Consider the following 463,518-nt stretch of genomic DNA (forward strand, 5'->3'; position numbering starts at 1 on the left):
CTGTTTCAAGTTATTTTTTCATTACCCAGTGAACCACTTTTTTATGATTTTTTTTTTTTTTTTGCTTTTGCTTTTTCCTGTGTTGTCCGATGCTTCTTTGTTGACTCAAAAGTTAATTTCAGCTTGAATATGATGATGAAAAAGGGAGATCAGGTGAGACAGCGGTAATATTTTGCCAGACTGACCAGATGAAGACTTTTGTGATTCCACAGTATCCCGATTCTTTAGTGTGACGGATGAAAGCAACAGGTACACTGTGACAACGTTTTAAAATGAATTGCAAATGACGTGAAATTATGAGGCGAACTGTTTTCGTGTTTTGGCAGATTTGGGGTTCGGGAGGATTTACGAGTTGCTTTTAACGCTTGGTCTCAGTTATCAATATTCTTGCTCGTCAAACATAAAATCCTAAATCCTAAAACTTCAGTCAGCTGTTCTCCAAGTGTTGTTTCATCTATGTGGTTGAGATGACTTGCATTTAATATTGGTGTTTCTTTGTGAATGCTAACTGCTGTCAAAAAACCTGTTTTAATTTATTGCAACATTTATATGCCAAAGTATTTATTTATTAATTCATTATCTCATTCAAATGCTGCTTTGTTTGTAAAGCTGATATTTTTATTTTGTGGCCAGTTCTAAATGTGTATTGTAAAACAATCAAATTCTATACTGATAGTTCATATATACTTATATACATATATATATATTGAATGGTATATGTTCTTATGATAAAAAATAAAAATGGAATCATTATTTTTCCAAAACAGAGTGGAATGTGCATTATATTAACTTGAATCAAAAAGAGATGAGTCCGAAATACACCATCAAAATAGAGGATTCGTAAACGTACAGATATCGACATGCGTTAGTTTTAGAAAAAGCACTCGCGGCAAACCAGTTTCACTGGTTCGGTGCTAGTTTAAAAACAGGACACTGCCACTTCATTTTTCCACTTGCCTTCTTTTTTAATGTCTCCACAACTTAAGGTGCTTTGTTAAGAAACGTGGTCCAGATATTCACATCAAAATCAACCCAAATATCTTGGTGAGTCCTCGATTTTTCATGTAGTTATGTAGGGCTGGGCAATATATCAATATTGTGAAATGTAAGTAGTCTTAGATTTTGGATATCATGATATGGTATGAGTTATTTTTTTCCTGCTTTTAAAAGATGCATGTATTTTCTGAGCTTAACACTGTTCTAGTTGTTTTATTTATTTTTTTACTTTACCCACTTAGTCATTCTAGGCTACCTCTAGTAGTAGTTTTAATTTATCAAAAATATCATTGTGTTAATATGTTTTTGTAAAAGTACAATCCAACAATCTTGTGGCAATATTGATATGGAGATATTAGTCAAAAATACATTCATAGTTTGTTTTGCCAATATCACCCAGCTGTTGTTAATAGGCTAAACGAAGACGTTACAATATTACTATTATGATTGTAAATTACGTACATACTTGATTTGACACAAAAGTGAGTTGTCGCCCGAACAGGGACTTGAACCCTGGACCCTCAGATTAAAAGTCTGATGCTCTACCGACTGAGCTATCCGGGCGCTCGAAGACTCTTTTCAGTCCTAGTCAATAATAAAACTTAGATTCATTTTTTTAAAACGTCGTTGTTATAAATGCTAGTTTGAACAAAACCGACTTCCATTCATATTTCAGCAGTACGCCTGCACCAACGAAAGCGTTTGACACAAATAATGGTTTCACAATATTCACTGTTCGTGTCTTTAATAAAAATTTAAAAAAACGACTTTTTCTTTAACAATATGCTTCAAATTGTATGACAACCTCGCTGTATTTCAACTAAAGTCAATTAGTTCGGTTTCTGTCTGGGATATGAACGATTACGGAAGTGAGTTCTCATTAAACTTCTCCCTTCCCCTCCCTGCCTCGCTCTCCAGGTTTTACTCACCCGCATCCCCGCAGCCTCGCTCTGCTTTTGATTGGCTAGTTGTCGTTACGCTCGTTCTTTGGTTGGTGGAATGGCCAGAGTGACAGCTAGAATATCAGCGTGAGAGCCAATCAGATGCTGATTGAGGGCGGGGCTTCGCTTAAATACCTCTGCGTCAAGCCACAGCTGGTCGCTAGCTGCAGACATGTGTGAAGCTAGCTTAGCCAAAAACTGACCTTCCTGGTGAGAAAAGTCTTTCAAAGATGTGGCCCTTTTCTACATTTCGGACACAGCTTACTAGTTATTGTAGCTAAAAAAAAAAAATGTTAGCGTTTCGCCTCGCTGCCTCGCGCACGTGCCGTGACGTGTCACAGAAAATGTCTCGGTCTTCGCTTAACTTGTCAACAAATGACACGTACTCATTTACAATGGTGGAAAACTTCCACAGAAGAAGCTGCCGCCTGCAAAGCCACATCACAAATGGAATGCGTCTGTACAGCTCTCAACCACATAACCCGAAGGTAAATGAAGTATATCCGCATTCAATTAATCAACAGCCGAGGCAGATTATTGTCGTGCCAGCCTTGTCACCTGATTATCTCTTCTACAGGTACCAAAGGTTCCAACATGGGAACCAGTGCCAGAGGACCAGCTTCCACAGGTAACATCCTCATGACTCGGTGCACGTGGTGACCCAACACGTTGAAATTCATGTCAGATTTGAGATATTTAGATCTGGTTTATAAAATAGTCAGGTGTCCAGACTAAAACACATTTAGCTTGTTGCAATCCTTCCTCCTGTTGGCACTGGTTTTTAAAAGATCCATTTCTAATGCACTGTCCCCGTGATGATGATAAGTGATGGAGGGGGAAATCCCCAGTCCTCACTGCATGGAAAAATGTATCCAGAGGTTTGGTTGTTGCAATCTCCAAGGATATTTGCCAACACACACACGCACACACACACAAAACTAGAATTTGATGTAGAATGTGCTAGAATTTGATGTAGAATGTGCATTGCCCCTCAGAGGATGAGTCAGATGAAAATCTTGATATATTCTTATTGCAGTGGGCAGGAATGACTTTCCTTATTACAGAGCAGCTCAAGGAGCCTCTGACTGAAAACACTCTCCTGTCTGGGATGTGAAGTTTTGTCTATAATGTTGAGCAGTTTGTGCAACATCCTACTCTCAACATTCAACTCTCAGCACACACACAGCCTACTGTCTTTATAAGCTTTTTCAGGTTGTTAGTGTCACTGGATGCAATGCTGCTGTCCCAGCAGATATCTGCAAAGAAAACTGCACTTAAACAACAGACTGATTGCAGATATGAAATATTTTGCTGCACACATTAATAGACCTAAGCCTCCTTAAGAAGTGGCACCTGCACCAACACAAAATCTCAGCAGAGATATCAAAAGAGTAAAGGTCAGACATTGTGAGTCATGACAGCATTTGGTGATAACAAAAACAAACAAAAATCAATGGATTAATAATTTTATTCAGTGATTAGGTACACGCCAAGAAATTTAAAATTCAAGGTGGAAAGAAACTGGCACACAACCAGTTTCTATGTAACACATTACTGATTTTTCCAGCCTGCCCAAATCCCTGCTGACCTGGTGGACAAACTGGAGCGACTGGCCTTGGTTGATTTCCGCACCAAACAGGGACTGTCTTGTTTGGAGAAAGCCGTACGGTTCGCAGATCAGCTTCATGTTGTCGACACGTCAAGAGTTGAACCAATGGATTCCGTGCTGGAGGACAGGTGCGGCCCGGACGGCGAAAAATAGCTCATGAGCCTTTTCATCATCACACCTCAATGAGATGCTCCACTTCAGACTCCTGTGAAGTTTACTGTTTGAACGTGGTTGTGTTTCCTCCGTGCTCATTCAGGGCCTTATACCTGAGGGACGATGCAGTGATGGAAGGTGACTGTGCAGAGGAACTGCTGCAGCTGTCAAAAAACACTGTTGAAGAATATTTTGTGGCGCCGCCAGGTAAGAAAATCCCTGCATGGATTTATTTATAAGGATTAGTGCTGATTTAATGAGACGATAAATTAATCAAATGAAAGATAACTACATTTTTCATCATGTTTATTTTTGGGGGCATTTGCAGGATCACTAACTGATATATTTTTTTTCCTACCACAGGAAATATTCCTCTACCTGAGCGTGAGGAGAGGGCTGCCATGCTGAAACACTCAGAGTTGTGATGCTTGTGAATGTGTGCTTGATATTTATTACTGGGTGTGTCTTTCAATACAAACATTACGTGTCTGGTCTGTTGGGTGAGGCCAAGATAGGAAACCACCTTGGAAAAAGTTATTTCAGGTATCCAGCAGGTTTCACATGTTCTGAAACCAAACAAAATAAAAAGCTTCTCGTCGTAGATTTAACAGGTTTTCAGTTTCATTTAACACTTGATTTTAGTTTTGCTATAATTTTTTTGAAAATGATGAGTCAGTAATACTTTGATAGCCTGTGTAATGAGGAAATTCCAGGTAATGGGAGTGGTTTGTTTTGATTTGGAGTTATGGAAAGTAATTAAGTGCATTTACTTGAGTACTGTACTTGTATACAGTTTTGAGATGCTTTACTTGAGTATTTTTGTTGTATGTCGTTATTACTTTAGCTTCAATACCTGTACAATATCTGAGTGACAATTTATTTTTCAGATCAAGATTTTAATTTTGTAACATTTATTTTTGTAGTTGCAACCTTTTTTCACAGATACGTGGTTTGCATTTACACTAAAGAGTGACACCTCCACCTATAAAGTTCCTGATAGTCTCCAAGTCCAAAAAATGTATATGAATTTTTTTTTTAGCAAATCTTTGTTTTTCTTCTCCACAATTTATCATTTCAGGACCCCTCAGTTTCCCGTGGATCCTTTAAAGGGGACACACTCTTGTATAAAATGTTTAAAACTGGCTTCACCTTGAGGAACTACAGCAGTAAAATACTGCTTATACATTACTGCATCAAATAAAGTTATATGTCAGTCATAGAGCACATTTTTACATGTTTAATGTGATACTTTAAGAACATTTAGTTATTTATGCACTTAGGATTTTGTATACCAACTTTTAATTGAGTATTTTTTTTTGGGGGGGGGGGGGGTCTCAGTACTTCCACCATTGTTGATTTGTTATTTGCATGATGGCCTGTATGTGTTCTCAGTGTATTGTTGTCTACTGCTGTTTAAAAATCCTCATCAATAATCTGCATAATATTTTGTCTTTCTGCTTTGTTTCCATAAACATGATCTTAACAAGCAACTAATAGATTTTGATATGTTTGTCAGTCACTAATCTGATGAAATGATTCGGCCTGTCCTCATTGGAACTAGACTGTCCTGTCTTGAGGTGAGTCGGCTGTAAATGTACTTTTCCATCGAGCTTGTACAGCTGTTTGTCCTCTTCCCCACAAGTCCCATCAACCTGTTCGGTGGTGATTCATGGACAGGCCACGAGACCGCGACAGAAATGACCTAAATTTCAAGCCCTGATTGTATCAATGTTTGGAGAATAGAAACCGAAAGCTGAGAAGGCAGAGAGGGGAAACGAACCCTAAGTGAAGGGGAGGGTGTTGATCAGCTGAGACGTCCTCTATATAAACTGGTGAGCTGAGACTTCAAAAACAGCTGCAACTGAGCATCTTTTTGAACACTTCAAGTTTCCGGAGACTTTTATCGTTTATAAAAAGCACCAACAGGTAAGTGGTTGTCCTCATCAAACCCTGTGATAATTGTTTGAAAGGACTTTTTCCTGTGTGGATGTTTTTAATTTTTATATATATTTTGAACAATATTTCAGATCGTGTGGAACATGGATCTAATCATCACCATGCTCAATGGGAGGCAACAATCACTGAGGGTGCAGCCGCAGGACACGGTTGCCTCTCTGAAGACACGCATCCAAGACGCACTGGGAGTCCCTACTTATAAGCAGAAGCTGGTTTTTGACAACGGGCAGAGGACAACTCTGAGCGACGAGTCCAAGCTGATCTGCTCCTACGGATTACAGTCCGGCTCCCGGGTGTCTCTGCTGGTCACCGAGCCCGCCACCATCCAGGTCTTCCTCCAAAACGAGAAGGGACAGACCAGCACCTATGACATCAAACCCGAAGAGACCGTGAACGACTTCAAGACCAAAGTCCAGCACAGAGAGGGGGTCCAGGTGAGCCAGCAGAGACTCCTTCACGAGAGCCGGGAGATGATGACCGGCGCACTGGCCGACTACAATGTCAAGGAGCACAGCACCATCCAATTGAATTTCCGTCTGAGAGGAGGCTGAGGATACTTTCACATCCAGAAAGTTAATCTGCATTCTTTTATTTACCATTAATTTCGATCAAACAGCCTGATACAAAATGTTTTTATTTATTTATTAGTAATTTTATTTTTTTTAAAAACAATCCATTCCTTGATGAGTAAAGCTGTTTTTAAAATACAGATCTATTAAACACAGCATGTTGTAATTTTGTTTTGATAAATACATGTTTCAAAAAAATAAACGTTAAAGTTATATGTGTCGTCATGTGGTTATTGCTGTGCCTTTTCTCACCTCAGGGGGGCGACTTTTTTTCTTTACTGATCACAACCACAGAAAGGAACAACACAAAGCATTGTATATTTATTAATCCAAAATTCATAACAGACTGTCTCAATCATATAATTCAAGTTTTATTATTAGATCTTGCAAGCCTTTGGCAGCGCTCTGTAAACTTGTATTATAGCACTAAAAAAATAATAACTCACCTCTGGCAAAATCCATCACACAACAATAACACTGTTGTCTGTGTTCTTGGTTGTTTGTATATAACATATATATACTGTACTGTATATACTGTGAATTTTATATTTTTACTGCTATTTTTCTATTATTCTATTATTATCTTATTGCTTCCTGTATGCTGCTGTAGCGAAAAAAAATTCCCCTCGGGGATTAATAAAGTAACTACCTAACCCAGGGGTGTCAAACATACGGCCCGCGGGCCGGACCCGGCCCGCCAGGGGGTCCAGCTCGCCCGCCTATGACTTTGCCAAGTGTGAAAATTACAGAAAGACATGCATTGCATTATGAGAATATGGAGGTTTATGAGTACAAACGTTTTGTGATTATTTTTTTTATTTTTTTTTTTTAATCCATTCAGTAATTGCTTCAGAAACAGCGTAAATGCGACGTCTGCTCCGGAGGGAGAAGCTGCTGCTCGCTTTGTGACCCGTTAACTCTGCAGAGGAGAGCCCAGGCAGATAAACAGTGGGCTGATGTCTGAGTTTTTGCTCTTTATGTTTCTAGTTTATTGTAGAAAGACCTTAAAATAGGGTTTATCATCCAAAAACCTTCACCAATGATTTAAACATAGAGAAATATTGTCGTTATGTATGCGTTATTATGCTATGATTTTACTGTTCTGGCCCACTTGAGATGAAAGTGGGCAGTATGTGGCTCCTTAACTAAAGTGAGTTTGACACCCCTGACCTAACCTAACCTAACCTAACCTAACCTAGCAGCATGTTACCCGTTGTACAGAGTTAATCAGAAGAGCCACTATATGTGAGAAATGATTATGGAGATTAGGAACAGGTTAACAGTAGCACAATAAACAGCCTGCTTGTATCATCTCTGTCCTCTGGCATCCACATTCGTTTTCTGTGAGGAAATCTTCAGAAGCATCATTTCCTCACAGACGCAAGGTAGGCGTACCAAAATAAAGCGATCGTGTTGGCAAACAGCACTCGGAACTGAACACAAAGATACAGGAACACAAAGAGGAGAAATAACCATTACAAGTGGTGTCAGTATGTGACTCATCATTTGTTTTTCTGACAGGATGACAGTGACCTGTGAAATACCTGAACAGGCACAAAGTTGATGTTTATGAACTGGAACGGGGTCCAAACTTTCCAGTTCATCTTCAGAGCAGTCCAGTAACTTTTTCTCATCTTATTCTCAAAGTCTTCCCACCCTTTAGCCTGAAGATGGTTCAGAATGATTATACATCTACAATTGTCTCACATCCTTTGTATAAAAATGTTTATAAGGTGTTAAATGTTGTATTTGATACACAAAGACACGGCAGTAAAAACTACAGTAAATCTCCAGGTCAAAACTGAATCTTCACCAATTTTGCACATTCAAGTTTTCATTAAAGACAAGAAAAAAAATAGACAAATATTTCTGATTCCAGCCTCTAAAACGAGAAGATTTCCCGCTTTTGTTTGTTGAAATATCATTCTAAATATTTTGGGTATTTGGAGTTTTCTTTGAACAAAACAATACATTTAAAGATGTTACGTTTTGATGGGCTTTTTTTCATTCATTTTTTTCATTTCATAGAATAAACGATTAATAAAAAAAAAAAAATGTACATGCCAGCCTTGTCACCTGGTTATCTCTTCTACAGGTACCAAAGGTTCCAACATGGGAACCAGTGCCAGAGGACCAGCTTCCACAGGTAACATCCTCATGACTCGGTGCACGTGGTGACCCAACGCGTTGAAATTCATGTCAGATTTGAGATATTTAGATCTGGTTTATAAAATAGTCAGGTGTCCAGACTAAAACACATTTAGCTTGTTGCAATCCTTCCTCCTGTTGGCACTGGTTTTTAAAAGATCCATTTCTAATGCACTGTCCCCGTGATGATGATAAGTGATGGAGGGGGAAATCCCCAGTCCTCACTGCATGGAAAAATGTATCCAGAGGTTTGGTTGTTGCAATCTCCAAGGATATTTGCCAACACACACACACACACACACACAAAACTAGAATTTGATGTAGAATGTGCTAGAATTTGATGTAGAATGTGCATTGCCCCTCAGAGGATGAGTCAGATGAAAATCTTGATATATTCTTATTGCAGTGGGCAGGAATGACTTTCCTTATTACAGAGCAGCTCAAGGAGCCTCTGACTGAAAACACTCTCCTGTCTGGGATGTGAAGTTTTGTCTATAATGTTGAGCAGTTTGTGCAACATCCTACTCTCAACATTCAACTCTCAGCACACACACAGCCTACTGTCTTTATAAGCTTTTTCAGGTTGTTAGTGTCACTGGATGCGATGCTGCTGTCCCAGCAGATATCTGCAAAGAAAACTGCACTTAAACAACAGACTGATTGCAGATATGAAATATTTTGCTGCACACATTAATAGACCTAAGCCTCCTTAAGAAGTGGCACCTGCACCAACACAAAATCTCAGCAGAGATATCAAAAGAGTAAAGGTCAGACATTGTGAGTCATGACAGCATTTGGTGATAACAAAAAAAAAAAATCAATGGATTAATTATTTTATTCAGTGATTAGGTACACGCCAAGAAATTTAAAATTCAAGGTGGAAAGAAGCTGGCACACAACCAGTTTCTATGTAACACATTACTGATTTTTCCAGCCTGCCCAAATCCCTGCTGACCTGGTGGACAAACTGGAGCGACTGGCCTTGGTTGATTTCCGCACCAAACAGGGACTGTCTTGTTTGGAGAAAGCCGTACGGTTCGCAGATCAGCTTCATGTTGTCGACACGTCAAGAGTTGAACCAATGGATTCCGTGCTGGAGGACAGGTGCGGCCCGGACGGCGAAAAATAGCTCATGAGCCTTTTCATCATCACACCTCAATGAGATGCTCCACTTCAGACTCCTGTGAAGTTTACTGTTTGAACGTGGTTGTGTTTCCTCCGTGCTCATTCAGGGCCTTATACCTGAGGGACGATGCAGTGATGGAAGGTGACTGTGCAGAGGAACTGCTGCAGCTGTCAAAAAACACTGTTGAAGAATATTTTGTGGCGCCGCCAGGTAAGAAAATCCCTGCATGGATTTATTTATAAGGATTAGTGCTGATTTAATGAGACGATAAATTAATCAAATGAAAGATAACTACATTTTTCATCATGTTTATTTTTGGGGGCATTTGCAGGATCACTAACTGATTTTTTTTTTTTTTTAATTTTTTCCTACCACAGGAAATCTTCCTCTACCTAAGCGTGAGGAGAGGGCTGCCATGCTGAAACACTCAGAGTTGTGATGCTTGTGAATGTGTGCTTGATATTTATTACTGGGTGTGTCTTTCAATACAAACATTACGTGTCTGGTCTGTTGGGTGAGGCCAAGATAGGAAACCACCTTGGAAAAAGTTATTTCAGGTATCCAGCAGGTTTCACATGTTCTGAAACCAAACAAAATAAAAAGCTTCTCGTCATAGATTTAACAGGTTTTCAGTTTCATTTAACACTTGATTTTAGTTTCGCTATCATTTTTTGAAAATGATGAGTCAGTAATACTTTGATAGCCTGTGTAATGAGGAAATTCCAGGTAATGGGAGTGGTTTGTTTTGATTTGGAGTTATGGAAAGTAATTAAGTGCATTTACTTGAGTACTGTACTTGTATACAGTTTTGAGATGCTTTACTTGAGTATTTTAGTTGTACATCGTTATACTTTAGCTTCAATACCTGTACAATATCTGAGTGACAATTTATTTTTCAGATCAAGATTTTAATTTTGTAACATTTATTTTTGTAGTTGCAACCTTTTTTCACAGATACGTGGTTTGCATTTCCACTAAAGAGTGACACCTCCACCTCTAAAGTTCCTGATAGTCTCCAAGTCCAAAAAATGTATATGAATTTTTTTTAGCAAATCTTTGTTTTTCTTCTCCACCATTTATCATTTCAGGACCCCTCAGTTTCCCGGGGATCCTTTAAAGGGGACACACTCTTGTATAAAATGTTTAAAACTGGCTTCACCTTGAGGAACTACAGCAGTAAAATACTGCTTATACATTACTGCATCAAATAAAGTTATATGTCAGTCATAGAGCACATTTTTACATGTTTAATGTGATACTTTAAGAACATTTAGTTATTTATGCACTTAGGATTTTGTATACCAACTTTTAATTGAGTATTTTTTTTTTGGGGGGGGGGGGGATCTCAGTACTTCCACCATTGTTGATTTGTTATTTGCATGATGGCCTGTATGTGTTCTCAGTGTATTGTTGTCTACTGCTGTTTAAAAATCCTCATCAATAATCTGCATAATATTTTGTCTTTCTGCTTTGTTTCCATAAACATGATCTTAACAAGCAACTAATAGATTTTGATATGTTTGTCAGTCACTAATCTGATGAAATGATTCGGCCTGTCCTCATTGGAACTAGACTGTCCTGTCTTGAGGTGAGTCGGCTGTAAATGTACTTTTCCATCGAGCTTGTACAGCTGTTTGTCCTCTTCCCCACAAGTCCCATCAACCTGTTCCGGTGGTGATTCATGGACAGGCCACGAGACCGCGACAGAAATGACCTAAATTTCAAGCCCTGATTGTATCAATGTTTGGAGAATAGAAACCGAAAGCTGAGAAGGCAGAGAGGGAAAACGAACCCTACGTGAAGGGGAGGGTGTTGATCAGCTGAGACGTCCTCTATATAAACTGGTGAGCTGAGACTTCGAAAACAGCTGCAACTGAACATCTTTTTGAACACTTCAAGTTTCCGGAGACTTTTATCGTTTATAAAAAGCACCAACAGGTAAGTGGTTGTCCTCATCAAACCCTGTGATAATTGTTTGAAAGGACTTTTTCCTGTGTGGATGTTTTTTATTTTTATATATATATTTTGAACAATATTTCAGATCGTGTGGAACATGGATCTAATCATCACCATGCTCAATGGGAGGCAACAATCACTGAGGGTGCAGCCGCAGGACACGGTTGCCTCTCTGAAGACACGCATCCAAGACGCACTGGGAGTCCCTACTTATAAGCAGAAGCTGGTTTTTGACAACGGGCAGAGGACAACTCTGAGCGACGAGTCCAAGCTGATCTGCTCCTACGGATTACAGTCCGGCTCCCGGGTGTCTCTGCTGGTCACCGAGCCCGCCACCATCCAGGTCTTCCTCCAAAACGAGAAGGGACAGACCAGCACCTATGACATCAAACCCGAAGAGACCGTGAACGACTTCAAGACCAAAGTCCAGCACAGAGAGGGGGTCCAGGTGAGCCAGCAGAGACTCCTTCACGAGAGCCGGGAGATGATGACCGGCGCACTGGCCGACTACAATGTCAAGGAGCACAGCACCATCCAATTGAATTTCCGTCTGAGAGGAGGCTGAGGACACTTTCACATCCAGAAAGTTAATCTGCATTCTTTTATTTACCATTAATTTTGATCAAACAGCTTGATACAGAATGTTTTATTTATTTATTTATTAGTATTTTTATTTTAAAAAACAATACATTCCTTGATGAGTGAAGCTGTTTTTGAAATACAGATATATTAAACACAGCATGTTGTCATTTTGTTTTGATAAACACATGTTTCAAAAAAATAAACGTTCCAATGGTTAAAGTTATGTGTGTCGTCATGTGTTTATTACTGTGCCTTTTCTCACCTCAGGGGGGCGATACAGATCACAACCACAAAAGGAACAACACAAAGCATTGTATATTTATTAATCCAAAATTCATAACAGACTGTCTCAATCATATAATTCAAGTTTATGAAAAAATAAATGATTATGGAGATTAGGAACAGGTTAACAGCAGCACAATAAACAGCCTGCTTGTATCATCTCTGTCCTCTGGCATCCACATTCGTTTTCTGTGAGGAAATCTTCAGAAGCATCATTTCCTCACAGACGCAAGGTAGGCGTACCAAAATAAAGCGATCGTGTTGGCAAACAGCACTCGGAACTGAACACAAAGATACAGGAACACAAAGAGGAGAAATAACCATTACAAGTGGTGTCAGTATGTGACTCATCATTTGTTTTTCTGACAGGATGACAGTGACCTGTGAAATACCTGAACAGGCACAAAGTTGATGTTTATGAACTGGAACGGGGTCCAAACTTTCCAGTTCATCTTCAGAGCAGTCCAGTAACTTTTTCTCATCTTATTCTCAAAGTCTTCCCACCCTTTAGCCTGAAGATGGTTCAGAATGATTATACATCTACAATTGTCTCACATCCTTTGTATAAAAATGTATTTGGAGTTTTCATTGAACAAAACAATACATTTGAAGATGTCACGTTTTGATGGGCTTTTTTTATAAATTATTTTTTTTATTTTATAGAATAGACGATTAATAAAAAAAAACACCAAAAAAAACAGTTTAATCTGAAATAAAAACCAGCATTATTTATAGCCCTTATGTCAAACTGCATGATGGGAAGAGTGTCATTCAACATATTGAGTATAGGTTATATTATAGTACCAGGCAGATGTTTGGACACACCATTGATGATGAGGCTGGTGTTTACTACAAGAAATCTAAAAATTAAAACACATTTTTGCTTTAGTTACACTTTTTTCTACTTTCGACAAAACTCCATGTATAAGTTTCATAGATTTGATGTCGCAGCGTTGTTCTACAAAGTAGGAAACAGTAAAGTTAAAGCAATGAGTGAATGAGTCGGTGTGCTCAAACTTTTAACTGGTATTATTGGGGCTAAATATTAGGATGCTTTAGCCTCTGCTGCAGGAACTTTGACCTTTATTTTCTTTAAAAATCTTGTCTCCCCCCATTTTGCAAATTGCTGGTGTTCACCTTTATTGAGATAATTTAGAGGGGCAGTTTTGTGAGATTACCCACCTCCAGGATGTTCATAACAAAGTAGAAAAGGAGCAGAAAGCCTGGGGCAAAGATGAGCCGATCCAGAAGCAGCCGTTTGACTATACAGTACGGGTCTGTGGTGGGCATCCACACCTCCATCAGCTGGTAAAAGATATGGCTCACAGGTCCTGTAATAAACAACCTGCAACAGGCAACAAGGCATAATATAGCATATTATATTACATACATTAGTAAATACATAAGTACCTGGTTGAGCCAACAGCTCACATGTAAGGTGGAGATCAATTTTAATATACAAAGACTATAACAGGGAGTAGTTTGTCCTGTCTATAGATACTATCACTGAGAGTAATTATGTTGAGCCTTTTTACATAAAATCTCACCCATAAATGGCATAGCGTGTTGCTCCGGCCAACTCGATCTCGTTGACCAAGCCTCCATTTTTGGTCCTTTTTCTTGCCTCCAAAATCTGAGACAGAACATTTCCTAAAGCTGAAAGGATGCCACTGAAAGTAACACGCACACACACACACACACACACACACACACACACACACACACACACAACTGTGTCAGTATGTAACAGGTGAATTCACATGCAGAGGTTGTCTGGTCACTTTAAAATCAGTGTCATAAACTCGTTAGGGGAGGTCCTGCGGGTACATGCTGATTGGTTAAAACCAGAGCGCTGTGCCTGAAAGCCAGTCTGAGCTCAGTGCAAACAAAGTGATCTAAAAGATGTACATACAACAAACAAACAAACGCAAACTGGTGTAAGTGTAGAAAACAGCGTACTAATCTTAAACCGCATTGGATTAAGTTCCTCAGGCAGTAAGTAAGAATTTATCATTTTTGGGTGTCAAACTGAGGAAACTCGTCAGCAAACTACCGACCTGGTTACAGACTTTGTGAGGATGGGGTATTTCTTCAGAAGAACCAGATACTGCTGCAGGAAACGTAAATGTAAGGACGCATCCCGGATAGGCCGACTCTCCACGGGCATTGTCACTTCTTTAACTGTACAAACATTACCACTCCAAAACTGACAGGGGCGAGTTGGGAAAAGGAACCCACGCCGCGCTTCCTGTCGACGTCACTGCGTCAATGGTGGAGCCGCGCCCCGACGTCGTCCTCAAACGGACGTCATGTTTTTAATCATCAACGTCAAAGAACTTTAAAACACTTACATTTCAAACAGCACAAAAAAAACAAAAAAAAATAAAATAAACGAATTATAGTAATTTAGGTAATAGTAGTTTCCCCAAGAGAAAATTAAATTGCAGAGTGGGAACATCAAGAAAAGTGCACCATAAAAAAAACTATGATTATTGTAACTATATATCGACATTAACTTTAATAGTCCAATTACACAATGACACAAACACATTTATTGGATTTCTTTTTTTTCCACAGTCTAAGCATAGGAGGTTGTATTTGAAACATACTGTATTCCACTGGTATTGCTGCAGCAGTAGTAGAAAAAGTATTCAGATCCTTTAAGAAAAAAAGGACCAATACAGCAATGTAAAAATAGTTCATTTCAAGTAAGAGTTGTACATGGAAAATGCAGCAAAATGTATTCAAGACTGAAGTCCCTCTGATATATCATTATCTATGACATCAATAGATTATTAATAGATAAATACATAGATGTCAAATCTTCAACAGAAACTAAAGCTGTAGTGAAGTGAAAAGTACAATATTTCCCTCTGAATTGTAATGAAGTGAAAATATAAAGTAACATCAGATGGAAACAATAAAGTACAAGTATCTCAAAATTGTACTTAATTACAGGACTTGAGTAAATGTACTTTACACAACATATAACTGCAAACTGACACTGAAAACAATGAGAAGTTATTAGGAATAAAGAAATCACCCTGCAACAACTCCAGGATGTTTCATTACAGTGACTTTGACTTTTTTTGTTTTTATGGCTTAACAGCAATTATTTTGTAGCCTACCTTTAATATGTAAAGTTGAAAGTGTGGTCACATGAAGTACAGTATCTAAGAACAATGTTTACTGTATTTAATTTTCCAGCAACTTTATACTTCTCAACATTTAAGGAGAAAATACTTGTAGTTGATTTACAAGTTAAGATTTTACAAAACATGTGAACAGGTTTTTGTTTTGTTTTTCTTTCAAATTTGGTGAATTCAAATCCACCAAATTGAGGCCAGAGTTACCCAGAAATTCAGTAGTGGACTATTGACCGCAGCTGCTGCATTATGGATGTCAGAGGACGTTGGCAAATCACATTTCAGACCACTTTTTCAGAGACAAAAAAAATACTGCATCCATTTTTTGGAACCACTTTAATAGAGCCAACATTTCAGTAAAAAAAAGTAAAGAAGGAAACTTTAATGTGTAAACTGAAAAGGCAAATATCTACACAAACATATTTACAACACTGAAACCATCAAGGGCAGGTGATACAAATATGCATTAAAACAGTTTGAGGGAGAACATCTGTATGGAACAAACTGCCAACATGAACTCCTTTATATATATATATATATTAAAAAAAATGCACATACTACTGCTGAAACAGGAAGTAAAAAAAGCTTATGGGTGGGTTTTGGTCTGTAGTTAATCAACACGTACTAGAAAACCTAACTTGCATTGCAATTTAAAGTGCCTTCCAGTCTATGGGGGACTTTCCAGATTTCTTTAGCAGCTCGTTGGCCTTTGAGAAATGCCTGCACCCAAAATATCCTCTATGAGCAGACAGCGGAGAAGGATGCACAGTCTGCAGGACGTGGTGGCGATTCTATAAATAGAGAGTATAAAACTTAGCATGAAAAACACATAATAATACATTTATGTGGAAATTGTTTACACCAAAACAAGTGTAGACCCACCCTGTTTATAGCAGCTCCTTTCTTCTGAGCATATGATCCCCACAGCATGAAGACGAGGCCCTCCAGGTTGTTGCTGAGCCATTGCACCACAGCGTCAGTGAAGGCCTCCCAACCTTTGTCTTTGTGGGAGTTGGCTTGGTGCGATCGGACAGTCAACACAGCGTTGAGCAAGAGGACGCCTGATGAGCGAGGTCACAGATGGACAACAAATCAGGTCTGTTAATGTCTCCGTCTTGTTGCGCAACTGTGTGTAAACATTGAACAGATTGCATTTTTGAGCTGCACTCAAAAAAAGAACCAGGACTTGATCAGTTGCACATGAACAGAGCGCAGCACAGTAATGTGCACGAAGCAGGGGGGGAAGCTATAACCTTTGTGAGAAAGTACTCCAAGTTTTGTTGCTTGATTAAAATCAGCACTTGAGTTACACATATTTGTGTGACCAGCACGCGAGCAGAACGCCCACATCAATTTTTGTGTCAAACTCTGGAAATCGACACCAGGGGCCCGTGAAATGCTTCAGAAAGCCTAAAGCAACAAAGCAATAAGCTGGTACAGTTGTTTTCAGTGGGTGTGGTGTTTTAAAAAGGGGCAGAACATTACTGTCCAACACTGAAAAAGGCACATCAGGTCAGCGTGTAAACAAGCTGAGTTTTCTTTTAACATTCACGGGGGGGGTTGCGCACCAAGCCGTCAGGATCAGACTTCCGACACAAGAGTTCTATCGTAGCGTTTGGAGGAGACTGAAGGAAAAACAATCGGTGCAAACAACCTGAACTGTGGAGTGATGACAATGGGGTTCTCCAACATGACAACACGCCCGCTCACAGTTTGGAGCGTCTCGCCTGCAACAACACCATCGTCGCTCCTCACCAGATTTGCAACTTCTGACACAAAATTTCGAATCTGCACACATACCAGTGGTCACGGAAATATGTGTAACTTAGATGCTAATCTTGATCAAGCGACTTAACTCACAGAAGAAGGAGAAAGACGCACACCTGCACACTACCTGGACTGTTCAGTTATGTGCTCTCTCCGAACGATAGGAAGGAGTCGTGCCTAGACTCTTAAGTCCTTTGGAAGGACCCACACTTCCAAAGACACATCCTTGACATTGAGACACATCAACTTACTGAGTGATAAAGTTACACCACTGGTTAGTCGAATGTTGCTACTTCCTGTCACCGTAAAAGCCCTCTAGCGTATCAAACGGGGTCCAGCCATGTACTCGGTTTTGACCTATAAAAAAAAAAGTACCTTGTTTGGCCCATCCGGTCAGATCTCCATGTCCAGGGTGCTGAAATCCTTCAATATCCGAAACCAGTTCTTTGTACATGTTCTCCAAACTGGAAATGAAAAGGATCAAAGATGACCGTTGTCAAAAAAAAACTGGCTCAACAGCACTATTGAATTTAACCCGAGTATTTGATATGTACAAGCAGGAATCAGAGAACAGAGAAGATCAACCTCTGGAGACATCAACGTGGATACATTAACAGATTTCTGACAACACATGTCCTCCCCTGAGCTCAAATGGCCATAAGAACTATAAATCTTTGCTTGGACATGTAGAGAATGTTCTCAATCTAATCATGAAGAAAAAAAAAATTCCTTCCATGAGAGACACTGAAAAGACTTCAAACCTGGGTGGAGGATGCACCGGTCTTTTGACACTGAAGCACAATCCATGGGCTTGGTTAGGTCCATGATACGGATCCTGGCCAAGAATCACCACTTTGACCTGGAATTAGAGACAGATCTTCAGCTGAGGCAACTGTGACAATTAATGCCAAACTAAGGCACACCTCATATAAAACACTTAACTTCTAAAGAAAGGTGATTTTCACGCAGCAGACATCATGTGCCCTGTTCATGTTCAAGACATCAAGCAACTATCTACCCAAAGAAAGAAAGAATAGCAAACCCTTATTCACTTTCCAGGTATTCATTTTAAAATGAAAATAAAACATCTTGTTGCTAATATTTTATGTTAACTCTGATTTTGCTCATTTCTGTTGGGTTATAATCTTCCATCTGTCGTCCGAGGACTCAAAGAGATGTACCGTGGTAACACAAGCAAAATGGATTTATTGGTTACAATTCAATATGCTGGCTTGAAGATGATCTTTTGGCAGATCAATGAAAAGATTACAAGAAAATGGGCCCCCTGTAACTCAGGATTATTTTGCATCTTTCTGGTCTGTTGTTAGTTGAAAACTACAACCGACGTCAGTGTTTTGTTCATATAAGAGATGAAAAGAGGCTCTATTAATTGTTTCAAAACATTCCTGCAATATCAAACATATTACTACACGAGCTACTTTAAAATATTTCAGTAAGAAAATCTGTGATGCGTTTCATTCTAGGTTATGTTAATCATTACGTAGCTGAAAAATAGGGGATCACAATTTATACTGGCAAATCTTCAACATTAAAGAATTGGGAGCAACAAATATCTGACCTCCCAGGCAGCAAAGGGCCCACTGATCCCTTGGGCCCCAGTTTGAAGTGATCGGTAACATTTCTTGATGCAAAATCAATCAAACGACTGCAAGGAGACTCAAAATGACCACAAAATGACATAAAATGACCATAAACACAACTAAGTTGTAAACAACACAACTCCAGCCACATGCAACTCAATGATAAAAAGGGTGTCGGTCTTGCTCCTCTGCAGGAGGGCTGGGGGTCCTTTTACATGTTTGTACCCAGGGGCCGTCATCTCATAATCCACCAAACTCATATAATTTCCAAAAAGAAATGCTAAAAACAGTCATTTCAAACAGAGGCTCTGATTTTGGGGGTTCTGACCCCTCGGACTCAGTAAACTGTGGTAACTATGTGGTTAATTATTCTAACATTTTAATGTTTACTGACTCTTGTTCCAGTGAGATAAGTGATTTTGCTTTGGGTTCAGTTGGGTCTAAAAACTGAAATCACGGCCAGCCGTCATCACAGACAGTAAATAAATTCAGACATCTGACAAACATTTCATAGTTTATTGCCAGACAGTGTCAAGAGTCAAACTTACATCTCGGATGTCGCACGTCTGCGTCCAGGTAAAAACCTGTTCAGCAGGTGGGAACACAGTGTGGCGTTTCCTCTCCTCAGAAACAAAAGTCATCAACTGTGGCGGAGAAGTGAAGTCATTAAAACTGTTCAAAACAGCAGACACACCGTGTGATTTTGTGATATCTCGTGTTCTCACTTGTTTAAAATAGGGCTTTCCAAACTCTGCCTTAAGTCCCAGCCTCCAGCTCTCTCCCAACCCCGGCGGTGTTTGAGCGGAAGCCAGTTTCTCCAGCGCAGCTCTCTTGTTGCGGGCGATCCGGTCCAGCTGATCCGGGGACAGAGGATCCGGAGGCGGGCTGCGCGGCTCTGGCTCCACCGCAGAGGGCTTCTGCTTCTTCTGTATAATTTTAGTGTATTGAGCAAAGTGCAGAGCTGGTGAGAAACGTGCTGCTGGGGGTGAAACTGGCTTTAGAAAGCGGCGGCAGAGCGGCACAAACATTCGTACTGCGTCAGCGACGTGCATCGCGTCTAACAACAGTCAGGAACACAGTGGTGGCTGTGAACGCAGCTTGGATGAAACTGAACGCGTCGCGGGAAACCAATAACTCGTGTTTCGAATACTCTTAATAAGTGTTCTTTTAAATATTACGTTATATTTTGATATCACAAACTACACGTGTCTTATGTTAAGTCGTGGAGAAGTGACGCTCACCGGGTCTTTTGCATCCTCCTCGGTTTTACTTAACTCCTCAGAAGCCCTCTTTTTCGAGACTGGTGAAAAAAAAGAGTTAATAGTTTTCTGTCCAATCATCCTGCTGAAAAACACTTTGGCGGTAAGTAGCCGTAAACTACCGGAGTTCACGAACTATCTGAAAAGAGAGCAAAACAGAAGTAGTCTCCTCGGAACGCCGAAAGTCTTCCAGCGCGATTAGAGTATTTCGCGCCTAAACACTGTGACGTAAGCAGAGTTATGATAATGAGCTAAGTTCTGTTCAAGGCAAACCACTGCGAGGTGTTTTCTGCTGCTTTTTGTGGGCACAGCAAACAGAATCCATACGACACAAACACGAGACCATTTTACATTTACTATCACACATTTGTGACATAATTTGGTGTTGTGTACGTTTTATTGAACTTTTACAAATAGTCAACTAATCGAGTGGTGATCAAAAGCAATGAATCATCTATTTTGATCAAAAGGTCCTGATTCAACAAAATATGACAAATTTATTCATAAGCAGTCAACTAACCACATTAAAGATGGTGATGGAATAAAGATGTGTTGTTGTTTTTTTTGGCACATTTATTTAAAAATCTGTGTTAACATTTAGATCTTCTTTGTTTTGTCCAGGTATTAGAAATCCTCAAATTAAGCTCCTCCGAGCACTACCAACAGCAGGTTACTGCAATGGAAAAGTTTGTGGTTCCAGTACAGAATAAACGCTCTTGCGCCAATGATACCCTGAGAAGAAGTTCAAGGAAGAGGATTAAACAGGAGAAAGATGAGAGGATGAAGGAGGAGGGTAGTGAGGAAGATGACACAGCTATAGGAGAATTCTCTCATCCGGTTCCTTGGCAAAAAGTAGAGGCAGAAGGACTAGACTGTGATTATGCATTGCTCTTCTCCAAAGACGAAGCAGACCACCATTTAAAACAGCTGGAGGAGGAGGTGGTGTACTCAACAGGTACAACAGCAACCTTCTTTCTGTAAAGTTATGACAAGAAGTTCTGTTGTAGCTGAACAATTGTTGCTTTTTTTTTTGTTCCAGGAGAAGAAGCAAAGGTCCAGGTGTTTGGAAAGGTGTACAATATACCAAGAAAGCAAGCAACATACGGAGATGCAGGTCTAACTTATACTTATTCTGGGGTGACACGTTCAGCCTGCCCATGGACTCCAACCTTGGAATATATTCGGGATGCTGTCACAAAAACAACAGGACAGACATTCAACTTTGTTTTGGTCAACAGGTGAGACGTTAGCCTACTTAAACGAGCTGTAAAGGCCACAGTCAGAGATAAGTTGCACTGGTGAAAATGTTGGGTCTCTCTACCAGGTACAAAGACGGGCAGGATCACGTGGGTGAGCATCGTGACGACGAGAAGGAGCTGGACCCCCACTCCTCCATCGCTTCTGTCTCTTTGGGAGCAGCACGAGACTTCATCTTCAGACACAGAGATGCTCGAGGAAAACAGAAATGCCGACAGATTGAACCGGTGAAACTGGAGCTGGCTCATGGCAGCCTGCTCCTCATGAACCCACCGACCAATACCTTCTGGTATCACACCCTCCCTGTTCGCAAGAAGGTCCTCTTGCCTCGCATTAACCTGACCTTTAGACGCATTCTACCGGACAGCAAGAAGTGAGGACAAGTCATGGCCAGGTGTAGAGTATTGACCAGTTGCACTGGTCCATCACCACTTAAGGTGTCCTGCAGCTGCTTGTATCCTTCCTGAAATTGTAATACCGCTCCATGTTTGCTGCAGTGACTTAAGTAAGGTATGGGAGCCATCATTGTTCATATTATCTGATAATGTACAGCTGAAGTTCTGTCCTTCGTGCTCAGGCACATCAACAAACAAGTCTAAAATGTGTTTGTGAATGTATCAGTTGAATCTGAGAGACTAAATGACCCACGGTGAGATGAGTAAAGACGGTCAATTCTGACTCCGGAAGAAGAGCACAATTTCCAGTGAATCAGCAATTTAATTTAGTTTTCAGTTAAGTTTTGTGGAGCAGCCGAAATGTTAAACAAGAAGGAAACAATAAGCAATAAAATCAAAACACTCCTGAACAATTCAGTCTCTGAAAAATAACTGGCTCTCACTTATCACAGGTCACGTTGACTAGAGTCAGCTGCTTGTGCTGCAGTGCAATAACCTTCTTATGTACCTTGACAGAGCAGTGAAGTAATTGTCACCGTGTGCTGATTGGAAATTAAGGCCACTTGTAAGGTTTTCAACAAGTCCCCGAAGCATTAAAGTATATTTCCTGGCCTTGGAAATCGTGGTTCGATTTACAGACCTTAACTCAAGGTCCCCTAACAATCCTTTTCCAGCGCTTTCAACCACATCTCAAGATTTCTTAAGTGGATGGAGTTTATTTAGTCAGTCTCTGAATTTGGTGCCCCTTTAAACTGAATTAAATCTAATTGAATTCTTATATTTGGTAGAAATTATTTGTTGAGGTCGAGGTCACTTCAGAAAATGGGTGTCTGATCTTAGCTCATCAGGTATAAGGCTCTTTTTTCCCCACAAGTAAATGACCTTGCTTTAATAAGTAGAATTACTGCCCGACTACGCCTACCAGTCAAGTTACACTTTAAACCCATGTCATAATAAAGGTGTTTTGTGAGGTCACCACGACCTTTCACCTTTGACCACCAAAATCTAACCAGTTCATTGTTGAGTCTGAGTGAATGAATGCACCAAATTTGAAGACATTCCCTCGAGGTGTTTCTGAGATATAACGTTGTGGATGAGACAGCCACTCTGCTGCCAGCACGGAGGTGTAATAAAACTTCGACGTGCACGTTTTTTTTTTTATTACCTGAAAACAATCTCTTTTACAGATTGCACACAAATACACACAATCTCACATGAATATACATCAGTGCAAACTGCAAACATTAGGGGATTTTTCACTAGAACATTTCTCATTTTGTTGATTTCGGAGGAAACACCAGTTATCAATGTTGCATTAATACAAAATATTCAGGATAACCTGCCCACAAACTTGTAGTCATACTGCAGCTTTGACTGAGAAAAGATCACTGTTAATCTGTTTGACACCCACTCCATGCCAAATGGCCGCGACGCTTCATATTTTCAGGGAGGGTCCTAACTGGACATAAGTGGCAGCACTCGTGGTTTCACGTGTTAAAAATCCGGAGCTTTAAAGACAACATGGCACTTGAACCTCAACTGTACAACTCTGCAAATCATGACAGTGTCAAAATATCAACTTCCAACAGCTGAACCGTGTCAATTGAAACGTTACTTCCAATTCAGTTTACTTGCACTGCTGGGGATGATTCGCAAATCAGATGAGACAACAGAGATCCGGAGTTAAGAAAGCTTCTACCTATTTGTCTTCTCATAAGATATAACGACTCCTAAAGAACATCTCAGGAAAGTCCTAATCAGCTACTTCTGTCTGTGTCTGTAATTCAAAGGCATTGGACAAAATAACAGGAACACCAAGTATACTGCATTCAAATGTAACACCACAGCATAAACAAAAAAAATGACAGAATTGAGCCGACAACTTTGACAGCCTCAAAACAAGTTACATCATGAGATTCGCACACGAACAATGTACGGCCGGGCTATTACCTTGACGTGCATTATATTGTCAGCTGTTCCTGTTTCTTTGTCCTGCGAAAGCCAAAATGTTACATGACAGAGAAAAGTAGCACACATGATCAAAAGTATTTGACAAAAATCCTGCAGGTCCGTTTTCTTTGGGATTAAGAGCCTCTAACTCTGATATGAACAGCAGGCAAAGGATCCACAGGTCGCCCACGTATGGCCTTCAACATGTTGCTGTCATTCATGAAGTAGAATTATCAATAACTCCAGGATGGCTCTCCTCTCGCGTCTCATTGCCACAAAGCCGCCCGTTGGGCGTCGCACTCGATGCGCATCGGGTGCGACGGTATGACCGGAAAGGCAGAAGTCAGTCAGGCGGCGAGCTCCCGGGCTACTCCTCCGAGCGCAGGGCAAAGCTAAGCTGTCGAACTCTCTCGTAGAAGAGCATGTAAGCGTTGGAGGACAGCACCTCGTGCAGGCTGGCTTTGCGTACCGAGTCGTCTGACACCCAAAGCCACTGCGAGCTGAAGTGCGAAGAGCCGCGAGGCGACGGAGGGCTGCGGCGGTACGTCACGAAATGTCCTGAGTGCATGTCGCCGTGGTGAACCAGCACAGCCGTGAGCTGGAAAAGGTACTCTGCAGAACTGGAGGGAAAGTTTCTCGTAAGGTGTCGGACCAGCATGAGTCGGCACAAAAGCTCTAGACTCCCCCGGAGGGATGAACACCGGTTTTCTAGAGGATCCCTGATTTGTATTTAGATGATAGTGACTGATCATTAACCGCCACTCCTGCCTTCTATGGAACCTCTACATGTGCTATTTTTTATTAACGCATTTTCCCCAATTTTTCCATAAATTTTCCACCTGCCTGAACATCATTACAAATGGGACAAATAACATGTTATTGTGCTCTGTTTTCTTGCAGTTAATCACGGACATGTCAGAACCAGTGTGATTTGTTCCCTTGAATAATATCAGATACAAACACCGGTACCAAACAACAGGGGATTTTTTTTTTTTTACATTTTAGTTTTTAAACACAGGCTGTTGTTGTTGTTTTGTCTATGTTTTGCTCAGTGTCACTTTTTTGTTTTGTCTTTTCTTACTCTGCCTATTCTGGCGTGAAGGTTAACTGCTTTTGGTGTGTATCCACCTCTGACTTTTACAAATGTCAATGGACTAAGCAGCACTGCACTTTCTTTAGTATAATATGTATTCAGTATATTTATTTATGCCATGTTCAAAATGTAAAAAAAAAGATTTTGGAAATTTAAAAAAATAAAAATAAAAAAGGATCAGGCTGTTAGGTTCTTTACACGGTTTTAGCTCTGCTCTTAACTGGATTTTGTAAAGAAACAGCTCTTAATGAAATAGTGAATAGATTTTGTATATGATATGATTTTAAATATTAATTTGGACTTCAGTTACCCTGATATCATAGTTCACACAGGTTGTACTGTGCAGTTACTCCATAACCATGTTAAGACATGCACTCGTTTGTATTAACCTGATAGTGATATCATACGTCCGTCTCATGTCTTAACAAGCATGCTTTACATGCAAGTCGTAACATTTCCAGAAGTCTGAAGTGAATGCCGTCAGATTAACATAAAGGCTGCAGCAGCACAAAATCACTTTAATTTGTTATCTTTTGTTACATATTAGATGTCTTCAAAAGGCTTTTGATTACCAACACTGACTGGCTGGCTGTGCGTGAGTTCCTTGTGTTGCTGCACCTTCACAAAGTGCTGCTGTTGGGTTTACCTGTAGTCATATGAGAGGCTGAGCGAAGGGGTCACACCAGTAGAGTGAAGAAACACAGACGAACAGGTTCCATTGGAAAAAGGCTTGTTGTTGTTATGATGCTCTGCATCTGGAGAAGAAAATACAACAAATACATGATGCATAAAAAAAAAAAAAAAAAGATGGAAAAAGAAGCAGATTGCAGATTTAGGAAATCCAATATACCGGTGCCGTTGGCAGTGGACTTTTCTGTGGAGTCGTCAAAAATTCCGGTCTTTATGGCTTTTGAAGCACATCTGATCCGCTGACTCCTCTGTGTGGAAGTGTTGTGTTTGTAGCGGTCCATTGATAGATACTCTGTGAACTGCATGTGCTCCTGTCGTTTGATGGGCGTTCCTTCATTGGACCACGTCAGTCTTTGTAAATGGATGCAGAGGCACTGAGGGAGCTGGCAGAGACAACAGCTATCAATCAGAAATAATTCAGAAAGGGCAGCGTTTGATCTACCAAACTTCTCTCACATTTCTTTACCAAAGTTGGATAAAACCAAGCTTTGGCTGTGTAAGGATTTTCTAACAGATAATCAACATCTCGGGCTATTGACATGACGACTACAGTTACCTTCCCCAGTTTTAGCTGCTTAACAAACGTTGTCCTCTGGCTTTCTAGCACGTTCCCACTTCTGGGGGTTCCTTGTTGAAGCTAAAATGATACGAAAGAAAGACAAAAGAAAATCAGCAAAATAAAAAAAAAAGTCTGTAAAGAAACAATTAAACCCTTCTGGTGTAAAATATACCAGCCAGTTTCCAGTCTTTGGTTTAAGTGAATTATTACATTACCACAATCTACCGATACGGTAGCAAATGTACCTTGGTGCAGTTTTGACACTCCACTTCTTTGATGGTCTCTGAGGAGATAAAATGCTGAAGACACTGATCTAAAGAGATTGGTCGACCCTGACAACAAATACAAAATACATTAAAAATAAAAGGAACAACGAAAAGGCATTTTAAGTTGTGGTACTATGAGAATAACACTCTTGTGATCCTGACATGTTTGCTTACCCACTGGGGTAAAGGGATGGACAGGGAGAGGCTCTCAAAGGAGTCATATCGCACTGGACTCTACAAAAACACAAAGCAGAGGTATAAATCACCTCTGGAACAAAATAACAAACTCATTTTCTATTCACTTCCCTGGCAAAAACAACTCACTTGTATTTCACAGCGCTTGCACGACATGTTGCTCGTTAAACGGCCATGAAAAGGATGCTGAAACTTCCAAGGATTTGGTATTGGATGAAGAGGGGCTGCCAAAAGAAAAATGAACACAGATTAAATGTAGTTCTTTCAGGTTTCATCATGTAGGGGTGCTGCGATGTCTTTTTCTCCTTACCTCGACTTTTGCAGGTCATAGTTTTTTCATCTTGATCAGGAAGACTCTGGCATGAAATAAACGCACAGAATAACTGAGAGTGCATTTCCAACACTTCTACAACACTGACTACAGTATATTTAAGAGACTGACTTAGTTTGTAAAAAGTACAGGAGGCAGACCTTGAATGAAAATGGTGCAAAATCTCCAGACTACACATGCACTCCAAAGTGCAAAATTGAACTGTGCAACGTGCAAGAGAGTTTTGTGCGCGCGTTGCAGATTTTGCTGCCGATGTAAGTGAGGAGATGATGACTTGCCTCGAGGGACTGAATGTCAAACAAATGAGTGACTTTGGGCTGACGGTCGCGCTCCTCCTCCAGGGAAGATGTAAGGACGTGAAAAAGTTCATGTGCATCCTGAGAGGGGATAAACCGACACAAACGTCAATAGGAACCCTGCACCAAACATTATATACATGCTAGTCAAGAAGCGTCATTGACTAACCTGCTCTTCAAATGAGCTGATGTGCCACCGGTACAGTCGCAGGACATTGAGGAGGCATCCGGCATCGAGTACGTCTTCCTCCCCCGGGTCATCACTGGACAGAGCTGTCAGTGCAGACACATTGTCCATGTGGAAAACATGAATGAATGAAGACAGCATGTCCGTTACACTCAACATGAAAGGACTGGTTTTATGTACCTTTGAGAAGCTGAAGCAGCGTTGTGGACAGCTGGTTGTCTTTGCATGACTGGATTGTTGGCAAACCTGAAAACTTCTCCAGCCACCTGATGAACGACGGACATGCGGCCAAGCCCTGAAGCAAAGAGTTCAGGAAGCAGGTGTTGCCCAGGTTTAACAGACCTGGAACCATACCTGTAGGGAAACGCAAGTCAGTGTGTGTGTGTGTGTGTGTGTGTGTATGTGTGTGTGGGGGGGGCAAACTGGTCCTACATGTAATCTGCGTATTACATTGTCATACAGGTTTCTTACCTCTCTTTCTCTTCTTTCTCTCTGCAATTGGGCCCCAGAAAACGTAAACTCCAGCTGCAATCGCAGCAGCTATCCCACCGATGACACCCCAGTTTTTTATCATCTTGTTTCTGAAAAAAGACAACACATGCTATCACGATGTGAGCCCCGCATCCTGATTGTTCCCCCGGTGACATAAACATATTGTGATCAAAATCAGTGGTGGAAGAAAATCCTTCACTGAATCAGATACCCGCACATCAATGTAAAAATACTTCATTACAGATAAAAGTCCATTTAAAAAAAATTCAACTTAAAAATACAAAAGTAAAGTGGCAAAATGGAGTTTAAGTATTAAAGTAAATGTTGCGGTTTGGTCCCTCTGACTAATTTATTATTATTATATATGAGATCATTAAATGATTAATATTGACGCATCAGTGTGTCAGCAGCATATTACTGTTGTAGCTGCTGCAGGTGGAGCTGGTTTAAACTACTTTATATCCAGTTTTATACACATGAACAGGAGATAAATATGAGGGCCCGTCACGTGATTACTGGGAGAGGAGAGAAGGGGGGGAATTGCGTTCTGTTTGGGGATTTTGGACATTTTCTCTAATCTGTTGATTTTAGAAGTGAGACAAGTGGAGGTAAAATCCCTATTTGGTGGAACTGTTAACAACTCAACTACACGCAGAGACTTACAAGACGTCAGCAGGCAAAAAGGTTGAAAACAACTGGCTTAATCTTTAATAGCGTGTTGCATTTCAAAAGCTTGTTCTATTGTCCAATGTGTCAAAGCTTCATCCGAAAAGTCCAAATGTATTGAAGTATAAAGTACAACATTTCCCTCTGAAATATAGTGAAGTGATCGGATTAAGTAGAATCAAATGAAAATACTCAAGTAAAAGTATTTTATAAAAATAAAAAAAAATAAAAAAAGTAATGAAATGTCCTTACTTTCCAACCACTATTGACAACATGCTCTGTCCTCTGACAACGCAGACAAAAACACCACTTTGCATAACAAATGAACTCATCATCTCCTCAGCAGTCATCCAATTAGTTGAGCTGTGACGCGACGTGGATCACGTGACGCAAAGCCTTTCTTAATATGCGCCGGTCTTCTGACGGTCCGGTTCAAGTTTGAAGTGTCAGGTTGCATCATATACACATATATATAAACAAATGAGTGGTTTCGCTTAGTTAGTTACTTTACTAACTACCCTCACCTCGTCACCGTGCCATCAGCAGACACACAGCAGAGGAGCTAGCTTTGGCGTTGAGGCTAACTTACCGACAACACCGCGGTCAGGTCCTCCGTGCACTATGTCGCCTCCATAAATAAACCTCCAAGCTGCTACCTTGAAACGAAGGTAAAATATCGTATTTATGTTACCGCGTATCCCCGTTAGCAGGTTGAACAACCGAAACATTGAACCAGACTTGCGCGTCTGCGTTGTCTACGCATGTTACACTTTTGACTCAGACGCGCGGCGGGTGGCGCACCGTCACCCGCGTTACCTCTGCCCCACGAGCACTGGAAATAAACTGCTGTTTCTCAGGTGGGGAGGTTTTACCTGATTACGGGTCCTGTGCCAAGGAACTCCCCAACAAGCTTATCGGAGCTTTCTGGTCGGCACCACAACATCCTGCTTTCTTGGTGGAACCCTCGTTACCGGTGGTCTGTTTCTATACGGACCAACGGACGTGCGTACTGATGCCTGCAACCGGCGGAATTTCATTTCCTACCCGCATTCCCTGAAGACCCGCCCTAATCCGCCTGTGATTGGCTAGTTTTCGTAGGGCCCTCTTGGCGATTGGATGTTCGGATATTTTCGGCGCAAGGTGTTACAACTTCAACATGAGTGACTACTCGGGACCAATCGATAACTTGCTAAACATGGCGAAAGAAAGGTGAACGCTAGCTCTACATATTTGTTTTATTAGTCTTTTCATTAACGTGGCGTCCAGTTTAATGCTTTGGCCGCCCTTATATCTAAACGTATGGCTGAATCAAAGTGAACTGGCTGACACTAACTTTACCTCCAAACAGGTCTGGAAATCTGAAAACACGCCTCAGTAATGCTGAGCGGTTTCCCTGCACCGCCCCATCCATAAATATGGACCAACACAGTGAATTAATGGTAAGTGCTATTGATATCCTGTGATAAAATATAATATGAATTGAATTACAGCTATAAAACCTCGCAAGAACTGATTTCAAACTAAAAGCGACGTTCATGTGGACGATATTTCACATTTATTTAGTCAGCCAGTTTCCTATCTCTGAACTAAGGCTCCTCTGACAGTAAAATGTGTTGTCCCCTTATCCGTGGTAGTTACTTTGATATGGCCTCTGAAAACTAAATGTTGTCATTCAATTGAAAAGACTGACATCATATTAAAAATGTTTTAAAACAACTTGTTGCGTTTGTGTCGAAGGACTTCTTACCCAAAGATCATCAGTACCATATATGCAGGTACAAAGCTGTGAGCCAACCGGGAGGTAACCATACCGGTTTTGAGGCCACAGTCCGGATGTCCCTTCAGTCGAAGGACGCAATCCTGGTGTGGCTGAAGTCTATGGCAATCGCATGGAGAGTGGCCTACACCAGGCCTCGTAAAGGCCAAAGGATCATCTTCAAAGTGGGTTGATTTTTTTACAGAGCTCGATCTTCAGTTGAAAGGTTATTTATGACTCCTTTATTCGGTAGTCTCCAAAAGTATGGTGGCTACTCATGACTCATCTTTGATCATATTTGACTCTTTTGTTTCCTGTTTGCATTTTTTTTCTCCTATTATTGTAGGCAGACTATCGGTGCCAGTATAACACCAAGCCCAGGAAAATATCAAAGCCTGGTCGGCTGTCCAAAAATACAGATTGCCCGGCTAAGCTTAAAGTTACCCTTGTGCGCACTGAGGTCTCTCGTGGACAACAGAGCAGGTCTAACACTTAAAATCAAAAGCAGTTTTTGTTTTAATGTCTGTACACGTCTTGTTTAACAGTGTGCTTTTTTTCTCCCTCTTCCCTCCAGAAGCACTGATCCTCACATACCGGACTACCCAACACTTGTGGATATCAGTAATATTCATAATCACAACATACATGTGGCTGATGCTATGTGTCATCGGGACGTGGGCAAAGAGGCTGTGGAGAAGCTCAATCCACCGCTAAGCAACCGTAGTCCGGAAATAACCATGGCAGCTGCTGGGGAGCTTGATGCTGAAGCACCAGAGGGTCCGTGTAATCATAAGGGCATATGTTCATAATGATTCATGTAAATACACACAGTATTGACTAAATATAAGATGACCCTTTTCTCTTTTTTTCAGCTGTTTTGGATAGTGAGGACTGGCACTCCACGATCAAAGAGCTTTCGGCCATGATGCTGAGCAATGAAAGATTTCAAGCAGCAGCGTCAGCGTTCATGAAGACATTTCACAGCCTAAAAGAGAACCCCTACATGCTGCAGTTGGCAATGCACATGTTTGGCCACTATGGTGCCAAGAGCCTGGCAGCGCCCCAGGACGGTAACTGTGCCGGGCAAAGTACAGCCACGCAGCCCGCATCTGTTGCACACCCAAAGGTTAAGCATGGGAGGAAACGACCACTGAGTGCAGGATGTCTGAGGAAATGTGTTGCAACCATGGACCATCGCTACAGCTGCCCTGAAGGAGTGAAAGCTGGTACTCACAGCGTGTCCCAAGCAGTTGAGGTGTGTCACAGCAATCCAAAATAATGAACGCTTCACCATTTGACCATGACCCTGCCCCCTTTTCCTGTCTTTACAACGGCTGGAGACCACACTGTATACTTAATTTATCAAAGATATCCACACAGGACTTTTGTTTCCGCTCCTATTTTTGATGAGTTAAAGGAAAAGATCTAAGATTTCATTAATGTTCACACATTTTGTTAAAATCTGTTAGTGAACACTTTAGCTTTGACAAAATGATCCATCCACCTGACAGGGGTGGTACATCAAGATGCTGATTAAACAGCTTGATTATTGCACTGGTGTTCCTTGGACTGGTCACAATCAAATGCTACTCTAAAATGTGCAGTTTTATACTACAACACCCCTCGGGGATTAATAAAGTGTATAAAATCAAAAAAAATAAAATCAAAATCAATGACAGGTTTTGAGCGAGCATGAAATTGGCTCTCTGACTGCAGGAATGTCCACCAGGGCTGTTGTCAATGTTCATTTCACAACCCTAAGCCGTCTCCAACGTCATTTCTGAGAATTTGGTATCACATCCAACTGACCTTACAGCCTCAGCACTCTGGTAACCATGCCAACCCAGGACCGCCACATCTAGGGACTTCACCTACAAGATCGTGTCAGACCAGCCGCCCAGACAGCTGAGGGAACAGTTGGTTTACTCGTCGTTCTCTTCCGGGTCCTGACCTGACGGCAGTTTGTCATTGTAACCGACTTGAGTGGGCAAATCCTCATCTGCGATGGCCTCTGGCACTTTGAAGAAGTGATCTCTTCACAGATGGATCATGGGTCACTCTGTCCCAGACAGATGACAGACGGCGTTGTGTGGGCGAGTGCTCTGTTGATGTAAAAGTTGTGAAAACAGTGGCTCGTGGTGGCGGTGGGGCAGCTACAGGCAACAAACACTGGAGTATGTGATTAATGGCAACGAATCCACAGAGGTATCGTGATGAGATCCAGAGGCCCATTGTTGTGCCATGGATCCAACAAAATGCATACCTGTAGCCAAATGTAAAATTTTGCCATATACAGTACTGCAAAAAAAATAAATAAAGATAAACTGCACATATTGGTGGCATCAAGCTGTTTAATCGGCACGTTGATGTGCCACACCTGTCGGGTGAATGGATTATCTTGGCAATGGTGAAGTGCAACACAGATTTAAACAACATTTGAGAGAAATACACATTTTGTGTGCTTAAAAGAAGTCTTTTACATCAACTCAAGAAAAAATGGGATTGAAAACGAAAGTTTTGCATCAATATGTTTGTTGAGTTTTGGTCATTTTTACAGACCTAGACACAGCTATAAGGTTGCTGTCTTTGATTCATGAAAACTGTCCTCCAAAAATAACCTCATAGATCTTTTATAGAAGGTTATTACACCCTACAACAGCTAAGCGACCTCGAATGAGAGTAAATAACAACAATCTGGGGACAAAGAGGTGACATACTTGTATATAATTGCGTAAAAATATAATAAAGTCTGTATAACGGGAATTTTTCTTTGACAGGAGGAGGTCTGCTGGGTGAATGGTTTGATTAAAAGGTGGACTTGGCGACAGGAGAATGCCGTTCGCTTCTTGTCTCCAACCACGAATTGGGGTCGTTTTAAAAACAACAACAACAACAACAAAAAATGTATCTACTGTTGCCCTAACAACAAAGGCAACTTTAACACACAACAAGTTTCAAGTCATCAATATTCTTTTCAACAACATTTATGAAGTCGTTTTTGTCATTGGTGGAGAGAAATGAAGTACATTTACTCAAGTGCTGTCCTGAAGTACAATTTTGAGATTTCCATTCAATGCTACTTTATACTTCCATTTAACCACATTTCATAGGGAGATATTGTACTTTCTATTTCACTGTATTTATTTGATGGATTTAGTTACTTTTAAGATTAAGATTTGATACAATGGAAAATACAATGAGCCTTTAAAATAAAACACTGTTATTTGATTAAACCAGTGGTTTCCAACATTTTTGTCTTTTGACATTACAAAGATCAGTGTGTAGTTGTCAAATCTAAAGATATCAGTCAGAGAGGGACCAAACCAGGACTTTTACTTTCATACTTTAACTACATTTTATGTAGTTTTATTTGAGTAGGATTTTTCATGCAGGAGTTTTAGTTGTAATGGAGTATTTTTACACTGCTCTATTTGTACTTTTACTTGAGTAAAGGATCCGAATACTTCCTCTGAGGGCACGTGGTTCACTAATGGAGACAGTGATGTCCCGTCTGCCACCAGTCCTCTGTGTGAGTGTTGGTAAGTCATGCTTTGACCCCAGTAATCAGCCGTCATGCAGCCTGGGATCCTCCTGAGCTCATCCGCTCCTCTCTTCCTCTCGCGTGCTGTGACTCGCGCAGGGTGGCCTCTCATTGGCTGCCGGCGGACACCCGGAGCAGGTCGCTCTCCTCGGTGCTGAAATCGCTGCTTATCGTGACCATGTAAACGGCGATGAAGCCAAACGGAACACCGGCCAATAAACACCAAAATGGACGATGATCTGTTCCAACTGAGACAGCTGCCGTGAGTACACTACAATCTGCATGTCTACGCCTCTCCCTTTTATTCGTCCATTTTCCAACCCTGACAGCATGTTTGTCCGACGCGTCGCCCTCTGGCAGCTTTGTGCTTGATTAGGTCGCTGGACTACAAATAGCCTGGCATTCCTCAAAAGCAGCAATCATTTCAATATATTTATCTACTTATATTACCTGGATGTTTGTTCCTTGATGCAGTCCAAAAAAAATAAAATAATAATACATGCGCATCTCCCTGCTCCGCTGGTGGTGCAGTTTGTTTACATCGCATTTTACAAAGAAAACTATTATGCTTGTATTCATTCGCAGAAAATCAGATTTTTGTATTTCTAAGATAAGTTTTGCGTCTTAACTTATTGTGTTTACAGTCATGACATTGGCACCTGATGTGATTTATTTCAACCCTGCTGCACAAACATTAAGCTAAAGGCTAGCCCATAAATAAAGGATATTTCACAAAGACATACAGTAAAATAATCAGATTTGAGGGAGGATGAGGGGAAGGCTATCCCTGTTCATGGGAAAATTACTCAAATACATCCCCCTTGTTAATCCTTAGCAGCAACCCACACACTCCATCCCCCAAAAGAAGAGGGAGTGCAGGAACAGAGGGGTTGTTTAGTTGAACATGTTTGTCGAATCCACCTGAATCATTGATCCTTTATCTGACTGAGGTTTTCTGCAAGTTCAAATGTATTGCCCCGACCATGGCTCTGAAATATCAGCAGCTTAATTGACAAATGACGTTGTACTAGTCATCTTCAAAAGTTACATATTGATAATGCCACAAAACTTTTCAAAATTAAATTGTTTTTTAAAAATAAAACCACATATATCAGGTACAGGTAGTGAAAGACAAGGGAAAAAAGGGATATGCCTAATTTTTAATGGGTTGGTTATGTATCCTGTTGCTGTTTATTTATACTACTATTTATAAATATATTTATATTTATATTAAAAGCTTGAAACGTGGTTTACAGTAAAATAGTGACTTCCTTGGACATCTCCCAAACTCATCTGCAGCACTGACCCTCCTCCATGCAAGGAGGCTATGTTATGTAATTACAGTGATTAAGACACTGTCACACTCCATGTTCTCCGTTAGTGTTTCATCCAAAACAAACTAATAATTATCTACATGTGGAAGAAGATTATCCCTTCCATCCGTAGAAAATACTTCTCTGGGTATTTGGGCTTAAATAGCTTGCCAGGCAGTAAATTATAGTGTGCAGAGCTGTCAGCTGTGTGGCCTGCCATGGATTACCCATAGGACGATGATACCACCCATTCACAAAATCACAGGCGGAAAAATCTCATATCACCTAGGCAACAGCCTCCGTCTCTCAGCTTTGCCCTGGCGCCTGTCTTCTGAAACCCTTCTGACCTGCCATATTGTAAATAAGTTTACACTCCTGGGCTGTTTTTAAAAAAATATCCATATCCACTTGCTTATTTTTTTCTTGTAGTGTCGTCCGCTTCCGTCGCACTGGTGAGAGCATACGTTCTGAGGAAGATGTTGAAAATAGAGAACAGGATGTCAGCGTTGCAGAGCAGAATGATCTGGAGTCTGTGGCACTCGCAGAAGGAGCTCCGGTACCTCGAGAGTTTGCCAATCCGACTGATGGTACAGTATAACATTTCCCTCAGACAACATCTTTCCAACACTTCCATATTAGACTTGAACTCAAATGATCTCGTGTACCCCTCAAGATTCCCATCTTTCTCCTTTCCTTCAGACACATTCATGGTAGAAGATGCCGTAGAGGCCATAGGCTTTGGGACATTTCAGTGGAAACTCTCCATTCTCACTGGTCTGGCTTGGGTAAGAACTGCTCTTTTATTACAAAAAAAAAAAAATACTACACCAAGTCCATACAAGGTATTTATTGTGTGTTTTCTGTTTGCTCAGATGGCTGATGCTATGGAGATGATGATCCTCAGCATCTTAGCCCCACAGCTCCACTGTGAATGGAGACTGCCAAGCCTTCAGGTGGCACTGCTGACATCGGTAACGGCTCTATAATCTCTGTAAAGTGCAGCGCTAAATGACTGTTATGGGACTGTTTTAAAACAAGTGCTTGTATTCAACATTGACTACCATGTGGAAAAGTAAGGCCCTAACAGTTTGTAAAGTCATTATTTGTTGCAGTATTTTGATTTGAATAACAATTCCATATTTATTTTGCTGAGTAAAGCACAAAACAAGAGTCAAACAAAGGGATTGCAGTAGATTTTACGAAAGGTATAAACATTGAACTGTGCTTATTTTTAATGACATGACATCACACGAAATTGTATTAATTCACTTTTATGAAGACAATATTATCATAGGCCATGAAATTTCACATTTTAGTGGCCTAAACTAAACTAAAATCACTCCTACAGTGTGGAAATGTGCCTGAGTAGATGTGCATAATATCAGCTGCAACAAGTTCAATCCCACTGACGTATGACTTTTTTTCTTTATTGACACAGGCAGTGTTCATTGGGATGATGATCAGCTCCTCTCTTTGGGGAAACGTATCGGACAAATATGGCAGAAAGACAGTAAGTTCTAATGACACACCTGAGTTACAGGTGTGAAAAGTTTAGCTTCTGGGTTTCTAAATGGAAGTGTCTGTTAAATATTAGACCACAGGAGTAAGCCTTTTATGATGTCATGTAAAGATATACTGTAAAATGTCAGATCTCCAGTATTTATTTAGCAGCTTGTTGTGTTTTGATCGTACACACAGGGTCTGAAGATGAGTGTGTTGTGGACCATGTTCTTCGGCCTCATAAGTGCATTTGCGCCTATTTATGGGTGGATCCTCGTCCTCCGCGCGCTGGTGGGCTTTGGAATCGGAGGAGCCCCACAGTCGTGAGTAATCCTCGCTTGTCTCTCTAAAAATAACGCTGTAGTTAATGGTGTTAGTTTTGATTAACAGTGAAGTGTTCCTCAGGGTGACACTGTATGCTGAATTTCTACCCATGAAGTCCAGAGCCACATGCATCCTGCTGATTGAGGTATCCTGACCTACAATCTCATTTCATAGAATTTTGTCAAGAAATGTCTTTCACTCTTACAACTTGAGTTCACTGCTGTTGCAGATATTTTGGGCACTGGGCACTGTCTTTGAGGTCCTTTTGGCAATCCTGGTGATGCCCACTCTGGGCTGGCGCTGGCTGCTGGGCCTCTCTACCATTCCTCTATTCATCTTTGCTGTTCTGTGTTTTGTAAGTATGGTGTTATCAGTCTTTAACTGTTCTACAACATGTAAGCATAAAAAAATACAGCTTTATAATGTGACATGTTTGGTTTTTTTGGGGGGTGGTGGGCAGTGGCTACCAGAGAGTGCCAGATATGATGTGCTGACAGGGAACCAGGAAAAGGCTCTGGCCACACTGAAGCGCATCGCCACAGAGAACGGAGCCCCAATGCCACTGGGAAAACTAATTGCTGCCAGACAGGTATTGTTTCTGCAGAATACACATTATCTGAATGTAATTTAGACATTATTCATGTATGACCTCTTGACCTCTAATTTGGGTATTCAATTTTTTTTATGACTCTTCTTTTAACTAGGAAGACCGAGGGAAAATTCAAGACTTATTTTCATCTCACTTCCGCTGGACGACAGTTCTGCTGTGGTTTATTTGGTAAATGAGAGACAGATAATGTCACCCAGTTTTCTTTTCTTTCTTATTCTACAAAAGCTTTTGTTCTCCTAGTGCAAAAAAATATTAACCTGTGCATCATTTAAATGTTTGTGTCATCCTGTGTCTCTGTCTCCTCAGGTTTGCGAATGCCTTCTCTTACTACGGACTGGTTCTGCTAACCACAGAGCTGTTTCAGGAGGGAGGTGCATGTGGAGGTGAGTCAGACACCGACAGACGCCCTCACACGCTTGATAACGGTTATGTTTTTGGAAGAAACAACATCACCCTCACAGGCTTGATAACGGTTATGTTTTTGGAAGAAACAACATCACAAAAGCGTCAGTCAAGCAAGTGCTGGGCGTTTACTATCCTGTTTGTTGTTTACTATCTCCCCCTAGTGGCCAAAGGTAATAAGAAGGAGCTCAGATGCAACTTGGAGTGTAAATACCTGAACTCGGATGACTATAAAGACCTGTTGTGGACCACGTTATCTGAATTCCCAGGTACACGTTACTGAATTCTCTTCAAAATTTCATCCAATATTTTTTTTTTTTCAGTTAAATCAAGTATTTTTGGTTGCCAGTTTGTCAATGTGCAGTATGTTGCTTCAGTGATTTGTATGAAATGGTATTGATTTGGGAGAATAATTTAAAGGAGATGCCAATAAAAGAGGGGGGGGGATCTTAAAATACAAACATTAATATTAATAGATCTCTTTGATAGATGTCACTGTGGGAAGGTTTTCCTCAAATGCATTCAGTTGTGTCAGGAGCCATCAACTTGAATACACCTGCACTTTTCCTGCTATAAAAAGCTTAATACTTAACTTTTGAGGTCTATGTATACATATAAAACTTATAATCTGATTTGTTACTATAGATTAAAGGACAAACTAATTTTTATATTTTGCAAACATGCAATCTGAGTAAGGTCTGTGAATATGTTGACGTTACATAGGACTGCTGGTGACACTGTGGGCTATTGATCATCTGGGAAGGAGGAAGACCATGGCATTGTGTTTCTTCATCTTCTCTCTGTGCATCATTCCACTCTATGGCTGTGTTGGGAGGTAAAGTGGGCCTTACTTTAGACTTTTAAACATTTTGTGAAGTGTGGATCCTCTGTTTAGTGAGGCACTGTTGTGCAGTGGTTGCATGTTCTCTCTTTGCCTGTGTGGGTTTTCTCTGGGAGCTCTGGCATCTTCCCACAGTCCAAAAACATGCATATTTCTAAAGTGGTTGTAGGTGTGAATGTAAGCATAAATGGTTGTCTGTCTTTCTGACCCTGTACAGGATGAAGCTGCTATAGATGGATGGATCCTCTGTTTATTAACTCTTACTGATGCTGGTTTATCTCTTACAGAACTTCCATGACAGTGTTGATATTCATCGCCAGAGCGTTTATTGCAGGAGGGTTCCAGGCTGCCTATGTGTACACTCCAGAGGTGAGATCTCCACCCAGAGTGCACTGTTTGTTTGTTGTGTAAAGTGCAAACAGTTCAAATCAACAACAGAGTAAAGAGGGGCAGAATCACAGGCAGGCATCCTCCTGAGTACTTTCTGAAACTCTGCAGGTATACCCAACAGCGACCAGGGCTTTAGGTCTGGGAACGAGCAGTGGAATGGCCAGAGTTGGTGCCCTCATCACACCTTTTGTTGCACAGGTAACACCCAGCTGCCAGTTTTATCATGACAATACAGCAAAAAGTAAGAATGTTGCAATGATATTTCCCTGGGCTTTCTCCTGCAGGTGATGCTGGAGTCCTCTGTATACCTGGCTCTCTCTGTGTACTGCTGCTGCTGCTTCTTAGCTGCCATCGCCTCTTGCGCGCTGCCGATTGAGACGACAGGCCGGGGCCTGCAGGAGTCCAGCCACCGTGAGTGGGGACAGGAGATGATGGGGCGGGCCTCCTCCCACAGCTCACGAGGAATCCCTCACTCCAGCTCTGGCTCCCAGGGCTGAGGACACGTCAGGCTGGAGTCCAACCGAGAGGTAACTGCAGTGAAGAAAAGAGGCCAAGGAGAGGCAGGAAAGCTAAACCTGCTCTCTCGCCATCTCTGCCCTACTCCTACGATTCTTCAGTTTAGACACCACAGTGGCTTCAGAGCCAGGCAGCACAATCTTTTTACAACATGTCACCATACCTATAGTCTTCAAACACCATTGCTGTCACAAGTTTGCCACTGTACAACTGCACACAGGGTGACTGGTAAGACCAAATGACCTCCGTGAGTACAAGAGCGAATGGTGGACACAAACTTTCCTGAAGAAGTGAGAGTTCTAATACTTAAAACAAAGTATTTGAATCCTGCTTTTCTCATTAAAGAGAAGCAAAGGTGCGAATCAGGAGGATGAAAGTGTTAGCTTCAAACTACTATCTTCTTTTCAAAGAGCCTTAAAACTACATATTCAGTTTGTGGCTGACCTTCTGAGAAAGCTCCTTCTGTTAGCATACTGGGCAAAGATACGTATATAGGAAACAGCATTATCTTGTGCACACAAATTGCCTCCTGAAACGCACGAAGTACAAACTCGGCTTTATAAAAAGTGCATCTTTGGAGTAAAGAACAATTCAATGTCATTGAGTCAACAGAACATTAGAATAAATAAGGTCTGGGTTTACTTTATTAAAGATTCACTGCTGTCAGGATGAAAGGATTTACTGTGCAGGAAGACTTTTTCGCACAGTCAGCATCTTTTTTAAGCTCCTGTTGTGTCATTTCTTCTGTCTGTATTATTTCACATTTTAAGATGGAGGATATTTGTTTACTGCAAAAGACATGAGGAAAAGGCAGGTATTACTCTATTAATAATGAAAATACCGCCTCACGTCTTGATCATTATGTGGTCGTAATAATTAGAGCAGGCTGAGAGATCTGCTGAAGCCTTCATCCAGATCCTGGATTGCAATTTAAGATATTATGGACATTATATTAGAGTATTGGGAAATTCTATTCTGAGTAATGCTTTTACCACCCAAATCAGGCTGAGCCTAGTTAGTAACATGTTTTAAAAAAAAAATTAAAAAAATTTTTTTTGACATTAACATGATCTATAAACCATTATCTATAAACGCTGTTCCATCTCTTTCTCTACTTTACCAGACTCTGAAGCTGTGCTCAAATTGACCCACACATGCATTTCATCAGGACATTACCGTCTGTCTTTGTGTAAATAATGTATCAATATCTGGTTTAGTTGTTGTCTTTGCTTTTGTTTGTAACAAAGGTGATGTGGAGACGGACTTTACCCATTCTTATTCTGCGAGTAACACACTGAGCAACATTTTGTTGATTAAAAAAAAAGAGAGAGATTAACTAGCACAGCTCCAGCAAGCTGACTCTTACCTGCCAGTGTTTAAAATATATAGTGCTGCATTAAGTGTCTGTGTGCACAGATTCTTGTCAATGCACTGGATGTAAATGTGTTTGATAGTAAATAATCTTTCAAAAACAAGCAGTGGATTCATGTTGTGATTTATTAGTAAAAAGTAAAATAAAAATCTGTGATTTTATCAGTTGTAATTATTATACTTATAATGTGTAGATTTGATACATTTAAGTACTTTTTCTAAATTACCTAAACCTCTTATGGATTCAATCATGATTTTGTTACATATGAATTTATAATGTGTAAAAACCACAGGCATGTCTCATCTTTGACTTCACATGTGTAACATTGTTTTAAAGTCAGGTCATTACCCCCACAAACACAGGATACTGATTGTTTGCTTTAAATGTTAGTATAGAAGAGAACATTGTGTACGCTAACAGTGAAATTTAAAAAAGGAGTGTATCAAGCATGACTGCTGGACACAAATTTACAAGCGAGCCTTTGGACCTTTGCCTTTTTGTTCCACGATCTGACCGAAGAGCCTCGCTGCCTCCTGGGCGCAGCCTCTGTGAATGGTGAGTCCAAAACCTCCGTGGCCATAGTTGTGAATCACCTGAACATATTTTAGAAGTTGGATGACTAAAGTTCATATTTAAAGTGCTGATTTCATGTTAAAGTTTACCTCTATTGGAGCTGCAGCAGACTGTATTGTCTCCCTCTCCAATCTGACTTTGCTGCGAACAGGCCTGAGGCCGGCCCAGTCGTCTACTTTCCTGGCATGCTAAGGTTTGAGAACAACAAGAAAAAACATGTTCTAGTTTGAAATTGTGCAGCAAATAAATGTCACACAATGTCAACTAAATAATTATCTGTACTTCACAATTTTGTTGACACACTGGTGGACTGAGTTACAGAATGAGTAATCTAAATATATTAAATGGGAACATGAAAAACTGGAGCACTACAGAGGACTCACTGTAAATAATTAATTTCAGTTGAGATAGCATGTCTTTTTTATGGCCTTTTGATATTATCTCACCTTGAGACTCGGCTCAAGCTTACAAGCCTCTTCCCAGATTTGTTTATGGTCTGTGGAGTTGTTTTGTTCACTCCAGTTTCCCAATTGGAAAAGTCCACCGACTGTCACAAGATGGCTCCTGCAGACACACATGTTTTGTGCACTGATGAAAACAGCTTTCACTTTCTGGCTTCATTATTCTACAATCCAAAATCATCCCCAAAAAATTGCTGCGACAGCAAGCGTCAACATGGTGACCGGACAACACAATATAACAACTGCTGGAATGACTGATAAACCCAGTGTAGCCAAATTATATATGGAGAAGTGTAGGGAAATAATTACACTATAGAAACTGTAACTGCACAGAAACATGCATTATGTGTGACATACTGTAAAACCCAGAGTAGCCCTATTATACTAGCTAACACTATAAACACACAGGAGAAATGGATGTGTGGTCCTGCAGTTCAGTGCTTATCAGTGTGTTGCGTTACTAGCACTACCCTGGAATGATATAAGGCGAATTGTAGACTCCTGTCGTAAAATTGTGGGTAATGATCCAATGCTTCAGCCATGGAGCGTCCACCTGAAACACAGAAAAACAACAAGGGGAAACAACTGTTTCTGTCGTTTCTTTATAGTTGGTTTTACAAACTATTTACATCCGTTATAAGCTGTTCCCTCTCACCTTCACTATCTGGCCGCGGCCTGGTTTCAGGTCGGGGTCTGGCTGGAGCACTCCTGATCTTACCCCAGTGCAGTTTATGATCACATCTACCCCAGTTTCTGCCAGCTGAGAGCAGTCAACAGCAATAAGAGATAACTACATGATAAGAGTCAATATTTTGTGAGTCTTTCCTGGAAAGATACAGACAAGGTATAGGTAGTGTTTCTAAAATTTGCATAAAAAAATGTGCAGCATGTACAACTACAATGATGAAAATCCTTCACTAACCTCTTTGAAGGACTCTATTTTCCTGTGATAAAATTTTACACCCCATTTTTGCAACCTGGAAATAACACAGAAAACCTATGTATATATTATGAGCAATAGGAAACCGTCAATGAAAATGAACCTTTGGACCTATGAACCAGTAATCTTAAACATGTGACGATTTCTGGGTTTAAGATTGTGTCCAAATTTATTTAATTGTTCAATCTTAACTAGACACTGTAGCAAATTCTGTGTAGTGGAATATACAGTGTCAGAAAAGTACAAAAATTACATAACTCATTCCTCTCATGTAGCAGCTGTTTGGCTTTTTTCCCATGCTGGCATAATACATGATGGTATTTACCTCTCAGATGGTGACCACTTATTGTACACTACTTTTTTAGTTTTCACTGTGGAATAGTTTTACTCCACCACGTATGGTATACATATAAGACAGCTCTACACAATGCTAAACACAGTATAAATTTGGACTGACAGACTCGCTACACTGAGACCATGTGGTGAAGATATCATTTCAGTGGCTTTTGGTTTCCTAATTTCTCCTCAGATTTAATAAGCCTAGAGCGTTATAAATAATTTGCATAACAAGCAATCAGGTGCCTCCTTTCATGTTTTATTTATAGGTAATAACATGTTATTGCAAAGAGGTGCTACATGCAGGAGAAACAGAGATCCACTAACAAAAATGCCGATGCAACATTCACCTAAGTGATTTAAGTAAATCACTCACCTGTCCATCAGCCAAGGTAAATATGTTTTACCTTCCACCATGAGAGCCGTGTTGAACCAACCATAGCTGGGCAGATTAGAAGAGATAAATGTGTTAAAATTTTAAGAGCTGATGACACAGAGAGCTGATGACACAGATTTATCCATCCAGTCATGAATATTGGAATCTTTTACTTTGAACCATGTAATATATTGTTTAGTAAGATAAAAACAGAAATGCAGAACTATGATATTGTGCAGAGTATAAATTGGATATTTAAACAGAAATCATTACATTTGAGGAGAAGAGCCCTTTATCAAGCTAAAAATGAGTGTGACGAGTTTCTTTCATTTATTACCTGAATTTTGTATGGTTGATCATCATAATTAATGTTTTTCTTTTGGCTCTGCATGTGTGTTCTTGCTGTAGCTCGATTGTTTGACATACAGCAGTCTTAATCCCATGTGGGAAAAGTGAAATTGTTGGCATGATATGAAAATAGTTGGCTCCCTGACTAACTATTTGGACTCCTCTTTACATTCTTTAAGTGTTTTGCTTTCATGGTAGTTTCAGCGAGAACCTACGTGTATCCTGGAAACATCTTCAGCTCTTGTTCTGTGAGCTGTCTGAAGCCGAGGACGATATCTTTAAACGAGGGATCCTGCAATCAAAAAGAAGTCACTTATAATGTCTTGACAGTGTTGGTGTGAGGTCTGGATACAGAATCCCAGTTAACTCAAGCTGAGTGTAAATCCAACCCTTAATGAGGCTTCTCTGTTGATGTTTCCCACCTACTAGGCAACCATCTTTTGTGCGGCTGAACAAAGCTCTACTTCAAGTGTGGCTGAAAACAAATGGACTTTGTTTATGGTTTATATTGCACTAGTATGTGATAAATGTATGAAGGACTTATTTGTGGTTACATTGTAACTACGTTTACATTTTTCATTGCACGGGACCTTTGTTCTTGGTTATAAAAGGATTCATAATGAGGCCAAATCTTATCTTTAAGGTCAAATTTATTGGGCAATTTCCAAGAATGAAGCACTACTCACTGGTGCTGGTTCAGTGCATAGGTTGTAGCCAGACTGGAGGAATACACCTTTCTTTATGGAATCTGGTGAGCTGAGGAAGCTCAGTAAGTAGTCAAATGTCTCCTTATTCCATTTTCTAAAGGTGAGGACACAGACAGGATTAAAGTCGTTGGTCAGTTTTTGTAGATAAAGAGGAAGATCAAAGGACGGTGAGACAATACACTTACGTCTCCTGGGTGTTGCCCTTATCATACAGGTAAGGCTGCCAGAAGCCAGCTGCTCCATCGCTGGTGGTCAGCGGAGTGAAACGGTCCGCATACACCTCAATGGTCAGTGGACTGACTATGGAGTGATACTCCTCATAGATGCTCTGAGCTGTTGACAGACCAATGACTCCCGCCCCAATCACTGCCACCCGCATGTCTGCACTAATTAACACAGAGAATTACTCACCCATCAAGGAATCATATAAACATTACAACTTGGATCAGCATTCTTTGCATTCTAACACATTCAACTGGATATGATTAGATTAAATATTTAATTATACTATGGTCATTTTTCTACGATTTATAACTGAATTATTTAAAAGTAGGCTATATATGAATGGCATGGAGATCTACCGACAGGACAAAGAACAGAAGACACAAAAAGTCACAATCAATCAATCACGACTAAATTTCCCCTCTGTGGGATTAATAAAATCAAAATCTAATCTATCTAATCTAATCAATCAATAGCTCTAATCGAAATCAAAGTAAAATACCTCAAACAAAATAAAGTTCAGCAACTTAACAAACCCGCCTGATACATAGAGTCATTCACTATGTATAACTTTTGCAGTCTATACAGTAATAAGAGTGGTGTATTACGTAACAGTGGGCAATTTGCAGATAAACATGCCTCTTACTTTCATGACTCAAATTGGTGCAAGTGCTGGCCGTTAAAACCGATCAGATGCACATATTGTCGGGACAACCCGCAAAAATCGGAATGTACATGTTTGTTTGTTTTTAAAGTTTTGCCTTACCTTTAGACTGGTACTCTACTACAGACGTGGTTGATCCCTGTTAAAACTTGCAACGACTCGGACGAGGGGCGAAGCCTGCAGCGATACTTCACGTACGCTGCTTTCATGTCACGTTCGTTTAAACCATAATTAAACCAGCCCAGTGTAGAGAACCTTTGACTTTTAGTTCAGAGAGTCATCCGTTTCTGACACTAACATCTCTTGATATGTCAAAGGACTGCAAATGCACCACTGCTGGAAATTACATCCAAAAGAAATTCCAATTTTCACGTTAGGTCAACATATTCAGCTAATTTTTTAGAGAAGCTATCTGCTGACACATACCAACAAACTTCTGCAAATACGCCACACAACGTAATATGGCCAGTCAGTTAATTACCTGGTGTGATTACAAAGTTATAACCAGGGATAACTACTCTGCAGTGACGCAAGACTTACGCATTTCGGGAAATAAAAGGGGATTACCGTGTTTTTCCCACTCTGGCGATGCTGCCTGAATGCAGCAGTTGTACCAAGATGTGCCAATGCCTCACTTAAACCCTACAGGCCATGGCTTGAACATCAACATGACATTAAACAGTGGTGGAAGAAGTATTCAGATCCTTTACTTAAGTAAAATTACCAATGCAGCAAAGCAGAAATAGCCTACTGCATTATAGTCTCACATGAAAAACCCTACTTAAGTTAACGTAGGCCTAAATAATTAGCCTACAAACGGCATAAAGTAGTAAAATATTTTAAAGTAAAAGTACTGTTTGGGCCCTCTGACTGATATATATGACATCATTAGATTATTAATACTGAAGAATCAGTGTGTAATTAGCATGTTACTGTTGTAGCTGCTGCAGTTGGAGCTGGTTTAAACTACTTTATATCCAGTTTTATAAACAGGGACGGCAGATAAATCTGAGCGGTCGTCAGATGATTACTAGGGTAAGAAAGAAGAAAAAACAAAGTTGTGACACACCAAACTGTTTTCAGTGAGATATTGGATCATTTGAATATTTATCTAAATAAAACTGTTAGAAGTTTAGAGGGAAAATAACTATTTGGTGGACCTGTGAACACAGCCTTGTAGGCCTATTTTAAAAGCTTGTTATATTGTGTCAAATCTTCATCTATAAATTAAACATGAATTGTCACACAAATGTAAGAGTAGAAAGTTCAATAATTCCCTTTGAAATGAGAGGAGTGGAAGTTCAAAGTGGCATAAAATTATGATTTTGAAGTAAATTACAAATTCCTCAAAATTAAGTAGTTTGCAGTACTTTCTTTCCACCATTTCTATGTTTAAACCTTAATATATTTTGTTAAATCCTACTTATTGTGTGTATGTGCCTGTTTATACGTCCTTATATATATATATATATATGTTACATCTTGTCTTGTCTAATGACCTTTAAAATGTGACGTGAATCAGTCTGTTTTAAAGGTGGCATACAAAAAAATATTTGCATTGCCTTAGTGTCATTGTTGTTTAGCACTTATATACATACATCTTTTTTTTATTATTTCATTTTTTTTATTTTTTATTTTTTTATTTTTATCATCATTACTACAATTACAGAAAATAAAGTGCCATCAGGAAGGACGGGGCCTTGAAGGCAGCACTTCCTGCACAGAGAGCCCTGCCTGCGGGATAACGCGGCTCCTCTCCCTCCGATCATCCGGCCGTACATCAGTCGTATATTAGCCCCGCAGCTAGCTGCAGCTCAGCAGGCCACAGCGGCGGGCGGCCGGCCGGTGCTTCATCCTCAGCGTCCAGCCACCATGGCGTTGGTTACTCTGCAGCGGTCCCCGACCCCGAGCGCCGCATCCACCGCCAGCACAGCGACCACGACCGCCGGGGAGGTCAGTTTGTCTTTGAGTGAAGTTGAAGCGGCGCTCCCGGTTTTTTGCTCTCCCGGTGTGATGACTGAGGATGAGGAGGATGTAACGGGAGGAAGGCCCGCCGGTTGAAAGCTAAATTAGCATCGCTAGCTCCGTTAGCTCATAGTAGTCAGCGAACGCCTTCGTTACCGATAGCTGTTGCTGACCACATTTTGCCAACATGTCTCGTCACACCTTTTTGAAAGTATCATTAAATTATATTAAAAAAAAAAAAAAAATTTAATTAAAAAAAAAAAAAACCCGCATCTGTTAAATGTGTTGGGTGCTAATTTGATAGCGCTAACATGAGCTCAGATTATGACTGATATAATCTGTCTGCTAACGTGAGCTGTTTGTGATGTGACTGGCTGACATTGAACAAATCTACGGCTTTTCTTGAACCTTAATATCCACGCAGTCTGTTTGGCTCTTCACTGTACTGCTCTTGCAGATTTATAGTGATTTACTCGTACTAAATCTGACATTTTGACGTTTTAACATAACATCTCTTCAACAGACAGTAAATTATAAACAGTCAGCTGGGTAATTTCTGTCATTTTCCGTTTTTGGTGTTTCGTCGGTCCTCCCACTAAGTAGAGGAAAATATGAGATTTCCAGACTGGTAAACAGCCATATGGGAAAAAAAAAAAAAAAAAAAAAAGACTAAACCTGCCTCTTCTCTACTGCAGCAGAGTCACAGTGAGAGTTTTCTTCCGTTTTGGGCACAAATTGTAAGAATAAACTATTAGTCCAGTTAATCCCTCAAAAACTACCATTCAAAATTAATTTCCCTTCAGTGTTTTCAAATACAGTTAGTTGTTCAGGGTTTTCCTTATTGGTTTGTACATGTTCTGCAGATGCAGTGAGGGCTGGGTTGAGGGTAGTTGTTTTTTTTTTTCCACATAATTTTGGACTATTATAATTTCAATCTTTATTTATTTTTTTTTAAATACAAACTGTGTGCTATAGAAAATAATAATGAGAAAACATCGGTAAAACAAGTCCCATAGTGACTGTATTTGAGCTTCATTTTTCTCATCCACCCATATTTAGCACTAAACATAGTTTTTTTTTTCTGTTCATTTGGCTTTTTTGCTGTGAAAAACACTTGGGTGCAGCGCCAAAGTGTTAAAATGGTAGAAACAACCCTGTAGTTGTCAGACGGGGGCGCTAACTACCAGCTGTAAACAGAAACGCTCACCCTGTTCTGCTTTGTATAAAAGTATCAAAGACGTTTATAGCTGTGTTTATTTACAGTCATAAGTGTTTGAGCTAGAGCAATGATTAGTTCAAACCGAGTCAGGCAGAAAATACTCCCCTCAAAGCAAGGTCATAAGGACCATACAACACTTAGATGTAACAACATTACTGCAAATAGATGACTTCTTTTAAAATAATTGTTTTTGTTCTGTCTCTTTATCGCAGAGTTTGCTGGAGGCTCATGTTGAGGTGTGACAGCTGGCAGAAAGCTGCTGCAGCTATGATGTCATCTGCTCATAAGGGGTGGGTGGGGTGCAGGAGTACTACTGTAGGGAGAGGGAAATGAGGTAAACATTGATAGAAGAGAACACAGTAATGGAGACTCTGCTAATCATCCATTGTGCCATGAGCCCCAATGCTGAATATATTTCTTCTCTCCTTCCTAGAAATGGTACTCTCCATTTTTCTGGATATCTTTATATTTTTTTTTTCCCTGCTAAGTGCACTTGACTGGGATTTCCCAGACAGTATAAAAAAAAACATATCTTACAGCCCTTTTCTATCACTTGTTTCAAAGACAAGCATGTAACCTTTGGCATAACTCACTCAGGAATTTTGACACATAAACTATTACACTTTGTGGTTTTAGATCTTATCAATTCATCATTTAGAAAAAAATACTATCCGGGTGTTACGAAACCCAAATTCACTGTATGAATATTTGAGTCTGGACACGTTCTATTGAGAATTGTTTCCAGTTCTTGCATCCTAATGGGTGTAGACCTCAGGTAAATGTTTTAACTATTGGAGTAGCCTTTAATCAATCAGCACTGACCACCATATACCATATGTTGCGTGGTGAAACTCAACCACATCCACCATTGTTGGAACTACCTTAACACCACTGCATGTATCCATCTTCGTTGGTCGCTGGTTGGTCCGCCTTTCAGGGTAGCCGAGCAAACCTTAATGTGAACAGGGTTTTACGATCAGGTTTGAGATTAAATTCACAGTAAAGACGAGGTGTGAGCAAGTCAGGTGGAGCCAGGCTAGAAAAATGCACCACTCTACGGATTTAGTTTTTTCTCAAAATTGGTCTAAGAGGGAGTTGGTTAGTTTTAGAAAAATCCAATCACCATGAATGCACTAGGAACACTATTAAAGTTAAGCAGTAAAGATGTTACTGCCACCACGAAATACAGCACGTCTACTAACATCCTACTTCATGTATGTTTTGTTTTACTAAACGATACTGAATTTGGTGTGTCTTCTGGAGCTAAAATTGCAGGACTGTGACATGACTGGAGCGTTGCTTCTGGCTTTGATTGCTGTGGTGTGTGTTGGGTGGTCATGAACTGAAACTTTCACATAGCCCCCAAATACACCTTCACTGTGCAATTGATGGCATGGTCAGAAAATTGTCTGCGGCGTCAAACGTGCTTTAGTATGTTTACTTCTCGTGTTGATGAACTTCATGTCTGCTCCCACAACTTGTAATTATTTCTGGGTGGTGTGGTTTCTGGTAAATGAAAAATAACACGCGCATATATTTGGAGTGACTACACTGGCGCAGCATCGTGATTGACAGCAGTCTGAGAATAAGACACGGGGTTGATCTTAATTGGACTGGTGCCAGATTTTGTTTTTCTGCTCCTTTTAAAGTCAAATTATACACCTCTCTCTACAATTCCTCTGATGAAACATTCGTGAGCCCATTCTCACTAAGGAGAGCAGTTTACTCACAGGTGAAGAGGAGGCATGAAGTTTTATATCGCTGTTATAATAGATTGTATAGCTTTGTTGCAGATCATTCAATTTAAAGGAGTGGCAGCAGTGGTGTGATTGGCCTTTCAAAGTCAGCCAGCATAAGGTTTTGCGTCTCAATTTTTAGACTTGTGCTTTAAAGAAATTAATAGAAATGATATTCTGTTGAACATGAACATACTGTATGTATATTTCTTCCATTATGGGGTCACCTGGTCACTTTCATTTTTCAAAGCTTATGATTAACTATATGGTAAACTATAGCTTGTGTCTAACCGCTAGGTTTGGAGTATTTCTTAGTATTGCAATAAAAATGGATTCGATATGGTATTTATTTTTTCTTGTTATCTGTATTGCAGGATTTTGGGAGTGAAGATGAACGGCGAATAAATCAGAGGTAAGTTTACTTTATGTAAGCCCTTCTGTTGCATGGTACACGGGAAAGCATGTCCACATTTTCTACACAGGTGTTATTGACTGACTGGCTGCATCTGTCTTTGAGTGATTCAGTGAAATCTGGAGTGGCGGCAGACTAGCTGGCATCAACGAATGAAAAACTGAGTCAGTGTCATAAAACACCTGTCTGTCTGTCTTGTTTGGCAGAGTCATCAATTCTTAATAGACAATTGTAAACATCTATTATTCTCTGTAGTCTCGAGTAATATGTCAGCAAGTGTGTCTGTATAATTATTAGCACTGTTCTCGAACTGTGCATCATCAGTTGAGTCACTTGGCTTGGAGTGCATGAATGCTATGGATTGACAGAAAACCAGTTATAATTTTGGGACTTCTTTGTTTTGTTTGAGTAATTTAGAGTAAAAACACCCAGTATTTGCTGGTCATTGCCTCAGATGTGAACGTTTATTTGATGATTATACTATAAATACTCCAAATAAAAGATATATTTTTGTACTGTGTCACATATTTATAATTTGGTGACAGGTGTCAGAAAGACGGAGATAATGCAGTGTTCGCACAATTAACCTTTTACACCCTGCAAGATTTGGCAAGACAGCCATTATTTTAGTCATGCATGAGTATAAACATCAAAAGTTCCTATACCATATTTGTACAAGGAAATTTGAAATAAGTCACAATTCAGCAATGTTAAAGTTTAGTCATTGCATTGCAGCCCTCACTGTTAAAATTAGTCCTTTTTTGTGTTCAGTTGTCTGTGTGTTTGTGTTTGTGTGTATAATAACTGTGGCAGATTAACTGTATAGTGTGATAAGACCAAAAGTAATTTTTTAGAACAATTATGATGATTTCAAGAAAGCACTTGGCTCCCCTAGGTTGTGTTTTGTGCGTTCAATTCTGAAAATAGGCGCAGTCCGTGTACGTCTGGTTTCTTTTATCTTTGGATAAGAGATAAGTGCTTTCCAAATTGTGACATGCTGACACAGCTGTGTTAAATAATATAGTCAGTTTTCTGCCAAAAGCCGTAACAGAGTCCCCGGTGCAGTTTCAGAGTCGTGAGATAATTTTAAAAAGAGAATAGAACTGCAGTTTGTCTTTTAATCCTATTACATCCATTATTTTATTAACATCAAAACAAATGTACTGGTTGGGGCAGTTTGAATTTAATATGATGTAAAAATGTCTCATAGATATGGGAAATTCTTAGCTTATCTTCTAATCGCTATCTGTAACATAAATACTGGCATTAACCCTCTGGAAAAACAATGGCTCTGGAACAACTATATTATAGGAAAGCACCCACGGGTGCTGCTGCTTTATTTTTAATTTTTTTTAATTTTTTTAATGTCTGCAGTGGAGCTATTTTACTTTTTAGTTCAGATCAGATCAAGACAATAACTTCTGTAAGAGTGTCCATGTCTGTGTAAAATCAACTCATCAGGATGGTGCCAGTGATGACAAAGTAGGTCTTCATGTGTAACTCATATTGACAGAACTCTCTTTTCCAATGTGAACATGCATTGTTCTTCTGATCCGGTGATTTGCTGTTGTGAGATTTGTGATTTCTTTCACGTCTGTATTGCTAAACATCTCGGATAATATGTGGAGTAGAGGAATTCTTGAAGAAACGGAACACAAATGACTATGAAATAAACAAACGCGTCACTCTTAAGAGTTCAGTTTCATTTCAGTTATGCAACAGTGTATGCAATGTCCCCAAGCAACGCGTGTGTGAGAATGCTCCATACATGATGTGAGTCCTTATTTGACCCAAAATTTTGTAAATTTTTTTGAGGGGCCTGTTAAGCCACGTTACGCAATTCAATTGCCAGTAAATTCATGTTTATTTTATTGGCCAATTAAATTGTCTTTGATTTGACGGCTACAATTCTCTTTGGATCAGGATGTACCGAGCTGGTACATCGGGTACATGCTTACATTTGATGATGGACAGCTGTATTTCTGCCAAGTGGGAGTATTTGCGTTTGCTGTTCCTGGCTGAACTCGTAAACGCTGACAAGCCCACAGGGTTGATGAAGGCCAACATAAACATTGTGCAGGTGTCTGTTGCACCGAAACAAGGAGGGATTTCATGTTACCACCTAGTACGCAACAGAGTTGAGCAAGGCACTGAATTGGACAAAAAAAAGTGCGGCTACGTTGGTTTGTGTGTTAACAGGTAGTGTTTAAAGTGACCAGGAAGGATTCGGCTCAGAGGGTGAGACAGAAGACCGACAGACTATGATACGAAATACATCAGAGCACTCGTAATGCGCAGTCCGTTTAAACTTCTTATTTTAATAGCACACTTGTCAAGACGGGTAGTAATTGACATGCCACAATGTGTCAAAATACTCTGGTTATGTGTAGAGAGGAGAAACATATGCAGACAAGGCGCTCTAGGTCTGAATTCCAGCTTCATTTTCCTCAGTAACATGATGTCATTTATTTCCTACTCAGGCCGTCTATGTCTCCATTGATACCTGAGGAGGTCTGTTCCTCCCTCTCTCTCCACCCCTTTCATTGGTGTCAGTGAGAAAATGCCAGCATTATGCAACTTGACGGCCCCAAGAGGAGGCTTTTTTTATGCGCCGGTGTGTGTGAAACACTCTCAGACCGTGGATAAACCAGCCTGACTCCAGCCTCTGTGCAGCCTCTTTGTGGCGAGCCCTCCGTGTAATCCGGTGCACCTCTCTCGCACAGCGGTCCACCTGGTGGCTTAGAGGACACCTGGTCCCGTTTTGCCCCATCCAGGTCCATCTGGATACTTTTGCATCAGCAAACTATTCCTTAATGTTGCGACGTGCCGGTTATCCTTCCCGCTGCTTCTGAAGCGTGAGCTCAAATCAATGTTGTCGCCAAGTCCCTCCACGTCACCCTGCACCTGACGCACCCGAGACGTCAGTGAACTTGCGTCAGTTTGTAGCGCACAGTATCTGCTACTGAAGAGGTGTCGCAGGCGGTGTCCTGTTGTTGAGGAGAATGGGAGGGCTATCTTGTTATCTGTGTCGCAGAGCTTTTGGTAATGTCTGTCAGCAAATCCTCCCAGATTAACAAAGAGTTGTGCCACTTCATTGTATGTATGTGGGGAGTTTAATGCTTGGTGAGAGAGGGAGAGTGCAAAAGAAAGCTAGCGTCTTGATTAGCTTTCAGCTCCCAAACATCTACAGGATCAGTTTCAGTTATTATTGTGCGCTGCAATTGCTCGAGTATGTTTCCTTTCCGTTCTGCATTTAACCGTATTTCTTTTAATGCATCTATATAGAATATTTGCTGGTGTTGCAGATGTATAAGACATAAAAGATATGTCCTCCTTAACCTGCCATACTCTCCAATAACTAACATGTTGGTTTGTTGACTGTAAATGTGAATGAGTGACAGCCAGCGCTAGCCACTTGAAGGAGAGAGACAAGATAATCTCTCCCTTATAAGCCTGTGTATAATGAGATTTGGGAGTTTTGGGATGCTGCCAGTTCTCACTGGCCTTTCCCCCCCATGCTTGGCCCATGTGTTAAGCTCCCTGGAGGCACTACCTTGGATTCTGTTGACCCGTAATGTGGCATGCGCATGGAGACATCTCACCAGCAAGTTTCAAGCCAGCACTCTTCTGTGCCTGCTTTTTGTTTTGCTTCCCCCTGCCTGGATGACAGAGAGAAAAGGGCACTCACTTGGTTTTGAAGACGTGACTTCAGCAACACCAAGATCCTGGAAATGGACATTTTTTGCATTGGCTAAAGAGGAGAACTGCCCTTCAGTTTATATTGAAGCCGACCTGATGGATAATGAGAGTAAACAATCAGAAACTTCGTGTTGATGTACGGGGAAGTCCATCTCTTAAATGATACCGGAGTCTCTTGATTCTTGCTGACAGACTTGGATGTCGGATGCTTCAGTATACTGCAAAACAGTGTGACAGACGAAACAGACTGATGGACGGACGTGGTAGACTGTGTGTGTGTGTGTGTGCGCCTGAGGCAGCGGGTGGAGGCTGCAGTGTGTCCCTGCAGGCAGGAGGCTGACTTGCAAGCAGACGCTCAGATGAGGGAGGAGGAGGAAGAAGAGGAGGAGGAGGAGGAGGAGGAGGCAACCAGAGGGAGTGGCATCTGAACAGACGACACTTTTCCACAGAGCAGCACAGATGAGTGCAGACTGTCAGTCACTCTGTCACTCAAGAGCAGCGGGCAAAAACCTGAAGCTGTCATTCTTCTTTTGCACTTTGCTCCTTCACTGTTTCTGGAGACTGATGAAGAGGAGGTAGCTGGTGCCAGAGAGGCCTGGGTTTGGCTCCGGTCAACAGGATGCATCTAGTTGTAGCACCCATTCAGGAGGCCGTGATGAAGATGCTACCCTATTTTGTGGAGAACGCTGTGTTGACACAGAGTGAGATAAACCGCATGTGAGTTTAGTTTACCTTTTTAAATGAAGTTTGAACAGCTGGGAACTTCACTGCATTGTCAATAGTTTTCAATAGTTTTGAAGCCGTTTCGTAATTAATTTGCTGTTACTTTTAATTTATGATGTCATGGTTTTTGAATGTTGGCTGGGTCATTTTGCAACAGATACCATGGTGTCATTTCAGGCCAGCTGAATCAATCAATCACAGAACTTAATAGATGTGAGATCATGAACCTCTATCAAAATAAGTTATCATTCCTGACCGCTTAGATTCAATTGTGTGTTTCTGTGACCTATTCCTTGTGTCTTTCTGTAAATCATATATAGGTACTGTAGGTTACAATTATGCTAGATCATTTCGGCTTTCTGGCAGGCTTTTCTGTCAATGTCTCTGTTTGCTTTGATACCAGATGTATTTTTAGCCCTAGTGTTTGTGGAGAAGCTGATAGTATGGTGCCGCAGAGCAAGAGACAGTAGAGCTGAGACTGTTCAATTAGGATGTCTGAGTTAGTCCCATGAAGCAGGTGGACAACTCTTGATTTACAGATTAGGACGAGTTTTAAACATCTTCAAATTCACCAGAGTGCTTTAAAGGGCTTTTTTTCTCCTTGAAGTTATCAGGTATCACCGGTTAAGACCTGTCGACTTTACAGTTGGATTACTAGTTAAAAAAGAAAGAATTAGTAGCGTTGATTTGTGCTGAGCAGTGATGAGGTTGTGTCCCTCGTCTTGCTCTTGGTATTGCCTCATATACTCTTTCATTCCCTGACAGTAGACCCTCCTGACAGCCTCGTACATCTCAAACAGAGAACAGAGCGAAACAAAAATCCACCAAAGTGAGACAAAAGTTCTGGTTGAAAAGTGTCCGCCCCCGTGCTTTGTCACTGAAACTTGTTTTTTCTGTGGTGCTGGGGGCGGCCGGAATTTATTGTGAGGTGTACAGAACGAAATCCATTGTTCCCACAAAATCATCTGTTTGGGTCAGGCCTGCTCTTCTGTATGTGGGTTTTGAAAGTCTGATCAGAGATAGCTGGTTTAGGGAGCAGTTTCAAAGCTGGATATAAAAAATAATCATCTTTTCCCTCTTGTTACAAACACAGGCCAATACAGATTTATTTATTTATTTTTAACGTTGTAGTGCAAACTGCAGACACAAAACCTGTTTAGGTATCAACAGTAAAAATTATATTAGTCTTATACCATTGTTGCTATTTTAAGGTGACACAAGCCAGTTATCCTGACACTACTTCAACACAATGATTCCATAACAGCTGTATTTCGATACCGGTTCGTCTGTCGTACCTGTTTGGATTTTGTTTTGAACCTGTCACTCATCAGATCTGTACTTTCCTAACGATGTCCTGGTTTGCCAGACTGCACACACAGAATACACCGTGCATGTGTTCCACCCTGCTGCCAGGTAGATTTATGAATGCGCTCACATTGTTTATCAGTGAAATGGAATGATTGAATTCAGCCTGAGGGAAACACCTCACTTCTTTTTATGGCAGTTCCTTACTCGTGTCATCTGTTCACAGTTCCAAACCTTAACCTAAAAAAAAATTTGGATTTTTACAGGCAGGTGTGGGGTGGTAATTGCTGCTTTTCGGTCATTGTGAAAGTTAAGCATCACAAACAACTGTGGTTAGGTCAATTATTTAGGTCTGTGTTGTATTATAGCAGGCCAGCAGAGACCTGACAAGTCAAATCTAAGTGCAGCTTATGCAGCAGAAAAAAAGACAGATAAGCATTCAGGATCAAAGCTTGATTCATGGTGGCTGCAGACCTGAGGTCTGCCTCTTTAACGTGGCAGCTTGGCTTTTCCACTCAGCTGTTGAGGTAATTTGCCAGCAGCAGACAACAATGATTTATGCTCATCTTGTTGGCTGTGTTTAACTGAACTGAACCATTCCGTTAAAGCTACGGTTTTAATTTGTCTCGTGCCCCACTGCTCAATCTGGTTGTCCTGTGGACGTAATGGAGCGATTGTGCTGAGCTGTCTCTCTGCAGTGTGGTGTCCGATGTACAGTGCCTGTGTTTCAAGACTTGTAACTCTCCTCTCCCATTTGTTTGCAGCCTGAGTGAGAGCTTCTTCATGGTGAAGGGTGCTGCTCTCTTCCTGCAGCAGGGAAGCAGTAACCAAGGCCAGAAAGCACATCCTCATCACAAACATGCAGGTGAGAACCTAAGAAGCACGGCACCGTTCGCCCAAAGTGTCCTTTTGATCTCATCAGTGTCGGCATCAGACTGTTCATCCAGGTTATTTAGTGTGCTGCAGCAGATGTTGTTAGCTGAGGTGAGGAGGATGGAGGCTGCCTCGTTGATAAGCATGTTCCAGACATATATAGCTTAGGCAGATTAGTGTTTAAATCCAGCGTATGGTAGCACCGTGGAAAACACTTCTGTTCACGATTACAGGCGGCCCTCATTGTTTTTTATTACCTATTGTCCTCGGAATACTTTTCTTAATACACAAAGTAAAGTAAATGATTTTTTTTTTTGTCAGGATTCCCTTTATGACATAATTGTATAGTTTTTTGATGTTTTTTTATTTGAAGCAACATAACAAACATTCAGGTGTAATTTTTTTTAGGTCAAATTTAATTTGAGGGTGGAAGCGTTTTTGGCATTGAGTAAATTAATTACATGGGACTAGGACAACATAGATAGGAGGTAGCTGATGTCACAGTTTTGTTTTTGTTGTTGAGAAAGAATCTAAATTATGGACATTGTGAGACTGTGAGTGTCCCAGTGATGGTGATTCTCTTATAACAGCCAGCTGGAAATTAATCACCTCATAAAAGTCTAGCTTTTTCTAAATGTGCCCAACTTTAAACTGGTGACTTCCAGTATTTGTATGGAAGATTAATTCATTGAAACATTTGGCTGGAGAAATAGCCTTGTCATTTTCCAGGAACTGTGGCCTTCAGGGGTAAAGTGTGAGACAGTGAGGTGGATTGACGCAACGTGCTTGATAAAGATATTCCTGCTCTTAGAACTGATGCCTCGCCATCAGCTCCTGCTCATGGGATCCCATCAGCCAGTTTAAAAACATGACACTCCACAGCTTAAAAACACAAAAACAACCACTCCATGATCTGCTCTGACATGTGGCATTTTATGTTGTGACTGTGGTTGTGTTTGGATGTCAGTCTTCAGTGAATACACTCTAAACTGTTTGAGGGCCTGGATTTTGCTTATCTGTAAGATGAAAGTTGGTGTTGTCAGTTAAGACTATCAGTTGAACTGGTTTGAACTACTCGCATCAACGTACACACGTGACACCGTTGTCTGATACGGTATATTTATGTGCGAGTCTCGTATCTGGCAGCTGTTATAAATCTGCCACAGTGACATGCGAAGAACTTACTCGACTGCGATCCACATTGTACATCAAAACCACCAAATGCACAGAACAGAGAAATGGTTTTCTCCTGATTTTACTTCTAGCAGCTTAAAGGTTTCATGAAATAATTGCACAAAAAGCTTTTAGCTGGCTAACGTGTTCAAGCAGTGACTCAGTGGAGGAGCATTGAGATGGCTTCAAAAAGGCTTATCATTTTTATTCACTTTAATTATATGTTATTGGGTTACTATGTACAATGTTCTAAAATAACTCCAAACATTTCTAGAAGAGGATAAAACTCATCTCTTGAGTTTTAAGTATCCAACCATCAAATGTACCTCTGGACGACTGCAGTTTACAATTTGACAGAAGCGGTTTTATACATGCCTAATATATTTTTAATTAGTGTGTAAGTGCCAAAACTCATCTTAGCTCCTAGTGTCCACTTTAAATACTAAGTTATACATTTTGCAAAGTTTTCTCGGAACAATTGTTTTCAGGTTAAACTTTACAGTTTGTCAATTTGAAAGATTGTCAAGTATTAATGTGGATATTTTAAGAGCAGCTCGTGAGTGATCAGATGTCAGCTGAATCGTTCTCTTCCCAGTAAAATTGAACTTATGCTCAGTATTCTTGTCAGTGGGTTGATTAAGGAAGGAATTACTTAATGTTCTGTCGAAAGATTCATCAGAATCAGTAACTTTAAATACAAAGCCTTTCCTGAAAGATCCTTTCAGTTGGTCAGGTTAGTTTAGGATTTAATTTATGTCTATGAGAGTTCAGAAGGATTTGTTTATCAGTGCTCATGCTTTGAAAGTTGGACATAAAGAGAATGTACTTTTCAAACCTGACCGGAATATGAGACAAAGTCATCTATTGCATGTGGAGTAACTAAAATAATAATACTGTGTAACTTGAGGCTGTAAATCCTGAGATAAATGACCAGGCAGAGAATCCGTCACTTTCTGTTTCATGGCAGTAGCTATAATTAAAACCATTCAGGATGTTACGGTTTGTCTGTTTGACCTGCGGCCTCCGTCAGCTGCTACCTTGCATTACTGTTGGTTCATCTCCACACCTCACCTCCTTTTTTTTATTATCCAGCTCAACTGACATGTCTCGGCATCATGAGCACTGAAGGATGTAAAATGAACAAAGACAAGTTCTTGAATTGTTTTGTGGCTGATAAATTTGCTCATGCGAAGACGGGACGTTTATTGTCAATTCGTTTCTCGTCTGTCTGTTCACAACACGTCAGCTGATAAAAATCATTGACCATGTTTTGGTTTCCGGGAGCAGGCTTTAGTTTTTGCTCGATGGAGAGAAGGCCTTAGTGTTAAATACCAGGGAGCAGCGTAACTTTATCTACCTTCACCAGACTACAGCAGTGCCTTTTAATTATATAAACTTGTTGTGTCTCCAGCGTGGATTATATTCTCATTAATATTCTCACTCAATCTTGTCATAGTAGAATAGTCTGTATGATGAGGTAGATTTATAACCACTGACACCGAACAACATATCATCTCCCTCAAACAGGTGACTTACCTCAACACTTGCAGGTGATGATCAACATTCTTCGCTCGGAGGACAGAATCAAACTGGTAAGCGACAACATAAGCATGTGCACACATCAAAACAAAAACAAGCACATAAACACATAAAGGTCAGTGACTTAACAAGCTGGCATATCAAACCCTCCAGAAGGCTTTTATTGTGTACTTAGGATGCTTATTTGCTCACTGTAATTATTAGCTCATGAGAACAGGTTTGAACACACTCGGGAGAGCATTACAAAATGTTTCCATGGCATGTGTGTGTATGTGTTAGTGTGAAGCACAGTTATTTTATTTTATGTTTACCACCTCACACATCCTGAGGACTCGGTTACCCCATTACATCAAGGTTGTAGTCTGTTTTGTTGGTTGTAGTTTTCTTTGCACATGTAGCTCTGACTGACTTTGTTGGACACAGATTTCAGCAGGAGGGTCGGTGCACTCCACTCCTGTTGCCTCTCTAGAGCATTAGCTGCTATGTACAATGAAGAGTTTCGCACTTGTGTGAAGTGTGCATACATTTAACACAATTTTTAGGATTTAATGCTGACGGAAATACTGAAGTTGCCAGTTATATATTTCAAAATCTCCGATAAATATCACAGTAAGGGGCAACTGCTAACACGGGAAAACATTTTTAAGTAACCTGTCTGTCCATGTGCAGGCGGTGCGGCTGGAGAGTGCGTGGTCAGATCGCGTGCGGTACATGGTGGTGGTGTACACCAGCGGGCGACAGGACACAGAGGAGAACATCCTTTTGGGAATCGACTTTACCAACAAAGACTGGTACATATACGCCCAATACATAGGATTTTATGATTTCCGTATACTTGTAAAAGACTAATTTCCATTTCTAAAATGATATTTTCATTTGATTTAGATATGTTACTTGTAGACAAGATATATTATATGTACATGTTTGGAAAAGACCAATCTGTGTTCGTGAATGCAAACGACACTCACTCGCAGCACTGTGCCTCAAACTGGAGCTACGAATAGTTGCTTCGGTCCAACAGAGTGTTTTAAAAACATTTGAAATCTTGCCACTTTTTGGTTTGCCTGAGAATTGTTTAAGTTCACAGATATTCATCAGGCTATCTAAGAATGTAGCAATTGTAAAAGAAGAGATTTTTAATGTTTGAAAATAGAGAGGAAAGAAAATTGAATATTTTTCTGTTTTATTGGTCTTGTTTTTATGTTATTATCTTTATTTCTTCTGGAAAAAGTCATTGTAGAAATTTTAATTTTTCTGTTTGCCTGGTATTTGATTTTTATTTTCATTTTGCCAGCAAAAGCTGTTCAATCGGCATGGTGCTACCTCTGTGGAGTGACACAAAGATCCATCTGGATGGAGACGGGTGAGTTTTTTTCTGCCTCGTGTGTGTCCCCTGTTGTGAGGACACAGCTGGAGCATTATTTCTCTGCTTTTACCCAACACTGCATCAAACCTTGACACTTCAGACGAGCTCGACTTACACTTTGCAACATGATGCTCAAACTAAGGGACTGAGCATCTGTTTTGTTTACTCCTCAGGGGCTTTACTGTGAACACGGCAGGTCGGACTCATGTCTTCAAACCCGTGTCAGTGCAGGCTATGTGGTGAGTAACAATCAGGAGTCCCAGTTAGTTTTCTGATAGGGACACTGATGCAGTGATGCAGGTTGAGGCAGTACTGATTTATTGTGCCACCTGCTGGCTTGAAGATATGTGTGCACAGAACTGCATGAAGCCAGTGCTACATTCATATGATTACTTCACCGACGTAGCTCAGAAGATCAGACATACAGCCGTCATCTACAACTCTAACCTATGTTTTTCCAAACAACAAAAATCTAGGTCGGCCATTCAGGTGCTGCACAAGGCATGTGAGGTGTCACGCAGGCATAACTACTTCCCTGGAGGCATAGCTCTCACCTGGATGGGCTACTACGAGAGCTGCATTGCTTCAGAGCAGAGCTGCATCAACGAGTGGAACGCCATGAAGGACTTGGAGACCACACGGCCAGACTCACCCACCATGTTTGTTGACAAGTCAGTTAACACAATCCATCTTCAGTCAGGTTTCATATGTAGATACTGAAACGTTGTTGATGGAACTTAATCTTCGGCAGGCCTTCAGAGCGAGAGAGGACAGAGTGCCTTATTAAAGCCAAACTCAGAAGCATCATGACGTGTCAGGACCTTGAGAACGTCACCTGCAAACAGGTACAGAAGCACATAAGCAAGGAAATGAACCACTGCTTTGTATTTATTTCTCCTGGTTTGATTTTCAGTGGCTGCATTTATATTTTATTCTCTTTAAATGGAGACACAGCTCAGTGTATATGTACAGTGCATCTGGAAGATATTCACAGCACTTCACTTTTTCCACATTTTGTTACGTTACAGCCTTATTCCAAAATGGATTAAATATTTTTTTTCCCCTCAAAATTCTACACACAAAACCCCATAATGACAAAGTGAAAAAAGTTTTGCAAATTTATTAAAAATAAAGAACGAAAATATAACGCGTACATAAGTATTCACAGCCTTCGCTCAACACTTTGTTGAAGCACCTTTGGCAGCAATTACAGCCTCAAGTCTTTTTGAGTATGATGCTACAAGCTTGGCACCTATTTTTGCGCAGTTTCTCCCATTCTTCTTTGCAGGACCTCTCAAGCTCCATCAGGTTGGATGGGGGGCGTCGGTGCACAGCCATTTTCAGATCAATCGGGTTCAAGTCTGGGCTCTGGCTGGCCCTCTCAAAGACATTCACAGAGTTGTCCCGAAGCCATTCCTTTGTTATCTTGGCTGTGTGCTTCGGGTTGTTGTCCTGTTGGAAGATGAACCTTCGCCTCAGTCTGAGGTCCAGAGCGCTCTGGAGCAGGTTTTCATCAAGGATGTCTCTGTACATTGCTGCATTCATCTTTCCCTCCATCCTGACTAGTCTCCCAGTTCCTGCCGCTGAAAAACATCCCCACAGCATGATGCTGCCACCACCATGCTTCACCATAGAGATGGTATTGGCCAGGTGATGAGCGGTGCCTGGTTTCCTCCAGACATGACGCTTGGCATTCAGGCCAAAGAGTTCAATCTTTGTTTCATCAGACCAGAGAATTTTGTTTCTCATGGTCTGACAGTACTTCAGGTGCCTTTTGGTGAACTCCAGACGGGCTGTTATGTGCCTTTTACTGAGGAGTGGCTGTGAATACTTATGTACATGTGATTTTTTTTTCATTTTTTATTTGTAATAGATTTGCAAAAATTTCCCATTTCACGTTATCATTATGGGGTATTGTGTGTAGAATTTTGAGGGAAAAAAATGAATTTAATCCATTTTGGAATAAGGCTGTAACAACAAAATGTGTAAAAAAAGAATTTGTGAATAGTGTTCCCCTTAACTGCTATTTTTAATGACTTTTCAGACAGTTGAAATTGCAAGCTGGAGGGGCTTCGATATGTTTTTATAGCCTTACACTGCTTTGCAGGCAGAATTTCATGAAAGTTCATTAAACAAAAAGTGATGCATTAACATTTGAAGAGAGGCTCATTTTAATGTGTCTCCACATACAAATCAAGTTGTGCTGTGTAATTCTTTGTCAGATCCGCACAGAGGTGGAGCAACAAATGAACTGTAACCTGAAGGAGTACAAAGAGTTCATTGACAATGAGATGCTGCTAATCCTTGGCCAGATGGACAAACCCACTCTCATCTTCGACCACGTCTACCTGGTGGGTTGATGCTGTCTCTTACATTCACAAACATGTCTGCAACATCTGTCGTTTCCTGTGAATAACTGAGATCAAATGACTCTCTTTCCGTTCCATCTGAAATGAAGACTGGTGTTTAAGTAATCTTCCCTGTGAAATAATTGTTTTGGAGAAAGAACAGTCTTCCAGAGATTTGAAAATATACTCAGTCTAAACAGTATTTTCTCTCATTTGTTTTTAGGGATCTGAATGGAATGCATCTAATTTGGAGGAACTGCAAGAGACGGGGTGATTTATTTTTTGATTATGGAGGAGCTAAGATAACGACACTCCAAAACATATTTTCGTTATGATTTGAGCAAGAAAGAATGTTGTTGATGAGTTAACATTATCTTTCCTCCCCAGGGTGGGCTATATCCTCAATGTTACCCGGGAGATAGACAACTTCTTTCCAGGCACATTCAGTTATCACAACATACGGGTCTACGATGAAGAGGCCACTGACCTGCTCGCTCACTGGAATGACACGTACAACTTCATTGTTAAAGCAAAGTGAGTCCAGAGTGGAAAGAAAACATGGTGCTCTTGTGTTTATCAGTTCACCACAAAGATATCTTAACGTCACAAGATGTCAAAGTGTTAAGATCTAATTTCCCACATTTGTTTTGTATTTCTGGGACCAACTTTGAAAGAAAGATCAAAGATCACATCGAAAGGTTTATTATAATCACTGGGAATGAGAATTATAATTTCTATTGCTTGTTACAGTTTTCTTTCACATATAAAACGAGAATTAAAATACAGAAAAAAAGTCAAAAGCTAATATCTAATTAAGTTTAATATTATTATTATTATTATTATTAGCCTGTTTATACAACATATGCTTCAAGCCTGTACTTCAAAGAATCTAAGCAACTACTGCTCATGCTCACCTATGTGCAGCACATAGAGGTATAATGCCAGTTTAAGATCCTGCTCTGGGGTGCTATTTTCCAATGGAAACATCAGCGATAGATCAAATACAAAATTTCCTTGTGTACAGTTTCATTCACAAGAATGAAGGGCAGGGATCCACCAGTCTTGGTACATCGAAGAGGGATGCACATTTCTTATTGTATTATTGAATTCCCAACTAGCATAAAAAGAGCAACAGATACAGGGAGGGAAACTCGGTAAACTTTGAGAGAGAGAGAAAAAACAAGTAAGAGAAAAAACAAGTAAGAGAACAAAGTGAGCGAATGGGAAAGCTGATTGTTTCATCACAGTTACATTTCAAAACATTGCTAAGTTACCGTAAAACAGTCAAAATATTTTCTAGTGTCTATTTTTCTTCGGATCAACAACGGTAAATACAATAAAATGTGTGGTTGTTGTCTTGTTTGTGAAAATTATTCCCTGGTACACCTCTTGTTGTTATTTAATCCACTATCAGACTGATCTTCATGCTTCATCAGAGAGGCAGAGGAATGTGCAAAAAAAGAACAGTTCTATTTGTATATTAATGATATAGATGTACATATAATTCTCTCCCACAGAAAGAACCACTCCAAGTGTCTAGTTCACTGCAAGATGGGCGTCAGTCGCTCTGCCTCTACCGTCATTGCTTATGCCATGAAGGAGTTTGGCTGGTCCCTGGAGAAAGCTTACAACTTTGTCAAACTTTGTCAAGCAAAGCTGAGAGTATGAGGGCATTTTAGATGCCAGGTACAGTCTTTCACTTGATATGTGTGTGTGTGTGTGTGTGTGTGTGTGTGTGTGTGTGTGTGTGTGTGTGTGTGTGTGTGTGTGTGTGTGTGTGTGTGTGTGTGTGTGTGTGTGTGTGTGTGTGTGTGTGTGTGTGTGTGTGTGTGTGTGTGTGTGTGTGTGTATCACCCGACCGAACCCAGGTTTCATGAGACAGCTGGCGGAGTATGAGGGCATTTTAGATGCCAGGTACAGTCTTTCACTTGATATGTGTGTGTGTGTGTGTGTGTGTGTGTGTGTGTGTGTGTGTGTGTGTGTGTGTGTGTGTGTGTGTGTGTGTGTGTGTGTGTGTGTGTGTGTGTGTGTGTGTGTGTGTGTGTGTGTGTGTGTGTGTGTGTGTTCAGTGTTATATTCTTTTCGGAGTTGAGCTCCGTTTTGACTTTTGCACACTGTATGTCTCTATTTCCAGTAAGCAGCGGCACAACAAGCTGTGGCATCCAGATGCAGACTGTGAAATGGCAGAGGGGCAGCAAGGGTTGGCTCAGTGTTGCGGAGGAGTGGAGGGAGGGCACCAGACTCCAGAGCCGGGGATGTCTCCCTGCTGCGAGGAGGCGCTGTCTGATAAAGGTGCTGCATGCCCCCCCTCCCCATGCAGGACTGTAGCGCTGGAGATCGACCCCGCCTACAACAACTACTATTTCCGCCGGCTGTCTGACTCGGCACTGGATAGCGAGCCATCAACACCCGTGCGCGGCCCCCCTCTCCTCGGCATGGAAAAAGTCTTCATAGAAATCGAGGATGTGGAGCGAGACGCCCTGCTGGATGATGAGGCCTTTGATGGGCGTGAGGGCTTGCCCCTCCCCTCCTTTGGGTCTACAGCAGAGGGAACTGCTGCGCAGACCTGCAGTCGTGGTCCCGAGCCGCTGGAGGAGCTGCGTCTGAGGCTGGAGTTCAGCACGGTGGAGGAGGAGGATGAGGAGGATGTACAAAAGGAGGAGGCAGAGATGGAGGTACTAATGCAGCCAGACGATGGAGGCGGCAGGGAAGGAGGCGGTAGTGAAACGCAAGATGTGGAGGTGGAGGTGGAGGGGGATACGGAGGGTAATGGGATGGACCTGGCAACCCTCAATGAAAATTCCAACAACAACAACCATTTAAGTACTCTATGTAACCACAATGTATGTTTGAGTAATATGATTAGCAAACATTTTAAAAATGAAAATGCTGTCACAAATAACAAATGAAATTTGCATAAATAACCATTGCCTCTGACTTTATTTGTTCTGTCTTTCTTTAGGAAAAAGCTTCGTCCATCCTTCTTCCAGCTGATGCTTCTACTCTGTCTTTGTGGGACCAGACTAACTCCAACCAGAAAGAAGATTCTCCAACCCTGACTTCCAAGCTTTGCCTTAACCCCAGCTCTCCTGAGGTCCCAATTGCTTCATTCCCACAGTCCCATACCTCTTCTGAAGGCCTCACGTCTTCAGTGCTGTGCCCCTGTGGCCCTCTGTGTGACTGTGCCAACTGTGCTGCTTCCCCACCCACAGCCCCACTTGACGGAGAGGAGCAGCCAGAAGAATCACTGCAATCAGTGGAGCCTGCGGACAATGGTGATGTCATGGAGGTAAAGACTGAGGTCGATGAAAGCCAGTCTGATTCAGCTGCCCTAGAGGCTCTCCCTGAGCTGATGAGCATGGATTTGGAGGAAGAGAAGACTGCTGTAGCTTGCTGCCCTGGCCAACAACAGGAGACCCTTTTACAGCTGCGGCGGTCTGGCCTGGTCCGCCGCCGTGCAGAGAGACTGGAGAGACTTTCAGGTTTCTCTCCGGAGAGCCTGCACTCTCTGAAGCCTGTGCACGCATGCCAAAGTTCCAAGAAGAGTCCATTTCACGCTGAAGGGGAGGACGAGTTCTCCGGCTATGCTGGTGACTTCACTAAATCTTCAACGCCATGCCAAGTGCGGTTAGAGCCACTGGTGGTGCCACTGACCAATGAAGCCTTGTTGGGGGTGGTGGGTTCTGGGCTGCTCACACCCATCTCCTCGCCTCACGGCTCTACCCTGACACGCAGCTCAAGCAGTGACAGTCTGCGCAGTGTTCGGGGGAAACCTGGCCTCGTACGTCAGAGGGCGCAGGAGATCGAGACCCGCATGCGGCTGGCGGGCCTAACCGTACCCTCGAGGCTGAAGCGGTCCAACTCGCTGGCCAAGTTGGACAGCATCAACTTCTCCTCCGAGGACCTGTGTTCAGCCTGCTCCTCAGATGCAGGAACCCTGCTGCTCCTCTCACTGTCCCCAGACCCAGAGCCTGGCCTGCAGTGGGACTCGCCCACCACCTCTGCTCTATCCCGGCCCTGCAAGGACCTGCACACTCCAGAGAGAGCGCTACCAGGTGAGCCCAGAAGCTGACAAATCAAGTGGAGGTTACGTGCACTCCACCAGCCCCGTCGCATTTCACCTTGTGGGCCGGAGAAGGTTGTACAGATTCTGGAAACGGGAGAGTGTTGAGTCCGAGGAAACAAATGAAAACAAAAACAATGCCAACTGTCGTTATAAGGAGTGTCCGATCTCCTTTGCCACATTGTTTCTGAAACTGCTGTTCACAGTGATGAACGTCATATTGCTGTATCTGACAAGTGTGTAAAGCCATTGGTTCACCTCTAACTTTGTTTGATTCATGGACAAACAAGTGCCTTACCTATGAGACCTGAGGCACAGAGCTGTGTGTTTGACTGCAGGATGAGACGGTACAAGGCGCTCGATAACCTTTAACTTCGTATCCATTGGCACTTAACATTATTTTTACCTGTCGGGTACAAAGTGGTAGCCTACATAACTTGAGTCCCTCAAAGAGCTCAACAGAAAACATAGTGTTAAATGTAGAGTTGTTTACCGCACAGTTTATGTTTTAGATACTAGAGGGTTGTAAAATTAATGGTTACCTCATGTTGCATTCATGGAGCTCTTGCTCAGACGAACACAAGGCAAGAGTTTAATTCAGTTCATTTGCTGATGTTGAGTTAAAGTGAGGAAATCTGTTTTGAACTCATTTTACTGCAGAAGTGTATGTTAATGCATTAACTATGTGCGAGTGAGTGAGTGAGTGAGATGAAAGTGGAGAGAAAGGGTTGTAACTGTTGCCAGAGGCATGCTCACTGTTTTCAACAAACATTTCTGAGTTTGTTGTTCTTTTGCACTGCTTTTTTATTGAGTGAATACTGGTACACAGCAAGCTATCTTCCAAAATAACATTAAGTTAATGTTATTGACCTCATCATTCCCTACAATGTACGACGTCCTTGGGAGAGCAAGGTGAGGAGTCGTGCTGCATGGCTTGAAATCGTAATACAAACGCCTGGTGTGACAGGAATGGAGGATTGATGACAGTCAAATCTTTATAATGTCTGAGGTTATTTTTCCCAAGCTAAAATGATCTGCACATTTTTGACATAAACATACTGTATGACACATAAACGCATCCAAACCGTTTCATTTTTAAGGGTTGCCAACATTTTAAACTCATTTGTGCTCTTTGAAATGTGAAAGACCAAAGTTATTTGGCTGTCTTAACGAATTGGATTCACAATTGAGGCTGTACAAAATATGTGAATCATCATGTCAATCACTTACATATTTAAATGCTGTCACATCTTTTTTGCACCTTTTGGGAGAAAGAGACTCAGTGGAATCGTCGGGCTCATAGCTGTTAAGCTTTTATGCTCATATCATCAATGAGTTTTAAAGCTTTTGTCACACAAATGTGACAACGATCACAATAGGTTACTTCACAATTTTGTAACCATTTTCTTTTTATATTTAAGTATGCAGTAATTTTTGTACTGTACATTGCTGTAGTTCAAATGCATATTGCACTTTTTATGTTGGTAAAAAAATAATGTACTGTATGTGTTAATTATGGAAATAAACATTTGTTTTACATAACTTGCCATGGGTCCTGTTTTGTTCTGTTTCTACTTTTCTGAGCATAAAGCATTCAAACCTAATTGTGCTGAAAATGTGGAATCAATTGGACTGTACAGTGAAGACATCAGAGACAAACAGAGGAACTACCAGACACAGATATTTAGGCATAACTAAATATATGTGTGTACTGACTCTGCAATGGAGTGCATACCCTGAAATTACATCCTCGTGCCCCCATCTGTATGCTTTGGCAGGAGAGCCATTTTCTGACAGCCAGGTTATATAACATTTGGCTTCCCGTCACTGTTTGCATGACATCAGTGAATTACTTTAGTTACACGGTCTTGTTCCTCAAGGCCTATATGACTGAGTGTCTGTATCATGAATGGTAGGCCCTGTGTGCAGATTAACACGTGGTGGGGAATGGAGGTGGCAGAGATGTTGTTTGTGTGTGAAGTAACATCGGCATACAGCATTTCAGCGTCTATCATGGCATTTACAGAAAACCCCAGACTGATATTGATACCGACGAATATGAAATGGAAAACAAATGCCAGACTGCTGTTAACTTGTGAACATTAAATGAGAGAGGGGCTAAATTCAGCTTCGTGAAACTCATCATCAGTGTGCGAAGAAGCCTGTGGAGTCGGTTTTTGAGCTCATGATTATCTTAAATTAAAGACAGATCGACTTCGGTCCAGACAAGATTCAAACCGACCTGTAACACTTTACAAACACACACAAAAAAAACGCCGGTTGGCAAGAACACTAGTTGCCTGTCTGTCAGCACAGTAGCCTTCAGTCCACAGCCGGTGGGTGTGGGCCAGCCCCTCTTCCCCTTCTTCTGCCGGTGAATTCCTGGCTTACCGTACCGCCACTTTTGTTTTATTATCTGAGGACGTATCCTGTTTTGGACGTCTCTATAGAAACCGGCAGAAACAAAAGAAATGGTCTGAGCTGTTTTTCCGATCATTTTCCCACACTCCTAGGTCGGCCCAGGTTGCCTAGTCGCTCGGCATTTATCGCAGACGCAAACATCTTTTTTTTTTTTTGTAACCACCTCCTACTTATCTTAACAAGGTTCCTGGAGTGAAATAGAAAAACAAAACAAAAATTAAAAACTGTGCAGCGCATAACTCCGTATAATGCAAACAGTGTTGGAGTAAGGGAAACAAACAATTAGGAAATCCCTTCATCTTTTTAGTACCGTCTTCCAACTGAACGGGAAAGGTTAACACGTATGCATCTAAAATCTCAGGACGGGATCACATTCAGATCTCATTCGCCATATATCTTAATCCATGCGTGCAAAGAGAGATTGAGATATTAAAGATAACTTCCCCAAGGTTTTCCAAGACAGCATGAAGTATAGCTACAAGTCCCAAGTTTCCCCTGATTGTGTTAGTCAAATGTGCTGTGACATCACATGGATGTAATTTAAGGCTCCTATTGCTTGTGCATTTGAGGGAGGACTGATCATCTGCAAACAACCAACAAAGAACACTCTTGTCAGTGCTGAGCGAGAGCGATCAACTTGGCCACAGCTTCTAACCGGTAAGTGTCAGCCAGCTGCAACATTTGATGGGAGATCAATATTATGTCCACCATAGTGTGGGAGCAGCGAGTTGTCACGAGCCAGGCCTGTCTCAGGTTGTTGTGTTGTATTTGTCAGAGCTGATAGAAAAGATACAGGAAGTTTAGTATTTTCCAGATGCTAAAACGTTGGTTTGTGAGAGCTTCTTGGTTCACTGGTTTTGAATTCCTGTATGTCTGGGTATGCTGGGGCTGCAGACCACATGGTGATCAAGTGATCAGCTTTGAGCATTCAGTAGGGATGAGACAGGAAAATGGATTTTGTTGTTAGCAGGATGGACTGCCTTAAGGGAAGAAGTTCCCCACACTTACTGATAGAGTAAGTAGAGGATTGCCAGTGAATGCAAACTCCACTGAGGTCTGACACTGGCTTCACCTGATGAGGTCACATGCTCTGAAGGAAAACAGATCTTTAACTAGTTTTGCTAATGCCCTCACGGATTATCTGTCTGTCTCTTCTCTGTGTTATTTTATCATGTATTTCTCTCTCTCTCTCTCTCTCTCTCTCTCTCTCTCTCTCTCTCTCTCTCATTATCACGGCTCCTCCACACAGCTATGTAGTGTGATGATAACATTAGCTCCCTTTGCATTGTGTTTGGCCATATGCAGGCCTGTCAGATGAGAAGACAAGTCATATGTTGTCACATAGACAGGGCATGAGGCCATAGACAGGAAACAGACTCATGCTCCACATCATTGTTCATTGTGCCTCTCCAGTTTCTCTGCTTACTGCTGCAGTTCCGTGGGTGAAAACCTATTAAACAATTAGGCAATGTCATGGAAGAGTTTGTCTCTGCAACATGATCATTTATGTGCTCAGCCTTCTTGTTAACAACAACTGCAACTATTTCCACCTCCATCCACTGCAACTACTAATGCTCTTATACATCTTCATCACCACAACAAACATCTTCTTCATTGAGCGTGTTTACATGCACATTAGTTGCCTGGCTCTCATTGGATTTTTGGAGTATCCTGGTTATGTGTTGCAGATGCATGTGTTGCCTGGTTTTGACCTGAATTCTGTGTCTGCTCCTTGGAGTACTCTGATAGAAACTTGGATATCTTTACATGTAAACTTCTGATCCCAGTTTCTGAACATTGTCTGCTCCCTGGTAAAGAACATAGTGGCTGAAATGTGAGAAATGAAAGCACAGCTGTACACACATTATCAAATATGAATAACCAGGTTTCTCTTTTTTCTTGTAAACGCCATATCCTGAACATAATCACAGCCAGGATAAGACACGAAACAGGGACACTCATGTACATGTAATTGCACTCAATGTTGTAGGATCAATAACTGCAGTCAACACAAGGACAGGATAATGTTCCTGAAATGATATCCAAGGTTAGATTGATATAATGCAGGGCTCTGTAAATTGTATAATTTTTTAAAAAGTAAATGGAAGGATATTACTTGCATTGACAGAGGTTTTCATGTGCTAACATCATGTCTTCCTTATGTAACTCAATGACAAAAATATAGAGCTGAATGGCACCCTGAAACCACACTCGTAAAAATTATCTGACAACAAGAAGCATAACAAAACAAGATGACTTTGAAGTCATCGGAGTGTGGGGAGATTTGCTAACAGACTGTCATAAGACTTTGTGAATCTTCAATATTGAAAGAGGGAGATTACTCGATTAGTCAGAGTTAGTGTTCCTGTTTACAATCTGATGTGAGTCATTTTGAGGATATGGCTTTATATCTTAAATAATCCATTCAGTTTGCACGAGTGAAAAAAACAGATACTTATCAGTGCAAAACAAAGGATTTAAATTTACAAGTGAGATTGCTGCTGCATCTCGTGACTGTAATCGGCCTTAAAGTTGAGCTGGTGTTGACGCTGCAAGTGCATGAATAACCCAACAGAGAGTATACTATAGCACTTAAAGTCATAACGATATTTGATTAACCACTTCCATGAAAATGACTCCTGTGTGACTGTGACTTGTTGCAACATGCTACATGGTCTCTTCCCAAGACTAAAACCACAGTCTGTGACGTTAATCCCAGGGGTCTGCTACTCTTCTGTTTCACTGCTTGTTTTTCAGTTTTCAGTGGGTTTTTTTGGGTTTTTTTTCAAACGGGGAATGTCAGTGATGCTCACAATAAGAGAAGTTTGGGTGAAGCACAGATCTCCCATGGTCTGCGGGCAAAAGAAAACACTTCTGGGTTGGCATTTCTGACATGTGTTGTGATTTGGGAGGGTTTAGTCCCTTGTTGTGAGGTTAACACCATATCCTTCTCCGCAGACCAGTATGGGGCAGAACCTGGACAAAGTGGAAGGGGAGGAACAGGTCGTCTGTGAGCGATCGGAGGAGACAGGACCATGCCATGACTCTGGAGGTGTGGGCAGCCATGCAGGTGATGTCATGGAAGGAGAAAGCTCATGTGAGGAGGAGGCTGGTAACACCGGAGGAAAGTCAGGAGGGCCAGACTCACAGGATCTGGATGAGAGCCCCAACCAGGAGCCAACAACACCTTCCAGTGAGAAGCAAATTCATTTGTGGGAGAGTCCTTTTGCTGCAAGGGAGGTGAGACAGGGAGGGGCTGCAGGAAAGGAGGGAGGAGGAAGAGGAGGAAGAGGAGTGAGTACTGCTCCACTGGTTCCAGATGAGACAGACAAGAATCACAAGAGTAGTTTGAGAATTGAGGAAAGTGCAAGAGCCCATAAGCTGTTCAATCAAATCAAAGGAGAAGAAAGGTGGACTGAAGAGCAGCTTCAAGCATCCTCAAAAATCAAGATGGAGTATCAGGCTATGGAAGCTGTCCCACATGAGGAGAACCACGATGAAAACTCAGAGGATGCCAGCTCCTTTGCCAACTCTAGCCAGAGCTCTATGATGCTGAAGATCGGGAGAGGTGGAGCTCATGCAGGAAGTGAGTTGCTGTTTGTTCAAGATCTGAGTGAGACCATGATGGCTGAGAATGAGGATATTGAGATGCATGCAGGAACAGTGGGCCGCTTGAGTGAGCGGAAGGAACCGCCTCCAGCTAAACCCCAACATCCTTTGAAAAACAGGCTGCAGAAAGAGTCTTTATTAGACACCAGTGATATCATTCACTGTAGACCTCCAAAAGAGAGAGCAGAGAATAATACAAAAGAAGAAATGCTAACGTGTGAGGAAAAGCCAGGTTTGAATGAGGCCTCTTTGGGAAAACCAGAGGTCATTGACACTGATGACCAAAGGGAGTCATTGAGGCCTTGTCTGCAACTGGACTCAACTGAAACAAATACAAATCCAACCCTGCCCTCAGATCCAGAATCAAACCCGGTCTTGTCGATTGAGCCCAGCTCTATTTTGGAGAAGCTGCTGAAGAGAAACAGAAAAGAGGCAACTCCAGCTCTTCCTGATGTTACTGTGGAGATCAATGCAAAGAAGAACTTTGATGATACAGCATCTGTGATATCTGGTGATCAGTCAGAACGTGACATGAAAGGGACTTTACCCTCCTCTGCAGATTCAAAAAACAAACAACCTAAAGCAAACGTCGCAATAAAAAATAACCACATCAGGCACCTGGACATGAAACAGACAGTCACTGATCACAGTACAGCCTCAGATTCACTTTGTTTTAAGCCTGGAGTGATTGGGAATACTATTTATGAGAGCCCATTCACAAAATCACAATATTCCAGAGTTAAGAACATTAACTCAACAGATGAGCCGGTCAAGGAGGATATGGAGAAAAAGGCTAATATTGGCCCCTCTACAAGTGTGTACTCAGGCAATTTACAATCAGCTGTTTCACGTAAAATAATGTCGTGTGAGGTGAGTGGTGTGATCTCTGAGGAATCTGATCCTTCTTCTGTGTCCGATGTAAAGTCCCAACTGACAAAGAGTGATGGGAAAATTGCAGATTCATGCACTGTTGCTACCGAGAAGACAGGCACCAGTGCCGTAAGATCACCTCAGCAGATGAAGAGTGACCCTGAGAGCAAAACTGATCTGCTGTTATCTGGCTCTGAGAGGGCTGATGCTCAGTCAATGAGGAGAAAGACTGTGAAAGAGTCCCTTGAGGACGCTGCTGCACCATCTGTGGATGCTGGCTCGGTTTTGGCTGCAGGTGAAACGGTTATCTCAGAGGAAAGCCACCAGATTTCAGCCAGCATGAGGCAGGATCATCATACGGTGCTTCACCCAGAAAATACAATACCAGATCAACCTGATAAGAGATCTGGCAAAGAGAGAGATGACATTGCCGTAGTGAGAGACAAATCCCAGAGCACTCCCAAATCTAGGCCTGTCTCGGATCTCATAAAGGAGACAATTCAGCTGCATGAAAAGCTGCAGCACCAGGACTGGCCAAAGCCAGCTGAAGTCAAGCCCGATGAGCAGGGCCAGTCTGTGAAGGTGGCACAGATGAAGGCAGCTTTTGACTCTGCACAGAATTCCCCAGAGAAGTCCATCGAGAGGAAGCCATCCATGAGAAAAGGTAACGGAATTAAAATCTGGTTTACCGCAGCATATACAGTACAAAAGTGTGCAAAAGTTTAAGACTAATAGTAAAATAGGCAAAAAATAATGCCATGGATTGTTTTTATAATTAACTTCATACAGATTACAGTAATCAGAAAAATATATAAATAAAGTAAAGCACCAGTTCTTTTCAGTGCACTTGTGAATGAATAGGTGTTGCAGGTAGTACAGAAAAACACTGGCAACAACAGGTAAATTAATCAGTGACTCATTTGTTTTTGAAAAAACACCTAATTCATGAAGTCTGCTTTCCTGGTACATGAGCCTTGAAATGTTGAGCTGCCAAGAGTCACCACAAACACCACAAACACTTGCATCAACCCTCATCCACCAGACTCAAGGACGATGAAGAGAACATAGACTACAGCTGTTTTCTGCTCTGGATTTGTGAAATAACGCCATCTTGTGGTGATGTATTACACCTGAGGTACATTGTGTTCTTAAGAGAATTGAAATATATTTTTAATAGTTTGAAATTGTATCCTAAGCTGTCACCATGTGCTATTGTGTCACGGTGTATTGTAAATTGTGCTTACAGCTTATATTCACTGACACTGAAAGCAGCCTGTGTGAGAAATCCAAGTGGAATCAAGGTCTCGTACAGAACCACCAAGCCACATACACGTGTGTGTGTGTATATATCCTTACATTTTGTATCCATCCATCTACCCTTACTCATTCACAATTGGACATACACAGAGCCACATTTCCTCATTGCGTCATCCTGATTTATATGTCATATTATAGTTTCCTCTGGCTCATTAAATTACTCCTAAATGCTGTTACATGAAGAAGTAGAATGCATTTATCCATCTCTCTATGACTGCTGTATAGGCCTAGATCTTATTAATTAATTAATAAGTTGTTCTAGTGTTGCTATTACAAATGAAATAACTGTTACACAATAGGCAGATAATAGCAGCTGTGTCGTAAATAGATTATAGCGCAGTCTCGATAACCACAATGGATTCAAATGTGCTATAACGCGTCCGTAAAGACGCAATTTATGGTCATTTTCGGTAACCGGGACCTGAAGAAAGGAGGTGAGAATTCGGTCTCCTTTATCCAAAAAACGTCGCTCCGATTGGCTGCCGGCGTTGTCCTTCAAAGACAGCCAGTCCACACACGGTTCGCCAAAGCAAACGAAGTGGGCTGGGTTTGCGCCGGAGAGAGGAAAGAGCACCCGGAGCGGGTTGTGTCAGCGCAGCAGAGGGAGGAATCGATTGGGATACGCGTTGGGTTATATCATTCGGCTTTCGGGAATACTTTCATTTTTTTCCTCTCAGAAGGTAGGTTACAGATTATGTGGATTGTTTAGAACCTTTTTTTTTTTTTTTTTTTTTTTAAGTGTGATTTTTCTCCCTTTAAATTGTTCGCAGCGATCTTCGTATGTCCACCTAACTACAGACGCGAAAGTGCACGCGCTAGCTAAAATGAATAGTCTCAATAATGTGAACTGTGTGTGTGTGTGTGTGTGTGTGTGTGTGTGTGTGTGTGTGTGTGTGTGTGTGTGTGTGTGTGTTAGCACTAGCCTTCAGCGCCTTTTAACTGACAATGGGGGAAAAAATAAAAAAAATAAAAAAAAACCCAGCTTGTTACCCATAACCAAAGGAAGTGTTGTTTCCAAGCGAGGTTTCTTTTTTTCTTTCTTTTTTTGTGTGTGTGTGTGTGTGTTTTTTTTTTTTTTTTTTTGTTCCCCTTGGAGTCGGGTGGGTATCGTGGACAATTCACAAGATGAAATGTGCTGTTGGACGTTATTGAGCGGGGTGGGGTAGCGAACCACAGTGCGGCAGGAAAACTTATCTCCGTAGATCCACATAGACGGAGGTGCAGGCAGCACAACCGCGCCCTGGCCCCTGGCAATCTGTCCTGGCGTTAATATATACCCTCATCAACTGAACAATACGCTTCAAACATTAAACAAAAACAATAAATATATATATATATATATATATATATATCCAAGTATGAACTCATTCGTTTACACTGACAGCAAATCGTCCCCGGTTATTAAAATCGAATACCCACAGAATCCGTCCAGATGCCTGGTTCAGACTTGACCCACTAACACGGTGATATATGGAAGATTCATGGAAAAAAAAAAAAAAAAAAAGGGTCCGAGCAGAGAAGTAAGTGGTCGCTGCTCCGATGGTGCATGTAGATTACCGTGTCCTCCACCAAGCCTTGTTTCATGGGTCGTAAACACGTGGAGAATTGTTAGTACAAAAAAATTGTGCAGAATACGCACGCCTTGGTTATAGTCAAAAAGGGCAGACATAGAAATATGTTGCTGCACCTTACTAGTTTACAAATGTTGGAGTCCGTGTACAGATGTTTAAACAAAAAAAAAAAAAGTTCATTCACAGCAAAAATGAAAAGGCTCTGGTTTAATATGTTCAAATGAAGATCGGTTACATGAATTGCCGGTGTGTTCCTCTTGCATTCAGAGGCAACTCATTGCCTACATATTTTAATTAAGCTTTCCTCAACTGGACTACATATGTTGCAATCAAACTGGGTGTGTACAGTAATGAGTGGTTTAATAGTACCCCAGTGTTTCTTTAGATAGGGCTTCAAATGAAGATAATTTCCTTTTCCTTCACTACGTAGTCGAATAAAAGCCAATGGACATTCAGTTAAAAGTTACATTAAACAGAAATGGGCAGTAAATCCTTAAATTTGATTGGCTGGAGAAATTATTTGGAAGTTTTGGTGGATTAAATTGTTGAAACGATCAATTAGTTCATTTTCTGTCCATTGATTAATCAATTATTTCATGTATTTGTGCAAAGATCCTAAACTGAAGGTTTGATTAAAGACTTGACAGTCGGTCGTGGTCGTCGTTCGTCGTTCCCCCCTCTCCCCTTCCCCCCTCTCACTTGGCAGTCATAAATAGTCTCTGCAATCGAGCACTAGTGGCTGGATGATGTCCCAAATAGTCCTCTGTGTAGCCCCTCTGTCTATTTGCCACCCCGGGCTCACGGGCTGCTTGTTCTTGACAATAGGGTTGTTTGATTTATAATGACTGTGCCAAAGGGGCAGCATGACTTACATATTTGGCCCCTGTCTTGAACTAGGTTACTCAACTCTCATGTGTAATTAGCTTTAGAGTTGAAGGAGTTTCCCTCAACCAATCTGGCTCTGGGTTGCCAAGCAGGTGAAGGCTGACAGAGTGACCCTAGGGTCAACAGTACTACAGCTGTGTTGGGACTTTGTTAACCATTCCAGACACATCAGCCTCTGCTTGTTGTGCAAGTGCGTTGCCGGTCTTCCTATGGCTGAGCTCAGAGAGGAAGTGGGTCAGGAAGCAGAGGGAAACTAAGCACGAGATGTGAGGGAGTGTTGGTTCCCTATCAAATGCAGCAGGGCACTCTTGTGTGGGCGATTGAACTCTCAGCTGCATTTTTAACATTTTGAGCAATATAGAAATGAAATAGTATCCAACACCATCCATGACATTTATTTCATGTGTTGATTGAGGTCATCTGAAGTCAGTCAAGTCTGCTTGAGTTGGTTAGTTGTTGTCCAAGCTTGCTTTTTTTTTTTTTTTTTTTTATTAATTACAGAGTGTGTACATTAGATAGGAAGCTACTTAGTCTCAGAATAATCAGCATCTCGTGGAAAGAAGTCAAATATTTGGTCAACAGCTGGCCTCTGCATCAAAGTTTGCATTCTTTTAACATGTCTGACATACCTCAGTTTCTGTCCAGTCCTGTCTGCGCAAAGATGATATCTCAGGCCACACTTTTCCAGAAACATTCAGAATAGAAATACCCTAACAGGAAAATTCAGCTGATGAAATGGCTGATAGTTTTTTTTTTCTGTGCAGAGGTGGGATGAAACATCTCATGAACCAACCACCTGCTTAGTATATTAGCGTGTTTACTTGTTTGGAGCCACTTGATAGATGAAGAGGATCGCACGCCTAAATCTATGCCACTAATTGTTTACATAGTAGAAAACTAGACACACAACCCACCAGCTGTGGATTATTTTTTTTTTTATATTAAGACAACACATTGTGTAACTAACATTGATTATGAAAACAGACCAATATTCTTCCATTTAATAAAACACTAAGTATGTCAAATAAATGCATCTAAATAGCTGTTTGTGTTTGTTTTATTTACATAAAGTAAGCTTTTATAATTTTTCTATGTTGTATTTAATTCATAGGTTCAGCCCTCGGTCATGTCTAACTGTCCCTCCTCTTTTAGTTTTGTAATGTTTTGTAGCTTAATAATTCCAGCAGGTGCACACAGACAAATTCTCCTTCTTCCACTGGTCTTTCCCACCACAAATGACAACATCTGTTGAAATGGAGCAGTGGTTTGTGCATTACTCATTGGGGGAGGGGGAAGTAGCTGATCAGGAAGAGGAAGGGACATGCTTTGGACTCTCCAGCAGTAATATGCAGGAGTTTTTTTAGATTTGAGCTGTAAGACGTTTTTGGCATTTAGGCCTGTTGGGTGGATTGTCTTATAGGAACGCTACTAGAAAAAAAACAAGGCAGGTGTTATATGCTTAATTTGTACGGTTGCACGTACAAATGTAACCCACACGCAAAGACCAGTACAAACTTCCTGTTGTAATTTTAGAAGACTTTAAAGTGGTCCCTGTTAAACCTTGACTTATACGTAGGATAAGTTTAGGATTTGTTCTTTTAAATCGAACAGCGCAGGAAGTGAGTTTGAATGGGGGTTTATGCTGGAGTACTGTTAAAGACATTTTTCTTTTGTCTGAATCTAAGGAATCTTTTTTTTCCCTATTGTAAGGAAAAAGTGACTTGTATTGTAGAAATCTTTTTCATCTGTAAATATCCGCAGCATCTGAGGAATTTGATTGGATCTGGTAATTGGTTCTACGTCTTAGCTCCCAGTAAGTTGAACTTCATGCCGCATTGCTTTTGTGGCTGCAAATTGGATTCATTTCCTCCACAAAGTATTAAAAATAAATACAGTAACATTCCTTAAAACACTGGTGTGTAATGCGTTATGTTCCAGTAGTGTTTTAATTGATGATCGGGCAGATTGCATGGGTACATGGGGATAGACAGAGGTGAAAAAACAGAACCTTATCTCATTGTTGCAAAAATTGCTGGAATGTGGCTGGAATCCGACTACAATAGTTGTCCGTGGCCTTGGTTACAGGAAGGGGATTTAGGTGGCGTCTCATGCGGTCTTGGTGACAAAGGCAAAAGGCAGCCAGTGTGTGAAGAGCACTGAGGCGACATCACTGTGTGTGTGTGTGTGTGTGTGTGTGTGTGTGTGTGTGCGCGCGCGCGAATGGGTGGGTGGGTGGGTAATGGGGGGCAAGTGGTGGCAAGAGTGTGGGAAAGAAAACCCTGTGATCATTAATGACTGTTAAAGTTTATAACTTTAAACCATAAAATAACAATGGAAGAATATGCATACAGTTATTACATAACATATTAGCCCCAGTTGCGGAAGGAATGTGCCGAGTATGCGCAGCCAACCGTGACTTGGACTGTGGCTACCACGATGGCATTAGCTGCCACGTTGATGGGAAGCCGGCGTTGGCAACAACGATGAAATGAACCAACAAACTAAATGTGTAGCACATAACACCTGTTGAGAAACATGGGCGAGCCTCGTGTTATTTGTTGATTGCATGTATCCACATAGCGCTTGCGTGCCAGTGACGTCAGCTTTAGACTGGATGCCGTTTTGAAGGTAAACGGCTCAAGATGAGGCGGTTGTGGGTTTGAGACGGACGTCATCAATGACAACGCATAAAACGCAGGTATACACCAGCATTGACAACTGCTTTGCAGTTAAAAGATGCCGGCTGTAGTTTTAAGTGTTGTATTAAGTTTGAATAGTTTCTTATGTTGAAACGGTCCATGTTTCAGTGAAACAGTTATTTAGAAAATCTTTTTTGTTGTTGTTGTTGTCCATTTTCAAGGTTAAATACAAGCTTTTCTTTTTATAGCCCTCTTTTTTTTTATGTTGGTGTCTAATTGAATTCTTGGTTGGAAATGTCATCCCTTGCTGCAACGTAAAGCTGTGGCAGGACTAGTAGACCGGATCTGCCTATTCAAACTCAACCTGTTGTAAAGGATACGTTAATATTCCCTCTGTTTTAATGACTATCCCTCTTGGCTAACAACCTTAGGAGGAGCAATTTCATGGATATTAATGGTGGGCATGTTTGATGATTAGAGCTCATGTTATGGTAATAGAGATTCTTTCTTGGACCTGTATTGTACACGGTAGTATACAGTAGTTTTCTAAAATGACTGTGTTGTGGGGACCGTTTAGGTTTTTGTCATAATTCTGCTCTAATTCTGCTGCCCCTCCCTCTCCTACATCAGCTCATCCTGATTTGTGGCTGGGATTTTCATGTTATGTCACATCTTACTCACCAAGCGGCTATGAAACAGCATGAAGGTCAGTTTGGTACCCCGACATAGTGGTACAAAGATATAAAGGCTCTTTGTAGAGTTTTTATTGACAAACATAGTTCACTCCTATTTTATATTGCCCCTCATACAGAATAAGTCATCATACTTCGGTTCCACAGAGCCATAATACGCAGTTACTTTTAATCAAGGTTATCTGCAGTGGCAGATAACCAGCCTAAACTCACCAGCAGTTAGTGTGATAGGTAAGTAGAAGTAAATCTCATCCATGAGTTTAGTCTTCTATTACCTCTGTAAGCAATCATTTCTTTACTACTGCTGTATCTTTATTATCAGGGTGGGGCAAATTTGTAGTAATACTTATGTGCATGAGCCCTGTCTTTGAGAAACTAGTTGGAGTACAAATAGCTGTTGACAGAATGGGGTGGCCTATGCTTTAATTGGAACGTGTGAACGTAACTGAACGTGGCAGGGATAGGCAGCATGCAATGTCTCCTGTTACTGAGGTTTTGCCATGAAGTTACATGTTTATGCACATGCTCCCAGAATCTATACATAGTCACTTTCCGAAGGGTTAATGTCCTCATTTTATGGATTTCTGATGACTCGCTGAAAGTAAAAGGAAACTTAGTTTTTCTTGGACAGTGGGCATCTTCAAGTGCTTAATAGATTTTAGTTTTCAATTGAATCTGGGCTCAAGTGACAGAAAAGTTGGTTGTTCTTCCTGTAATAACAAATGTTACAAGAATGGCATTATGCCACACTGGCCAAACATGAGCCATCACTTGGCTTTATTTTTCTCTTCTTTCCGTTACGTAGCCGTTTTGCAGTCTCATGCCAGAGCAAAACAATTCCTTTTGGTTTAATGGCAGGCAGCCGTCTGTACTGGGACTGTAACAAAATTGTTAGATATGAGTGGAGTTGAGGAATCCAGACAAGGATGCTAAAAAGGGTTTCAGACTGGTCCCGTTCCTGTCGGTCATTTCCTCAGGCTGTGGGGTCCTCCTTCTGTCTCTGCATATCACGGTCAGCTCTGCTGGATCCAGAGGCAATAAGGTCCATAGCTCCCCTTTCATCTGGTCTGCCCAACAGATACTTGAGGTCCTTTTGCTGCATCACTGAACTGTAAATCTCAGGAGAGTATCATTGAGTAGGCATCGCATTCCCCCAAGGAGTGTCTGTACATCTCCGGTGAATGTTTGAAGCAGTCAGGCCAGTGGCAACCCTGTACTGCCTCAGAACAGCCCCCGCTGACTTTGTTATGTGCAAATGTCACGATCATAATGACCTTGATGTTTGAGGACTGACATGGGTCATAAAAACTGAATAAGAAACAACAGATTTGCAGCAGTATTCAATTTAGCTGTTGGAGTTATATGGCGGTCTTTGTTGTTTTATGAATTTGACTTTTGTAATTTTGACATTTAAACAAATTCACATGACTACACAGTTTAAATTAGAATATGTTTGGTACAGTGTCGTCTACCGGTTGAGGAAATGTGGCGCTATACTGGGATTTCTGTGGAAACCACTACTTAACAGGAAGTTGGCGCATTGAACAAAGGACTGCTAGTTTTGAACAGAATGACCCAGAAATTCATTATTCAGGTGTGTTGTTGCCCATCTCAGTATATCAGAATATATTAAAAACCACATAGATGTGAACATTTAACATAGAACTGACATGGCAGCTTTTCTGCTATCATTACAACAACATATCCTCATTACTTTCGGTTTCGTGATTCCCTTTAGCTGTGACACTACAGCTGCTTTTTCTTATCTCTTCTGTAAACACCTGAGCTTTGTCCTGCAGCCATTTTACTTCAACAAGATCAAACACTCAGTATTAGTGCAATTATACTTGTCAATGCACACTGTACATTTTGGACCTCTGTAATTTAACACATTGCTGACACTAAGTTCATTTCCCTACTCCTGTGTTTGTGTGCATTTTCAATTTGCATAGAGACCAACTGAGTCAAACTGCCAAAAATGTATGAATATTATGAAATAGGGCATATAAGGTCTTGTGCTCGGCTGAGGTGCAGAAGTTGATGCATCGGTTAAAAACACCCGATGACACAATGCAGTGGAAACATATCACACATCACCGCCACACAGCATGCCTTATTCATCAAGACCCAGTGTTGCATAATAATCAATGACCCCGCCCAGTCTGCCCTCACCTACGGTGATACAGCCCAACCCGTTAAGCTTTATTATTTGCAACCTAGACAATAATGTATCAGTCTGCTCACATTTGATTGGACATTGGTAGGACACTTTTTTTTAAATTTTTTATGAAACAACACATTTCACCTAAGTAGTCCACCAAAATCAGCTTACGAGTCAATAGGCCATGTTGTCAGGCTTCATTTTAAATCTACAATGCCAAAGTAATTGTTCAGGCCCGGTAGATGAGAGGCAGTGCGTCAGCGCTCAGTTAAAACTCCTAATGCACTTCTGCTGGGTCTCATCTTATTCTGCACCTCATCACAAAGTATTATGATCGGTCTGGTTTCCAGCTGCTCAGCACAGTCTGCTGTCAGTGGATGTCAAATCTTGCCGAAAACTCTGCGCTCACTAGATCCTGCTTATTTTTGCAAGACGAAGAGTAATTCCAAACGTGGGGATATGATTTGGTTTTAAGAGTTGTTTGCATTTTGACATTACGAGTAAAGTTTTTAAGACATCAGCTTGTATTTCTTGCGTTGTATTGGGTTTCTTTCCTGGGTTTCTGTGTGCGGTATTTTCCTGATGTTACTAGGCAGCATGCTAAATATTTTCTTTTCTCCTTTAAACGAGACTCAGCTCTGTCTCTTTGTGCTGCTGGCTAAAGTTAGTGACGGCCTCAGTTGTGATTCATTCTTCATTATTTTCTTCTACCTACTATAAAGTTTTATACTTTTTATATATTTCTTGTCTCCCTAATTGTAGTTCAATTCTGCTGTTTGAGGTGATGCCGCCGCCTTTTAAACAACAACACCCATACGCACACACACACACACACACACACACACACACACACACACACACACACACACACACACACACACACACACACACACACACACACACACACACACACACACACACACACACACACACACACACCAAAGATATGATCCGTAAGCCCTGTCTAAACACCTGCTCTATATTTGTTCACTCCACCATCGATACCATGTCCTGATCTCAGGCCAGTCACGCCATCACATCTAATCTGTCTAACGCGCAGTTCTTCTCCACTCAGGAATGTGTTTTGGTCAATATTTCTTCACTGGGATGTTTGACCCGCACTGTACAGAATTATGCATGTTCATTGTGTGACACTCCAGGACTTAAAAAAATAAAAATAAAATAAATAAATTTTTATTCATCCTCTGAAAGTACCTGCAAGGAAGCAGTGTGACTCACAACTGCTCTGGAAGCCAATCGTCTAATACACACAAATGTGATGTGGAAACTTGAAGCCTGCGTTGCACAAACATGGAGAATGACTTGTCAGTGATGGAGGAGACATCTTGTAAGAGGGAAATTATTTGCCTTTTTTTTCCATGGGAAAAACATATTAGAGACAAATTATTATTATTATTCAATTGTTTTTACATGTATATCTTAGGACACGCCTAGATTAAAGTTGCTGCCTTGTGTACACGTGCAACGCATACCTGACAATCAGTGCTGAGGCTGTCAATAGGACAGTTACATAAAAGAGGATTAAATCTGACCGTGTGCATGATGTCAATGTTCACCTATTCGGAAAAGAATGACGGTCAGCTTAAAGCCTGCACACCAGTGAAATATTTTGACACTGTTGATAAGTTACCGGCGAGACAGGTAGCTGATTTAGGTGTCTGTTCGCATATAGCTTGTATTCCTACCAGACTACGTGACATATTTTATGGCTCTAAAGGTAAGCAAACAAGTGTCGCCCCTCACAACAGTTTTCCTTGTTCATTGTTGCCCCAGATTACCATCACATTACTGTAAGGAAGAACAACTTGTCTTCCCCGCCCATTTGTGACATACTTGAAAAGCAATTGGCACTGATTATGTAAGAATTTGTCAGTATTGACAATATACAGGTCGCCACTGACGTGCTGTGAAAATAATGAAATATTTGATTTAAACATCTTTGACCAAGTATCCATTCCTTCCTTTCGCCAGTTAGTGGATTTCTACATACTCTTTGTCATTGATAGTCAGTCATTTGCTCTTGGTCTGCCTTTTCTGTAGTAGTCAAACTCAGTTTTCCTTACAAATACACTCTATTCAGATACATTTAGGGGAGGATTTAGAACATTTCAAACTCCTCAAAATCCTCAATTTATGCAAGCTTAACACTTGAGATTAATGATGTTATTAACAGTCTAATCTAATTTCCCCCAAAAAATTCTTTTTAGCCTACTATTGGTGTTTGATGTTAGCAGAAAGAAACAGTTGTACTAACTGTCTGTAGTCAGGTAGTAAAGACATCACGCGTTTTGTTTTACGGACAAGTTGGGCTGCTTGGACACTCCCACAGCCCAACAGGATGAACTTCCTGCTTGTGTTGCAATCCTTGTCCTGTCGGAAACATGCCACACAAGCGTTTCTCGTTTCTCGCTCACACTCATTCTTTCCTTCTCTCTCTGTCTCACTCTCTCTCTCTCTTTTGTACGCGTGCGCGCGCACACACACACACACACACACACACACACACACACACACACACACACACACACACACACACACACACACACACACACAATGAAAAACCACCTTTAAAACATGTCCCACATCCTGTGCTGAGCTTTGCTCATGGTGATTCAGACTGGGAAACTGTTCCCATGTGCTTCATCAAAAAAATTTAAAAAGATTTGAGGAGCATCACAAAACCAAAACCTCTTAAGAGCTTTTGTCTATCTATAGGTTGTAGGTGAGGTTGAACTTGGTTCTAATTGTTTATCTGAACTTTGCCAGCTTTCCATTATCTTTTGAATGTGGTCTGTTATTGTACGCAGAGCAATGGGACTTGAAGCTTTTGAATGAGTATGTTTTCCAAAGTGCTCTTGTCTGCCAGCAGATTGTTGTCTCGGTGAAGCTTTTAGCTGAACCAGACACAAAGTCTGTTTTTGTTTGGTTTGGGTATGTCATCTTTTCCTGTGGAAGTGTCTCTTTCTTAGTGTGCTACAGAGAAGTGCTGTTAGTGTTTCAGGTGTTACATATTTGGCACGCTGGTAGATGGGATAAAACGGCAGTGAAAAGAGTTTTTGTCTTCTTATTCTTTTTTTTATTGGAGATCAGGACCTTGTTGGAGGTGCTCACTAGAAATTATTGTGTCACACTCTATAAATGTTTAGAGGCCGTTGGAGTAGTAAGTAGTAACGGCTTGTTGCGGGAGTTCACCCTCAAAGTGAGAGACTCAGACAAAACATCTGCAAAGGGAATGCGTCTCGCATATTCTCAGTCTGCTCCAACAGATTTGCTGATGCTTGTGGATGAGCTGACTTCAAGTCTTCCACTTGTTCAAGCCGGGTTTTTTTTTTGTAGTTGTGTTGGTTCATATGGCTGTCCTCAATCCTTTTGTACTTGTTACTGTCATTTTTGATATATTCATTTTACAGCAATGTGTGTTTTAAAAAAAATTATTATTATTAATTTGTATTCTAACAAATCTCCCTCTGCACTTTGCATAGATATGAGACGAGTTGTACGGCAGAGCAAATTCCGTCACGTCTTTGGCCAGGCGGTGAAGAATGACCAATGCTACGATGATATCCGGGTTTCAAGGGTCACATGGGATAGCAGCTTCTGTGCAGTCAACCCCAAGTTTCTTGCCCTAATTATTGAGGCCAGCGGTGGTGGAGCTTTCCTTGTTCTCCCTCTTCACAAGGTAAGTTTGCAGTGTGTTATGCAATCAGTAGAGATGGGCGTTTCAGGCTCATACACTCAGAAAGAGAGTGAGTAACTCACTCGCACTGTAAACTCGGCTTCAACAAATGCTGTCAAACTTTGAAAACCCTCGGCTTTGACAAAGCTGATGAGAAGCGTGACTGTTCAAAGCTGTGACTATTGAAAAATGAGAAAATCACAGCCCATCCCTTGTGATTAATGCCACAGTGTTGTAAGCACTTTATTGCATGCTTGAACAGAGCCTCGGTACAGGCCTCTAAGACAACAAAATGGAGAGAACTGTATGAAGAAGCATGTTTGCATTTATTGCTTCTGTATGATGCTATATTATTGCACACGCATATTTGGACTAACGTAAACATGAAGTTGAACAGACAAAATCGTATTTTGATATATTTTGAGAGTAACGGCCTGTTTCCTATGTTTTGTGGGCAGCAAAGACTCATTTGCGTTGAAGACGTTACTTTTTACAAGCAGGGCTGCCGACCCTTTATATCAGTGTATCGCGGGATTAATGTTTACCGTTGGGCTGTTTCACACACCCTTATGTGTACAACAGAAACTGCTCCAAAGCCCTGGAGCGAACAGTCCTGATCCTTGCCTCCATATAAGGAATCCCTCCACATATTTATCCGTGGGTTGGGTAAGACTGCATTTGAAGTGTGTTTGGGTGTAAACAGCTAGTTAGCTGAGTAAATACTGTACATCCCTCCCTTTTGTTTTAACCTCGCTGTCATAATTTAGTTAATTAAGGTGCTCGAGAGGTCAGGCTGATTTTAAGAATGGGCTTTGGCATGTTCCCCAGAGAGCCCTTGGATGTCATTATGGGTGATAGTGGTGAATTGCTGGCTGCTTGTGTTTCTGTTTGCCAAGCAGGAGCCAAGTGGCAGGTCCTGACACTGTGAGTGACATAAATACTGCAATCCTGTCGACAGATCTGTCCTGGACCTGTAATTAGTGCACACCAGTACACTGCCATGTCATACGAGAATGCTCTGGCACTGGGGACCGGATCCTTAGGCCTGTCATCACGTAGCTTACGCCGCTCAGCACCTCATTCAATACAGAGCTTGTACTGGAGGTGGGCTGCCAGCTCGACCGGTTTCACACTCCTCCTGCCCTCTCTCTCTCTCTCTCTCCCGTGTTTGCGTGAGCTGCCCTCTGCATGCCATGTACCCGTACAGTAATGCTGTGTCTCCTGAACAAAGTCTACTTTCACTTCTGAATCAAAAAAGTCGTGGGACACTGGAGTCTTTATGTGCAGAGAAAACTTCAGGCAATTTCCTAAAGTGAAACAAACAAAAAAAAATCTTCCCACTTATTAGCTGGCAAGCTTGACGAGCTAGACCCTCAGATATAATAGTCTTTTCCCCATTTCAACAGTCCATGCATTGAGAAACGTGCTGAAAAGGGGAATACCATAGTGTTGTGTTTGTATGTTATGACTGTGGATAGTTTGACCAGAATGTATTGCCACCAAAAACAGTTTTACAGCTTAACATAAAGGAGAGAAGATTAGTTATTGGGACCAAGACTTAACATTATATTCAAATCTTAAATTAATTGCTATTCCCTTTTTAAATTATATTGTTTTTTTGGGGTTTTTTTGTAAGCATCTATTTTTAGCCATTATCACCATGCTATTCAAATAATTTTTTTCCGGACAAAGAAAGTACATCCGGAAATCTCAGTATAGCCTCAGCTGGCAATGCAGGTCTCAAAAGTGGGACAAGTCTGCACTTGCAAACGGTATGACTAAAATGCAGTGCAATGGTTCAGTATTACATCGTTGATCTGTGTGCCGTTGAGACCATGTTTAATAAACCATTTGAAAAATAACATTATGTTGCCTCTTACTTGGGTAAAGTGATTTTTAAGGAAATCAGCCTTTTCATGAGGTGTATTAATTAGCAACTGTTTAGTCTTTTCATTTACAAGCACTTGCCAGACACAAGCTCTGCTTTATTGATGAAACTGTGCCTGATTTGAAAACTGTTTCAAATTTTTGGGGTCTCATTTCATTTTTGTTGCAAGGGCCCACATCCCCTCAATGTCCCCACCCCTCCCCATCCCTAATGTGAGGGTGCATCTGTCCGGCTAACCCATCTGCCTGTGCTGTGTTGCTCCCAGTCTCTGTGGGCAGCCAGCTGCTCGGGGCCTTTGTCTTACGCTTACTCCCAGCGCAGCCCTTTGTCGTTATCACACTTTGGCTGGGTGTGGTGGGGGTGGGGGGTGGGAGGGGAGTGGCAGAAGTGTGATGATGCTCCTTCCCCCTTCACAATTAAGCCACATGCGTCTTTGTTATAGTAATGCAGTAATGGCAGAGGAACATTTAAAATGAAATGATATGAGCCCATTATATAGTTGTATGCTCAAACCTATACTTTTTTGTTGGGATTCGGAGCATAGCCTACAATTCAGAGGTTGATGTTGTGGATCTGTGAGCTGACCTGAGGTCTGAGCCTCATTTTGAGCAGTCAACGGACGGAGGTGGCTCTTTGTGTGACTCATTGGGATGTGGGTTAGTGCGTCAGGCCGCCCTGACTCAGCACAGCCATGCATATTGTTGCTTCCTTCTGTCAGAACTCTGGGATTTATAGCGAGGGGATCAGATGTCCAGCTCAACACATGTCATTCCCTTCCCTCATGCTTTCAATCTCCCCCTTTCTCATTCTTAGCTGGATGCCTGCTAATTTATTCCCTGATTTCCATATGAAGGAAGTTGTGGGAGTGAATACATCAGCTAGCAAGTGAAAAATTCCTGATAATTCCTCTCTGTCTGCTCAGCCCTAAAAGAAGGGGAAAGTATCAGTAAAGTGTTATAATTATTTTAGTTTTATATCCATTAACTAGAAATCTCTTACTTTGATTTACCCAGTGAGTGACAATGTTAAAGATGTAATGCTCTCTACACTGTTTTAGCCATGATCATCTTTATTTTCCAATCAGAGTATCCAACGCTGGCACTGTACAGAAAGGATGATCAATTGTGGTGTACGTATTTGATTTAGATACCATTCCTCAATGCACCATTCATTCAGTGTTCAGCCATTGCTGATCGTATTTCCTGGGTGTGTGCACAATGACACGCTATTTCTGATCTGTCTTCTATACACAGTTTTGGCTGCTTACTACAGTAAGCTGCATTCGGTCTCTTTCTGCAAAAATACAGTCTGCGTATTAAAATCCAGAGTCTTTCCCCATACATTGGCCAGTTTTTGTTCCAAGACCTCTATACTGCTCAGTTGCCTCTGCCTTTGCCGCTTCTGCCGCTCAGTCCTGCTGACTGCAGATTTTACCATATATGGTCATTCACTGCTCCCTGCCTGACAGCCTTCCAAGACCATTTCCTCCCTGCCCTGCCATTGGCTGCTTCATGCAGTGTCAGTACACATGTGAATTCTGGGATAGGCTGAAATATGAAGAGCGGCCAAGATGAGAGAACTAGGTTGAAGTCAGATGTTGTTTCTGTCACAGAGTCACTCACTGTATCCATGTGCCATATTTAAATAATTATTTTAATGTGATAATCAGTATGACTCCTGGGTTACTGAATAATGTAAGCTCCAGACATTTTGTAGTAGCAAGCCTTAAAATGAAGCTATGGCACCGTTTGATATGAAATGATAAGGGCAATGCCATTTTCAGTCATTTGATTCATTGAAACTCTGCTGCAAAAGAGCAGTTATTTCACTAACTATCCACACGTGCATGTGGATGCACCAGTCTTGCAGACAATATTTTTGGGTGCGCTGCATCTCGTGTCTTAAGTTCTTTAAAAAAAAATAATGCTCATTCACATGCTGTCTGTTCCCAGTTAATCATGTTTTCGGCCACAGGTGCTTGACTGAATCACAGCAACACTCTGGGGAGACAGTAGGAAGATGTGGACTGAGGCCGTCTCAGAGGATATACATTGTCCATTTAGAGCAGTCTGATCAAAGACATGGCAGAAGTTAATGACCCCTCTGATTTCAATCAGAGCTTTTATTCTTGGTGCGTCACATTGCTTGCCAAGACCTAATCACTATGGTGCTAGATGTACTGGAAACAGTTTTCTCTGTCAATCATCAGCAACCATCAATCAACTAATTATGCCCTTTGACTCAGAGTAAACACATTTTTTGACAATGACCTGTTAGCAAATGTGTTGTCTCAGATACCATCTGTAATTTACATATTCCAAGATTCAAGATTTGTCATATGCCAGAAAGGTGAAAGGAAAATGTTCCGTTATATACAACGCAGGTTTACAGTCAGTTTGCTGTGTTTTGCATTGTGTTGTTTCTGCCCTATCATTAACAAGTTGTAAATCTTAAGAAAATCTTCCGGTTGTGACAGCTCGGTTGCTGCTACTACCTCAGCTGTTTGTCTCAACCATAAGGACGAAGAGGCTTGTTAAAGTGGAAATTTCCATGGAGCCCTGAGCAGCACTGGACAGCATGCATGGAAGACCCTTTAGTGGTGTGCATGCGTGAATCACATGTTGAGCTGCAAGGAAAGGAAGTGTGCAGGCCTCCTGTGTGGATGAAAAGAATGTCCTCTCTTGCCTTGGGGGAATTTTGTTCATACAGTTTTTTGTGTGTGTGTTTCAGTGTTGTGCTTTGTATCTATTGCTGTGTGATTCACTCTCATTTTCTTCAGTCTTAGTTGTTGCTATGCAACTGGTTGTTTTGTAGGCCTCAGACATTCCTCTCAAAGGACTCAAATGTCTGTAGTGTGTTATGGACTTGTTAGGTATTCGACTGCTGAGTGTAGTCCCTTTCTGTTGGTGTGGGCTTTCTTGTTCTGGACAAAGAATAATGCTCACCTCTAGTTGCAAAGCACACTTCCTGTACCTGTAGGCTGGTTGCCTTGGAGATGATTTTCTTGCTGGGCTGGTTTAGTCTGTTGGTGCCCTTTTTTTTTTTTTTTTTTTTTTGACAGTGTTGGTAGTGTGTGGTGTTACATTTAGTCCTGTTTTGTTGTCCACTTGTCTGCCAAGGTGTAAGATCTTAGTTTTTGCCAACCTTGCAAAAATCTCTCCAATCAAAAAGCCTTCTCCAATTTACAGCAGAAAAAGGTATGATTACATCTGCTGAATATAAAGTTTGTTGTCTTTTAACTTTTTTAAACTCGGATAAGAATTGACACCTGAATATGATCAACTTTAATGAGACTCAGAATTGATCAAATTTTAGGAGCGCTAGCCAGTTGGTACTGATAGTCATAGTGTTTATACAACGAAAGTTTGTATTTTATCAGTTCTGTCTTGCTCTTGTTATAACATGTATGTTTTTCTGCACTGCACAGATGTGGAACTAGGTGCAGCAAGTCAGAAGTTTTATTTTTTACCAAAAGTTCATATAGGAAACGCACCAGTAATTGGTTGGCAGTCATATTGGTAGGTTTCTATGATGGATTGATGTGTCAAATATTTAATAATGGCAAGATATTTTAAATATTCATCCATCAAGTAAAACTGTTCAGTTTATATTGATAAAAAAGGGGGATTAAGAAACTTACTCTTGGCAGTCTATTCAGTTTCTCTCTCTCTCTCTCTCTCTCTCTCTCTCTCTATATATATATATATATATATATATATATATATATATATATATATACTATTGTCATTAGCAGTTGATGGATTGCTATATGATTTATTTTTTGCCAACTATATATAAAACTAATATATTTTATAAAGGAAATTTGTAAAACATATGAGCTCCATAATGAAGCCACATTTGACTGTAAACAAGACTCTTGATATTACATGAAAAAAGTGTAAAATGAAGGAAAAGTTCAGTTTAGTTTCTCTCCTGCGTGATTGATTGATCTTTCTTTGAGCTCTCTTTATTATGTATGCAACTATTCTTTGTAGTCTGGGAAGGCTGTTGGATACATTTTGCGTAAGTGGCGGTAACATTAAACAAACGCCTCTCCCCTAGTTGAATTTTTTTACCCAAGCAGAGAGTTGAGCGACACGTGTTCAACAATGGATGCGGATTTTTATCAACATTTTTGCTTTGTAGTGAAAGGTTAATAAACCAGCCTGCAAAGATTGGTGTCCAACCAAATCCAACATGGAAAAATGTTGTTGTAAAGACTAAAATCAACTATAGTTTAACCTGAGCCGTCATAGAGCTCCTAATAACATTTAGTCTGTGGCCTAGCCCAAAGACTGATCATACCATTGTGATGCATGGCTGTCAGATTGGGCTGAACTTGTACTTCATGTACTTTTCCTGAGGAGATGCTTGTGGTTGTGAAATGGTAGATGTTTTTGATCAAATGTCTCATTTGAAGACGAATACCGACCTGCAATTGTGCCTGAAGCGTGACATTTCCAGAGAGCTGGAGAATGCAACACGTTGCCACAGTTTAACGTATCTGCACTTCTGTCATGGATTTAGCTGCAAAGCCAATCACGAGTAAAACTGCTGCGATGAAAAAGGAGAGCTGAATAACTTGGAGGAAGCGATTTGAAGCAAAAAAAAGGTGGCGGTCAGAGGTGGTATTTATATGTTTCATTGATCAATACCAATAAATGGCTCTTCTTTTTCTTAAGGTGTAGGTGTATGATTAAACTATTATTCGGCTTCTATTTTAATAGTGGCATAAAAGAATAAAATAAAGCGAAAAAGACAATTGAACCAGTAATCACAATCGTATGCATGGCAATTCATTGTCACCTCCAATTTCATGATATTGACAACCATGTTCCTGCCTTGTGTCTCATGTTATATCTTTATGCAGGTTTTTGGCAAGATCCTCGTGTTCACTCTTGAGACTCCAAAATTCCTAATTGTGTATATCAAACACAAACAGCATCAACACCTCAAAGGGTGCTATATTTGACACGCTAACGGCCCTCTTGCTCTCATTAGTCATACCCATACCAAAGATGCCAGCGGCTGAGGTGTGGAATGTGAAGACCGCCTGGTTCTGTGGTCGGACTGTCGGCCTCCTCTGCCCTGCCTGGGATGATCAGAGGGTCGCTGAAGTGTTAATTGGGCTTCATGGTTCAAATTCAATCTTAACAGCTCTGATTCATTTATAAAGTATAAAATTCTTTTTTTTTTAGCCTGTGTCGATGTGTAAAAATGAGTGAAAAATGGACAGTTTTGAGGTCCCAACATTGATTGCTCCAATAAGTGGTCTTAATCTTTGGAGGTTTTGTCAACCAGGCCTTAGTAATTGCAAACATAATAGATGAATCTATGCTTATCTAAAATGTTCTGTATACGTGCTTCTTATTGCACGTATGGGCAAGAAATAAATCTAACTTCAAACCTTCATCAGTAATAATTGAATCAAGGTAAACTCATTGCACACCACATGATTTGCATAGATGAAAGATGCCTTGTATGTACAGGGATAACTCAACATTCCCAGGACACAGTCCTCTTTGTGTTTGTAAACTGGAGATCTGTTGCAACTCTTCAGCATTGTTTATGTATGGCACTTTAAACCACAGCTTTTCATCAAGTGATTTTGTGTAGTATAACATGCATCTCTAAGGACAGTGTGGCATAAAAATACAGACGCTTCCTGCTCCTCGAGTACTTGGCTTCGCAAAGGACGTACGAGCACGTGTACAGCACCAACTGATGCTGAAATGCTGTGAAGTGTTTTATATGACCGTTTTTGAACGTGCGTGAACATGTTACATGACGTTGATGTTTTTTTAAAAAAATGGGTTGTATTTACTGTAGAGTTTTGGCAAAGTTAGTACAACTTTGAATTGTAGGTTTATCTCGTCTCTGTGATCAGTTTGTTCTTTGTCAGACTTGTTTATACTGTTTCTGTTGCTACACCTGGTCATCAGTCTATATCCTTCCTGATTTACATCCTGTTCCTACTGCCTTTGGGAAATCATGTGCAGAAATACTTTTAGCGAGCTGTAATGTAAATCTGTGTCGAGGTTGGTAAACACGGTCCGAAAAATTATTTCGGCACGTTTCAGGGTATTTCTACGATAACAATATTCTTGACAATATGACAAAGTACTGTAATGTATTTTACTATTAATTTCAAGAACATTCAATTGCAACAAAAAACGTTGCAGTTTTAATGTCAGTATAGGTGGTGAAATGAATATGCACAAATATCATGTCTTCCTGTTGATTGGTTCAATGAATTTCGAATTTTGAATCGACCCTGAGACATAAGAGAGGTCACCAGTTTCATAACGGTGGTGTTATCTGATACTGGATGGTTGCTCATAGATCCCTACTGACAGCAGTGTCAAAGTCTGATTTCTGTACACTGCGTCAGGGTCGATTTCAGGGTGTGTTTAGTAGTCGGGGCGAGGTTTAGACAAGATCTTGTGATTTTCACACACTTGCACGTCTGCACACACAGAGTTCATTCTCGCACACACCGGACTTTGATCAGTAAGCCTGGAGTAGAAGTATGTCACAGCCCAACTTTATGTCCGTCAGGTGACTGTATGGTTACGGGCCGAATATTTTCACATTTACCATTAAGCTTATGCATCAGTCCAGACATCTTGAGTTATGAATCATGTTGCTCGGTGCAATAAAAGCAGCTTTGAAGTAAACGTCTGCTAGGCTGTGTTAGCGTAAGTAGAAAAATGTCTAAGAGTAGGAATGCCTCAAGAATGACCAACCACTCATGTCCTGAGCTATACTATACCTCCATTATATACTTGAATTATTTGAAGGAGTCACCCATCAGAAATGTGTTGCAACAACCATACATATCAGGCGAGTTGAAGCAGAAATTAAACAAGATCTGTTTGCAATAAATCTGGAGAAACATTTCTGAACATATGGTGTGCTTATAGTTATACTTAGTCATATGTATAGTTATACTTATAGTTCACTCTACCAATGTACTACAAATGAAAATGACAACTGCTGTTGGTTGAGGCAGTATTCAGCAGATCAGTGTCTTTGATGACATCTATACCAGGTGGAGCATCTGCAAAGGGCTGTGCGGGAAAACACAATTCACACGAACCTTTTTACACAAGAACTAGTGTGGAAGAAGTGACACAGAGCTCAATAAAGAAACGCAATTATATAACGTGCAATTGCAGGTAACATTGGGGTTGGCGGGGTAAAAATGTAAAAGTCCAGTTCTCACATTGTACCGACCACTGTAAAATACTGTGGTTCTATCTGGTTTCATTGTACTGTCGTGAACACTACATCTGTTTAGGGTACGTTGTCATCCATAAATCCAGTAAGAATACTGTGACGATTTAGTATCACATGAAAGCTTCCATTTTTGGTTTAAATTAACATTAGCAATTGCTGCGAGTTATGTTCTCGGGAGTTTTAAGTGTAGTTTTGATTGTAGCGCTTACTCAATACTGAGCATACAGCTCTTAGATTTAATAGGTCTTCTCAAGCCATTGTTGTTGCTATTCAGAGTATAATAACAGAATAGCTGTGGGCCGTGAGTGACTCTTTCTTATATTGGGGAAGCCATCATGCTTTATGAATAGGGCTGCCGCAGAGGGCTATTTCCACAGTGGGTGACATCATCTCTCTGGCCCTGCGGTGGTATTTGGAGTCGGCATCGACTAGGGTGTGTCCGACACCCGAGTCATTACAACGTGAGTTTGCTAAGTCACCTCACGATGCCGAGAGCACCTGGTTCTCCTGGCTCGTAGTGTTCAGAGGTCAAATCCAGCAGCAGGTTGATTTTGGAATGCACTGCATAATTGAAAGCTGTGTGTGTGTGTGTGTGTGTGTGTGTGTGTGTGTGTGTGTGTGTGTGTGTGTGTGTGTGTGTGTGTGTGTGTGTGTGTGTGTGTGTGTGTGTGTGTGTGTGTGTGCGTACGTACACACGTACGTGCACACACATCAGAAATTCATTTGCAGCCTTCTAGTCTGACTTGTATAAGTAGATTATGTAAAGGGGACAGTTTAGTGCTTGATTTAGGGTTGCCATTTTAAAGTAAGTAGTTATTTTAGAAAACTAAGAATCAGTTGGCATGGCTCTACTGTAGAGTGACGCCACTACTAGTAACTTTCCTTAATTACTGTGGGTGGGGCAGTAGGGGCTAAATCTAATCTCAGTTTGTTTCTGAGTTGCCCCAATAACACCCAAGCCTCTTTTTTGGCTGAGTGATGGTGTGACACATTTAGGCTGATAATTCTCTTGGGCAGTCAGGTTTGTCCTTCTCCATGTTCAGAATTTTTCAATGAGCCATGTACAAAGACTCTAACATTTTTAACTTGATTTCCGCAATGCTTTAGGCTCCGAGTTTTTGAGGGACTGGGATTTCCTTTAAAGTATTTGTTCAATGTTCTGACCCAACTGTGGGTAAATGAGGTGCAAGCTATATTGTTATTACTGTTTTATATTGTAATCATTTAAAAAAAAAAAAAAAAAAAGCAAAACTTTCTTTTTCTTTTCTCAAACTTTTAAAAGCTCTAATTTATCCACAAATTAAAAAAAAAAAAAAAAGTCATTCAAAGGATTTATTTGATTTGTGTGCCTTTTATTTGCCATATCACTCTCAGCTTTGATAGTCTGTCTCCATTGTGATGGGGACATTGTTCAACAGGTAGCGTCACTCATTTGATGTTTCTATTTCGGAAGGATCCTTTTTAAGTGCCTACTCTTAGACGGTGTGATTGTGTGCGTGCGTGTGCCGGTCTCTGTCAGCCGGCTTGTTTCTGCACGTGGGATTTAGGATTATACTGTAATTGTCCTGTTTTAAAACACGCTCACGCCTCCAACATGGACAATGTTCTGTAAGGACCAGACTAAGGCTAATCTTATTACTCTGTTGTTTTCCTTTGTCTTTGCAGACGGGACGCATTGACAAATCCTACCCCACAGTGTGTGGTCACACGGGCCCGGTGTTAGACATTGACTGGTGCCCCCACGATGACCAGATCATTGCCAGTGGCTCTGAGGACTGCACAGTGATGGTAAGTTTGCCTCATCCACTACACCTGAACTCTGACCTCTTAATTGAGGGAAAATGGCAGCACACATTCTTGAGCTGATAATTGACAAGAGACAACATGCTCTTATTGCGAAAGGCCAGGCTGTTGAAACTCAGGGATGGTTGCAGGCCTCACCCTCTGGATTAGATTAGGCCCAAATATGTGTTGTAGGAATCAGAGCTGGGGAATGATTTAGCTGTTTATTGAGCTGAGGTCACTGACTTTTTTTTAAGACTGTAGTTGTACATTACTCCATATGTCCATATTTGGGCTTTGAAAGGCTGAGATTTGTTTTCAGTCTGTGTAGGTGGCTAGCACTTCCTCACCTGAAATTCCCGACTTCCTGTTAAACCCAAACTGAATCAATACCATATCTATTTCATGTTTGGACAAGTATAAGTCCTGAAGAGAAAGGCGCCATTGATGGTTGTGCTCTTTGTAGCATTTGATTTTTGAGGGTAAATTTCATAGCCTAAATAGGCTCTTTTTTTAACGTTTAGTTTAGATTAGGTAGAAGTGGGCTGTTAAGCAGGCGTATACAGAGGGCCGATGGATGTATTCACCATGATGTAGACGTGGCATACCACCATATCACATAAAATACACTGGATATCAGCACAACTAACATTTCTAAGCACAGTTTTGGCTTCTTTGCTGAAACAAGCAAGTATTAGCTGCTATTAATAGCAAATACTAAGTTGTTGCCAGAGACAATAAAACTTGTAGCCTTACGAAAAACAAGCTCACATATAAGCTTTTAGCTCCAATTCCTGTTGAAACCTGTAACTTCCTGGGTGAAGTAAAAAAAAAAAAGTGAAGATCCAGGATAAATATTATCAACGGAGGCACAGTCTAGTCTGACATTACCCACCCAGTGATTGTATCTTCAGTATGTTGCAACATGTTACCCATTCAAATTGTGGAGAGAGATGGTTTAAAGGCTAAGACAAAACTGTACTGTTCGTAACAACCTTCAAATATTTCATCCTAAACAAATACTTTTTTAACTGTTGCTGTCACGAGAAAGTCTAGAAAACAACACCATGCACGCGCACACACTTTTTAATTTACTTGTAATAACTTCAACCAACCAATATTTATTGTTCCAAAGTCTTAGACTGCATTTAAATGACAGTTCTACAAAACATTTTTTTTTTTTTTTTTAAACACACCTTATCAACAGCAGATGTCTTACTGAAATAATTTATTACTGACTAGTATCATATCAGTTGCCGTGGTAACAAGCATTGGCCTACTGTATTTTCTTAAATTTGACTGTATATTGCTGTCACTGAACAAGGTACTGCTTGTTTTAAGTCAATGCTGCCCCCCTCTGGTTCCTTTTGGTAACTATCATTTGTGGTCTCGCGCACCAACACAGTGAATGTGTTTGTTGAGTTTGACGGATCAACAATGAAAACCTTAAGCTTTTAGGATTTCATCTAAGACAAGGCAGGTTTCACTGTTACGACGGTTTCCCGACTCCCTGAGCTTTTCCTGTCCTCCACAGGTATGGCAGATTCCTGAGAATGGCCTCGTCACTTCCATGGCTGAGCCAGTGGTGGTGCTGGAGGGCCACTCCAAGCGCGTTGGCATCATCACATGGCACCCGACAGCACGTAACGTCCTTCTTAGTGCAGGTACGAGCCCTGGCTATGACCTTAAAACCACAAAACGAATGCTGCCGTAATGCAGCTATCTCCAGAGTTGGCTTCGAAAGCTTTGCTCAACTTTAATTAGAACACAAGTCTTCAAGTTATAACATCATGTTTGTGGCAGCTGCCTCAAAGACAAAATATTTCATGGTAATTGTATGGGCTGCTGTCTTGCTCACCTTTATTTTGATCTGTCATCAGGCTGTGACAACCAGATAATCATCTGGAACGTGGGCACAGGTGAGGCCATGATCACACTAGAGGACATGCATCCTGATGTCATTTACAACGTGAGCTGGAACCGCAACGGCAGCCTTATCTGCACCGCCTGCAAGGACAAGGCCATCCGTGTCATCGACCCCCGCAAGGAGACGATTATTGCTGTGAGCCATTTCCATAGTATTTGTTGTGTCGTTTCCTCTTTTTATATTTCCTTGTGTCTGCAGTATGAGTGAAGTAGATATGTGCGGCAAATAGGGAGACCGATTCAGCTGGGATGTCTGCGTTCCGAATTTGGTATCGATTTATTGCGGAATTTTACTGGTATTTGTACGGACAATCAAAATCATTTCATCCCCACGAGGAACACCAAAGTAAGACAGTTGGGCGTCCCTTTCCTCTTCAAACGGCCTCAGTTCTTTGTGTAATGGATTTCACTAAATGTTGGAAACATTCCTTTGAGTCTTTGCTCCATGTTGACACGATTCATCATTTTGGCAGCTTTATCAGCCGCACATTCATAGTATGAATCTCCTGTTCTACCACAATCCTAAGGTGTTCTATGGAAAATCAGGGCAACATTTTCTTGGCCCCGAGGAGGACCAAGAAAATCTTCCTTCCACCGTTGCACCACCTCCAGTTTGGACTGTTGGTAATACTGGGATTCATGCTGTTGAAGCCAAATTGCGAGTCGACCTCAGCAGAAATGAAATCAAGAGTCATCAGACCGGGCCGCATTTTTCCAGTCGTCAACTGCTCAGTTTTCATCACTGCGGACCTGCTGCTCACTGGATGTTTATTTGTTGTCAGCACCATTCTGAGTAAAGTCTAGATACTGTTGTAATGAGAATCAGCCCTTTCGGAAATACTGAAACTAGCCCGCCTGGCACCAACATTCATTCCACAGTGAAAGTCACTGAGATCACATTTCTTGATGTGAGCATTAATAAAAGCTGCTGAACTGTATCCGCAAGATTTCATGCGTTTGCATTTGTGCTCACGAGTGCTGACCTCTGAACTTTCCCGCACAGGAGAAAGAGAAGGCGCACGATGGCGCTCGACCCATGAGGGTCATTTTCCTTTCTGATGGCAACGTCCTCACCACTGGCTTCAGTCGCATGAGTGAGAGACAGCTGGCTCTCTGGAACGTGGTGAGTTGCTTCATGAGGGTTGACGGCACTACATGGGTTCAATAATTTTAGGTTCTTCATTTAATTTCATTCGGTTGTGATAACCAACGTAAAATATAGGTCTTAGAATCGCCCGAAGAACTTAAAAAACTTGATTTCTATCCAGAGGCCTTTGATTGTTCAAGCTCTTCATATATAGGTCAACAGTATAAACAAAAAAAATACACACGGTAAAAAATAACCACATTTAATACTACAGGATTTGCTATAATTCAATTCAATTCAATTTTATTTATATAGCGCCAAATCACAACAGAGAGAATTCACTTACATTAAATGTACTACCATCCAGGCTAATTACCACTTCTTCCTGTTTTTGAAGACCATTGTTTTTTCCTTGATGTCTGTATTCATGGAAGGTAACAGAACTCTCTTATTATTACTTTTTAGCAAAACATGGAGGAGCCCATGACCGTTAGTGAGATGGACACCAGCAACGGAGTGCTCTTGCCCTTCTATGACCCAGACACCAACGTTGTTTACCTCTGTGGGAAGGTACGCTTTCTTTGAAGCAGCCGGTAGTCAAATCAAGCATTATTATAACGGCACAAAATTGAAAGTTTGAATTTTATTTCCACATAGCAGGAAAAAAAACAACTTTTTTTTTAATTTTTTTTTTTTTTATATCTTGACAGGGTGACAGCAGCATCCGTTACTTTGAAATCACCGATGAGGCTCCATATGTTCACTTCCTCAGCACCTTTGCTACCAAGGAGCCCCAGAGGGGCATGGGCTACATGCCCAAGAGGGGCCTTGATGTCAATAAGTGCGAAATTGCAAGGTAAGATGAGTGGCTAATCATCAACTCTGACACCAACTCATTTTGATTTTATTTAACCAATTCCTTCATGGCTTCACCACTAGGGGGCAGAATGTAATCATGACATAATCATCTCCACCAACTCTGTTGCCTTAGTAGTTTAATAATACACTGAACTGTGAGTAACTGGTTTACATTTTTATGCTGCCAGGTTCTATAAACTGCATGAAAGGAAGTGTGAGCCTATTGTGATGACTGTTCCCAGGAAGGTGAGTCCCCATCTTAAGCCACCACTGTGCATAGAGTTATTAGTCCTTTAATCTGCTTGTTGAATCGCAGGCAGCACAATGAGGCCTTGTTTTAAAGTGTGCTGGTTACAGAGTTTTCCTCACAGTTTGTCGCTCCCTCATTCCCCGTCAGTCGGACCTCTTCCAGGACGACTTGTACCCAGACACAGCTGGACCAGACCCTGTCCTGGAGGCTGAGGAGTGGTTTGAGGGCAAGAATGGAGACCCCATCCTCATCTCCCTGAAGAACGGCTATGTCCCGGGCAAGAACCGTGAATTCAAGGTGGTCAAAAAGAACATTTTGGACGGCAAGGGCACCAAGAACACAGAGAACTCGAGCCCTGCCAACAAGCCTGCCTCTCCAACTCCATCAATTGTGAGTTTTTGTTTTTTTTCCAAGTTATCTAGAGTGTCTGATAAATGTTATATTTCATTTAACAGTTGATTCCCATTCAGCTGGGATGATAAATAATCTGATTCAGTATTGATTTAGACGAATAATTGTCCGAAGAGCGGTTTTGTTCACTGTATTTCTCCGCCACAAAAATTCCTACAGATGTTAAACAGTAAATGGTGATATTCATCCTCGACTCCCACCTTATCATTACCCCCCCCCCCCCACACACACACACACACACACCTGGCCTCTGGGGCTCGTACTCTTAAGCAGACAAATTGTAGAGGTAGGAATCATGACAGATTGCTGGCTGTCTTCACGAGGGGGTTTTGCAGAGGTTGTTCATCCCACTCTCTGTCCCACAAACTGAGGGGTCTGCTCCTGCTCCGGGCGCCTGTTGCTGGGCGTCCTGCCGCACCTCGCCCACAACACAGCCACCCGCCTTGGACCCAGCCCATGTGTCTCTCTGCAGCTCTGCTCTGTAATCACAGCCCACTGGGCTCAAGTGCTGACAGACCATGTTAACCCTCGGAGTACCAGGACCTGCCGCATACAGTCAGAGTTTGTCGGTTGCATTTTTGACACAGGAGTTTCATTACGCAATATCGAGACATACCATATGTTGGACATTTGGTTCAGATGTGGTAGTTGTGTTTGTTTCACAGCGGGGTGACTGTAGTGATAGGATTGAAATGGGTCCCCCAAAAGTCTCACATGTCTCTATTGTCTCCCGCAGAAATCTGAAGCCAAGCTGGAGGAGATCTTGAAAGAAATCAAATCCCTCAAGGACCTGATCAGCAGTCAGGAGAAGCGAATCATCAAACTTGAAGATCAAATGTCCAAAATTGCCATTTAAGGACCCTTTGCCCAACCTGCTACAATTCAGGACGTTCCATTGGCTGGGGGGTGGGCGGGAACAATCACTGCCTATCTCAATGACAGTGTTTCGTCTAAGTCCTGCCTAGCAACGATCCCTAGCAACATTCCAGAGGAACTTTTTCTTAGCCAGCCCCCGACCCTCAGTTTAACACAGGTGGAATAAGAAGGTCATGTGGCAAATTTAGCAGAGAGTGCTCTTGCTTTTTGGTGACAAATGACTATTCCTTTTATTCTGTGGCAGTCAGTTTTTTTATTTTGTCTACTTGTATAAATAAGTCTTACATAATTCTTTTCATTTTAGAATAATGGCCAAGAAAATTCCAGTGTCAACAGTCCCCATTTACTAGTGTATATCTTTTTAAGTAGTTATCAATGTTTCATGTTAGCATACCCCAAAATTATAATTTTGCCAAATCTGGAATGCTGTTTACACCTCTTTGACAGTATTTCTTTTTCTCTCTTTGAGGGAGTATTCAAAATGCAAACAGTGAAACTCTGTAGTAGACTGCTTATGTAAAGGAGGATAATTTTATCAATAAGGCCCTATAAAATTCAAATGAGTAAATTAAATTGGGTAGTTATAAAAGGAATAGAGACACTTCAACTTCTGTAGTTAAAAGAAAAATACATTCCGATTGCCACAGTTCACACCAAGAACTCTGACATACCATAAAAGAAAAATTGTTTCCGTCTGTGTTAAAGCTGCACAAATCAATGCCTGCTTTTTCTGTTCATTTCGATTGCCTCCTCTCATTTCTGACTGTGGCCACAACAGTCCATCTAAACATACATTCCTTTCTACCTTGCTTCATTAACATGCACTCTGCACTTACTGAAGAAAATGACAAACACATTCCACAAATCTCATAGGCAGTTCTTGGTGTGAGGGAAAACAACTCGAATTTCCTTTTTCTGTAAACACTACTGTCGTGACTTTAGTCCCCGCTGGTTGGTTGTTATTGTAAAATGTTACCTGCTACCCATGAAAAGACCAATGCAGAGGAACATCTGCCAGCTCTCCTTTTTGTTTTTGTGAGAGTTTCGGTCACCAACCTCAGCATTCGTTTTGCTCAGCGCAGTCAAGTGCAGTGGGATTATTTTTTTGTCACTGTTCTTTTGCATTATATTCCATCTCAGATCTGTGTTATCTGTGCAGGAAGTGATGTGAAACGACACCAAATAATCACACATTGACTTGACTATTTGAAACAATCTGGTGATAAAGCTGGCGATTGTGACGGAAACTGTTCACGATAGACCTTAAAGGCCTAAGATTGTGTGTGGATATGTGCCTCGTGTCTTTGGCCTTTTGGGTGCCTGTCAATATGGATGTTCCTGCTTTGTTTCCTTTATTAGATAGTCTTACAGTAGAAGGTCCAAGACTTGCCTCTAATTTAGAAGAATTGAATAGTTGGATTATCACTTCACTGTTAATTTTAGCCTGTTTCTTTTTCCAGCTGTGCTTATATCCCTCTTAGCACTTCCACGTCTTGGTTGTTTAATGGTTATTTCTCAGATGCCCCAATTCTTTATAGTCAATACAAATACAAGAAACTGTTGATTTGTCCATACTTGAGTTACTTCGCTCCAATAAAAGCTCTTTTTCTTTTTTCTTTTTTTTTCTTTTCATGTTTTAGATTTGTTTCCCAGTGGGAAGCTGAGACGGGTAATGGTTCAGTCTGTTGTTTGCCTTCGATAAATGTTACCACTGTCAAGACCTGAAAGTGCCATAGAGGTATACCTTGGAAGTGTTTGTAGGGACTGTTGTGTGAGTAGTTGTATGTAGTAAATGGAAGAGTTGAGAGGTGCCTGGATTTAAAACCACTTTGAGGTGCTATACTTTGTACAAACACTATAATCAAAGAACCCTTCTGGTCACCAAGCTGGAAGACATCATGAAGTCCTGCCAGTCCATCCCGCAATGCACCAGGCAGCATTACAGCTCGAGGTTTATTAGATGCATTGTGCCCCATTTTTACATTTCCACCATGGTACGGGTATAAAAAAAACCATCTTAAATGATGATGTCAAACCAAGAATCTGCCAGCTGAGCGCACAGCCGTGTACGTCGACGTGGCTTCAAGATGCAATTTGAGCAGTGAGTTGTAGAATATTAGTGACAGAAATTCTCAAGAAGTGACAGAGATGTGGGTTTGACGCAAATTGTACTGCCGCATCTTGTACATCAGACCGCCACTCTATGGATTCTTTATAGCACTGTTGGCACGAGAGTTTTGAGGAGTAGTAGTTAATAGCGCTCCAAAGGGACACTGTAGGTTGGAGAAATGTGCAGTTGAGAGCTAGATGTATGTTTGTAATTAAGGTCTAGAAAAATGAGTGAAAGCTGTGTAAATAACATGACCATATATCTGTATTTTTTTTTTTTTTTTTTTTTTTTTTACATTTCTTTGTTTTGTGGTTGTGCTGAAGAGGGTATTTGTATGGGAGGTGGGTTTTAAATGTTTCCCCCTGTTTGTGTTCCTTGCACCTTGCCATAATGCATCTTGAGTAAAGCAAAGCCTCTCTTACATTGGAGGTCGTATGAAAATCAAGAAAATCAAGACGAAAACAAACCAGGATGAAAACCTCCATGTGGAGGTCTGCTCAGCATTTTTGTTCATTATTCTTGCTTCAAGTATCAAACATTGATTATAAGAAAATTAATAAAGAATTTTTAAAATGGGCTCATTGTACAGTTTTGAATTGGCAAACCGACTGCTTTGTATCTTTGCACTCATGTTAGCTATGAACACACTAGGGGATAAGGCTGGTGTTTTCTTATTTCTCTGTCAAACAAACCTCATGAAAAGACACAAATCAGAAATATGTTTTCTTTCTGTTACTCGGAACATGACAGCTTATTGATCTGTCCGTGGCTCATGTTTTCCCTGAGCCCAGTTTTTCCCTTCAGAGATCTAAATCTATTTCAAAGAAAAAAAAAAAGGTTAAAGGTTATGAAGTGTAGTGAAAAATTTTTTTGTCATATGTGTCTATTCATTTCCCAACATAGCTGGGCACTGTATGTTAAAAAAAAAAAAGATTTAAATCAGGAGAAAATGGTACTTTTTTTCTTCTTTTTTTTTTTTCCAACAGGAGGACAGCGAATGTGGGTTTTGGTCAAAATAACAGTGCCCATGTTCAACCTAAGGAAGAACGATGTCAGCTGGTGCTGCTCATGTTTTGTGTTAAAAAAAAAACCCAAATGCATTGAATGTTGACAGCCTCATTGATACAATCTCTGTCCTGAGAACTCAACATGTCCTCTGTTGAATCCTCTTGCAGTAAACAACCCCAGCTGTTTAGCCAAAGAATTGTCATCAAAAAGCAAGTTACAGTTAACCTCATATAGATACAATTTGTAATAAACGGGTAGAAATAGAAAGTGAATGAGCTGAAGTAAAAGTTCATCGTTTTCTTTCGTTTGTCCGTGCCATGAATGGGAGCAGACAATTTATGTAGTTGTATCATTTCAGTTTGAGTCAACTAAAATAACACATTTTTCAGTTTTTTTGTAGCACCTGATGACAAGACTGTTAAAGCAGCCGTCACATACACAGAAACTACTTTAAGTCCCACATCTATTTGATGAGCTGCGATAGTTAAGACGATGTGTGACACTCATTATGACGTTACGAATAATCCTTCTCTAGTTTCATCATTGCACCCTGAAACTGGAAAAATTGCTGCCCTGCTCACACTTCAACTCTCAGACTGTCCAGCTATAACATTGTCACACCGTTTGTCCAAATAACGGAATAAATCAAGAAAAGAGGCGTGGGCTGCCTTAAATAAATGCCCTGAATATTTAGAGACCAGAGTTAAGTGCTCCTGAAAGACGATGAAGTTTATATGTTCGCTCTGTACATGTGTTTTGGAATGAAAGGGGTGCTTTCTCCCAGCGCTGGTCGTGTATGCCCTGTAGGGACAGGCTGTAATCAACGGGGACTTAATTAGAGAGGACTCACTGGGAGGCAGGGAAGTCTTGGGACTCGCCCCACCAAGTACAGAAATACACATTTCCCTGAAACATGGGACTGGTGCACCAACTGCAACAAGTTTGCAGCTCGTTTTAAGGCCAAACACTCAGGCTTGAGCTCTGCTTTTCGGTTTAATCATTTAAACTTTCATATTCTGCTAAATTAGACTTTTATTTAAAATAGAGAGTTGTTTCTTGACACATCCATTTCAGTTTATAATTTATCCCTGTGTAAGAAGTGTCATTGTGCTCACTTCTACGTGGCAAACTGTTAAATATTAATGTGGAGAATAATGTGACGTAAAAGTGTCTAGTCTCAAACGGTTGCTCCATAAACTTGCGAGGAAGGACACTGAGGATGGGAGGTTGAGAAAGAGGGAGGAGATGCTCAAAATAGAGGGCTGGGCATCAATTTGCCGTAAGGAGACTTTTTAGAGCTAAGTAAGAAAAACACTCAGTATAACTTAGCGGGGAGGGCGAATGCTCGGAAACTCCTACACTCTTACTTTCCTCTGGCTACTCTTGTCTCCCCTTTTTTTCTTCCTCCTGCAGTCCTCTGCGCTGCACCGTGCTGCCCAGAAGAGAAACCAGGGACAACACAGTCTGTAAGTATATATTCAAGTTTGCTGGGGCTTTAAAGTGGATGTTTTCAGGAAGGAAAGAAGGTAGAGCCAAAAGTGTTGAGTTCAAGTTTCTGATTTTATGATCCTTTTAGTGCAGTTTCAAGGAACTTGTATTTTTTTCTTTTTCATGCTACTTTATGTTTGAACTCCACCACATTGCATTACTTTGCAGAAATACAGTTTACATACAAAGCATAGGATCGCATAAAGCATGATATACTTTTACAGGTTAAACTACCCAGCAATGCCATACTGTACTATTTTGTATACTACAAAGTAAAAAAATTAATTAATTAATTAAAAAAAAAAAAAAATCCCTATTAATACAATATTTAACAGTGTTACAGTTACAGGTGCTATACTTCTATACTTTTGATACTTTTGGTACATTTTTCAAATAATACTTCTCTATTGTTGCTTTATGTGTGCAGGACTTTTACTTGTAATGGAGTACTATTACATTGTGGCATTACTACTTTTACCAAAGACAATGATCTCAATACTTCTCTTCCCCTTACTAGACTATTTAAAGGATTAATAATGTAATTTATTATTCTCCTGTGAATGACTCGTCTCATATTTTAACTCTAAATGTTAAAACCTGTAGCTCACCTGCAGTGTAGAAAGTTATACATTTGTAAGTACAATTTTTTTTCCCCAGATGGTGTTACTGCAACATTTCCAAAGATAGCACACACTGTTCTGTACATCAGGGTGGATTTGAGGTCAATGTGTATAAAATGATGCCCAACACATCTGGAACATTTCCATTCAGCGTAAAGTTGCTGTCATAAAAAAAAAAAAACAACTTGTCTTGTGTTTGTATATTTTACTCATAGTTAACGGCAGCACATTTGATATATGCAGTCTGGTAAAAACCTTTGTGAATTTAAGGCAACTAAAAGGAACATTTTGGAGAAAACAGAGAGCTTTAAAAGGTTATAAAATGCATAAATGTCCTGAAATGGCTTAGTTGCATATCTGCTGTCTGGATGGCCCTCAGCTGAAGGTCATGTCGACGCTCTGGTGAGATACAAGAAATGTCATTTTAATTGTAATGATGGGGATTCTATAGCTTTACATCCAAGGATGAAGACTCAGCACACCATCTGGTCCAGCAGAGTACACACTGTATGTTTGACCACACAGGCAGGGGGGAGGGGTAGGGGGGAGGGGGGAGGGTGTTACACTGTACAGTGTAAATCAGGGCAGCAGCAGGTTCACTATAGTATGATGCTGATTAGAAGCTTGTCTTTACAGCTTAGCACTGTGTAATTACACATTGTGTTAAAAGTCAAACAGGTTTTAAATGGTGACAGACTCCCTGGTTGCAGTTTCCTTTGTTAAATCTCGACTGCACAGTGAGAAAAAGGAGAAAGATGGAAAGAGAAAAAAGAAATATTAGGGTGTGAGGTTTATTCAGTCAGTCGTACTGGAAATAAATGTAGGTTTCCCTGGAAGCAGAAATATCTCCATCAGGTCTGGTGTACAGCAGCTGCTGCCCAGTGTAAATATAGAGGCCACAGCCGCAGGTCTCCCACGCCTCTTTGCTCCCGTTGGAATATAGCTTCCTCCTGGCTTTGGTGTGGCGGATGGGTGGCCTCCCTCTACTTCACAAATTATAAGGCCTCCAGCACCAAACTCACTGTCTCCACCCCAAATAAGTAATGGCTACTCTGCTGCCCGCTAAAATAGATCTGGTGCAAGACCGGGAGAGGCAGGAAACCTAGAAAAACCTAGGTTTTTCTAGGTTTCTCCTGTATCTGATACAGGATACAGATACAGGAGATACATTTTAGATACAGTACAGTATTTATTACAGCCAGTTACAAAGGTTACAAAGGTAACACAATACTCCTAACTAGCACCTCTAAAGCTGGAAAGCTGTGACTGCACCAGGTCGCTGGTCCGCAAAGGAACAATTACAGGATGTAAGGCTTCTCGTAGAACTTGTTTTAACTTCTTCTCCCTGTGTGTAGATTAAACCAACAGGATGTAATGTGTTCATTTTTTTTGTTTAAGAGTAGCTATTGGTCAGAGTGAAGTGTGATACGTTTGCATGGAGCTAAGTCAGTTGTTAATTTCCAGTCTTTATGGGAAGCTAATAACCTCCTTGCTGCAGCTTTACTGTTCATTAATGCACCGAGTTTGATCACCCAACATATATTTTCCACATTGTAAAACATCCAGCCACTGTATAAGTGGGTGCCTGGAAGATCAGGTTTGAACTTTAATTTATCCCAAATTAAAAAAAAAAACTCCTTTTGTTGTTACAGGACTCAGTGGAGAAGATGAGGGTTTTTCACGTCACCTGTGTGACCCTGCTCTGGCTGTGCTGCAGTGTGTGCCACTCCACTCCTCTGTTCTACAACATATCCATGGACGGCAGCGGTGACGAAGCTGAGCTGGAACTCCTTTTCCCAACGTCCTTCTCCACCCGAGCACCTGTTCATATTACCACCGTTACTAGAGCTCCCACTCTCACCAACACCATCACCACCACCATGATCCGCCTGAAGGACTTTGTCCTGAGCCGAGTGGTGGACTTCTTGCAGGAGAACCTGCTCATCATCATTGTCGTGACCTCTCTTCTCATCGTCATGGTCTTCATCATCTGCTGCGCCACTGCTATGAGCCATAAGCGCAAGCTGGAGGCGTACAAGCCCCCTCCTCATCCGCCCAGGAAGTATATGGCTGATAAAACCGGAGGACTCAAGAATTCAAGCGAGCCCCAGGAGAAGCCGTACGCCATCGACCACGTCAAGAGGGTCCAGACTCAGAGCATGGCCTCCCCCAAGAACCTGCGCATGCCCTCCAAGGCTCTGGTGGGAGAGAAAGGCAGAGACGTCAGATCGTCGCCTCGCCAGGAGGTCAGGAAGGTCAAAGATGCAGAGGAGGTGGAAAGGCGGAGAGAGGAACCCAGACACAAGGAGCAGGTGAAGCACAGGGAGGAGGTGCAGCAAAGCTCCAGTCCCAGCACCAGCTCCGGTCAGCCAGCCTGCACCTGCCATTTGAAAAAAGCCCACCACTAGGGCGCAAGGTTTTTTGTTAGAGCAAGAGGTGACAATATAACAAGATCAGACAGTTATTCCACACTCGTAGGCAAATTATGTAAAAAAAATAAAATAATTTGCAGAATAAACCTTCTTACAGAGGAAGTGAAGTCATGCTTCATATAAATCAACCGTCTTTAAAACACTAAAATCTAAACACGGATTTAAAAAAATATATGAAAAAGTATGTGTTGTTTTATTCAAAGTATAAAAATGAAAACACAACAAAACAGAAAATATGTGACCTGAAAGAAAATGGGTTTCTTAACAGGTAAGCTAACAGCTAACAATTGATCCCAGAGGACATAAGCAAAGATGTCTGATGTCTGTGAATGCCGCAGTTTGAGGTCGCTCGGTGGCATGTACTCATGTAAAGCAAACATCTGGCAGTAGTCGCTCACTTGGTTTTTTATCAGTGATGACAGAACCACCAGTTCTCAACACAACACCAGCCAAACGTCACACCACCTTGCTACTGAGGCTCCATCACTTTATTGAAATAACTGTTCTTTTGAGTAACACTCTCTGAGGGAATTAAGACAAGATAAAACTTTTAAAATCTTCAAAATAAAAATAATGGGCAGCCAGTTATTTTCTGTACTTGCCAAATAAAAGGTACAAACATCTCCTGTGTTTATTACACAGACATGTATTACTGTGTTTTCCTGCCCAGAGGAATCTCCTCGGTGTGTCCTGCTGTATGTCATGACATCTTTTTAGCAGCATTTAATTAAGATCCTTAATTAGCTCAATCGATCATTTAGAGCATAATAATCCTTGGTGCTGTAAATAAAGCAAAGTGAAATGCCAGTAAACTTGACTTAAGTAGGAAAACGTTCTCTTTATATTCACATTCATATTTACTTAATTTTGTTATTTTTATGTCATATCATTTTTATATTTTCTTTCAAAGCCCTAGTTCACAAAGTTAGAAACCACAAGCAGAATTCGCAGCTGTGTAATTTCCAGCTATATGAATTAAAAGCATCCATACAACTCTGTTTACATATTTATTTGGTTGATAATTTAGATATCTGCCTTCAACTGGCAAACAATAAATGCAGGTTTTTTTTTTGGTTACAAACTTTGTGCTTAAGGGTTTAAGTTTTTTTCTTAAATTAATACTTATGTATACGATAAATTATGCTTTTTATTTGTAATATAAAGATTTGAAATGAGTCAAAAACTTGAGTACAGAGCTAGATAGTTGGTCTGTTTACTGGTGAAGTAGGCTACACAAGTACTAAATCAAAAGCAGACAGGTGTGTATTTGTCACATTTTTATGATTTTATTTGATTAAATTACTCTGAACGTCATTTATAAAACTCTCCAACTCACTGTCCCATTACTGAAGCTAATGACTCTGAGCATTTAAACTAAAGATATAGTTTTGTAATGGTAACATACTCTTTTCTGCTGAACCTCAAATTGTTGCCCTCACGTTTCCACACAGTTGCCTCCTCTGTGACCGTTGTATTGTTTACAAAATGGCAATTTTGTTTTGCTTATGTTTAATAAAACTATTGATAACGATGTTTCTGTCATTACTGTAAATGTAGCAGTGGAAATGGTGGACGTTTGGTGCCAGATGAAGCACAAACACAGCTCTGAGGAAACCTAACATTAGAAAAGGCAAGGACAGTCCAAAAAAAGATGTTGTGTACGTGCACATTATGTTGAGCTTGGTGATCTGTAATTTTGAACTACGTCCATTGAAATATCATGATGGGTATCTATTTTAAAGTGATTATCCAAATGTCAGATTTGTGAAATCTGCCATGTGGAGATCTGAGCTGTTTTTAAACTCAACATTTCAGGACCCAGATGTTTAAACACAATGCAGTAACTGCTTCTCAGCTTTCTGATTGGCCTTGGTGAGGCCGTAGGCGCCGTCACCTCCGAACACAGCACTGCAGAAGAGGAGGGCACTGAAGCCTGGAGATGCCGAATCCTTTATCGGCAAATAAATCAAATATTTCAACAGCAGTAAACCAGACACATAACAAGTACTCAAGTCTATAAAAAAAAAATCTTTGAAACATTGATTTGTTTCATGAAAAGTCAAATAACTTTTATATCCCATTTTGCAATGAAATACTGCCCTCGTGAAAAGCGCATGTATTGATTTATCAGTATTTATTTTAATATTTTCCATCTGGGTACATTATGACCACATCTGAAATATATTCAAAAATTTAAAAAAAAAAAAAAATCCTTGAGAGTGTAGGCCTATATGTGATTGAATGCTAAAATCTGTGAAACCTTTTTTTGTAAATAAAAAAAAGTTTGATCTGAATCACAAGTGGGTCAAATTGCCAAAGGTCAAACATGACATGATAGCACGCCAGCTCAAAAGCAAGCGTAACCCTGTTGCTGCTGAAACATGAACCCTGACGGAGCCGTCCACTCGTGTCAGATTCCCTGCTCTTTTGTCAATGAGGTGCTAAATAATTCCAGAAAATACTACCCCATTACTTTCACTCTTCCCACCAGCTGATGGGAAGAGTCACGGCCACAGGACCACCGGTCAGCGCTGCCACACAGGGCATGTTCGCTGGATCCACTGCCTGTTTGAATTTCAGGCACTTTGACTTTTGATGGCCTCATTAGAGGGTATATTTTGGACACTTGTTTTTTTTTGTTTTTTGTTTTTTTACACAATATCTGTTGTTGCTGAGTGTCTTTGTATTTCGACCCACTTCACTGTCTGCCACAACTCAATTTCATTGGTGAAGAGGATCCAGAATAGGTAATACAGCACCTTAAGGCTGTCATTAAACTTTGATGAGCATCTGCCTGGAATTCTCGAAGGCAGTGGTCATCTTTAGAGAGACGGCGGATCATGTAAGGTCCATGGGGAAGCACTGACGTCCATCTCTTTGGAGGAGCAGACAAAGCAGGAACAGAAGAATAGTAAGTGACACAGCTTTGGCTCTTCTACACTTTCAATAAGTTAACCTTTGTAAGGGGATTGTAAGTTGTTAACAATGGTCAGCGATGACCATGATTTTTGGGTTGCCAAGTAGTGAAAAAGTCTTTCTACCTGGTGAGTCACTATCACTTCTTGACAAACAACATTAAACCATCAATTCTGAGGCCAGACTCTGAGCGATTCACGACGCCTGGATGAAAGACCATCTTTGTCACTGCGTCACCTCGTCTAGATTAGGGAAACCAGGGCATGAGTGAGAGTTGTGTCTGTATTCTTAGCACGAATTCAAACACGTTTCCAGTCGGTGTTTGACTTCGCCAGGGTTGTCTACTCCAGACCCATCCTGTTTGTGATTTTCATGGACTGGATTTCAAGGCACAGCGGGGAGAGGAGAATGTCATGTTTTGGGTTTCAGAATTGCTTTTCTGCGTTTTGCAGATGCTGCGATTCTGTTGGCTTCATCAGACAGTGACCTTCACAACCCGGTAGTGCGGTTTGCAGTAAAGTGTGAAGTGGCTGGGTTGAGATTCAGCACCTCCAAGTCTGAGGCCACAGTTCTCTGCCAAAAAAAAAAAAGATTGATTTGTCCCTTTGGGTTGGGACGGCGTTTCTGCCCCCGATGAAGGACTTTAAGTATCTCAGGGTCTTGTTCATGAGTGAGGGTAGGATGGAGCTGGAGACTGACAGGTGGACTGGTGTGGCATCAGCTGCAAAGAGGGAACTGAGCCAGAAGAAAAAGGTTTCAATTTACCAGTCGATTCACATTCCGACCTTCACCTATGGTGATGAGCTGGAAGAATCAGATTGTGGCTAAAATGAGTTGTGGCCAGGCTCAGCCTTAGAGAAAGGGTAGGAAGCTCCGACATCCCGAGAGAGCTCAGAGTAGCGCCATTGCTTCTTTGCGTCGAAAGGAGCCAGCTGAGGTGGTTCAGGTAACTGGTTAGGATGCCTCCTGGGCTCCTTCCACTGTAGGTTTTCCATGCATGTCCGACAAGAGGGAGACCCCGTGGTAGACCTCAAACAAGCTGGAGGGATTTTATATCTCATCTGGCCTGGGAACACTTTGGGATCCTCCAAGAGGAGCTGAAAAGTGTTGCTGCTTGCTCAGCCTGCTGCCTCTGCAGTCTGACCTCGGATAAGCGGCAGTAAACGGATGGAATAACTGATGAAGTCCGTAGTTGTAAATGTAACTTGCCCATAAGTGGATTTTGTTCCATAAAGGGCTTATGTGCAAGTTACATTTACAACTACGGAGTTGAAGAGGGCGCAGCTCCCTTCAAGAAGGTCAAACAGTCCATTAGAGTGATATACCTGATGAATTCAAGAGGTTGTAAAACCAAGTGTGTTGATGGAGGACAAACACCGGCCGTTTATCATAACTTAAAAAACATTTACTCAAGGTTCCTTGTCATAAAATGGTACCCCCTCATTTAGTTATGGTAAGTGAGATATCGGATCATTTCACAGTACGGCTTCCTTTGAATGTGTGTCTCCTCTGTTATTCTTCACAGTGAGTCATGCTTTGGTGCAGATGTGGTGTCCTTCTGGTTCTCTACATCTGTCCTCTTACCTGCCTTGCGATGTCTCCCTGTCCTCCTGGCTGCTGCTGCCCCCGCCCAGGAGTTTTGGTTCTCTGCGAGTCGCTGGGTCTGAGATCCCTCCCTCCCTCTGTCCCTCTCAGCACCTCGGCTCTATCTGTGGCCAGAAACGAGCTTTGCAACGTGGACCACCTGCTCTGGCCCTTCTCCGGCCTGCAGGAGCTCAGCCTCAGTCATAACTTGCTGGCCCGCTTCCCTCGTGGCCTGCCCCCCAGCCTGGAGTCCTTGCTGCTGCAAGAGAACCACATCACGTACATCACATCGGGCACCCTGAGGCAGCTGGGAAACCTCACTCGCCTGGATTTGGAGGACAACCGTATCCGTGCCATCCAGCCAGGAGCCCTTTGGGGTCTCAACAAGTTGCAGGTCCTGACACTGAAGGGGAACAAGCTTACAAGCCTCCCCAGGAATCTTCCCCCATCACTGACCCATTTAGACCTCTCAGGCAACTGTATCTCTGCCCTGGACCTGCCCTCGCTGTCCACCCTGGTCAACCTGCAGGTCTTGAAGATCAACAGCAACTGCCTTCGCTCTGTCCCCGAGAGCGCCTTCGACAGCCTGCCACGTCTCCGATCTGTGGACCTCACCAACAACCTGTGGGTGTGCGAGTGTGACATTTTGTATCTCTACCGCTGGTTATTGAGCGGCAGACTCAAGATGGCCACGGACCTTGTGTGCACAGAACCGGACCACCTCGCTCACCGACTGCTTCTGAACCTCTCCGTCATGGCTATCTGTCCTCGTCTCCTGAAGCCAAACGACAGGACACATGATCCGAGCTCTGCACTGGAGGGGAAGCTGACCGCGAAGACAACAGCAGAAAGCTCACATGGAAACATGAGGGATCTGACAGACTTGTTCCAGAAAATATCGGCACAAACCACTGACGGACTCCTTTCTGATGCTCTAAACACTTCTCTACAGTTTCCCAAGACTCGTGTCTTCCACTACTCTTTAGAGACTCTTACCTATGAGGAGTGTTTATCACTGAACAAAACTCAATCGGTCAGCCAACCCAATTTAAAAATGACTTCTCTCCCTGAGGAGGAACAGCGGTGCCGAGAAAACGTTACAGCTCGATACCCTCAGAGTAATACAACGTCTGCTGAAGGGACTCGATCTTTGCTGGCCACCAACAGAGAGGCACTCTCGCCGACTTTTGACCCCCAGCCTTTCACTCGGCAGGACTCTGCTGTGATTGTGTCTCTGCTCGCCATGCTGTGTGTATTAGTGGCTCTCCTGATGCTACTTTTGCTGCTTGTATTGAAAAAGGTACTTGTGCACCAGCAGAGGGTGGCTCCAGCTGATGTAGGATCCGGTGGATGACATCAACACAGACCCACTGAAAATGTTTTTAATCATTTAATTCACAATTAGCAAACCATCTCATACAATTTTCTGTGTAGTTTATATATGTGGATTTTGATATTGACCCAACAGCATTTTCATACTGAATGGGGCCAGTTATTTTATATAATCAAGCCAAATAAAGTGTCAAAGCCCCAAAAACATATACAAAAACAAACACACCTTAAACTCATTATTCCTGCTTCATTAAAACCCATTTATTTTCTGTACAGTAAATGACTGCAAAGTAGGAAAAGTGTTGAGCTTGTTTAAATTAAGGAGCAGTTTTTGTCTAAAGATATTCCCCATAAACTGCAAATGCCAAAATCAGCATCAATTAAACATGATCATTTGATAAAAAAAACAAAAAACAAACAACAACAAAAAAACGAATGAATCCATAAACACCGTTTACATGTGGAAGTTTAATCATGTCTGAATCTTGGCTTGATATTAAGAGACTGACTCCACAGCCGTGGACACTTCTAAAGGGTATAAAGCTCCAAGAAGGACACAAGACCTCATGCGGTATAAATGGTAACTCCTCTTACACACAGCGATGCGCTGCTGAGAGACATACGCCCGTTATAAAGGACAGTTAATATCAACATATTAACTGCTGGCTTTGGCACGTTCGTCTTTCTTGTCCCGTTGTTTTAGTCTGTAGTCTGACAGCGCTGCTTTTATAGCATCTTCTGCAAGCACTGAAAGAAAAGGAGTGAGAGGGTTGTCATATTTTGTAAACCTAATTCCATTTAAATGGGATTGACAAAATATTAGGGACACCTCTCAGTCTAACCCAGTTCAACAGCACCACAAATTACAGCCTCCAAAATGAAAATTAACATATATCAATAACTCTCAGTCAGATTGAATAACAATTGAACATTATGATCCTCATGAACGGAGGATTCATCGCTGGGCTGTTGTATTGTTGGTTTTGACCGGTGAATAAGACAAGGAAAAACTTGAACAAGTGAGCTGAATACATGATTTAAAAGAGAGCATTTAAATGGTTACTGAATGTTTGAATGGGTTTGAAAATTGAGAAGCTGTAGAAAAGAGGATGCTCTTGACCACCTTAATCAAAACAGAATATTTATTACATCTTTAGGTGCTAAATAAATACTATATTTCATGTGCCTTGAACTTACTAGAGCAATGAAGCTTGACTGGCGGAAGACAGAGCTCTTTGGCAATGTCTGTGTTCTTGATCTTCAGAGCAGCTTCAACCTTCAGGGTGAAAGCAGATTAATCAGACCCTTCCCCAATACCAACAAAATAAACAGCAACCTATGGGTCGATTGTTATTTTTAACTCACCGTCTTCCCCTTCACCCACTCTGTTGCTAAAGAACTGGAGGCAATAGCTGATCCGCACCCAAATGTTTTGAATTTTGCATCCACTATTTTGCCATTTTCATCCACCTGGATCTGGAAACAACATACAGTCAAAGGCCCAGTAAGACAACAGAAAGTTCAAAGTCATGACGGCAGTCTGTGCTGCTGACCGCTCACCTGAAGTTTCATTACATCACCACATGCTGGTGCACCCACCAAACCAGTCCCCACATTGTTGGAGTTTTTGTCAAGAGAGCCCACATTTCTTGGGTTTTCATAGTGGTCCACCACCTCCGGAAAAAAACAAAACACAAATACATAAAACAGTTGTATCACTGTTCTGTTTTTAGGTAGTACGTTAAAAAAGGTAAAACGAAACTGTTTAAATCAGCTCCCACTGACACGCAACATAACTAAGGTGACATTGTTTTGTTACGAGAAGAGTCTACGTTTTTTTTCTGTCGGTTACCTTTTTGTGATATGAGCAGACTGCATTCAGCTCCGGTCTGAACAACCTTCTGCCAAAAAACAAGAGCAAGGACGCGGAGTTTCGAGAGGAGACAGTCGCCATGTTCCAAAAACCGACCACGGCCTGAAATCCACGAGTGAAAACGAGTGAAAACGACCACTTGTTATTGACAAAACAAGCGAAGGAGGTTTCACAACGGTTCGTGCTGGATCGGATCAGCCGGAGGGCCGCATGCGCGAAACTACGCTGCTCGGATTGGTTGTAAAGTGTACTCTGTGGCGATTGGGTGTTTAACTGTCAATCAACTGATCCGGGACCCAATCCCGAATCCCAAACTAAACCCGCCTACAAGATAACAAACCAATCACAAGGCAGAGCTTCCTCCCATATGATCAAATAGAAAGAGCTCCAACTAGCGGCTAACAATGGCCATTACATCTATCCAGTCTATGCGTTTGCACCGGAGAGGACGGACACGAGCTCGGCATCAGGCCCCGCCCCTCGTCAGGCCCCGCCCCTCACCAGGCCCCGCCCCTCATCACGCTGCTGCTGGTTAGGTTGGTTGTTACCAGGCAGACAGCTTTTCCAACATGGCAGCGTCTAGTAGCGCAGAGCAAACGCAGTTGCAAGATATGGAGGAGGAAGACGCGGGGATGGAGGAGAGAGCGATGGAGTCGGACGACGAGGAGGAGGAGGAGGAGGAGGAGGGCATGGGAGTAGAAAACTCAGACGAAGAGGAGGACGATTCGTCGGAGGACGAGAAAGAAAACGAGGCCGAAATCCAACGGTTGGAGGAGCAGGTAGATTCACCAACAGCCAAGCCGAGCTTTAACGTTTAGCCGAGGAGCTAACGAGAATGAATGGGTGGTAAACAAAGTCAGCGGCTGTAAGTCAGCAGTTTTAAAAGCGGTAAGCTGCTCAGTGTGGCGTGGTTCAGCACAAACAAAAAACACGAGGCGGTGTTCGCCGCAGTTAACCAAACAATTACACGAGTGCGTTTGATTCGACGTCACTCGCATGATGCTACCGTCGTTAGCAGACCTGCTAATCTGTGATGCTAATGGCATGTTTCGCATCACACGCGCCTTTTCGCTCTCCCTGTCCGTGATGGCGTCACAGCTGTCGGTGCAGTTAGAAAGAAAAATAAGCGTGGAAATAAAAGGCACACACTGTCCTAATGTCACGTGTAACCTGCTAAATGTGTTTTGACTACGTATCTTTACACCGTCATAATTGAATCTGTTGCAGTTATACAAAAAAAAAAAAATTAAAAAAAATGCTGGAGCAGCAGCGGGGGAACCAAGTTCATAATGTTACTTTAGTTTTTTTTTTTTTTTTATGCCACAGTTCCCAGTTTATTAGGTACACGCGGCTACAACTAATGCACTTCAATATCGAGCCTACTGTGCGACTACACGAGTCATTTTAGACGCTGCAGTTTTTGGTACTGCAGAATGATATGGCGTTATATATTCCCGAGTTGTTGTTTTTCTTCTGTACTGTATAATTACAATCATTGGTGTAGATGATGGATGTGAAATATTACTGTAGACTAGAGACACTCCACAGAATATAGAGCCACAAACATTCAAAGTGACCTAAATGTTGAATTTAATAGTTTCAAGAAAAGAAACCGAAACTCGCATGAAGTTGTTGGTTTTTGTCGTTTCGTTGTTTCTGTTGTCCTGTTTCAGGTTGGGCTTGTTGCACTGGAACTGTTTATCAAAATCAATTAAGTTATTGCTGCTTAAAAATTTGGGGTATTAAGATGGCAGTGGTAATGAGAATGAGTTAATTAGGATGCATTTAATTGTACAGCTCAACATCTCATTCCTCTGTGCAATTTTTCAGCTGTCGATCAATGCTTTCGACTACAACTGCCATGTGGATCTTATTAAACTGCTTAAGCAAGAGGGAGAGTTTATCCGTCTGCGAAAGGCCAGGCAGAAGATGAGTGAACTTTTCCCTCTCACTGAAGGTTGGTGTATTGTCTAATACAGTTCAGGGGTCGGAGGAATCCGCAGCTGTGTAATATTTGCACCTTAAACCACATTCTGTTAAATCCTGCAGAGATCTGGCTGGATTGGCTAAAGGATGAGATTCGTCTGACCGAGGAGGAGCCAAACCGGGAAAAAGTATACGAGCTTTTTGAGAAAGCTGTAAAAGACTATATCTGTGAGTACACTGCGTCAGAGTCACTGGCTTTGATCTGACACTCGCATGTCACATAATCTCAACATTTAATTCGGCGTCTGCATACACAGGTCCAGATATCTGGCTTGAATACGCCCAGTACTCAATCGGTGGCATGGGCTCACCAGGTGGAATAGACAAGGTGAGGTCCATCTTTGAGAGAGCGGTGACTGCTGTTGGGCTTCACATGACCAAGGGACAGTCGGTGTGGGAGGCATACAGAGAGTTTGAAAACGCCATTCTGTCTACACTGCAGGTTTGTATCTCCATCACCAAATGAAGTCTTCTAACTGGTCAGACATACACTCTTATTGTGTTCCTGCTTTTGTTAAGATACATTCATATGCCAAGACAGACTGACACAGTTTCCAAAACTGTATTAGGAATTGCAAGTTGGACACTTGTTAGATCAAAATCATTTTATTTCAGCATAGTGGTTAAGTAGTGGCAGGCACTATCTGTTCATCCTAATACTGGGTCAGAGAATGCCTTTGAATTGTTACTTTGCGCAGAATAAATACAGATACTTAAAATGCTGAATTGAATTCCCCTGGTGTCCAACTAAATGGGCTAAATTTCAACACCATTTTCTCTGCTGCCTCTCCTCTCAGCCTCAGCCTGGAAGGATTCCCAGCCGTGAGGAGCAGGAGCTGCTAAAAACTCAGCTTGGGCGAATTCATACACTGTTTCGTCGCCAGCTGGCAGTCCCCTTAATGGGTGAGGATGACGTCTCTTCTGTCCAGACAGGTTGCTGTAAAATGGGCTGTATTCCATGATGACATACGGCATAAGGTATGTCATCATGGCCCACCTGAAAAATGGTGAATTAACTGTTTAAAAACGAAAGATGACGCTGCCTTTTGGGACAAGTTAAAGATTGCAGGCTGGTGATGTGGCTTTTGAAATGCCACAAAACCATGCTCTTATCATGCTTTCAGTTTGTCACTGAAGTGGACTAGAGATATCACCTTTATTTCTGTCCCAGCTGAAAGGGGACTGTCTCTGCAATCTTAAAGACCCTTTCTTGTCTGAGCAGCTCACTTGTTGGCCACTAAATATGAGACATCAACACATCCCTGCAACAGTTCAAATGTATACCTCTTACTGTTACTCATCTACATCTTATTGATACTGTATGTAATGTGTGTATTTATTGATAGAGTTGAAAAAGGGAAAAGTGTGTTTAAACTTGTGAGACAATTGTGCCCTGCTGCTTTGCAGACATGGAAGCCACCTATGGAGAGTATGAGGAGTGGTCTGAACATGGGGTCGCTGAGACGGTCATACATCAGTACAAAAAGGCTCTGCAGCAGATGAAGAAGTGCAAATCGCACGAGGAGTCACTGGTAACTGACATCTAACTTCTCTTGGCTGAGAAATATCTATTACATTTGTCCTCCTTAATGCCCGTGAATAATATGCATAGTTAACATTTGCTTGCTTGTCTGGCTGCAGTTGGTAGCAGAACCTCCCAAGTTGGCAGAATATCAGGCCTACATCGACTTTGAGCTGAAGGAGGGCGACCCAGCACGGATCCAGATAACCTTTGAGCGGACTCTTGCAGAAAACTGCCTGGTACCAGACATGTGGGCAAAATGCACCACCTATCTTGTGAGTATTGGTCAGTGAACTCCCAGTCAGACTGTGATGTTTGCCGTGTAGAATAGGGATTTGTGTTGCTTCCCATTGCCTCCCAGTCTGACTGCTTTCATTCAGTGGCTAGAACTCATACATCAGGTTAATAACCAGTTTTTTATGTGCATCTTCTTTCTGGTGGCCACAGTGTCATGAAATTTGTCTTGTGTGAAGAAAGTTTTAGTGGTTACAGTATTCATGTCCCATTTTAGTTAAATGTGACCCTGTATCAATCACATTTCAACATTAACAGTTTGACTGGATTTGTTCAGTGTTTAGCAGTGTGTGAAATGAACCAGTAAATATGAATCTACTTCACTGTTTTTAAAGACTATCTTGTCGGGTATTTAAAACGTGACTCAATAAATCTCTGGTTTAATATCATTTTAACCATTGTATTTGTTTTCACTGTGCTCTACAGGATCGTCAGCTGAAGATCAAAGACTTGGTTCTCTCCACTCATGAACGTGCGGTGAGGAACTGTCCCTGGACCATGGGTCTGTGGAAGAGCTACCTGCTCGCCCTGGAGAGGCATGGAGCTGACCATCAGACTGTGTCAGGTAACAAGTACAAGCTGTTTATACGAGAACTCCGCTTCTGTTAACATCATGTAAACATTTTGAAGTCCCTGTGTATGTATTTGTGATCAATATTATTGAAATAACCCCATATATTATGTTGCTGTCAGATATGAAAGGTTTAAAAAAAAAGTGAGAATTATTGTAGAGACAAAACTATCTTGAATAGGTTTTTAACTACTAATGTTCTCATGGGAAATATCTTCCTTTATAGTGTCATGTTGGATCTTGTTTCATCTTATTTCATTTTGTCTTCCACTCAGATGTTTTTGAGAAAGCACTGAATGCAGGTTTCATTCAAGCGACAGATTATGTGGATATTTGGCAGGCGTACCTCGACTACCTGAGGAGACGCGTGGACTTCAGTAAAGGTGAGAGCGGTTGTGTGTCAAAAACAGTTCGGCACTGTGTCAGAAGAAAACAACAATTCAGATCATTCAGATGGCGTCAACATTTTTTTTTTGTTTTTTTGGCAGAATCAAGTAAGGAGTTGGAGGAGTTACGAGGAGCCTTCTCTCGGTCTTTAGACTACATGAAACAAGATGTTGAAGAAAGTGAGTGGATTTCACCGAGATTTATTTTGTGTTGTTCTGGGTTTGGTTTTCGTGTGATTCAACTGTCTTGTGTCACTGTAGGGTTCGGGGAAAGTGGAGATCCTTCTTGTATCATAATGCAAATCTGGGCAAGGATAGAGGTAAGCAGCGTTACTATGGCAACCATTTTCAAGCATTTGTGTACTGTAGTAGTCTACTCCCACGATATATTGTACCAGTAGTCTGGAAGCATAATGAAATGGCCTATTGAGATAGAAGGTAAAGACGTAAAGGACCAAATGGTTTTCAACCTGATGTAAAGTGTTCATTCTAAGCTCATGAAAACATAATGACACTTTGTTTTAGGTATAATTATGAATATTAAAATCCAGTAGATCCTCCTAAATCCTACACAGTGAACTTTCCAATAGACAATGTAAAAATATGTGTTCAGAATATTATATATTTTTTGACATACAAAGTAACTGTCACATACTATGTATGTATTTTCCTTTTCTCCTCCCTGCCAGGCCCTCCACTGCAAGAACATGCAGAAAGCCAGAGAACTGTGGGATAATATCATGACAAAAGGGAACGCCAAATACGCCAACATGTGGTTGGAGTACTATAACCTTGAAAGGTCTGTCAGTCCATCCCTGAAAGGAAAGAATGTTAATTGAAGTGAGGTCCTGATGCCTTTGTGACTAATCAGACAAACTTGGCGCCCTGTGTTTTGTTTTTAGGTCTTATGGGGACCCTATTCACTGTCGAAAAGCTCTCCACAGAGCAGTTCAGTGCACCTCAGACTACCCAGAGCATGTGTGTGAAGTCCTGCTCACCTTCGAGAGGGTGGAAGGTGAGTCCCACGGACGAAAATCGAAGTTGCTATGAAAATACAGAACCTCATGAATTACAGCGTGTCTCTGTATTTTGTGCCCCTCACCCGCAGGTTCTCTGGAGGACTGGGACGTGGCCGTGCAGAAGACGGAGACGCGGCTGAACCGGATTAACGAACAGCGAGCAAAAGTAGGCACACGTTGTCAGCACTGCAGTGAGTAGGTGTATCATTTGTCTGCTTTTGGCTAATGTTACCATGTTCTGTCCATCTGTTAGGCGGCTGAGAAAGAAGCCAACCTGGCACGCCAAGAGGAGGAGAGATCTGAGCAGCGGCGCAAGGCCAAGACGGACAAGAAGTCTCAGAAGAAGGTCCAGAAGGGAACCCGAGCCGGGGAGAAGAGGAAACCAGAACAGAATTATGATCATGGTGACTGGAATGAGGACTCCGGTAAGATGGACCGCCGAATGTTTGAGTGATACAAGTTGTTGTTTTTGTTTGTTTGTTTTTTCAACAAAACGAACTGTGATTTTATTACATATTCCATCTTTTTCTACTTCTCTGTGACATAACCAGCTCCTAAAAGGCACAGAGGAAATGGTCACCACACTGCGGATGAGGACATGGAGACTGAGACGGGACTCTTGGGGAGGAAGGCCCCCCCTGGATATAGGCCTGCTCCGCCCGGCACTAAAAAAGCCCCTCAGGGACCAGCAGCGGCCCCCCAGAGGCAGAACGATGACAAGCCGGAGCTTCGAAATGACAACGCCAGCGTGTTCATTAGCAACCTGGCGTACACCCTGGACGAGCCAGAGGCAAAGCTTAGGACGCTGTTTGAGACCTGTGGTCCAACGAAACAGATTCGTCCAGTCTTCAGCAACAAAGGAAGCTTCAAAGGCTACTGCTACGTACAGTTCGAATCCCCGTCGTCAGTCTCTGAAGCCCTGAAGCTGGACAGGCGGGACGTGGAGGGTAGGCCTATGTTTGTCTCGCCATGTGTGGACAAAAACAAAAATCCTGACTTTAAGGTGAGTGTGAACACAAGTCGACGTGTTTTTTTTCCAATGTAACCGCAGGTCTTGAAAATGCTTCAATGAATGAGTTTCCTTAAAGAAGGCCTTATGACGTATCAATTTAAGTATTGTCTTGCGTTTTATTCGCAAATTCATATTTTTGTTGCTTTGAACTTAAATGCATGAATCATTCTTAATTGTCGAATCCGTCTATTGATTTTTATGCCCCGTACCCTGGGCCGAATTGCGTTACTTTACCTATGAAATTAGGAATTGTTGTTGCTGCATATACGGCTGGCAAGTTCCAAGAAAATGTGATGTGATAATCGGTAATCCAGTGTCATAGCTGAGTTTTCCATCCAACGTGGCGTTTATGACTGTAACAAAGGTGTTACATGGTTTTAGATTTGTCTGGGTGAACCCTGCGTGGTGCAATACAAGTTCCATCTTCACATTATTGTACTTGTAGGTGTTCAAGTACCAGACATCAATTGAGAAACACAAAATCTTCATCTCCGGGCTGCCGTTCTCGTGCACTAAAGAGCAACTGGAGGAAATGTGCAAAGGTCACGGCACCATCAAAGATGTTCGTCTGGTCACGTATCGCTCAGGAAAGCCCAAGGTGAGGCATAACGAGGGGGACGGTGTCCAGGTCTTTGTTTAAAAATAGTCATCTCGACTGAGCTACCCTCCGAGTTATAGAGTCTGTTGTTGACGCGTTAACGTTCTCTGGCGGTGTGGCTCCACAGGGTCTGGCATATGTGGAGTTTGCAGATGAAACCCAGGCGTCTCAGGCAGTGCTGAGAATGGATGGCTTGGATGTAGAGGGCAACAAAATCGCTGTCGTTATAAGTAACCCTCCTCGCAGGAACCTGATGGATAAACCGGGTTCCAGCAGACTCATGACCGACACAATGCCTCGCCAGGTCTACGGATCGTAAGTTTACCGGCACATTTCTGTAATGCTTTGTCTCAGCAGATGTCTACAGATGCCCTTCTGAAATGCTGCCATTATTCTCCGACCTGTCGCCGGCAAACTAACTGTAAAAAGCATAAATCTTGAGTTTTGTCTTTTTCCAGGAGAGGGCGAGGACGCACCCAGCTCTCCTTACTCCCTCGTTCTCTGCATCGACAAACGGCGCCTGGAGGCAAAGTGGAGAACGGGACCGCAGCTGAACCAGCGCCAGGCAGCTCTGCAGAGAACGCAGCTGGAGAGCCCAAACCTTTGTCAAATTCAGACTTTGCCAAGATGCTCCTCAATAAGTGAGAAGATGAGCAAGAGAATTCTGACCGCCTTCACACCGAAAGCCATCTTGTGTCCTTACAGATTAGTGTTGGTGGTTTTTCTGTAGTTGGTAACCTGATGTCCCTTTAATCTCAGTCATGCCCCCATCAATCCATTCTGCGAGGTTTGCCTTAATCGCTGAGCTCCTGTCCTCCATCACCAACCCTCTTCAACCAGGGTTTTTCACCCGTAGGACGGTTTGATTAGCTTGTTTGAAGGTGACTGCCAGGCTATTTTATACGGGGAAAAAAAGTGTATCATATTTGCGTGTAAATAGTCTGTATCTAAAATTGTAAGGTTTCTTTTGTTGTGCATCGTTAAAAGGATCTGACAGAAACGTATGGGAGGGTATTTTTTTTAAATATTCCAAACAGCCAAACGTGTGAATGTTGTTTTAATAAGGAACATGCAAACGTTTGGATGTGATTTAATATATGCGTGTGTGTGTGTGTGTGTGTGTGTGTGTGTGTGTGTGTGTGTGTGTGTGTGTGTGTGTGTGTGTGTGCGTGTGTGTGTGTACATATGTTGGATGTGCTAGAGTGATGAAAAGACATTTTCTGGATGTTTTTAGGGAACCTAGGACTTTAGTTGTGTAATTTATTTCGGCCTCTGAGGAAACAGCTCACAAGACCAGCTGTAATTTTCTTTGTTCTGACTGTATAATGCAACTAATTAATTATTTTTGCTTAATAACATCTTTGTGTTACCCTCTGCTATTAATCATTAGTATTATGATGCTATGGAGGATTCCTTAAGGTTCCATTAAATTGAGATAATTGGCTTTTGCTTTGTTTTGAGGGCATGTTATTACAGTATGAAAGCTTCCCTCGTGTCATACCACACTGCTGATGCTTAAGTTATGGTATTTACAGAGCTTGTAACCGTTACTGTGACCTGTTAGGGAACATGCGTCATCATATTTGTCATGTTTGAGATATCAGTCTAAATTATGCGCTGTGGATCGAAAGGGCCCTAAAGGTAAACGAACCAGACTCCCATCACTGCTGTGAAATTAAAAGAGCTCACATGTGAGAGGGGCACACAACTGATTAATGGGTCTGTGATTATAAAAACTTTTTTAAACTATTTTGATCTTGACTGATATGAATGAATGATTAGCCCAAAATGTTTGAGCTCCAAAACTTTGTCAAGACAAACTAATTTAAGAATTAATTTTAAAATAAAAAGCTTCCAGTGTCTAAAAGGTCCCGACAAATTAGTTTAAGGTGTTAAAAAAATCAAACATAACCATAAATGTACTGTGATAATCTTGGATCATAATGAACTGATCATTTATCAGTACACTTTTCTTCATTTCACCCTCAGAATGAGCCTTTGATCTCTTCAGTCGTTTTTGTAATAAGAGGCTATTGCTGTCATCTGTACATATTTTTTAAGTCTGCAGCTCCTTCGAGACGAGAAACTACGCAGTTTTCCCTCTCTGTTTTCCCCATGTTAGAAGTTGACCAGTTGTCCAGCAGTTCACTTGTCTTGTTTGAACATTAATGGTTCTGTTTGTGTACATAATGTTCAGTAGACACGTTTGAAAAATTTCACCATAGTTTGTATTAAATAGAAATCTAAGTTTTCAAAACGGATGGAATAAAAGCTGTATGTATTGCTCTTCACCGCAGTGGCCTAATCTAAAAAAAAAAAAAAAAAAAAGAAAAAGAAAGAAAATAATAAAAATATGTCGGTTAGTAGAAGTCACCTTCAGTTTAATGTCCAGTACTAAAAAAAAAGTTGAATTGTGTGCATTGCTGTTTTGTATAATTTCTATAGTCAAATGTTTTAAATTTGGAATATAGGTAAATACTGAAAAGCTTTTTTTTTGTTGTTTTTTTTGTTCAATCTGTTCAAGTATTTATTTCCCTGCTTTTTAAAAATGTTCTCTTTTTTTCTACCCTTGTGTTTTTGGGAGGTGTACAAAAATAAGTCGCGTCTTGTTTTTAGTTTTTTTTTAGTTTCCTGGTCTAAAACTTGTTTTAATAAAGTCGTGAATTCATCTTCGATCCTAGTATGACACTCAGCTTCTTTAATTTAATATATATAAAAAAAAATTGATATCCCAATGCACAATGGAAGTTAATAGAACCCTTTTATTTGAAATGAAAATAAATAATGAAGGTGCTATTCAGTGTTAGGAGACATCATAATTATACCAAAGAAAGTTTAGTTTCCTCTTCACATCAGCAGTAGTCTCACTCCAAACTATTCTGTTTGGAATTAAATATGCCTCATGGTTACAGAGTAAAAGTTGGGAAATATTTTGAGAAAGCAAACCTACACACAAAATTTCAGTTCAGCATCCTGCAGCAGTTCCATTGAATTCAGCAGGTACACAAACCAAACTAAAACAAGGGAATGAAAAGGTAAAGTGTGGCCAAATGACGAGGTAATACACATTTTATGATGGGATTGTTGTTTAAAGAGCTACAAAATCAACTGACATCTATCCCTGTATGCTAGCAGCATGTCATGCTCCCTTTCTCTTCCCACCTCCAGCTCAGTTGTGGACCGGGATGGTCTGTTGTTGGCAATCGAGACAGGCCTGGTCCTGACCGGCTCCCGGCAGCCCGACTGCGTGCTCCGTTGTAGAAATCAACAGCGTGTCCAATGTTATTTCTGTGCATTTGGCTATAAAGCGAATGAAGGGTCGCACGTCGCCCTCGTTGGCCGTGTCCAGAGCTGCATAATATTCAGACCTTTGCTCTTTGCGAATAGTAATCGGTGGGTATCGCGCTTGCATGAGCACAAGGTTCATGAACAGCCGTGCTGTGCGTCCGTTGCCGTCTACAAATGGGTGCACGTACACCAGCTTATAGTGGGCGAGAGCTGCGTACTCCACAGGGTGCAACTGCAGGGTCTCGTCAGAGTTGAGCCACTGCACCAGCTCCTGCATGTGTCTCTGCAGGTCCTGAGGGTGGGGTGGGATGTGGTGGCCCACAAACACCTGGCTGGTGCGCAGCCTCCCTCCCTCCACAGGGTCCACGTAGCCGAGCACTCGCCGGTGAATCTCCAAGATGTCACCGACAGTGATGGCTCCTGACCTGGACAACAGTGTGGTGTTGATGTACTTCATGGCCACGTCCACACCGATAGCCTCGTTCTGCTCCTGCAGGCTCTTTCCAGGCACGGCGTACCGCGTTTCAATGATGTGACGGATCTCGGACAGAGTGAGCGTGCTGCCTTCAATGGCCACCGTGTGGTAGATGTGGTGGTAGTACGTTTCCTCCATCACTCGGCGAAGTGCAGAGTTGCCTTTAGGAATGGACATGAGCTGACGCACTTTACTGTCAATGATGCTGAAGTAACGCTGGTCAATCTCTTCCACCAAGGGGAGAGTTCGGTCTCGGCTGACAAGAGCTCTCTCATGACATGGCGAGATGGCCAAAGCCTTGGTGTAGAGGTGGTCTGCCTGGACCACATCCTTCTCCTCCTCCAGAATGGTCCCCAGCTCCGTCAGGGCGTCCACAAAGTCTGGGTTCATACTCAGTGCATGCACCAGCAACTTGTGAGCCTTCTCCCTCTTCCCAAGTTTCTTCATCTCCAGAGCCTGCTGCAGCGCCGCTTTGGCTTCAAGCACCATCTCTGCAACCACGAAATGACGGACAGCATCAGCAATATAGAGGTATCGATACAGCAGGTTTTCTAACAACATGGCAATATTGAAAATAAAATATCAAGATATCCAGGAAACCTTACAGTAGTGATCATTGTAAGTATAAAATCACCCGTTTTTTCCACTGACAAACTGAAAGAATCAGTACACTGATACTCAATATCCCGTAACTGATGATGACTTACTGTATAGTAGAACTGCAACTTGGTTATCTTCACTATCAGTTCATCTATTGCTTATTTTGTACTTTTTTGTTCTATAAAATGTCAAAAAAATCATGTGAAAATGGCCATCACAATTTCCCAAATTCACATTATCAAACTGGTGTCAGTCAGACACCACAAAATACAGAAAACAGGAGAAAAGCATCGTATCACCGACATGGAAACGGAATATTTAGCATTTTTCTTTACAAGAGACTTCAATAACTATGAAGTCCTCCTGTGGTCCATATTTTTGTTTGCACTGGACATGTCTTGAATCTTCTTCTTTAACATATGGCACCGAGTTGACCTGTGGAAGAAGGACATCTCTTGTTTGTACCTTTGCTCGGCTTGGACCTCTGAGGCAGCACATCAAGGGCAGTGAAGGGGACAGTGAGGCTGGTGGACTGCACAGCTGGAGGCTGCTGAGGACTCCCCCACAGCTGGCAGCGGAGCTGAGCGATGCCCCTGAGTGAGGCGCAGCACCGGTCCTCCACCCCGACCATGGGCATCAGAAGGGCCACCAGAGAGCCGAGAACGACGCACAGCAGCGGGCCCCATCCTCCGAGGACACGGCTGCTGGCGTAACGCCACACCGTCACAGCAGCCATGATGATCCCAGGTTAAATCCTCCATCATCTGGTGGCGCTGCGGCCCCCCATCTATTTCCACCCCGGCTTGGAGAGCCGAAGGGCGGCTGATAGGAGGGGAAAAACGGCCGGCATAACGCCTGGGAGCTAACAACACTTCCGAGGAAATTCAGCTCAGTTACCCAACTATTACCCCGGAGAAGATCGTTAGTTAAGTCAACTTTACTCACTGACCAGGTGGAGGAACTAAAAAAACAACAACCCCACTACATTAACGACCCGTCAGCTGATCACTTTTTTTTTTCGGTGCGTCGACACAGCTGTGTACAAACTAATACAAATCGTCGACTTCCTCGAGTTTAACATGTGAACATTCCCTCATATCATTGGTCAGAGGTGGATTGAAGCGCGGTGCCGATTGGCTGAAAATGCAGCAATACAAATAATGGTTCGTACCGTTTTCTGATTGGTTAAAACTTGTTACACTATCTCCTCAGTCTAACCTCTCAGGCAGCATCTTTTACGGTCAACGGCAACAGAGCACATTTATGTACAAGTAGAAACGTGTCGAAAACGAATGAAATATTTGATAAAAGTACATTTGTTTCCCCATCGCACCTGTGTAAATTGCCTGTCCTATCAATAGTTCAACCGGAGCATTTCGTCATCCAGGGCGGGCTCTCATCACCACGCCCCTTCCTGGGAGAGAACATTAGGTGCGTTGGCATCGCTGACTTAAAGTCATGTAAGCTGGATTTACAACATTGCATGATGGTTAAACGTTGTGTCCGACTTTAGTGGGCGATGCAAAACGTCACGATGCCACAATATATGCAGCTGCAGTTTTCTGAATCAGGCGCTGCACCGGTCAGAACCTTCTCTGTGACGACACTACTCTGTCATGCTTGGTTTTAAGTTTCACCGATATGCACGACATGACGTTTGTTTGTTTTTTTATTTTAAGACCTTCAGAGCAGTTATGTCCTGTAATTATCTTTCTTAATTTATTGATCTGCTCCTTCTGTAGCTCAGGTTTTACATCTGGACACAAACACACTGTAGTTTTACATCCAGCGAAAAAGCTGTAAAAAGAGGTTATTTCTGTTAAACATACTTAGATTTATTCAACAATGATGTAAACTGTGTCTGGTCTGTACATTTTAGAGAGCAACAAATTTGGGTGAATTAACAGTGTCAGATTATCAGTCTGAAATATTGAGGTTTACACTTTGTTGAACTTGGGCTCCTGCTAGTATAAAGCCAATATGTGTCAGCCCACAGTCCTGCATGTTCTTTAATGAGGCAATAGGAGAAGATGTCAGGCTTCAAGATATTTATTTAACAGCAGCAGAATAACCAGTTTACAGAGCTCTGGGTCCAGGCTATGTTTCCCTGACCGCAACAGAGTATGTGTCAGTTCACGAAGTCTGATCTCCTGACTTTCCCTCACCCAGTCTTCTTATAGTCCAGACACCAAAAAGTCATGTGTATCCTTTGTTGGTTGGTGGAGGTGGTGGTTGTCTTCCTTCACCCCCTGGAGTCCTCCAGACAGCCGTCTGTTTCTGTTTATGCCTCAAACAACAACAGTATGTGACCCCACAGGTTGCCGACCCCCTCCTGTGACCTTTTGGTTTGGCACAGTACTTTCACTCTCATTCACAAACACAGCCTTTTGTCTACACCTTCATTCACAAACACAGCCTTTCGTCTACCCCTTAGGATTAATAGTTGATAATACGACCTATATATAATTAATATGATATGGCATACATATATGTTATATTATTGTAAACATAACCTAGCACAGAATCGCACAACTTATACATTTAAAATACAAACCACAGGGCAGCTGCAGGCTTTCCAGACAGAGTTATATGGACAAGCTCCTGCTGACACACAGCTGGATGGATTTTTATGTGCTGGCATGTTGCTTATTGATGATGAAATGTTTCATGGTACAAACCTGAACACGGCAGGCAGGCAAGATGATCTACGTCTTTGTAAGTTCTATTGTAAGGGCCTCACTGTGTTCAGAGCCCTGACGTGACTTGTGTTGGTATTTGGAGCTATATATCCATAATGGAAGTAAGCTTAAGTAAAAATGAAAAGCAAACACTGCGAGATCAGCCGTTGTTGTCAGGTTAAGTATGCCACCTGAAGTAGAAGGGGTGTAGAATAAGAAAACAAGATAGAATAGACCAATCAGAAAGCAGGATTGAAAAGACCAATCAGACAGCAGGGTAAAATAACTTACTTTGTTGGGTTGTCCTGATAATAAACATGCTTTTTCAGCACATTCAATTTAACAAACATGTGCAATGTTATTTATTTATATTTTGTGATGGATATTTACTTCAACCTTCCACAGTTTTTGTAGTTTACCTGCTAGATTTTCCACTTGAACCACATAGTCTGACACTGCTTTGACTGCAACTGATAACAGGGGGCCACTTTAAATCCACCCACTCAGTATCACAAACTATGAGTAATTGGCCATAGAAAAATTATACATCAATATTTGATTTTGCCTATCACGGTGTCACACTTTGTTAAAGTCAGAAAAGGAGAAGAATCCACAGCACCTCCAGAGTTGTACTTCTACCATACATATACAGAAGAGGGCAGCATTGCTCTGCTCTGCAAACATCCCAGTCATCGTACAACAAATCCGCTAAAGACTGCAGCAGCACTCTTGGCCCCACATCAATATAATGAAAATGCATGTGTCTGCCATTCAGTTTTTTAATACAACAAAAAGGAAATCTATATGAAGCCATTTTAATATCATCCTCCTCAGTCTTTTCTAAAAACATTTTGTAATCTTTCTGTTCTATTTATATCTATTTGTCTTTCATGATACTGGTATTCTATTATATTCTGTGTATTTTATTACAAGCTTTATTCTTTAATGTCCATCATCTATTTACAGTAAAACTGGCATTACAGAAATTACCACCAGCTGTGGACAGCATGCGGTGATGAGGGTTGATTCCAGGCTGCATGCCAAAATGTCTTGAGCAGATGGTCATGGTGGGCTATCAGCTCTAAATAGCCGATATTCACACACAGCCTGTAACTCTGCAGGAACACACTGTCAGCACAGATATTGCTGGAAAGTTATGAATGAATGTCAGTGTAGATGATTTTGTGTGGAGTGAGAGATTCAGTAGGCCTGTCTGAAATTTGAGGTTATGAATTTGTCAAGTCATTGCACACACTGAGCTCTGGAGCTGGACACTAACAGTCTTTGCTGCTCTGACCTACAGCAATTTCACCTTGGAGGATAATGGAGCCACCTGTTGAAGAGTGCTTGAGCTGCATTATTTACACCTGTTATTCATGCCAACTTCTCAAAGCAAAGAGGTTCGCTGTGACAAAGTAGAGAGGCCAAAAGCACACAGATCAGCCATTACATTAACACTCTGCCTTAGGTTATGTAGGTCCATCCTCGTGCCACCAAAACTGCTCTGACCAATGAACTTCACGAGATGTCTGAAGGGCTGTGTTCCAAATTACATACTTTCCTCAGTACACTAAGATATAGTACTCTTACATGTTAGTACTCTTACTTGTGTAGTACTCGAGTTTTGACAGCGTGGCTACAAAACAATCGTAGCATTTGAATGCACCACCTGCCAAACTATCTGCTGGCTTTGTTATTTTAACCAGACATGGGCGAGTTTTTGTGCCCTCTGTTTAACGAACACAATAAACACACTGATGGCTTCTGTCCAACAGCAGTATGGTTGTACTTAGTGAAAGCTTTTGTGGAGAGGTGTTCTGCAACAGCTGCAGCTTCCTCAAACACCGAAATTTCAAAATTCTTTACCAGTAAGTCTGTGGTCCCTCCGTTTCTGCTATGTTGCAAAGATGGTGACAGATGAGTGTGAAAAGTGTCCAGCATTTCACACTCAATTTTTGGATTGTTTTGAGTGCTCCATCTGGATAATTGTAGTGCACTGCATGTTTCCACACATGTCAGTGGGAACGCAATTATGGAATTTTGCATCTAGGTCAACACCTTATACATTGTTCAGGAATGGTTTGAGAAACATGACAATATTTGGTGTGTGGCAGGGTGCTTTATCCAGCTGAAAGAAGCCACTTCCGTCAGGGAACACCATATGAAGGGGGTGTATGTGGTCAGCAACAATGTTTATGTGAGTGGTATGTGTTCAGTTCTGATGTTCTCGTGCCCACTGTAGGTGCTTGAGGCAGTGAACAGGGGTCAGCGTGGGCCCTCTGCCCAGTCTGTGGCTATGCAGCCCCATACGCAGCAGGCTGTGAGGCACTGTGTGTCCTGACGCCATTCTATCTCAGCCAACATTCAGGTTTTCAGCATTCTGTGCATCATTGTGCCTTGGGCACCAATGACCCTGTTGCTAGTTCATCGCTTGTCCTTCCTTAGACCACTGTTGTACTAACAGCTACATACCAGCCCTGCCCTGATATTCTTGTCGTAACCATTCTCACTCCTCATGCCTGAGCCTAAACAACACTGCAGGTCACAGAACCTGATGGGTCACAGATTTTTGCGTAATACCTGGAACACCCTACGGAACCTGTTGTTTTAGAGATGCTCTGACCCAGCTGTCTATCACAGTTTCACATGTGTCAGAGTTGCTCCGATCATTATGCATGCCCATTTGTCCTGCTTCCAACACATCAGCTTCAAGATTGGACCTACCATTTGCTGCCTAATATTTCCTAGCCCTTGACAGGTGCCATTGTAACAAGATAATCAATGGTATTCACTTCACCTGTCACTGGCTTTAATGTTGTGGCTGATCATATTTATGTTGATTCTCTGAGAGAGTGGGTGGTGGAAAGAAGGAAAGAAAGAAAACGTGGGGAAATTTTGAATCAGCATGCTGCCAATGATTAAATGTGATGGGTTGAAAGACAGCAGCTGTCTGTGGGACACAGGCTCTCCCTTTTATGTATCTCTGGCTCAAATCACACTCACTGCTGCATAATTTCGTCACTGCGCCAAGACATTTTCTTATTATTCTTCAGTATGGAACCAGCCGTCACTCCATAATGCATGAAACCTACCCAGCCTATAACTATGGAGCCCCTGAAGGGTCACAAGAAGAATTTGCACTCACATACCCTGCATGCAGTTTGTGTTTCCCCATTATAAAACTGATGTGATCATAATTACTTTATCACAGCCTGTTCCAGTTAGCATCAGCAGTCAGTGACAGAGTGAAGTGAACTACCTTCTCTAGTTAGCTACCCAATTGCAATGAGTGCTGTTGAGTTGCTAAACGCAACTGAGAGTGCGCCCATTCTTATTGTGGTCACAGCTATAGCTGTCTACTACGTAACAGTATATCATAATACAGCTTAGTCTGTGGCTCACGGGAATGCAAAATTTGTTGCAAGGTAATGCAAAACTAGTTATGAAAAAAATTCCACAGTGACCCCTCAGCCTCCGTGTATATGCAGGGCTCCTGTTTCAAATGTTTTGTGGACTGAGTTTTAATTCTCTGATTTCTTATGTGCTCCTGCTGTTTTTACTTATTTTTTACCCACAAATGTTTGGTTTAATCTGCTGCTAGTCTTTCTGTGTCTGCCTATGCTCCTTCTGTTATCAGGCACGTCCTCCATTTTTCTAATTTTGATAGTAACCTATACTCAACCATGGGGAATGGAAAATTGAGTTTTGTGCTGTTGTGATGAATCCAGTGGTTTTATACATGGAAGCAAAGGATGCTGGACCTTATGTGTTCACTTGTCATTTCCAGTTTTGGAGATGAAGAAGCTAAGTCGTTCCGAGGAAATTTGTAGAGAAAGTATGACCACCTGTAACTTTATGTTGCCTCTGGCAAAGAAACCACCGGTGTAGTTGAGTCCTTCAGAATATCTGACAAAACCATTTAATTTCCACAACCAAATTTACATGTCTGCAACCATCACTGTGGGTAGATGTATTTCTCCGGGTCCAGCAGTCATGCAAGGTGTACCGCTATTATTTTGTTTTGGAGCAACAGTTTATTGTTGTTAAAGTGCATGTCTGGCTGGCATTGTCGGACTGGATACTTAAAGCTGTGCTCTGTGTTACTTGTCGTGTTGCTGCCATCATGAAGTGCAACGAAACCAACAGCTGTGTAACCTTGGCTCTGGAGGAGAAAGATTGTTAAAGAGATAGAGATTGCCAGTGTAGAGATTAAGACATGGATACTTACAACACTGAATGGTATAATGAAACAGTGTTATCTGTTGGTTCATGCTTTGGAGTTTAGTCCATACTGTGTTCTAAGAATCAGAATATCTCTTGTTTTAGTTTTGACCATTTTGTTTTTAATGTGGCTAGTTTAAATGATCATACTTAAGAAAGTGCATAGTTAATAACTTGCACTTTTATTGACTGAAGTATCTATAGATCGGACACTGGCTTTTATACATCTCTTATATAACTCTTCCCCTCCCACTGGTGTTCCTAAAACAGTACAGAGGATAAAATTTAGAAATAAAATCAAATTGAGGTTTAACAGAAAAAGAGGATGCTTAACGAGTGTGAAACATTAGTTTTGCTCCATTGTTGGATTCTGTTACTTTGGCTGCAATTCGTTAGCTTGCAAAACGGACGAACATCAAAGCAGCAACATCTCAGCCACTTTTCCATTTAAAGCTTCAAAACAGTCGACACTTCTTCGGTTCAAAAGCGAGGAAAAATATAGCAGAACGAGCAGCTGATGAAGGAGGAATGATGGCATGAGATGAATGGCCCTCAGGTCATATTGCAGACCATGGCTTTGCCCATCTGGCATATGCTCACCCCTCAGCTGTGGAAAAAGATAAAACTGTATGAGTCTGCAGTTAAATGAGTGCTAATTTTATTAGTAAATGCTTCATGTCACTTTGGGATTATAATCAGAATGGAACAGTTTGTTTTTATCTCCCATATCAACGTTGTTAAATGACTGTGATGCATGGAGCATAAATTACAGACGTTCACATCTGAAAATTGTTGTTCACTGAATATTTTGCATAGGACTAGGTTGCTACATGCATCTGTATGATTTTCACACCAGCTGACATTAACTTGAAGCACGCTCCAGAGATGACCTGTCACAGACTATTACAATAACACAGTCTTTTCACTGGTTGCTGCAACTGTGCTTCTAGAGGTAGAAAATCCATCTGCCCAACGGGGGTGGGGGCGACCTGTCAGTGCAGGAAATAAATCCCTCTGGCAGCGGCACCTTGCCTCGTCCCGTTCCGACTCACACTTCTCCATCCAGCCTTTGCGGGGCCGTCAGTCTGCTTGGCTTTCTGTGTGAGACGAGGCTTTGTTCTAGGTGACAGAGCTGGGTGTCAGAGATAGAGGATCTCGTTAGGCAGTCAGAGGGAGAGCGATGGTGGCTCTCTTCACGCTCTCCAGGTATGGATGGTTCAGCAGGCAGGGATGAGGTGGTCTCAAAATGGATGACAGAGTGAAGGAGAGATGCACTCAGAGTAACAACTGCCCTCAACTGTCAGCATCCACAATTCCTATCTCACCACAGGGTCTGCTCCAGAAGATTCACACACTCACTGGCAGAATGACAAGTGCTGCTACAAGACGATTTGGGAGGTCAGGATGTCTTATTTCCCCAGAGAACAGAGGGTTGTCTTTGGTTGACCTCAGCCTGACCAGGAGCTCATCCAAGAAATCAATGTTCTCAGATGTTTCTTCTGTTTGTGATAGAGGAAGGCATGGAACAAATGATGGCATTTATTATTATTATTATTATTATTTTTAAACTAAACATTTAACTGGCTTGTGTATTTGGATGTCCATCCGGTTGTAATCTTGATAAGTGTTCCAGTCCATATTAATATACACCAAAATGAACAAATGTTCATATGCACATTACATATGGTATAAAAAACAATGTTACAAACACCCCCGACATTAATAAGGTGCCTTGAGAGTTAAAGGCATCATCACCTCATCTCTACATGTCACCCTAGACCCGTTATAATTCACATACCACCCCAGTAGATCCATGAAGGATGATCCTACAACTTTTACTCAGGAGGGAAACTTTTGTTAAAATGCATTTTGTAGATTATAGGTCAACATTTAACACAATCATACTCTCAAAGCGATTTTTTTTTTCTTCACCTTCGCAACTGAGAGTATCTTGAAGGAAAGCATTAGCACCTGGTTTGGTAAAAGCACAAAACTGGACTACCTGGCCTTTAAGAGGGAATGACACTCTGATGAATGCGCCATAAAATTCACCTGCTCAGACCTGCAGGGTATTTATCATCAAGGAGCCTAGCCACCTCAACAACAGACTCCTTTCTTTGTTACTGTCAGGAAGACACCATCGCAGCCTGAGGGCCAACACGGACAGAATGAGAAGAAGCTTTTTTCCCCTCAGCCTGTTTCCTAAATTAGAAGTGCGCCTAGGACCACACATAAACACTAACCCATTGCTGCCATCAGTACAGTTGTAGTTTGCACATCTTATTGCCATGCACAGCACCTTATTCTTTGTATACATATTTCTATTTTTATATTTGTTTCTATATTTCTATATAGATCTTTTATTGCTTTCATTTTTTAATATTTAAACACTTTTTGCTTCGCCTTATATTTACCTAGCTGGTGACAGGTACCCAAGCATTAAGATGGTAAATGTAACAAATAAACATTTGAGTTTTAAATTTAAACCAAAAGATTACAATTAACAGCAAACAGATAACGTAAATAAAAATACATCTGAATTCCTTAAATACGAAAGATATTGTAGATTCTATAATTTATAGTTGTACTCTAAATGACATTTCCTGAATAGGAGCCCCACGAACAGTCTGCTGTGTCCTTGAGCTTCATGAATACTTTCTGGAGGAATACACTTAAATGAATTGACTGAGTTTACAGATAGTGCACAATAGGCAGCCATACAGGAACTAATGTGACAATAGACAGTTCATCTTAGTGAATGATAGTGAATGATAGAATAATAACAATGTAGAGTTTGGGTGTTTTTTGCTTATGACTTCTTGCCTCAAGCCTGGAGAAACTCACATGATTTATTCAATTCACACCTATCTGTCTGTACTCTTCCTCATTGTCACAAGTTCCCAAAGGCAGTCATTTCACACAGAAGCACCCTTTGTGAAAGACCAAAAAAAATAGAAGGTATTGGTTTCGGTGCAGGTTTTTGTGTCTGAACTTTGGTCTTGCTGGTAGAAGATGTGTTCAACATGGTCAAAGTTGCTTGTTTATCAGTGGTGTATACCCTCAGATTATAGACTCAAGCCTGGACTCATGTGGCAGCAGGTCAGATCCTGCAGGCTGGTCACTGGCTAGAGAGCCTCAGCAAGGCCAACAGGTGAGGAAATGATCTGGTGGAAAGACAGGAGACAGAAATAATTGGGTCTCTGCTGAAAGTCAGCCATTACCAAGGACTTCCCTCAGGCACTTCTTGATGTTTCACTTATTATCTCACTTCCACAGTGGCCTGAGCTGTTCAGACAAGTGGGTGTGCAAGCCGCCAGCTCTGCCGAATGTACGCAGCGATGATTCAGGAACTGTGAGCAGCTCATTATTTTCTTCACCAAGAGATGACTGCATGGTGACTTTGTTTGGTTTCTTTGGTAACATACAGAAACATGCACCTCAGGTCAGGTTACCTGGCGCCGCGCTAGTGGCAGCCTGCTGCAGCATCTCCCCCCTGAGAGCCCCCCTGCTGTAGTGAAGAAATTTCCCCTCGGGGATTAATAAAGTGTATAAATCTAAATCAAAATCAGAAGTGGACAAAATGAAATTATTGCACCTCATAACACAATTAAACACAACACAGTACCAAATGGTGACAATGTTTGCACGTGTTTGCCTTCAGATGTTTTAATCTTATGAGACAATAAAGAAAATATGGTCCAGATTGAAATATCTGTCTAGATACGTTTTATGATCCCCACAAGATGACATCTGATGACTTTGATCTTTAACTTTATATCTGGCTCCACACGAGGTCAAATCTTTAATTTGTCCACTTTTTATTTGTATCTGTTTGGTTTACGTTGAAAATGATAGTGAAACCAATGCCATGCTCATTTGCACCAGCTGTACTTATGTACTGATGTTAGCATTTTAATACAGTGTAGCTTGAAAGTTTTCTGCAAAACATTTTCTGCAAAAATGACCTAAAACATCATCAGATTTTCCTGATAATAGATAAAGAAAAGCCAGTTAAACAAATGATGTAAAAATATTTATTTATACATTATATAGACATTTATTTATTTCGGAAAATGATCCGATATTATAAATGATACAATATTACATGACCAAGTATGATAATTTTGTATGATTTTTTTTAAATTGGGTTAATTAATGAATTACTTTCAGGACTTGTGTGGACTCCTCAGGTCATATTTATGCAGAAATGTAAAAGTTCTAACAAATTTTCAACTGTATATTGAACAAAGATGTTAAACATAAAACCTGCATCAGCATGTTAGCATTGTCATTTGCATGTTGACATTAGCATTTAGCTCACATCACTGCTATGTAGGTACAGCCCCACAGAAAATAACAAAAACATTTCAATTTCACATGCAAACAAAATGTCCGTGCTTAAATTTTACTTAATTCTTAACACACATTGAAACATCTCAAAGAAATGAAGATAAGAATATGACATGACAAATATCTCATATGCCTCATATAACAGAATGATGAGTGAATGTCGCTGGCTGGAGTTGTTTTTGATGTGGAGGCATGCAGCGCCAGCAACATCTGATAAATCATTGTGGGCCCATATGGTAATCATACAAGTATCCCATCTGGAGGCTGATTTCAACATATTAAACAGAAACAAATAGCCAGAGGCACCTTCCTCACCATCTTTTCACGCCAGCTTCACATTTCCAAGTCCTGCATGTCAGGATAAGGATGCCAGAACTTCATTATCTGCGCGCTTCTCTGGAGTGACAAACTTAAACCGAGCTCTGAATTTAACAAAGTTTACTGTCATAACTTTTTCCAGATTATTGTTCTATTGATAAAATGTAATTCATATGAGCACAGATGGAACGATTACTATAATCGGCTGTTGAGAATTACTGTTTTGACACTGTGATTAAAGCAGAAATCCCATGATCATGAGCCTTGGTCTAATTGACCTTTTCTGTGCCGCAGGATCTTTCTGATCACTCTAACAGGATTTAGATGGTTAAAGGCCGCTATGGATTATCAGAGCTGTATGATTTATTACATTTTTTTTCTCTAATCTGTGATTTCAATTTCATTAAAAGATAGTTTTATAATAAATGTTTTAATGTAGAGAATTTATTTTTGGACACAAGTGATATTTTTGCAGAAATTGTGAATGTGCCAGGAAGAAAATCTTTCTTATCCTTTTTGATCTTTTTAATTTACTAGGTGTGCAGCTGCAGCTGCATAACGTTCTCCAGTTTACTGAATTTTATTATATTACTGTTACTTGGAAACATGTCATGAAAGAAAATACAGTTATAAAATATATAATTTTCCTTTATCACAGAGCACAGTGGGTGTTAATAAATTAACAAGACATTTTGACATTTTCAGTGAAAAATAAAGGTGGTGCAGCATTATAATTTATTCACTGTTTTCCCATCGTGATAGAGTCACAATAACAAACACCAGCGAACATCAACATCTATATTACCATAGAGCATGTTCCTTTATCATTATATACAAGACTGGCATTGTAAACAGATACAATACAGTTCAACCAATCAAACTTTATTTGTAGCAAATTTCATACAAATAAAATGTAAAACAAAGCGCTTTATAAGATAAAGATAAAACAAAACAACACTATCTCACATTCCCTCTCACAGATACACCTACCTCTACCCATCCAAAGCAATAAGTAACTACGTTATAAATAAAAGACTCAATAAAACCAGACAAACTCAGGAAACGTTATCTTTCACATCTATAATGAGGAAAGACCAGATGCAGGATTAAAAGTTAATTCAATTCTCAAATATCCTAAACATTTAAGAAAAAACACCCATCTGAATCAGTTTTACGTTATTTTAACAAAATGTTTCCATCTTTGTTCCAGTCATGGACTGAGGCTGTTTATTTGTCTGAAGGTCCACCTCTGGTCACCAATACAGACCTGTACAATACTGACCTGTCAGGTGGCATCACCTCTGCTTTAAAGAGTTTCAGGTTGCAACAGGTTGGTGATGCAGTTCCTTTCCAGACCCTTTTTCCTAACGGCTGATTTATAATATTGATATTTATAATTATGTAGTTCAGGTCGTGTCAGTTGTCTGACTGACAAGCAGAGGCATCTCTGAAGTCTTCTCCTTCCCCTGAAGTCTGCATGGATAAAAGCCCGGCAGTGTAAAGATTTAGTATGGAGCCATGTCAGCCCATCTGTGCATATTACATTTGGCAGACAGCCAACTGTAATCCTCCTGAGAGCAGTGCATATGTATGTGTCCTGTCTAAGAGAAAAGCAAGACAGAGATTTACCTGGATTTATCACATCACTTTAAATGATGATAAGAACAAATGTACAGCGTTTACCAAGTACTGGTGAAGATTTTTTGATGACTGTCATGCAGTACCACATAGTGCTCACCGTTATTCTATTATATTGTGATATACTTCTTTAGCATGCCAAACATATGAGGAAAAAAATGAAGTAGAAGGAGAAGCCAAAGAAGAAAAAAGAAAAAAACTGCATTTGTAAGGCACAATTCATGCACACGATGCAAAACAAAGAACTTCACAAAACAGCAAATACTTTTATAATAAAAATATATAATGTCTGGCAGATTAAAAGCATGGTTTCAGTGTATGATAAACAAAAGCAGCCGTTCCATAAGTTTTAGTTGAATGTTTGAAGAACAATTCAAAGGAAGACATGTTTTTTGATTTAATTATCCTGCAGACACGTAACTGATGCTTTAGCCTTAAACTAAGATTAATTTAACAAGATTAAGAGTTTACACAGCCAAGCCAACAGCTATGAGGTTGTGGTCTCAGCTTAATGCCAATGCTAACATGCAGTTACAGTGCATGTAGTATATTTATGGTGTTCACTCTTCAATTTAGCATGCTAACATTTGCCAGGAGTAATTAGCAATAAATACAAAAAATATTGACTTTAGGGGGCGTTACAAGCATCCTTTGTTTATTGTAGTAAATTCCACAAAATCCAGGGTGGGTGCTCATATATGTCTAAAAGTTGGTTGCCATAGAGCATTCAAGAGTATTCTGATGTTGAATCTTGTAAACCCCAAAACCCCGCCCACACAACTTTGGGAACCAATTGCAGGCAAATGGTACATGATATTGAAATCACCGTTGTTTTTGCGCCAAAGGATCTGTAGAAAAAAAAAAGCTTTTTTCTTCTGTGAATCAAGGTGTGGGAGGTATTTCTGATAAAAGAATTTAAAATGTAAACAATTAATACCTCACCACATGGTGGTGCTACTGAGGGCATTGTATTACAGACTGAGGGGAATCCCAGGGGTATTACTTCTACCAAGTATGAAATAGTTTTTTCTCTAAGATTATTTTAAATAATGCAAAAACAATAAACAAAAAACAATAGAGTTCTTCGGTTTTCAAGCCATTCCTATGGGTGAAAACGTGTTACTTGTTTTGCGATTTATGCACCGCTCCTTTGGTGCGAGCACACATAATGACAGCTGAGGCAGATGGGAATGTCAGGACTTTCAGATATATAGTCATTAACCAAAGTATTGACCAAATACAAATTTTGACCAGATGATTTGATTTTAGGATATAAATTATGTGGATTGTGGTTCATCCTATGTGGATCATAAATGTCTTTTCTAAATTTCACGCCAGTCCATCCAGATCTTTCCATAATAACCACAGATGTCAACCAGCTGCCGGCGCTAAAGAAAAATTCAGAAGTGTTATCCTCTTTACAAAGATTCATCCAGTTGTTGATGACATATTCCAGTCTAGACCAAAATGGTGGAACAAACAGACCATCAGACAGATCCTCCCAAGATCTACACCACCAGCGTGGCTAAAATACGTTTATTTTCCAATGGCTTTTTCCTCATATCAAACAAAAGGTACTAAGTTTAGACTAGATTTTTCTGCACAAAATCAAAATGATGGCCTATTTCACAAAAACATAACTGCTGTCAGTGAGAATATATGTCATACTGAGAGGAAATCAATGAATCTGCCGTCAGCAGTGACCTGGGATCCTATGATTAACTGGACTACTTAACTGTCTTGATAAGAGACTCATAATTAGCCACAGGGGCAGCCAGTTAGACATGAGTGCAGTAATATTATGTTTGCAAATAAATCTTGACATTTGCTGATCCCCACTTGCTGAAACAGGAATGTTTTGAGTGGTTTCAAATTCAGATCAATCCCAAACATTCAGAAAGTTTCCTTTCATTGTTCAAATTCTCTGTAACTCATTTAGACCAATAAAGGAATCTAAAACAAACTTTTGAAATGTCTTTCATCCACACCTGCGGTGAATATACTTGAGGGGGTTTAAAGATTCACTTTTAAAGGAAAGTGTACCTTTTTATGTGTTGGGATTAGTGACTGATAGCAAGCTATGCAAGATGTCTTATGTTTTACTGTAATTTAGAGCTCAAGGATGCCTAATGTTGAGTGCGTGTGTTTGATCAGTCTTTCAGTGTTTTTGCGTCATTGAAAACAAATTGCAATGTTTGTTCACAACTTGTGAAAAGGGGTAGCAAGAGGACAAATCAGACACACATATAGGAAAATAGGACATGCAAATTTCAAATGAAAAATGCAATTAATTAATACAAGATGAAAATAAAAATATAATGCAAAATGCCCTTAAACATGAGAATTTTGTGGATGTGGTACCTAATTTTATGTCTTTTATCCATCACAGAGGCAGCATGACAGTACTTACACTGCTACTACAAGCTTCATAAAATGCTGCCAAATCATTGCAGTTCTAATAATAACTGAGACATCCTGTATAAAGTTACAACATCTCTGAGGTTGATGCCATGGTTTTGTTCCACAGATCATTTCATCACTATCTATTTATGATACTGTGTTAAAAAAACTCGTCCCACTTTAATCTGCATTATGGCAGCGGATCTGAGGTAAGCAGATTTATGTCGTCGACTGGTGCATCTCTGCTCCACTGTAATCTATATAATGGGTTTCTAGCGGGAGACCCTAATGCAGCAATAATGCTCAAGTTACTTCAAAATACAATTCAAATGACACACTGGCTGACACGAGTGGAAACTGACACTGTACAACAGAGGACCTTCCAACAAACGGCAGGGAAAGAGTCAGAGACTGCTGTTGATTGCAAGAATAAATACATGTTTTTGAGAGGTTGGTCCAGGGTTTGAAAGCTTGAAAAACCAAGTGGCTGATTGGTATCCAGAGGAAAGTCCCACTGAAAAGTCTCATGAATAAGGATCTGTGCTGTTATTATTCTCAATGCTGTGGCTGTCATGAAAAACTTGAGGGCAAGTAATTTAAAGCATAAAATCAGCCTATAGGAGAGTAATGCAGTCTGTGACCTGTATAATGTTCACAGTATCGGCGGAGCAGAGTAACTGTGGAAACCATGACTACTGAGACCACATGGACACAGTTCTTTTAAAGCCATGATGTCAAAAATCTACCACAATTATGAGTCTGACAAATAAGAAAGAAAACTTAAGGGCTCAATTTTGTGGTTACATTAATAGAAATAATGTCTAGTCTTGGCTTGCTGCCGGAAATTCACATCAGTTTGTTAACACTTTGTCCATACACACTTCCTTTCAAAATGTCAGTAATTGCTCAATGAAAGCATCTTTTTAAACATCCTCTGAGAGCCTGAGTACTTACTCTGTATGACTAAAGAACAATTACAGAGAAAAGATGTTGTTTTAACACAAAGCGTGTTCAAAAAACAATCGCTGGTACAATGACGTGAAAAATCGTATTGTCATTGTATTTAAATATGCACCTTTATTAGCATTAAACTTTTTCATTTGCTGTAAAAGTACAATAATGATAAAGCAACACAACATGACCAGTGTAAAATCCTAAGTAAAATTATTTATGAGGGTAAAAACTGTACATTAAAAACAGAAACACGGGTGAAGGAGAAATACTGAGAACATTGTTTGGTTTCTTTTAAATTTTATAGCGGGGAAACTTTGCACAAAAAGTGACTTCACAACAAAAGGTCCAAATAAAGCACACCAGGATAAACAGTTCAGTTTAATTTCTTATTCCACAATTCAGTAAAATGTGCTGTGAAAGTACTCTGAAAACAATGAAAACACACCATGGTTTACTTTTTAAAGGGTTTGCAGTTGGAAGATTTGACCTATGGTTGTAGCAGAACTTGTTATTGAGCACATTCACAGATATGCGCAAGGAAATTAATTTAAAAAAAAATTAAAAAAAAAAAAAATCTATATATTGTATTCACAATCTTCATCTTTGTATATAATCATTTCAAAATCAGAAATCTTCCAGTACATTCTGACTGAATAGTAACAAAGTTATGCTTATTGCAGTACCCTGCTTCCCCCCATTTCACACTAAGCCTGCAGGAATACTGTAATTAAACACAATACAGTACTTTCTTTATCCTTATAAAGTACTTTCTTTATCCTCAAGAAGTTTTCTTTTCAGGTTCCCTCCTCTATAAAAGAGTTAGAGGGCAGCACGGCTTCAGTTTCTCAAGGATGTTCCATCAGGATACAAAAGGTGCTGCAAGTGAGGTCATCTGTGGGAGGGCAGCCTTTTTTTTTTTTTTTTTTTTTTTTTTTAAAAACTTTTGTCACCCTACTGAACCTCAGGTGTCACTGTGGTGCACTGATTTGATACCATGGACAAAAAGCTTTCCCTATGGGCATGTTTTCTGCACAATAAATCAAGAATACATGTGAATTATAGCCAGTATGAATTGATCTAAACTCCGCTGAACCTTTAGTGTTATGAAACCAAGAACCCACACAGGGCTAAATGTGAATTTATGGACTCCCTAAATCACTTCAGTGCTTAAATAACCTGTAAATTACTTATTAAATGGAAATAAAAACACCTGTAGTTCCTTATTAAAGTCTTTGGCATCTTCTGAAATATAAGCATGAATCTTTCCTCAGAGGACTTATAGTGCATTGTGTGTGTGTTTGATTATTTATAACCTGTGCCTTCATTAGAAAATCTAATCTGCAGGGTCTGTGAAAGTGATTTTGCTGAAATGCATCTAAGTAGGTCAGGTAAGCACGCAATTTTATATTTTCTAATTTACCAGAGAGCTGCATGTGGTTCAGGAATGAAATGTTCAAGTTTGTTTCTCAAAACATGCTGTGGAATTGCTTGTTTAGTACAATAAAGAGAAAATAAGAAACTCAAAAGGAAAATCAAGTTCTTTTTGTCCATGTTTGTGAGCTTTGAAACGGATGTGCTCTAGAAAGTGCTTCATCATCTTTTCTGAGACTTAATGTGTTTTAATGTGTAGAAAATTCAATTACTCTCAAACCTAACAGGAACAAGTAATATTTATTTTTATGAAAAGGTTATATTCTTCATGGCGCAGCAGAAAATCTCATTTACATCATGTGGGATCACCTAGTCATGTTACAGCACAGTGATCTAAGGTCACTAGATCAATGGCTGCAAGAGTACATCTCTGAATCAGTTCAAGTTTGCAGCTGCCACTTACTACAGTAGACTCAATTACAGGGCAAGTGGTTTTAAAGAGAGCGGCACAGTGGTGCCTCACAGCAAAAAGGTTCAGGGTTTGAATCCGGGCCTGGGCCTTTCTGCGTGGAGTTTGCATGTTCTCCCTGTGCCTGCATAGGTTCTCTCTGGGTACTCCAGCTTCCTCCCACCATCCAAAGACATGTGTCTCAGGTTAATTGGTGGTTCTACAAATTTCCCCTGAGGCGTGAATGGTCTTTGTTTCCATCTGTGTCTCTGTGTTGGCCCTGTGATGGACTGGCGATCTGTCCAGGGTGCACCCTGCCTTCGCCCAAAGCGAGCTGGGATAGGCTGCAGCCCACCCGTGACCCTGTTCAAGGTAAGGCAGGTCTAGATAATGGATGGATGGATGGTTTTATAGAATGGGGCAAAATGTATAAGGAAAACACAAAAAGGTGAAAAATATTGTGATGTGTGTAGAGGCACTCTTGTTCATCTGCACACAAAGATCTTTTTTTTTGCCATCACTTTGTGGAGAGTGGGGGACGCGGGCTGTAAACATTGTGAATAGACTACATTACAAATGGATTCATCGTCACTATAAAAAGGCCCTGCACACCTACACAGGAGTGATCGCTGATTGCAGCTGATTGGACCTTTGCTCAGGTTAAAAGTGGGTGGCATTGTGCTGGGAATTATGAGAGATTGCATGACTCCATCTGCTAATTAGAATAATAATGTTGTCCCAACCTGTGGTGCAACAAAGTTAACAAGAGAGTCTGGGAGATGTCAAATCAATCAAGCGACACAGTGTGTAGAGGCCTACACAAGAACTCTAATTGTCTTTAAAATTACGCAGTGTCTAACATGAGCGTGCAGTGCCTTTACAACATTATACATCAGCAGCATAACAGTGAAAGCTTGTTTTATGTTTTTTTTCAATACATACATAGAGAGCTGCTTTAAAATATGTGGTGCTTTCCCATCTAAGGGGAGACAATTGGGCATGTAACTGTCAAAATCTTTTAAATCATAGAGTCTGTAGATCAATTTTAAATTAAATACACTATTTAATGTAATAGATTAACAGTGTGGTTTATGATGAGACAGCCAAATTCATTACACATAAATAACAATAAAAAATACATTTAAAAAATGTCCACCTCACGTTTGTATGCCTCTGCCAACCAGTCAAGTTGCAGCTTACATTCAGGACTTTTTATGTAGTTCACATGCTTGGTCAGTAAAGCTGATTCTTGAACACATAGTTGTAACCATTGTCACAGTTCAACAATGGAAACACTGAGGCAGGTGTGAAGCAAACAGAGAACTTTACTTAAACAGATTTGTTGAAAATACAACATTTTACAATGGAAAAGCAGAGTCCAAAGCTGACAATCTGGAGACAAAGAAACAGAACTCCTGGAAACATCAGGCCCAGCAACAAAAACATATGTGAGGCAGCAAAATAGCAGCGTCAGACTGGGAGCAAATGTACTCAGCGGGCTGATTGCAGAGTGGCTGCAGGTGGGGTAGATTGGGGAACTGGAAGCAGGTGAGGTGGGCCTGAAGAGCGAGAGAGAGAGAGACAGAGGACCTCTGGTAGGTTGAAGGAGTAAATTGAAGAATTGAAAAGCAGAAGACCTAAACTAGGACAGCTATCACATCTTCCATCACGGCAGACAATATTCAACAATAGATTTTGCTGCAAAGAAGCTACAAATTCTAAATTGTAGATGCTTCATACACATCTTCCACTCCACAGCACAGAAGATCTATAGGATCAACACAACAATTCGGTATCTGACAAAATTTCTCTCCTTCTGTTCCAGAGTTATGGCGTTGAATAATGAACAGAAGGTTTTTGCAGAACATTTTGATGTCGCAGTGAAGTTAACCTTTGACCTTTTGGATATAAAATGTCATCACTTAATTTTGTCCAATTCAACATTACTGTGAAATTTTTGTCATTTTTAAATAGCAAATTCATTATTGAGTTATGGCTACAAATGTCTTTTGTGAGGTCACAGTGACCTTTGACCTTTGGCCACCAGAATAAAGTCAGTTCGTAGGGGAGTTCTATGTCGGGCACTATGTAGTAAGCGAGTTGACCACCTGAAAAAAACAATTTCGGAAACTACATAGGTCAGTTTCTCATTAATTATGTCATTGTGGTCGCACAATTAAAACGTACCTGATCAACCTCAGCTGGTAGGACATCTATAATGAGATAATAAATTCTTAACATCACGTATTTATGTGATAAATACATACTATACAGAGCGTACTCTTCCAGATAATTTTCTTCAAAAGTACAAAATACTGTGTGCTGCATTGTGGGATACTTTGAGTCCACTCAACATAATTTTTCACTCAAAATTCTGACACTCCTACAAAATGGCAAACCCCCTACATAGTGCACTGTGTAGGGAATAGGAAGGGATTTTGGATGCAGCCCAAGAGAATATTTGTTCCTTGTTTGAGGAAATTCCTTAAAGGCAATCCTGAGATATTGCCTTCAAAGGAGAGAGATGGATGGCAAACGGACAATCCAAAAACAGGTGGCCAAGGCTCTTACTTTTTGTCCCACATTCATCTCATTTCAGTGACTGGCAGTTCCCATGTAGAATCAAAACTCTTAATTCTAAGTGAAAGCTTCACCTCAAATCTAACATAGTAAGTGAGGTTAAACAAAAAACTATATTAAAAAAAACAAAAACAAAAACAAAACTTTTTTGTTTAACCATCAAGTTTCCACTAATTTTTTTATTTCTGGATATCATAATTGCTGTCTCTCAGTTTATTATCTTTTAGAAATGTGAGATTTTTAGATTCAGTGTCATGTTTGAGGACGTTTCTGTTCTCCTTACTCGACATAGCATTTCCTGAACTAGCATTTTCCGAACTAAGTAACTTTGCCATCTGTGTTTCTTCTTCCTGCAGCTGTTCTTACTGCTGCTTCCTTACATTTAGGAGAAACAGAACACTGCAGACAGATGCATCTACCTCCGTGATTATGACTCTGTGAAGCAGGACAACCATGGAGAGCTAATTCAGTCAGCAAAGAGAGCAGGCCTGTGTTTACAACAGCTGTTGCCTTAATAGAATCCTCTGCATCAAAACCTGGGGTTATAATATCAAATTAAAATCAGTTTGACTGTTGCTCAATGCTTATATGAACACTGTGGTCTTATTTGCTTTCCTACAACATCTGGCCAATAACAAGCAGCTGCCAAAGACAAGGAAACTTTGAATTCTCAGCAACATCAGAGCCATTTCAGAAAACCCCTTACAGGCAATTATGTACGTGTACTAATTCTAATACTTCTGTTTTTTACAGGCCAAAGGAAGAACATAAAGGTCCAATGCTAAAACCACTATTGCACCGCTTTATTTATACCCAAAAACAGTCTGAGACATGACTGAAAGCTAATAACATAATATTGTCCTGGCTGCTGGGATTATGGTGTCACAGCCTAGCTCAAACAAACACGGGAAGACAGTTAATCAAAAATGATTTATTTTTACAATCAGAAATGTCAGATCAAATAATTTCACCAAAAAAACCAACAATGCCACAACTGTCGTCTGAGCTGCCGTGGAGCGGAAACCTCCCCCACGACTGCAGAATGAGGGGCATTTAAAGGCAGAGCCCACCCGGCCCAGGTGTAGCTCTTTGCAGTTGATGACCCACCATTTTGCACCTGCAAACGACCAGCAACAGAAACTGGGACACCTCGTGCCCATGTAGGGGTCATCCCTTTCGGTCAAATAAGGGGTTTAGAAATAATTTCAGAAGAAATGTACACAGCAAAATATCCACCTTTATATGCATTGTACCCAGAGACTGTAGAGATAGCCTCAAATGCCCAAAGAAATACCTTGGTGCCCCATATTAACTTACTTTTATTGGGGATTTAGTCAAACTTTCTTCACTATGGAATTAGTTTACATAGTAGTTGGTATTAAATGTTTTTAAGAACTTAAAAAATCTCAAACAATGTGTTGGCAAATTACAGTTTGCAAAGAAAGATTTTGACGTCATTGAAATAATCAGCTGGCTGTAAATTAATTGTTGCGTAAGAGGAAAAATGCCTAGAATGATCCCAAACTTCCCCTTAAAGACAAATATAACGTCTTAGAGCTCTACAAAATGCAAGACCTCAAAATGCAGTACTGAAATTATTTAGGGGGTGGAAGTATTGAGAAATCGCCCAGTCAGCTGATTTTGTTTGTGTGATGTTTCTCAAGGAAACAGCTCTCTTCATTGACACTTAGCTCTGGACACGACCAAGTCAACAGCAGTGGAGTCTCTGTGCTTCAGGTATGGTATCATTTAATGGTGTCTAATTTAATGTTATTTAATATTTAGATTGAAAACCATTTAAATTGAATAAAATTAAAATGAAATGTCAGTCATTTAAAGTGTTTTCTTTTTTTTTTCCACAGATATTTCAAAGACAGTTTTGTTCTTAAAGAAAAAATGGAAATAGACGATTATGAAGCCTATTCCGACTATAACTACACTGACTTCAGTAACGTCACTCAATACGTGGAGCCAGTTTTTCAGCACAAATCATTGTGCTTAAGGGAAGTGTTGTGCGTGTCTTTACTTGTGGTCACAGTGGTTATTTTTCTGCTGGGCTTCTGTGGGAACGCTTTGGTCATCTGGATTTCTGGCTTTAAGATGAAGAAGACGGTCAACACCACATGGTACCTGAGCCTCGCAATCTCTGACTTCGTCTTCTGTGCCTTCCTCCCGTTCAGCATTACCAACATGGTGATGGAGGAGTGGATCTTCGGTCGATTCATGTGCAAGTTTGCTTCCTCGGTTATGTTCCTCAATATGTTCAGCAGCATCTTCCTCCTCGTCATCATCAGTGTCGACCGCTGTGTCTCAGTCATTTTCCCAGTTTGGGCCCAGAACCAGCGAACTGTTCAAAAGGCTTCAGTTGCTGTTGTCTTGGCTTGGTTTCTCGCCGTTGCACTGAGCATTCCCTCTGTGATCTTCCGGGATGTTGGCAGCCACCTGGGTCGGGCCATTTGCTTCAACAATTACACATTAAACCAACACAGTCATGAGATAGTTGCAGTGTGTCGCTTCCTTGCAGGCTTTATCGGCCCCTTGATTGTCATTGTCATCTGCTACTCTATCATCATCCTCAAACTTCGAATGAACAGAATGACCAAATCCTCCAAACCCTTCAAAGTGATGACTTCACTCATCGCTGCTTTCTTCATCTGCTGGCTGCCCTACCACGTGTTTGTCCTGCTCGAGCTAAACTACCAAAATTATGACCACAGCATTTTAACCACCGGACTCAAAGTAGGAACTTCTGTGGCAGCAGCAAACAGTTTCCTTAATCCTGTGCTGTACGTCTTCATGGGCAACGACTTCAAGCAGAAGTTCAAGAGTTCTTTGCTGTCAAAGATGGAGAACGCCATGGCAGATGAACGCCGCACCACCAGCAGATACCTGTCCAGGTCCAGCTCCATGGACGGTAGAGCTTCTACACACATCTAAACACAACACACCAATGAATGTTATGAATGAGTTTTCGGATCAAAATTTTTCGCAATTTTTGTTGGCAATTTAACTGATGCAAAGAGTAAGTTGTAAAATAAAAGGTATGTAAAATATGAGGTATATTTTCTAAAAGTAAACACAAAATGTATAATCTTTATATTGAGGATCTTAAAGGACTCCTTTAATAAAAGGTATTTGGGTTTATTTGCTCACGGTGGCAGCATATTTCACAAATGTTTGCTCCTGCACGAATTGAATGAAGTATGGTGTTTTTATTTGTGAAACACTTGACTCGTGCTTATTTGTGTAGAAATTTCACAAACAATGTGTATGTTATGATGATGCCTCTGGAAAAGGTAAATGTGATTGATATTTCTGTAAAAGTACAATTGAGCAGCATGCCGCTTTAAACTAGGAGAGATTGAGTTCACCTTGGTCAAAGTGGCATTGATAGCAGAGATCATCCCTGATTGGTCACAGATGACAGGTGACACGGTATAAAGGGTTTTCGAAGACAGCAAACTAGTTGCTCTTATTTTGACTCTGTGGGAAAATGGGAGAAGGGCAACATTTTGTGTCCTGTTTTTTTCTTTTGTTTTGTGGCCTAGCTGAATATATTCAAGTTATTTTAAAAAAAAAAACCAAAAAAACAAACCTGCATGCTGGTCCATCCTTCCCACTTACATTACCAAAGACCAGGCGAAGTAATCTAGAGCTGAAATGTGGTGGAACAGGCTCAGGGGCTTCTGGCTAAGAGATAAATGTGAATATTTGCTAATTTGCATAGAACTGATTGTTGTAAAGTTTTAATTTGCAATGTTGACCTCTGGACTAAAATAATAAGCACAAAGCCACATAAATGGAAATAAACCGAAGATAATGAAGGACAGTCACTGAGGGAAACAAGCCTTAATCTTTCTTTTTCATGCACATAAAACCTCAAAAAGCCTTACATCTTTTTTTGGATGTTCTGTGATTTAATTTTCTGATACTGCAACTATTTTTGGGTTGCAACTTTTATGTATATCTGAACAAAATTCTGTGAAAATACAGTGTACTCTTGATGGAGGTTTGCTTGGGCATATATTTAGTCTAGAAATTGATCTTTCATCACTGCTTACTATAAATCTGTTTTGGACAGTGAGGTGAATGTATCTCTTTAAAGAAAATAACACAATTGTTGTTGTTTCAGGTATGACGAATGTGAATTTGATTTGTGCAATAAATGTTTAAATGTTGTTTTTTGTCTTTTCTGTTTTCTGATAATTAACTTGAGTGTTTAAAACTATTCTCTGTATTGATGTATTATTTACATTTTGAAATATTTTTTTGTAATTACTTATTCTTTACATTCTCTTTATATATTCTCTTGACAGTATTGATTTCGGAAATTTGTGGTAAATTCGCTGAAAACTTTGATGTAAGTTAAAAGATTTCAGAAGTGCGATTGGAACAATTAGAACATTTTATCTGTCATTATTATGGTCAACAAGTGTTACCAAAAATGTGTATTTCATGAACAGCTTCAGTCCCTCCTCTGGCATTGATTAAACTCTTAAAAACGAATCCCTGGTTATGAAATGTACACATTTAGAAATCTTTCATAGAAAAAAAAAATTCCATTATGGCTCAAGGCCTTTTCCTGCGATTTATTTGCATTAGAGTACATTTTTTCAAATGTTGTTTTTGTAATGAGCACTTTTACACAATGAGAGTATTGTGTGGAAAAAAGTGACATTTCGGGGTTTTTTTTTTTGAAAGGAAGTTCCCATTGCAATTATTCGTACAGATGCTGCACTTGAAGCACACATGTAGATGCATTTGTAGGCCAACCCCACAGCTTTGATGGAGCAGGCAGAGCACACAACTTCATACGTGTTGCTTGTGTTAAGTTCTCCCAAACACTTTCTCACATCTCTGTTTTAGCGTTAAAGAAAAAAAAGCAACTGTTTACAACAGTACGTTTTTCACCTACACCTTCATACCCTAATACCACCCGCGCTTTTTCTAAAAAGATACATTTGGCAATTTTGAATCCATTTTTTTTCTGTTGAATGAGCTGGCTCCAAATATCGGCCAAGTATTTTGTATTTTCACGTTATTTATTTCTCACATCTGCAGTGTGTAAAGACCTTTTGGGTGGTTCAGATATAACTCTACACCTTTACCTAAAACTGTGTCTCAAAGACCCAAAATCTTCCCCTGGCGGTGTAAAATTCACAAGAATACAGCGTATAGTGAATGTGTATATGCTGTGAATAGTTAACATGTAAACAGAAACACAAAAGAGGAATCATAATGAGAATGAGTGTGTCTGGTGATTTTCTTTTTTTCCTAATGTTGTAGGGGGAAGACCCAGATAGGTTATATGAAACATTGACAGGGAGTCACAATAAACCCTTAGACTCAGAGTTTACCTTTAAAGCAGCATTCATCAGTGTTTTTTTTTTTTATAGGAACAATGGGACCATGTCTTAATGTCAAAGGACTCATTCAAAATGAACAGGAGGGAGGGATCAAGCTCTACAGAGTAAGCTAGACTCTGCTCCTGGTTTTATTGCATAACTGTTCCAGATTCACCACTTGCAACTTTTTTTGGAGCCAAAAGAGACCCACAGTTACATTTTGTGACTAAAAAGCCAGATATTTTCCCCACTAACTGATGGACGCACATTCACAGGGGGTCAGAAACATAACTGATGATGCAGAGGTTTTATTTCCCACTTCTGACAGTGAGACTAATTACAAAAACACTGTTGGCGTGCTTACGTCATAGGCTCTGCTGTAGCCTACTCTGTCTCTACTATTGCAGCTGTAAAACGGTGGATAAATTGTTTTTAGTGTCACAACTCCTTCAAAATGACCCGTTTATACTATCAGAGTTTGATCCATTTGGTCTGATATTTAAAAATTCGAAAAGAGCTGCACCATTGAATCATTTTATCCGCCTTCGAGTTAGCATAAACGTCAATGTACTCGATTACAAAGAGTCATGAGTTTTGTTCACATTTTATTTTCGTGTGTAACTCTGCTTCTTATTTAGTCCTCAATAGCACCTTCTTACCAACACTATTTATTAAAATGTACCTTTGCTTGGTCATGTTTCCAGATGACCCCCAAAAGGTCAGTGTAGAAGGTTCAGTTGATGAAAACATTTTCATCTTGTATATTGGGTAATGTGTCTTTTGCACTGCTATGCAGTAAGTGCATAAATTTGCTAGTTCAATGTGTCTAAACATTGAATAGAAATGTCTAACACAATAAGAGATGATAGAATCAAAACAACTAATTTGAGTCACCCCCAACATTTGTAGACTGCATTATGTTTGACAAGCAGTTGCCAGTTTCAGTCTGACTATCTTAATTAAAGTTGTCTCTCGGCAGTTGTCTTAATGATCCATGTTGTTGATGACTGAGTGGGTGAGTTTATGTATAAGTTCACCCTTAGAGGACTGTTACATGGCCGGCAGAGGCAAATTTCCTGTCGCCTGTTTTTCTATCTCTTTGTCTCTCTTCTCCTGATATACTTTTAGGTGCAAACAACCTGACTGGTTTCTACCTGTGCAGTCCAGTCTTGCTGCTCATTGGTTCCCATCAGAAAGGCCTGTCATCATTTGCCATCCACAATAAAAGAAGCATGCTTTAAGACTTCATTCTCTTCTCTCTGTTTTGTTTGCACCATTTTGAGCAAACTGGTTCATGGGAAAAGTTATGTTGTGGGAGGTTGAGGATGATCGGTGTGTCAGGGTACTCTTTGTTGTCACACACAGTCGACTTTTGTTTAGAGGCAATAGGTTTGGTGATTGGTGCCACCTCTGTATTCATTTTGGTTAAGTCCTTTTTGCAAAGCCAGTTAGGACTTTAGTTTGACTAGCTTTGTCGTATTGATTTCTATTTGTTTGGCACAACCACCGTATCCAATCCTTCCTCATTTTGAGAACCTTTGTTAAGTTAGTTAGTATTGAGAAGAGCTAAAAAATAAATCACCTTCAGTTTTACTTCTACTCTCACTCCTTCAGTTCTTTCTCATCTCCATTTCCCCTAATGTTCACCAAAAGGGATGTAACAAGGACACACACATCTATCAAGCAGGGGCACAGGACATTTATCAAACATACATTTGTGAACAAGTACAAATACATCAAATATATGTCTTAAAACACCCATTTCTTTTTAAAGTTACATTTTGACTGAAGATAGACAGTCCAGCCAGAACAGCCATTTTTTTTCCCCAAGTCAAAATAATTCCAAATTTTCCCATCATCAGGTTGAAATTGTAATTAGTCCAGCCATTGATGACCCACTTTACTTTGTGTTTAGCAGCTACTTATTTACAAATATCAGCATGCTAAACTACGATGGTGAAAATGGTAAACATGATAGACATCATCCTGTTTGTATTGTCATTGTGAATAACTTAACATCCGGAGATTAGTATGTATCTCGAAACAACCCAAAGCATTATGGCTATCGGCTTTTAGTCTTGCTTATCTCTTGGCTGTGTGTTTTATAGGAAATCCTGGGCGTGCACACTGGAACATAAAACTGTGAAAGGGTCACAGTTGGAAATGACTTTAGCATTTTCCCTAATCCATAGAAAAAGTTCTGAGCTGTATAATAATATAGCTATAATAGTCATAGTTATGTAGAAGACAACAGCTGGTGGAATTTGAGGTAAAGCAAAAGTAGGTCAGGGTAAAGACTAAATGTTAAGCACTGGGAATTTATTCTATAGCTCCATGTATTGAACGGAGGAGAGACGCCTACAGAAAATATAAATTTTCAACATGTCTCTTTGAGGCAACAGTACAAACAGCAGACAATCACACTTTATTTAATTTACTCATTTATTGGGCCTTATGACTTTACATTCATTCCATAGAAAATACATTCAAATGTGACACCTGTTCAATAAGTGCCAGCTCGTCAATGAAAGCAGGAGCCAATAAAGTTTAAAGCATGTGTTAAAAATAGAAACAGCTTTTCCCGTTTGCCTGTTGCAATACAAATATTTTTGATGTGCAAGCACACACTATAAAAATATATTTATATTATACTTAAAATGGAAGTCAGTTCATATTTCCTGGCTGTCAGTTACCACTGTTTTTTTTTTTTATATTCTGGTATTTATTTATATATTTGTGTATTTTTAAGCATATGGCAGAGCACATTGGGTACCATTATAAGACGTGCTGCTAATAAAATCTGAGCAGAATCGTTCCTGGAGATTGTTTTTTTTTTTTTTTTTCAAATTAGGAGTAAAATTATTACCAGCTTTAACTGTTTCAAAGCAATAAAACACATTCAGTATGGTTAGCTGTCATAAATAAATCTACAACAATCACTACTACTAAAGGTAAACTCCAGTCTATTACATGAGCCTAATGCCTAATTCCTGTGATCTTTGGGGAAGGTGTTGCACAATGATGTGCTTTTTGGATTTTTGCATCAAGTCCAGTGTTAAGAAAACATATTCACAACCAAAACAGTCAACATGTGCACTGCACATCTGAGATAAATAAGCGCTGAAGACATTAATCCTCTTCTCTCCTTGAGTCAGTGCCTTCAAGAGGGATTATTCATCTTCTTGAATATGAGGACCTAAGAACTGAGTTCTTTACCTCTTAGATCATCAAAAACATGATTTATCTTACTGAAGTTGAATAACTTACAAAAACGTGGAACACACAGTATCATCATCAGGTAGTTTTACCCTGCTTATTGCATTTTCCCTCTAACAAAGAAATACTTTTTCAGAGAACTTCTTATATAAAATAGTTTTGTAGCTGTATAGCAGCAGAAAATGTAATGTTTTAATTTCTATTAATAGTTATTTCTCTTTTGCACAAAATAAGCTCATAAAACACACTTTGCAGTATTATATCATATCTTTTGGGTTACGTTTTTTTTTAAATTGCAACAAATCACCCAGCACAGTCAAATGAGCTTCTCTGCAGTCACAGCTATTGTACCTTTTTCGTGTTAAGGCATGTGCACATGCCTACACAGCACATGTGCATAGAGCAGGACAAGAAGTGCTTTTCATTCAGAAAAAGAGAAAAACAAGCCTCCCCTGTTAAAACTGACTTATCTATGAATGCATGAGGCTGCTGAAGTTTAACAGCCAAGTAAAAAAAGATGATTTAAAAAAAAAAAAAATAGGTGGCAAAAGAGACAAATGTCCTCTCACTACAGGTTCAACCTATGTTACTTCACAGAAAAATAATTAAAGAAGAAAAAAACTAACTAAGTTGTGTGACCCTACAAAATATGGTGCAGAATCAGACAAAACAGTCCAATTAAAGGAAAAATAAAATAAAAACAAAAGGATCACATTTATCATCTTGGCATATAATCATCTGGAACTCCAGACATGTTTCTTTTCTTCAAGGCAGCGTCTACTGTCCTGATGAGTGCATTGATGTTCGCTCGCATTTCAGGAGTATACGGGTCATACTCAAGCTTACGTAGCCCCGAGCGCTTGAAGTTTCCATCTTTTTGGCCCTCGACGCAAAGCAAGCGATCCTCAGAAACCTTCAAACCCAAAAACTGGACCATCCCCTTGAGCTGGGAGAACAGATCCCTCTTCAGATCCTCGAAGTGGACTACATGGACGTTCTTCCCGTAGTTCAGCCAGTCCAACGTGTGGGATGACCACCAAGGGGCATAGTTCTTGACAAACTCAGGCCACTCTGCAGGACAAATCAGAGCACAGAAAAGAATTAAACAATTGCACCAAATAAAGGCCTTTATATTGTGTAAATTTAAATATGACTTGCAATTCAAAATCCTCTAAAGATCCAGTAAAAGGTTTCAAAAACTGAAAACACATTTAAATATTAACAGTAAATATTTACATAATTAATTACATGTACAGTCAGAGCAAGAATAATTAATCAGAAAATTTACCTGATTTAATGTATCTGTAACTGATCATTTTTAAAATGCTTTTATTGCTCTTGGTATTGTAGTTTTGTATTCTGTCATTAGTGTGAAATCTAATAACTAATATGCGAAATTAGCAACAATACAACAGTTATATAAGAAGAACAAACATGTGAGAAAAAAAGATGCATTTGGCGATAACAGCTTACACATGACAGCAGTTTTTATAAAGGTGAGTATATTCAAGTCCTAAGAAATTTGAGAAATAGTTTTGATTGTTAAGTAGGGGCAAAAGTGACTTAGTCTTTAAGCTTTTACTTAAATCAAAAATGTCAGGTTTACAAAAATGTTGGCCCCGAACGTAATAAATAATAAAGTATGATAGCGAATGTGTGGTGCAATTCCTGCCAGGGCACTTTAAGTCATTTTTGAGATGCTTGGACAGTTAAATGGACATTCTTGGTTGTCAGTCAAACTGCAAAGGTACTGAAGAAAAAAAATCGTGCAACTTTTACTCATTGATAATGTACTGGTCCATAAAAGCAGCAGCTGGCAGGAGCTGTGCTGCATTAGAACACCATCTTTACTGCTTGGAGTGGCTGTCGTTAAAGTTTAAAGCCTGCTGAGTTTGCAGTGCTGTCTTAGAAACCAATGATGGAGGCAGCTTTAATACCAGAGAGGACCGAATATTATATAGTTTATCTTAAAACACAATCAGCGGTATAGAAACACTGAGGAAGTGCATCTATGAGCACATTCGTTTTGTTAGCCTTTTCTGTCAGGATTTCAAAAGAAACCAGAGGTTAAAAATACAAAGAGACCCAAAAAGATTTGACTCTTCCGCTGAAAATCTAAGCTAAAGTCTGTCTGAATATTAAGTTCAGTTTGTTGCTATTAGCTGAGATTTGACTTTGAAAACCCAAATGCGCTTGTTTATGTAAGAGCCTTTACCTAAATCCATGTGACAACACTGGAAAATAAAACTCTCTGGGCTCTGTCAGCTGACAGGCCTTCCAAAATAAGTTCGACTTGCCCCCGGGTTGACTTTATGGGGCCACACTGGAAGGCATCAGTGTCTGTAACATCATCTGAGCCCCACAGTCTCTCTGCGGAGGTGAGTGCATCAAATACATGTGGGGCCCTGTACGCAATGTCACGCCGACTCTCAAACTGGAGCCTCCCTCTGTATTCGAAGTGGCAGCTGTCAAAAATCCTTTCTCTTTACTGATGTCACTGCATCACTTCCCCACCAACAGAAGGAATAAACATTCATTGGAAATGGCAGGCCAAATGTGCTGATGTTTTCACAAAGAGAGGCAACTGCTGGGTCGGCAACTCTCCAGCCTCTGGAAAATCGATTAAACCTCATAGAAAGTCAGAGAGACGATACACGGACGAGACAAAACCAGTTGTCATGGTTACCGAGACATGGTGAGGTGGGTGGATATAAGGAGAAGAGCATAACATAAATAAAATCTATCTAGGATATCTAAACAAACAGGGATAACATGTTGCCTCTCTTTTATAGACAAAGAGTTACTGGACCCAAAGGTTCTACTTCTTTAATTATGTAATGAAGAATGACCTCAGTAATAACCTCTTTTAATCACCAAGTACACGCAAGAGGAAACTTGACTAAACTGTGCTGACACATCATGAAATGGTTGCACAATGCAGCATAGCACACTGGATGTCAGACAACATGTTCAAATCTAAAGCACAACATAATGGAGAAACAGGGATGAATTAATGTCGGCTACAAAATAAACCAAGCCTCAAATTATTTCATAAATATGAGGATGATTTTGTTTTTAGTCACTTAATGCACACACTGTGACATTAAGTAGCTATGCAGAAAAAAAAAAATATATATATATTCTCACATTTTCACAGCTTTCGGGAAAGAATAGTTCAACCTTTTGTGAAAGACACAGTCTCACTTTCTGGTGGAGAATTAAATGAGTAGATTGTAAAGTAGATGTGAAGCTACAGCTGACTACACATCAGTTTAGCTTAGCATAAATACTGGAGTCAGAGGGAGCTACGCTAGCTACTTAGTCCACCTACCGGGTACATCTAAAGCTTACCAATTAACATGCATATCTTGTTTGCAAGAACATAATCTCCCCTGGGAATTGAGGGGTTTTTGTTCCAGCCTGCAGTGCAGCAGGGAAGAATTTCTATGTAGATTGTGTAAATTGTTTTTTTTACACACAATCCCTGAAAGTATACAGTACATTTCCCGATTAAATGTAGGGCGAGAGTAACAAGACGCAAGTCATGATATGAATCACCAGATGGATTCATTGTTTTATCTTCCAGAACAGACTCTCAAATTGTGACCAGCGTCACTGACTCGCACTCATTTCCTTCTCGTTTTACGTCATTATGAATCACTTCCCATTTCTTTTCATTGGGTCACCATCTATCTATTTTTGTTATTTTGCTTTAAAGCACATCAAAATCTCATGAAATCAATTTGAAAATGAAAAATTTCTTCAGGGATATAGTTTGTTGAAGCTATTTTGCTTACATTACTATGCAGGATGAATTGTTAATATCCTGTAAAAAATGTAATATTTACTGTCTGAACCAACAATTTCAGCTGCTTACCTTTCCCCTTCCAGTGGGCCTGGGAGGCAAATCCAATATGTCCACCATATTTACGGTTAAATTCTGCCATTAGGGCTTTGTAGGGGTTTCGGATCATGAGGATGCTGGAGTCAAAGGCATTGATCTCCTTCTTGCCGCTCTCATGTGTCTTAATGCTGATCGTCCTCCCACTCCGCCAGTGGTCACGCTCCCCTTTGAATCCTGTGAAACAATGCGATCCCACAGAGGATATATTTAATGAACAGTGGTGCATTCATGCATGAGTGTGTATGAATCATGTCACTTTGAGGCCAAACCTTTATTGTAAAGGGAGCCATCAAAGTAATAGCTGCCGGTGTAGAAGCCAGTGGCAAGCTCTATGAGGTGGCGAGCCCAGGTATTTCCAGCTCCAGGGAAACTGGCGAGGGCCACCAGCTGCTTAGCACGAGTGGAAAGGAAGTGCCGGTCCATGCAGCGATTATCTGACAACACACAGAGGCCATCACACTGAATTATTGATTGTTTTATACAGACCCGAATAAATTGAAACATGATCCATGACAAGGTTTCCATTGACTGCAGTGTATTTGTCAAGTTGCTCAACACAATATAGCTACAAATAAATACTCAAAGTCGGTCACTTCCTGCTTATCAGCACAGTTTTGTAATAATAAGGGCTGCAGGATTATCATGTTGAAACATTGGAAGAAGGTGGTAAAGATGTCACATCTTTAGACGACAGAGGAAAGGTCAACTATGTGTTAGTTTCTGTTGCAGGGGCTAACGTGACTGATTCCTCTTCATCACATTTTGCCTAATGATACCCACTATGCTCACAGCACAGTGGTGCAGTGGTTAGCATTGTCGCCTCGCAGAAAAAAGATTCTGGGTTCAAATCCGGGCCTGGGCTTTTCTGTGTGGAATTTGCATGTTTTCCCTGTGCCTGCGTGGGTTCTCTCCGGTTACTCCGGCTTCCTCCCACCATCTGCCCGCATTTGCCCAAAGTGAGCCTGTTCAGGATAAAGCGGGTATAGATAATGGATGGATGCTCAGTTACTGATGTTAATGTGCTCTTTGAAATGTTGATCAGTTTGTCTGAGTTCAACTTGTCTAGAATATTTGCACTTGTTTTTCTTTCTTCACAGCTTTAAACGTGCTTTTTTTGTTTACAGGGCTATTTTTGCAGTTTTGCAGCTCAGCTGTCTGGTGCATTGAGGAAGTACTGACAACAACCACACCCACACACACAGCCTAATACTGCACGTTTGAGTTCAATAACAATATTTGGAATAATAAAAAAAAAAAGTGTTATACCAGTCAATATCTGTTCCTATCTTTTTCTACCAATTTCTTTATATACACAAAAAGATATTATATATATCAAAGACGCCTGAAACCCGGTCATTGCAGACTTAAAAGTGGTTCAAGCGTTCAAATTATCAAAGATGTCAGTAACAATAAATAAACGTTGACAATATACTTTTATGTAAACACTATAAGTAAATCCAATTATGGTCAATTAAATTATTGTCAATTATTTAAACACAAATAAAACAAAAATATATAAAATTTCAATGAACAAAAATTCTGAATTAAATCACCCCTAAAAAAATGCATGGTATCAAACATGAATATGTGGATGATTTACAACAGTTTGTTCCAATATGCACAGATAAAAAAAGAAACAAGGCAAACATGGGGTAGAGTTTCATTTTCACGAATTTACAAGAACTCAGCTGTATGATTGTGCTGCTTATATGAATGTATGCACGTTCCAGAGCCGAGCATAACAACAAATATTTTCTCTTTCAGGCTCTGTGCTGCAGCACATTACATTTGGATTTGAATAATTGATTCCACATTAAAGAGTAAAGTCCCAACTTTAATGTCCGAGCTCTAACAGAACCACCATCATGTCTGACGGTGGTATGCTGAAGATCTTGACTCCTTTCACCCCCCACCCACCCCACCCCCAACACACACACACACACACACACACACACTGTCATCTTTCGATAGTATAATATTTTGTCTCAAAAACTATGTTCCACTGGGTTTCTTTGTATGTTTTTGTGAACCGTAACCTGGCCTTCCTGTTTTTTTAGGCGTATTTGTCACCCCCATTATCTTCTTCTGCATGATTACAACTTTACTCGTACTGATAAAAAAAAAAACTCCTCGTGGCGACTCTCTACTCTCAATCAACTTTCGAAGTACGTGGGAGCTCAGAGTTGATTGAACATTTGGGAGCCAAGTATCCGATTACTTTCTGTTCAGATGTGCCCTCGACATACTGCTGTGACCGTGCTGCTAGTAGACAGCAAACTTTACCTTGAACCTGCGTCTGGTACACCAGAAAGAACTTGTCGTTTCCGCAGCTTTCAAAGTCTTCCCCGTGGCAGCGATTTAGACACATGTCCTCGTCCTCCAGTTCATGGAGGGAGAAGAGAGAAGTCGGGAAGCCGCAGTAACATCGATCTCCAGCCAGGACAGCCAGCGATTTCTCCTGAAATACAGCAGCCATTACACACTGAGGACACACTCATACAATGTACAAATGCACGTTCACACACACCCAACAGCCGCTCACCCTCTCCGTGCACATGTCCACACACTTTTCCACAGACATGTTTTGGATGACCGCGCTGAAAGGAAGAGCCAGGGTGACATTGTCTGGTCGTTGGAAACACCCTTTGAAAATGGCACTGCCGTCTGAAACAGACAAAACAAACCAGAATGTTTTTCACCAACAGGAAAAAAAAACACTCAATAAACTCCAGTTTTATGGTTACTGAGCACAGCTTCCATTAGATTGGCCTCTGGCTACCGACCCCCTGATAAAGAGATTTCACTGGGACTCTCCAGCAGTCTGCTGAGGCCCTGACCTGCCAGCAGACTGAACCAATAGCAATGCTCACATCGCAGCCGTGTGATGGTGAACTTTGACCTCAGTCCCTCTTTATGATGGATGGATGAACCATATATCACAAAAGCAGAGTAGCTGGTCTTCTCTTTCAATTGAGGTTGTTCGGTTATCTTTAAGATACATTGATTTTGTTATTTCAATTCTTTTAATTTGCAATTATCTACATGTGCATTAAAATACAATTATATCTATATAGATATAATTATATATAATATGTTATTATATATAAAAATCATAACAGAATTACAGGGAAATAATTCGTTTTCAGGAAGAATAATTAGTTTTAGTAGAATAATTAGCCAAACAAACTGACGTGAACAGACGAAATGATTTTGCATTCATGATTGAAATGTTTCTCAGAGCGTCACAACTGGAACAGAACCACCGTTTGAATTCACAGCTAAGGAAAATCGAAACATCCATTTCACATTTATTTCAGGCTGTCAACATGTCAGCAGTGCTGATATACAGTACTTGTTGAACTGTCTCTGTTGTCAGTAGACCGTTAAGAAGTAATAGGAGGAAGATGAAAGAAATCCAACTCATACAGCACTTTCATTGTGACACATACCGCGATGAAGACAGCTTGCATGCTCGGCCATGACTGTATAAAACATAAAGATGTAATTGTGCATCTCTGGTTTTCCTCCCTATCAAAGATCATGCCGTTAATACAAGCAGCTAACCATGACCGTTTTCTCATCTCTTCATTTCCGTAATGAAAGTCTCAACTATCAGTGCTATTATGCCTTAAAAAAAGGAAACGCCGCCTGCAAATGAATTCAAGCCTTGTCCTCGTGTCTAATGTTTTATTTATTTTTGACCTTTTTCTCTGACATTTTAAATATCTAAGTTCTCTCTTTTTCCCTGCAGTTCCCCGCAGTTCCCTCCACTCTTTCTATTGCTCTTCTTTCCTGTCACACAAGTCAGAGCTTCAAATGAAGCTGAAACATTTTATTTTTGATTTTGATTCACACAGGTCCAGCGGCTAAAACAAGGCCTTCGCAAGCAAAATGCGTTTGCATCCATTCAGCGTCATCAAAGCCGTTTACCGTTACTGAAAACCCTCAAACGTGTGAACATTTGTGTTAAAACCAGAAAATGCACACCTCACCACATTTTCTGCATTTCCTCTTGATGTTCTGAGCAAAGCTCACATGACGGAGATCAGGGTTAGAGGTGGTAACACAAACATGATGAGCTTACACAGCAGTTTGATAGTAGCCCAATGCAGAAAAGTGGAAATGAAAATAAGAACAAAACATACAGCAGTTTTAGATTATAGATGATCATGATTAGATTCATGAGTTGTGTAAATAGTCACCAAACATGTGTTTACTAAGTCTCAGCTCTAGGAGAACATTTCTAAGATGTGGGCAGATGGAAAAAATGAAGAAAAGGTGTGAAAAGTCAGTGGTGGGGGCTTTTTTAGATTTCTTAAAAAAAAAATGACCACAAAACAGGAACAAATAATACCTTCAGCTCCAATTTTACAAAAACAACTTGAACATTATGACAGCAGGACACAAACATCCCTTTTTCACTTCTGATAATAAGCATTTTTCCTCCAACATTTCAGTTTTCTACCAGCAGACAGTGAGTGTTTAGGATGCAGACCACGGCTGGCTGGGCTATGTAGGTAGAACAGCTCTCCGGGGAAAGAGGTAAACACAACAGAACCGCCTGCTCCCAACAGTGGCAATAACCCAAAATAAAACATGTTTTCCAATAAAGCAGTCAGGTTTGTTACATTTCTGGACCAAAATGTCATCTTTGTGTCTTAGTGGATATTGTTAGTTCTGCAGTACACTCAGGTCGCTTCAGGTCTTTTTAAGGGCATGGATATTGTTACAAAATTGAGATTTTCTCAATATTAAATAAAACTTTTGTGACCACATCTTTTTTGAAATTATTGAGGAAAAATATGTTTATTTAATAGCCCTTTGTGAGCACTATGTGGTTTGTATGAAGCTTGCGTGAGTTTTTTTTTTGTTTGTTGTTGCTGAGCGTCAGACTCACAGCGGCGCGCTGACTCCTGGCTCAGCTCCAGCCTATAGATGGACAGTCTGTTGGCTCCTCCACACAGGTTGCTCTTCTCTCCCTTACACTCCATGTTGCATTCGCTCTCTGTCACGTTAGCTGCCTGGATCTTGTGACCACAGTAACATTCTGCTCCGAACTCCAGGCCTGCGTACATGTAGCCCCTGGAGGAGAGAGAAAATGGAAAAAGGATTTGCATTGTTAGTGCGAGAAGACAGAGAGGTTGAAGGGATTTTTCTGAGCTTTCATTATGTTACTTAATCCTTCACAGGCCGATACAGTTTATCCCTTTAAGCAACCGGGTGAGCTGTAATCAATAGAAACAAGCGAACGATACACAAAGGATGTTAAGGCAAAAACTAAAACACATGAAAACATTACTCTAAAATACTTGATCCGTTTTTGGTTACTGGAAATGAGAAAAGTTTTATGTGCTGCAGGCCTCGCAGGCAAAGCCAATTATAAATGAGTGTACTTGGAGACTGAATTCATCACACAAGGTCTTTTCTCTCCTCACTGTTACTTCATGGAGGATTTGACTCCCAAGAGGCCTTTCAGATACAATTAGACGTCTAACACACCCCTCACACAGGACAAATCCCCTGGGATGTCAATCAAACCCAAACCTCTGCGCGCTGCTATGTGTTGCCCCTTATTTGTTTGTCTGTTTTTATTAACCTGCTACTCTGGGAGAGGAGACAGGCAGACTGCAAGAGGCAAGAAGAAGGAGCTGAAAACAGGCATCTCTCTCTCTCGCTCTCTGTGCTCCTATTCTCCGTTCTGTGAATCAGTGATGGGTATAATTCAATGCATTCGATAGAGCCGTCCTTGGTACTCCTCAGGGAGAAAAAAAAGAGGTGAGAAGAAGACTGAGGCAGCGGGGAGACAGAGACAGGAAAAAAATGGAGGAGAAGCAGAGATAGAAGCTTTGAAAACTGGAGCACATTTATCGGATTTTCAAATGTTAACCCCATAAACACACAAGGAATCCACAAAAATGGATTTTTCTGCCAATCAGTAAAACAAAATTTGGATTATAATGCATCAATTTATGATGTTTAATGTATATGTACAATATTAAAATAAACAGATGAATATGTCAACAAATGCCACTCCAACTTGGATAAAACAATTGTGCGTTGTATGAGGGTGTATTATATGAATAAATGTATGCAGACACATGTGACTGGTGGACATGTCATCCTTGTGAGTGGAGATAAAGCACAATATAAACTGACATGATGTGAGCCTGAAGATGTGTTCAGCTCCATTATGTAATCCTTGTCCTGTAGAGATCCTTGGCCCATGTCAAAATCTAGTTTTAAAACTTTCATTATTTCAGTGTTGTGATTTTATGCTGCATATTGTGTTTAATCACACATTTTAGAGGCCAGGTAGTATTCCAGCATACACAAAATTTAAGAATGATCTTCGAAACTTTAAAAAAACTAAAAAAACAACAACTGTAAAAATGATGATTAAAGACTCCTGGACAGCCAGAAAATAGGCTTCAAGGTGAGATTGTTGGCTCAGCAATGCGTCTTTTCTCCATTTTTGTTGTTGTTCTATTTATAAAGATTGGGACTAGAGTGTGATGGTCAATAAATGGGCTTCAAATTTATCATTCAGGATCTAAAACACCACAAAAAGCAAAACATCTTTATTCACCATCAGGCTTTTAATCTCCACACCAGCTCTTATGCAGTTCTTTAGTTGTACTTTGTTTCTCAGCAATGGAAGAAAGCAACAAAAAGAGGGATAACTAATGGATGAGTATGTTGTTGTTTGCTGCTCTCATACCTTTCTGCGCAGTTGTCCTGGCAACGGAATACAGTCATTTTTTTGTAGTCAAAAAAGGAAACTCCTCTCAGCGCTCTTTTCTGAGTGTCATCGATGTAGCAGCCGATGTATTTTGCTGAAAAAAAAATGAAAAAAAAATATGTTAGTCACATATACAGAAAGACAAAGTATTGAGATATATATTTTTATATATACGTTTCTAAAATAAGATTGCACTTGAGCTTCTATAGCTTGGTCATAAATCCTTTGTCAAAAGCATAAAATACTATCCACTATAGTATCTTCTTTGCAAGGCTACACAGTGTAGTAACAGAGCCCATGAGGAGTCTAAACTGGGGCAGATTCTTTATTTATTTATAAAGACACACATCCCCTTCTAGTGGCCTGTAACTGTAGTGGCAGTCATCTCGCTGCATTTTTCAGAAGTGTGTGGGGGCTGGGCTCCAGTGAACCTCTGCAGAGCGATACAGTGACCTTTCAACGGCTTCTTGTCTCATTAAAACAATGTTCTCCTGTTTAACCGGGCTACACAGGCTCTACCAACAAACTTTTGGCCATCTGTGCTCTGCCACTACCCCTCTGAGCCTCTGTTAATAGCCAAATGGAGGAAGCATTGAGTCCCCTGCATTACTTTAATTGTTATGGTCTAAAGGCCTGCATTTGAGCAGCTTGTGGTGTGCTGCGCTGGGCTGTAATTTCCTCCTACCTATTGTTGAGCTGGAGAATAATCTGCTCTTTTTTCCGACTGATTTAAATGAAACTGCAGCTCTGCTTTAAATGGCATATTTCTGTTGAGCATGAGATGAGAGCAAAGGATGAAGCTGCAGATGCAACTGATATTATTATTGTTTTTTAAACTACAAAACCTTTGGAAAAAAAATTCATTGTATCCAGTGAATTATATGTCAACAGTGTTTTCATGTGCAGTCTATTCTTTTTCCAGCCTTCTCTCGTTTTCCCATCATGTGCCTGTGCTGTTGCACCACACAGCGCAAATGTGTTCATGTGCTACAGCCTGCATCTTTTACTGCAACATTCCCTTCAAATTAAATTCAGAGCCAAAGAGAATCATTGCATTTGGAGTAAGAAGGGGGGGGGACTCTTAACCTGAGCATAACAGGGATCTGAAAATGGTTAGGACTACAAAATAATGAGGTGCTGGATGCAGAAGAGCAAACAAATGCTTTGAAGCTATTAATTACTCTATCATCACGTTCAGCTGCAGTCCTGAGAGCTTTCAGAAAAGGGAAGGATGGGAGGGGAAGAGGACTGAGCCAGGCCTTCATTTGATCAGATAACCCCAAAGCTTGAATGTACATTATAAACATGTGTGCTTTCCTGAATTTGAAAAAAGAAAAGAAAAAAAGCTTAACACTGTTCTAGTTAGAAAAACACAGCTCTTTAATATTCTACAGTCGAATACATAGAACGGTACTGTACTGTGACTCAGAGGTTTTGTAACAGAATAAATTACTTATTTTCTTGACCTTCTTCACACTCACAGATGTTGGAGTGGTTCCCAGAGAGGAGTGAGTTAAAAAATTAGGAGGTTGGACCACACATGTTGTCACAGCACGAACACAGACAAAGCATCAGTCATTCACACTTATGTTTCATATTTATGGGGTGTTTAGATACTCCACCTGCCTGTGCAGCACTCTGGAGACAAACCAAAGACCCACATGACTAAAATGGAGTGTCGGGAAAAAGCCTACTGTTATTTATGGCTGTCCAGTGTCTATTTTCAGATTTCGTGAATGAATAAATAGAAACAAGAAACTAACATGCCAACGAACATGCGCTCATTTCCAGTGAAGCCGTTTCGCTGCTAGTCCAGCAGTATCCACACCAGATGTTCATCAAGGCTGAACTGAATGCTCCATACTGGTGGAATAATATATTAGCATTTACAAAATTAAAAAGGTACTTGTCCTTTATTTAAGAGCTTACTCTTATGCTACTTTTATTTCTAATTTACATGTCTGAGACATATTTTGCATTTATCTTATTAACCATATTAATTTAACAGTTACAATGCTTTATAGATTTTATATACTCCGCATTAATCTGATTTCAAAATATGCATTGTTATAGATTAAACAGTAAACTTAACTCTGCTCCACCTGCTACAACATAAAATGCTACTTGCATGTTAAATCAGAATCTAAATAATGTATTCATTCTGCTGTACTTTTGATATTTTAAATGTATTTTGCTGATAATGAAGCTTTGTTTGTTCTGGCTTCTTTTACTTATCATAGCACTGAAAGAATTTATGTCATTAAAAAGTACAAATACAAGTTGGGAAAAGGAATTGAGGCACAAATGTGCAATACATGGCACATATAGAGAGGACGGCTTCTTCCCTTGATTTAACTGAAGAAACTGTGAAGCTGTGAGATTTCTGTTTGGTCATAATATCTATTTTTGATTCCCAAGATAGCAGGAATGTTTAAAGGGTTCGGTATCTAAACTCCTGAGTAGTTCTCTACTTTTCTACTCTACTAGTACTACTTTATATTCTGACTGTATGACAGGAGATATTGTACATGTTACTACACTTATTCCACATGTGACTGTGTATGTATTCCACATACTTCATTACTTTTAAGCTTAGAATGGTTTACATATGTAACAGAGTATTTTACATTGTGGTATTACCACACTTTTTGTTAGTAATCAGAGTCCTTATTTCACCACTGCTTAACACAATTTTCTGTAATGTTTCGTCATGGAGAGAGGAGCTGGATTGAAGATTGGGTGCTATCATTTTGGAGGAATGTCAATTTTGTTTTTGGATTTATACTTTATCCAAGAGAGCAGAACATGATTTACAGGGTAAGAAAAGCATTAAGTAATGCCATTCAAGCTCAGAGATGTTAGGTCTGGATAGACACATCCAGTCCTCAAGGTTGTATTTTCAGAAAGTTTTGAGTAACATGATAGCGAGGAGTTTGTATGTAAACTTTTTCTGATGAGATTGTGCAGCCGCTTAGTTAAAAATAAAATTAAAAAAGGACAGATAAAACTGTAAATCCTGCGATCATGTGGTTATTTGGATGTTTTGATACTGTATCAGCTAAAACGTGGCTGAATGCATGCGGAGCAGCACAAAGCGAAGCTACAGCTGAAGCACAGTGAGAGATCCTTGAATGATTTATACTGAGAAAAGACTTAATCATAATCATCATCTCACTCCCCTTTCAAGAGCATGATCAATTACAGTGAGGAATGTTTGATCATTGAGATGCTGCGGTTTGTAATCAGAGATTTCTTTGGAAAAGTTTCATATCAGCATGAAGTAGGACAAAAGCTGCTTGTGTGTTTGCCAGAGGACGCAAATTATGAATCAGCGTGTAATAACAAGTTTTACATTTGTATAATTGATGAATATTCTAGCTATTCTCTTAGCAGCTATGATAAAAACAATGTTCTGATCTTACACACTGCACAGTGATTAATTTCAGACCACAGCAAATATTTCTAATGATTGTAGTAAAGCCAGTAAATCCTGCCTTTCCTGAGCCGCACTTTTGTTCTGAATTGTTTTATTGTACTTGTTTTAATAGAATTTGAGCACAATAACGCATTCTCGGTTGAACCCACCTCTTCCATCGTCCATGTCTTTGGCATTGCGTCCTTTAAGTGCACGGTTCCAGTTGCTGGTGTAGTCTCTCCCCCTGCTCTCCGTCTCCTGGCCCTCCTGTCGTCTCTTTTTCATCCAAGGGGGACCAAACCTCCGTCCAGATCTGCGTGTCTCCTTAAACACTCTACTCATGATGCTAAGCCCCCGAGTGTCTGATGATGAAGTCCGGCTGGCCATCTCTGAAGCTACAACAGAGTCCCGACGCCCTCGGGCTCCGGGGCCACTGTCCCCGACAAAGCCAGAGTGCAGGAAGACAAGGCTCCCAGCAGTCAGATAGAGCAGGATTAGGGAGAAGAATCGGACAGGTTTCCTGCGGAAGTAGCGCTGTATCTTCAGCAGTGGCTTGGCCATGCTGGCTCCCCCTGCCACTCAGACACACTCTTCCAGTGATGAAAACTCATAAAGCAGAAGGATCAGCACCAGCTCTCCGTGCTCCCACGGCACAGCCCCTCTGGCCACCAACTAAAACTAAAAGAAAGTCTCTGAAAGTGTCTTAATTCATCCAAACAATAGCATGACTTTTTCCTCATGTATGAATCTTCAGTCTCATGGGGCCGATGCTTTGCATCGGTGCACTGTGCCGCTCTGCCGACTGTGTCCACGAGAGAGTCTTACTGCATTCCCACTGACAGTCCAGCCCTGACAGCCGACTCTCAGACCACAGCATGAAAGGCGAGTGGCTCAGAGTGAAAGATGATCGCTCAACACTGCTTTCACTCCAGTTATCAGCCTACAGAGATGCCACACCGACACCGCAATGGCACTTTCACCCACGCTGTGCAGAAGGAAGAAGGTTTTATTTACCAGCTGAGCTGAGATCCTTTTGGCTTTGTGTAGCCGCGGCTACTCACAGAGACGATCAGGGAGAGAGAGGGCGTGACTCACCATCTGCAGTAAAGACACACACACACACACAAAAGAATAAGCACACACCTGAGTGAGCTTCATCAGACGTGGAAAATGATACATAGCATGAGCAGGTTACAAATTTGAAGTAAACAGACCTGAAACTTCCTTGAATTTAATCCAAGTAGTAGATTTAGAAGCTGACCATTTAAACAATAGTATTTGTTTATATTATAATGCTGTTATGAAACTGTATTCATTCTTCAGTCAAACCCACTAAAAGAAATAAAATACAGAAGAAAGACAAGTTAAAAGCAATTAAGTATCTTGGAAACATTTCTCGGTTGTTATATATTGCAACATAAAGTCAGAGAAACTCTAATCAAGCTCAGTTGGCATTATCTATAATAAATTAGGGGAAGTTGAAAGGAAAAAACAGAAAAAATGCAAAGAGCAGCTACATTTTCAAAAAAGTCTTTAAATCTAATGTGTGTGGTAATTGGAGGAAATTAAAAGCATTAGTCAATGTAATCTACAGGGACAGATAAAGACCAAACAGGCTCAAATGACTAAGAAAGAATGCAGAGGTTAAAAATCTGCTAAATCAAGTGTACTCATCCATTAAATCTAAAGCACATGCTGTAATGGGGCTGTCTTTTTCTCATAATAATTCTGTTTAAGATCTACTGATTATTGCATGTTTTTGGGAAGGCTGAATCCCGACTTCCCAAATTCTCTGCAGCCTCTCAAAGGAGTCTCTGTTCTGGGACGAGCCTGGGAGGCTACAATTGGAAGATGTAACGCAACACTCCTCAAGTTCAGGGAATTTTCCAGAACGTTTTAGGGGACACTCGCCTCTGTGGCTTTCTGTCTGCCCTGGGACACATCAGCAGAATACTTGTCACCTGAAACCTCAATGGCACCGCAGACCCCCTTGGCTTTCTGCCCTTTCCCCCCCGGTAGTCTGTGAAGAGTCTGGGACCCTCAAGGAGAAATGGATCGTGTTCAGCTTATGTGCTTCAACAACACAGCATCCGGACATCCGGACAATCCTCGTCCTGTCTGACTTCTCAGAACTTTGCCTCTGTGTCCTGTTCAGGAACTTCTAAATACCTGTAAGGATGGTTCCCATTACCGATGCCTTTGTATGCATCTTTAATTATTCAGTTTTGTTGATTTTAAGATTAGGTCTATTTTCCAGAGCCACGATACAGGCGCTATCTAAGGTATGAATGAAGGGTGTTGCACTAAAGTTAATGGACAACATATGAAATCATATTTATGTTCATATCAGAAGAAAGTTTCACACACTTAAAATAAGGAGAAAAATAGGGCCGTAGGAATAAATCTGTTACGATGTCTAGTAGCTGGGACAGAGTAAAAAACATTTCAAAACATGCACAAATAAATCTGCAAAGGTTTCAAGACATTGTTTGATATTTTGGAAAACATATTTATTTGCTTTCTTCCTGTAAATTAGGTGAGAAGATTGATGCCACTTTCTGTATGCTAAACATACAGATAGCACCAACTAAAGACTGTAAATAAAGGTGGAGGTAGCTTCTGGGTGTGAAAAATGAGGCCAATGCAAAAGGGCCTTACACCGCAATTCCACCGACAGGCGCTAGAGGTTGGCTCTAAAAAGCCTCCATAGGTTCCATAGACTCCCATTCAACTTCTCTCATGAAATACAAAGCAAACACAGTTTTTCCACAAGTCAGTTTGGTGTCATTCACTAAAGTCACTCCTTCTAATCAGTGTTCTTGTGGTCCATCTGAAAACAATCCGGTCATTAATTAGATATTAGGCCTCAAAAAGTGGTATGTTTGTGGGCGTGTCTGATTGATTGACAGGCCTGTGGTGCAGTCAGGTTTCTGCAATAGGTGGGCGAGCGTAGTGCCCTGGGAGAACGAGTCAGAGCCACCACTTGCTCCTCCCCAGCTCATCTCCAAAATTGCAAGATACCGAACTCAAGGCTTCACGACGGCATTTCACAAAGCAATGGAGGACGTCACTGTTGATTGCAACTTTGTGCCAACAGGTTAGCTTAGCTTAGTACAACTGGAAACATGAGAATCTAAGTTAAAAAAAGGCTCAATTATTAACAAGTTATAATTGATATTTTTTATCTGTGCACAAACAAATATAAAAATGGCAGATCTTTTTTTTTCTTGTCAGTCTTTATGCTAAGCTAAGCTAATCAGCTGTCTGTAGCTGCATAATGAGTGAAAAGACAATAACATCAATCTTCTTGTCTAACAAGAGTAAATAAGCAAATTTCCCATGCTATTCTTTTATGTTGGAAATGTCAGTGAATTTCAGTTATCTTTTCCACATGAACGCAGTCACACAGTATGATAATTCCTCCATTTCTACAGCTCAGCAGCTGTATAAACAATATTGAAAAATGACTCCAACACTCCACCTCTACACTCTAAACATGATGATTTTTCTGTCCTGTGTCAGTATTTTGCTCCCTGTTGATGGAGAAAAGATTCATATTTCAGGAAAAAAGCGATGCAGTGACTCTTAGATAAGCTCGTCTTTGTTTCAAACTGAAAATTGTTTGCCTTGGAGAAATTGAATCATATCGAGCCTAGGGTTACAAGGTTAAAATAGAAAAATAAAACTGTATATTTCAACATGCTTCCTCATCCTGCCTACCTAGGGAGGGAAACAGTATCCTGAAAATGTGCAGTGGTCCTCATTGGGATTAAGGTCCCTGAAGGTCATTAGCAAGGATGCACAAGAGCGTATTGTTTCAGGGCTGTTTGAACTGCTTGTTATAGGCGCTCCAGCTAAAAAGCAGTGCTTCTCTTCTTTAAAAAAAAAAAAAAACAGTAAATAGGTTGATGGGAGTGAGCAGATGGAGAAAATGACACGAGGATACATGTGACACCTAATCATTCTGCTTCCCCTGAATGCAACAGTGCGACACACAGGTTAATTACTGGTGTTAATAATTCATATCCCCCCACATGAAATTGAACCCTACTCATGGCTAATTTACAGGTTCTAATAACAGTAACAAAAGTGTGCATGGACTCTTCCTGCATCTGCAAGGATCCTTCATATTGTATGAGGCAAAAAGAAACAAGACCAAGAGTTTACACACTACAGGCATGCTAGAGGCTGTGTGTTCTTAAAAACACAGCTGATATATAGCAAGTATTCTGTTCCCTTGTTCACCAGCTTTATGTCTTAAGATTATATAACGTCTGTGAAAAATGGACGTAGTCTCCTGATCAGAAACGTGAAGCCAATAGAGATGTGCAGTGCCGATAAGGGTCCCTACAAACTAGCTCTGAAAAAAAGCTCAGGTTCTAACAGACTGCCATTCAAAAAGCATCAACATCTCTCATGAAGTACAAAGTCAATAATTTTTTTCCATAAGTTATTTTGGTGTCATTTGCTAAATTCCCTCTTCTGATCAGTGTTGTGGCGGTCCATCTGAAAATAGTTCCTTCATTTCAAAAGAGTGGTCTGGTGGCATGCAAGGTTTGATTGACATGCCTGGAGTGCAGTCAGGTTTCCAGTGAAGGTGGACGGGCATTGTGTCCTGAAGTTCTCAGTCAGATCCACCTCTTGCTCATCCAAGTATGGCCACTTATGGCTCCAAAAAACCAAGATGGCGGCGGTCAAAATGCCAAATTTGAGGATTCAAAATGACAGTTCACAAACCTATGGGTGATGTCACAGTGGATTACCACTTGATTAAAATCTTAACATTTCCTAATTTGCATTAACAAGTACAACTGAGGTGGGTATTTATTCATAAATCCAACTGAAGTTTTGAGCTCGTAATGCCAATAATTGGGGATCACCAAAGTGGTAAAGATGCATCCTTAAGGAAAACAGGTCTGCACCAAATTTTATGGCAATCCATTCAACATTTCACTAGAAATACAGTGGACTGAGAGGTAAAGAACATTTTATTTTATCAGCTGTAAAAAACTAGTCACAAGCCAAATATTTGCCGAGATATTTCAGTGTGGCCCAAAGTGCACGTCAGACTGACCATCACAACAGCAACATTATTAATGTGGCTAAAATCCCCCGTTCCATATGTCTGCAGTGATTTTAATTATAGGTTCACATACTGTATATTAGTTCTCCTAGGAGCCAACACAGGTGGATTTCATCCTCAATTAGAAGCTAATTGTTAAAACTCAAGCGTGAAACTGACAGACAGAGGAAGAGGAAATGCTACAGACAAGAGGTGCACAGAGAGGTCTTTTTGCCAAATCATGGATATTATTCAAGTGGAGTGGACATGAACTCACTGACTGACCATTAATTCACATTCATATTAAATGAGCCAGCAAATATTTAATCAGAGCGGATTTAGGGGAGGAAACGTCAAAGTTAATCTTCGGTGAGCAGGCGGACATCCAGCTCTGCTTGTACTGCGGACAAACGGCTCCACAAGTCAGTCCATAAATATTCTTCATATCTGTCCTGGGACTCATGACCAGGGAGAGGGTTGAGCAAGACAGAGCTGCGGTCAATTCTGCAACACCTCTCAAGCTCTAAAACGGATAACTGTCAGCCAGCATGGACAACTGGTGGTTGCAACCAAGGAGCCACTTTAACGTAAGAAAAACAATGACTGAAATGACACCAGCAGAACAATGCTTCTAGCAGTATGATGATGTCATATTTATCTGGTTTGAATCTTCCATGCAATAGACAAACTAATAATATAAAGCAGGTAAAACTTTATGCAACAAGTAAAAAGACAACAAACATCTGAAGAGTTCAGATATTTTGATAGAGGTAGATAAAAAAAACCAACTGAGTTTTGTTGGTTCTGCAGATGCAATCAATTTCCATTCCCTCGTCTCTCGATTGCCAAAAAGTGTTCTCTTCACTCAAACATGGGTGAGGCCTCTTAACTGCTCGACCTCTATATCCCCAGTGCAAATCACACTAGCTGAACTAAATTAGCTGTGATATCATCCCATAGTTTACAGTTTAGTTTTCTTGTTGTGTTTTTTCCACAGCTGACAGAAAAATACAGGGAAATAACTGTATAGTGAAAAGTCAATGAGGTCATGTAAAAACAAACACTGATAGTGATTAACAATGGGCTGCTAGAGGGAAGAAACTCACATTGTTGTGATAGAAACAGTCCGTATCAACAGTGGCAGGAAGAAGAGCTTATCAGCAGCTCCGGTGCCAGCATTAGTGGGGGCGGAAACCATTTGAGATTTCTCTTATTGTCCTTTTTTTCAACCCCACTGTTTGCACAACTTAAAGTCCCATCCTGTAAAACTGTTGTACTGTAGGATGTGTTCGGTTCTCCGGTGGCAGAAGGGTTAACAGCGTTAGCCGCAGCAGCCCTGACCCTCCCCTCACCCTGGGGCCTGTCTTTCCGCTCTCCTGGTGTTTTTGGCCTGCCAGTGCGCATTAGCTACGTTTGTCAAATCAAATCAAACTAAAGATCACATTCCTCCCCCGGTGATAACACTGAGCATGCTTGCGTTTATACAGATTGCTCCACGTCATCCTAAGCCTGTTAAGTTGTCTGATGCCTGATTACAGGTCCAAGAGAAAACTCAAGAGCAGCACAAAGCAGGGAGGTTGTTTAGATTTATCAATAATATATAAAAAAATAACGCAATAAACTGTAGTGTGATGTCAATAGAGTTTCAGGGGTACCAATAAAAGTTTTTCAGAACATCTGCAGTGTAGGAAAAGATGTAAAAGTGACAAAGCTCAAACAGATGCCAAAGTTTTGTTGCATGCTCTGCCGAACAGACTCAAGCGGCTCGCTCAGCGCAGAAGGCAACTCTTGGGAGTGTATGACCCCTGAAAACTGGAGTGTGAACATGGCTGCTTCCAATAACAACAGGATCACACTGCCGAAGCTCAGTGTTTGGCAAAAGCTATATTGGTGCGTGCGATAGTTTTGGCTTCACATTTTCCTGTCAGCCATTTTAATTAAACCTTTGTTTGAACTCACCGTGTGCCCACATTAGTGATTGGCTTAGAGCCCAAAACACTTAATTCATGGGGGCCACTCAAAAGGAAGCTCATCTGCAAAGATGCTTGTAAGAATATCTGTACAGTGACAAATCAAATGAAGCTAAGTAATCAGTTTTAAAACTCCTGACCATTTTTGTGCTGCAAATTGCTCCTCATTATACATTAACCCAAACAAACAAGACTATGAATGTTTAACTCTAGACAACATAAATCTCTGCCTGCTGACACCTTTAAGTGCCACTCCACATACCCTGTGATAAAGTTTCTAAATATAGTGTTACACGATGGGTGTCACCTTTTAACAAATACTCTTTATCAGTAGCTAGAACCTCTGTCTGTCAGGATATTGTGAAAATGTGGAACAGACATATGATAAAAGTAAACAAGTGTGTGTATGATGGCAGACAAGCTGCACTGGTGGGAAAAGAGGATATCCAGTGCCTCCACTCTACATCATTTACCTCTCGTTAATGACCTGCTCCGAGTTAAGGATGCAACATGTTAATGAAAACGCCTCACATAATTTTTTCTTAAATTGTGGTTGTATTTTTATAAAATTGCTCAAGCTTGAAACCAAACTTGTGACTGAAACTTTGTATAGTGTTATGCAGTTTGTATAATGTTTACAATTTCTCAACTAAAATGTAGTTTGACTGCACAACAACAACCAAATTAGCCGCTGTATTCAGAGACCCTATTTTCCAAGCATCACTGTGGATCCTGACAATTTGGGTCTGAAAAGGAAAAATCAGCCTCCTTCCAAACAAAGCGCACATATTCTTATATAAGGAACGGCCATGCTTTATTAAATGCCACTATCTCGAGATTATGAGCTAATTATTCCATTCTCTTGATATAATGAGATTATCAACCCATTCTCATGAGAAAACGTTGTTTCCTGTTATTACTTCAAATGATCATCAGAGATCCGAAGTGCCAGGTCAGCATGGCGTCCTGACAACAGAAGCTACTGATACAAGCTGAAAATGTCAGCTCAAGGCGTAATTAAGAGTAATTATTGATTAGCGCATCAGACTGTACGCCAACCAAGGTGTCGCAGATTTTCCATTGTGTATTTCGGTTTGAGATAACATTCAGATCAGTCCTCGTCATTTAAGAGGAAGACCTGCATTACAGCTGTCCCATATTTTGGTGATGTCATAATTTATGTTACCAATCTAAAATAATTAATACATTTTTCATCTTTTCAGTGGATGTAAGTGTGGCCCATTTACATTTGAGTACACATGATATTAGCCGGGACATAAAGGAAAAAGTGAAATCTGCATTTTGTTTTCTCATCACAAGATTAATTGACCTGTTCTCAATAGAAAATAAGCAAAATAACAACATATATTAACTTGTGATCTTAAAATAAGGGCATTAAATTAATACTTTATTATAGCCACATAATAATTGTAAAATACGAACCTGTAAAGCCAACACACAACCTGGCTTCCAAGGCTGCAGAAAACTCTCAACCGATACACCACTATGAATTAGATTATTTACTGTGTAATTATCAGCATCATGGATGTACCAGAATTTGTGTCCGTTGCTACACTGCAACAATGTGATAAAGTTAATTTCAGGAGTAAAGTCTGCACCTGACCTGCCAATAAGATGTTGATGATTTAATTTGCCAAAAAGTTTGAGTCAGCAGTCATTGTACAGTGACTACACAGTACAAAGGCAGCCCACCTTTTCTCTGAACAGGTAGATTCTACCTGAAATAAATGATTATGCATCATAACCTTCTGTTTTAAGGTTGTGTGGGTTTGCATTTCTTGTGTTTATTGTGCAACAACAGGCACTTGATGGATACACAGTCTGCTGCGTTCATGAAACGATTGCTGCACTTAGCCCTGTTGGTTACGTCCTCCCCAAGCCTAGTGGTAATTACAAATACCACTGCATTTGGCATTGGAGAGGTTGAACAGATGAATGACAGAAAGAGTTTTTAAGCACACCCCATGAAGCTTAAAAATTAAGCCCATGATGGCAGGGAAAAAGCTCATTGTAATCCTCATAATACTCAATGGTCCATTAAGCTCAGTGTGACCTTATACTCTGAAAGAGAAGCGGTAAATTAAAGGGTCTAAAAATAATGTAATCCTCTTCTTTGACTGGTGCACAGTAGCGTTGAGCTGTGAGTGACTGATGATCATGAACATTTCCACCAGTATATGGTGATAAGCAACTGACTGAAAATGGAAGTGGCAGCATAATAGGTCCATTGTGATCGTGAACACAAAGCAGCAAAGTTCAATTAAGGCCTCAGCAAAAAAACTAAAACTGGACAAATCAACTGATTAGCACTAATTACTCTGTAAATCTGAACGAATGAAGAAAAGAATGAAATGGAAAGGAAAGCTGTTTGACTATTTTTGAGAGATAATTTTAAAAAAAAATTTTTTTTTTATGCCAACTAAAAGACAGCTCTGGCTCTAATGATGTGTCAGAAAGCTCCAAACAAAGACAAATATCCCAGATTCCTGCTGAGTGAGTTTCTGACCCACCCTCAGTAGCTGCCGCACCCACATCCCAGTTGGCCACATAGATGGACATTTGAGAAACAATCACTTTGAATGGTCCTCTCTAATGGCTTCATAAAAGAAGTAATTATTCTGCAGCGGGAAGGCACTGTCAATGGGAGATCAAATGATGTGTTCCACTATCCAACCTTAACAAAGCTCTTCATTCAGGGCCTTACAGGGTATCTGCAGGTTTTTTTGGGTTTTTTTCAAAGAGGAAAAGGGCTTTTTTTTTTCCCTCCTTCTCGTCTCACACCTTCAATAAGCACAGACCATCTCACTGCTTTAATTAAAAGAGAATTCTCCCAGCTCAGTTCTGCTGCAAATCTCAGTCCTCTCTGCTTGAATAGACTTAAGAGGGGATTGCAGAGAGTTTCAGCAAATGTTTAGCTGGTGAAGAGGAGGAGCAGGGGGAGTGTTTGGAGGGAAGGGGTGTGTATGGAAATTTCAACAATTTTTAACAGCCAACAGTTAATCTAAAAGCAAAACGCAGGCAAACACATTTTAACAGCACGCAGCTGAGAAATACAGTTATTTATTAACTGAGAAAGAGGCACTTTGTTTTTCCATGTTGGACAGTCAGATTTTAAAGTGTTCTCAGCAGCACTGAAGAGGGAACATTGGCCAGTTGTATTTGGAAACAATTACTATTAAAGACTTAATATTCATGTGACTCTGTTCGCGATTGTGAGTTTAACCTGTTCTGCAAAATCAACAAGCCAAATACATAACTTTAATCTCCGATGTGTTACAATCCTACATTTTTAGGAAGTTTGTCTGATTTGTTTTGCTAATCATGGTTTGAGGGCAAATGTAATTGCTGCCTGCAATATGTTACAAAGTCCTCCATTATAGTACCATTAGTCATAGGGGGCTGGTGAGAGTGATGCTTATTACATTTCAGAGGAAACTGGAGTTAGCAGCTTCAGTCCCATGTGTTTGCCTGCAATTAGTGATAGCACATCCGGGAAGGAACACTCCCCGTTGTGCAGCTGGTGGGGACCAAAACAGAGCTAAAGGTAGACTGAATACTGAACTTTCATTTATCAAATGGACAGAAAAACAACTGCAAATGAATGCTAATGTTGCTACATGTCTGCTGAGCATGCAAATCAGCAGTTGCAGTTGTGTCAGGAGTTGTGTTTACATCTTGTTGCCCCCAAGTGGCCACAGGAATAATTAAGACAGATTTAACATGCACTATTAAAGTGGTATCCATGTTTTCATTCCAAGTTTAAGACAGAAGAGATTCAGTATATTTCCCAAAATGTTGAACTATTTCTTTAAATCCTAATGCAAAATTATTTGTAACTAGTTTTTGGCCAGCAACAAAATGACTAATATAGGTCAAAAGTTTAACAGCAATTCCTGCTAAAAAAAAACAAAAACAAAAAAAAACCCGCCAAAAGCAGGCATCTTTATTTTGCACTGATTAGAGTAGTAGCCTCTCATGATCATGCAGCCACAGTCCTGTTGGGGGAACTTATTCTCAGAGGAAGATGTTGACACAACTGTCCTTGTGTATTGCACTGCTTCTTCTGGACCTCTGGGCAGAGTGCTTGGCTGTGCAACGAGAGGGGAGACAGTCCCTGTAGGACACACATTCATGCTCCTGTGTGTCAACAAGCACTCACTCTGCTGAAGTGTCCTTAAGCAAGAAGCTGAACCTTCCAGCACAATTGTTCTGCAGCTCTTCACCGTCATCTCCCATAACGAGAGAAAAGTGAAAAGAACATTTTGTGTTTAATAAATCCAATGAATCACAGATCAGACAGGAATTATTTCTAAAGGCCATGAGCATTGATGTGTGCGTCAGAAGCACTGGGTTGCGTTTTCAGTTATAGGTATTGACAAAATCTCACTTCTCTTTTGCTAAAGTCCTCTCTGTTTCCTGTGAGAAACCACAGTATGTGTCAGAGATGCAGCTGAATCAGTTTTTAGCTTGAAATATCAAGGTGCTTGATTATCATTATGGTTTTAAACTCACTGTCAAACAACTTGTCATTTAAGATTCTGGCCAGTATATACCACAGAGAGCTAGATAATTATGCAACATTCAAAGCTGGGAAAAAGAGGATTGAAGAGGTTACTAAAGAAGTTGCCTGGAGTAAAAGAGCTATCATGTCCACAGCACCGTATGCTGAGATCACTTCAATACAAGATCCTGAAACTACAAGCTGATGTCTCAGTTTAGGGCTCAGCTAACAATAGGTATTCAGTCAAGAAGTTGGTATTTTACACTTGATCCTGTGTCTGTATGTCTTTCTGCATGCACAATTATCGTTTAAAACCATATTCATAAGGACAAACACGTTGTGAGGACATTCAGGCTGGTTCTCACAACTTTAAAGTGCAATACTTATTTTATGATGCATTATACATTATGTGAATGAGTGTCCTCACTGAGACACTATCGAAGGACAAGTGTGTGTGTGTGTATGTGTGTGTGAAAAAAGACTTATTCTCTGGGTCTTCAGAGAAAATGAAAAGTACAGAGTCATTCTAGTTGTCTAATGACTTAAGACATCTACCATGTGGCTGCAATATCCGTCTTTCAATATTGGTAAAAGTACATTTGACAGAAACGTGACTTTAATTTAAAAGAGCTCAGAACACATTACATTAAAACCTTTCAGTTGGTTAATGTTAAAATAACTGTACCTACTTTATATTCTGTTGTGGTTCAATCGATAGAAACCCTTCATATTCATATTTGTTCATTACATATTTTGTGTATAAATTCTGAGCCTGCAGTTACTAATAGCTGCCAGGTAAAGCAGTAAAGTAAAAAGTCATATATATTTCCATTTGAATTGTCCAGAAGTGGAAGCGAATAAGGACAAAATGGAAATACTCAGAGACTTACATGTCCCTCAAAGCCCTCACTGACTACACTGTAGCCATCAGGAATCCAACGGATTAAGGGATATCATACCCAAGAAACTGTAAGAAAACTGGTAATTTTGGATTCATTTCTGATTTAAGTCCAGGAATGTCCACCTGGAGTCTCTGAGCATTTTCACATTTGCAGTGGATTTTTTTTTTTTTTTTTTTTTTGGTTTAGCATTGCTTGGAGATTATTATGAAACCACAGAGTTTAATAACAAACATTTTAAACTAAGTTTTTCACAGTTGACAGTTGACAGTTTTATGAGGAGAAATCAACCACAAAAACACCGTTTTCATTTTTCAGTGTTTCCACATCCTCAGTAGAGCAGACTATAAAGCAGCTGAAACATGTTTGGAGTCATAACACAAATCTTTTTTTTTCCTGCACTGAAAAATGTAGCTGTAGCTATTAGTATGCAGTCTATATTGCTTTCACCACCCACACATACAACCTACAGAAGAATCTCAAGTATTTGACACCAAATTTGCTCCAAACATCTTCACAGGCCGATGCTGTCTGACTTTATTTTCCTTCAAGAGAGAGCGAATGAAAGGATAGCATGAGAACAGTCAGCTTGTCTGTCACTGAGCGCTGTACACAAGCTATTTAGCTGTTTTTGATGAGCTGTTCAGTGTGCACAGTCACGCAGGGCAGCGAGATGGGTGCAATGGTCTGGATGCATTCATTTGACGAACATGAAGTGTGTACATATAGCAGGGTGCTCTGTAAGCATGCTATGCAAAATGTGTAGTGAACCACGGGCCTCATTAGCATCACGCAAATCAGCCTGTAAAGGTCGAGCAGCACCAGAGGCCTGCTGTCAACATATCCTGTCCAATTAAATATGAACATCGTTAGAGGCCTTGTTGCTCATATGTTCTATTTTTACTCAAATGTTGTTGTTGTTGTTGTTGTTGTTGTTGATAAGTTGTTGATGTCATTCTATCCTCACTGTCCAATCAGCTCTATATGAAATAGCAATACCATGACTGAGCATGCTTAAATCTGAACTGCTCTACCGGGAACTTGCAATGGATTTCTGTTCAGAAGTTGGATCAATGCAGTAAATTCACATGTATTTTAAGTCTGGATAAAAGTTAGATACATTGAAGGTATGTATGCCAAAACTAAATTTTGAAGTTCAGAGTATTAAAGTCTTCAAATTATGTTATATCGATTGACTCCCTTTGCCTGCTTTGTTTTTCTGTTGGAGTAAGTTTACAATAGAGATACCTGTATATTTATTATTGTACTTTAGGTAATGACTCTTTAAGAGTTTCTATAACTTGCCATCATTTCCTTCTTTGACATACGTTTTTTGCAATACATTACACAGCAGTATGTTGAACAAAGTTTTGCGCAGGGACTCAAAGACTGCAGTCAATACGTTCATTACATTCTACTGTAATATACTGTTTTCAATAAGGTGGCATCCAGTGTTAAAATCATCAGTTACCACATAAATGAAAATATAAAGAAAATTGAGAAAGACACACTTCTGATGGAAAACATTATATGTATATGTGTAGACAGGAAAGCCCTGTATTATGCAATTAAATATGCATGTGTGTGCAGAAGTACCCATAAATGGGCAAAGTATCTGGGGATTCGGGCTCTGTGACAGCTGCCTAATTTGGGCTCACAGCAAGGAGCACAGCTCAGTGCTGCAGCCTCTCCTAAAATGAATAAAATATAACGAGCACATACAGTAGCGCTTCACTGTTGCTCTGATGCAACGTGGAACAACATCTCTGAAGCACAGGAATAAAGAGGAGGGTTTTGTGTGTTTACGACTGTGCGTGTGAGAAATACAAACAGAAATCTCTGAAATAACAGCGAGTCGTTCAATTATTTTCTGAAAAGAACACTTGAAAACATGTGGTCTCATTTATTTAAATGGTCAGTGTACCCAAGACACACAAATATTCTAACATCCCTCCTCTCACCATGCAGATAAGTTTGGTTTTATGTGCTCAGGGTTTCAGTTTCTGCCTCTGGAACTTAAACGGACTCCGTCTTCAGTAGACTTCCAAATAAAACCCTTCGCAGTGAGATCTGTGGATTTTCTTGATTTACTGGGGCTCTCTGCATGGAGCGACATGTTGGCGCTATATTTTAATGCTGTGAACACCGTAAACAAGAATACCACACACCTCCCTTGAATTAGGTGGAAGCAGAAATTTTACGCCTTAAATACACATATCATTCTGTAAACCAGACAAGCTGTCCATTGAGGATTAATTTATGCATTCTTTAAGGTTCAGAGTAAACAAAAGGAGATTAGCCCCTGGAGGAGCCCCTTTAGTTAATTCAGGAGAGTGCTGAACATTTGAACAGTGATTCCAACCAGGGTACTTCTGGTAACTTCTGCCATTAACATTATAAATGTGGAAATATTATAGAGACAATATTTATTTAAAAAAAAGATATTATGATTTGATACTGGTGTTTGGGTAGAAAACAAACACATAAATGATAAAGAATTACAAACTGTTATGGTATTGATCGTTACTATATTTATTGTCACAATAAGCAGAAACTCACCAGGCTGGCAGCACAGCTCACAATTCGCACCAACCAGAGACAATATTAACAACACATGCTGAAAGGTTAAAGTTCTGGATAATTGGATGAAATGTCACAGTATGAACAGAGACCTTCCAGAAAAAAGCTTAATCATCAACAATTTTAGGATGTTTTACGTGGATTCACAGCCTCTCTGCGTTTCCTGAAATATTATCGAACAATTGCATGAAGCCATCTCCTGAAGAAGGTGGGAACCACTACAGTCAAGAACCTAACACTGCACCACCGAGCTCAGTCTAACAGTGTCAGCCAGACCGTGTTTAAGTTGCCGGGTGACTGAGGTGCCGGGGAGTGCGAGCTTGAGCTGAGTCATCCTGCCCCGAAGCAACCTGGGAACGACATCTGCACCGTCACCAAGAGAGCGGAGGTGATGAGGTTTGACATGACGATGGACTTGCGGCTGACCAAGCATGGTTCATTTGCTGCACGTGATAGTTCCCGACATCACAACCAACCTGAACAGTTTCACTGACAGATGGAGAACATTAGCGCCGAGGAGGAGCTCATGTGTGTGCTCCACTTACTGCCAGATTCAGAAAAGTAGCTGATAAGGGGATAGACTTAGGCACTCATCCTGCTTGCTGCTGGAAATTAATGGAACAACATGTAAGGCTGAGTGTAAGAATAATAAGCCCTTGCTTTAGGTGTGTATAAATAGGATGGCTTACAGTTTCAGATGAAATCCCAGTAGATGCAATTACTGAGCACAAAACTATCATGAGGATGTGCTACTATTTACCCTGTAATGACATATTCCCAACAGGAAATATGCAAAAGCAGTTTATCCATTTAAAAGCTTAAGGATCCTCTTCTTCTAGCGGTAGGTTGGAAGTTTGGGGAGAAACAGTGTGATGCACATCTTGATTGGGCCAAATAGTTCATTTCACATCAACCTGACAAATTTCTCTGGAAAGTGTGACAGCCCAATTAAGGCCCAGCATGCTGAAAGGAGATCTGAAGCCACTGCTGACACTGATTGTACAGGCAGACAGACCCAGAGGGGGCTCCACTCCTTGAGATGCTTTTTTTTCACACTAGGGCTCTGGCTGCTGTATTGCAGCATTGTTAGGACAGGGCTTTATCAAAATGTCACGACATCCTCTTTAAAGCAAAATCCTGTTTAATTCTTCACAGTGCAATCTGGATATGGATGGATGTGTTTTCACAGATTGTCTGACACTGCTTGAAGTGATGTTCTCGAAGCTGAGAAAACACCACAGGGATGCTCACTAATATGGATGTAATATCTACTTTATCGACCTAATAGTGCTTAAAAATGAATCCTTGTATGTTTGCTGTCATTAAATTATGCTTTCCAGTCAAAGTCCTTACAGCATTAGAAACAAATTATCTCCTGCTATCTTTAATCCCACATGGTTCAGTTTTTGTTCACTACTTTAGAGTATAAATAATATTTAATGAGAGAACTCATTTAGGAGTCGAAATAGACTTTAAGGTTAAGGTTAGGAACATTATCCAAGGATAAACACTTCTCAGACTAACACACAGGCAGGCTCTCAATTTGTCCTCAAGCTCCGCAAAAGTGGAGTTTGCGAACAACATTTCTCTATTTAAAGGCTTTGCCGTTGCCAGGTTGGACCTCTGTTGGTGCAGCAGGTATAGAAAACAGAGCCCAGCAGTTTAACACCAACAAAGGCCTTTTTGTGAAGCACGGATCAAGTTGAAGAAAGAACAAGGGGGTCTGCTACTCGAGGTGAGCAATTACAGTGGTGATGTGCTAATCTCGCAGACTGGCACCATCTCAAGGTGAGCCATGGACCACAGAAAATGTGCCTCTTATATCCACTCTTTCTTCCCCTATCTCCCGCTCCTCATCTTTTTTCATTTTCCCAATTGCTTTCACACTCCACCCACTCTCCTCCGTCTCTCTCACACACATCCGTGCCTCCCCTGGGAGGTAAGGGTTAGATATTCAGACAGTTGTGAGTCTGTCTAATGGTGCGGAGGGCAAACAGAGTGTTTGAATCAGACTGAGACAGAGTCAGGACCCTGACTGACCTCTGTTCAATGGCAAATGTCATGATAGTCCTAGTTTGGTGACAGTCTGAAAAGAGAGGGGTTTTCTAAATTCAGTGAGCGCATTGCTACATTGTAATTTAAATAACTTAAAATATTACATTGCAGATGTTCAATAACAGTGAACTGAGAAAAATATGGACTGAATTAATCTGAATAAAACAATAGCTAAGGTCTTATATAAGCAAAAATATTCAAGTGAGGGGGATTGCTCTCACAAAGCAAAGCAAACTGGCAGCATCTGGATGGACAAATTTGAAACAGGTAAATAGTATAATAGTTCAAAAACTCAGTTGAAATTTTTCCTTTGCACGGCAACTTCAGTCATGTGCATTAAAAAATAAAATGCAGGTCATGTTATGTCAAACCAAAAAAGGTTTGCATGACTGAAAAAAAGGTTGAGAAACACTGGAAGATATATAGATTGCATCAGATATTTTGTTGCACCACATCAATGCCCCGAACGTAGATCTAAAAATGATACTCTAATGACTGGCAGTGGTTTAAATCTCCACATCTCCTATGGCCTCGCACTTGCATGCCTGGATGGTGTGAGATGGACGACATGCAAGCACACAACCTTGCGCTCTGACTCTGACAAACACATACAAACACGCCTCATTTTAGCCTTGGTTGGATTAAACATGTCCTCAGCAGGGTGTCAGTCTCTGTCTGAGAGAAAAGCCTGAACAGCAGGTCGGAGTTCAAAAATATAATTGGCTTTGAGATTATATCCAGCCATTGCCGTTTGCGTGTGAGCAGTCTGAGATGTTTTCTTTACATACTGCATATCAGAATGGAAAACGAGGACAACAAGAAAACTATAATATATACAGTAGATGGACTTAAATATAAAGCTGTCTCGTCTGTTTTTTCACAATTATTGGCTTTCTTTTTCTGTTTGTTTGTCTTCACTTTAGTCTGAGCCTGACTCAAATTAAATGCCTATCTAGATTTAATATCTTTCGACAAAATCCCTAGACTTTACTCAAAGATTAGGTTTTTGGGTTTCCCAGCTTTGACTGATGTCTGCCCTCCCGTATTTCCTTACCACCTGTCCAAGCAGTCATTATCTGGATACGTCTAACGGAACAGTGCTGCTGTTGTAAACAATCCTACTATAAACTGAAAATCTGGCTGGGATGTGCATATAGCCAGGCTGACCCCACTCCTTGGATCTGTGCAACCATACCACAGTTTTAAAGATACTCCCCTTTCTAAAATGATCTTTTCTTTCAAGGAAAAGGAAAAGAAGTTATTGTAAAACCTAATAGATGAAGGAATAGCCTTTGTGTTTGGAATTCACATCAATAAAAATAGAGTTTGATGGCACTGTGTGTGAAACTCTGCTTCCCAGCATCAGAAACTAAGCAGTCAGAAACCTTTAGCACGTTTTCAGCAAAGACAGCAGAGTATTTAATGCTAAGCTATTTTTGTAGGCACTCTAATGAGGATCTTGACATCCATTCTTGATTGTGATATATCAGGAACGAGTGCACCATCCAGCCTACACACAGCTCGCACTGCACCACTGTCATTTTGCTGCAATGGCTAGCGTGAGCATGCAAACTGTAATTCCTGTCAGTTCCTCTGGCGATCTTCAAAGCTTGCGGCCATTGGATATGATCCACGGCACGTCCCTGAGAGGTTGCCAAGAGGATGAAGAAATAAGCTCCGGAGGAATTCAAAGCATTCTCACTCTGCTGCCGGCCACAAAGGACTTCATATCTGAGCCACTTTCAGGTTCTCCACTGCAGCCACAGCTATGTGAAAATCTTGTCAACATCAAATTTACAAAAACATGTTTTCTTTCATGATTTGAGCTTTCCAGTACAGTTGCTGAAGGTTCCACTTGATTGCCAGAGGGTTCCTGGCGATACAAAATGCTGTGACTTTGACCCTGATTATTCATTCCATCAGCAGCAGCAGTGGAAACAGCATCCTCTATTTCACCAGTGTACCAATATGCATTTCAGCTGTTGGCATATTTCCCTGATGTCTCTCCACTTCTGCCTCTGGGAGGGTTGACCTCACGGGAAAGCACAGCCGCTGTTAGCAACAATAAAATCTGTTTGATTTAGATTTTTTTAAATGAGCGTTAAAAGATTTCTGCCCTGCACACCTGAAACCACATTACTATGTGTCAGAAACTATAGTGGCTTAAACTAGGATGAAGTGAAAGGAGGGGTTTAGTTTGAATTTACAGTGATGTTCATGGTATTGATCTAATCAGCCTGGTCCCGATTCAGGAGCTATGAACTGAGTGCCCTGGTCCGATTTTCATAACAAGAGGTCTGTCATGCTCTATGCTTTTTATTTACTGCTATTACAAGTGCTGAAATAGCAGTAGCTTGAGCAATTAGTGCCATTCATCAATTGATTTTAACAGCATTGTGATCAATCTTAACAACCGCTATGTTCTTCTTCGTCTACTTCAACACTCCACAATGAGCAGTCAGTTCAATACAGTGATCTACAGTACACCAAGGTCATCAGAAACAAGGAGGGTAAGTGGAGCCTGCCCAATTAACATAATTTCAATAAAATCATTAGAAGTTACTTAATGTGCTTGTACAGCTGAGAGTCAATAATGTGACAATTAAGATACATATTGAGTTCTTGTATTAAGTTTCTTCCCATGAAATCTCAGGAAATTGCAAAATGTTCACTGTGGTAATGTCTAAATGTTTTTCCTCATCTAAACCGTCCAAAACTCAAAAGATATTCAATTTATGATAATACAAAGCAGACACAAACAAAAATCCTAACATTGAAAAAGCTGGCATTGGAGAATATCAGATGTTTTTGCTTAAAAATGACTGAAACTGAAATAGAAATACCAAAACACAAAGACAAACACATTGTCAGACAAAGAAACTATTGTTCCAAAACGTGAAAAAATAAATAGGCTAACAAAACCAAGTAAGGGAAGTTCTGTGTATTGCCAGAGCTACATAAACAAATATCCAGAAAATATTTGCAGGACAGCACTAATGAAATTCCAGACTCTTCACACTGGGGAAATTGATGAGGTTGTTCAGTCTGTTGGCCACCAACCATGCACTTGGTTAGAGACTAATGCATTTTTACTGGCCATTTAGTGTACAATGTACAATGTCAAGTAGCTGAGAAACATGAACATGACACAAAAGCAAAGTTATTACAGAAAATATTAAGATACATGTCCCAATTGGATTTGCCAACTAAAGGACAAATAGTTGAAACAATATTTTGATAATACTGTCTGGAATAGAACCAAAAAGGTCACATTAGGTGCTGGTTCACACAGGTATTTTTTTTTTATCATTTGAGGCTCAGTCTAATCAAAACAGGCTGTAAATAGTCTTTCCAACAAATGACAGTTTCTTCTTTCATTTCCATATGCCAGTGATCTTTTAAAATAGTTGGCTAAATAAATTAAATAAATCCTAGAAAACTTGGGTTTGGAGGTTTTGGTCTAATTCACTAATAGACCAAAAGTGCTCATGTTGGTGCAGCTCCACTGTGAGACCATCAGGACTTCTGCAACACCAACACACATTTAACCCACCACTGTTCAGTTTTACAGGACTTATTCAGAGCTGCTACAGTGCCGATCTTCATGTTATTTTGATCAAATAGGAGGAGTTTTCATCTTACCTCAAAACGAGTCGGAATAAGGCTTCAGCAGATGGTTTGATGTTGAAGTTCACAGGACTCAACTCAGCAGTGGACGGTCATCTCTCTCGCTCAGACATGATGTTTCATCTCCACGTTAACTCAGCCAAATATGAACAGCACCATCCTCTCTGAAAAGCTGTTATTGCTACGCTTTCTTCGGCAAATAACTAACATTAGTTTGTCAATACCATTAGCAATTACAGTCGCTGTCCAATAACCTGCTGTAACCTACGGTGCCGCAGATAAATCGCTACACGCTTCTGGCTTTCAGTCGTAGACGGAAGGAGTCATGGTAATGGCCTTGCAGGCTCTCAGTCTACACGAGCCCCGCTGACAAAGTCCCCTCCGCGTTTCAATTGTTCCAGTCATCTGCTCAGGTCAGAACGTGGATGTGACACGCGATGGGTCGACTTGTCTTCCTTGTCGTCTGTCCGATGAGAAGGAAGACTGTTTGACGCTGCGGAGAGGCAGCGCCGCACCGTGCGCTCTGCGCTCCCACACGGACCAACAGCACTGCCTACTGTACTTAAAGAGACACAGCAGAGCACACAGAGGCGCAGTGGTCTCAGGTGAAGTTTGGCGTGGTGACACGGAAAGGCCGATTTAAATGTGATTCCGTGCGAAGAATTCATTCAGAATCAGATGTGTAATATCCTAGATATTTCCGGTTCAGGTATACCGCTCTTATTGTGATGATGTCAGCGAGGTGCGCCATAGTGCGAAACATGGTAACAATAAAGATGGACGCCCTCACCGCGCCCTGTGAGACCAACCTGTATCATTCAGTTTACTTAGACAACTAACTGTCAGTTAAACCGCAGACTATTACAAGATGCAGTGGGGTTTTTTTGCATGCAGGCAAATTGACTGGGTTGTTTGCTGCCATGCAGTATAGATCAATTTAAAATAAAAATCATCACAAAATGTCTGCAAACTATGCAGAAAGATTTGATATGAAAAGGAAAGTTGCTGCAATATGAAACATTCATTCTCAGTTCAGAGCAGCTCTGTTGGAACATGGTGATCACAGAAACTGGAAGAAAATCTATCTATCTATCTATCTATCTATCTATCTATCTATCTATCTATCTATCTATCTATCTATCTATCTATCTATCTATCTATCTATCTATCTATCTATCTTGGACAAAAACTCATTCTGTGTCTCACATTGGTATACTACACCACTGTCAAGTTTTGATTAATTTTATTTTAATTTTTTTGCCTGATTTGCACTTTGATTTTAATCTTTTCTGCATTGCCCTTCTCAAACCCCTCCCCAGATGTTCATCTATGTGTGTTTGTGTGTGCGCGTGTATGTCCTATGCTGCATGCAGGATTTCTACTCAGATCTGGGTGATCATCCATTCTGTTTAACCGCAAATCTCTTCGTGTGTAAACTGTGCTCTTCAATCAGTTTTATCGTTCTCTCCCTGACAGGCACTGCTGTTAAATCAATGGCTTAGAGCAATTGCATTACACAGATCTTTAGGGGCATGTATACAAATAGGCATCCACATGAAAGCAGAGGGCACACACGGTATAACTCAGATATTCTATGGTATAAAGGGAGTTTAAAGTCTCAAATCCACCTGCCTAGAATGTTTCTGAAATATAGGAAGGTGTCTCACTAAAAGATTATGTGTGAAGTGTGGAGTTATCTCAGTTGGGAGGTTAGCCAAAACCTGTGTAGTCCCTTCCAGCTCTAACACCTGCTATCGATGTAAGCCACGCAGTTATTATAAGTTTAATGCTGGTCTGTCCTTAAGGGATTCTGTGCTGACACTACAGAGATGACTCTGCATATTTCAGCAGCATCAATTTATGGGTTGGTTGTTGTCTGAGCCATCGCCCATAGCGCTGTCACCAACAATTACTCTCCTCTACATGGTGACTCAGCGCCGGACTTCAACTTAGAAGGGCACTCTTCAGATCACCAGTGTGCAGCAGTGATATTACTCATGCTGAATCAGGCCGACAGGATGGGACAGTGGCCAAACAACTTCAAAACTCTCAGGCAAAAGGACTCTTGTTTTGATAAACTGTACTGCAGGATGCTGCAGAGAGATGCAAAACGGCACTTTTATTGGTATGTGTTTTTCAAGGATCTACACACATGCCATGGAGGTCAGAAGTGGAGGGATAAATCATGTGCTGCAAGAGATTAAACTCCAGGCCAGCCAACACATCTCAGACAAACACTCATACATTTAATGCATCACAAGCCAGCATTGTGTTACTTGGCCTGTGTGTGACCACCACTGGTTTATCTCACCCTCAGATGCAGAAAACAGAAGTAAATAGACAATAATGGGCTTATTGTGTAAAATCTCTGCTCTCACATGGAGATACGTTGAAGGCGGACTGAAAGCGTAGAAAGAATTTTCAGATTGTGACCATCCTCTGATGGTCCTGGCTCGTGTCACCATCTGACAAATGGGGGTTGTTAGCCCAGATAGCACAGACTCCATTTCAGCCACTGAAATTATTATTTTTTGATCCCTCCATGTCTCACTGAAATATTTATTCACCCAAAACAACACATGTATCAACTAGTCTTTGAAAGCTAATATTATGTGTGTCCACATATTACCTCTTTGTATTCAAAGGGAAGCTTTCTCCAAGAGATCAATATAGGTTTGTGTGCTGTAAACAGAACCTCATGAGAAATTTACTGGAGCTACAGTATGGGAAGAGCTTAAATATTGTGAGTTTTTATGAGAAATCGGTGCGCCACTCATTTTAGCAATGTGACGTGGGTAAAAAGAAAGAGGTTCAGCCTCTTACATGCTGCTTAAAGAATGGAAGATATTCCCTTTAGGTTAGTTGTCAACATCATATGCGAGAAAAAGGAGACCTTATACTGACGTCATAAGTCAACAGGTGCCTCACTGTCACTGAATACCATTTAGTTTCAGGTTACTTAATGGAAACTCTCATAAAGAAAACCCAAAGCCTCCAGCTTTCAGAAGCACTATTATCCCAGTGCCATTGTGGCTGTTTTTACGTCATGTTTTGAGGTGCTAAGACTCTATTCATTCTATTAGTTGTCACAAGAGATCAGAAACAGCTAAAGTGCACTTGGGAATGTGAGTATCACCTCCAGCACCATCAGGAACAATGAAATGTCAACACCGTAACTCTAGCTCATTATCCTGCGAGCCATTGACATGAGTAATACTGTAAATGTAAACATACTTCTGTGGAGTTGTTTAAATATCACTGAGGTCGTGAGTATAAGTTAGTTGTTTTCCACTTCTGAAGCGTGTTCTCTGATTACAACTAGATGTGAGATAGGCATCATCTCTTCACAGTTACAATAGACTTTTCTTGAGCAATCGATAATTCATTTTGACTATGAAATGTCATAAATCATTGGAAAAAACAAGTACAAAGTACATTATTATTTATTCAGACTAATATTTTTAAAACCTGCATGATAAGATTGGTTCAATCAAGATTTCCTTTTATGATGAACTACGAAATAGGATCAGTGAGTGTGAGTAAAGCGGGATAATTTTTCGTACATCTAGGTGTGATACACATGTCCATAATATGGCTTTCGCACCTCCTAGGGCCCTAATTAGACTGCACAGAGGGTAAAGAAAGGAAGCGGGAACACTAAAGTCTGGGGCTGGTATTCTTACAGTGGTGCAGGTGATCTCGTATTAATTAATGGAATAATAAACTCTAAAGTGTTCACAGGCACACTGAATGCAAACTTAAAGAAATCAGCCAAAATAATTATTCAAGTTAACCGAAGTGTTTTTTTTAATCAGAATAATGATTCGAAGCACCAGCTGCTGGTTGAAAGAATATTTTGCCCAGGAGAAAACGAAAGTCTTTGAATGGCCCTTACAGCTGAGTGTTTTTGCTGAACATTATGATATCACAGTGAAGTTGACCGTTGACCTTTTGGATATAAAATATGTTTCTCTTCATTATTTTATTTTATTATCCTATTTGTGTGAAATCTTCTCACAATTAACATGAATTCTTAAGTAATGACCACAGACATGTTTTGTGACCAAGTGAACATTTGTACCAAGTTTGAAGAAATTCCCTAAAGGAGTTCTTAAGAAATCATGTTTACCAGAACAGGACTGACGGACGTGCAAAACAAAAACATAATGCCTTCAATAATGGCTCCAGCAGTCAGTCCAGTGCTGAGGCATGAAAAATGTCAGCTTGTTGGTTCTCTAGGGTAAACTGAAAGCTTTTCTGGGTGAAACATGTCAGAAACATCCACCACAGCTGATACAGAAAATGGTTGATTTCATGCCAAGGTGCTGTGAAGCAGTTCTGCAAGCCACAGGATGGAAATCTAGACTTTTAAGTGTTGCTTAAGTTGCCACTGTAAATGCTAGTATTAGCATGTGCACGATGAAAAACCTAACATGCGGATGTTTAACAGGAAATGTTTACCAGGTTGAGACATTTAGATCAAAGTTGATGCCAATGTTTCCATTTTCAGTCAAGTGAATGAATCAGTTAATTTGATCATTTTTACACGACTGTACATATGCCTCACAAATACATATGTGTATGTAAAAATTCTGCCAGATAAAAAGACTGCACAAAAGATTCCCCTGTTCAGGTACAACATACAGGTGCTGTTTAGTTAGATGATGAATGCAAAATATACATTCTGAAGTATTTAATGTTGCTTTTTTAGTCCAAAGTAATCATCCAGCTAACACTTTGTAATCCTGTATCAATTCAGTTGGAGCTAACTGTTGCCCCAAGCACAATTGATTTAGTTTTCTTTTTCATACTTTCCACTGGAATACTGCTGATTGTGCTTGTATATCAATCAACTGATAATCACGTGTCATGTTTATTGATCTGTGGGGTGATTTATTATCTGCCTGGTGGCCACTCACCCATGGAGCTGATCAGTGATCAAGGATGAGATCAACAGTGAAATCTCCACAGTATAACGTTTTAAAAAAAAAAACAGACATTGATCCACTAGGCTTGGGTTTTTCCACGCTGTGGTAATCGTTTCTCATTGATGAAAAACCATGTAGTTCCTTTTTGGAATATTTCCCATTGATCTGCCACAGAAATAACACAATCAATATGTGTAGCTGCATTCTGTTTGACCTTTAAACCAACAAACATTTGCTTCCCACTTCGCAAGCAGCTTTTTGGAAACAGTTGCAATTATATAAGCAAGTTTTACTGCTTCATGTTGTGAGTAATTCTTTTGTGTGTTTTCTAAATGTTACATAAATATTTTGTTTTTTTGCTCTCAGGAATGTTTGTCTTGCAAGTATTGGAAGGCATGTTATAGTGAGTTATGATGTTAATGATGGTAAGAAACACCATGATGATTATATCCATTTCGAAGTGTGTGCAATTTTTGTCATAATTAGCGTATACATTCCTGAGTTTTGGCCACAAATGTGCTTTGTGAGGTCATGTGACCTTTGACCTGTGGCCAACCATATCTAATCAGTTCATCTTTAGGTTCAAGTGAACATTTTTGCCAAGTCTAAAGAAATTTCCTCAAGGTATTCCTTAGATATAACATTCACAATAATAGGACAGACATGAGGTCACAATGACCTTGGATCCCCAAAATTTTTTCATCTTTGGGAATGAGGGTATATTTGACCCAAATCAGGGGAAATTCTCTCAGAAGGTTTTTCAGATATCTTGTTTGTGAGAATGGAACGGATGGAAAACAGAAAAACATAATATGCCCCAGTTGTCAACAGAATGGAGGCATAAAAATCAATACGTTTTTCTTTCTCTTCCTTCTGACAATGAGGAGGAGTACAGATGCAGTTCATCTCAACTTTTACCTTGGTGTTGCCCCTTCAAGGATTAAGACACAAAGTGCAGAATCATAAAATACTGCTTCAACTCCGAAATTGTTTTCCTGACGACCATGAAATAAGATTACAAACCAGTTCTACCAGTCAGACACTGGATGAGTGATGGCGACGTTGCTGCTGCTGTTGCTGCTAACAACTGTTGTCTTGTGAATGTTACCTTCTAATAATATCAGTTATAATATAAGCTCTGGTTTGTGCAATTCATCTGAAGAGATGTGTCAGAGTTTTCACACCTACAAATCTTCCTGCCGCCTTCATATAACACTATATGGCCCCACACACATTTACACCTTGATACAGTTATAGTAGCTAAGTATTGGTCATGTACACAAGTGAAATTAGTAGCTGTTTGCATGCTAATTATATCCATCAAACTCAATAGCGAGAGATCCAGATAGGAAGACCACTAGGGGTTTGAGGGGCTGCACAGAATATTTTGTCAATTAATGGCTACAAATGACTCTTAATATTAACTGATATATTGGTACATGAAATAACCCAATTAGGTGCATCCCCTTTTATGGTAACAATTACTGTACAGACAAAATACAAGATGAACATAGTAAAACAGTTTGGGGCAGTAAAACAATTCCATGCAGACATGAGGTGCTTATATATTTATCCAAGGTGAAAACATTGAAACAGTATCCAGACAGCATCTTCTTGCGGACCATAGAAAATATCAAATGGGCCATATTCGGCTCAAAGACCGCCCAGCCCAGTTCTATCGCGCTGATATTGACAATCTGTAAAAACTTTACTGCTGTGTCAGACTGGACATCAAGTGTCAGTTATAGAAAGCAACATTAATATATTTTCTGACAACACTGTGGAGTAAAGTGTTCCTGGAGCCCATTAACGTAAACAAAATCCTGATGTTTGTTGTATTAACAGTTTATCTGAATCCATCTAATTGTGTGTATGTTCTGTTCAGAGGACTGTGCACTGCCATTTCTGTGAAAGAAGTCTGTTTTCAACACCAGCCTTCAATTAACATACACTGCACTGTGAAACCTGATTAGGGCTCCTTCAGACAGCACATGGCAGCAGCATGACATTATATGCTGTAGAATTACAAATGGTGATGACATGTCCTGAGGTACAGTTAATATAGTGGACGAGGGGGCTAAAAAGAAGCAGGTTCTGGCTGATCTGCTTCTCATAAAGGCCGAGAGGCAGGAGCAGGTGGAGCAAGATTTACTGAGGTAGCAGTCCTCATCTATTAAACCCAGAGATGGCTGGTAGCATTAATAATTCAGCATTCTTTCTGAAAGCTACCAAAAACTAGATCCTGCATTATTTAAAAGGCACACAGAAATTATTAGAAATATGAATTAATGATGAGATTATCTTAAGCATCAACTTAAATCCCTGGCACTAGCAGTCCAGCAATCAAAGCACAAATCAGCTTTTACCGCAGATTTTACACCTACAAAAAAATGCCGTGCTTGGAAGACTTTGGCTGTGAAATCAACCACACACTGTAATTGCTATTCAGGAGGCATCTCAATGTCGTAGCTGCAGCTCTGGTTTGTATTACTGAAGACCTACATCTTTCAGTCACCATAAAAAAATAATGATTCTTTCACTGAGTTTTATTTGATCCTTTTGACTCTGTCTCATCTCATTAGATATATCTGACACAGTTTGGAATGTTTTGGCCACTGGTCTTATTTCCTTTCTTCTGCTATCAGTGTCACACACGGTGCTTCAGTTTATACCCATTCACACTCCTCCGAAAAATATATCCTCATGTTGTGTGTGTGAATTACAAGTGTGTTTTCTTCTTCAATTTGTCAGTGCTGTGAAACCTCTTATCTGGCAAAAAGCATCTGAATTCTGTACAGATGTGCTTGTTTCATTAAAGGCTCTAATTCCACATTTCTCTGTTGGAGGAAGGGTATGCAGATGTGAAGAAGAACAACAAGCAAACCATCTAAGCTACTTTCACCAGCCAGTATTATACACTGATACTTCCTTCTGTTCAAAGACTGCAGCATAAAAAATTGGGAAAGAACCACAGACATCTAGAAAATGGCTAAGATGTGATATACTTTCAAGTGGCTTTGTTACAGTCCTCCATATGTGCCAAACTGTCTGAAAGCTCCACCTCTTCTCTAATGTCTGTGCTGATTCTTGTCTTATATTATTAATGTCTACAGTGTGCATGATGAGTGTCAACGCAGACAAAGAGTAGTTGTCGAAAGTGGTTGTGTGTGCGTATGTTTGACTCAAAGAGAAATGGCAGGGGATATTCTATTCATCTTGTCTCTTAGAAATATCAGGCAAGTGAATGAGGAAAAAACAGACTGCGTCAAATATTACTACTGCTGTTCAGAAAATTTGTTGCATATGTTTGGATTCTGACACATCTAGGAAATCATCTGAGACTGTTTGACGTCACTGTAAAAAAATCCATTGTTAAACTGCTTTTCCAATTGCCTTTGGGGATCGCAAAAAAGAATAAACTGCCTCAAATACCAATTAAAATACTGTGTTTTCTGACATTCTGTGCAAATCTGAAAATAATAAAGATATAGATAAATTTACTGATGTTTAAAAAAATACCCATTTATATTAATTTCCTCCTAAGAAGTGTCAAAGCCACTTAAGTAAGCATTATTTTAAAACATTGTGGCAATATCATCACTTTCTGGGGAAAAATAATGAAGCTAGAAAATTTGAATTATTTCATACATTATGAAAACTAATTGCAATGATGCTTTTCAATCCAAAACCAATTTATTGATTCTAACACATTTGCCGATCCCGGCCCTACACTGCATTAATTTACTTCATAGGAGGATTGTCTTTCTGTGCTCATTGAGCATTGAACATTGTTTTTGAAAGCCAAGTAACAATAACTCATTCTGGTAATTGGGGTTTGTGTCTTTTCAGGAAATTGCAGGGTGTCAAATTATTTAGCCAGGCCCGGAACACCAGCCCTTTGCTGATAATTATACATCATCAAAATCACACAAGCCCGCAATAGACATGTCCAAACTCATGGCAATACAAACAGACTCGCACACTCACAAAAACAATGATCTCAGGCGCATCATTACAATTGTTTAAAATTGCTTTTACTGACTGGTAAAAGTCAAATGTTTTTGTTTTGAGCACTTACATTCCAGTTTCTAAGAGTGTCAGATTTTTATTAACACTGATTGAAAATAATTTAGATTTCAAAGCAGATGTCAAATGGCATCTCAGTTGTGTCACCACCATCCATTCTGAATATGCCCAGGAGAGCTGACCCACTTTATAGTGCAATTTGTCTAAGAGATGTCCACCTTCACATCTGTCTTTTTCTGCTACCATCACCAAAAATAAGTTCAATGGAGGTGGTCTATGATGCCACATGTCTGCCAATTACAGTTTAAGCTCAAGATCGCTCCCAGGAAGCTCAACCCCCAAGACACGAGACCCAATCACACCATGACTCATTTGACCCTAACGAATGACATGATGGACAGATGGGACAACGACTCACACATGACTTCTACAACGCTCAAGTGGTAATGACCCCACAAGAGGTTAAAAGTCTGGTACTACCCACCCGATGAGAGGTGAAATGCCTCCAAGAATCTCAAGGAAATCCAGTTGTGTTCAGAAAATACTTAGATAGATAATGACCTGAATGACTGACATTTTTTCTTAATGGACTGAACAGGTATGAATGGTGATGCTCTCAAGTGATTTCTTTCTGCAGACCTGCATGAGAAGTGTGGAGCTCAGCATGATGATAGTGACGGACTGTTTGCTGTAAAATGTCTCTGTAGAAAGAGTGGAACAACTTGCAAATTCATGAATCCAAACATGTTTATTTTTTATTTGTTAGCTTGTATGTCAACTTGCTTCTGCAAATTTTAACAGGATTACACTAGTTGATATAGTAGATTAGGTAGGTAGTACACACTGTTAATCCGTTTCCATTCTATACATGCCACAAGTGCAGCAGCAGATTTAGCAGCATGCTAAGTAGCTGCTAATATCTAGTCTTTGCAGATAGAAAGAAGGATGACCAAAAAATGAAACTACTTTCTTACCTTACTGTGTGAAGACGCAGTGCCTGTCGAAGTGTCAGCCCCCAACTCTAACATTAAAAACATCAGTATACTACAGGTACTTCTGTTCAAGCATACCCCCATCGTGGATGATAACGACGAGCTAAAGGAACATGTTTTACATTAACATCGTCTCGACACATTGTTTAGTTGATCTAGGTGTTCAATAGTTTGATCTTTTCTTCAGGTGTTCCTCAAGGATCAATGCTTGGATCCTCATTGTGAGATTGTGCCACAATATAAAACAGGCTTGCCTTGTAATGGACCCATGCAGACCACCCCATTGGTGTGTGCAGATCAGCAATGGATGCCAGTGGAGATTTCTGAGTGAGTGGTGGAGCAAACTGAGGGTGGGCATGAGTGAGAGATTAAATGTCTTAAATACAGGAGAATGATCTATTTATCTATTAAATGAACAACTATACACTAATATCCACTTATCCTAATCTTAATTAGTAAAAGACGATTTATGAGTTAGATCTTATAGGTGACCTCTACGACAAACTTGCCAGATGTAGTAGCTCTGCCTGGAGACTGTGCAGCTAAATGCACATCAAATAAACCACAACAGAGAACAAATCTACTGTTTCATGGGCGCTACATACGCAGAGAGGAAGAGATTTGTTTGAAGAGTTGTTAGAGTTAGAGAAAAAAAAATCTGTAATGTCATTGTTTGAGTGCAACAAAGTGTGGTACCTTCCATTTCAATGAAAATAAATCACAATACTGTACAAACAAGAGGGCTGTATTTAGTGAAATTGCACGAGGAAAATAACAAGACAGATTGAATTATGGGTGCTGTTTAACAAACATCAATTTAAAGGGAAAAAAAGACATGCACATGGCTATTGTCAAGTCAAACAGTGTGCAAATGTAGACAGGCATGCAGAAGTTTCATCAACTACAGGGCCAAATTCAATTCTCTGCCAGCTATATGAAAGCAGACTTGACACATTGAAATGTCCTCATTAGGTTATGTTAGCAGGATAGAAGCAATTTATTCCTGCATCCAACAAGACAATGAAAAGAGAGGAAATTATTGTTTTCATCATGGTGATACACAGAAAATATTTTGTGAGATAAAACAGAAACTTTCATTTTATGCATGCCTACACCTACGGCATCTATTTCAGCTTCATCCAAAATCCAATGAAATTCTTCACAGGGAGTTTCCCTGACTGAGCCGAGGCACTTGCTTTTTTATGCCACCCTCCAGGATGCACAAGCCAAGACATCCTCTCTATGCAGAAGTTATTATTGGAAAGCTATCACTTTCTACACTGTGCACATACTCATAGAGATTTTCACAGACACCACATGACTCCAAACTCTGTCTCGAGCTCAGTCATGGGACTTTTGAAAGACATTATGTCAGTAAGTAAATCAATAGGGCAATTCACTAACCCAACATGCATGTGGCAAAACAAAATCCATTACAAAAAGGCCACAATTAAAACATTATGCAAGAAAGAACTTGGTTCAAAATGTTATCTCAATGTTATCTGTGCTACAGATTTAGCATAATTAGCCCACAATTCAGTAATCCTGTTTAGAAGCAAAATTTGTCCACACTCTGAGGAGAACTGTGGTTCCTCAAAATAAAAGGCCAGGAAGCAATATGAAATCGCCATCCGCACTGTTCCTTGAAAAAAAACCTGACTATGGGTAAGTGCTGAACAGCAGTTCACATTTTGGAGAAAAGCCAACTAATGCTGTGAGCTGTGGCCTCGTTATCAGCAAAAGGTGAGCTCTATTCAGAGGCAGACTTGTGATTGTATGCACATCCCAAACAGCCTGAAAGAAAGCTCCAAAACCCCTCATTAACCCAAGGCAACTGTGCAGCAGGGGCGCACTGTAGCATCCAAGCCTCAAAAGCTCTTATCTGCATATGAATAGTTGGTAAGATATACTCATTAGCATTTTAATGGATTGAAATAGAAAACTTAAATAAACAAATGTGCTTATTCAGACCTATTGGACAAATCTTGTATACACTAAGAACAAAGATGTCATGTTAAACTTTTGAATAGGCTGAGCGTATGAGTTTGAATTGATTTAAAACCAAGCTGCCAGCAGTTCCGGTCCTTGTCCTCTTCAATGTAAATACAAACCAGTGAAACAATGTTTTAAATGTTTCTCTATGCTGATTGAACTATCTCTTTATAGGTAACCTCTATGACAAACTTGCCAGATAGTAGTAGCTCTGCCTGGAGACTGTGCAGCTAAATGCACATCAAATAAACCACAACAGAGAACAAATCTACTGTTTTATGGGCGCTATATACGCAGAGAGGAAGAGATTTGTTTCAAGAGTTGTTTCTGCAAAATGAAAATGTGCTTCATGCAAGCCAGCTGCCACAAGAGAACTAGGTAAGAGTTTAGGCCTGCATGCATCAAAGTGGAATGAAACAATAACGCATCAAAAAACATCGAGCAGTTTCGGCAGGTCAATCCACAAACAGGCCTGACTGTATTTAATGCATTTGTAATACTATTGCTAATAGATGGTTTAAGTTTGAAATTTAGCTTCTGCCTACAGGACTGTGTTGCCACTTAAAATATTCACAAGATTTTTTTTATTATATCTTTGGATATTTGAATGACATCCTCCTTACAAGTATGTTTAACCTCCAAGAGAGTAGGTAGCTGCCACAGTGGATTCCTCTGATGCAGAAACAAAGTTTGTAGTTGTGTTAAGGAGTCCTCATGTATGTGAGAGGAGTGGTTAAAGAGTAAAAACTCTTTGGTGTAATACTTCATATTATTCCCAGCACCACAACCGTGACCAGTAGCAGTATGTAATCAACCTTAATCTCTGCTTCCTTTAATTAATCATCTTCTCTCTAGCTCTCTCTGTCTCTCTCTCTCACTCTCTCACACACACACACACACACACACACACCCTCCCTCCCTCATTCAAATGAAAACAGATGGGACTCTCTTCTCTTCACACAGTACTCTGCAAGTAAAAATCAAAGGTGAGACAGTGGAGGAATAGAGAAACAACAGGGGAGAGGGAGTAAAAGAAACCTTCTCTTATGGTTATCACAACGGATGGAAATTATTGCCATTTCAACTTTCTTCGCAGGCGGTGTGACACTGTTTCCATTTCAGGCACGGTGTGCAGAGCAGTGATGATCACATGCACTGGTGGATTTCCTAGGGCCACCACATCAGTGACTTCCACTCATAAAAGGTCAGACAAAACCTGAAACAGCTCAAACATGAGGCTCAGTGGCTGGTTTAACTTGTTGCCTGGCACAGATAGATGTCTTCACACCTCTCAACATGAGTTAGACAGTGACCCGTCTCCCTCTTCATTACCCATTCCTCCTCACAAACACCTCCCCCCTATAGCCATTAATTTACTTCCCACTGGGCTGCACTGTCTATGGCTATTGATCAAACAGCGCTCCCGGTGCTAATTTAGTACCCATGATACATCCTGTCATCGGGGATGCAGGAAAGGGGATATTGATTAACGTACAGTTCTGCTAAGGGCACTACTGCGGCATTCTATGACAAGGGCCTAATTAACTTCCTCTTAGAGCCCTGCATTCAGCTCTGCTCTCCGATGCTTTAAGTGTTTCTGCAGCTCAGTGTGTTTCCAAAAGAAACAGTGATCAGAACCTCAGGTCCCAGTGGGGTCATTCTGAAAGCATATGAACTGATGCAGCTGCTGGGCAGTATAAATGAAAACATTAACCCAATTCCATACTAACATATGCATATATCTCCTTTTAGTGCATACAATGTATTGATGTATGATTGCCAGTACCATTTATTATCATCTAATACATTATACAAGTTATAGCAGCAAATGATAGTGTAGAATATACAATTTGTTTTACTATAACATCTATTGAAGAACCACTATACTCATGAAGAACATCATGAGGAAAGGGGTTCTTAACACAGTTGTTCTGAGTTACATTATATTTAGTATTGTATGCAAAAATTAAAGAACAAACCACAAGATTTTAAATGGCATGATTGAAGCATTAGAGAAGGGCTGGACTGCCATTAGTAAGAGTACGAGAGGGACAGCAGTTCTGGATTTTGCCGCTATGCTGCCACCCAGTGACTCAGTCAGGCAATAATACAGAGAACGCTAATACAGTACTTGCCAAATTATTCACTAACAGCTGAAGAAAAATGAAGGCCTTTTATTTAACAAAACGTTAGACAAATTACAACATAGTAGAAATTTTTTTTTAAAATAGTACAATTAAATTAAACAGACAGTCATTAATATGAAAAATCAAAACTGAATTTGGAAAATAATCTGGAGATATGTAAACAAATTTTAGAAAACCTGGTGTTTTTGTTTGTTTGTGTGGTCCCAAACTTACAATACAGGAGTATAAAACTGTGACAAAATTGCACACCAGCACCGAGTGAGAAAACCAAAATGTAAAAATGACAGATGAGCAGTCAAGTTTCCCAGAGCAATGAGAATCTGCAGGTTTTCATTCTTCCACAAACTGCAGCAGCTGACTTCAATGATTAACAAGATTTCAGGCAAAGAGGATCATCTGAAACTAATCAATGAAATCATCTGGCTAAATGAAACCTGACACATTCGGCACATTGTAGCACATGGATGCCTGACACATATGGCCCGGACATGACATATTTCCAGACAAGATTATGACTGAAGATTTTTCTTAAAGCATAATTGTATTAATAGCCCATATTTAGTAATTGTTAAACTCTATGGGCTAAAAAGCGTAAACACTAACTTATTTTGTTGTAAATGTGGGTCTAAATCATCCATTTACACATCTGATACAATCAATGAAAAAGTAAAATAATGCCGATTTACAACAAGACACAGTGTATGCAACTTTTAAATAAAAGTTTTGGTTGTCTAAATATAGATTACATAAAAATAAAAAAACATCATTAAAGGTACATGAGACAGGTTTCACATAAGTTTCACACAAACATTTCTCTTTTCAAAAAAGGACTTTTTAAGCCCCCAGGTTACTTTATCAAACCCATTTTGGCAGCCCTTTAAATGGTGATACGATTTAAAATGCATGTAACATTATTGAGAAACATCATAAATTGTTCCTTGCATCATTTTAAAATCAGATTCATTTGTTTTGTGCATTTATTGTCAGAGCATATTTTAATTGTGTTTTTGAACAAAAGGTACTCCCAACTGAGGGTTTGTGTGATGGGCTATCTAGAAAGACAGAAACAGTTAAAAGTTAAAGCTTGATTTGAAATAATTAAGGTTTCCAGAAAAGGGAACTTTTTGGTTTCTTTTTCTATTAAGAAGTTTAAAATAAAAAATAAAAAAGGTCAGTGAATAACTGCAGGTTTTAGGTCAAAGGTATCTCCAACAAAACTGAATGGACAGTTACCAGATTATCAGATAAATGTTGCCCTCTTTAAGATTATATGTCCCCATTAGCCCAATTCAGCTTCATGGCAGTAGATCAAAGATACCTATTATAATCTTTAAACTCTTCTGAGTCACCAGCTTCAAGATGGTTAAAAATAATTCATCCATCCATCCACTAGCAATACCTACTTATCCTTCCCAGCTGACACTAGATGAATATAGTTAAAAAATTATGTAAAATGCATGCTTAAAGTAAAATAATTATAATGTTATTACCTCATTCTTTAATCTGTAAAACAAAAATCAAAGCACTGTTTCTCCATCATTTGAGCTCAGTATACATTGGTTTAACATCAAACGAGTCTTTCTCAAGATTTACAAGAAACTGCAGAGCAAAAACCCATTTTGAAATCATGACAGTGTATATACGGTATGTCTATAATTTGTTTTTCTGTTCATGTGTTTTTAAGGTTTTTCATATTATGTGAACAGTATTCGGGCACTAGAAATCCAGTGTTATTGTCTACATCGCCACTTTATTCAGGCTCAGACCTACAACCTACATCCCAGTTCGGAGGCTGAATGTTTGCATCTTTCTGGGTCCTGAACCTGCTACCTGTACCCAAATGAGACGGTCCACACTCTCAGAGATGAAAAAAATAATGATTCATTCAGGTCTTACTTCACATCATTCATAAAGTCAAATATTTTTAAGTTTGGACTTAGGCAGCTGACCTCCACTGGTGAGTGATGTATAAATACCAGTGAGAAATTAGAACAAGTTTTATACTACTTGTGTTCAGTTGAAATGTCAGTGTTGCTGTAACTCTGAACAAACACCTTGAAAACTGTGTTGAAGATTTATGATGAAATGTCCTTTTAACTTCTACTTTCCTGTCTTGTGATAAATAATACGTGAGGCTGCTATCAGAGCAGCACACTGGATTAAGGGTTTAAGGACCACAACGATAACGGGATGTGGCCTTAAGAATTGAGGCCAAAAAAGACTGCCTTTCCCTGCTGTGTTTGGTGGAGAATTCAAACAAATGATACAATCCTCTTCACCCCCATTATGATGTATTTGGTCTAGAATTGTGGCTTTTAAACTATTCATTTTATACACACCAAACGAACCCACAGACATTTATCGCAAACTGCAAGAGAAAACACAATGTACCAAAGAGGAGGAAATTATCCTTCAAGTTTCAGTGTTTGGTTTGTAGACAGGGTAAAAGACCACTCACACCTACATTAAATTAAGTGAATTTAACCTTTTGTTGAGACTTCACCAAGGTCTCAGATTTTCTTTTTCAAAAATACTCGTGATGTTTTTATGCTGTTGAAGTCAACTGGGTTTAAGATAAAGATAGATCTTTGGATAGAATGTTGAATATGTAAAAAGAAATGTAAAAATTCCCTTTTACAGGGCTTGGTATGTAGTCACTCAGACATGCATTTCTGATCATACCACTGAAGTGAGCAATTTTTCCAACGTTGGGTTGTCAAGGTTTTGTTTTCCTGGAAGGGGATCCTCAGCATCCAGGTCTATTGTAGGAGTCATGGCTGTCTCAAGTCTCTGAGGGTTGGAGAGGGTAAAGTTTCAGAAATTAGCAACCTTTTTAAAAACTACCCTCAAGCAAAGACTTCAAGAAACTATTAATAAAGATGACTCACAACACATTTATCTCTGGTTAAAATGTCTCAGCCATAAACCCAGCTCTGTACAGTACACGCTGTCCTTTTGGTAATGTTTGACAGTGGGACTTGAGGTACAATCGAGTTGGTCAGTCGACCTGGCAGTCCACTGGTTTGTAAACAGTTATTGTACAGACTAACATGAAAATTTGTACAGACATTATTTCACAGAGGATGAAACAAACTGACTTTGGTGATCCCCTGACTTTTCACCAATAGCTCCATCAACAGGACAACATTTTCACCTATCAACAGAAACATCTTAACATTTAGAAGTTTTGGATGAATCGACATGAAATTTCTCACATTCATGATATTCATGTTACTTTAGGAATCAACATTTAAATTGGTCCATTTAGGGCTAATTAGTCAATGTTAGCATGCCAACAAACTAAACTAAGACAGAAGATGGTAAATATACCTACCAAACAATTATGTTGCTACTCTCAGTATTTAGCTCAAAGTTTGTATAATTAGTCTTGCACTCACCTGAAGAAGTGATCCTTTGTTGTTATAGATCTCGTGAATAGCACCAAGTGGGATCCATATTATCGAGACCATTGAGACGCACCAACCCACACATTCAGCCCACACCGGGTACTTGTACTTCCCATAGTGAGGAGGAGTGTACTGGATAATGCTGCAGGTAAGTATACACTATGTAGAAAAAAGAATCGTCTTATACACCGCCTTTACTGTCGATTCGCGACACATGGTTTAAACAGGACTCACCAACACCAGAATAGGACTGAGCAGCAGCCAACAGACACGGAAGTAGATGTTTGGAGGTTTTCCTTGCATCCTCTTGATCATTAAGGAGATGCGTGGGACACCTGACAGAAAAAACAGTGCTGATTTAACCTTCTGCTGTGTGGATGCTGGCGACGCCAAAAAATAGTTACTTATGTCTGTACCATACAAATACAGCTCTCAAAATCACAGGCAACTTACTAGCCACAAATGAACTTGTGTTAACAACTTGATCTGTCTGAGTCCTGCATTTTGGTCCTGCTTCTTGTGCATTCATGACAGCTATTTGAAAAATGCCAATAAAAAGCATTTAAACTATTTGATTTTCTTTTTTTTAACCATAAAAATAATTTACTAGCATAATAAAAATTTAAATATGTAAAGTGTTCAAAATTCACTTTAATTGCCACAATAAATCGTAATGGCTTTTTGGTCTCAAACGTTTTTCATCTGGGTTTTTGGATTTTACCAAATATCCAGCAGACAGCCACAACTTCAAAGAAAGCCAGGAACACGAGGGAAACCACAGCCGTGTAGTGATCCATCAACTGAAACACATAGATGCCTCCCTGATAAGGAAGGAAAACAGGACAAGAGTTAGAGAACGACTAAACATACAAAACAACTGTCACCAGTGAAGCAATTGATTCCACATTTAGGCTAGGAAACATCCTCAAAGATGTTTCTCTGAGAAGTAAAAGTACATTGTAATCTGTACCTTAGTAATGTGAGGAATCCCCAACATAAAGCAGGTAATGCATACAGCCAGGACCAGCAGCTCTTCTCTCTTCAGGAAACGCAGAACTTTGGTTCTAATCTCGTCCTTAATGAATGTCACAGCTACTTCAACTGTGACAAACTGCAGAAAACAACATTTACTTTTAACAGAAACACCTTTTTCTGTATAAAAATGGATACCCTTTTGACTTAGAAACTTAGCAACTTTGTTTGGAGAGCAATTATACACTTATCAGTCATGCATTATCCCTTCAGATCGTGTCAGAACCAAAGGAGTGGGATTCAAAATCCTCTTTTTACAGTCAGAGAAAACCTCAAAAATTACAATCACAATATTTCTAATACACATTTGTACACGTTAGTACTGGACAGTTATTCTGCCCACACAAACCTCATAAATTGTACGTGAGTAATAACTTCCAAGCCCATGGCCAAAAAAGTGGACAGTCGGGTAAATAGTTAAAGATAAATGACCACCATGTCCTGAGTTTACGCAGTTGAGTGAGACATCTTCTGTAACTGTTTTGCTTACAGTAGTTGAGTATTGAAACCTACGTCCGAGAAAAAACAAAACTTGTCTTGATCCAAGTGTGTGATTCAAATGTGGGAAAAACTCAGCAGCACAGTGCTCCAGTGTTTTTGCCTCATCTTCACAGCTGTCCTTCTCCTTCACACATGAGATGTGCAGATTCGTACCTGACTGTCCAAGCCCAGACACAGCAACATAAAGAAGAACAGCGGAGCCCAGAGCTGAAAGACAGGCATGGTGGAGAGGATTTCTGGGTACACCACAAACACCAAACCAGGACCTGAAACATGACACAACAAATGTGTTTTACAACAGCATGCAAACATATGCAAATGAGTTTAAGCCTGGAACAGATTGTTGTTTTAATGTTTAATGTTGTTTATAAATACCGGAGTTCAAGATTTCGGGAAATATGCTTAGTCGCTTTCTTGCCAAGAGTTACATTAGAAGATTAATACCTCTTGTCTGCACAGTAAACATGGACCTTGAGCAAGCAGCAGATTATCTTGGATTGGCATACAGACCAGGGGAACAGCCTGGTTGGCTCTGTTAAAACAAAACTAAATCCTCATAGCAGCACCTCCAAAGCTCACTGATTAACACTCAATATCTCATATGTTTATTCCATACAAAGACGGACAAAAAGAAAGACGATTTACCATCTTACAGTGAGTTACGTGCCAAACTATTTTTTGGACAGTCGTAGCATCCTTCAGTCTCCACTAGTTGCCTGGACGCTGTCAAGAATTACTACAGTAACCAAACAGAACTTTATAGGTGCTTTTAGGCAAGCTGTGTTACTTTTGGAAAGAGCGAGGCTGAATCACATGTTTGGTAGCCTCTCATAGTAAAACCAGTTAAACTGCAGTTTACCAAAACCAAACATGTACACGTTTAACTTCTTCAAAACAGCTACGTCATTGAGATGCAACAATAAGTGGCACAACACAATTGAAGTATTACAACACATTTTGATGATTATTCTTTTGAAAAAATGCAACCAATTGTCAACAAAACTATTTTTCAAAGAGGAGCAGATCTTTTACTTTAACTGTGACGACAGCTAACAAGGATAGTAGATCACTTCTTATGTGACCCTGAGGCTGACCACAAGTTGTCTCTGTTTTTAATCTTGCATCACTTAACTGATGAGACTCACGTTCACATGTTGTTTTAGCATTCAGTTAGTGAAATCCAAATACCATCCATGTGTTTTTACACTGCTCATAAAAGCGATGTTTTTTTTTAATGAGGAAACCAACAACCCCATTTAACTAAACTACACACACATACACACTCACACACAGAAGACATTATACATGTTTTTACAGGTTGAGTGGTACTTCTAAAGTCATCTAATCTTAATTTCTACAATCAGTTTGAAGTATTATAGATGTCCCGTATTTATCCGTAAGTGAACTGCACACATCAAATGATTCAATCCAGACGTGCACATCTTGAAATCTGTGTCTTATATTTTCATGGATAGAAGAAAAAATATGCTCCTAAGATAACAAAAACAAATAAAATTTCTTACAACTGCATAGTTTGGGATGTATTTGTATATTCATCTTTTTTTTTTTTTTTTTTTTTACACAATTTTACACTCAACATCAAGTCCATGAATCTGTGTTCTTATTTAGATCCTTCAATTTAAATAAAGTTATAAGACTGTGGTGTGAAGGTGTTTTCCGGCTTGATGCTTACCGTCTGTGGCTATGTTGTCCACTGCGAGGTTATGTATGTGGGCCATGTAGCCAACAGCTGAGAAGATCACAAAACCAGCCATAATACTGGTGAAAGAGTTGATCAATGACACGATCAAAACATCCCTGCAAAAGGAGAACAAAACAAATATAAAAAATATTCACCCCAGTTATAGTATCCAAAAAACTCTGAAAAACAACAACAATTTGACATTTGATGATCAAGACAGCCGTTTTAGTTTTGGCTCCTGCTTTCTCAAAAATGGGAGTAAAAAGTTGGAAGTAGGTAAGACACTGTGTGGCAGGTGAATAATACAGAACGGTTAAGCTTTTCTTCTCATTGAACCGTTACCTGAGGAGGTTGTTGTTGAACTTGTTGTAACTAGCCATTGAAATCATGGAGCCAAAACTTATTCCAAGTGAGTTAAACACCTGGGCAGCTGCATTGACCCAAATCTGTAATGGAAATGGAGCACTTCAGGATAGTTTCATTTAATTTAGTTTTGAAGGCCACTGAAACTTATTTTCTCAATCAGCTTTGAGGTTGTACATGAACAACACAGGTTTTTTTGGCTAAAGGTTTTGATCTTTGTGATTTTGTCCATGGAAAAAGGATCTTCGTACACCTATCAGTATTTAGCAACATTTGAGTGATGACAGTTGTGGGGTTGTTTGACGATGGTACCACCATTGTCTGTCAAATCTGTTTGTAAGTGATAAACTATTATAACACCTGACAGTGTTGTTGCTATTTTAGGGGATTTGAAGCTCCCCCTTTGAATTTTTTTTAATGTCAGAGAGAAATTATCACTTTAGTTTAGTTTAAAATTTGCTGGCAGTGTGTCTCGAAAACAACCTCAGCACTTTATTGAATTACAGAAATGACCAATTCCCTGTTTTCATTCTGGCTTTTTGCTGAGCTTGAACTTTGAGCAGACACAAAAGGCTATTCTCTGTGAAGAGTCACTTCAAGAAAAAAAAAGAAAGAAAAAAAAGTGTATTGCATTTTTTACTCTCTGACAAAGACAAGTTAAGTATAAGCTTGACATTACTTATTACTCCCTGTTATATGACACAATATGTAATACTAGTTTTGGGGCCAATGTATAATGAACATCCTGCAGGTTAGCCTACTTTTTTGCTGTTACTCTTTCATTGACAGTCTCACCTTCACTTCAAACAGTTTGCTCCAGACAGGTGTGACAAAGTAGAGGATACCATTCTTGGCTCCAGGGAGCTGCACATTGTTAATGAGCAGGGCGAACAGGATGAAGTATGGAAATACAGCTGTGAAATACACGACCTACATGACACAAACAGCAAAAAGCAGAAACTGATGAGTTGGTCGGTTTGTAGTGTTGGTTGAGGCTGCAAAAGTTGGCTGCTGTGGACAACAGTGAGGTTTTTGTTTTGTTTTGAAGTAAAAGTCTCAGTGTGACAAAGAAAAGGTTTACTATCAAAATGTCCAAGATAATAAATTTGTGCAGAACATCACATGAAATTGTATAAAGAAACATGCATGCTGATCTTTTTTTTGGTATTTTAATGTCCTGACTCTCCCAAACATGTTTATTTTGTATCTGAGGTTGTTTAGTGTTTTACACTAACCCATTTATACCTACTTTATCTACTAACATGCAACATGCAAAAGATATAGGAGGCATAAGACATAAGAGGTGTATAGTATTGACAATTAAGCAGGTCAAAGTTATAATTTTAGATATGACTTTGAATGAAAAAAAATTACTTGGCCTAAATAGACTAAATTATGTTCCTGTGATCAAACACAAATAAACTCTTTCCCTATCTACCTGTTTGTCTTTATCACTGACATACAGTAGCTGAACAACAAACATTAACTGTGACCAAATGGCCAAGGACAGCAAGAGGTATAAATAATGAGACCAAAACAATATTAATCATAATCATTACTCAACATGCACATATCTATAGAAAAGAACCATTGTTCTGACCTTGCCTGTTGATTTGACTCCTTTGAATATGCAAAAATAAACAATAGCCCAGGCAGTTACAAGACAGCCAAAGAGTTCCCAGCGAAGACTGCCAGGTTCTTCAATGCCACCGGTCTTTTCCAGCAGCTTGTGACTGGAAAAATAGAAGAAGTAACTATTATTGTATCCTTCAAGACCCTCAATACAACAAATACCCATAAAGAAATTATGAACAATTAATGTTTGATTTGTATTAACATGTTACAATTCCCTGATTGGTATATAATGACAGGCACACACACTCGCACAGAGAGAGAGAGAGAGAGAGAGAGAGAGAGAGAGAGAGAGAGAGAGAGAGAGAGAGAGAGAGAGAGGATTAAAAAAAAATCTAAGTAAAATAACCAAAACTGCTTAAAATTTGCCAGAAAATTATGAGTTCATGAAAGACACTTCAATGAACACAACATTATTTGAGTGGGGTGCAAGGGAAACTCAATTGTTCAGGCCTGACATACTCCGAGAGACCTCTGATTCCCTGGATATGAGGTAAAGGTCCCATAAAGGACACCCCGACCTCATGAACTAAATGGAACTCACACTAGAGACAGCCTGGCTGACTCTCTGTTAAGCAGAATCAAGTCAAGGACACCTTCTCATCATTTTCTTTATAACTGACTGATGACTGTGTCAGATGGAGAGGTTTAGCAACCGGGCACCACCCTATGTTGTGATCTCTCTCCTCGTACAAGCTGCTCTCAATAAACAGCACTGTGTTATCACCTACAATGGTCTCCTCGAACTTCTTCGCTTCATCTCCACGATTTCCATCAAGTGGGGACGGCTTATGCAGTAAACATAACAGCTAGTGCTTTACAGAGTGTAAACGTAGAGATACAATGTATTTCAGTGAAGTTTTCTCACTCGAAGAACTGTTGGCTGGCGGACTGAAGGTGCGTGGCGTTGCCAGGGAAACCACTGGAACAGTTTCCGACAGAATTCCATGTGTTGTTGCAGGACCTCCAGGGGAGGTCCGCTCCGAATGAGTTGAATAAATAGTAAAGCGCCCAGCTCATGAGCACATTGTAGTACGTGGAGTACACAAAGGAGATGACAACGGTGCCCAGACCAACACCTGCGGAGAGACATGTGGGGGTGGGGAGGGCAAAGTGAGAGACGACTGTGAGGAAAGAAGTTACATACTTTACGTCTTTAATGTGTCATACAATCGTTCTCATACTCAATGCATTACTGAGTGGCCATTATTTGGGTATATTTGTAAAGGTAGGCAACAGAGAAAAAAACAGAATGATGTGCTAATCTCTGCTCATTGGTGGCCAAACTCAGCCACAGATAAGAAGAATTCCTGCGGGATGGATTAGAGTTATTCGGCTGGTGAATATGACAGCTCTTGATCAGTAAAGGTAGGATCAAAGTCCTCCAACAGATGTAAATGATTCAGTCTTTTAACACCTGTGGCTCTAAACTGTGTGTCAGATTTCAAAGTTGGGGTGTAGATTTCTGGGAGTACCATCTGTTTCTGTTTTTTTTTCCACCTGTCTCCTCCTGGGGGTATTCTGAGCAATGACTCGGCTAAAGAGCTTTGCATCCAGAACAGGTAGATGTCCATTATTTAGCTGAAGGACTCATGAGTGGACAGGGGGAACTAAACCTGAAGCCTTTTATATAGATATAGATATACATATATATACATGATATACATATTTACTTACAAAGTATCCTGGAGAAGCCATTCCACACCATTTATTTCGAGTGTTTAAAAAGTAAGTTCTCTAAAAACAGCACTGATTTTTGTACACAACAAATGATCTGCACTGCTTTTGTTGTATTAAACAGTTTTATATGTTGAGATGAACAGTTTAAAGGGTCAGTGTGTAGGAATTAATAAGAGATCGTGGCAGAAATATAATGTTCATAATTATGTTTTAATTAGAGATTAATCACCTGAAACTAAGAATCATTGTGTTCCCACTGGCTTCGAATGAGCCCTTTATATCTACATAGGAAGCGGGTCCTCTTTCACCGAGCACACCGTGTCATGCTGGCATGCTTCTACAGTAGCCCAGAAGGGACCAACCAAACATTGGCTATGGAGAGGGACTTTTCCGTTTCATAGTTTCTCCTATATGCTTGGAAAGGTAAGGTAAGGCAAGGAGTACTAAGTTGGTTGCAATCTGCAACCCTACCCCTAGATGCCACTAAATCAGGGGTGTCAAACATACGGCCCGCGGGCCAGATCCGGCCCGCCAGGGGGTCCAGCTCGGCCCGCCGGATGACTTTGCTAAGTGTGAAAATTACAGAAAGACATAAAGTGCATTTCTATGAGAATATGGAGGTTTATGAGGACAAACGTTTTGTAATTTTTTTTTTTAATCGATCCAGTAATTGCTTCAAAAACAGCGTAAATACGACGTCTGCTCCGGAGGCAGAAGCGCTCGCTGCTAGGGAATCTGCAGAGGAGAGCCCAGGCAGATAAACAGTGGGCTGATGTCTGAGTTTTTGGTCTTTATGTTTCTAGTTTATTGTAGAAAGACCTTAAAAATAGGGTTTATCATCCAAAAACCTTCACCAATGATTTAAACATAGAGAAATATTGTCATTATGTATGCGTTATTATGCTATGATTTTACTGGTCTGGCCCACTTGAGATCAAAGTGGGCAGTATGTGGCCCCTTAACTAAAATGAGTTTGACACCCCTGCACTAAATCCTACAAACTGCTCCTCTAAAGTAAAAGTTTGACATCGTTGGAAATAACATCATTCTTGTGGGGGGTCATTTATTAACAGCTACTTGTTGTTTTTACTTCATGTTTTGTAAGGTGCTGTACAGCTGTTTTCCTAATAGCTAAGCTAACCTGCTGCTAGTCTAGCCAAATTGGTTGTGGTCCAAAAGCTGTGGAAACCTCCTCGCCCCACACAGCAGTGTCCAGGGTCGGATTAAGGACGCTTGCGTTTGAACATTTCAGTAACTTTCTGAAACCGACTATCTGACATTCACAACCACTTCACTCCCTGATTGACCAGCTGTGTATAGTTAAAAAGTAAACTCAGGCTCATCTTCTCTCTCCAGCTCTCTTTTTTTAAACAGCTATTTCTGTCTCTTTTCATGTGAACAACTGTGTGAATTATCCCCATATTTAAACCATATTATGACTGCATGCGTTTCGCCCTACCATCAGAGAAACCACTTTCTTGTATAAGAAAATATATATATATCAGAGAGGCATCATGCTTCTCAGTTAACCCTCGGACATAAAGCAAATAAGCCTTCTTCCAAAAAATGTTGGGATGTTTTTGATGTTTTTGCTATCCTTGCCATCTTTGTTATCTTTGATGCTTGAAAATGACAGAAAACTCTTTTACCACTGATGGACACGAAAGGAAACAGCTCACTGTTATTTTCAACAGTATATAAAAACTTTGCCCTCCGAATACACTTCTGCTGCTTATTGTGTAAAGGCTGGAATAAAATGTTCCACTGGATCCATGTCGCTATCTGGTACAATGTAAGGAGAGGCAGCTGAAAAACAACTCTGTGTCATCATAATGACAGAGCCAAAGGAAACCCACTGTGATCTCCAGGATCAGCTAGAACCACTGTGTACGGTCCACGTTAAGTGCTGCTTCCTTTGTTAGTGCCTTTTTCATTTTACACCAGCTTACATGGTTGACTACTCCACTGGTAAACCAGACACACTCCAAGTGGTATATTAATGCATCATTTGAAACTGCCAAAATAAATCAGTCTGCTGGGCCCAAAAACAAGGCAGAGCAGACAAGGATTGCAGAAATCAGTTCTCCTCTTCATATAGTTAGTTCCTTGAGTTTTTTCTACTTTGTTGTGCCTCATCTGTCCACTAGATGCCCTCGTTGAGAAAAACTAGGCAATAATGTTCTGACTGGCAAAAAGTGTAATCAATATATGCTGAGATTGAACATACTGCAGTAAATTAAACAAAAATTTGATTTGTTGTATTTGTGGGCAACTAAATCACTGATTACAGGAACATCACAGTAAACTGCAGTTGAATTGCACAGGGAAATCATTCAGAAGAACATACAGGAAAAAAATACCTGCTTTTGGCCCTTGTTTAGCACAGAGCAATAACCAGGAAGAAATGAGCGATAAATCAACTGAAGGACCCATACGTTTTGACCGGGTAGATAATCTCTGTCTTTAAGGAGATAAGAAAGCTTTAGAGAAAAATCTTAAATTAGAACAAGTCAGACAGCATTTTCATTTCATACCCACAAGTTCTGATTGTTGATGGCTGGGCTCTGGTTTTATTTGAATGGTGATCCTTTTAATGATCTGCTGAGTGACTGTTGGTGCTCTCAGAGTCCACACATGTTAGATCATTTTGATGTACAACTTTGCAAATATCTCCTTATGTGTGTCATTTTGTTTTCATAAGCACTATAAGCTTTTTGATCTTGATTTGTTTGTTCTTGGTTTGTTTGTATATAATATATATAGATATATAATGTACTGTATATACTGTGCATTTTATATTTATTACTGCTATTTACTGCTATTTTATTGCTTTTCTATTATTCTATTCTATTCTATTCTATTCTATTCTATTATTTTATTCTATTATTTCTATTATTATCTTATTGCTTCTGTATGCTGCTGTAGCGAAAAAAAATTCCCCTCGGGGATTAATAAAGTAAATACCTACCTACCTTGATCACATTATACTGATCCACATGATCCCCCATATTCACAATGATATACAAACTAATGCAGACTCTGAGATCACATCTTCAGTCACCCGAATTGGACTTACTTATCATTACAAATTCATGGTTCGAATGATTTGATTTCTTCCTTACAAATTTAAAATGCATTCAGAATGTATTGAAATTACAGGAAGTTCAAAAATAAATTGATTATTGCTGTGATTATAATGTTCACATAACAAGTTCTCAACCATCAACATGTGAAAACTTTTCATTTATCAAAGAAAAAAAGCAGAATCAATTGAAACTGAAAGACAGTCAGAAAGATACATGCCTTCACCATGGCTAAATATTGATACATTTTAAATATTCATCTGGATGTGGGACATTAAACACACAATGTTAGAGGACTATGGGAATGCATGAAGAAGATGTCACCAGGTGCTTGCTGAAGGGGGAACTGTTGGGTTTCTTTCTATAACACTGTAAGGTCTTAACCTAAAGTGCCCTAAAGAGGATTTTTTTCATTTAATTTATTCAGTAGTTCCTGAGGATATGTGAAGATATTTAAAACAACCCCTCACAGTGTGAAGATTACAATTTATCATCAGTAAATATAAAAATACTAACGCAGCCCATCCAAGAGCATTCTTCTCACAGTGTTTTTGCAGGTTTGTAACAACTTGCATTCAAATGTGTTCTCGCAATTTTTTTTTTCATTTGGGTGAGACATGTAAACTTTGTGGCCAAGATAACAGAGCAGAAATATGACTTCAAGTTGTTTTTCAGTTGAAGACAGAATTATCTGTAATTTATGCTCTGCATGGCACAAAAACTGTGAATAAATTACACGACTAAACTAAATGCTCCCTCAACTGAAGAGGAGGGTTTCATGGAGCAGAGGAGGAGTGTAAAGTTCATTATGGCATGACTGTTTTTCATGTTTCATGTTTTTCCTCTTTTTTAGGGGTTTCAGTCAGTTTGGCTCTGCATAACCAGGCCACTCCTTGATGGACAACGGATACCAGGATACCCTCCTTTCCTGTAAAAGGATATAGTGTATTTGTGGTTTTACTTGATGTAAGCAGAGTATTGCAGTTTGTGTTCCAGCATGCACTTGTGAGTCAGCGCATGCGTCATGTTTATTGTTCGTTGCTCCGATAACCACATCAACAACAACTGACTGATTTCTTATTTACAACTCTGTTTGGCTGAACATGTTGTTTCATGTTGGGTTTAAATGACCCGTTCTGCCCATGGAGATAAATACATGTTTTTTGCTTAGTTTTTTTGCTTCTTGGATTAGTTGAATTAGTTGGATAAGTTGATTGGACTACATGGTTTATTCCATTTTATATTGTAAAGTTGATACATTGTCCAAGAATGGTCTACTTTGGAGCTTCTCATTTGCATTCTGTATTGATCCACTTGAGTTTCTGGGACACATGGTTAATGAGTAAATATTTTGGTAGTAAATTGTTCAACAATGGATTGAAGTTCCTTTTTTACGGTAAAAACTACACATAGAAATTCTTATAATAACAGCAATTAGCAATCTGAAAAATGTCATTAACCCATAACAATAAACCTAAAATTCTTTAGAAACTGTCCATATAATTTGATTGCCCTTTTGTGCCTAAAGAGCTAACATGAGCAGAAAGGTTTACTTTCTCTGGAGGAGGTATTCCCACTTCTTATCATCTGTTTGCTTGATAAAACCAGAAATGCAGGAACACTCTGATCTTATCTAAGTCTACAAATGGTTTTCTAAAGGTGAGAAAATACACACCTGATGGTTTTGGTCATGTATTCAATTTGTAGTTACCTTCATGAACAAATATTTAAGATTACCAAGTTGGGTAATAGATTTAGAAATGACACTACTGCATGCATATACCATTTTCATTTATCCAAAGCCAGACTGTGTTCAGTTTTTGTATATATGCTGCAACATAGTCTCTGAAAAGTACATAAGATCTTTCAGAAGTTCATCCCCGTCACATGAGCAGAGCCTTTGGCTTACAGAGTCACTCACCTTTTAACAAGGGACAGATTTTGATGAAAGCATGCACTGGCCCTAAATGAGTATACTGCCCAATAGCAAACTCCATGTAGAGCAGAGGAATGCCACACAGGAACACCATGGTAAGATAAGGGATCATGAAGGCACCTGAAGCAGAAGAATGGAAAAAGTCAGTGGGCAGCTTTAGTTATGTCATGTCAACTAATGATGATGTCTCAATAGATAAATATAATGTAGTAGCTGCTATGTCACTGTTTAGATAAAACTTACTTACTATAACAAGCTTCTAAGTTGATGTTGATGGCATTATATTTGGTTAAAAGTAAACAAATCAATAATGACCTCTTGTAATGTATTACTAAAAACAAGTTTTGGGGTGCCGGGTTTGCCACAGTGAATATCTTCTGTGCAACAGAAGGGTGTCAGCCCCTCGGCTCTGGAAGAATATTTGATCAATTTGTTTTTACACTGCAGGCTTGATGGCTGAAGAACAAGCCACACCTTATGTCAAACCAGTTGGATATTGAGTGATGAATGATGGTTGCTGGGTTTTACTGAGTCACTCTTACAAAACAGTAAAATCTTGACTGGGAGGCTAAATTAACATGTATAATATATTAGCATGATGAATATCAACAAGCACACAGTTGGTCTTTTCTACTGAACTGGAGGGTGAAGATATTATGATCTTTCCACTGAAGGCATCCAAGTCAAACTCATTTCTGCTCCAGGGACAACTCTCAGTGTGTGTTTGATATTGTTATCTATAAGCTGGAAAGAACATATTTCACCTCCCACGCCAATGTAGCATCGTCAGGTGTGGATACATTTCACATGCGCCTGTTTCTTTCCTACAGTTCAAAGACATGCAGGTGAACACAGGACATGAGATGTGAGTGTGAAAACCCTGAAAAATGTCGGTGGTTTACAGAACTGTATGGATAATTAACTGCTAATTAAAACAAGTGCTGCAATTTTTATATTAAAATTAAAAGAGATGAACATTTCTTCAGAGCCTCTGCAGCAGTGCTTAACAATATACTGATGTTAAATCCAGGGTTTTCTTCTATACTTTAACACTTTGGTGCAGCAGCCAAGCTTTTTATTCACAGCACCTGAGCCACTTGAGCTACAATGTTTCACCTCTGGTCAAATCCATCACCGAACAATAATACCGTTGGTTGTATGTTTCTGCTTAATCTTTGCACTATTGTTTAGTTAGTTTAATTTAATATTGTTATATTTTATTGTATATATTGCGCATTTTCATATTTAATATTTTTTACTCTGTCATTTGTATTTCTTTACCTGTGTCTATAATGCTGCTGTTGCGAAAAGAAATTCCCCTTGTGGGATTAATAAAGTAACTATCTATCTATCTATCTATCTATGTTATGAAAAATCCTTCCTTTAGTTTATATAACCCCAGAGCTTCAGTATTTTTGACAAGCTATTCCTAAAACAGACTGATTTTACATTTCAGATGTATCAACAGAAGATCTTACCTCCACCGCTGCTATAGCACAGGTAGGGAAACCTCCAGAAATTGCCCAGTCCCACCGCGTACCCCACCGAGGCCAAGATGAACTCCAGCCGCCCACTCCATGTGGGTCTCTGAGCCTCGGCATCCGCAGTATTCTTGGCGATCAGTTTCAGATCTAAAGGTTTTAGATCACAGCCTCTCTCATCAGATGGTGTCTTTGAGTTTTCTGCATCGACGTCCATTGTTTTTGCCTTTTAGATTATTATCCGACTGTTCAATAGCCCTATATCAACATCCAAAAATGTGTAATCCGGATAAATAGGCTCAATTGCATCGAATTAATTGAATACCCCTCAACAAAGAAATTAACCCCGGGTAAAAGTCTGTAAGATTATCTAAAAAGGAAAACAATGAGCATCCTAAACGTCTTCCGCATTCGGGCAACTTAGTCTTATGTTACACAAGGTATGCACGCCGCATACCAGTAAATGCCATTTTCCATGCACAGGCTTCTGTCAAGCGTGAAGGTGTTTTTTGGTAGCCTACGTCTTTTTCCAAAACAAAAGCCCCATGTTAACAGCGAAACTGGTTGATGAATTGCAAAATCGTTTTAGAATTTGCAACACATAGCCTAAGTATCGAGTAACACCTGTGTTAATATATAGTTCGTATTATTCCCCGAATCACGAATGAATGAATGTGCTGAAAGTGAAGAGTTCAGCTAAGGTCTGTGCTCACCTGCCAGCAGGATTGAAGACAACACAAAAAGTCCTTCAATGGGCAACTGCAAGTAAAGGCTCGGGTATAAACAGATAATCAATTACAATTTAGTAAAATACAGTTGTAAAAATATGAAATACATCATAGGGAGAGTTGTTGACATACTCTACATTTATTAACACAAAAATTCCTATATGAGCCCAGTCGACAGTGTATATTAAACACCATGGCACCACTAGGCGTCGCTTAACTATTGTTGTTCTGCCTTATTATTATCATGAATATTATGCTTATGTTTGTTTATGTCCCAGCTCGATGTTGTGCACCACTCTGGGGAACAGGTGTTGTATTAAAATTGTGTTACATAAATTAAAATGAGTTGGATATCCAAAGTAGGCTATGCTTTTTTGTAGATTGATTGATTGATTGATTAATTAATTGATTTGATAAATTTAGATTAGATTAGATTAGATTGCATGTACAAATTTGTAAAGTAGCATGTAGTTGTATTAGCCATCTTTAAAGGTAAAGGGTTAACCCTAACCCATAACTAAAAAAAATTCATAGATAATAAAATGAGGTGATGATATTTTGCATCCACGAGGTCAAAGGTCAACTTCCCTCCGACATCATAGTGATTATTGTCACAACAAAGTCTTTCCACACATCACACTTTTTTGTTTGAGGCTTTTTCACCTCAAATAGTGGCGTCTATTAAACGCCACAAAAAAAAAAAAATTAACGCCACCAGTACGCCAACCAAACCCCCCATTTAAGAGCCAGCAGGCGGTTATAAGTCATTGTGATATTGCTGAAAATGTGCGCTTTTATAGCCCACAGTCAGTGTGCGGTGCAGGCATGTGGACAGCAGATGGCGCCACTGTTGTTCCATGTCAGTTTGGGGCCAAACCTCAGTACACCCCCTGCTTCCAGGTGCTGCAGTTGAGCCTTTCCGCTCTCCGTATAGGAATGTGGCGACTGCATTACGTCAGGGATCCTGCCAGCGGCAAGAAAGCAGCTCCGTCCAGAAGGAATTAGCTACATTTTTTTTTCCTCTCTGTGGAGGATTAAAGGCATTGTGTTTCTTGCTGTTCTGTTCAGACCTGGGAGTTTGGGAGTATTTTTGTTTAGGTCGAAGAAGAGGAGGAATAAAAGGTTGAAGCGGCACATGACAGCTCTCCTTGCTCAATGAGAAGTTTGTAAAAGTTTGACGCTCTCGGGAAGCAGATGGAGGATCCAGAAGGTATTTCAGGTTGTAACTTTATACTCAGGCGAGGTTGCATTGGAACCGTTTGGCCAACGTTGAAGTTTTATCGTTTTACACTGTGTTTCGATTCAATATTGGTTTTTTTTTTTTTTGCAGTTTTAGTGCCGAAAATTTCGATCATACCTGTTGTTTACTTCTTACTTCAACCCGTAGCCCATTACATGTTCACTTCAGACGTATTTTCTCTGCTACTCCAGTTTTAAATAAAGACCCTTCTTTCTTTTCAGATAATTGTTACTGTGCGGGCTGTGAAGGAAAAATTCAAGACTCGTTTCACATGAAAGTCCTCCAGGACACCTGGCACAACTCCTGCTTTCAGTAAGTGCTCCAACTTTATGATTTTAAATACGCTTGCAAGGATCCTCTGTCCTGTAATGAGCACAGCTTGGTCAGTCACAGACTGATAAGTGAAGACTTTGTTTTTCGTAGAAAGAACGGGGGGGATCAGTTTGCATTGACATGGACACAAATAGTTTTGTTTTTCTGTTGGTTTGTTTGCTGTTTGTCTGTTCGGATGCAGTTACAAATGGCCTTGCTGAGACTCCCAGAAGCTTCTGTCTTGTAGCCTCAACATTGGCCTACAGTGCATCTGTTTTTTTTTTTTTTTAACAATTCACAATTGTTTTTGTGCCTGTCTGTACAAAAGGAACCTGCTCCTGTTACAGCTGACAGACTTCTTCACGGGGCTCAGGTTCTTGTAAAAACCCAGGTTAGAAATTAAAGGAAAAACATGAAACTTGACCCCTCCAGTGGGATCCAGAGGCTTCATTATGCTCTGGCGGTGGCACTTTGCTGGCATGTTTTGGTCAACTTATGACCTTAGAAAGAATGGTCACTGCTAATCAGTACAGAGTTGTCTGAAATGATCACCTTTATCCTACAATCACACGTTTCTATTTTTGATAGAAATGGTCTGTTTCAGGACGACAGTGTTCCCATTCGAAGGGCACAATAGTGCACAGTTGGGCACAAACTGAATAGTTTGATGAGTATGAAAATGATGTGAATCATATGCGGTGGCCTTAATAGTCACCAAAACTCAACCCAATTGAACACCTATGGGACAGCACTTTCCACTACAATCCTCAAAACACCAAACAAAGGAATATTTTTTTTTAGAGGAATGCTCCAGTAGAGTCCCACAGACTTGAAAAAAAAAATCATTGCCAAGGTGCATTGAAATTGTTCTGGTGGCTTAACAGCTTCCCGAAACACCGTAGGTTTTTTTGTTTTTCCTTGTAATTTGTCACTTGTCCGTAGATCGGCCACTCCATGGGGACTTTGCCCCTCTGTTCTGAGGCTTAATGATTGCCACATTGGATATGATGTGAGCTCTTTGGTTTTCACAGGTCACAGCCCCATAATGAGATATTTATTGTGTGAGGCAGTGAACCTGCGGCTGGATGCCAACATACTGTACATGCCAGCATGATATAACACTCTTTAGGGTTTTTCCTCTCGTTTAACAGTCAACATTCACTTGTTTTCCTGGGAGATAAGATGGCTCAGATTGTTGTAAAACTGTTGCTGGACAAAACTGTCATGTGATGTTTCAGCTGACCACAGCTGCATTTGAAATAAAAACAGTAATGTATCCCACAGTGACTGGACTAACCGACTCTAACATTATAAAACAGATCAGTAAAAACTGGGTGCCTGTATATGTGTATGGAGCTTAATGGAGGAGTACAGCTTTTTTGTTCTCAAAGGCCACATATTGAAGGGTTTATCCAAAAATCCTTTAGTTTTTATGCCTTTAAGTCTGGCTCAGGAGATCTTCTGGCATGTATAATATTGAATAAGTTGTCTGAGTTTTGAGCCAGTATCTAGCAGTGTTCTTACATAACATGGACTTTGAGTCTTTCCATACACTGACTCTTCAATGAAACATTCAGCTCCTTGTATCATCTGAGATGTGAAGTTCCTGACACAGCTGCTACCTCACCACTGATCCTCTCCCTCCCTTTTTTTTACTTTTTATGCTCTCTCACATTTTTGGCACTCTCTTTGATGGCAGCATCTTTGTCTGAAAAGTCTGAGGTCCTTTATATATATATAGGACCTATTATGCTCATTTACAGGTGTTTTTTATTTATATTCGGGGACTCCAATAGAGGAGCTTTGCAAAGTTGAAAGTAAAAAAATTAAAAAATAAATTATATTTATCTTGTATTGTCCCTTAGTGCAGCCCCTCAGTTCATCCTCTTGTCTCAAACAAGCCGGGTTAGCTCCTGTTTCTTTATGATCCCCTACCTGAAAGTCCACTCTCTTCTGATTGGCCAACTTCCAGGAAGCCTGCTGAGCAGCAGTGCCCAGTGCTCATGACCCCCTCCTCATCCTTTAGCCAATGTGGTAAAGAAAACTCTGAGACAATTTCTCCTTCTTGATTGATCAAATCAATCCATACATGTTTGAGCCCGAATCAGTTGACAGCCCGAACATAAGCAGCAACAAATATGACCGCAGGACGTTTTGGTAAATATTATGCTCATTACCTGCTTATTGTGTAATGTAACGATGGAATAAATTGATTTATGGCCTGAAACTGAAAACTAGTTTTTCAGTTTCAGGCCATAAATCAATTTATGTCCTTGTTAATAGGTGTATGTGGGAAATTTGCTAAGTAAGATGTCATTCTACTTTAATTTACAGTATCTCCCTGCGCCATCGGGCTGTATTGTGTGGTGTGCTGTTCCTGGTGCTGATGACCACATAAAGAAATCTGTAACGTGTTGATGTGAGCCCGTTGAGAACCAAATACTCAGAGTAGCCTGAATAAGTTTACCTTGCTGTTTGAAAAGGAGCAACGTTTATTATGAACCAGCGTATGTATTTTATCATTATTTGTAAATGACAGACTATACATAAATGTATTATGGGTTCTCTTTCAAATCTTGCAAATAATATATATTTTGCATGCATCTTTGTCCCTGAGGTTTGACTCCAGAGTTTTTAGACATCACCACCACAGTAAATTGACTCCCTAATCACAGCTCACATTCTTTGCAAGACAAAAGTCTTTAAGGAAACACAAACAAAATGTCCTTGCTGGTGTGATACCCTGTGGTGTTTTTATTATCTAACGGCCACATGCTGTACCTCTGCCCCCCCATGTACCTCTACCTAAGGGTTTTAACATTCTTTACGAGCTGACGTCACTCTTGTTCCAGGAAACCTGGCACTGTTATTGAGCCCTATAGGTAACGGCACATTCGAGTTTGCTGTGTTCTGCATTCCTAGACGGCGATTCACAGATTCACTGTCTCAGACACCGGCTGCCGAAGCCTTTGTTTTAGTTCCCCAAAGAAAGCTGTTTATATGCTGTCTTGGTCTCCACTCAGTGTATGAGGCAGCAGATCTTATCATCATACTTGGCTGCAGTACTTTTTTTTTTTTTTGGGGGGGGGGGGGCTTTTTGGAACACATAATCTAGTTCAAAAACCATTTGTCAAATAATGGAGAAAATAATTGTTAGTTTCAATTCTAGTGACATAAATCAGCAGACCTTTGTCTTTTATGCATGCCAGTTGAAATCAGAGGGGAGTATTGGCAGTTAATTCAAGTCTCGTTATATGGACTGTTCTTGTGATATGAACTAAGAATTAATTGTCAGTTTCTAGTAAATGGAATGAGGTTGTTGTGGGAAACATTGGGAACTAAACAGTTGAAGGTACACTGAGATAAAATCACAATAAAAGTGAAACACTCCCTCTGCAGGTATTCAAGGCCACTTGTGAAAGTCCCTCTTTTACCATCTCCATACTCCCAGCAGGAATGTGGGTTTAAGGAAATGAGTAATGTTTACTCTGTAGTGTTTGTGCAGGCAGGATGATGCCATTGTTTGCTGAAGACCCACCTGAGTTTAGTGTGTCCGCCTCCCATTCAGCAGCACTTATAGAAGGAAGTCAGGTATTTTTATAAGCCCACTGATACCACTTAATCTTGATATTATTGGGACATAATGGACAATAATTGTAGTTTATCAGGTGTTCCTGTGTTGGAGTGCTTTTTTTCTTTATTTTTTCAAGGAGGGAGTTTTTCTTTTTCCTGCTGCACTTGGAATGTCACACATTCAGTATCTGTTGAAATAACTTCAGTTTTTCTTTCTCGTCCTTGTGTGTATGTATCTAATGGGACAGTTTGACTGTGTTGGTATCACCAGACAAAGACTATTTATACGGATTCTGCCAGTACTGTTCTGTGTGCTGCAGCCTGACCAATACTGGGCTGTTGAGACTGATACCAATAGCAATATTTGAGGGTTAAAATAAATCCAATGATAATATACATTGGCCTAAATGCTTTTGTTTTCTTCAAAACAAATTTGCTCATAAAGATGGTACTTTTTTTTTTTTACAATCAGAATTCCTCCGATTTTCATATTGAAAAATCGTGACTATGTACTGAGTGGGAACTTTCACAGTTGAAAAATAAATGTGTCTGTGCTATCAGGCGGAAGAAGTGTGTAATGGTTACAAGCATCTAAATGACTGCAAAAATTTTGTTTTGGCGTCACTGGCATTTTGTTATTGTAATTTATTGTTACTTTTTGGCTGACATTAATGATTTTACATTATTTGTGATAAAAATTACTCATATGATGAGGGTGCCATGTAAATATTTTCCTAAACAGAAATTTAACTTTGTGTAATTTTACATTAGTTTTTACACACAAATCAGATGTTTGGCATGTAGTGAAGCTGTGACCGCCGCAGCATAACCACCATTACTCATGCAATCCAGCTTCAGCAAACTTTCTGCTCTGTTTCCCCCCCATCACATCACAGTGTGACACATCAGGCTGACCTTGTGTCTATTCTTAAAGCTCGCTGCTTTCATCTCAGAGGAGCTGTTTCTTCACATTTTTGTTAAAAGGGCTTTAACATGGATGCCACTTGGTGTTAAAGACTAAAACGTCGTCTTAGAGCCAGTGGTTCGCCTATTCTTCGCTTTTCTCTCCACAAGAGAGACAAGCATGTGGTCCTCCGTCTAAAGGACAGCTCCTTCTTAAGTAATGCCAGAAAATTCTGAAATATCTGGAATCTGTGCCAAAGTCAATAATCCTGGATCAACTATACCTGCAGTGCAGAGAACAACGTGGTGCATTAGGCTCAGCTGAAGACTCCTGACGCATCTGCTCTGAAAGAATAGCAAATCATACAAACCACATTTAAAGTAATGTACTTTAATTAGTGGCATAAAACATGAATTGTATTTTTTTTATGTCATCATTAAGAATCTGATGCATCTCTCAAAAGGGGAAAATAATCAGCAGAGGTATCATAGTCGTGCTGGATTTGACCACAGCCCTGAATTAAAAACAGTTGTTTATCAGGCAGTCAGTACATTGTTAGTTAAATGTTTATTATTGTAGTCATTCTTGAGAGCGATCTCTATATTGTGTCACGCCTGCTGTGTTACTCATGTTTTTAATCCGGAGTTCAAGACATGTTTGTCATGAGAACAGTTTAGCACTCCCATTGAACTGCAAGTTGGTGCGAGTGGTGACGTGTCATTCATTGTGACGTATTTGTCGGCACGTCGTTTGGTTAATCTCTCAGCATCCTTGTTCAAATCCCTGAGAAACCGAGGTGGAAGAAAAATAGCTGCGGACCGAATGTGCATGTGCATAGTCCGAATCCATCATCAGCACAAAACTGGCTGCAGACGTTTCAGTAATGTGATCTCTGACAGAGTGGATCATCCTTGATTGTATTCTGGCAGCTGAACTTTCTGCCCCCATTTTGCATAACCAGTGCAGCTTGTTCAACTCTCGTAGCCTGCAGGTGCTCCCCACTCTGCTGGCAACTGCAGCATTCCTCACTTTGGAACATTTTGTCTCGAAGTTGCAGACCTAAATGTCCCCTTATTTTGCCAAGCATCTTCTCAGGTGACAACTTCAATAAATCAGCAGTTGGAGCAGCGTAACAGGAACTGCAGTCAAAAGAAATTTAGGATTACAATTGCGTTAGTTTTTCAAAGTGTCTTTTTTGCAGCATTTCACCTTAGTCAGACGGCTAACAGAAGAGACAGTAAAGACAAAGGATATGCTGTAACTCAGGCTCCAGACTCAAGCCAGGATAATAGTGTGATGATTTGCACCTTTTGACATCAAGGCTAACGGGGTGGCTTGTTAATATTTATATTGACTTGGATAAGAAAGGGACATCTGAGAAGTCTAACTAACTGCAAGTAAAAACTGCACAGCAAACAACCAGATGATCCGAGGACTTTGCCTTTGCAGGGATTTTTTTTTTTAACCTGCTTATAGGTTGCTGTCAGGGTGGTGTTTCTATTTTTCTGGATCTCATTAATGTGCTGGAAATTGGCTGAGGATTTGGCAGCCGTAGTGGTAGTGTGCAGAGTCTAGTAACCAAATATTCAGTGACTCCGCCATCTTGCCAGATTCTCCTTCTTCAAAAGTGGAACAACTCTTTGTGCTATGTGTCTCTGTAACGCTGCACAAATAGCAGGCCCTGCACATCTCAGAGAAAGGTGTGCTGCACACATTGTTAAACACAGAGAAAAGTACAAGCTGTCGTTGTGTGGAATATGCCCCCAGCTAATTTCTGTGTCCTATCCGACCTCAGAGTGGAAAGTGTTACGTTCAACAGTATGATTGATGGTTTCTTTGCAAGCCCTTGTGTGTTATTTAGCACAGTTCACTGGTATGTGATGTATGTGATTAGAGGAATGAGGATTAAAAAAAGATGTACCAAAAGGTCACCCAGTTGGGGTGATGGTTCAAATTCTTCTTACCAAACTGCGCACGTCCCTCTGGGTTTTCTGTCTCTCCTTCTCAGTGTTTACGAAGCTCTTACCTTCTGTCTTACAGTGGTGAAGGTTAAATTAATCATTTAAGTCAATGAAATCTAGGACAAATAGAACATTTATAAGTCAAGTAAAGAGTAAATGCTTCTTGATTACAGCTTCACTTATAATGATTTGACCCACTAATGTGATTTATTTGACTATCAATACAAAATTAAGCAATTGGAAGGTATTACTGTTAAGTTCTGGATGTTCTAAACAAAAATGACATTTGATGGAATAATTGATCATTGAAATATGTGGATCATGTTAACGTATAGAAGACAGAGGCGATTATATGAGAACAGTAGAATTGCAGACGTCACCCACATACATTTGAATTTATATGTTGACATATTATACAAGACTTTTATCACTCTGGTATCACTCCAAAGGTGATTGTCTTACAAATCTCTCATCTCTTCATTCTTCTCCGTTCATCTACCTTGTTCTGTGTAACTGAGACATGACTGTTTTTTTTTGTCTCCATAGATGTTCAGTGTGCTGTGATCACCTGACTAACTGGTACTATGAGAAGGACGGCAAACTGTACTGTCGCGAGCACTACTGGGAGAAGTTTGGAGAGCTCTGTCATGGTTGCTCTCTGCTCATGACTGGACCTGCAATGGTGAGTCTGCTGCACTTATTGTTTTACACTTTTACCCTTTGTGAAAACATGTTTAAGCTTCGCCCGTCTGTCTGTACAACACATTCGACTATTGGACAGATTAACATTACATTTTATAAAACGTTTTCAGCCAAAACCGAATCAGCTTTACCACTTCTGAATTTGAATGTCAAAGTACAATATATCAGTGACAATAACAATAGCAATACATACAGTGACTTTTGGCTTGGAGACTAACTACAAACTGGCGCTGCGGTATATACATTAGACGGGCATCTAACAGGCAGCTGGGTGTAACAAAAGGTGCCATCAAGTTGTATTATTGTAAGTGTAAGATCCAGGGTTTTTGTAACTTCACTTATACAAGGGATTAAAATGATATCTTTGACTGTGACCAGTCATCTCTCACATGGCCAATCATTTTATCTAAATGCTATCTAAAAGTTCTGTTTTAATGGTAATCCGGCCCAGCTGTCACCACTCTGAGGCAAAACTTTGTTGTTGTGTTTTTTGTCCCAAGAGTTGTCGGTGCATGCTCCTTTTATTTAAGATTTTATTTTGTGGTAATGAACAGGCATTACAACTTAGCAGACTGTTAGCCTGCCTGTTTTCTTTTAGGCTTGTTTCTTAGTGTTTGCCGTTTTGTGATTTTTGTGAGACTCCAGTCAAATATATCTCAACACCAGGTCACGACTGTTCGACCACTGTTGTTACGTGCGATTGGCAAGCTGTCGTCATCTGTCTGGCCATGACCATGTATTAACAATTTCCAACAGTTTCCCCCTTTACTTAAATAATACCAGAGTGTCCACAGAGCGTGTCGGTAATCTCTGTGTTCCCGTTTCTCCCCACTGCTGCACATGAACAGTAACATGCATTAAAAGGCAGGGGGCTGTTTTTGAGGCAGTTATTACATTCACAGATGAGTGATACTTTACATGGGCTGCTGCTGAACTTAGCAGAATGAACTTCACTTGTGAACTAGTTTTCCCCCCTTGAGGGCCCCATTCTGCTCCCCCTCTGCACAGAAGTTCTCCACAGTTCACTTCCCCGAGCACACAGAGGACATAGTGGGACGATGCTAGAGCATGAGGTGGTTTTGGAGCCCATCATGTTGAGTCCTCTGTGGTGACGGGACTCTGTAGATATTATCCACAGTCTACCACTCATATCATTAACTGTAAGGGTGGCTTCTCAGAAGTCATATGCATTTGTTATTATAGCAATACTGTGCTATTATTGAAAGAAGAAATAACACATTCTTTGCTCCACAAATTAAAAGTTTAATAAGAAATAAAAAGCATCCCTTCTCAAAGTAGAGAAACTGACGGATGTTAAATGTAACCCAAATGTTTGTCAGCTTTGATTTAGTATCTATATTTTTAGTATCCAGTTAAAACATGAAATTCAAGTGGCAGCAGCTCTTGCTGGTCACAAACAGGGTCACTTGTCTTACATGGAGCCAGACTGAAGTTTTTCTTTTTGCCACCAAGCAACACACATAATGGACTCTTCTATTTGGTACTGGCATCCTGCTTCATCAGCCAGTGGAGCCAAGTGTTTTTGGCAGGGTTGAACTGGCACTGCAGCCTCTCGGCCAGAAAGAAAATCATTGTAGTCCGTCAGCGGAGGAGGGTCATGCAGAGCTGCCGTTGCCTGTTAGGCATTCAAGGCCAGAACACTGTTGTTTTTGTCCTGGTTTAATTATTTGTTGACTCAGTCGTTTTTTTGTTTTTTTTTTTTGTTTTTGTTTTGTTTTTGCATGTAAAGGCACTGTTTTTTTATGATCAGTTTATGTCATCTACCTGCTTTTGTTTTCCAGTTTCACGTTTTCTGTCCAAAATGAGTGATCATTAATCGTGCTTCACTTTGATCTTGTTTTACAAAGTTTGTACAGTTCTGTCTGGCTGTTTAAGCCTGCGGCTGGCTGTGACAGCAGTCTGTGATGGTTCTGCTCTGTTCTTGGCTTGAAGGCAGGGAGTTGCAGACAGACTCCTGAGATGTCACAATGATTTGGCTGACATCACTCTAATCTCTCTGTCACAGCGGGGAACCCTTTCCCAGCATCAACTTAATGACTCAGAGTTGTGGCAAATGTTGGGAAAGAAATACTGGCCAAAATTCATTGTGTTTGAATTGTAGATAACTAAAACCTTGATTGTCCCAGATCCATACAACATTCTAAATCTATAGTGATCACTATAGTGACTATACTGAATACACTCAAAAACAGTCAGTGTACAGATGCTGAATTTTTGAGTGTGCTCTCTCCTACCAATGCAAAGAACTCAGAGAAGCTGCTTACAACTGGAAAAAATTAAAAGTTATGAATGGTGAAACAGCTTCAAAAATAACTATTACATTTTTGGGAAAGAAAAAAACAACATTTTCCTTATGTGAAGCTTAATTCAGAGACATTCTGAAGACATTACGTGTGTTATACAATTTCCTGTTGAAAATTGTTAAATGTTAATTTTTATAAACAAACCAAAAAAAAAACTACAACTTTAATAATAATAGCTTAACTACATAAATGAACAGAAATCAATGTTTTTGGTGTTCATGCCTTTACGAAATTGAATTACCTGCTTCCTGAAGGGCAGACACATTACCTCATCTTGCATGAGAGGGAGATGAAAAAAAACAGCCAGAGGAGATGGGAGTGTGACGTAAATTTCAGAAAGATAAATTGGTCAGTGTTGTGTAGGCAGTCAATGAGAGAGAAAGCACATGTCGGATTCACAGGCTTGAAAGCGAGAACGGCGGCGAGACGAGTGGCTCAGAACTGCAGAGGGTGATGTCATGGCAGATTCCAGACAGACTGAGAGTGAAACAGGTGTTAGGACTGTGTCACCGTTCAGTGGGAGGAGCACAGAAAACAGTACAACACACTCAATCTCTGATTGAACAAAGCATGGCAGAACAGGACAGCAGCCGCATCGTCAACACATTGCTTCTCTTTTCTTCGTGCTGAATGGAAAGTTAGCTGCTTTCCTTTTGGTTCCAGGTGGCCGGAGAACACAAGTACCACCCTGAGTGTTTTGTGTGCCTGAGCTGCAAGGTGGTGATTGAGGATAGAGATACCTACGCCTTAGTCGAGAGATCGAAACTCTATTGGTAAGTCACATGCACATGTCTTTTTTTTTTTTTAAAGCTGTTTGCAATAATGAGAATGGATTATTAAAAGCCACATGCAGCTGGCTGCTTTCGTAGCAATGAATTTTATCAGGGCAACATTCTTCAAGGTACAAGTCTTAATACGTAGACAATTGTTTTTAGTGTAGAAGTAAAGGTTGTAAAGTTGTTAACACATCATTAAAATAATAGAAATTTTGCTTGTGAACATAATATCTTTATTAGTCAGGTTCCTGACCCTCCTTTCTTTAAAGTTCTTTACACTTAATTGTACTGCATTCATCACAGATGTGACTCGTGTATGAAATGGGCATTTTCAGCCAACATGAGCTTATTCTTTTCCATGAACCAACAATGTTCTTAAGTTAATGTTCATCCTTACTAGGATCCTTACTCATTATTACTTAGTCATTAGTTGTTATTGTGCAGTAATTGAACAAAAAGCACATTTGCTTACATGTAGTAATTTGTCCCTCCCCTGCAGTGGAAAGTGCTACAAGCAGGTGGTCCTTACACCCATGTTGGAAAAACGTTCACACGACTCAGTCCTAAACTCACTGCCCCACACGGTGACCCTCATCTCGATGCCCTCTGCAGCCAATGGCAAGAGGGGCCTCTCCGTCTCAGTGCTGAGGGACGTCAACGGCTCAGCGAGTGTTCAGGTCAAAGAGTAAGTGTGACCTGATGGTGGCTGATTTCTGTGCCCGTCTCACTGTTCTGTGGGAACAGCATGAGTAATGCGTTACATAAGACTGATTGTAGGTTTACTAAATAGTGTGTGTGTGTGTGTGTGTGTGTGTGTGTGTGTGTGTGTGCGTGTGTGTGTGTGGGTGCCGGTGCCAGTGTGGGCACCACTGCAAGATCAAGTAATTATTGACATTAAATATGATGTAAGGGTGTTTAAGGCTGGTGTTCTTTCAGTCCTGGTTTACTGGCTGACCAGCAGACAACCCCAGTTCTCTTTAACCTACTGCCTTTAAATCAGTGCATGTTCACATATTAATGTGTTGTTCCAGGGTCAGAGGGATGCTCATTAGTCCAGAGGTCCGAAATGCCATCCATGTTGGCGACAGGATCCTGGAGATCAATGGCCTTCCTGTCGGGACACTGATGGAGGAGGAGGTGAGCTCGTACCCCCGTCATATTTCTTTCGATACTCATGGAGTGATGTGTGATCCGAAATTGTTCAAAGGAAGCTAATTAGTTCTCGTTAACTCCATTCTTTCGGTGCATTTTGCATCGCTATGTTCTTATAATACAAGAGCTGCACATTTGCCATTCCTCACATTCCTCCATACATACTTAAGCTGGGAGAGGAAGGTATGTGGAATGAGTGCACTTAAAGGCTCATTCCCACAACCTCACCCTCGCACCATTATGTGCATTCCAAAGCAGTCATCATTCACCGCTTTGATTTTCGTTTTGTTTGGATTGATTTATCTCTGTCGACTCCCTTTTTCTTTTGACCACAGTTGAATACAACATCCTGTTAAAAAGCTTGTGTGTAGTTGCACTGCGTTTGCTGCATGCACGTCCTTAAATAGTTTTGACTGCTTACCTTAATAGAAGTCGCATTTTGCACGGACTCAAGTACAGATACTGAATTGTTTTACTCCCGGTCTACATAGTGCAAGTATAAATGTTTTGATGTCAATGGACAGGCAAACCCATTGAAATCATTCGTAATCAACATGTAGTCATTGCAATCAAGTTATTGTACCATTAACATATATACAAATATGCAATTTAGAAGAAACATAATTTGTTAGTTGCTTAATTGAAATTACAATAAAACTGGAAAGAATGTGACACATTCCTGGGACTAAATCGTGTTAAAATCATGGGAAATCCTTTAACCCTAGCTCTCATTGTTTGTTCAGGTGGATGATCTTATTCACCGCACCAGTCACACACTGCAGCTGCTTATCGAGTACGACCCAGTCAGGCAACGTTTAGACCGGCTCAGACTGGGATCGCCCAGCAACCGGCTCGGACTCCCAGCCACCTCCCGCATGCGCCTGTCTTCACCTTCTGATGCGGTCCTGGAGAGAACCGATGTGGTCGATGACGGCACACTGAAAAGGAGGTCTTTGAGGTTGGTTAGACCAGCCAAGAAAGAAAACGTACAGCTTTCACATGGTGGGTCTGTAGTGGACAACAGATGAGTGTACATAATGTTTAACCTGCCATTTTTCTGTCTATTTCAGGCGCAGTAGTAGCATATGTAAGTCACCTGGGCCAAATTCTCCCAAAGAGATGCCTTATATCGGGCGCTCCGAATCCTTGAGATCCTCCAGTAGCTGCTCTCATCGCATTTTCCGGCCGTGTGACCTCATACATGGAGAGATCTTAGGAAAAGGCTTTTTCGGACAGGCCATCAAGGTCAGCCTTTTTCTTCCACCATGTATATTTTACTTCTGCCATTCAGCACTTTATCTTGGACTTCAAGTAATATATGTGGCTTTTGATGCACCAACAGGTGACTCATAAAGCCACAGGAGAGGTGATGGTGATGAAAGAGCTGATCCGTTGTGATGAGGAGACCCAGAAAACTTTCCTAAAGGAGGTTGGTATTCTGCGGCAGGAGGCCTGTGATTTGCTCACAGACAAAACAGAGTCCACTGGCTCTGCTTGAGCTGTTTATTAGAACTCACAACTGAAAGCACAGCATATGTCCCAACAATTACCTCTTTGTACATTGTTGTTTTGAGGTTGTGGCCTCGGTCTTGTGAGAACACATTAGTTTGACTTTTATTGTATTTAATGCTTTTTTTCTCATGGATTAAGTTGAACCCAAATAGAGAGTGATTAGGGATAACTTGTTTATGATAATGAGGAGCTTCTCTCTTTCTGTGACTTGTCTAATCTTCAGGTGAAAGTAATGCGAAGTCTCGATCATCCCCACGTTTTGAAGTTCATCGGTGTGCTATACAAGGACAAGAGGCTCAATTTGATAACTGAGTTCATTGAGGGAGGCACTCTGAAGGATATCATCAGAGACATGGTGAGTTAACCTTATTGAGTCAAATAACACTCTTCCTCCGTCTTCCACAGAAGAGCACAAAAACCCCTCAGTGACCAGAGAAAGAGCTGTTTGCAGCTCTGAGTAGAGTAGGAGGAGGTGACCTGAAGTAAACTCTGTACTGATACAGGTCTATAAGGTCTACAATAGGCCTACTGGCATGTTAACTGTCCGAGACGTGGAATGAGCAGAGTTGTAGAAAGTGTTCCCAGGTGAAGTTTAAAGAGTTGTGCTCCCCTCCTCCCACAGCTGACTGTTTTTTGAGGGGTGGCTTATCTCAAATGATATCTAAAGTATGAGGGGGAGCGCCAGTTTTATTTTACAAAAGTAACATTATTGTCTTACCTTAGTGCAAAATCATTTCTATATTTACCTCTGTTATGGCCTCTGATGGCGCTCCTGTTCATTTCTGTCTCTTCTTTTTTCTTTTTCTTTCCTCGTGACCAACAGGACCCATTTCCATGGGAGCAAAGGGTGAGCTTCGCAAACAGCATCGCCTCTGGCATGGTGAGTTGGCCTCTAGCAAAAACATGACAATTAGTGAAAGATTTGGCTGCTATTTTCAGCCAACTGAATGTATGTAAATATTCACATCTCTAGCACATTTTGTGGGCATTGCGGGCAACACAAAGGGTCCTGAGATTAATCTAATGAAGGACAGACTATTTCTGAGGTTTAATCATACTCTATTCATACTTTAAGCATAATCAAATAAGGATAATCACTCCTTGATTGAGCTGCTCAATGCAACCTCTTATAGATGGTCATAAGTTGACATCATTTTTTATTGAGGAACCGCAAGCAAAAAAGGTTGGAAACCACTACCGAAAAGCACAATCGTGCATTTATAGGCACAGTGCAACATCTCAGAATGTCTTGCAGAGAAATTATAAATTCTGTGTGAATATCACTGAAATGTTTTACTATGTACAAATTTACTTGGATGTGTGACTTCAAGTCAACCTGATTTTCCTCTCTTCTTGTAGGCATACCTTCACTCAATGAGCATTATCCACAGAGACCTCAATTCTCACAACTGCCTGGTTAAACTGGTAGGTGACATGACGTCTTACCAGTCATTACACATCATAAAATGTGAACAATAAGAGTAAGATGTGGGAAGGATTTTTAGGTTTCATGAAGTGACTGAAAGCTAGCATGCACGCAGTTGTCAGTGAGAGCAGTTCTCGTCAGTTGTGTCTATATAAACAATACAAGAGTCATGTGAATTAAAGACCGTGTTGCACAATATTAGCAAGTACTAATAGAGCCTCCAGGAGCATTTACCATATTTATGATTGCTTCACATTAAAGAGTATTTGTTCTTCGTTCCTGGGTAAATAAAAATCGTACTTATTTGCTTATAATGTCTTTAAGTGAACCAAATTGTCTTGTTTCAACAGGACAACACTGTAGTCGTTGCTGACTTTGGACTGTCCCGACTCATAGCAGAGGAGAAAGTTAAACCTCCACCTGAAAAACCTTCCACTAAGAAGAGGGTGTTCAGACGTATTGACCGAAAGAAGCGGTACACTGTTGTGGGAAACCCTTACTGGATGGCTCCAGAGATGCTAAATGGTGAGCCATTAAAAAAAAAAAAAAAAAATGTATTACCAACTTGGGTTGCCGATAATAACTTATTCTGTGGTTTAATGAGGGCATTTACTTATCCTTTACTTTATTTTATTTCAGGTAAACGCTATGATGAGAAGGTGGACATTTTCTCATTTGGAATTGTACTTAGTGAGGTAAGCTATTGATGTTATTTAGATCATTTGCTGTGAGTTAAATTTTAGAATTTCCTTCAAGGAAAACACCAAAAATAGTTGTTCAAAACAGGTTCTCCCCGAGCTGCATTATCAGAAACCCTGGACAAATTTCCAGCTAGATGACTGATCTAAAATGCAATTATATGCCTTAAATAATGCTGGAATCTTATGTAAACTGAGCATAATTAATGTTAATGGGCTAAAACATGATATTTTTAAGTATACGTCTCCATCTGTTAATATATTGACCCTTTTTTAATCCTTTATCTTATTATCCAGATCATTGGAAAAGTCTATGCAGACCCCGAGTGCCTCCCCAGGACTCTGGACTTTGGCCTAAATGTTGGCAAGTTTGTGGAGAAATTCCTGCCTGAAGACTGTCCACCAGCTTTCTTTCCACTGGCTGTGGCCTGCTGTGACCTCACACCAGACAACCGGTGAGCACCTGCTGTTGTTGTAACAGCTTATAGTCCATTTTTTGCAGATTCAAAGCCTGTTTATTTATTATTATAATTCAAAATCCTTAACAGAGGCGCAGAAATACATTAAACAACAAGGCAAAATTAAGAGTCATCCAATAGCTGTGCAGCAGAACTTTAATGTAATCCATACAAACAGTGTTTATTACGGGCTAAAACAGTCGCGAGAAATCAAAATCAGAATCAACTTTATTGGCCAGGTATGTTAATGCATACAAGGAATTTGACTGCGGTTGTAACTTGAGCTTTGTGTGCAAAAAAACAGACAGACATAAATAGACATAAAACATAAATAGACGTATATACAGCAAAGAAAGAAAGAAATATATACACTTAAAACAATGGTGCAAATGATGCTGATGGATTGGGTCTAGTGCAAAAAGGTCCAGTCATATTGAACTAGAAGTGTGTCTGCCTTCACCTCGAGACTGTTTTCATCCAGCCAGTTAATTGCACTCAAGAATCTGTAGAAGCAGTGGGAAAAACACAAGCACCGTCAGATGCCAATCTCAACCTGCCTGCACGGGGAGACACGCCTCTGCTGCCAGATTGCTTCCTCATGTTTTTCTCTCAACCTTGTCAGTCTGGTTTTAGCCTCAAACCCCACTTTGTGCTCTAGCTGATCTTTTACTCCACTTCCTCCCTCAGTCCACCTTTCCAGAAGCTTGAGGACTGGTTTGAAGCTATCTCACTCAACCAGGAACTGGGAATCCCACTGCCAGCCGAACTGGACGAGCTGCATCAGAGTTTGAGTCGACTCCACTGGCCTAAAGACGACTCTCCAACCCAGGGCACTGATCAGTCATTAGCCCCAACAGCAGCCTCTTCAGACTGCTCCAGCATGACAGACAATGGCACCTAGGACCTGTGCCTGCTTGTTCTGTAATTTTCCTTTGTTACGCCTCTAAACTGCCTCTAAACTGTGGATGACAGAGAGAGGAACATTTTATTGAAGCCGAGCCATATTAGAACTGGATAACCTGAGGTAGCAGGACCAATCCCCCTGTGTGGGACTTAAACTCTGTGGGGGCCAGTGAACTGCAATGAGAGTGGAGAGACGCATTTCAAAACAAGTGTTAGTTACTAATCTTTCTTACCCAGCTAAGCCCCTGCTCAACACACACAGGGTAGTTTCTGAATGTTTATTGTGTATAAAGACAAAACACAACTTCCTGTGGTCCTTTCTTTGACAGAGGACAAGAATCTTTTAGTCCCTGTGTGACAGGAGTTTTTTTTTCTGGCTCTGAAGTTTGTTTTTTTGCTGCATGTGCAGCAATGCACGATCAGTCCTTGCCCAAAAGAGGAGTCACCTCACTTTAGCAGCAAAGAAAACAAAGGTCCTGGACAGTGTAGCTGATTGACATGTCTGAGTAAACAGAGAGGGGCAGGGCACAAAGAAAACAGGTGTGGCTTAAGGCAGCACAGGAAGTAAAACACATTGACCCCGAATAGTTTCATCAATCTGAGATTTGGCAAGATGGCAAAGGAGTGTTTTGATATTTTTTCTTTTTCTTCTAAGCTCCACTGATCTCATTTTTGACAAGTTTGGTTCTGTGCTATGTCGTCTAATGATTTTAATTAATTTCTGAGAATGATGAATGAACACAATTTCGATTTCTTTTCTATCAAACACAAAAACAGGACAAAAGCTCTTGGAATGTGACGATTATTATTAATTGTCAGGTTATCATGCAGGAGCTGACCATAAAAGTTTGTTTTGTACAGAAGGACTGGATTTTTTTTTTTTTTCTTAAGCAGTGTATGTAGATATGTACATAATATACCTTTAATTGGATTTCATTTTCTAATGGGAACTTTAGATTTGTAGATTTTTAGACATTTCGTCAATGATGGACGTTTTTGCCTTTTTTGCTATCATCATGCAAGGTACTGACGACCAGTTGTAACCACTATTATTTATATCACTGTAGTGTTTCATAAATAAACCTTCTGAAAGTTGCCTTTTTCTAATTTTCATTATTCAATCATGCGGGGCATTAAAACCTCATCAGCCTGTTTTCCTTAAAACACACACAGCAGGGCGTTCGTTGGTCATCAGACATGAGGGAAACTGAGGGTTTTCTTTTGTTTTTTCTCTTGAGTATTTAAAACAAAGCAGCCAATCACAAACTCAAATGATCATATTCTAATCATTTGTGAGGGAATTGTTTTAAAGATGTCTCAAATATATATATATATCCAACACAAAACTAAAAAAAAATCTGAGATTTGTTTTGATCAACTATATAGAATAACTTCCACAGATCCAAATGTCCTCAAAACAGTCTGATTCTTTTTTTCCTTTAGCTCTTTAGAGTTCAGATGTTTTACAAGTGTCTTCAAATCTCTTTTCCCCACTCCTCCATCTTACCTTCTTATCTTTAGCTGCTGTCTCGGGTGACTCCAATGAATAAACTAATGTATTGAAGAACTACCAACAGAGGGCGCTAATGCAAAGAATTCCTGCTGTGAACAAACTTTCAATAACAAGACTTAAGCATATAACAGAGCAAGCATTCCTACTGTGTAAGGTTGTTTTATGAAGAAAAAATTCCTGCTATATTTTTAAATGTACAGATTACATCACAGCTTCATTTTCTGCGTGTTTTATTTCAGTCTTCGAAGTTAAAATCTGCATTCATACAAGTTCTAGATTCAAATGCTTAATAACAGTATTTCGAACATGTTGCTATGATGAAGAAAATAATTACAGCCAGCACAAAGACACTTAAAATAATAGAGCAGCAGTAACCAAAGATCACCAGTGATGTGGATCCAGCAATAATCACAAAACAAGATAATCTCGAGTGATGGACTTACAACAAACAATCCAGTGAGAAGTAACGATTGATCATGGGTAACAAACTAAAATCTTACGTGAACGATAGCTTCTATTTTAAGGCAGGTATTTTCTAAATGTATTTTTCAAAGATGAATTCTAATTTTCAAGATGCAACATAGTGGCTCCTGAATGGCCAACATAAAGCAGGCAACCATTTACATGCATTCCTGTTTTTGAATGGTTTTTTTTTTTTTTATAAGCACCACCAAACTTTGAAATGTTTCTATTATACTCCATTCATGTGTCTACTCTGAAGCATCAAGTGCATAACTCAAATGTGTGAATCTAATCTTCAGCACTTCAACACACTTCCTGCACTGCAAAGACAGACTTCTGTTCAGACCTCTGCTCTGTGTTGTGGCAGTGCTATTTTGTCCTGATGACTCACTACTGTCTCTCATGCATCCTGAGAGCACTCTGTAAATGTCCTGTCACTGCTTAACCTGTGGAAGAAAAGGGCAAGTCTTCTTTCATGTCTATCAATGACCAACGTCCATGCTTTTAAACTACATTGGCCCGTCAGTTAAGTACAAATAGGGGGGAAAAAAAACAAATCATCCCGGAAAAGATAAGACAAATACATTCAGAAGTATCATGCTAAGGCAGTTTCTGAGTTGGAGGCCTTCCCTTGTCTTTAGTGGGCCTGTTTTATCTCATGGTCCTTCATCCCGTCTCAGAGGAGGATGACTATTTTTGGACACACATCTGTGTCACCAGCATGTTTCCCAAGACAAAGCAGTCTTTGTACACACAAGTCTTTTGTCCACATCTCCCTTGGCACAGCCAGTGGGTCAGTACAAATCACAATCATATGTTCATCATATAACCTCCTGTGAAAAACAAAAGATTAGGAACATTTCCCCATTCCAATTACCACCTTCATAATGAATTGGCTTCATCATCACAAATTATTATAAACACTGACTTGTCAATGTCCATTTGACCAGATATTTGTACTGTTTTTTAAGGGGAAAGCCCATGACCTTATTTTCTTGGCCATTAAAAGTATCCAGTATGAATATTTAAGACCTCGTGACAGATCCATAACAACAGATTCACCTTAATGACTTCTGGTTGTTAAGACTGTGTCCATTGTGTGTCAGCGTATCTTGTTTGTGCCTCACTTGTAGAAAATAAAAAAGGAAAAGGGACACAAAGGACACAGCATTCCGTTTGAGTCTTTGGAGCCACCACTGCTCCCCTACTCCTTTAAAACCGAGGTCCCTCAAGGAGGTGGAGAGGAGAATCAGGGAGGTGGGAGTGTTTTGTTTCACAAAGAAAAGTATCACTGTCCTGTTCAAGGATTACCCGTCGGCTCAGGCTCCAGGGGTACCAGCTTGCTGGCCCATGAGAGGGTCTCCGCCTTCCACGCCCTCCTGGATGGGAGTCGTCTCGTGCTCTGCTGTGATTACAATGGTGTTCTCGTCTACGAGCTCACAGGTGGGATTGGAGAAAGCCGACAAGGGCAGTGTGATCCTCTGCATCTCACGCTCGTACACTCGCTGCTCATGCTGCTTCTTCAAGTCTCGACCCCTAAAAGCAAAACACAGATTGATTATGGGAGTTAGCCCTCAAAAGTTAAATGCAATAACTTTTTTATTTTTTGCCACTTGGAACAAACACTCACATATAATCACCTTTGAGAGAGTAAGCAAACTGTTAAAGTTGCTTAACAACATGTCTGGCAGTTATGAAGCAACACTCGTTTGGAGCTGTGTTTCTGACCAACTTGCAAATGTTAGTTTAATATTCACTCTCCTTTTAACTGTTATTGATAACCATATCCAAGTGAATCATCTAATACAAGTAGTCATGTAATCCAATTCTAATAACATAATATTGATTTTAACTGCTTTAATTATTCTTTAACTAAAAATCAAAGCTATTATGCAAATAACCAATCATTGTCGAGTCTTATTTTGTTATTCTTATGATAAACATATCTATTATAGTGATGCCCCAAGTAGTCTTGTAGTTGATACTATGTGTCGTAAAAAATGTTGGCGCCACCCATGCTAAATATTCATGATAAGGGACTACAGATAAAATGCTGCATGTGGATAACAGTGCCTGTTATAACAAGTGCCTGGTCTGCAGCAAAAACAAGGGACAGATGGTGAAAGGGAACAGAGAGCTGACAAGCTGGCGAGGAGTTTCTCTACTCCAAGACAACACAGGGACATCAAGCAGCATGATGTGGCTTCCTACTGATCCAGAGCCAAAACAGGCAAGTTATACTCCTGAATTTCAGTTTTAAGCATTATTCGGGATTTTCTTTCCCGGGACCACAACCTTGCTGGAGCTGGTTGCTCGGTAAACTGCTAGAGCGAGCTGTTTCCCCCTGCTTCCAGTCTTTGTGCAAAGAAAAATTAACTCTCTGCTGGCTCAAGCTACATATCTAACAGACATACATGAGAGTGGTATTAATCTTTTTATCTAACTGGCAAGAAAGAGAATTAGCAAATTTCACAAAACATCAACCTCTGTGAGGCTGTTCCTACAGTCACTCTTGGCCAGCGGAACATCCTTGCCATGAATTTTTCACATTACTGAGGGTGATGTCATTGCACTCTGAGGACAGGTATAAGCCCTCTGACATAACATGCTTCTCCTCCTTATAAAATAATCATCTCCTAAAAATAGAAAACAAAGATGGGGGCACTGCTAATCAGATATGACAACCAAACACATACCAGGGAGAGCCTTTTGTGCTGTATAATAGGGACTCAGAGTCCCCTCTTTCACAATATTGGGGCCATTATTTTGCACATTACATAACTGTAGTGAATCTGCGGGCTTTTGTATCCAATTCAACTCCTCTGCTGCGTTCTCTTCTCTTTTACAAAACAAGACTGCTCAAAATAGACGGCAGGCCTTTTACTTCCCTCCACTTTCCCCCTCATGTTCTGTTGTGGTTGTTGTGACAAAGCTATAAAAAATGGCTGCATCACATCAAAGTGGAACATCCGAGACCATCGGCGGGGGAATGTGAACAACAGCCGATGCCCTCAACTCAAGAGACCATTTGCATGCATGCTCTCATGTGAACTAATCATACTTGCATTTCTACGGCACATTTTAAAACTATCAACATCACGACATGAGCCAGTGGAAACAGGGTGACGCAACTCGGAGGCATCACATCCTGGCTTTATGTCACCACGTGTACACCACTGGCCAAACATTTTGAGAATGACACAAATATAAATTTTCACAAAGTCTGCTGCCTCAGTTTTTATGATGGCAATTTGCATATACTCCAGAATGTTATGAAAAGTGATCAAATGAATTGCAATTAATTGCAAAGTCCCTCTTTGCCATGAAAGTGAACTTAATCCCCAAAAAACATTTCCACTGCATTTCAGCCCTGCCACAAAAGGACCAGCTGAAATCATGTCAGTGATTCTCTCATTAACACAGGTGAGAGTGTCACTCTGTCATGCTCATTGAGTTAGAATAACAGACTGAGAGCTTTAAAAGGAGGATGGTGCTTGAAATCATTGTTCTTTCTCTGTTAACCACGGTTACCTGCAAGGAAGCACGTGCAGTCATCATTGCTTTTCACAAAAAGGGCTTCACAGGCAAGGATATTGCTGCTAGTAAGATTGCCCCTAAATCAACCATTTATCGGATCATCAAGAACTTCAAGGAGAGAGGTTCAATTGTTGTGAAGAAGGCTTCAGGGCGCCCAAGAAAGTCCAGCGAGCGCCAGGACCGTCTCCTAAAGTTGATTCAGCTGCATTTTCTCTGATGAATCTCCTTTCCGATTGTTTGGGGCATCCGGAAAAAAGCTTGTCCGGAAAAGAAAAGGTGAGCGCTACCATCAGCTCTGTGTCACGCCAACAGTAAAGCATTCTGAAACCATTCATGTGTGCAGTTGCTTCTCCGCCAAGGGAGTGGGCTCACTCACAATTTTGCCTAAGAACACAGCCATGAATAAAGAACGGTACCAAAACATCCTCCGAGAGCAATTTCTCCAAACCATCCAAGAACAGTTTGAACAATGCCTTTTCCAGTGTGATGGAGCACTTTGCCATAAGGCAAAAGTGATAACTAAGTGGCTCGGGAAACAAAACATCGAAATTTTGGGTGCATGGCCAGGAAACTCCCCAGACCTTAATCCCATTGAGAACTTGTGGTCAATCCTCAAGAGGCGGGTGGACAAACAAAAACCCACAAATTCTGACAAACTCCAAGCATTGATTGTGCAAGAATGGGCTGCCATCAGTCAGGATGTGGCCCAGAAGTTAATTGACAGCATGATAGGGCGAATTGCAGAGGTCTTGAAAAAGAAGTGTCAGCACTGCAAATATTGACTCTTTGCATAAACTTAATGTAATTGTCAATAAAAGCCTTTGACACTTATGAAATGCTTGTAATTATACTTCAGTATACCATAGTAAAATCAGACAAAAAGATCTAAAAACAAGGCTGTATACAAAGTATTAATGACATCCACGAAAGAGACTAGGTCCCCTTTCATTCCTCTAATACTGAACCCAGTGACAGATAATCTTGCTGTGATTTCAATACTGACCTCTTATAAAAGTAGCCAAATGTGATGCCTACTCCGAGGATGATTATAATCGCGATCATGAGAATGCCGAGGATATAGCCTGAAAAAAAGGAAATCATACAACATAAAAAACTGAGGATGCAAACACAAAGATATTTGTTTCACTCATAACTAATTTAAACAACAGATTTGTGTCAATCACCAACATAGAGTATTCTATGTTTTCAGACTAATAACATGTACAACATACCCAGGATGCCAAGGTCCTTCTTCTTTTTAGGTCCTGTGCGCACTCGCTGGCTGATTCCCATCACTGGCTTCACAGCGGCAACTTCTCCCTGAGAAGCTCCGGACCTGGCGGACTGAAAGCTCTCCGTGGAGGGAGTTGTTCCGGCGGGGTTGAGGGATTCGGCCTCTGATGGCACAGCAGAAGTTTCCTCTGAAGACACAACGAAAAGACAGAATTAAATAACTTCCTCAAGAGTTATGTTACAGTCAGTGGCGGTCAAATTACATTACAGTAAAAGGTACATTTTTAACCAGATATATTCTTTATTTTATGGAGAACTGTGACTTGATCACTTTCATGCTTAATTTCTCTTGTCCACCTCATTCATCTTTCAAACCTTCCAAAACTGTAACCACCTTTACCAAGTTTTATCACATAGATCAGGTGAAATGAAGAATAAACCATAGGTCAGTATTAATTTGTACATTGTGAGATATCATTAAGAACCTTTATATTTCAGATATGATTTTGGACTATGTAGCAAATCAATGAACATGGCTGCTTTTTGGCTGAAGAGAACTGAAGAGTGCACGCTTCCCCCCCCCCCCCCCACCCCCCACCACCACCACCACCACCACCACCACCACCCCACCGGAAATAAACAAGCTCTGCTCAACTCTTTTTCAAGACACAGGAAGGATCAGCTGCAGATGTCAACATCTGCCTCTTTAAATATTTTTCCATTTCCTCTCTCCCAGTTGTTTATGAACTCTGCCCGAGTTTAAGGGCATGAAGTCATAAACTGAAGCAGCCAATTAGCTGCTGTCTCTGAGGTAAGACTGTTCCTCTGTGCCAATGAGCTAGGTTTTGGGGCGTGGTCAACACCTTTCTTCAAGCTGAACTTTCTGACATGTGTGCAGGGCTTTGTTATTATGTGACTTGTTGGCTTTGGAAACAACAAAGGGAACAAAGGGTGAAGCATACAAGCCTTCTCAATAGCTTCAGCACTGACCAACTGACTTACTACAAGCTAATACTCTTCCCCAGAAAAAGGACATCGTCAGTAATGCAGCTACAAAGATGACTTGCACGGGGTATATTTGTGGTAAAGACACCACAAGGAAACTTTATTAAGTTTTTTTTATTGACCCATAAGAGCTTTCAACTTGGCTACATCTTCTTTGTGTTGACTACTTAGTACATTTGCATAGCTGCAAAAACTTCACCTCATTATTTATCCCAAGCATGAGTTTTACAGGGGAGGGAAAGTAATTGCAAGCGGCATCAAAAGAGCGTAGTCTGAAAAGATATCATAAAGCATTCAAAGAAAAGCAACAATTTCAGTGTTGCTTTTTAAATAATTAAAAATATGTCTATTTATTGTTGCCAGGTCACCTTGCAGCTGGGATCCGGCTGTTTTTCTAGATATGCCCAATTTCTGTTGCAAATACTAACTAAACTATCCGTACATGTCACAAATATTAATAAATATCATTCTGTACAAACTTTACCGACCTTTGCACGTCTCAATTGGACAAAATTGTCTCTGGATGGTTCCATCTGGGCCAGCAATGTAACACCAAGGCCTCTCAAAGGCGTCTGGGTTTCGGCAGTAATTGTGATCTCCAACACCTACAGGAAGAACGATAAAACCAGCACATTTCTGTTACTGATGCCTCATGGAAATACAGACCCCTCTGTGTGTGTGTGTATCCCCCAGTGTGTGGGGAAATTGCTGGATTCATTAATCACTAACACTTCTTCATCACACTACAATAAACAGGCCGCCATGAGCACAAACAAATGAACCAGCAGCTGCTGTGTAAAAGAAGCCACTTAACACCATAAATGGATAAATCAGTGGCACAGCATCTGTAGTGTGTGCTGTAAAATCCTGTATTTATTGCTCTGCATGTTTGTATAATCACTTGCGGTACATTCTAATATATTATTATGCTGTATCAGCAAAGATGTTTCAAGTTGTTTGTTATCCTGTTAGGAAACTGTTTTGCCCATCAACACCTGTGACATTTCATGTCATAAATTTGTTTACCTGTCTGTGCATCAGGATGGATGTTAACATTATAGTCCCGAGGAGTGTTGGTCCAGTTTAGGCAGGTCAGACCTGAAAAGGAGCTCTGTTGTTCTCCTCTGTAGTCCACACCATTGGATCTCATGCAGTCTGAGAATAACAACACAATAACATGTGAACACAACACTTTCACACATTGTGCAATCAAAAGGAACATTGACAAAATGATCAATATTATTCTTAAACACTTCATTTAAAAAAAAAAAGTAAACAATTTTTATAGGAAATGAAAAATGTTATATAATTTTACCTCTTTGAGCTCCATTTGATGCACTGCTCTCCACATTGACCACGCTCAGGAAAACGACGTGTAAAGACAAAAACATTTTGCAGAGCTGACGGGCTGAATTAACAGACAACATGATGCGCTTTTTGCTCTAAAACAAAAAAATACAAATGAATCCAAAATGTTTAAAATGGAGAAAGAGCCTGTACTGACTCTGAATCAGACACACTGCTCCTCTCGCTGGAGTCCCAGCCCTTATTTTTGTCGGAGAAGCTCATCTTTCTTCGTAAACAGCCTTCAGGAGGAGGAGGAGGAAGAGGAGGAGCTGTTCTTTTCAGTACGACCCCACGGTCCTAAAGCCTCACCGTGTTAAGTACATCAGCTGAAAAATGGTCTGGTAACTTGTCATGGCATGCAGCCCTGAAAAATTAAATCCATCGTCAGCACTCAGCATGAAAAGCCTGGGATGTCCATTCACATTTATGTTTAAGCTGAGAGGGAAATTATTTTTGTGGAACTATTTCTTTAATCCATCCTCGCACTTTTTTCCCTTTCCTTATCCAAGAATAATTTTCACGCTTGTTAAATGTTCTGTGGTTGCCTATAAATAGCTGCTCTGCTTTCAATTTTCATTTCAAAATACAGTCATTACTTTACATTTATAATCCCCATCCAACTGTGGAGTCTTATCTGGCCCCAAGTGCTGGGTACATCTGTCCAAACCCAATCTTCCTGGTCTCCTGCTGTCCTCTCCAACCCAGTGAGGACCTGTTTATTCCCCCTCTGGTTTTGGTCAGAATAGTGGACTCTACAGAAAGTAATAAAGGGCAGCTGCCAATAGGTATTTGCCTCTATCTGGCTGCATGTGCACAGGGAGCAGAGGGGCCCTGGAACATTGTTGGTTGACTGGTAAAAAGGGCAGCCAACGCATGACTCAGTCAATGTTCACTAAGCCACTTTTCAAATAGATGCTTACCCAGTTTTCAGGCAATCACTAGAGCAAACACACAACATCGGTCTGGTATGCGCCACTACACTGAGCTCTCACGGTCTGATCATTTTGACTCATTCAACCATATATTTTATCTCATGACATGTTTGTTACATGAATGGGGTTTCCTAAATGGGAAATATTTTAGTTGAAAATGTAAGACTTTTGTCAGGAGTGGAAGCAACTGTTATAAGATATGAAATTCATATTAGCACACCAATAATTCACAAAAAAATAGAGACTTCTCATTGTATAAGGCTGATCATTTGTCAACTACTGAAAGTGGGCAAAGCTTGTAGGGACAGTCCTACAGTAAAAAAATAAAACTAAATAGTGATCTGTGAATGACATTTTTGCAGAATAACAACCTTAACAGTTCACTTCATCATATTGAGCATTTAATTTTTTTTTCAAAAACTTTATTCAAATGTTTTTTATTTTATTGCGATTGTTACTGTACTTTAAATTTTAGAATAAAAAACCTTTGAGTCTTGCAATATTTTCACCTTAAGAGCAAGAATCAACTGGCTACTTGTGATACAACAGTGGAAAAACAATAATTTCATGCTCCAAATAGGTCAGACATAGGTCTGTATTTGCCACACACACACACACCCTATAAAAGTGGCTGCACCTACTTGGCCTTGTTCCCTGTTGCCATAGTTAATAATTTAATTAGCAGGACACAGGCTTACTGAGAGCCCAGAGACTCAGCACTCTCAGTAATGATAGTAAAGGCTTTTAAGCCAGATGGTCATTTTCCAGTTTAATTTACACTTTGCCTTCAGAAAATTCAAAACTGTGCCCACGTTAAGTTTACTTCACAAACTTTGTTTTCAAGGTTGAGACAGAAGACATAATATTGCAACATTGTTCAATGATAGATACATGAATAAAAAATAAAATGAGTATATCTTTTGATGAAAATTACAATTCTATCTTTAGGCAGGTTGAAAAGCTGTCAAGAACTAAAGTTTTTTTTTTTTTTATCATTGTCGGGTAGTAAAGTTTTTTTGAGTTTTGTCTTTAATGACTTATGAATCTAAGAATTTCAAACATATGGTTGTTTTTGTCTGGAGAACAGCAGCAGAAATGTTTCATTAAAAAACACTTACTGTAGGTTTCGTTAAGTGTGGAAAAATTCAAACTCTTTATGTCGTGATTTAAGGTTTATCTAACTTTCATTAATAAGCATTACTTTGTTTTACGTTATGTTCTTGAGGCAAATCTTAATCTCATAGAGCCCTACAAACCAGATGTGGATTTTGACTTGGGTCATAGGAAACACATTGCATAAGGTTTATGTATGAATCATTAATATAAGCTTATTGTCAGAGCTGTTGCATAATCTAGATGCTCACAAGCCCAACACTTCATGCATATGCAAGTACATCGAGAGGTACATTACAGTCAGATGCTGATAAACTGTTTAGATAGAATTTCATCAACTCTGACAATGCCATATCCCCAGTAAATAAAAGTTGTGAGGATAAAACAATACAAAATTTCCATATACATTTAATCACTAGCCTGACGTGGCCAATCAGAGAATCTATAAACTCTTTCATGTCTGTTTGCCTAATACTGAGAGCCACCCATCTCAAACAAATGCAGTGGGCTATCTGATGATGTAAGACTGCTCTAGTGTGTGGTCTGTTGCAGGGCAACCGCCTGCTCACCATCAGATCCAGTCAATCGCCGTCAGTCCTCATGCGGTTGGAAAATAGACACTTATCCTCATCCCAGCAGAAAGCCTCTAATGGAACATTAAACCACACACTATATTCCACCGATGGGTACCAAGCAGCCAATTTCGCCAGATGCTATTGCATTACATCACTGCATCAGTCTGAGCCTACTGTTGGTGCTGAGACAAGGCAAATATACAGCTTAGAACAACAGAGGAAAGAAGCACTATGGTTGGGGTGATGGTGATCAGAAAGACAGACCTGATTACCTGGTTACTGTAGCTCTGCATAAACAAAAACTCAATTCTAAACATGAATAAAGTTTGAGAAAATGTAATGTTATAAAATAATTCAGGCCACTGGCGCTTATGAGGAACAACTGTTTCACTACACTGTTTTCCTTTTGTGCACCCAATGCCTAGAGGGGTCTCTTCTCTGTGCAGCAAGTCTGATGATGAATAAAAGCAACTGCAGGAACTGAGCTCTTACATAACTCAGTCAGCCTCCCAAGTGCTGGCACACTGCAGCATCAGCAGTTGCACCACTCATTCAAGACTCCACATGTGCATGTCATAAGCTTTCTTAAAATATCTGTAGGTAATTTTATCCTGGGTCACATCGGACAGGTTTTGCTCAGGGTATACGGAAAAAGCTCCCGTGTTCTGTCACAGTGGCAGCTCTCCAGCCACAGCAGCTGTTAAAGCAGACGGAAAGTGGACACCGTTCTGACTGAGATGACTGCAAACTTCCTGTAAACTCATGTGCATGGATGAAGGGTCACAAAGGTGTCGTATATTATCAGATGTTTTCAGCAGTCGGAGGAGAAAGGTGGCCGTGGTGAGTAGACCGCATAGAGCGCTATGGAAACGGGGGACCATGAGGACAGCCAGCCAAGTGGGGGTCAATGTCCCAGCTGGAGAGAGAATAAATAATTGTATTGTAACACAGAAAATATGGAAAATACCACAGCTCATCACATTTCTATGAATTTAACAAACACATACTTATATTCCGATTGACATGCTAGTGTGGTACCTTGCTGGAGCTTTTTGCAGACTGCAAGGTTTTCTAGCACCTGTGCAACACTCTCCTCTGCCCATGAATTCAGGATCTGTGCCAGAGCAGAGGACTGAGAGTATTTTTCAGCCATCTGCAGTAGATAAGGCAGCACATGTACAGACATCACAGAGGGCTCTGCAAACACATTGGCCTCATCCTGCTCATACAGACTGCAACACCTGAATAAAAGAGTAATAGTGACAGTTAAGCAATACTCAGTTAAGGCTGTTCAGTTTACATATTGCTTCAGTGAGGTAACATACCCCGCAGCTGAGGCGTCTCTCAGCACAGATCTGAGGTCGGACTGAGGCAGGTGACACAGCAGCACCTCCAATGTGCCAGGTATGTCCCAGCATTTCTCCAGCAACAGGTCCAAGAGCAGCGGCAGTGCCTGGTTGACCTGCATAACGTAGACGCTACTCCGGCTTTCTCCTATTCTTGCATGGCGGAGCATAGAGGTAAAACAAGCTGCTTTCATCCTCACCTGCTGGCTTTGGTCCTGCAGCAAGTACAGGCCTGTGTTGATCAAACTAAACCAGAAAATTAGGCACTATTAATTTATGTTTATCAGAGTTTATAAATTGATAGACAGCATAGTTTGACTTCCTTCATACCTGATCATGATGGCAGGCAGAGTGCTGTTCTCTCTCAGGCTATAGTTCATTAATGGAACTCCAGCCACACACAGAGCTTCAGCACACGCTATCCTGAGCACTTCAGGGGCGTCTGGGGTCCGCTGGCTTTCCAAGATGCCACACCAGTGCTGGAACACTGATATCTTTAGACTGATTAGAAAAAGATAAGAAGAAAGTCACAGCTGCAGGCAAAAGTCCACTTCCAAAATGCATTTTAAAAAAAGACAATAAAACGTGTAAAAACCTGGACTCTGGCCAAAGGGAAAGCAGCAGACTGGCAGCGCTCAGAGCCTGGGACAGAAACTCTGGCCCGCCTCTCTGGGCCTCCAGGTCCCAAAGCAACAAATCCAGACACTCAGGCAGAACTGGTTCCTCCAGTGGGGCCACGTGTAGAACATGGCGGGATAAAGTAGAACGGCCTCCGGCCATCACTACCACCAGGGCTTTGAGGTATGTCCTGCGGTACTCCACACTGTGGCTCAACAACACCTCCTTTAAGTTGAACTGGAAACAGAGAGCTTTAGCTTAGTGCTTTCATCTTCCTGTCAAATGATCAGTTGTCCAAATAATCAAAAGTTTAAATGCTCATCCCATAACTTTGTTCTCCAGTCATTACTTACAATTTACAGTGTGCACTGTCAATGTATTGGTACTAAAACTTTCCACTTCAATTCTCTTTACTTTACATTACCATTGTTATCCTAAAACCCAATCAGATAGATGGAAAAATGGTCCTGTACTCCAACTAAATGATGTAATACAGGTAAACACACTGTAAAATAAATGACTACGCCATATAAACAGTAGTCTCTATCTTTACCCACTGTCTGTAAATATGAAGTATCGCATCTTATCAAGCTTATTTTAACGAGTCAGTAAAACACTTGACAGCGTATTCATGGGAAGGTACAGAGATAATATAACTTGCCGGAGAGCTTATCTAAATGACCCACATTAACTTAAACACTGCAAATAAATACTAGGACAGATACCATCAGCATGACTGTGTTACATCTCCATGGTTATAGAATAAAATAGTTTAGACACACCCTTTCATATGTCGGTGGGGAATACAGATCTCCAGCCACATTTCAGCCTCAGACAGTAATATTTTTAAGCCTACCTTCACCTCCAAAGTTTCCTCGCCTTGTTTGGTAAGAAGGTTGTTACAATTAAAGCTGCTAGACCAGTTTTTGGAAAGGTTGTTTTTCTTTATGCTGAAGTCTAGGCAGCATGTTTTACCTGTAACACCCTCTGGATGACCTCTTTCAGGCCAGTTTGCTGCAAACCCTGCCCATCCAGCACCCACGTAACCAATGAGAGCCTCAGATCAGGGCTCGCTGCAGAGAAGTGGTCCCAGATTTTACATGCTGACTGTGGATCAGCACATAGGAAGTAGATGGCTTGTTGATGGAAGGATGACAACCCAACCTGTGGAGGTGACAGAGGTAAAACATAAGGAACAATATATCTGTCAGGGCATCTTGGCAGACTTGTGGTTGAAAGCCCTGGAAACGTATTTTCTAAATAAACAGTGAGTAACTGGGTAAGACATGAAAATAATTATTTTAATGCCCATTATATAACAGCTTTGTGTGGAACTAGTCTAAGTAGGGTTTTTTGCGATACCTAACAATATATTTTGCATTCCCTCTGACCCATATGATACTGTGTTATGCATTCTGTATTTGACAGACCTTGATTGTGACCGCAGCTGTGGCTGGTTCAGTTGCATGTCTGTATCACTGCAGCTTGATAACTGGTAGTTGGGCTGCAACCCACTAATTTCTTAATGAGTGTAACGCTAACAACATGCAGTAGTCATGTGTCAATATGTCACACACCTGAAGACCCTGCTGAGGTGTTTGGAGGTCATGGATGAGGGTGTCACTGAGCTTTGACAGGAAGGTCTCACTGCAGAGTCTTCTCAGACACTCGGTGACACTGAGGTAGACTGCTCTCACGAGGGGGCAGCGCTGAGCTTCAGTCACCAGCCACAGAGAGGCCTGCATCCTGTTCAGCACCTCACACAGGTCATCTGAAGGGGCACTGCCAATAGAAACACAGTAGGATTTCAAAGCCTGACGGTGTCTGTACAACGAATCCACCAGGCCTTCTGAAAGTCTGAAAGGGAGTGATGAATGAATAAGCAGCTCTTTGAAGTCTCACCAGTCTGTGCAGAGAGCTCTCTCTAGAATGGCTTTGATCTGCAGAAGCTGTCCATGGAGCTGGTTGTGACAGTAGTGCTCCTGTAGACTAGGCAGTTGGGCTGTAAGTTTGATGAGGATGCTCATGTACTCTGAGGAGGGAGTCATGGCAACCAGAGCCTTCGAGGCCATCACTCTCACACTGTAAATAGGGCTGGCAGACAGCTGGAGTAAAGGAGGCACGAAGTCCGACAGAGTTCTGGCAGAGGAAAACCCAGAAGACATCCACTTGATCAAATAAAACTCAGTATGGAGATTTACAAATGTACAAAGTTTCCCAACTAATTTGTACAGATGCTTGATCAAATGCTAATGTTAAGGAATAGTTCAACATACTGGTAAATATGCATATTTGCATTCTTGCAAAGTTACAGCAACAGCCTTTTTTTTTTTTTTAATCAGTACAAAATAGTGTAAAAATGATATGGTTATATTAAATACCATCATAACATGTTAGAATTTTTATTTTTGGACAGAGCCAGGTGAGTTGTTTCCCCCTGCTTTCAGGATTTATACAAAGCCAAGGAAACTGGAAGCAGTCTCCAGGTACATATTGGGTGTACAGATCTGATAGTGATGTTTATATCTTACTTTTGGCATTAAATTGAATGTGCATTTTTCCCAAAATGTCAAACTATTACTTAAACCAGCTGCCTTTAGTCACATCATGAGGGTCAGAGAATCTGATAATTTTAATGTCAGTGATAAGTAAACATCAGTCACTCTGTTGAGTCTTGGACACCAGGCTGGAGTTGGGCCAACAGAGTGAGGATAGGGTAGAGCGAGGGTTGCAGGTGTAGCTTAGCCTCATTGGAGGGATCCTGGAGGTGTTGTGCTGCCCCTCTCAGCTCGCCCAGGACGAAGGGCTGGAGTGCCTGATAGTGGAAGAAGAAGGCAGGGAGGGACATGGCATGCTGGGTAGGGCCAGCTTCTTCACTGCTGGACCGCTGGCCGAGCATTCGCGAGCACAGAGAACCTGGAAACAGACTTGAATTTCTGTAGTTTCAGAGTATTACATATGAAGAGAGCAGTCAATGAACTGATTAGTAAGAAACAAAAGTTTTATTTTGATAATAGCTTCATAATTTTAGTATGGTTTTAAGCAAAAAATGTTCCAAATTCATGGTTTTCAGTTTCTAAAATGGTGGTGAGTGTTTACCAAATTGACTTCTCTTCTATAAAAGTAAACTAATGAATAATAACTGAATAATCGGATGCAATTAGAATGAGTCAATTTGATCATGGGAAATTTATATGGGTAATTTTGTATTATTTTCTGGCATTTTAGCGATGAAACAATTACACAATTAATGACAAAATAATGGGCAGATGAATGAACAAGGCCTAGCCCGAATGTAATCCTTAATATTAAAAAGTACCGGCTGAAAGTAACGTTCTTACTGTAAAGTTGCAGAGCTGCATTCCTCATGGCCCAGCAGGGAGAATTGAGCAGAGTGAGTGACAAGATGGCTACTGCGGGCGCAAACTGAAGGACAGCTACTCCCAAACCTGCACCACGCACCAGGGCCTGCAGAGTGTGAACTGCACAAACCTGTCGGGGAAAGGAACAGTCAAGTGATCACATCTGTCTGTGTGGTTGTAATGACTGACATGCTTATTGTTGTTGCTGTGTCTACACACCTGTGGCAAGTCAAGTGTTTGGTCCAGGTCCTCATTTAGAGGGGTTTTGGCTGTTTCCAGTAAGGTTTGCATACTATGGGCTAACAATGGTCTTGCTTTACTGGCCTCCTCTGCTGATACAACACAAAGGATCAGCATAGGCAACCCTGCAGCCCGCCGGGTGACAGAGGTAGAATGGAGGCACTGAACAACCTGCAATCCCTATAAAGATTTAGGAGAGGAAAAATATTATAAGTCACCAGTATTAATAAAAAAAATACATACAAGCATGCATCATCACTCACTTGTTTCAGCATTTGGGCTGGAATATCCTTGAGCTCTGGATCATTGCTGCTCAACAGAGAGGCACAGAACTTTGTGAAGCCTATACAGCATCCCTCTACTGCCCCCTGGTGAGGGGAAAAAAATTATTTAGAAAAAAACCTGAGAGTTGTGAAGATTTAGACTTAGTGCCTCCAAAAGGATTTATAAAACGTACCCAGTGACGACATTTGAGAAGAATATTCTTGAATACTTTTGATGCTCTCATTAGATCTGGTTTTGTTAGAAGGCACTCGCTAGGTTGTTTGGATTCCGTGAGAATTTTCTCCACCAGAGAACCTAAAAATATTCCTATTTCCTAAAAAGAAAACATGACAGAAATTAATATTCAGAAAAAGTTGTGCACATCAAGCTAAAATGTCACACTTCTTAAATGTTGAGATATGAAATGATGCATCTAAATGGGTGATCTGATTCTGCTTTACCTTGAGGGAGACCCAGCAGCAGGTGAGAACAAGGCTGTGCTCTTCAGACAGCAGGACACACTTGTCTCCATCCGCTTGGCCACCTCCAGATGTTTGGGCAATTAGAGAGCTGATGGCATTTCCCATGTCACAAAAAGAAGGTGGGGCATCTAAGAAAGAGAGCACTTTACTGCCTGGTGTCAAAAATAAATCTGAAATAAATCAGGATTTTTTTTTTTCTGCAGACTGCTCCATCACCCTTTTCAGTGGCACAAGCATCCTGGTCTCCATACAGAACACCGAGCAGCAGCAGAGAGATATTCTCCAGCAGGCCGAGCACCTCGATGTTCAGACTGTGGTCAAGTGTGTCATAGATACTGATGGGTGGACTGAGCAAACACTTCTGAAGGGCAGTTAGAACTCCTGCAACATAATTCATGACAGGATTTAAACAATAAAACGATGCTTCTAGGGCACATCATCATTTAAATGTGTGCTGATCTTAAGGCTCACCATGTATAGGCTTAGTTCTTGCAGCAAGCATCATGTCTGCCTTGGCTGTCAGGTAGTGCTCCTCGAGCTCTTTCACCAGGACTCTGACCATGCACGAGCTCTTTGGGTCACTGCTGACAGTACTGTTGAGCCTGCAGTCCTCATTCTGGTCTTGTGATCTACAGGAAGAACATCTGATAACTGCTTATCCTTCCAATCTAAACCGGGTGAACCAGGGCATGTAAGAGGTAAAGCTTACTTCTGAAGGAGGACCTTCGTCATCAGTGCTCCCATCTGCGCCTCCTGCACCCGAGGACTGCACAGAAGCTGTTTGGCTCTAGTGTGCAGCACTTCAGCGATGTCATCTGGATAACTGGGTGGAAAAAATCTCAACAATAACCCTGCTGAGAGCTCCCGAATCTGAAGGAAAAGAAAATCCCTTATTCTCAACGTAAATCAATTTGAACTACTTAAAGGAAATAGGGGGCAGGATACAGCAGCTCTACCTCATTTGTAGAATCTTCTAAACAGCTGATAAGGACCAGCTGGTTTGTCCTGCAGAAGAAATCCCACTTCCCTCTTTGTCTGGCATAATTAATAAGAGACCCAATGTTTGCTGTAAAAATTAGTCCATGAACTTCATTAAGAGTCAAAAATATATATAAAACATTAAAAGAGTAATTACTAGCACCACATAGTATAATCTATGTTGTTTTGGCCACATTTTTCAATCCCTGTTTTTACAAACTGACCTGGAGGTTGTCCCTTCTTTTTGTCAGGGCTCCATGTGTCTGTGCAGGTCTCCAGCACAGCAGACAGCAAAAGCAATGCAGTTTTCTTCCTCTGATAACTGTGTCCTGGTGCCAGATTGCTGTATGGAAGTTGATTCAACCATTCCACAAACCCTGTGTGGCACACAAAAAGAGCTGCAAATTAACAACAGTGCAACAAAGGCAGAGAGTATTAGGCTGGGTGCCAAGTGGTATTTATCTGTTATCTTTGTCCTGTTTCCTGACACAGTTGCCCTTGATTAATTAAATATTTAATCTATTCAATTAGGGTACCGGTGATTTAACCTCTCTGGAGAGCTGTAAGGAGTTTTGACCTAATTATTTTACCTCAACCAATTTAAACAAAGCAATTCAGCAGTCTGTGACAAACAGCTATCCCAGAAAGCGGAAACCTGTAATTTAGTGAGAATTAGTAATAAATATAGAAACACTCAGAACAGACACATAAACTTTAAAAGAAACCACAAAATACAATATGATAAGTATATAATGGCTGTTAATTTTCTAACCTATTCCCTGCTCCAATGTATCCTGAGCCCTCTGTAAGTGGGTGGCATCTCCTTTCTTTTTGCCCTTCTGTCCTCCGACGTGTGCCAAGCAGCCATCTCTGATACGAACCAGAAACTTCTTCACTCCTGCGTGAAAATGCTGGCGAAAAGGTGAAGACTCGCAGTTTAGGTTCTGAGGAATAAACATCCTCATTATCGCCATCTCCTCTGTGGTTGGAGTGTCTTTGGTCTTTGGGCAGCAGCAGAGCAGATTAAGAGCAGCAAGACGAACTTTGTCATCTGCAGATCCGAGAGCTAGCTGCAAGGTTTCAAAGATGGAACTGCCCTGAAGAACCCACAGAGCGCAACCGGTCACAGCCCGATAGGAGCTCAGGATGCAGGCCCAGGCGTGAAGGTGGCCAGGGCTGTATGGGTCCAGAGAGACCACCAGATGGTCCACAGCAGAGGGGAAGACCTGAAAGGTGCAGGGTAATAAGTATATTGAGCTGTTGTTCTGCAGCAGAGCCACATCAGACGTCAGTGCTTCATGAAGGACGGGCTGCCAACGCCTCGCCCAGTAACGGGCCAGATCCGGCTCGGTGTGTGAAGCAGACGTCTGTGAGCCCTCACGCAGCTCTCGTCTCAGCTGCTGGATCAGACATTTGTAAAGCTCAGAGCCACAGGGTGACAGGTGATTGGTCGACAAGCACTTCAGGAGATGATTGGGGATTTCTACATATTGATCCAGCACCTGATCGATTAAAGAGAGAAGGAAAGAAATATGTATCAAAATCATCATGACCAATAATGATATTATAGGAACAGTGATAATCCTGAAATCTTCACCATGTCAGTGCCCAGATATGGCAGCAGGGCACAGAGGCGATGATATTTGGCTTTGGCTTCCCAAGGTAGTTTCATTATTCGCTGAAGCAGAGTGAAATAAAATGTCTTCTGTGTGTCACAAAACTGCTCACAGTCCATCTTATAGAAGTCCAGCAGCAGGAAAAAGGCACTGCGCACAAACTCAGACACCCCTTCTACCTGCAAATGCACAGTAAGACACATATGTAATTTAAAAACAGTGTCCGGGGTATTCTGAACCCCAGTAATTCTGGGCACTGTGTGTTCAAAGGACTATACATCCAAAACAGTTCTCTCAAATAATAATGTAAATTAAATCTGAGAGTTGGTACTTTCATGTAATATCCTTTTAAATTAAATAGCACAGCCTGAAGATTAAAGAATGAGTAACTGTCCAAATACTTACAGTCTGGACTGTATTGACAGAAAAGAACTCAGTTTTTGAACAAAAGTGTATCCAACTCATGAACACTTTGCTTCTTTGGAGAGTAGATTTGGGCAGATTTGAACTATTTTCTAGAGTTTTGCTCAAACAAAACTGCACTGTGATGATTTACTAATGGTACATTATAAGGTTATAAAAATTTCAAGCAAAAAAAATCTTTGCATAGTGACTAATATCATCTTCCATTACTTGGCTATTCATATAGTTTACAGTGTCAAACAATGCCCAGTCACTAAAATGCTTTTTAGGTTGTTTGAATTGGAATAGTATAAGGATGCTCAAAGACTCACTGGGCTTTCTGCATTGGTCCAGATAATGTGAATGAGCTGCTGCTGCAGGCTGCTGTCGTCAGGCAGGAGGCGGACTCCTGTCATCCTCCAGAGATCAGCCAGACATTCTTTCACTTTCTTCAGCCATACTGTCAACACTGTAATGACATGTGAACATGTGATAACTTTATTCAAACATTTTATCAAACACCCTAGGCATGACTCACCTTCGAAGGCAGAGTGGTGACAATCCAGCTTCTCCTCACACAAAGCATAGACCAGAGGAAACAAACCGTTCAGCAGCAAACACTTCTGAAAATAGAGAAATGACAGATTTGGTAACAAAAGCAAGCTCAACAAGTACAACATGTTTTTGACACAAACTTTTAACAGATTTACTTCAGTGGCATCTTCATGTGAAGTGAGCAATATGTGAGGTCGACAGCAGGTCAGGAGGCCCCTGCTCACAGCCAGCCTGTCCACTCCGTCTTTTCTTGTAGGGTTGCACTGAACCTGGAGAGCACCAACAGTCAGCAGCCAGGGCTCTGAGACGTAACAGGACAACAGCTAGTTAGATAACAGCTACTCACTCAGGAATCTCTAGGTATGCCCAATTTGTTGAAAAATTGTAGAACATTTGGTTTATTGTGTTCTGGTTACAGTGCAACAAAGATTAGATCTATGTACCCGCATGTGTACATATTTGGTCTAATTCCAGTGCTTGTTTTTCTCATGTTTGTTTGTTTTGTTAACGGTTACATACCTGAACGAGAGACCTGTAGCAGACTCCAGGCAGCAGCTCCTCCAGCTCCGCTCTCTGATGCTGTGTTGATCAACATGGCCACAGCGGTGCCTGCCAAAAGACGAGTCTCCCTGTTGCAGCACTGCAAGGCAGGACATGCTGATTGATAAGATAAAACCAAGGTAACGACAGATATCTTGTGAATGAGTGACTGTCAACTAGTGAAGAAACCTGTCCGAGTATTATGTTCATAAGGGCCTGCAGGATCCTCTGCACTGTTGGGCCCCTGTGGTTGGTGTCCCACACTAGAGGAGCCACTTCACCGGACACCAGCTGAAATACTTGCAAACAGACCTGCAGAGATTACAGTTCTAAAGTCAGTAACAGAGATTGAACAATAAGTTTACAATGAATGCAATGGACTCTGCCTGATTCATGACGCACACTGCTCTTCGTGTACCTTGACAGAAATGTAACACACAGGCCCATCTCTCAGAGATTCTTGTTGCAATACGACAGGGAATAAATCAGACACTTTACTCAGGAAGGACATGTATGACTCTCGCCACACCTCACGACCAACGGTACTGTCTTCCAGGAACATACAGGCTGAAAATGGTTAAAAAAAACATAAACAAAAAACACATTGTTGATAAAGTTAATACAAATTTGATCATTGTGACACACTTAAATAACGCAACATTTTTTGCCATGACTAACCTCTCTGCAAATCCTCAAATGTCAAAATCTGAAAGCAGATAAGGTCAAAGTTATCTGCAATGTTTTTATGAAAAAACATGACAAACACAAGTGAAGTGAGAGCGGTGTACCTGGTCACTGTGGACTGTGGAATCCAAACAGTGAAGCGTTTCTCTAAAAACCAGCTGGTGATCCACCTTTGCCAAAAGTTGCAGCATCTGTCAAGCAAATGCAACGTTTCAGTGAGACTCTACTTTGTCTCATGCATTGTAAAGCGAACACACATGCTGTAGGGCTGACCTGGTCCACTTTACGACAGGCTGTGGAGATGCTGACCATCTCCACCTGCATGGATATGAGGAGTCGGACCAGAAGCAGGAGGTGGTTGTCCTCTAAATTACGAAGTTGTGCCTCTGAAATTTGTCTCAGCAGTTGGACAGCCTCCTCTAAACAGCGCTCCTTACATCTTTTCACACTACTCCTGTTGACGCAAGTATAATTATTCATCACCCCTCATTAATCATGCGACAAATACAGTGTTCATATACCATGAAGGGGACAGTGTGTAAGTGTAAGTGTAAAGCTTTAGGCACCAACCTGGAGGATTCAGACAGTTTATCAGAGAACAGCTTGAGTGTTTGGATGACATTTTCAGGTGCTCGATCCTCGGCGATCACACAGTCTTGCAAACTTGTCATCAGGTTATCAAACGACAACATTATTATATTACTTCCACACAATACAGATGCTCGTTATTGTCAGACACTCGTTGTCAGACACATATTGGCAGCACGCTGGTTTTCTGCTCACGTGACAAAACTCTACTTCTGCTATCACTAAACCGGCGGTCGTCGTGGAGTTACAGTGACCTGTTGCCATCTAGAGGCTGAATAAAGAATGCAGGCTTCGGCTGTTCGCGGTCCCTTTTTGGTCTTAACTGAAGGATATAGTGACAACAACCATCATTGAATTATAATGAAGAAATCCTAAAACACTGATAATTATTAGGAAAGTCCTGAAAAGTTCCTGCCCCACTAGTCTATTGTACATTATATCTTGTATGTATGACTTTATTTGAGTATTTCCGTTTGATGCTACTATATACTTCCACTGCATTATATTTCAGAGAGAAATATTGTAGTTTCTACTCCACACTACATTTATTTGACAGCTTTCCTTACTTTTCAGATTAAGATTTTACACACTGGATGACATAACAAGCTTTTTAAAATAAAACAGATGGTTAAATATTAAATCAGTGGTTCCGGCCTGTTTTTCTTTTGATGTTTAAAAAAAAAAAAAACTCTGTGTGAATTGGGGTCACATTTCAAATATCTATGTCTGTGTTGTTAACAGCTCCATCAAATAGGGATTTTTCCCTCTAAACTTCTCACCTGTTTTAATTTCAATAAATGTTCCTACGATCCAATATGAGCAAAGATCAAAGATCAGAGAAAACCTAAAAACAGATTTGTGTATTAGAACTTCCTTTTTAAATTTTCTCCAATCTTTCTCTAATTCTCTAATCATCAGACGACCCCTCGGATTTATCTGCAATCTGTGTATAAAACTGGATATAAAGGAGTTCAAACTAGCTCAACCGGCACCAGCTACAACATGCAGTTGACACACTGACGCTTCAGTATTAATAATCTAATGATGTCTTATATATTAATATAGGCTATCAATCAAAGGGAGAAAACCTGTACTTTTATTAGTTTAACTTTTTAGTTTTACATCAGTAGGATTTATCTCGAAAGACTTTAACTTTTAAGTTTAATTGTTGTAATGGTACTTTTACTAATGTAAATAATATAAATACTTGTATGATAAAAATGTGTAAAAAGTTGTCGAACACTCACTCATTGTATTCATACAGGCATTATCTGCCCCTCCAGGCCAGATGAGGGCGCTCTTGTTCATTTGAGTATAACTCTGTTTCCACAGATTAAGAATTTACCTGGTTGTGATTCGTTGAGATCTCCGTTGCTAAGACATCGCGAACAGTTTACAAATATGTCGACTTCATAATCTGAACTGAACCAAATGGCTTACGTGGTCGACACCTTATTTCCCACGTTCATTTCACGCCGGGTTACATGTGTTCTTTTCTTTATTTCCTTGGCTCATACTCAAAACACTATCGGTAAGAAGAACTGAGTTTATAAAGTTTACGTTCAAAGAGCTAACGCTACCTGCGCAGACGTAGCACAAAAACGAGCAAAAAGAGCACAGTTCTGCGCATTTTCATTTAATTTTACGGGGATAACATGAGATGCAGCAAATAGAAACTTTACTTTTATGTCCAACAGTTTTCCAGCCGTCTTATCTGACTGCAACTGGACCCGCGGTCAGTGCGTTTTTGCTGGGACAGACCTCTGACCTCTCTCTGAATCTGAGGACAGTTTCTCCATCCAACACCACAGGTACAAGATACAGAGACCTCCCGATATGCCCTCGTTATTAGTTTTAGTAGGCGATGTTTGGATTTGGTAGTTACCTAAATATTACAATTCTCCAGTTTAAAGGCTCACAAAAAAGCAAGAAAAAAAAGTTATGCAACTGCACTGTTTGTGAAGTTTTATGATTGATGGTTTGTTTTCTTTTCCAGGAAGCATTGGTTCTCCATCATGTGTAGCTGATGCAACACAGTGGGTGCTCACAACGGAGCAGCTGGGAAAGGTAAAAAGCCAATCTTACAGTGAACAGTAATTTTCATCATGTGTATATTATATTTCATTATATAAATTTAAAAAAAAAAAACCTCTAACAATTCGTTTCCTCGGGTGTTGCAGACTGCAGTTCGAGTTCAGCTGAGACTGAATCAAAGTCTGCATTTGTGTGGTGAGAACGAAACAGACACTGACTGCTGTCTAAAGCCGCTGTGTGTCCTGGAAACCCTTCAGTTGTCTGCCTGTCAGAACAATACACCCCGGGCATCACTACTGATCCAGGCCAAGATACACGCCCTGCTGGTTCCTGCTAATGCTGGATCTGGTAACTCAAATGAAGCTCATCATAATGCATCTTCATCCTAGGAATGTGCTCTGAGAGTGCCACATGTCTAAATATACAACTCACCTATTGATTTCAGATAATAAAACAGTTATTCTAAACCAAGTGTACCAACCACTCGGCTCTTGTCCATGTGACTTAACATTGGGAGTGTGTGATATACGCTGCTGCTGTGACAAGGTATTTATAGTTCTCATTATTACATTCTTTTAATAATAACAGTGCATTTTATTCAACAATATTCCACTCTCTATTAGTCAGTAATGATTTATTTGTGCTTTAACCTTAACAGGACTGCTCCAGTGAGGATTTAGCACTGTTCTTGTCCCATTGTCTGCCAGGACCCTTTGGTGGACAGGTCTCTCCTGCTCCAGATTATCAGTGCTCTGTGCAGTCCTCTGAAAACTCCCCAGATTGGTTTCCATTTTTATGTGTCAATTCTCCACCTGAAAACAACCCCTACCTCGGGCTCTTTTACCAGGGAGACACGATGTGAGAAAGGATTGAATATATGTTTTCTCTCATCATGATATTTGTCTAGTACATGTTTTGTGACATGCTTTTATCTTTTGGCCTTTGATATGTCTAGTGCACCGAAGCCTGGTCCATCCTTCCAAAGGCCTGTTTTGTCAGCTCCAGCGCCTGTTAATGTATATATTCAAGGGAGTCCCATTTTCACATTAAATAACCGGTATTTCACTATTCCCCAGGTTAGTTGTAAATATGTTTTTTAACACTTTTTTTTTTTCAGATTATATTTTGCATTGTATGTGTGGCCAAAGCTGTAACAACTAATGCAGAATACATGTTTCTGTTTCACAGAAGGTCCTCGGTCAGTGTGTAAACAGTGCTCCTGTAGCATTTTTGAAAAATTTCAGAGTTGAGTGTGTGACTGTGCTACGCTCCTGTCCAACTGGATCTCCTTTACAGACACTACTAACCGATTTGAGCATTAAAGTGAAGGATGGACAACAGGGTAGGTTTTACCTGCTAAGCATATTTGAGCTTTTTTATTTTATTTTTATTTGTTCTGAAGCTTTTTGAATACAGGTTTGTTTTTGTTTTTCTTTTTTTATAAACATATTTCAGGTGATGTCATGGTAGATGTAATTGATGAAGTGGCCACTGACTTGAGTCCATTTATTTCCAAAAGAGATTCAAATGCCTCTTCGGGTATGGAGATCACAACATATTACTAAAACAAATTAAACTGGCACTTTACTGTCTAACTGTATTTATATTTATCCACAGACAAGACACTGCTGTGTGAAAATGTGACGTTGGTGCTGGATTACAAATTCTACTGGAAAGGAAATGGCATCACTGGTATCAAATTGACACGCACTGTTGGAACCATCACCTTAAGTGGTCGTGGTAAGTGCCCACAACGCTTGCCTACAATTTGGCTTATCACCAGTCAAAGTTAATGGATTTTCTTCATGTAGTTTTGGCTCATTGTTGCTATTCTGTCCTCCCAACAGCGTTGTTAACTACAAAATATTCTGCCTTGTTTCTAAATGGAGAATTCCTTGGTGAGCCCAACTCAGGGAACCCAGGTAAGAGCAAGACAAAATACTTGCGAGTGATGTTTTGGAAGTGAACTATGTTGTTGAAACCCATTACAGGGGCTAACACACATGCATGTTTTAAATGACAGGTTATCAGGTGGGAAGGCCTATTATTGCTGGAATCGAGGCCACTTTGGACAACAATACAGGTTCAATACAGAGGACATCAATCAATCTTTGGAAACCAGGTAAAACCCATAAAGTCATGCTGTTGTTGATTGCTTGCTTGCTGCATGTATCTAATACAGTTCAGTCCAAACACGTTTGTCAATTGTCTTCACCATTTTCTGATCTGGCTACCAGTGAGTGATGGACTTTGTTCCACTGCTGAGAAGAAACCAGTTCTTTATGGGGAGAATTCAACATCAGGATGTCTGCTACCTGTCAGCCGACATAATCTGACTCAGTGTGATCTCCTGAGGTCAGAGGCTCAGCACGAGTTCATGTTCGATCTATAAATGTGAATATTTGTATATACAGTATATATTTGTATTTTTTTCTATTAAATGTAATATTTTTACTCCTTTAGAGGGACCGTTACCGCTCTACAGGCAGATTTAATTACAGCTACATATGTGGCAAAGAGTGGAAACCCAGATCTTCTAACCATGACAAACTGGGTGAACATAAGCTGTAAGTGGTGCAAAGACACTCATGTATTTTTGTGTCGATTTGACAATGTTCGACCAAAATATTTTCCGAGTGATACTAACTAAATGTTGAACTCAATATTTGAATTCCAGTTGTGACACTAAACTCAAGTACAGCTACGGACAACCGCATGAGTACATGCTATGATATTCCATCCCATCAGCATATCCATGTTTGGAGTCTTACCACCAGCATGGTAGGGGGAATACCTCAAAGGGAAATCCTTGCTCTGCAAGTCAGGTGTGTGTCAGATGTATACGTATTCCAAAGTGCTTTATACATTTCACTTTCAATTCAGGAGGAGCTGTTAATAAATTGTTGCAGGTTACTATATATGCAAATTCCCTTTAGCTCTACAAAGTATTATAAATCATTGTGAATGAATAATACTGTTTTGGGTATTTTTAGCTATAGCCCATCCAATTGGGCACTGGACTGTGGAGGAGGTTCTGTCTCCTCATGTATGGATGCAGACGAGACCCAGTTGTTCCCCCTCACCTCCTCAATCACCTTCACTGACATTCCTATCAACACGAGACCTGCAAAAACCAGGTGCTGAATCCAACAGTGAGGCTGTATTTAAGAGGAGACTCTTCAAGCCAGTGAAATTACTTCATGTTTGAGCTGCCTAACTCATACAAACATAAAGTTTGATGTTTTGTTACGCCTTTTTTTTTTTACCTGCAGGTTTCAGATCAACTTTACAGAATATGACTGTAACCGGAATGATGTGTGTTGGCCCGAGCTCGTCTTTCCCATCACCAGTAGATACACAGGTGGGATATCTACTCCCAAGAAATGTTGCTAGTGTTTTACTCTTTAACTTTGGAGATAATTCAGTAAATCAAGAATTGCTTTAATGCTCAGATGCTAAGAAAATTTGTATTACAGGAAAATCCATAATTTGAGTTTAACACATTGTGAAGATTGTTACATCAATCATAGAGCTAAAAGCCTAAACAAGAGCAATACAGCCCCATGTCTGAATTAAATATTACAATAATCAATGTGATTGTATTTATGGTCAATTCTAGATTATCATATTTATTGCATAGTGCATCTTTAAATACAACAGTGAATGCAACTGGTCTTAGAGGTAATACAACAAATGTACTTCCATATCCTACAACTGTGATACATTTCTGCCAGAAACACTGCTGAAGCATGACAGTAGACACTGACAGTACTTATAGTGAATTATTGTACCTTTATCCCTCACAGGTGAGCCTTATTCTCAGTCACTTGCTAAGGGCATGATCTTGGTTTTCTTCTTCATCACTGCTTCAATTCTTGGAACTCCATGGAGACAAATCAGACAGGCGTGGAGCAGCTGAGCGCGCTAAACCTCTGACAAAATGCAGAAAGAAGGAAAATACTCAGATGGGTAATGGAGATGTGAGATGCTAAACAAGGATGTATTTAAATTTCATAAGTGTGTATGATTACGCCTTTTTCTGTCAGACATGGTGTGTATAGTTATAACATTTTTACATGTTTATATAAGTAGTTCTGAGAATGTAAACAGTTGTATTGGTGTACCATTTTGTAATAAAAATATTTTTCTGGTCTTTTCCCAGAACATACGTTTTATCACAACATTCTTATTAAGGTTTGAAATATGAATCAGCCTCTTGTGCAGTCCTTTAATTTAATCTAGAATTCAGTCGCATCTGTGGTCAGATAATTTTGTAACTTATTTATTGCTGCAGGACATTTATTGATATTTTAGATGTTCCCATAAAGAGTCATCTTCCAGAAACACAAGCTTGTTTTAGTGTCATGCAGACACACCAATCATAACAGAGTTGCTGCTCCTTGCTGATTCTGGACACGTCCACTGTTAGACCTCCTGCAGTAGAAATAACTATTGAAGCACATTTTCTTAAGCAGTAGTATTTCCACGTTTTCCTACTTTTAAGTCAAACCCCACTTTCTTGTAATTCCTTCTCAACAGAGATGGGTTGAGTGAGGAATGAAACATAATTACTCACTGTGCAACATTTAAACTAGAAAAACAACAGACAATAGTGCAAATGGACACTAAATACAGACAACAGACTATAAATTTGTATAAAACACTTCTCTATACATAATAACAATTAAAACACCTAGCACCAGACAGTGAAGCGAACACTGAAGAAGCAGAGCAGCCGTGGGTCTACAGCAGCTATTACTACTGTGCATTTATCACTCCTTTAGGTGGTGATTAAAGTGTCCATGCTTATGAAGCGAGTGCAGTATGTGTGGTGTAAAAGATGAGTGGTCCAAAATGTGAGTCTATCAGGCAGTTCAATTCTGCAGTCTGACTGTGGGAAGAAACTGTTCATGAGTCTGGAAGACTTGCATTGCCTGGATGCTCCATAAGCTTCTTCTGGACAGGATGACCATGATTAGTCCATGTGAGGAATGACAGAGATTTTTCCTGATGCTGCAAGCCTTATTTTTATACCTTTTGGTGTTGATGCGTTTGAGGGCAGAAAAACTTGACCCTAAAATGAAACCAATGGTCCCCATCTGTTTTGGCTTGTGAGCCATTAGGAAAACTGGCTGCAGCTCTGTCATAATTTTGAAATATTTGTTAACTTTTGGCAGGTCCACTGAATTGACTCAGATCTTTTCATTTAAAGATCTATGCTTCACTATTCTGTGGGTCTTTCTGCGATGGGAAATACCAAAGTCACCTTGCTAAGATCACCTCAGGTCCCAGAGACACAATGACACATTCTTCTTATAGAGACAGTGACTAGTTTGTAACTCGTGTTAAAATTTATTCTTAACAGTCATTGTGTAACAAAGGTCTTTCTCAGAGAACTGATACTTTTGCAAGTAGAAATAAATTGTGAGCATGTTTCATTCCAGTCAAACTGTGACATTGTGGTTCCACTTGCAAGAGTAATGAAAGACGAGAAAGACAACTTCTCTGTTGTGAATTTTCATTTCAGAATAAACACAACAAGGGACTTGACAGAACAAGGATTTTATACAGCTGAATATCTTGGTAAATAACTGACTGAGCAAGAAAATAAAAAAAAAGTGGATGGTACGTTCACCTTCAGACAGCGTTGAGGGCTTACTTGTGTGGGTAAAGTGAATGCGTAGTGCGCAGACTCCAGGGGGCGACGCTCATTGGTCAAAGGTACAGTCACTGCTGTGGAAGTTGATCGTATTCAACAGTGTGAAGTAAAGTGACGTGGAGTGTTGCGGACATGGCAAGCTGTCGTCTAAAACTTCAGAAACTATGAAAGGAGTTGTCACCACATCTTGGGATAAGCAGTCGTAATAGCGTTTGCCTCACAGTGTCAGACTCAACGTTGACGAAACAAGCTTTTCATCCAAGAATTTAACAATACGGCGCTTAGGACCGGCTAGCCAATTAGCTAGCTACCAGGAACAGCCGCTCCGGTGACGATAGCGGTGTAATATCCGCGTTATGCAAGTCAAATATTGTATTATCACCTGAGCCAAATCATGAAGCGGACGAAGAAGAACTTGACTGACCGCCGTTGACCTACACTGTACAGAAACCGCACTAGTTGGCTTGCTAATCGTATCCCAGGAGTCGGCTGTGCGGGTAAACATCAGGACCGACCGTCACGATGAGCTCTCTGCTCCGAGGTGAAGAGATGTGTCTGGCCCAGCTGTTTCTGCAGTCTGGGTCTGTCTACGACTGCATCAGTGAACTTGGAGAGCTGGGGCTGGTGGAGTTCAGAGACGTAAGTCCCGACACGGACCGGTTTGAATCTCCTGGAACTCGGGAAAGTTCTTGCTGAGTTTGCCAACCTCGGAAAAAGTATTGAACAGAGTGGTAGACGTAAGACGACACCCGCTGGTGTCCATATTGTGTGAATGTATGAACATTTGTAACTTTTATTTACAAAGTAAGTAAGTAAAATGGCCTGTGTAGGTTTATGACAGCTTGTCCCTCAGATGTTGATGTGCTTCTGTATCAGTGATAAGTGATGATGAGGATTGTTAATGGTTCTTTGCTTGACTAAAAATGTCCCCTGGACCTGTTTCAGCTCAATCCCAGTGTCAACGCCTTCCAGCGAAAACATGTCAATGAGATCAAAAAATGTGAGGAGATGGAGAGAATCCTTGGTAAGAATATATTGGTCTTTGATATACAGTTTACTAAAAAGCCCCCCTCACCCCGATATATTTATTGAGTGGATTTAAGGTTAAGCTTTAGTCTTTGGTTAACTGGTCCGTGCATTATTAGATTAAAAAGAGAACCACACACTGTCAGACTTGGTTTCAAATCCAGTTATTCAAAGGTTTGTCTTGGTAGTTGGAACACGTGAAAACTGTTTCGTGTGTTACAAAAGATTGCTCTTTGTTTTTAACAGGGTACCTTCTGAGGGAAATCAAGAAAGCAGATATTTCACTGCCAGAAAGAGATGTGAACCCAGTGGCTCCTTTACCCAAGCACGTCATGCCTATAATGGTTAGTTACTTGCTTATTATCAATGCTATTCACATTATTAATATTAATAATAAGTCACTTTGGGAAATCGTGAACTTGCTATCGAAATAATGGATGCCATGTTAACCAATTTCCCCAATATTTATGGGGGTGTAAAATTTTCAAAATTCTCTACATGATATATCGCCACATTAAAAATACTCAATTTAAACTCTGCTGAAGGTATTATGGCACAGAGTACGATTTTTCAAACAAAACTTGCGTCATCAACAAAACAAATTCACATTTTCTGTCTGCAAAGCTCTCATCATTAAAAAAACAACAACAACAACAACAAAAAACACGATAGTTGATGGAAAAACAATGGTAAAACAGAAATTGACCTTGTTTATGAGGAATGTGGTCCTATGAGAATTAGGCAACTAATCATCAGACTGTAGGAGGAGGAGCTGGAACGTGAGAGAGAAGAGATGGAGTATGATACAGTGGACCATGAATTGTAGTTTGATACATGAGTTTTACATACCCTTACAGTTGTAAGATATTGCATATCATTTTGTACAGTATCTGTAACTTTTTAAAAACATATTAAGCACATATTTTTACAGGCAATATAGCCTCTGTATTCTGTATTGCAGTCACAGACTGCTAATATTATGACCCAAAGACCCATGGTTCTTTAAAGTTCAGGAAAAAAAAGATTTTTTTTTTTTTTTTTTGTGATGTGCTGTATGTTTATTGTCATGGAAAGGGACAATAGGACTTTTTCTACATTAACTAGGTAGGAATTAAAAATAAAACCTTAATTTCTTTTCATCGCCTAGCAATACCGGAAAAAAAAAATCAACTTAAAATCATGCACTGATCATTGCTGTCATGTATTACTCATATATTAATTTACAGGAGCAGCTGCAGAGGCTGGAGGCAGAATTAAGTGAAGTTACCAGGAATAAAGAGAAGCTACAGAAGAATCTGCTGGAGCTGACAGAGTACACACACATGCTGCGCATCACCCGCAACTTTTTCCAGAGAACTGCTGAGGTTAGTGTGACATTTTTTCATGTAGCCGGACTCTTTACACTCACATTTTTATCTTGTTAATCCACACAGCGTTGCAGTCAGACTTTTTGATTTCATGTTAATTCTCTCTTTTACACTTTTACATCTTTACTTGTAGCGAGATCCTCTACAAGTACAATATGAAGAGTTTCCCTTCCTAGAAAAAGACACAATGATGGACTACAGCAGCATGCAGAGGCTCGGAGCCAAACTGGGGTGAGGGTTGGAAATCTGATACGAATTATGTTTTTTTTTTTTAATGTTGGGAGTTTGATTTATTTTAGTGTTGAAAGCAGGTTTGTAAGTAATAGCATAGAAAAATAAATATTGGTTGCACGGTAGCTGCTACACATTTACAGAAAGTTACAAATGAGACAAGTTTCCCTTTTATTCCCTCATAAGTTGTGTTCTCTGTCACTTCTGTCTGACTTTAGTCGTCTTACCAACAGACACTTTATTCACAGTACACTCATAAACAGGCAAGACATTCACTGGATGCAATAACTGAAATGCAGCTGTGGTTCTTTGCCAACAACATTTTGCTAAAACAAAACCTTATTCGTAGATTGTATACTTAGCTAAATGGTTGTAAGTGCACTACTTAAACATTTTAAATCATCACAAAGTTGATACCAAATATTTATTAGCAAGCTAGCTGCTATCCATCAGGCATACTGTTTAGCATGTTATAGAGCTTTGGACAGGCCTAAAAAAAACAAAAACAAATTGGAACATATAGTCTACGTGATGATGTATCCTTAATAATATTTAATACACAGTTGATTTAATTGCCTTTTGTAAGTCACCTCACTATTAACTGTATTAAGATCAAAGTTACAGCCGTACTGACTCAAAGACAAAAGAACACTTTAAAGATTGTGCCAGGAGAAAACTTAGTGAGCAGTACTGTATCAAATCAACTGATTGGAAAAATGTCAGCTATAACAACTACAGAATGTTTTTATGGGAGGTTTATTTTCTGAATTATCAGCCTACATGAAGGATACAATATGCATGTTACAGGGAACCTGCGCAGTATATTTTCTTCTCTGGGTGTCTGCCCAAAACCCTGATTCAGTTTTATCAATTTAAAATTATATCTACAACACAATAAAGTGTGCAAAAAAAATAATGGGCTCTGAATACTTTCTGAATATACTGTATCTGCAGTCGTGACACTGCTACTCAGCAACATAGAAAGGATCACAGCTACAGCTGGAAGTGTGTATTATGGCTTGGTGAGCACAATGTGGCATCAATAATGTACGATTTTAACAGCAAAGCCACGATCATTGTGACCGATCCCTTGAAGCTGTTTGCTCCAGAGTTTAAAAATCAATGGCTTCATAGTTAACGGGAATATAACAATAATTGACTCTTCTTTCATAGACGTTTTTTTTATGTGATGGACTTGCACAGAGTCTTTTCAAATTTGGAAATGTAATTATCAAAGCAACATAAACAATGTTTATGAATGAAAACTTTTTTTGTAAAGGGTATTTTTGGTTTTATGTTATTATATTTGTGTCATTTTGAAAGTTAAAGATCCAGTTATTTTGCACATACTGCATGTTGGGCTGTTTGTGAACATTCTCATTGTCTTGCAGTTTCATTTCTGGGCTTATTCAACGGGTGAAGATCGAAGCGTTTGAGCGGATGCTTTGGAGAGTATGTAAAGGCTACACCATCCTCAGCTATGCTGAGGTTGAGGAGTACCTGGATGATCCAACCACAGTAAGTTACTCAAAGTCTTTCCTGAATTACGGTGATATTGATATATCAACCAAGAAGGCAGAAGGAACATTTGCATTAATCGCATACTCTATCTATATCTCACCTCTTAACTCGTCTATTTGCCAGCTAATTAGATTGGTACAGCAAGGTAACAAACTTGATTTATTTAAATATGATTAATTTACAGTAAATCAACTTTCATGACACACTTTTGAACCTCATCCAAGAAATGCTTCTAATGACAGATTGGATCTTAACGTCAATATCTGCACATAATAGGGACTTTTGTGAGACAACCCTGTACTGAATTTTGCAACTTTTAAAAGTGTGATCAAAATTGATTTTAAATAATGTAAACCATTACATATGTATATAAATACATACCATATTTTTGCTTTTTACAAGGCCATGATGACTTTGCAATGAACCATCAATTACTCGTCGAAAAATACTGAATATTAGTGAAATATGAATTATTACAAAACAGCTTGTATTTTAGTTTTAATATTTAAATTATTTGCTCTATGCCACAGTGTTGAATATTACTACAAAATATATAGATGTCACTTTTGTTTGCGTAAGTGTGAGAGGAGTTTGTGAAGTACGTGCCAAGTATTATAGCGCAGTAAAAATGACAAAGAAATGTGTCTTTGTTAATAGCTGGGTCAGAAGTGAAACGACTCTAGTGAAGCTGTTGTTTAGTATTTTCTTCTTGCTTGTTCTCATAAACAATGAGCGCTGTGATCTTGTCTGTTCATACCCAGTGACAGCACTAATCCACTTATCCATTTCCTCTGCCTGACCAGAAGGCTGGCATGCAGGGCTGCGACTGATGAATGGAATGTCAGACACATACTGTATATGTAGTACTTTCACTGTTGGAGAGCTAATTTTAAAATCCCGCAAAAAGAGGGGGAAAAAAATGGATAGAGAAAGCTGCTTTTTAGCATCTGTGAGGTCAAACTAGTTTCATTTCAATTTCAATTCAGTTTCCAATTCCAAATACTTTTTTGTTTATGAACAGCTTGATTGAACAGACTGTTTTAAATCCTATGTTTTTGCTTCCTTTCTAAGGAATGCACAGGTTTTCAACTGGAAACGTGACCACCACTTTAAAGCCTACCCAGGGCCCAATGAAACATCTCTATATCTTGTCGATGGCGTGTCATACACAATATGACATGTATAACACTCCCTTTTATTGTCTATACACAGGGTGAGCCTACAAAAAGTGTGGTGTTTCTGATCTCTTACTGGGGAGACCAAATTGGCCAGAAAGTGAAGAAGATCTGTGACTGGTAATTTTTGCACACCTTTCATTCCAGGCTTACGTCTCTTTATTTACGCTTATTTTTTCTCTCTTCAGTAGTAGAGATTTGTAAATAACAGACTTTTTTTTCCCTTCATAGCTACCACTGTCACTTGTATCCCTATCCCAGTAGCAATGAGGAGAGGAATGATGTCGTGGACGGACTAAGAACTCGCATTCAGGACCTGCACACAGTAGGTCTTCCATTTTTTTAAAGTATCTAATTATGCAGATGTTTAATTCATGACAGAAAAAGTAGTTCTTCTGTTTGTCATTCATTACAGGTTTGCTTATAAAGGGGTTATCTGTCATCTCCCTGAGATATAAATACAAGCTAGATAATTTAAAACCTGAACTCTCCCAAGTAATTTTTTTTAATACAACATTTTCTAAAACAAGCTTGTAGAAAATGTTGTGTTCAGTGAATCATAATGCATTTGATGCAATTAAGGATTTCTCTTTTGAACTGGTCATTTATGGTCAAAGAACAAAATGAAATGGCTGATTTATTTTCTGAAATATTTACCCATTTGTTCTCCTTGTGAGCCTTTGCAGTCACAGATACTGATTGACTGTGTTGCATGGTTAATCGTTTGGTAGCTATAAGCCGCTGTGACTGCAAAATAGAATTGTGCTCACCCCGTGTAGCACATGATCAACATCAGACCTCAGCCGAACCCCCCCACCTCACCCCGCTCCTCCTGTCTGCATTGTGTCTTAATCTCTTGTATTAATGCATGCAAACACTCACAAAAGCCTCTTGATGAAATCTTTCTTTCTTTCTTGTAATTTTCCATATATAACCAGAGAAATTCTGAATTGTCAGGATGTGTCACCTTTATTTTATTTTATTTTATTTGTTTAAGTGTTTAATATTTCAATGCCTTGCACCACAGTGAGTCCTGTTTATCTGTCCCTGTGTCCAGGTGCTTCATAGGACAGAGGACTACCTGAGACAGGTCCTGATTAAGGCGTCAGAATCCGTCTACACCTGGGTCATCCAGGTCAAGAAAATGAAGGCCATCTACTATATTCTGAACCTGTGCAGTTTTGATGTGACCAACAAGTGTCTAATCGCTGAGGTGTGGTGTCCTGTCGATGACATTCCCACACTGCGGAGAGCCCTAGAAGAAGGATCGGTGAGCAAACTCTGAATAGAGTCGTTTATCCTGACTCTGGCCTCACTGCAGGCTTTTCTGTGTATTTAACCACAGCAGCTGTTTCATTAACTGGGGTATTGCCATCATGAAGGCAAGTCATGTTTGAGGCTTTTCTTTTATTTTGCCCACTTAGTTTAAGAAACATATTTTACATGACTTGGGTTCTGAAAGGATGGTGTTAATTCTGTTTGTAGGCTGAGGAGGACAGTGTTTTTGAGATAAAGAAACTATGGAGAATAACTGTTCCAAAATTGGTGTATTTATCATATATCATCACAATGGAGCATTATAGCTACTGTATTTCTCACACTCGCATGTTAACACAGATATTTCACAATGATGTTTCAGAGAAAAAGTGGAGCGACAGTTCCTTCCTTTGTCAATCGTATCCCCACCACCGACACTCCCCCCACCCTGATCAGGACCAACAAGTTTACCTCTGGCTTCCAGAACATCGTGGACGCCTACGGAGTGGGAACCTACAGGGAGGTTAACCCCGGTAAGTGGGACTCTTAATCTTGCTGTAAGTTAATTTTTTTTTTTTTTTTAAATGACGCAAAAATGCATTACCAGATTAAACTTAAAAAATAACATGCAAGGGCCAAACTGAAATCCAAATTTATCAGTTTGGAGATCTTAAAAGATGCCAGGTCCCTTCATCAGAAGTTAAAGAGATGACAGCAAGGTGGCCATGCACTTTAAAAAAGTCACAAAAAAAGAAAGTTAACCCTTCAAATTTGAACTCTTCATCCTATGATAACACCTGCATAATGTAACCAAAATTTAATCCATAATTAAGGTGAATTGCTTGAAAGACTTGGCCATGGACTCAGTCTAGGAATTTCACACTACTTTTTGTAATAAAGTCTTTCTATGATTAATGTACAGATCTTTCTGGTTTTAATTCAGAAAGTTTTGTGTAAGTGTATCTTTTCTTTTTCTGTTTTAACTGTTGTTGCTTTCATTTCTTGTGCTACTGATAAATTTAATATCCTGAACTGAAATGACTAGTGAAGCTGTCGTTTAGTATTTTCTTCTTGCTTGTTCTCATAAACAATGAGTGCTGTGATCTTGTCTATTCATACTTATCATATTTCATTATATTTTTTTCTTTATATTGACCTTTTTTTTTCCCCCACCAATTTTTAGCCCCGTTCACAATCATTACGTTCCCGTTCTTGTTCGCTGTGATGTTCGGGGACCTGGGTCATGGAGCTATCATGGCTCTATTTGCTTCCTGGATGGTGTTGTATGAGAACAACCGTAAACTTAAAAACACCAGGAATGAGGTCAGTGAGTACTTTAAAGCAAACGACAGCCATTTGAAACATTATTTGTGTTACTTAACAAATAGCAATATGTCTGAAGTGTAACTGAGAGAATTGATGTGTACTTTCAGATCTGGAACACATTCTTTGAGGGGCGTTATATCATTCTGATGATGGGCCTTTTCTCCATCTACACTGGCCTGATATACAATGACTGCTTCTCAAAGTCCCTCAACATCTTTGGGTCTGGATGGAGTGTGAAGGCCATGTTCAATGCATCTGTGTGGAAGTGAGTGACTAATGAGAAGATGGACTTCATTGTAATAGTAAAAATGGTCAAATGTGTTTCAAAATTTAAACACAAGATATTTGTGGATTTGTTTTCTAATCACATACATTAAACACACTCTTAGTTACACACGCATGGTTTTATTTGTGCCTAACAGGATGGATGATGTTCATGGGAATCGTTTTCTTACTCTGGATCCGAATGTTACAGGAGTTTTCAAGGGGCCGTACCCTCTGGGAATTGACCCAGTGAGTAGACAATATTGAAAGCTTGCCATCATGTATACACAGATTTGATCTTTGTTGCAAGAAGTCTTCATCATATTCACAAACACCGTAAACAGCACTGTAATATGTCCCCAAAATCACACATGCATGCACATACAAACATATTTTTGTACATATAATAGACAAAATAGTTATTTGATTTCTGAATGGTTTACGGGCTACAACGTGAGTGGGCACTTCACATGTTATGGATTTTACTGAATAATAACCATTTGGTTAGTTGTCTCTAACACAGGGAATTAAAGAAACACAATTAGCCAACAAAGTATTTTTTTCTTTTGCTCTTGTCATTATACAGGAGTATTTTATTAAGACTAGAATACAAAGTAAAGAACTGTAGATGTACCGGTCACACCTTTCATCTACTGATATTGATACTGATCCCCAAACAAAGGGTATTTGCTATTACAATTAACGATCTGATACAGTTCAGTTTCAAATTGTTAAGCAGCTCCTTTGTGTTTCAAGGTCTTTACTAAGAGTTGACGTTTGATAGCATAATATTCTGTATAAACTTATAAAATGTTGATCCTATTGTTGCAAAGGTTAATAATATTCAATTTAATATAATATTCTTATATTAACAGCTTTTAATGCAAAGCAGTCATCTTTATGGCCAGTACAGTAAATTTGATCAGTGCATCATTATTAAAAACAGTAGCTTGATTATCAGTAATGTCAGTCATACAGGAACACACATTGTGTGCTAAAAATAAGTAGGGTCCAATTCCTGGAATGAAAGTTATTACATCAATTGTATAAAGATAAAATCACTACAGCCCCTCCAGGCTTACATGGCTTTAAGCAATGAACAAAACACAGCTAGCTATTCTTTAGTTGGTTTAAATAAAATTGCTTGAGTTAATCATTCACCAGTCACAACTAATAAAATGTCAACTCTCCATTTCAAAGATTTGGAACTTGGCATCCAACCGCCTTACATTTTTGAACTCCTACAAGATGAAGATGTCAGTGATACTGGGCATCATACACATGAGCTTTGGGGTCATCCTCAGTACTTACAATCACCTGTAAGTACTTTTTTGTTGCTGTTTTTTTTTTTTTTTTAAACCTTTGAAAGCCCTCAATATTATAGTTTTTAATAGTCTTTCTTCTTCTTGTCCAAAAACAGACACTTTAGGAAGAAGTACAAGCTGTACTTGGTATTTCTCCCTGAGCTCCTGTTCCTCTTGTGTCTGTTTGGCTACCTGGCGTTCATGATATTCTACAAGTGGCTGGTCTTCTCTGCTGAGAACTCCAGACAGGCCCCAAGCATTCTCATCCACTTCATAAACATGTTCCTCATGCAGGATGATGCAGTGCAACCCCTCTACCCAGGACAGGTGAACAGCTCATCCAAAGCTCTGTTACTCCAGTACCTCTGTTCTTACTGAACAGATTCAATCTAATGTAAAAGTACTCTACAGACATCAGTGAGACATCATAACAATGAAATGTTGTTTTCATTCTTCCAGATGGGCCTGCAGATATTTCTGGTGGTCATTGCTGTTCTCTCAGTGCCGTTTTTACTAGTGGGGAAACCTCTCTACCTTTATTGGCTTAAAAATGGAAGCCCCCGTCTAGGAATGTACAGGGTGAGGGTTTACGACACATGTCTGCCTATGAATATGTGCATGAATGTGAAAAACATCTCCAAATAATGGTTCTGAGTGTAAACATTCAATTACACCTTGTTTGACTGTGTGTTCTCAGGGATATGAGCGTGTGCGGCGAAACAGTGAGGAGGAGCTCTACCTGATGAGGGCTCATGACATGGAGGAGGGCAGCAGTCACAGTGATCTCTCCACCAGTGGAGAGCACCACACAGAGAAGGTCTGCAAATAACTCCACACTTATCCATTCATCTTACAATTCCTTCTATGTTACCATTTTTTTTTTTTATTAGCTTTGACCTGTGATGTTGAATCCAGTTTTTGTTGTTGTTGTTGTTGTAATAGTTTGACTTTGCAGATGAGTTCCTTCATCAGGCCATTCACACTATAGAATACTGCTTGGGTTGCATCTCCAACACAGCCTCTTACCTCAGGCTCTGGGCTCTGAGCCTCGCACATGCCCGTGAGTAATGATGGTTTACAGTATAAGACACGGGTAGTGTGTCTCTCCTTGAAGCTTTTACAAGCACATACTTGATGCCAGGTCAAAATGCCACTTCTCAATTTTGTCTCTCTTCTACAATGTAACAACTTTAAGTCTTCAGTTACCCTCCAGCAGACTAGAGTTTGTTAGTACAGATACCAATCACTGCAATCTGCTTATACATAAACCTGCAGATATGCAATACATTTTCTTGAAAATGTCATTATTTGTCACCCTGACTAGATTTCTGCTATTGATCTTATGGACATGAAATCAAAATATAACATGACATTTTTAATTTGTGGCTCCTTCTTTATTCCCTGCATTTGCTCACATTGTATGTGTATAAAGCAGTTCTTTAGATCACCTCATTAGTCCCTCCAATTAAATTTAACCCTTAAGTCATTTAACAATGATGAGCGGAGATATTAATTGGAGTCTAGATGATTGACAGGCCTGATATTTGTCTGTATATTGTTAACTGGCATGTCCCCTTTATCTCTGTTTGTCGTATTTTCCTGAATGGGCGGTGCACATACTCACTTCCCTGATTTCACAGAGCTATCAGAGGTGCTGTGGGCCATGGTGATGCGAGTAGGACTACGAATGGACACCCGCCTCGGAGTTTTTTTCCTGGTGCCCGTGTTTGGCCTGTTTGCCGTTCTCACTGTGTCCATCCTCCTGATAATGGAGGGTCTGTCTGCATTCCTTCATGCCCTCCGGTTACACTGGTAAGAACAACTGCTCAAGTACTTGTGTTAATATCAGAATCAATGTGCTTTGAATGACATCCATGTTTTTATATTCATAACTGCTGTTTGTTTTTTTTCCCCCTCAGGGTGGAATTTCAGAATAAATTCTACAGTGGGACAGGAGTCAAGTTTTGCCCCTTTGCCTTTTCTCTCCTGCCTTCCAGCTTTGAGCACGATGGCTTACTGTGAGGGGACTCTGTTGTGATCCTCTTAGGTGGTAAACAGAGCCAAAACAACTGATATTTATTTTCAGCTTTTAACAATTTGTCATTTAAAGAAAATTGTATGGTGAGTCACAAGTTTTGAAATGAAGCACACGGCCCTCCCAACTGTTTCAAGAACACAGACCGAACAGAGTGTGCTGTTGAGAAATCAGTGTTTCTTATTGGAAATTCATGTAACAAAGGGTATTTTGTACCAGGATCAGTATACATCACTACTGAACATTTTGAAGTTAAAATGTGAGGCAAGGATTTGATGTGTAACTCATACTTACAACTGGCCATCAAATTTTTACATGATACAATTGGTAACCGTTGTTGATGTCATTTTATGGAGAATCACATCTGCCAAACTTAGAATAAATAGAAAATGATATATTATCTTAGTATTGGATAATGTAACTAATAACAAAATGGAGGGCCTTAAAGTTTGGCTGCACAGAAAACAATGGTTTTGAATTTTTTTTTTGTGAAATTTCCTGATTAAATAAGAGAAATGGTAAAATAACATGTCTTTTCCTTCAAGAAAAATTATTAACTTTAATAATTTTTGTTTCCCCAATCTTCTTTTCTCCACTGCCATTATTTATATTACTTACTTTTTTTCAAAGTTTTGGCAGATTTGGTTTCCATACACTCGGTTGCGAGCCACCTTTCAGTCAAATAGGTCTTGCTCAACTTTTTGGTGCACCGATTGCCTTACAGAAGTACAACCACGTGACACCTTATTATATCTTTCTTCAGTTTCCCTGGTAGCCCTAGTTTATGGTACCACAGTGAAGGATCGTTAACTTTTCATGATTGAAGAGTGTTTAGACAGATGTGTGATGAGATGTACATACTTTTACAGAATTATTTTTTAATTTATTTTAAAAAGTTGCACCAGAATTTCAGATGAATGTTAAGGAAATATAATTTTTATGCATTCACTGTGTTGCCTTTGCTCCTGCCACCTACTGTACATTTGAACATTCCATGCATGGAAAACATAAGTCATTGATATGTTGACTTTGCTCTGCTGGTTGGGAGCCCCTTACTTTGAAAGATCCCATGTCCATTTTCAGCACAGTGGATAGGGCTGTATTAAATCTTCAGATTGGGTTATGTACTTATGTCAGGCACTACTATTGGCTGATTTTGTGATGTTGTTCATACTGTATGGAATTGGTATTGGGATTTTTTTTTTTCAAAGAGAAGGAGACTTCATTGTCATCACTCTTGCTTTATTGAATTGTCTGGACTTTTTCACTGGTAACACAATTTTATACAGAGAGATGCTACCATGCATTTAAGATAGTCAGAACCTTCTCTCAAATATTAGTACTCGATCAGTATGGCCTCAAATCTTGATGATACGAGTGGCAAGCTCTGTTTTATTTGGGCAAGTGATGTTTCAGTTGTAAATATTGGTTAGTTAAAACTAAATTGTCAGCTGAAGGGTAATTGTAATTTTTTTCAAATGCAGTCATAATTTTGCTATCGATTATTAAGTGTCATGTTTTTTCAGTGACAAACACTCCATGCTCCACTTCTTTGAAGAAAGTTGTCCTGTTTCAATAATAAATTGTATTTTTTGAGTTGCTTTTCCCTCTTCGAGCCCATAAATGCATCTCGTACTGTTCCTGGGTGTAGATAACATGGAAGTCATGCTTTAGAATTCATCCTTTTCCTATGTTTGAGGTCTTTGAGCATAAACAGACCAAATCTTACCTTAACCTTAAATCTTGTGTACCATCCTGGTTCTAAAAGTGCTGACTGTGATTTTCTTAAATGCAGCTGTATTTTGAGGGGATTTGTTTTAAATGTACACACACCTTACTGAAATATCATTCCAGTAATAGCAGTTACTGTATTGATCTAATACATAAAGATTAAAAAAAACAATCAAAAAAAATAGGTTCACTAACAAATACTAACATATTGTGTTACGATAAGTTAAATTGAAAAAAAGAAAAGAAAAAGGTAATAGAAGACACCAAAGTGAATATAATTTTTTCAGTATAAACTTATTTTGATCATTAAATGTTGCTAAATTCCACTCATTAATTTTAGTCTTTCTTTATTTTATTCATTATGATTGTCAATTGGTCTATTTGGTAGTCAGTCATGTGCAACCACAGGGCCACCATGCCATTCAAAACAGTAATTGGTAGGTACCAGATCCTCAAACAAAGCGATGGCGGGCCCTGCGTTTGATCAGGTAGCAACTGCCTTCCAGTCAAAGCACGGGGAACTCATTTCCCGGGTTCTCCCCACTTGTGTTGAGTAGTTACCAAGGCAACGACAAACGGTTAACCTGCGACGACATTGCTCGGGTAGTTTCAACGTTTCGGGTGGCGACATGTTGAGCTGAAGAAAGAAACGCAGCTTTAATAATTTTCAAAATGTTCACTCGTGATAATTGACAAATATGATCCACGAAGATTTACGGGTGGAGTGGATTCGACAACAAGTGTCCGCCGTTTTCAATTTGTGGAAATGTCCCGAGTGTTTCGACGACGTTCTCTCTCGGGATGGTGGAAAAGAAGAAGAAAAAATTGTCAGTTTTTTTAACTACATCTCTGAGGAAGATTCACCGACATGTCTTATGTTTTTCAAAACCGTTACAGAAGAAGAAATTGAAGTAGAAGTTCCTGTCGGTGAGTGTTGTCTGTCTTCATGCCTTTTGTGTAATTAGTTGGCAAACGTCCGGGTCACAGGTAACAGTTGGTGTCTAATTCACTTAACCGTTACAGCCCAACATAGAAATTGAACGATGGGTCAGCGACCTTACTTTCTACTGTGTTTATGCCTATTGTTTTGTATTACTATGCTAATATTCATTTTATTTTCTTGTTTGATTCTCTTTCTCTTCTGCATTGTCTTCTGCATTGCCTGTTGCAGCAGCTCCCCCTCGGGATGCTGCTGCAGCGAAATAATTTCTCCTCGGGGATTAATAGAGTACAATAAAATAAAAATTAAATAGACTGGCACTTTATTTTGTAGTGTTGATGTGGACAGAAAGAAAGCATCTAACTACAATATTTATAACTTTAGAGAGAACGACAGATGGAGACTCTTCAGATCTTGACAAGAAGTCCTTGACCCCACGTGAAGCAGACTTAGAGGACACTAATGGAGAAAACCCCAGCTATGTGAGATCAAACTTTAATTGCTTTCAAATTGTGACTATTCGAAAATCGTTAATCAATGTGTTATTAATGACGAGGATAGTTATTTGAAAATATTTAACCTGTCTGTGGTTTGGCGTTTTCAGAGGATTGAGGTCAAAGTCGCCTATCACACTACGCTTGATGTCGCAGTTAACCAATACCCAGAGAGATTTTTGAAATCTCACGTCTTCTACTGTATTAGGAGCACAAAGGGTGAGATGACAGTGTAATCCGAATTGAACATGTTCAAGCCTCTATTGCACAAACAAAGGGTTACCCACGATGTGTTTATTGTTCGTGTTTTAAACAGACACCATTGTTGAACCATGTGATATAAACGAGGCCAATCTCCTGTTGCCCAAGTTATTTGACATTGGCATGCACAGTGGAGATCCCCTGAAGGTGCTGCGTGACAAACTTATCCATGTAAGTATTTAAGTCAGGGTAAGTAAAATGAAAAACAACTCACTAACCAACAGCAATCATTAAGACTAAAATATAACGTAACGACAGTAGAAATGCTGTAAACATCAACCATGTATATAAAACATCAGATTTATTTGAATAAAGAATACAGGGTATCTGTTTTCACTGTGTTTCTTGTCAGCTGTACATACCCTTGTTCACGAACCTGAGTGTGAGCACTGGAGTAAGTTCTCAAACCTCGCTTCAGGAGGAGAGTCCAGTGACGCCAAATGATCAATTCACGATCCGCGATGAGTTGCTCCACAGAACGCACAAGTTTTTGGGACAGATCAATGAAACTCTCCAAGAAATTCAGATTCAAGGTTTGTTTTAATTGGTATACCAAAGGCTCATTATTTTAAATATCAACAGTCAGCAACCTCATGGCGTTCCTGATTTCTCCCCTCATTTTTCAAACATATTTTGGTTATTTTTAATGGCCATAGAGCGTACAATTTAAAAGCATTCCCTTTGTGGCAGAGGAGATTTCGCTGCACATCCCTGAGCTAGACCTGGAGATGGAGGTGGATGGAATGCTTTCTAATCCAGAGATGGCAGACAAATTGGAGCAGTGTGTGAGGAACTGGCAGACTCATATTACCATTGTTATAGAGGAACAGCAAACCACAAAGCCACAGGTTAGTGACTTCTGTTTTTTCGGGGGTTTAACCCAGGCAGCACTGGCGGTATCAAAGGTAAACAACTTAAATTTTACCTAAAGAACTTGGATTCAAGCCCAGCATACCCATATACAGTTGCTGCTGAAATGTCTCAAATATTACCAATCAATTAAATACTTGTCACCTCAAAATTCAAATATTCAGTTGATGAAATCACAAAACATACATAGTTATACCTTCGACCAATGTGAACTTTCCATTTTTCTCTAGGGTCCCAGCCCTATGGCTGAGATATCATTTTGGCAGGAGCGTGCGTCTGTCCTTTGTACTCTGAGTGAGCAGCTGAAACAGCCTGTGATAAAGAAGATTTTGGAGGTGATGACCAAAGTAGACCAAGGTGTTGTTCACACCCTGGAAGGAGTAGTTGCTGAACTGACTCGATACCGTTTGGAGGCAGACGATAACATGCGCTTCCTTAAGACACTGGAAAGACACTTCATGGTAAGCTGCACCTTTTTTTTTTTTACAAATGCTTTATTGCTGAATATTCATCACATTGACCGACTCTGTTCTATAATAATGCACAGAACGTCTACCAAGAGCTGGTAGTTAGAGTACATAAACACATTCTCCAGTAATATTTTTAATTGAACTAGTGACTACAGAATTGTTGTGGTATCCTCTGCTTCACTTCTATCAAAGTTGCCATTGTCTGTTTCAGAATCTGGCTACTGGAGCATCTTTTTCTGTGCTGCTGGAGACCATCCCTTCTCTGATGGAAAGCCTGCAAATTGTGTGGATAATCTCTTGCCACTATAACACAAATGAGTGTATGGTCCCCCTAATGGAGCGTATTGCCTGGCAGTTGTGTGAACGTGTGGCTCGAGTAATGAATGTCCACACACTATTCAAGTATGTGTGGCTAAATTTTACAGTGGGCATCCAGTTATTAGATTTGAGTTAAAAATAAGAGTTGGGGGGGGGGGGGAAACTCCTTTTCAAATATTTTGTTTAAGTATAACTTAATGTGTTGTGCCTTGAACAGAGAAAAGAGGGAATTAGCCAGATCGAAAGTGCTTGAGGCAAAGCAGGTTCTGGATCAGTGGAAGTTATCCTACTTTGAGATACGCGCTGAACTTGAGGAATCGGAAATTAATCAACGCTGGGAATTTGACCGTAAGCGACTGTTCAAGAATACTGATTACATGGCCTCTGTCTGCCAGGACCTGTGCAATGTTTTGCAGGTCAGTGTACATATACTTTATAAATATTGACCTCTCAATCAGTAACTGAACGCATGAATGAATAAAATGAATCCGAGTTGTTCTCTTGGGTATGTGTTGTGCAGATTTTGGAGGAGTTCTATAACATCTTTGGCCCAGAGCTAAAAGGTGTGACCGGTGACCCAAAACGCATTGACGAAGTGCTGTGTAGAGTGGATAGTCTGGTTTTGCCCATTCGAGAACTCAATTATAACCCCTTTGACATCTGTAAGATGGGCAACTGGAAGATAATAATACATGACTTTGACACTACGGTTCAGGTGGGTTTAGGACATGTGTACTGTAGAAGCTGTTAACATCTGAGTTTTAATCAAGCATGATAGGATCAGCGTTTTACCATAATTAAATGTCAGTTGGGCACCAATGCAATTGCATAATTTAATGTGTGCTGTACCTCTTTTTTGACGGGTCTGCTCAGGCTATTGAGGGAGAGGCCATCAACATCATTGATCAGTCTTTTAAGTCACTGCGCTCTTCAGCGGATGCCTTTAACATGCTGATGAAATTCAAACACATCTTCTCCAGAGAAGCCATCAGCAACCATTTGATGGGAAAGTTTAATGACGTCTTGGTCCGGTATTGTAAAGAGGTACTGTGCTGTGACATTAAAAAACATTCCTGCTTTTGACTTTGAAGTTAAATTACTATAAAAGCTTCAGCTTTATTGTGATATGTGAATCCATGCATGGCTTTTGCAGTGCGAATTGTAAGCAAATACTGCAGAGTTACACTGTAACAAACTAAATCAAATTTTTACTAATGGCATTTTTATTGTATACCCTCATTGTCAAGGTTCAACTTATTCATCCATTTAAAACCTGGAAGTTACATTTCACTCATCAATTACTACTTTACAACTAAACATTCTATCTTTGTTTCATGTAGCTGCTTTAAAACTTTGCTATTAGGATTTTGAAAAATTTACATGGTTTGCCACAAGCACAAGCAAGTGTTTTGTTTTTTTCTTGTTTTTGAAGGTGGACATCATCAAGGCAATCTTTGAGGCAAAGAAAAGCAAGCCGCCACTCAATAAAAATGAGCCTCCTATTGCAGGAGCCATCAGATGGGTCCAATCTCTTTTACATCGCATCAAAAAAGCCATCCTTATCTTCCTGAAAGTGCCAGAGATGATGGAGAAAGAATATGGCCAAGCAGTGAGTTATTTCAGTCTTGCACAGCTGTATGGGTCAGTATAGATATGAAACTGTTGGACACCAAATTTTTATTTAAAGCCCATCTGTGAGTTTTGCTGTATTCTGCTCAGGCCAAGGAAAAGTATACACAATTGGCAGTGGAATTCAAGGAGTACATGGAGAAGAAATATAAGAGCTGTCTGGATGAGACAGAATGCAAATTGCCATTGTTAATGAAAAAAGCTCTGTTGGTCACGAATACCAGTGAAAACCCAGCCCAGGTATCTCACAATTTAATTACTTATAACCGTTACTCTTATGATATTGTGCAAAATCCAGATACAGTAGTGATTCTTAATCTTGTGATTTCAAACTGCCTTCTCATTTCTTGCCTTTTCTTATTTTAAGAACATCCTACCAAGTGAAAGAGGCGTACAGAGGGTCATCCGATACATTGTGAACTTTTCACCAGAGATCAAGGAAATCAATTCTGAAACAAATCACCTTGTGTCCCTGGGCTACTCTGTGGGCTCTCTGGCTCAAAATGTTGCGCTTGTAGAGTATAAATTGATCAGGTGATGATACTCACCAGTAACTGACTGCCCATCCTCAAAACCACTGCTTAATGTAATGTCTGACTCAACCTGTTTCAAACTTTGTTGCAGGTATGTTGACGATCTGAACAAACTGGTCAACCGCTACCACTCTGTAATAGACAGCCTGCATGAGGCACATCTCATTATGCTGACTCAACACATCAAAACTTTGAACAAAGAGCTGCATTTTGGATGCAAAAGACTCAGCTGGAATTCATTAGGTACCGTGCCTACAGATGCTACAATGTCTGTGTAATCTAAATTATGTGCACACTTCTCATCTAAAGATATTCATATTGTCTGTAAAATATGTGTTTGGTTTTAGGGATCCCTGACTTCCTCAGCCGAAGCACTCAGGCTGTCTCTAAGTTTGAGTCAACTGTCAATCAGATTCACAACAATGAGAGGGATATTGAGTCCAGGTTGCAATCCATTGTGACGGCCAACTTACTGAAATTTCCACTACCAGATAAATCAATGAACGAGTTACCAGGTAGAACCATTAGAAGGATGCTATTTATTGAATGTAAAACATGTTTAAGAAGTTGAATGTCTTGTCATTGACTTCATTGCATCTTTTTTTTTAAAGGTATCAAGGAGTTCTGTGAACGCACTGAGCGAGAGCGGGTCAAGAATGTGACTTTGCTCTGTAGGAAGTATACCGAAATAGGATTCTTCATCACTAAGATAGAACATTTGTTAACGTCAACCAAGACTGGTAAAAACAAATCTATGGCAGAGTATTACGCCTACTGGGAACGCAAGGTATATGACTCCCTCATAAATCTGGTGATCAGGTAAATATGTGATCTTAATGTTTTTAAAGTTATCTACCCTCTTAAGAGTAACAATCACTGTATTTTTGAAACTATGTATAATATCTGTCTCATCCATTGTAAAATCGTGCTGGCTCTCACATTCAGGAGCATTCAGACCTTCAACATGGCGCTGATGGGAAGTACAGCTCTTTTCCAAATTGATGCCATCCTCTCTGCCCCTAAGATTGTGTTGCAGCCCCAAAGCAATGAGATCTACCGGATGATCATGCATAGTATCAAAGACTGTGTAGAGAGCACCAAGGTGGGATCATCACAGTTGTTTTATGTATCATTGCATTTTTAAGAAAATAATTGCAATCTAACTCTGATAATGAGACTTGAATTGGGCCATGTGTTTGTGTTTAAGCAATTTATGCGTTGGAAGCGGGGAACCTGCATTGAGTGCACTCAACAACATGTGGTTGCTGAAGAAGAGCCAGTGACATTTACCTTCTACAATGATGTGTGGCAAAATTCTAAGATAAATGAGAGTGGCAAGATAGTATCTGAGAACATCCAGCAGCTGCTCATCTCTGTGGATCGCCACATTAGCCACTGGAAACGCTATCGGCCTCTTTGGTCAAGAGACAAAACCATTGATAATGAAAAGTTTGCAGCACAGAAACCATCATGCGTCCTGTATGATGACAAGCTGCAGCTCATTGCTCGTATCCATCAGGAAGTGATGCTGGAGCCTCTGTTTAACGATAAGAACATCGTCCGTATAAACATGGAGCCTCTGGCCAACACTGTACGGGAGACTGCTGAGTCATGGATCACATCACTGGGTTTCTTTCTCAACAAGCCTACCAAAGAGGATCTGTTCAACTTAAGAGATGAACTCATGGTATTGAATAATGCGACACATTTTGTATAATGTGTCTGTAGTAAATATTCTTTGATTTTCATATGTGATTTATCTTTATGATTATTTATACAACAGCAACTCTCCCAGAAGTTGAAACAGAGCCCTGACACTTTTGAAGACCTGAAGTCCATCCTTGGCACAATCTCAGACATCAGGGACATGTCTTTGGATGTAGAGATGAGAATCAATGACATCCAAGAAAGATACAGAACACTGGCCATGCAGAAAGTGCAGGTACTGTGTGTTTAGTGTTAAATTAATGTCCTTTCAACATTGATATTGTTTCCCATGTTGAACTTCTTGTGTGTTATGTGCTCCAGGTTGGAGAGGATGAATTGGAGCTGACGGCCAACATTGGCCAGATATGGAGTGACCTGTTTACAGAATCCAGACAAGTGGATCGAAGTCTGACAGGTGTCAAGAAATCATTTACTGTGGTAAGACCTCAAACCCACACACACCTGAAACCGAAAACTAAAAGTACCTTTGTTTTAGAAGTGGATATTTACATCTCCTATTCTTCCTGTCGTGACTCTCAAAGACTACAAAGGATAAGATTGCAGACTTCCAGCAAGATTTGTCTGGCTTTGCTGAAAGCTTCAACATGCACGGCCCAGGAGCAGTGGGAGATGATTTGGACAAAGGTATTTTTGCACTTAGTTATTGCCTATAGTTGTTGCATCTAGAACAATAATATATGTCAACTGTTGAAATGTGGTGGAGGTAGGAATCAGTTTCTTGCTCTTGTTCTTTGCAGGACTGAACATTATGGGAAAATACGAGGCGGACCTTGCCAAGACAGTGGCAGTGCGGCAGGATCTAACTAATGCTGAGAAGTTGTTGAACCTACCAGTCACCACATACTCAGCAGTTACCAGCATACAGAAGGAAATGAATGGACTGAGACAGATATATGACGTATATAAAGCTCAAAAGGTGGGATGTGGTGGTTGTCAATCAAAAATGTAAATTGCATCAGCATACATTCCACAACATTTTTTGCAATGTAGTTTTCCAAGCATTTCATGTGCTTGTCCTTAAATCTTTCAGGATGCACAGACAGAGTGGTCTCAGACCTTGTGGGTAGATCTAAACATCCAGCTGCTGCAGGAGGGTATTGAGGCTTTCATCAAACGTTTGAGGCAGCTGCCCAAACACGTGCGGGCCTTGCCTGTGGCCTTCTTCCTTGATGGACGTTTGAAAGAGTTCAGAGAGTCTCTGCCTCTTCTATTGGACCTGAAGAATGAGGCCCTAAGAGACAGGTCAGTGTCAAGATTGAAACCAGAACAAAACTGGAATAAATCTGACACCCAAAACAAAATGCCAATTGATAACTGTGGGTGAAATATTTTTGGGGCATTTAGATTTTAATTGAATATTTTTTACCTAATATGGATGAAACAGGTATAATATAAATAGAGTATGACATATTGAAAATGTAGCTACATAGGCCAGGAAATTCACATAAATGTGATATGTACGACTAAATTAAACACTTAATAAAAATTAACATATTTTTTCAGGCACTGGAAGGAGCTGATGGAAAGGACCGGCACTAGCTTTGAAATGAATCCTGACACTTTCACGCTGGAGAACATGTTTGCTATGGAGTTGCACAAACATGCTAATGTCATTGGTGACATTGTCTCCTCTGCTGTAAAAGAGCTCAGTATTGAGAATGTAAGCTTTTTTGGAATGATCTCAAACTGGAGTTAGCTATCAATTAAATCAGAATGTCAGTGATATCACAAATGCTTATAGAATATATATTCTTGTATGTGTGTGCTTCCAGGGAGTGAAGGGAATGGTTGAGACCTGGGTTAACATGGAGTTTAGTGTGCAGCCCTATTTTAAGGGCACCCAGGAGCGCGGTTACATTCTGGGTACCGTCGACGAGATCCTGCTGAATGTGGACAATGATCTTATGAACTTACAGAGCATGGCCGGCAGCCGTTTTATTGGCCCTTTTCTTAGCGCCATACAACAATGGGAAAAAGATTTATCCCTCATCAGCGAGACCATAGAGGTCAGTTAAGAGTGTTCATATTTCCCATCCCATTTCTGCTGATTAACAAAATCGTTATTAAAAAAAATATTTCTTGCACAGGTATGGTTGCTGGTACAGCGGAAATGGATGTACTTGGAGAGCATCTTCATTGGTGGAGACATTTCCTCGCAGTTACCTGAGGAAGCAAAGAAATTTGATAACATTGACAAGAAGTTTAAAGACGTAGGTGTTGCCGTAATGTTAGCCTGATAAAACCAAAGTACTTTGTTAATGGATATGTCAAAATAATAACATCTCAATCATTTTTGTATAGATAATGAACGACACTGTGAGGAACGCAAACATCAAACGATGTTGTCTGGTTCCCAACCGGCTAACAGACCTGCATGCCCTAAGTGATGGTCTAGAGAAGTGCCAGAAGAGTCTTAATGACTACCTGGACTCCAAACGAAATGCATTTCCTCGCTTCTTCTTCATCTCTGATGATGAACTGCTTAGCATTCTGGGAAGTAGCGACCCTGCCTGTGTCCAGGAACACATCATCAAGGTATCGGGCCCCTACAGACATTCAAGGAGAGCTAGAAAAGTCATAAGCCCCTGGGATCACTGTTTGCCACGTGTGAAACAATTACTTTGTTAATTTTTTTATTTTCTTTGTTCCACAAGATGTATGACAATATAGCATCTCTGAGATTTGTTGTGGAAAGCGATGGGGATACAGTAGTTGGAGCCATGGTGTCTGCTGAGGGTGAGGTGATGGAGTTGAGGAAGCCCATCCCAGTGGAGGGCAGAGTGGAGGAGTGGATGATGGCAGTACTACAGGAGATGAGGAGGACTAACAGGCTCATCACCAAGGAAGCAATCTTCTGTTACTGTGAAGACAGGAGTAGGTGTGTGAATACTATATGTGTGTGAGGGATTTCCCCCGTGTCTGTGTATGAAAATGGGCCACACTAAATTAGTCACTCCCATGTTTCTCAGGGTGGATTGGATGCTGCTGTATCAGGGCATGATGGTGCTGGCTGCCAATCAAGTGTGGTGGACCTTGGAGGTGGAGGATATCTTTGAAAAGGTGAAGAAAGGACAAAAGCACGCGCTGAAGAACTATGCTGAGAAAATGCACCGACAGATCGATGAGCTGGTAAAACGCATCACTCACCCTTTGAACAAAAATGACAGACGAAAGATCAACACCGTTCTCATCATTGATGTCCATGCCAGAGACATTGTGGACAGCTTTGTCCGTAACAGGTAAAGCAAACCATGGCAGGTTTTAACTTTTTCAATTTGTACGTTACAGTGTGTTTAATTGTGAACTAAAAGCTTCAATCTCTTTCCAGTATAATGAACGCACAAGAATTTGAGTGGGAAAGCCAACTAAGATTCTACTGGGTGAAGAAACATGACGACCTCTTTGTTCACCAGTGCAGTGCCTCGTTCTCTTATGGCTATGAATACATGGGGTTGAACGGTCGATTGGTTATAACCCCACTGACAGACAGGATCTACCTCACCCTCACGCAGGTCTGAGACGCCTTGCAAATTTGTAACTCTTAAGCAGACACATAGGCAACATGTTTTGTCAGTTTGTTCTGACAACAGGATGTGTGAGTATATGTGTGTGAATTTGTGATACAGGCCCTGTCCATGTTCTTGGGTGGAGCTCCTGCTGGACCAGCCGGTACAGGAAAGACAGAGTCCACTAAAGATCTGGCCAAGGCTTTAGGCCTTCTCTGTGTAGTTACAAATTGTGGCGAGGGCATGGACTTCATGGTAAGAAGCCTGAGGAACCAACAGCTACTGAAAAATATCTGTTGTCTGACATTTTCCAATGCTGTCCTAATGCTGGAAAAATGCAACATCATCATTTGTCCTGAGCTTTTTTACTTCAGTTCTTTTCCGTTTTGTGTGCAGGCTCTTGGTAAGATTTTCTCTGGCCTTGCCCAGTGTGGAGCCTGGGGCTGCTTTGATGAGTTCAATCGTATCGATGCCTCAGTGTTGTCAGTTGTCTCCTCCCAAATCCAGACTATCCGCAATGCTCTCATTCTACACCTTAAAAGGTTTCAGGTGTGTCTGTTGTTCATATGCAGGATCAGTAATTATTTCAAAAGGTTGAATGTTATTTTGATCATTATAATGTATATGCTTTTTTAGCCATTGCTTAGAATTGTTGACTTTTACTTCTCCTAAAAAAAAATTCCTTCTCACTATGCACATCAGTTTGAGGGGCAAGAGATCAGTCTGGATGACCGCATAGGGATTTTCATCACAATGAACCCTGGTTATGCAGGACGTACAGAGCTCCCAGAATCTGTCAAAGCCCTCTTCCGGCCTGTGGTGGTCATTGTGCCTGACCTGCAGCAGATTTGTGAGATCATGCTCTTTTCTGAGGGCTTCCTAATGGCCAAGGTGACCAATGTACACACAAATGCACAAATTTAATTGTTAATATTTAGCTGATGCTTTTGTCTGAAACAATGTGTAATGAACTGTATACATGCATTACTATTGTGTTCTCAAGTAGTGGGGAAATTCCAAGAAGATTTATGATGGATTACCTTGAAGATTGTCTGCTATTTGTATGCATTGAACGAAAAGTGTCAGTCCATGTGTCAGTTTCCGAGAATTTTATTTCTTCATATATGTTAATTTCAGGTGCTGGCAAAGAAGATGACAGTACTGTACAAGCTGGGTCGTGAGCAGCTGTCCAAGCAGTTTCATTATGACTTTGGCCTACGAGCTCTCAAGTCTGTCCTAGTGATGGCAGGAGAGCTGAAGAGAGGCTCACCAGACCTCAGTGAGGTAGGGGCTAAAGAAGTTTTTTTTGTGTGTTTGCTTTTCATATAGTAAACAAAAAAGTAAGTAACTACAACTGTATTTGTGATCCCTCATATACAGTATAGACAAAAGGTTGAGAACATTTTGGGAATTTGTTTAGATGGCCAAGTGCTCGATTTAGAGGTTTTATGACAAAGATTTAAGTTGTGTCCTGAGTCTTGCAACATTTCTTGTTGAGAAATGCCACAGAGAACTTGAGAAAGAAACACAAATCTGATCTTGTAGTGCTTTATTATAGGTTTTACTGCTTCACATAATTTGTATGTGTTGCAATCTCAACTAAAAACTGTCGCCGATTAAAATACCCTCACTAAGCCCTATATCAAAATAATACATTTGTGTGCAACGTGTACAAAAATTTTGTTTTTCGCTGAAAAAAGTAGGAGTTATTTGGGAATATAATATTTTGACTTTGATCCTTATGTACACATACTGTAAATTCTCTTTCATTCTTTGAGTCTTTCTTCACTTCTGTCTTTCTTCTTTGCAGAATGTGGTGTTGATGCGAGCTCTCAGGGACATGAACCTTCCAAAGTTTGTGTTTGAGGATGTCCCCCTGTTCCTCGGACTGATCTCAGACCTGTTCCCAGGGTTGGACTGTCCACGTGTTCGCTACCCTAACTTCAATGATGCTGTGGAACAGACCCTGCAGGAGAAAAAATGTGTCATGCTGTCACACCAGGTGTTTCATCTGGGTCTTAGATTTAATTCTTTAGGATACAGGCTTTCATAATTTAATGACTATTGAGTTTCACTGGCAAATAATTAGTTTCAGTGTGTGAATGTCTAGATGTTGATATACCCCATAATTCATGCTGTCTGTGGTTTCAGGTGGATAAAGTGGTGCAAATGTATGAGACGATGATGACCAGGCACACTACTATGATTGTGGGCCCAACAGGTGGAGGGAAATCGGTCGTGATCAGCACATTATGTCAAGCTCAGACCAAGTCAGTGTCACTCCACATCACCCTCATGGTTGTCTGTGGGGACTATAGTAACCTTCATTTTATTTTGTCATCAGATTGGGATTGCAAACCAAGCTATATCCTCTGAACCCTAAAGCTATGAGTGTCATTGAACTTTATGGTTTTCTGGACCCTGACACGCGAGACTGGACTGATGGGATCTTATCCAACATCTTCCGTGACATCAACAAGCTGACTGAAAAACAAGAGCGAAGGTAAAAAGTGACAAATTAAAGGAGACATATAATCATTATATGTAAATAATACAATATGTAAATGATGCCATTCAAACGATCACAAATTGTGAGAAGAACAAAGAATTTCGGTCAAATAGTACATTAAAAACCGTGTATTTGGCTCACAGGTACGCTCTGTTTGATGGGGATGTGGATGCTCTTTGGGTCGAGAATATGAACTCAGTGATGGATGATAACAAGCTCCTCACTCTAGCTAACGGAGAACGGATCCGTTTACAAAATCATTGTGCGCTGCTGTTTGAGGTTTGTCAGAATTTGAAGATAGCAGCAAACCAGCTGTCAGAGCATATTTTAAGAGAACTTTGCTTTCACAGGTTGGAGATCTGCAGTATGCTTCCCCTGCTACTGTTTCCCGCTGTGGGATGGTTTTTGTTGACCCCAAAAACCTGCGATATACCCCATACTGGCAGAGATGGGTGAACAGCAGACCTGACAAGGTATGAGAAAAAATGTATTCACTATTTAATAATTGTACTAGGTTATAATTTGATTACATCTCAGCCATGTCTTTGTTTTTTTGTTTTTCCAGGAACAAGAAGTGCTCACCAAACTGTTTGATAAGTATGTACACAGCTCCATTGACATGATTGTGGATGGTATTGTGGATGGCAAACAGGGCCAGAAACTAAAGACTGTTGTCCCTCAGACAGATCTAAACATGGTAGGTCAATCTCCTCCATTTCAAATGTTCTCCAATACCCGTGTTGTTGTATTTGAAGAGTGGTGTAGTCCCGTTATATTCGGACTGCTTGAAATGATTGTGTATGTTTTGATGGTGTGTTCAGGTGACTCAGCTGTGCTTGACACTGGATGCAGTGCTTGAGAGTCAGAGCAGCAGTGCTGAAGTCTTGGAGTGTTACTTTCTGGAAGCTCTGTACTGCTCACTAGGGGCTACATTGCTGGAGGATGGCAGGATCAAGTTTGATGAGATCATCAAAAGGCTTTCCTGCTTAACCACAGTGCATGATGAGAAAGTCCAGGCTGGACCTGGTGAGATCCCAGGTAAAGAGCAAGGATTTTCCCGATGATAAAATTGACATGCATTATCGAGATTAAGCAATTTTATGCCTTTTCATTTTCAGTTTGATTGATACATTTAATATTTTATTGTAGAGATTAGATAATATGAGATTATTTAAAAATATATATCATCCCTCTTCATTGATAGTCAACAGACTGGATTGCTTTATGGTTTGGTATTGAATTAATACATATAATGAAAACATACCTTTACTTTTTTCTCAGTATATTGTCCACAAGCATACATGCAAGTGTATTTTATTATGTCACTCATTACGAATTACAAAATGACTGCATCCACACAGGACACCTCCCCACACTGTATGATTTCCATTTTGATGGAACGCGGATGAAGTGGGTTCCCTGGAGTTCCCTGGTCACCAAATACATTCACAACCCTGAAATGAAGTTCATTGATATCCTAGGTAATGGTTTTTTCTGTAATCTGTGAAGAGAGGACAAATTAAGTGTGAATACATACACAAGGATTTAAGCTTTTTGGCCTTGATTTCTACCTTTGCTTTAGTGCCAACTATTGACACCACAAGAGCCAGTTGGATCCTGGAACAGATGGTGAAGATAAAGAGGCCGGTGCTACTGGTTGGAGAGTCTGGTACTTCCAAGACTGCCACCATTCTTAACTTCCTGAAGAACGTTAATGCAGATACACAGGTACGTCAAACCATGACTGACCATGGATATATTTACATTTCTTATGTCTTGGAGTTTAAATTTCTCTTCCTTTGTGTTTATAGACTACTCTGATCATCAACTTCTCATCCAGAACAACTTCACTGGACCTGCAGAGAAACCTAGAGGCTAATGTGGAGAAAAGGACCAAAGACACCTATGGACCTCCTATGGGGAAGAGACTGCTGGTCTTTATGGATGACATGAATATGCCAAAGGTACCTGCTCCAAGCCTTCAAACATATGTTTTATTTCCTTCACTGTGGTGAGTGATAGCACTTGTATGTTTTAAATATTTTTTAATAAACTTGTCCAGGTGGATAGTTACGGCACACAACAGCCTATTGCACTTCTGAAGCTGCTGTTGGACCGAGGAGGCATGTATGACAGAGGAAAGGAGCTGAACTACAAAATCCTCAAAGACCTTGGCTTCATTGCCGCCATGGGAAAGCCAGGAGGTGGGAGGAATGAGGTAGATCCTCGCTTCATCTCTCTCTTTAGTGTCTTCAGCATCCCCTTCCCTACAATGGAGTCCCTCGAGCTTATCTATGCTTCCATTATCAAAGGCCACACCAGAGTGAGTATCTATTTCATAAATGAATCAAAACACATTAGAATCTCAGCCTCTCATCTCTCATTACTCAGATTTAATGAATCTTATCAAATATTTTAGTCATTTGAGGATGCCATACAGAAGGTGTGTGATAAAGTCACCTACTGCACACTGGAACTCTACAACATCGTCATCAGAGAGATGCCACCCACTCCCTCCAAGTTCCACTACATCTTCAACTTGAGAGACCTGTCAAGAGTCTACAATGGACTGACCTTAACCAAACCTGACAGGTCTGATCCAGCACATTCACTCCAGTGACAGATTAACAGAAGTCTATGTTTCTAGATGTCTGTGCTTTCTCTGATTTCCCCTTCACAGGTTTTTGACTGCCACCCAGTTTGTGCGAGTCTGGAGAAATGAGTGCCTGAGAATCTTCCACGACAGACTCATTAATGAAACTGACAAAGCTTTGGTAATACTAATAATACTCATAGAGACTTACTGGACATTTTCCTTTATATTGATTACAAGGGCAAATACAATGTGTGTAATTGTTCCTCTGCATACATTTTTATTTTGCAGTTTTCAACTTTATCCAATGTGTTTTTTCCACCAGGTCCAAGGCCACATAAAGAATCTGATTGAGGAGCATTTCCAGTCAGATATGGAGGCAGTCATGAGGGACCCAATTCTTTTTGGAGACTACAGGACAGCCCTCAGTGAGACGGAACCTAGGGTCTATGAGGACATTCAAGACTATGATGCATCAAAAGCCATGTTTCAGGTGTTATCATGTTGTTAACTGTATAACTTAACTATATAACTTTGGACATTTGTTGCAATGATTTAATGCTGTATTCTGTCTGCAGGAAATTCTAGAAGAATACAATGATAACAAGTCAAGGATGAACCTCGTCCTGTTTGACGATGCTCTGGAACATCTCACCCGCGTGCACCGCATCATCCGCATTGATCGTGGCCATGCACTGCTTGTTGGTGTGGGTGGTTCTGGCAAGCAGTCCCTCACCAAGCTCGCTGCCTTCACTGCTGGCTGTGAGGTTGTAAAACACATGAAGTGTGTGATTAAGGGCAAATTATTGTCAGTGCCGTATACATTTCCGATGTTCATTTCTTTAGGTTTATATGTACCTTCCCGAACAGACAAGTTCACCACTAGATGACACTGTCTTCCTATGTGGAAACACAAGTCTTGTAATTGTAAAACCACTAAAGGAATAATGGAAAAGAAAATTTGAGTTTTTGAGTTTAAGCAGAATTAAACTGTATTTGCAAATACATTTCCAGCACGTAGTAATTAACTCTGTTTGTCCCAGGTGTTTGAGATAATACTAAACAGAGGATACAGTGAGTCCAGCTTCCGCGACGACCTGAAAACACTGTATTTGAAGCTTGGCATTGAAAATAAGAATACAGTGTTCCTCTTTACTGATGCTCATGTGGCTGAGGAAGGTTTCTTGGAACTTATAAACAACATGCTCACCTCAGGTTGGATATCTCTCTCGTACCATGAGCCACACTTGTTTGATCTTTCTTAAAAGCAGTGCTTTGATCATGCTCTCTCTTCATAGGCATTGTTCCTGCTTTGTTCCCTGATGATGAGAAGGAGTCAATTCTGAACCAGCTTCGTGATGAGGCTCTTAAGATGGGAGCAGGTCCTTCTAAAGAGAGTGTGTGGAGGTACTTTGTCAACAAAAGTGCCAACAATCTACACATTGTTTTAGGCATGTCTCCAGCAGGAGACACCCTAAGAACACGCTGCAGGAACTTCCCAGGTGAAATATGTGCTTGGGCTTCACTTGACATAATATAATTTCTGGTTTTGTTTTACTGACTGTGTGTACCTTTTTTTTCTCAGGGCTGATGAACAACACTGTGATAGATTGGTACCTACCTTGGCCTCCCCAGGCATTACTTGCAGTGGCTCAGTCTTTCCTTGGTGGGAATGAAACACATTCATGTTTTGTTTTTTTAAATACATTTGTCATGGAAAAAGTTTGTTGTTGACCATTTAAGGACTGTTTTACTTTACTTGGTTGTGATAAGACCTACAGCTGGAATATTGTCCCAAAATCAAGAAAATTCCAATCGTTTTGTTTTATTTTTTGTCTTTCTACAGGTGACAATCCAATGATTCCAGAGGTGCACTCTGCAGCAGTTATAGATCATGTTTGCATGGTCCATAGGTCTGTGGATGACGACAGCAAGCTATTCCAGCAAAAACTCAGACGTTACAACTATGTTACTCCAAAGAACTACTTGGACTTTATTAGCACCTATTTTAACCTCCTGGAGGAAAAGAATCAAGATATCCAGGGTAAGAAGATGGAACAGGTTATAAATTCAATACGTCTATTCAAAGGGTCTCACTTGTGCCACAACTACTTTCTGAGACTGTTAACTTGTTCTCTTCTATTCCAGCACAGTGCAAGCGTCTAGAGGGAGGTTTGGATAAATTGAAGGAAGCCAGTGTGCAGCTAGCTGAACTGAATATAAAGCTAGCAGATCAAAAGGTGGTCCTTGCTGAAAAGTCCAAAGCTTGTGAAGACCTGCTGGAGGAGATTTCCACAAACACAAGTGTAGGTCAGTGAGTAGGATTACTTTAACTTTTGGTCAAAATAAACAATGTACTGTACTCTTCTGAGACCAAACACAGATACCACAAACTTACAAATAACTATTCCCTCTAGCTGAGGAGAAAAGGACTCTGGCAGAAGACAAAGCCAAAGAGATTGAAGAGCAGAACAAAGTCATAGCTGTTGAGAAGAAGGAAGCTGAAAGTTCCCTGACTGAAGCTCTGCCAGCATTAGAGGCAGCCCGCACTGCCCTGCAAGACCTAGACAAGTCTGATGTCACAGAGATCCGGTAAACACTCCTCCTTAATCCATTCTGTTGTTGAAATAGCTAGATAAGATAGCCACATTTATCAATAAACAATGTCAAAGGTATTATAGATATATATATCTATATAGATATAGGTATATAGATAGTATAGATACCTATACTGAACCTCTGTGTGGAAAACAAATGATAACCCAAAAACATACTGTACAGGTGGCTAACAATCTAGAAAGTTGAATCAAGCACTGATCAATCATGGCTTAACATAAAGTATCTGACCAAAAAGATAACTGTTAACCAATCCTCTCCCTCTATCTGCCTTTTCCTGCTGGTCCATTGTGTAGATCATTTGCCAAACCACCAAAACAGGTGCAGGTGGTATGTGAGTGCATCCTGGTGTTGCGGGGCAACAAAGAAATCAATTGGCAGTCAGCCAAGGGGATGATGTCAGAGGCTAACTTCCTGCGCTCACTGATGGAGATGGACTGTGATTCCATAAGTAACAACCAGGTCAGGACTGTTAAAGGTACGTTGACTTCAAAGGAAAATTCCAATAATGATACCCATATGCATGGACTGTGATAATGGCATTTAAGTCTGCCAAGAATTCCACAATTTCCGCCCCCCCCTGTGCTTTCCCCTGGTTAGGCTTCCTAAAGAACCTCCAGACAAGCTTTGAGGAGATGCAAGCCATCAGTAAGGCTGGATCAGGAATGTTCAAGTTTGTCGAGGCAATCATGGGTTACTGTGAGGTTGCCAGGGAGATAAAACCTAAGAGAGAAAAGGTAATGCAAATTTTGTACGTGTTCTTACACCACCCTGTAGTAAGAGAAATATAGATTAAACAGCCACATTGTCATATTATTTTCAGTTGGCACGCCTAGAGAAGAACTTCTTTCAGAGTAAGCGGGAGCTGGAGCACATTCAGAGTGAGCTTAGCGATATTCAGAAAGAGTTACAGGCTCTTGGAGAGAAGTACCAAGCTGCTATTACGGAGAAACAGCTGCTACAGGAAGAGGCTGAGCTCATGGAGAAAAGGCTGGTAGCTGCTGACAAACTCATCTCTGGTCTGAGCTCTGAGAATGTAAGGTGAGGTTATAAAAGACTATGAGCCTAACCAACCCTAGTATAAAATGTACTTGTTTTGTTCTAATATTCTTTCCCTCATCACTTTTGGTCCCCACCTATCAGCTGCCTCATCAGGTTTTATTGTTGCTTTTAGATTTTCTGACAGACAGAATTGAGCAGGTTGAATAAACTTGTTGAATAAACATATAGCCAACACCAAGGTCTCAAATACAGGCTCACCTCAGGGATGTGTCCTGCCCCCCTACTTTTTATCATGCATACAGGCAGGACTTCTCAAGGAGGCAGCTATCTTGTGAAATTCTCTGATGACACTGCCCAAATGTCTCTTCTCCAGGGCCCACAGTCAGACCATGGTTCTGCGCTACCTGCCTTGTTAAATGGTGTGATGACAACATCTTTGATCTTAACATATGAAAAACTAAAGAACTAATCATTGATTTCAAGCAGAACACTAACAGACCAAAAACTAGCAAAATACATGGTGAAGATGTTGAAATTGTAGATACATATAAGTATTTAGGAACAGTGCTCAACTCTCAAATCAAGTTTGATGTTAACACAGAGTCAGTTGTCAAGGACAACAAATAATTCACTTACTGCGGAAGCTAAACTCTTTTAGTTTCTGGGATACTATTTTGTGTAACTTTTACCAGTCATTTATTGAAAGTCTTTTAACTTTCTCATTTATTTGCTGGTTTAACTGTCTGTGAAAGACAAGAATAGTATTGTGGTCGTCTGCTCCAAGATAATTTGAGTCCAGCAAAGGGACTTGCGCTCCCTCTGGAAGAAACAGATGACCCAAAAACCAAAAGGAATTGTCAGCCAAACAGATCATCTTCTGTCCAGTGTGTTCACTGTGATGTCCTCAGACCGATGTTATAATGTGCCACGAGTAGAACAAATTGCTACTTTCAGTCCTCTATTCCCACTGCTATAAGGCCTCTAAATGCTGACAGCGGGCCCTGAGGCAGCCTTTGAATTTGGTTACCTGTATGGACTATAACTTATTTTTATCAATAACTTATTATAAATTATTTTTAGATACTGCTGCTCCTTTCCTTGTATCGATCTGTATATGTTGATATGTTAAGATGTTGCCTCTGACAAATGGCCAAACTGCTTTGTCTGTGAGTTTTTTATGTTGTGTGTATGGACTGTGTAAACTGCAAATCCCTGTGAATCTGAATCTGAATCTCTCTATTCTACTCCAATTAAATTAAATTAAATTATCCCAACTCAGGTGGACAAAAGATTTGGATGATTTTAAGCAGCGGTGCGGTCGTCTCCTGGGTGACTGTCTGATCTCTGCTGCATTTCTGAGCTACGAAGGGGCCTTCAGCTGGGACTTCAGGAATAAAATGGTATACCAAATATGGGCTCAGGACTTGCAGGACAGAGGCATCCCCTTGAGCCAGCCTTTCAAAGTGGAAAACCTTCTTACTGATGAAGTAGAAATTAGCAGGTGAGGAGTGTTTGCTCATGACTTTTGGAAACTTGAAATGTGAAAACATACTGTATTATGTGAATTTGCTATTTTAAATGATAGGAATTAGGTATTGTGGTGGTGGGTATAGCGGGGCTAACTACAGTTTGTGTCCAATAAACCCTGCATGTCAGATGGGGCTCAGAGGGTTTGCCTCCAGATGAACTGTCCGTGCAGAATGGAATCCTCACAACGAGAGGGAGCCGATTTCCCTTGTGTATTGACCCTCAACAGCAAGCCCTCAACTGGATTAAGAAGAAAGAAGAGAACAATAATCTCAAGGTACAAAACGTTTTATGCTGATAGAAATTTAAAATGACTGCTTAAGGCAGCCTCCCTCTGCTGACAGCCCCAGAATCAGCACATTGGAAACTCATGAAATGCAGTCCTCACATTGTGATTATCCATTTTGCCCCAGATCTCATCTTTCAATGACCCAGACTTCCTGAAACAGCTAGAGATGGCCATCAAGTATGGCTACCCATTCCTTTTCCAAGATGTGGATGAGTACATTGATCCAGTGATTGACGGTGTCCTGGAGAAGAATATAAAAGGAGCAGAGGGCAGACAGGTCATCATGCTGGGTGACAAGGAGGTGCATTATGATCCCAACTTTAAACTGTACCTCAACACCAAACTGGCTAACCCAAAATATTCTCCATCTGTGTTTGGAAAAGCTATGGTCATTAACTATACCGGTAAGATGTTTTGGAATGGCAACCATAGTTTTTATCAGAATCATTTCAACAGCACATACTTAATCAGTTTTCAGGGTTTTTTTGTCCATTTATTTGATTATTGACTGTATGTTCAATGCAGTGGCCCTTAAGGGTCTGGAGGACCAACTGCTGAGTGTTATTATGGGTTTTGAGAAGAAGGAACTGGAGGAGCAGCGTGAGCGTTTGATCCAAGAGACAAGTGACAATAAGAAGCTGCTGAAGAAACTTGGGGACTCGCTGCTCAGAGAGCTGGCCACATCTACAGGCAACATGTTGGATAACACAGAGCTTGTTCAGACATTGGAAGAAACAAAGTCGAAAGCCAGTGAGGTCAGTTTGACTAAAGCAAACATTAGCGAAGTCATGACAGAACAGAAATGTCAATGAAGTCACTAATACTATTTATTTTCCCTGTTTGATGATTTGATGATCAGGTATTTGAGAAACTACAGTTGGCCGAGAAGATGTCAATGAACATTGATGAACTCAGAGATGGCTACCGACCTGCAGCCAAGCGTGGTGCTATCCTGTTCTTTGTACTTACAGAAATGGCTCTGGTGAACAGCATGTACCAGTACTCGCTTACTTCCTACTTGGAAGTGTTTGATTTTTCCCTGCAAAAGTCTGTGCGTGATTCCGTCCTTCAACAGAGACTGAAAAACATAATGAACACTCTGACGTACAATGTTTATAAACGTGGCTGCACAGGTAAATTGTTTAAGTTCGAATTGTAATGGAATGGATGGGAAAAGATCTATTTCTAAAGGTATTTATGGATACTTTGTAGATTTGATAACCCAAACTAATTTCATATCCTTAGGGCTGTTTGAGAGACACAAGTTGCTCTTTTCCTTTAACATGACCATCAAGATTGAGCAGGCAGAAGAGAGGGCACCTCAGGAGGAGTTGGAGTTCTTTATCAAGGGTGAGATATTGATTGAAATTCAACTCCCCTAAAACATTTAAGTAGATTAAAATGATCACAAACACACACAAACACGAGTGCACACTATGTTCAAAGCTAAATGTTTTTCACCTCTTGTGTGAAGGTAATCTATCCCTGGAAAAAAGCCAACGCAAAAAGCCTTGTGACTGGCTTCCAGATCAGGCCTGGGAGGACATTGTGAAACTCACAGCGCTCTTTCCTGAGCAGTTTGGCTCTCTACCTGACGACATTGAGAGAAATCCCACTGACTGGAAGTGTGTAAGTGACCACAGTGACAGAAATCACTGCAGGAATGTTACTTTGTCAGCTGAGAATTTAACCCTCACTCTTTTTCTTCTCAGTGGTATGACTTGGATGGACCAGAACAGGCTCCATTTCCCATGAAATATAAGGAGAACCTGTCAAACTTTCAGAAGCTTCTGCTGCTGCGTTGCTTCCGTATTGATAGAATCTACAGAGCTGTGACTAACTATGTCACTGAAACAATGGGCGAGAAGTGAGACTGTTTCTATTGCAATAATACAATATGTCTATATGCATAGTGATGTGAAAAAGTTTTTGGCACTTGAGTAAAAAGTGAATGCTTTTAAAATAATGTAATGAATACTTTATCAATTGTGTAAGCCAAAAAAAAAAATCCCACCTAATTTGGTGTGACCACCTTCATCTATAAGACAATTTCTACAATTTTGTACACAGTTTTTCAAGGTACTTGGCCGGTAGGTTGTTTCAAGCATATTTGAGAACTTGCCATGCTTCATCTTCAGATTTAGACTCTCTAAATGTTTTTACTCACTTCAGGCTGACTCGATATTAAAGTACAGGTTGATACCTTGAACTTATTGTTGCTGAAGCTCCTTACAGGTTGTATGTTCAGGTCATTGGCATGCTGCAGAATGAATTTGAATCAGATGCCTTGAGTAATAGATATGAATTTAAACAGCTAAAGTGCCTAAAACTTTTGCACAAACCCAAATATACTGTCACTATGTAAACAGTATGTACAATGTATGTACATATAATACACTGCTGTGATGCAGGTTAAGTTGACTAAACATAATGTTTACAGATATATGATTATTTAAACTGAATGATATTTATCATTGAACGTCCACTTGTTTCTTGTGTTTCTGCTCAGATATGTACAGCCCCCTGTGATCAGCTTTGATGCGATTTATGAACAGAGCACACCTTTCTCCCCCATTATGTTCATCCTGAGCCCTGGCTCTGACCCAGCCAATGACCTCATGAAACTCGCCGAGAGGTCAGGCTTTGGAAGCAAGTTCAAGTTCCTTGCAATGGGCCAAAGCCAAGAGAAGGTACTCAACACTTCTTTTCTATGCCACAGCTATGAAGCGTGAAGTGATTATAGAGTTCACGAAGTAATCACACTAAATAACAATACAAAACATCAAATGTCCTCCTTTACCTGTAAAAAAGGTGGCGCTGGAGTTGCTTGAGAAGGCAGCAGCTCGTGGTCAGTGGTTGATGCTACAGAACTGCCACCTGCTGGTGAAGTGGCTAAAAGACCTGGAGAAAACTTTAGAGAGAATCGTCAAGCCAGACCACAAATTCCGCTTGTGGATCACCACCAACCCCATCCAGGATTTCCCCATTGGCATACTGCAAAAGTCTTTTAAGGTGAAACACATTTTCTCTTTACCTTCTACAGTGTTTCATTTAGATTTTTTTTTTCGTAGATGGAAACTTTCTTAAGTTTCCAGTGGGTGCAAGGATTTCCTCAAATAGGTGCCGTAATAGAATTTTATTTTTTTTATGTAAAAGAATATGTTAAGAATATGAAATTGTTACATTACAACAAGGTGATAAAACAGTCACATACCTCCAAAACATGTCAAATATTTCAAAGAAATCAGTGTTATCTCCCTAAATCTTTCTTGTTTTGACATATTGATACTCATTTGTAAAACTTCTCAAAATTAGAGCGTCTGCTCTAGGAACATCTGTGTGAGTTACCTTTATTAATTTTTTTTCCACTTCATACAAAGAAAAAATCTTGAAGGCTTGTTAAGAAAAGGCAGAGATAAAAAAAAATAAAAAAATGTTTTACATGTACTTTAATACTGTGTGCAGGTAGTGACAGAGCCCCCCAACGGTCTCAAGCTGAACATAAGAGCCACATACTCTAAAATCTCTGACAAGGCCTTGACTGCGTGCCCACACCCTGCGTTCTGCAGCCTGGTGTATGTGCTGGCCTTCTTCCATGCTGTGGTGCAGGAGAGGCGCAAGTACGGAAAGATCGGCTGGAATGTCCCCTACGACTTCAGCGAGTCGGACTTTTTCGTAAGTGGCTCAAAATAATTTTCTCAAATTTGTATTCGTTATTGGAGTGGTATAATGTTAGTTTTATTTAAATTTTCTGTATTTTTAAACAATGTACCTCTGCTCAACAGGTGTCTATGGAGATCCTGAACACCTACCTGACAAAAGCTTACAACCAAGGCGACAATGATATACCCTGGGAAAGTCTGAAATACCTCATTGGGGAGGTTAGGCCAAATTAATTGTGCTGTATACTCTATTAAATATTGTATATACATATATTATCCTGCTATCTAAAGCTGTAAGCTAAATATGTTTACATGATGTTTTATTAGGTGATGTATGGTGGGCGAGCAATAGATAGCTTTGACCGCAGGATCCTGACTGTGTACATGAATGAGTACCTTGGAGACTTCCTCTTCTACACCTTTCGGCAGTTCCACTTCTTCAACAACAAAGATGTGGACTACAAGATCCCTTCACCAGGGCCAAAGTTGATATATGTTGGTCAGTTGTTGTTTTCACTTCTTAAATTCTCTAAAGCCCAGTACAGACCTAATATTTTAGAACATTGCAGGGAAAAATTTGCAGCAGTGTGACGCGGGCGGGTTGTCTCACCTCAATTCAGGCCAGTTGACTGTGTTGCCTACGACTTGGCTTGTCAAGTTGCCAGTAGGCAGTTTTAGAATGTAATATAGTAGTTAGTGTTTTTCCTGCTTATTAAACTCCTCTAAATGACAGAACTGCTCCAGGAGAAATTGACTAAACAGGGAAGACCTCCAGTCTCAAGTGCATAGCATGAATTTACATAAGCCTCCTGGGTATTCTGTTGAAGTACCCATGGGCTGCTCCAAATACTTGACCCCTTTGTTTTTGTATATTTTGTTGGTTTTATCACTACTGAAAAGGCAAATGTTACAAGTAGCTCACTATTTAAACTTGAAAAAGAGTTACATTTCTGTCATCACTCCTTACTTTCCCCTGTTATATGTTACAGATGAGATAGAGGCCATGCCACTGGCAAACAGACCCGAGGTACTGGGTCTTCATTCCAATGCAGAGATAGGATACTACACGCAAGCAGCTAAAGAGATGTGGACTCACCTAATAGACCTTCAGCCCCAGACAGGTTTGATTTGGCATCGTTCATAAGACTTGTCTTGATTTGATTACAGTGGAAGACATTCTAGTGTTGCTTTCCACCTTTACTGTTAAGTTCTGATTCAGAGAAACGCAATGTACTATTTTTCCAAAGTGGAAGCGCTTTCATGGTTGCTCTACTCACCATGATTTCAAGTGCTTTCTACTTCACTGGCTTCTCTCACCGCAGGTGAATCTGGTGGAAGCATCAGTAGAGATGAGTACATCAGCCAGGTCGCCCAGGACATTCAGAACAAGCTGCCCAAATTATTCGACATGGATGTGATCCGTAAAAGATTCGGCATGGACATTTCTCCAACCTCAGTGGTTCTGCTTCAAGAACTGGAGCGCTTCAACAAGCTAGTGGTCCGCATGCAGCTCTCTCTGGTTGACCTGCAGAGGGTGAGACGGAGGGACACAGAACAACAACATATTGGAAAACACAAACATGCATGTGTTGTGTCTTTGTGCTTGTGCTCCAGTTTAGATTTGTTCAGATTATCGTTTGTCCCCATAGGCCTTAGCCGGTGAGGTGGGTATGAGCAATGAGTTGGACGAGGTAGCTCGGGCCCTTTTTAATGGTAACATCCCTGCCATTTGGAAGAAGTTGGCACCTGCCACTCTTAAGTCCCTCGGCAACTGGATGAGCCATTTCAAGAGGCGTTATGAACAGTATAGCCACTGGGTAAGGATGGGCACATCCAAAATAGTTCAGGAGAATTAATTGTAAAGAAATGAGTTGAGAATATATTTTTATGTCTCGTGTATCTGTGTACCCATAAGGTGGATGAGGGAGAGCCAACAGTTATGTGGCTATCAGGACTCCATATCCCTGAGTCTTACCTGACTGCTCTGGTCCAAGCTGCATGCAGGAGAAATGGTTGGCCTCTGGATCTTTCCACACTGTACACAGAAGTGACGCAGCACCGCAGTGAGGATGAAATCAGTGACATACCCCGACAAGGTAACGAACTGCCGCTCATTGTTTCCGGCATACTAAGCGATTACTTGGAAAGACTGACAGTTTAATTGCCGGCAGGCTGCTTCGTGTCGGGCTTGTATCTGGAGGGAGCAGACTGGGACATGGAGAAGGGCTGCCTCGTGAAGAGCAAACCAAAAGATCTGGTTGTGGAATTGCCCATTCTCAGAATCATCCCCATAGAGGCGCACCGCCTCAGATTACAGGTGTGCACAGCTGAACAGACCTCCATACTACACTGTGGTTCTTATTTGTTTTAAACTGTCATGTATTTTCGTGTGTTTTCGTACTTCAGAACACGCTGCTGACGCCCGTGTACACCACTTCCATGCGGAGAAATGCAATGGGTGAAGGGTTGGTATTTGAGGCAGACCTGTCCACCGACCTGCACCTCTCCCACTGGGTGCTCCAGGGAGTCGCTCTGTGCCTCAACACTGACTAAAGACGGCCCGCAGCTTTACTGAGCCGGTTAGCTTTCACACGGTCCATGAAGGTATGTCTGTCTTTATTATGCAAGCAAAAAAAATAATAATAATAATTTTAAAGAAAATTTCTCGCACTGCAATCAAAAATCTAGTTTGTAAGTAAAAATATATAAACTGGAAATAAAATTATTGCACTGCAAACTAATTTTCTCTCAGTTTTGGTCAGAGAATTAAGAATTTTGCTTATGAAACTAGACTTTTTGGCTGCAAATTGAAAACCTTTGCTCTCAAGTGAAAAACCTACGCGTTGAGTTGGACGTAGTGGGCGGGACATAAACTGGAGACGGAGTTTCTATTGGTGGATTGACTCAGACCCACACAGCATGGCTGTAGACACACAACTCTGCCTTCGACATCAAGAGGTCTGCTAACGTTTCTGTGGAAATGCTTTAAAACGTGACAGCACGGGTTTCACTTTGGTTATATTTCACGTTGTCAATGCCGGCGCCGTGCCGGTCCCGTTAGCACTAAATGGTGGTAGGCTGCCCGCACTTCCGCCGGCACGTAGTTAAAGTTAACAAGATTACAACTGCAGTTTTCCACAAGTGGTGCTGATCCTATCTGTGACACGTGCCGCTCGTTTTTCACGGACACAAACGTTTCCTAACAGGAAGCTCTTCATCCACCGGGATAAGAAACGATGTGTACCTGGTGGAAATACGAGCAGCATGCCGCTACGTGTCCCGCTGAAGGGATCGACATGCTGATGGCAGCATGAAATATAACCAAAGTGAAAGCTGTGCTGCCGCAGTTAAACGCATTTCAATAGAAAAAGATGAATATCACACGTATACCTCCACGTTGTTAAAAGACGGTCCTTCACTGTCGGGTGTTTAGAGGCAGCGGGGTGTTCGTGCTGTGTGGCTGAAATCAATCCACCAATAGAAACTCCGTCTCCAGTTGATGTCCCGCCCACTACATCCAACTCAACTCGTAGGTTTTTGGCTTGAGAGCAAAAGTTTTCAATTTGCAGCCAATACGTTTTGTTTCATAGGCAAAATTCATAATTTTGTGAACAAAACTAAAAAAATTTTTTTTTTTTTTTTGCAAAGCAAATAATGTATTTGTGTAAAAAAATTTGCTATTAAAACTTTTTTTGCTTGCATAATAAAGACATAAATACCTTCAACCTTCATGGTCTGTTCAAACATGTTCATTAATAATATTGTTCCTTATTTCTGCTGTTTTGAAAAACTTTACATTATAACAAATACTTGCATAATTAATTTGTTTTCTGAAATAAATTGACTGATTGGTGGTTGACTCATTATCTACTTCAAAGCTTTCATTATCTGCTTTCATTATTTTCTCACTAGATGGCAGCACACAGTCGCAGTACTGAGCTCCACAGTCTGGTCAGCAGCTCTGGGGATTTGCCTTTGATGTTACAGTTGGCTCTTCCGCCACAAGGTTACAGTGGGTTGGCATCTTTAAGGCCTAAAATGCTGCTAACTCATAAAAACATGTTTGCTGGTCAATCCTGTCGTATATGGTCAGAACTGCGTACATGCTTGAAAAGGACGGCAAGTACAGCATATTTCTGCTGAGGTTGTAAGGCGATCAGAAGCTGCTGCATACAGGGGAAACTAACAGTGACCAAAGGTTACTAAAGTTTTCCACTCTACCCGAGTATCCTTGTAGGTTTTCTCTGCACTTTAGGTTTCAGTACATGTTTTATTATAAGATTTAACAAACAGATCTAGCGCAGCACTGAGTAATCGAGGCTGCTGAGGTCAGCATGCCAATGCAGGTGAAGTTTCCTCTACAAATTAGACAGCCTCGCAGGATCTGGCAGCTGGTGCAGCGGTGAGGTCACACACACACAGAGAAATGAAAACTCATGTCACTTCAGTCGTGAGCATGCGGCTGTAATCAGGGATGTGCAGAGAAGACTAAAGTATGGCCTGTCAACTTAAGACATTCCCGAGTCAAAACAATCAGCAACATGAAAATGTTACATTTTCTAAAGTCTTTTTACTCCGATGAGATCATGCCTGTCAATATTGCGGAGCCTTAAAGGGTCCTCTCTGAATGGCAGAGGGTAAAGGGTAGACAGGCCCCATTCAGCTTTAACTGTTACAACTATCATAAAGAGTGATCGGGACATGTTTATGACCAAACAAAGGTGTAGAGGAATTGTGTTGTTGTTGTTGAAAAGGGAAAGAATGGTGTTTTGTGTGGTTTAATGAACATTCAAAAGACTGAAGATCTTCAGTAAGCACATAGACAGACAATAGGTAATGCACCTCTTTTAGTTTGCACAACAAAGAGGAGGGAAATGATAGAGGCAGGGGAGTAACTGCTCAAGAAATGACAGAGAAGAAAAAAACTTTCTCAGTGGAACTGATCCCCCGTCTCCCTCCTCAGAGGTCAAAATTATATTCAGCTGCTCGTGACTGCAGGGATTTACATTAACCCTAAACTGCTCCAGTTCCTGCTTGGCACCACTGTCTGCATTGAGTGGCCTCGTAAAACGCCATGGGTGCCCTGAAACAGAAAACTCTGGCACATCATTTTCTAAAGTTTTCATGTGTTGTGATTGTGAGCAGGTGGGCTCATTCCAACTCATTAAAGTGCATGCATTCTTTTCCGAGTTCTCCCTGCACTGTAAGGAGTGATTAGTGCCAGTCTGGTTGCCCTTCTGTGTGTATGAAAATGTTAACACCACTTCTCAGTTGCTATGAACTTAATCAAAACTACAGTAAACTAGCTCGTTGCGTAAGCAGTCTGCAGCCTCTCTTGAAGATGGAGAGACTTGAGCCTGAGAGGTCTAGTCGCCCTGACCACAGTCCCGGTGTTTAGTTGCAGTGCCAGGTGTTTAGTTTGGAGCAGGACGCAGCTCTGTGGTTACTGGCTGTGGGCAGAGGGAGGTTAAGGTAGCCTCAACTTTCCCTACTGTCCACCTGGGTACTGGTGGCTTAGATAGATGGGTGGGTAGGTAGGTAGGTAGGTAGGTAGGTAGATTGATTGATTGATAGATAGATAGATAGATAGATAGATAGATAGATAGATAGATAGATAGATAGATAGATAGATAGATAGATAGATAGATAGATAGATAGATAGATAGATAGATAGATAACGCTGAATATTGAAGCCTGTATTATTGTAAGAACTTTGTCATAAGTTTTTATTTTATTGTGTTCAACAAAAAACATGAGATGGGCTACTCATCACCGACACAGGTCCAGAGGAACCTCGAGAAGTAGGAGACCATAATTAATTTAGAGCAAATCCGATGCGTAAAGTGGCGTCGCCGTGAGAGTGCATTGTCCTCTGAGAGGTTGAAACGGGGCAGGCGAAAAAAAAAAGAGAGCCAGCAGGCTGTGCTTTTTAAAGACCCGAGGAGACTATAAAACGGGTTTCATGCCCGCTGCTGGATATGAACACAGACAGACGGAGGTAGGTAGAGCGCACAGAGCAGGCAGGACAACACACTCACTGTTCCAGGTTCATTTTCAAAAGTCGGATCTCTGTCATAGAGACAAATGAGAAGCGGGAGTTTATGGCGCGGCATTTTTCTGTAGTACTCTCAGGATTTTAAGCTTCTTTTTTTTTTTTTTAACAAATAAGCGAGTTTAACACGTCGTTTTCTTCTTAATTGAATAGGATGCGCGTCTTCTCCAGCCGACCCGGTGCAGTTTGACACATTCCCCCCTCTCCCCCGAGCTGGATTCACTAACCGGTCTTTTTTCTAACCCGGAGGTAGTTGGGCTCATTAAAACTGTGCTGGCCATACTTTTGATGCCACGGAAATGGGATCGCACCAACGAGAGAGCGTGTCCGCGCTTAGCAGAAAAAGTTTGCTGAGGAGTGTGCTGGTCCTCTGGCTGACCACGTTTGTTGACGGGACCTGGAAGACGGGACTTTACAAAACCTATTCAGCCGGGACACAGACAGCAGCTTCTCACACCTCAGTCTATCAGAAGAGGTAAGGAAAGCACCCACACATGGCCACTTATCACAACAAACACTGCATGTATAGCCTCGATTGTGTCTTGTTATACACACTGAATAACCTCTACAGCCTATTTTGAAACATTACGATTTGGAAAATTGTTTCCTTCTCTGTGTATGACTGCAAAACACTCCCATCTCCATCCATCTACCAGGTCCTATTGTCTTCCTGACAGTTCGTTTCCTTTTTCCTGTGCTGACAGCACATAGTGCTTAGCCGAGTCCCATCCTCATTGTTGTCCCACAGCTCTCTACTGAGAGCACCTTCTCTGTCCCTGAGGTGTCCCTATCCCTGCAGCAGGAGATTCAGCAGCTGCAGCAACAGCTCCATCATCTGCTCCTTCTCGGCTGTCAGCCTGCTCCTGAAAGCACCACCTTCGGTCACCCGATCTGTCCACATTAAACCCGCTGCTGAGGGTCCTGGTGGTGAAAACAGGGCCTAGAATAAGCAGTGTAGAGGCGGCACAGCACAGGAATAATTGCTTAAGAAGAGGTCCATGAATTAAAAGGGGGGATGAGGTGGTTTCATAAAATTATTGATCCTCTGTGTAACATCAGTGATGTTGACAAAGGCTTTTCTGAAGGAGGTTAAACACACACACAGGAGCACAAACCAGCTATGCTTTCCTCATGGGCAGTGCCAGTGTTTAGCTCGGAGACCAGCCACTGGTTAATGAGAAGAGGACATTCCCCATCCTCCAAATATTTATGCTGTCAGGTTGTGTGTATGTGTGGGCTGTAAGTGGCCGCAGGCTGGAACCCCTTCCCCTCTGATGGGGTCTTTTTTTTCTCCTGGGTGTGTCCAGGTGGCTTTTAGTGCTCCCGGCCTCGCTCCACTGACTCACCTCTCTGCTCAGCACCCCCGTCACTCACGGTCAGAGGTTTGTGTATGTGTTTACCAAACACAAGCAGCTGGGACTCCACTGCATCTGGGCTTGTTTTGGGGAAAAGGAGATGAGTTTACAGTATGTGTGCTGCCGTTTGTGAGTGGCCGCGTAGGACGGGCAGGGCAGAAGAGGGAAGAAGCTGCTGTTGGAGTTAGGTGGTCACTGTCTTCAGAGGTAGAGAGGTCAACAGGTTTGAGGTGACGTGAGAGGAGCTGGAAGTCTCAGTCCACCTGCTGTCTGGCCTGCTCTGCGAAAGCAGCAGTTTATGGTGTGTCAGCAAAGCCACAGAGTGGCGGTGGGATTTCAAGGAGCATTAGGCTCTTACTAGCAACTTGACCTTCAATGACAGAAATAACCTGTCATTCGGGTTCAAGCACTTAAAATAAATATTAGCAAACTGGGAAAGGAATCTGTCAGAGGAAAACCTTCACTAAGAATGACTTCCCATTCCAGCCCTGTCTTCACATAGTTATTACCAAAATCAAAGGGGATTAACATCTCTTGAGTAATTTCTTTGCTGGTATCCATAGAATGACCGCTTCTATGGAGGAGCTGATAAAGTGTTCGCTCACCCTTGTCCTTCTTAATGACTGTATAAGCTCAGCACACTGTGGGGTTGCTGAGGTAGATGCTTCTTTACTTGTCTCGCCAACTTCTTTATCCTCCCTCGGAGGACTTGTCATGGTCTGACAGGCAGTCTGAGCCCTGTGGCCGCCCTCATTCCTCACCCATCTTAACCATATCCATGTTTTCTTTGAGCATGGGAATGAAGACGACTGAGATTATGGAAGGCCTGTGTGTGGCTCGAAGGAGAATGGCTTTAAATTGGAAATATATTCAACTAATGTTTGTGTCCAAGCAAAATTGGGATGGAAATTAGAAAGCAGTCACCAAATGTATGGCTCCCTTAATGATCACTGGTGGCTGGTAATTAGGATGATTTTCAGGGAGTGAGACTATACCAGTGTAGGGCTGCAAAGATTAGCAGATTAGTTGAATCATTGATTATTAGCCAAACTATTTTGATTATAATCATATATATATTATACAAATTAAATCAAATAAGTGAAGATAAATAAATAATTAAATAAATGATCATGGTTCAATCACGAGTGACTGGATGAAAAATATTCCTTGTACCTTGGACTTTTGTTTCACAATTTTTTTTAGATGATTTACAAACCAAACCATAAATCAAATACATATATTTTGGTTGCAGCCCTACATCTACATGAAAAAGCCCAAATAATCAGGTTCTAGCGTTTCAAATTGAATAGTTGTGTTTCTGTAGTTTTCTTCAATTGCAGACAGTTTTGGACTAAAAAAAGACATTTGACATTTGACCTTGGGCCCTTTTTCACAATTTTCATTTCCTTTAATAATTCAAACAATTAATCGAGCAATTAAGAATAGAATCAACGGATTAATTGATCGTGAAAATAATCATTAGTTGGGGCCTGATACCAAAGCCCCAATTACAAACTGCAAGTGAGTCATCCACAAAGTGTCATTCATGGTCAGTGGAGCAGCTCGGCTCTACATGACGGGACATTCAGCACGTGTAATCAGGCTATGTGTTATGTTATGTGTTATGTTGAGTGGAATTCCTTTTTCACTTCCAGCGTCACACACTTGAAGATGCACATACCCGTTACACGCTGACTGAAAGCTTGCAGGTGTCCAGGCCTGAGAGCTCCAAACAGACAAAGACAAATGAGCGTTTTCCTTGTTTCTTCCCGGCTGCTTTAAGGAGTCACATAGCCTTGACCTTTACAGCCTCACCGAGGTGCTTTGATGATATTCACTGTCTTCTGCTCATGGAAAACACATGGCAGCTTTGAACCTGCAATACAGTAGCCCATCATCAGTAATATTCTGCATTGACCTTCATTTGATAATTATTCAAACACAAAATAAATATAACTCATTTCAATTATGTTTTCCTTTACACTATTCACTCAGAGGCCACTCTGGATCTGTAAGTCTTTTCTACAAGCTGCTCATGATGACTGAAGGAATTTCCTTCTGTCTTAATTTCACCTTGACTTGTGCTCTCTATTTTTCTCTCTCTCTGTCATTTCTTATTCTGCACATTTATCTTACGCCTCTGCTCTGTCCTACGGGAACAACGCTGCCTCATAATTGTCTTTTTTCTTTCACTTCACTATTCCAATCAGAAGCTTCCTTGTGTGACCTCCATGAAGATATGACCTTTGTCTCTCCTCTCCTCTCCTCTCCTCTCCTCTCCTCTCCTCTCCTCTCCTCTCCTCTCCTCTCCTCTCCTCTCCTCTCCTCTCCTCTCCTCTCCTCTCCTCTCCTCTCCTCTCCTCTCCTCTGGCCATTTGCCACATCTGTCTTTTGTTCTTTGTTCTCCTCGAGCATTTTCCCACAGACAGAAATCTAGAGAAATTCCTTTAGCTTTCTGTCCTCGCTGCATTTCAAACATATCTTTAAGTGCTCGGCCCTCCTCCTCCCACAGTGCGTGAATGGACGGGTGGATGTAGAGGGAGTTATACTGAAATGTTTTTCACCAGAGTCATCAGCGTTTTGCCCTCATCACACCTCTTGACAGTTCAGCCACCTGAGCCCCCCCTCCCCCCTCTACCTCCCTGTGCAGTCTGCAGCTGAAAGTGCACCAGCTCATGATCCTGAAAGATGCAGACTGCGTAGCATACAAGGTGAAATGAGGGCATACACAGTAACTAGAATAATGCATATAAGCTTTTTTTTGACAAGCTCACAAGCTTTCTGTCAGCATTTGCATTCATCAAAGTGTTCAGCACTTTTTTGTTTCGCTCCAAAGTTTAACCGTCTTGGCGTCTGTAGCGTTGAGGAACAGATGGACCGAAGCTGTGATTTTTCCGTCCCTTAAAAAAATGTGTGGATTTCTTTCTTAACGTTTGGCTGTGGCTGTGAGAGATGGTTGATGATTTATTTAGCTTGTGCCCGGCATTCAGAGTGTTCCATGTGTGTGTTGAGACCTGATACTCACTGAGGGCCTGCTTGGTGTTTTTGCCGGTGAAACAGCGTGGTGCTGGTGGGTTTCACACTTCATAACACAGGGGTGCTTCCAGTAAGAGGAAGGTGTTGACTATGAAACATTTGAGTGACAGACTAAGTGCACCTGTGTGCCTTAGATGTAAAGTAGCTCTCAGCAACAAAATGAAGAATGTTATTCCACGTAAGGCTTGTTGGTATAGAGGAGGAAATAATGGCATTACCTGTGTCCAGTTGATACAATTATCTTTAGGCATCAAAGTATGTCCTTAAATCTCCATCCTCTCTGCAGTGGAGAAACTTTTGTTCTTGCTTCCTTGTGGATGTTATTGTCTGAACCACGTTTAGCCACTTGTGCATGCAGGAACTGGTTGTCAAGCCATTTGAAAAATTGTAAACTCTGTTATGCCAACTGCTTTTGTTATTTCATCCACTGAGACAGCAGCAGTCGTCATTTCCTCTCTGGTAATTGCATAAGTGCAACGCAAAGAGAGCAGGGGGAGACCATAAAATCTACCCCCACTTCCCTCCTCGTACCCCCTGGCGACAATCTTAGCTGTTCCCAGGTGAAGCTGCCTCTCTGGCTGGGAAACGTAGATGTTTATCTGTTGGGTCTGGAAGATAAGTGGTGGGGAGGAGTTGGGGTTAGTACCCCCCTCTTCCCTCTTCCCCCTTCCTCCCCCTTTACACCCATCTTTACCTGACCACAGATCCTTCAATGGCCTATATTTTTCTGGACCAAGGAGAGCAATCACAGGGTGATCATATAGATCCATGCTAATTTCTGTAGCCTCGCAGCTGATGGATCCACGTAGATACATGAAGGGTAGGCCTGTATTTAAATAGCATGTGGCAGATGAATTCCTGCATTCACTTTACCTGAGAGGTTTATGGTTAATTCAAGCTATCTCTTACTTTTGCAGTTCCCTTTCCTTTTTAATAGTCCCTGGAAAATATCGGTTGTTTTTCACTTTTACCTAAAAGGTGTAATAACTTTTACCTAAAAGGTGTAATAACTTTTTTCGAAATGCAGCAAGTAATACAAAATGGCATTAATCTGTTAAAAATAAATGTAACATGAATGGATGAAATCAAGGTCACTCAATAATCCAAACAAATAAATCTCAGCAGTAGCACAAAAATTAATCAGAGGTGGCCCGGCTCGCTGGCTCACGTCTGTGTGTGCGGCCATCACAACATGTGGGGATTGTTAATGGGAGCTGGTTCATGGCTGCTTTGCATCCTCTGCCTTTGGCGGTTTCCTTTAGTGTAAACTGTCTCTGATACACACAAACATATGGTCTCCCATATTGACAAACAGACTTTGGTGGGAACACCCCCCCACTCCTGCAAACACATTGGCAGCAGAACACACAAAGTGTAGTTTTGTGCGATGAGCCGCACGGCCTCCTTTGTGGTTTCTCGGGCTTTCTTTCTGTACATCTATTGATTGACAGGCTGTAATTGTTTGCTTTTTACTCCTGTATCTATATGAAGGTAATAGGTGTAATAATAGTATTATGTGGTTGCTCTGCAGCATGGCTGTGTTTTCCATTGAATAAAGATAAGTGTTGTGAGTTTGCTTGATTTGATAAGTAGAAGGATGAAATTAATGAAGCCCACCCAGCTAAACTTTTGTATAAACTTTTCTAATAGCCTCTGTTTTATTACACTAAGATATCTGCTCGTTTTAAAAGGGTAATTAAACTCTTGGTGCGGATTAAACTAGGCCTATTAGCTCTTAGTCTCCTCAAATGAATCACGCTTTACATAACTGTCTGACTTTTGTGGAGTTATTCTAAGATACTGAGAGAGTATTAAACTTTGCTTCTGGTAGCCGAAGAAATAACTGCTCTAACTGATCGTATCCTCACTATCAGATGTTAACATTTGACCTTTACATAAGCTGTTTTTTTTCCCCCTCGCAGGTCAGTTTCTTAACTGCTTCAGTGAATCCTGATAATGTCTGACAAAGCCTCTCTGGAAAGGGAGTGAACTAGCAATCCAGCTTTAACCCGCCTTGAAAAACGTTCATCTTTGGACCTCGTCTTCCTTTTCATTCCCTCCTGGGGGACTTCGCCGCCTCTGAGAGCCCAATGCAAACGGATGTGTATTGATAGAGGAGAGACCTCAGTGTAAATACAGCCCACAATGCAATCCCGCGAATCTGGTGGCTGATTAAAACCGTGTAAACACCATAAGGAAGTTTCAAAACAAAAGCTAATTTGCTTTTGTGAGCTTGCTATAATGTGACTGCACTTGTTTGAAGGTGTTTTGCACCGAGAATGACATTTTCTTCTGTATCTCAAAATAACAAACTGAGGTGATGTTACTGTTGTTTTATTCTTTTACAATCTACATTTCTGACTTTCATTCACTCTTGTTTGTCCCCTCAGGAACTGGTGTCCTCATACGGTCACTAAGACAGTCACCTGCCAGGTGCAGAATGGGACAGTCCTCCAGCGGGTCTACCAGACATGCCGCTGGCCGCAGGGATGCACAGGAGGCAGGTGAGCTTACCAGGACTGTCACTTCTGTACCACACAGTTATGTAGCCTTTAAAAATGGGAAATCACCTTAAAACACTAAACCACTGTGAAAGTACAGGGTGTTTGGTTGTTTGGAAAACTGTTCATTAGTGATTTTAACTATAGTGTAATTTAATAGCAGAAAACTGTTATTGTTTTCAAAATCAGGGTTTTCCAGTCATTATATGACATGTTATTAATTTTCTGAGCTACAAGGGTGTAAGTGGTGGTCATCATCCTTGATCACTATGTGTCTTATCTAATGTGTGGGAGGAATGGCCCACTCTGCAGGACGAGTGTGAATGCAGCACCATCAGAAATCTATTGAAGAATGTGCCAATTAATCTACCTAAAATCAGAATAGATCAGCATGCTGGGCAGCTGCTCCACATGGCCACGTGTGTTTGAGAAACACCTGAAAAGTTTCATACAACTTTAAACTTGTTCCTGGAGATGGACAAAAGACAAAATGGGAAATGAATGGAATGGAAAAAATCTAGATGTGGCAAGTTGTACTGATGCTACAAGAAATCAACTCTCATAAAAAGTCAAGAGTTAGCACAGGCACAGAGCGCACACAGACAGATGTTGTTCTCTTTGTGTATGTGCTGGCTTTAGATTTCGTGTGTATTTTCAGCTACAGGACAGTGGTCAGACCTTCCTACAAAGTGGTGTACCGCACTGTGACCTCTCTGGAGTGGAAGTGCTGTCCAGGATTCAGCGGCGCCGCCTGTGAAGAAGGTAAGACAAGACAGAAAGAGACACATGCACACTGGTTATACAACAGTGGTTTATAGAAACCATTGACAGGTTTGACTTCTGTCAGTTTTCTCTTTCTTTCTTCCACTGTGGCACCTTTATTTTATCTGCCTCCCGTGTCTTTATTGTTATTTATGTCTCCAGGCTGACTTACTTGTCACATCTACACCCCTCTGTTTTACATTGCTGCCTTCAGGCCTGCACATGTGCTTTCCAATATACTTGTGCGAGTAATACTTTAAAACAGGAGTGATTTCCATTAGGCTTACATAAGGCTGCTTCTGTCTTCTAAATGAAGTTAAGAAATAAGATCCCCCGGCCTCTGGTGGGTGAGTCAAATACGTCCACTTTATTAATCACTTTGAATGTCTTTATTACAACAGTGACTGTACCACGTAAAGGTTTATTCTTTTCTGTGGTTTTGAGATTTATGGTCCAGCTGGAACTAAGTCTTCATCCTCTTTAAGTGCCATGCTAGCACTGCTGTGTTCATTTCTTGACTACAGTAGCTGCTGCCCACCCCCAACACACACACACACACACACGCACTCCCAATGTATAATGACTTCCCCTGGCACTAGTCTGCAGGTCTTTGCAGTCTGTGGAGAAGGGTGGAGCATCTGTTTATGCCCAGGACTTGAATGGGTGTAACGTAAATTGTCGGGCTATATAATACAAATGACAATAAATGTTTACAGTGATTTAAGTGGTCAGTTTTTGTGGTGCTGAAAACAGAGGCGATTTTCCTCCTCAGGGCTCCCACTGCCAGGTGAGCTAAGAACAAATCTCAGCCCTCCCAGGGGCTTGTGGTTGGCTGCAGTGTGGCTTCAACTGGAGAAATTTCTCCCCATTTCCTGCTTGCTTACACTTGCGCTTGCTTTTTTTTTAGACCCTCCCCACTCTTAAAGTCAAAAACCACATTCACAGTCAGACAACACAGACTTTACTTAACAAAAGCAGAGGAAAACACAGTGAAACAGGGAGGAAATTATCCAATTAAGTTGTTGCTGGAGGAGATTCCCCTCCGGTTGTCATGGCAGTAGGGGGCTGTCGAGCCAGCAGGGATGCTGGGATTAGCCACTTATCTGAGCGTCGTTCCGGGTGGCTCAGATCACAGGCGGTGCTGAGTGGAAGTGACAGGTCCCATTCACAGGGCCTTTGCTCTCCGGCACCATGGATGCTATCCAGGGCCACCGGCGCTTTGTTCTGCTCCTGCCGCGTGAGCAGAACCCCTTGCCAGCGCAGAACCTGATACCCCGCTGCTGTCTGCCTCATTCGCCGCTTTAAGGAGAAATAAAAGCTCACCACTCGGGCAAAGCTGGAGACCGGATTGTGCTTAAATCTGTTACCATAGTGTTGCCAAGTGAAGTTAAAGCTGCACCCCTAGTTCAGTGGGTGCAAGTTTCAAATCCAGGCTCTTAATACCTGTGTGTGGCTCCATTTCCAGATGGCTGTGAGCACTAGTTTGACTTTCAATAAAGCTGAATTAAAAAAGCTCAGTAAACAAAGCACCTCTGTTATGCAGAAAAACAAATAACTCATCCTACTGCGCCTCTTATTTAATATCATACATCTTAGAAAGAGGTACCGTGTGTACATCTTTAAGGACCTCTTTTGGAGTTCTAGTGTTTGTTATATGCCTTTTCTCCCATCATCGCATTTCCTCTGATTTGTCTGCTTTCCACAGACTGTGGAAAATGTGTATGATCCACTCATTTACTCACGCTGCCCTGCTTTTTACCTCCACCATTCTCTAACCAAGCCACCCCAAAAGCCTCAGGCCATGTCTGACTCTCAAGGCTGGTCGGCATTAGAGCAGATCTCAGCAATGTCCAAACCAGCAGGACTCTGAGGCTGCTTAAAGGTTCAAGAGGAGAAAGTATGTGCGCTACAAGCTGCAAGCACTGTCATTGATATGGTTAGATTTTAAAAGGGGGATGAGAGAGTTGTTTTCTCTTGTGTCCCTCCGTTCTCACCCTTCTGCCTGCCAGCCTATGGGTCAACATACGTAAATCAACAGGTCCAGTCTGTAGTGAAGATAACATATCTCTGTTTAAACTTTGGATTATGACTTTCCAAAACCAAGGCAGCAGTGTGCAGAGAGCTGAGATAAAGGAGAGATCATTATGGGAAGAGATCACAGTATGCTGTCATCGAGTCATACACAGGCTTGTGCAGATTTTTTGGCTCATCACATTCAGAGTAAGGGCTCCAAAAGCAAAACATTACATCACACCCATGCTGATAAACAAACTCACTCCATCTGAGTCCAAGCAGAGTAAGATAACACTGCACCAGACAGGCACCGTTCACATTTGCTCTCTCTTTCGTACTTCCTCACCCCAAACTCAGGACTTGGCTAGAATTCCAGGCCAGTGGTGTAATTACTGGGTCCTAATTGTTTTCTATGAGGTTTGGGAGATATTGTCTTACTTGTGGAACTGGAACACAATGGTCTTTATCTCTGATTGAGCCTGAGAAAAAAAGGCTGAGTATTTGCAGATGGAGGCACTTTCATAGCCTGCCAGAAACAGGGATTTAATGTATGCTTGGTTGGCTTTGGCATTCCAAGTAAGTAAATGCTTGTTTTCAGTTGGGATATCCCAACCTATGCTACATCAAACACAAATATCTAAATTATAGTTCATTTTGAGGCAATTTTGTGATATGAAAATATCAAATTTATCCCTTAAAAGCTACATTATTACATTAGAGCTGGCTCTGACTCTCTCCCATGCAGTTGCACAGATATGCAGGACAACAGTGACGGGTGATTGCACACTCAGCAGTCATAGCTATCAGTAAAATTCACAGGTATTTAGGACTTTCACCTTCTATTTGCTAATTTTGATGGAGTCTTAAAAGTGTGAAGATGACACTAAGAGACAGCAGGAGATATATTGGCCCTGATTTGATTTTTTTTTTTTTTAGAAAAGCACTTGAAAGAAATATGGCTGCAGCTTATCGCAAGAGGAGGCCGCCGTGCAGCGAAACATATGGGGGAATGTAGACTTGAATTTGCACGGCTGTCAAAGCTCTGCCGCGGGGGTCCCCATCAAGCCGTATCTCACAGCCAAGCGGAGGCTGCGGTTTTTTTGGGTCGCAATTACGGTATGGCTGGAAGGCAGAGGCACGTTGTCTGTAATAAGCTGCAGAAATGTAATCTGTGTTTTCACAGCTCAGCGAGGCTTATCACAGGCCTACACACTAAACCCCGTGCTTTAAACATCAGTCGGCTGCAGCTTGCCATTAGCAAAGGAAGAGTGGGAGTGCATGGACGCCGATTTATGTGTCTGTCTGACTGCCAGAGTCAATGTGTGGGTGGGAGAGTGAGGTGTTGAGGATTTGTACAGTGAGGGATGCAGCTGTTCACTTTGATTAGCTGCTTTAATGGCAGCAGGCTTTAGTAGCTGTGAGAGGAGGGATTCCAGCCTGAGGTCAGAGGGGAGGGAGCTGAGCAAGAGCAGGTGACCTCCACTCCCACTCCTGTTAGACCACACAGAGCAGCACTATCAAAGTTACAAACACGGACAAAACGTAGAGTCACCTTTTCATTAAGCTCCCCTCTTTTTTTTTGCAGTCACATTCCAGGGTTCCCCCGTGTTTGACTTAGCAGGTGTTACATATGTTATTCTCTCTTGTTCCGAGTCATTCACAGAAACACACACTTGATGTCAGATTTAGCTGCATGCAAGCCCACATCCAGAGTACTTACCTACTCAGGAGATGAGATCTATGAAGACACATAAATCTCATACACATAGAGCAAGGCAAGCTGCAGCCAGCGTGCAGAAAAGGCCACAGCAGCTGATATTCATAGTTATGTAAATGGAAAGCGCACAAGTGCTGAGCCCAAATTAGAAGCAGCTGAAGTTAAGGAAAACTGGGCTGAGGGCCCCAGAAGAGATTAGACATGGGAGCGTCTACCCCTGTCAGCCCATGCTGCTTGGCTCAGGGGAATTGTTATAATAGTCATTAATTAACAAACAACACCGATGAAAATACCAACCAGTCAACTTAAAATGAACTAAACCGACAGAGAGGAACGTTTTTCTCGTCTCCTGTCTGTCTTTCTTTCCACACTGTCTTCTTATGTGCTGGTATTTGCATCAGGCTTATGAAAATTCCTAAATGATACTTCCTGGTTTAGATATTTAAGTTGGAGTATATCGTAGTAATTATGATAATATTATTATGACATTATTTTGAAATGTTCCATGCAAACCACATACAGAACACACTGAAAAAACATCTTTCAGGCTGTGGAATAATGATGCCATAAGAATTGTAATTATGACTTTCTATGCTTTATGGATTTTTAGCCTGTAATATTGTTAACCCAAAGCCAAAAGATGAGCAGCTAATAATATAATATTATTTTACCATTATTCTATTCTAGATATTCTGTCGATTCCAGAAGAAACACATTTGTTTTAATACTTCATGCTTTCTTAAACTGAATCTTTTTAAAAGTTTTATACATACTTAGCCTTGAATCTGAGTTAAGTTTTATGTTTCTGGCTCCTGGACTGGAAATGCCTCTTCTGCTCACTGATTTATTTATTATTTTCCAAGACTCCTCCCCGGGAGTGCATTGAAAACTGTTTTTCCTGCAGTGAGAAAGAAATAAAGTGGGCTGAGTCAGCACAGCAAAAAAGAAAAAAAAACTTTTAAGGATGAAAATAGACACACACACACACGCAGGCAGGTCATGGCAGCTGGAGTATTCTTCTGTCCCCAATAAAGCCGAGGCATTTCCCTTCACCCCGTAGTTGAAGTGGACTGATGTGCTGACTGAGTGACCCACAAACAGACAGGCACTTTACAGCCTGACAGATCACGCAATCAGGAGCAGAGAAGAGAGACACTCTCCTCCTAGCCCGGCTAAGATAAGGCCAAGTGAACTGGAAACAGAGCTTTTATCATGTAGTGATAAAGAAAAACCTTTCAAATCCTGCCCTTTTTAAATCCTCTTTTCTAGTAGAGGTGTGGGCTCTACCTCCCTGTTATCTCTGATCCACTCGGCGACTGATGTCATTAAAGCTGCATTAACCCCGTCTGCTCCCTGCCCTTCAACATGTCACCATCTCTCAGCTAGCAAGTATAGGGTGGCATACTGTATAACACAGCCCTCCTGTCTTAGGTGGGCTCTGAGAAGGTAATAAAGCATATTTGACGTTTTGACGTCAGTGCTGAGACAATGGAAGCATTGATGCAGCGGGTATGCCCGGGGTCCTGTTGGTTCTATACAGCTGTGATGAGCTCAGTGGACCCAATTGCTGCCTGCAGCCAACTGAAGGCTGGTAATCTCTCTGACAACACCAGATTTATTGCAAATCACAATCTCTCAACTAATATGTCATAATTCCTGCTACTTTTTCCACTTTGATTGGACTTTTTTCTTCATCCTCCCTCATTATTTAGCTTCATAAAGACGTACAGTGCATTTTTCTTTACTAACTTCTGCTTTTACATTCTCTTTTACATCGGGCTGCAACCACAAATTATGTATTTTTTTGTATTTAACCTGACTTTTTTCTTGATAAATTATTTGATTGATTGATCAATTGACACAATTCCAGATTTTGCAGGGCCAACATGTTCCCAGAGCTCCTCATAATATTGATCAGGTACAAGTTACTGAGAAAACATATTTTTAAGGCAACTTTGAAAATTCACTCTGAAGCAATAAACTTAATGCTTGAAAGAACATTATTCAATTCGTCAGAAAGTAGTAAAAAATGCTTAAGGTGGTGTTTTCAGATGGTGTTTTTTGTGTGATCAAACGTTCAACCCAACCTAAAGATATTTTATTTAACTTTCATTTTAGGCAAATAAAAGTCGCAAACCTTCAAATTTGAAAAGCAGGAGTCGGCACATGTAAACAATGAATCAATCATCAATTGTTGCAGATTAATTTTTTCTCAGTTGACTAAATGATTGAACTCTACTTCCACACAAATTTACTTTTTCATTCTCTTGCTTGAGTCGGTCGTGTAAATTCTCTGAAACTCCGGTCCTGTCTCATGTCTTCTTGCTGCTGTCTCATCCCCACTGCCCAGTGAAAACAGACCGCAGAAACATAAGAACACAATAAAAAAAATGTTGCTTTTAAGTGAGATCTTTTTCTCTCATATTGTGGGTTTTGTCCACTCCCAGTAGTCCTGCTGATCTAGCTGCTCATTTGTCACTGTTATGAGTTCATAAACATATACAATGCCACATGAGAGCCTCAAGTGTTGTGGCACAGTGGGTGGGGATTTTACAAAGCCGACCTTCAAACCTTCTCCACTCCCATGTATACTTAACCACAAACAGACCACCACATCACAGAGATCTTGCTGTGGTGTGTTGTGGTGACATCATTTACGGCCCCTTGCCCCCCAACCCTTCCAGTTTGGTTTCCCATCAACGAAACGCTGCTCTGTTGGATAACGTGTAAAATGTAATAGTCGTTGCCCCTGTCTGACTTTTGAGCTCTGCTTTGAGCTGGTCTTTGTGTATATTTCCATTTGCTCATGTGGTTGATACGGCACTCAGCAGGGATGAGAAGAGTGGTGCTGATGGTTGTGATTAGTCCTGGACTGAAGACGAGAGTACAGAAGAGGTTTGGATGAACTGCACCAGCAGTCGGTCTAATTAGAGACATGCCTGGTTGACTTTCAGAGCTTAAACCTGACAGAGGAGCAGGCATTCCCCTCAAGGAGCCGATCGTCTTGACCAAAGAAACATTACCTCACTTGGTTGGCTAGAAGAGGAAAAAGTAGAGGATAATAGAACTTGTCTCTCATGATCAAATGTCTGACACATAAAGCCAAAGGTATACACGGCTGGCAAAGGTGACTTTACACTAAGCTGTATTGGTTTTACAGTCACAGACAGGACAGATGTGAGAATAGAAGTGTGCTCGTAGTTGTTTTGTTGTTGTGTTTTCAGCTTGGTGTTATGAGAGCAAATAGTCATACAAGACTGCAGATCATAATTCATATCATAATCCAGACAGCAGGACCCCCAGAGCTGAGTCTGCAACATTTCATATAGAAATCTTCGCCAACCTGTGGTTTATGCTACATCCACTGGTTAACCCTGAGTAGACTGCAATGGGCCTCCACGACAGGCCCGTGTTTAATGCATGCTACAAGACAGACTACTACTTTTATGTAAGCAAATCTCACAAGATCTGAACAGAAATACAATTTAGAGTTATTCATTGCCAATCCAGAGTTAGTTTTCTGTAATAAATTATTTACGTCATTATTGTGCCTGGTAATTGGGAGAGTTTGGGAACGTCCCACATCCTAGTTTAGAGTGTCCACTCAACACCCCTATTTCTGCTCTAAGTAATAAACAACCTTGTCATCATCCATATAAACCAACACGGCTCAGTGGAGCTCAGGAAATCAATATTATTTGTACAATGGATTTACAAGTTTTTCCACGTTTTCATGTGCTGCCCTTTTTAAAAAACATATTTAACAGAGCTGACAAACTAGGCAAGTCTGAATATTTGACCTTACTTTCACCTTATTTATGCACAGAGCACGGACATTTATAACATTCCACCACAAACATGAAGCATGTAAGATATGCTTTATTTAGGAAAGGGCCTGTTGATGCCTTTGCTGCCCGGCATCATCTGTGGTCATGTCTCAGGGGCTTCTCCTTGTATCCACACACGTACAGCTGTATCCAAAAGTTCAGATTACATTTTGTTGATTTTTAAACGGAAAATAATTAAACCCAATCAAGGATACCCAAACATATGCACCTCTATTTGGGAGTGCACACACATTCAGGGTTATTCTTTCTACAGGGCTGTACAGACCATTTCAATTTGGCATGGCACTTCCATTTACGTCTTCTCAATCACTTGGAGACACACATCTTGTTGGGATGACCTCAGGGGGACAGAGTGATGTGCACATTGTTCAGGAAGTGTGGCATGCCTCAGTAGTTCAGGTCCAGGGTATGTGGCAGGGGTAAGAAGGTTGTGGCAGTGATGGTGTGGCTGGTGAGGCAGTGTCGGGGGCTCCGAGCCAGAGAGGCCCAGCGGGGTGATCTCATTAACAACAGGACGTACCCCTGAACCTCTAAACCCAGGCCTGCATTCCGTCCGCTCCACTGCCCCATGGGACTCATCCAGGGGGGCTTTAACAGCCCCGGTGTTTTCGTTGGACCCTCGCCACAACCAGAGCCGAACTGTGCATGATGGCTACCCCTCCCCCACCTCAATTAGGACCATAAATACAGTCCAGAGAGGGTGTCTGTGTGTTCCTGCTTCCTCAGGTGTTTATGGCTCTCTCACTCACTCGTGCTGAGATCGCAGCCGAGGCCTGGCAGCAAACAAACACTCCCGCTTGCACACATGCAGACATGTTTAAGGCACCAAAACACCTGCTCTCTCGCGCATATATCAAGCTTGTATGTACAGACAGACACGAGACACACTAAAATTACATCTTTACACCACAGATGACTTTGGCCATGAAAAGAAGCAGTGAGCTAAACTTACTGAGTGGCTGCAATAGATGAACATGATACGAGAGATAGACACACTCACTGTCTCTCCCTGTTTCTGCACGCATACATTCTGTATATCACTTGCATGTGTGCCTTATGACAGATAGGCTGACAGGCCAGTAAATCACTGGTGCTGTGCCAGAGGTAGAGCTCTATCTGCTCCGTCTGCTGCTATCATTGACTCAGGGTTGAGGGACAGAGGATGATGTCGTGGCCCTTTTATTTCTTTTGGCTGCCCTTCATGTTTTTTTTTCTCAGGGGCTCCATCTCACCTGATGGGGACCGTATGTGGCCTAATGAGACCCTGTCTGCTCTGCTGTGTGGGGACCCCTCGGCTGACAGCCAGACACGATAATCATCAAATTACAGAAAATAACCAAATATACTGCAATAACAGTAGTAACGGTGTCAGTGTTAATGTGGATTTAGGAATTGATATATTATTAGACATTGGTTTTCACTTGCTGATAGTATCATGCTGGATGGTCATACATTATCAGGTTAATATTGGGCTTTAACAATGTCACAGCAGGTTGAAGGTTTGCAGTAGAAATGGCTTTGCTTGGTGTGCATCACAGAAAAGAAGAAGACTACTAGGCCTTTCATCACCCTGCTTCATGCTGTCTTCCCTTTTAGCAATTTTAATTAATAATGCAGGAAATTTTCAAGCAGAAAATCACTTGTGAGGATTCTCCATATTTCCTTGTGGCAGTCAGCAGCTGAGTATTTTTGGCTTCTGGTCCATTGATTTGACAAAGGAATTGTAAAAGGAATTGTACCAGGCATTTTCCCTATTTTCTGACATTTTATTGATCAAATAATCAATTGTGGTAAATGAATCAGTGATGTAAATATTTAGAAGAAAATATTATACTTACACCATTACTAAGGCCATGAGCAAAGGCCCTTTTGCTAATCTGTAACTTCTCAACAGTAAACAATAAGTCTGGAGGTCTAGAGGTTTTAGTCTCATCTAGGCAATTTATACTGTACTGTGCCTCAGATTATAAGGTAGTTTGGATAAAAACAACCCATCTCTGGACACCCCCCATCATTACATCCTATTTACAAAAGACCAAAAGGCTTTTTCTCAGTTAATGCGTTTTATATGAACCCTTCACTTTGCCTGTGTAAACCAAGCTACTTGAGTAAACAGAGCCCTATTGAAGCAGAGTAATCTGCAGCCAGATGGGTCCTCAACCCTGAGACAAAGTAGAGAATTACAGTTTGTCCTGAAAGTCCGAGCTCAGCTCTCACCCCCCTCCTCTCTCGTCCCTCTGGCCTTCCCTCAGAGGCAGGGGAGATAATCTATTCCCTCGTTCCTAGATGGAGAAAGAGATGAGTGTGTAAAATGAGAATGGCTGTACTACTAGTGAAAAGGTGGCATAGCTCCAGTGGGACACGTTTCCCCAAGTGCTGCCAGGTAGAAAAAGCAACAAGAGCTAGAATGGGAATGAGGATGTGTTTTTCTTCCTCTCTTGTTGACACAAGCTGACACTTACAAAGAAATGGGATGGCACTGTTGTTTTAAGCCAGACGAAGGGAAAATATTATAAGGGACATGGAGAGAGGGGGGAAATGTAGGGTTGTTCTTAACTGAAAAGGCCTGTTCATGTTACTGCTAAAAGGACAAAGAACAGACTGAAGTAATAACTATGATGAGCATCAGTCATACTTCATATAAGCCCTGACCACAATGTTCCTTTGAGTTAGTTTATCTTTTCATAATGTGACTCAAGAAGAAAATAGAGTAAAATTAGATTTGTGGCTCCCTTGTCTTTGTATGCTCTGTCTGACCCTCTCAGTGCATGCACTGCTACCCTTTGGGTGTGGGTGGGTAGCCATCGGGACGCCGAAGGGGTGAAAGGGCAGAGAATTGAGGGGTGCAGGGTTTGTGCTTTCCTGCAGAATAATGGCAAGTATTGTTCCTTAATTGGCAGTGCCGTATCAAGACTATGATAGGAAATTTCTTGACATACTCATTCGGTGTCTGTCTTAAATTTCTGAGTCACTTCAGAGCTTTATGTTGTGCACTGGTCATGCTATGGGAGAACAATGTGTCTCTTTTAGTGGCAGAGTATCCGTGAATCCCGAGTGATTAAAGTCAAAGAGAGTGCTATCTGTAAAAGTGCCTTAACATTTAGAAGGATGATTGACTGAGATATCAAGCGACAATTGAGTGCACTTTGTATTTGTTCTTTTTTTCTTTAGTGCTATGGTTGAACTGTTTTCTCCTCTTCTACACTGTTAAACTGAAAACTGTGGCCAGCATGGATTCCTGCCAGAGATACATCGAACTAATACTTTCACTGTGGACGTGTAATTGTGATGGAGGCCTCACACACTCCCTGGTCCGCTTAGGGACGGGAGAGGGCACGCTGGGAAATGAATTACAAACACTGCTCAGGATCATTCATCCATCAGAGCCGCTCTTTTTGCCAAGCTGGAATTCCTTTTCTCTGGCTGCACCTGACAGTGCAGAAACCTTACCTCGAGCTACTGCCAGTTTACTTTTTGTTCCAAAAGCGCAGCTGAGTTAGCCGGAGCTTTTCAGGAGGTTCTCTCAGTCAAGACTGAGGCAGCTTTTGTCAGCAGCAGGCAGCCGCCCTCCGGAGCGGAAGTGCGTGAAGGATCAATCCAAAAGGCAGGCGGGTGGAGCGTGGATGTCTATCATCAGCAGTTTGACTAATGTTGTTTGAATGAAAGCTGGGTCAGAATTGTTGATGAAAAGTGTCGATGTTGAAAGGGAATGGCATAATGTAGTAAGGTGAACTGTGCACAGGGTATAGAAAGGTATTCTTTCAAGGAATATGTAGCCATTTTAGAGGACCAGGTTCGGGCTATGGGCTAAAAGGTTTTTCTGCCATATTCCAATCAATGGAGCACAAAGTAAATATTTTTGAGCCGTCTCTTTTGGAGAACGTTTTATATCCCACATAGAATTTGAATATGGGAACGGGTTGCTTTGTGGCTGTAATTGGGTTTATGAGTCACTCTGTGGTCATTTGAAAACTTCCTTGAGTATGGACAACAATAGTTTTCATGTTGTCATATCACTGAAAAACAATAGTGGAAAAACACAAGTGAAGAGACAACTGGATCAATGAAAGCAACAGGATCATGGTGCAAACGAGGGCTATTTAGGTTACATACCATATGTATAGTTGTTGTTCGATGACTGGATATGAACGGAATTTAGTTTGTGGTGTTCATATTATTGCAAAATTGTATTAGAAAAACACATATTCATGTTTGCAATTTAGCTGAACTGACCCTGTGAGACTGTTGTCACTAAAAAAATAACAGTACTATATTGTTTGCTGAAATGCTTAAAATACTTTTTTTTTTTTTTTTTTTTTTTTTAAATCTAGTGGCCGTGTGTATTAGTACGTTTCTGTGTCAGGAACACAGGCGGAAACAGCAAGCTGAAAATTTGAGGGGTCATGGTGGATAGGTGGGGTAACAAAACATGTCACTTTTTCTCCCACAGAGAGTCAACTTTTAACCATAACCACGATGGTTCCTTAACCTTCAGTCATTGTGCCTAATGTTAGCCATAGTTGTGATGGATCAAAACATTTTCATTTTAATAATTTTTAACTGTTTAAGGGCCAGAAAGATTGAGTCAGATCAGAAAACATACAGCATACTGTATGTTCTCTTTAAGTTTGGGGAACACTTGGGACCCTTTAGAAACCTGCCTAAAAAACTATTCAGCAATCACACCAATTTTGGAAGTGAAGTATTTTACCCTGACTGCACAAAACGGCCACTGGCTCTAAAAGCTGGTGGTTGCACAAACCTTTGTGAGAAACAGAAGTTTAGTCGTCATGACTCAGCCAGTGCACAGAAACCGGGATTAACACTTTGCCACTATGAAATCAGCACTGAGGCCCTGTGGCTGCATTTTGATGTGTGAAGTATGATAACTCTTTACACACTGAGTTCTCACCCTCATAACGGCTCATAAATAGGGAGGAGGACTTATGGGCTAAAACAAAATGACTTTCATTTTCCACTTCTGTGAAGTCTTCTCATCTCATCGCTGAGTGATGTCATGTGTAACTCTGAAGCTTTCATAAAACTCTGAAATACTTGTTAAATACAGCTCTGTCTCGTGTATAGTTTTATGTAGATGAGTGTATAATGAGTTTTAAAGGGTGCTTTGCCCTAAATTGTCACTTGTGATTTTGACAGGTTTCATAAGTAGTTTAACACGCTACAGATAAAACAGAAACAGACCACTAAGGCGGCATAATTAGCCTTCATCTATCGTTTGTGGATGGTTGAACTTAATCTTTCAGTAGGGGCTTTTATGAATCAATTAAACACGATAAATAGCAGAGCATAGAGGGTGAGTAAAGGGATTAAGAGCTCATACAGTGGAGGTGCTGTTGATGGTTTTGGTTGACCACTGCTTCTTGAAGTTCTTGAAAAGCAGCCGCTCTGCATTTTAACCTGTCTGTGTCCTACTGCTGTGCGAGGAGGATGCAGAAGGAGCGCTTCTTTTCTTCAACCACACTCTCTCCATATCTTAAAGTCTTACTGTTTGATATACTTCAGACAATTTTTTACTTTGAAATAAGACAGTAGAACACGTCCATCCATTTTCCCTGCAACATCAAATACCTGAAGAGATCAGGTCCCTCTTCGCCAAGACCTCCAGGTCTGCTTCAGAGCACAACTCACACTGCCAGATATCAGCGATGAAGAGGGGAGGACAGATAGGATACACACATCATGTCTGGACTACACACACGCACATATTCACTCATGACAGATAGACAGATGCTGCTAACAAACACACACACACACACACACACACACACACACACACACACACACACACACACACACACACACACACACACACACACACACACACACACACACACACACACATGGGAGACCTACTTGCTCAAGACAGGCCAGATGTTTTATCTCAGTTTGTGTGTCAGAATGCTCCACTCCCTCTGAAGGAGGAGTGTTAATCTCTGGACCTGGGAGCTCAGGACGTCGCCCCGGTTGCTGTGACCAGGACTGCTCTGATAAATTACATTCGGCTGACAATGGCGGGTCTCATCCAATGATTAAGAACTGGAAAGCCCAAAAAGACCCCTTACAGCATACGTCTCCTAGTGTGACTTCTCCCTCGTGACTCGCTTTGCAAAACTCACTAATAAAACTTTATCTTCACCTCGACGACTGTCTAAATATGACCAATGCTGGTAATATAATTACTAAAATAACAATGCTGTGTTCACATGATGATTAATGCTGTGCAGATGATTGTTATATGTGATACAAAAAAAATAAAAAAATAAACAGTTTAATAAAAAATGTATCATAATCAAATTAATTATTTTATTCAGTCAGTGATGCTGTCAACATCTAAACATCTAAACGTCTGAGCTGGTATGAGGCTGTTATTTTGGATTTGTGAACTGTGTACCTAAATCCCAAAGGAGTTCTGAACCACAGCTCAGATCTACTATTAGATCTTACACCTGCATCACTTTTTTGATGCTAATGATTGGTGCAGTATGACACTGTTAGGGAATTAGTTGAATAAATTATTGATCTAAATGAACAAATACGTAAATTGTAATTAATCTGTTACATCATCTATTGAGTAAAAATACCAAACATTCTCTGCTTACAGGCTTTTGTTTGCTGTTTCTCTTTGTTTTATAGATTTAGTGTCTTTTATTTTGTGACTTTTTGTTTGACAAACCAAATATCTGAACAATTTTCTGGCATGTCATAAGGGAATTACTTAAGAGTTAGGGTGAGGGCAGTTGGAGAGCCCAAACCTCCAGCAAATATCTCTGGTTGAATTTACAGGAGACAATTCACATTTGAGTGTGAGGAAGAGTATAGTTGCAGGATATGTGTGTGTTAACATTTCCATGCCCACACCTTAGCTTGAGAAAGAAGCATCGTTTATTTTTAATGGGTATGTTACAATTCTTCCAGTTGCGGTTCTCCTATATGAAACCGCTGTCCCTGAATGCTCCATATTGACTGTTTGTTGTATTGAGTTTGAGCAAGTATGTATCCAAGAGGATTATTGGTACCCGTGAATGTGGATTGAGATAAGGAGTTATCGTATTTTTTGAATCGCCTCTGTTTTGTCACAATTGAACGTTACTGCCATCCACTGGATTTTTTTTTTTTTTTTTAAATGTACGGCATTTAGATCTTGCAATGTTAATGAAAGTGAAAAATAACTTGTGAAACCGCTCCAAAACGTAATGGGTTCTTATTTGACCCATGTTGCACCCTTTCACCAAGTTTCATGAAAGTCAGGCCTGTAGTTTTTTTAATAATTCTGCTCACAAATAGATAAAAAAAACGGAATTAACAAGCTCCACTGAAAAGCATAACCACAAGCAAATGGTCACCAACTGTAGCCTTTTCCTATTTTCAATGCAATTGATCATATAATCAATCAGACTGGTTCATTGAGTTTTGCTTCAAAATGGTTGCTTTGATAAAAGACTGAAACCGTCAATTAACTGCAATAAAAAAAGAACCATTTTGATTATTCATAATTTTTTAAGCACAAATACCACTAATGTGCTCGTTGTGACTAAAATGTGAATATTTGTGTTTTTTTGTTCTTCTACTTTTATGACAGTGAAGTGAATAACTTTGAGCTTTGGGCTGTTGATTTATTTAAAAATGTCAACATGCACATTGTAAAATCCAAATGGACCTCAGAAGTTACTACTACAGAATACAGTGATGTTACTAAAGCGTCTACTGTGCAGTTTGTCTTGAAGTTTTGTCTTTTCTTCGATCAGCAGTTTCTCACAGTGTGGGCGCGAGGGAGTGCAGGAAGGCTGTTGACGAAAAACTTTGTGAATGCCAGCAGGGAGGAGTTTGAAGGGGAGCTTGTGTTCCTTTGTAATGCGGTGCTGAGATAAGGGCTGCATCCACCCTGCTGGAGCCCCGCAGGGTCAGCCGACCCCTGTTGACCTGAAACTGCGATCACACAGTCTGTTTTATTAGCTGTCAGGGGCAACGTGATTGATGGCTCGGCACTGTTCGTGTCTCGCTTGGGCCTGTTGTTTCTTCCACTGCTGTAAAGGCAGTGGTGGTTCTGCTTGTTTTGATCTGTTTCCTCGCTCCTCTGATCCTGTAATCTGCTTCCACTCCCCTGCTTTGGAGCCTCTCCTCTGTATGCTTGCATGCTTTCATCCTTGTGTGCACGTCTTCACACAGTCAGCTCTGTCTGTGGGCATGTTGTGTTGAAGTGTTTTTCAGAGATAAGACCCTCATTCTGGTGTCATGGCAGACTGGTAGAGGATGAAGGGAGTGAAAACACTGTGAATAGAAGCAGCCCATCTTCCTCCCCCAATTTTCTTTATTCCTCTTCACTTTTATCTTTACTCCTTTAAAAAAAAAAAAAAAAAAAAAAAAAACTTTGCAGTTTTCTCAGTTCCCCGTCTCAGTGATCGGTAGCATGGTAGACTTTCTGTGACCCCATCACCATCTTAAGCCTGAGACCATCACATTAGCACTCCATCACCCGGCTGCATCTCCACCTCGGCAAACTGAGGCATAGCGAGAAAGATTTGGATATAGAATAACTGATGCAGAAATACTGAAGGATTTCTTGGACTGAATCATCAGGAAGCCTCCACTGGTGTATCTTTGCCAGAAAGTGAAAAGAAAAAATCCCTACATCTGCTCTACGACTTGGACCGAAGCTCATTCTACAGTTAATAAATCTGTCTTTGAAGCACAAAATACCCTCAAGTAAAACTGTTGATTTGAATGTTTTGGCTCATTTCTTTCAACAAAACAAATTTTCACATTATGCATTGCTGCTGCATTTATTAGTTCATGGGAGAATTAAGTGAACAATTTTTTTTTTATGGATAGTGGAGGACAAATCAAACTATTTATACTGAGGTACTTGAATTTAGAAAGAATGTAACAAAGTCATTTATATTTTTCACGTCTATTAGATGAAAGCAAACGAAGAAAAAAACCCTCAATATATAAACTCTCATCTTTCAATTAGTGTATTCTTAGTACAGCACACTTAAGAGGTAAGCATGTATGTGCATATACAACTATTTTTAATTTTTAAAAAAAGAAGGTTTTTTGATTACTTTTTTTCCATGACGATCTTATTTAAATGTTGCTTGCAATTAATGTTGAAGGCTACAAGCTGAAATGTGTCACTTTAAAATTGTTCATTAAAGTATAAGTGCTGCTAGAGTGAACAATTTATTGACCTATTTCTCTTCTCTTCTCTTCTCTTCTCTTCTCTTCTCTTCTCTTCTCTTCTCTTCTCTTCTCTTCTCTTCTCTTCTCTTCTCTTCTCTTCTCTTCTCTTCTCTTCTCTTCTCTTCTCTTCTCTTCTCTTCTCTTCTCTTCTCTTCTCTTCTCTTCTCTTCTCTTCAGTCTGACTTGTAAAAAAAAAGAACAGCCTATCTGTACTACTTGGCTCATGATGATCCTCTTTAGCTTATCATCCCTTTGTAGAGCACACAGGGCATGCATACAGTACTTATCACCAATGGTGCAAAACACAAACAAACTGTAGCCCCGGTGTGCATGCACTTCCGTCTGCCAGAGGAAGCTGACATGAGACAGAACCAAATGCTGGAGTAACACTGCCCAGACCAGGGGTGTCGTCACTGGGTTTTGGTGTGTGGGTGTGTGGGGGTTGGCGTTCCTCCAGACAGAGCAGAGATAGAACATGTCAACGCAAAAAGACACCTGTGAGAGGGTAGATGATGTGTACAAAGGGCCTCCATGGGTAATAATCTTTCATTTGTTCTGATAGAACAAAGAGCAGGAATAAAACATCAAGATCTCTGCAGCTTAAGTTGCGTGCACCCACAGTCAACATCTTTTTGTATGTTTGCCAGACCATGCGTGTCATGATTATGTTTATCTGTAGCGTGCTGAAATCCTCTGAAGGTCATTCTGTTTATTTCCTGGGGAGTTTCCGAAACACGGCGTCCGTCAGTGTTTGTCATCAGGATTGAGATGCAGCAGATAGCTTTCGCTATACATAGATTAGCTTTTGAAATACATGCAGTAATTAGTCTAATGCTTGCACGCACTGTGTGTCTGCCCTTGGTGTGTGTTTTGCCCCTGCCTACTGCACATAGGCACACTAATTTCCCTCTAACATCTGAGTATATATGTGGCTAAAACTCTATTTATTTTCAGTGTGCCTCGAGGGTCTTGCCATGTTAGCCTTTTTAATTCCTGCTGTTGTCTCTCTGACAGAAGGCCAGACCTCAGAGCCCTTTACCATCTCTGTGTATTTGTCTTCCTGTGGGCTATTTTGGTAATTCAAATGCTTTACTCATTGTACTGTCACAATAAAGACTTCCTCCAGGTCCTCTGTGTTATTTTTCATGGATTAAAGAAAACCTCCTGTTTTTTTCTGCCTGGGTAAAGGTCAGGCGTTGCACAGATCTTTTGGGGTATTCTAAGGTCACTGCAGATCAGCCACCGTGTTTGTTTTGTCTGTCTTCTGTTTCGAAGGGTGTAGGTTTAGCCAGTGTAAAGCCTGCGGTACTGTGCAAATGATCAGCAGAATGAAGTCCAGATTGCTGCAGTCTGTCACATACATGTTTCATTCATGCCTTCCTCATGAAAGGCTCCTCATACAGTTCAAACTGTAAGAATGATAGAGAAAACCCATCGTTAAAATCTCTCGTTTTATGATTTGTGTTTGTGTAACCTCAATGAGCTGAGGTCCAGCATACCTGCATTACTGCTGGTGTTAAAGTCTTACATCTTGCCAGCTGGCCATCAATCAGCATAGCGCCAGTTAGCGCTGTGCTGGATTAGCGCTGGTTTGACCTGCACCAGGTGTGTGTGACCTGTGTCACTGTCTCACATCTCGGACGTGGTGTCGCGTTCCTCGGTGCCTCCCTGCGAGTCTACCTGAGTACAGGCTCCCTGTTCCACAGATATCACCCTGAATCCAAAAAGCTCAATCAGCTTTGATCCCACCCTGCGGCCCCTGGAAGTAAGTGGGGTCTAATCCTCAGAAAGCCTCAGAAAGACACAGAGGAATGCCTGGCACACAGCACACCATTCACCCAGGGATTAGTCTGAGAGGAGCTCAGCTTCACACAGTCATTTACTCCACTCTGTCTGTGGAAGTACATACAGTATATACGAGTGGGTTTGGTGTGTGTGCGTGCATATGTACATGTATGCAAAAAAATCTGTACGCATGCCTACAAACAGGATTTAGATGAAATAATCTCAACCTCAGTCACACTCTGCTGATATTTCCAGAAGTCATATTAGGTTGAATATTAATTAGCTGCATTCATCATTAATAAACTCGTTGATACTTTAGGCCTATGTAACAAAATTCACTTGTTATCTTTTAATTCAGAATCTTTAACAGCATTAAGTAAAATATTATCCTGATATATTCATACCATCATGATACGAATCTACAGACAGTAGGTAAATGATAACATCATTGGATTATAGCACTCCCTTGATGCACATCCATACAATATAAACCAAGTAACATAAACAAGAGACAGAAGCAATGACATTACAGAATTTTAGCTTGCGTTATGTTTCAAGTTAATTCCTCTTTTCTCAATAATTGAATAAACGTGTGTTAATTTGTCATTTTGTTTTATAAACATTTGTAATCCAGATATCAACAGCTGTAGATCACCATCTGGTTTGACCCAACCCCCACTCCTCTGAACATATTTTGTTGATACTCTATTGATCCTCGAAGCAGAAAGCTGATATCTAAAATCTAAAAATGTGATCCTGCTGTTTTGAATTATAGTTAGATTTTTTTTTGCAGCAGCAGCAGGATGATGTGTGTCTGTGTGTGGCAGCCCCGTTTGTCAGCACACTGAGAGGAGGAACGCAGCTGTATCAGGTGAATGACTGTTATTCAAACTGATGTCACAGATGAGCAGTTTTGTGGTCGGTCTCAGTCCTCTGTGTGTGTGGGGGGAGTTGGTCCTGGCTCCGTCACTGCTTTGAGAGCTTGCACATATGTGACTGTTTGTAACACAGCATCAATAGGTGGATTTTATATGAGCCAATGGAAAGGATATGCGTCTGATGTCAGTTTAGTTTATTATCTTTTCTATTTTCTGTCCTGAGAGTATTCTTAGTAACCATTTCAAACTGTGGTTTTCTGAGTTTTACTGTCACTCTTCACTCAAAGGGAAGTTTTGATTTGAGGAGAAAATATGAGTTCTCTAAATCAGCAGCTTTGAGACCCTGCTGTTGAATCAGGTGTGTGTGTGTGTGTGTGTGTGTGTGTGTGTGTGTGTGTGTGTGTGTGTGTGTGTGTGTGTGTGTGTGTGTGTGTGTGTGTGTGTGTGTGTGTGTGTGTGTGACTAAAGCAGGTCCGCGACTTCTTCCAAAATGCATCATGTTGGACACAGACACAGCCGGCTGTGCTTTTATCAGCCAGACGTCCATGTCTGCTTTATGTTCATGCATGAATACATCTGCTGTCAAGGAACCTTTTATGGCTCTGAGTACTCAAAAGTGCAGATAGAGTACAGAGTCAATGTAGCAGTACACTGCAAAAACCTACTAACCCTAAAGGATTCGGTAAAACAAGCCTATACAGCCACATAAAGGCAAAAGTGTTTGTGGTTGTTGGACACATTTGAAAGCCAAGTAAAAATCTGTCTGTCATAGAGAATAATTATTCAAATGTTTATGACAGCACATGCTTTGTTTCTTTTACCCGCTGTGTTTCTCGCCAATACCCAGTGGATTGATCCTCGTGGTCTCACAATGAGGCCTAATTTCTTTCTATATAACAACACTTTAGGTTTGTTTACCTCCACGTTGGCGACAGCCGTGGCCAGAGGCATTATGTTTTTGGGTTGTTGGTCCGTCCTGTTCGTGTGAATGTGATATTTCACGAACGCCTTGAGGGAATTTTTTTTTTTTATTTGGCACAAGCGTTCACTTGGACTCAACGGGGAACTGATTCAATTTTGGTGGTCAAAGGTCACTGTGACTTCACAAAACACTTGTGGCCGTAAATCAAGAATTCATACTTTAACTTATAATAAAGATTTACACAAATTTCTAACAATGAAATTTCATATCTAAAAGGCCTCAACTTCACTGTGACATCATAATGTTCTGTTAAAAGCACTTTTCTGTCTATTATTCAGCCCCATAATTCAGGAATAGAAGTGGAGATTGTAACCTTATTTCACATTTGGTCATATACTGAACTGGTGACACTAATCTTGGGTGTCCACCTTGAAACTGGACAGAACACACCACACCGACACCCCAAAACAAACAGTGAACAAACTGCTCTTGGGTTTAATATGAGAAGTATCCACATTTTAGAATGTGTCGGTCCTTTGCAGCAACATCCATATCTAAAGTGTTGTCTCTTGTCATGGGTACAACTTTTTGTTCTATCAGAATCAACTTTATTAGCCAAATTCATTAAAGGTCTTTTAATATTATTTGAGTCTGGATCAACATGGATGTAAACTGCAACTTGACTGGTTGCCGGAGGCATACAAACACGGGGTGGTAATTCTAGTTTTGGAATTATTGTTTCCATCCATGTTCTAAAATTAGAAAATAACCCACATACATGTGCGTGCAAATCATTGTCCTATAAATGAGATACAGACAAACCACAGCCCAGTCTTAACATCTTTACTTTGTCAAAAAAACCACAAGGTTGCCTAAAATAGGAATGTTTGTTGCACTCTTGGTTTCAGAAAGTGACAGAGTTTGTGAGGCAACTTTATTTCCCCATTCAGTTTCTGAAACCATTTAACAATATGCAACATAGACCATAATTTCAAACGACACAATTGATTCATTTTATCAAGAGTTAAAATAACAATAAATGGGTCCTTCTTGAAACTGTACCACAGTTTTTATACAACAGTTTTTGTTTCACCAGATTGTTTATTCTGGCAGTCAAGTTCATTTACGATGAGAAGATGATGAGAAGATGTCCCTCATAGATTCCCCTGTCTCTGTCCTATTTAAAGTATGTGCTGAAACAGTGGTTACATCGAACATTTTTTCACCCTAACAAACCTCGGGGGCTGAATACCTCCACAGTAATATGATCCAAGCTTATGAAGGCAAAATGGAGATTAGGGTGTTATATGAGAAGTCCCTGAGGAAACTGACAAATCAAATGATTTGTTATGGTTGAGGAAATGGACAATGCTCCCTGAAAGAAGCTGAATCATGAGGAAAGTTGAAACAATAGTGAAGAAAGATTTGGCCCACTTCTTACCACACATGTCTGCTGCTCTCAGTTCATTTATAGCCCTGCAGAGTGAGGCAGGTTTATGGTTTGCTATTGAAGCAGAATATCGTCCTGTGGGGAGCTGGAATGACTACAGTCTGGCAATCACTTCTTGGCTCTGAGTGGACGATTGCAGTCACTATCACACAGTCACTGTGTTCAACTGGAGCATGTGTATTTGGTTGTCATGGATTCTGCTGCATAGTTGTCAGATGGGACTCAATTGTTTTTATTGTTTACACGGGTGGTTAAGGAAAAATACAGGTTATTGAAGCCTTTTTCTTAACAAAACTTGCTCTCGTGTACTCACTCACAAATCATACCACAGGAGGGAAATTACATTTGGCTAGTGCCGCAACAGGCCTCTGAGCCGTAATAAGGGAGCGTTCAGACCAACCTTGGACAAATAAACTGTGTTGTACTGGACGTGTCCTTCAAACACTGAGTGCAAAGGATTTACTCACCCAGCACTGAGTGTGTACAGCAGAAGACATTGGGCAGGATGTTTGTCTGAAGTTTTGTGGATTGGCCTGCGCTCTGCTTGGCTGCAGCTGTGGGCAGAGAGCTGGAGTGCATGTCAACTTCTGTATGCTAATGACGAAGGTCAAAGTAAAGGGTCTGCTGGCCAGGAATTCAGATGCATGTTTTTGCAGAGAGCAGTAGTATGTAAACACTTCCTCTCCTCTGCTTTTATTACAGCAGTTGGTCGATTTAAAAATCATTTTTATTTGTTCAGACTTTGCAGCTTATTGTTTGGATATTTCTGATCCTCCAGAACTTTCTTTGAGTAACATCTCATCTTCTACTTTATTACATTTGATTACACCAATGCTGTATTTGGAAGCCAGCTACAATTACTTTTTTAGTAACGAGTAAGATTTACAGTTTGACACTGCAGTTTCATTACACTTCATTTATACTTTTTAGTTCCTGTAAGGTCGGCTTGTTTGCTGTCTTAGCAGGAGCTGGACCGATGGTGGGTTCATGGAGAAACTGGTACGGGACATGTCAGCTTAGTGCAAAGGCTTAAAATCGGGCAATGCAGCCAGCTTTGACCAAAAGCCTCCAAAGTTATCATATTTGTATGTTGGGTCTTCTTAGCTGCAAGCTAGTCAGTCGTAAGCCTACTTTAGGTGAGGGCTGTGTTCAGAAATGGACTTCTACCAACCCTGCAGCTTAACTGTGAGGATGGGACCTCTTAAGCGCTGCGTGCAGTCAGCAAACTAGCTGCTGATGTTCAGTAAATACCTCCAAATCTGTGGCTAACTGGTCTTCTACTTCTACACGTGTGAAACACAGAAGATGTGATCAATGGTCTTTTTGGGGCTGGGCTGAGTAACAATCAACTGTGCTTATTTCATTAATTGAATAATTAAACAGTTGTCTTTTTCATGTACATGTATATTTGATTATAAGTCATTTCTATCTTTGCTTTCACTAGTTCATAGCTGAGATGTCAGAACAGTTTCCTTGTGAGGCAACTAGATTTGTGAGATCAGGCAAGAATCCATCAAACCACAGTGATATGGGACCAATCAGCGTCCTGTGAAGATCTTTTGGCACCCTCGGCCGTGGTTAGGGTGTGATGACAGCGATAGCCAACAGTGATCTGATTGGCAGAAGTCAGACTGTGATAGACTGATGGTTCAATCAATCACCTGCCAAGTGTGTTTTTTAAGTGTCTGGCCTTTTTTCAAACAGTTTCCAAGGACATCTCAGATGATTCTGTTTAACAAACTGTGTCATCATAACATGGCTATATTGCAAAAAATATAAAAGATAAACTAAAGCAGTCAGACGATTAAACAAAGTGGCGTGGTACATTTATTTCCTGTTATTATTTACATCATTCATCCTTTGTAAGTATCCTTCACATTTTACTGTCTGACTTGGTTCACTTGTAATCTACTGTATTCACTGGTTCTACCTCCAACTAAATTATTTCACGTAGTCTGCGTAACACATGCGTGTTGACCTTTCAACCTGTCTACACCCTTTTTGTCTGACCGCTCATGCTCCCATCCGGCTTCATTGTCAGGGATGCTGCTGCTGTGTATTTTCAGATTTCAGTGGTCCCTTTGGTGAGTATGATGATGTCATAGTGGAGAGAATGGATGCCAAAACCTACAAAATAAGACCAGAATTGTCATAAACGGAGTTCTCCATTTAAAGACAGTGATGGAGTTTTCTTATTTCAGTCACAAAAGCTTATAAAGTGCAAACTGTTATACTGTTTTCATTATATTTAAAGCATGTGTAGTCAACAGCAATAACTTTAGCACATGTTTGTGTTTGTGTGTGGCAGTCTAATTCTGGTCCTGTGTGTTTTTAGAGCTATTGTTTGTTGGCCTGTTGTGGCAGTGTGTTGGCTGAGAGGATTGGGGTTTAATTACTTTTGTGTATAAGGAGTGTTTTATATGGAGAAGTCACAGACAAGACTGTCCCCTCCCTGCCACATTAAATCAGCAGCAGCGGAGTGTGTGGTTTGACCCAGGCAGTCGGCAGCTATGCAGTCCTGCTTTCCCTCGTTTCCCGGGTGACTGCTGCAGTGACAGAGATTGAGAGACGGGGAGAAAGGTTGTGCATCAGTGGAGGAGATGCCAGCCGAGTTCATTGAAAGGGAGAGTGTCGCCAAGGAAGAGTTTACAAAGCAGCTTTTATTTGAGTCAACAAGGATCACGAGGGAAGAGCTGTGTTTCAACAGACTTCTGTGTTGTTGTGTCTATCTTCATAAAAGTAAAGGGTGTGAGCTGGATTGTCATCCTCTGCCGCATGCTTTTATTAGACATCTGTTGCTTTCAAGTGGAGGAAATGTTTAACGACTGCTGGGTGGATTTTTTTTGTGCAGCCGTTGCCGACCACATACTATCTCAAATCAGCTCGCTGCAGTTTGACACATGTACCCACCACTAATTTTAGACACTTTACACAGACCACAGTATTGTTTGCTTTCATGGCACAGAGAAAATTGTTTCCATTTTGCCATATGCTGGAGCCTTTCTTTTTTTATAATTCTTGCAGAAAAGCACATTTGACTTTTTTCATTTTTTAATTCACTCAAATATTTTAGGGTTTTTATCCACTGAAATTGGTGTTAACACCAGATTCTTTCTTTTTTGTGTCTCTCTGTGAACACAAACTGCCTCTGCTGCTGCTGGGAACATTCAGGCAGAATCTTGCGTTGAGACGGCCAACTGTCTGTTAGGCTATTGCTTAAAGGACACCTTAAAACAAGCAGAGAACAAACAGTGGAGGTAGATCTGCTCTGCTCAGTAATTAGAGGCAAAGGTGCTGAAAAACAAAGCTCAATTATCCTGTAATTAGTATCTACAAGCGCCTTGCAGGTATTCTCAACAGTCTGGTCTAAGCCTCTGTAGGGCAGATAGCTCCAGGTCTCTCATGATGAGACCTGCTGGAAAATACAAAAAGCAGGAAGACAGACAAGAGGGAGGGAGAGGAGGTTATGAAAGGTGAGTGCTGCGTCCTGTACAGAGAGGTCTACCTCACAGTTGTGGATGCCCACAATGACCAGTCTCCTGTCCCACAATGCCAATGGGAGCACATGTCTCCAGACAAACACCTCTGTCAGTAGACCTCAGTCACCCCACCAGTCAGACCAGTCAGCCGGCCACTGCTCTGTAATTACACACCACCGCCTGCTGGGGAGGGGGTAGGAGGGGCAGCCAGACTGATATGCAGACCCTGTCAGTGACATAAGCACCACTGCAGGCATGTGCTGCAAAAACAAGAGAGAGTGAGAGAGACAGGGAGAGTAAGTGAGATGGAAGGTGAGGTAAAGACAGCCCTGTGTGAGACAGAGAGGTGGGAGGAGAGGCGGGAGACCCTCCTCCTTCCTGTGAAAGATTAGAGGCTGTGTGTGCATGCACATCTGGATCGGCTGGAAGAGCTGACAGGACTGATGTGAGAATTGGCTGAGCCAAAACCAAACTGAAAGCCATTAGTGAAACAACACTGCTGTTCACACTGATCTGGCCTCTGCTACATTTATCTGTTTGTGTGAATGTTTTCTAAAGTAGGCACCTCACAGATTTTTTTTTTTATATAACTCAAAGTGAACTAAAAAACAACAATGGCTTCTCAAGTGAAAGCAGTACAGATGAGAAGAACTGTTGCACCCGAATTACTTACTGCAAGGTAATGTTATTCAGTAAAGAGAGTAAACTAAGAATTTTACTGTATGTAAATTATTCTCTGTGGACAGTGCAGCTTTGAACTTTTCTTCTTGAATCTTAAAAATCTTTGACAAAGCAAAAGTGTGTTGTATGTATGTTGTTTTCATGACAGAAGCAAATTAAGATAAATAGATTTTATGAAAAAAAAAAAAAGATAGTTTAAATAAGTTTAAACACAAAGCAAGCTCTACAAGGCCAAAGTAATATTAGGCAGCTGACAGGGTTCATAGTCAATAAGTGATGTAATTATTTTTGTAGTGAGTAAAAAAATCTAGTAAAAGTAAAATTACTGTAAGTCCATAAATCATCTCCTCAGGTAAAGTCAGCAGACTAAATGTAATGAATTATTTCCTTACTCTGGGAACTGATGGAGGTTCAGCTCTGTGGAGGGTGTGGTTGGAGTTCAGTGGCGAGTGTGCCCTGCCCTGTCTGTGCTTATTGATGAGGTTGAGATGTGTGTGCATGAGGTGAGAACCTGTCTGACCCGGCACGCTCTCACTTCGGGGTCCTGGAGGCTGCAGCGTGGTTTCATTTGGAGACGCTCTTTGCGACACCTCCCCTCAACTTGTAAAAGAGAGCAGATGTAGACCGACTCCCTCCGTGCACTTGTTTTCAACTCCATCGGTGTAAAAGTGAGGATTTCGTCTCACTCAGCTTACCTTTTCCTCTGGGATCAATTATCTGACCGGGCGTTATAGCGATGCCACATTTCCTTCTCACCTGTAATTACAGCTGGACCTGTCTAATGTGTGGGCTGCTGCTCCACTCTCAGGCTGAGAGGTTGAGAGGCAGAGTGGCAATTCCAAGTAAGGAAATGATGAATTGTGTCCCACCCTTTAAGCCAATCACCCAATAAAAAAAACCTGCAACCCTGGGAAAACGCAGTAAACACTGTGGTTCAGATGCAGGTTTGCACTGGGTGGACGACCAAGCCCAGACCACCAGACTGAGGCCCGACAGCTGTATGGGAGGTAGTAGCTCTTGGTGGGTCTGCTTTAATATACTGTAATACCAGCTGTGATTGTTTTGAGCCAACCCTGCTCCAGGAGCCTGTGTAGAAGAGAGGGATGATAGATTTTTCTTTTTCTGTCTCAGTACCACTTAAAATTCCTTAGTACTGATCCCATGCTAATGCTGTCTTTTTCCCAAATTCAAAATCTGTATACCTCACTGCAAAGATCTAAGTGGTTTATGTGGTACTTGTCAGCAGCCTGCGCGAAGTCGTTGTTATAAATACTGGAATTGATAACATCATCGACAAAGAAACAGTACCTGATATGTTTGATCAGGTGAGTATTGGTGTACAGTACAGAGTGGATGATACACAGTGTGTGTTATGTTCCTCTTCTACTGATCAGACAGCCTGATGTTGAGTCTTGCTTGGGTTCGAGTGGCTGCCACAATGATTTAAACACATAAATAACCTTTTTTTTTTTTTACCAGCTGAGATCGGTTTCCTTGCAAGCAGATCAAAACCCACATAGACCACATGCACTTGTCATTTACAAAAAAACAAAATAACAACTCATATCTCGCCTTTATGTTGCCACTTTAAAATGCATAAGAACCAATCAATCTTTTTCACATTGCTGTATTGTCATCTGCACTGAAAAGACGTGATTTTGTCTACGACCTCTGTTTTAATTTGCAGTAGAAACTTTTTAAATATTCTGTATAACTTGATTAAATAATTATTTTATTGGAAAGGGGGTATTCAAGGAGAAAAAAAGGAGGAGAGGAAAAGCGAGAGGAAGAAGAGCAGAATGAAACAATACTTGGATCATATCACCTCAATTTGTCTCTGTTAAATTCAAAAATAGACTGCTTGCTCAGCAAACATATGTTCTGAGTAGCCGCCTTGTTCAGCTTGTCTTACTTGTTCATTTGTGAGTGGACTGTTTGTGTGTATGTGTGTGTGTTTATCTGTACGCAGCAGCAGTCTTTAGTCTGTCCCGTGCAGAGACAGAGACAAACGCCTCTTCCTGGTTGGCTGTCAGCACCTGGTCACTAATGATGCAGCAGTGCTGAGCTCAGCTAATTGACCAGACAGAGATGGATCAGGACCTACCACTCTGCTGTGTCTGCTCGCTTCCGTGTGTGTGTGTGTGTGTGTGTGTGTGTGTGTGTGTGTGTGTGTGTGTGTGTGTGTGTGTGTGTGTGTGTGTGTGTGTGCGCGCGTGTACGTGTGTGTTTTGATGTTTTCGTTCACAGTTGCTGCCCCAGACCATGTACTGTATCTTCTTACAGAAGCTTCAAACTCTGAGATAACAGTTATATTCAGGAAAACAGTTCAGACAAGCCTACGCGATGTTCGTGTATTCATGAACCCTCTGCTGCAGACCAGATGACAGAACAACAAAGGTTTCACTCGTACAGTCACAAAGCTCATTAAAGCCTCCCTGTCTGTAAACTGTGTAACCATTCTGCGTAGAACAAATAAACCTCAGAAGGTGATGAGCTCTGGGGATCAGACGGTCAGTGCTGCTGAGTGTTAGATGTGTGTTTAAGGGCTCTGGTTGGCAGGGCTAACCGGGCTCTTAGCATTACGTTTATTTTCACTGGGAGAGTATCACTGAAGGAATGACCATGGCCCACTAATAATACAGCCTCTGTGAGTGTATTTGTCACACACGCAGTTTCCCGGGCACACACCTTAGCTCGTAGAGCGAAAGGTGGGAGCTGCACTCCTGGCCATTGTGCCCTTGGCTCTAACTCCGGTGATACCTGCAGGGTTTGGAAGTGGCTTTTCTAAGCCAATAATAATAGCTCTGTGATAAAGCTGTCGTAGCAAAAATTTATATATTGCTATAATAGTAAAATTTGGTTTTGGTGGAACCTAAATTGAAACTTGGAGTGCAGTCAATTCAGATTTTCAGATTGAGGGCTTCCCCCTTTGGCCATGTTCACACTTGGCATAAGTGTGTTTCTGATGTTGGCTCACAAAACAGTTTGTTACCACAGCAAGTTACGAGTCACTCTCCTTTCGTCTGCAATATTGTGTCTCATTTCTGTTTCAGACTTTTTAAGTTTAGAAGTTTGGAAAAGTAATGGTGTGTCCTATCAGTAAAATCGAATGTGAGTGGAAAAATAAGGCACATTTATCACCACGTGAACTGCAGTTTATCTCAGCGGGAACTGGGTCTGGATATGTAAAGAAGAGTTCACAGTTTACTCATCGTCAGTGTGTGCAGCAGATGAAATATAAAAGAGAAAGTCACATCGAGGGTTCAGCTGAGGCTCAAGGGGTCCACATGTGTGGCTTGGCAGATCTGTTGTGTGGATTTCAACAAACAATTTCAACGGCCTGTCTAACCTTAACCCCCGGCTGTATGCTTGTGTGTGCATTATCTCCCCTCGACTTTTGGATGGCTTCAGAGCTCTGTAATAGACATCAAATTAGATCAAATCAGTCCTAAATAGATGTTCTGCAAAATCTGATTTGCCTTTCAGACGCATCTCATCCAAGTCCGAGCAGTGTTTCCTCATAATTTTATATATATACAGTACATATCATCTTACACTTTAGCACAAACAGTTGCTCTGGTCATCTTTCATAACTGCCTGAATGCACACACTTATTATGAAATAGGAAAAGATAACCTTCTGGCTGTGATCTTTGCTCCTATCTCACTCCTTTTACTTTATGTTATTGCACCAGCAGGAGCAAAGAGAGTGTTTGTAAACAAATTACTGAACATTGTGTGTGTTAGTGTGTGTGCACGAGAGAAAGGAACAACGAGAAACAACTTATTTCAGGACAGCCTCTGGCCTGATGAACTCTCGGCGGGGGTATTTCTCTAATGAAGAGTTCTGACTCAGTCACTGATGAGAGCCTAGTGCAACACAGGGTAAAAAGGTCAAATACATTCACACATTTCTTTGACCTCTCCCACTGGGGCAATTAGCCCACTGAGATCAAAGAGCGGATACAATGAACCGTGTCCATCAGGGGGCATTCATTAGCTGCGATGACGTTATTGTTGGCCAACAGAGCGACGACGGATCACACGAGGCATCCCAGTGAGCCTCTTTCTCTTAAACAGAGTCTGAATGCACGCACACCACAGGCCTTGTAGTTAAATGATACTGTCACAGGAGATGCAGAAAAAAAAAGAGGGGTCTCGTTGGATTTTAAATTGGTTGTTGCAAGACAGAAAGAGAGAAAGTGTGTTCGAGGTGTGTGTGTGTGTGTGTGTGTGTGTGTGTGTGTGTGTGTGTGTGTGTGTGTGTGTGTGTGTGTGTGTGTGTGTGTGTGTGTGTGTGTGTGTGTGTGTGTGTGTGTGTGTGTGTGTGTGTGTGTGTGTGTGTGTGTGTGTGTGTGTGTGTGTGTGTGTGTGTGTGTGTGTTGTGTGTGTGTGTGTGTGTGTGTGTGTGTGTGTGTGTGTGTGTGTGTGTGTGTGTGGTGTGTGTGTGTGTGTGTGTGTGTGTGTGTGTGTGTGTGTGTGTGTGTGTGTGTGTGTGTGTGTGTGTGTGTGTGTGTGTGTGTGTGTGTGTGTGTGTGTGTGTGGGAGGCAGTAGTTTTTCATGCCAAAGCCGGCTTAATGCTTCATACAATAGCTCAAGTGTGGGTGAGGGGATCTTGGCGCTTGAATGTTCTTTACTCTAGAGGGATAAGAGGTGGTGTCGGGAGGGGAGGAGCGAGAGCTAGATTTTCTATCCAGAGCCTCCTTTGTAATTGAGTGCAGCCATCTACACGGGCCGAGCTCCACAGAAAACGTCTTCAGGATATGCATGTACGTGTACGCATATACACACCTCTCTTTGTCTTCACTGAAGTGCACTACGGACAAGTGAAAAAGAGCAGGTGAAGTGTGCGCTCTCCTCATCTCTTTCTAAGCTTTATCTTGTTATTGAAACATGGAAGAGTTTTCTACAATCTAGAGCTCATGCCATAACATTTCATTCTCAGGTCTTGCATGGTTTATATCCATCTATACTTTTAATCCTTGGAGAAATACCCAGAACCCAAAACAGTGAAATCATGAGCACAGAGGTTGAGGAGGGGGAGTTATTGGAGCAGTCTCAATTTACCCTAAACCATATGCTCTGTGTACTTTTCATACTCCTCCTTTGCTTCTTCTCTCTCTCTCTCTCTCTCTCTCTCTCTCTCTCTCTCTCTCTCTCTCCCCTCTTTGGGTAATTGCTCAGTCCATTATGCATTCGCGTCTTAAGTTCCAAAACGTTTATTTTTCTTTGTGACAATAAGCTCTCCATTTTCCTTTTCTGGGGCCACAGTGGATCGAGACAGATTATGACATCTGATGTTACAGTAAGTGAAGCTGTTTAAGAAGAATACCTTCCTCCTGCCTGCAGCCCTGTGCTGCAGGTGCTATTTCATGGCTTCTTTTAGTCCAGCATTTGGTGTTGACTGTGGCTGCTGGCCACTGAATGGAAAGACGTGCTTCCTGGTGGCTAATGAGGTGCTGAACCCAGCCTCCTGTTCATATCAGGAGCACCTGGGCCAACCAGAGCCAGACCGGGCCAGACAATGGAGTCAGTCTAACATTTCCACAAAGGTCTGCCCATTCAAAACATCCAGAACCCTGGGACACAAACTCCCACACTTCATAAAATGAAGGCAAGACCGAATACAAGTCAAGACTGCCCATTCTCTCTGCACAAGGAAACTATTGTTTATCTTTACACGCCCTCTCTCCCAGGCCATGAGATTTTATACTCTATAAAAGAACAAGGCAAAAGAAAAGCAACTTGGCAAAGACGCGGCATGCACTCTGTTTGTTTCCTTGAAATGTAACAGAGAAAAGCTGCAACTGTCATTAGTGATTTCCATTTCTATCTGTTGTGCACCCTGATAATGTTTTGCCAGTTCTCTGGCCAATAATAAGAAGCTCACCTGGAGGACAGAAACAGCACAGAGGGGACTTTTGGTTTCTTGCACAGTAATAGAACTTGATAGGGTCTCTAATGTCCACATCATTCGAGTGATGACATCACATTAAACACAAAATGACATATGACACCTGCAGCCTGTTCATGTCCTCAAATCAATTGGGAATCAGAGACTTATTGTTTGAAATAGAAACTCCCAAATCTAAAGATTATGTTTTCAGACATGTTTTGTCTCTTCATCTTCTGTTCCAGATGCAGGGAACCAGCTCGTAGCTCAAGAAGCAGTCAGGAAACCATCCACACTACGCCGACCGCCAGCACGCACAGGAGAGCCTATCTCTAGTAAGAACTGTGGACACGTTACTACTTTGACTGTGCAACACAATGCCAAAAGTATGCTTCATATTTATTTGTCTAATCTCTGGAGATAAAGAAAGCCAATCTTTTTTTTTTAGTTTGTCTCAACTGCAGTCGAATCACAGCTTTAAGCGACAGACTCAACTCACTGGAGGCGAAGGTAAAGACTGAACTCATTCAGCCCCCGTATCTAAATCATTGAGAAATATGATAGCTCTACATTAAACAAGCACAATGCTTAATTACCTTGCTTTATATCTTTCTGTGCCAGGTCCAATTACTCACAGCCCCGGCCTCCATATCACATCGCCACCTTCAGGGTAAAGGAGGAACAGCGGCAGAGGCCTCGATACTGAAGGGGGCCGTGCCTGCTCAGGGAGCTCCTGGTGAGCAGGGACCTGCAGGTATGTATATCACACTGTTGTGTATTAATAGATTTTAAATTGAAAAAAACGGCATATTTCCATTAAGTGCAGTCCAGGGTTTTGTGTTTTGATAATTGAGTCAGAAATCACTCCTTGTAGCTTTTTCTGCCCACTACCTGCTCACCTCTGCTCATATCTTATTTCCTGCACTGCACACACACGCACGCACGCACACACTCATTTCCTTTAACAAAAGTACGAGCCCAGTTGTCTGTGCTGCTCACTTTGAGCGCTCTGTGGCTGTGTGGAAGTATTAAAGACCTCTCCTTTCCTGGAGTCGAGCTCAGCACTGGCTGCAGCTAAAAACACACAGTTCACTGTGCTGCACTTTCAGAAGAATAAAGACAAAGTTTGTTCCATTAAAAAATGTTTCGCCCCAAGAGCCAAACTGTGAAGAACTTTTGTGTGTTTAGAGGAGCTTTCAAAATACTCTGATGGCTTAAGTTTTCATTCGTATAAAATGAAACAAGTAGGCGCAGTGCACTCTACTGCTGTGTCTGAAATCACACCCTGATGCACTTAATGACTTTAAAACACAATGCATTGTGGGATTGTTAGTTTTTTAATTTTTAATTTTTAAAGATGTTACAAAGTGAATACAGTTCACATTAAGAATTCAAACACTGAAAAATACACACAATGGTTTTAGGCTCCATAGACATCGTGATGTGCATCATGACTGATCACATGAGAGAAGTTCTGTGCCAGTTCCATTTGGAAATAAGAAATATAAGATAAAAAGGGCAAATTGCTTCAAGCAACTAATAGGGGGGCTTCAGTCTGATCAATCCTTTACTGATACTGATCCAAGCGAACCTGACTTTACAGAGCTCCTTGGAGCCTCAAAATACTTTATATTACTGCTTTTTATTTACAAAACAATATCATTCCTCAAAACCTGCAAAAGGCAATTTGAAATATAAAATTGGTGGATTTCCCCTTTTACAAAGCCTATAGCCAGAACTCTGTTGAACATATCACAAACTGCAGCATTGGCCTGATATCATTCAAAATCAATCTTTTCAGACATCCACAAAATAAACTGCTCCTTTAAAAACTTTAAAGAAATGCAACTTTTCTTTTGATTAATATACATATTTTATATTTTGGAACGGAAATTTAAATTAGCCCTAACAATGACATAAACACTCAATGATTTTATACAACCTATTCTCTTAGTGCCTTGAGCTCAGATTTTTTTTTTCCACAGAGTTAAACCTCTCAATTAAGCCATCTCTCTGTTTTCATTTCAGGTCCTCAGGGTGAAAAGGGGAGAGATGGGCTTGCTGGCAGAGAGGGTAAATTGTAACCATAGTTGCCTTTCAGCTGACGTAGAAACATTTAAGATGTAAACCAGTTAAGGCTACATGATTACTCATGACTGTTTCCTCCTCTTAGGGAAGCCAGGGTCTCGAGGGCTGCCAGGTCCCAGTGGGCCTCGGGGGGAGGCCGGGTCGAGGGGCCCATCTGGAACCCCTGGAACGAAGGGATCCCAAGGACCAGCAGGTAGGAATGGGCGGGAGGTGGAGATACACACAGCTTATTGTTAGCAGATAGTTGTGAGATGAGGGAAACAAATTAACCTTGTCCTACTAGATGTTGGCACAGTCAATAAGCATGTTCGAAAGTTGAGTGAGATGGAGGGTATTTCAGGGCAGCTGTTTACTTCCCTGTCCACATAACATATCGACTGTTAAACAAGTAATTTGAATGGCTCACTATTGACCAAAGATCTATGGAAACAACAGTTGAGACATCACTGACCTGTGATGTTCTTCTCCAGAGCGTTTGTGTTTCTCTGAAACATCTCGGTCAGCCCACAGACCCTCCAGCGGTCGGTGTTGGAGCATTCCAGCGGCCCTTGAGGCCTGCTGGTAACTTACTGGAATTTGGGTATTTTGTTGCCTTGGCTTTTAAAATCATATGTTTCTAAAAGTACTGTTTTGGTGGGCAGCTGAAGTATTTGTTTTCCGATTACATATACTACTACATAACTCCCCAAACATGTGCTGCTGTTCATGGTCACGAGCCAAAACAGACATCGAATCATAAATCTGTTCATGTACTCAGAGCTCGCTGCTTATGTACAAATAATAGATTGACCTATTGGAAGAAAGTAAATCCACAGTCAGCTGTGACCTGAATGATAAATAAAGTAAATGGCGGTATAAGTGTGTTACAACATCTGCTCTGGCTATAAGCAGTTAGTCCCCTGCTCTGGATCATGAAGGGAGTGTCTTTTCCTTTCAGCCTAACATATGACCCCTGCTCTGTGCCTGCTGCTGGGTAAAGATGAGATTTAGAGCTAAACTTAAACTACAAACTCACTTTCTGGGAAGCGCCATGTGACTTCAATCTGAAATGAACATGAGCTATACATACACAAATCCCAGGTCCTTATGATTTCCATATGCCTGTGGTGTTATTGTTTTTTCTATCTCCATTACTTCACAAGTATTCAAAAGCAGAGCTGTGTTTTCCTTATTGTGCTGATTTTTTTTCCATTTAAAGAGAAAGATAAACACAGGATTGGAATGTGTCCAGTGTCATGCACAATGTAGACAAATATGTTTTTCAGCCAAAGGGTTATGGGAAAGATGGGAGAAAAATGAACATCTGTCGCTTTGAGATGTGATATTGTATGTTATGATGAATCCTGATAAGTTACAGGATAGTTGTATTGCAAACGTTGGCTCATATTTTGTCACAGCGTCCCTGAGAAACCATTATTTTACAGGAAAAGGCTAAAATTGTTTTCCCTAATATGTCACAGACTCTGAAGGGTCACTTGGACTCGCCATTTGAACCACCATGCTGCAGATTGTAGCTTACAATCTCCTTGAAGCAGCCAAAATACTGCTGGTTATGCTGCAGTGTTTACCAAGGCTAAGTGAAAACGGCCCATGGACGTGTCAAATCAGAGCTGTAATAACATTACCTCGCAAAGCAATAATTAGTGGACTGTCATCGTCAGTTGCATCAGTACGTAAACAGAAAAGTGGCGTGTCTGGGTCTGTTAGAGGGCGAGGGGTGGTGTTCAGCGGGCAGAATTACCTCAGGACATTTCAAACAATGAGGTCAGAGTTTGTAGTTGTGCTTTTTCCACCTTCAAAATAATGTCTGTGGGAGGAAAAGGGACACTTTCACTGACCGGCCCATATGGACTGGCTATACAGGTTGTTACTTATACGCAGGGAGCATTTCATTTACTGAACCTGTGCCAGTAACACTTTGCAGAGTTTAATGGTGTTTATTTGAGTTTTCCGTGTCCCTGAGTAAATTCCCAGCACTGTGCCATTAAAGAACCTCCTGTTAATTACAGAGAAACAAAGTCAGCCGCTACATGCACTTCACGTATTTTGTCCAGTTCCTGATTTCACCCCACATGTGCACACACACAAATATAAAGACAGATACTCTCACTACCGCTGCCAGATACTATTATGTTGCATCACTCAACACTTTATCTAATCTTTTTCCTCTCTGGTTTCTGTCATAGTTTATCCCCCCATCATCACATCACCCACAGTCATTTATTAGTCTGCCGTGAGCTGTGCTTCTCCAGAAGAAGATCATATTTTGCTATGACACACCATTACAGTGCAGTATGTCTGTCACCACAGATTTTTCTGTCGTCCCTTTTTCTCAGGCCCCCGTGGTCCACCAGGACTACCAGGAGACAGAGGTCTACCAGGCCCACCAGGGCCTCCAGGCCCCCCAGCGCCAGCCAGTGCCCACATCCCAGAACCAGACCACAGTAAGACCCTGGACAACAAACAGATATCACACCATCACCATAACACAACAAATGGTTAAGATACTCTATAAATATGAGTGTTAAAAGAGTACTCCACAAACTAGCATTGCACTCTTTTACACTGTCAGATGCTCAACAGACTGTTTTAAAACAAAGTTAAAAATCAGTGCAGTAGAAGCGGAGGTGTCATTGTTTTTCATTCTGCATGTTGTTCCACACTGACGCTGATATTACTCACAATACAACCTGCCCACCAACAGGTTCATCAAAGATTTTGGTGTGTCATGACAGTCGTTGCTAATGTAGTCTTGAGCTGCTAGACACAAACTGAAATGACAAACAGGCTACAGACGTCTTTCTAACTCCTTACCCTGTTTATTTTCCTTTTCAAACTCCTCATCTCCAAACCCAAACAACGTTGCCTCAAGTGATGTAACTTGAGGCAGACGTCATGCTTCTCCCACTGGTAACACAAAAGGCTTAATCAAATTACTTCCCTTTTACTTGCTGCATATTTTATTCTAATGTTACTTATTTCCATCTGTGAGTTTATCAAACTTGGACAAAAGCTTATGAATTTTCACACCTTATATTCATGGACCTGGAACTCTCCCAAAGGTCAAAAATCCAAATGGTGGGTGCATCAGTCAGACAACCTCTTCACCTCCTCTTCCCCACATGAAGTGGTCTCTTTCTGGGCCAAACTGGACAATTTGACTTTGTATCCAAACAAAATGCATTTGTGCATGTACACAAACTCAATCAGAGCCTTTGTTCTCAGGCAGGGTGACATAGAGTTTACAGACTTGCAGCCTGACACTTCCTACTAATATTCATGTGTCTTTAGCAGCCTTACAAAAGAAACAAAGGGAATAAGAAACAGGCAGGATGACATTAATCCTCTAACTGCTACTTGCTCCTAATTGACTACCAGCCAAGTAGAGCAGAATCAAAGAGTGTTAAATGGAGAGAGAGACAGTAAGATTGACACAGACTGCACATGCTGGGATGAGAACCTGTCCACCACTGATGTCACTCAACAACTTCCAGATGTAGGCCGCTCAGACAGCTGAGGGGGGCTCCGAGAGACAGATGGGGGCCCGCACTGGCTCTTTCGAGGTCAAAGCCTGGGCGGGTTTTAAACGTGGATTCAGTGGTAAAACAAAGTATGCAGCACACAGATTTGTAGGCTCCTGGTTCCAGCGTGGAGAAAACTGTTGGGACGTTGACGTTGGCATGATGATTTCTGACAATGTGGACCATTTCTTTCACATCAAAGTCACAGTAGGGAACATAAAGGGAAAGCTTCTGTGTGAGCTTCCTTTGGAAAACACTGGCATATTTGGCTTTTACCAAAACGTCAGGATGGTGGAATTCCCTTCTGCAGAACAGGGGAGGGTTTCTAAACCAGCAGCCTGAACGTTACTTAGTGAAGAGGAGGACTGTTTAAAAGTATGATTTCATTGTTTTTGTCAGTTCTCCTGCACATTTTCATGTTACATTAAGGCACAGATCCCCGTGTGCTCCGAGTAGGAAATGAAGAGAGTGCCCTAGAGATCGTCAGACACACAGAGAGCAGCCCTAGTTTGGATGTCACCTCTCGTCCTGATCTGTTAGCGGTCTGCAATGATCTGGCAGCTGGAGGATGTTTCTGGCTGTCAGCCCTCCTCCTCGCCTTCCTCTTCCTCCTCCTCTTTCTCACAGCATCTCTTGAAGTCTCATGCTGTGATTGGATCTGTGCTTCCTGTCAGTATAAAATGACCCAATGATCGTACACTTCCTCTATCGCACACTCGTTCAACACCCTCTTCCTTTTGTCTTTTCTCTGTGGATGCATGTATGTCCAGTCAGTGTCCTTTCACAGCGGATATGTAAAGCTGTATAACTTTTAATGAATGCCAAACTCTGAGCTACTGCTGACAGTGCTTTTGAATACATTTTAGTATAGTTTACTGTCCTGCTGAAGTCATTAGGGGAAGTTTGACTGTTTGTTAGAAAACATTGCCCTCTAGAGGTAATGACAATTTGTCAAAGAGGAACGTCACGTTTTTGAGGCAGCATCAGCAAAGTGGGGTTGCTTTGTACACAGTATTCCCTGGAGTGCCTTACCAGGTGCATCTGACACACTCATACATCAACAAAAAGGAAAATTTTCACACTGAAAGGTTTACCTAAATATCTGTCTTACAGCTAATAGAACAATGCCTTTTGCATAAAGGAGAACTTTCTCTCAAGATATATTAAACTATGGCTCCTTCCTCAAACATGGCCCACCTAAAATAACAACCAGGGATCTAATCCTAAACATCATTATCTAATGCGACCAAGATACCATTTGATTGGAGGAGCATGTTGGAAGAACAGAAGAGCAGAACTGTACCTGAGCGAACTTTTTGGAACCAACTTCATCACCACCATGATGCCATTTTCAGCCAGGCTTCTTGTTGCTTTGCATAAATTACACTCGTAATGTCTGTCATGCTGTTTTGGGATGTGATTTTTTTTTTTTTTATCATTAAAAAAATAATACCAATGTTATTGTGACTGACACGATATGGCACATTCCGACCCACAGTATAAGCCTGAAGTTACACAATGAATAGCATCAAATTTTTATGTTATGGCTCTGCATTTTGGATTTGTTGTCAGTCATCACAATTATTGAAGCCCATAACTGGAAGAGGGTTTAAATCCAGATGATTTCCCTAAAGGCCAAATGAAATCAAACAGGTAACTGATAAAAAATTATAGATACATAATTAAATAATACATACCTCATACAGTAATTAAAAGCCTGTTTGGACAGTGAGTCTACAGAATTAGACTTTCTGTCAGTGAAGCAGCACCATTCTACGTAAATGTCTGGCAGGTTCTTATTGCAGATTTAGCCGTTTGTTTCCATTCCGCAAATTCTGCAAATAGCCAGGAGAGAATTCTCTGCATCCCATTAAACACACATTTTGTTTCAACTCCAGATCGTGGAAAAGACCCCTTCTTCACCAACACTTTCCATGACTCACGAGGGGTGCCTGTTCCAGGGCCTCAGGGTCCTCCCGGGCCTGTCGGTGAGTGTTTACCCATCTCTTTATTGGGTTTATCTCCAGCTGCACACAGGATGTTTGTGTGCTGGTGGGAAACCTCTGCCCATACACTCAAAGATTGTTTGTAGATTGAGTTTTTGTGATTGTTAGTCAAGTGACCAAACACAAACATCCCTCAAAGTCGAGTCCACACACTACAAGCTATCTTAAGTCATAAACACTGACAGGTGCTGTGCATGTCAGGTTGAACTCAGTGCTCTTTACCTGGCAAAACTAACATTACTTTTTCTATTAGGTCCTCCAGGTCCGAACGGTCCAGTAGGACCCCCTGGCCCACCAGGACAGAATGTAAGCTCGCTCACAGCACAGTGGTGCAACACAGTTACTGGCTGAGTTTAGCACTGTCAGATTTGTTGCTGGACACATGTATCTTTGTCATTGTGAATTTCCTCTCTGACTCAATACAGGGAAAACCTGGAGCTCCTGCAACACAGGGCCCCACGGGGCCGAAAGGAGAACGTGGGGAGAGAGTAAGTAAACTTGGTTTAGTTCAGTTAATTCATATATTTTACAGGGATAATTCATATTATTTACATTACTAAAAACATTCCAGAGTTAGCCCGAGGGAATTTTTCATCTGTAGACCCAAGCACATACAAAAGACATAATATTTTTGGTTCAATAAAAGAGCACAATATCAAACAATACAACACATTAACACAATACACTCTGAATAAATATAAAATAACTTTGTATTATTTGCACTTACTAAGATTGACTAAGAGCACCACATACAATACTTTCAACAGAGTACTTGACAAGACAGCAACACCTGACCTTTTTCCTAAATTGGTGGTTCTACCTCTTATTAACTTTCCTGTGTAAAAAACTACTTTGTCTCCTGGGAACTACGAGGGGCGACGGGGTGGGTGGGTGGGTGGGGGTCATATTTTTATAATCTTAAAAACTAAACATAATTGACTCTATTTGATCATGTTTTCACAGCCTTAGAGTTTATACTTCTATTAGATATTACAGTGGTGAGGCTTCTCATCTGTGATTTTTAGAGTTTGTTTGCAGTTTTGTATTGTTAGCTCTTTCCCAAGTTGCTTTTATAAACATTTTAGCTGCATGAAAACATCGCAGCGGCATGAAAACATTGAGGGAGCTATAGCGTTCGGTAGGTTTTCTTCATGTAACAACTTTCTGAGATGTGCTTTTGGTTTTTCAGGGTCCTTTAGGTTACCCAGGAGAGAGGGGCTTCAGAGGCGAGCCGGTAAGCCACCTCTACCCGGCTGTATTGAGGATTATTGCCTGAGAAAACGAGTGTGTGGGCAGAAGCATCAACACATGTCATAGCTGGTTACGTTACTGTAAACTACATTTTCCAGCAGCACTATAAACCACACTGACAAGTGACAACGCAATCACAGAGAGAACGAGCTCTTTCTGTTGACGTAAACTGCTGCACTGCTTTCAATAATGTGTTGAACTCACCTTTGCTGTTGTCAATGTTTCTTCACAGGGGGTACCAGGTTCCAAAGGAGAGCCAGGAGAGAAGGGCTTGCCGGTAAGAAAGTAGTTGGTGGTAGTTTACATGGTAACACGTGGCCTGAACAAGACGATTTTGCATTTAGACAGAAGATTTTAAAAAGCTTTAAGATTCATTTGCCGGGCATTGAAGGTTTTCTGTCTGTCTAATCCTTACTTTTCTTTTACCTCTTCCTCATTTTACAAGAGCAATCTAAATGTAAGATATTTTTATTCATGTCATCACGTGTTTAATTACCTAAATTAACCATGACCAACATCTCAAGTTATGGTTATGATCCCTTAACATTCACCATGGTTATGGCTGTGATTGGCCACAAAGTTGTGTTCAGTTGCATCTCTCTTTCTCTCAAGCCCATACTTTCCTTCCTATTGATAGTCATAAAGTGTGTGTTTTACATTGTTGTTGATTGTTTGAGTACATATGATCGTAGCTGTTGACTTGTCTGATTTTGTGTGTTGATGTGTTTTTGTCGGTCCTCGGGGTGTGCTCTGGACTGCTATCCCCTGTTACGACACTGTCCTCTTGATCCTAAAGCTGTCTGACTCCCTCTGCAAGCTACTGTCTCCATGGCTACCTTTCACAGTCACCTTTACAGCATCTGACTTTGGCATATACATATAAATATACAGAACACCGTGAGAACAGCCAGTCTGAGTGAAAAGATGTAAAATCATTTTAGAGGCAAAATTCTTTAAATTTAGGAGCGGCTGTGATTACATCTAATCAATTGGCAAAATGTATCACTGAACCACAAAGAAAATGTGCGAAATGTATATGCCAAATCACTCCATATGTGTCAGTGGTGGGTCCTCTTGGGTTTAGAGGTGTTGTGCTCTGATGTGAGTGGAGTGGATACAGCTATCCTCTTTTCTCCCACAATGCAACCTTGCATGACTTTGGCTTTACACCGCATAAACGTTCTTGTTTGGATATGTAGATTAACACAAAATGCATCTAATCAGTAAAGTAACATGGTGCCAGTAAAACAGAAAATAAGGCAAAGTAGATATAAATTTCCAAAGTTTTATTTCGGGGTGTAATTCTCTGGTAACAACACTGGTACGCTGGTGGCTCTGTGAGGCTGTACTATGACAGAATGCCAACATGCTCGCAATGACAATGTGAACTGCCTGATTTTTTTTTAGGTATAATGCTTCACCAACTTAGTTTAGTGTGTTAGCATGCTGAACAGTAGAACTTTAGTAGCACTTAAAATGTCACTTACTGACAGCACATTGTAGTTTGGCTTTCTTGAAGAAATTGTATTTACTTAATTCCTGTTGTTCTGGGTTTTGTACCCTCATGGTTGAAATGCACTTATTGTAAGTCGCTTTGGATAAAAGCATCAGCTGAATGAAATGTAATGTAATGTAATGTTTGCTAATCAGCACTAAACACAAAGTACAGCTGAATCTCATGGGAAAATTATTAGTTCAACTGAAAACTGTGACCTGATCGTGGTGTAAGATGAAGAGTCAGAGGATCATAATGTCACAGTGTCACTAAAAGCCACACATTGTTGGTGCAGAAAATGTGTCAGTAGTTGGATTTATCCTCTGGGCACCATGAACGTCTGGACAGAATTTCATAGCATTCTATTCCAAAGTTGAGCTCTTTCATTATGAATCAAAGTGGTGGAACAATCAACAAACTGACATTGCCATTACTAGAGAGGCACTGCCAGTGCAACTTTGCCTTTTTTCTACAAACATAAAGTGCATCTTTTTAAGCTGAGCATTTTATAGTCGATAGCACTCACCAGGGCACCAAGAAGCTTCAGTGACTCTCTGCATGCCTTCTTTTGTGATCATGATACTTTCAACTGTCTCCGTCTGCTCTACCTTTCTTGTTCAGTTACATGTTTTACTTTTGAAGGTGTGACTCCTGGAGTCACTACCTTATCCTCTAACAAAAGACAAATTGGATGTCAGTGTAAATCTACTCTGGCTGCATTCTGCCACATGACGATGGGTAACATTTGGGACCACAGTGTTAAGAATGAACACTGTGGAGCTTAAAAACGATACTTGCCTGACTAAAGAAAAGACTGCAGATGGCATGATCAGATTTATATCCTTGGAGAGTGAAATTCAGCCGTGTTATGTCACCAGCATGAGGCTGGTCTGTGATGTGCATGCTGATGTTGCCCAGCCCAGCATGACAGAGACTGATTTCATATAGCAGCATGTTCAGAGAATGAGGGAGGAATACAGGGAATGGATAATGTCTGACAGTGCTGGGCAAATATGTGGACTGTTTTAACCTTCTAACAGCTGAAGTGTATTGAGAAAAATGACTTGCATCTTGGCGAGCAGTTCTTTGGCTTGTGCTCCTTACCTTGACGGCTGTATCTATCTTCACAGGGGGACGGAATACATCAGATCAGAGAGGCGCTGAAGATCTTAGCCGAGAGGGTTTTAATCCTTGAAACTATGATCGGTATTCATGGTGAGTAGGAGGCCTGAGGCAGGGTCAGCTTTAGGCAGGGGTCAAAGGTGGGCGGCCCAAACTCCCACTGTACCTCACTGCTGAGACAGGGGGTGGGAACAGTCGCGAGCAGCCCCAGGACTTGGGCTGGAGTTTCCACACCCTCACACAGTCCCCCTGTCACTGCTCTCTGATAGGACATTAGCTTGCAGATGTTCTACGACTTGCAGGCAGACCTTGAGCTTCTGGCTCGCAGGGTGACACTGCTGGAGGCTATCATCTGGCCAGGTAACGCTGAGACATCCTCACCCACAGTTCTGCCGGCCCTCAATTACCTTCTTGACAGGATCTAAAAAGTATTAATCAAGTGTTTGAAGCAAAACATTTCTGATAAACACCTGTTACCAAACTACTTAATGTTGTTCCAGTCACCCAAAGTTAGACGTCTTTTAGAAAAATATTCTTTTATATAAACTGTTTCGTTTTTGAGGATCCTCTGTTGACAGCACAGATTTTTTTTAAAAACAACAACAAAAAAAATCTATTTACCCTGTCAAAGTTCTTCCTATGAGAAATGTCCTACATACGCATTCTGTTTTTTTTGTTTTTGTTTTTTTGTTTTTTTTAACAGTTTTGCTTTATTCAGCCAAGATATTTCTGTATTTGTACATTTTTCTGTGCTATTCTCATGGGTTTAAAGTTGGTGGGGCTCAGTTGGAAAAAGATGACATCACATTGTTCCAAGCACCAAATTAAGTTTAAGCAACATTTGAATTAAAATCAGATGACAGTTTACTTGTTTGGTTGCAGATGTTGCCATCAACAGTCCTGATGAAGCATTTTATCCAACATTTCTCTGTCGTCTCAGAAAAAAATATTAATCAAAGTATGTTTGTATAGTATAGTAACACTGCAATAAAATGATTAGTCAAATGACAGAATATGAATCAACATCCAGGTTTTGGCTTCTCAAATGTGATAATTTTCTACTTTTTTTTTTTTTTTTTAAACCTTTAGGCTTTAGACTGTTGGCTTGAATAAACAGACAATCTGAAGATATACTGAGTGCTGGGAAACTGTGATGGACTGTTTTTTCAACATTTTATCAGTGAGACCATCAACCTATAAAAAAGCAATGGACAAATTTATTCATAACAAAAACAACTGTTGCAGCCCTACTAGTCAGATGCACCCCCTTTATAATCATTATAATATGACAACAGCACAATTAAAATAAGAGCACACTTCTGATACCTGCCGAGTAGACTCATTTGAGGACAGCAGAGTGCTCATGTCCTCACATACTGATGGACAAGGAGGCCCCGTTCCAACTGCTGTCTTTCTTCAACAGAGCCTGATCTAGGGTCTGGGGATGGACCGTTTGGCACAGCCTCCCCTAGTTTCTACAGAGATAAGCGAGCAGGTGCACATCCACATCGACTTGCTTCTCCTCTGTCCTCCGACACCAAGGTTCGAGGGAAGTAACCCCACCCCTTCCCCCGCTCACCCTGAGGATCACAGGCTGGGTTGACCTCCCCTCCTATAGGTCTCATCGGCACTCAACAGATTTAGACCATATCTGATACCCTCTCTGGGCTTTACCATCAGATTTAGGATGGGGGACACCTCAGGGAAACTCCACTGATAATTCACAATGCCCTGCTCTATTGGGAACCTGAGAACTAGTTTGACCCCCACCCATCGCCATAACCACAGTTTATCTTTACACAATACTTCCACCAGCTCCTTCTGGTTTCATTTCATTGGCTACAGAACTAAAGCCTCACAATACAGATGTTCATGTTTGAAAAAAAAAGAAAAGTAAATCTGAATCTTCTGTGATGCTGCTCGAGCTACAAACACTTCTGGACTATAAGGGTCATTTAGAGTAATCAAGGAGAAGTCAGATGGGAGAGAAGAGACTGGATTTGACTTTGTATTGCTTTCACAATATAACTGCAACCTGAAGAGAGTCCATTATTTAAGTATATTGAGCATGAACAGTTTGCAGGACACAATTACACAAACAAACCTCTTCTTCTAGTATTAATTTTGTTATACTTCTATCATATTGTTTAACTCGATGTAATGTAGTGCACTAAAAAGATGAAGTCATGTCTACTCTAACTGAGATATGTGTTGCTAACAGTGATTTGTAGTTTTCTGGTGTGAGTGTTTTTTCCCCCTTAAATTGATTTAATTTACAATAACATTTTGACATTTAATCAGTGCAAAAGAAATACACAAACACTTGCATTTGGCTGCATATCAGCAGAAATAGTCATACATTATTTTGCATTTGGAATCAAAAAATGTTGAAATGAAAACAATTGACTGCAGACCTGGCTGTCCCTTTCAGGACCTTTAACACACACACACACACACACACACACACACACACACACACACACACACACACACACAGAAAAAATAAGAAAACTGTAAATGGAACTTGAACATATTTTTACCACTGCTGTGTTGGTAAACTGCTTAAACTATCCTGATGAAAAGTTTTTTTTTTCCGTCTTATATCAAACTTATTGTGAAACTATTTAAAATGATGCATTGTAGTTTATTTTGTATGCTGTTGTGTAACCATTTCATATTTTGAAATTTTTTTCTTGCAAATGTGTTACTGTGTTAAGATAATCCTGTCTAGATGATCGGTGTAATAAAATAATGTTCATTGGTTGTTGTTTTTTTATAACATGTCACCTGTTTTCATTTGTGATACAACAGTAATCATTAAACACTTTTATAACAAATAAATGACATCCACTCTCTCTGATCTACATTTATATGAGCAGCTACAGAAACTCAAATAGTCAAGTTTGCAACAACTCTTAAAAAGACTCGGTCTTTTGTCCCCTGTTTTTCACATTAATTCTGATCTTTAAAATAGTTTTAGAAGTAACCCACAGGGAAAATAATAAAGCTCAGCAAAACCTAAGCATAGTGTATGTCCAGTTTACTGCACACGTGCAATTACTCAGTCCAGGAGTGAAAGATCTTCTAGGTGCTCTGCGGTGGCAGAGAGCTCTTCCCCTTGGATACCATCACAGCTTGTTCTCCAACGCTGTCATCAATAAGCAGGGAGATGGCGCCATCTAGCTGCTTTGATGCTGCCAAAGCCACTACAGCTTTCTCTGTGGGGAAGCCCATCTTCTCCAGCTGCTGGAGTCTGAGAGGAAACACTGTACATCAATGCTTGAAAACACAAACTATTTTTGAGTAATACGAGGAGTATTAAGTAAAAACACATGTACCCATTCACAGAATATTCAACATAATATTGATTTCTTACTAACCGCAGAGAGGAAACCGATGATTTGGGCACTTCCACTTTCGCATCAGGGTCATCTGGAGCATCCTGTAACGAGGCCAGTATCCCTGCTCTCAGCATCTGCTCCTCCAGCACCTCTGCCTCAGACAGTGCTGCAGACTCCTCCCTTATCCATGCAGCCAATGGTTCGATCCATGGGTGGTGGTTTAAAGCAGAGGGGTTGTTCATTGAGGGTGCAGCTGGCCAATCCACAGGCATCACCTGAGAAAGTGATCTGGATCTGTGACAACCAATAAAGTTAAAATAATAACTTGTGCCAAGGCCATGCATTGAGGGCAGTGATTGAGAACATTCAAAGAGTATTTGATGTGAATGATATAAATCCCACCTCTGTGAGGTAGCGTAGGTGGGCAATCTGAACCTGGCAGCAGTGGGAACATACACCCAATCAGGAATTAAATCAAAGACCCAGGCCTCCTCCAGCTCCTGTAACATCCCAATCAAGGGCTGACGATCTGTAAAGTTCATTAAGTACTGTAAAAAGATGATGGGATAGGACACTTTCAGCCCTCAGGAAAAAAAAACAGGCCTGAAAACAAAACCACATAAAACGTACACCAGTGTTCTCAATTACTATGGCTTATTAGGCCTCTGCTCCGAATTGCCCCATTTGAAGGACTTCAACAAAAAAATGAGACAAGTTTCAATCTAAAATAGTCTGTATGGCCACAAAGACCACGTGAGAAGTCGAATCAGTCTAAATAAGAGGAAAGCCCTTGTAAAACTTAACAGCGCTTCTAAAAGCCACAATACACTGTATTTTGACAAGCGTCAGCTGACCGTATAACCAGAGAAGGATACAGTTGTGGCCGATGCATATTGCACAGAAGTGAAGCAGGGCAGGTGTCCCCGGCAGCAGCAGCAGACCAACCAGTAGAAGCAGCCAGGGGAGAAACCAGACTGGCAAGCACATCAGCAGCCTCCTTTGTGTCACCTGTCGACACTGTGCTGTAAACAGAGCAAGCTGGACGGCAGAGTAGCCACAGATCCGGCTCGCCTCACCCCCACCCACAAAGAGGACCAGGGTGTAGAGAAAAGGCAGCGCTGTCATTGTGAGGATGGAAAGGGCCAGCAAGGCGACCGTTCCCCAGCGACGCTCCTGGCAGGGTCCCAACGCCAGCAGGAGAACGACGCTGACCAGCAGAGAGGGTAGCTCATCATGGCTGAGAGCATACAGGAACACATCTGGGGAGGAAAAAAAAAAAAAAAAAAGCTTTGATTTCACCAACTCTGAAACTGAAAATGTACCTGTAAACCTATGAAATTACAAACAGACAGTTTACCTCTGAACCTTGGGAAGTCTCCACCTGGACCTAAACTGAGACTTGCCTGGATGCCCCCAGCATACATCAGCAGCATGAGTGTTATCAGTGAAGATGTTCCCAGGCACAATCCAGGGCGATCAAATCCAAACCAAAACCACGCTGACCATATACGACCCGGCATTATATTAGATCAGATGTTACTCCTGCACTCACTTGACCTTTTGTGCCATAACTCTGGTAAATAAACACCTATTGGTGCTTCCGACAAGAAAACTGTCTAGTGAAATGAAATGGTTACAGATATAAAACCGTAATCATTTCTTACAAGATAAGAGTGAGAGCTGAAGTCCATTATAATAACATTATAATTCACAACCGAGGCTGATATCTTTTTCTACGATTTATTTTTGTTGGACTCTCTGTAAGCGAACGACATGGAATTTAATTAAGTCGCACTACAAGAGTTCAGTTGATAGTTTAAGATAGTCACATACTTTAGGCGTCAAGTAATAAATGTCTTGAGTAAGATAACTCCGTTGAGAGCGAAGGGAACGCCAACTTCCGTACTACGTCACGTTGTCTTCTTTGTGTTATGAGCGTAACAATGGCGTGAAGGTTCATTACCGCCACCTGCTGGACACTGGAGCAGATTGTTGATTTATCGGTTTAATTCATCGTTAAAATAATTTATTAAGCACAATGCCCAACTTTTCTTGATCCCAGCCTCGTGAATGTATGGATTATGTGGTTTATGGCGATATAGATTTGAATATCTTTGGGCTTTGGATTGCTGTTCAAACAAAACAATCCGTTTCAAGATGTCACTCTATAGGTTTAAAGAGGCTTTTTTTTTTAATTTTTTTTAAGAAAAATGTTTTGCCATTTTCCACTGAGGGTAAACATGTATAATTGGGCATAGCACAGAAAATGAATCTAAAAGTATATGGTCTGCATAAAAATGTCCACTGTAGCTGATAGTCTGTGTCCTCAGATTGTTGACACTAACTGCAAGCATGAGCTGCATTTTTACTTGTCGAGATGTGGCTAGTATTATTCATTTTATACAGGATAGTTTTAGAGGTTTAGTCCAGAGAGTCTTAATGAGATGAGTCATGTGGTAGGAAAGCAGAAAAAAATAAGTTTTCCAAGACACATTTTCTTTCCACCACTTTTCTTTTTTGAGAAATACTGGATAATTTGACCTCTTTTCAGCTTTAAACAGCTTTTTAAATGAAACCGAGAAATCACTCTTTGATTAAACCAGTAATTATACACTGTCTAAAATATGGCAAGGGGCCACATGCTTCCCTGCTGTTGGGATGACAAAGCATGTTGGGACCCATTTGCTAAATCTGGTACAGTTCACTGTTTTTTAAGCTTAAATCTGATATGTAAAATCTGAAATCTGAAATGTAATTGCTCTTAGATAACTGTAATACAGTAACAACAGCAAAGTTTCACCTATAAACCTCAGTGAATTGAAGACCTCAAGTAATTGACATACCTAAAAATTGTCCCTGGTAAATATAGCATATACAGTACATCCGGAAAGTATTCACAGCGCTTCACTTTTTCCACATTTTGTTACGTTACAGCCTTATTCCAAAATGGATTAAATTCATTTTTTCCTCAAAATTCTACACACAATACCGCATAATGACAAAGTGAAAGAAATTTGTTTAAAATTTTTGCAAATCTATTAAAAATAAAGAACGAAAATATAACACATACATAAGTATTCACAGTCTTTGCTCAATACTTTGTTGAAGCACCTTTTGGCAGCAATTACACTGGAGCTCTGTCAGAGTGACCATCGGGTTCTTGGTCACCTCCCTGACTCAGGCCCTTCTCCCCCGATAGCTCAGTTTGGCCGGGCGGCCAACTCTAAGAAGAGTTCTGGTGGTTCCAAACTTCTTCCATTTACGGATGATGGAGGCCACTGTGCTCATTGGGACTTTCAATGCTGCAGAATTTTTTTTCTGTACCCTTCCCCAGATCTGTGCCTCGATACAATTCCTTGGACTTCATGGTTTGGTTTGTGTGCCTTTCCAAATCATGTCCAATCAACTGAATTTACCACAGGTGGACTCCAATCAAGTTGTAGAAATGTCTCAAGGCTGATCAGTGGAAACAGGATGCAAAAAAATGAATTGAATCCAGTTTGGAATAAGGCTATAACAACAAAATGTGGAAAAAGTGAAGCGCTGTGAATACTTTCCGGATGCACTGTACCTGGACCCATACTTTCTATCTCTGCTGATTTCAGACAGTGACTCTCACTTCATTATTTCATGTTTTACAGCAAAGATGTCTGATTTTATCCCACGTTATTTATTTTTTATTTTATTTTATACTGCGGGCTCATCTTTAGAAGTACGATAAAGCACAGTAAGTTAGTTGTCCACTATTGAAGTGAATCAACCACCTTTAATATCTGAAGTTTTTTTTCATGCTTTATTGAATGGTAGATTTTTTTTTAACAGCAAGACAGGTCAAACATTGTATTGATTAAAATACCTGGGGGAAAAAAGCCATACAATTAACCACAGCATGTATAAAATAATTTACCTGTGAAAAATAAGAAAATAATAATTAATCATTTGAATTATACAATATAAATTATACAATAAATAAAGTTGAAAAAGATACATATACATAACTCTGTTTTCAATTTGAGTCAATGGTCATAAGGTGAAAATAGTGCTCTGCTCTTGTTCCTGTGGTTCCCGTTCAAATAAAAACTTCTATGCGAGGGTGTGATTATCTCGCGAGATTTCGTAGTTCCCGCGAAGTGAAGACTACTTCTCCATCGGCTAGCTCTGCCCAGTTGTCTTCTACAGGCAGACTAAAATGGCGTCAGCTTCGGGTGAGTGAGAAATTGCGATGGTTTAATACTGGATTTTTACTATAAATGGTTGCTTAATTGAAACGATTAAGTCGGTCAATGTATTTTAAATGAGAATGTGTCGGCACAATTTATTTTCGGCTTGCATTTCATCGAATATCGTCTTTCCATGAATGTCGCTCGCGCTCCATGTGAGGCCTTGTCTTGTGCTCCTCCAGTCATTTGCGGAATTTATTACCAAAATGGTCTTTCAATCGGTGCACGCTAAAGTTAACGATGAATTTGCCGATTTTTACGAATTGTTTTTTTTTTTTTTTAAATCTGCATGCCAATACTTCTTGCGTAGCTCCGTTAGTTTCGGAGCAAAGTGTTGGATTAATGTGTCTTTTCGTTGCCGTGGTGCTGAATGGCGACGGGTCTTTGTAACGTGCTGCTCGCGCGCGAAGGATTTGTTTTGTTCGGTCGTTAACGAGCCCGATTTTAAATTCTGCTTCACAGATTACAGCTCCTACAGTCAGAGCAGTGCTCAGCAGGGGTAAGACTCGTCTATTAACCTACTAAAGTCACTGTAATTATTGTTTTTTGGGTTTTTTTTGTGTGTTTTTTTTTTTTTAAAGTAGGAGAGGTTTTTAAGTAGGACTGGTGACATACGAATATCCCAATATTTTGGACCTGATATCACCAGTTTTAGTAATCGGATGAGTTTATGGCCTCTTCGAGGAAAATAAAGACAGCAGGGTTTGAGATGAATGCATAGTAAGGATTTTGCAATGGCTAGATAGTCTACTAATATGTTTGAGTCTCGAATGTTTCATATATGCAAACATGGAAGAAGGCTTAATATTGGTTTTATTTATTGCCTAAACACTGCAATTGCTCAGGTCTGAGGGGGATTCTGATGCTAAACGTTGGATTTGTGTTTCTGCAGGTATGCCTCTTATGCTGCCCAGCCGTCACAAAGCTATGGACAATCGACACAGGTGAGATTCAACGCTGGGGTTTGTTTGACTGTCGGTTGCTTTATGCTGTGTCAGTGATCATGATAATTTTCATTTTGACTGCGTGGGTTTAAAAGACTGGAGCTCAATTAACTGATGTCCAACTACAGGGAATAATGTTGTTTTAGAGTTCAGTAGCGTGGGTTAAATTGTCATTATTCAAGGTTAATATCATTAAGCATTAAATAATTGTTTTAAAGAATGTTTTGTTGGTGTCTATTCTTCCTAGCAGCTAAAGTATGTTGTTTTTTTGTCCTTCCAGCAAGGTTATGGCCAACAGAATTATGGATCATATGCCCAGCCTGCTGCTGCTGCTGACAGCAGTTACAGTCAGACAACACCTGCAGCCTCAGGCTACCCCCAGCAGCAGCAGCAACAGTATGGATCATCCTATGGTCAACAGGCATCAGGTCAGTGGTTAAAATAGCAGTATTACTCTCATTTTGATGATAATTTGCTTGGAACCAAATGGCACAAATTATAGAATTGGCTTGATGGCAATCAGTAGGTATTTTTACCTCAACATGCAAGTCTGACTTATTCGCATGTAAATCAATGTAATAAACAGGCATGTCTATTTATTTGTTTTCTCTAAAACTAAATTTTTGCCATTGGTGTGCCTTTTTCTTTATCTTTTTTACAGCTGGCTATCCTGCTGCCCAGTCTACTACTACTCACAGCTACTCACAGTCCGCCCAGGGTTATGGAGCCAGTGGTTATGACAGTACTCCTGCTGCTGCTGCTCCAGCAGCCTCCCAGTCTTACGGCTCTCAGCCAGGCTATACTGCCCAGTCTGCCTATCCTGGTTATGGGCAGCAGGCTGCTCCCGCAGCACCTCAGAGGTATGCACCTCACAACTAAGACCACAATAACAAGTGCATTCCACAAGAACATGCTTGTTGTCGCACTTTGCTCTAACTTGGCTTGTTTCTTTTAGTTACAGTGCTAACAGCCAACCAGCAGGTTACAGCCAGAATAGCTACTCCCAGCCAGCAGCATATGGTCAGCAGCAGCCTGGTTACCAGGGCCAGCAGTCAAGCTACAACCAACAGCCAGGCTACCAGCAGCAGACCCAGCAGCAGCAGCAGCAGCAACAGGCTCCTCCAGCTTACCCTCCTCAGGCTGCCGGATCCTACGGGCAGCCTCCAGCCAGCCAGTACAGCCAGCAAGGTGGACCACCCAGTTACAACCAGTCCAACCATTACAGTAAGCTTTACTTTTCATCCTTTCTAAACTATTTTCTAATATTCATTCATACTGTTTATTGTCAGTGTAAACATACTTTGATAACAGTGTGTTTTGATTTGTGTTCCTCTTTTATAGGTAATTACCGACAGGATGGCCAGAGTGGAGGTTCTGGTTACCCTGGCTCTGAGACCTCCAGGTACACGGGGTCAGGGGAGAGCCGGGGCCCTGGAAGGGATGGCTTTGACCGTGGTGGAATGATGCATCGTGGACGTGGAGGCATGGGGCGTGGCATGGGGTAAGCCTCTTTCCTTAGCACTTAACCTCATGTATTTTAACTTTACAGGTGCTGTTGCCATTTGGGGCAGGGCTGAGACAAATCCCATCAGAACCGACTGGAATGATCCAAAGTAATATACTAGCAGTTTATGATACTCCATTCTCTTATGATATTGACGATTATGATTTATTAGCAGTCAATGCTGGTTTGTCAGCAACCAATACTAATAAACTATAGGCATGTCTTTAAATGCCAGAGACCCAAGATGGTCTGTGTAGTATATGCCAAGACTGGCCTCAATTGTAACCATTCTCATCCAGTTTCTCTCAGCCCTGCCTCTCTTTTGGCCAAAGGTAAGAAAAATATTCGTCCCTGTTTTAATCAGTGGATTTTGATCACAGACCTGTGCATAAATTATATATCCTAGAACATCATTTGATTATGGGTCAGTATCAGAATTTTTAGGATAATTAAGAAGTTTCAGATTTCATGGTTCAGGAATGGGATTAAATCTTTTTCTGAAAGAAAATATACATACATATCTACTTTTTATCAAAATTTTAATGGATTTCCTCAAGGAAGGTTCAAATATCGTCTCACTATTTCAGCAACACTTTGGTCAGTTCAGTTTCTCACTATGGTGCATTATTCCCTGTCGGGTGACACGCTTACATTTGGAAGAATACAATTAAATTCCTCCAGATTGGTTTTCGGTTATTGTCATAATGGAGTCATTAACTAAACTTTAGTGTGGCTTGCAGAACCATACAACACAACATTGGTATTTTAAGAAATTCATAAATAGACATCGGTTTTATGCAGTACATGCAAATCCACACTTGTTCTTGCTCAAGTGCAATATTTGGGTCAATGAATTTCTCTTTGGCAAAGTTTTTTTTTTTTTTTTTTTTTTCCTTTTTTTTTTCCCCCTCTTAACAATTCATTGGTGTTTTCAGAGTGTGGTTGGTTTCTGCAGTGCTTTCACTGACAGTAAATATTAATCCTTATTTGATTGGTTTGAGGAAGTGACACCAAAAAGGAAAAATTAGGCCATAAAAGTAGCAGTCAGCTATGCTAATAGTAATGCAGAACTTCAGTTATAAATTACATCAACTATAATGACCGAGTAATCAAGGAACTATTTTCTTCTCTCATTTTGCAGTCGTCTTTTCTTACCAGGTCCAACATTGGTCTTAAAGATGAGACTATATCACTTGGTGCAATCTATTGTATTAAAAGAGGTTGTTGAATCTCTTTTTAATGGGTTTGTTGGTAAATGTTTCGATATCTATGCAAGCCAAAAAATGTGAAAACTGTACACTTGTTGACACATTGAGATCAAATTTGATACAAATCCATCTTAATTTTCTCACATTCACTGCTTTTATTTGCCAGCTATGTACTGGCAGTGTGTTTTTGGTTCACTTCTCCTTGATGAAGTTGAAAGAAGAAAAACAATAGGTGTAGTAATGTTGAAGTCATGGGAGAGCAGAGGATGAATTAATGGGTACACACACTTTACGTTTGTTGTTCCTAACAATAATTCAGGAGTTCTCTAGGGATTCTTTTAGGGTATATAACTTAAGTTCCTGGATATTGGTGTCGCTTAAACCAGTCTAATCTCAGTTTGGCTGAAAAAAATATGCAATATGTGCATTAAACCTATTTGTTTTGAGTCTCTTATGAAAATGTTTATCCCACATTATAGTGGAAATTGAATTTAATTGAGCTGGTCCTAAACCGATTACTCTGGTATCCTTCATTTATCAATTGAATTTGCTCTTGCTGCAGATTGAGCATTGAAAGCGTTTCTCCTGTTGCTACACATGGTCTCTTTGGAATTGGTTTGAGCAAACCCCAAATCTGAGGGTTCCAAACAACTTTCAGGGGTGTTGAGGTGATCAGAGGTTATACTGCACATTTGTTTTGGTTTTTAAATTGGTTATTACAGGTGTAAAACTAAGAGCTGAAAATATATAAAACAAAAACTTGTTTTATCGTTATATTTAGTGTATCGGATACCACACAGGCGGTCCTTAATGTGAATATTTAAGACATGACCGGGTTCTGCTTTTAGTGTTTGGTTCCGGGAAAGCTTTGTTTCTATACATTTAAATGGTCGGTTTTGGGTCAGAAATGCCACACAATTCATCAGATGCTCCTTTTTTTTTTTAATTTTTTTTTTTTTTAATTTTTTTTTTTACATTTAGTCTTCAGCCATTATCTTTTTGAGTTCACCAGTGTCAACCTTTTTAGAACAAAGAGTTCTGAATGACTTTCTTACAGCTTTTGGTGCATCCAATACATGAACACAGTGACACAGTTTTTAGACATTTCAATTTATTTCATACAAAATGGGACACTAATCAAGCAACTTAGTGTTGTTAAAGTAGTGGTAAATAACAATTCATAAATAGGAAGGAATAAAAACCCGTGTACATTTGAAATTGAACCAAAGCATAGATGTTTTTATAGTTACAGATTCATTTTAGCATAGTTTTATCTTGCACAGGTATATTTGTGGTCTGGGTGGGAGGTGGGGGGCACATGATGTTATTTTGAAATGTTTTAAATTGTTTTTGTGGTTTGGAATACAAATGTTTGATCACTTTCTTTTGAGCACTTTTTAACATGCTTTGTCACATTTATACCGTACAGGTAACAGTGAGAGCCAATTAAAACCATCTATTCTCTAAAAAGTATCTGTACTCAGTACAGAGCCGCCAGCTTAAGCAGCAGGAAGGAGCTTAAACAAAGATTCGGGGTCTGCCATTTTTCAAGAACTGAGGATGGTGGTTTTTTATAAGCATGATGCGTAAATGAAGAGACCAAGTCATTGTTTTTAATTTACCGTAACGTTGGTAAATGTTGTATACTTTCCTTTTGGTGTTGATTTGTTTTGACAAATGTATAATTGTACTTTTTTTTAAAATTTGTTTTGTTACCAGGTTAATGTTACCACCTGATTATTCTTGTGAAATTTCAGATGCATTGTGTCTATTTTTACACCTATCAGATTCAGCTGTAACTTTTCTTAAAAGTAATGTTATTAGGTTGGTGGCTTGGGTACAGCTATGTATGCCATCAATGCATCTGAAATCCTTCTACCTGTGTACAAATGTTTGGGTTTTGTCACTTTTTAAAAGGCAGTGAAAACATGTTAGAAGTTACCATATAATTGTTTTTTTGTTTTTTTACAAATGTATCCACTACTGAAACTGTCACTATAGTTGTACTGAGCTAGCTAAGGAATGGCACATAGTTTATTCCCACAATTAGTTTGTGTATTTATTTTTTGGGGGGGTTTATAAGTTGCTGTCCGGTTAGTTAGAATGTTTTGATTACTCCCTCAATCAAGCCACTTTGCTCGAGCCATGGAAGTGGCTGTAAAGGGAAATCGCCTTCATATCTCCATTTATTCCCCCATAGCAGCGCTGGAGACAGAGGTGGCTTCAGTAAGCCTGGTGGTAAGTTAACGAGTATTACACTGGTTAGTCCTTTCAAACCTTAAACTTTTTGAGCAAATATTCTTTTTGAGTATTGATGTGTCTTACATTGTGGTATTCAAAATTTATTTACATAAACACATCTGAAAATATTGGGGATTCTTTTCTTTTTTTTCTTCAATCCCCGAGACCATATTCTCCGGGTTACTTGGTATAATTCAGTCACTGCTTATGGTTTTACAAAGAGTTTTTGACAGGTTAATGACAAATTTCCACTCAAATGTGTTTGTTACTGCTTTAACAAATCTGAGCTGAATTCCTGGGTATTTGAGGATTTCTTACTGGTCTTAGAGGCTTTTCAAATGACACACAATTATTTGCCAAAGGGTCTGAGGTCTATTTTCAATTCAATATATCACTTGTGGGAATTGTGGTGGACCATAAGGTGCCATTTTTCAACTTCCCGTTAAGGCTGAAGCGTCTATAAAGGAGTGTCTGGATTATCTTTTGTAGTACTCCTCAGCTGTTGTCTACGACACTTGAGTTCCACACACTGACTTGTCTCAATCTTTTTCTTTCCCCCCTCAACTGATGGACTACAGGACCTATGAACGATGGCGAGCGTGATATGGGTGAGTAGAATCTTCAAACACCTGGCTGGTCACGCACAGAATACCTCTTGGTTGCATTTTCCTTGGATGTTTGATGTTTTTTTTTTTAATGGATTCTTGTAGGACGCCCAGAAGAGCAGGATGATTCTGAGAACAGCACGATCTACATCACAGGATTGACAGAGAAGGCTAACCTGGAGGAAATGGCTGAATTCTTTAAACACGTTGGCCCGATTCGGGTAAGAACAGCTCACCCTGAATGTTGGTGCAAGCACGACTAACGTGGAAACTAAACGGTTAATTCTCTGTCTCTTCGGATCAAGATTAACCGCAGACTCGGGCAGCCTGCTATTAACATATACACAGACAAGGACACGGGAAAGCCAAAAGGGGATGCCACTCTGTCCTATGAGGAGCCCATCTGTGCCAAAGCAGCTGTGGAACATTTCGATGGTATGTTTTGAACATGTGACGCCGAAAAAGGAATCTCGCAGAAATGCGTGAATCTAAAATGTGTCCCAAGTAATATTACTGAAGTTGTCTTTTTTTTTGTCTTTAATCCTTGTTAAATTGTAGGTAAAGAGTTCCAAGGCCGGAGGCTTAAGGTGTCCATGGCGCGCCGAAAACCCATGATGGGTGGAATGAGAGGTGGCATGCCTATGCGGGATGGCATGATGGGTCGTGGAGGTAAATGTCAGCTGTATTTGGTAGTGTTGGACTGCCCGAGGGCCATACTGTGTTTCACCCTGTCATGTGCTTATGTGATTGGGAACCCTCCCAACATTTCCTCCTGTGTTTGTGTCCAGAACATGTCTAACTTTAGACTCCACGAGAAAACGGTTAAACTTGTAGCCTATTGAAACTCTTCTGGGGTGAAGTGAATCTTGAATGTTTTGGACTGTTTAAAAAAAAAAAAGGGTGTTATTGGATCTGTATGATTTAAAAAAAAATGCTGTAATTTCCATTTCTTATTAGGTATGATGGGCCGCGGAGGAGACCGCGGTGGATTTGGCCCGCGAGGTGGTCCACGTGGTATGGGAAGAGGTGGACCCACAGGGGGCAACATGCAGCAGAGAGCTGGGGACTGGGAGTGTCCTAATCCGTACGTATTACTTCATAGCGCAGTGTCTTCTTGGATACCTGTTCTGCATCGAGGTATGTAATGGTAATGGTGTGTGTTCCCAGGGGTTGTGGCAACCAGAACTTCGCCTGGAGGATGGAGTGCAACCAGTGCAAAGCGCCCAAACCTGAAGGATTAGGTGGTGGCCCTCCGTTTCCTATGGGAGGTGACCGAGGCAGAGGTGGAATGGGAATGCGTGGCGGCAGAGGTATGGACCGTGGTGGGCCGGCAGGAGCTGGAGGCCCAGGTGGTCCCGGAGGTTTCCGTGGAGGCTGGGGAGGTGATCGTGGTGGATTTAGAGGACGCGGAGGAATGGATAGGGGAGGGTTCCGTGGGGCCGGTCGCGGAGGACCACCTATGGACCGAATGGGGGGTCGAGGCGGAAGAGGAATGGGCCCACCAGGTGGCAAGATGGATATGAGGTACGATTAAGAAGACATAAATGGTAAACTAAATACAAGTTTTATTACTCTTGCTGTTGAGTAATTCCAAGACTGTTTACCAAATGTATAAAGTTTATGATGCCTTTTGAAAGAATAACCAGTGAATTACAGTCTGTGACTACAACTGTTCATGTCAGATTATAAAGATCTGTGGTTTACTAGTTTTTTCCTTGTTCTTGTTTTAGGGACCATCGCCAGGAGCGCAGAGACCGACCTTACTGAAAAAGAACTTCTTGACTTTTCCTCTTGTGGAATTTGATTTTTAAAATGAGAAGTTTTTATTTATGATTCCATATTTTGATGGTTGTAGAACTGCTTTCGTACATCCTGTGCAGTTACGTTCAACTTGTTTCCATATTTTTTAGTTTTACCCATGTTTATGTTGCATCTTGTAATGTGCATGTGTTTGGTTTTTTTTTTGTTGCTTTTTTTAAAGACGCAGATTAGGCTCCAACTTGTATTGTAAAATGCAATATTTTTCAGTCGTTAACATATTTGCCTCCACTTTCCCATAACTGACTGTATGATGACAAACTTGGGGAAATAAAATTTTACTGATTTGATGCTTTTGAGTTGGGAGCTTTACTTTATTACATTACATTACATTTCATTTAGCTGACGCTTTTATCCAAAGCGACTTACAATAAGTGCGTTTCGACCATGAGGGTACAAAACCCAGAACAACAGGAAAAGGGTATAAGGGTATTCAGCTAGAACAGGTACATTAATACAAATGCTTTCAAAGCTGTCAACCCTAAAAATGAATTGACCGTTCGCTGCGTTTCTGTCCATAGTGGTCAGTGGCTGCATCTGGGATATTCCTTTTGAAAGCATATTTGGGAGGTTGTTTGAGGAAATCTGGGTATCACGGCTGCAATAAACCTTCGACTTGTCGCAGTAGGTATTATTGATGGTTAAGTTCTATTAAATGCCCCAGTTATGCTGTGACAAAGAGCCAACATGCTCAAAATCAGAACCGGAATGAAGCTATCGTTCACATACCTGTGCTTCACCTACAAGCGTTAACGTCCACTATTAACAAAAATCCCATCAATACCAAAGTGCAAACAAAGTTGAGGTGTGCATAAAGACGGAAGTAATGATCATCACTTATTAATTAATTCATGAGTTAACTTATTCCCACTGGTATTAATTCGCATGTCTCGAAAGCAGTCAACCTCTGGCACATTCACATGTGACTTGGTCAGCTGGATGCTTCTTCCGCAGCAGATAGTGAATTAGCCCCTCTGAAGCCATGTTCCTCTCATCCGCGATGACTTCTAGAAGCATCAAATGTCATCTCTCTCCCTCTAGACCTGTTGCAGGGCCTCCATTATGGTGCCTTCGTCCTGCCGAGTTGGATTTCCGTCCACGAGGTTCTGAACTTGCTATGGTTGTGTAACCTGCTCATGAATATCTTGAATCTCATTTCCGAGTGTCATTTTTAGACCCAGTAGAGTGCTCTGCTGTTTGACTGTACGTGTTGTGTCTGCAGGTGGGAGCGTGGAGCAGCCTTGCAGGTCAAAACAGCTCCTGCTTGTGCTTTTCCGGCCAATAGGTGGTGCCAGTTGGACTGACACTTTTGGTGCTGCAGCTCTGAAACAAACTGATCGCACTGGGCAACACAATTTTGCAAAAATACATTATGAGCTGGTATTTTTTTTTTTGCATGGGACAAAATCTTCTGTTAACCAGTGTAATGGCTTTGTGTGTGCTTGTGTTTGTCACAGAAAAGGAGTGGCCTTATAAATCAGCAGTAGAATATTGTGCTGTAAATGAACAATTTAATTTTCAAGTTAGTCATTTCATTTAAACTTACCCCACAGACTTAAATTACAGACACATTAAAATCGCAGTTTCTTATTTTCTGCTTTTCATGGCTTACTGACACCCAGCAGAGCAATAAAATTGTTAACTCAACCAGAGACCAAATACGCACAAACACAGCTGAACTTAAATGTGGTATCAACTCTGAACCAGAGAAAAGTACCTCTGTTGTTTAAGATATCACTTCTTTAAGTTTAAAGGCATTCGGTCTCGTAAACTCTCTTGGTTTAACTGAACATTGCGGCCCTGTGAGGTCATCAAGCTGAATTAAACGGCGTTGTTAATCACAGATGTCGATCGTTGACATAGCTTTTAACATCTGTCAAGCATATGGCTTTGAGGACCGTCTCACTGTTTTCTTTTTCATACACCTACTTATGATACTACTGGATCGTCCTGTCTGTATTACCGTTTAGGATTTGTTCTACAATTTTGCATCAGTCGAACGCTTTCATGCCTGTCTGAAGAAAAAAAAAAGAAACCGTGAATGCAGCTGTTGTCTCCGTGTTTTGGAGCAGGACACAAAATCTACTCCCAACTTCAGTTGTCCAGTTTCTGACTTATGACCTCCCTCTGGGGATAACAGCCTACTCTTGATTACAAATGGCTGATAGGTCATTGTCATTTTCACAGGTCCTGACGTCACAATCTTGTTTTTGATGAGATACAGTAATGACGTGTCTCGATGTGTTTTAAGTTATGCCTGCGGGGAAACCCCGTCACAGCTGACATCTTGAAGTGCTTCTCATTTGCTGTGGCCAGTTGCTCATGTGGATTAATAGAGTGCTGAATTCCCCTTCACACGCTCTCTCTCTCTCTTTACTGACAGAAAAGCTGATTCATCCAAGCCCAGAAAATGATCTCATCAACCCCCACCTTCTCCTTCTCTTTTTCTCTCTCTGTATCCCCCCTTCCCCCCTTGCTTTCTTTCCTTCTTTCTCTCTCTCTCTCTCTCTTTCTTAAACAGACACATCCCCTCTTTTTAAATGAAAACAAGACCTCCTCCTTGGCAGTGTGCTTTGCTTAAATTCAAACAATCACACTTGAGGAGGCGTGCCACTAGAGGAGAGCCCGAGATTTTAGATGATTGTTAAAGGGAACACAAGATGGTGGGGGGAAAAAAGATTAAAGGCCCATTATTTAAATCTTTGCACAAATAAATTACAGGTGTATTGACATACAATTGAAGAGTTGAACTTGTAGATGAAAATGAGGATTTCTCTGTTTCCCAACAATTTTCTCAATAGAAACCTTTATAAAAGAGGCACATAGTACTTTAAATACAATAAATAAACCTTCCATCCTTCCACCAGAAAATATTAAAACCTTGATTTGGTTGAGCTTGTTTTAAAATACGACATAGCAGTTCCTAATCATGTGCTTCCTTCCTATCTTTTTATTTACAGTAACCTTTAAAGCGCCAACAAGTTTTGCTGGTGTTTTTATAATTCTAAAAACTAAAAATTAAATCATTTTAAAAACCTGAAAATCAGATCTTTGCACCAAAAGCTACAAACCTGATGTTGAGCTACAAAGCTACTAGTCCTAGTAGTAGTCCTGACTAGTGTCAAGAACAGTGCGATGATTCTGGGCTATTTACATTTTAAAATGATACAGAGGGAGATGAAGAGAAATCAAACACATTTCAGCTTTATTTCCTGAGTTAACGGCGCACTGAAGTTATCCTAACCCCCCTCCCCCCCAAAAAAAAAAAAAATCCAAGAAATATGTTTCTCTTTCTATAACAGGATGGACAAAACAGCATAAATACATAATGCAGTCTGTCCAACAACACTGTGAGCAAAAAATAATGTCCACAGACCTGAGACAATGAACCTATAGTCTCAACAGCAGTGGGGGGGGGGGGGCAAACAAATATTGACATTAACATCAACTAAGGTATTTGGAATTTATTTCCAAGGAAAATAGGCTACTCATAAGCAGGCATGTTGATATTTTACAGCTGCTTACTTCACACTTTAACACCACTTCATTTTCAGATGGAAATACTGTTCTTCACTGCTCATCCTTCAGCCTATAGAGTAGCCTGTATAATGTTTAATTTGGCGCTTTCAATGGCCAATTTGTGACCTTACGGTGTTCGTTCCAGCATCTTGTAATTCCCATCATCAGTATCTGCCACTACTGCGCAGTAGGCTATATGTTGAGTTGGTGAACATGGGGTTAAGTTTTCCTCCTTTGTCGAGCGTTTATCCCTCATAATGGGATGTGCCACCGAGTCGCTCTGCTGGTCTAAGCTACAGCAGGTCAAGATATTCAGCGCAAGAGGCGGCGCAACATGGGCTGAGCCTATTTGCAGGGAAATGAACAGTGGACTCAGCGATCGTGATTTCATCGATGAGGAGCTGATCTGACTGACCACCACCTCAGACACCGACATGGTGACACGTGGATTAGTGTGGCCGAGAGGACCCGCCGGCCACCGGGTGGATTAACTGGCCGTCGGCTCGGGTGTGTGTCGGCTTCTAGGACTGCTTCGTTTTCACTCCGGGACCCGGCGATGCGCTCATTAAAGGAAACGATTTCCGCAGACATCCGGAAAACGCATCCATGCGCCACGGCCGCCCCGCATCCCGATATGCTTCTGACAATACAAAGCCTGGCTTCAAGGAGCTCCTGTAAGAATCCGCACATGCAAATCGGCATGGATGCGTCAACGCGGTTATTTCGCTATGTTTTGCGGATGGGGCTTCGGGGCGCAGTTGTGCAATGAGAGAATCGGGAATTATAACGTAGACCTTATTGATACATAATCGGACAATATGGCTGATCAGAGCAACATCCAGTCTGCCGCCTCCAAGAGTATCCGGCCCTTTAAAACCAGTGAGGAATACCTGTATGCCATGAAGGAGGATCTGGCTGAATGGCTGAACACCCTGTACGATCTAGATATCACTGCGGACACCTTTATGGATGGGCTAGAGGCCGGCTGTGCCCTCTGTCGGCACGCCAACAACGTGAACCGAGCTGCGCAGGACTTCCAGCTGGAGTACCCGGAGGCTGCTCTGTCCATGAAGGTGCCATCGAAAGATGTTGTCTTTCAGTCGCGCAATGTTACCCCTGGCTCGTTTTTGGCGCGGGATAATGTGTCCAATTTCATCAGCTGGTGCAGGCAGGAGCTCTGGATCAAAGACGTCCTCATGTTCGAGACCAACGACCTCGTGGAGAGATGCAACGAGAAGAATTTTGTTCTGTGTCTCCTTGAGGTGGCGCGACGTGGGTCCAAGTTTGGCATGCTGGCCCCCATGCTGATCCAGCTGGAGGAGGAGATCGAAGAGGAGATCCGGGATCAGGAAAGCCTACGGATCGATGTAGGGGAGCCAGTTGAGCAGAGCCCGCCCAGCAGGTGTTTCAGTCGGAAGGAGAAAAGTCAGAGTGTGGAGCATGAAGATGAACCTGAGCCAGAGCCGTTCGTCTGGCAGCAGAAGAGAGTTTTATGTGACATGCGAAATCTGGATGAGTTGGTGAGTTGCAGATGGAAAGATAAACACAAGCTGCTACGTATTAGTACCCTGATCGGAATGATCTACAGCTGAATGTATCATAACTGCATAATGCTTTATAAAAGTTGTTATGCATTGTGTGATGATCTCACTGCTCGATGTCACATGGTTACTTCATCACTACTCATAAGGATGGAAGACAGTGGATTTGCTGGAACGCTGTGCTCCCATGAAAGTGTGAGCACAGTTTCCCACAGGCTTCCCCCCCCCTCTAGCCTTGGTCAAAAGTAAATCTCTTCCCTGTGTTTTGTCTGGTGCTTAACAGTATGAAGCATCCTATAGAAGACCGATCTCTCCCACGGTAAAACACAGAAATGTGTCAAAAGTGAAGCACCCTCTCTGAAAGTTTCATGTTAGTGCCGTGAAGAAGGCAGGCGCCTTGTAGATTGCCTGTGGTGTGGGTGTGTACATATCTCTGCTGTTAATTTCCCGCTCACCTGCAGGCCGTGAGCGTGTGGCACTCAAAAACTTGCTTTCTCCTGCAGGAGAGCTCTGAAAAGTCACACAGGTCAGTTCAGAGACATTTCTTCTGCATTCTTGTAGAAATGTCAACTCTGCCTCAGATTTTTTTTTTTCAGTGTCGACAGTTATCTTCAGTCTCTTTCATTGAGCTCGTCCATCAAGAATAATCAATACAATGCTCTGCAGGCCAGGAAGAGTCTTAATCGTGCATCACTTCTGTTGCTACTTAATCGATGCTAGCAGAAATGTTCCCTTTGGCAGTTTAGTTTTAAATCATTTATTTTCCTGTGGGATTCAAACCATCAGCTCTTGTCATTGGTTGTGACGAAGTTATTGACCTTTGCACGGGCTTGCAGGAGATGAAGTAATTTGTGAGAGGGGCAAAGGTCTTGTTAGGGCAAAGCTAAAGAGCACACAGCCGTCACAGCAGAGCACATGCCTGTTGGGCTGCGAGAGGGGGTGAAATTAATATTTTCATGCTGATGAGAGGAACAATGTCTGTCTTTGACACCAAAGATTTGAGGGACAACAGGGAGGGAGGAGGGGAGACGGCCAACAGTCACACTCTTGCTCATCAGGCAGCAAAGCACAGCGGTTCTAATGTGACCTCCACGGACAGAAATAGGAGAGCATGTGGAGGAGGATGTGCGCTGTTCTTCTTACCCAGACTGTCTGTATCTACACACTCTCACTCATTTGACTGAGTACTCAGGATTGTACATGTCAACTACATTTTGGGACAAAACGATCACAGGAAAGCCACAAGTGGACATGCCTGTCTTTCCTTTTTTTCATTGTCACTGACACATCCCTCAGTGCACACACAGTGTACACAGTGTCATCTGTTGGACAGTGACTAACACAGATCATTTAGTAAGTGGCCTTCTCAGTTGTCATGTGTCTTCTGAATAAATCCTCCATTCTCTTAGAAAGCTAAATGTAATCTGCACAGAATAGCAAACATTATCAACACGAGGCAATTCAAACAAGAAACCACATTGGTACTTAGATGAAAGGCCACAAATCGTTTTTGTGGTGTTTGCTGAGTCGTACTAACACATCCTGTGTAATGACTTCAACTGTTTGTGGTCCACTTCTTATTTTGAGGCCCAGACTTTGTGTGAGTCATGCTTCCATTGAATACCTCTTAATTTTCTGGATTGTATATTTGCCAGGAAACACAATCGACATTTCCCTTTAAATAGTCTGATCAATATCTGATACTCAGCTGTTGCTGCAAGGCTATTAGGCCTCTTCGTCCTCCATAACACCAGTCACAAGTTAATCCTGCGGAACACTATTTCTGTCTAATGTGACGGCCTTATGAGATTTATTTAAATTCATGATCACTTAAATTTGTGTCTGCTTTTCATGAAAATACATAATTTATGTGTTCTGCCTTCGTAACCATATCCAGAAACATTATTGATAAAATGTCATCAATTAATTAGCAGGCCATTTACTACGGAGATCTGCACAGCAGCCCCGGACATTGAGCTGCAGTTTCAATTCAGTTGTCACATTTTGTTCTACAAAAATCTTAATTTGAGATTAACGTTGATGTTGCAGAGTAACATCCACCTATAATCAAAGTTCATGTATGTACCACTACAACGCTTTAAACCAGTTCAATTTGAAGCAGAAAAAGTACTTTATGCTAATATTTCTGGTAAGGCAGCGCTTATGAGACTGATATACAGGATCATATGTATTTATTGTTCAGTTATCAAAAAATAGATCAGAATCACTAAAGAATATTTGAATATGAAAAGTTCGGCATTTGTTTCTTGCTTAACTCATGTATGAGATTTGTATCTTTGCCATTTAGTCCTCTATGCATTGTTTGAGCAAACTAATCCTCTTGTTGAGACTATACAAGTGTGCCGATAATAGGATTACATGTCATTATTGTAGGGAGTTTAGTAACGTGTACAGCAGCCATTGATCGCTCAAAATACAAATCCTCTCAGGACATGTGAGTGTTCAATAACCATTGTAACTGTGTATCACAAAATAGGACCAGTTAAAATTTTTCCCTGAACACTTAGCTTAAGTAACAGAGTAACTCGGTAAACCTGCTTGATACAGTAGGTGTAAACTGTTGACTTTAGTGGTTACAACACAACTTCATGGAAACATTCACCACCGCCTTGTATTTCACTGATCTGCCTCTTGTGTACGTTCTTACTCATCTTACTGTAGGTCGGCATTCCACTCTGAAGTTGAGAAAGTTGCCGGAGTCTCATTTCCTTCATCATAGTTTAACTCGGTCTGAATGTTCCTATTTATCAGATGTGCAGACAGCAGCTGGTTCACATCGCTGTGTGTCTACATGAAGTTTATCCTTTGCATTAGGGGATTTTCTCACTAGAGAGGGATTACGACCATGGCTTTGATAGAATCTGTATCTATACATTTCTCTATGCTGCACTGAGCCTGAGGTCATCCAACTCCGCACGTGACCTTTTTGTGTATTTTCTAGGTCTTGCCATTAGTCCCAGGGCTCAACTGTAAAACCAAACACAATAGCTACACAAACTGATAGATATGTAGTAATTAAAATGACACATTGTGGTCCCCTTAATGTACACTCTAATTGTTCACATGTTTGCTGCATTCGTAGGCATCCATTCATTACACTATTCGAAATTATAAACAACAAACCATAGGCTTCATTGTTGGCTTCCTTCATTCGCCATCTTTCCTTCTTCCTGCTCACTCATACAAACTAGCTTGTGTCTCCTCTTACCCCAGGCTTCAACATTCAGCCCTTATTTAGTTCCTATATGAGCCCTCACTCCCATCCCCCACCTCTGTCTCCACTGGAGACGATAAAGCAAAGAGTGGAACCGTATGTCTTGTTGGTGGCATGGAAGCGAGGAAATGAATAGACTGCCACCGTTGGCGGAGAGGTAATCAAATGCTGACATCTCCATCTTTGGATGGAAACACCAGCAGAAAAAAGGAGAAGGATGGTAACACAGAGTGAATGTGTGTATTATGCCTATATGGACGCTGCACTCCATTAACCTTATGGTCCAATTCATGCATTCAGGAAATAAAAAAAATAAAAAAGGGGAGTAGACGGCAGATATTGTGCCTTGAGTGACTTTACTGTACACTCTGTTAAACCTGACTTGAATGGATGCTACTCTGGGAGGAAGAGCTACAGTAGAGAGAGTGAAAGAGAAAAGTAGGTCATCATGCTTTGCATTGGGTCACACTCATACGCTTTGCTGAGAGAACGTGGCAGCAATTCAATGTTTTTCTCTCTTGTGTCACATGCACTCATGTTTTGGGGTTTAGTATTTTGAAGGTTATTTTGCACACTCCTCAGTCATCACTCCTCCTCACTGTTTTCCATGCAGCAGGGTGCGTGTGGAAACCGCTGACTTCTCACTTTACATATCGCCCGCTTTGTGTCCTTAATGCAGCGTTTGATGCTAACAGCTGATTGTTTGCATAATTATCATTTAACTGGGTGTCAGTCTGAACAGGCTTTTTTTCCGTCCGTGTGAACAGCTATTCTCTGTTTATTTTTTTTAACCTGCGTGCAGCCTCTTCAAGCTGGTCTCAGGTTGAGACTCGACATAAATTCCTCTAACCTTGCCTGTCACCAGGAGAGTCCTGGCTGTTGTTGAGCTTCATCAAAACAAACTGGCAAATGAGTTAGGTAGTGGTCTGATATTTAACGTCCTGCCCCGAGTGATTGCATTGCTGTTCCATTACTGGAGCAAATGAATAATGGAGTTATCCACCTCATAGGGCTTAGTGTCCATCAGATTCCTGTATTCCTCCAGCCCCTGATGGGCTGTTTGTCATGTAGCCAGACGGAAGGCATCGATTTACAGAGGATGGTTTCCTTGAAGCAGTAAATGATGGATTTACCTTGGAGTAAATATGATTACGTTTTTTTACTTGGGTCAAACACACAACACAGTATAAAATTACTTAAAAGCATGTTTTTCAGATAACAGCTAAAGGAATAGTTTGCAATTTTGTCAACACTTGTTTCCTTATTGAGGAAACTCGGTTATATTCACACATTTTCAAAATCCATCTGTCAGCACTTCTGAAGCTCACTAATTTCTTAGTTTGTTTGTGAGACAAAGGCACATAATACCACATAATCCCTTTTAAAAACTGCGAATTGTTGTTCTTTTTTTCACACTTTGGTTTGTATGGATTAACAAACTAATCCAACATGTTTATTAATAAGTACTGCTAGGCAGATTTGGTTGCCAACCAAACTCCCGTTTCCATGTTTGACACTATGTTAAGCTAACCTGCTGCAGCCTTACATTTTAAGGAGCGTGGCATCAATCTTCTTCTAACTGTCAGATAGAGAGTAATTATATTTCCCCAAAGGCCAAACTATTGCTTACATACACTCCTTGTTTGTGTTTATTGATAAAGTACACACAGCAAAATGTCCGCTCCCCTACGGTGGGCTGATGTTAATTTGAAACTGAGGAGAAACTTCCTACTTGAAGAGGGGCTTATCGGTAATCAGGCCCTCTCCGTACTGCCACGCTCACAGTCCATCCTCGAGTTCCTCCCCAGATTTCAGGGTCCATTGAATGGTGCCGCCTCGCTGTGGGGAATCTATGAAGGGGTGAAAAGATGATAAATGTGTAACAAAATATTTATAAATACATAAACAAATCAGTAAAGTGATAGAAAAATGGATAAGTAAATGACTCAATAATAGAGAGTAAAAAAAATTGTTGAAGACAAATGCTGGCTCCAGGCAGTAGAGATGGAAGTAAACTGAAAGTAAATTCTTATTTTCTAATGCAAAATCATAACAACAATAGTGACTATAATAGCGATAAAAATGATAAATATGTGAATGACAAGTGCAGATTTAATGCCAGGGTGGAGGGTCAGTTTGAGTGTTTATGAGGAGTTTTGATGAAGTAGTCTATATTGCATAGATTTTTATCTCATTTAGTCTAACCTCACAATAAAATAATATACACTTCCATCAGTATAACACAAAATACTTCAAAATCCCAGCAAACTGCAGCCTCCAAAGCGATTACAAATTAGTATATTTTATTTTATTGCCCCTCCCCCTGTAAGTGCATTTGCGGACATACCTGACTCTGAGGAGTCCGTCCACCTCTGTTTTTCCATCTTTTGCCTGCTGGTTGAGCCTGTCAGAGCACACTAACTGCCTCCAAGTACTTGTATTTCCACACTCTCTTCAGTTCATTCCCTCGAGCTACAGCTCCAACATAATTAGAAAACAAAATTATCATTTACTTCGTTTTTCGTTGCCTTCCTACACCCCCACGTTGTTTAGAGAGATAAATTGAGCAAATGTTTATGAGATGTTGTTCACAGAGGAGTCATTTATATAGGCTGTCAGGAGGATTGAGTCTGATGTGGCTGTTTTCAGCGTGTGTTCACAAGCTCTAGGAATGCTTATTTATGGGTGGTGGAGCAATAACCCCTAAACTTCCAAAAATCTCTGTCCTGCCAAGTCAGGGTCCCCCTGTGGCCTTGTTTTCATGTCTCTGTGCTTCTCTGATGGCGAGGTTGTTTAATCTTGGGAAGTTTCCAGTCTTCAGGGCATGCAGATAAGCTAAGAGAAGAGTCTTGTTCTGTAATTTCTTTCACCTCGTGTGTACTGTATGAGTCGTGCCATATAATCTTTTATAAGCTCCCTCGACTCTACAATTGTCTCAATGAAGGCACAGAAGTAAAATCCTGGAAACGCCTTGTATAAATTCCTGTGGAGTGAGATGTGAATGTTCAATTTGTTATTGTTGGAGTTTAGCCATATGTATCCTTCACATATCCACTCATAAAAGGAGCCAGTCACAGCAGGACAGCACACCTATGTTTGATGACAGCACTGGAGCGAAGTGTGTGGTTGTTGTTGTGGATTCTTAGGGAGCATTTGAAAACCCGAGCCCCGAAACTGGAACTATGTTTTGTGTATTTGCATAATAAGAACCAATACATTTAAATCATACAACAGCAGATACACTTAGTATAACAGTCTTCTATATTAGTCTGATACCAAGCTAAAGTATTGCATGTAAAGAATATGGAGAATAAAATCTTGACATCTCTGTCTGTCCCCCTCCCATTTCCTCTGTTCATCCCCCAGGGTTTGCTCAGCCCTCAGTCTCGGCCTATCTCTTTCATGAATGGGCCTTCAGATGTTTGCAGCTCAGGAAGGAAAAGAATGAAGAGATTGTTGACTCATACTGAGCAGATATGATGTGATCTAAGCAGTGGGATCATTAAAGCAATCTGTGCAGTAAATGTTCTTTACATAAAACTCCCAGGAAACAAACTCAGCTTAAAGGGAATGTTACAGAAGTTTCTTGATAATAAAAAAGTTTCTCTTTCTGTTCTTGCAAAATTATCTGCATTCCTATCTCAAGATAGACACAGCAGATTCTCAGCATAGGGCGTGCTGTCGATTGTTCAACCACTCTTTATATTTCTCTCTTTTCCTTTTCAAACATCTGCAGCTTCTTGCTGAAAGTGTCTCTCCTGTGGCCAATGTGCATTCATAATTCATCCCTCAGTTTTTTGCAGTGTTTTAGCTCCACTTCCGCATGCTTCCTCCGTGACTTTGTCTCTCTCATCCCCTTCTGTTTCACTCTGCAGTGTGTATGCGTGTGTTTTGGTTTCAGTGTAGCTGTCATTGTTGACACTGTGAAGACATGGCAATTGCACACATTTGTTACAGGTTCCACAAGGTAAATACTTTAAGTGTCAGAGCTGCTGTTGATTCAGTTATTATTAAAACACTTCAAGTCTATATTGGGCTCAGTGTTTCAGACACAGTGTGTAAGTCCTGCACCTTCCCTCTAGAGGAAAACTAGCTGAACAGCTGTGGTGGAGAAAGGCTTCACTGTAGCAAGAAGGAAAAAAAATAAGGCAAACTGTTCAGTCAAAAAGGGAAGGGTAAGGCTCTGTGTGTGTGTGTGTCTGTTGCCATAGCAATCTTTCCATTAAGTCACTGGCTGGGGTTTTTCCAAACAGGGTTTGTCCACCTACTGTCAGGGTGAAAGGCAGGGTGTTAGGGCAGAGAAAAAGAGAGGGAGCAAGCAGATGTAGAAAGCACTATAAACAAAAAGACAAATATAGGTCTGGTCGGCCAGTGGGCTGGCTAAAAATAAAGGCTGATGTGCAACAAAGCAGATGAGAGAGAAGAGGAAGGAAAGAAGGCTCAAGAGAAGCAGGTGAAATGCAGAACAGAGGGGCAGGTGAGATGCTAAGGCTTAGCCCTGATTCCTCCCTCTTTAATTAGTATGGGATTGAAGAAGGGTGCTATTTCAAGAAAATAACAAGGTGCCACCTTAATCTTCTGAATACACTATAAAGGATGTGGTGTAGGCCAATTGCACACACACACACACACACACACACACACACACACACACACACACACACACACACACACACACACACACACACACACACACACACACACACACACACACACACACACACACACACACACACACACACACACGCACACGCACACATACACACACCACAAGCAAACTTGATATATCTTGCTGTGTACAGCATGAAAGGAGCTGTAAACACCTAAAGGGTAGAAGCTCAGGACCTGAAATTGACCTCCAACATGTTGTTTGATCACTTTAATGTCAATGAAATACACCCCTGCCCTATGTAAAGGCTGACCTTGCATGAATGGTTATGAGGCAGTTATTCATCCTCTGCTACTGTGCTTTCAACTCAGTCCACTTTGGTGCTTTACTTTCTCTCCCTCCTGGTCGACAAGTGTGTGCACGCCTTTGTCTGAGAGAGACGCCAAGAAAAACATCAGAGTTATCCAATCCAGCGACAGCACAGGCCTATGCAACACAGGCCCATCTCACTCCACCCTGCAGTTGTGTCTGACTCCGGTTGCCTAATAAGCACCCCCAACCGCAGAAAGGGCACTGGCTCTGACTCTCTCAATTCAAAACCCAGCTGGCAGCACAAGCCTGCTGACATCACTGCCACCAGTCTGGTTTCTGAGCACTTTCTTCCCTTCAGTTTATGATGTCAAAAGCATAAACACGGTCATGTAAAAGCCCTGAGAGCTCAAGAGGAAGAGTATTCATTAGCAGGTCCAGATATGTATTTTTGTATTTTTGTGACACTGCGATGAACTAAGAGAGGAAAATGTTCAAAAGAGATGAGAAGAAGCTGGGCTTTTGATGTGGTAAGGCAGCAGGGCAGGGCACTTTATCACCCTGTAGGTGCTGGGAGGAAATTTGGCAGGAAGATGACACACACACATAATCCAACATCCTCATATACTCAGGCCGCCAACACTGCTCATTTCTCACGCCATAAAATGGACTCATTGTGTTGTTGACACATAGCACTGAGGTGCAGCAGTACATTGGTCACGGTTACAACTATGTGATTAAACATGATCTCATGTGGGGGTGCTCATCTGGAAAACAGGAAGGGTTCACTGTCAAGTTCCTCTAAGATGTGTGCATCATGCTTTTTTATTTTGCTCTGAATGCTAAAAAATGTCTGTTCTCCTCAGGTTCGTGAGATTCTGGGCCGGTGTTCCTGTCCAGCTCAGTTTCCTATGATCAAGGTTTCCGAGGGGAAGTACAAAGTGGGAGACTCCAGTGCACTGATCTTCATCAGGGTAGGTCCACACCACCATAAACCCTGACACCAAACAGAATGATCTGTCAGTGTGCCACATGTCTACATGTCCTGTACTTTAATTCAGACTTTCCGATAACAGAGCTCTAATGTTGCCAAATCTCACTAATGCAAATAGGGTTGTAATCTATTATTTTCATTATTGATTAATTTGTTGATTATTTTCTCAATTAAAAAAATGTCAGAAAATTAATTCAATCTCAGAAAATGTAATTTTTTTGGATTATTTTCCATTAATATTAAAAATGCCTCACAACCTATGATTATCAAAATCAGTGCTAATTTTCTGTTGAACAACAACTCGATTATTCATAACCAAAAGAAACAATAGTCAAAACTACAAAACAAAAATAAATACTGAATGCTTTAAGTTCTTTTAGTAGTTTACATGTGTTCACCTGATATGTATGCTGCATATGTATATATACTTCGCACATGGCATAGAAGGTGTGCAATAATAGAATGGAACCATACCGTGCTGGCATATGGCATCATATGTTGTTTGAAAAAGACCAAGGTTACCAGCTGCTTGGCTAAATCAGACATGTTCTGTGTACTGTATGTAACAGTATTGTGATTTCTCTTCATGTGGCCCCCTCCCAGGACTTTTTCCACTGAGATACAAATGGACGTTTAGGTCACTTCCTGAGTTTTTCTTATCTCGGCTGTGGCCTGTTTCTGCTGGACTGTTAGTCTCGTTTTCAGTTTAAGAGCTGACACTGTACCCACACCAGGCCTCAGAGGACAGAGCAGGAAGGCTGCTTCATACCAGAGATCGATTTGGTCTCAATTACCTGAAATGTACCACTGCCAGATTAATGGACTCTTTGGATGTTTTTCCAAGCAGCCTGCATTATCATATACCTTAGGTCTGTCTGACTGTAAGCCATGTCAGTATTTCTTTTCTTTTAGCGCCACCATTTGGTCCACCCTTCCCTTTCTAAGGAATAGCTTTTTCTGCATCGTGAGTTGTACATTTATTCACAAAACAAAGTCTTCAAATGTGTCATGTGCACTTGATTTTGCAGGACTAACTATAAGAGTGTATGCAAATTATTGGGGTGATGAGAGAGATGGAATATTAAATTTCACTTAAAACAAAAAAAAGGAAAGACCTTCCCAAGTATTATTATTATTTTCTCTGGACACTCCATGAACTAGAAAAAAAATAATCCACCAGTTAGAGCTTCAAATGTATAGTGCTGAGTTGGTACAGTGTGTTTCACCTCTCTTTGCCTCTTCACCAAACAGGGTGAACTATAAAGAATCTATTACGGCCTGATCTAAATAAGCCCATAACATATTATTGGAATAATTGTATTCAGAATAGCCAAAAATTTGAGCATTACACATGGAAGTACCAATTTCAAAATGTATCGCAAACTTGACAAAGTGATTATTTCTAGCAATTTTCTTCTTAAAAGAAATGGTGAGCCGGAATTATAATCCAGGCCAACTTTATATGACATATTCAACAGTATTTTACAACTTAAATTAGTAAGTAAATGTTACACACAGTCCCTAAGATGGAGTCTGCTGTGTTTGATCGGTGTAAACACTTGTCTGCCTGTTGAAGCAGCCATTTCAATGTAACAGACATATGTAAATTCAGGGTGGTCTGTGTGTGTGTGTGTGTGTGTGTGTGTGTGTGTGTGTGTGTGTGTGTGTGTGTGTGTGTGTGTGTGTGTGTGTGTGTGTGTGTGTGTGTGTGTGTGTGTGTGTGTGTGTGTGTGTGTGTGTGTGTGTGTGTGTGTGTGTGTGTGTTTGGGAGCCTTCGACCTGTCAGACTGGCTCTCCTCTTGCTGTTTCCGCCCTCTCCTGATTGCTCACTGGGGATGACAGTGATTATGCATATGGACAAGCAGCTACAAGTGCACCCAACACACCTCCCTTATTCTTCTGATGGGAAGAAAAGGGCAGCCACTTTGAAAACCTTTTCAGCTGCCAAAGCATGTGACAAAGATCTTGGGCTGAAACGGGGATGAAATCATGAAAGCAAATGGGCGAACAGAACATATGAACACAGAGGGGGGAGTTAATATAACATGTTTGTCCTTGACGGAAGTTGCTCCCAATTGGGAGACGATGCCTTCAAGTCGTGGGGCACAACAGCTGAAATGAACCATGAGCTTAATTTTTGAACTCACCATCAAGATATAAGAAGAAATTGGCTCAACACGCCCCCGCAACGATTACAAGAAGTCTCTCTGTTCACCGTTGCCATAGAAACAGGGATTGGGTCTCTGTACTACTGTGATACCCCTTTAGTGGTTGGGAAATCTGGCAGCTGAGCCACAGATCTAAAGTGGAACATAGTCTTTAAACATCTATTCAGCCTCAACAGACTCCTCGGTAATGCTTGAGAAGCATGTACAAAATATGAAATTCATAACAAACTAGTTGGATATGGAATCAAGTGATGTAGAATGGTGATTTAATCCGTTTGTAATCTCTAGTTTTGATCATTCAATTTCTGATGTTGTTGTTGCAAGTTTAGACCCAAAAATAGCTATGCTGTATTATTTTATGGAATGTATTATAAAAAAAAAATTCTACTGCTTATTTAACAAATTGGGGATTATCCTTAACGCAGAGTGTTATTGATCACAGCACAATTAGCATTTTAAAACCCTTGATAATTCTCTTTATGGTCACCTAATTATCGCACTGCAGTTATTTATTTGGGTTCCCAGTAGCTAGTGCCATCATGACAGCTATTCCACTATCCCAGTTTAAAACGGTAGTAACACCTGGGTTAGAGTATGCACTTAAAAAAAACATAAAATTAGTAATCACCTGGAAAATTGGGAGTGACAGAAAAAGGGGATGCATATGTATATTAAGTCAAGTGCAAAGATAGAATAGAAATTTTAGACTGCTGTATTGTTGAGAGCAGTCTGTTCACCTCCTGTTTCAACTTTGTAGGTTATGCAAATCTCTCTTAGTAGACCTTGTGATCATTTTATTGTGGAGATTCATACTGCCATGATGCTAAAAATATGTTGATATGTTATGAAACTGGTGCAACCCTGCTTTTCACTGCTGGCTTATCATGGTCATGCAGCATCACACAAACCATAAACCTGTGACTGACTTAAGGCCAAAGCAGTAGCGAGTAAGCAGTTTATAGTTTCAGGTCTGATAGAGATAAGCAGATCAGCTGTTTTGACAGATTTTATGTTGTCAGGGAGCAAGGCTGATGAAAACACTTGTAGTGGATTGGCAGGGATTGTATTGGAGAGAAGGTAGGGTCAGACTTTGGTGCACATGCCCTGTCTGCGGCCTCTCTCTGACCGTGCTTAGTGACCCAGAGATGAGAGGCTGTGCCACGTGTGACTCGGTGGAAATAAAGGCTTTGCCAGCCCACACAGATTTACCATTATGGCTTTGCCTTGTGTCGCCCTCAAGGACACGGGTACAACCTTTAAAACATGTGGCTGGCAGACTGTGTTACACAACCCAGGGCAGGGGGATGCATCCACAGGGCTGTCACGTCAAGCCAAGTGTGCTGCTTCAGTGAAGGCAGCTTCTGCCTGGAGGGAGTGAGGCTCTTTGGTCTGATCTTGTGGATGTGTGTGGCTCAAAGAACAGCAGAGAGTAGGAAGTGACATATCCACCAACCCCCCTCTGTTATGGCTACCCTGGCCCCCTCTTCTCTCTGCTCCTCTCCCTGATAACTGAACTCTCAGCTGAGGAGCGGAGCAGACAGCAGGGGTTAGTTGTTACCATGCTAATTCACGCTACTACCCTCTGAAAACATGGGGAAGCCAGCTGAGAGGCATGAGAGAGAGGGGCCAAAAAAAAAAAAAGAGAGTCTTTCACAGCACTTTGGCTCTTTATTATGCTCCCATTATGCTCCCGTACTCTGTTTAATTGTGAGTTGGCATAGCAATGAACAGCCCTCATAATGGCAGCAGCTGGGGGTGATGTGGGAGAAAGAGGAGTTGTGGGGGAGGGAAAGGCAGGGGCACATGCAGGGGTGCATCTAGATGTTACATAACACTGAGGGCCAGCCAGCCTTCAGCAAGCGTCCCTGTTTGTAGAATTTTCACATCTATTGACTTGTGTGGGTGGTGTTGCAGTATATAAAAAGGTTTAGCCATTTTATTTGTATGTGAACGTGTATGTTACTTTCTCTTCATCTATTAAAGCCTTGTTGTCTCATTTCCTCCCTCAGGTCCTTCGGACTCATGTGATGGTGCGTGTCGGAGGGGGCTGGGACACATTAGAGCACTATTTGGACAAGCATGACCCATGTCGCTGTGCTGGTTTTGGTGAGGTCACTTCCTAGTCTCCGTCGGACCCTTACAAAATACCTTTATTGTTGTGGCTCAGTGTTGCATCATTCATAATACATTTAAGATCATAAACAAATGACTCACATCTGATGTGCTATGTTCAGTCAAGGAGCAGACACTGTGAGGGTCTGCAATGTCGAATAATAGTATTCGTTATTCATTCTCAATTTAATTTATATTTTACCAAGCAGTTCTAAATTTTGTGAGATCATATTTTTGCTTTTTATTATTACATCACCCAGCAACAATCAGTCTGTGTTAAACTGAACCCTGACCAACACCACATCCTGCCAAGAAATGTAGGTGTGGGAAATGACGCAAGTTTGTAATGGAAAATGTGTGGTCAATCTGACTCAGTAATTCCTTTATTGCTATACCTGATCCCACAACACATCTGTAGAGGAACTCATCTCAACGACTTTTTTTTGCTTATGAAATTGACATCTGTACTAACTAATCATTGTTTACACTCACGTTGATTAGCAGCACAGTGATAACATGCCAATAACTGTGCCAGATGAGACCATCCATCTTCATCCAAACTGCTGCTGAGGTGGTGACGTCAGCGGATGACCGCCTGGACAGCTGACACATGCTGAAATCTTGATAGGTGTTATATTTCTAACGACAAGAGGCCATGTCATGCAGTATCAAGTGGTTGTAGAAACAGGCCCTGTGTGGTGTTTCATGTTTTATAAATGTTCAGCCTAAATGTAAGGGTAAGAGTGCACCTTAATGGGATTTTATCTACTGCTACTTAGACCTTGATCCTGCTTTTGTTGTTAGCTATAGTATAATTCTTGAACACCAGATGTCTTTTATCCTTGGTGATTGCACAGGCTGTCTGCCAATGTTGGTTAGAAGAAGTCTTAAACCACTTGTTGTCAATCTGTCTCCACAGCTCACCGCTACCACCAGGCTAAAGCCAGTGGCCAAGGCCAGGGGGCCCAGAGTAAGTCCTCCAGTGCCCACTCCTCCCGCTCCACCAGCCCGGGTCCACACTGGCGAAATGAAGGCATCGCACCTTACAAGCCTCCCGACAGGCGCTCCCTGGAGCCCTTCTCTACTCCATGTGCCTCCTCCTCCTCCTCTTCCACCCGGCCAGGTCGATCTCAGAACTCCTCTGTCCATGCAGAGCTACTCCCACGGCCGCCAAGAGACCGCTCTGAGCCCCGACACTTTAATCCTCTCAGGTGAGTGTCTACGCAAGCGTGCGGATAAGTGCGAGGATAAATGTGATACCATGATAAGAAATTAATCTATCGCAAGTAGTCTGGCAGGGCACGCTCAGTTTTTGCAGCTTGCTCTTTTGTGCCAGACAGACAAGACAGATACACAAACACACACATGATGGGGCAGACGCACAACAAATACACATGCCGGGAAGCCACAGATTAGACCAGACCAGATTTATCTAATCTCAGGTGACATTGCCCTGATAAATCCCTCTCATACAGCCACCCTACAGCCCCTCCTAGTGGCTAAAAGGTCGACATTAACATGTTTACTTAGCTCTTCTCCCAACTCATCTCTTTCACACTTTCATCTAGTTAATTGGACTATTAACTATTGCTCAAGCCCTTCTTGTCTTGCCATGATAAACAGATGGTCTGAATCAGTATGAAGCCAGTGAGAAATGAAACCACACATTCGTTCAATATTCTTCTGAAGTGGAATATCAGAGTGGTAGTAATGTTAAGATAATTGTGCTTGGCTCTTTCTATGGGGGTATAGAGACAATAAGAGCTCCCTATGCTTTTCCTGGATCTAGCCAAATGTTAACATGGTCACATACCTTTCCATTATGATAGAGTGCAAGGGCGCTATTGTCTAACTAACACAATGAGGAGCTGACTAGTGGTTTACTTTGGCTACAGGCCAGTATGTGGCTCATTTCTGTATCTAGCATATCTCAGACCAGAAGTCAAGGCAACAGCTAATTTAAATGAACCCTGTGTGGGTGGGGCATCTCCTTTCAAATGTGTCAGACCAGATAAAGACTAATCTGACAACTATCCCTGAACAACTGTTCAGGGCTAACTGGGAAGTAGGTTAACAGGTGGGCTCCATGCAGGCAAATTGCTATGCCTGAATATGTACAAATCTAATTTCTGAGGATAACTGCAGAGGCCCTGTGTAATAAAAGAGTAATTGCAGATAGAGAATGAAAACACAACTGTGTCTCCACCATCAAAGTTCAAAACAAAGGACTGCAGCATGCTGTGTTGCCTACATTGACTGACAGGTCATTTTATGCTTGGAGCCCAGACAGCAGTTTATCATACTTTTTATACTGACGCTTTAAAAACTTCTTGTTACAAGTTTAGTAAGAGTAACACTGAAATAATTACACGGTCTTTCATTATTAGCAAAGAAATCCAGGGACCAAACGCTGTTTTATGTAAAATATGTGAGCACACCTGAGATCTTCAGTCAAACAAATATCAAATCCTGTGCTCAGTCTTTAAATATCCAGTTTACAATACACACTCTATTGATCAGTACTCATCATATCTATCCAGGTTTGTTCTACCTGTAACCTATGAGCTGATTATACAGTTCAATCTGATGACCTTACTGGTGCGTGACAGTGGAGCGGTGTCTGGTCGAGAAAGGGCAGTGGTGTGTGTTGGGGTAGAAATTATACGAGAACTCTAATCCTTCCCCACTTGTTCTCATTTTCCCTGTAATCTCCCTGGCTGTCACTGCCCACTGTTCCAAGAAACACATGAGCCTTAGGTCAGAAACACTGCCTGTGTGCACCAGTCACAGGTTGGAAATACTCACAAATCCATGACGTTGCACATTACATGTCATGAAGGAAGATAACGTTTACTAAAAAGCTGTTGTTGCCCTGAGAGCCAAGTCAGCAGTTTTCTCTGTACCACCTGTGTAGTAACATGAGTAATGAATGCTAATTGGCACATAGAAGTTATGAACCATTTATTTTAAGCATGTGGTGTAATTATAAATATAAACAACTCTGCCTCCTCCCTATATTGTAGGAATAAGGAGACAATGCTGCCAGTGACAAGACGTCTGTCTGGGGACAGTGACTCCTCCACAGCCTCGTCCAAGGGAGGAGGAGGAGGAGAAAGAGGAGGAGGACGGCATTCTCTTGGTGGTGCTTCACGGCGCTCTGGTGAAGAGGTAGTGCTGCTTGTCAATCGCAAGGAGGGGAAACATGTGATTGAGAGACATGGAGCTGGAAAACAAACCCCATCCGTGCGCCCTTCACTGCCCCGTGCGCGCAGCCAATCACGGGAACGTTCTGGTCTTGCTCCAATACTCAAACCCAACCCACCACAAGGATCCTCTGACAGAACACGGACATCTCGCACAGAGAGGGGCCGCTCCCTTGGAAACGAGGGCCCAAGGAGGCTCCATCCTCCACGTTCCCACAGCCAGAGTAAGTTATCTAGTTGTACTCGGTCTAGTGATGCCAGCCCAGGACCCACTCTCTCCTACAGAGACCCTCAGCCCCCACCTTCAGACAGACGAGAGGACCTGCGGGCCAAACAAGTGACCCCAGCCTCTCCCAGAATGTGTGGTGGGTTCACCAAGAGACAGTCGTCCTCATGCTCTAACTCACCTATTAAAGGAATCCAGACCAACAACAGCTGCCCCAGTAAGAAGACTATAACTGCTCCCAGACCTCCTGCCCCTCGCTCACCCTCCACAGGAAAAGGGAGACTACTGCCACCTGTCACTTCAGGAGGTCGACGGTCACCACACTCAACTTCTCGCAACTCTCATCATCACGCCATCCGCTCTCCCCGGGTCTCACAGGGTCCCCGTTGTGCTGTGCAAGGCCACCATAGGAACTGGTCTGGCCTGGAGCGCCAGGAGCACCTGGAGCCTGAGGAGGAAGGACAAGGCTTTGGCTTCCAGATGGTGGCAATCTTAGACCCTCAGAAGGAGCAGGACCTGTATCGCAGCTTTGAGGCTGAGTTTCTGGCCAATACACAGCAGGCCAGGGGAATGTCTTGTAAAAACCCAGGAGGAGCAACATTACAGGTAGCTGGGACACAGTCAGTGACAGCACTCGCCGACCCTAATGTCACTGATTCTGCGTATTCATCTTCTAACTCCTCCACCTCCTCCTTGAATGTGGGGGCAAAGATTGGAACTCTGCCTGACCTCAGGGAATCCAAGAGAACTAACCCTCGTCACTTCCCACTGGAGGACCCATTAAATTTACTATATGGACCCAATTTTAGAGGAGAGCCTGAACACTGGGGGGAGCGTGGAGGTGGTCTCAAGAAGCTCCCAGCCATCTCTAGCTCAATGGAGGAGAAGGAAATTCCTTCGTCTCTGCCTGGACTTGGAGACGCAGACAGATTGATGAATCCAATCCCCTCGCAACCTGCTTCCCACTGTGGCAGTATGAATGGAGACCATAGAGGTTGTCCTCCTACAGGGGGGCTGACAGGTCTTCAGGGTCAGCTTAGCTGGGGCACACGGCCTGAAGGAGATGTTCCTCTGGAAAATCACCAACCAAACTTACCGTATGACCTAGAAAATGGTGATGGGAGCGATGACCTCCCGCCCCCAGAGGCTTGTCCATCGCCTGTGCCCCTTCCTCCCTCTGAGGACTGCTCCTTCCAGGATTCTTCAAGTGAAAACTCCTCCATGTGTTTCAGCTTGAGCGAATCCCGCTCTGAGTCCCCCACACCATCTTCACCCCTGACCAACGGGGACACCGATGGAGAAGTGCCACAGAATAAGAAAGGGCAGAAGAAGGCAAGCAGGCTAGACCCGATTTCTAAGCACAAACTGGGAGCCAGGTTCAGGCCTCGCACTGACAACAGGCCTGAAAACAGCCCCTCACGTATCCCCACCCCGGTCAGCTACAGAGATCTACAGGCTCACAACAGTCTCTCCCCCTGCCACACGCCACCACTGTCCCCACAGAGCTCCCATCCTACTGGTTGTCCAGCCACATGCAAGAGCCTGCACCAGGCCTTTGCGGATATGATCCATCCTCAGCCCCGTTCCCCAGCAATGGGAAACAAAGACTGCTCCTATCCTGGGCAGTCAAACAGCCTGGACACTGAAGCTTGGATGTAGCACAAAACTGATGGTTATGACACAGGAGGTTGTCGTCATAAACTTTAACTACTGTGTAAAAAAGACTCAAGACTGGGCTATAGACTGTTTTCATTGCATGTCAAACACTCCTTCTTTTTCATTTAGTTACCCCACTGATTACATGCAGGGGGTTCACATTGCTTTTTTTGCACTCAAGCCAAATTATTTATTACCAAAGGAATGGTCTTTAATATTACTGTAATGTTAACGTGTGCATGGGGATGCTTTTGCCAATCATAAGGTGTTTTTGTTTTTTTACAAGACACTTGTGAACTTCTCACGGTTGATACACAGAAGGTATCAGCAGATAGAGAGAGAGCATATGTGCTGCCATGTGCCCCACTAAGGGGCATGGTAAAGTGCCAGGGATTCAAAGCTGCACGTCTATAAACAGTGCAAACACTAAACCTTTACTCAGATGAAATGGCTCCCTCTTGTGGTTCGCCATAGCCTCTCTGCTTGCCTTGATAGCCAAAATCCTTGTACGATGACTGTGCAATTTACAGTCTCTCCACATTAGTGGTCTTCGTATATGACTCATTATACTCACACTTGCAATATACTAATAGGTAACATAGACAAAAGTACCCCCATCATTCCTCTGACTTTATGAACATTACGCTCAATACTCACTACCAATTTCTGTACAGTTGTCTGATCTTATTAATGTAGTCTGTCAACTTTTCACAATCACTTGATATAGTCCAGATAGATAATACTTGTTTTTGAATGCTCAAAGTGTTTTTAAGACTTTGTTTATTGCAGTAAAACATTTTAAGTTCTACTTTTAAGTGGATTAAGTGTAAAAATATGAAGAGCGATGAATATTATATTACTTTGCGTCATTGTCACTGAAACAGAAATGTTGAGCGCTCTTCCTCCGACCAAACTATTCTCTGGAATACAATGCTAAATACATATGTGCAGAAATCACAAACGTAGGATAATGAATGTGTAAATACATTTTGATGTGCTCACTGAGTGATGTGGGTATTTGTATATAAAAGGCATGGAATATACAGTTTAATGTACATATTCGCTGTATTAAGGTCTGTGCTGCCTTAGCTATGCAATATTGGTGTTGGAAATGCCTTGACAATTCTCTTTGCCTTAAAATTTATTCACAGTTTAGTTTTTGAATGTTTTTGCTTCACATCACTAAGACCTATTTGGTAACACTGCATTGCCATCATTAATTAACTGTTTATGATAATAGAAATTGGAGCATTTGGGTGTGAATGTGGAAAAAAGTGAACAAAATTGCCAATTGTAACCATAAATTGTACTTGATGTAGATGTACAATTCAAGACAAAGATGTATAATGTATTCCCTCTGAAGCCTAATAGTTGTTTTGAAACATGAAGAGCTAGATAACCTATTTAAAATGGATTTCAAAGACATGGCACAATCTATGGTGACATCAAGTGGCTAAAGAAAGACATGTTTTATTTGCAGTACAAGATGTTTTTCTTTTGGTGCTGGTCCCTTTCTATTATATATTCACAATGACAGTTCAAGGTGGTGCTGATCAGAACCAATAGAGCCAATAACAATGATATGATAGGGGAAGGTTGGATGGATGAAGAATGACTTTAACTTGGGTGTTTGCATGTGTGCAAAAGTGCATGAATAATAGATGCTGTAACTGGATATTAAGGTTCCTTTGTGAAGCAATTGCACAGTTGTCATCGGTAGGAGAGGCGAGACTCCAGCTACAGTGCGTGCAGTACCTGTTTTAGTGTTTGACAGGTGTGGACTTTGTAAAATATATTTGAAAGTTGAAAATATATGGTGTCAGTGTCCTGCAGAAACACCATAACCTCCCAAACATTTTGGTAGGAATGATAAAAAATTGGCATAAATTGCCATTTGTTTTTAAAGATTACGATATGAAATAGTATTCCAAACACAAACTGTTGAGACAATGACAGAGAATAAAATCAACAAATACAAAGAGTTGTTGATAAAATTCTTTCTGCAGGACACTACAAACAGTGAATGGGCTAAAAATAAGGAGTGTGCATATCTTTGTGTACATACTGTAAGAGAATATTTAAAGAGTTAGAGGGAAAAAGGAAGTGATGTTGGGTTAATTTATTTATTTATGAAATCAGCTCTCAGTGGACTTAAGTGACATCTGTGTCCCATGTACTGTAAGTGAATAAGTGTTTAGGGAAATCCAAATGCGGTCAGGCATTTTCAGTTTTCTGAGCCGTATACTGTAAAGAGACACAATCCGTTTGAAATGTCACCAGTTAAGAAAAACTGGAATGATCCCGCAGACAGACAAAACATATTCAAGCTGTTTCCCAACATTTAAAAATACTGTTATTTTTTTTGTATAAACACAATATTACATTTACTCAAATAATTTTCAGTTTGCATTTGTTTTGGCTTCTTGAAGACATTTGCATTTTGATTAACCAGTGTTTCCAATCTATCAGTTACGTGAACTGTGACTTCATGTAAGCATTTGCTTATCAATCTTAAGAACAATGATTGTCCTCACGTGGTTTGCTCTTTGTCCTTCACAAGTTTGCAGATTTCTCAAAACACTCACTCCTTTATCCCCAGTCAGTGACATTTTTGTGATCAGACAATTTCTTCTTTGCTAATGTCATTTTTCACTGAAACTTCAGTTAAATGTACAGATTTCTTGACATTGTGGAATTTGTGTGTATGAAATAGCAATACGGCAACATTTCACTCTTTTTGAAATTGAAAATGCTGTCAAGTTGTTCTTGTAATAAATATTTTCTTCTGAAGTTTATGAACTATATCGCCCATCAATTTTTCATGTGGAGCTTTGGTCACAGCAGTGTGCAGAGCAGATTGAGTTTGCATTTGGTGGCACTCCTGCAAGAAGAAAAGCCAAAACATGAACGTGGATAACGACAATTTTATTCTTCATACACACAACATTTCTTTGTAAAATGTAAAAATACTGCGTGTAACCATCCAAATAATCCAGTAAATCGTCAACAAAACTGAATATGTTATAGCCTGCCTTGTCTCGGAGTGTGTGTATATAATGATAAAGTTCAAAATGTGTTGAAAAGATGTGTTGACCTATATTTAGCCAGTTTATTTTGGTAAAATAACCATGCTAAAAAACAATATTGTGTTATACAACAGTCCTATGTAGGTTATAGTATTTAGTTCTTTTGTCAACTGTTTTAGAGGGGTGTTAATTTAGGGTTATTGCTAATTTTAGAGGCTTTAGTTTGTGGTGGTGTTGATCTACCCTCATTTAAACATCTGGATTAACGTGTAATGTGAACATTGTGTAACAGTGTCAATTGATACACAAGGCATGGGTGGGAAAAATATTAAAAACACCATCAGTGTAACAACTCATTTGTAGGGTTTAGACTGCATTAGCTACCAAATAAATTGGCAACCCTGTATATCAGTACTGTATTTAAACAGTGCTTGAATGTAACTTTGTAAATTTACTCTAATACTGCATAATACTAATACTGTATACTAATATGATGCATTACTGTAAATTTAAACTAGCCATAAAGTAGTTAGAATCAGCAAAATCTTAAATAACTACAGCACTAAAATGCAACATACATATTAATACAGCATTAATATTAATCCAATAGCATTATTCTTGATAGTAAAAGACTGACAGGGAGTATTTTACTCTTTTTTTTAAATATATATATTACTCTTGATGCTTTAAGTACATTTTGCCGATAATACTTATACACTTAAGTAAGGCTTTGAGTGTCTTCACAGTGTGGTATTACTATTACTTAAATAAAGACCAGAATTAGTCTTCCACCACTACATTTAAAGAACTATGGTATCTTTTTTTTTTCTCTCTCTCTCTCTCTCAGTAATTTCATAACTCTTTCATACTTTTCATCTGACATACTTTTGTAAATTCCTGTTCCTCTTGTCATCTTTGAAGCAGTGGATGTTTAGTATCCAAACAATACAAATCTTAGAGGTGCGAAGAGCGCATTTGCCTGAACTACACATGAAAGAACAACCCCCCCCGTGTGAACGCGTGAACGTGTGAATGAGCAGGTGACGTCGTTGGCTGTTGATGTTTTTGTGGAAAGACGGAAGTAAACTCGAGGGGGAGGAGACCGAGGCCATCACAGCTCCTACTGCGCCTGTTACGGTAAGATGTTTGTGGGGATTTTCTTTGTAATTTCATTGTGTGGCGAGTTTAACTTTGACTCCAGAAGGTACGCTAATTCGTTGGGTGAGGTCTAAAATAGGCGGACGGATTAAGAGCTTAACTTTAAGCCCCGATTGAGAAGGTCACGTCTCAGCCTCGCTCGCTGACACTGACAGGCGCACAGCACCGAGCGGCTAGCCTTTTTAGCACCAGCTTCATTCATCGACCTTAACTTCTGCCGACATGCAGGAATGGGCCAATCAATTATGCGTGAGTACCCGATCGGAGAGCCTCGTTTACCGCACGACTATCCGCGTTAACGACGCATTTCAGTGCACTTTCCGTCCGCACGCACTCGAGCCTGCTAAAGTATGCTAACGTCGTTGTAGCCGGATGCTAGCTGGCAAGCTAGCGATTCTTTCCTCTTTTTTTTTTTTTATTTGTGACTCCGTTCACTATTAGTGACGTCAGCTTGTGTTAGATACTCGTGTTGAGAGTTTGAACGTTGCTTAATGATAGACAAGCAGCCGAGTGTCATTTTTGGCCTGGTGGCTTGGGGATTTTTTTTTTTTTTTTATCCTACAAAACGCACCGGTTTGTGTTCGTCCTGCTCGCTGCCTCGTCAGCCGCGTTTAACGCTGGTTAACTTGTGGCTCGTTAACATCCTGCGATGTTGACAGCTGCCTGAAACTCTGTAAATAAAAGATTCAGAGCTTTAAATAGTCTGCGGATTCCTTCTTTTGTCGCTAATAAGCGAGTTCACTTTAGTCACCATCCGGCCGTACATTTAGATCTGGAGTTAGATAGTTGTTATCGACACCTCTCCTACAGCCTCGTTGTGTCTGCGAGTTTCTTTTAAGAAAAAACATTTAAAATACAGTTCACAGCTTGTTTTATTGTTGAATCCAGTCTGACAACTTCAGTGTTGAATAATAACATACCCATGAAACTGCTTAGTCGGGACACGGATTATAGTAAAGGGGAAAATTCCCATCTGTCAAAGGCCTTTCTGCTGTTACTATCAGATTTAATTAGATGTAGGATTAATACAATGTTTATGGATTTGCTATTAAATATAATCTGGATGGGATCTGTTTTATTTACATTATCTGTTAATCTTTCAATTAATCAATTCGTTGTTAAGTCTTCATAATAATATTCCTGTGGAGTATGTCTTTGTGTGTGTCTGCGTATACCTGTGTGGATTTCAATAGTGTTTTGGTCCGTTTGTAGTAGAGAAAGTACATTTTCTCTGTGTTTTATCGCTTCCTCTCACCTGCTGTGGGACTGCAGATAGAAATTCGCTGCTAGCTAAATCTGGTGCAAAGCGTCTTTTCTCTTTTTTAAATTAATGTATTTTGTACACGGCCACTGATATAAATACATTTGATAAACTAAACTAAACCAAAGTGTCACAAAATGGTGAAAAATGTCAACCAGTGTTTCTCACGGCCCAAGGTGCAACCTAAAGTGTATAAAAAATAAAAAAAAAAATCAAATCAAAAATGTCTTGTTTTGTCCCGATCAACAGTCCACAGACACTATATATTTAGTTTATTATCAAAGAGGACTTTTCATTTTAAGAACGACTTGAAGTGATTGATTCATAATCAAAATAGTTGGCGAGTAATTTTCTGTCGATGAATCGACTAATCGTTGCAGCTCTGGTTGATTTTATTCAGTGCATATTCAAGGCAAGACACAGTTACATTCATTGCAGTGGTGCTTAAATAACCAAAGACAAGATAAAATGCATAATAGTTTTTTGTTTTTTTTTAATGAATCCTGGTTTTATTTTCCTATACCTTGAGAATGTTGCACTGTTTAATCTCAATATCTGTTATTTTATTTTGGTTAAAGCTGAGCAGTCGTCCTTGTAACTAGAACCCTGTTGCTCAAATTTAACAACATGTTGTTATACCACATAAATTAGCAAAGATCTTCTGCAGAGAGGTGCTGGCTTTTGTAGAAATCAGGAAATACACATAGTTTTATACTGGAGAGCATTTCAAGTTATCTTAAAGTGTTATGGTTGGCTCCATATGTGCTGACCAAGAAGATTAGTTATTAAAGAGGAGATAATAGTATCTGGTTTCTTAGCAAAATCCATTGTTTTCTTTTCCCAATAGATTTCTGCTCTTTGTTGAGGAGAATACAGGAATTCCTTTTATTTCCCTGTGCTTGCACTTCTAGTATTTCCTGTTGCTCTCGTGATGCTCCAAGTTTCCACTCAGCAAGAGATTTTTACAATCATCTCTCTCATCCTCATTCTTTTGCAGGAGAATCGACAATTTGGAACCAAGATGACAGACTCCAAGTACTTCACCACTACCAAGAAAGGTCTCATATCTTATTATTTATTATTACATGTGAGGTGCAAGATATTACATGTAAAAACAAGCCAAAAATATATATTCAGTTTAAGCTCTTACAAATCCTCAAGACATGAATGCGTGTTGCCAGGAAGTTTAAGTTGTTACATAACTTTAATTAAGAGCTTGAAAAATGTATCCAAAGATGTTATCTTCTGCTTTGTATCAACACTACTGCCAGTAACAACAGCTTTAGTTTTGGTAAACCAGATTAGACATATTAAAAATGATTGCTCAGAGATATACAGCATCTCTGAGAGATGTACCATACCCTGCTGTGCCTCCTATTGTAATTCTGTGGTTCTTTTCACACATCTCACAACTGTTGTTCTGCGAAAGCCAGAAGCGCCATATGTTCCCGCATACAGGGCTTAAAAAATGTAAACAGACACTTATGAGTGATAGTGCACAGACTCCTTAGGTTTGTTTGGTATTAGTTGAGACACAAGAGCATGTTTCTGCTTTCTCTGAGGATCTGCTTGATGCTGTCCTGTACAATCTGTTGCTCACATCTTGAGGGAGATTGTGTGTAATTAACGGTTTACATTGGCTGGGAAACTCACAGTGGGTAGATTCAAATTTAAGTCCAAAATTGACAGCGTTCTTGCTGTGTATATTTTTGTCGTCTAATTAACTGACTCTGTAGTGAAATGTAAACTAAATGAAGTTGAGCTGTTTCAGTTTTGTACAAAGCAACACAAATGGCTAAACAAAACAAAACAAAACAAAAAACTCCTTGGTCATCCTTCAAGTAGATTCCCATTATGACATGATGATTTACTCAGTACCTACACTCCCAGTACAGATTCATCCACTTTTATTCAATGCATAAATTAGTTTTAACTAGGTGTATCTATTAAACTGGCAAATGAGTTTGCCATCACTGAGACACTAAAAGGTGTCTAGGGTGTAGCAGCTATAGAAGTGAGTCCTTAAGTAACAAGTTTTGATGAGCTAAGTCATCGTCTAATAAAAACATCATAACATTTTTAGTTTCAAATAATTTAAGAAAAGGAAGTGTCAAAGAAGCAGCAGCTACATTGATGTGTTCAGATAAAAACTATAGGTGTAACGTGCTTACCGTTGTATTAATACTTAATACCCCCTGATTGTGATACTCACAGCACCATCAGCTAAATCCTTACACACCTGCTTCACTGACAACCAGTTCCACCTGCCCACTCCGTCTGTGTGAGGATTTCTGACAGATCATTACACAGTCCGTCAGTGAATCCTCTGTCCTGTTTGCACATTGTTAAATGGGCAGCGCTGCTTTCCTCCCTATATGCCAGATGGATTACACGATGAATGATTTGCTTCTTTCTCTTGTGTTTGCAGGGGAGATCTTTGAGCTCAAGGCAGAGCTAAATAGTGATAAGAAAGAGAAGAAAAAGGAGGCAGTAAAGAAGGTCATTGCATCTATGACAGTGGGCAAGGATGTCAGGTGAGCCCTTAGAAATAATGTCAGAAACACCTGCAGTTGAATTTTTTTCTATCACCTTAAATTTGGAGTCAGTAGTGAGTCACATAACAGCTTGTGTGTCCTTCAGCGCTCTGTTTCCAGATGTTGTGAACTGCATGCAGACGGACAACCTGGAGCTGAAAAAGCTGGTCTACCTCTACCTGATGAACTACGCCAAGAGTCAGCCAGACATGGCGATCATGGCTGTTAACACCTTCGTGAAGGTAAAACTCAGTTGGAATTTATGTTTAGAAGCTGCATTCATAGCCGATCATTCAAGTGAAGTACTATAAAATCGAACTGACAATAAAATTGTTTGCACAATCTTTGAGTTTTCTAAAACGTATTGTGGCCAAAAGGTTTTTAGAATAAAAGTGTTGGTAATAGGAAGTTTCCACCTGTGCTCATGTTATATACAGGGATACAAACCTTCATATAGCACTGCATTATTGGGAGGATAAACATTGTGTTACATACCTACTCATGAATGTCAATGTTGCTGTTGTGCAGCGCTCGTCACATGTGTGAAGTCCCTTGCCGTCATTTACTTTCAGTGTTTCTTTGACTTCAGTGACATTATAACGAAACGTCAAGGATTCAGTTTAGGTCAAATACATAGTTTTTGAAGATTTGAAAAAAAAAATGACTCTCGGATAATGTAGTATGACATAGATTTAATTAAAATATGTTACAAAACTTATGACCGCTGTGATTCATCTGCTCAGGACTGTGAAGACCCCAACCCCCTCATCCGGGCCCTTGCTGTTCGTACAATGGGCTGCATTCGTGTGGACAAGATCACTGAGTACCTTTGTGAACCACTGAGAAAATGTCTGAAGGACGAAGACCCATACGTGAGGAAGACGGCCGCCGTGTGTGTAGCAAAGCTCCATGATATCAACGCCCAGTTGGTGGAGGACCAAGGCTTCCTGGATACCCTTAAAGATCTCATCTCGGACTCCAACCCCATGGTACGACTCCTTCACGCAGCCTACCAGCCGGTTGTTGAGTTGGCCAGATTTCTAACTCGGCATGACACAGCTGGCCACAAGCCTTAACTCTGTCTTTCACTGATAAACCCTTTCCTGGCACACAAACGTTTAACACGATGCCAGCATTTTGTTCGAAAATGACCTCTCTTTTGCATCCTTAATGTCCCTGTTGGCCACTGTCTTTTAAGCGTTTATCTTTACTTGTCGTCTTTAGGTTGTAGCCAATGCAGTGGCAGCGCTGTCTGAGATCGCAGAGTCTCATCCCAACAGCAATCTACTGGATCTGAATCCTCAGACAATAAACAAGCTGCTGACAGCTCTTAATGAGTGTACAGAGTGGGGACAGATATTCATCCTCGATTGTCTGGCTAATTACACACCTCGTGATGACCGTGAGTCCCAAAGGTAAGAGAGTAACAGAGTATTTCTGTTGGCGGATATTGCCCTTAGAGTCTATTTCATTTTCTGCTATTTCTCTCCCCAAATCATCAACATCTGCTAGCATCTGTGAGCGTGTGACCCCACGGCTCTCCCATGCCAACTCCGCAGTGGTGTTGTCAGCAGTTAAAGTTTTAATGAAGTTCATGGAGATGCTGCCCAAAGACTTGGACTATTATGGCACCCTGCTTAAGAAGCTCGCCCCGCCTCTGGTCACTCTCCTCTCTGCTGAACCCGAGTTGCAATATGTGGCGCTTAGAAACATCAACCTCATCGTCCAGAGACGGTAAGTCTTGGGAGAGAGTCTCTTTACCACTCTTTGTACTTTTGAAACGCATAGGCCTGAATAAATGTTGCTGTTAGTGTGCCGTATTTCAGTTGGACTCTTTTTACTTTGGTATAAAAGACATGTTTCATGTGTCTTTTAGCCCAGAGATCCTGAAACATGAAATGAAGGTTTTCTTTGTAAAGTACAACGACCCCATCTATGTCAAACTGGAGAAGCTGGACATCATGATTCGCCTGGCATCTCAAGCCAACATTGCCCAGGTGACACACTCACATCTATAACACGTCATTATGTTAGGATGCACCTAAGAAGGCAAAACTATTGTTAACCACACCATCTGATTGACATGGATGTCTGTCTCTGTAGGTGCTGGCTGAGTTAAAGGAGTACGCCACTGAGGTGGACGTGGACTTTGTGCGTAAAGCCGTCAGGGCCATTGGCCGCTGTGCCATCAAAGTAGAGGTGGGTGGAGATGATGTAATTCTGTCATCCAATGTTTTATTTGACAAACTCTTGTGTCAGCTATGTAGTTCAGCAGTAAAGCAAAGTTTATGTACTTGAACTCCATGAGATCACAACACTGTAAATGATTAAAGGCCCCCCCGGTAAGGCACTGTTTCAAACACAAGGTGGCTCTGTCATCACGACAATGCTGCGTGTTTGTTCCTAAAACAAATTATACCACAGGTTATTACTATTTATTTTTTGTAAGAGCATACTATACAGCATATTTGTCTCTCCTAATTTCAACAGAGCTTACTTTAAAAAAAGAAAAAAAAGAAAAGAAAACATAAGTGTTTATGTTTAAAGTCGGCACCTAAATGACCAAATGTTTGATTTTAATGGGTAAGTATTCCTGAATAAAATCCCAGGAATTTTTAGCTAATGACCTGCATTTATGTAACAATAAGAATAATTTTCAGATTGTGGCATATGTATATTATACACACAGTTTTTATCTGCATTTGTGTAAAGTGTTTCTAATCTGCAGGGCTATCGTGACAATTATTTTTTTCTTCATTCATTAGCAATCAGCGGAGCGCTGTGTTAGCACCCTGCTAGACCTGATCCAGACCAAGGTTAATTATGTGGTGCAGGAGGCCATTGTGGTCATCAAGGACATCTTCCGCAAGTACCCCAACAAGTAGGTAACATTTCATTAGGCATTACTTGACACCATCACTCAGGAACAGAAGGAGTGATTGTGACAATCTTTCACATTTGGTCAGATCCTGAATTGGTGACACTTGTCTTGAAACTGTGCTGATTGTAGATCTTCTGTGCTGTCGGGTTGAAGATGTGTGTGAGACATTCATGTTTTAGAATTTGTAACTTCTTTGCAACAACATCCAAATGTAAAGCATGGTCTGCTGTCAGTCAGCTGTTTTGGAAAAGACACTTGCGAGGAATTTAATTCTGCTTTTTGTTTTTCTGAATCTAGTCACACATTAATGCAAAAGAACAAAAACAAGAACAGCAAAGCTTAAAATCAACACAAACAAACAGTTTTTTTTAATTTCAGTTTAGATTTTATTTCTCCCCCATACATATCACAATTTTTAATAAATTGCCTCGAGGTGTTCACTACATACTGCATATTATGAGTGCGGACAGACGTGGATGTAAACTATAACTCGGCTGGTTGGCAGAGGCATACCACCTCAAGATCATAACCCTAGTTGGACATTATATGACCCATTACGTTCTTTGCATTCTTGATATATTCGAATTACAGTCCTTGCATACACTGTAAAGCACAAGCAAACACCCTTCACTCAGAATAGTTTACCAACAAGATGTCTTTTTACAGTGAACAGCACTTAACACCCTGCCTTGATTGCACCTCGTCAAAGGTCAGGCTAATTCGTCTGGAGTGTGACTTTGGCTGTGGATTCAGCATGTGCCAGACTGCTCTTCCACACAGCAGTAGACCTTCATTCTGGAGTCGTGAGCCTCTGAAAGAGCAGCTTTGCAAAGCTTCCAGCTGGGCATGGCTCATGCTTTGAGCTATATGAGTCACTGCTCAGTCAAACTTCTGCCTTTTCTGTCAATTAGGCATTTTTGCTTTGGAACATCTTGTAATAAAATCATTATTATGTAAATGGAGCAAGTTATTAACAATCATTTTATGCAAATTAGAAGTACTGCATTCACCGAAAATTCATGACCCACTGCAGAAAATATTATGGTTGAGCATCTTGCATACGACAGACCAAAGACCAAATCAGACCTAAAAGGCGAGAGAATAATGGATTTACATTCGTCAGGCTGCCAGAAAACACAACTCCAGAGTAATGCTAATGCTCTGAAATGTTGTTTACTCCCTTGTTTTACAAGCCAGACGTGGTAATTGTTTTTCCCTCAGCTTGTACTGCTGTTTTAGTTTTTTCTGTCCCAAAAATTTTATAATAATGCAGTCACATAATGCAAATTACAATTACATTATGTGATTGTTTATTTTCCGGTCTTTCCTAATACATTTGCAACATTTGAAATTATGTAATTTTGTTTTGTGCCACCGTTTCCAGGTATGAGAGCGTGATTGCCACTCTTTGTGAAAACCTGGACTCCCTGGATGAGCCAGAGGCACGGGCCGCCATGATCTGGATTGTGGGAGAGTACGCTGAACGCATCGACAATGCTGATGAGCTGCTGGAGAGCTTTTTGGAGGGTTTCCACGATGAAAGCACTCAGGTTTGTTTTGGGGGGCTGTGGGGAGGTTGTTCTTTCAAAAAGTCAATATTTAATGGGAGTCGCTCCGTAATTTGCAGGCAGTGCTTGCAGTAAGAAACACACTTTTTGTCAGAAATAATTAAAGTAATTGTTTAGAGCTTGTAGACTACTACAAATATGACATGACTTGCCACAGACAAATACAGAAGTACTACAGAGAAATGGTCCTATTTAACTGACGTAATGATTTGCAAATGAGAAAAATTATTAAACGTGTCTGGAGGCATTATGATTTTGAGTTGCCTGTTCCATTCTTGTGAAGGCAATATCTCAGGAACACGTGAAGGGAATTTCTTCTAATTTAGCCCAAGCATTCATTTGGACATAAAGATGAACAAATACAATTTTGGTGGTCAAAGGATACTTTGACCTCACGGCCATCCCATTCGTTGAAGGCAGTATCTCAGGAACCTCACAAATGGTCGCTCCCACCAAGTAATGGAATGATTCCCTTATTATTGCCTTTATAAAGCTTTTCTGGTTATGATAAGCTATTTTGTGGATAGAAAGATGTACATTATGTAAATAAATATTCCCTTTTGTGCTGTTGTCGCGTCGTCGTAGATCAGATTAGTTGTAGCAATAGTTATGGTTAGTAAGGTGTGATGTCCATATGAAAGAAACCGTGAGATTTCAAAGGAGTTTAAACCTTATTTATTTATGATGTGTTTATGGTGGTTCAGTGCAGAGCTTTTTAAAAAGATTATCATTCCGATGCACCATGGCACCTTATAACAGTTTTAGGTCAAATTACATTTTGTCAAACTGCACTTTAACAGTAGTGTGTGAGCAGTCGTAATGTGTTCCGTGTTTTCACTGTGTCCTCCAGGTGCAGCTGCAACTACTGACTGCAATTGTCAAGTTGTTCCTGAAAAAGCCGACAGAGACACAGGAGCTGGTGCAGCAGGTGCTAAGCCTCGCCACGCAGGTGAGGAAAAAAAATCCCATGCAGTTCAGCTAATACATTTTATTGTCCCTGCCATTATCTCTGCTTCCAGATATTTGACAATCCCTCCCCAGTGTTGTCTACTAGTCTACTCACGACTCATGTTGTGAAACCAAAAGTTTGTGTAATTTATCCACATCAGACAGAGCTTATCATATTTATATCAATTTCTGTAGATTTGACTGTTACGAGATTAGTCTAGGGACACTATAGCATTGTAATGACATGATGGATATCAAACTTCTCTTTGTAATGACTCCAGAGGGTTGAGCTTTCTCTACAGTTACACTTATTTTGTTTTAATGGGTTTAGGTTGAGAGTTGAAAAAAGAAATATAAACCAAAGCCGTTATGAGGAAAATCTAGTTTTATCTTGTATGATAAACATCATCTGTCATTAAAGCAATAATTCCCTATGTGTTAGTATGAAGGCTTGTATGTCTCATCTACATACATGGTAGGGTATATGAACTGAAACTCAATGGAATTACTTTGGGGAAGTCTTTTGTAGTTCCAGATAGTTTTGAGTAGAAATATTTTTAACTGTGGTTTTTTTGTTCCTTTTTTTTTCTCTCCATCCTTCATGTACATGATGATGACAAAATACAAGAACGTCATTATGATACAGTCTAACAAAATACCTCTGAAAACTATGGTCTCAAAAATGTCTACATAGTTAAAGCGGTGTCTCTGTTACACTGTTTCAACAAAAATATGCTGCACATAGATGGAATTTAGTCAAGGATTGTGTATGGTACTACATTAGTATGTATAGATATAACTAAAGTAAAAAAAAAAACCCGGCTAATTCCATACCTCTGGTGCATTTGATGTCTTGCACATATACATCTTGTTCCTGAGCAAGGCAGGCAGAACGCAGCAATGTAGAGAAAATGGGACTCATAACTTAAAAGTAAATTCTGGATATATATATTACATATCCTTTTATAAGGTTCTTTTAAGCTGATGTGTTTTTGTTGAAACCCTGGGAAATTTCTCCACAAATATACAGCGTCAGGTTGCCTCATACATTATTCAAATCCCTGCACCAACCAGAGCCTGACTCAGTTTTTGATATCTTTGAAATTCTGCTCCATCTCTATCATCGGGGCTAAGAAAAAAAAAAGTCTAAACATCAAGTATTTATTATATGTACGCTCCATAAATAACGATCCTCACGTCTCCATCTCTTTCTGCAGGACTCTGATAATCCAGACCTCAGGGACCGAGGCTACATCTACTGGCGTCTGCTGTCCACAGATCCTGTGGCTGCCAAGGAGGTGGTTCTTGCTGAGAAGCCCCTGATCTCTGAGGAGACAGATCTGATTGAGCCCACACTGCTAGAGGAGCTTATTTGCCACATTGGTACTCTGGCCTCTGTCTACCACAAGCCTCCCAGTGCCTTTGTTGAGGGCAGCCGTGGTGTTCAGCACAAGAGACTCCCTGGCAGTGCTGGATCGTGAGTCATGCAGTTTATTTATTTTTTATTTTTTTTACACTGCAGGCAAAAAGGAATTTGTTTACAAGGAGCTTGTTGACTTTGCTATTATGTTTGATTTCAAATCTGCTGAGCAAAGCTGTCCCAGCAGTGTCAAGCTGTGCAGCTGTTCTTTGTTCCGTCCTCCCGTCAGATGAAACTCATCACAACCATTGCTTGTGGACTAAATGGTGTTATTTGAGCAGGTTAATGACAAATTAGGCTTGCAGTGATTTGAAAATCACTAGGAATGTCCAGTTTGCCAAAAAGTAATTAAACAAATGACATAAAATGCATAACTTTATTGATTGCGGATTTCTTTTGTCTTGATTTCTGCTAGTGGGGAGAGTGTTGAGAGCCCAGACACAGGTTCGGCTGCTGGAGTTTCTGATGCGCCCCCCGCTGTCATCCCATCCCAGGGAGACCTCCTCGGAGATCTTCTCAATCTGGACCTGACACCTCCTACCAGTGGACCACCACCAGCAGCCTCCTCTGGCATGCAGATGGGCGCTATGGACCTTCTGGGAGGAGGATTGGACAGCCTGGTACGTCTTCTACACACCTGTGTTTGAGTGAAGCTGTCAGGATCTGAAAGGCTGTTGATCTCTGTTATTGGGTCTCAATCATGGTAAAGTGTCTTGTTGTATTTTGTCTTCCTTTTCCTCTACCGTTTGGTGCTTTTTCTTTTTGCTTTGACTCTTGTATGTTTTCCTTTCTTTGTTCAATGCTGCACCTGCAGATGGGGGATGAGTCTGAGCCGGTAACTACATGGAGGGAGAGCGCACAACATTTAAAAAACATATCAGACCATTAAATAAGAAACATTTAATCACTGCTGTTTTTCTTTAGTTTCCGTTCCTCAGTCTGACATTTTCATTCATCATTTATCATATTTTACTGTCGTGATATGTGCAGGAGGCATGTTAAATCCTTGAGTCCATCTCTTATCTTACGTCTGGACTCTGCGATGTGTTTCATCTTTCAATCAGCCGCCCATTCCCCTGCGGACGGACACTCCTAAGTCACCTCAGCTCCCACATCAGTCCCCATCGCCCCCAGATTACAGCCCCACTGAGGTTGGTCCAGGGGACCACGCTGGACCAGTAAAGGCCAGCACCAGCCTAGAACCCCCCCTCCCCCCTCCTCATCCCCTGTTGTGCCACTGTGTCCTCTGAATAGCAGCAGTGATCTGTGCCTGTTTGCACTTTGTGTTGCACTGTTTGTGTTTTCCCACTCCATGTCAGTGAGATTTTGGTAAATCACGCCAATGTTTTTTTTTCTTTTCAAAACTGTGCTTCCCAGTAGTTTAGTTTGTCACTGTGTGGAATCACGCTGACAGTTTTGTTCACTGTGTCCTCAACCTTTTCACCACCACAATCGACATTTATTGAGCAGCATTTGAACAAACCTATTGGATTTCAGTAGACTCTCAGCTGGACCTGTGTGGACAGAGAAAGGTCACTTACAGAAAGGGAGGAATTCCCTGTTCTAGTGTCTCCTTCTTCTGTTACTTGTTTATAGTATAAACCCCATAGCTGTCATTAATCACGGAAAGACATTTCTTTGACCCTCACACCTCTCCATCCGTCCTCTTCAAACCTCCAGAATGATCATTTATGTTGCAACCACAGATAACCTGATGCATTTTTGTGCTTCTTCCCTGTGCTCAGCTTGGCGGAGACCTTGGAGGAGGTGCTGGTGTAAGTTAATTTTGTCTGAGTTTTTGGACTTTTGATGACTAAATACAGGGTGATACTGAATGGTAACATGTTGCTTTGTGACCGACAGATGGGGGCTGGTTTTGGTGCTCCTCCAGCTGTGATGCCAGCCTCATTCAATGCCCCCGTCAGTGGCGGGCTGGATGACCTGTTTGATCTCGGTGGTGGAGTCGGTATGCCTATGGGAGCCTACAACGCCCCAAAAGCAGTGAGTCTAAATAAGCTGGGACAAGAATTGTGTTGCACCAGTGATGGGCTCCATTATAAAATAACGGCTCGTGTGTGTCTGTTCAGCTTTGGCTCCCCGCCATGAAGGCCAAGGGCCTGGAGATATCAGGCACTTTTGCCCGCCGTGCTGGGGTCACCCAAATGGAGATGACTCTCACAAACAAAGCTATGAGTGTCATGACAGATTTTGCCATCCAGTTTAACAGAAACAGGTAAGACCACCAACCTAAACAGTAGATGTTCTGATTTTTGTATAAAGATGTGTTTTGCGAATTTTATTTTCCCACTGTGCTTCTTTAGCTTTGGTCTCGCTCCGGCTGGTCCACTCCAGGTTCTGACTCCTCTTAGCCCAAACCAGAGTATCGAAGTGGCCCTTCCCCTCAGTACTGTGGGACCTGTTATGAAGATGGAGCCTCTCAATAACCTGCAGGTAACGCATTCACAATACTCATCACCCCGAAATTGATGTTGCTTGTCAACAAAATAATCATCAGTTGTCAAGTACAAACCAGGAGCCAGAAGTTAGAGAGACTTTGTACTTCAAACAGAGCTCACAGGCTTAGTTGTGCAGGAATTTTTTTTTATTGTTATTAATTAAATAGAAAAATGACATTGCTCAATCTGTGAAAGTCCATAATAAAGTTAGCAGTATTTTAACTTTTAGTCATTTAGTTATATAGCCCATGGACCTGACTGCATCACTGTCCTCAAAATGTGACCACGTCACAACTGATTAGTAATACGTCCTCGCTGTTATCCAGCTATACTGTTGAATTCCCATGCTGTGAATAAAACAGGACTAAAACATAAAACAGACTTCAGAGCCATTGAGTTAGGTTGTATATAAAAGAGCGGCAGGGTCCGGCTTGTTTTTGATCAGGGTGGTTCTTTTAACTGGGTAGAATGGTAGACCGGCGCCATGTGCAGCTGGAGAGAGAAGATAAGAGTGTCAAGGGGGGTGATTGAGGTAGGCAGGGTCATTAGTGGTCTCACAACACATGTGTCCTTTGTTTCTCCTGGCCTCAGCAGACCTGCTAACCTTTTCTACTCTGCTGCCTCAAGGCCCTGCTCTGATGGGTACTGCTCTCTCTTGTGACACATCCCCAGATGTTTTCTTTTGAGGGGTTTTTGTGTTATTTTTGTCATGATGGAAGATTATGTCCCAGAATATTATTCTGAGTGCTCTTTTAACTCCTGATGGGTGGGAGTTTTTTTTAATTTTTAATTTTTTTTTAAACTCTCATACAGTATCATAGTCCCTAACACTCTTTCATCACAAATCTGCACATTTATGGTAAATGCTTTAGTAACTTTGGATCGTTCCTTCCACAATGACACACTTCAAATTGAAGACATCATGATGGTTTGCTGGTTATAGAAAGTAACTTGTACAGTATTCTTAGTCAGAATGAAAGAAAAAAAGATGAGCTTGCTTTTACTGCAGCCCTGCAGCAAAGCATTGAGAAATGTAAAGTAAACATTTGATTTGATCAGTCAGTAAATCAATTACTATCATCTGCTGAGCTTAATCAGACTGATCATCGTGTGTCTTCATCTGTTTAGTTTTTAGGTTTAATTGTAAACATCTGCCTTATTAAATGTATGGCTTTTGCTGCATAGTACAGCGTTTTCAAATTTGTCTTCAAATAGAAATATAATATTTGGTTGCTTGGTTTTTATTGGTCAGAAAATTTCAGAAAATTATTAAAAATGTCTGTCACAATTCAAATTTATTTTTGTGTCTGAGCAATAGTCCAAAACACCAACACATTTTAGTGGGCTATCACAGTATCATATGAAAACAGGCAAATATTCAAAAATGATTAGCTGGAACCTAATCTTTTTATTTTTTACATTTTTACTTAAAGAAACATAAAAAAAACAAAAAAAAAATTGTTGCATGAAAATTTTCAATTAATCGTGTAATTGATTAGCAACTGTTTGTTGCAGCTCTCGTTTACGGTTTGTTGTGAAATACTAGCCTATTTCAGACAAATAAGGCCAATCACAATACAGATAGTACGTAAAGTAGAAAATAGAGGAATTCAAAAAATATTCTTTGAGGCAAAAGACGGACCTCGCAGGGTTTGAAAGTCATATGATAGACTGATATGATAGATTAACTCATCAAAGCACGTGAGACCTGTAATGATGCGTCAAAAATTCTGTTGGGCAGTGGTTGTTTTTCAGCTTTATTTGGTGTCAGAGCTCTTCAGCTCCATCAGAGCTCTTCTTGGGCAACTAACTTTTTATGATAAAGCTCCATGTTACATACATTCAGAATAAAGCTTTGTGCAGTTTGTGCAGTCTTTCATTGCACCCAGGAATAAGATGCCCGAATGAATAATACACAAGTCATTCTTCTGCTATCCTGTGGCTGAACTCGCTGTCCTCTCGGCAGTTCTTTGTTGAGCGGCCTGATCAGTATCGCTGCAACAGCTGCTCGTGTGTGTCAAGTTTCTTCAGCCTCCTCTAGACTATAAACTGTTTGAGGAGCTTAAGGCAACAAATGTGTTCTTTTTCTATATATAGACTTTGTGTTTGGTTCTATTTGATATTTTTCCCACTTTTCCCACCTGCCTTTTATCCCTTTATTTGTTCTACTTCATTTTGAACCACTGTCTGCTATTGTGATCCCCTTTCATTTTCATCTTTATTCATATCGTCTTGTGAAGCACCTTTCAAAAGGCTGTTTGTCGCTAGAGAGTTGATCCGGTGTGTTTAGCTTATAAGTAACGTCCGTTGATATCCTTTGGCGCCTGCTCACTGTGACGTACAATATGATGGAAGGCCAGTAAAGATGATGAAAAACAATGATGATATTGTGATATGCAGTGGAGTCTACTTCTATAATCTCTCACATTTTCATAAAAATAATATTAGAGTGAGGGTTTAGAAACATTTAAAGGAGCAAGATGGATAAGAAATTAAGATTCTGTCCTATTTCTAGGTCAGCGATCAAATTTAAGCTAATTTATGACATTGGCCATGTTAACTTCTTTATGTAAAAGGTCAGATGTACTTGAGGTGTCTTTCTATCTTAAGCTGACACTCGGGTGGATTTGTTCTATTCATTAGAAACTTGTTCAAGTAAAGCAGCTTGCAAACATTCTTCACCTGTTAAATAGGTATCTCAAGTTTCCAGATGAACAATGCTTACTAAGTAACACTGATTGTGGAAAACATCAGAACTAAGACTAAGTGAAGTTGCATTTATAATCAGGAAAGAGGCGCCTTCTCAACCTCAAATCATGGCTCAACTGAACGTTTCTAAGGGGGCAGTGCATGGAGCTCTAGAGCGCTTTGCTTAATCTGGATCAGTTGTATCCAAAACACGATTTGGTGGCCAAAGAAGATCATACTGAACATCAACACATCAAGCTTTTTTTTCCCCCTTGGGAATAAAAAAGATACAGAATTTTCTTAACAAAGACCAAAAAGACTAATCTGAAAAAGTACTGTCAAGCGAAGTCTGTATGATCTCAGAGGATGAGTCGTGCTTTCAAACCACCTGTCGGGAGGAGAAACATGGCCAAACACTTGGGGTGGGCTAAGACATACCAGCATTTCACAGTGGATGATGAGGAAAAAAAAAAAATCATGTTTACTGATGAATCCCAGTTAGAGGTTTGTGTCAGTAACAGAAGGGTAAATGAACAGGAGAGAGAGAGAGAATGATACCACAGTGGATCAAACCCACAGTGAAACATGGCGGGAACATTCAAGTCTGGGGTGTTTTGCTACCGAGTTGGAAGCAACCTCTCCACTCATGACATGCTCCACCCTCTGGTTTGCATCTTTGTGGAGAAAGATTCATACTGCAGCAGGACAGTCAGCCCAAACACAACTCAAAGCTGTGAAGGAACTACTTGAAAACCAGAGGAGGCCCAGGAGTGCTGACTGTCATGGACTTTCCTCCACAGTCAGGTGATCTTAACATTTCTGAATATTCATGGGGCACTTGAAGACTGAGGAAGCCAAACATTCCTAACTTCACAAGAAGCTCTGGATTATTATCAGATCGAGCTGGAATAACAATAGTTATTAGGTTTGAACCAACTCGTTCATGCAGCTTGAACACTGCTGTCATTAAAGCAAAAAGAGGCAAACAAATACTAAAATATTCTGATAACCATGTGCCTTTTTCACTTTTCACTCAAATTGCTAAACTGATGTTATTATTAGGAATGAAACCTTTGGGATTAAATTAGAAACAAATGCTGAGGTCGAAGTAGCGGTCTCACATCTTGGACCCCATTAAAACATCGCCGTGCTTGTAACACTCAGTTTACTCACTTGTTCAGTAAACAGCACACATAAGCCAGCAATACCCACCTTTAAGGGCACTTGAGAAGTAATTACTGACATACTGCTTCTTGTTTCTCCTCTTGTTCACCTCCTCTGCCCCTTCCTTCCATGTAATTACTCTCACAGGTGGCTGTTAAGAACAACATTGACGTATTCTACTTCAGCTGCCAGTACCCCATCAGCATGCTGTTTGTCGAGGACGGGAAGATGGGTGAGTGTTTCGCGGCCAAATTTCTTCACTCGAAAGCTTTTACGCCCTGCTTACGTCAACGACTTCCACATACGTCAGTCTTTCAGTGAGGGTTCATTATTGTGACTGTTCTGAGCATGTGACGTAGCCTGTGATGTGATTCTATGTGACTGTCCGCCTGCCTGAACTCATTCACATCTCGGAGCTTCAGAGTTACTTCTAGATTGTACAGCCGTGTCATTTTGAGCCCCCCCCCCCTTTTTTTTGTTGTTTTTTTTGTTTTTTGTGTTGCCGTTTGATTTATCCTCTAAAAATGTGTTGGCGTTTCTCCCTGCTGAGCCTCCTGATGGGGTTCGCAGCAGGAATGCTGCCAGAGGCGGCAAGCTAATTCTCCCGGGCCAAAGACACGGCAGGAAACCCTGTGTTTAGAGTGGAATCAAACTACTCGCACTCTACTTGGGACGATTTGTCATTGCAGTGTGGACAGTTACCTTCACTAATGTTGCCTGCCAGTAGCACTACTTGAATACCAAGTTTTGCCCTCTTCTCCTTCTGGCCATTCAATTTCTCAATGACTCTCTGGTTCAAAGTCATTTATCTCAGTCACCATCTTCTTTTCTATTGAGAGCATGGACAGGGAGTCTCAAACTGCAGCAGTCTGTGTAGACGAGGCGACGGGGGATCTGTGTGTAGCTGCCCCGGTGTGTGCACACAGCTAGTGTCTGTTAGAAGCCCTCATCAACACAGATATTGACACATTTAGTCGACGGTACTCGTCAAAAGTACATTATCTGTACCGGATACTCGTTTCACTCGAGTACTCGTCTCATGCCTAGAAATAACCCAATTTTCCTCAGTTCCACTTAAAGTTGCCGTTCCGCTGCTGGACAGATAGCAAAGAAGCAGGCGTAACCGTGCGATTACGTAATGGCGGATGTGAGGTGAACCTGAAAGACGTCGTCGAGAGTTGTCCAATCGCATTCGATAAAGACGCGTAAAACGGTACCGATTCGCTGCCAATAAAAGAGAGAGGGTCCGGGGCGCCGAGATGTGCACCCCGTGGAATATCTGAAACAACCAATTGAACAGCAGCCTCAGGTCACGGGACCTATATGTATTTACACAGAAATGAACTAAATATAATTTATAAACGCTTTTTTATTGAATGTTTGCAGGCGCTGACAGACTACCAAGTGCATAACTCTGATTATATAATCAATTTATGTTTTGTTGTGTTTTACGTTAAAGCAATATTTTTTTCGCTCCGCATCAACAAACCGCCACTGGTTGCCGCTAACCACAAATCTTAGTCTTATTTTCAGACCTGCTGCGTGTGTTTTGTCTTCGGACTCGTCCACTGATTACATCTCTTCATCCACAGAGCGGCAGGTTTTCCTCGCCACATGGAAAGACATTCCTAATGACAATGAGTCCCAGTTTCAGATCAAAGACTGCCATCTCAGCTCAGGTAAGAAGGATGACTGGAGAAGAGAGCACTCGCTGAAAAACACGTCACTGTGCAGCCATATCGTGCAGATTCTTTATATGCGAGAACTGCCAGAGAGCGCAGTGGCAATCTGAAAATCAGATCCCCTTTAATGAAGCAAATTGCATTTGATGAAAACTCATCAGCTGCAGTCCCTATTTACACCTGACAATATGGTTTTACACAAGTGTGAGAGCAGCTGAACTGGAGAAGAATTCCAAATGACAGTTTAATGGAGATTTTCCCCCCATAGATTGAATTTATTCTCGATGAACAAAGAGAGCGGATTTCACATCCTGCTGGGGTACAACAAGCGAGACAGACTGAGGAGAAACACTCATTCCGAATTAGTGACCATATCTTTGTTGTACGGTTAGCCTGGAGTGAAAGTGTAGGGGATAAGTGTAAAAGAAATCCTTCACGGTCTGGTACATTTAATGATGTTTCAGCAGACAACCAGCGAGCATGCCCGGAGTCCGGGAGTGACTCTCCATATGAACTAATAACTCAACTAAACTAAAACTGAGCCGTACAAGTTTAGTCAGACAGTAAAAAGGTTGAATGCAGTGTGACGATGTTTGATTATGATCCCTTACCAGACGCAGCCTCCAACAAACTGCAGGGAAGCAACATCTTCACCATTGCCAAGCGCACAGTGGACGGTCAGGACATGCTGTATCAGTCCATGAAACTCACCAACGGCATCTGGGTGCTGGCTGAGCTGAGGGTGCAGGCAGGAAACCCAAATTACACAGTGAGTACTGTACTGCTTGTATTTAAATTAGATCATTCCATAAACTCGCCACACCGTTGACAGATGTGAATTTTGGCAGACGATGAAATGATTTGATCTCTTTATTATCATGGGAGACATTTAAAAAGCTGTAATCCGAGAATTTCAGTTTTCCGGTTATCCGTCCCTTTCTCAAAAACATGAAAATCCTCCTCAGGAATGCCATGAAGGAGCGTCTTCAAATTCGACAAACATCAATTTTGACTCGAGGATGAACCGAGAAGATTTTGGTGCTCAAAGGTCACCATGACCTGACAAAAGCAGGGATGGTGTTGGATACTGAATTGGTGACACTAATCTTGCCCGTCCACCTTGAAACTGTACTGATTGTTTCCGATCCTCTGTGCTGTCGGGTTGAAGACGCGTGTGACGTTCCCACGTTTTAGAGTTTGTAGTTTCTTTGGGGGAAACATCCATATTTGAAGCCTTGTTTACCGTCATGGACTCTATCAGAATCAGCTTCATGGCACAAATTCAATGAAGGTCTTCAAAATTACAAATTACTTGTGAACTACGTTAGTATGAAGGAGTTAACGAATACTGCCACCAGTGCACATCACAGATGGAGACAAATGACATATCGCTATCGGATTTGAACACGCAGCGACAAGGCGAAGATCGATGAGCTGTAATTAGTGGTGAACGTGTTGAAGAGGGGGAGACGGAGTGTCCAGTGATTGCAGTGTGGTGTCTGTTTCGGCCACTTTGAATCGGTGATTGCACACGTATTTGTTTGCGTAGTCTATTGTGTCGTAGCAGGATTCTGCTTCGTCAGCGTGACGCAGTCTCCGCTCTCGATGGATTGTGTTTGGCTTAAAAATGCTGCATGACTCGTTCTGAACGATGACCTTGGTGTGACGCTCCCCTCTGCTCATCACTCAGTCTGCTTCCAGATGCAGTTTTATTTATAAGGTGGCATCGCGCGTGCTTTTGTTTTCTCTCACCTGGACTCGTCCAGTCACCCGGCTCTTGTTCATTAAATCTTCCGAATTTCAAATTGGCTCACACCTTCCACAGTTTAGAGATTTTCGTCATCATCCGACCTGATTATGACATGTGTAATAATTACCTTGAGAAGAATTTAAGGTTTATTTTTAGAGGTGGAGGTTTTTAAAATTTCCCAGTGCGTTGGTGCGTAGTGTAACATCATTAATTCAGGAGGTTTGTCCAAATTGGTCCTTCGGTGTGTCTGGAAAAGCTCTCTTACTTTTTAGACACAAATTGTTTGGTGAAGAGAGGACTAGACTTTCAAGTTCACTGTGCTGCACGTCCAGCATGTGTTGTGATGCTCGTCGCTCTGAGCGGCTGTCTGCTGCACGGTCCCAGCGCTCTCCTGGCAGAGCACATTAACGTCAAGCTGCCAAAGCCTTTTGTCGGCAGCTATTTTTAGACCTGAAGAAGTAAAGCCGTGCCCCAATGCATATTTTCAGAATTTTTGTACTGCTTCTGAGGACAAGACCTAAAAACAATTATAATTATATCGTGTGGTAAAAGGTTTGATTTGTGCTGCTGTTTTAAGGCCTGGCCTATTTTTCTGATATCTCAAAATTTGATTGGCTTCCACTCTCCCACGGTGCCTCACAACTTATCTTATAACTGTGTCCCAATTCCAGGCTCCATACTGCTTCTATCTGGGTTTGACTCGAGTTCTTTAACAGTGGAAAAGGGATTAAACTAAGTATATTGGAAGATGTTAGTCTGCAGATTAAATTGATTTTTGAGCCTGGGGTTAATGGATGGGAAAGGAGAAACACGCTTTTGGAAAATTACATTATGATGGACAGTAATAACACAGTTTATGGAAACGATCTATAACAATTTGCATCCTCTCTAAATCTGTTTTATTGGTCATGCTGGGGCCGTGGAAACAAGTTGTGAACACAATATCGACATATCGCCACCTTTTAAGTTGTTATGGTGCGCTTGTACATTCGTTTGGACTCGTGGTTCTGGCCACATGGTGAATGAAGTCCAATATTCCCATTATTTCACAGATTCACTCCGGCTTGTTGTTGCAAACATCTGCTTACCGCAGCCAAAACCAACTTTGAGACTGTTGAGAGAGACTCAAAACGGTAAAGCTGATTTATAGTTAATGCCGAGGGGAGCTGCAGATTTATGCCATAATTCTCTGTAGCTTCATCGCCACGATCGACCCGTTACATCGTCACATCGATATCCTGCTATTATATAAACATCCATTACCGCTGCTGTAATTTAAAGTCTTCCGTAGCGCCCACATTTCATCCCGAATGATCTGAGCTCATATATTATTCATTATATTTATTGTGGAGCATTGGGATGCTGCTCATCGTCTTGACATGAAGCATGGTGTTCTCATCTGCCATCTCCTGTCCCCATGGCAACAATGTGACCAGTGATATTGGCTGATTTTTCTCTATCCACCACTTGAGCTTGTGATTCTGAGGAGTGTTTTTTTTGTTTTGTTGGTAAAAGTGTGTTACAACATAGAAACGGAAAACGCTCCTCTGAACACAAAACATCTTTTCAATTCCTTCGCACAAGCAGAGTTACTGTTTGCTTTCAGTCTCTAAGATGAACATTTGTCGCCCTTTGAAAATTTTGGATTCTAACTTTCCCTTGCATGTCTTTGGATGTAGTGTCACAAATCAATGAGAAGATCTGCTGTATGCTACTTTGAGGGTTTTATAGGATTTTGGCAACAATATAATAAAGTGTCTTTTATTTGTTTTGGTTTTAATGAACAGAATGAACCAAAATTAAACAAATCTGTTTATTTTACTGATAGAAAAGTTTCTGATTTGATGTTCTCGGGCATATACTGTTTCACAATACAGTATACTGCATATCAATATAAAATGACATGTATTGTGGTTAATGGTGGAGGATTTTATACATATTGTCCACCCCAGTTTACATGTACAGTCAACATGCAAACATTAAGATTAGACTCAATTCTCTCTTGATGAACAACTGTTGCCCACTAAACAGGGTTAAGTTTCCCCATATCAAATGTTAGGATTAAGTATGTATACAGGGGTTTGCAGAGAGTATTTCGACCCATTCACATTTTGCAAACTGTGGTATTCTGTCGGTTTAATTTTCAGTGAAAACGTTTTAAGGAATGTTTGCAAATTTACAAAAAAAATCTAAACCTTCATACAGAGACCCGAAAACATATTTAGACACTGAATTTCATTGTATTAGAGATTTTTTTTAAAATGTCAAAGCAAATGTTCCACAAAGAGACCGTTTGCTAGCGATTACAGTGTATCAGCGTGTAGTTTGCCGTCCTTGGAGAATTTCCTGACAACATGTGGACATGGAGTCAGCCAGTCTCTGTAACAGCTGTGGTGAGAGTACCGATCAGAAAAGCTTTCAGTTCTTCCACACTGCAGATTTTTTTTTCCGTCTGCCCGTATGGGATTTAGAGTCGGGCTCTTGGAGGGACACTCTGAGACATTTATTTTGTCTTGGGCGGCTGGTCTTCTGCAAATTTGCATCCAGATTAGACTAATTACAAGCTCACCTGCACCACTGTAAGAAAAACAGCCCCACACTTTGATGTTCCCACCTCCATGCTTCACTGAATTCCAATTGCAGTCTGGTTGCGATTCTTCTCCTGGTTTTACCGAGTAAGTCGAATGTGGATTCATCTGCAGGTTAGACTCCAAAACTCTGCTTCTGCGTCTCCAACCACATTCGCAAATTAAATCCTACGGACCTGCCTTCATCTTTTATGAATGGTTTCCACCATGTTACTCTCCTCCTGCACTATGATCTGTGGATCCTATTTTCAAATGGTCTGTTGTGCCTTGTGATTCTCGGTGATCTCGGAAATGATCATCGCCGCTGGTTCTCGCCTCTTTTTCTTGGATCCCCCCCCCCCCCCAAAAAAAATCATTTAAACATCCAATCTGCTGCTGGTTTCCCCGAGTTTACCGGGATGCCTCCTGTTCTGAATCGCAGTCCTCCATTTAAAAACGAGTTTTGCCGATGAAGGCTGTAGATTATAGTGGATGTATAAAGCAAATTACCCGAGTTCACACAGACAGTTACCCAGGAGACCAGAGTCTGAGAAAGTGAAGTAGAATAATAAGTTCTTTACATAACATAATGTATTTAACATAGATTAAGTACCTTACATGACACATGTAACATTCCTTACGTAAACTTCCTTACTTTAACCTAAACAGCCGATAGGCTGTTTAGTTTGTTTGTGTGTTTTTTTGGTGGCTAAACCGAAGGCACCGTGCTTTACAGGCTTAGATGACACTAACATGGTCCTCCAGCAGGTGTATCACAGGCCTTGTCCTGATATCGTGTCGAACTACGGGTTTTGAGGCCATTGCTTTCTTGCGTAACGGGCACATTTATTTGAATAGAAAATATTTGTTGACATTTGTGTGAAAGGTGTTTTTTCTGCAGATACCAGGTTTATCTAACATTTGAGGAAACAACTTTGTTGTGTTACTGACACAGTCCAAATACTTTTTGAGGCCATTACATTACCTAATCATTGCAGTGCTGCCTTGCTGCATCAGAGAAATGACCCGGCTCATCTATGCAGCTTTTACAAAGACTGCTACACTTGTTTTCAGCCTGGTTTATTGCTTGTTTGATGAGCTGAAAATAAAAAATAAAAATAAAACAACTGTTCCATACTAGTGTAATTAAATATTAGAAACGGAGTTATGTAAACACCGTGATACTTGAGGTTCATAGTCGTGGGATGATGAAACAAAGCTAATCCGTCAATACTAGACACTCCAAGCTGCCGCTTCCTTTTTCTCTCTGCTATTTCCTTGCCTGTGTGCGCTGATATAATACGACTATTTTAGCAGATGAATGCTGCAGTTTAAGGCTCTCTTAACAGCAGCTTCCACGGTGGCTGGGGGCTTCTGCATTTCTTCACATCTTACTTCCTGTTGTTTGGAGCTCGGCTGCTTAAATGTTGGCGGCGGCAGCGGCGTGCATTACTAAAGCGCCTCGAGTGTACCGGTGTAGCACTGAAGTAGCTGTGCAGTGTTGCTGTTTATTCAGCTGCAGCTCAGCGGTAACCAGCACACCGCTCTCCATCACCTCACGTTTGATACTCATTGAAGGGGCCCGGTGTGAAATCCCCCCCCGTCTGTCACTCAGCAGATTTCCGGTGAATAACTGATAAGTCTTCATAATGATAATGGTGGCAGCCTCGCAGTGGAGAAATCGTCACCTTACGGTGTCGCTGATGCAGGAGAAAACATCTGAGGGTTTAAAAGGAAACAACTGAACACAGTGTTATGTGTGGTTTAGGAGGATGGAGGGTTACTGCATCTAATACAAATGACAAATTCAAGAAAGAATCCAGTAAATCAAAGACCAAACATCATATGAGAAAGACTGTACAGCCTGTCCTCGCTGTGTACAGAGATGAAATAAAAGATCCATCACTTTGATTAAAAAAAAAAAAAAAATACAGGTCTGTCCCCGGTCATAATACTCTGAGATTTTGTTACTTCTCCGTCTGTGTTTCCTGTGTTTGTTGTTCACAGAACCAGAGTCGCAGAGGGTCTGCGCATATTGTTGGCAAACTCACAACTGTGACCCACAAACTATTCCAGCTCCACTCCAGTGGAACAAATCTGCTCCTTAGAAAGGACAGCAGCGAAAAGATTTGTGGGTATAAGAAAAGGAAAAAAACCGCGGGTCGATTTCTTTCCGTTTCCACTTTGCAGAGACATGTGGGTTATTAATGGCTCCAGGAGAACGCGCAGCTGGTTTTCACTGTGCAGCAATTAATTAGAAAAACGCTTATAAATATTCAGAATTACTGTCTTTTGAATTGCGTTTTCTGCAACACCACGACAGTATCACTCCCGACGCAGCTACGCCACGGCTCCAGCTGCTTTGTGTTTCCTGTAAATGGTGTGTTTCTGGAGCTGAGGAAATAACATCTGCGGTGTGATATGGGGGGGCGGGGGGGGGGGGGTTCACTCCATCAAATCTTAAACCTACTCCCAGCTGAGACCAACATCAAAGAGTGGGGTGGCTGCTTCTGTTTCCTCTGGTGTGTTTATGTATCTATATTTGCATCTGTGTGTCTGTCTGTGTTTGATAAGACTGCATCAAGGAGGTTTTTTTTCTCTTCACATTAGATATAATAATTAATTTTGGCTGCTGGAAACGATGGACGGTGAAGTTCTATTTAACAAGGCTCGAAAAGAAATATGCGCAGTGCTCATGTCTGAAGTTTCTTGACGAGGATTTCGTAGGTTGAAACATTTCATCTCTTCAGTTTTTGTGCACGTATTCAAACGGTCTCTCTTCCTTTTGCTTGGTTTTGAACTTGCTCCCTTCGTGCTCAGTAAATCTCTGGATTAAAAGAAACGAGCAATAAAGGTATCGCATTTTACCCGACTGCTATAAATAAAATCCTCTCTTCCCCCAGATCTCTCTGAAGTGCAGAGCTGCAGAGGTTTCCCAGTGTGTGTTCCAGAGCTACGAGGCGGTGCTGAAGAACTGAACAAACATCCACCTGGCCGCTGCCTCCGCTGCCTCCCGGCACCTCCCCCTTTGCTCTTTCTGTCCTGATCCGCGAACCACGTTACAACCTCAAGCGGCGCAGGAGCGACTTCCTGCTGCGTTTGGTCTGGAGACCGCAGACTCCGTGTCATCCAGACATTTCATCACGATGGTTAATGGCCTGTTGTCGCATTTTGAACCTTCTCCAATTGGTTGTTGTTTTTTTGTTTTTTCTCCAAGACTGCAGAGATTTCTGGTTCACTCTCTTTGTCAGGCCTTATCCCGTCCCCTCTTCGTATGTTTGTTCACACCACATGTTTCAGGACACTATGTCAAGCTGAATCCTCTGAGCAGGTCTACTATTCTGCCCTGCCTGAGCCATCCTGTAACGACTTTTTATTCTTTTGGGGACCGACGGCTGTCTTGACTTCTATCCCTTTGACCGTCTCTCTGCATGAAGCTCTTTAATCATTTTCTAGCCCCACTTCTCTGCAAATTAGAGTCTATTTTTAGCATCTGCAATCAACAGGTGGGTCATCACTTTGGGCATATTTATTTGGGGGGGGGGGATGATTTAAATTAAGATGTGGCAGAAAAAGGCTTAAACTCTCCTCGGCCTCTGCCTGTTTGAAGTGGACGAGCGGGCCTTGTGGGCCTTAAAAGAAACACATAAATTCTTAAAAACTACACTATTGTTGTCTTTGTCATTTTATAGTTTTCTTTAGTGGTGAGCGGTGGGGATCAGATCCTCTTTATTTTCCCCGAAGGCAGAATGTGTGCTGTGTGCTCGGAAACTGTCCGTGTGTGCGTGTCTTTCATTTTTACATCAATATCTTGACTTTTTTTTTTTTTTTTTTTTTAGACTAGCAGCAGTTATTCACAGACCGCTCTCTTACTTAGTCATTCCATGGTTTAATTTGTGTTTGTAGTCCTGCTAGTGTACATGTGGCAAACTGGGAGAGAGCCTCAGCTGGTGAAGGAGTTTATACCGGCTTCTTCCCCCTCCCCCCCCGCGTCAGCTGAAAGCAAACCACTCGGGCTCTCTGCCAACTTTGCTTTCCGTGTCCTCATCGATCTCGCAGCTCTCTCTCGAGTTTCATGGGCACCTGAGATGAAGGCTCAGGTGGAGTAAACTGACGTCATGACGTGCACGACTTGAGAGTGTACGTGTAGGTAGCAGCACGCCGTCCTAGCTGAACCGAGGCTAGAACGACATGCAGTGTTTTACTTGCAAGACTCTGAAGATTTATCGGATTCCTTTTCCGAGTCGTTACACGCGGGCCAATTTTGGTCGGCTCTGCAGGTTTAATGCACCTACGCTAACACCTTTTTTTTTGGCAGATTACAACAGAGGAGGCTGTGTATCCGGAGCGCGTGTCTTTTGTGTGTGGTGACGGCTGATTAATATGAAATGCTGTACAAAACGGAATCACAAGATTAATCAGATGTTTTTCCATTGACAAAATGTTGGTCATTGTGTGTACATCATTTGAAAAGAACTATTAAAAGTCTTGATAAATTCACATAATCGGTTGGGTTTTTTTTTTTTTTTTTCAGCAGTCGGGAACGAATGTTAAAAATGGAAGGGGCGATCTCAATGGCACCTTCTGCTAATGTCAAAGTCCCAGTGTCACAGGATGTAAAACATTATCTCCGTTTTGCTCGTTAAATTCCACCTTCCCAGAGGCCCTAAAAGCCCACTGTTTTCACACCATACTTTACAATCATCGATGACCAATTGAGGTGTTTGGGGATCTTCTCTCATGGGGGACCTGAACATTTTTGTATGCAAAGTCAGCAGGCTCTCCGTGTTCAGCCTTGGTCCATGACTGTTTGTCTGAGCTTTATCCCCCACAGAGAGCAGCCTCACGGCAGAGCAGCTGCTCTGAAACAGTGGCAGGTGTTTGTTTTTTTAAGTCTCATCTCAGATCAGCTCCTCTGTGAATGATGAAGGTCTGCAGTCTTCAGTGATGCGGAGTCACTGACCAGTGAAAAGTCAGTAATCCAAAGCTGTGATGAGTGCCATGAGACTCTCTTCTGCTAATAAATGATCTATAATATCGATCCTGTGATGAATGCATCCCAATAGGGGGCGCCACATTACTGTTTTTTGGTAAAGACTCAACCTGTATTATCTTCCAAACAATTTGCACACCAAGAAAGTTTTTTTTTGTTTTAACTGTTAAATAGCATAGCATTCAGCATTTATACATTTAACAAATGGTTTATATCGCACCACACTGGAAAAGTTTTACCGAATTAACACATTGAGTCTGTACACCAAGGGCCTGATGTACTAAGATCTCAAATAAAGGGTACTAAATTGCGTGTTCCTTCCAAAAGTTTGCACTTTTCTTTTTGCACCCGTTTTGCGCGATTTACTAAGAGTAATTGCGTCATTGAAATCAGGTGTAAATCGCTGTATTTAAATGAGATGTTTGCGTGTGTTAAAGTGATTCCAGCCATGAAAAACAGCGACCGCAAAAGGAAATCTGATCTCAGTGAAATTAAGAAATATAAATATAACAAGAACAAAACGCTATATAGGAGATTATCAGCAAGGAAGTCAATACTGTGGGAAAAAAACAAAAGGCGAAAAAAAGGCTTAATAATAAAACGTCGGCAAATATAACCGGAAGGACGGTGGGTGAGATCCTCTAACAAACACCGATCAGCAGGTCCAGATCTTTCTTTGGTGAGCAGGTGAATTATTTTCATTCAGTGTCTCGCGAGTGCTCGTGAACCTTATAAAGTCTACCTGTGAATTCTGCGGGACACATTCAGCATCTGCGACAGCACACCTGAATAAGGGGGACTGGGTTGGACATCCGAGCAGCGATACGCTGGAATGACCCAGAGGCAGGACAATGCTGAGTCGTACAACGTTTTTTAATTGCTGGTATTTCGTGGTTCCTCCTTGTTGTTGCCTGTCAATCATCATTCAGTTCATCCAATAACTCAGAAATTTCATCGCTGGACAAACGATATGTCTGAATAATTTTTCCCTCTGTCATTTCGGTAATGTTTCCACGGGTGTAAAAACACGTTCTCAACGTATTCTTTGGTTTCCTGCATCTCCGCCATCCTCACTGGACGTCCTTAGTAGATCTGCTTGGACATGTTTTTTTTGCGGGTGGTGTGAAGTTTGCGCAAACCTTTAGTAAATCAGGCCCCAAATGTTTTTTTTTTTTTTTTTGTGAGACACAGTCCTGTGGTTTGGTTTACATCATAAAGCTCTGAAGGTTAAAAAGATGGCGCTACACTGTACAGTATACGGTCTATGTGGTACCCAGTCTTTGAAGGCAAACATAACGCATGAAGGAACATCCGGACCATTACATCTGAAAGCCCATAAATTCAGCTCGCACCTCGTCTTGGTCGAACAACTTCCGGAATCAATGAGATTTTTCTTGCTTGGACGTTCATCACGTGATCTGTCATGCGTTTTCCAATGCAGGTATTTATAGATTCCCCATTTGTTATCTTTTGAGGTAAAACAGCCTTCATAAGAGCAATTTACAAATGCTTTGGAGAAGTGTTATAAAATCTATTAAAAAAAAAAATCTCCTTGGCTGATGTCTATCCTCCAATTACTACAGCAGACTTTGTGGATAGTTGCCAAAAGCCTTTATCTGACATTATATCATTAGCATATAACGGCCTGCATTTGTAACTGCAGACCTGGTGGCTCAGTGGAAAGTCCATCAGCGTTTATTAATAAATCACTAACATTACTAAAGTGCCAAATAGAAAGGATAAACATCGGCTCTTGCTTCAACCTCAGACATGGACTCTCAAACGTTGCTCTTATTAATAATAGGCTAATTTATAAAGCCATAAGTTAAAGCTTACCCGTGTCTCTTATAGAAAGTGTTTGACTTTTCCAGGTGTTACAAGCTCATCTCCAGTTCTTGAGGGAGCATGACATGTGAGATGTTTATTCCTCCGACTTGTCCCAGCTGTGATTGATGGCACACATCGCCTCTGCCCTGCCCGGGGACCCTGTCCAGTAATAAGTCACCTCAGTAAATATGATGCCCAGTCTTTACGCAGCTCCTATATGACCCTCACAGAGATGATGTGTTCCTTTACCATGTATTTTGCGGCGTACAGGAGCCCGAAGCTTTCACACGCCTTGCAGACGACAGGATCCTATTGGATGAGCCGGGCAGAGGGTATTGCAAGTGATGAGAGAGAGAGAGAGAGAGAGAGAGAGAGAGAGAGAGAGAGAGAGAACCTGTCTTTCCAACGGCAGACACACAACGCTCGTCAATATACTCCAGATGCCTTTTCAGAAAACGCACGTCTGCTGGCTCTGTGGATTGCTTTTTCTCTCTTGAAACACATAGATGTAAAGTGATATTTCTCTCATCGAAGGTTATGGGGTTGCATCCGATCTCAGAACACGTGGAAAGCTTATTTACGAGCCTGGCGGGTGTGCGCCCATCCTCCCTGTGATGGAGGAGGAGCGCGCTGGTGGTGCATCGGTTGAAATGAGTGAGAGGTGCAGAGGAGATAATCAATGAAGACACCGAGGGCTCCTGTGCGTTTGGACAAGGTCAGACACTAGTCGGGATAAGATTATATCCATGTGGAGCCGACAAGGACGGACCTTCATGCTTCCTCTCTGGGGACGAGGTTTCCTGGGGATGTCCCCTGAAAACAAAGAGTTTCTCTCTTTGCGTTGGCTTGCGGAGGTGGCGAAAATGCCCCCCATTTGCGTGATCATGGTTGAGCTTCAATTCTGACAATCTGCAAGCTGCGTGGTTCCTTTCATTTCACCCTCACCCTGGAGATAAAGTTTCCTCTCTGTGCTCGACGGGTGGGTGATTAATTCGCCCACTGATTCGTTTCTCGCACGCTGTTGAACCCGGTTAAGGTGATTTAGAGGCTGCTCGTTAAAGGGGCAGCGGCGCATTGAATTCCAGCAGAGCAGCAACAAACAGCGGCGGCCAGCTGCGCTCCTGGGCGGTCACATCTGTCGTTGTCGTCGTCGTCGCTGTCCATGGTGCTGAACTCGTGCTCCAGGAATGGTGGAGACGCTGAGTATCGCAGTCATCGGTGCTCCCGGAGTGGGGAAAACTTCTATAATCCGCCAGTTCATCTATAACGATTTCTCGGAGGTGTACACGCCGACCAGGGCCAGATATGTGTACAGACCCTCCGTCATACTGAACGGGAGCATGTATGAGCTGAAGATTTTGGACGTCCCGCCAATCTCCTCTTTTCCATCGAGCTCCAGCCAGGTATCATGTCTCTGTCTCAGGACTTAGATAGATGTTGAACTTCATCAGAGATGGATTTATGCAAACATTAGTGATCCATTCTGCCTGAATCTACTTCTCATTTATTTAATCTCTACTTAATTTTAAAAGTTCCCGTCTGTTCGCACATTTCCCAAAGCAAAAAACAACAATTTAATTTCTTCTTCTATCACTATCAGTTGTTCCTAGTCAACTAGTTGCTATGGCGACCCGACTGAGTTAAAGCCTCAGAGCTTCACTTTGACGTTGAAAACTCTCTCAACCCCCTCACAAGGAAGGGAACTCTTATTGTTGTTTATTGATCGTAAGATGTCTTCAACATATTTCACGTTTTCATGAGCTGATTACATTATGCAGCTGGTGATTATGTTGAATCTGGATTTTATGCATAGAAAATGATAGCTAGTGCTGCAGTCATCACCTACAGGTAAATGTTTAAAAAAAATAGAACACACTGCCCTTTTATTCATGGTCACAGGTCAGATGCCACACCTCATTAGTTGGAGACATGTCTGAATACAGGATCATAGCAAAAATGCACCTTACTGTGGCTCCACATTCCAAAGGTTAGTGTCGTCACTTTGCACAGCAGATCTTTTGTTTCTTCTTTGTCACCACGAATCTTCAGATTAAGGGGAATTGCCTGGAGCTTTTCCTCTCCTGGGGTTTTCTCTTTTTTAATGAAGGGTTCACATTTTTTGAGTCTCAAGATGCACATTAATATTATCCCCATAGAGAGTCCTTCTTTATACGGTTCCAAGTTAAGTGACGGGTGACAAATTCCACAGCTCTCATTCTGAGTAAAAATATATTTTTAATAATCTTATTAGTCCTAAATCCCGTCTTTGTGTTGCTCTTCCGCCACTGTGGACACACAAAGAGGGAATTTAAAAAGATTGTAACTTTGGAAGAAAGCGGCTTGATTTGTCCAGCATTGTATTAGCTTCAAATAAACTTTAAAATACTTTTTTTTTTTACACAGAATACACAGAAATACAACTGTGGATTTTGTCCACCAGTTTACAGAACAGTTAAATTGCATTAGGATGGGATTTTTTTAAAGGAGGATCTATTACAGCGACCAAAACTCTTCCAATGTACTTAATGTATGGGCACGTGGGGATTGTTTTAAACTAGACTTGAAAAATCGGAACCTTTCAGACAAAAAAAAAAATCCTTTTGGTAAATTCCTTTTTATTCTTTTACCAGCCCAAAAGTGCAACAAGTATGGATTTGGTGTGTGTGTTTCTGCACATAAGTGGTCCCTGCTACTAAAACAACCTGCCCAACTCCAAGTCTCTGTCAACTGAGGGTGTATGTTTGATTTCTGTCCATTGCAACCTCATTGGAGAGGCTGTGATTCTTTAAAGATAGAAATCTCCAAGGTCACTACTCTAAGCTGTCGGCTGCTGCTGCACAAAAAGTTTCCCTCCTTGTCTCCCCTTCGGTGTCACAGAACCTCCCAAGAATAGCTGTGGTTATCTACACAGAAGAGGTGGCACTAGGAAAATGAGATCAGGCCGAGTAGGAGACAACAAAAGAGCAGCTAGAACGAGAGGCCTCCCAAAGTGTTGGTTTGCTGTGCACTCAGAAAACATCTGAGGGGCAGGCTGAGTGGCCAGAGCGATCAACCTGTCATAATTACACACAGCTCTTCCACTAGATTTAACATTTCATTGAAGTGTGTTAAAAGGTCTGCTGAGTGCTTCATTGTTTCCTGCCCACAGAGACCTTCTGTAAGGACATTGAGTTTGTTCTTTTTTTTTCAGCTAAATGAGGCTTAACCCCCATTAGGGAACCAGCTGGTAGGTGTGAGCAGATAGCAGGAATAAGATGTGTCTCATGAGTTTAAGTGTGAGAGTGTGTGCGTCCCGAGGGTTGAGTCACATGAGAACACTTTTCAGCACACAGTTTTCATCATCTGACATCATCGTATAGTGTGAACATGTCATGCTAATTTTAGAGTGGTACTGCAGTGAGAGGGCCTCTGTTTGACAGACCCTTTGCGATAGGTGGAAAACCATTAGCCGAGTCCAGCCACAACATTTCTATCAGACAGGTTTATGGGTAGTCCTTTGCTGAGGAACGACCCTGTGAGGGCTGCTGTGCTTTTTCTTTTCTTCTCTGGTCATGTCCTTGCTTGTTCTGAAGCACCTCTCTTGTTTTGTCTGCTGATATCCCCTATTCACAGGGAGAGCGGGCCATTTTTGAGTCACTACCCTCCTCTGACATAATAAGCAGCGAGTAGTACCAGCACATAGAACCCTCACTCAAATTTACTTGCTGTAGACAGCAAATTGAATTTCATCACAATTCCCTGCTAGAATACTGCTGGGAAAAAAACAAAACAAAGGAGAGAGGGGGGGATTTGCTGCAATCAATTAGAAATTTTGCAATTTAATGGACAATCTTCAAGTAACGGCTACCAACTAAGGTTTTATAATGTCCTGCAAGATTTGTGATGATTAAGCTGCAAAATGGAGTGAGTCAGTCCGCCTCCATGCTGATGCAGCTTGGCAGTTGCTCATCAGTTCATATTATATCTGAAAGAAGGGCAGTAATACTCTGGCAGGATTCTTGAGACATACACAGCCATTTTCATCCTGCCCAACACTGGAGACAGGCAATATTTCTATTATTTCACTGTGAGGCTGTGAAGGTGTCATGATTTATTTGCTTTGCAGTGTGTCTGTCCCTGATAGTATTGCCTTTAGAGAGCATCTGTCACAGTGTGTCAATAGGATGTGATGACAGATGGATTTAAGCCTGACAGAAGATTCAGCATGATTTTTCAATCTTTTCATTTTGTTCTAGACATTATGTATCTCCATGACTTCCTCCCACACAAAATGTTCCCCTCCTCTCTCTGGACATTTTTCTCAGTTGTCTCTGTCAATACTTCCTGCGGTAACACCAAGAAAATTATTTCTTTTCGTGTCACATGTTGTGTCACTGCCTCTCGCAGACACAGTAGAAATATGTGTGCCCGCTGTGAAGCACACATGAAATTTACAAATCACTTTGGTGATAGGTGCCAACATGATTTAAAAGGACTTTTAAAATAAAACATGTGTTTTTAGAACATAAACATTTAATCAACATTTTACATTTTAATTGTCATAATGCAAACATGATTAAAAGAACAATTGAGTATTGAACTGTACTTATTTGCTTTCTTCGTTGAGAGTTATATTAGAAGAATGATACAGTACCACTCCTAGCTGTGTGTATGTGGCTGTATCTGTCCAAAGATAACAACGTCCAAAGATTCCATCATCTCTACAGCTCATCAGTTCTCAGCCAAGCCAATAGACCTGCATGTAACATTCACTGAAAATTGTGTTTTTTATACTTTTCTATGGACTAAAAAAAAATAAAAAAAATAAATATATATTTTGACCAATGCGCTTTAAGATGAAAAGTGGATTTCATAAGCTCCGAGCAAACTCAGGCAGCCTCGTACCCCCAGCCTTTGCACTAAGCTACATTAAGCTAAGAGGCCCCTGGCAGCATCTTCCCTCATAATGGTCAGCAGATATAACATTAATCTTCTCATCTAACTACCCTGCAAAAAAAACAAAAACAAGCGCATGCTCCAAATTTTCAAACTATACTTTTAAAGGTGTTCCAACACGTGCAAAGTCCTTGTTGGCTAAAATCAACAATTCATGACTGTATTGCCAATGAGTAGTCCTTCTTGATCCCTTTAACACCAAGACACCAGCAAACTAACTGTCCTCTCCACGTGATCTCAAACAAGGTGAATTGCACAAAAGAGCAATAAAGCCTAGCGATATTAATGGCTGTCCGGGTATAGGTCATCGTTGAGTAATGGGAGTTTCATCTCTAAGGGGTGTAATAGATTTTAATTGCAAATCAGCCAGCGTGGCCTATGTATGACATATCTCTAATTGCTCAGCACCCTTCCCCCACCGGGTTACATTGGACTCCCTCCTGTGCTCAAGTATTGATCCATCACAACTAGTCATTACCGTTAAACTGACTCCCTAATATCAGGAGTCACGACAGCTTTGTCATAATTGGATGAAAAGTGACCGTGGCCCACGGTTGTCAGGGAAACATGTTCTGTTTGGCTCTTGAGGAGCGAAGGATAAGATGCTCTTTTTCTGCACTTTGGAATGAAGACCGACAGGATGATACAGACAGTGGCACCACACTTCACGTTCACGCTCCCACAAGCACATTCTCACATCCTGAAAGCGCACACAAATAAACATGCCCACACATGTATTTTGCATTGATTCGATTTCGGTTCATCTGCAGTGTACTGGTGCACCGTCTTCTCTTTATTTCTTTGTTTTGCCTGTGTTTTCTTGTTTGGGCTTTGGAGATTAGTGTTGCTGCTTCTAGCCCCTCCTCCATGTTTAAAAACAGGACTTGGATGGCAAAGAGATATGAGATGAGAACACAGGCAGCTATTTTTAGCCCAGGGGATGTGAGGCTGCAACTGAAGCCACTGTGTGCATCTAACGTCGTCAGCTTTGTCAATAATCAGAAAAGGGTGATATTGTGCTTTGCTATGACTGGGAGCACTATATTAATGCGGAATAACATTCCAAGAGACAACTGGATCAATATTGCCATCTGCAAAACATCTCACTAATTCACAGAATTGTGAAATAGATTGAGTGGATGCTTTACAACAGAAGTAATTAGAAGAAATTAAATGTGTAACCTGTTGATGAAAACTTGCTGAAAAACCTGTTAAAGAAGAGGGGGAAAAAAAAATAAAAAAATCACACGCCAGTTTTAACAACGTGTCTCCTCACGATTTCACTTTTGAGGGCAGTAATTTTCTTGTCTCTATACTTGATCGGCCTCATTATCTTCCTGCTGATGTGAGGCACAAACCTACAAATATCCTCCTCCAAACTGAAAGATGGCAAATTAATCCTCACTGATGTGTTAGCATCATCATTAGAGCTTACACTGATCAGCGCCTTTTCCCTTCACCTCCCCTGTCTCATATTATCAGCTGATCTTCATGATACAGACTGTACACTGTTAATTTGAGAAGCGCATTTTCTCCAACCTTGACAGCAATGTAATACAATTTTACTTTTCTCATCGCAATCTGCACAAGCTGTGGCAGAAAAAAGTAACATAAAAACCACATGGAAAATGACTTCAACACTGTAGCAAATTAAGCAGCATTGCTGCTACTAACCTGGATCACATTAGCTTGCATGCTAATTAGAAGCATAAAATTTAAAAGAGATTTGACAATCACCACTTTGATATCTCAGTTTTCAAAGCAGTACGATACAACAAAGAGAGCTCCACAGAGGCCAAATCATGTGTATCCAAGGTTCAGGTGCATCAGCCAAAAAACATCAAATACATCAAGCAGAGCAGCTTTGAAAATCATGGCAGCATATGACACAATAAACTGCAGAGACAACTTTAAAAAAAAAATGCTCGCAATTCAGAAAAATCCCAGTCACAAAGTGAAATACATCTACAAGCTGATAAACAGGAATTTAACTATTTTAAAGTTAAACTAAAGGAATTTGACATTTTTAGGAAATGCGGTGGTACGAGCCATTAAACTTCCTGTTCAGCTTCCTGGACATTTTTGTTTCTCTGGCAACTTCATGGCGACCATAAAACAGGACATATTCTAACACCTAACCCTCTTTAAAGCCACAACTTTTTACACTTCATGTTGGTTTAAGTTAATCAGTGTAACACGGTAACTAGCAAGCTTAAGGTGCAGGAGGGCTGATTTTTTTTTTTTTTTTTTTTAACAATTGGAGAGAGCCAAGGTAGATGCTTTTCCCTGCTTCAAGTCTTTATGTTAAGCCAAGATAAGCAGCAGATGGTTTCTGCTTCACATAGTGTGTGGATATCAGAGTGGTTTTGGTCTTTTCATCTAATTCCCAGCAAAAAAAAAATTCCCGAGATGTTAAACTACATCTTTAAGACCCTGCGTCATAAAATCATGTCCCCACTGCCCAACCCCGTGTAACTCCAAGGTTCTGCCGTATAGTTGGTGTATTGCAACAGTTAGTGCTGAATCAGTTTTACTTAATAATTTCAGTCAGACAACTCATTTTTGAAATGTTTATTGCAGCAGCCGAACATAGTTACAGTCTAGCGTCTCAACTCTGGCCTAATCACTCCCTGCAGATGTGATTAGATGGGAAGTGATGAGCAACTATATTATATAAATATATTAAACCCTCCTGGAGCCTGCAGGTGGATGTTATGGGCTGGTGGTGGGACTATAAGTAAACGCAGCAGTACTGACACAAGGCAGGAGAGACGTTGACAGGCGAAGGAGAGAGGTGGGAATTTTTTGCAGCCTAAATAGACAACCAAACTGGGAGGCTTTGCATCTTAGATGACTATGGTGTATGAGGCCTGTCTCATGATGTAAAGTGGAGCAGCTCGAGTTGGCTGCCTGAACTAGCTCAAGCATTGCTCCATTTCTTGTACGGTTTAGTCCCACTCTCCACAGTTTGCCTGAAATGAATTGACTTCATGACAGTCTCAGACTCCAGACCCTTCATTAGCAGTTTGCAGCAGTACCGGAGGTTATGTTGACACCGTGTCTGCTCATCCCTTGATCCACTGCTGCCTTTTTCATCTTTTCGGCATAGTCAGAGGGCTGCTTTTGTTTTCTCATTTCCTGCCCTGTGCTGATTTTTTTCCCCCTCCCCCTGAACTTCTCCTATTTTCCCCTCTGTATTTTATCAGATGAAATATTTCTAAATTCATTGCATGCTATTAGAGGCAGTGAGGATGGCGAGAGCCTGGGAAAACACAGCATGAATAGAGGAATAGGTCAACGCATTTCTATTGAAACAATTGTCCCGCAGTAAACTGCGGCAAATGTACTCACTTGTATAACTGTATGTGCTTAAAAAAAACACTTTGAAACTAATTAGTATCAAACAAATGTTGCTTTTTGACACACTGGATGTACAACACTGCATCACCAAGCTCAGCCAAACAGCAATTAAAGTTAAACATTGTGTTCTTTTTTTTTTCTCTTCTCCTGACAGACGGCCATGTGTTTGCTTATCTCTAACCTCTGTCATTGTCCTTGAAAATGTGTAACGAGGAGACTGTGCAGTGCTTTCTGCTGGGTGGCCATCACGTTTGGTGACTTTGTTTTAGGCTGTGCAGACTCCCAGAGCCCTGCCAGCAAAGAATTAATTAACTCTGCACTTTTTCCACAGCAGCGGCCACCAACCCATGACATTGAGCCAAATTACTTTGGAATAATTACAAAAACACATGCAGCATGCGGATCTGTTCGCTGCTCTCTGGTGTAATTCTATGCGTGTGTGCATTATATGCTAGAAGCTCATGCTTTGAGCTAAATGTTGATATCTACATGCTAACATGCTCACACTGACAACGCCAACAATGATGATGATGTTTAGCAGGAAATACTTAGAATGTTTACCGTCTTAGTTTTGCACGTACGCAAGCAAACATTTGCTAAGTAGCGCAAAACACAAAGTAGAACTGAGGCCATGATGAGAATATCTCAATAGTTTTAAAGGTATTTAGTTATCAATCAAAGTATGAATACAATTTTTGGTTTGACAATTAAGCTACTGGCAAAAGACAATACAATTTACCCCGATGAGGACCCAAATTTACAACAATCTACTCTCTAATTCAGTGATTCCCCTCACTGTGGTACTGGTGTCATGTACGTCCTTATAAAGCTAACATTAGCTTGACGCAGACTGATTCAGACTCCTCAGTTGATTATCTTATCAAACTCAATAATTGAAATTTTTTAACTGGCTACAAGGTAAAAAAAACAAACAAAAAAAACACTTGAGAGGGAAGTGATCATGCTGGACCTTACAGACCAAACAAACCTTGCAATAGCGAAGAGGAGTGAATCAGTAGTTGAGCAGCTGAGGGGCACCTGAGTGGATTAGGCATTCTCATTGAGTTTTTTTATTTTTTTTATTTTATTTTTTAAATGCTGGTATCTGCAGTGGGAAGTTGTACTTGAGAAATTTGGTTTGGTTGTACATGGTCTGACAAGTTTGGGAACATCCTCACTAGTTGATGAGACATTTTACTCAAACCAACAAATAACCTCATGTTGACATTTTGAACAAAGTCATAAGGATACATTACCTCTGAACCTTGACTGTTTGTACAAAGTTCTTTGCCAATGCATCCAGCAAATTTGTGAGATATTTCTCCGGCAGAGAACACGTCATCCCTGAAGCGTGGCTAAAATATCTCTTGGCCATAATCATTTATTTATTTACTTCTGTTTTTCTCTGTCCTTTAGGAGTGGCTGGATTTACGCTGCAGGGGTGTCCGCAATGCCAACGCTTACATCCTTGTGTACGATATCTGTTGCGTGGAGAGCTTTGAATATGTCAAAATGATCAGACAACAGATAGTTGAGCACAGGTATGGTCAATCACACGCTCTGCTGCCCAGACAGTTACTGAACTTACATCCACTGACATCCAGCTTGTTATCCCTCACTGGTGATTTCTAATGAAATCCGCCTGTCAGCCGTCTTGAGACAGCATGCAATTCCACTGCCTGTCAGAAAGCCGTACAATTACATGATTGTGACAATGACATTTAGACTGCTTGTTGTGATATCTTTTAATTCAGTACACTCCTCCCTACATTCTGACAGATTAGCAATGACATTTGATTCTAGGGTTGCTGCATGAGACGTCACTAGTGATTTAAAAGATTATTTGTGGGGATATTTCTGCTTTTATTTTTCAGAGTCCTCAATATCACAGAGAGATAACACACAATAAATGTCTCCTGAATTACTTTGTACTTATGTATGAGCCAAAAAGACTGAACACTACTGGGCACAATGACCAATAAAAAAAAGCACTGCCTCTTCTATCATCCTCAATACTGGCGTACCTGTATATATTTACATAATAAGGTACATTGAATAGCCTCATTGGTTTGCTGTGTTGTACATGACCAAACTGCCGCAGTGGTTCATCCCCACTTTCTAGCAGCTCCTCATGTTTAACCATAAGTGTTTATGGCCCAAAACAGAATCCCCATTATTACCAGCTGACAGAGAAGGAAGGGTGAATGCAAGATGAATAGAAAACAGGAGAAATGTGTAATCATAGGACGAAGCACTGATGTCACACTGGAGGAGAAAAGGAGAGAGCAGAGAAGGGACACATAATGTAACAGCAATCAAGGCTTTTTCAGAATTTAGCAACTAAATATTTGGTTGAATGCTCCTGTTCAACAGAAATCTGTTCAGAACCAGGAAAACCTTATTTTTCTGTTCGATTTTGTAGCTCTCATGCATGAATCCTCCCTTCAGTTTAGTTAGGCTTATGGCAGTTTTCATGCCATCCCTGATGTATAGTTCCCCATAATTCTCACAAACAGATGCATGCACACGCAGCCTGAACATCTCATTCTGTGAAAATACTCAATCCATGATCAGATATGCTCAGAGATCTTGTTTGAGTCTGTTATGTAAGCACAGCCTGCGAAAAGGAGAAAAGTGAGAAGTTGGCTGCGATGCAGTTTTCAACTCCATTTTTAAGAACTTTGCCTCAGGACTTGAAAATTGTACTGTACATCTCTCTGTCTCAATGTCTTTAATATCGTTGAGCTATCTGTCCATCTGACAAGACAGATGTGCAAATAAGTATAAAAGAGCAAGTCCTTTTCAAAAGATGTGGCAGCATGTACCAAAAAGAAACTTCCATTCATCATTAGAGGAACAGCTTTAACAATTTTTATACCTCTGACACAGCTGACACTAAGCAGCAAGTCAGCAAATGTATTGTGCTCAGACACATCACTGCTCCTTCAAGTTTCAAAACGAACCTGACTTAAAAGTCTTCAGTGAATTCAACTTGACTTCGGCCGTTCTATATTTTTTGAATAATATATATCCCAAAGGTATTCGTTTTCAATAAAAAACGATAATCCTATGAATTTGCTCCCAACCAAGCAGTACAAATTTATCTTATTGTTGAAAATCCTCCAATATAATCCAATTTACTATTTCCTCAAGCGACTTCTCCACATGCTGTGATAAAACTCTATTTAATTAGAGCCTCAGATTGCATTTCTAAACCACCACCAATCAGATATTATTGAAAATGGTTAGACTTGATGTTTATCATTAGCACAAGCTTTACAAATGAAGGTGTTGAGACACAAATGTATAACTACGTCGGGCTTGCCATACATTTTCACATTTAGTAATGCTGTAAACCAACCCCTGCAGATTGTGGTGGGAGGCCCCTGGAGCCTCTGAGCTCTAATCCTCCCGCCCGCCCCCACACACCTCAGGAGGAAGGAAAAACTACATACAGACAACCACTGTGACAAACACCAAGATGATAACTGCGGTTTATGAAATTAACCTTGTTCTTCCTCCTGCAGAGAAGGCAGCAGCAGCGAGGTGCCAATCTTAGTAGTGGGTAACAAGAGAGATTTGCAGCGGCAGCGCTTCATGCCTCGGAGGGCGGTGTCAGTCCTAGTGAAGAAGACCTGGAAGTGCGGCTATGTGGAGTGCTCTGCCAAGTTTAACTGGCATGTAATCCTGCTCTTCAAGGAGCTGCTGGGCATTGCTGTGGCACGGGGCATGCGCCAGAACCACACCTCCATCCGTCTTCAGGGGGCGCTACAGAGAAATCGCTGCACCATCATGTGACCCTGAGAGTTCCCTCCACCCCTCCCAACTCAGGAGTGGAGAGGCAGTGGAGAAAGGACTTTTTTTTTTTTTTTTTTATCAAAATGGCTGGAAAATATACCCTGTGGCCTCCTGCTTTACTGAGCTGATTTTTCATAATGAGGTTTATTAGACTTTTGCGCTGTAAAAGACATTAAAATGTCACACATGGTCATCCTACCACTTCCGAGTCAGATTCTGCCATTTGTGTGGAAATAAGGAAGGAGGTGGGAAAAAAAACAAGGTGAACACCAACACAGTTTGCATAGCACAGTTATTTTTCTCACATTAACTCAACATTTCAGGCTGTGCTTCCCAAAATGACACAGCAGCAGGTCTATAGCTGGGCCTGACAGGATAGATGCTGGGTTTGTGAGACTCAAAATGGAGAGGCAGCAATATCATCAAGTCTTCCTTTTGAATTTGTCACATTTAGTAAGGTCAACAGCAGAAGCTCATACCTGACATATTTGGATTAGTTTGAGGGTGTGAGGGTAAAGGTCAAAAAGGATGGAAAGAGCAAAAATATAAATTTTTGGGGAGATTATCTCAAAATGTACATAGATAGATATGATTAGATGGTGTTTAATTTTAGATTCTGAGAGGTAGCCTGCATTTTTTTTTCTTTTCCTGTCTTATTACAAATTTGACCTTCGGTAAATGTTTGTTCAGACGAAGGATGTTTTAAGGTTGTCTTGCAGTAGAAAATACTGCAGTCCTTTATCCTGATGTACTATAGGACTTTAATCTTCTCCCCCCTCTCACTCAGTGTCTGTTTTTGATGAATACATTAAATCCAGGTAACTGGGGACCTGCAAGAGGCTGCAGAGCCTGAAACAAGAACCTGTACACGCAATGTGGTTATTTGTGTGTGTGTGTGTGTGTGTGTGTGTGTGTGTGTGTGTGTGTGTGTGTGTGTGTGTGTGTGTGTGTGTGTGTGTGTGTGTGTGTGTGTGTGTGTGTGTGTGTGTGTGTGATAGAGGAAGAGAGAGAGAGCAAGTAAGTGGGGGAGACAGAGAAAGGCAGATTTGATAGTTAACATTCCAGCTATAGCAAAGGACAGACACAGCAAGATAAGAGACAGATGTTGAAATTTTGTATTAGGAAGCAGCAATAAAATTGCACAGGCATATCCTGACAAGCTTTACAAACCCCAACATTTTATTAAAAAGGCCTCAAATACAGTAAATATTTATCCACTTGCGCTCAGATATCCTGCAGAAATAAGGAAGCAGAGCACAATGGCTTCCATAAAATGTCTTATGAGGGCCTCACAGATAATACTGGATCATTAGCTTTCATATCAGTATCTGAATACTATCTAATTGGTAATGCTGTGAGATTAACAGTTGCTTTTTCATTTTATTAGGCCTCGGTCGGTACTTTGTGATTATAGGCCTGCACTGAGAGAAAGCAGACCTATTGTACATAAGAGTGATTCATGGAGTAATTGACTTGCATGCTTTTGTTGGTAGAGCCAACGGGTCAGGGTTTAATTGCACTGATGTGAAAATGTGATATTGTGTTTAATTTTTTGTAATACATGGTTTTCGGACAGCTGAGTGGAGTGAATGTGGTTGTTTTTCACTGGCATGTGAGAGCACAGGCTCATGATTCTCTCTAAGATGTAGTGTTGAACCCTTCAATCAGGGCAGACGGCTGTGTTCGTTTTGTTTTGTTTTTCTATTAAAGAAAAAGAGAAATATGTAGCAGAGATAATAGAAAGCAACTGTGTGTAGCATGAGTTCTCATCAGTTTGTTTGTGTCCGCATTTTCAAATAAAAAGGGCTACAGTTTTTTATCAGAAACATGACTTGTATTTATTTTTATGGCGTTAGTACTGTGAGCAATTTTATTCTCATTTTTGTTTGTTTGTTTTTTGACACAATGAATTATTAAATGCATTTGAGAATGGCAACCTTACTCTGGTCACTTTTCAGTAGTGTGCAATTGTTACACCACATCAAGATCGTTTTGAGAATATTGCCATCTTGTGGTACAGCGATGTTATCAAGAGCCAAATCAGAGGCAGAAAACTGGCCTGAACACCGTGCAGTTGATGAGCTTATGGTGAATTCTGCAGTGATTTAACTTGGTTACTTTCATCTAAGGTGGCAGTGTGATAATGACATCAATGTAGTTATCTCTGGACGGTGCATGGTACTGTACTCCATGTGTGGCCTGATTGATGGCCAGATCACGGTGGGTCAAAAAGTTATGGTTCTTTGAATTTATCGAGAGTCCTGTGCATTGTGCATGTACCTTGTCACTTTCAAACATTACAGAAAAAACACATGATTTGTGCATGAACTCATGGGATCACATGTGATCACATACACATGTGATCGTGCACATATGCGACAGGTATACATGGGAAATGTGTTTTTGGAACATTTTAATGATGTAATGTGTGAAACCCATGTACATGTCCATGTGAAATCTCATTATATGTTGCAACATGTGGTAAAAATGTGACATACATGTGATCACATGCCCATGTGGAAAACATGGGAAACATATGTGTATGTGTTTTTTCTGTAAGGAAATTCCCAATTAAGTGTCATTCCTTTTGTGGTGATTTTGATTAAATGCATTCTTATTTAGGATAACACAGCGTGCAAGCTAAATATCAAATTAAATAATAAAGTAAAGAAACTGAATTTGATGCCTCTGACAAAACAGCTTCAGGATTAGGTCATAGTGCAGGGAACTACGATAAAGGGCGGCACGGTGGTGCAGTGGTTAGCACTGTCACCTCACAGCAAAAAAAGGTTCCGGGTTCGAATCCGGTCCTGGGCCTTTCTGTGCGGAGTTTGCATGTTCTCCCTGTGCTTGCGTGGGTTCTCTCCGGGTTCTCCGGCTTCCTCCCATCTTCCAAAAACATGCACCTCAGGTCAGGTTACCTGGCGCCGCGCTAGTGGCAGCCTGATGCAGCATCTCCCCCCTGAGAGCCCCCCTGCTGTAGTGAAGAAATTTTCCCTCGGGGATTAATAAAAGTGTATAAAATCAAAATAAAAAAAAAATAAAAAACAGGCAGTGGCTCCAGGGCCATCCATATACGGGTCCCATAGGTCATGCAGTTAATTTGACCACTAACGGGACCCTAAATGTATATTTCTTTAGACTTCTTCAAAGTAAAAATGGTGCCAGAAGCGGATCGTATGCACTTGTCACAGTGTATTTATTACGTCAACATTTTGATTTCTAGCCGTAAGAAAAGCAAAGGGGAATGAATACCATTAATGGTTAACTCAAGTTTTAATTAGTGTGTCAGTAAGTCATGACAGTGAACCAGCACGCAAAACAGCAGGACGTCCTCTCCTGTGACTGACTGTGGAAAAAAAAAACCACACGCCCACTCCTCTCAGCAGGATTAGGTCAGGAACCACCAGTCAGACCGCATGTCAAATGTTTAGGAATGTTTAGATAACAACGTCACGTGGTGCGGGTCTGACTCATAGACTTGAATCGATAGAGCGGTCGTTCCCATTCGTTCCCATTCGTTCCGCACGACGTGAATGGTCGAGTCTGCAGCCGTTTCCTCCTGAAGCTGCCGCCACCAACTGCTTGACGCTGTTGTCATGGGAATCCTCGCTGGTACGGCGACGGCTTTGTCAGATCACACGGAGACCATGTGAGGAAGTTCCTTTTCTATCCAGTCAAGCTCTGTGCTCTGAATCCCGCAGTCCGCATCAGCAAAGTGTCTTGGCATCACTTCTCGTCCTTCCTCCGGTGTCCATTCCGCCGTCATGTGAAAGGGGTTCACGGTGGCTCCTCTCGCCCCGGACAGGACCCTCCTCCGTCGAGCTCATTCGTCAGCGCCGAGGTCCTCGCCCGCCGCCGGTCCCGGCGGGGTAGTGTCCCCGTCTCCGCTGCCACCGGTTCGTCCCGCAGCCTTCGGCGCGCGGCGGAGCGGAGGATGAGCGAGCAAGGGAAGGGTTCGGCGTCCGCCTCCGCCGCGGCCCCGGCGCCGGGGTCGGATACTTACAAAGGCTGGCTTTTTAAATGGACCAACTACTTGAAAGGGTACCAGCGGCGATGGTTTGTCCTCAGCAACGGCCTGCTTTCGTATTACAGGTAAATATCGCGGACTCCGGGGGAAAAGTGTTTTTGAGCTCAGAAAAAAAAAAAAAAAAATTAAAACGCCGCCGGAGCGCACGGCGGGGGTCTGTGTCGGCGCATCCTCTCAGCGGGCTAGAAGCTAGAAACGGGTCTTGTTTACTTCGAGCTGACGACGACAAAACATTTGACCTTTTGCCAGCTGCGAGCTTCGGGAAGGCAGTAACTCGGGACAGAGATGCCCGGCAAGCAGGTCTTCTAACGCGACTCGGTAAAGCGACGGAAATGGTGACGGCAGAAACCGACGTTTGAGCTAGCAAACCAAGCTAGCCCGCTAGCCTCCTGTCGTGAGCTGAAGATCCGGCTGTCCGCTCCGCAGAGACACGACAGGGTGCCCGGGTCTCTGAACCACCGGTTAACAAGCTCTCATTAACGATTTTTTTTTTTTTTTTAAGTGTTAATGTCAGTACTGCACACGTGTACTCCTTACGCCCGTCCCGTTTACCTTGCTCAGTGTAATAACGCATTGCCTTTGTCCACGTTTACTGAGCCGAGCTCCTCAGCACGTAAACAGATGCGCTGCAGGAGTGTGTGTGTGTGTGTGTGTGTGTGTGTGTGTACGGTACACAACATGGAAACAATAAACGGATCATAAGGCACGTGTCAGATTTCTGTCAGAAAACAAATCGGAACTAAAAAAAAAATTAAAAAAAATCTTCCACCAAACAACGAGTCAGCTTAATGTTAAAATATGAACTTTGCCTGCAGGTGAATCATCTGATCTACTAGTCTGAGGAAGTTCAGTTTTGACCTTTGGAACAGTACGTGCAACAAAATAAACTCAACTCCACTGGTAGGCTTTCTTGCATTTTCAAAGCTGTCACCTGATCTAGCTTCATTTGCTGTGAAATGCAGTTGAAAGCTTTGAAGACCTGAAGTTGATATATTTTATCTCACAAAAACCTGATACTCTCCATCACTTTCATTGCTTGGCTCTGCTTGGTTTAACCAGTTGACTGCTTTTATCAACACTAAAATACTCTCCTTTATCGCCTTCTAGGTCACTCAGTCCTTGGTGCACTGAGAAGTTTTTTGTTTTTTTTAGCAGAATACACTTTCTATTGAAGCCCATTATGTTAACAGCCAAACTGTTTTATATTTTCCAGAATAACAGCTGAATGAATAGACCTAACATCTAGACGGTTTTGGCGCACATAAATGGGGAGACGGAATATTTACTGCAACAGTTGTTCACCCTGTCTGACCCACTTTCCTTAATTAAATGTTTCACAGCAGAATAAAGGTGCAGGCAGCGGAGTTAACCTTCCTCCGCTAACAGCGCTATGAGTCAAAGCTGTGACTGTGACGTTTAAATACCATAACAAATCAGCAATGATTAAAAAAATAAATAAAATAAAATTCTACCTTATCGCTTAATGTGTTAATGCGAACTGTAATTGTTTGCGGTGATTAAATAATGTGAAACTCAGCTGATCCCTGAAGGATAATTGTATTGGAAATGTCATCATTCATGTCAGTAGGGAGAGGAGGGTGGGGGGGAGGGGGCGGGGGGAGTCTGGGTTTGGACCCGTGATGCTTCACTGCAGCTCCAACAGCAATAATAGCAATAAAAAAATTTCTGATCGAATCGAGGACATTCACCACTGATTGTGTTTGCAGAAATCTGATCAGAACCCATGTCTTTTCCATTTCATGCCACAAAACCTTAGCGCCCCACTGACTCAGGAAGCCTTTTGTTGTCAGCAAAGTGTTATTTGACAGAGCGGTATGGTAGCCAAAGCCCTACTCCTGCCTCGGGCTTGTGGTGAAAGAAAAGATGCCTGTTGCCTCCATCCTATTAATAGTCCATTATGTTGTAAGGTGACTGCTGTCCCTAAAGTAAAGGTAGCCCGTCGACATCCGAGCACGGAGGCAGTGAAGCGCATGAGTTGTCCCCTCCGCTGATGTCTTCCCGGCAGACCACATTATGTGTGTCTGACTTCAGGCTTTGTGTGCCTCTGTGTGGGCCTTCTTTGGCCGACTATCTGCGCTTCTATTGTGAGTGAAGTAAAAGGGAAGCAGTCAGACAAATGTGACATGTTTTGCACTGTCATTGACTCAGCATGTTCCCCCCGCCCCCCCCACTATCTTTATCTGTTAATTTTGTAAGATGAACTCAGAGAGAAATGACTGTTGCTGCTCACTTTTTTAATAGCACTTATGTTTACAGTTGCTGCTCTTGCACAAAAATTCTCAGCAACTTTAGTAACTTTAAGGTGAAGTATTATAAGAAGCATGTGGTGGCCTTTTTCTTGGATGATGTAACTACGGATCAAAATATGATTTGATTTAATGAAAAGACATATCACAACACAGTGATTCCCAAACTGTGGAATGTGTACCAGTGGTG

General features: G+C 40.8%; 32 protein-coding genes, 1 long non-coding RNA gene and 1 other non-coding gene across 47 annotated transcripts; 21 read left to right on the top strand and 13 right to left on the bottom strand.

Moving 5' to 3' along the window:
* Positions 1 to 1,487: 1,487 nt before the first annotated feature.
* trnak-uuu (transfer RNA lysine (anticodon UUU)) lies at positions 1,488 to 1,560 on the bottom strand. Its single transcript has one exon. It is a non-coding gene; the product is annotated as a tRNA-Lys (tRNA).
* Positions 1,561 to 2,087: 527 nt separating this feature from the next.
* On the top strand, positions 2,088 to 5,141 carry LOC138627241 (glutamyl-tRNA(Gln) amidotransferase subunit C, mitochondrial-like). The gene is made up of 5 exons (XM_069709447.1): positions 2,088 to 2,425; positions 2,515 to 2,565; positions 3,505 to 3,674; positions 3,803 to 3,906; positions 4,063 to 5,141. Exons 1-5 carry the CDS (start codon positions 2,228 to 2,230, stop codon positions 4,122 to 4,124), a joined length of 585 nt encoding a protein of 194 aa, XP_069565548.1. The 5' UTR covers positions 2,088 to 2,227; the 3' UTR covers positions 4,125 to 5,141.
* A 96-nt stretch (positions 5,142 to 5,237) lies between these two features.
* Positions 5,238 to 6,315, top strand: LOC138627242 (polyubiquitin-like). Its single transcript, XM_069709448.1, has 2 exons — positions 5,238 to 5,625; positions 5,727 to 6,315. The coding sequence occupies exon 2, from the start codon at positions 5,739 to 5,741 to the stop codon at positions 6,204 to 6,206; it is 468 nt and encodes a 155-aa protein (XP_069565549.1). The 5' UTR covers positions 5,238 to 5,625; positions 5,727 to 5,738; the 3' UTR covers positions 6,207 to 6,315.
* Positions 6,316 to 6,532: 217 nt separating this feature from the next.
* On the bottom strand, positions 6,533 to 7,929 carry LOC138627243 (uncharacterized). Its single transcript, XR_011311371.1, has 3 exons — positions 7,769 to 7,929; positions 7,444 to 7,657; positions 6,533 to 6,665 (listed from the first exon to the last, which is right to left on the bottom strand). It is a non-coding gene; the product is annotated as an uncharacterized lncRNA (long non-coding RNA).
* A 17-nt stretch (positions 7,930 to 7,946) lies between these two features.
* LOC138627231 (glutamyl-tRNA(Gln) amidotransferase subunit C, mitochondrial-like) lies at positions 7,947 to 10,999 on the top strand. The gene is made up of 5 exons (XM_069709437.1): positions 7,947 to 7,957; positions 8,292 to 8,370; positions 9,307 to 9,476; positions 9,605 to 9,708; positions 9,876 to 10,999. The coding sequence occupies exons 1-5, from the start codon at positions 7,947 to 7,949 to the stop codon at positions 9,935 to 9,937; spliced, it is 426 nt and encodes a 141-aa protein (XP_069565538.1). The 3' UTR covers positions 9,938 to 10,999.
* A 177-nt stretch (positions 11,000 to 11,176) lies between these two features.
* LOC138627234 (polyubiquitin-like) lies at positions 11,177 to 12,259 on the top strand. The gene is made up of 2 exons (XM_069709440.1): positions 11,177 to 11,436; positions 11,540 to 12,259. Exon 2 carries the CDS (start codon positions 11,552 to 11,554, stop codon positions 12,017 to 12,019), a length of 468 nt encoding a protein of 155 aa, XP_069565541.1. The 5' UTR covers positions 11,177 to 11,436; positions 11,540 to 11,551; the 3' UTR covers positions 12,020 to 12,259.
* Positions 12,260 to 12,342: 83 nt separating this feature from the next.
* pxmp2 (peroxisomal membrane protein 2) lies at positions 12,343 to 14,555 on the bottom strand. The gene is made up of 5 exons (XM_069709439.1): positions 14,376 to 14,555; positions 13,866 to 13,988; positions 13,501 to 13,663; positions 12,711 to 12,830; positions 12,343 to 12,599 (listed from the first exon to the last, which is right to left on the bottom strand). Exons 1-5 carry the CDS (start codon positions 14,483 to 14,485, stop codon positions 12,531 to 12,533), a joined length of 585 nt encoding a protein of 194 aa, XP_069565540.1. The 5' UTR covers positions 14,486 to 14,555; the 3' UTR covers positions 12,343 to 12,530.
* Positions 14,556 to 15,783: 1,228 nt separating this feature from the next.
* Positions 15,784 to 19,945, bottom strand: unga (uracil DNA glycosylase a). Its single transcript, XM_069709506.1, has 6 exons — positions 19,558 to 19,945; positions 19,381 to 19,476; positions 17,993 to 18,090; positions 17,607 to 17,695; positions 16,347 to 16,525; positions 15,784 to 16,255 (listed from the first exon to the last, which is right to left on the bottom strand). The coding sequence occupies exons 1-6, from the start codon at positions 19,882 to 19,884 to the stop codon at positions 16,115 to 16,117; spliced, it is 930 nt and encodes a 309-aa protein (XP_069565607.1). The 5' UTR covers positions 19,885 to 19,945; the 3' UTR covers positions 15,784 to 16,114.
* Positions 19,709 to 22,673, top strand: alkbh2 (alkB homolog 2, alpha-ketoglutarate dependent dioxygenase). Of its 2 annotated transcripts, none has more exons than XM_069709505.1 (4): positions 19,709 to 19,796; positions 20,713 to 21,046; positions 21,131 to 21,329; positions 21,416 to 22,673. In XM_069709505.1, the coding sequence occupies exons 2-4, from the start codon at positions 20,770 to 20,772 to the stop codon at positions 21,723 to 21,725; spliced, it is 786 nt and encodes a 261-aa protein (XP_069565606.1). In that variant the 5' UTR covers positions 19,709 to 19,796; positions 20,713 to 20,769; the 3' UTR covers positions 21,726 to 22,673. The 2 variants fall into 2 exon arrangements, with proteins under 2 accessions (XP_069565606.1, XP_069565605.1); XM_069709504.1 differs by lacking the exon at positions 19,709 to 19,796 and adding an exon at positions 20,024 to 20,194.
* Positions 22,674 to 23,468: 795 nt separating this feature from the next.
* usp30 (ubiquitin specific peptidase 30) lies at positions 23,469 to 29,421 on the bottom strand. 3 transcript variants are annotated; one of them, XM_069709500.1, is made up of 14 exons: positions 29,341 to 29,400; positions 29,058 to 29,124; positions 27,782 to 27,891; positions 27,491 to 27,664; positions 27,293 to 27,396; positions 27,106 to 27,204; positions 26,807 to 26,852; positions 26,626 to 26,720; positions 26,476 to 26,535; positions 26,281 to 26,367; positions 26,033 to 26,113; positions 25,637 to 25,859; positions 25,433 to 25,541; positions 23,469 to 24,313 (listed from the first exon to the last, which is right to left on the bottom strand). In XM_069709500.1, the coding sequence occupies exons 3-14, from the start codon at positions 27,882 to 27,884 to the stop codon at positions 24,061 to 24,063; spliced, it is 1,434 nt and encodes a 477-aa protein (XP_069565601.1). In that variant the 5' UTR covers positions 27,885 to 27,891; positions 29,058 to 29,124; positions 29,341 to 29,400; the 3' UTR covers positions 23,469 to 24,060. The 3 variants fall into 3 exon arrangements, with proteins under 3 accessions (XP_069565601.1, XP_069565598.1, XP_069565600.1); XM_069709497.1 differs by lacking the exon at positions 29,058 to 29,124 and having other exon boundaries at positions 29,341 to 29,421; XM_069709499.1 differs by lacking the exon at positions 29,341 to 29,400 and having other exon boundaries at positions 29,058 to 29,142.
* Positions 29,422 to 29,428: 7 nt separating this feature from the next.
* LOC138627273 (uncharacterized) lies at positions 29,429 to 33,942 on the top strand. 3 transcript variants are annotated; one of them, XR_011311372.1, is made up of 8 exons: positions 29,429 to 29,677; positions 29,817 to 29,907; positions 30,206 to 30,409; positions 30,571 to 30,707; positions 30,799 to 31,001; positions 31,097 to 31,479; positions 33,002 to 33,763; positions 33,865 to 33,942. XR_011311372.1 is itself a non-coding variant. In XM_069709501.1 (7 exons), exons 1-7 carry the CDS (start codon positions 29,625 to 29,627, stop codon positions 33,212 to 33,214), a joined length of 1,284 nt encoding a protein of 427 aa, XP_069565602.1. In that variant the 5' UTR covers positions 29,429 to 29,624; the 3' UTR covers positions 33,215 to 33,802. The 3 variants fall into 3 exon arrangements, 2 of the variants coding, with proteins under 2 accessions (XP_069565602.1, XP_069565603.1); XM_069709501.1 differs by lacking the exon at positions 33,865 to 33,942 and having other exon boundaries at positions 33,002 to 33,802; XM_069709502.1 differs by lacking the exons at positions 33,002 to 33,763; positions 33,865 to 33,942 and having other exon boundaries at positions 31,097 to 31,838.
* svopa (SV2 related protein a) lies at positions 33,898 to 41,136 on the top strand. The gene is made up of 16 exons (XM_069709496.1): positions 33,898 to 34,027; positions 35,508 to 35,665; positions 35,778 to 35,863; positions 35,951 to 36,049; positions 36,517 to 36,588; positions 36,777 to 36,901; positions 36,984 to 37,047; positions 37,132 to 37,257; positions 37,363 to 37,491; positions 37,607 to 37,680; positions 37,819 to 37,895; positions 38,079 to 38,183; positions 38,638 to 38,749; positions 39,043 to 39,124; positions 39,254 to 39,343; positions 39,430 to 41,136. The coding sequence occupies exons 1-16, from the start codon at positions 33,993 to 33,995 to the stop codon at positions 39,640 to 39,642; spliced, it is 1,647 nt and encodes a 548-aa protein (XP_069565597.1). The 5' UTR covers positions 33,898 to 33,992; the 3' UTR covers positions 39,643 to 41,136.
* Positions 41,137 to 41,140: 4 nt separating this feature from the next.
* On the bottom strand, positions 41,141 to 45,233 carry LOC138627274 (D-amino-acid oxidase-like). Its single transcript, XM_069709503.1, has 10 exons — positions 44,960 to 45,233; positions 44,754 to 44,868; positions 44,283 to 44,359; positions 43,720 to 43,785; positions 42,990 to 43,044; positions 42,723 to 42,827; positions 42,538 to 42,620; positions 42,053 to 42,170; positions 41,696 to 41,794; positions 41,141 to 41,626 (listed from the first exon to the last, which is right to left on the bottom strand). Exons 1-10 carry the CDS (start codon positions 45,151 to 45,153, stop codon positions 41,501 to 41,503), a joined length of 1,038 nt encoding a protein of 345 aa, XP_069565604.1. The 5' UTR covers positions 45,154 to 45,233; the 3' UTR covers positions 41,141 to 41,500.
* Positions 45,234 to 47,382: 2,149 nt separating this feature from the next.
* ssh1a (slingshot protein phosphatase 1a) lies at positions 47,383 to 69,623 on the top strand. The gene is made up of 16 exons (XM_069709507.1): positions 47,383 to 47,613; positions 50,955 to 50,992; positions 57,484 to 57,584; positions 60,293 to 60,357; positions 60,974 to 61,095; positions 61,599 to 61,667; positions 61,844 to 61,909; positions 62,147 to 62,341; positions 62,422 to 62,515; positions 63,893 to 64,021; positions 64,242 to 64,288; positions 64,406 to 64,552; positions 65,536 to 65,669; positions 65,866 to 65,932; positions 66,153 to 66,861; positions 66,981 to 69,623. The coding sequence occupies exons 1-16, from the start codon at positions 47,533 to 47,535 to the stop codon at positions 68,088 to 68,090; spliced, it is 3,174 nt and encodes a 1,057-aa protein (XP_069565608.1). The 5' UTR covers positions 47,383 to 47,532; the 3' UTR covers positions 68,091 to 69,623.
* Positions 69,624 to 76,846: 7,223 nt separating this feature from the next.
* Positions 76,847 to 106,947, top strand: coro1ca (coronin, actin binding protein, 1Ca). 2 transcript variants are annotated; one of them, XM_069709367.1, is made up of 11 exons: positions 76,847 to 76,978; positions 87,750 to 87,946; positions 98,736 to 98,858; positions 100,387 to 100,516; positions 100,733 to 100,914; positions 101,782 to 101,901; positions 102,331 to 102,435; positions 102,576 to 102,721; positions 102,912 to 102,969; positions 103,121 to 103,363; positions 104,121 to 106,947. In XM_069709367.1, exons 2-11 carry the CDS (start codon positions 87,752 to 87,754, stop codon positions 104,238 to 104,240), a joined length of 1,422 nt encoding a protein of 473 aa, XP_069565468.1. In that variant the 5' UTR covers positions 76,847 to 76,978; positions 87,750 to 87,751; the 3' UTR covers positions 104,241 to 106,947. The 2 variants fall into 2 exon arrangements, with proteins under 2 accessions (XP_069565468.1, XP_069565467.1); XM_069709366.1 differs by lacking the exon at positions 87,750 to 87,946 and having other exon boundaries at positions 76,893 to 76,978.
* A 1,822-nt stretch (positions 106,948 to 108,769) lies between these two features.
* Positions 108,770 to 113,400, top strand: tmem119a (transmembrane protein 119a). Its single transcript, XM_069709543.1, has 2 exons — positions 108,770 to 108,844; positions 111,139 to 113,400. The coding sequence occupies exon 2, from the start codon at positions 111,154 to 111,156 to the stop codon at positions 111,892 to 111,894; it is 741 nt and encodes a 246-aa protein (XP_069565644.1). The 5' UTR covers positions 108,770 to 108,844; positions 111,139 to 111,153; the 3' UTR covers positions 111,895 to 113,400.
* Positions 113,401 to 117,786: 4,386 nt separating this feature from the next.
* On the bottom strand, positions 117,787 to 119,921 carry iscua (iron-sulfur cluster assembly enzyme a). The gene is made up of 5 exons (XM_069709528.1): positions 119,603 to 119,921; positions 119,311 to 119,424; positions 119,116 to 119,226; positions 118,948 to 119,026; positions 117,787 to 118,497 (listed from the first exon to the last, which is right to left on the bottom strand). The coding sequence occupies exons 1-5, from the start codon at positions 119,702 to 119,704 to the stop codon at positions 118,406 to 118,408; spliced, it is 498 nt and encodes a 165-aa protein (XP_069565629.1). The 5' UTR covers positions 119,705 to 119,921; the 3' UTR covers positions 117,787 to 118,405.
* Positions 119,922 to 120,148: 227 nt separating this feature from the next.
* sart3 (spliceosome associated factor 3, U4/U6 recycling protein) lies at positions 120,149 to 129,403 on the top strand. Its single transcript, XM_069709364.1, has 19 exons — positions 120,149 to 120,402; positions 121,454 to 121,580; positions 121,673 to 121,777; positions 121,867 to 122,051; positions 122,407 to 122,512; positions 123,017 to 123,141; positions 123,251 to 123,406; positions 123,852 to 123,990; positions 124,272 to 124,379; positions 124,485 to 124,562; positions 124,644 to 124,702; positions 125,072 to 125,181; positions 125,285 to 125,397; positions 125,491 to 125,567; positions 125,655 to 125,826; positions 125,953 to 126,404; positions 126,859 to 127,011; positions 127,139 to 127,326; positions 127,470 to 129,403. Exons 1-19 carry the CDS (start codon positions 120,193 to 120,195, stop codon positions 127,654 to 127,656), a joined length of 2,850 nt encoding a protein of 949 aa, XP_069565465.1. The 5' UTR covers positions 120,149 to 120,192; the 3' UTR covers positions 127,657 to 129,403.
* Positions 129,404 to 129,753: 350 nt separating this feature from the next.
* Positions 129,754 to 132,455, bottom strand: ficd (FIC domain protein adenylyltransferase). Its single transcript, XM_069709365.1, has 2 exons — positions 131,840 to 132,455; positions 129,754 to 131,265 (listed from the first exon to the last, which is right to left on the bottom strand). The coding sequence occupies exons 1-2, from the start codon at positions 132,108 to 132,110 to the stop codon at positions 130,181 to 130,183; spliced, it is 1,356 nt and encodes a 451-aa protein (XP_069565466.1). The 5' UTR covers positions 132,111 to 132,455; the 3' UTR covers positions 129,754 to 130,180.
* Positions 132,456 to 154,036: 21,581 nt separating this feature from the next.
* Positions 154,037 to 156,510, top strand: cmklr1 (chemokine-like receptor 1). The gene is made up of 2 exons (XM_069709535.1): positions 154,037 to 154,069; positions 154,195 to 156,510. Exon 2 carries the CDS (start codon positions 154,229 to 154,231, stop codon positions 155,267 to 155,269), a length of 1,041 nt encoding a protein of 346 aa, XP_069565636.1. The 5' UTR covers positions 154,037 to 154,069; positions 154,195 to 154,228; the 3' UTR covers positions 155,270 to 156,510.
* Positions 156,511 to 160,101: 3,591 nt separating this feature from the next.
* wscd2 (WSC domain containing 2) lies at positions 160,102 to 196,203 on the bottom strand. Its single transcript, XM_069709452.1, has 9 exons — positions 195,682 to 196,203; positions 175,122 to 176,049; positions 171,516 to 171,630; positions 169,695 to 169,879; positions 167,340 to 167,461; positions 167,081 to 167,255; positions 165,067 to 165,231; positions 164,771 to 164,971; positions 160,102 to 161,964 (listed from the first exon to the last, which is right to left on the bottom strand). The coding sequence occupies exons 2-9, from the start codon at positions 175,510 to 175,512 to the stop codon at positions 161,612 to 161,614; spliced, it is 1,707 nt and encodes a 568-aa protein (XP_069565553.1). The 5' UTR covers positions 175,513 to 176,049; positions 195,682 to 196,203; the 3' UTR covers positions 160,102 to 161,611.
* LOC138627232 (sodium- and chloride-dependent GABA transporter ine) lies at positions 175,688 to 226,671 on the bottom strand. The gene is made up of 14 exons (XM_069709438.1): positions 226,566 to 226,671; positions 225,073 to 225,207; positions 219,257 to 219,467; positions 218,357 to 218,489; positions 217,552 to 217,686; positions 216,736 to 216,839; positions 216,385 to 216,509; positions 214,845 to 214,957; positions 214,129 to 214,269; positions 213,880 to 213,979; positions 213,393 to 213,493; positions 213,150 to 213,317; positions 212,434 to 212,541; positions 175,688 to 175,891 (listed from the first exon to the last, which is right to left on the bottom strand). Exons 2-14 carry the CDS (start codon positions 225,197 to 225,199, stop codon positions 175,688 to 175,690), a joined length of 1,770 nt encoding a protein of 589 aa, XP_069565539.1. The 5' UTR covers positions 225,200 to 225,207; positions 226,566 to 226,671.
* A 1,808-nt stretch (positions 226,672 to 228,479) lies between these two features.
* On the top strand, positions 228,480 to 246,334 carry limk2 (LIM domain kinase 2). Of its 2 annotated transcripts, none has more exons than XM_069709547.1 (16): positions 228,480 to 228,506; positions 228,758 to 228,848; positions 235,833 to 235,968; positions 238,976 to 239,085; positions 239,588 to 239,773; positions 240,120 to 240,225; positions 240,984 to 241,198; positions 241,311 to 241,485; positions 241,583 to 241,669; positions 241,976 to 242,107; positions 242,576 to 242,632; positions 243,112 to 243,177; positions 243,529 to 243,703; positions 243,818 to 243,873; positions 244,174 to 244,331; positions 245,022 to 246,334. In XM_069709547.1, the coding sequence occupies exons 1-16, from the start codon at positions 228,491 to 228,493 to the stop codon at positions 245,233 to 245,235; spliced, it is 1,980 nt and encodes a 659-aa protein (XP_069565648.1). In that variant the 5' UTR covers positions 228,480 to 228,490; the 3' UTR covers positions 245,236 to 246,334. The 2 variants fall into 2 exon arrangements, with proteins under 2 accessions (XP_069565648.1, XP_069565647.1); XM_069709546.1 differs by having other exon boundaries at positions 228,481 to 228,515.
* A 629-nt stretch (positions 246,335 to 246,963) lies between these two features.
* pik3ip1 (phosphoinositide-3-kinase interacting protein 1) lies at positions 246,964 to 254,511 on the bottom strand. The gene is made up of 6 exons (XM_069709548.1): positions 254,303 to 254,511; positions 254,014 to 254,142; positions 253,476 to 253,592; positions 251,982 to 252,170; positions 251,753 to 251,831; positions 246,964 to 248,748 (listed from the first exon to the last, which is right to left on the bottom strand). The coding sequence occupies exons 1-6, from the start codon at positions 254,412 to 254,414 to the stop codon at positions 248,532 to 248,534; spliced, it is 843 nt and encodes a 280-aa protein (XP_069565649.1). The 5' UTR covers positions 254,415 to 254,511; the 3' UTR covers positions 246,964 to 248,531.
* Positions 254,512 to 254,700: 189 nt separating this feature from the next.
* Positions 254,701 to 268,807, bottom strand: LOC138627302 (tRNA (32-2'-O)-methyltransferase regulator THADA). Its single transcript, XM_069709545.1, has 31 exons — positions 268,612 to 268,807; positions 268,315 to 268,495; positions 268,146 to 268,232; positions 268,036 to 268,063; positions 267,776 to 267,924; positions 267,547 to 267,669; positions 267,337 to 267,457; positions 266,973 to 267,118; positions 266,801 to 266,885; positions 266,591 to 266,731; positions 265,842 to 266,035; positions 265,017 to 265,746; positions 264,469 to 264,621; positions 264,223 to 264,332; positions 263,976 to 264,136; positions 263,738 to 263,895; positions 263,483 to 263,647; positions 263,246 to 263,394; positions 262,978 to 263,118; positions 262,784 to 262,888; positions 262,500 to 262,700; positions 262,260 to 262,410; positions 261,582 to 261,834; positions 260,821 to 261,057; positions 260,496 to 260,700; positions 259,894 to 260,082; positions 258,896 to 259,155; positions 258,631 to 258,801; positions 258,280 to 258,546; positions 257,993 to 258,195; positions 254,701 to 257,870 (listed from the first exon to the last, which is right to left on the bottom strand). Exons 1-31 carry the CDS (start codon positions 268,731 to 268,733, stop codon positions 257,623 to 257,625), a joined length of 5,634 nt encoding a protein of 1,877 aa, XP_069565646.1. The 5' UTR covers positions 268,734 to 268,807; the 3' UTR covers positions 254,701 to 257,622.
* A 1,206-nt stretch (positions 268,808 to 270,013) lies between these two features.
* On the top strand, positions 270,014 to 274,821 carry tctn2 (tectonic family member 2). The gene is made up of 18 exons (XM_069709583.1): positions 270,014 to 270,160; positions 270,327 to 270,440; positions 270,626 to 270,696; positions 270,810 to 271,011; positions 271,109 to 271,209; positions 271,322 to 271,521; positions 271,619 to 271,739; positions 271,852 to 272,005; positions 272,119 to 272,202; positions 272,281 to 272,403; positions 272,511 to 272,585; positions 272,687 to 272,785; positions 272,901 to 273,018; positions 273,127 to 273,230; positions 273,341 to 273,488; positions 273,657 to 273,800; positions 273,936 to 274,024; positions 274,470 to 274,821. The coding sequence occupies exons 1-18, from the start codon at positions 270,061 to 270,063 to the stop codon at positions 274,580 to 274,582; spliced, it is 2,160 nt and encodes a 719-aa protein (XP_069565684.1). The 5' UTR covers positions 270,014 to 270,060; the 3' UTR covers positions 274,583 to 274,821.
* Positions 274,822 to 276,434: 1,613 nt separating this feature from the next.
* On the top strand, positions 276,435 to 289,880 carry atp6v0a2b (ATPase H+ transporting V0 subunit a2b). The gene is made up of 20 exons (XM_069709582.1): positions 276,435 to 276,961; positions 277,268 to 277,346; positions 277,595 to 277,692; positions 278,575 to 278,712; positions 278,849 to 278,946; positions 280,338 to 280,464; positions 281,680 to 281,762; positions 281,874 to 281,967; positions 282,700 to 282,912; positions 283,282 to 283,432; positions 284,083 to 284,222; positions 284,333 to 284,490; positions 284,648 to 284,738; positions 285,690 to 285,808; positions 285,910 to 286,120; positions 286,253 to 286,372; positions 286,491 to 286,610; positions 286,736 to 286,853; positions 287,434 to 287,605; positions 287,713 to 289,880. The coding sequence occupies exons 1-20, from the start codon at positions 276,845 to 276,847 to the stop codon at positions 287,813 to 287,815; spliced, it is 2,550 nt and encodes an 849-aa protein (XP_069565683.1). The 5' UTR covers positions 276,435 to 276,844; the 3' UTR covers positions 287,816 to 289,880.
* A 237-nt stretch (positions 289,881 to 290,117) lies between these two features.
* dnah10 (dynein axonemal heavy chain 10) lies at positions 290,118 to 318,359 on the top strand. The gene is made up of 78 exons (XM_069709581.1): positions 290,118 to 290,486; positions 290,884 to 290,981; positions 291,104 to 291,212; positions 291,310 to 291,425; positions 291,607 to 291,787; positions 291,945 to 292,102; positions 292,355 to 292,585; positions 292,806 to 292,996; positions 293,130 to 293,328; positions 293,433 to 293,627; positions 293,786 to 293,956; positions 294,345 to 294,521; positions 294,632 to 294,781; positions 294,909 to 295,075; positions 295,166 to 295,317; positions 295,422 to 295,589; positions 295,686 to 295,893; positions 296,020 to 296,176; positions 296,282 to 296,761; positions 296,858 to 297,016; positions 297,103 to 297,219; positions 297,324 to 297,426; positions 297,540 to 297,718; positions 297,833 to 298,044; positions 298,306 to 298,462; positions 298,575 to 298,808; positions 298,890 to 299,012; positions 299,104 to 299,337; positions 299,457 to 299,680; positions 299,772 to 300,041; positions 300,131 to 300,314; positions 300,429 to 300,563; positions 300,705 to 300,857; positions 301,011 to 301,199; positions 301,446 to 301,592; positions 302,119 to 302,310; positions 302,460 to 302,578; positions 302,653 to 302,811; positions 302,961 to 303,096; positions 303,168 to 303,290; positions 303,383 to 303,514; positions 303,639 to 303,855; positions 304,179 to 304,298; positions 304,400 to 304,545; positions 304,629 to 304,781; positions 304,880 to 305,140; positions 305,237 to 305,409; positions 305,498 to 305,591; positions 305,736 to 305,903; positions 305,989 to 306,177; positions 306,454 to 306,625; positions 306,709 to 306,912; positions 306,996 to 307,076; positions 307,257 to 307,454; positions 307,559 to 307,720; positions 307,828 to 308,002; positions 308,323 to 308,504; positions 308,627 to 308,763; positions 308,850 to 309,067; positions 310,308 to 310,529; positions 310,685 to 310,832; positions 310,969 to 311,248; positions 311,370 to 311,599; positions 311,704 to 311,977; positions 312,090 to 312,194; positions 312,319 to 312,473; positions 312,557 to 312,711; positions 313,354 to 313,534; positions 313,656 to 313,856; positions 314,310 to 314,519; positions 314,630 to 314,725; positions 314,834 to 315,005; positions 315,496 to 315,627; positions 315,829 to 316,040; positions 316,156 to 316,323; positions 316,422 to 316,602; positions 316,678 to 316,823; positions 316,913 to 318,359. The coding sequence occupies exons 1-78, from the start codon at positions 290,258 to 290,260 to the stop codon at positions 317,057 to 317,059; spliced, it is 13,683 nt and encodes a 4,560-aa protein (XP_069565682.1). The 5' UTR covers positions 290,118 to 290,257; the 3' UTR covers positions 317,060 to 318,359.
* A 2,077-nt stretch (positions 318,360 to 320,436) lies between these two features.
* emid1 (EMI domain containing 1) lies at positions 320,437 to 374,405 on the top strand. Of its 2 annotated transcripts, XM_069709441.1 has the most exons (17): positions 320,437 to 321,033; positions 327,340 to 327,453; positions 328,109 to 328,212; positions 360,325 to 360,414; positions 360,528 to 360,589; positions 360,701 to 360,833; positions 362,108 to 362,152; positions 362,253 to 362,360; positions 364,504 to 364,611; positions 367,587 to 367,676; positions 367,948 to 368,000; positions 368,120 to 368,182; positions 368,884 to 368,928; positions 369,178 to 369,222; positions 369,391 to 369,402; positions 371,571 to 371,655; positions 372,986 to 374,405. In XM_069709441.1, the coding sequence occupies exons 1-17, from the start codon at positions 320,858 to 320,860 to the stop codon at positions 373,117 to 373,119; spliced, it is 1,467 nt and encodes a 488-aa protein (XP_069565542.1). In that variant the 5' UTR covers positions 320,437 to 320,857; the 3' UTR covers positions 373,120 to 374,405. The 2 variants fall into 2 exon arrangements, with proteins under 2 accessions (XP_069565542.1, XP_069565543.1); XM_069709442.1 differs by lacking the exon at positions 369,391 to 369,402.
* Positions 374,406 to 374,501: 96 nt separating this feature from the next.
* rhbdd3 (rhomboid domain containing 3) lies at positions 374,502 to 376,792 on the bottom strand. Its single transcript, XM_069709443.1, has 5 exons — positions 376,261 to 376,792; positions 375,779 to 376,162; positions 375,306 to 375,432; positions 374,943 to 375,197; positions 374,502 to 374,815 (listed from the first exon to the last, which is right to left on the bottom strand). The coding sequence occupies exons 1-5, from the start codon at positions 376,421 to 376,423 to the stop codon at positions 374,647 to 374,649; spliced, it is 1,098 nt and encodes a 365-aa protein (XP_069565544.1). The 5' UTR covers positions 376,424 to 376,792; the 3' UTR covers positions 374,502 to 374,646.
* Positions 376,793 to 379,045: 2,253 nt separating this feature from the next.
* On the top strand, positions 379,046 to 387,733 carry ewsr1b (EWS RNA-binding protein 1b). Of its 4 annotated transcripts, none has more exons than XM_069709372.1 (15): positions 379,046 to 379,108; positions 379,586 to 379,622; positions 380,016 to 380,067; positions 380,348 to 380,495; positions 380,729 to 380,927; positions 381,023 to 381,291; positions 381,409 to 381,568; positions 384,980 to 385,017; positions 385,599 to 385,628; positions 385,731 to 385,846; positions 385,931 to 386,060; positions 386,184 to 386,294; positions 386,583 to 386,709; positions 386,793 to 387,172; positions 387,356 to 387,733. In XM_069709372.1, exons 1-14 carry the CDS (start codon positions 379,093 to 379,095, stop codon positions 387,157 to 387,159), a joined length of 1,800 nt encoding a protein of 599 aa, XP_069565473.1. In that variant the 5' UTR covers positions 379,046 to 379,092; the 3' UTR covers positions 387,160 to 387,172; positions 387,356 to 387,733. The 4 variants fall into 4 exon arrangements, with proteins under 4 accessions (XP_069565473.1, XP_069565469.1, XP_069565470.1 ...); XM_069709368.1 differs by having other exon boundaries at positions 386,793 to 387,149; XM_069709369.1 differs by having other exon boundaries at positions 384,983 to 385,017; positions 386,793 to 387,149.
* A 3,482-nt stretch (positions 387,734 to 391,215) lies between these two features.
* On the top strand, positions 391,216 to 414,046 carry gas2l1 (growth arrest-specific 2 like 1). Its single transcript, XM_069709410.1, has 5 exons — positions 391,216 to 392,482; positions 401,523 to 401,630; positions 405,828 to 405,924; positions 406,850 to 407,141; positions 408,954 to 414,046. The coding sequence occupies exons 1-5, from the start codon at positions 391,781 to 391,783 to the stop codon at positions 411,016 to 411,018; spliced, it is 3,264 nt and encodes a 1,087-aa protein (XP_069565511.1). The 5' UTR covers positions 391,216 to 391,780; the 3' UTR covers positions 411,019 to 414,046.
* Positions 414,047 to 415,100: 1,054 nt separating this feature from the next.
* ap1b1 (adaptor related protein complex 1 subunit beta 1) lies at positions 415,101 to 442,623 on the top strand. Of its 3 annotated transcripts, none has more exons than XM_069709374.1 (23): positions 415,101 to 415,178; positions 417,458 to 417,518; positions 418,889 to 418,994; positions 419,101 to 419,236; positions 419,738 to 419,983; positions 420,219 to 420,409; positions 420,507 to 420,728; positions 420,871 to 420,991; positions 421,098 to 421,193; positions 421,760 to 421,875; positions 423,260 to 423,425; positions 424,294 to 424,392; positions 425,609 to 425,868; positions 426,227 to 426,431; positions 426,626 to 426,646; positions 427,557 to 427,586; positions 427,675 to 427,812; positions 427,899 to 428,044; positions 428,133 to 428,262; positions 432,267 to 432,351; positions 433,712 to 433,798; positions 434,416 to 434,570; positions 441,022 to 442,623. In XM_069709374.1, the coding sequence occupies exons 1-23, from the start codon at positions 415,101 to 415,103 to the stop codon at positions 441,094 to 441,096; spliced, it is 2,970 nt and encodes a 989-aa protein (XP_069565475.1). In that variant the 3' UTR covers positions 441,097 to 442,623. The 3 variants fall into 3 exon arrangements, with proteins under 3 accessions (XP_069565475.1, XP_069565476.1, XP_069565477.1); XM_069709376.1 differs by lacking the exon at positions 415,101 to 415,178 and adding an exon at positions 415,289 to 415,448; XM_069709375.1 differs by lacking the exon at positions 426,626 to 426,646.
* Positions 442,624 to 445,345: 2,722 nt separating this feature from the next.
* rasl10a (RAS-like, family 10, member A) lies at positions 445,346 to 459,046 on the top strand. Its single transcript, XM_069709473.1, has 3 exons — positions 445,346 to 446,341; positions 454,650 to 454,774; positions 456,761 to 459,046. The coding sequence occupies exons 1-3, from the start codon at positions 446,126 to 446,128 to the stop codon at positions 457,029 to 457,031; spliced, it is 612 nt and encodes a 203-aa protein (XP_069565574.1). The 5' UTR covers positions 445,346 to 446,125; the 3' UTR covers positions 457,032 to 459,046.
* The last annotated feature ends 4,472 nt before the right edge of the window (positions 459,047 to 463,518 follow it).

The sequence above is a fragment of the Brachyistius frenatus genome, unplaced genomic scaffold, assembly GCF_029030835.1.
Source record: "Brachyistius frenatus isolate BFR_SWC_R1_liver_20210118 unplaced genomic scaffold, ASM2903083v1 Contig_83, whole genome shotgun sequence".
NCBI lineage: Eukaryota > Metazoa > Chordata > Actinopteri > Embiotocidae > Brachyistius > Brachyistius frenatus.

Coding starts and splice junctions, on each gene's coding strand:
- LOC138627241 (XM_069709447.1), top strand. CDS start 2,228: ATGTTAGCGTTTCGCCTCGCTGCCTCGCGCACGTGCCGTGACGTGTCA. Junction 2,426..2,514: donor CTCAACCACATAACCCGAAG/GTAAATGAAGTA, acceptor TCTCTTCTACAG/GTACCAAAGGTTCCAACATG. Junction 3,675..3,802: donor GATTCCGTGCTGGAGGACAG/GTGCGGCCCGGA, acceptor GTGCTCATTCAG/GGCCTTATACCTGAGGGACG.
- LOC138627242 (XM_069709448.1), top strand. CDS start 5,739: ATGGATCTAATCATCACCATGCTCAATGGGAGGCAACAATCACTGAGG.
- LOC138627231 (XM_069709437.1), top strand. Junction 9,477..9,604: donor GATTCCGTGCTGGAGGACAG/GTGCGGCCCGGA, acceptor GTGCTCATTCAG/GGCCTTATACCTGAGGGACG. Junction 9,709..9,875: donor ATATTTTGTGGCGCCGCCAG/GTAAGAAAATCC, acceptor TTCCTACCACAG/GAAATCTTCCTCTACCTAAG.
- LOC138627234 (XM_069709440.1), top strand. CDS start 11,552: ATGGATCTAATCATCACCATGCTCAATGGGAGGCAACAATCACTGAGG.
- pxmp2 (XM_069709439.1), bottom strand. CDS start 14,485: ATGCCCGTGGAGAGTCGGCCTATCCGGGATGCGTCCTTACATTTACGT. Junction 13,989..14,375: donor CTCACAAAGTCTGTAACCAG/GTCGGTAGTTTG, acceptor TGTTACTTTCAG/TGGCATCCTTTCAGCTTTAG. Junction 13,664..13,865: donor ACACGCTATGCCATTTATGG/GTGAGATTTTAT, acceptor TGCCTGTTGCAG/GTTGTTTATTACAGGACCTG.
- unga (XM_069709506.1), bottom strand. CDS start 19,884: ATGCACGTCGCTGACGCAGTACGAATGTTTGTGCCGCTCTGCCGCCGC. Junction 19,477..19,557: donor GAAAGCCCTATTTTAAACAA/GTGAGAACACGA, acceptor TCTCCGCCACAG/TTGATGACTTTTGTTTCTGA. Junction 18,091..19,380: donor AGACGTGCGACATCCGAGAT/GTAAGTTTGACT, acceptor CTCTAATTCCAG/GTCAAAGTGGTGATTCTTGG.
- alkbh2 (XM_069709504.1), top strand. CDS start 20,045: ATGTTAAGTCGTGGAGAAGTGACGCTCACCGGGTCTTTTGCATCCTCC. Junction 20,195..20,712: donor TGCTGAAAAACACTTTGGCG/GTAAGTAGCCGT, acceptor TGTTTTGTCCAG/GTATTAGAAATCCTCAAATT. Junction 21,047..21,130: donor GGAGGTGGTGTACTCAACAG/GTACAACAGCAA, acceptor TTTTTGTTCCAG/GAGAAGAAGCAAAGGTCCAG.
- usp30 (XM_069709497.1), bottom strand. CDS start 29,411: ATGTTGTGGTGCCGACCAGAAAGCTCCGATAAGCTTGTTGGGGAGTTC. Junction 26,721..26,806: donor TATGACCTGCAAAAGTCGAG/GTAAGGAGAAAA, acceptor TTCTTTTGGCAG/CCCCTCTTCATCCAATACCA. Junction 26,114..26,280: donor AGTGTCAAAACTGCACCAAG/GTACATTTGCTA, acceptor GTATCATTTTAG/CTTCAACAAGGAACCCCCAG.
- LOC138627273 (XM_069709501.1), top strand. CDS start 29,625: ATGAGTGACTACTCGGGACCAATCGATAACTTGCTAAACATGGCGAAA. Junction 29,678..29,816: donor CTAAACATGGCGAAAGAAAG/GTGAACGCTAGC, acceptor ACCTCCAAACAG/GTCTGGAAATCTGAAAACAC. Junction 31,480..33,001: donor GCGTGTCCCAAGCAGTTGAG/GTGTGTCACAGC, acceptor TTTCTTTGACAG/GAGGAGGTCTGCTGGGTGAA.
- svopa (XM_069709496.1), top strand. CDS start 33,993: ATGGACGATGATCTGTTCCAACTGAGACAGCTGCC. Junction 37,492..37,606: donor AACTAATTGCTGCCAGACAG/GTATTGTTTCTG, acceptor TCTTTTAACTAG/GAAGACCGAGGGAAAATTCA. Junction 38,184..38,637: donor CACGTTATCTGAATTCCCAG/GTACACGTTACT, acceptor GACGTTACATAG/GACTGCTGGTGACACTGTGG.
- LOC138627274 (XM_069709503.1), bottom strand. CDS start 45,153: ATGCGGGTGGCAGTGATTGGGGCGGGAGTCATTGGTCTGTCAACAGCT. Junction 44,869..44,959: donor AAGGGCAACACCCAGGAGAC/GTAAGTGTATTG, acceptor CCTCACCTTTAG/AAAATGGAATAAGGAGACAT. Junction 41,795..42,052: donor AGCTTGAGCCGAGTCTCAAG/GTGAGATAATAT, acceptor CTCAAACCTTAG/CATGCCAGGAAAGTAGACGA.
- ssh1a (XM_069709507.1), top strand. CDS start 47,533: ATGGCGTTGGTTACTCTGCAGCGGTCCCCGACCCCGAGCGCCGCATCC. Junction 62,342..62,421: donor CCCACCATGTTTGTTGACAA/GTCAGTTAACAC, acceptor AATCTTCGGCAG/GCCTTCAGAGCGAGAGAGGA. Junction 65,933..66,152: donor GAGGGCATTTTAGATGCCAG/GTACAGTCTTTC, acceptor CTCTATTTCCAG/TAAGCAGCGGCACAACAAGC.
- coro1ca (XM_069709367.1), top strand. CDS start 87,752: ATGAGACGAGTTGTACGGCAGAGCAAATTCCGTCACGTCTTTGGCCAG. Junction 87,947..98,735: donor TTGTTCTCCCTCTTCACAAG/GTAAGTTTGCAG, acceptor TTGTCTTTGCAG/ACGGGACGCATTGACAAATC. Junction 98,859..100,386: donor CTGAGGACTGCACAGTGATG/GTAAGTTTGCCT, acceptor TGTCCTCCACAG/GTATGGCAGATTCCTGAGAA.
- tmem119a (XM_069709543.1), top strand. CDS start 111,154: ATGAGGGTTTTTCACGTCACCTGTGTGACCCTGCTCTGGCTGTGCTGC.
- iscua (XM_069709528.1), bottom strand. CDS start 119,704: ATGGCGACTGTCTCCTCTCGAAACTCCGCGTCCTTGCTCTTGTTTTTT. Junction 119,227..119,310: donor GTGATGTAATGAAACTTCAG/GTGAGCGGTCAG, acceptor TGTTGTTTCCAG/ATCCAGGTGGATGAAAATGG. Junction 118,498..118,947: donor AGTCAAGCTTCATTGCTCTA/GTAAGTTCAAGG, acceptor CTTTTCTTTCAG/TGCTTGCAGAAGATGCTATA.
- sart3 (XM_069709364.1), top strand. CDS start 120,193: ATGGCAGCGTCTAGTAGCGCAGAGCAAACGCAGTTGCAAGATATGGAG. Junction 121,581..121,672: donor ACTTTTCCCTCTCACTGAAG/GTTGGTGTATTG, acceptor TAAATCCTGCAG/AGATCTGGCTGGATTGGCTA. Junction 126,405..126,858: donor ACAAAAATCCTGACTTTAAG/GTGAGTGTGAAC, acceptor TTGTACTTGTAG/GTGTTCAAGTACCAGACATC.
- ficd (XM_069709365.1), bottom strand. CDS start 132,110: ATGGCTGCTGTGACGGTGTGGCGTTACGCCAGCAGCCGTGTCCTCGGA. Junction 131,266..131,839: donor GAGGTCCAAGCCGAGCAAAG/GTACAAACAAGA, acceptor TCGTGGTTGCAG/AGATGGTGCTTGAAGCCAAA.
- cmklr1 (XM_069709535.1), top strand. CDS start 154,229: ATGGAAATAGACGATTATGAAGCCTATTCCGACTATAACTACACTGAC.
- wscd2 (XM_069709452.1), bottom strand. CDS start 175,512: ATGGCCAAGCCACTGCTGAAGATACAGCGCTACTTCCGCAGGAAACCT. Junction 167,256..167,339: donor TGGACATGTGCACGGAGAGG/GTGAGCGGCTGT, acceptor GCTGTATTTCAG/GAGAAATCGCTGGCTGTCCT. Junction 161,965..164,770: donor GGCCCACTGGAAGGGGAAAG/GTAAGCAGCTGA, acceptor TTTGTCCTGCAG/AGTGGCCTGAGTTTGTCAAG.
- LOC138627232 (XM_069709438.1), bottom strand. CDS start 225,199: ATGATCCCTTATCTTACCATGGTGTTCCTGTGTGGCATTCCTCTGCTC. Junction 217,687..218,356: donor GAGTCAAATCAACAGGCAAG/GTCAGAACAATG, acceptor TGTGTCATGTAG/GTCGTGTATTTCACAGCTGT. Junction 214,270..214,844: donor GTCTGGGCTTGGACAGTCAG/GTACGAATCTGC, acceptor TGTTTTCTGCAG/TTTGTCACAGTTGAAGTAGC.
- limk2 (XM_069709546.1), top strand. CDS start 228,491: ATGGAGGATCCAGAAGGTATTTCAG. Junction 235,969..238,975: donor TCATGACTGGACCTGCAATG/GTGAGTCTGCTG, acceptor TTTTGGTTCCAG/GTGGCCGGAGAACACAAGTA. Junction 239,086..239,587: donor GAGAGATCGAAACTCTATTG/GTAAGTCACATG, acceptor CCTCCCCTGCAG/TGGAAAGTGCTACAAGCAGG.
- pik3ip1 (XM_069709548.1), bottom strand. CDS start 254,414: ATGTTGTCTGTTAATTCAGCCCGTCAGCTCTGCAAAATGTTTTTGTCT. Junction 252,171..253,475: donor TCCAATTGAGACGTGCAAAG/GTCGGTAAAGTT, acceptor TTGTGTCTTCAG/AGGAAACTTCTGCTGTGCCA. Junction 251,832..251,981: donor GAAGGACCTTGGCATCCTGG/GTATGTTGTACA, acceptor CCTTTTTTTCAG/GCTATATCCTCGGCATTCTC.
- LOC138627302 (XM_069709545.1), bottom strand. CDS start 268,733: ATGTTGTCGTTTGATAACCTGATGACAAGTTTGCAAGACTGTGTGATC. Junction 263,119..263,245: donor GCTGCTGGGTCTCCCTCAAG/GTAAAGCAGAAT, acceptor TTTTCTTTTTAG/GAAATAGGAATATTTTTAGG. Junction 260,701..260,820: donor AGAGCTCTCTGCACAGACTG/GTGAGACTTCAA, acceptor TTCTATTGGCAG/TGCCCCTTCAGATGACCTGT.
- tctn2 (XM_069709583.1), top strand. CDS start 270,061: ATGGCTTACGTGGTCGACACCTTATTTCCCACGTTCATTTCACGCCGG. Junction 272,006..272,118: donor AGTGAAGGATGGACAACAGG/GTAGGTTTTACC, acceptor AACATATTTCAG/GTGATGTCATGGTAGATGTA. Junction 272,203..272,280: donor AGATTCAAATGCCTCTTCGG/GTATGGAGATCA, acceptor ATTTATCCACAG/ACAAGACACTGCTGTGTGAA.
- atp6v0a2b (XM_069709582.1), top strand. CDS start 276,845: ATGAGCTCTCTGCTCCGAGGTGAAGAGATGTGTCTGGCCCAGCTGTTT. Junction 277,693..278,574: donor AGCACGTCATGCCTATAATG/GTTAGTTACTTG, acceptor ATTAATTTACAG/GAGCAGCTGCAGAGGCTGGA. Junction 278,713..278,848: donor TTTTCCAGAGAACTGCTGAG/GTTAGTGTGACA, acceptor CTTTACTTGTAG/CGAGATCCTCTACAAGTACA.
- dnah10 (XM_069709581.1), top strand. CDS start 290,258: ATGATCCACGAAGATTTACGGGTGGAGTGGATTCGACAACAAGTGTCC. Junction 290,487..290,883: donor TGAAGTAGAAGTTCCTGTCG/GTGAGTGTTGTC, acceptor TTATAACTTTAG/AGAGAACGACAGATGGAGAC. Junction 301,593..302,118: donor GCTCACCAGACCTCAGTGAG/GTAGGGGCTAAA, acceptor TCTTCTTTGCAG/AATGTGGTGTTGATGCGAGC.
- emid1 (XM_069709441.1), top strand. CDS start 320,858: ATGGGATCGCACCAACGAGAGAGCGTGTCCGCGCTTAGCAGAAAAAGT. Junction 360,415..360,527: donor CACAGGAGAGCCTATCTCTA/GTAAGAACTGTG, acceptor TTTTTTTTTTAG/TTTGTCTCAACTGCAGTCGA. Junction 368,929..369,177: donor GGGGCTTCAGAGGCGAGCCG/GTAAGCCACCTC, acceptor GTTTCTTCACAG/GGGGTACCAGGTTCCAAAGG.
- rhbdd3 (XM_069709443.1), bottom strand. CDS start 376,423: ATGCCGGGTCGTATATGGTCAGCGTGGTTTTGGTTTGGATTTGATCGC. Junction 376,163..376,260: donor AGACTTCCCAAGGTTCAGAG/GTAAACTGTCTG, acceptor TTTCCTCCCCAG/ATGTGTTCCTGTATGCTCTC. Junction 374,816..374,942: donor TCATCGGTTTCCTCTCTGCG/GTTAGTAAGAAA, acceptor GTTTCCTCTCAG/ACTCCAGCAGCTGGAGAAGA.
- ewsr1b (XM_069709368.1), top strand. Junction 379,623..380,015: donor CAGAGCAGTGCTCAGCAGGG/GTAAGACTCGTC, acceptor GTGTTTCTGCAG/GTATGCCTCTTATGCTGCCC. Junction 387,150..387,355: donor GGTGGCAAGATGGATATGAG/GTACGATTAAGA, acceptor TTCTTGTTTTAG/GGACCATCGCCAGGAGCGCA.
- gas2l1 (XM_069709410.1), top strand. CDS start 391,781: ATGGCTGATCAGAGCAACATCCAGTCTGCCGCCTCCAAGAGTATCCGG. Junction 401,631..405,827: donor GTGCACTGATCTTCATCAGG/GTAGGTCCACAC, acceptor TTCCTCCCTCAG/GTCCTTCGGACTCATGTGAT. Junction 407,142..408,953: donor CGACACTTTAATCCTCTCAG/GTGAGTGTCTAC, acceptor CCTATATTGTAG/GAATAAGGAGACAATGCTGC.
- ap1b1 (XM_069709374.1), top strand. CDS start 415,101: ATGTTTTTGTGGAAAGACGGAAGTAAACTCGAGGGGGAGGAGACCGAG. Junction 420,729..420,870: donor AACCTCATCGTCCAGAGACG/GTAAGTCTTGGG, acceptor TGTGTCTTTTAG/CCCAGAGATCCTGAAACATG. Junction 423,426..424,293: donor TCCACGATGAAAGCACTCAG/GTTTGTTTTGGG, acceptor TGTGTCCTCCAG/GTGCAGCTGCAACTACTGAC.
- rasl10a (XM_069709473.1), top strand. CDS start 446,126: ATGGTGGAGACGCTGAGTATCGCAGTCATCGGTGCTCCCGGAGTGGGG. Junction 446,342..454,649: donor TTCCATCGAGCTCCAGCCAG/GTATCATGTCTC, acceptor TCTGTCCTTTAG/GAGTGGCTGGATTTACGCTG. Junction 454,775..456,760: donor CAACAGATAGTTGAGCACAG/GTATGGTCAATC, acceptor TTCCTCCTGCAG/AGAAGGCAGCAGCAGCGAGG.